Source organism: Ahaetulla prasina, chromosome 7 (genome assembly GCF_028640845.1).
Source record: "Ahaetulla prasina isolate Xishuangbanna chromosome 7, ASM2864084v1, whole genome shotgun sequence".
Lineage (NCBI taxonomy): Eukaryota > Metazoa > Chordata > Lepidosauria > Squamata > Colubridae > Ahaetulla > Ahaetulla prasina.
In genome coordinates this window covers 13,185,476-13,750,344 of record NC_080545.1, presented here as the reverse complement: position 1 = coordinate 13,750,344, position 564,869 = coordinate 13,185,476, and the positions used below count along the sequence as shown (strand labels likewise).

Sequence of the window (564,869 nt, the reverse complement as noted above, 5' to 3'; positions counted from 1 at the left end):
CTCTTAATAGCCCCCACCCTCCTCAATAGCCCACAGCAGATGTCAGCACTTAAGAGATAAAGAGATAGCTAGGTCTATTCATAAGCAAACGCCCTCACCCAAGATCCAACAAAGATAGGATTAGCCCGCTACCCATCTATCAACAGAACTCACCACATGGTACCTGGGGAAATTGCATCACCCAGCAAGGCTCAACCAAGCCTCGGACTCAAAAGACAACCTACAAAGTGACCCCTGCATGGCCCCATGAGAGTCTGACAACCAATCAGAATACAAGCTCAAATTCAAAGCCCAGCAGAGGGTATAAATCTCTCTCTCTCTCTCTCTCTCTCTCTCTCTCTCTCTCTCTCACACACACACACACACACACACACACACACACACACACACACCCATGTGCTTTGTTGCCCAGGACCTCAAAACCATGTGATCCTGTCCAGCTCTTTAGCTCTTGCAGCCAATCTCAGTTCATTCACATTGACAACCCTTTTGCTATAGACTTGTGAATGGGCTTTTCTCCTGCGGCAGCATAATTTCCCCATTTCTGGCACTGGTTTGTTGAGCTCTGCAGCTGGGCTGTGGCATGTAGTAAGCTTGGTTGGGTTTGCAGGCTCTGGTGGATCTCTTTTCCTCCCATCTCTCAGCTCTGCCTCTCAGCGGATAGGCAGCTCCAAGAGTTAAAAGTTTTGTCTTGTTGTCTGAAGATTGCTGCTGCGAGTTTCTTTCCCCCTGCATCCAACCTAGGAGAAATGTTCTGACCGTGAGAATAATTAATGGATGAACAGCTTGCCTCGCCAAAGTTGTGGATGCTCGATCACTGGAGGTATTCAGAAATAGACTGGACAACCATTTGATTAGGATGGAATAAAACTCCGGCCTTGAGCAGGGGGTTGGACTAGAAGATCTCTAAGATCCCATCCAGTTTTGCTCAGTTGAAACTTAGGAAAGAGTGCAGAGAAGAAGATTAAGGGCTTGGAGTCTAAAACCAGTGGTAGGATTCAGCCGGTTCGGACTCGTTCAGGCGAACCGGCAGTTAAATTGCTGGCTGGCCCATCCCCTCCCCTCCCTGTCCCTTCCAAAAGTCCTCACACATCACATTTTGGCTCCCACATAAGTGCACGGAAGCCTCCAAGGCTCAGAACGGGGTGTGGGGGTGTCGCACGGCCTCCCTGCGGCCTGCTTTTTCTCCCAGGAGGCTGCAGGGAGGCCTACTGGGCCCAAAATGGGGCACAGGAGGGCAGCACTCCCCCCGCAGCCCATTTTTGCTCCCAGGGGGGTGCAGGAGGCTGAGTGCTGCCTGTCACACCCCCTGGCCACGCCCACCATGGCCACGCCCACCCAGCCAGTCATTAGGGCAGAGAACCGGTTGTTAAATTATTTGAATCCCACCACTGACTAAAACATATGAAGAACTGTTGTAGGAATTGGGTATGGCTAGTCTACAGAAAAGAAGGACTAGGGATGACACTACAGCAATGTTCCAATATCTGAGGGTCTGCCACAAAGAAGAGGGAATCAAACTATTCTCCAAAGCACCGGAAGCAAGATAAGAAACAATGGATGGAAACTAATCACAGAGAGAAGCAACCTAGACCTAAGGAGAAATTTCCTAACAGTGGGAACAATTAACCGGTGAAACGGCTTGCGTTCAGAAGTTCTGGGTGCTCCATCAGTGAAGGCTTTTAAGAAGAGATTCAACATCCATTTGTCCAGAACGGTATGTGGTCTCCTGCTTGTGCAGGGGGTTGGTCTAGACCAGCGGTCACCAACTGGTGGTCCGTGAGAAAATTTCGGTGATCCGCAGAAAAATTATTTGCATTTTCTATATTGCACTAAATCAGGGGTCCTCAAACTACGGCTCCTGGGACGGATACTGTTGTGTCCCACTCCTCCGCTGACGGCCGGGTCAGGGAAATCCGAATCAGGCTTGCCTCTGCAGCTCTGCCCAAAGTCCTAGCAAAGTCCTCAGAGCAGGCAGGAGACCAGTAAGTGACTTCAGCAAGATAAGTCCGACTTTTGCCTGACTCAGAGACTGCCAGAAAGTAGATCCTTTATATAGGCCATGGGGTGTGGCTCCATGACTCAGCACTCATTAAGGCCTGCCCCTCCCTTCCTTCTGTTGCCTCCGCCTCTCCAATCTTCTGATGCGAGGGTCACTCCAATCAGCTGTTGGTAATAAACCCTCCTCAGGCTCACATGCTGTGGAGGAGGGGGAGGGGTCTAGCTGCTCCGTTTGCCTGGGCATGGAGTCAGGGCTGGGGCCGAGAGGTGCTCCTTCTTCTGCAGTTTGTCTGGGCATGGAGCCAGGACTGGGGCTGGGAGGCATACATTCCTCCGTGTTCGGGAGCAGATAAGAAGGCCCCAGCTGCTCTGAGGGCGGGCAAGACACAACAGATACGTGCAATGAACGTTTGTGTTGCTGCGGAGAGTCTCCCCCTTCGGGGTCTTTTTATGTGGGTCAGAGGGGGGCAGAAATCCTGACTTGGGATCTGCTTCAGCCTCCTGGTGCAGGACTTCGGGTGAAGGCTGGAGGGAAGTGCCGCTGGTGGCGAAGAGCTGGAGAGCCTTGTTCTGCATCATGGCCTGGAACTGGCTGACCATCTCAGCCCACTGAGCCTCCAGGAGCCGGTACCCAGCCTTGCACTCCTGTAGGTTTTCCCTCTGGTTGGAAAGCCTATGCTCCTAGTCCTCAGTGAGGTGCTTCTGCTGAGCCTCCTTCTCGGTCAGATCCAATTTGAACTGAGCCAGCTGTTTTGCCAACTCGTTCTCATGGTGGCTGCTTAGCTCCAACAACTGCTTCCTGTTGGGGTCCTAAGGAGCCTGGGTGGGCAGGCGAGGAGTAGCAAGTAGAGGCTGGCAAGGCGCCCCTCGACGTGAGTGACATTGAGTTGGCCATGCCCACCCAATCACATGACCACCTAGCCACGCCCACCGGTCATTAGGCATATCACATTAGTGGTCCATGAGATTTAAAATTATGAATTTAGTGGTCCCTGAGGTCCGAAAGGTTGCTGACCCCAGGTCTAGAAGACCTTCAAGTTCTCTTCCAACTCTATTATTCTGTAGGTTCTATAGGTCCTTTCCAGCCTAGGATTCTTCTGTCTTCCTCCTGGCTTAACTCCTTCCTTGCCACACCCACCCACTTGCTTCCTTTCAGTTCTTTTTGTTTTAATAGAACAAATTCTCCAATGAAAGGGAGGGCTCTTTTAGCCCTCTTCCCAGGTAGCATTAAACCTCTGGATCCCAGGAGGGGAAAGAATGCCAGCTCACTCCAGGTGATGAGTTCACTCTCCCAGCCTTGTATTTTTCAGGTGAGTTTTTGGATATTTTCCAAAGCTCCCAAGTCAAGCTTTCCAACTCCCATCGGTTCAAACTCGCTTGATCAGTGATTTCATTACTTACAGTTTTATGCCAGAATTACAAGATCTACCTGTATATCAGCAACAACAACAAAAAGTAGGAGGGGGGGGGGGATACATGAAATAAATTTGAAACCATTTCCCTAATATTACATGGCAAGATAAATTATCTTGTGGATCAAACCTTTTCACTTAAGCCTCTGCTGCTGTTTCCATTTTATACAGTGGTTCTTTTAAGAACAGGCAATACATTCTGACAGCACAAAATTTGATGATCCCATCAAACTTGATTTAATTTTCTTAATTCTCTCTTAATTGGAAGCTTGGCAGGCTTCCAATTTTTCATCTGAAATGACTGTGCAAAGATTTTAATCCTTTTCCATCAATTCATATTAAGAATATACCATTTGGCAATAAAGTTAGTCCTTTAATCTTACTTTATATATTTGTTAAATTTCTTTACCTCCTACCTTGCTGTGTGGCTTTTTATGGGTCTCATCTACTGTATATCTAGTTGACAATTTCCTTCAGGATCAAGTGAATCCCCAAGCGATGGAAGCTTATTGAAAAGAGATCCAACCTAAGATTAAGGCGATTTTGTGACAGTGAGAACAATTAATCAGTGAAACAATTTGCCTTCTGAAATTGTTGATGCTCCATCACTGGAAGTTTTCAAGAAGAAACTGGATAGCCATTTGTTTGGAAGGGTACAGGGTCTCCTGCTCGAACTGGGAGTTGGACTAGAACAGGGGTCTCCAACCTTGACAACTTTAAGACTTGTGGACTTCAACTCCCAGAATTCTGGGAGTTGAAGTCCACAAGTCTTAAAGTTGCCAAGGTTGGAGAGCCCTGGACTAGAAGACCTCAAATGTCCCTTCCAACTCTTATTCTGTATTCTATCTTCAGGCGGTTCCATAGTTTTAAGAGGTGTCACAACTAAAGTCTGCATCGTCTCAGATCTGAGAGAAGATCTCTGGTGTGACTTTGCTTCAAGAAGATAGTATTATCAAATCAGAGATACCATCTTGACAGTCTCATTTATCTACCAACAGCCTGCCCCACCTTTTCAAAAGCTTCGGGTTTAAGAAAGTCAATCATTTATCTCTTAATATTCCTTCCCTGTTTTATCTCGAGTTTTGAATTTGTTTTCATTTTTAGCATAACAAAACAAAAAAAAAACAACCCACTGATACTGGCCTGATTTTTAACGCTAAATACAGAGACAAATGCTGAACTAGGGGAAAAATTGGCAGAAACTCTTCCCAACTCTGAGATCGCAAATACATATATGCACATCCTACAAAGAGAGGCGCACGTTGTTTCCCCAAAAGGGTTTACTTCCATATTAACTTCTAGGTTCTAATGTCACTCCAAGATCCAAGAAAATAGAGATTTTTTTTTAAAGGACTCTCTGGAATTGGGGGGTGTCTTGATAGCTCAGTGGGGCTTGTCAGCTGGAAAGCTGACAGTCCAGGTTTGAGATCTGAGCATTGAGCGGCATGGTGAGTGCCTGTATTTGCCGGGCGCCTGCCCACCTAGCAGTTGAAAGCATGCAAATGCGAGTGGATAAATAGGTATCACTTCAGTGGGGAGGAAACAGTGCTCCACAATGTCATGCTAGACACATGACTGTGGAAATGTCTTTAGACCAGCGGTTCTCAACCTGTGGGTCGCGACCCCGTTGGGGGTCGAATGACGATTTGCCAGGGAAAATATGGGAAGTATACTTGCGAGTCGAAGAGTCGCGCTCCAATGGTTGACTCCACAAGCCAGCTGCAGGCTCTTCAAATCGCTAGCCGAATTCGGCTTCAGGCGCGATGAATTAAAAAAGAGAGAAATCTTTGCTCTGATGTCTCCCTCTCAAGCCAGCTGCAATCACTCCCAATCACTAGCCTAATCTGGCTTCAGGTGCGATAAACTTAATAGGGGAGGAGTCTCCGCTTTAATGCCTCCGTCCTCAAGGCAATCGCAAGCAGTTCAGATTGCTAGCGAATACGACTTCAGGGACGATAAATTAAAAAAACAGTTTGCCGCTTTTTTCCCCCTTCTGCAGCTGCAGAGGCATGCTGAGATCGCTGCCTAAAAAAAAATAATTTTACGGTTGGGGTCGCCACATCATGGGGAATTGTATTAAAGGGGTCACAGCACTATAAAGGTTGAGAACCACTGCTTTAGACAGTGCTGGCTCAGTGACCTCAAAATAGCGATGAGCTCCACCTTCTATAGTGGGCAATGACTAGGGGAGTAAAATACTCCTTCCCTTCCCTTCCCTTCCCTTCCCTTCCCTTCCCTTCCCTTCCCTTGCTTTGTTTTCCTTTCCTGGAATTGGATTTGCTTCAAGTAATCTCCAGATACCTTCCTGGCAAATATATGGAAGTGATTCTGTTTTTCTAACACCCTGCTCTAAACCTTGGATTTTGTGATTTCCTTTAGCTTTTGAAGGAAGTTAATTTCTTTTAGCTTGAAGAAGCTAAATGCATTGCAGTTTACGTAATCGTTGAATACTATCTGATGTTACAAATCACGTACTTTCTCAAACCCAGCAATTTGAAGATGCCTAGACTTCAGCTCCTAGAGTTCACCGGCTGGCATGGGGAACTGCTGGCTGATCTAAAGCAAAATATATTTTTCCTTCAGTATATAAATCAGAAAGGGCACCCAGATTTCTTATGCTAACCTTTTCAGCAATATTAAGTCATTTTCATGACAAGCAGTCTTTTTTTTTACTACAAGTTTTTATTGATTTTTAATTTCCCCCCTCCACACAAACATAATTCATAAACAAAGTAGTGACCTTATCTTATACCGTTCAAACTATTCAAATATATTTTTCTTAATTACAAGTTTTGCCAAAATATAACCCCCCCTTTTTTTATTCCTTTCCTAATATTTCTTTGCTTATTTTATTAAATTACATCTTTTTTCGCCCTTTGTTTTCTAATTTCTCCATTTTTATTCATTCATTTTCCCTTTCATTCCTTTTCTTTTTTTTTACTATTTCAATTTTTATTCTTTGTATATTTTTGGGGTTGTTTTTTAACATAACATAACATAACATCAGAGTTGGAAGGGACCTTGGAGGCCTTCTAGTCCAACCCCCTGCCCAGGCAGGAAACCCTACACCATCTCAGTCAGATGGTTATCCAACATTTTCTTAAAAATTTCCAGTGTTGGAGCATTCACAACTTCTACAGGCAAGTCGTTCCACTTATTAATTGTTCTAACTGTCAGGAAATTTCTCCTTAGTTCTAGGTTGCTTCTTTCTTTGATCAGTTTCCACCCATTGCTTCTTGTTCTACCCTCAGGTGCTTTGGAGAACAGCCCGACTCCCTCTTCTTTGTGGCAGCCCCTGAGATATTGGAACACAGCTATCATGTCTCCCCTAGTCCTTCTTTTTGTTAAACTAGACATACCCAGTTCCTGCAACCGTTCTTCATATGTTTTAGCCTCCAGTCCCCTAATCATCTTTGTTGCTCTTCTCTGCACTCTTTCTAGAGTCTCAACATCGTTTTTACATCGTGGCGACCAAAACTGGATGCAATATTCCAAGTGTGGCCTTACCAAGGCATTATAAAGTGGTACTAACACTTCACGTGATCTTGATTCTATCCCTCTGTTTATGCAGCCCAGAACTGTGTTGGCTTTTTTAGCAGCTGCTGCACACTGCTGGCTCATATCTAAATGGTTATCCACTAGGACTCCAAGATCCCTCTCACAGGTACTACTATTGAGCAAGGTACCACATATACGGTACTGGTGCATTTTGTTTTTTTGGCCTAAATGTAGAACCTTACTTTTTTCACTGTTGAATTTCATTTTGTTAGATAGCGCCCAATGTTCAAGTCTGTCAAGATCTTTCTGTAACTTGAGCCTATCTTCTGGAGTGTTGGCTATTCCTGCCAGCTTGGTGTCATCTGCAAATTTGATGAGTTCCCCATCTATCCCCTCATCCAAGTCATTGATGAAGATGTTGAAGAGTACTGGGCCTAAAACAGAGCCTTGGGGTACTCCACTGCATACTTCCCTCCATGTGGATGTAGTTCCATTGAGGACTACACGTTGGGTGCAGTTGGTCAGCCAGTTACGAATCCATCTGGTGGTGGTGCTGTCTAACCCACATTTTTCTACTTTATCTAGTAGTAGGTTATGGTTTTTCTCCATTTCCTTTTCACAGCAACCTTTTCTTACACACCTTTCATTGCCTCCTTTCTTCATTCCTATTTTCTTCTCCCCTCCTCTCCTATTCCTTCCCTACTTCCCTTTCCCTTCTCCTTCTCCACCCTACTTCCTCCCTATCTAATCTTCTCTCCTACACTTCTCTCCTTCACCTTACCTCCCCTCATGACAAGCAGTCTTCAATTATATGGGAGAACATACAGGTATTCCCAACATACAATCAAAGTTAGAACCAGAACTTTCATTGCTAAATCGTGCAATTATTAAATCCAATGCCCAATTTTACAACATTTTTTTTTTGGTGGGATGCCAATGCCAGCTGGGAAGGTCACAAATGCCAATTATGTGATCGCAGGATGATTCATCTTTCATAAATACATACCGATTGCCAAGTGTTCGAGATCCAATCGTGTGACATTGCAATGGGTGTAAATGCAAAGACTTGTAGTAAGTCACTTTTTTAGTGCTGTTTTAACTTCAAAGGGTTAATAAATGAAGGGTTGTTAAAGTCGAGGGCTACCTGTAATGATACTATCTACAGGTAGTCCTCGATTTACGGCCACCCTTGAGCCCTAAATTTATGTTGCTAGGTGAGACTTTTCTTAAGTGAGTTTTGCCCCGTTTTACGACCTTTCTTGCCACAGTTGTTAAGTGAATCACTGCAGTTGTTAACTTAGTGAGACCGTTGTTACGTGAAGCTGCCTTCCCCGTTGCTTTGCTTGTTAGAAGTTTGCAAAAGGTGATTGCAAGGGCATTGCAACCGTCGTAAATATGAGTCAGTTGCGAAGCATCTGAATTTTGATCAAATGACCACAGCGATGTTGCAACGGTCAGTGCGAAAAATGGTCACACTTTTTTTGGTGCTATTGAAACTTTAAACAGTCACTAAATTAATGAACTGTTGTAAATCTAGGACTACCTCTACAGAATAACCTCACCCCAGTCCTAAGAGGTCTGTAAGGGGCGTGCATAAGAGCACCAGCGTGCCTACCGTTCCTGTCCTAATGTTCCCTTTGATTGTATCCCATTCGTATGGTTATTTCATGGCTTATACTTATATATACTGTTGTGTTTGACAAATAAATAAATAAAATAAATATTTCAAAGTTGTGGTCATTCCAGCCTTCCAGATTAATCCTGCAGTGCAAGGAATACGGATTTAAAACGTTCTACTCAATTATGTTGTGCGCTTGAATCTGTGTGCATTTTAATGGAACAGTTGCGTTCGGCTTCAGTCCCAATCTGATTAGAGAACAGATCGCACAATTGCAGGTGCAGCATTTCAACACTCGCAAAATCAATTAATAATACTTAAGATGACCAGATAACGTATTACACGGTTATGCAAGGCGTGGATCCTTCGTGTGGGAGGGGAATCTTTGCAGGATGACAATAGATGCCAATTATGAAAATCTGCTCCACTCTGGGGAAAAAAAAAAGGCTTTTAAAAGAAGTCGGTCTTGAAAGACGCACAGAGAACCAGGATGGCTAAACTGTGTTTTGATCATTTTCCCAAGAAAATCTACAGGTAGTCCTTGAGTTACAACTATTCGTTCAATGACCATTTGAAGTTACTGTAAAAAGGGACTGATGATTGGTTTTCACACATATAACCGTGCAGAATCCCCACGGTCAGAATTTGGATGCTTGGAGATTCTCGTGTATTTATGACAATTGGACCGTTTCCAAAATCATGTGACCATCCTTTGTAATCTTCCTAGCCGCTTTCAACAAGCAAAGAGATTTGCTTAATGACTCTATGATTCATTTAACAACTGCAGTGATTTGCGTGACAACCGTGGTAACAAAAAAAAAAATTGGGTACAACACACTTAACAACCATCTTGCTTAGCAACAGAAATGTTGGGCTCAGTTTTGGTCACAAGTTGAGGACTAACTGTAGTGATGATCGTCAGCAATTCCTCTGTAGCTCAAAAGGAGCAACGCTGAGTTTGGCTGAAGTGAAGGTCAGGTGGACCTCGATTTACGATCACAAGATGGGTCGCAATTTCTGTTGCTAAGCAAGGCTGTAATTAAATGAGTCACATCCGATTTTAGGGCCTTTTTTCTCATGGTTGTGTAGAAAGTCAGCACCCACCCACCGTCCTAAAGAAGGAAATATTTTCGGAAATATTAAAAAAAAGGCAGGATAAAACATTTCCCCTAAAGGAGAAATGAAAGAAAAAAAAAATCTTAAGAAACCAGCCCCAGTTTCCCTGCCCCAAGCAGAAACTGAGGAGGCCAGCTTTTAGAAATGCAGATTTGGTAATCCGTTCAGAAAGACTGGGTCAGACAGAAACTCCAGAGAAGCAACAAGCCAAAGGTTGACAAGATTAGCTCAGACAAACCCCTAAGATTTGCATTTCCCCTTTTGCCTATAGAGCCAGCCATGACCCCTCCGTGACCCCCATAGGGATCCAGAAGATATAAAACCCAACCACTCTCAACTCCCTTTTGTCAGCTGTCCCAGAACTGCACACTGTGGTTCTGTTCATCAATAAACTTCCTTTCCAATCAGCCTCCATTTTGTTTCCAGCGCCGTTCTCCCAGCTTGGGACCTGGATCTGGGTATTTCTTCCAATAATTGTTAAGAGATTGTTGGAAGAAATATCCATCTGGGTTCAGTTCCAAGTGGGGACAAAGACACTGGAAACATGGAGACTGCTTGGAAAGATGGTTTAATGGTGGTCAGGATCACATGGCTTGAGATCCTGAACAGAAAAAAGGGCTGAGATCCTGTGTGCTCCCTGGCTTTATGCTTTTTCTGAGCTTTGAACTTTCTGGGGCACAGGAAGAGTATCCTGATTGGTTGTCAGACTCCCAGGGGGTGGGGGTCTTAGCTAATGTTGTAGGTTGTCTCTCAAGCTTGCTTGAGCCTTGCCATGTGGTAAGATTCTGTTGCTAGATGGGTAGGGGCTAATCCTATCTTTGTCATGTAGACAATGGACTGGCTCAGGCCTTAATGGCCCATTGACAAAGGTGGGGGGGAGTTGCTTTGTCTTTAAAACATGTTTCTCATTTCTCATCCAGGGAAATATATTCTGCCTTTTTAAATATTTTCTAAAATATTTCATTCTTCTAGGAGGGGGGTGGGTGCTAAATTCCTACAAGATTAAGTGGCTTCCCTCATTGATTTAACTTGTCAGGAGCCTGACATCGGAGAGCAACTGCCCCAGTCCCCAGAACTACTTAGGACTCTGTTTTAAATTTTCGACAATTGCCCGCCCTCTGGTCATGTGACTGCACTCTGGTTGCTTAGCAACTGGCCTGAATTTACAGCAGTATGCAGCCCAGTCATAAGACTGTGTTTTATGGGTTGCTCAAATAGATGTTTACTCCCAGTTTCCAGCAAAAAACACCCATTGGATACAATGGATTCACTTTCCCAAAGGGGCTTTTTCAAGAGGCAACTAGACTTGCTGGTTTTTCTTTAAGACGTTTCGCTTTTCATCCAAGAAGCTTCTTCAGCTCTGACTGAATGGTGGGAAATGGAAGGATTTATACTCCTTGCAAATAAATCCTTCTATTCCACCCACCCCCATCTACTCAGAGCTGAAGAAACTTTTTTTTAAATTTGCGTTTATATCCCGCCCTTCTTCGAAGACTCAGGGCGGCTTACACTATGTCAAGCAATAGTCTTCATCCATTTGTATATTATATACAAAGTCAACTTATTGCCCCCAACAATCTGGGTCCTCATTTTACCTACCTTATAAAGGATGGAAGGCTGAGTCAACCTTGGGTCTGGTGGGACTAGAACCTGCAGTAATTGCAGGCAGCTGCTTTTAATAACAGACTGTCTTACCAGTCTGAGCCACAGAGGCCCAGTTGGTTGAGAAGTGAAACGTCTTCAAAGAAAACGTTTGAAGTGGTCAAAGAAAGGAGCAACTTAGAACTAAGGAGAAATTTCCTGACAGTTAGAACAATTAATAAGTGGAACGACTTGCCTTCAGAAGTTGTGAATGCTCCAACACTGAAAATTTTTAAGAAAATGTTGGATAACCATCTGACTGAGATGGTGTAGGGTTTCCTGCCTGGGCAGGGGGTTGGACTAGACCTCCAAGGTCCCTTCCAACTCTGATGTTATGTTATAAAAACCAGAAAGTCCAGTTGCCTCTTGAAAAAGCACCTTTTAGGACAACCATGACCTGGATGACTGAGAATCTCCATAGAGAATGGATTCACTTACCTATTACCATGAAAAAAAACTTGTAGAATTTGGCACGGTCACATGATGACCCTGTCAGGCCTGGAAACCATACTAGACTTTAGGGTTCCAGACGCTGCCACATTTTTCCCCTGAAGGGAAGAAGGGGGGTTGAGGGGTATGGTAACATTCTTCAAGCGGTCAAGGTCGGATGGTGTTCGCATCTGCAGGAGGAGTGGCGGGAAGATATTCGAATGAACTGGGAGAACGTGGGACCATGTGACCAACAAAGGGGTTAGGGGGGTGGGACTCTTGGGGTTTGTATAACTGGGAAAAGGATCCGGAAGTTCAGTTTTGGAATTTCACTCATCGTGTGCCAGTTTCCTCATGCTAGTAAAGAACTCTGAAAGACAATGGCTTCTGAGTTTTTTTTATGCAGAAGAGGTTTTTCTGGAACCTTGAGAGACCCACTTAATGACTGGCACAACCTACATCCTTAATTCTGAGCTCAATTATAGTCATAAATCAAGGACTACCTGCCTCGTCCTATAATGGCTTTTTGGGATTTGAACTGAAGGGTCATTCAAGAAGAATAAAGGCGAAGATATCTGCCTCGTCAAATATTTTGGGAATTCTGTTCCCATCAACTGTTACAGTTCTCTCAATCTTGTGTTGTGCAGGAAAATCAATTTACTGATAGACTGTGTCCAAGCCAGAAGGCAATTTACATGTGCAGATATTGTATTCCTCCAATTGTCAGGTGTTGTAAGGGTCACCCACTTGAGAGGGTCTTCCCCAAAACTAATCTAAGACCATCTATTGCCATTTTATCCAGTCGGGCTTCATCCATATGAGTAGGGCAGTGGTGAAATCCAAATTTTTTTACTACCAGTTCTGTGGGCGTGGCTTGGTGGGTGTGGGCGTGGCTTGGTGAGCGTGGCTTGGTGGGTGTGGCAGGGGAAGGATACTGCAAAATCTCCATTCCCACTCCACTCTGGGGCCAGCCAGAGGTAGCATTTTCCCAGTTCTCTGAACTACTCAAAATTTCCGCTACCAGTTCTCCGAACTACTCAAATTTTCCACTACCAGTTCTCCAAACTACTCAAATTTTTTGCTACTGGTTCTTCAGAACCTGTCAGAACCTGCTGGATTTCACCCCTGGAATAGGGGCTTCTAACATTCCTTCAGACCAAAATACTAAACTGGAGATGCTTGGATTATTTGCCATCCAATCTACGGGTTTTTTGAAACTAAAATTGCTTCATGGTCTTAATCACTGATTCAGTACTCTGTGCAAATTTGATCCGAAGAACAATTGGGACATTGTTGGGAGATTCATAACTGTTGCTAAAAGCTGGCTGATAACCATCATGGTTTTCTGCACGTGGGTAACTTATCAGGAGCTCTGGCCCAGTTTGCATAATTGGAGACCAATTTGAAAGTGCTGACATCAGACTCCTATTCTACTCCTTATCTTATTTTCTTTTTGTATAAATAATTTTCAGTAAAAAAAAAATTTTAAAGAAGAAGAAGAAGATAAGAACTAATATAAAGGGGAAAAAAGAAACAAAACAAAGAGAAGGCTAAAAGTTCAAGAAAAGGAAAAGAAATGTATAAGAAATGTAAAAGAAAAAAAAAGATGCAAAGAAGCAGCTTCCAGTCTTCTTTTGAGAAATTATGGGCACAATTATAAAACAACCTCTATGAGTGCAACATAGCTCTTTTCTTTCTATAGATTATTCTGTCTAATGATCAAAACATAAATCATAACTTTATTTTTTTGTTTCACGCACAAAGTCCATAAAGGGTTTCCAGTCTAAACCTACCTAGATATTGTCTTTTCTCTAATCGAGGGAGGTAATTCTATCTCAGCAAATTTTGTAATCTTCATCAATCATTCCTCCATTGTGGGTTCTGCCAAATCTTTCCATCTTTGAGCATATGATAATCTTGATGCAATTATCGTGTTCAAAACAAACTTTTTTCCAACTCTTGGTTCATCCATCCCAAAGGGAAAACCTCTGTTCTCAATTGCATAGTAATCCACAGTTCCTCAACCTTTCCGTCTTTATGAACCACCATTAAACCATCTTTTCAAGCCCATCTCCATGTTTCCAGTGTCTTTCTCTCCACTTGAAACTGAACCCAGATGGACGTTTCTTCCAACACAACATAAATTTTGGGCTTCGTTGTGATCGTAAGTTGAGGACTACCTGTTTTTGCCGAGCTTTATAAAAACAAAAAAACAAAAAAGACGAAGGAAGAGGATGAAGCAACTGAGAAACTGAATCTGGAGTATTTATTTTTATTATTTAATTATTTATTTATCAATCATATATAAGATAACTAATAAAAGTATAAACATAATTTGGATACATGAAAAGAGTAAGTAAAAAAGGAATATTAGGACAGGGACGGTAGACACACAGGTGCATGCCCCTTACAGACCTCTTAGGTAAGGTCAACAGTAGACAGTTTAAGCTTAAAGTTTTGGGGGTTTGGGGAAGAAACTATAGAGTTAGGTAGTGCATTCCAGGCATTGACCACTCTTGTTACTGAAGTCATATTTTCTGCAGTCAAGTTTGGAGCGGTTTACCTTGAGTTTGTATCTATTGTGTGCTCGTATATTGTTGCGGTTGAAGCCGAAGTAATCAGTGACAGGTAGAATGTTGTGGTAGCTAATTTTATGTACTATGCTTAGGTCAGACTGAAGTCGGCATAGTTCTAAGTTGTCTAAGCCCAAAATTTGGAGACTGGTGGCATAAGGTGTTTTCTTGCGAGCAGAGGAATGAAGGACTCTTCTTGTGAAATATCTCTGGACTCTCTCGATTGTATTTATGTCCTATATGCAGTCCGTTTCTGAAGCCAGCAGGCTCACACCAGCTGCAAGACGGTGGGCCTGGTTTTAGGAAGCTCTTTGACCCTTCCCAGGCAAGTCAGTCTCTGTTTTAGTAGAGAGGGAAAAAAATTTTTTTCGGAAACAAAGACATTCTAGGCCCATCCCTAGAAATTCCCACCATCAAGAAAGCAGGGCACCTGAAACAATACATGTACAACTGGGATTAATTTCAGCTGAATATCCACTGACTTCCTGTTGAATCCTGGTTCTGGATTTCCTACTTTCTAATTATATTTTTTTCCCTCTGTCATCTTCATTGCCTCTTAACTGCAGTGTGTTTGCCATCTCCCCTTCATTCATCCCCATTTGTCTTTCCAAAGGCTGATCTTTCTCCCCTCCCTTAATTGACATAAAGCTGCCCCAAGGGCAGTTAACCCCTTCCCTGCACACCAGGGTTGCTGGCTGAGAAACGGGGGAGGCAGCTCAGACTGGGCTGCAGCCAGCCAAGAGCTGCTGGTTACCCCTGTTGTTATTGTTGTGGACTTACAACGCATCGCAATTCTCTCATCCTTTCTTATTTCTCTCTTCCAGCATTTCTCAACCTTAGCAACTGTTTTAAGATGTGTGAACCAGAATTCCCCCAGATGGGCACCTGATAATGCCACATAGTCTAATTCGTTTATTTTACGTATTTATCAAATTGAGAAACTGCCCATCTCCCTCACACTCTGGGTGGTGTACAAGTAAAATCTACTTTAATTTCAACCGTAATAACACAAGGGCTATTAATAGATTTAAACTCATTGTAATTCGATCTAATCTTAATTGTAGGAAATATGACTTCTGCAATAGAGTAGTAAATGTCTGGAATACTCTTACCTCAGGTAGTCAACCTGGTCCCTACCACCCACTAGTGGGCGTTCCAGCTTTCATGGTGTTTTGTCCAATACTGAAGCACTTTCCTTTTTTTTTTTATTTAATTGACTTTTTAAAAAAAATTCACAGCATTATTTAAAACCATTTTCATTAGGTTTTCATAAAATTCCCCGTGATAATTTAAATTTCTGAAAATATACTATTTGTATCGCCCGCGCATAAGTTTAGCTCACGTTACATAAATGAAACTAAATGGCGCTATAGTGTGACCGCAAACAAAAGAGCCTCATCCCAGAATAGCTCGCGCATCTCTCCCCCCCCCCCGAACTGGTGGGCGGTTAGAAAATTTTACTACTAACAGAGATACAAAAGTGGATGGTAGGTATAAAAAGGTTGACTACCCCTGCTCTACCTGATTCTGTTGTTAGTCTCTCTAATCCCCATACCTTTTACCGTAAGCTGTCTACCGTGGACCTTTCATGTTTTTTAAGAGGTCCCTAAGGGGGCGTGCATAAGCGCACCAGCGTACCTACCATCCCTATCCTACTGTCCCCAATTATATGTACTCATTTTATGTGTTTATGGCTAGGATTTGATTATTTATATCTTTTTATTTGTGCCAATTTTTTTTCATGTGTCCATGTCTATGTCTATAATGTTACCTTGTACTTGTTGACAAATAATAAATAAATAAACAAACAAACAACCCGTATAACTTGTCAACCAGGTATCTGAAGGACCATTCCACGGGCAGTCCCAACATATGATATCTAGGGAGATTCTCAGTCATTCAGGTCACCAAAGGTGGTTTTTTCAAGAGGCAACTGGACTTTCTTATTTTTTTCTTTGAAGACCTTTTGCTTCTCGTCCAAGACGCTTCAGAGCTGAAGAAGCTTCTTGGATGAGAAGCGAAACGCCTTCAAAGAAAAACCAAAAAGTCCAATTGCCTCTTGAAAAAAGCACCTTTGGGTCTCAACATATGATCTTAATTGAGATCAGAATTTCTGCTGCTAAACAATATGGTTGATAAGTGTGTCAGGCCAATTGTATGACCTTTTTCTTTTTTTTTGCTCTGGTTGTTAAGGGTATCACCACAATTGTTAAGTTATGCAGTTGTTACGCGAATCCAGCTTTCTCTTGATTTTGTTTGTCAGAAACCAACTGGGAAGATCATAAATGGCATTTACATGACCGATAATGCTTCAATTGTTGGAAATCCCGTGTTTTTCGGAGTATAAGAGGCACCAGAGTATAAGATGCACCTTAGTTTTTGGGGAGGAAAATAAGAAAAAGCTGATTGGCAGGTGGATCGGCCTCCCGGAATACCCCCAATTAGCTGTTCCCAGAGGTGAATTTTTAGCAACAGGTTCCTTGGTTGTGAGCTCTGTGCCTTGCTTTTTTAAAACTTTTTTTTTTCTGCCTCTGAAAGCCTCCGAAACAGCTTCAAAAAAAAAGCCTCTGAAGCTCCATTTGGGGGCGTCTTTTCTGAAGCTTCATTTCTGATGCTTTTTTCAGCCTCTGAAACTTCCATTTGAGAAGCTGGGGGGCTACATTTGGAGTATAAGACGCACCCAGATTTTCACCCTTTTTGGGGGGGAAAAGGTGCGTCTTATACTCCAAAAAATACGGTACATGCCAGTTGCCATGTGCTCAAATTTTGATCATGCATCCATGAAGCTGCTGCACTGGTTGTCAGTGGATTGTAAGTCTTTTTTTTTTTAAGTGTTGTTGTAACGTTGAACAGTTACTAAATAAATAGTTGCAAGTCCAGGACTACCTGTATTTATTTGCTTCTCCTTTTCTCTTCCCCTCCTCTTCTTCCTCCATTCTTTACAACAAAGTTTATCGTCCTTGGCAACATTTAAATGTGTGGCCATCATCTCCAAGTATTCCCCAGCCAGTGTTGGTTTTTATGTTGGCTTTAATTATGTTTATTATGGATATTTAATGGCCTGAATGGTTTATGCACTGCTATAAACAGGGTTTTACAACTCAGTTTCCGAAACAGCGTTAAAAATTCCCAGTTCACTAGTTTCTGACAACCATTCTTATCGTGAAAGGGGTTTTATATATTTTCAAGTTTTGAGTGACCCAGGATCGCTGCTAGCTTAATCAAAGGCTTTTTTTTTTAATGAAATTAAAATAAACGACCAAGATATGCTTGTAGCCTTTTAGAATGCATTTCTCTCTCACATTAAACATATATATTTTAAAACCTCCACAATCCATCTATTGTGGTTCTGCCACATATCCTCTTCCAGAATGCAGGAAGAGGAATAAGAATGGACTGAAAACCAGAAACCGAATGAATGTGAGAAAACACTTCCTAAGATTAAGAACATTTCAAGAGTGAAACCAGTGACTCAAAGAGATAATACTCTGTGGAGCACATCTGTCAACCCCAACAAGCAGTCAAAAAAACACCTTAATTTTATAACACATGGACAAATTATAGTTCCAACTGGGAAACTATGAACCCCCTACACCAAGCTAAATTCAAAAATGCTAAGGAATTCATGGAAGTTTGACATTCAGACAAATCAGCTATCAGCAGGCACATAGTAATAAACAACATCTACACACCATTTAAAAGAAGCAATAAAAAAACTAAGAAGGAATCCAAATGACCAGAACACATCCTTTCCAGCAATCAACATTCAGAATAGAATAGAATAGAATAGAATAGAATAGAATAGAATAGAATAGAATAGAATAGAATAGAATAGAATAGAATAGAATTTTTATTGGCAAAATGTGATTGGACACACAAGGAATTTGTCTTTGTGCATATGCTCTCAGTGTACATAAAAGAAAAGATACATTCCTCAAGAATCATAAGGTACAACACTTAATGGTAGTCATAGGGTACAATTAAGCAATCAGGAAACAATCCTTTTTTGCATTTTAATTTTTAATTTTAAGCAGAGATTAAAACCACAATTAATCTCAGAGACACAATCAAGCAGTAAACAACAGCCTGATCAAGGAACTACCAAGGAAAAAAAAACATCACCCCCACCAAAATAGTTGAGAGTCAGAAAACCCCACTGCCTTCTAGCACAGAAGACGTTGCCTAGTTGGGTAATCAAATGTCTGGAAGCAAACGACCAAGCTCAAAGAGCACCCAAGGATGCCACACTTCGACCCCGAGTTACAAATATTCTCTTCCATAGGTAATATTCACTGTATGGAGCTTAAACCGACATTTGATTTGGATACTTGGATACAGTCCTATGTCCAGAAATCCCATTTTAAAAGAAACAGTTATACATGTTAGTGACCACTAGGATGCGCCATACGATAGGTTTCATCCTCTAGGTGGGACTTGCTAGGCATGCTATAGGTAGACTCCATAATTACATCCTGCATAGGCTGTATGTTCAATTTTTTTTACTAGGAATATAACGATTTATAAGAAAAGGTATAAATCCCTCTTAGTGGATAGGTCTTGAAGCCTCTACAGGCAAGATTAACAGCTGTTAGTCTGAGAGTGTACAGGTAGTCTTTAATTTACGACCACAACCAGAATTTCTGGTGCCTAAGCAAGGTGGTTGTTAAGCAGGTTGCACCTGATTTTACCTTTTTTCGTCCAGTTGTTAAGTGAATCACATGGTTGTTAACTGAACCCAGCCCCCTTCCCCCCCCCCCCCAACTGCTTGTCAGAAGCTGTCTGGGAAGGTCACACAACCCCAGGACAAGCAGCAGGGGTGAAATGCTTCCAGTTCGAACCGAATCACCCGATCCGGTAGCGATGGCGGCAGGTGGTTCGGAGAACCGGTAGCAAAAATCTCTCCCCCACCCCATGCCCAGCTGAGCCACGTGATCATCAGAGGCTTTTTTTTTCTTTTAAAGGCAAAAAAATGCTTTTAAAAGAAAAGAAAAGCCTCTGACGATCAGGCAACTCAGCTGGGATCGTCAGAGGAGCCTTTTAAAAGCAGTTTTTTTACAACCTCTTCGGCTGAAGAGGTTGTAGAAAAAATGCTTTTAAAAGTTAAAAAAAAAAAGTTGGCCACGCCCACCCAGTCACATTACCCCTCCCCCTCACCAAGCCACGCCCACAGAACCGGTAGTAACAAATTTACATTTCATCACTGCACTGCAGTTGTCATGCAAGAGCTCCAATTCTGATCCCATGACTGTGGGGCATGCTGGGACCAGTTGCGAGTTGCTTTTTTGTGGGCTGTTGTACCTTTGAGGAGTTGCTAAACAAACAATTGGAAGCTGAGGACTTCCTTCATGAAGAAAACAAGGATGATATATCTCTATGGCATCTCCTCTGGCTAGGACAGGCAAACCTATCTGGACCCTATGAGTCACTCCACGCAACCAGGGATCCCTTTGCCAGTTTAACAGGGATGGGAACAGGATTCAGGGCAGAGTAGATCCTCTCTTGATGTGGTTGTTATTTGAAGAGATGGGCCTTGTCAAAAACTTTTTCCTCGTGAGCTTTTCTTTGTGCACGGGGAGATGAGAGGTCTCTTCTGACATGAGAAAAACAGCGTTGTCTACAGAGCCATTCTCTTCTCGTCCTACACTTCTGTAGGAAGTTAGCACCCACCTCTCTCCTAGGAAAATAAGATATTTTAGGAAATACTAAAAGGGCAGAATATTTCTCCTAAAAGGGAGGCAGGAGCTCATTCCCCCTACCACCTTTGTCAATGGGCCATTAAGGCCCGGGCCAGTCCATTCTACATAACAAAGATCTACCTCCTTCAGGCAGAGCCATAGTAGAAATTGCCCAAAGCCCTTTCATTACGTCATCATCACCCAGCAAGAGTCAACCAAGCCTGGGACTCAAAAGACAACCTACAAAGTTACCCCTGCATGGCCCCATGGGAGTCCGACAACCAATCAGAACACAAGCTCAAATTCAAAGCTCAACAAAGGGCACAACTAGACACAAGAACAGTTTTTTCCCCCCCGAACGCCATCACTCTGCTAAATAAATAATTCCCTCAACACTGTCGAACTATTTACTAAGTCTGCACTACTGTTAATCTTCTCATCGTTCCCATCACCCATCTCCTTCCATTTATGACTGTAACTTTGCTGCTTGTATCCTTATGACTTATACTGATTTTGTTTCCTGATTGCTTATTTGTAGCCTATGACTATCATTAAGTGTTGTATCATTAAGTGCTAAATTTGTACCCTATGACTATCATTAAGTATTGTAAATGTTGTACCTTGATGAAAGTATCTTTTCTTTTATGTACACTGAGAGCTTGTGCACCAAGACAAATTCCTTGTGTGTCCAATCACACTTGGCCAATAAACATTCTATTCTATTCTATTCTATTCTATTCTATTCTATTCTATTCTATTCTAAAACCCAGGCACTCTCAGCATCTCTGCCCTTCTTTTTTCTTCGCCCAAGATCTCCAAGCCATGTGATCTTGTTCATCAATAAACCTTCTTTTCAAGCAACTTCCATGAATCCAGTGTCTTTTCCCCCACTTGGGATTGAACCCAGATGGACATTTCTTCCAACACTTCCATCCTGGAGAAAAGGACACAGGGGATTTTAGTGTGATCATGTTCTAAGCATGAGGCCTCCAAGGATTGCTCTGACCAGGCTCAGCCAGATGGGCTCTGCGGGAAGGGGTGGTGGCGGCTATGACACTCATGGAAGAAAGTATGTTGAGGACAGGACCCTGAGGGACTTCGTCATTGGGTCAAAACTTCTTCATTCTAGCTGTACAACCAGGGGTGTCAAACTTAATTTCATTGAGGGACGCATCAGGGTTATGTTTAACCTTGGGGGGGAGGCGTGGTGGCGTGGCCAGGGTGGGGGTGGCCAGCTCAACGTCACTCATGTCGGGGGCACCTGTGGCGGCTCGAGCGCTCTGCCAGTGAAAACGGGCTCCCAGGCTCCATTTTCGGCTGCGACGGCCTTCTGCAACCCTCTGCCAGTGAAAACGGAGCTCAGGAGGGCCACACAGAGCCCTCTCAAGCTCCATTTTCGCTGGCAGAGGCACCGTGGCAGTAGTGGTATTCCGCCGGTTCTATCTGGTTTGGGCAAACCTCTAGCAGTGGCTGCAGGAGGCTCCACCCACCCACCCGGATATCATCACGTCCCGTTTTTGACATTCTGCGCATGCACGGAAGGCCCTGCGCATGCACGAAGGTGGGCGCTCACATTTGCGAACCCGTAGCGAAGGTAAGTGAATACTACCCCTGCACTGCAGGCCGGTCCTTCACTGTTTCCAGGGTGACCCTACGGGCCAGATCTAAGCACCCTTCGGGCTAGATCCGGCCCCCTGGCCTTGAATTTGATACCCCTGATGTACACCTTCTGTTATCACAAAAAGCTTCCCCTCCTGGTCATAAGCTGGACCTTTAAGAACCACACAGACCCTACCCATGTGCACAGATGTGCCCGGAAGTGATTTGTTCTGGAATGGTTTAGTATCCTCAAACCCTTACGTGTCTTCCCTCTAAGGACTAAGAGGGAATAAGTCAACCGGGTGCTGCCTTATTAAGGACGTAACGCCTCCCCCCCCCCCCCCCAGGAGTTAGCATTCTCCAAGAACCCTCTGTGGCCGACTTGAAAGTTGCTCAAAAGTTTCCAAGAGAGATTGCAACACGGCACTGGAATAAATTAGCAAATTGAACATTGTGGAAATTGGTCTCAACACATCCTGGGTGTGGGAGCTCACTAAAGAAAGCAATTGTCTCCACTGCAGTGTTTGTTTAAGACGTGATTGATGTCACCCTGCCTATTCACTAAGCGCTACCGCCTGGGAGTGATGCCACCTACACGGATTCACTCTTGCACGTTATCTTCTACAGTTGGAGCGGGTAGTGAATATAGTCCATTGCTTGATCTTTTCTGCTCAGAAGGTTATCTCCCCCTCTTCCTTCTTCTTTTTTTAAAATTTTGTCACAATAATATACACAAGTATCAACATAAAATAACTACATATCATATAAGCATATATATGAGCAAAAGTATGCAAAAACTATATTAATTTGATATAATGAAAGGAAACAACAGGACAGGAACAGTAGGCACTTTTGGGCTCTTATGCACGCCCCTTATAGCCCTCTTAGGAATTGGGTGAGGTCAATAGTGGACAGTTTTTGGTTAAAGCTTTTGGGATTTTGAGAAGAGACCACAGAGTCAGGTAGTGGTGTTCCAAGTGTTAATAACTCTGTTGCAGAAGTCATATTTTCTGCAATCAAGATTGAAGATTAAGTTTAAATCTATTGTTTGCTCTTGTATTATTGCGATTGAAGCTGAAGTAGTCTTCAACAGGAAGGACATTGCAATAGATGATTCTATGAGTTAAGCACAGGTCTCGTCGGAGTCGGCGGAGTTCTAAGTTTTCTAAACCCAGGATTTCAAGTCTGCTGGTATATGGTATTTTGTTGTTTTCAGAAGAGCGGAGAACTCTTCTTGTAAAATATTTCTGGACATTTTTATATTTCCTTCCCCCCTTCCCCTTTCCTTTCCCCTTCCTTTCCTCCTCCGCCTCCTCCCTCCTCCTCCTCCTCCCTTTCTCCTCCTTCCCCCTTTCTCCTTCTCCTTCTCCTTCTGGAATCTGTGAGCAATGGCCTAGCTCAGGGGTCTGCAAACTTGGCTCTTTTAAGACTTGTGGACTTCAACTCCCAGAGTTCCTCAGCCAGCTTTGCTCTCTCTCCTTTGACCTCTCTTTGCTTTGCTGGAACTCTAGGAGTTGAAGTCCACAAGTCTTAAAAGACCCAAATTTGCAGACCCCTGGCCTAGCTTTTCCATTACACTAGGATTCACACTCAAGTTCTGATCCCCGATCAAGGTTCAGAGAAGAATGTATGGCCTTAAAATTGGTTCTCCGATCCCTTCTGTAGCAACATTTCTGTGCTAAGATTCTAATGCTACTTTCTGCAGAATTTGGAAGCCCCCCTCATCCCCCACAAATCAGGGCCATCCGCAAAGGAGAAGGGGCCCAAAAAGACTCAAGCTGGCAACCACATCTGTGTAATCAAAACCCCATCTCCTTTTTTTTCCCATCGTCCTGCTTCAAGCATCACAGCTTGTTTGGCAATGCAGTTATTAATCTGCTCTGTGTGTGCACTGTAGCTTGTGCGGTTCTCAAAGTCCACAGGTTCCATTAGCTTCAAGTAGTGGCCAGCATGTTAGACAATCAATCTGGGGTTGACACTTTGGTATTTTCCCCTCAAAGCACCTCTAATCCCCCTAAATGCAAAGAAAGGGACAGCTGTGAGAAAATAATTAATTTTTACAAACCCAATCTACTTATCCAACAAGCAGAATCATGCACTGGCTTTGAATCTAAACGAAAGAGCCATTTTTCTGGACATCGTCCGCGTACCTTGATGAAGGTATCTTTTCTCTTCTTCTTTTATGTACACTGAGAGCATATGCACCAAGACAAATTCCTTGTGTGTCCAATCACACTTGGCCAATAAAAATTCTATTCTACTCTACTCTATTCTACTTCAGCTCTGAGGAAATGCTGCTTTTATTGGTCAGAATTAGAAGCACATCGATAAGGAAGAGCTCTACCAGTGCAGCACATTAAGGAAGAGCTCTACCAGTTGGTTTCATTCTCAAACCAAGCAAGGTATGAGCCATGATTAGTTCATAAGATAAACTGATTGATTATGTTGTGGTCCACCAGCAGCCTGCGGAGCTGGCAGCGGAGTTGGACAGTGAGGAGGCTGGGGAGGACAATGGGTCAGTCCTGGAGTCAGGGGAAGGTCCGGATGAGGGCTCTGTGTCAGAGGCAGAGATGGGGACAGGGCCATCTGGGAATGATGCACGGACTCTGGACCCTCCAGAGGCGGACAGCAGAGAGGCAGAGGAACAGGAGGAGCCTGTTCCTAGTGCATGCATGCGAAGAGCTGCCAGAAGGCAAGAACAGCTAAAGCAAAAAGGACAACTTGAGAGTAAGGCTAGGAGATGATTGGCCCCTTCCATAAGGCTTAAAAGAGCAGCAACGGCTCTTGGGTTCTTTGTAGGAAAGCAACGTGGCTACAATTGTTTCTTGTCGGTGTCTCCTGTTTCTTGCAAACAAAAGCCTTTGGCAGGGTGCAAACCTTTGTCTTCTTTAAGGTTTGTGATAAGGCCGAAGGACTTTTTCTGAAGGACTTTGTTTTGGAATTAATTTGGACTAAGCTGAGAACGATGTAATTCTCAGCTGTTCTAATAAAATACGTTTGTTTAGGACTGATTGTGTCTGGTAATAACTACTTGGGCCTAGGTCACAACAGATTAATCATGAGGTGATGATTACGATGGCGATAGTAATGGCCGCAAAAGAAAAATAATAATTCAGTGGAGTAATATGGATTGTGTAACCAGGAGCCTAAGTAGGTCACTTGACAATTCTCTCCAAGAATACTCATCTTCCTCTTCCTTCCCTCTGGCAGTTTTGTCATTTCTCACCTTCCAGTGTCATCTTGAGACGGTTGTACTTCTTCCCTGTCTTCCTGTGGTTTTTTCCCCTTGCTCCAATATATCAGTCCAGATTAGCAATCCATATTACTTTACCGTTCGTCACTTCCCTTCAGAGCGTCTACAACATCTCAAAAATCACTCGGCGTATTGCAGAAATATTATCCAGAATCTTCTCAGCAAAGCCCGCCTTGTTTGCTTCGGAATCTCTTTCGCTGAGCTGGCGCTTTCCTGCAACTTTTGCCGAGATTGCCTGGAGCAAGTGGGCCTTTTTCATAATTGCCAGGGCTAAAAAATGGGACGTCTGATAAGATCTTGTTTTGGTTTTATCCGGGCTTAATCATCCACGAGATTTCCCTCCCATTTCTGTTATTGGCACACAGGCCTCCATGGCACAGAGGATGAGGCACCCAAAACTTTTGGCGCAAGTTCAGATGGAAATGAAGAACAACTCAAGACCGGTAGTGCAATCTCAGCTAGAGAAGGAAAGTTAAGCCAGGATGGTTCAGAGAACTTCAAGGGGCTCAAAGTTGGTTTTCTCTTCAAGAGACCTGGGCAAGAACCTCATGTGAACCTTCTCTTCGCGAGGACATCCATCCAACATGCAATGAATGGCGAAGAGAGCATGAATGGTGAGAAATTTCTCTTGTCTTTCTGTTTCTCCTTGTTTCTTTCTCCAATCACGAGTAGGCAGGGTGCTCCATGGAACTAAGCAAGTGAACCAATTCAGGTTTAGAGAGCTCAGGAGCACCCAATTTGTAGTTGTGGAAACCTTTCCTTGCAACTTCTCTATTGATATTTTCTGGAAATAGGAACTGGGTCTTCGGGACCAGTTTATGCTGCTTTCATTTTTCTTACTGTGATGATCTTTGTTGTTTTGGTGGTAACTTTAAGGGTGAAGAGCAAGTCTGGTTGTTTGTTATGAATTCACTGGGGCCGAAGAGCAATTTCCTCAGTTGGAGATCCTTCTAATATGAGGGAGGAGTGGGGGCACCTGATGTTTTTAAACCGGTGCTGTAGGGAGGACAAGGAAATGATTGAAGTCTATAATATATACCAGGGATGGCTAGATGAGGAAGTTATTTGTTTGAGAAGGATTAATCTGCAATTAACTTATGTTAATCCTGCTCTGGAAGAGAATGGCATTGTCTTTAAAGGAAGGTTAAGCAAAGGATCCAATAATCCTTTTGCGGAAGGCGGAGAGCGGCAGCGATACTGTGTGAGCAGGGTGGCGTCACACAATGACGAAGCTGGCCTTTCTGCTTTTGTTGTGGAATTTCTGTCTGGCTGTGTTTACCGTATTTTTCGGAGTATAAGACGTTCCGGAATATAAGACACACATTAGTTTTTGGGGAGGAAAACAAGAAAAAAAAAATTCTGCCTTTGCCTACCAGCATCCATCGGTATTCGTCTGGCTAGCGTCCTTGCAGCAAAGAGCAAACAGCCTGGTCAGCTTCAGCACGTTATCGCAGCCTGATTTAGCACGAACAGCTGATTGGTAGTTGGATCGGCCTCCCGGAATACTGCCAATCAGCTGTTCCAGGCTGTGGGAATCGCCACAGACCATCCCCGCCTCCACATGTTGCGTTTTTGGCCTCCGCACATCATGTTTTTGGCCTTCACACACTCCGTTTTAGAACCGTTCCAGGCTGCGGGGATCGCCACAGCACATCGCTGCCGATCGCCGCCTCTGCACGTCGCATTTTCAGCCTCCGTGTGTCATGTTTTCTCTACACGCCCTGTGTGTCTCTACATGCCCCGTTTTTGGCCTCCATGCATCGTATTTTCGGCCGGTTCCAGGTGTCAGGAATCAGGGATCCAGGAGACAAGTTACGGGTTTAATTTCAGGATCCATTATGGTCATAAATCAAGGGCTACCTGCATTTGATCTACCAACCTTTGTTATCTGCTGTATAAGTTTCTTTCCAAGAACACTATTTTTGCAATAATCTAAACATGATAAATCCAAAGTTCTCCAAAACCTGATGAATGTCAATGTTAGGATTATAGTTTAATATCTTGAAATCTTATGTTCCTTGTTAAACTATTAACTGTACTATTCAGCGTAAACAGATTGTTTATGTTAGCACACTTTTGAACTGATTGAATTTGCAACATAAAAAGGTCTTTAACCAACTGCATTTTCTGGAGTGTCCAATAGAAATTTATCTTGATTGTAAGAAACAGACACTTTTAAAAAACTGAGTTAAATTATTTGCTTAAACTGGTATACTCCAATTCTTTTTTCTAAATTGTCTATATTTATCTTTGCAAGATTCTTCAAATGTCAGTTAAACAGAATAGTTGGTTTTAGCCTCTAAAAAAACTTTGGCTAATATAATAACTTCTAGAATTATAGACATTATTCAGGCCACTAAGAACATCACATATATTTGAAAATAGTATGTATTTTCAGCAGTTTTAGGCAAACTGCATTCTTTTCGTAAGGTGCCAAATATCTGAATGGTAGAATTAGCAATAAGCTGGTCTAAGGTATTAATCTTATTTTCAGTTCTTTTCTTTTTTTCCTAAGAAAACAAACCTTTTCCAATCATTTTTAAATAAGAACTGTTCCACAGAGACAGCAAGTGATTAGATTCACATCTCTTTCCTAAGTAAAGGTAAAGCTAAAGCTTCCCCTTGCACATATGTGCTAGTCGTTCCTGACTCTAGGGGGCGGTGCTCATCTCCGTTTCAAAGCTGAAGAGCCAGTACTGTCTGAAGACGTCTCTGTGGTCATGTGGCCAGCATGACTAAACACCAAAGGCGCACGGAATGCTGTTACCTTCCCACCAAAGGTGGTCCCTATTTTTCTACTTGCATTTTTTATGTGCTTTCAAACTGCTAGGTTGTCAGAAGCTGGGACAAGTAACGGGAGCTCACCCCATTACACGGCAGCACTAGGGATTCGAACCGCTGAACTGCCGACCTTTCGATCGACAAGCTCAGTGTCTTAGCCACTGAGCCACTGCGTCTCCTTCCTAGTAACAGTCAAATGCTGCCTTTAATATTGGAAGTAAAATCAAATTCAGACTGTAATTGGAACAAAATATCTTTTCAAAGATGTGAATAATAATGCTCCAATTTTATCCATAATAGTATATTTCTGTTTTTAAAAAGTACACGTGCGTCAAGCTACACAGTAATCACATCCAGTAATGCTATTAAGTTTTTAACATTTTCATATGGTCATAACTGACCAAGAAGGCTAGAAGTCTGACATTCCATTAAAAGCATAATATTTTTATTAGTCTAATGCATATAAATGGAATTAACATAGACATCCATCTAAAAGTATATAATCAAAATTCATGGATATTCTCAACCATCTGTTGGCAGAATTATTAATCTGTTATATAACTTAAAGCATTTATTTTTTTAAATTTGTTATTCACAAAAAAAGTCCCATTCTTTACAGTTTCCATAGAAATCTTATTATGGATAGGCAGCATAATAGTTTTGTTCCAATTAATTGAAATGGGCTGGACTGCTGAAGAAGCGCCAGAAAATTCAATATAGCACTTTCATAATTATTAATAGGGCCTGTAATATATAATTTATATTTTAGCAACTTGTATTCATCAATCATCTGTGTGAATTGAACATCTCTGGATTGTCTGACAGAACGAGTGAAAAATTCACAAACCAAACAAAATGTAAGAAGAGATGGACATTCTTGATAAGTTCCATGGCAAACCTAAAATTAGCGAGGAAAAAATTTGCACTTTTTTTTTTTTTGGTGCCTACATCTACACATACCCATCAGGTTTCATTTTGATAAATTTGTAAAAAAAAAAATCTTTCTCATCTCAGATGACTAACGTTTCGTGAAACAATGATAAGCATATTGTTTCACAATGGAAAGCTTGAGGAAATCCACTCCCATTAAATTCAGTTAACAATGTTATTTAGAACAGGGGTCTTCAACCTTGGCAGCTTTAAGACTTGTGGACTTCAACTCCCAGAATACCTCAGCCAGCAAAGCTGGCTGAGGAATTCTGGGAGTTGAAGTCCACAAGTCTTAAAGTTGTCAAGGTTGGAGACCCCTGATTTAGAACATCATACCTAAACCAGTGGTGGGATTCAAATAATTTAACAACCGGTTTTCTGCCCTAATGACAGGCTGGATGGGCGTGGCTATGGTGGACGTGGCCAGGGGGTGTGACAGGCAGCACTCGGCCTCCTGCACCCCCCTGGAAGCAAAAACAGGCCGCTGGGGGAGTGGAGGGTGGAACGTGCCGGCCACCCCGCTCCCCATTTTGGGCCTAGTAGGCTTCCCTGAAGCCTCCTGGGAGCGAAAATGAGCTGTGGGGGAGAGTACACCTCCCCCCTCCCCCCTGTGCTTCCTTTTGGGCCTAGGAGGCCTTCCTGCACTTACCTGGGAGCCAAAATCGGGTGCGGAGGGACTCCTAGAAGGGACGGGGAGGGGCCAGCCAGCAATTTAACTACCAGTTCACCTGAACTGGCTCGAACCGGCTGAATCCCACCACTGACCTAAACCCAAAATTAGATTGGCCCAACTCTGCCAGTTTTTAGAAAAGCCTTGAAGACCTGGATATGTTCCCAAGCACTGAAGTCAAATGGTTTGGAGTATCCCATAAGATTGCACTTTAATTTATTGCAAATTGGTTTCTTATGGTAAACGTAAGTTGGAGAAAACCCAGTAAATTGATTCAATTTTGACCAAGTAGCTTTTAAGGAAAACAGCTCACGTAAATCTTTTTTTTTCCCCATAACCACCACCAGAGTGTCCAACCTTATAGAGAAGATTTAAAATTCTGGATGTACTCCTGCATAAATGGCCTTGGATTTCAGTGAGTTTATCCTGACACATTGCTACCTGTTTTGATTATGTTTGGATTCTGTTTTCATAAGATTCAAGTATCATTAAACTCTTGATCTTGGATTGTTGTTGTTGTTAGTTGGGAAGTCGTGTCTGACCCATCGCGACCCCATGGACAACGTTCCTCCAGGCATTCCTGTCCTCTATCACCCTCTGGAGTCCATTTAAGCTCTAGGATACCTACTTGAAAAAATATATTTCAGAACGATTTGTTTATATATTGCAGTATAGCAAACATCTCAACATTTGCTGTTTAACTTTAACTAAGTTCCAGATGGACTCTCTGGAGTCAGTGAAGGCACTCATCAAGCATTCAGCTCAGTGGTAGGATTCAATCGGTTTAACAACAAATTCGGTGAGCGTGCGTGTGCACCAAACACGTGCTTTGCATGTGCACACAGTTGTCGTGTCCCACTCCCACTCCGACGAACGAGTCAAGGAAGTCCATAACAAACTTGGCAACGAAGCCTCTGCAGCTTGCCAAGTTCCTTCGAGGTTTATCAGGGCAGGCAGGAGTCCAAGTTGTGACTTCAGCGATAGAGTCCGATATCAGCAAACTAGATAAGACTTTGCTTGACTCAAGGTTGGAATGCCAAAAGCAGGTCCTTTATATAGGCTGTGGGGTGTGGCTCCATGACTCAGCATTTATCCAGGCCTGCCCCACCCCTCCTTCTGCTGGCGTCGCCTCTCAGATCTCCGGAAGCGAGGGTCCTCCCACTCTGAATTGTCTTCAGCTGGATCTGCTGTCAGCTTCTGGGAAAGGGAGGGGTCAGAGGGAGTAGGGCCGAGTGATTCCAGCACCTGGCTGGCTTCCTGCTCTGAAGGCTGAGCCAAAGGAACACACGCTGTATGAGTGAGGTTTATCGGGCTTGTCCTTTCACTCCTGGAATCCTCTCCGGGCATGGGGCCAGGGCCGGGGGCTGGAGGCATGATAGGCCGTTCATCTTCATTATCAGACTCAGAGTCTGATAAAAGGCCCGGTTGGAGACGGGAGGGGCCTGGCTGAGGAGAGGAGGGAGGACGAGTCACAACAACAGTGTTGAAAAAACAATGCAAAACCTTACCTTCTATTGCAGCGCAGAGAGTAAAACAGCTGTGTCGCGTGAATCAGATGAGCTGAAAAACACGGAAATATAGGACAGAATAGGGCAGGGATGGGTGGGTGGGGCCAACTGATCACCAGAACTACCAATTCGCCCGAACTGGTCTGAAACCGGCTGAATCCCACCACTGATTCAGCTCAGGATCAGTTGGTAGAGCAAAGATAATTTGGAATGGGACAACTGCTAGCTCACCACCATCAAGTCACCTCTGCCAACTCACTGCCACCAAGTCACCACAGGGCAATTCCACACAGCCAACTCGCCACGGGAACAATTCACTGCAGGCGGCCAGAGGGAGAGCAGAGTGGGCAGGTGAGCAAGCAGGTGGGCAAAGTGCAGAGCAGTGGTGATGGCCAGGGGTTTCTCATTTGCACAACCCTGCCACTGCCTTCGATATACTCTGGACCAAAGAGGTTGGGGATGGTGGGCAGTAGGGGGCAGGGTAGGCAGTGGGGAAGTGGCAGTGACCAGATGTGTCCCATTTTCACACAACCCCACTGTCACCATTGTTGCTATGTTGAGCTCTGGGCTGTAGAAGCCAGGGGTGGCGGTAGCAGCGAGTATGAAAAAGGGATGCCCCTGGCCACTGCTTCTGCTCTGCACTCAGTTTACCCACCCGGCTCTCCTTCCGACTGACCTCGGAGAATTGTCCCCATGGCAAGTTGGCCATGTGGAAGTCTCTTTGGTGAATTGGTGGTAAATTGGCCAAACCAACTTGGCTATGTTCACTTGCACACACACATAATAGTGGTTTAATAGGTTTATTAATAATCCCCATCAATTCCCTTCACCAAAAAACCAGAACCATCCCCAATTAAGTCCAGCCACAAGCAAATCAATGCTGGTCCACAGAGCAATGGCCAATGAATCCACCAGGTCTTTGAAAGTTTTCCAAACAAGACAAAGTCCACCAGGCAAAATTAAATCCACAAGAGGATTCAAGAGGAAAGAAAAATCCAGAATTTACAAGCACAATCCAAAGCAAGGCAGGAATCACAATGACCAGGAAACACACAGCTAGGAAATGAACACATTGTTCCCAGCATCGTCTCCATCTGTCTCCTGTGCTAAATAGCCAGCTTCTTGTGCAGCTCATCCAGAGGGATGAGACTACCTCTTTGCAAATAATTGGGCTGACCTTCTCTAAAAGGTAAAGGTTCCCCTTGCACATACGTGCTAGTCATTGCCGACTCTAGGGGGGGTGCTCATCTCCGTTTCAAAGCTGAAGAGCCAGCGCTGTCCAAAGATGTCTCCGTGGTCATGTGGCTGGCATGACTCAACGCCAAAGGCGCACGGAATGCTGTTATCTTCCCACCAAAGTGATCTCTATTTTTTCTACTTGCATTTTTACGTGCTTTCGAAACTGCTAGGTTGGCAGAAGCTGGGACAAGCTCAACGTCCTAGCCCCTGAGCTACCGCGTCCCCTTCTCTACTCCTGCCTTTTTTCTGCCCTACGTGTTCTTGGATCAGGTGCAGAAGGCAGTTCCTCTTCCTCATCGCTGACTGACTGTAGCTGTATGCTTTCCCCACCTGAAGCCTCAGGGCTGTCCTGCTGCAGCTGTGCTACAGCCAAATTCCTCTCAGCCAGCTGCTCAGAGCCATTGACCAACTCCCATCCTGATGTCCCTGGAACTGGTTCATCCTCCTCCAAGCTGACATCTGGAGAGGATTCTAGGGACACGCCAGGGGAGTCATTACAGGTGGTGGCAAGCTGGCAGTGCTGACCTGGCCGTGCCAAATTGTTCTAGACCCAAGATAATTGGCTCTTTAAGAATTGCAGATTTCCTTTTTCCTCTCTTTCTTTTAAAGCATAGCAATTAAAGTATGAAGCGGGTAAGAGATGATGGATGGATGATTCCTTTTTTGTTGTTGTTCTGAATTGCTTCTATCCTCCCCTCTCTCTATTCTTTTTTTTTCTTTAGGCAGGTGGCATTATTAGAAGTTAAGACAGGAAAGAAAGAAAAAGTTTCTTAATAAAGGGTGACATGATTAAAAGCTAGAATAAGTGATAGAAATAAGGGAAATACTCCTACCCTCAAAACGACACTATAGAGCACTGCACACCAGAACAACTAAACAGAAGAACAGCTTTTCCCCAAAGGCCATCACTCTGCTAAACAAACAATTCCCTCAACACTGTCAAACTATTTACTAAATCTGCACTACTATTAATCTTCTCATCGTTCCCATCACCAATCTCTTTCCACTTATGACTGTATGACTGTAACCTTGTTGCTGGTAATCCTTATGATTTATATTGATATATTGACCATCATTTGTGTTGTAAATGTTGTACCTTGTATCTTTTATTTTATGTACACTGAGAGCATATGCACCAAGACAAATTCCTTGTGTGTCCAATCACACTTGGCCAATAAAAAAAATTCTATTCTATTCTAAATATTAATTTTCCTTTTCTTATTTTAAAAAATGAAAGTAATGAGAAAATGTGGAATAACTGAATAATGACAGACTGCAATCTAACCTAATGTATATTGTTATTAGAAATACACAGGTTGATTGAATGTAATAATTATGTTTAACCTGATCAATTTCATTTATACTGGAATGTACAGTGGCCAGATACCACACTGTTCACGCATTGATTTGACATTTTTATAAAAATAAATAAACAAACTTTTTTTAAAAAAAGATTTGCAGATAAACAATTTTCTTTCTTAGACACAAGAGCTCTCCTAAAAAGATTCTAGCAATAACCAGGGCACCAGAGGTGGTATTCAGCAGGTTCTGACCAGTTCTGGAGAACCGGTAGTGGAAATCTTGAGTACCGTATATACTCGAATATAAGCCGATCCGAGTATAAGCCGAGGTCCCCAATTTTACCCCAAAAACTGGGGTAAACTGGGGACTCGAGTATAAGCCGAGGGTGGGAAATGAGGCACCTACCGGTTGGGGAAACCCTCCCTCCCTCAGCTGAGAAGGCTGGCGGCTCCCCCGCCCCGCCCTCTCACTGCACCGGCAGGGCTTCAGTCCGGTAAAATGTGAAAAAAAAAAAAAAAACTCGAGTATAAGCCGTATATACTCGAGTATAAGCCGAGGCTTAAAAATAAAACTCGAGTATAAGCCGTATAGACCCGAGTATAAGCCGAGGGGACGTTTTTCAGCACAAAAAATGTGCTGAAAAACTCGGCTTATACTCGAGTATATACGGTAGTTCAGAGAACCGGTAAATACCACCTCTGAATGGCCCAGCCCCCATCTATTCTCTGCCTCCTGAATCCCAGCTGATTGGAAGGAAATGGGGATTTTGCAGTATCCTTCCCTTGGAGTGGGGAGGGAATGGAGATTTTACAGTATCCTTCCCAGTAGTGGGATTCAAGTGATTTAACAACCGATTCTCTGCCCTAATGATTTTTTCCAACAACCAATTTGCCAAACTGCTCAGAAAGTTAACAACCGGTTCTCCCGAAGTGGTGCGAACTGGCTGAATCCCACCACTGATCCTTCCCCTGCCACACTTAAGCCATACGATACCATGCCACGCCCACCAAACATGTCCACAGAACCAGTAGTAAATTTTTTTGAATCCCATCACTGCCAGGCATCTCAGGTTTTTTTTTAACTGCACGTACCTGAGCACCAATATCAGTACTCCAGAAGGTTGTAGGATGGCAACAAAGAGTTGTAGAAATGCTAACTCTTCCTGTCACCGTTTGGACTTCTGCAGGGCAGAATTATTAGTCTTTGGCAATGCAAGGAGCAGCAACCGATTCTTTTATTAGCAAAAATTCCTCGGGTTTGACATGAAAACATAATAAAGTTCTGTTAATGTATCAAAGCAGGAACTAAGCAAGTGTCCTAATGAAGCTGTGGAAGATAGAGAGACAAGGCTGGGTAAAAAATGGGCTAGGCAGGTATAAAACGAGATAGCTTTATGATAAAGATCTTAAGTGTGGGTTTGGAAAGATACCAAAGTAAAGGAATAGATTGGCTGTGCAATAAATAAGGAATATGCCACATAAAACATCTGCATTGTTGTGAGCCACAATGTCTGTTCAACTTAACTAATGTAGTGTTAAAAGGTTTGAAGGGCAATTTTTTATGGATTAATTTTCTTGGGAAGAAAAAGCTGGAGACTTTAATAAGGCTTTCTCAACATTGGTTACTTCAAGATGGGTGGACTTTAACTCCCAGGATCCCCCGGTTTAGAATAAGCTGAACAAGAGGGCAGAGACGTGCCAAGATGTGCTAGCATTAGAACTCAGGACCTTTAATTTGTAATTATATATAAAAGGAATAATAAAAGAATTTTCCATAAATATTTATCATGAGCAAATTATTCAGGGCTTAATACAGGGTGTGACAGAAACAACATAAATAAAAGAGCCTGAGTTTGAAGTAAAAAAAATAATGGGGAAATCCTTTTTATGTTTTTAATATTTTTGTTTATCTTATTTAATTGTGCCTTTATTTGTTTATTTTACAAATAACTCAAGGCAGCAAACATATCCATCACCGCCTCCTTCCTCCTATTTTTCCCCATAACAACAATCCTGTGAGGTGGGTTGGGCTGAGAGGAAGTGATTAGCCCAAAGTCACTCAGTGGCTTTCTCTTACCTCAGTCAGCACTTGAACTCAGTGCCTCCTGGTTTCCAGCCGAGTGCCTTAACCACTAGACCGGGGGTGTCAAACTCAATTTCATTGAGAGCTGCATCAAGATTGTGTTTGACCTTGGGGGGGGTGTGTGGCATGGCCAGTTTGACATCACTTGTGTCGGGGGTGCTTGTGGCGGCCCGAGCGCTCTGCAAGCAAAAACGGGCTCCTGACCTCTGTTTTTGGCTGCAACGGCCTCCTGCAACCCTCTGCCAGAGAAAATGGAGCCCGGGAGGGCTGCCTGCAGTCCTCACAAGCTCCATTTTCGCTGGCAGAGGCAGGCGGGTTGATCCTTCACTGTTTCCAGGGCAGCTCTGCGGACCAGATCTAAGCACCCCGCTGGCCAAATCCAGCCCCTGGGCCTTGAGTCTGACACCTCTGCACTAGACCAAACTGGCTGTTGTATGAAAATCATATGTTGGGTGTTGTTTGATATTATTTATATCAGCTTGATCTTAGAATAAATTTTCCCCCAGTGATTCCAGGAAAAGACATGGCTGCTTCCAAGGTTTGAAGACAAAGGCATGTTTGTCCCCTCTTCATCTCCAAAGGGCTTTTTAGAGGTTAAAACTAAAATGCTCCATTAAGCATTTGTTATTTTATTGGATTTCCTGTATTTTTGATTTAAGGAGGAAATGGATTCCACATTTGCCATTAGAAACTAAAATATATCGAGACTATTTTAATAAGAACATTTCACAGTTTCAAATGCATTATAAAATCTTGCTAAACCTTGCTACTTAATAGCTAAAACTAGATAAAATTATCAACTTTTAAAAAACAAAAACAAAACTGGTCGTTGTTACGATCATACATATGGCCTTTACTACGACCAAATGTTATATATGACACAGAGCAGTTTTAATTGCAGTAATGTGCTTAAGAAGCGAAGTTTTCTTCTTTCATCTTATAGCAACATAAGAAGCCACACATAATGGATTTATTGATTGATCATATGCCATCAAGTTATTTTCGATTTGAGACTCGCTATATTATTCCTTATGGGGAAAATTTGTTCAGTGCCCAATAGTTTTTGGTACTGACCATGCGTCCTGGAACCAATTAACAATGCATACCAAAGTGCTAAGACGCTGACCTTGTTGATCAGAAGGTCAGCAGTTCAACGGTTCGAATCCCTAGCGTCGCGTAACAGAGTGAGCTCCCGTTACTTGTCCCAGCTTTTGCCAACCTAGCACTTCGAAAGCACTTAAAAATACAAGTAGAAAAATAGGGACCACCTTTGGTGGGAAGGTAACAGTGCTCCGTGTGCCTTCGGTGTTTAGTCATGCTGGCCACATGACCACAGAGATGTCTTTGGACAACACTAGCTCCTTGGGTTAGAAACGGAGATGAGCACTGCCCCTAGAGCCGTAAACGACTAGCACGCATGTGTGGGTGACCCTTTACCTTTACCTTACCAGAGGTGGTATTCAGCCAGTTTGTACCGGTTCGTGCGAACTGGTAGCGGAGATCGCAGGTGGGCCTGCCCACCCAAGCTCTATGATGTCCTATTTAGGCATGTTTTCAAGGCCAGGTGCATGTGCGGAAAGCGCAAATGCAAAGTGAGAGTGTGTGCAGTGAGCTGGTGGTAAGAATATTGGAAACCCACCGCTGAACCTTACCAAGGTACCACTGTATTTTAATATCTTTTCCAAGACCTGCATAACTACTCCATGAATGTCTTGGAAAATACTAGTCTGCAGTGTATTTCTTGGTTTCTTGTTCCTTTACCGTTGACGGTTGATGCTAAAAGGTAGAAGCTCTCCACAAGTGATATTTTCATTGGCAATTCTAAGAGTGGTTGTTCTACTTTCTGTCATTACTTTGGCCTTCTTTATGTTTTAGTCTCATTTTTTTTTCCACTCTCCAATGAATAAAGTATTGTAGCTGCAGCTGGTGCGTGTTTTCGACTTTTAACTGAATCATCATCCTTAATCTATCACGGGTAATTTCTAAACTGTAAAATAGTTATAAAAAAAAATAAAGCAAGAATATTTGCCTGTATTAATTGGGAAAAAAAACCACACACCACCCTTACGGTACTCCTATACAGTATTCTAAAGGTAAAAATGAAAAATTATAAAATGGAAAAACATACCCAACAGTTATACCTAAACAGTGCAAACCTATGCTGAGTTTCATGGAGAAGATTCCCAGAAGGGTCAACATTAAGAGTTCAGCTTTAAGCGATGGCAATCATGCTTTCCAAATCCATTCCCTTTCAACTGAATTGAAGAAGGAAGAAGTGGACAGCTTGTGTTAGGAAATGGAGAAGGTGTGGTTGAGGTGCTTCTCCAGGCTTTGTGGCTTTTGAGCAGTCAAAACTCTCCATCGCGCAGCCAGATGGAGCTGTGGCCGAGGCAGAGTCTATGCAGAGATCAGACAATTGAGATATCTCTGGTGCTTGCTGGACCACAGGCTGCAGCAGGTGGTGCTAAAGAGTTTCTCAGTGATTGGCTTTAGTCCCTTCCCTTGTTGTAAGAGGCCACATGGAACTTCTGGCAAGGCAGCTTTTGAGATTTAGATCAAGATGTCATCAGATGGTTGACATCCCATACTACCAGTCCAACTTCCTACTATCATCATGTTTTAAGCAATTGGGCCTGCTTAAATGCCCTAGTTTCTGGACCTAGTTTGAAGTCCTGCCCTTACCTTTAAAGTTCTATGTGTTTTTGGACTTGGGATATTTTCAATGTGGTCTTCTCTCAACCTTCCTCCTGGAAGTCCAACTAAGTATTCCTCACCTATTCATGAGATGTTGGGTGACCTTGTAAATCATGGCATTAATTCTGGAGCCTAGCCCTCCACCTAACACAAGTTCTGAGCACTCAGTTAAATCGCAGAGTTCTTGGTCCACAAATCTCAAGCAAGTGGTTCTGCATTAGCAGATGCTCTAAAAAAAAGTTTCCAAGTTTCTAAGGCATATAAGCCACATTTTTGGCTTTCTGGATATGATATCTCTTGCAGATTCAACAGTGATTTGCTGATGGGGGTCAACTCTGAAGAAAGTGCGTTGTGATAACCGTTTATTCCAAAAAGATAGATCTAGTTTTGGAATAAACTAGATTGGCTAGTTTATTTTTTGCGTAACACACAGGACTGACTGTTAGGGATTCGTCCACCAGAACAAATAAAAACATCCTGATAATTTAGCTTCAAGCAGTCCTTGATTTACAACCAGTCATTCAACAAAGTTCCGTTCAAAGTTATGATGACCCCAAATGAATGTGTTGGTTAGGACTGGCCTTCAGAGTTCCCTTCCTGACCTGCCTTTCTTGCACTCCTTGTTTTATGACCGTATCACTTGGCAATGGAAATTCCGGTCCCAATTGCCGTAAATTGAGGACTACCTGTAATTAGCATCTCCTATGACTTTGTAACTGTGACTTTTTATGTACACTGAGAGGATATGCACCAAGACAAATTCCTTGTGCGACCAATCACACTTGGCCAATAAAAAATTCTATTCTATTCTATTCTATTCTATTCTATTCTATTCTATAATTGTCTTCTCAGGTTAGTTTTTATAGATAGATAGATAGATAGATAGATAGATAGATAGATAGATAGATAGATAGATAGATAGATAGATAGAGGTGACTGTTACAGTTTATGTTGAATTTTAAGCACATAATGAGCCTTGGACAAAAATGAGAAACCCAGACTTCTGGAACCGGGCAGGTGAAGGGATTTTCTCCTGAAAACCGGTCCAAACCTCAAATCTAGCGGTCTGTCCTTCCATAAAACAGGTCGTTGCAGGAAAGCCGCTTTCTCAAGAAGACCCTGCGACCCACCCGGGCTTTGCTGGTCCCTCTACGCATCTTTTCCAGCAGAGAGAGAGAGAGAGAAAAAAAAATCCATTTCCTTTGCTCAGCTGGTGGAAAAGGAGGAAAATGAAGGGCTGGAAGGGTGATGGGAAAAAGGGGAGCGGAATGTTTGTTTTGGAAAGCCAGGAGCTCCAGTTTTGGATCCAAGCTGGGAAAGCAGATGAAAACATCTCCCTTTTTCCCCGTCGGGTCTTTTGTCTCCGCTGCAAGTGCATTAGCGCGCTCCTTCCCTTCCCTTCCCCTCCCCGGGCTCCGTTTGTGTAAGCAAAGAAAGCTCTCTCGTTTCCTCGCAAAGCCTCTTAAAGAGGCAGGACCGGAGGAGGAAAAAAAAAAAAGCTCCCTGTGGTCCCTACTTGATCAGATCCGAGCTGGGGGAAGAGAGAGAGAGAAAGCTCCTTGCTCGGATCGCTTTGCTTTCATTTCTGCAAATGCCTCGCCTTCCCCACCCATCCCCGTTAGTTTGCATTCGGGGCGCTTGAAACCCCCCCACCTCCTCCACCCCCCGCACCCTAGATGCGCTCCGATTCTGCACCCCGGGATTGAGCGGAGTGGGGCGATCCTACACCGTTGCGCGCTCAGGCGCAGGGCGATCCACCCTCCCATCCCCCGGAAATTCCTGGGTTCTTCCCTTGTCTGCCACTGCACGGAGAGGCCTGGCTGGTATAAGAGGGGAGGGGGGGGACACCGACACACATACATATAGGATTTGCAAACACAACGAGGCGCAGCTCGGCTTGCCAAGGCTGCGCTTGCTTTTTTGCAAAAGCCCCTTCCCGCTTGCTTCCTTCCTTCCGTCCGTCCGTCCCTCCCCCTGGTACCCCCCCCTCCTTCCCCGATCCCCCTCCTCCCCCCCCCCCCACGGTTTCTTTTCCGGCAACCGGAGCTCGCTGCTTTTCCCCATTTCCTGCCGGCCCGGCTCCTTTAAGAGGGCAGAGCCGATGCCGGGAACTCGCGTCACTTTTCCAGCCTAGGAAAGTCTCCAGGTCCATGAGCGGAGGAGCCGCCACCGCCTCGAGCTCGCTCTCCCATCGTTGCGCGCGGCGGGCCCGGGCCGAGTCGGGAAGGCTGGCGGAGGAGGAAAAAAACCCTCGGCCGCCCGCTCCGCAGACGGCACCGCCTCGCCTCCTTTCTCCGAGCCATGCGAGGGACCCCTCCGGGCTGGCTGGGGCGCGAGCGGCCGGCTCGCCGGTGATCATCGGAGGCGCCGCGCCGTGAAGCAGAGAGCGCCTTCGGCCGGCCGGCCGCGGTGCTGCTGCTGCGAGGGAGGGAAAAAAGGAAGCCAAAGCCAGCCAGCCAAGGCAAGGCAAAGCAGCGGGCGGAAAGGCGCAGCCCAGCAGCCCGGGAAGAGAGAGAGAGGGAGAGGGGTAAGAAGAAGAAGAAGAAGCCAGGCGCGCGGTGCCGTGCGGTGCGCGGCCAACTTCCTTCCTTTTTGGGTGCTCGCTCGCTCGCCCGCCCGCCCTCCGCGGAGACATGTCGGAAGGTCCCGATCTGGTCTGCATCAAGGTAAAAAAAAAAAGCAAAAAAAAAAAAAAGCAAGAGCCCGGCTGCCCGTCTGGCCTCGCTCGGCGGGGCTGGTGGGTGGGTTGGAGGGACGGGTGGGCGGAAATCCATGGGTGGGTGGGTAGGTGAGGGGGCTTTCAGCAGCTTCTCTTTCTTCCAATTCTGCTCCCCTCCGGTTCCTTCGCCTTGCAAACGAAGGGAGGTCGGCCCGGGGCGCGCGCGCGCGCACGGTGGGAAAGAGATTTGGGGAGGGGGGGAGGGGGGGTGTCTTGCATTGGGCGGGAACGCGCCTTTGGCCCGGACTGGCTTTGGCGGGCGCGGGATCGGAGGACCCCCTCCCCCCCCCCATTTTTTGTTTCCTCTCCCCCTCCCTCTCCAACCCCCCCCGCCCCCCAAGCTGGCTTTGCAGGGCCTGGAAGGGAGGGGGTGCTCCAGACATTGCGAAAAAGAGCAAAGCAAAGCAAAGCAAAAAAACCTCTCCACCTTTCCCCCCCCCCTCCCCACAACCCCCAGGCTGGAAGAAATGGAGAAGTTTCTGAACTCGCGTCGGATCCCTCCGCTGAGCCCCCTCCCCTCCTCCCACCCCCATCCGTGGGCCTGGCGAGGGCCCCTGGGCGACCCCCGCCTGAGGAGCTTGCCCCGGGGCGCGCGCGCTCAGGCGCTTTGCGCGCAAGCTAGTTTAGCTTTCCCTCGGAGGGGGGCGCGGCGGGGGTGGCCCCCCCCCCGTTCCCCATTTCGCCGGCAGGTCGGTCCCTCGAGGCCATCGATCCTTTTTTGACTCGATGGGGGCTTTGGTTTTGCAGAGCGAGGGATCGACCGACCCTCCCCACACGGTTCCCCCCCCTCCTCTCCCTCCCTTTGTAGGTCCGACTTTTCTGGGCACTTGGAAAGAAAGGCACGAAACAGGTTGTTGTTGGCGTGTTTTCGGCCGCCAGGAAGTGGGAGCCCCCTCGGACGCGAACTCGTGACGAACTTTGAAAGGAAATGGGTGAAGGTGCCTTTCCTTCAAACCAGGAAGGAAATTTTGTTGGGGGGTGTGGGGGGGTATTTTTGGGGGATCCCCTTCTCTCTTTCCCCCCCACCCACCACAATTGTTCTCCTGGACCTGCGTGGAAATGTGTGAAGGTGGGGGGTGTGGGGGCTACTTTTGGGGGACCCCCTTCCCCCTTCCCTCTTTCCCCACCCCTCACAATTGTTCTCCTGGACATGCGTGAAAATGTGTGAAGGTGGGGGGTGTGGGAGGGTACTTTTGGGGGACCCCCTTCCTTCTCCCCCCCCAATTGTTCTGGACCTGCATGGAAATGTGTGAATGTGCCTTTCCTTCAATCCAGGAAGGGAGTTTTGTTGGGGGGGGTACTTTTGGGGACCCCTTCCTCTTCCTCCCCCACACAATTGTTCTCCTGGACCTGCGTGGAGTTTCCCTCTTCTCCCCAGCTTTCATACCCAGCTGCCGCCTGTTCCGTAGCCCTTTTTGCTTGTTTTAAGGAAAAAGGAAATGCAACCGAATGTAAATCTTGTATTTTTGGTGGCCTTGTTGTTGCATGCTCTCCCAACGCGGATGTATGGGAGAAATGTGGTATGTTTGGCCACCGGTGTTTTTTTCTTGATATGTGATTAACAAATATTATCAACTGACCATATTAAGACAAATCCAAGATGCATAGAGGAAAAAAAGGATACGCAAAGTGCAAAAAATATATATTATTTTTTTCTAAAAGTAACCATATAGCACTGGATGTTTTAAAGAAGAGATTGGACAACTGTTTGTCTAAAATGGGGTAGGGTTTCCTGCTAAAGCAGGGGGTTGGACTAGAAGACCTCCAAGGTCCCTTCCAACTCTGCTATTCTATTCTAAATGTCTGTTGCTTTGGAGGTAATCCTAAAATCTATCCAAAATTGATAGGATTGAGGGACATTAATGTTATTCGGTCACTGCCCTAAACTGTACTTAAGGTGGTTGTTTCAGAATTACCTTTTGACTAAAATTTATCTAAATTGTGTATGAATTAAACTGGTTTAGGGCTGTGGGGGAAGACAAACCAAGAAAACACTAAAGAGGCATTTCTGGATCTTTTAAACTCACAACCTATCTGCAACTGAAAATCTTTTTTTACTTGTGTTTTACCCTTTAGTCTATTCTAATCATTAAGGCCCATCTACAAGCAGTGAACAATTTTATTTTTTCAAAAAGCCTATGATTTATGTTTTAATTTGCATTTTCCTCGAGGGATAGATTGTGTTCTTTCACGCCCAAAGAACTTGATTTCAACATGCCCATAATTTGTTTCGCTGAAATATAGTAATATGTAATGTGAGATTCCCATCCTTAAAAAGATGTTAAGGAGAGGTGATTACCAGCAAATTTTGGTATTTGTGGGCAAGAAAAACCCCAGCTCTGCTAATGGGATTGCCAAAATGTATTTATTTATTTTTCACCTTTATTATTATTATAAATAAAAAGCAAACATACCTAGTACCCCTTCCTCTTATTTTCCTCAGAACAACAACCCTGTGAGGTGGGCTGCGCTGCGCTGAGGGAGAGCGACTGGCCCAAAGTCACCCAGCTGTTTTTTCACTCCGAAGGCAGGACTAGAACTCACTGTTTCCTGCTTTTTAGCCTGATGCCTTCACTACTAAACCAAACTGGCTATTTTTCAATTCTGTAATTGAGTTTTAATTCAATATTTTTTCAATATTAAGTGTAGTTCGAAGGCGCTCCACTTTTAAGTTGTTTCCAACTGCCTTCTTTTCCTGTGTGGTTCTGGGCAATGCAGCACAGAGTTTACCAGAAATGCTTCTCTATATTATGAATGATCACATAAAGTACCTTCTTTATACAGTTATGATTGCACAGCATCTGTAGTGGCTGGAGATTTTTCTTCCCCCTTTCAATAAAAAATAATAATAATAATAATCTGTGGGCTGCCCATAGGTAGTCAATTTAAGAGTGAGAAGTGAATGGTCCAGTTCCGTTTCAGGGACTTTAAACCATTGTTTTGTTTAGTTTGGGGTGCTTTCTGCGTGCAGGCCCTGTTGAAGGAAAGGAAATCCTTACCAAAGCAGGATTTTTCTAGCCTGAGAGTTGGCGGCTCTTTTTCTGAATATCATAGTATCTCGTCAATTCCCACCTTCTCGCCCTAGTCACTTTCTGCCTGGACTACTGTAACGCTCTCTACGTGGGGCTCCCCTTGAAGAGCACCCGGAAGCTCCAACTGGTCCAGGATGCGGCTGCGCGGGTAATAGAGGGAGCAACTCGGGGCTCCCATGTAACACCTCTCCTGCGCAAGCTGCACTGGCTTCCGGTGGTCTTCCGTGTGCAATTCAAGGTGTTGGTTACCACCTTTAAAGCGCTCCATGGCATAGGACCTAGTTATTTACGGGACCGCCTGCTGCCACCAATTGCCTCCCATCGACCTGTGTGCTCCCATAGGGAGGGTCTCCTCAGGGTGCCGTCAGTCAAACAATGTCGACTGGTGGCCCCCAGGGGGAGGGCCTTCTCTGTGGGGGCGCCTGCCCTCTGGAATGAGCTGCCTCCAGGGTTACGGCAACTCCCTGACCTCTGGACCTTCTGACGCGAACTAAAGGCCTTTTTGTTTTATCGCGTAGGGCTGGCCTAACGTAATTTTAACAGGGGTTTTATTATGGTTTTATTATAGTTTTAAATTTTTGTTTCAGCTTAATTGAATTAGATTTTTAAAGTGTTTTTAATTTTTGTATAATCTGTTTTTATTTGGCTGTAAACCGCCCTGAGTCCTTTGGGAGAAGGGTGGTATATAAATAAAATAAATAAATAAATAAATAGTAGAGACTTCTAATGTTTTGGTCCCCAAACTGGAGCAGTGTTGTTTTTGTAGTTCTTAGCTGGAAGGGCCCCTTCCTCTGTAGTTAGAAGGATGTGTCCGCATTAGCTTGCAGAATAATAGGGTGTCTTCTGTACTTCAATTCCAGCAAAAGCACAGGCAGGTTTTTCACAGGATAAGATGCTTCTGAGTTGTACCAAAATCCTTCCCCTCCCCCTCCCATTTTGGAAATGACGTCATCACTCATTTTTAGTGGGAAGAGTTCCAAGGCAAAAATAAATCCATTTTAAAAATCCACACCACATATTCTTCTTTGCTCAGAAATTTTTTTAAAAAAGTGAATATATAAGTTGGATATTATATTGCTGGCAGCATTTAATCAAGCGATATTCCTTGCATGATTCTGTTTGGGTTTCGCTGTTCACGAAGTTTCCACAAAAAGGGATGTGTGTGGCCTTTGCTTTAGCAATCTCTTTATCTTGCAGTAAAGAAGCATAGTCCTTTTAATATTTTTTATTTCAAGATTTCTCCTGGGCCTTACACAGCTCGGTTTTTTTTTAGTATTTAAAACAATATCACCATATTTTCTCAAAAAGTCTAGGGAAGAAAGGAAACTCTTTGTGCGGGAAGCTTTTTTAAAAATAAGGTGAAACTTTAAATGGGATTTCAAGTATAATTTAGTACCTGGAAAATTGGGAGCCCAGTAATATTTGCGGTAGTTTCATCTGTTTAGTGACCATTCAAATTTGTAATGGCACTGAAAAAGCGATTTATGACCATTTCTCACACATAACGACCATTGCAGTATCCTTGTGGTCACATACCAAAATTCAGACACTTGGCAACTGACTCATACTTACGACGGTCCCATCGTCCCATGTCATCGCCTTTTGCAACCTTCTGACAAGCTAAATTCAATGGGGAAGCCGGATTTACTTAACCTTGTTAACTAATTTAACAATTTGCAGTGATTCACTGATTCACAGCTGCATCAAGAATGGCCGTAAAATGGGGTAAAACTCACTTAACAACTGTTTTGTTTAGCAAAGGAAATTTTGGGTTCGTCTGTGATCCTTACTTGGTCCTACAGTCTCCCTAACCCAGCCACTCCCGGCCAGAAACTCAGTTCTTTTATTAAACAGAAATCACACGGGGAAGAGAAGTGAATAAAACCAACTGTTCCTCAAAGGAGCTTTATTAAGCAAGCAAGCAGAGGAGGAAATGAACAAAGTTTATTTCCTGGTAAAATCCCGGCTTCTATTGGTCTGCAATATTAGGATGGTCTATTCTAAGTGAAATCCGTGTTCTAGGGGCAGGGAAGATGGGTCCTTCATCATAGCCCTGAAGGTGAGGCAGAGACGGGCCAGGGTGGCGAGTGGGATGCTTTTAAATTTCCTGACATTTCTGGTCCTAGCTCTGTTTGATTCACCCTGTTGAAAAACAAGTAGGAGTTGGCCTGCCTGGGCCAGACTCTTGGATTATCCTAAACCAGTGGATTTAATCTTGATCTGTCAGTTCCTGTAATTCAGTGGGATTATGCTGAAGGAATTTATTTCACAGTTTTGCTACCACATTCCCACTTCCCTGCCTCTAGGGAAGAGGGAGGAGAAAAGATGAAGTCCCAAATTTCCTGTTTTGTCTTTATCCAAGGGCTACCCGAGTGCAATCTAGCTCAACCTTGGCCACTTTAAGATACGGGGACTTCTGTTCCCAGAATTCCTCAGGCAATTATACTGGCTTGAGAATTCTGGGAATCGAAATCCCCATGTCTTAAAAGTTGCCAAAGTTGAGATACATTTCACTAGTGTTTCTCATCTGGATTATATCTTGATCTGACCTACTTAACTTTTTTGAGAAGGCCACTAGAGCAGGGATCTCCAACCTTGGCAATTTTAAGCCTGGCGGACTTCAACTCCCAGAATTCCTCAGGCAGCTATACTGGCTTGAGAATTCTGGGAATCGAAGTCCCCATGTCTTAAAAGTTGCCAAAGTTGAGATACATTTCACTAGTGTTTCTCATCTGGATTATATCTTGATCTGACCTACTTAATTTTTTTGAGAAGGCCACTAGAACAGGAATCTCCAACCTTGGCAACTTTAAGCCTGGCAGACTTCAACTCCCAGAATTCAACTCTGGGAGTTGAAGTCCGCCAGGCTTAAAGTTGCTAAGGTTGGAGACCCTGCACTAGAGTGTTGTCACTAACTTTTTAAAAAAGCATGGTTGCCTTTGAGTTGAATTCACCTTCCTTTGCAGCATTATTGAAGTGGTTTGCTCTTGTCAGCATAAAAACGTTTTTTTCCCTTTAACCTCCCAGTTTTAGCTTACACAGTTGGGTTTCTATCCAAGTACCTGGATAACTTTTCAGGATCGGCAGAAGTCAGCGAGGTTCTACTGGCCAGCTGGAGAAGATATGAACCCCTCCTGGTCCTGCTTCATACAAACGTTAGATGGAAAGGAGCAGCGTGTCCATCGGGTGCGGTCCAAAGTCAAGATGGTGGCCACAATGTGTGATCAAAGCTGCACCTGTTACCTGTAGCTTCTATCACATCATTGTGGACACCATCCTGATAGTTTTGACCATTTGACTTCTTGTAGAAGTCTTATTATCTTCTTTGGCTTTTCATGGCCATTGCAGTCTTATTCTAGACTGCGTACAGAAGCTGGGAGATTTTCCATCTAATAATTTAGAATGAGAGGTGAAGGTATCCAAACCAGCTAATCTGGAAAGTTGTAGGAAGTTCTATTTTTTTTGGTATCCGTTTTAGATGTTTAGGAACATTTGCATAATGGAAATAGATATTCTTCCACTACATTATTCCAGTAATATACTTTCCTGATTAAACTTAAACCTGGTTAAACCAGGAGGCTTCAGATTGTAGTTAAGGCAGCAGGCTGGAAACTAGGTGACCATGAATTCTAGTGCCGCCTTAGGCATGAAAGCTGGATGCGTGACTTTGTGCCAGTCCGTCTCTCTTGGCCCAACCCACCACACAGGATGGTGGTTATGGGGAAAATAGGAGGAGGAAGGAGTATTAAGTATGTTTGCCACCTTGAGTTATTTGTAAAAATAATAAAGGCAGGATACAAATAACATAAATAAAAATAAACATTGGATTTGGCATTCAGACTCCATTAACGTATTCCTAAATGCTTCCCAGAAAAATGGCTTCTCAATAGGTATTTATTTATGGACATTTGCTTCTAGATTATAAGTTTTATGATAATTACCCTGTGCTGTTTTTTATTTCTTCTAATCAGATTTGACTAATTCCAGTTATTGAGTTGTGATGATCAAAATGAATATGCCATCGTTCTTATTTACTAAATTGAGATCTGATTCTTAAGGGTGGCTGCCACATTATTGTAGGCCATGGTCTGATTAAACATGTTTGATTGAATAAACCACAATGAGCTATGCTCACAACAGCTTAGCCCAGGGGTCTGCAACCTTAAAACACTCAAAGAGCCATTTGGACCCGTTTCCCACAGAAAAGAAAACACCGGGAGCCACAAAAACCTTTCCTGTGCCTGACTATTTCTTGAGCGGCCACAAAACTAGCATATGTGGTTGAATTAAATGTTCTGTTTTCTTCTGAATTTTTTTCCCCCTTGGATTTATCCATGGTTGGCTTACCGGGGGTTGAAAAGCTCAATAAATTGTGTGCCGGTGGGTGTCACACATTGGCGGTTGTGATGCATATTTTGAGTGACGGAGCCACAGCAGAGGGGTGAAAGAGCCACATGTGGCTCCAGAGGTTGCTGACCTCTGGCTTATCCAAAACCAAACCATGTTGAGGCTTACTCAGTAACATTGTGTGAACTCATCCATACCCATCTATAGTCTTGGGAACTTACGAATTGCATTCATAGTTGCAGCAACCTTGATGCTTTCAATGCAACATGATGTCAACACAAAAGGAGACTATTTTCGTAATTTAGATAATTTGTGGAATGACAACATATAATGCATGCAGTAGCATCCCCTCCCCCACCCATGCATTTGTATTTTTTGCCTAATCAAATCAACCCTATTTTTCTTCTCAAAGCAATTATGAAACATTAGGTCTAAGGATAACGCTAAAAGATTAGAATAAACGATAGAGTGAAGTAGCAATTTTAATTAAATGTGTTTTAAAGTTAGAAAGCTTCATTTAAAATCCAGGATGTTCCCTTCAGATACAAGAAGCTAATAAAAAAGTCAGTTAGTCTAAAGGTCTAAGAATAAGCCATATTCTGCATTTTGTCATATAACAGATGAACTCTCTCTCTTTGGCAGAAGTGAATTGGTTTATTGGAGGTTTTTTTTTTTTTACTTAATAGCTTTCTGGGAAAGAATTTAATCTAGCGGCAGTAGAAATCCAATGTATTTCTAGTAAATGGAAATTTTAAATCCTGCATTAGAATAGCTTTTCTTTTGTAGCAGTTTCCCTAGTAGAGCATGTTTTGCTTCAATGTAATAAATGCCATTTATCCATTTTAAGTTCTTATAGGACATAGCTGGTTGAGGAATTCTGGGAGTTGAAGTCCACAAGTCTTAGTTGCCAAGTTTGGAAATCCTTGCTGTGTAGGAAAAGGGAGAACCCTATTATGCAATTCCTAGTTTCATGCCTTCTACCGTCTCCCCATTTAAAAATGTTTTACATGTTAAAACCCTAGAATGGATCTCCAACCTTGGTCCCTTTAAGACTTGTGGACTTCAACTCCCAGAGTCCCTCAGCCAGCAAAGCTAGCTGAGGAACTCTGGGAGTTGAAGTCCACAAGTCTTAAAGAGACCAAGGTTGGAGACCCCTGCCCTAGAAGGTAAGATCCAGATTGAGTTCACACATTTTATGTTTTGGTCTAGCTCAAGCTGGCTGGGGAATTCTGGGAGATGAAGTCCACGCATCTTAAGAAACACTGTTGTAGCTCAGCCTGAAGATTTCTGAACATTGGGCACTTAGCTAGGGTACAGACCCTTCCCCTAAAATGGCCATATAAACCAATTTTGGTGTTCAAAAAGTCCCGGGGATGGTTCCTGGAAGTATGGAAGCAATCTTTTTTCAAATCATAATTTCTGGATTTCTCCAGAACCTCTGAAATTGCTGGAATTCGCTGCTTCCTCCAGAAAACTTTCCCAGGAAGAAGTCAAGAGGTGAACAAGGCTGAGTCAGCTGAATTGTTTTCTACAGGGCTTTTGGCTGGTAGAAGGACACCGAAAGCATTCTTTGACATTCAGCATTTTGGTCAGTGGCCACCTCCCTTCCTTCGATCCTCACCAAGCATCAATAGTTAACCTTTTCCATCTTCAGAAGAGCCATAAGTTTGTTTTTGTTTCAATGCATTTGTCTTTATCTTGGTGTTGCTGTTATGGGGAAAACACAAGGAAGGAGGAGCACTAGATATGTTCACCGCCTTGAGTTGTTCATTAAAAAAATAATAAAGGTGAAATAATAAATAACATAAAATAAAATATGTTGGTTATTGTAAGCCATCCAATGTCCTAGTGTTTGAGGTGGCCTGTGATTGTAATAAAGAGTTGAGTTGGGCAGTTACTGTATATTATATCAATAATGTAGCATTGCTTACACATCTATATCAACAAACATTCTAATGTTGTTATGGGGCCATTACTCTTGTTTTGGTCCTTGGATAAAATGTGTGTTCGGACTATTTTAATCCTTGCCTTTGCTTATTTATTTAATTTTTCAGTAGCATCCTAGTTTCAAATTCCGTCTGTCCTGTGATGGCATAGAAGCAAACACCTAAGAGAATTGCATTGCTTCTCTTCCTTCTCCTATACCCAAGCGGTTGGATTCAGCCGGTTCGGATGAACCGGTAGTTAAATTGCTGGCCCTGCCCCTTCCAGGAGTCCCCACATGTCCCATTTTGGCTCCCAAGTAAGTGCAGGGAGGCCTACTAGGCCCAAAATGGGGCACGGGGTGTATGTGCTGCACCTCCCTCCCCCGCGGCCTGTTTTTGCTCCCAGGAGGCTGCAGGGAGACCTGCTAGGCTCAAAATGGGGTACAAGGGGCGGTGCGGCCCCCCCGCAGTGTGGTCCCGCGCGGCCCATTTTTTCTCCCACAGGGGTGCAGGAGGCCGAGTGCTGCTTGGCAGACCCCTGGCCATGCCCACCATGGCCACGCCCACCCACCCAGTCATTAGGGCTGAGAACCATTGCCTATACCCTGTTAAAAAGAACAGCTCCTCTTGATGAAAAGACATCCCTCTTAATTTTTTTATGGTAAAAGATCATTTATTAGAACATACTGAATTTCAGAGACCGTAGCTTTGAACCAAAGGCTCTTGGAAAGAAGCAGAATTGAAAGCTCTTTTAGCTCTAAGAGTAAGGAAGAACATATCAAAACAATCCTATTGGCACAACACAGCTGAGTCAGGCACCCTCTTCCCTGATAAGTTGACGTGGTCTCCCCCACACTGGGTTAATTAGTTGTGTATTAACTAGTTTTCCAGTCCTCCCTGTCTTTCTAGAAATCAGTAAAAGGTAAAGGTTCCCCTCGCACATACGTGCTAGTCGTTCCCGACTCTAGGGGGCAGTGCTCATCTCCGTTTCAAAGCCGAAAAGCCAGCGCTGTCCGAAGACGTCTCCATGGTCATGTGGGCGGCATGACTCAAGGAACGCTGTTACCTTCCCACCAAAAGTGGTCCCTATTTTTCTACTTGCATTTTTTACGTGCTTTCGAACTGCTAGGTTGGCCGAAGCTGGGACAAGTAACGGGAGCTCACCCTGTTACGCGGCACTAGGAATTCAAACCGCTGAACTGCCGACCTTTCGATCGACAAGCTCAGCGTCTTACCTACTAAGCCACCCTTATCAGTACAATGCTGTAATTTTCTGCTCTTTTTTAAAATAAATAGTATGGAAATAGTACATGTAGCCCCCCCCCCCCCATTTACAACATTTCATTTAGTAGCCGTTCAAAATTGCTGATGACTGATGGCCATTTTTCATACTTACAATTATTGCAGCCTTCCCGCAGTCACGTGTTCACATTTCAGATGCTCGGCTACTGACTCATATTTATGATGGTTGCAGCATTCCAGGGTCACGTGATTGCCTTTTGCTTCCCCCTGACCAGCAAACTCAATGGGAAAGCCAAATTGACTTAACAAACCATGTTACTCACTTAACAACTGCAGCGATTCACTTAACAATTGTGGCAAGGAAGGTCGTAAAAGGGGAAAAAAAGTTCACTTAACAAATGTTTTGCTTAGCAATGGAAATTTTGGGGCTCTGTTGTGGTCGTCACTCGAGGACTACCTATGGTAGCAAAATCATATTTTTGCCCTTGATCCAGGTCATAAAAAGGAAATAGAGTTCTTAACACTTCAGGGGCTTGTGGGATAGTTGCTTTGACTGCAATTAAAACTCCATCCCTTTTTAGCTCCCTAAAGCAGGGGTCTCCAACCACGGCCACTTTAAGACTTGTGGACTTCAACTCCCAGAATTCTGGCGGGGGAATTCTGGGAGTTGAAGTCCACAAGTCTTAAAGTGGCTGTGGTTGGAGACCCCTGCCCTAAAGTGGCCTCGGTTTTCACCGAAACTCTCTAGGACTTTTTCGCCTGTTTTAAAACTGGGAAAGGACAGTTAATTTACCAATAAACAATTTGCATGAGAGAATGGATTAAAAAAAACAAAACCTGAAGACTTTCAAATTCCTGGATGGGCTTATTTCATGCAAATAAATAAATAAATCTCAGGCTGGTTAGGAAACAAGAATCTTTTTTTTTTCCCGTTCTTGGTTTTGGTGATCCTGATTTCATTTGCAAGTATATCCTTCCTAATCCAGGGAAAGTTGGGAATTTCCCAGGAAACTTTCTACAGAGGAAGCCTTTAGTAGAGCCTGTAGTAGGGAGAAAGAAGGAAAAGAAGGGAGGGGGGGAACCTATATTATAGTAACAGTTCTCAAGATCTCTTAATTAAATGTCTTATAGGAGGTTCCAAATAGACAGAAGGGACATATATCACATAGGTTGTTATTACATTATGCCAGTAATTTACTGCCACTCAATTCTGTGGTTGCTTGTGAACAATACCCAAATTCATCCATATAGTGCTGCCCATGACCATTAGTTTTATTGTTATTTTATTGAATCTAGAAGACCTTAGCCTGGCATATTGGTGGTAAATACTGTACTTTTCGGAGTATAAGACACATTCCCCCCCCAAAAAAGAGGGTGGAAATGTTGGTGTGTCTTATAAATCGAAAACAGCCATTTTTGGCCTCTCGAAACCCCGCCCCAGGCGTCCCGTTTTCGCCAAAAAAGGATGTGCAGAGGGTTTGGGAGGCCTGCATAATGCTCCTGGGGGCTGGCGAGGGCAAAAACGCAACATGTAGGGGGTTTGGGAGGCCAAAAACCGGCACAATTTTTGCAAAACTTTGTTTTTGTCCTCCCCAGCCCCCAGGAGCACTCTGCAGGCCTCCCAAACCCTCTGCACACACCATTTTTGCGTAAAACTGGCCTGTTTTTCTCAAAAATGGGACGCACGGAGGGTTTGGGAGGCCTGCAGAGTGCTCCTGGCGGCCAGGGAGGGCAAAAACTTTTTTTTTCTTGTTTACCTCTTCAAAATCTTGGTGCGTCTTATACTCTGGTGCGTCTTATAGTCCGAAAAATACGGTAATCCTTTTTTTTTTTTTTTTTAACATTGCTTGTAAGCTTTCCAGAAGCTCCAACTGGCACCATTTAGTGGAAAACTGCTGGCCCAAAAAGGAGGAGAATTTGGAAAAGCTACAATGGAACTACAACAGGCTTATCAGTTCAGGCAGACATGATGATGGACTAAACAAGGAACAAATTCGTTGATAGTTGAGTATACCGTCCTTGCTGATCTGCCGAATATTATTCCCTGCTTCAAATGATTGCAGGTAGTCCTCGACTTATAACAGTTCATTTAATAACTGTTCAAAGTTACAACGGCAAGGAAAAAAGTGACTTATGACTGTTTTTCATACTTAATGACTGGCGGCATCCCCATGGTCGCATGATCAAAATTCGGACGCTTGACAGCTGACTCATATTTATGACGGTTGCAGCAGGGGTGAAATGCTCCCAGTTAGGACCGGATCGCGCAATCCGGTAGCGATGGGGGCAGGTAGTTCGGAGAACCGGTAGCAAAAATCCCTGCCCCCCCCCCACTGCCCATGCCTCGCTGTTCCTCTTCTCTGTCCCTGAAGCTCTTGGTGGTGATATAGCTGCAAACGGTCTTAAATGACTGCCACGGCACTTCAAAGGGCCGCACTACAGCTGATCAGCGCTGTAGGCAGCTAGTAGACCGGGGCCTCTATTTTTAAAGAAGGTAGACCGGTGCCTCTCAGTAAAAGGCAGTTGGTAGACCGGGGCCTCCCAAGTTTTATATACTTTATTATTTTTATTATTTATTATTATTGACCATGGCCATTCAGTCACCTGACCACCAAGCCACACCCACCAATTAAGACACGCCCACAGAACCGGTAGGGAAAATTTTTAGATTTCACCCCTGGGTTGCAGTGTCCCGTCCCGTGGTCATGTGATCACTTTTTGTAACTTTTTGACAAGCAAAGTCAATGGGGAAGCCAGATTAACAGCTATATTTACTAACTGCAATGATTCACTTAATGACTATGTCAAGAAAGGTCATAAAATGGGGCAAAACCCACTTAACAAATGTCTCACTTAGCAACAAAAGTTTTGGGCTCGATTGTGTCCGTACGTTGAGGACTACCTGTAATTACTTGATTAATTACCCATCTTAGCATTGTCGTCAGAGAGATTTTAATTACAGGGCCCTTTAAATGTCTACGCCAGGGGTGTCAAACTCGATTTCATTGAGGGGCACATCAAGATTGTGTTTGACTTTGGGGGGCCATCGTAGGCAATGCTGGGGTGGGAGTGGCCAGCTCGACGTCATCATGTCGGCGGCACCTGTGGTGGCCTCAGCGCTCTGCCGGAGAAAACGGGCTCCCGAGTTCCATTTTTGACTGCGACAGCCTCCTGCAACCCTCTGCCAGTGAAATCCCTGGCAGAGGCATCATAGCCCAGTCCTTCACTGTTTCCAGGGCGGCCCCATGGGCCAGATCTAAGCATCCCATGGGCCGGATCCGGCCCCACGGGCCTTGAGTTTGACATCCCTGGTCTACACTATATTCTCCATTTTACACTTGAGTCATTGTCTTGCATACTGGGAAGTAGTCAGTTCAAATGGTGTTCCCGCTGACATATCGGATATATAGATTGCATAGTGGGAAGATGTCAGTTCAAATCAGGGATGAAATGTAAAATTGGTTACTACCAGTTCTGTGGGCCTGGCTTGGTGGTGGTGGGTAATGTGACTGGGTGGGCATGGCCAACTTTTTTTTTTTGCCTTTAAAAGCCTTTTTTCTACAACCTCTTCGGCCGAAGAGCTTGTAAAAAAATGCTTTTAAAAGGTTCTGACGATCCCAGCTGAGCTGCGCGATCATCAGAGGCTTTTTTTTAACTTTTAAAAAGCATTTTTTTGGCTGAAGAAAAAATGCTTTTAAAAGTAAAAAACAAAAAAACAAAAAGCTTCTGATGATCGCGCGGCTCAGCTGGGGCGGGGGGAGGGCAGAGATTTTTGCTACCGGTTCTCCAAACCACCCACCGCCATTGCTACCGGATCGGGCAATCTGGTCCAAACCGGGAGCATTTCACCCCTGGTTCACATGATGTGCTTGTGTGAGTTAGGTGGAGGAGAGATGATGACTTTTCTGGGCAAAAAGTGAGTTTAGGTCGGATTGGATGTTCTTCCTGCTTTTTTCGAATTCAACAAGCAAGGGGCAACCGCACCCTGTAAAGTTTTTTATTCTTGGATCACATGCTGGTTTCTTGGCTTCTCAGTTGTACGGTCTTCCCGTTCACATGGAGGCTTGTGGTGTCACTCTTGCCCTGTGGAGGCTACAGTGCTGCAAATCGTGGCTTACATTTGAAGAGACATCCGTGGGAATATTTACTTCCGTTCTGCCTAGCATCCCAAGCATGGCTGGCTGGGGAATTCTGTGAATTGAAGTCCAGACGTCTTAAAAGTTGCCAAGGCTAGGAAACCCTGTTTTACGTAGTGCAAATATATTTCTGCTTACAATTGAGATCATGGCTGGTGGTATGCTAAACCACATTTGGCTTATTCTGTTCCCAGCTGTGGCCTACTTAAGTTTGAAAGCAAGAAGAGATCGTGGCAAGGAAGAAAGCCAAGTTTCTCCATCCACCATCCATCCCAAATGCAAATGTTAGTTTTTAGCATTCCCATTGCTGTAAATCCTGGTGTATAAAAACTGAAAGTCACTGCTGTCAGTTACGATCATGCTGTTGTGTTATGCCTGAAGACAAAAAAGTCTATTTCAAGAAGGGGGTGGTGGCCTGAATTCCGCAGTGTAAAAATGTTAAGTGAAATTATGCAAAGATCTTGCTGGGAAGGATGTAAAATACCTTTTGGAAAAAAAAAAGTGTTTGCATCATATATTTTCCATCTATAAATTAACATTTAGTATTGCTAACTAAAGCCCAGTATAAATATTAAATGCGTAAGTTCCCTAGCACTTTCTAAGTTTAAAAAGTAGACCCTTTTTTTCTTTCCAAAATTATCTTAACTATTGCCTTTACTTTTACGCATGTAAGTTGGGAGTGTTGATAATCATTGCCTTTTAATTGTCAAGTGTCCTCCAGCCTGCCATGTGACACTGTAATCCTCTCCAGTTTTACAACCACTGCAAAATCCAGATTTTCCTGGTTGGTGATACTTACCATGAAAGTGGTAATCGAACCCATCTGGATGGTATCAAATTGAGGAATATAATGTACATTCAGAGTGGCAGCCTGAATTGTGCTGTTGAGTATTTTCTTTTTTCCACTTCCTATTATGGTTGTCTGCTGGAACCAATGTTTACTTGTTCGAAAAAGAAACGGGACTGCTCTGAATTTGCGGCTCCTCTGGAAAAAAAAAAGGCTTGAGTTAGTCAGTCTATCCGAAGCTTGATTGATCTGATCTGCAGAGTTAAGATTGCAGGAAGTCCAAGTGGAAATTGTTTAAAGTTGTTTCCTTTGTCTAATTTTGGGCAGGAGGGCTGGGGCGAACATTTGATGTTCTCATTATTTTCAAGAATCCAAAGCAATTCATAATTCAAATCCATAGCCTTCTGAGATGTAAAGATGACATGTTGAGTAGGTTAGCCCAGAATTAATCATGGGTGGTTGTCCATAGAGGATTATTTATATATTGCATTAAGCTATACATCGAAAGGTCGGCAGCTCAGCGGTTCGAATCCCTAGTGCTGCCGTGTAACGGGGTGAGCTCCTGTTACTTGTCCCAGCTTCTGCCAACCTAGCAGTTTCGAAAGCACGTAAAAATGCAAGTAGAAAAAATAGGGACCACCTTTGGTGGGAAGGTAACAGCGTTCCATGCGCCTTTGGTGTTGAGTCATGCCGGCCACATGACCACGGAGACGTCTTCGGACAGCGCTGGCTCTTTGGCTTTGAAACGGAGATGAGCACCGCCCCCTAGAGTCGGCAACGACTAGCACATATGTGCGAGGAAAACCTTTACCTTTACCTTATACATCAAAGATTACAATTCATACACTGCTCATTCATTGAAATGATGTAGCAGAAGGCCACGCAGAGCTAGGAGGTGGAGTCAAGAAAGTAATTGGCCTAGAAGTGTTAAGTTCCTGCAAAGGGTCTAAATCCAACTCCTCTTGAATTCAGTTGACTCTTAGCCAATTTAGTGCTGGCCATTAGCTGACTAGATTCTTATGTATAGGCATGAACAATAAATTAGCTTCACTGGAACTTACCATGTTATCCTGATTCTTAATGTCTGACAAGGTAAAACCAGACAAACCACATTATGAGTCAAAATATTGTGTGAATCCAAATATTGATTGGAGGTTGATTGTCTTGGAGGTGAGGAGAAACCCCTTCATTTTTTTCCAACTTGATGTCCTTCGTATTGTTGTGACCCAGGCACAAGTAGGTAGTAGGAAACTCAGTCAGTGAAAAAACAAACAAATTTTATTCAAACAGCTGAGAATTATTTCAGTCCCAGCGTAGTTCAACTAAATTAAAGCAAATTCCTCCCAACACAAATTCCTCAGTCCTATCACCAACCTTGGTCCAATTAGGCAAACTGCCAAAGGCCTTTCTTGGCAAACGTTCAGAAGTTACAGATACAAAAATAAATGCAAGAAGACGAAGCTACCAACGTTGTTTTCCGGCAAAGCCCAAACACCGTTGCTGGTCTGTTTTAAGCCTTATGTGAGGGGCCAATCATCTCTTGGCCCTACTCCCGAATTGTCCTCTCTGCTTGAGCTGCTCGTGCCTTCTGGCACCTCTTCTCCTGGGTGCATTAGGAACAGGCTCCTCCTGTTCCTCTGGCTCACTATTATCAGTCTCTGGAGTCCACACCTCACTCCCCGATGGCCCTGGCCTCACCTCAGCCTCATCGCTGTCCCACTCCGTTGCTAGCTCCGCAGGCTGCTGGCAGACCACAACACATATATGTTGGAATGGAAAATCTCAGAGTTCTCTGCCAGCATAATAAAAGAAAATTCTGGGACTTGTAATCCTGACATATGGGGGAGGGGGGAACATTGCAAATTAGGAAAAGTTGCTTTAATTGCTCCCATTCCAGAATTGTTAGATGAAAAGAAGTAAGCAAAAAAAAACTATGATAACCCCAATAGACATTTTCACATAAGAATGGTTCCAAACATGATTTCCACGGAATAATTTTCTTGTTTAAATACGAATTAAAATGGAGGTGAAACCACTCATAACTTTCCATGAAAAATTGCACAGTTTTTTTCTTGGGATTCAGTTCCTCTTACACCATTTTCCTGCACTTGGGAAGACTTGCAACCTGAGCTATCTTGACTTTTTGAAAATAAAATAACTATGTGTAGCCCATGCTTGAACTGTTGATAAATCCCAAGTTGAATCAGGCTGTCCCGGTAACACTAAAATGTGGATTATAGCCAAGTGTTTCAATCACAGGATGTTTTTTTTTCTCCCTCACACACACTCAAATATTTTTATTTCCGCAAGGTTTTTTTAATCAGATCAAATATGTACAGGTCCCTGGATGCCACATTTTCCCAGACACATTTGTAGCTTATCAAGGCCACAATTTGCAGATTGTATCAAAAGATGCTGAGGTTAAACTCAAACTGGGCAATTTGCTGATTTTAAATTCAAAGTATGTAATTTTTTTTCTCAGGAAAACAGAAGCTTTGTCTTATTTTCTCCTCTTTTTGTGGTGCAGGTTACTTATAATGTTTACTGGTTGATTTTTTTTTTAAATGACTCACATCTTCCTTTTATTTCTTCTATAATTTAACAATTATAATCCAACACTTTTGAATGTGTAACCCGCAAATGCTTTTCATTGGGAAAGGGACAGGCTTCAATTTGGCTTTTTCTCTGTGCCTTGAAAGATGATCAACAATGGAAGATCGAAACTGCAACTTGCAATTAGAAGTAAATCTCAAGAAAGATCTATTATCCCAACTGCTCACAGGTCCTTGGAATATGCTTTGTCCAATAGATAGAAGATCAGTTTTGGTGAACCTCCAAAACATTATTTGGAGTATGTGCCTGCTTCCCTATCCTCTCTTCTACGAGTTTACGTTTTTTAAAAAGTGTGGCTAAAATTAGCTGGAGAATTTAAAAGAATACATGTTGTAATCAAAAAGAGATGGGTGTGTCTATGAAGTCACTCAAAGACAGGTCCAGCTCCAAGGAAATGTTTAGGTATTGGATGGATCATTTGCATGTAATTCTGGGTTGTCCATAGGCAGGTGACAAACTTGAATTTGGTGAAGAACATGGTTTACTTTGAAATCAAGTTTAGAAAAACTTAAGCTTGAACACTTCTTGTTCTTCTGCTCCAATATGGTTTTGAGATAGTCCAGAGCTTTTGCTTACATTGACCATAGCCAAGTTCCTGCATAATCCCTAAACCCATAACTGGTGAACAGGGCAGCTGTGTTCATTATGTCAAGCCAGAAATAAACCATCCATATTATGATATATGGCCAGGCTAGGAATTATGAGGCTAATTGGGATTTAATTAGCAATAGCAATAGCACTTAGACTTATATACCACTTCATAGTGCTTGTACAGCCCTCTCTAAGCGGTTTACAGAGTCAGCCTACGGCCCCCAACAATCTGGGTCCTCATTTTACCCACCTCAGAAGGATGGAAGGCTGAGTCAATCTTGAGCCGGTGAGATTTGAACTGCCGAACTGCAGCTAGCAGTCTGCTGAAGTAGCCTGCAGTACTGCACTCTAACCACTGGGCCACCTCGGCTCCATACTTGCAACAAGTCAGGCTAGTTCACCATGGTTTACTTGTTCCAATAATCAAAGTTCCTAACCACCGTTTGCGTAGGATTGTACAGAATGAGAAAGTAGAATTAATTAAAACAAATGTTTGATCGCTTCCTTTTAATGTGTCAAAAAGACAGGAAAACAGATAGCTGCAGTTGCCTAATCTCTGAACCAGCCAAGTTTGGGTCATTGTATTATTTTAGTTTCCCATATAGTGTCAAATTAAACAGTTGCATTGAAACCCAACAGGATTAATTTATTTTCCATTATATTTCAACTTCCAATGATAAGCATGATCATTTTTTTTCAACAATAAATATTTAATATGGATGTAGAGAGAACAAGATTTGGGGAAACATATCTTGGTAGACTCACAGCACATCTCAGAGGCCCCTTCAAGCATAGGAATTTCCTGGGATCAAGGTCAGAGCCCATGTTGTGACTTGAATGGTTTCCTGAATCTTTTGTCAGTTCTAGGGTGGACAATCATGGAAGAATGAGACCTTGTGAGTTTCTGGAAGACCACCAGAACTCGATGCTGCTGCTGCAGTCTATAAGTCCGTTTTTGCTGTTTTCTGAGTAGGTTGGGGTGGGAAGAACATTTCCCTTTCAATGACCTGAAATGGTGCCTTCAAATTTTGGCCATTTGCTGCTGTATTTCAGCAGCATGTTCTTGGAGTGCCCAGGTCAAGTATCTGAGGATTTGGGGCAAGGGTTGCCTGTTTGAATTAATGTAATTCCATTTCTTCAGAGGGCTGGTAGACAAGGTTAAACTGGAAATGATGTTTGGGCAAAACAGATTTTTCCTCTAATCTTTCACTCTTCCTGCTTTGTGCTTTTCAAATGGCAAATTGCTGAAGGAAGTAGGGAGATTTCAGCTAGCATATACAGTAGTTCAGTACAAATATCTTCAGGTGGCCATTAGCTGTGGTTCAACTGCTGTTTTAAGTCAACTGGAAATGCAAGATTGATCATGGTGTGTGTAGGGCTTGAGAACTGCTTTGGTCTAGTGGTGAAGGCACCAGATTAGAAGCCAGGAAGACGGTGAGATCTAGTCCCCCCCTTATGCATGAAAGTTGACTGGATGACCTTGGGCCAATAACCTCTCAGACCACAATGTCAGGCTTGGATGACAAAGCAGTTGGTCAATTCTTGTCACAAACAATGGATCAACATTTGGTTGATGCGAAAAAAAAAGTGGAATTGTGGGAAAAACGCTAGGAATGGTAAAACTTGGCAAGAGAGGTGTCCTATGAGCAGATTAGAGGCCTAACATCACCTCAACAATGCATAAACTGGCTACTGGCAAATCAAGGGCTGGAACCTAGAACCTGAATCACTGGTTGCGGATTGGTTTGGTTCTGAACATTTGGGGCTGATTGACCTCTCAGGATCTAAACCTCCTGACCTGGAACTGAATTGCTGGTATATCTAAGACATATTCCTTTCCCTGCATATGTTGCCATACTGGCACTTGCCAAATAAGAAACACGACTGGATATGTTATGTGGAATTTGTTACTGTTACCCACAATATTCTAGGCTTGAGGTCATTTATGGAACCGGCTGGATAATAGCACTTTAATAGCAGTTTGTATACCGCTTCACAGTGCTTTGTAGCCCTCTCTTAGCAGTTTACAGAGTCGGATTATAGCCCCCAATAATCTGAAGGGGTCCTGATTTTACTGACCTTGGAAGGGACGGAAGGCTGAGTCAACCTTGAGAATCGAACCCCTGGCAGTCAGTAAGATTAGCCTGCAATACTGCATTCTAACCACTGTGCCACCACGGCTTTTAGAAACAGAAGAACCCAGATAGGAAAACTACCATTTAGTGAGGAGGATGGATTTAACTGTGTTGACAGAGTAAAGGTGGAGTATCAGCTCTTGACTCTGACGAAGGGTAACTCACTTAGCCCTGAATTGTGCTAGGATCTTGGGTTTTGATCTGGCATCTCAGAGCTTCCCAAAGCTACGGATAGTCCACGACTTAAGATCACAATTGAACCCAACATTTCTGTTGCTAAGCAAGACAATTGTGAATTGAGTTTTCCCCAGTTTTACCACCTTTCTTGCCGCAGATGTTACATTAGTAGCACCGTTGTTAAGTGAATCTGGTTTCCCCATTGGCCTTGCTGGTCAGAATTTTGCTAAAGGTGATCACATGACCCTGGGGCATTGCAACCGTCATAAATATCTGCCAGTTGTCAAAGAAAAATCTCAAGATTTTATCTTGTTTGCAAGGACTAGGAAAAAGACTGCTCACTGTGTAAATCTAAATATATCTGTTTTAAAAAGTGGTCAAATCGCAATTGTTTGTTTAGAAGAAGGCCTCTTCTTACTTGAAAGAAAACTTATCTTTGGGCAAGATAACTAGTCACAGGCTGGTAACATCATATCAAGGAACACGTTTCATTATCTCATTTAAGGCACACAGCTTTGCTGTTTTGGAACTCAGCTGGTTTTTTTATGCTTCCATACAAGGTTCTTGCCACGTGGAGGTGTGTGTTTAAACGTAGGTGGTATATGAAATTGGAGTTTTACCTGTTTACGTCTGCTAGGTTGGTTTTTATGGTAGCTTCCCCCTGGGAGATAAAAGCATGCAAAATGTGAACACAATAAGGAGGTGACAGCTCGCTTGGGGAGATTATTCATTTCCTCTTTTCTCTTGTTCATCTTGAATGCCTAGATGGGTCATTCTTTAAATGACCCAGCCAATGGCTAATTGGAGATCTCAACAAACCTGAACTCGGTAATCTGATGGAAACTCTTCCTGGTGTTGCTTAGGATATCTAAAACAAGTTTGGAAACTTCGATTTCGATTTCAGTTCCTTTGGGCAGCCTCTTTCAAAGAGGGAATCAAGTTTAAAAAGAATTCTGACTGTAAATGTTAATGCAGGGGTGCATTGGTAATCTCCTAAAATTTGTTAATCCTAATAACAAATGTTGAACACTGTGAATTAAGGACTATTTCCTGAATAGGATTAGAATATTTTCTTTTTTTTCATATTTGGTAGCGGTGTTTCAAAACTCAACAGTTTCGGGAAGTGATTTATACTAGAGTAAAAGAAATTCTAAAAGTTGTATTTGTTTTCCAAAATGTGGTTTTTAAAGTTAAATATTACTAAGTCCTGTGATTCCCACAAAGTATACAATGCTAGCATTAACTCTTCCAAAGGATACCCCATGCTTTCTACTGGAAAGTTTATACAATTCTGTCTGTAGGAGAACAGCTTATTAAGTTTAAGAAAAGTACCTCTCAGTCCAAAATTTACTTAATTGGACCCAGAATTTAACTTGGTTTGGAAAGGATTTTTGGATTATAATTCCATATAAAAGCCAGTAACCACGTCCAAAATTTCAGTTTGTCTTAACATCAGAATGTAACACTCAAATTGTAAAATAATTGTTAAATAGAATAGATCTTGAATGGAATTTGATCTTATGGTAATATTTATATACTGTCAGGATTTTAATAACAACCTGTTGTTTTCAAAATGATGTAATAGATTCAATTGGTAAAAGGAATTAACGAAATGTTGACAATTTTAACCTTTAAAATACCTGGAATATGTTGCAGATATACATAGTCCTTGATTACAACAATCATTTAATAACCAATACAGCGGCACTGAAAAAAAGTGACTTATGACCATTTTTCACACACAACCATTACAGCATACCTGTGATTATGTGATCAAAATTCAGATGTTTGTCAAGCCACACTGACTGATGAATTCTGGGAGTTGAAGTCCACAAGTCTTTAAAGTTGCCAACTTTGGAGACCCCTGATCTACTGTATTGTAGTGTGAAGCCTTTCTAAATGAAGGCAGAATACTTGATCCTTTTCCCAACACCTAGTGATCACTTGAGATTTTCAGATTTGGAACCAGTGAAAGAAGATTTGGGAAATACCCACATTTTAATTTTTTTTGCAGCTTTCCTAGACTTCTTAACATTTTACAAGAGATTTCTTTTCTGAATTAGAACTAAAATGACAATTCCGGAGCCAATTTGGCCTGGTGGTTGACACACCCAGCTGGAGACCAGGAGATCCTGAGTTCAAGTCCTGCTTTAGCTATGAAATCCCACGAGGTAACTTTGGGCTAGTCACTCTCTCTCACCCCTCCCCCCACAGGTTGGTTTTTGCTGTGGGGAAAATAGGTGGAAGGAGTATTAGGCATATGTGCTACTTTGAGTGGTTTGCAAAAATAATAAAAAGCTGTATATAAAATAAAATAAAGTGTAATAAAATAAAATATTCTGGCTTTTAGAATGTGGAGAAAATGTCCATCAAACCCATGCTCCATATTCTGTTTAAGTCAGGAGTCTCCAATCTTGGCAACTTTAAGACTTGTGGACCTCAACTCCCAGAGCAAAGCTGGCTGAGGAATTCTGTGAGTTGAAGTCCACAAGTCTTAAAGTTGCCAAGGTTGGAGACCCCTGGTTTAGGTGACTAAATTGGGTTCACCCAGCGCTGAATCAGCGATCCCAGAACAGTGACTCATGTTAGAGAGGCAGTGGTCAACCTCCTTTTTTCAAAACAGTTTTTTAAAATTATTTTTATTACTTTTACAAAAGTCAATATTGTTGAATTCAGGGAGTCTCCCTTGCTGGAAAGGCCATTGTAAGTTTTGCAGTATCAACTCAATAACCATCTCCTAAAGGTGGGTGGGAAGAATAGCATTATTTGGAGAATTCCAGGGGAAGGGATAAAATGTGTACTTTTAAAAACTTCTGCAAGGTTTGAGTTAGCAAATGTGCAAACTTCAGCATTTACATTTCCTCTTTTTAGAAGATTTATTTCCAGGAAGCTACCCAGGCATTATCAGAACAAACAGGTGTTGGCATGTTGTGAAGAAAAGCTTTAAAGTAAGTTTTGCAGCTGAGTGAAGGCATCTTGTTGTGTCTGCGCCCCCCGACCCGGGCCCCCTGCCAGAAAGTGACTTGGAAAGTGAGGGGAAAGGGCCATCAGGACTTACCTTGGGAGCACCGGCTTCCCTGGCTCAGCTCCAGGAGCCAGAGGCAGGCCAGGTGGAGGAGATAACGAGGCCTCCATCCCCTGACTCTTCCCCCCCCCCCCATGCCTCCAGACCCAACTGATGGTAATCAGGCCTGGCTGGACCCTAGGTTTCGTAGGCAGGAGAGGCGGGAACAACAGAAGCAGGGGTGGGGCAGGCCTAGGAAGTGCTGAGTCATGGAGCCACACCCCACAGGATATAAAGGTAGCAAGAACTGCTGTGTCTCTTTGTAGCAGGCAAATCAACTGCTTAACTAAGAGCTGAAGTACTGTTTGTTGACTCATCGGCATCAAAGGAGATAACAAGACACTTGGCAGACGCTCGCTAGTTTGCTGCCAGAGCTGATAGTGCCAGCTAATTAAGTCATCGCTCGGACGGAGGCGAGGGGGGACAGAATACACCTATTTTACTGTCTTAACATGCCCCAAATACTCCAAACAGTTTATTTACTGGATGATACGAGTGTCCCCACTCTGAAATAAAACCCCAACAATTTTTTTTAATTGGTATCCTTTATTCTTCCCATTTATAACACTGTAATAATTTTAATATAAATAATTGCTTTTTAATACAAAAACATTATTTCTTCGGCCCAAGAGCGAACATGTAAAAGTGTAGAGCAGAGGTGTCCAAACTTGGCAACTTTAAGACTTGTGGACCTCAACTCCCAGAGCAAAGCTGGCTGAGGAATTCTGGGAGTTGAAGTCCACAAGTCTTAAAGTTGCCAAGGTTGGAGACCCCTGGTTTAGGTGACTAAATTGGGTTCACCCAGCGCTGAATCAGCGATCCCAGAACAGTGACTCATGTTAGAGAGGCAGTGGTCAACCTCCTTTTTTCAAAACAGTTTTTTAAAATTATTTTTATTACTTTTACAAAAGTCAATATTGTTGAATTCAGGGAGTCTCCCTTGCTGGAAAGGCCATTGTAAGTTTTGCAGTATCAACTCAATAACCATCTCCTAAAGGTGGGTGGGAAGAATAGCATTATTTGGAGAATTCCAGGGGAAGGGATAAAATGTGTACTTTTTAAAACTTCTGCAAGGTTTGAGTTAGCAAATGTGCAAACTTCAGCATTTACATTTCCTCTTTTTAGAAGATTTATTTCCAGGAAGCTACCCAGGCATTATCAGAACAAACAGGTGTTGGCATGTTGTGAAGAAAAGCTTTAAAGTAAGTTTTGCAGCTGAGTGAAGGCATCTTGTTGTGTCTGCGGCCCCCGACCCGGGCCCCCTGCCAGAAAGTGACTTGGAAAGTGAGGGGAAAGGGCCATCAGGACTTACCTTGGGAGCACCGGCTTCCCTGGCTCAGCTCCAGGAGCCAGAGGCAGGCCAGGTGGAGGAGATAACGAGGCCTCCGTCCCCTGACTCTTCCCCCCCCCATGCCTCCAGACCCAACTGATGGTAATCAGGCCTGGCTGGACCCTAGGTTTCGTAGGCAGGAGAGGCGGGAACAACAGAAGCAGGGGTTGGGCAGGCCTAGGAAGTGCTGAGTCATGGAGCCACACCCCACAGGATATAAAGGCAGCAAGAACTGCTGTGTCTCTTTGTAGCAGGCAAATCAACTGCTTAACTAAGAGCTGAAGTACTGTTTGTTGACTCATTGGCATCAAGGGAGATAACAGACACTTGGCAGACGCTTGCTAGTTTGCTGCCAGAGCTGATAGTGCCGGCTAATTAAGTCATCGCTCGGACGGAGGCGAGGGGGGAACAGAATACACCTATTTTACTGTCTTAACATGCCCCAAATACTCCAAACAGTTTCTTTACTGGATGATACGAGTGTCCCCACTCTGAAATAAAACCCCAACAATTTTTTTTTAATTGGTGTCCTTTATTCTTCCCATTTATAACACTGTAATAATTTTAATATAAATAATTGCTTTTTAATACAAAAACATTATTTCTTCGGCCCAAGAGCGAACATGTAAAAGTGTAGAGCAGGGGTGTCCAAACTTGGCAACTTTAAGACTTGTGGATTTCAGCTCCCAGAATTCCTCAGACAGCTGGCTGAGGAATTCTGGGAGTTGAAGTCCACGAGTCTTAAAGTTGCCAAGTTTGGACACCCTTGGTGTAGAGAGAAGTTTGTCTTAAGATGAGCAAAGATTTAATTTTAAAAATGAGAAATCTCCAGGATTAAATCTCATTCTTGGGAAAAGGCAGAAATTGTTGAGAGTAATGATTTGTTATTATTGTTGTTAGTTGCGAAGTCATGTCCACCCCATCGCGACCCCATGGACAACATTCCTCCAGTCCTTCCTGTCCTCTACCATCCTCTGGAATCCATTTAAGCTCACTTTTTAAGCCTACTTCTTAAAGTGACTCCATACTCCTACTTTTTAAGCTTACTGCTTCAGTGACTCCATCCAGCCACCTCATTCTCTGTATTTTTATTTATTTTTTTATTTTATTTTATTTATTTTGTCACAACAATATATGTAGGAATCATACAAAAGATTATATAGTATATAAACATATATGGGTAAATATAAGGAGGTATAAGCATATATATAGAAAGAAGAAAAGAAAAACAATAGGACAGGAACGGTAGGCACGTTTGTGCACTTATGCACGCCCCTTATGGTCCTCTTAGGAATGGGGTGAGGTCAATAGTAGAAAGTTTTTGGATAAAGCTTTTAGGATTATGGGAAGAGACCACAGAGTCAGGTAAAGTGTTCCAAGCACTGATGATTCTGTTACAGAAGTCATATTTTCTGCAATCTAGATTAAAGCGGTTGACATTAAGTTTAAATCTATTATTTGCTCTAGTATTATTGCAATTAAAGCTTGGTGAAGACAGCGGCCAGGATGGGTGATACTCCTCCGTTCAGATTGGTGGACTGAGTCTGACAAAGTTGTTAGGTCCCGCCTCTGTTGCCGGGGAATCCAGCTTTTGACTCAGTCCGTCAGTCTGGACTCAGTCCTTCCTCCTCATTAGGTGGCCAAAGTATTTGAGTTTCCTCTTCAGGATCTGGCCTTCTAAAGAGCAGTCAGGGTTGATCTCCTCTAGGACTGACCGGTTGGATCGCCTTGCAGTCCAAGGGACTCGCAGGAGTCTTCTCCAGCACTAGAGTTCAAAGGCTTTAATTCTTTGGCACTCAGCCTTTCTTATGGTCCAACTTTCACAGTCATACATCGCATCTGGGAAAACCACAGCCTTGACTATACGGTGATAATGATAATTGAGGCCAAACAAACAATCTTGGGAAGAAAAACATTTCTGCAATAAATCTCCTTTTTGTTTTTTTACTGCCTTCCTTGCTTTTTTTTTTCTTTTCTAAAAGTGTGAACATACGGAAGAATCTTAAAACTATAAGTTCTCTAATTTTTTATTATATTAATGTGTTTTTTTTTTGGTTCACTATTTTTTTTTTCGTTCTCTTGTGAAATGAACAAAACATGAAAGTTTTTGGCGTCCTGGAACCTATAGCCCACAGCTCCATCTGTAGTAAGAATTAAAAGCTCTTTTAAAGTAAATTCAGTTAGCAAATGTAATTACTTTTGGAAGTAAAGTACCCTTTCACATCGGAATACATATAACAGAGCTGATGATTTAGATCAGCAGTATCAAACTCAAGGCCCGCGGGCCTGGAAACAGCGAAGGACCGGCCCACAGTGCCTCTGTCAGCGAAAACAGCGGACCTGATGGGCATTACGGAGACCTGGCTAGGCACAGAGGGGGGGGGTTCCCCTCACCGAGATGTGCCCGCCGGGTTTCCGTGCATTTCATCAGCCGAGGGCCCAGGGTAGGGGTGGGGGAGTAGCGGTTGTTATTAACGAGAGTCTGGCTCCGAGGGAGGTCACTGTCCCGCAGATAAACGGTTGTGAAACCCTCTTCGTGAGGTGGGGCCGGGGGGTGCAGGTGGGCTTGCTGATCACGTACCTGGCTCCTTGCTACGTGACGGCAGCCCTGCCCGAGCTGCTGGAGATGATAGCCGGGACGGCGGTTGAGACCCCCAGGCTTATGGTCATGGGGGATTTCAACTTGCCGTCGGCGGGCGATTCGTCAATGGCAGCTCGGGAGTTCATGCCTTCCATGACGGCCTTGGACCTGACCCAGGTAGTTACGGTCCCCACCCACGTCGGGGGTAACACACTGGATTTGATTTTTGTCTCGGGACAGTGGCTAAATGATCTGGAGTTAGGGGGACTAATATCTCAACCCTTGTCATGGTCTGATCATTTGCTCCTTCAGCTAGACTTTCGGACCGCTACACCTCACCGCAGGGAGACGGAACCGGTTCAATGGTTCCGTCCCAGGCGCCTGATGACCCTGAGAGGTTTCTGACAGAGCTTGGGCCATTTCCGAGGGAGTTAGCCCACGGCTCGGCTGAGGAGCTGGCGGCCGCCTGGGATGAGGCGGCCGCTGGAGCCTTGGACTGCGTCGTGCCTTTGCGGCTTCTGACCCGGGGACGAACTCGACCAGCTCCCTGGTATAACGAGGAGCTGAGAGAGATGAAGCGCCGGAAAAGAAGCCTAGAGAGCGCCTGGAGGTCCAGCCGCTCCGAACCAGACCGAACACTAGTGAGGTCATATATTCAGACCTATCTAGTGGCGATCAGGGTGGCGAAACATAACTATTTCACTCATCGCATCGGCAGATAATCGCCCAGTCACCCTGTTTAGGGTGACCCGCTCCCTGCTTAGGCAGGAGGCTCGGGAGGACCCCTTACAGGGACGTGCTGAGGATTTTGTTCAATATCTGTCTGATAAAATCGCTCTGATTCGGGATGGCTTGGACACTGATTGGATAGATTCAGGTGGGATGGCGGAGGCGAGTCTTGAGAATGTTATCTGGGATGAGTTCGACCCTGTGACTCCTGAGGACATGGACAGGTTGTTGGGTAGGCTGAACTCCACCACATGTTTATTGGACCCGTGTCCCTCCTGGATGGTGCTGGCCACCCGGGAGGTTACACGAGGCTGGCTCCAGGAAGTTACCAACGCTTCTTTGTTGGAGGGTGCTTTCCCTGCCGCTTTGAAAGAGGCGGTGGTGAGGCCCCTCCTTAAGAAGCCTCCCTGGACCCGGCTATTTTAGCGAACTATCGTCCAGTCTCCAACCTTCGCTTTTTAGCGAAGGTTGTTGAGAGTGTGGTGGCATATCAGCTTCCTCAGCACCTGGAGGAATCTGTCTATCTGGACCCATTCCAGTCCGGTGTCAGGCCCGGTTACAGCACCGAGACGGCTTTGGTCGCGTTGGTGGATGACCTCTGGAGAGCCCGGGACAGGGGTTGTTCCTCTGTCCTGGTCCTTTTAGATCTCTCAGCGGCTTTTGATACCATCGACCATGGTATCCTGCTGCGACAGTTGGAGGGATTGGGGGTGGGAGGCACCGTTTATCGGTGGTTCTCCTCCTATCTCTCTGACTGTTCGCAGACGGTGTTGGCAGGGGGGCAGAGATCGGCCTCACTTGTGGGGTGCCTCAGGGGTCTGTTCTCTCGCCCCTCCTGTTCAACATCTACATGAAGCTGCTGGGTGAGGTTATCCGTGGGTTCGGGGTGGATTATCATCTGTACGCTGATGATACGCAGCTGTACATTTCCACCCCGAACCACCCCAACGAAGCTGTCAAGGTGATGGGCCGGTGCCTTGAGGCCGTGCGGGTCTGGATGGGGAGGAACAGGCTCCAACTCAACCCTTCCAAGACAGAGTGGCTGTGGGTACCGGCGTCCCGGTACAGTCAGCTTACACCATCGCTGACTGTGGGGGAGGAAGTACTGACCCCCAGGGAGGGCGTGCGCAACTTAGGCGTCCTCCTGGACGATCGGCTGTCTTTAGAGAACCATTTGACAGCCGTCGCCAGGGGAGCATTCTATCAGGTCCATCTGATTCGCCAGTTGCGCCCCTTCCTTGACCGTGACGCCTTGCGCACAGTCACTCACGCCCTCGTCACTTCCCGCCTGGACTATTGCAATGCTCTCTACATGGGGCTCCCTTGAAGAGCACCGGAGGCTCAGTTAGCCCAGAATGCGGCCGCGCGGGTGATAGAGGGAGCACCGCGTTGCTCCCATATAACACCTATCCTGCGCGGCCTGCACTGGCTACCGGTAGTCTTTCGGGTGCAATTCAAGGTTTTGGTGACCACCTTTAAAGCGCTCCATGGCTTAGGACCGGGATACCTTCGAGACCGCCTTCTGCCGATTGCCTCCCAACGACCTGTGCGCTCCCACAGAGTGGGCCTCCTCAGGTGCCGTCGACCAAACAGTGTAGGTTGGCGGCCCCAGAGGAGGGCCTTCTCTGTGGCGGCACCAGCCCTGTGGAACGAGCTCCCTCCAGGATTACGACAACTACCCGACCTCCGGACCTTCAGACGGGAACTGAAGACGCTATTGTTTCAGCGTGCAGGACTAGCCTAAGATAAAAGGTTTTAGCATATCTTAATGGGGTTTTTATAGGTTTTTTATTTTTTAGTGATCAGGCCATGATATTATCTAGTTTTAATTGGGTTTTAATGTTTATTTATTGTACTGTTTTAATATGCCTGTGAACCGCCCTGAGTCCTACGGGAGATGGTGCGGTATATAAGTTCGATTAATAAAAATAATAAAAAATAATAAAAACAGAGCTCCGTTTTTGGCTGCAACGACCTCCTGCAACCCTCTGTCTATGAAAACAGAGCTCCATTTTTTCTGGTAGAGAGATCGGGCCACTACAGGCACACCCGGGCATGAGTGACGTTGAACTGGTCATGCCCACCCCGGCCATGTCCACCCCGGTCCCCTGAGGTCAAACACAACCCTTATGGGGCCCTCAATGCAGGGTTGAAATCCAGCAGGTTCTGACAGGTTCTGGAGAACCAGTAGTGGAAATTTTGAACAGTTCGGAGAACCGGCAAATACCACCTCTGGCTGGCCCCAGCGTGGGGTGTGAATGGAGATTTTGCAGTATCCTTCCCCCAGGAGTGGGGAGGGAATGGGGATTTTGCAGTATCCTTTGCCTGGAGTGGGATGGGAACGGAGATTTTGCAGTATCCTTCCCCTGCCACACCCACCAAACCACACCACGCCCACAGAACCGGTAGTAAAAAAATTTGAATTTCACCACGAAATAGAGTTTGACACCCTAACTTAGGTAAAAGAAAACATTTCATCTTCTTAAAGTTGCAGATGGAATTCAGATCTACGATGAATGACATAAAAACAAACATGGGGTATATTTTATTGTCTAAAGAATTTCTGTTTTCTTCTGGAGAAAATATCCAGTGATTTGGAAATTTCCAAGCTACTGCTACTCTCATTTTGGGTCTGGAGTTTTACCAAAGTAACTTCAGAGGGCTCACATCACCTAGCAGCATTATTTTTTTAAAAAAAATAAATCTAGGTAAGACTTATAAAAGCTGCTTAGCCTGTATATGGAAAGAGGTGGACGAAATCCTGCTTCATTTTATTCATTTATTCTCTGGTTATGCGGGTGGTCCTCAACTTACGACCCAATTAATACCAAAATTTATGTTGTTAAGCAAGGCAGTTGTTTAGTAAATTGCAACTTTACCACCCTTTTTGCCATAGTTGTTAAGTGAATCATTGCACTTGTTTAGTGAATCATGCAGTTGTTAAATAAATCTGCTTCCTCATTGACTTTGCAATGATGATGATGGATGGATGGAAAGTAAGCAATAGATCAGGGGTGTCAAACTTGTGTCATCACGTGACATATCTGTTGTGTCCCACTCCTCCGCTGACGGCCGGGTCAGGGAAATCCGAATCAGGCGTGCCTCTGCAGCTCTGCCAAAGTCCTAGCAAAGTCCTCAGGGCAGGCAGGAGACCAGAAAGTGACTTCAGCAAGATATGTTTAGACTTTGCCTGACTCAGAGAATGCCAGAAAGCAGATCCTTTATATAGGCCATGGGGTGTGGCTCCATGACTCAGCACTTATCCAGGCCTGCCCCTCCCTTCCTTCTGTTGCCTCCGTCTATCAAGTCTTCTGACACGAGGGTCACTCCAGTCTGCAGCTGTTGGCAATTGACCTCCCTCAGGCTCACATGCTGTGGAGGAGGGGAAGGGGTCTAGGTGCTCCGTTTGCCTGGGCATGGAGCCAGAGCTGGGGGCTGGAGGTACTTCTCCCTCCTCAGCCTGTCTGGGCATGGAGCCAGGGCTGGGGCCGGGAAGCATACTAGGACATTCCTCCGTGTTCGGAAGCAGATAAGAAGGCCCCGGCTGCGGTGAGATCGGACGAGACATAACAATATCATGACTTTCCCCACTTTGCTAAAACGGGGATGGACGTGACCGGTGCGTGATGCATGTGGCCTGTGGGCCATGAGTTTGACACCCCTGCAATAGATAGAAACTAATCAAGGAGACAACCAACTTAGACCCAAGGAGAAATTTACAGACAGTGAAATCAATTAACCAGTGGAACCACTTGCCTCCAGAAGTTAGGAATGCTCTATCACTGGAGGTTTTTAACAAGAGACTGGACAGGTATTTGTCTGAAACGGTATAGGGTCTCCTGCTTGAGCAGGGGATTGGATTAGAAAGCCTCCAAGGTCCCTTCCAAATTTGTTACGTCACACTCTGCACAAGTCAAAAAGAGGGCTGTGAAAATATCTGCAGACCCCTCACATCCTGGGCATAAATTGTTTCAACTTCTAGTCTCAAAACGACGCTATAGACCACTGCACACCAGAACAACTAGACACAAGGACTTTTTTTTCCCTGAATGCCATCACTCTGCTAAACAACTAATTCCCATAACACTGTCAAATAATTTACTAAGACTGTATTACTATTATTCTTCTCTTTATTACTAGTACCTGTATCTATCTCTTCCCACTTATTACTATTACCATGTTGCTTGTATCTTTCAATTTATATTGTTTTTATTTGTTTCCTAGTACGATTTGATAGCTTATTAGTAACCTTGACTATTACTAAGTGTTGTATCTTTTTATTCTTGAAGAATGTATTTTATTCTCCTTATGTACACTGAGAGCATTTACACCAAAGAAAAATTCCTTGTGTGCCCAATCACACTTGGCCAATCAAGAATTCTATTCTATTCTATTCTATTCTATTCTATTCTATTCTATTCTATTCTATTCTGTATTTTGCATAAACTCAGAGCTACTGTATATGAACAGGGAGCAAGCCACACACATCAGCACTGATGATATTACTTAGTTCACGGGTGTCAAACTTGCGGGCCAGATGCGTCATGCGCTGGCCACGCCCACTCCCAGTTTAGCGAAGGGGGAGAAAGGCGCAATACGTCACAGGACGACATGACGATGCGAGTTTGACACCCCTGACCGAGTTGGGTAATGAAAACAACCAAGCTCAGAGTTTGTCGGAAGCTGGCTGGGAAGGTTACCAGTGGTGATCGCTTGACCCCCCCAGGGCTACCGCAGTCGCCATACGTATGAGCAAGTTGACAAGTGCCTGAATTTTGTTCACATGACTATGGAGATGATGCCAGTGTGATAACTGGTCCCAAGTCCCCATTTTCAGTGCCATTGTAACTGAACGATCACTTAACGAATGGTTGTAAGTCAAGGATTATCTATAGCTCGTTGTTCTCAGAGTTTGGACGTCCTGTAGTTTTATTGTAAGTGTAAATGAAAAATGTCATTTTCCAACTGCCAGTCCCATTGGAAGAAGATAATGGAACCCACATGGGAACGATTTAAACTTTTTCTAGTTTAGTTGATTTTGGCGTAATGCAGTGAGAGAACCCCACAAAAGGCATGTAAATAATAATTTAATTATATTACATTTGAACTAGATTTGAACGCCTTTTGGCTAAATATTGCAGGAAGCAGCTACAATTACACAAGAATGGAAGCTAACCTAATGAATGAATGAAGTAATTCTTTATGAGGGCAAAAGGCCAACCACTTAAAATAGCCCACAAACATTAAAAAGTCCACCCAATAAACAAAAATGCTAAAACAGTTATTAACTTAATGAGACTGTAGGAGGCAAGCAGCCTTAGTGTAGGAGAGCCAGAAATCGGAAGTAGTCTGGCTCCCTCTTTTCTTACTAATGTATTTTATTGAAAGGCAAAAACTTCCATGAGTTGCAGCTCACCAATACTTCCGCCTTTTAGTAAAACTTGTTTGTCGGAAAAGGTGCAACCAGATTCTTCTTGGTTTTTAACTTAATGAAGTAGGTAATAAGAGTGGGAAATAATTGTGTGAGAGAGAGAGAGTGAGAGAGCGAGAGCTGGATGATGAGTAACTCCTAATTCCTTGCTTTGTCCCATAAGCAGTGCTGCAAAATTTTGCTAGTGTGTAGGTCAAGTGTTCCTCAACTTGGCTGCTTGAAGATGTGTGGACTTCAACTCCCAGAATTCCCTAGTCAGCCATTTTGGCTGGGGAATTCTGGGAGTTGAAGTTTTCAGATCTTCAAGCACTTGAGAAACAGTGGTGTAGATTGTACTAAGCAGCCTGTCTGCAAATAGCAAAAATAATTAATTTTTTTTGGGGGGGAGGAGCATTTGCTAAAATACGCTTCTGGTGAAATCTCACGTTAACAAATCTCCAGTTCAGCGGTCTTGGGACGTAAATACTGTCTCTTGACGGTCGTATCTATCTGACCCATCAGAAGCAGGGGAAGTAGGGAATGTTGTGGGTCCCATCCCCGAGCGAGATACACCTGGTGGGACCCAGAAGAAGATCCTTCTTCATGGTGGCTCCCTCTCTCTGGAACATCATTCTGCCAGAGATTAGAATGGCCCCCACTCTAATACTCTTCCAGAAGGCGCTGAAGATCTGGTTCTGCCAGCGGGCCTAGGGAACCCAGAGCGGGATGGTGCCCATTAAATGGCTCATGTGATCGGCTGTTGCCGGGGGTGGGAGGTTGGGGGTGATTTTGTTACATTGTACTATATTAATTTATTTGATTCTTTTTGCTAGTTCTTATTGTTTTAAATGTGGTTTTATATTCTGTAAGCCGCCTTGAGTTGCCATGGGCCAATAGGCAGCAATATAAATTCAATCAATAAATAAATGAATAAATTCCTTTCAAGGCATGCCCCTGAAATAGTAGACAAGGCTGTTCCATCCTCTGGACAGGACAATTAACATTAATACTAATTTTATGCCATTTGCGACAATTTACAAGATTTTCATCATGAAGTTATTAGACAAATGATGCATGCCATGATATTTATATCCCCTTATATCATGGTGTGGATGATGGAAATGGCCACCTATGATGTAATTTGAGATTTAGCAGATTCCACACTCAATAATTTCCTTAAATCAATTTATAACAAATTCCTAATCCCTATAATAATAACCATATAATGCTAATGTATTTTCTTTGCTTTGATAGTTATTGTATCTAATTGTTGCAGAAATAATGTAATTCTGTGAATTAATTTTACCCTGCTTTTATTAATTTAATTTAATAATTTTACTAATTAAATACATTTCATTAAATTAATTGTATTTTATTAATTTAGTTTCTTTGCTGTGAATTGCCCAGTGTAATTGAGAGCCAGGTGGCATCAACTTTAAAAAATTATTATTTAGACGTGAATGTTTGAACAAAATATGAAGATAAAGTATGAAATCGTTTTGTATGTGTGTGTGAGAGAGAGTGTATGTGTGCTTGTTCATTGACCTAAAGAGTAAAAGTCTATCTGGACCATTTTCATTAATTTTTAGTTGTTAGGTATATTAAAAAGACTTTTCTCCTTTTTTCTACCATGTTTTGTTCATCTAGGCTCCAGCACAATCGCTTGCACTCAAAATAATAAGTTTCTCTGATGGAATTTGGCACTACCATTCTCTTTTCATACTGATGACATAACTGCTAATTTTCTGAGGAAAATGAGGAAAAAGCATTATGCAAACATCGTTCTGCCTCTGAAAGGGACATGTTTTATCTTCTCCCAGTAACAATTTGGACCCAGCAGCATCGATTGAACTAAAGATTTTGGCAAGCTTTCTTTTTTATTGGTTTCGTTGATGCCAGGCAATTAAGAAATAAATTGGCTTTAAATAGATTTTTCATTGTTGACGACTGAAACCTGGACTGTAGTTCCGATTTTTTTGTATCGCTGGGTTTAATGCTGGTTTTACGTTAGAATCTGTAATATTGCAAGTCGAACACATACATGAATTACCAGTTATCCTAAGGTATACATCTTTTAAAGCTTAGTTTAAAATGCACACTTTGGATTCAGAAATGGATGTTCCCTTCTCGCCAGAAATGTTCCAATGTTGCCTTATGCTTTGAGGTCACACATTTGGGAGTCCAGAATGCTTCTGATAAGAGTCAACAAGCAACCAGATATTTGGCATAACTTTAGATCTTTAGCCTGTTTTGAATTGGAGATGTTTTCTGACCTTTGGTATATGATGTCCTACCTGCTAAGTAGAAAATAGTGAAAAACGTCCATTTGGTGTTCAAAGCATGATGTTGATATGTGAACTGAAGGCTATTTCATTCATTCTGCTTTCTGGTCTATGAAAATGTTCCTAAAAGACAGGTGAATTTTATACTCAGCAAGTGAAAGACAGCTTTGCATTTCCAAATCAGAATGGTTAATGGGCAATCTAACAAAACACGTGCAGAAAATGGAAGGTACATTTTGCTTTGAACCCCAAGCCAAAGACTCCTACAAAAGGAGTTGCCAGATTTTAATTAGAGATGGTTCAGCGAAAGAAGGAAGGAAGGAAGGAAGGAAGGAAGGAAGGAAGGAAGAAAGGAAGAAAAAAAGGAAAGAAGGAAAAAAGAAGGAAGGAAAGAAAGAAGGAAGGAAAGAAAGAAAAAAAAGAAAGAAAGAAAGAAAGAAAGAAAGAAAGAAAGAAAGAAAGAAAGAAAGAAAGAAAGAAAGAAAGAAAGCAAGCCAGGAACATTTTGGTTGTTATAGGTTTGGACTGCCACTAAATCCTCAGAGATCTTGGAGTGATTTTTTAAGACGATGTCTGAGAAGAGACTGGCAGGAGGAGTCAAGCAGGAAATTAGTTTGGAATGTTTATGAAAGCACAAGTGGGCAAGATGGCTTCTAGGCCTGACACTGACCCTCCTTCCCCCAGTGCTGTTGAACCTTATCTAATCTGGTCCAGGTACATACCGCCAGTCCGAGAAGATTCCTGTGTTGTAGCCATGTGCAATAAAATAACTAATTGAACTCTTCATGTGTGGATCTGATTTATTGTGCCTGACAGGCAGATTGTGCAAAAGTGATCTGCACAATCTTCTCTCTGCATCAGTCTTTTGATAGCTACTCTTCTGCCCTGCTTGCTAAGGTATCTTTCCCATGCTTTCTTCCCTCCATTTTCCTTTCCTCATCCACCTTCATCAGTGATGTTCATGGTTGGGATCCTACCAGTTTAACAACCGGTTTGCTAAGTGTGCGCTGCTTGCGCGTGCGCAATTTGGAGAAAACTCACCTTCCACATTGCTGCCGGCAAGGAAAACAGCTGAGGTGTGGCAATCCACTCTGCCGCGCTGATCAGCTGGATTTCGGAAATGAAAATATAGGTGAGTTTAACTCACCTAAAGTGCGGGCCCACTTTAAAAAATTGGAGCGAACCAGTTTGCTCACAGCTGATAGAGCTAACGGTTCGCCCGAACCGGTAGAATCCCACCAATGGTGATGTTCCAATGATGCTCCAGCGCTACATATTCCATTGGTCTGTTATCGTCAACCTGTTTAGTACCTTCCCTTCTCCCTCTCATCCTTTACCCATATCATCATCCAAGAAACCCTCAACCTTTCCTCTCCTGTTGCGGAAATACCCATCTTTTGATCTGTAGCGGGAATCAAACCAACAGGACTCAAACATCTGAAACATCTGCTTGTGGTGCAAAACCACCCACGTCCCACTCAATTGCGCATGGAAAGGGATGCATAGGGAGTTCTCGTCTCACAACAGTTCATCTAGTTATCATTCAAAGTTACAACAGCATGGAAAAAAGTAACTTATGACCATTTTTCACAATTATGGCCGTTGCAGCCTCCTCATGGTCACCTGATCAAAATTCAGATGCTTGGCAACTGTCTCGTATTTATGACGGTTGCAGTGTCCCAGGGTCATGTGATCAGCTTTTGCCACCTTCTGACAAGCAAATTCAATAGGGAAGCCGGATTCACTTAACAACTGAGGCAAGAAAAGTCGCAGAATTGGGCAAAACTCACAACAAACCTCTCGCTTAGCAACATAAATTTGAGCTCAGTTGTGGTTGTAAGTCAAGGACTACCTGTATTTCCCAGTTCATGGCTAGATCAGAATGTTCAGATATTTCAGGTTGTGTAACCTGTTAAGTTTTTTAAAAAGGAAATTTTTGAAAGTCCTGAGGAGAAAAGAAAAATGAAGGTTAGTAACTAGCAAAAGAGAAGGCTAATTCTCTTTTACTATTGTTCTTAGAAGAATCTGGAATGAAATTAAGTGGACACGGAGCCTAAACAAACAAAAAAGAATATTTTCAACAACGCAATAAAAGGAAAACTCAAAATAGTGGGTTTTATTGTCTAATAATCTCCTGCAAGTTCAAGCTAATTCGTTTAACAAGGAGATCTTGTGAAATGAATTTTGTTGAACGAACAAAAACTACAAGAATCCTGCTATTAAATGCACTTACAATGTTCATAATCCTTGCCTGGATGATATAGCTATAAGTGATAGCAGTGTTGCCTAAACAATTAGACATTTTTAGTCATTAAAGCAACAGAGACTCTTTAAGTCTTGCCAAAAGCTTGCGTTGCTTTGGATAAAGCGGTGCTGTTCGAATGCTCGTACCTGCATTCAGTGCTTCAGATGTTCCTTTTCAGATGCAACATATTCCTTATTCACAGTAATTATCCAGGTGTTTTAAAGGAGTCCCACAAGCGTTATGCAATTTATGAAACATGGCTAATGGCCAAAAGAATTACGAATCCCTCAAACTTTACTTGGCAGGTGCCACAAGAATTAAGATGTACACTTAGCGTGGCAAGGGAGTATTTCGCTATGAGAAATTGAACTGTGGGTTGTCTGTTTTAAATTAATGGAACATTATCCTATATTTAATGCCACATGTCTTTTCAATTTTAGCGGTTCAGATAATGGCGTTGGGCCAGACAGCTGTGAAGGAGCTCTTAACTTAAAGGCAGGGAAAATATACGTGTCTAATAAACAAGATGGTTGTACTGCATTTTGTTGGTACGTGTCCCGTCAACCTTTTTTTGAAATGTATTGAGAACAGTGGTGTCTTAATATTCTTTGGTCACCTGATTTTGAGAGCCTCTCTTTTTTAAAAAAAAACCTTTTGAATGGCCTTTCCTAACGCTTCAATTCTTCATTTATCAAACAGGCAAGTTAGATTATTAATATCCATCATAGTGGGAGGAGAACCTTGTTAGTCTAACGTTTGCAAATATATAAATAAATAAATCGGGATTCTGGTAACACCTTTTCTGAGTAACACATTTTATTAAAAGAAGCTTTCATTAGCAGCTGCCGATATGCTTTTTCCTATGTGCAAACAAAGGCATAACTTGAATCTTCTGGCTTTGCAAGCTAGGAGGGAGGCAGCTTGTTAAAAAAAAAAAAGCATTAAAAATGCAAAGGACATTATGAAAATATGAGATAATTTCCAGAAATGGCAAACGACAACAAAGATGGTTTTTAAAGCATGGGCAGATATAGTGAGATACAGTGAAAATGTTGCCGGTGTAAAACCATATTTAATTAGATTTTCTTCCTTTTTGTTACTTCTTCCTCCTTTTCATTTCCTTTGCTTGCTCTGCTTCTCACTCTTTTCTACTCCGCATAATATTGCTTATCTCCAAATAAAATAGCATGTTGTATACATACATATTCAAGAAAATCTCTTGGAAAAAAAATATCCTAATCAAAGTTTTTGAGATGTCCTCTTTGCCTAATAAACTGTTGCCCAGGTAACCCCGGGGGTGGGGGGATTTCTTTAAAGAGACTGCAGAAGGAGGTTGGTAGCACCTTTTCAGAGAGCTCATTTGATGAAAAAGGCCACCAGGGTTTGTGATCTGTAACCAGCTTAATCAGATGCACGGAGGACGCTCAATGATAAGGTAGCAAAAATAACATGGTCACTAAGAGCAAAAAAACTGCAGAATGCATACCTGTGAAATCTCTCTAGGATTTGTTGTTGTTGTTAGTTGCGAAGTCGTGTCCGACCCATCGCGACCCCATGGACAACGTTCCTCCAGGCAGGCCTTCCTGTCCTCTACCATCCCCTGGAGTCCATTTAAGCTCATAACGACTGCTTCAGGGACTCCATCCAGCCACCTCGTTCTCTATCACCCCCTTCTTCTTTTGGCCTCCATCGTTCCCAGCATTCGGCTCTTCTCCAGGGAGTCCTTCCTTCTCATTAGGTAGCCAAAGTATTTGAGTTTCCTCTTCAGGATCTGGCCTTCTCAAGAGCAGTCAGGGTTGATCTCCTCTAGGACTGACCAGTTGGATTGCCTTGCAGTCCAAGGGACTCGCATGAGTCTCCTCCAGCACCAGAGTTCAAAGGCCTCAATTCTTTGGCGCTCAGCCTTCCTTATGGTCCAACTTTCACAGCCATACATTGCAACTGGGAAAACCATAGCCTTGATTATACACACTTTTGTTGGCAGGGTGATGTCTCTGCTTTTTAGTACGCTGTCTAGGTTTGCCATAGCTTTCCTCCCCAAGAGCAAGCGCCTTTTAATTTCTTGGCTGCCGTACCCATCTGCAGTGATCTTGGAACCCAGGAAAATAAAATCTGTCACTACCTCTGTTTCTCACCATCTATCTGCCAGGAATTGAGAGGGCTGGATGCCACGATCTTAGTTTTCTTAATGTTGAGTTTTCTCTCTAGAATAGGGGTGTCAAACTGGATTTCTTTTTACTTTTTCTTTTTTTGTCAATTCCACGTTCATTTTATTAATTAAAAGAGCGCAAACCGTTTTCACCTGAATTTTACAGTTTTTAAACATTATGTTTACAAATGGGTATTTCTAACTGGATTTCTTCAAGGGCTGGATCAGCATTGTAGTTCTCCATGGGCTGGCTGGCTGGGGGGAGGGGGGGGAGACAGGACGGACGGCTTCTGAAGCACCCTGCCGGCCAAAATGGGGCACCGGGGGGGGGGTGCATGTGGGGCGCCTGGCAGAGTGTTGCAGGAGGCTGTCCAGTTTGACCGTTTTAGCTGCCAGAGGAACCGCAAGCCACAGCTGTGATCATCGGAACCTTTTTTTAACCTTTTAAAAGCATTTTTTACAACCTATTCACCTCAAAAAAAGGGCTCTGATGATCGTGCACCACAGCTGTGATCATTGGAGCCTTTTTACTTTTCTTTTTGTCAATTCCACGTTCATTTTATTAATTAAAAGAGCGCAAACTGTTTTCACCTGAATTTTACAGTTTTTAAACATTATGTTTACAAATGGGTATTTCTAACTGGATTTCTTCAAGGGCTGGATCAGCATTGTAGTTCTCCATGGGCTGGCTGGCTGGGGGGAGGGGGGGAGACAGGACGGACGGCTTCTGAAGCACGCTGCCGGCCAAAATGGGGCACCGGGGTGGGGGGGTGCATGTGGGGCGCCTGGCAGAGTGTTGCAGGAGGCTGTCCAGTTTGCCCGTTTTAGCTGCCAGAGGAACCGCAAGCCACAGCTGTGATCATCGGAACCTTTTTTTAACCTTTTAAAAGCATTTTTTACAACCTATTCACCTCAAAAAAAGGGCTCTGATGATCGTGCACCACAGCTGTGATCATTGGAGCCTTTTTTTTACTTTTAAAAGCATTTTTTTACAACCTATTTGGGTCAATAGGTTGTAAAAATGCTTTTAAAATGCTTTTAAAAAGTTAAATAAGGCTCTGACAATTGCGCAACACAGCTGTGATCGTCGGAGCCTTTTTTTTTTACTTTTTAAAAGCATTTTTTACTACCGGTTCTGGAGAACCGGTAGTAAAAAAATGCTAAAAAAGTTTAAAAGAAGTTCTGACAATCGCGCGTCGCTCACCAGTTAAAAGGAAATAAAATATTTGGATTATAGGGAATTGGTTTTGAAACTGTTATACTTTGAGGCTAAAATAGGTTAGATTAAGAGAGTTTAAAAGATTTGGAAAAAAAAATTGTATATAATCCAAACTTTTATTGATGGTTTCTAATGTGCCAGGAAGCAGTGACTTCTCCAAATGTCACCTTCCTCATTTTAGCTTTCTAGTCCCATGAGTGACCCAATCTTCCTTTAGAGACTTCCTGTTATTGATCCCTGACAACTTAATATTTCTTGACAAATTGAGGTGGACTCATCATCATCATTGAGTCAAAGACGATTTTCCATCAAAATTGAGGTCTCTTGCTTCCTGGGATGCAACGAGGTGTTTTGTGTGTTTTAACTTATTTAAAAGTGTGATGTCATGGTAGAATAGAATAGAGTAGAGTAGAGTAGAATAGAATAGAATAGAATAGAATAGAATAGAATAGAATAGAATAGAATAGAATAGAATAGAATAGAATTCTTCATTGGCCAAATGTGCAGGAAAAAATATCAATATAAATCGTAAGGATACAAGCAACAAAGTTACAGTCATACAGTCATCAGTGGAAGGAGATGGGTGATGGGAACGATGAGAAGATTAATAGTAGTGCAGATTAGGAAATAGTGAATAGTTTGACAGTGTTGAGGAATTATTTGTTTAGCAGAGTGATGGCATTTGGGAAGAAACTGTCCTCGTGTCTAGTTGTTCTGGTGTGCTGTGCTCTATAGCATCATTTTGAGGGTAGGAGTTGAAACAGTTTATGTCCAGGATGTGAGGGGTCTGTAAATATTTTCACAGACCTCTTTTTGACTCGTGCAGTATACAGGTCCTTAATGGAAGGCAGGTTGGTAGCCATTGTTTTTTCTGCAGTTCTAATTATCCTCTGAAGTCTGTGTCTGTCTTGTTGAGTTGCAGAACCGAACCAGACAGTTATAGAGGTGCAGATGACAGACTCAATAATTCCTCTGTAGAACTGAATCAGCAGCTCCTTGGGCAGTTTGAGATTTCTGAATTGGCGCAGAAAGAACATTCTTTGTTGTGCTTTTTAAATGATGTTTAAACATCCATTTGCAAAGCACTGATAAATTGCTATTGGTGTGGTGCTTTATTTCCATTGGGTACTTAATGTGTGATAGTTACTGGTGTCTCTGTTGGACAGTGAATTTTTCCCCCTAATTGATGACAGTTATACAGATTAACAGAGTTGGAAGGGACCTTGTAGGCCATTTAGTCCAACCCCCTACCCAGGCAGGAGACCCTACACCATTTCTGACAGATGGCAGTCCAGTCTCTTCTTGAAAGCTTTCAGTAATGAAGTTCCTACAGCTTCTGAAGGCAGGTTGATTATTGATGGTAGTGTTGTGCACTCATCTTGGTTTTTCTATACATTGCAAGAGAAGATGACATTTTTATGGTACAGCAACAACAATTGTTGTTGTACAGTTCCATAATGTAGGCATCTCCTTTATGTTAAACAAGGGTGCTGATTAGAATATGACGGTACATTGTAAAAGATAGCTTGATGGTCATGATGATAAAGCTATAAAAATGAGAACATCAAGCCAAGAACTTGCAAAACTGAAAATACAGATCTGATTTTTTTTTTAAGTGATACTCTCATTTCCTGATCCTGCAAAATACATGGCTGGGTTCCCCCCAAAGGATATCTTGAAAGTGTGAGATTGTCAATGATTAAATCAAAACATTTAATAATTGACATACTTGTTCTTTGAGGAATGTTTAGGAAAGACTACAAGTCTAAAGCACTTGCGTATTGAAGAATCTCATTTGGAATGTAAAAATTTCACTTTCGATTTATGATTTGCAATACCTCCAGAAACCCCATCAGACTTCAAATACTTCTTTTGAATGGATGTGGGTTTCCATGTTCTCTATTCATTAATAAAAGAGAGCAGGACTCTGCTTGTTTCTGTAGGAATTTAGCACCCACCCCCCTCCTAGAAGAATGAAATATTCTAGGAAATATTTTAAAAAGCAGAATATTATACCTTCCTGGATGAGAAATGGAGAAACATATTTTAAAGACAAAGGAGCTCCCTGCAACTTCCTGACTCCCCCCCACCTTTGTCAATGGGCCATTAAAAGCCTCAGCTAAGCTCACTCATTCTCCCCACCTTTGTCAATGGGCAATTAAGGCTTCAACCAAGCTCACTCAATCCCCCCATGATTTGCAACACAATACAACTGAAACTCACCACATGGCAAGGCTCAAGCAAGCTTGAGAGACAGCCAGCAAGGCTAGCTAAGACCCCCACCCCCTGGGAGTCTGACAACCAATCAGGATACTCTTCCTGTGCCCCAGAAAGGTCAAAGCTCAGAAAAATCATAAAACCAGGGAGCACACAGGATCTCAGCCCTTTTCTGTTCAGGATCTCAAGCCATGTGATCCTGACCACCATTAAACCATCTTTCCAAGCAGCCTCCATGTTTCCAGTGTCTTTGTCCCCACTTGGAACTGAACCCAGATGGATATTTCTTCCAACAATTGGCACCCACAGATGGGACTCCAAGCTAACCTAACCAATGGACCTGGCCCAGGTAAGCCTCCCTTGCTAGCAACAGACCCATTGAGTCTGTGGGTAAGTTTTCCTGGACCTTGGCCATTTGGAACTAGGTTTTAAAGGGGTTTTGAGTGTTGAGCTCAAAGACTGCTTGGAAAGAAGGTGAGTACCTCTAAATTTTAATTTTAAGCATGGAAAAGTATGGGAAATATGTGTATGCCTGCATGTGTGTGAATGAGAGCCCTTCTCCCAATCATAGCTGGATCTTGCATCCTCTGTGCATTTCCTAACCGCAGAAAGACCAAAAGTCTGGAGAGCATGGGGGTTTTGCCAGAGCACAGGACCTTCTGTTAGGGAAGGAAGAAGTGTGTGTGTGGGATTCCACCTAAGGAAACAGTCTGATTCCACCTCTTTGAGCAACCTCTAGCCGCACCTCTGCCTACTGCTAGCTCCACCGAGCCGTGACCGGTAGGATAGAGAAAGCAAGGGGGGGAAGCCAAACGTGGAACTTTGTGTTTATTAGGAATGGAAGCCGAGCGAGAGGAAAGTAAGTGTGAATGAAGCAATTAAGAGAGTAAAAAAGGAGAAAAGGAGGAAAAAAAGGAAGCAGGAGATCTGCTTGGGGCCCTGGATGCCCGGAGGCTGCCAGTACTGCCTGGTATGCTAAAAAGGAAGCAGGAAGCAGTGTTGAAGAGGTGCTCGTACCTACTGGCAGGGCAGTAGGTCCTCTGGGATCACCTTTTTTGATCCAAACTGGAAGCTCCCTTAACAGGAAGGTGCCCATACTTCGACAGAAGGGAGTCGAAGTCCTTCCCAGAACTTTTTTTTCTGAAAATTGTAGGAGGATCCACCCGGCTAGGCCAAAGTGAAAATAAAACCTCACATCGGAGAGGGAAACATGGGAAGCAGTAGCTCGAGGGTGGAGGAAATCCCTGGAAAACCTGCTGGGGCCTGGAGTGCCCGGAGGCTGCCAGTTTTACCTGGTATGCGGAAAAGAAATTGAGGAAATTGTGTAATAAAGATGAGAATAGGAAACAAATTTGGCTAAATAAAGGTACTTAAAAGAAAAGGAAATATATAAATAGGAATGTTTGGGTTTTGTTTTGTTTGTTTGTTTGTTTGTCTCTTTCTCTGTCTTCTATGGAACCACGTGGTCTGTCTGTTAAGATTTGTGCCTTCCTAATTTAACTGAGATTTATGGCGGAATGATCAGTGTGTGTGTAAATCTCAGAGTTTTGTTTTCCTCTCTGTCCTCCTTGTTTTTATGTGTGTATGTCTGTCTTTGTGGGCCCTTGAGGTAATTGTAACTGTAAAATGTATCTGATCTCTAGAGACAAGAATTTTAAATTGTTAGGGAAAAACAAAAACAAAAGGTTGAAGCAATAAAATAGGGAAAAGAGAGAGAGAGAGAAAAGAAAGAAAGCCTTTGCCCTATTTTCGTGTGGCCACCGGGAATAGGGTACAGAACTTTTCATTTCTGCTTTTTTCTCCTCCTCTTTATCTTAAAGTAACAACTCAAGTTTATAAGGAAACATTTTAAGTTCACTTACAAGATAAGTTTATGAGGAAACGTTTTAAGTTCACTTACAAGAGAAAAAAAAATTCAGTCTTGCATTTACTGTGTATTTAAATGATTTTACCTGTTCATCCTCTTCCTGAAGTATGTGAAGTTTTTTCTTTCTCATCAGTTGTGTCTCCATTTTGTTGAAACTGCATTACCTTTTAGTAACTGCAATATTGATGTGTTGTTTCTTTTCAAACTCTGCCTGCAAGATATCTACCCCCCTCCTTTTTTAATCCTGTTACAATGCCTTTCCTGAGAAGATTACCCACAAAAGTGGGGAGGAGATCCTGTTCTAATGTCTTTCAGCCCTGAAAAGATGACTCTGCAACTGTGGAAGCAGAGCACATGGTTCCAGATGCTGCCCCCAGAGGAGACCTTCCATTTGTTGGAGCCAGGAATTGAGTTTGAATCCAGCCCCCACTGAAAGTCATCACAGCAACCAGATTGGAGCAGACCTTTCCAAACCTGACTGACCAACAAGCATGCCACCCAAAAGATATGAAAGAAAGGACCCTGAGATGTATAAGTAAAGACTAAAGACTCTTTTCAATTCCCAGAAGACAACTGGAAAGACTATGGGGAAGGTGGAAATTCATTGTAAGGTTTTCTGTCTTGTCTCATTTACATTGTAATCAGTCTAAAGTACTCATGTAAGGATTGTATTTGAGTGGCTACCACAGCAAGTTCTGAACACGTTAGATTTTTGTCTGGTGGGAGGAAATATGTCCAAAATGTTTGTATTGCCTGTATTGTAAAAGTAGCTGCATACACAGGCACACACAGAGAGACACACCATTCAGAATTAGTCTATTCCTTCACTTACCTCCACACAAGACTTTTAGGTTGATTTTGCTCTGTGGCACTAAAAGCCCAAGGAGTCAGATCTCCTGCTAATTCCATGGGGAGGGCATCCCCTCAGGCAATTCCTCTCTTGAAGAGATAGCAGAAAGTGATATCCAAAACCCAAGCCCTGACTATGACTCACAAATGATGCTGCCCAGTTGCCCAGTAAAGCAAGATATGTTGCACTGGTGGTCTCATGAGTAGAAGTCCCAGGGCTCATTGTGTGTAATTTTTTTAAAAGAAGAAAGGAAAAAGCCTGGATTGCACACTGATTAACCTCAATTTGGACTGGAAAAAATCTTGGATAGACTAAAGTAAGAGCTAGGGCAGGTTCAGTAACCAACCCTTGGAAATGGCAGCCTGTAATTTAAAGGAAAACCATGGCTGTGAAAATTTTGGGATGTGTGCTTGCTTGACCTGACTGGAAGCTCTCAGAAAGTGATATCTAACAGCTGAAATTAATTGGCATAGAAAATTGGATACTGTAAAATTCTTACCAGAACTTTTCCCCTGGCTGCTAGACCTTCATGGTTGAAAGCTTTTGGGGGCCACTGAAGGAATCTTTTTCTGTTGTCTCTATCAATGGCTTCCTTTGCATCAGGAAAATTAAAAGCACCCACTGATTTGATCAATTTTAATTTTTGCCAAGAGCATGTTTCAAAACTCACGTTTTGAAAAAAAAAAAAAGTAGGGATTGTAGGAATTTAGCACCCACCCCCCTCCTAGAAGAATGAAATATTCTAGGAAATATTTTAAAAAGCAGAATATTATACCTTCCTGGATGAGAAATGGAGAAACATATTTTAAAGACAAAGGAGCTCCCTGCAACTTCCTGACTCCCCCCCACCTTTGTCAATGGGCCATTAAAAGCCTCAGCTAAGCTCACTCATTCTCCCCACCTTTGTCAATGGGCAATTAAGGCTTCAACCAAGCTCACTCAATCCCCCCATGATTTGCAACACAATACAACTGAAACTCACCACATGGCAAGGCTCAAGCAAGCTTGAGAGACAGCCAGCAAGGCTAGCTAAGACCCCCACCCCCTAGGAGTCTGACAACCAATCAGGATACTCTTCCTGTGCCCCAGAAAGGTCAAAGCTCAGAAAAATCATAAAACCAGGGAGCACACAGGATCTCGGGCCCTTTTCTGTTCAGGATCTCAAGCCATGTGATCCTGACCACCATTAAACCATCTTTCCAAGCAGCCTCCATGTTTCCAGTGTCTTTGTCCCCACTTGGAACTGAACCCAGATGGATATTTCTTCCAACATTTCCATCCAAAAACTTCCTTTGAACAATGAAGTTGGCCACCATTGAGTTTAGCAGATAGGAGGCCGAATAGCTAGGAATCCAAGTTTATCTCCCAACAATTGATTCCTTGCCTGGTTGACACTGAAACACATTTTATTTTAGACAGTAATTTCCTATTGGCATTAAGAAACACTGAGACTTATTTGCTTTCGGTTGTTCTGGCGTCATAGATGAGAGTTTTAAGTATGGAGAGAAAAGCAATTCAACAGGTTCTGTTGGTGTTGCACAAGCCAATTGAACGCTGCAAAGATTCATAGGATGAGTGAATCTTGAGTAGATTCAAAGCTGGCAAAGATCTCTGAATCCTTGCAGCTTTAATTCTTAATCACACACACACGCACACACCCCTTGGGATGCTGTGCGAGCTTACTTTGTTTTACTTAGGACTGTTCGTGCGGTGGGTTAATGCAACGGCAAGATGTTGCAAGAGATTGCCTAGATCCAGTTATTCTGGTCCTTAGATTATAGAACAGTTGTCTTCATTTGTTATGTTTATATTCTGCTTTTCATTCAGGAACGCAAAGTGGTGTACATACTGTTCTCCTCTCCAGTAGGCTGAGTTGAAAGAGAATGCCTGGCTCCAAGTTATTCAGGGAGTAGGAACATAGAGGAATTGTATAGAAATTTGGATTCTGTAAGCAAAATCCCTTGAAAGCTAAAGTTTGAAACGATGCTGTTGATCAATGTCTCCAAATCTTTAAAGAAACTAACCTTTGGGCAATTACTGCAGCTCAGGTGGAAGAAACCTCCCCCCCGCCCCCCATTAAACACACCTTCACTTTTATTGTTTGGCTTCAATTGAAACAAAAGGCCCCTTTTTAGTCCTTCCTGCCTTTGGCAAATTTAAAATAATAGAATAAGGGTAATGCAGCAGTTTCAGAGAAGGTCAGCATGGCTAATACTCCACTTTCAGTTGATGCCATTTCTTCCTCTTCCTCTTCCTCTTCCTCTTGACCTGTCCATTGGGCTCTTGACCTGTCAATTAGGATGTCTGGATGCTTCTCCATGCCTTCTTCAGAAGGAGAGCATTAGCTAGTGCAGGCTCCTCCGCCTCAGTACTGTCAGCCTCTGGAGTCCGCACATCACTCCCGGATGGCCCTGGCCCTATCTCTGCCTCCGACGCAGAGTCCTCATCTGGGCCTTCCCCAGCCTCCAGGACTGGCCCATGTTCTTCCTCAGCCTCATCGCTATCCGACTTCGCTGCCAGCTCTGCAGGCTGCTGGCAGACCTCAACAGTCTTAGCCAGGACTTGTTGTCCTACCTACACAGTGTCGCAGCTGTTACCAAACATTTAGTGGGAATTTTATCTCACCTTTATTGCTGCTCTCCAGTGGAAGCTTCACTCCAGTGGCCTTGTAGAGTATTCAACTAATGATGGCAAAACAAATCCATATTTTATACCCTGTTAGTGATAACAAAGGAAGAAATCACCGATTTAAGACCAGTGACTTTTTTCCAGTTCTAGCACAGATGATCCTATTGAGATGGGGATTCCTTGGAAATTGCCAAGAAGCAAGAATTTTCTCTAGCCCTCAGAAAAGGTGGCAATTAAGAGGCAATCAAGCGATCTAAATTTCCAGCATAGCCTTTCCTGTTTCAAAACAGAATCACCAAGCGGAAGCAGGTGAATAGCGGTTTGCTAGAATCTGGGTCAAAAAAACTTTCCCAGTCCCACTACTGGAAATTCTTTTACTGGAATCTGTGTGGTTTGTGTGAGAATCTGCTATTTGGGGCATGTGCTTTTCCCCTAAATTATGGGCTGGCTTTTAAAAGAGAAGAGGTGACATTACAAATGTCTTCATTGAAACTCCTTCATGGAGGAGTCTCGTGGTGAGCTACGCAGAAGACGTTACGGGAAGTGATGCTAATCCTTCTCGCATAAGCAACACATCCTGATTTAAACCAGAATCTTACAATTCCAGTTTCCGAGCTTGTAGAAATTTTCCCCAATGCATGCATTTTATAAGATCAATTTATTTAAAATATCCAGCGTTGCAATTCTGCATAACGATTGCCAAAAAACCTTGAATGAATACCTAATTTGTATTTAGATTCGTACCATGAAATACCTTCTAGATTCTAAGAGTATTATGGGAGTTGTGGTTGTCTTTTCCTTCTTATACTTTCTATTCATGGGAATGTTTGTATACTTTGTGAGTGTTGAGTTACGTTTGTGTTACGTAGTTTTAAAAAGCAACTTGGTTGACCAGTAGATGTTGAAAGAGCCTTTTTTAGTTCCTCAGAGAAGAAGCAGTTGGATGACCTCATCAGGAGTAACATTTCAGGTACAGGTACTCCTCAACTTATGACCGCAATTGAGCCTCAAAATTCCATGACATTCCAAGACATTCCTCACTAACTTTCCTCGTCAGAAGGTCACAAAAAGAAGGTCACATGACCCCTCGGCCTGCGCGGAGGCTCTGGGAGGGTGAAAAATGGGCCTCCCGGAAGTCTGGAAACGGGCCTGTTTCCAGCCTCTGGAGGGCCTCTTTCTCCCTCCCGGAGGCTCGAAGAAAGCCCCTGCAGCCTGAAGAGGACAAAAACACCCACCCACTCCCCGCTGTGGTGCAGGAAGCCAAGTAGGCCAAGTAGGTCACACCCACCATGGCCACGCCCACCCAGCAACCGGCCAGAGAACCGGTTGCTAAAATTTTTGAATCCCACCACTGGCTGTTTCCCATATGCCTGTGTCTGATGAAACCACCTCTGGAGAGTCTTCTTCAGGTGCCAGTATCTCAGTGGTGCAAGAGAAACCTAGAGGCACTGTCTTGAATGGGTCAGAATGACTTTTGGGATACTCTTGTGACTCTGACTTCATGGTGTGTTTAACAGCAGGTCACCAACACAAGAGGAAAAAAACTTTACGGAGAATTTATTTCTTGCTGTATACATTTGTTTGTGTCCAGCTAGGGACCAACTGCTAGTCTTCTAAGAAACGTTCATACAGAAAGCTTATGGCCATAGCTTAGTGGCAGACTTTTTTCTGCTTGTCCAAATACGACATGTCCAGAACTGCTCCGTCCAGCTTCTTAGATACTTCAAGCTCTTCTCTGAGATCTTTTCATCAGAAACAAAAGGCTTTCTATTTTTACATAGATTGTGGTAGCGGCAGCTCAACAATTTAGTTCACTTTCATAATTCAAGAGATGCTCGGCCCCTTTTCATTCCTTCATGATGCCCTTCGGCTAAATGTCAAATATGTAGAGTTTTCCATTTTCTCCAAATTTAGGATATTACCATTATCAATTTCAATATAAGCTAAAAGTCTTAAACCACAATTTAAAACTGCTTGTAATATCTAGAGTTGCTCCCAAATTAGAAATTCAATAAACCGGCAATTTCCTCATTTCTTTCGTCTTTATTGTGTATTTTATTTTAGTATGTTTGGGCAGCGTTGCAGATTTTCATAAGTGTGTCTTATCAAAGTGTATCTTCAATATGTTCTCAAGTTTTCCAAGAGTGTTGGGGGGAAAAATGGGATTAAAATGTGGATTATTGAACTGCTGTAGATGTTCCCAGAAGTTAGCTTTGCAGGTTGTTGTGATTGAGGCATTTTCAACATGCAGATGGTGCCCAAAGTATGCCCAAATTAATAGAAATGATTTTATTTAATGGCGGCAATCTCACAAAATACTTAAAGTTTCAGGAAAATATACCAACACCTTCCTTTTTGGTTAATTTAATTTTTCTCCCATGTATTTTTCATTAGAGCTGCTAGTTTTCCCATTTGAAAGTTTAGATGATGTTGCAACTGGGTTACCCTGTTGTGTCAGCCATAATTTCTGTATAGTTTGATTCTAGTGCAGGGATCGGCAATCTTAAACACTCAAAGAGCCACTAATCGGAAGCCCCCCATTCAATTCTGGAGCCGACCGGAAGTCTGGTTCCCCCACCATAGAGTCTCCTCCTAGTGTGGCATCCTTTTTTCCTCTGCCGACCGGAAGTCCAGTTCCCCCACCATAGAGTCTCCCCCTAGCCCGGCGTCCTTTTCCCTCTATCTGTCCTATCTGAAATCACTATCAATTGTGGAGCCAACGGGCGACAGGGAGCCGCAGCAGAGGGTGAAAGAGCCACATGCGGCTCCAGAGCCACGGGTTGCTGACTCCTGTCCTAGTGTAATGTGTGAACCTGGCCAATTGTGGTTAATGAAACAAGCACCTAGTTTGCTCTACAAGACAGTTTCTCAGGAAAATAGATGACTTAAACAGTCCCTAAAACCAGGCCTTTTCCAGATTTGGGGGCCACATTTGGTTGTTGAGAGGTAGCAGGGGGTTGTCTCCGAAATATTTGGTGGAATCAGAAGAAACCCCAGTTTAATTCCATCTCATTTATATAGAATGGATTAAAAAAAATAAACGTGAATAATAGGATCCTCCGGCCATTTATTTAATGTTTTTCTTTTATTCCTTTAAGTCAGTGGTAATCAACCTGGTCCCTACTGCCCACTAGTGGGCGTTCCAGCTTTCATGGTGGGCGGTAGGGGTTCTGTCCGATACTGAATCACTTTCCTTTTTTTAAATTTAATTGACTTTTTTAAAAAAAAATTATAGCATTATTTAAAAACATTTTCATTAGGTTTTCATAAAATTCCCCGTGTCAATTTAATTTTCTGAAAATATACTATTTGTATCGCCCGCGCATAAGTTTAGTTCATGTTACGTACGTGAAACTAAATGGCGCAAAAGAGCCTCGTCCCAGAATAGCTCGCGCAACTCCCCCCACACCACCCACCTGTAATAGACAAGCAGAGCTGATAGCTGGCGTCTCCCCCAAACCCAATCCACGATGCACGAGAAGCATGCACAGACGATACACAGCGCATTACTGTGGAACCGGTGGGCGGTTAGAAAATTTTACTACTAACAGAGATACAAAAGTGGGCGGTAGGTATAAAAAGGTTGACTACTCCTGCTTTAAGTAGTACATTTTAAGAAGCATTTTTTGGGAATCTCCAAGGGCTGCAAGCGATGTACTTCTGCACTGAACAATAATTTATCCTGATGAGAATGATCTGCAAATAATGAGTTATGTTGTTTTAGTTAATAGTTAAGTTTTAATCTTGGGTTGGTTGTAAAATCTGGATCAATTTAAATTGTCATTTCAGAAAGGAATAGCTCTCTGTTCTGTTCCATAAACATATAGGTCAGCGTCTCCCCCCTCCCTTCCTTCCTGCCTGCCTTCCTTCCTGCCTTTCTATTTTCCTGTCTTTCTTCCTGTTTTCCTGCCCTTTTGTTTCCCAGCGTTCCTTCCTGCCTTCCTGTTTCCCTGCCTTCCTTCCTGCCTTCCTATTTTCCTGTCTTTCTTCCTGCCTTCCTGTTTTTCTGCCTTTCTGTTTGCTTCCTTCCTGCCTTCCAACTGATAATAATCATTCTACTTGTCTCTTTTACATGCATCTTTCTATCAGAACCTGACAGCAGGCTTGTAAATTGCCAACGGCGAGCAGAACTTACTTGTAGCTTGATTGGAATGCTATCTGAAAAACCGATGCTCGGCTTCCTACCACATCCCCCAAATCAGAAGTGGCTTCCGGTGTAGAACCCTTTAAGGAACCAAGAAAATTTAGAACTTAGGAGACATAGTCAAAAGAGAGAAAGGGAAGGTTTTGAAGGCTGATTCTACCTCGTCCTGCCCAAAAGACTCACTATTTCTTTCGGGAAAGTGCTACAAATATGATGCAGATTTCTACTTTTTTCCAGATAGGATTTGTTTCATTTCTCCTAGTTGCTACCTGGTTGCTACCTGGTAGGCAGTTGCTGCCTCTGGTGGCTCAGATTGCTAAGACAGTCTGTTATTAACACAGCTGCCTGCAATTGCTGCAGGTTCTAGTCCCACCAGGCCCAAGGTTGACTCAACCTTCCATCCTTTATAAGGTAGGTAAAATGAGGACCCAGATTGTTGGGGGCAATAAGTTGACTTTGTATATAAATATACAAATAGGATGAAGACTATTGCTAACATAGTGTAAGCCGCCCTGAGTCTTCGGAGAAGGGCGGGATATAAATGCAAATAAAAAAAAATTCACATTGTTTTCTCTTTCCCTCTTACAGCAGGAAAGAATTTCGTATACTCCGCCTGTGAGCCCAGTAGACGATTATCCTTCCTCGTCACCTCTCCATGTCCCACTGCATCGAACTATCAGGATGGAGGACGAGACCCTCAGACTTCCAGCCCATTTGCGTGAGTGTTTCAGGCGTGGCTTTTTGGAGAAGATGTGGGGAAGGGGACAGGAGTGGTTCCAGGTCCTATTTTTTAAAACGCAGGTCCTTGCTAATGCCATTGAAATATGTGGTGGAAATGCGTTGCGGATCTCCAGCAGGTACGCATGGTTGGGAAGATGTATCGGGATGTGCAAAATGGTTCGTCCTAGAAGACTTCATTTCCATGAGCTGTTCTGTGTGATCCAGAAGTGGCTGGACCCCAAATGGGGATGTCAACTCGCAAAGCATCCCTGGCTTGCTCTCGAGTTGTGATAAGCAAGAGGGGAGGGATGGGAAACCGACGAAACGGCACGGCAGCCAAAGACAGATGCACATTCCAGACTCATCTCTCTTAAGGCTGTATCCCAGGGTTACCCACAGCGGCCAGAGGGGAGTGGTCTCTACAACCTGCGAAATTGCTCTGTTGATTGGGGCGTAAATTACGTAAGGTCAGAACTGGCTTTACTTGGGAACATGCTAACAGGAAGCTCCTAATAAATAACTGGATTTCTTCTAAAGCTTGGCTCGAGGCTCATGATTTAATTAGGGCATCCATCGGAACCCTGACAGGGGACCTGTTTAGAACAGGCGTGTAATTAAGGATGGCAAAGTCTTTATGGGTATCCCAGTGTTTCACGATGGCCTTAATGTGCTTACTGAAAGATCACAACTTGTTTTCAGAACCGCAACCGCACAATATTGTCTTCCTCTACCACTACACTTTGTCTTCATATTCTAGTAGAAACTTTTAGAGATATTGTGTGGATGCTGCCCAAACAGTCTTTCTGGGCCATAATTAGATTTTCTGTGTGGTTTTTAAGGATGCCCCTCTGAATAATTTATTTGTATTCCTAAGACTGCAGTACAGGTCGTCCTCGAATTATGACAGTTCATTTAGTGACCATTCAAAGTTACAATGGCACTGTGTCTTAGGACTGTTTTTCACAGTTACGACTTTTGCAGCATCCCCATGATTTATGGGATCAAAATCCAGATGCTTGGCAATTGGTACATATTGATGACCGTTGCTGTGTCCCAGGGTCACCTGGTCACGCAAGCAAAGTCAATGGGGAAGCCAGATTCGTTTAACAACCGGGTGACTAACTTATCAACTGCAGTGATTCACTTAACAACTGAGGCAAGGAAGGTCGCAAAATGGGGCAAAACACACTCCAGAAATGTCTCACTTAACAACAGAAATGTTGGTCTGAATTGCGGCCGTAAGTCAAGGACTACCTGTACTGAATTCTCCTTTAATGTCTTGAGTACTTGTACTTTGGGTTATTATTGGACTGTCCTTCAGTCTTAGTGTCTATTCGTTTAATTCAGGGATATGAGATTATAGCACACTGCTTGGCATTTAGTGTCCTACAAAAACATTTTAAAGGTCGTTTATATTTCTGTTAATAGGTAATAAGAGATTATGATGAGTTTAAAGCCGGGGTGAAATCTAAATTTTTTTTGCTACCGGTTCTGTGGGCATGACTTGGTGGGAGGGGTCATGTGACTGGGTGGGCGTGGCTATGTGACCGACTGAAAGACACTAACAATGTCCTGCTGGAGCAGGGTTGGACTAGATGACCTCTAGGTCCCTTTCAGCCCTGGATTATCCTCTGAAGCTGTGTCTAGTGCCAGGTTTGTACTCACTCACTCACTCACTCACTCCCTTCCTTCCTTCCTTCCTTCCTTCCTTCCTTCCTTCCTTCCTTCCTTCCTTCCTTCCTTCCTTCCTTCCCTGCCTCCCTCCTTTCTTGCTCTCTCTCTCTCAAAAATGAACCCCCCCCCAACCCATTTTTTGGCTAGCAGGCTTCAGGGAAGCCTTCTAGGACCAAAAACGGACCCCCTCCCCGGTTTTTTAGCTAGTACCCAGCTGAGCCACGCGATCATCAGAGGCTTTTTTTTTTACTTTTAAAAGCATTTTTTCGGCCGAAGAAAAAATAAAAAAGTTAAAAAAAAAGCCTCTGATGATCACGCGGCAGGGATTTCTTTGAACCACCTGCCGCCATCGCTACCGGATTGGGCCATCCGGTATGAACTGGACCGGATGGTCCCTGGTTAAAACACTTGCTTTTCTTGGTTTAGAAATCGGTCTAAAGGAAGCCATTTCAAAGTAAGGAATTCCAAGTGTGTGAAATTAGAGTTTTGGGCAGGGCTAACTATTGATCCTTCATGAGAACATAGGGAAAGAAAATTAGGCCAAGGAACAGTGTGTACTGGTCAGCCTTCAACAGATTTTATCACCTTCTTTAATATAGTGCTTTTGATTGTTAGACTTCCTCTTGTTTCTCTTTTATATTATCTCAATTTTTTTTAAAAAAAAAATCAATGCTCAGTTGGTTTAATGAAATTTAGAAGTTTGTTCTCTCTGCCCCAGCCCTTCTCTCTAATCTGTTGAAAGGCCAAGTTTCAATTTCTTGAGGACACTGCCTAAGATAAAGGCTTCCTCTGCATTAAGGACTTCCTGGATGTATATTTCTTGGAAACGCCCAAAAAGCACAGTAGGTTTTGCCAACCCACCCACCCCCCCAAAAAAAAACCCAAAAAAAAAACCCCAAGAGCACCATACCAAATTGCAAATGAGTAGGTTTGCATTGCTGGTGTTTAAAGTGAAACGAAAGAGAATAAGAATCAACCAAAACCAGTTTTGTCCTTTGATCCCAAATCAGGAAATAGTTAACATTGTTGCTCATCCTTCTCTTGTAAGGGATGCGATGGCTCAGTGGCTAAGACGCTGAGCTTGTCAATCGAAAGGTCAGCAGTTCGAATCCCCAGTGCAGCGTAAAACGGGATCAGCTTTCGTTACTTGTCCCAGCTTCTGCCAACCTAGCAGTTCGAAAACACATAAAAAATGCAAGTAGAAAAATAGGGATGATCTTTGGTGGGGAGGTAACAGCGTTCCGTCGCCTTTGCCGTTTAGTCATGCCGGTCACATGACCACAGAGACGTCTTCGGACAGCGCTGGCTCTTCGGCTTTGAAACGGAGATGAGCACCGCCCCCCTAGAATCGGGAATGACTAGCACATATTATGTACGAAGGGAACCTTTACCTTTTCCTTCTCTTGTGCTTCTGTATAGGTAGCCCTCAACAAACGCTCATTTGTTGAACAACCATTTAAAGTTACAGTGATGCTGAAAAAAGCCATATATAAATATCACACACACAGAAGAGCCACACTCTGCTAGAGAGACGTTCCCTGGGCTCCAGCATGAGTTTGAAAGCTCGGAAGACAAAACTTCTTATCCAACCCAGATTGAATCCTGCAAATTTATCCTGAGTCATGTATATGGAAGTTGTATTAACACCTTCATGAGTTGTGGTTTAATATGGTTGATGATGTTACCTAATCATTTCTCTTCTCTTAAGAGATTGGAGTGTCTTTTTATTCGGGGGAGGGTAAAAAAAGTCAAGGTATAACTACATGATTGGAGCCCTGTCTTTTTAAAAACTCTCTGTCCCAAAGGTACTTTTTCAAGAGGCAACTGGACTTTCTGGATTTCTTTTGCTTCTCATCCTGGAAGCTTCTTCAGTTCTTCTTCAGTGTTGAACCATGACTGGGAATCCCCATAGACATTCTTAGAAGTCTGTTGCATTCCAGAAAATGGCCACTCTATTGACCAGGGGTCTCCAACCTTGGCAACTTTAAGACTTGTGGACTTCAACTTCCAGAGTTCCTCAGCCAACAAAGCTGGGAGTTGAAGTCCACAAGTCTTAACGTTGCCAAGGTTGGAGACCCCTGCTCTTGAGTATTTTAACACAGTCACAACTGAAGCTATCTATTAGGGATGTTCACAATGATAAGAGCCATCCTGACTTTGAAACCAGTCTTCCATTTTTATACCGAGGATTGCGCTTTCTTTTTAGAATGCTGTTTCCCAATCTTGGCAAGTCGACATATCTTAAAGTTGCCAAGGTTGAGAAATATTGGCAGAGATATTGGGCCTGGAGGTATTTTGGGCTAATGTCCTATGATCCTTGGCCGTCAGGAAGCAAAGTTCGGGAACAAAACGGCAGATTGTGGCGGAGTCTGGCTATAGAGGAAGAATAGTCTCCATACTCCTGACCCTTCAGATTATAACTCCCATCGCACCCAGTGTTTTTCCTCTGGCATCTTTTCAAGGACGAATGTGTGTTTGTGTGTGAAGCCTAACAGATCTTAATCTTTTGAGGCCCTCCTGCAGCAACTGGTGGGTTGCTACCAGTTCGCCCCAGATCGGGCGAACCGGTAGTGGCAGCGATGGGAGGCTCCGCCCACTTGTCCAGATGCTTCTGCACATGTGCAGAAGCGTTGCACGCATGCATGAGCGCCTGCCTGCCCACAAGTGAACTGGTAGCGACGGGATTTGCAACCCAGTATTGCTCTCCTGGTGTTGGTACAGCTTAGATAACATTGAAAACCTTTATGAAAGCAAAACATTGGTTTTCCTCATGAATTGGGGGTGAAATGAAGATCTAAAGCTTGATCTGAAGGAGGGGAATTGGGAAGTCGAGGCGAGATGACCAAGGGCTGGGGTGTCAAACTCAAGGCCTGCAGGCCGCATCCGGCCCACGGGGTGCTTAGATTTGGCCCGTGGGGCCGCCCTGGAAACAGCAAAGGAGCGGCCCATGGTGCCTCTGCCAGCATGGTCCCCCCAAGCTCCGTTTTCGCTGGCAGAGGCCAAAAATGGGCTCGGTGAGGGCGCACACAGCCTTCTCAGGCTCCATTTTTGATGGCAGAGGGCTAGCAAAACAAACTAAAAACAAAAACAAAAGGATAAATGTTTTCCCTTTTACATTTGAGCATGCAAGAAGGGACAGGAAAGGAGAAAGGGAAAGAGGGAAGACAAAGGAGAAGATGGGAAGAGAGCAAGCAAGGAAGGAAAAAGAAGGAAAGAGGGAAAGGAAGAAGAAAGAATGAAAAGGAAGGAAGGAAGGAAGGAAGGAAATTATAATGAGAGAGAGGGAGGGTTTGAGGGAAGTCCAGCCTTAGCACTTGGCCACCACAAGTGCCCCCAAATTCAGTGGGTAAGAGTTGAGTCTAGTGGGTTCAGATGCTCTTTTTTTCTTCCTTGTGTGGCTCAATTCTGATGTTGAGCCCTTCTCTGGGCCTAAGCAACGCAACATGCAGAGATGACAGGATCTGCACAACCATGAAGGTGTTTGTTTAAGTCATGTCAGAGGCCATTAAGAGGTTTCTGGTTTCCCCCCAAAAAAATAATAATTCAGGAACACAAGAAAGGGACAAGCAAGATGCCAGGGTAGGACGTTAAGTCACGATTTAGACTGCAGTTGTCTGGTGTTGTGTGGGACAGCTCTTGAGTCCATTAGAAAAATGCAGAAACTTTTCCTGGCCAAGGGTCACTCCTGAGGTTTGAAAAACCTCCTGGGAACTCCAAATCCAGGCCAGCTATGACTACAAATCTGCTTTTCCAGAAACACAATTCTATACTTAGTAAAAGGGCAACTCTTCCACAGGGTCCATCAAGTAATTCCAGGATCCCAAAGTTATATACAGGTAGTCTTCGTTAAGACCACAATTGAGCCCAAAATTTCTGTTGCTCGGCGTGACAGTTGTTAAGCGAGAATTATTATTTTTTTTGCCCCATTTTACATCCTTTCTTGCCACGGTTATTAAAGAGAATCACTACACTTGTAGAGTTAGTAACACTTCCGCATTTACTTCGCTTACCCGAAGGTTGCAAAAGGTGATCACGTGACCCTGGGACACTGCATCCGTCATAAATATGAGCCAGACTTTGCCAAGTCTCCAAATTTTGATCACGTGACCTCGGGGATGCTGCAGCGGTCATGTGTGAAAAATGATCATAAGTCACTTTTTTAGTGCTGTTGTAAATGGTCACTATAAATGAATGGTTGCACATTGACAACTTACCTGTACCACTATTGTATAGGTTTGGTCAGCGTCCTACCTGACTTTTTTCACCTCAGTTTTTTTTTTCCAATGGTAGGGAATCCTAAGCCTGAAAACAGAACAGAACAGAACAGAACAGAATAGAATAGAATAGAAACAGAAACGGGGCAAAGCTCACTTAACACAGTGTCTTAAGCAAGCCTTAGCAACAGAAATGTGACTAGCCAGGATCATTGGAATGTCCAGGAAGGACTTTTCTGAAATGCAGGTCTGAATGAAGAGCGTCACATCTGTTGTGACCCAGACACAGCACAACCTTGGCAACCTTGTACGTGTTCAGCCACAAGAAGAGCAGGTGATATTACATCATCAGACACACAACATGAATTATGCCATCGGCACAAAGAATTCGTGGCGTGCCCGATGCCATTGCGGCTTCTATGGAAGTTGTGAGGTAACGTACAAGTAGTCCTTGACTTACAAACCACAATTGAGCCCAAAATAATTTTACTAAGTGAGACGTTTGCTGAGGGAATTTTGCCCCGTTTTATGACCTTCCTTGTCACAGTTGTTAAGTGAATCACTTGAAGTGATTAAAGTTAGTAAGCGACTCTAGCTTCCCTCATTTTCTTCGCTGGTCAGATTGTCATAAATATGAACCAAATTGCCAAGCATCTGAATTTTGATCACGTGACCCTGGGGAATGCTACAACGGTCGTTAAGTGTGAAAAACGGTCATAAGTCCCTTTTTTCACCACTGTTGTAACTTCGAACGGTTACTAAATGAACTGTTGTTAAGTTAAGGTCTACCTTAACAACTATCAGATGTTGCAGACCAGCAAAAACCAACAACAACCAGTTGAAGTCCAGCCTTCTTCAATCTGCCGAGACGGAAATACAGGTAGTCTTCCGCTTACAATCGTTAATTTAATGACCATTCAAAATTACAATGGGACCGGGGGGGAAAAAAATGACTCAACAATTGGTTCTTGCGCTTACAAACTCTGCAGCATCCCCATGTTCCCACGATCAAGATTTGGATGCTTGGCAATCAGCATGCATTTACCATGGTTACAGCATCCTTGGGGTCACGTGATCACCTTTGGGGACTTTCTAAGATGGCTTCCGACAAGCAAAGTTAATGGCGGAAGCCAGATTCTGCTTAACGACCATGTGATTCGCTTAAGCTGAAGTCTGCCGGTCAAAGCATTCTGGGTGGGTTTTTTTCTTAATGGGAGATTCAAATTCCTGCTTTAGTTTGTTTTTAAACAAATTTGAAGGGGAAAGGAGGTTCTTAGAATTTTTCCTTCTCTCTTACAATGCTCTTCATTCTTAGAACTAAGGAGAAATTTCCTGACTGTTAGGACAACTAATCAGTGGAACAACTTGCCTCCAGAAGTTGTAAATGCTCCAACACTGGAAGTTTTTAAGAAGAGATTGGATAACCACCATTTGTCTGAAATGGTATAGGGGAGGGGTCGCCAACCTTTCGGACCTCAGGGACCACTAAAATCATAATTTTAAATTCCACGGAACTCTAATATGATCTTTCTAATGACCGGCTGGGTGGGCATGGCTAGGTAGTCAGGTGACTGGATGGGCATGGCCAACTCACTGTCACTCACGTCAAGGGGCGCCTCGCCAGCCTCTACTCGCCCCTCTCCTCCCACCCACTCATCGCCTGCCCACCCGGGCTCCTTAGGGCCCCAACAGGAAGCAGTTGTTGGAGCTAAGCAGCCACAAGGAGAAAGAGTTGGCAAAACAGCTGGCTCAGTTCAAATTGGATCTGACCAAGAAGGAGGCTCAGTAGAAGAACCTCACTGAGGACTAGGAGCATAGGCTTTCCAAGCTGAGGGAAGACCTGCGGGAGTGCAAGGCCAGGTACCAGTGCCTGGAGGCTCAGCAAGCTGAATGGTCAGCCAGTTCCAGGCCATGATGTAGTCCCACTGGAACAAGGCCCTCTGGTTCTTCGCCACCAGCGGCACTTCCCTCCAGCCTTCGCCCAAAGCCCCACACCAGGAGGCTGAAGCAGACCTCAAGTCAGAATTTATCCCCCCCTCCGACCCGCACAAAAAGACCCCGAAGGGGGAGACTCTCTGCAGCAACACAAACGTTCATTGCATGTATCCGGCCCAGGGGCCTTAGTCTGAGAACCCTTGATTTAGTGTAATATAAAAAATGCAAATATTTTTCCTGCGGACCACCCAAATTTTCTCACAGACCACCAGTGGTCCATGGACCACCAGTTGGCGACCGCTGGTATAGGGTTTCCTGCCTGAGCAGGTGGTTGGACTAGAAGACCTCCAGGGTCCCTTCCAACTGTTATACTCTTCGATTCCAAAATCCTTTCAAGATATTCCACCTGGCACAAAGAGGCAGCAAAATGCACTTTGCAAAGACACATTCTTCAGAATCGCTGGGCAGGATTCAGCACAGCACTTGACGGAAAGCACACGTGAGCAGAAGGGAGAGAGAGAAAAAATCTTGATTGTGGAAAATCTAGATGACCATGTTAACCTTGGCCAGAACAATCCATGAGGAGAAAATGTGCATCTGAGCCAAAGAAAACTTTGAGTTCTTCAACTCATCTTGTGGTTCTGTGGTTTTCTAGTCACTCCGTTTTTGCCATAACTAGTGAAAATAGTGTGTGTGTAGGGGGGGGGGAGAGGTTTTCAGTTCTAAAAAAGAGAAAGTTCATAGTTGACCTTAAGTGAGTTGATAAGCTGCCAAGATTATTGTGAAGAAAATATATTATATATTGACCGGAGGCAAAAAATCTAACTGGGCTATGCTTATTTATTATGATATACGTTTTCATGGGCAGGGGTATTACTCTGAAAGAGAAGGGTTTGTGTTTGTACACACACACACACACACACACAAAGACACAAACCTGTCTGTATAGACGGTTGTGCAGAAAGGGGAATAATAAAGGATGAAGTCAGAGGGAAATCTTCTAGATATTGTCCGCTGATGACATAATATATTTAATAATTGTTCTACATTTAGGCCAAAAAAACAAAATGCACAGGTACCGGATATATGGTACTTTGCTCAATAGTAGTAACTGTGAGAGGGATCTTGGAGTCCTAGTGGACAACCATTTAGATATGAGCCAGCAGTGTGCAGCAGCTGCCAAAAAAGCCAACACAGTTCTGGGCTGCATAAACAGAGGGATAGAATCAAGATCACGTGAATGTTAATACCACTTTATAATGCCTTGGTAAGGCCACACTTGGAATATTGCATTCAGTTTTGGTCGCCACGATGTAAAAAGGATGTTGAGACTCTAGAAAGAGTGCAGAGAAGAGCAACAAAGATGATTAGGGGACTGGAGGCTAAAACATATGAAGAACGGTTGCAGGAACTCGGTATGCCTAGTTTAATGAAAAGAAGGACTAGGGAGACATGATAGCAGTCTTCCAATATCCCAGGGGTTGCCACAAAGAGGGAGTCAAGCTATTCTCCAATGCACCTGAGGGTAGAACAAGAAGCAATGGGTGGAAACTAATCAAGGAGAGAAGCAACCTAGAACTAAGGAGAAATTTCCTGACAGTTAGAACAATTAATCAGTGGAACAACTTGCCTGCAGAAGTTGTAAATGCTCCAACACTGGAAATTTTTAAGAAAATGTTGGATAGCCATTTGTCTGAAATGGTATAGGGGAGGGGTCGCCAACCTTTTGGACCTCAGGGACCACTAAATTCATAATTTTAAATTCCACGGAACACTAATATGATCTTTCTAATGACCGGCTGGGTGGGCATGGCTAGGTGGTCAGGTGACTGGATGGGCATGGCCAACTCACTGTCACTCACGTCAAGGGGCGCCTCGCCAGCCTCTACTCGCCCCTCTCCTCCCACCCACTCATCGCCTGCCCACCCGGGCTTCTTAGGGCCCCAACAGGAAGCAGTTGTTGGAGCTAAGCAGCCACAAGGAGAAAGAGTTGGCAAAACAGCTGGCTCAGTTCAAATTGGATCTGACCAAGAAGGAGGCTCAGTAGAAGAACCTCACTGAGGACTAGGAGCATAGGCTTTCCAAGCTGAGGGAAGACCTGCGGGAGTGCAAGGCCAGGTACCAGCGCCTGGAGGCTCAGCAAGCTGAATGGTCAGCCAGTTCCAGGCCATGATGTAGTCCCACTGGAACAAGGCCCTCTGGTTCTTCGCCACCAGCGGCACTTCCCTCCAGCCTTCGCCCAAAGCCCTGCACCAGGAGGCTGAAGCAGACCCCAAGTCAGAATTTCTCCCCCCCTCCGACCCACACAAGAAGACCCCGAAGGGGGAGACTCTCTGCAGCAACACAAACGTTCATTGCATGTATCTGTCCCAGGAGCTGTAGTTTGAGAACCCCTGATTTAGCGCAATATAAAAAAAATGCAAATAAATTTTCTGCGGACCACCAAAATTTTCTCACAGACCACCAGTGATCCACGGACCACCAGTTGGCGACCACTGGTATAGGGTTTCCTGCCTGAGCAGGTGGTTGGACTAGAAGACCTCCAGGGTCCCTTCCAACTGTTATACTCTTCGATTCCAAAATCCTTTCAAGATATTCCACCTGGCACAAAGAGGCAGCAAAATGCACTTTGCAGAGACACATTCTTCAGAATCGCTGGGCAGGATTCAGCACAGCACTTGACGGAAAGCGCACGTGAGCAGAAGGGAGAGAGAGAAAAAATCTTGATTGTGGAAAATCTAGATGACCATGTTAACCTTGGCCAGAACAATCCACGAGGAGAAAATGTGCATCTGAGCCAAAGAAAACTTTGAGTTCTTCAACACATCTTGTGGTTCTGTGGTTTTCTAGTCACTCCGTTTTTGCCATAACTAGTGAAAATAGTGTGTGTGTAGGGGGGGGGGGGGAAGAGGTTTTCAGTTCTAAAAAAGAGAAAGTTCATAGTTGACCTTAAGTGAGTTGATAAACTGCCAAGATTATTGTGAAGAAAATATATTATATATTGACCGGAGGCAAAAAATCTAACTGGGCTATGCTTATTTATTATGATATACGTTTTCATGGGCAGGGGTATTACTCTGAAAGAGAAGGGTTTGTGTTTGTACACACACACACACACACACACACACACACACACACACACACACACAAACAAACCTGTCTGTATAGACGGTTGTGCAGAAAGGGGAATAATAAAGGATGAAGTCAGAGGGAAATCTTCTAGATATTGTCTGCTGATGACATAATATATTTAATAATTGTTCTACATTTAGGCCAAAAAAACAAAATGCACAGGTACCGGATATATGGTACTTTGCTCAATAGTAGTAACTGTGAGAGGGATCTTGGAGTCCTAGTGGACAACCATTTAGATATGAGCCAGCAGTGTGCAGCAGCTGCCAAAAAAGCCAACACAGTTCTGGGCTGCATAAACAGAGGAATAGACTCAAGATCACGTGAAATGTTAATACCACTTTATAATGCCTTGGTAAGGCCACACTTGGAATATTGCATTCAGTTTGGTCGCCACAATGTAAAAAGGATGTTGAGACTGTAGAAAGAGTGCAGAGAAGAGCAACAAAGATGATTAGGGGACTGGAGGCTAAAACATATGAAGAACGGTTGCAGGAACTCGGTATGCCTAGTTTAATGAAAAGAAGGTCTAGGGGAGACATGATAGCAGTGTTCCAATATCTCAGGGGTTGCCACAAAGAAGAGGGAGTCAAACTATTCTCCAAAGCACCTGAGGGTAGAACAAAAAGCAATGGGTGGAAACTAATCCAGGAGAGAAGCAACCTAGAACTAAGGAGAAATTTCCTGACAGTTAGAACAATTAATCAGTGGAACAACTTGTCTGCAGAAGTTGTAAATGCTCCAACACTGGAAATTTTTAAGAAAATGTTGGATAGCCATTTGTCTGAAATGGTGTAGGGTTTCCTGCCTGGGCAGGGGGTTGGACTAGAAGACCTCCAAGGTCCCTTCCAACTCTGATATTATTATTATTATTATTATTATTATTATTATTATTATTATTATTATTATTATTATTATTATTATTATTATTATTATTATTATTGTTAGGTATGACACGGCTGGCAAATTCTATTCTTCGGCTGGCAAATTAATTAATGCATTTAGGTAGAATACAGTGCTCTTATCTGATTAGTCTCCAGGAAATTGAATTCGCTAAGGGTTCCAGCAACATTTTGGTTGGTTCTGTCTGCAGGGAAATAGGACTTCTAATTATTCTGTTCAAAGACACTCACCCTGAGGTTCCTGTAAGTATTCTGAACCTGAAAGCATTCCCTTAGGGCTTTGTGAATATTGCCATTTCTGGGGTCAGACCAGTGGTGAAATCCTCCAAGGTTTGCCACTGGTTCGCTGCGCGTGCATGCAGGGTGTGCACCAAACATGTGCTGCCCGCACATATGCGCAGTGCACACCAAATGCACACTCTGCGCACATGCACAATGCAGGGGTAAAATGCTTCCGGTTCGGACCGAATCGGCCGATCCAGTAGTGATGGCGGTGTGTGGTTCGGAGAACTGGTAGCAAAAATCCCTGCCCTCCCCACCATGCCTGCCCGGTTGCCTGCTTGCCATTTCTTTTAAAAAATGCTTTTAAAAGGTAAAGAAAAGACTCTGACGATCAAGCAGCTTGGCTGTGATTGTCAGAGCCTTTTTTTAACCTTTTAAAAGCATTTTTTTACAACCTATTCGGCCAAATAGGTTGTTAAAAAAATGCTTTTAAAAGTAAACAAAAAGATCGCGTGCCACAGCTGATCCCCCCCCCGCTGTTCTATTTTCCCCATGCCTCTTTTTGGCGTGCACTGCGCGCACACGCACCTCACATACGGCGCTCACTGTGCATGCACACGTGCAGTACGCATGCGCAGCCAGCGAACCGGCAGCAAATTGGTTCCGATTTTACCATTGGCACAAAGCGCATCAAACACACAATGCGCATGCGTGCCACACGTGTGCTTCGCTTGGAAAAAGGAGGTTTAAGAAGGTAAGTAGAAGAGCAGGGGTGGGGAACAGTTGTGCTGCGTGATTTAGGTTTGCCAGAAAGCAAGATTTCCTGCTTTCTAGCGAATAAATTGCGTGGCACAGCTGTTTGTCGAAAATACCGGTTCAGATGAACTGGTAGCATTATTTTTTTTTTACTACCGGTTCTCTTGAACCTGTAGCTTTTTATTACTACCGGTTTGTCCGAATCGATGCAGACCGGCAGCATTTCAGACATGGGTTCACGGTCTTTCACAGAATAACTGACCAATTTGCCCCTTGCGTCAGCTGTCAAAGTAGTAGCAAGATTTGGAAGATTAGAAGACGGAAAGGCGCACTTTAGGATAGGATTGTGAGAACGCAGGTGTTTGGACCTCCCTTGTAAAAGATCCAGGGGAAAAGGGATCTGTGGAAGGCAGTGTGGATGGGGTATCTCCTGAGAAGAAGCTTAGCTTCATTGGATGCCCTTCCTTCATGTGGCCATGTGGGGACTAGGAGGTTAAAAAGAAGAAAATATAAATTGAGAGAGTTATGAAAGGAATGTGCAAAGTTGTAGTGTCTTGTTCCGATGACTGTAAATACCTTTCTGGATTCATAAGGATATCCTGCTCTTCTCTTTTTCTTCCTTCTCCTCCTTCTCTTCCTCTTCCTCCTTTCCTCCCCTCCCTCCTCCTCCTTTTCTCCCTCCCCCTCTCTTCTCTTTTCCTGGAAACCAACTACCCCTTTCACCATGTATTTATTTATTCAGGTTTTCTGGCTTTCACTTCCTTCCTTGTGACTCAGCAGATACATCTTTTCAAAAATCCCCCTCCCCATGCTATTACTTTTTGTTCCCTCTTTCTCCCCTCCCCCCTTTAGAACAACCGGCTTCTCTCCGCCTCTGCAATGGTGCTTCGGATTTTATTTCTCAATTACCCCAATAGAAGGGAAATCGTACTTCCATTGAAGACATCTTCAGGGCCTTCATTCTGCGCAAGCCACGTTCTAACATGGAGAGCAGACTTCAGTGACCTGAACACCTCTTAAGCAGGGGTGAAATCTAAAAATTTTCCCTACCAATTCTGTGGGCGTAGCTTAATTGGTGGGCGTGGCTTGGTGGTCAGGTGACTGAATGGGCATGGCCAATAATAATAAATAACAAAATTAATAAAAGTATACAAAACTTGGGAGCGCACCGGTCCACCTTATTTAAAAATAGAGGCACCGGTCTACTAATTGCCTTTTTTGGGAGGCACCAGTCTACCTTCTTAAAAAATAGAGGCACCGGTCTACTAGCTACCTACAGCGCTGATCAGCTGTAGTGCGGCCCTTTGAAGCGCCGCGGCAGTCATTTAAGGCCGTTTGCAGTTATATCACCACTGAGAGATTCAGGGACAGAGAAGAGGAACAGTGAGGCGTGGATGGTGGTGGTGGGGGGGCAGAGATTTTTGCTACCGGTTCTCCGAATTACCTGCCCCCATCGCTACCGGATCGCATGATCCGGTCCAAACCAGGAGCATTTCACCCCTACTCTTAAGTAGAAAAACAAATTTCTAGCCCTTATCTATCTTTCAAGGAAAATGAGCTAGAACCATGGGGTTGGAAGAGAGGTCTTCTAGTCCGGGGGTCTCCAACTTTGGCAAACCTTAAAACTGGAGAACTTCAACTCCCAGAATTCCCCAGGCAGCAAAGCTGGCTGGGGAATTCTGGGAGTTGAAGTCCTCCAGACTTAAAGTTGCCAAGGTTGGAGACCCCTGTACTAGTCCAACTTTCTGCCCAAAGCGGAAGACCTTATACCATTCCAAGACAAGTGGCTATCCAATCTTTTCTTGAAAACTTCCAACAATGGAGCACCCACAACTGTGGGAGGCCAACTTTTCCGTTGGTGACTTATTCTCACTGTCAGGAAATTCCTCCTTAGTTGCAGGTTGGATCTCTCTTTAATGATCTTCCACCCGTTACTTCTTGTCTTGCCCTCAGCAGCTTCCGAAGATGAACCAATGCCCTCTTCTCTGTGACAGCCCCTCAAGCACTGGAAGAAAGCTGTCATGGCACCCCCTTCTCTTTGCCTGGCTAGACATACCCAGTTCCTTTCATCGCTCCTCATATATTTTAGACTCCAGATTCCTTATCATCTTTGTTGCGCTTCTCCGGAGTCTTTTTTCAGATTGATTCCAAGCAATTATTAATTTATTTTGCTGAGAATCAGTTGTGGCGTTTTTTGTGTTTGGAAAAAGAACCCTACCTCCCACACCCAAACTGCTCCTAGATGATCCTAGATTCATAGGCTTGGAAAGGGACCTTGGGAGATCTTGTAGTCTAACCCCTCTGTACAACGCAGGGATCCTAGTACCTAGCCTTTCTTTGAACCCATACCTCCCCCCCCCGCTTAATAGCTCTCCTGGCCAGGAAATTCCTCCTTATTTCAAGCTTGGCTCTCCCTCTGTAAACCTTTCCTTAATTGGTAGGACGAGAAGAGAATGATAAATAGAATGTGTCTGCCTGCATAGATGTGTGTATAAAATAAGTTTTTTTTTTTAAAAAAAGGAAAATCATGAAACACTGCTGTGTAAAAAAAGGAGGAGGGTGGTAGAATTTGACGTACAGGTAGTCCTGGACTTACAACAGTTCGTTTAGTGACCGTTCGAATTTACTACGGTACTGAAACAAGTGACTTACGACCATTTTTCACCCTTATGACTGTTGCCACAGTCACGAAATCAAAATCCAGACCAGGGGTGAAATGCTACCAGTTCAGGTGAACTGGTAGTAAAAAAAAATGCTACCAGTTTGTCGAAACCAGTATTTCTGACGATCAGCTGTGCTGCGTGATTTAGGTTTGCTAGAAAGCAGGAAATCCTGCTTTCTAGCAAATCTAAATTGTGTGGCACAGCTGATTCCCCCCCCCCTCGCTGTTCTGCTTACCTTCTTAAGTCTCATTTTTCCACGCAAAGCATGTGTTTGGTGCGCAATGCGTGTACAGTGTGCATTTGGCATGTACCGCACATGAAGAACGGTTGCAGGAACTCGGTATGTCTAGTTTTGTGAAAAGAACTAGGGGAGACATGATAGCAGTGTTCCAATATCTCAGGGGCTGCCACAAAGAAGAGGGAGTCAAGCTATTCTCCAAAGCACCTGAGGGCAGGACAAGAAGCAATGGGTGGAAACTAATCAAGGAGAGAAGCAGCTTAGAACTAAGGAGCAATTTCCTGACACTGAGAACAATTAATCAGTGGAACAACTTGCCTGCAGAAGTTGTGAATGTTCCAACACTGGAAATTTTTAAGAAAATGTTGGATAGCCATTTATCTGAAATGGTGTAGGGTTTCCTGCCTGGGCAGGGGGTTGGACTAGAAGACCTCCAAGGTCCCTTCCTACTCTGTTATTATTATTATTATTACATGCACGGGCAGCAAACCGGTGGCAAACTACAGAGGATTTCAGCACTGATCACTTGGAAACTGATTCATATTAATGACAATTGCCGTCTCCCGAGGTCATGTGATCACCTTTTGCAACCTTCTGGACAAGCAGAATCAATGGAGAAGCCAAATTCACTTAACCCACCATGTTACTAATTTAACAACTGCAGTGATTCACTTAACGAATGTGGCAAGAAAAGTTGCAAAACGGGGCAAAACGTACTTGGCAAATGTTTCACTTAGCAACATGAATTCTGGCCTCCATTGTGGTTGTACGTCGAGGACTACCTGTGTTGGTTAAGGGAAACCACGTTTCCGCCAGAGCAAATGGGCATTAAGGAGATTGTGAAATTAAACAGAGGAATTTGTGAATAACAGCATGGATCTTGGAATCTCCAGGAATAGAGTCGGGTGTAAAACACTAAAATTAGTTAGCAAACTAGTGAATGTTCCATACTTTCTTAGCTCTTTAATCACGGAGTAAAGGGTAGTGAGAGTCCAATTGTTAGAGGCTTCTATATTTATTTTTAAGAAAGAGTCTGCTATATTTATACAAGTATCATGTTCTGTCAGATTGACTTCCTTTAAGGCTCAAACAGCCCTAGAGCTAACTTTATAATCAGGAGGAGGATTTGCAATCAGGACTTGCCAGCCCATTTAGGAAACAAACAACATCTGTACAGCATCGCGGATAATTTCCTTATTTTTGTATCCCATGCAAGCATGCGGAGACGCACAAACACACACAAAACTTGTGATCTGAGATGAGATGATTGCCAGTCACGGTTGCAAATCCAGGAGCGAATCGGAGTCTCTTCTTGCCAAGAGAAAATTCTGTTTTTCACTCAATCTTTCACTCTCTGTGAATCAGGATTAACATTTTGCAGGTTTGCCCCTCTTCCCCGTTTCCACTTGCATGGCCTTCTCTCTGTGGGAAAAAAATTTATTTAAAATGAAAACTGCAGCAGGCAGCACTCGGGAGACATTGGAGGTGGGGGATACGAAATCCGGTTCCAGCGAGGTGTTCATGGAAAAAGCTGCCCTTCATCCTAAAGACATCTGCCCAGATGTAAGGGGTGGGATGAGCCAATTCTGGATGTTCGTGATTTCCAAACAGATCTTTTCCCCCAGCCTCCTTGCTGCACTTCTTCCTAGGCAAAATTCATGCATTTTTATTCTAGGAGCAGAGGGTTCGGCTTCTAACCTGTGAATAACTCTGGGGCAAGGAAGAGGTGGGGGGGGGGAAGGATGTTTGCCTTGCCTGCAAACATCCTTCTCTGCCTGCAGCCCCCTCCATGCCCCAAATTCTGCCTGCAGAGGCGAAGGAGGAGGTTGCCAAAAAGAAAGAAAGGAAAAAAACCCCAAACCCGACTCTTCAAACAGCCTCCGCTCCGAGGCTACACATCAGAGGGAAATTTCCTTTTTGGGGAAGCTGCTGTGAAAGAATTTCCTGTGTGGGCAGACTCGGCTTCCTGAGCTGAAGGCTGCTTGGATGGGAAGAGAATTCATAATGGAATGACAAATTAAAGACATACAGCCCAGAGCTCTTCCAAACAGCTCTCGGAGGAGCTTTGAGCGGCCACCGTTCACTGGAGGATGAGAATAAACTCTTCCCTTGTGGGAGGGGGGGACACACAGAAGATCTCGCTTCTCAACTGGACTTTGGTCTCTGTTGTGACCCAGGCTCAAATAGGTAGTAAATACAATCAGTTCAAAAAGTAACAGACTTTATTAGAACAGCTGAGAATTAACTCATTCTCAGCCTCGTCCAAACTAAATCAAAGGAAATTCTTCATAACACAAGTCTTCAGTCTTATCACCAACCTTGGTCTAATTAGGCAAACTGCCAAAGGCTTTTCTTGGCAAAAGTTCAAAAGCAGAAGAAGCCGACAAGAAATAAATGTAGCAAGACAAGGAGCGAGGCTATCAACATTGTTTTCCGACAAAGAGCCCAAACGCCGTTGCTGGTCTTTTAAGCCTTATGGGAGGGACCAATCATCTCTTGGCCTTACTCCCGAGTCGTCCTCTTTGCTTTGCTCTCTTGCCTTCTGGCAGCTCTTCTCATGTGTGCATTAAGAACAGGCTCCTCCTGTTCCTCTGCCTCACTACTGTCAGTCTCTGGAGTCCGCACCTCACTCCCCGATGGCCCTGGCCCCACCTCTGCCTCCGATGCAGAACCCTCATCCAGGCCTTCCCCAGACTCCAGGACTGGCCCATGTTCTTCCTCAGCCTCATCGCTGTCTGACTCCGTTGCCAGCTCCGCGGACTGCTGGCGGACCACAACAGTCTCCCACTTTTTAGCCCTTGCCGGCTTGTTTTTTCCTCCTTAAATAATTTGACGCAAAGTTCTGAGTTGCTGGGTCTTTTCTGAGGCTCCCTCTTTCTGCAGTGATGGAAAAGCCCGTCTCTCTCGACTTTGCATTCTCTTCCACAAAACGGATCAGTTTCCCTTAAGACAGTATTGGTGAACCTTTTTGGCACCAAGTGCCGAAATGGGAGCGCGCACTTGCAGGGTAGCGCCGGAAACCAGAAGAGCAGCTCCCTGGCATGGGTGCGCGGGAGCACTGGAAACCGGAAGAGCAGTTCCCTGGCACACACGCACGTGCTGGGAAGCTGAGCTTCCAGTATCTGGTGTGCACATGCACACCGGTCATCTGGTGTTCCGGTTTCTGGCAAGCATGCGTGCCGGAAACAGGAAGCTCAGTTTCCCAGCGTGCGTATGCGCGCCAGAGAGCAGCTCTTCCGGTTTCTGGTGCTCCCGCGCACGGGAAGACCAGCTGGCCTTTGTGCACGCATGCATGCCAGAAATAGGACGTAACAGGACGACGGCTGGCATGCCGGGAGAGATGGCTCTACGTGCCACTTCTGGCATACGTGCCGTACGTTCGCCATCGCAACCTTAAGAAAAGCTCTTCCCTAAGAGGGATAGTCCCAAAAAACCCAAAAACCCAGAGCCTCTATTACAGATAGTCCTCAACGTATGACCGCTCACTTAGTTAGGGCATCAAAGTTAGGACATCCCTAAAAAGGGACTTACGCATTAGGGCGTGTCCAATTTTTCAGCTTTCAATTTCCAAACGGTAGGGGTGCTCAAATGTTGCGACAGGCCTTGGGGATTGTAAAGATATTTTGGTTACTTTAATATAATTCAGTTGTGCTTGGTAAGCAATTACATAAATACCATAACTGTTTAAAACATTTTCTTTGTTTTGTATACGCATTTTATTTGCATCCTACCTTTTGTAATTTTTACAGATAACTCAGGGCGGTGAACACATCCAACACACGGGTTCGAAGTTTCCTCATACAACACACACACACACACACCCTCTGCATGGTCATGTGACTAGATTTTGGGTGCTTAGCCCCCAGCCTGCATTTCCAGCACCCCGCTGGTCATGTAATTTTGCAGGAAACTAGCATTTATTTCCACTTTCTGACAAAAAAAACCCAAACCCAACAGATTTGCTTAAACTCCCAGAATTCCTCAGTCAGCCATGTTGAAGCCCACCTAGTTTAAACTTGCCCAGTTGGAAAAATACTGATGTACAATGTCTCGGGTGAACACTCAAAAAGTGTAATCCAGTGATTCCCAAACTGTGAGCCGCGGCTCCCCAGGGAGCCGCGCTATCGTCATGCGCGGAATATCTGCGCCCGCTGGGTCCGGCGCTGATGCGCCATTTCTGGGGTGTCTGGTGCGCATGCGCAGTTGCAGGTCGGATTTCCGGGGGAGCCGCGGGCGCGTCTGGTGCGCATGCGCAGTTGCAGGTCGGATTTCCGGGGGAGCCGCGGGCGAAAAAGATTGGGAACCTCTGGTGTAATCTATAAAAGTGTGATCTACAAGTCTTCCATGCCTAGAAATTGGTATTTGTTTCGGCTGCTGCTAAGCCAGCTGTAAACATCTATAGGCTTAAAAGTGGCTTTAGTGACTGGAGTCAGGTTTGCTATAGGCTGTCCTGCAGAAGCCACGTTTGAAATGGGATCTGAGGACGTTTCTTGCCTTGCTAAGAGCAGACAAACAATTAGAGGCGCAACGGGTATTTGGCTTCAGGGAAATTTCCTTTCTGAGGAAATTAGTCATGCAGAAATGTGAAAGAAGACTTGAATGTGGTAGAGGGAGTGTCCTGGTTGCACATTTCCTGGAAAAAACCAGCTGTTGACATATTATTGACTAATGCAGAGTTTGGCTCTCGGAAGGCAGCCCCTTTCTGTCATCTCCATCCAAAAATGGGTGGTGGACACATTGACTGCAGAGCAGGCTATGTGCTTCCCATGCGAAAAACCCCAAATACTGTTCTCCGCACCCATTCAAAATACCATAGAGCAGGGGTGTCAAACTCGGTTTCATTGCGGGCTGCATCAGGATTGTGTTTGATCTTAGGAGGCTGGAGTGGGTGTGGCCAGATCACTGTCACTCATGTCTGGGGCGCCCATGGTGGCCCGAGCGCTCTGCCAGAGAAAACGGGCTCCCGAGGTGCTGTTTTCGGCTGCGATGGCCTCCTGCAACCCTCCGCTAATGAAAATGGAGCTCAGGAGGGCTGCGTTTCACTGGCAGAGGCACAACGGGCCGGTCCTTTGCTATTTCCAGGACCCCATGGGCCTTGAGTTTGACACCCCTCCCATAGAGTCTTAACACAACCTCTTTGTGTTAACTGCGCCCAAGCTTACTCAGCAAATATGAGATATTGTGGCTGGGTGGACCCTCCAGATGACTGCCCTTTAACCATGTTGTAGCATCTTGAAAATTCATACCTGGGTTTAAGCTGCTAGAGTGCAGAGAAGAGCCCCAAAGTTGATTGGAGGCTACAACGGTGCTGGAACTGGGTATGTCTAGTTTAATAAAAAGAAGGACCAGGGGAGACATGATAGCAGGGTTCCAGTATCTAAAGGGTTGCCCACAAGGAAGAGGGAGGCAAGCCAAAGCACCTGAGGGCAAGACAAGAAGCAATGGGTGGAAACTAATCCAGGAGAGAAGCAACCTAGAACTAAGGAGAAATTTCCTGACAGTTTGCCTCCAGAAGTTTTGAATGCTCATCCTGATCATTTAGGAGTGTCATTATCCCAAAGGCTATGGCATTTTCACGATGTTTCCCCTGAGAATCTTTTGCAATAATCACGTACTTTCAGTCAGGAATTGGGATCAAGGTCAGCATGATTAACTTCCAAATAAATAAGGAGGAACATGACTAACTTCCAAATGAAAAAGGGAAAACATGATTAAAATGAGGACCCAGATTGTTGGGGGGCAATAAGTTGACTTTGTATATAGTATACAAATGGATGAAGACTATTGCCTGACATAGTGTAAGCCGCCCTGAGTCTTCGGAGAAGGGCGGGATATAAATGCAAATAATAATAATAACAACAACAACAACAACAACAACTTCCAGATAAATAAGGAGAAACACTGAGTGCAGGCTAGTTTGGTTAGTTTTGCAAAGTCAGTTTCGCAGATAACTTGCACGGTCGGGGAAAATCTTAAAAGAGACACGTCTCACCTTACCGTATCATTTCCTTATAAACACTTTCCATAGCAAATCATCCTTACTCAGTCACAAGCTCAGTTTCAAACAACACGCTGTACTGGAATTGGTGCTAACTACTGTTTAGAGCACAAGACCTCCTATGATAGATTTTCTGTGGGAACCAGCAACGTTCAGTCTTCAGCAGGGCCGGGAAGCATCCCTCTTGTCCTCAAAGCACCAGATGAAAAGTTCCATTAATAAACCACCTTTTTGCTCATCGTGCATTTCCTTGTTCTGGCTTGCGGTGGTTAGAGCAGTCCCTTTTTAAAACTTGGACCAGTGACATGTTCTTTTGAGAGACATACCTTGGGGTATTGATACAACTCACAGGGAGACAGCTTTCTGGATGAACTCCAAGGCTGGCTTCATATATCAAGCAAAGCTTTGGTTTTTTTCTAATCATAGCTTCTTGATTAAGCCACCTAGGTTAGAACCCCAGGTTGTGCATGCAGCATTTTTTTAACAAACCCCTGATGCAGGGGTGAAATGCTCCTGGTTCGGACTGGATGATCTGATCCGGTAGTGATGGCGGCAGGCAGTTCGGAGAACCGGTAGCAAAATTCCCTCCCCCTCCCCCCCATGCCCAGCTGAGCCGCATGATCATCAGAGGTTTTTTTATTTTTTTTTACTTTTAAAAGCATTTTTTCTTCGGCCAAAAAATTGCTTTTAAAAGTAAAAAAAAAAGCCTCTGATGACCATGCGGCTCAGCTGGGATTATCAGAGGAGCCTTTTTAAAAAAATTTCTTTGGCTGAAGAGGTTGTAGAAAAAATGCCTTTAAAAGGCTCTTCTGACGATCCAAGCTTTTTTTTTCTTTTAAAGGCAAAAAAAATGCTTTTAAAAGAAAACAAAAGGCTCTAACGATCAGGCAACTCAGCTGGGATCGTCAGAGCCTTTTAAAAGCATTTTTACAACCTCTTCAGCCGAAGAGGTTGTAGAAAAAATGCTTTTAAAAGCAAAAAAAAGTTGGCCACGCCCACCCAGTCACATTACCTCCCCCCCACTAAGCCACGCCCACAGAACGAGTAGTAACAAATTTTACATTTCACCACTGCCCTGATGGTTATGTTCAATTTCAGAAACCCAACCCAAACCCCAATAATTAAGGAAATTATTACTATATCGGAACGTGAAAGTTCAGGGAAGAAAGAGGTATGTAAATCAGAAAGTATTCAAGAGTTAATTGTTTAATCGGAAATGTTATTTGTCCCAAATCTGAGAATTAGAGGAAACTTTGGAATCTGAGCCCCCTGCTAATGTGCCTTTGAAATGTAAATCTGTCTTCCTATGAGTTTCTCGGAGCCTCCATGAAGGCTCCAGATGGCAACCTCGGTGATATCTGGACCCTTGCTGTTCAGGATCTAAATAAATTTTCTGTCTGGAAAGAATTTGCATTTTATAATTAGCACTTCCTCAGACGTTTATCCTAGTGAATCCAGATTATTAGGGAGATTAAGAAAATCATTTTCTTATCCAGCTTTTAAACTTCACAGGAAGTTTTAATCTGCAGCGGAAACAATGCAAATGGGGTGGGTGAAAAAGCAGATCTAGACAACAGGAGAAAAGAATTTCCTGTTGGTAGACCTAAAGCAGGGCTGTCCAACTTCGGCAAAGTGAAGACTTGTAGACTTCAACTCCCAGAATTCCCCAGCCAGCATGTGTGGCTGGAGAATTCTGGGAGTTGAAGTCCACAAATCATGTTGCTAAGGTTGGACTTCAAGAGACAGATGTTTTCAAGCTCCTAACTATGATTTGGAGATTAAACTATGGCTCCGAGCTTGTGTACTTTTTCCTGTATCTACACTAGGGATGTCAAACTCAAGGCCCGCAGATTGAACAACCATTTGTCTGAAGTGGTGTAGGGTTCCCTGCCTGAGCAGAGGGTTGGACTAGAAGACCTCCAAGGTCCCTTCCAACTCTGTTATTCTATTCTATTCTATTTCTCCAGGTGGCATTCAAAGATGACAGGCAGATACAGGTAATCCTTGATTTATGACCACAATTGGGACCAGAATTTCTGTTGCTAAGCAAGGCAGTTGTAAAGTGAATCGCACCCGATTTTATTACCTTGCTTGTCACCGTTGTTAAATGAATCATGCAGTTGTTAAGTGAATCTGGATTCCTCATTGACTTTGCTTGTTGGAAGCCAGCTGGGAAGATCACAAATGGCGGCCACATTGGCCCAGGGATGCAGCAACCACTGTAAACCCATGTTGGGTGCCAAGCAAGCGCCCAACTTTTGAGTCCATGACTGTGGGGAATGCTGCAATGGTCATAAGTGCGAGGACCATTGTAAGTCCCTTTTTTCAGTGTCATTGTAACTTCAAACAGGCGCTCAACACATGGCTGTAAGTCAAGGACCACCAGCATAAATTGACTGTGTTCATAAATACATGAACAAGGAAGGAGAAGATCCTTGGCTAGAGCATTTAATGCTGATTTTATTAGTTTCTCTGAGAACTTGGCATTTGAGATCTTATAGGAAAGCAGCGGAAAATGCATGTTTTCTGCCTCGACTACTACAAGGGGGAGAGAAATTGTGCAAAGGAGGAATTTTTCCACTGAGGTGGGTTGCGCAAGTCTGAGTAGATGAGCCGACGGAGGAAGGGTAAAATATTTTGATGCCGTTTGTTGAATCGCTTGCATATTTCTGCAGGGGTTGAGAAAACTCCAGCAGATATTTCTCTTCCTCCTTGGGGTTTTAAAGAGGGAAAGGATACGTTTCCTTTTTTCCCCCCTGGAATTGTGATGGTTTCATAATCCACACAATAATTATTCTGATGGATGCACAAGCTATGGCATGCTGGAAGAGTAGAGTTAACTGTAACAGAGTTGGAAGGTGTTGTGACCCAGGCCCAAGTAGGTAGTAGGAAACTCAGTCAGTGTAAAAACAGACTTTATTCGAACAGCTGAGAATTACTTCATTCTCAGCGTAGTTCAACTAAATTAAAGCAAATTCCTCCCAATAGAATTTCTCAGTCCTATCACCAACCTTGGTCCAATTACTGCCATCTTGTATCTCCCAGCGACCTGTGCGTTCTCACAGAGAGGGACTCCTTAGGGTGCCGTCAGCCAAGCAATGTCGACTGGTGGCCCCCAGGGGAAGGGCCTTCTCTGTGGGGGCTCCTACCCTGTGGAACGAGCTTCCCCCTGGACTCCAACAAATTCCTGACCTCCGGACCTTTCGCCGCGAATTTAAGACTTATTTATTCCGTCTTGCTGGACTGGCTTGAATTTTAATTTTAATTTTTTAGTCGATTTTAGGGGTTTTAATTTTTATTAATTTTTAGGGTTTACTTGTATTTTAATATTGGGCCAAATTTAATAAGTTTTTTAATGTTTGTTATTAGTATTGTATGTGTTGCTGTATTTTATTTTGGCTGTAAACCGCCCTGAGTCCTTCGGGAGAAGGGCGGTATACAAATTAAAATATTATTATTATTATTATTAATTAGGCAAACTGCCAAAGGCCTTTCTTGGCAAACGTTCAAAAGACACCGATACAAATGCAACAAGACAAAGCTATCAACGTTGTTTTCCAGCAAAGAGCACAAACGCCGTTGTTGGTCTTTTAAGCCTTATGGGAGGGGCCAATCATCTCTTGCCCCTACTCCCGAGTTGTCCTCTTTACTTGAGCTGCTCTTGCCTTCTGGCAGCTCTTCTTATGTGTGCATTAGGAACAGGCTCCTCCTGTTCCTCTGCCTCGCTACTGTCAGCCTCTGGAACCTCTGGAGTCCGCACCTCACTCCCTGATGGCCCTGGCCCCACTTCAGCCTCCGACACAGAGCCCTCATCTGGGCCTTCCCCAGCCTCCAGGACTGGTCTCTTCCTCAGCCTCATCGCTGTCCAACTCTGTTTCCAGCTCCGCAGGCTGCTGGCGGACCACAACAGAAGGGACCTTGGAGGTCATCGAGTCCAAACCCCTGCTCATGCAGGAGACCTGTACTAGAGATTCGAACCGTCGAACTGCCGACCTTTCTGATAGACAAGCTCAGTGTCTTAGCCACTGAGCCATCTAGTCAGGGTTGCCATCTCTTATGGACCCTGTGATCTCCAGGCCACAGTAGAGAAAGCAAAGGGTGTCTCTGTTTTGTCTTGCCTTCCCCCATGTCTGTGTGACCCAGTAGAGATCTGCTTGCTTCTTGTTGCATTGGGAGGTTAGAATTAGATATCCAGAGCAGAGGTCTCCAACCTGAGCAACTTTAAGACTTGTGGATTTGAACTCCCAGAGCTGGCTGAGGAATTCTGAGAGTTGAAGTCCACAAGCCTTTAAAGTTGCCACAGTTGGAGAGACCTGATCCAGAGTAACCGTTTGGAAAACAGTCACAGCCTTGATCTGATCCAACTGTGATGATCATTCATTGCATGTTTCAATTTGTTCCCTACCTTGATCCAAAAACTGCAAAACCTAGACAGAAACTGAGATGTAATATTGTAGGGATGGTTAGGTTAAAGGTAAAAGGTAAAGGTTCCCCTTGCACATATATGCTAGTCATTCCCAACTATAGGGGGCAGTGCTCATCTCCGTTTCAAAGCCAAAGAGCCAGCGCTGTCCAAAGACGTCACCATGGTCATGTGGCCTGCATGACTCAATGCCAAAGGCGCACGGAACGCCTTCCCACCAAAGGTGGTCCCTATTTTTCTACTTGCATTTTTTTCCCCTGCTTTTGAACTGCGAGGTTGGCAGAAGCTGGGACAAGTAACGGGAGCTCACCCTGTTACATGACACTAGGGATTCAAACCGCTGAACTGCCAACCTTTCGATCGACAAGCTCAGCGTCTTAGCCACTGAGCCACCGCATCCCCTTTTGGTTAACAATAGCCAAATAAGAAACCACAGGCCACTTTCTATGGATGTTCGCATCTTTCCTTGCTCAAAGTCATCTTTGAGAATAAGGCTTTTTGAAAGAATTTGTGAATGACCCTTGGATACATAAAATAGAGGCAGGTAGGCCTTGACTTACAACCTTTGGTTTATTGACCATTCGAAGTTAACAACAGCACCGAAAAAAGTGACTTACGATCGTTTTTCACCTTTATGAAAAAAATGAGTTTATGACGATTGCGGTATCTCAGGGTCATGTGATCCCGTTTTGCGGCCTTCTGGCAAGCAAATTCGATGGGGAAGCCAGATTCACTTAGCAGCCGTGTTACTTACTTAACAACTGCAGTGATTCACTTAACAACTGTGGCAAGAAAGGTTGCAAAAACGGGGCAAAACTCACTCACAAACAACTGTCTTGCTTAGCAAAGAAATGTGGGGCTTAATTGTGGTTGTAAGTCAATACAATACAAGCACAATACAGTCCAAAGACTTGTCTTTGCCCGCACAAAAGTTCAAAAAGCCTCATCGATCAATAGTGTGATAGAAGTTGGAACTCCAGCTAGTTCCTGCATAAATTGGATTTATTTTGCTTGGCTTTGTCCTGGGCAGTTCAACCCCTGCACCCAGTCCCCTACTGAAGAATTCTGGGAGTTTAAGTCCACAAGTCTTAAAGGAATTTGTCTCCCGTACATAAGCTCTTAGTGTACATACAAACAACAAAGTAATATCATCATTTAGTAGAATTAGCAGAATGTTAAGGGCCACTTGAAGTGGTATCTGTATCCGAAGAGGTTGAACTGGTTTTAGGCGAGTGCCTGCATGCAAGGAAGAATCTCACCAGGACCAATAAACGGAGTGAATCTTGATATGACAGAGGTTGTTTCTTATGACCAGTTCTGGGAAACATGTAATGTAGCTCACATGAATGTGTTTCCTGGGGAAGTACAGACCCATGATCTAAAACATTCTAATCCTTTCTTTCTTTCTTTCTTTCTTTCTTTCTTTCTTTCTTTCTTTCTTTCTTTCTTTCTCTCTCTCTCTCTCTCTCTCTCTCTCTCTCTCTCTCTTTCTCTTTCCTTCCATCCTCCCTCCCTCCCTCCCTCCTTCCTTCCTTCCTCCTCTTCCTTCTCTTCCTCCCCTCCCCTCTCCTCTGCCTCCTCATTCCCCTCACCTGCTCCCCTCCACTTCCTCCTCCTCCCCCCTTCCCCCGCCCCACTCCACATCCTTCTTCTCTTCCTCTGACAATCACATGACTGCAGGATGATGCAGCCATTGTAAATAACATGCTGGTGGCAAAGCATCCAAATTTTGATCATATGCTGTGGGGATGCTAACCATGGTCATAAGTGCAAGCCACTTTTTTCAATGCCTCTGGAACATTGAACTGCCACTAAACAAATGGTTGTAAGTCAAAGATTACCCGTGTGATATAAAGACAACACAAGCCGAAAACTTGGAAAAGGGAAGAATGGTACAAGTAATTCTTACTGCCTCCTTAGAAGTGAATAGTAAATGTGTTTATTAACAATTTGCATGCAGCTTGTTAGAATTTTCTGTTTCAGGGCTAATGCAACAGCCTAGAACCTCATAGTGCAATTGGACTTTCTAGAGATACTTACTAAGTTGTTGTTGGCAGCTATGTTTGTTTATTATTTTGTTCTATTTTTTTTTAATTATTGTGACGGATGGCTGTATTGCTTTTATTCTGCTGTTTCTAACCGCTTTGAACCTCCAGGGAGAAACGATTAGGGCAGCCTAGATACTTTCTTAGAATAAGTAAAAGAAATATTTCACCCTCTGTCATTGCTAGCTGCAAAGCGTAGCATAAATGATACTTATTTCTAGTCCAAGGAATGTGCCGTGAACTCATCCCATCCTGTAGATATCCTTAAAAAAACCGAAGTGGTAGATGTCTGTAGTCCAGCTTGGTTGCTGGAGAATTCTGGGAGTTGAAGTCCACACATCTTAAAGTTGCAGGGTTGGGAAACAAAATCAGACGTTTGCATCCCCAAAGTAAACACCTTCGTTTATTAAAATTGGGGCCTTCCTCTTCACCACTATTTCCATACATAGACAGATAGACAGACGCACACACATGCAAACACATTGATTGAACAGGACAGAATCCCCCCCCCCATTCCTTTGTAGTAAGGGATGCGGTGGCTCAGTGGCTAAGATGCTGAGCTTGTTGATCGAAACGTTGCCAGTTCGGCGGTTCGAATCCCTAGTGCCGCGTAACGGAGTAAGCTCTCGTTACTTGTCCCAGCTTCTGCCAAACTAGCAGTTCAAAAGCACGTTAAAAATTCAAGTAGAAAAATAAGGACTGTCTTTAGTGGGAAGGTAACAGCGTTCCGTGCGCCTTTGGCGTTGAGTCATGCCGGCCACATGATCACAGAGACGTCTTCGGACAGCGCTGGCTCTTTGGCTTTGAAACGGAGATGAGCACCGCCCCCTAGAGTCGGCAACGACTAGCGCATATGTGCGAGGGGAACCTTTACTTTTACCTTTAGTGCCTTTGACTCTATCAGGATATACTTTAGCAGAAATGACTGTCCCGAAAGTGAAGGATTTCCACGGGAAGCAATGTTAAACAAACGAATAAAAAGAAAGAAAGTCAAAATATTGACTAGAAGGGACTTTGTGCGGTCGTCATCTTGACTTCTTTGACCCCCTTCCTGTCAAGCAACCCTGTAAAGGTGTGTCTGTCGGTTGTTGAAATGGAAAATATTTCATTATGCTTGAAGATTGGAGAGAATTGACAAACAAGGAAATAACTGCTGACTAAAAAAAATCCTGAGGAATGGGAAAGGAGGTGGGTGGGATAGCGGGGAGGTCAAGACAAAAGTCCTATCGGAAAATTAAATAGCTGTAAAGATTTCAGAAGTAAAGGCAGAACCGGCTCCAGCTTCCCTCTGTGTAAATTAGGGCATGGCTTTCTAAGCCTGCTGATGTTCTGTATTCAAACTGAATGAGGAAGGTAATAATTAGGGCTTGGGAGAAAGAGCTTTTAGAACTAACAAGGAAGTATGATAAAGAAGCCGGAAAAAATAGCCAGGGGATATTTAGAGAGGCTGATTGAAGGTGGCCTAGCAAGAGATGATACATGGCTTGCAAACATTAAATCTCAGGGATTGAAAGGCAAGGTGGGCTAGAAGCCAGGAAGCTCTGAATTCAAGTCCCGCCTTAGACATGAAACGCCAGCTGGATGACTTTGAACCAGTCACTCACTCTCACTCTCAGCTCAATCCCACCTCACAGGATTGTTGTTGTGGGGAACATAGGAAGGGGAAGGGGTACTAGGCATGTCTGCCACCTTATTTATGAAGATAATAAAGGTGAGATATAAACAAGAGAGAGGAAAGAAAGAAAAAAAGGAAGGAAGGAAGGAGAAAGAAAGAGAAAGAAAGAAAGAAAGAAGTAAGTGGAAACGCAGCTGTTTTAAGCAGACCTCATAGCAGTGACTTCTCCTAGTTCAGGGGTCAGCAACCTTAAACACTCAAAGAGCCATTTGGATCCATTTCCCACAGAAAAGAAAACACTGGGGAGCCACAAAACCCTTCCTGTGCCTGACTATTTCTTGAGCGGCCGCAAAACTAGCATATGTAATTGAATTAAAAGTTCTATTTTCTTCTGAAACTTCTTTCTTTTCTTGGATTTATCCATGGTTGGCCAACCAGGGTTTGAAAATAAATCACGTGCCGGCAGGAGTCACACATTGGCAGTTGTGACGCACATTTTGAGTGACTGGGAGCCGCAGCAGAAGGGTGAAGGAGCCACATGCGGCTCCAGAGCTGCGGGTTGCTGACCCTTGTCCTAGTTGAACTCAACTCCAGGAGGCCTTGCAACAGATCTTGGACAATCAGTTGGCCCTTGTTTTCCTCTGTAATTTTTTTCTCGGCTGCTGTGGCTTGTCAGTAGCTCTTGCACTTTCGTAAAGAGAGCTTTTGACTATTTCGATAGGTAATTTTATGATAATACGTATCCTGTACTTTGAAACTTTGGGCTCGGCAAGTAATCCAGGATGTGGCTCTTTCAGAGGAGAACAGGCCTTTAGGTTCTCCCTTGAACTGTTTTGAACTTGGGAGATTGGTTGAATCCAAAAGAAAATTATAAAATGTGCTCTGATAAAGGAAGTCCTAACTCACATTCTGGCCTTCCAACGGATTTCTGTGAGCAGCACCTGGCAATGATTTAGCTTGGACATTATCGGTGGCAGGAGATCTGGAAAGACTATCCAGCATAGTCCATAATTGATGCATCGATCTAAGTTGGGTAAGAATTCAACCATGTTCCCCCTCCCCTCAAGAATCCAAAGTTAGTTCTGGGCTTCCCAATATTTTGGGGCTGCAAACCTGGTGCATAAAAGGAAAAAGCATAGAATAGAGAGCCAGTTTGGTGTAGAGATATTTGCTGGCCTCGAAACTAGGGGACTGTGAGTTCTAGTCCTGCCTTAGGCATAAAGGCAGGTGACCTTGGGCCAGTCCCTCTCTCAGCTTAACCCCACCTCGCAGGTTTATTGCTGTGTGCAGAATAAGAGGAAGGAATATTAGATACGTTCACTGCCTTGAGTTACTTATAAAGTAATGAAGCTAGGATAAAAATATAATAATAAATAGAAATAAATAAAAATACTCATTCAGCAATTCAACACCAGTTCTTGATTCAGCAGAATTATGGTGCCCCTCATGGGGTCAGGTTTCAGTTTATTAGCCTCCCTCATTTCTTTCAGTGTGTATGTGTTTTTATTTTTTAAGTGTACATCCATATTACATGTGAACAGTGTTAGATCTGAGCATCATTCGTAGTGATCCAATTTACCACAATATTAGTGTTCTTTTTCACATTCATCGAATTTAAATAATTCTCTTTATATTATTGAAACATTTTTATTTATTTATTATTTATTTATTTGTCAAGAACCTATTAGGTAATATATGTAAGTATAAGCATGAATTGAATCCATAAAATAGATACGAATAGAGGAAACATTAGGACAAGGACGGTAGGCACGCTGGTGCTCTTATGCATTTTATACATTTTAAAAAAGCCTAACATCTATAAGCCATCTTTCTTTTATTCTATAGAAAAACAAATTTCCCCTAGCTAATTCGTTTCTGCTTCTCCAACTTACAATCAAGCTACCTTAATATTTAGAAGGCAATTATTCTATCCGTCATCTCTTGCCCTCATTAACGCTTCGATTCTTACCCGGTTTTTTTTTTTTACCTCGTGTCCCACACTCCTCCTCTTTATCTCTAACATCATCTCTCTCTTTTTTTATCTAATCCAAACATTTCTCCCAATACAGTCTTTATATTGCCACTTCTCCCACCCTTTGGAATGAACTTCCCCCAGGGCTCCGCCAACTTCCTGACCTTCGAACCTTTCGCCGCGAGCTTAAGACATATCTATTTATTTGCGCAGGACTGGCGTAGGATTTTAGTTTTTAAATTCGGGTTTTATTGTTTTAATGATATTTTAATTTGGGCCAATTTAATAAGTTTTTTAAATATGATTTTTATCTTGTATTTATTCTTGTTCTATTTTACCTGGCTGTAAACCGCCCTGAGTCCTTCGGGAGAAGGGCGGTATAAAAATCCAATTAAATAATTAATTAATTAATTAATTAATTAATTAATTAATTCTCCCCCATGTCTCCCCATCTCCCTCAGCCATTTCTGAGTCTTCCTCCCCATTTTCCACATGTAAGCTCCTGGTTGCTCAAGCAGACCTAATCCAAGGCTAAAAATACCGAAGGGGAGTGACCCTTGTGTCAAAACCTATCTCTGTGGGGAGAACAGAGGCCAGCGAAAAAGCAAAAAAAAAAACCCTCGCTTCTTTCCCAGTTATGAGTGCTTTTTATTCTTGGGCTCCTTTCATGCTGAAGACCTGCCCTGTGCCAAAACAAATGCACGGGGGTGATAAAAGCAAACAGGAATGTCTGTTGGACCACAGGAAATTTCCTGTGCAGGAAGAGATCTTTGGAACTTCCTGTGGGAGGGAGGGCACGGTGGGCTTGTTGGCAGCAGGCGCTTGACCACAGCTGCAGTTTGGTGGGTGAAGGGAAGTTGGAGCACGCCAGGGATAGAAAAGAGGGCTGATGAGCGTTGTCAGAAGTCTATCCGGGGACAGTTCAGAAATAGAGTTTTATATATATATATGTAGGTCTTCGGTTATTCGGGTTTTCTCCCGCGTAAAATTGGAAGTGTCTTGGCGACGTTTCGACGAAGTCTCATTCGTCATCTTCAGGCTGGTGTTTTAAGCTTCGTGCTTCTAGGAGCAATATATATATATATTACATGGACAATCTTTCAATCCAAGTTGTGGATTTGTGGTAGATGTTGCTGATGGCCAGGAAGCCTGAAAAACTTGTGTTGGGATTCTCCCCCCCCCCCCGAAAGAAATTTCTTCCTGGCAGCCAAAGAAGGACAGTAAAATTTGATGCAAGGGACTCAGTGGCTAAGACACTGAGCTTGTCGAACGAAAGATCGGCAGTTTAGCGGTTCAAATCCCTAGTGCCATGTAATGGGGAGGAGCTCCCATGACTTGCCAACCTAGCAGTTCGACAGCAGGTAAAAAATGCAAGTAGAAAAATAGGGACCACCTTTAGTGGGAAGGTAACAGCGTTCCATGCGCCTTTGGCATTGAGTCATGCCAGCCACATGACCACAGAGACGTCTTCGGACAGTGCTGGCTCTTCGGCTTTGAAATGGAGATGAGCACCGCCCCCTAGAGTCAAGAATGACTAGCACAAATGTGCGAGGGGAACATTTACCTTTAGATATTTGGTGCATTAAAGTTATGGGCCATTCAGACTCACTCTGGCTCATGCAGCTGACCAAGTTGTTGAGAAAGGCACAGTCTGGATCCAGGGAGATGAAAGGAGATTGAAGGTTGAATTAAAACAAAAACAAAAAACTCTGCAGGACTTCATGTCTCGGTTAGTCCCTCACCAACGGAACAGAGCTCAAGGAAGTCATGACTAAATTGGTTTGTGTTTACGAGGGATACTTTAAACAGGACTTCAGACACCTATGGTCAACTTGCAAAGACTTGAAAAAATTCCCTAACTCTTAGGGAATATGTTTTCCCAGCCTTCTTCAAGCCAGTTTACCAATTTCCTGGGAAACTTTCCTTAGAAGGACAGTTTGCCCAGCTTGTTGGAATCAATATGATAGATAGAATCTCTTGCTGCTGTATGCACATTTTTCAGTTATTTCAATATTATGGATGCAAATAAATGGGGGACAGATTTTTGAAGCCCAGTAAAAGCAGCTCTATCTCTACATCCACCTTCGACACACTCAAGAACACTCATATCCCACAGATATCCCTTCCTTGTTCTGTCTTCAACATTCATAAACGTACATTCTTTTTTTTTTACCGCTTATCAAATGTGTGGGAGGAATTCAGTAATCCACTAATTGTACCTTAAAACCCATAAGCCATGTTGCTCCAGACAATCTTGATCCAAAAAGATCTTTTAAACCATCATTTCATTCCTGCCCTGCTCTTCTTGAACATGTTTCTTCTGTTAGTTTGGCTTTTTACTGTACGTGAGTAGATTCAAAGCAGTGAGTGTTTCTCAACCTTGGCAATTTAAATGTGAACTTCGATTCCCAGAATTCCTCAGCCAGCAGACGTAGAGAATTGTGGGAGTTGAAGTCCACATGTCTCCTAGCTGCCAAGGTTGAGAAACATATGTAGGGGATTGACTTCATCAAGAAATAATCCTGTTTCACTCTTTGCCCTGTGACTTAGTCCTCAAGCCATATCCAATTCTTGATATTCTGAAGCACTGAGAATAATAAAAGGGCGGCGATGATAAATCAGATGATGAAACAAAGATGATGAAATGCTGCTTAGACTCCCATCTTGGCTTCTGTCCATTCACAGTAAGAACTGTAAATGAAAACACAAGTGTCACCATTGCAGTTATTCAGTATTGTCCAACTGAGCTCTTCAGGAAACTGAAGGACATTCCAGAAGGTTCCAAGGCAGTGGTGAAATCTAAATTTTTTTACTACCGGTTCTGTGAGTGTGGCTTGGTGGGCGTGGCAGGGGAAGGATATTGCAAATCTCCATTCCCACCCCACTCCCAAGGGAAGGATACTGCAAAAATCTCCATTCCCACCCCACTCCAGGGGAAGGATACTGCAAAATCCCCATTTCCTCCCTGCTCCTGGAGGAAGGATATTGCAAAATCTCCATTCCCACCTCACTCTGGGGCCAGCCAGAGGTGGCATTTGCCGGTTCTCCAAACTACTCAAAATTTCCGCTACCGGTTCTCTGAGCTGCTCAAAATTTCCACTACCGGTGCTCCAGAACCTGTCAGAACCTGCCAAATAGCACCCCTGGTTCCAAGTTGTAATAATTTGAGCCTCAACCTCTCATAATATGGATTGTTCTTACTTTGCCTGAAATGCTTTAGTAACAGGGAAGTTTGTGACTAGGGCACTGGAATAATAATTATGGTTATTTTTCAACCTCCAAACCATGAGCATATAAGAAAAGTAACGAAGGGATTGAATAGTAGAGATATGAACCAGATCTAACCAGGGTTATGTTTTGGTGGTCAGCCAAGTTTGTTAGATGCTCAAGTCAAAGACATGGAGAAGCGTCTCTTAGTGTGCAGGCTGAAAGCATTTACAGATCTGCCCCATCCCAGTTGTAGCCTGGTTTTGGAGCGGAAGCAATCGTGGTATCTATGTTTCTCAACCTCAGCATCTTTGAGATGCATGGACCTCAGCTCCCAGAAATGGGACACGTTCGGTAAGTTAACCCATTTGAGGTTCTTTGGTTCAAAATTTGTTCCACTGTCTCACGGTTAACAACAAAACAAGGTCACAACAAAAAGGGTTTCAGCAGCATATAAATTGCTCTTGTTAATATTTAGCTTCATTATGTTTTCTTTTGATGTTAGATTTTTTTTTCCTTTGGAAGCTAACTTGGAAGCATTTTAACATAAAAAAGAAGAGCTAATAAATATCTTAAACCCATCAGCCAATGATCCATAAGGCTGACGTCTTTTTGAATAAAAAAAAAATCTTGAGATTCTGAAGAAGCTGCCTCGTCCATGTCCAACATTCTTTAATTTTTGCTGACTTTTAACTCTAGAATATTTTATTCTTACTTTAGCTGGGAATAGATTCATAATACCACCTTATCCCTCAATTCTTGCAGATGGGCTTAGTGGAATTTCTCTTCTCATTATAAAGAGGAAGACAGGTGAACTAATTCATTCTTACTTTGGGATTGACTTGCATAGAAGTCTCCTTGAAGTGTGTCACAGCAGTTAAGAAGAGGTTTTACACACACACACACACACACACACACACACACACACACACACACACACACTGGATATCCGTGCTTTGCTATGAAACTATGTGATGGGGCTTGATAAATTGACAGTTAAAGCTTGAAAATTAATGAGTAGTTACGATCGGCCTCTCCTCCCCCCTTCTGTCCCTCAGCCTTGCCCCACAGAATCCTCCCCATTCTATCCCCTTCTCTCACTCAGCCTTGCCCCACAGAAGCCTGTCCTATGCTATCCCCTTCTGTCCCTCAGGCTTGCCCCACAGAAGGCTGTCTTATGCTATCCCAGTGGTAGTCAACCTGGTCCCTACCGCCCACCAGTGGGCGTTCCAGCTTTCATGGTGGGCGGTAGGGGTTTTGTCCGATACTGAAGCACTTTCCTTTTTTTTAATTTAATTGACTTTTTTTAAAAAATTCATAGCATTATTTAAAAACATTTTCATTAGTTTTCATAAAATTCCCCGTGATAATTTAAATTTCTGAGAATATATACTATTTGTATTTCCCGCGCATAAGTTTAGTTCACATTACGTAATTGAAACTGAATGGCACTATAGTGCGACTGCACACAAAAGAGCCTCATCCCAGAATAGCTCGCGCATCTCCCCCCACACCACCCAGCTGTAACAGACAAGCAGAGCTGGTAGCTGGCGCCCCCCCACCCAATCCACAATGCGCGAGAGGCATGCGCAGACGACAATACACGGCGCATTACTGTGGAACTGGTGGGCAGTTAGAAAATTTTACTACTAACAGAGATACAAAGTGGGCGGTAGGTATGAAAAGGTTGACTACCCTGTGCTATCCCATTCTCTCCAGAATTATTTTCAAGTTGGGAGGGGGAGTAGAATGTCTAACTAATTAGCATTGGAACGTGTTATAATAATATAGGAAATACTAATGGCTCTGATGATCATTTCGAAAAATCCTTTCTTAGTGAGCACCTAGAAGCCAAGAGGAACATATGTGGCAAATTTCACCTTTGTAGCCTTTATGGTTCTGGAGATTTCATGATTATGGCGTGATTATGGTTTTTGCTTTTATATATATAGATAAAGGTAAAGGTTCCCCTCGCACATATATGCTAGTCGTTCCCGACTCTAGGGGGCGGTACTCATCTATATAGATAAAAATATCTATATATTGATACAGATATAGATATATTAGTCTATTTTGGAAATGATTCTTCTGAATGTTTGACGTAACCAATGGTGGTTCTGCTTTTTCTGTAGAATTAAAAATTAACGAAAAGCTGTCAGATCGCTTGAATTATATGGATGCAAATGTTAAGTTGGAATGAGATATTGTCCAGGGCCAGGAATTCACTTGCATGCTTCCTCTTCTATCAAGACAGATCACCTCCAACTTGACTTCCTTGTTCTGTTCCTGGAACTGAATAATAAATTCAGCCGCCTTACCAGAATGACCTAAATGCTATTTCAGCTTGCCACTGACTGTTTTCGTTATACCCCAAAGCTCTTTGTTTGCCTGATAAGTGCTTCCTCCACAGGAAATTTCCTGTGACGGAAAAGGCAGGGGAAGCTTCCTGTCAAAACGCCAGATGCTGGGAAGGCCAGATAATAGCGGTGGTTCAAATTTCAGGTTGCAGCAGCTGCAGAGGGGCTGGCAGACTTCCTTATAGCCCGTGTCAGCCATGAAACCTGAAAGGCCTGTTAGAAGGAGCGTGGAAAAGCCTGCATGGTGGTTATTCCTGAAGGTCGGACTTCTCTCTTTTGAACCATGTGGTAGCAAGCAAGAACATTTGCAGGGGAAGGTCCAAAAAGTCAAGATGGTGACAGTCTGCATGGGATAAATGCCTTACTCTTTAAGGCAGGGGGCTCCAACCCCTGGGCCACGGCCCACTATCAAGCTCTGGCCTATTCGGAACCGGGCCACGCGAGTGGCGGGCTGACACGCATGCGCACATGGACCTTAACTTGTGCAAGTTGAGCTGCATGCGCGTGCACTGGCCTGCCATCCCTCCCACTTCCCCCCTCCCCAGCTGGGCTCTCAAACCACAAAGGTTGGAAACTGCTACTCTAAGGCCTAGCCCTAACCCAGAGGTCGACAACCTTAAACACTCAAAAGAGCCACAAAGGTCCTAACTGGAAGCCCCCTGCTCAATTGTGGAGCTGGCCGGAAGTCCAGTTCCCCCACCATAGAGTCTCCTCCTAGCGCAGCATTCTTTTTTCTCTGCCGACCGGAAGTCTGATTCTCTCCCCCCCCACCACCACCATAGAGTCTCCTCCTAGAGCGGCATCCTTTTTCCTCTGCTGACCAGAAATCTGGTTCTCGCACCATAGAATCTCCTAGCATGGCGTCCTTTTTCCCATGCCGACTGGAAATCTGGTTCCCCCACCATAGAGTCTCCTCCTAGCATGGCGTCCTTTTTCCTCTACCTGTCCTAACCAAAAGCCCTATCAATTGTGGAGCCGACTGGCGACAGGGAGACGCAGCAGAGGGATGGAAGAGCCACATGCGGCTCCAGAGCCGCAGGTTGCTGACCCTTGCCCTAACCCCTAGAGAAGTCTTGGATTTGGGTAGATCTTTCCTTGAGAACTGCCACCCTTGTCCCACCAATGTTCTTCTTGCTTGTTGCTGCTGCTGCTGCTGTAGGAAAAGTGTACAGTGTCGGCATCCAAGAGGGTTGGGAGTGGGGGAAATGTGGGATGGCTGGCCTCATTGCACAAATTGTACAATTGGTGCCTTGCACAGTTAAGTTGTGATGCACATAACATTGTTGGGGCTGCTTCTGGATCCCTCAGGTGGCCTTGGTTGGTGATATTGGTGGTCCAGGTCGGTGAATTAGTTGAGATGCTGAGAGACCTTTGAAAGTAGTCTAAGGTAAAGGTCCCCGGGTCGTGGACTAGCTTCAGGCGGTGGCATGCCAGCAACCGGACCACGCAAGCAAGCGAAAGCCCCGTCTGTGAGATGCAGGCAGCACGCAAAACCATGCCCTCTCCACTCCAGGGAAAAATCTCTCTCAACGGAACTGGTCCCCTTTTGCTCCTCAAAAGTTTGGGGCTAGGGAGCTCCTTGTGGGCAGTTATGGGATAGTCATGGTTACATTTTTGTACTATTTCCGTAGGGATTGGACTCATTGATTTAATGAATTAGAACGCTTGGTCTCGCTCCACGAAAAGCAAGCACGGCAAAGCAATTTGCAAGGCTAGTGATTGTTTCTTAGGATTTGGAGAAAGAATAAAACGGTCACAAAGTCACTTTTTCCAGCACCTTTTTAACTTCGTACGGTCACTAAGCAAATGGCTCTAAGCTGAAGACTACCGGTATTTCTGCATTGCCGCTGTGCGTTGGAGAGGCCCCACCTAACAAGCTTTCTTCCTGACTTCTAACTTGGCCTTGATGTTGCTAACTGTTAAGTTTTTTTTTTCCCATTCTCCTCCTTGCAGCGAATGCCTTTATCATATTTCCTTCTTCCTTATTTTTGCTATCGTTTTCATTTCCCCATTCCACTCTGTTATTTCTTTCTTGTTTTCTTTTTCTTTTTCTTTTTTTTCCTGGCTAAGGGCGAGAGCGGGAAGTCCCGGGTCTAAATGTCGTCTTTTCAAAGCAAGGAAGCAAGCGGTTTCTCGGTCTTAGTGGGACTGGCCTACTTAATTGAGGGCAAGGTTAGCCACGCAGTTACACCAAAGTAGGTCAAGGCAAGCCCCTCCCTCCGCTGCCCCCCCAACCCGGTTTTCATCCAAACGCCTTTAGATTTAAATTTAGCCTATCTTGGCTCAGAATTGCGACGGCGATCCTCTTCTCCATCTCATTTACTGGAAAAGGGAAGTTGGGAAACAGGAATATTAATATTGCAGGCAGTTGAACATTATTTTAAGATTCAGGATTTGATTTTTTTTGGTGATTTTTTGTGTGTGTGATTTTTTTACTCCCACCTTTGGGTTTTGGATTCAGTACCAGGTGCAAAAGCAATTTATGGAACTCCTGATAGTGAAGATCATTATGATATCTATAGGCTGCAGAAATTCAGATAAGTATTAAGTACCCGCCTCCAAATGCTGCTGTCTTTCATTATGATGTAAGACTGTAACAAAGCTTCCATTTTACAACTTTTTCTGTGGCGGTCATTAAGAAAACATCTGTTATTCTATTCTGTTTTGTTATTCTATTTTGTTCAATTAGAGTCCTGTCTTGTTCTGTTCTGTTCTGTTTTTCTATTCTATTCTATTCTATTTTTTATTCTATTCTATTCCTATTTCTATTCCTACTCCCATTCCATTCCTCCCTCCCTCCTCCCTTCCCTCCCTCCCTCGTTCCCTCCCTTCCCTCCCTTCCCTCCCTCCCTCCCTCTCCTCTCCTCTCCTCTCCTCTCCTCTCCTCTTCCCTTCCCTTCCCTTCCATTCCATTCCATTCCATTCCATTCCACTCCATTCTCTATTCCATTCCACTCCACTCCACCCCACCCCATCCCACCTCTACCCTACCCTATTTGTTTGATTTTTATGACAGGGACCAGGAGAAAGGACTATTACTGAAAGAACTGAAGTCCAGTGCCTTCCCAGATACATGGAATTTTAAATATTTTTATCCTTGAGGAAGAAAAGCCAAAAAGGGCTTCCATCCCAGTGGCCAACTTCCTCACTGGTTTTAGAAGTAAATTCTCCAACTTGAACAATGGCGACTTAGTGTGGACTTTATGCCAGTCGGTTTTTCTTAGCAACCATTAAGGAAGTGTTTTGCAATTTGTCTTCCTCTAAAATGTCTTTTGACTTCTCCGTCTATTTTAGACTGAAACTGTGGTATTTCCTGGTCATTTCCAATCTAGATACTTGGCTCATCTGACCTTGCGTACCTTTTCGAGGATAACCAAGTTTGGATTTGCTTACATCAATCTCGGCATGCCAATATGTAATAACTGCTACCCTCTAGTCTAGAACCAATATTAGATGCTCCTTCCTAGGAGGCTGCAGGGAGACCTGCTAGGCCCAAAACAGGGCGTGGGGGAGGCGACGCCCCCCTCCCCACGACCCGTTTTTTGCTCCGGGGTGTGTGTGCAGGAGACCGAGTGCTGCCTGTCACACACCCCTGGCCGCTGCCACCATGGCCACGCCCACCCAGCCAGTCTGGACCTTTCGCCGCGAGCTGAAGACGTACTTATTCTTCCGTGCAGGACTGGCATAAAATGGAAATCCACTATTAATTTTAATGGGGTTTTTTTATGATTTTATTGTGTATTTTAATTAATTGGGCCAAATTGAATAGGTTTTTTAAAATTGGTTTTAATTGTACATTGTACTTTTTACTGTGTTTTACTTGGCTGTAAACTGCCCTGAGTCCTTCGGGAGAAGGGCGGTATAGAAATTAAATAATAATAATAATAATAATAATAATAATAATAATAATAATTATTATTATTATTATTATTATTATTATTATTATTATTATTATTATTATTATTATTATTATTAGGGCAGAGAACTGATTGTTCAATTATTTGAATCCCACCTCTGCCTGGGACTCTATGTATTATGCTCGTTTTGGAAATCCTGACTCGTTTAAGGGATCCTTATTTATTGCAAGGAACAGAGTGCATTGCTTCCCTTTATTTAACCGTTTAATGGAGGAGGCGCTAAAGCCCCCCAGACAGGCCCAATTCATTTTCATTGTTTCAGGAAGAAAATTGGAAAATTTCCAGCAGGTTCCCTGGGTTATTGTCAGCAACTGGGAGGTTGATAGAGCTGAATTCTCAGCCTAGTTCCAGAAAAGGGTCAAAATTCCTTCCAGGAAGCTCTGGCCAGAAGTTAGGAAGATTTATTTGCTCATCTCAAAGGGCTCCGAGACTTTTTTTTTTTTTTTTAATCAATAGGTTTTTCTCAGGTCTTTTAAATGAGGTCCTTTCCAAAAAAAAAAACAGAGAGAGAAAAAAATTGCTCGCTTCTTGTTGATTAGATTTAGTATGACATCATCTTGTGCATCTCTACAGGAAGAGCATAACTCAGGTTTCAGGGTGTCTAAATTTAGAGAAACGTCCAGCAGAAAAAGTCTCAGGAATATCTCTGGGAAGGCTCAAAAAAGTCAAGGTAGCATCCAGCACTTGGATTGGAGACCCAACGAAGCCCCTTTTTCATACATGCGTATAAAAAAAGGAGTGGGTCAGAGGGGCCATCTTGGCATTTTTGACAGACATACATCACCCGCCGATACCTATCTCATCATCAGCGATTTTAAAGTGCGTGCATTTTACAGAAAATTGAAAATACGACATGGAAATGGAACTGGTACAATGTCAGAAGTGACTAAAGGAAGGTTGAGATCCAGGATCAGTTTGCGGATCAGTGGGTTCAACTATAATACTGACTTTTAGTTTTTTTCTTCAAAATGTAAAATAAACTACTTATGATTTTGTATGTTGGAAAAACTGAAATCGGCATGACATTGGAGATCTCATGTGTTTCTTATTTTCACCTTACTAATCATACTTTATCCCCTATTTCTTTTTATATGCTTTTCCTCTTTCACGATTTATATTATATACATATATCATCATCATCATTTTAGCCATTGTCTACCCACTTCAGGTTGAAGGCCTCTTCGCATGTTTCTAACCAATACGGTCTTCGACTTAAGACCACAATTGAGTTTAACACTTCTGTTGCTAAGTGAAACGTGTTAAGTGAAATTTGCCCTGTTTTATGACCTTCCTTGCCACAGTTGTTAAATGAACTGCTGCAGTTGTTAAGTTAGTAACACCGTTGTTCAGTGAATCTGGCTTCTCCATTGACTTTGCTTGCTGGAAGGTCTCAAGACATGGATCGCATGAGCTCAAGGCCCTGAAATCGTCATAAATATATGAATCAGTTGCCAAGCATGTGAATTTTGATCACATGGCCATGTTGTGGTCCGCCAGCAGCCTGCAGAGCTGGCAACGGAGTCGGACAGCAAGGAGACTGAGGAAGAACATGGGCCAGTCCTAGAGGCTGGGGAAGGCCCGGATGAGGGCTCTGCGTCGGAGGCAGAGGTGGGGCCAGGGCCATCAGGGAGTGAGGTGCGAACTCCAGAGCCTCCAGAGGCTGACAGTAGTGAGGCAGAGGAACAGGAGGAGCCTGTTCCTAATGCACACATGAGAAGAGCTGCCAGAAGGCAAGAGCAGCTCAAGCAAAGAGGACGACTCGGGAGTAGGGCCAAGAGATGATTGGCCCCTCCCATAAGGCTTAAAAGACCAGCAGCGGCGTTTGGGCTCTTTGCCGGAAAACAACGTTGATAGCTTCGTCTTGTTGCATTTGTTTTGTATCGGTGTCTTTTGAACTTTTGCCAAGAAAGGCCTTTGGCAGTTTGCCTAATTGGACCAAGGTTGGTGATAGGACTGAGGAATTTGTGTTGGGAGGAATTTGCTTTAATTTAGTTGGTCTGTGCTGAGAATGAAGTAATTCTCAGCTGCTCTAATAAAGTTTGTTTGTTTTTACACTGACTGATTTTCCTACTACCTACTGGGGCCTGCGTCACAACAGGCCATGGGGATGCTGCAACAGTCATAAGTGTGAAAAATACTGTGTTTCCCAGAAAATAAGACCGGGTCTTATATTAATTTTAACTCCAAAAGATGCATTAGGGCTTATTTTCTGGATAGGTTTTTTTGGGGGTGGGGGGAATAAGGTCACTCATGCTCTCGTTACCTCTCGTCTGGACTACTGCAATGCTCTCTACATGGGGCTCCCCTTGAAGAGCACCCGGAGACTTCAGCTAGTCCAGAACGCGGCTGCGCAGGTTATTGAGGGAGCCGTTCGGAGCTCCCACGTAACACCTATCCTGCGCAGACTGCACTGGCTGCCTGTTGTTTTCCGGGTGCGCTTCAAGGTATTGGTTACCACCTTTAAAGCGCTCCATGGCTCAGGACCGGGCTATTTACGGGACCGTCTACTGCTGGCCTCTATCTCCCATCGTCCGGTGCGTTCCCACAGAGAGGGACTCCTCAGGGTGCCGTCAGCCAAACAGTGTCGACTGGCGGCCCCAGGGGGAGGGCCTTCTCTGTGGGGGCTCCGACCCTGTGGAACGAACTTCCCCTCGGGCTTCGACAACTACCTGACCTTAGGACCTTTCACCGCAAACTTAAAACCTATTTATTTCGTATGGCTGGACTAGCTTGATTTTTACCTTTAATTTTAATTGAATTTGATGGGTTTTTAAATTTTTGTAATTTTATGGGGGTGTATATTATTTTAAATTTTGGGCAAATTTAAATCAGTTTTTTTAAGGGTTGTTTTAACTATTGTGTATGTCTGTATTTTATCTGCCTGTTCACCGCCCTGAGTCCTTCGGGAGAAGGGCGGTATACAAATTAAAATATTATTATTATTATTATTATTATTATTATTATTATTATTATTATTATTATTATTATTATTATTATTATTATTATTATTATTATTAGACATTAAATGCATCCATCTGGCTGACAATCTTAACTGGGGCTTATTTTGGGAGTAGGGCTTATATTATGAGGATCCTGAAAAATCATGCTAGGATTTATTTTCCGGTTGGGTCTTATTTTCGGAGAAACAGGATAGTTATAAGTCACTTTTTTCAGGATCTTTGTAACTTTGAACGGTCACTAAATGAGCTGCTGTAAGTCAAGGACTACCTATATATTTTAAAAAAAACCTCAGTTGAGAAAAGGAATTCTGAGCATCAAAAAAAAAATACACCCTTATCTAAAACCTTGGAATGCAATGCATTTTTAAAAATAAGTTCCTAGACCTCATGGTGTTGAATAAAATATAAGCCTGGCATTGTAGATCCGAATGCTTGGAAACAACAAAGCACCAACAGCCACATCTCTATTTCTGTTAGCAGTCTATGGCTTTCAAAAGGTTGAGAGTTGATTCATCGGGTTGAAATACCAGGCTGCCAAAATAGCTCAGTTTCCTTTATTCCAATCTTCTGTTCTAAAATGCCCCCGTGGCTATCCTTTCTAGCTTGATTTCAAAAGCTGGCATGTTTTTGCCAAGATTGTGTGGCTCAACAAAAGTTTGTAGGTTATAATTAGCATCAAAATGATCCCCACCCCCTTTGGTTGTGATGTGCAGGATTTACCCCCCATACACATTTGATACGTGTGTGCGTGTGTGTTTACTTTCCTACCCCATCTCTCCTTTCTGCCACCCACTTGTTGAAATGTTCTGAAACATCTCAGCTCCTTCCTTCCCTTCCCTTCCCTTCCCTTTCCTCCCTTCTGCGCTGGTTTTGTGACATGTTCCAAAGAAGGAGGAGAAATTGGGGATGAAATACTGTTGCAACCCAACCTTTCCCCAACTGCATTGTGGCCCATGTGCTGTAGTTCTCGTCCTGTTGAAATAAAATGAAATGGGAACGACACAATGAAGCCTGCATTTAAGCAAGGACATCTACAGGGGCCATGCAAAAAAGTAAGATGTTGGTTCTGATGCTCATGAAAAAGGGGAAATATTTAATGGCACACTTGTGGCAGCCATATTGACTTTTTTGACCCTCCCTGTGGATGCCTTCCCTTTACATTTTTAATCTTTGCCTGATCTAGTAGTTAGAAGAAGACTACTGTACAGTTGTGACCCAGGCCCAAGTAGGTAGTAGGAAACTCAGTCCGTGAAACAAACAAACAAACAAACTTTATTTAAACAGCTGAGAATTACTTCATTCCCAGCGTCGTTCAACTAAATTGAAACAAGTGCCTCCCAACACAAATTCCTCAGTCCTATCGCAAACCTTGGTCCAATTAGGCAAACTGCCAAAGGCCTTTCTTGGCAAACGTTCAGAAGTCACAAAAATAAATGCAAGATGTAGACGAAGCAGAAGACGAAGCTACCAACGTTGTTTTCCGGCAAAGCCCAAATGCGGTTGCTGGTCTGTTTTAAGCCTTATGGGAGGAGCCAGTCATCTCTTGGCCATACTCCTGAGTTGTCCTCTTTGCTTGAGCTGCTCTTGCCTTCTGGCAGCTCTTCTCATGCGTGCATTAGGAACAGGCTCCTCCTGTTCCTCTGCCTCACTACTATCAGTCTCTGGAGGCTCTGGACCTCACACTCATCGCTGTCCAACTCTATTGCCAGCTCCGCAGGCTGCTGGCGGACCACAGCATGTCCATCCTCAATCGATTCGTATCTGAGCTCTGTCAATTCAATGAGAAATTATTTTGGTTTTTTTCATGAGGCGTAGCAATGGGATGGGAGGAAATAAAGGTTCGAGGGACATCAATACTAAAATCGGTGGTGGGGCCTGGACAGCTTGCTGCAAATTTTAAAATTTAAGAGGCTTCTGTTAAACTGCTCAGTTCAGGAAAAGATTCAAGGACAGGGATTATGATGATAAGTTGAAGTCTTTCCAGGACAAATAACTGTAGGACAGGGGTATCAAACTTGCTTTCATTGAGGGCCGCATCAGGGTTGTGTTTGACCTCGGAGAGGGGTTGGGGTGTGTGTGGCCAGGTTAACATCACTTGTGTTGGGGGCATCTGTGGTGGCCCAAGTGCGCAGCCCTCCCGAGCTCCATTTTTGCTGGCAGAGGCACCGCAGGCCGGTCAGTGGTAAAATCTGAACTGGTTTACTACTGGTTTGCTGGTTGCACATGCGTGCTGTGCGGGCATGGACAATGTGCACCACGCACAAATGCGAGGTGCGCGCATGCAGTACACGCCAAAAGGAGGCATGGGGTAAGTAGAACAGCGCGCGCGGTGGGGTGATCAGCTGTGGCGCGTGATCTGTTTTTTTACCTTTTAAAAATGCTTTTAAAAGGAAAAAAAGGCTCTGACGATCGCGCGGCTCAGCTCAGATCATCAGAGTCCTTTTTTTACTTTTTAAAAGCATTTAATAATAATAATAATAATATCAGAGTTGGAAGGGACCTTGGAGGTCTTCTAGTCCAACCCCCTGCCCAGGCAGGAAACCCTACACCATTTCAGACAAATGGCTATCCAACATTTTCTTAAAAATTTCCAGTGTTGGAGCATTTACAACTTCTGCAGGCAAGTTGTTCCACTGATTAATTGTTCTAACTGTCAGGAAATTTCTCCTTAGTTCTAAGTTGCTTCTTTCCTTGATTAGTTTCCACCCATTGCTTCTTGTTCTACCCTCAGGTGCTTTGGAGAATAGTTTGACTCCCTCTTCTTTGTGGCAACCCCTGAGATATTGGAACACTGCTATCATGTCTCCCCTAGTCCTTCTTTTCATTAAACTAGGCATACCAAGTTCCTGCAACCGTTCTTCATATGTTTTAGCCTCCAGTCCCCTAATCATCTTTGTTGCTCTTCTCTGCACTCTTTCTAGAGTCTCAACATCCTTTTTACATCGTGGCGACCAAAACTGAATGCAATATTCCAAGTGTGGCCTTACCAAGGCATTATAAAGTGGTATTAACACTTCACGTGATCTTGATTCTATCCCTCTGTTTATGCAGCCCAGAACTGTGTTGGCTTTTTTGGCAGCTGCTGCACACCGCTGGCTCATATCTAAATGGTTGTCCACTAGGACTCCAAGATCCCTCTCACAGTTACTACTATTGAGCAAGGTACCACATATACGGTACCTGTGCATTTTGTTTTTGTTTCTTTTTTAAAAGAAGAGGGCGATTGGGTGGGCATGGGCGGGGGGGCTAGGGATTTTTGCTACCGGTTCTCTGAATCACCCGCCGCCATCGCTACCGGATCAGCTGACCTGGTCCGAACTGGGAGCATTTCACCCCTGAGGTCAGTCCTTCGCTGTTTCCAGGGCAGCCCTGTGGGCCAGATCTGAGCGCCTTAAGTTTGCTACCCCTGCTGTAGGAGAACCAAATCTCTTCTGCAGCCTTCTTGCAAAGTGTTTTATTCAGTCCTTCTACCAGGTTTGCAACCAAACAGAAGAATTTGCCACTTTGGCACAAGTATCACAATAGTTGGCTGAAAAAGTACGAAAGCGTCTTGCAAACTCCATGCTGGCTGTCACTCAGGCTCACCAGTTGCTTGACACCAAGGTGCAGGGTATTCATTTGCAGCAAATTCACAAGAGAACATGAGAAAAAAACTGCAGGTGTAACATATGCAGCTATCTTAATTATCCCCCGTAGCGCAGACATCCATTTATCTTGCCTATTTGTTAGAAGATGCTTAAAAAAAAGAAACGAAAAAGGTAAAGGATAGTCTTGAGTTTATTCCAACTAAATGTAATGTTTCTGTATCCACGGTCTAAGTGGTTTGTCATTGCTGCCTTCTGCCTCTTCTGGGACCAGGTCTTTCAGAACCACATCCTTCAAGGGTGTCCTTTGATCCTTTGATCAAGTCCTCCAATTTACTTAAGATGCCAACATAGGATCCCAGTTGGTTAAAAAGCATCAAGCCATTATGCTAACAGAAATAATATCTAGATCAGTGGTGAAATTCAATTTTTTCTACTACTGGTTCTGTGGGCGTGGCTTGTGTGGCTTGGTGGGCATGGCAAGGGAAAGATACTGCAAAATCCCCATTTTGTCCCCACTCCTGGGGGAAAGATATTGCAAAATCTCCATTCCCACCCCACTCTGGAGCCTGCCAGAGTTGGTATTTGCCGATTCTCTGAACTACTCAAAACTTCCGCTACCGGTTCTACCGAACCTGTCAGAACCTGCTGAATTTCACCCCTGACCTAGATAGTTTACTTGTGCTCAGAAAGCCGGAAAAAATAGTTTTCTTCTCATGATGTGATTGTGGTCGTTCAGTCGCTATCTGATTCTTTGTGACCCCATGGACCTTAGCATGCCAGGCCCCTCCATCCTCCGTTGTCTTTCAGAGTTTGCCTAAAATTCATTTTCATTGCTTCAGTGACACTATTTAGCCATCTCCTCATTTGCTGTCCCCTTCTTTTTTCTGCCTTCCATCTTTCCCAACATCAGGGTCTTCTCCAGTGAGTCCTCTCTTCTCATTTGGTGGCCGAAGTATTTGAACTTCAGCATCAGTATCTGACTTTCCAAAGAACAGCCACGATTGATTTGAGTCAATGTTGATCCGTTTGTAGCCATGCACTAATTTGAAGGACCTCGGCGATTCTTCAGTAGGTTGATCTCTCCATCTTGAAACATACACTAATTTTAAACCAATTTGTAGCGGTCAAAGTTCAACCTTTTGATTTATTTTACCTCAAAGAGGAAAAAGGAAATGCAATTTTGTACCTGTCTCATAACAGAAAGGTTTTGCCGAGAAAGAGCAAAGTGCAATCTTCGGTATTTTTAGCAATCCGTCTTCCAGGGCGTGATGTCATTTCGGGGCGGGGAGGGGAGGGGGAAATGTTGTCCTTTGTCTTGGCGATTTTTTAAAAAATAAATTTTCAGTGATATTGGAGAGTTTCTCAATAGATCCAACTTAAATTTACGGATGTCCCTGTCGGCTGTATTTATGGACTCTTGTTCTTGAATTTGTGTACAGATGATTGAGTACATAGAAAATTAATTTGATCAAAACACATATCCATCATTCTAATTCAACCTACCTACAGATTCATTAAATAGTCTTCTTTTGCCCATTGCCCATATTGAATATAGAAATTCGTAGAAGTTCTCGAAATGCAGCAGTTTGTGTAAGTTCTATTTTTTGTGTATTTGAATTTATTCTTTCGACCTGATCCCCAAAATGTAATATAACTGGACACAAATGCAATTAGGTTTGCATCACTTTAAATGATAAGAATCAGGGAGCTGAAGACTCATCTGTTGGCTTGCAGGTGAAGACACTGAAATCACACCATACATGGCAAAGTTCAGTTTTGTAGCCTTGCAGATATGGGACTTTTAAAGAAAGAAACAGAAAGTGTAGGAAGACAGCGGCTCTGTTCTTATCACTGTACATTGTAATATTTTCTGTTGTTATGTACAGTAAGTTTATGTTTTGAATTTCTCCTTTACTGGAAAGGACTTCATGGTGGCATGTTGCTTTGTACAGCAGTGGTATTACCTGGAAGATGGCGGGTGGAGCTTCTCCTTTCTCCCAATGGCAGATTGTGTCTCTGTTGTGGTCCACCATGGGACAGTGAGGTTGGGGAGGAACATGGGCCAATCCTGGAGTCTGGGGAAGGCTCTGACGAGTGCTCTGCGTTGGACGCAGAGAGGGAGTATCAGCTGCCTTCAGAGTAAGACATCAGTGAGGCAGACGAACAGCTGGAGCCCGTTCCCAGTGTGCGCCTGCACAGAGTTGCCAGATGAAGGGAACAGGTAAGGAACAAGGGTTGACTTGGGAGTAAGGCCACAGGTGGACGATGAAGGCCCCTCCCATAGAGAATAAAAGAGGAGCGAAAGGGGAGTGGAGTTTGCAGGAGACAATTAGTTCATTCCTGCATTCTTGCCAAGTATTGCGGCAGTCTGAAAGATATCGGCCTGGCCATTCTCCAAGCCTGATAAAGGTCGGTAATTGTGAACTATCTTGAAAGACTGCGGGAGAGGAAAGACTTTGCTGCAGAGGAATTCACTGTAAATTAAATTATTGGGACGAGGACTCGGCTTCGTGCTGATGGTTAAGCCTAGGTCAGAAAGTCAGTCTCCTTTGGGGACCCCTGATCTACAATATCTGTGTTGCGGTCAGTATCAGAAGACTGGGATATTGCCAATCCATGAGTTCTAGCTTCTCTAACTTAAGTATGTATGTAAATATGCACATTTCCTGCATACTTGTGCTTTTGAAATGCTAATTTCATTACCCACACTCAGTGGTGAAATGTAAAATTTGTTACTACCAGTTCTGTGGGCGTGGCTTGGTGCAGGGCGGTTAATGTGATTGGGTGGGTGTGGCCAACTTTTTTTTTTAAACTTTTCAAAGCATTTTTTCTTTCAGCCAAAGAGGTTGAAAAAAAATGCTTTTAAAAGGCTTCTCTGATGATCCCAGCTGAGTTGCCTGATTATCAGAGGCTTTTCTTTTCTTTTAAAAGCATTTTTTTTTTGCCTTCAAAAGAAAAAAAGCCTCTGATAATCAGGCAACTCAGCTGGGATTGTCAGAGGAGCCTTTTAAAAGGATTTTTTCTACAACCTCTTCTTTAAAAATGCTTTTAATAGCTTCTGACGATCAGACAACTCAGCTGGGATCGCCAGAGCCTTTTAAAAGCATTTTTAAACAATCTCTTTGGCCGAAGAGGTTGTAGAAAAAATGCTTTTAAAAGGCTCTGACGATCCCAGCTGAGCCACGCGATCATCAGAGGCTTTTTTTTTAACTTTTAAAAGCATGTTAAAAGTTAAAATGCTTTTAAAAGTAAAAAAAAACAACTGATGATCGCGTGGCTCAGCTGGGCATGGTGGGGTCAGGGATATTTGCTACCAGTTCTCCGAACCACCCGCTACCATCACTACCAAATCGGGCGATCCGGTCCGAACCGGGAGCATGTCACCCCTGCCCACCCTTCTCCTTAATCATGCATCCTGCTGGCCTCCACCAAGGGATTGTTAAGTGTTTTGTTGTTGACATCCTTCTGTTGATTTCTTTACAGGTTTGCAACCCGTCTACTGGAGCAGAGACGATGTGGGTCAGTGGCTAAAGTGGGCGGAGAAGGAGTTCTCCCTTAGAACCATTGACAGCAATACCTTTGAGATGAATGGTAAAGCTCTCTTGCTACTAACCAAAGAGGACTTCCGATATAGATCTCCACATTCTGGTAAGCAATTTTAAGAACTAATTAAAGAAGGAGATCTCTTACTGCATTAGCGGGCAACAACGCAAAATCTGTCAGAGATTAGGTGTGGAGGGAGAATCAACATCTGCAATATTTTTAATTAAACTTTATTGCATTCATATTATTGTTACACATTTTTACTTGCTGCAGAAATGGGCTGATTTAGTTTAGATGGGAGGGAGAAAACCCTAACAGCAAACAAATTCCATTTAATATTAATCCCATTTCGATCATTATTTTAAATAACAAAAAAAACCTAGTGAAGGGAGAAATAAAACAATTCCAAACTTTTTTGGGGGTGGGGTGGGGTATAAGTGGGATGGGGGAAATGGAAATTTGATTCATTCTCATCATTCAAATTTTATTTCCATTTTCCAGAGCATTAGCTATCTCATTCGTTTTTATCATCTGCAGACCTGATAAGCATTTTCTTCATCCAACTCACTAATAAAAAAATATTATGGGAGAGAGAGGGTACAAAATGAATATTGTAGCATGCCACAGATTTGAAAAGGAGTCACCGGAGATTAGTTTTTGCGTATGATTTTTCAGCCGACCTTGTGTCCATTTTATTGTCCAGTTAACTAGATAGCAAATTGGAATGCCACAGAATATTTTGTCAGGGGTAGGACATATTATGATTAGAGCATTTGTACAACCTATTAGAAAATTAGCCAATTTTTTTAAAAAAATGAGATAAGGCTAATCTGGAGGATTAATTCTTCACTAATTTCTTTGGACTTCTGGTAATTGTCATATTGTTGAAAGGATAATTGCTGGTGTGGTGTGAAAAAATGCATGTCTTGGAAATATTCATAACTTACCTCATGCAAGATACTCAGAGAAGCAAATGACGTTATTGAAAAGAGCATATAGCAAACGTGAAGAATGTGTTAAAGAGTAATAGTAGACAAGTTGTAGCTTTAAAAATAACTGCAACACAGCATTACAATGCTGACCAAACTATAACTCCAGCCACACAAAATGGCTTGTTTTGGCTTGTTATCTGAAAGTCAGTCTGTCAGTCTAGCAGGGAAGGGCTGTTTTCTAAATGCTGGGATACTGAGCAAATACAGAGTAGATCGATAGGATCAAGTGAGAGAAGTGATCCGGATCCTAGTTTGCTACATTTCCAAAATTAAATCAGAATCTACCTGTTCTGACCTAAAAAGGTAAAGGTTCCCCTTGCACATACATGCTAGTCGTTGCCGACTCTAGGAGGCGGTGCTCATCTCCGTTTCAAAGCCGAAGAGCCAGCGCTGTCCGAAGACGTCTCCGTGGTCATGTGGCTGGCATGACTCAACGCCAAAGGTGCACGGAATGCTGTTACCTTCCCACCAAAGGTGGTCCCTATTTTTTCTACTTGCATTTTTATGTGCTTTCGAAACTGCTAGGTTGGCAGAAGCTGGGACAAGTAACGGGAGCTCACCCCGTTACACGGCAGCACTAGGGATTCGAACCGCCGAGCTGCCGACCTTTCGATTGACAAGCTCAACATCCTAGCCACTGAGCCACCACATCCCTGACCTAGGCTTCCCCAAAAAAGCACAAAGCAGAATCCTGGTCTCGACAAAACCCCTTTTATTAAACAATCAGTGAATTCCTCTCATTCACCTTCAGCAAGGTCTTTCAAGGGAGAATTTACAGTCACAGACACTTATCTGGTTTGGGGAGCTGCCAGGCCAATATCTTCAAAACTTGGCAAAGAGTCTCAGAGAGTCACAAACCAATTAGTCAAACTAATTGTCTCCATCAAACTCCACTCCCTTTCGTTCCTCTTTTATTCCCTCTGGGAGGGGCCATTCATCGTCCACCTGTGGCTTTACTCCCAAGTCGACCCTTGTTCTTTAGCTGTTTCCTTCGTCTGGCAACTCTGCGCATGCGCACCCTTGGAACAGGCTCCAGCTGTTCTTCTACCTCACTGATGTCTGCCTCTGAAGGCAGCTGTAACTGGCATCCGGCCCTGGCCCCTTCTCTGCCTCCGACGCAGAGCCCACATCAGAGCCTTCCCCAGACTCCAGTACTGGCCCATGTTCCTCCCCAAACACCTCACTGTCCGAATCTGGAAGTCCATAATACTACTTTCAAGTTTACCTCAGCTTCTTATTCTGAAATGACCTTCTCTTGTGTGGATAGCCTTTTAGTGGCCCATGAGGGCTTTCAAAAAATCAGTTGATTTTCCTCAAGGCCCCATTCCCTCCATCTTTCCTTAAAAGAACTGATTTGATGGATCTCGCCTTCCCTCAAATGTGAGGTAGTCCTTGACTTAACAACCTTTCATTTAGTGACCGTTCAAAGTTACAACAGCACTGGGAAAAGTGACTTATGACTGTTTTTCACACTTATGACCATCGCAGCATCCCCATGGTCACATGATCAAAATTCAGATGCTTGGCAACTGACTCATATTTATGACGGTCATAGTATGATGATGATCCCATTTTGCGACCTCTGACCGGCAAAGTCAATGGGAAAGCCGGATTCACTTAACAACCGTGTGACTAACTTAAAAACTGCAGTGATTCACTTAAGAACTTCGGCAAGAAAGGTCGTAAAATGGGACAAAATTCATTTAACAACTGTCTTACTTCGTGAAATAATTTTGGACTCCATTGCACTCATACGTAGAGGACTACCTGTACATAAATTTAAAGTTTGCTTGTGTGTAAATAAACCCGTACAGGTTGTCTTTGACTTACAACTGTTTGTTTAGTGACCATTTGAAGTTGCAACGGCACCACTCCAGCATCCCCATGCTCATGGGATCAAAATTTGGATACTTGGCCACTGATTCATATTTATGACCGCTGCGGTCTCCCGAAATCCCCTTTCGTGACTTTCTGACGACAGGGAAGTCAGATTCACTCAACAACCGTATTACTAACTTAACAACAGCAATGAGTCAGTTAACAGCTATGGCAAAAAAAGAGGTTGTACAATGGGGCAAAAGGCACTTAACAACTGTCTCGCTCAGCAACAGAAATTTTGGGCTCCATTGTGGTCATAAGTCGAGGACCACCTGCAAATACTTTTCTGCAGCTCAAGCGGAGTTTTGTGCCTTGAAAGGAAGAACTGTTGTGTTTTATTATCCTGGGAACTGGGCAGTTACCAGAACGAATGCAGATAAACACGTGAATAAATATAACCTGCCTTTCTATCTTTTAGGGACCTCAAAATTCATTTTCCTGAGTTGGCGTTTTTCTTCTTCTTCTTCTTCCAGGTGATGTGTTATATGAGCTTCTTCAGCACATCTTGAAGCAAAGAAATTCTCATATGTTGTTTTCTCCCTTCTTCCACCCTGGGAATTCTGTCCATGCTCCGCCAGATGTCATGCTGCATCAGAACCACGATGAAGGTAACGGCAAGGATCTCTTTGTTTTATGAGGCCCAAAATTACACAAAGAGGTCAGGTGATGCTGTGGAAAGAAAGACGACCATTGGGGGACGGGAGAGGGAAGCATACTGATAAAGGAGAATGTTTATTTTATTTTTTTGTTTACATTTATACCCCGCCCTTCTCCGAAGACTCAGGGCGGCTTACAGTGTATAAGGCAATAGTCTCATTCTATTTGTATATTTTTACAAAGTCAACTTATTGCCCCCCCAACAATCTGGGTCCTTACGTTTGAAATGAAGGGTCCTTGGTGCTCTCTGGACTTGGGTTGTTTTCTTGCAGATGTTTCATCACCCAGCTAGGTAACATCATCAATGTGAAGCATGGAACATCTGTGTGGCGTCCTATTTAGTTCACTCCTGTAACTGTGGTTTATGAATCCTGAGTATGTCTGTAAAGTTTAGAACCACATTTTTCAAACCTACCAACTTTTAAGATGTGCAGACTTCAAGTCCCAGAATTCCCCAGGCAGCATGCTGCCTGGGGAATTCTGGGACTTGAAGTCTGCACATCTTAAAGTTGTCAGGTTTGAAAAATATGGTGATTAATGATTTCCAGCTGCTTGTGGGAGTAGGAAGGGGATAGTGGAGGGCTGCCACAAAAAAGAGGGAGTCAAGCTATTCTCTAAAGCACCTGAGGGCAGGACAAGAAGCAATGGGTGGAAACTAATCAAGGAGAGAAGCAACTTAGAACTAAGGAGAAATTTCCTGACAGTTAGAGTAGAATTAATAAGTGGAACAACTTTCCTCCAGAAGTTGTGAATGCTCCAACACTGGAAGTTTTTAAGAAGAGATTGGACAACCATTTCTCTGAAATGGTGTAAGTTTTCCTGCCTAAGCAGGGGGTTGGACTAGAAGACCTCCAAGGTCCCTTCCAACTCTGTTATTCTATTCTATTCTAATCTGGTTGCATGCTCCTGACAGAATGGAGGCTTTGATTCAATTGGCAGCGAGTTAGATAGCTCTGAGCGCTTTTTTGCAGACAACATTGCTAATGTGGAGTTTAATCCCAATTAGCCCTGGGCGTTTATCCTTGCAGTGGACAGGTTAGCTAGAAAGGAGTGAGGACTTCAGGAACACAAATAACAAGAGTCGGAAGGTACCTTGGAGGTCATCTAGTCCAACCCCCTGCTTGCACAGGAGACCTGTACTAAGGATTCGATTCACCGAATTGCCGACCTTTCTGATCGACGAACGTAGTGTCTTAGCCACTGAGCCACCTAATCAGGCTAAATTGTAGCCGCGATCTTGACTTTTTTTTTAAAAAAAAAAATTATTTATTTGAATTTATATCCCGCCCTTCTCTGAAGACTCAGGGCGGCTTACACTGCGTTAAGCAATAGTCTTCATCCATTTGTATATTATATACAAAGTCAACTTTTTATTGCCCCCAACAATCTGGGTCCTCATTTTACCTACCTTATAAAGGACGGAAGGCTGAGTCAACCTTGGGCCTGGTGGGACTTGAACTTGCAGTAATTGCAAGCAGCTGTGTTAATAACAGACTGCATTAGTCTGTTGAGCCACCAGAGGCCCTAAGAGTCATGGACGTTTCTGTGGGCCAACTGCCTCTGAAAGATTAGCAGACTCTGATTAAGTCTGTGGCCCAGAAACACTGTTTTGTTGTTTACCAGAGCTGCTTTTTACACACACACACAACCCACACCCAATCATCTGAAGACATCATGCCCTATACTTGGCCAGACTTCATCAGCGCCCGCCTTCTCCAGTGCTCCAAAATCTCTTTGATCTTTTTTTTCCCCCTTTTCATTTCCGGCTCCTACAATTAAAAGCTCTACGTTTTGCATTTTTTTGTGGGCCGCGTCTGGTAGAAAATGAAAAACTGAGGAAGGGCGTTTTCATGGGGATTACGGATTTACTTGCAGCCGCAGATTCTTCTAATCCAGTCAGTGAGAAGGATTGTTAAGAAAGAAGGCTGGGTCAGTCTCTGGTAGCCCAAATTTGGGAGGTGGCTGGTAGTTATTTCACACACACCCCAACTCACACATTACTAAAAGGCAAAAACGTCTCGGGTCAGTTGCAGCTTCCTTCATCCTGCACTGTGTTTTAGCACTGTGTCTCTGATGAAGGCAGCTGCCTCTCGCAAAAGCGGATGCCCTTTAATATGAGTTGGAGCAAATGTGACCAAGCTTGTTCTAATATTGGACCGAGAGAAAAATGCTTTCTACCAAACGTTCGCAGGTGGATAGTCCCATTTCTCCAGAATGCTTTTGACTTGCATCTCTGGTGTTCAGTGGATGAACTAGAGCAGCTAAATATAGCCATGTTTCCCCTTTGGGGAATTTTTTTCCCTTTGGACTTGCTTTGATTTGGGGTTCTGTAACCCAAGCTTGCCAACCTAGCAGTTTCGAAAGCACATAAAAATGCAAGTAGAAAAAATAGGGACCACCTTTGGTGGGAAGGTTAACAGCGTTCCGTGCGCCTTTGGCGTTGAATCATGCCGGCCACATGACCACGGAGACGTCTTCGGACAGCGCTGGCTTTTCGGCTTTGAAACGGAGATGAGCACCGCCCCCTAGAGTCGGCAACGACTAGCACGTATGTGCGAGGGGAACCTTTATCTTTACCTTTAACCCAATCTTGCTCCGTACAGCTCACAATGGAGAGGCAGGCAAGGGGTCTGGGCGCATGCAAGAGTTTGACCTTAAGTCTTAAGGGTCAGCTGCACCAATTATGCAATACTTGCTTGCCCAACCAGCTTTTAAGTTGAACAGCCCCTCCTAAACAGCATGTTGGTTGACAGTCTGTGCTAGAAGACGAAGGTCCTTCAAAAACAGGGCCCTGGAATTTGAAATTTAAACATGGGACTCACTCAGCCGCGGAAGAGGCTGCCTTCCTGACAGTGAGAAGAATTAACCAGTGGAAGAGCTTGCCTTCAGAAGTTGTGGGTGCTTCGTCCATGGAGGTTTTTAAAGAAGAGACTGGACAGCCACCTGTCTGAAAAGGTATAGGGCAGTGATGGCTAACATTTTCCAGACCGAGTGCCCAAATGTGCGTGTGCACGCCCGAAACCCCCCAAATGCAATGCGCACACAGCCCCTCTGCTATGTGCCCTGCCCCTGCACACGTGCCCCTTGCATGCACCCCTGTGTCTCTTCAGAGACCCAAAGACCAGCTGGCTGGCGGGACGCGGACACACCAGAGGTGGGTTTCAACAGGTTCTGACCAGTTCTGGAGAATCGGTAGCGGAAATTTTGAGTAGTTTGGAGAACCGGTAGTAAAAATTCTGACTGGCCCCGCCCCCATCTATTCTCTGCCTCCCAAGTCCCAGCTGATCGGGAGGAAATGGGGATTTTGCAGTAACCTTCCCCTGGATTGAGGAGGGAATGGATATTTTACAGTATCCTTCCCCTGCCACGCCCACCAAGCCATGCCACGCCCATCAAACCACACCCACAGAACCGGTAGTAAAAAAATTTGAAACCCACCACTGGCACACACACGCGCGGCAGAACTGAGCTGGGGCAACAGCTCACGTGCCCAAAGAGAGGGCGCTGTGTAACACCTCTGGCATGCGTGCCAGAGGTTCGCCGCTTACGGTTATAGGGCCTCCTGCTTGAGTAGGGGGTTGGATTAAAAGGACCTCCCTTCCAGTTCTGTTCTGATTGAACCAACAGTTCAATCCTTGTGGCAGTTTCAGAAAGAGGTGGGACTTCTGGGACACAGAGGTGGGTTATCCTGCTCTTTTGGTTATCCTGGTTGTAGTGGATGGGCATGTAGAGTGAGTGAGAGAGAGAGAGAGAGAGAGAGAGAGAGAGAGAAAGAAAGAAATGGAGTCTGCAAACCACACAATTACAACCCTGTTGTTTTATATTTGAGTTATGCATGGCAGGATTTTTATTATTTTCCCCCTAAAAGTTAACCCCAAAATCAGCAATTGAGTCCTTCTATACCTGTGATGGCGAACCTGCAGCACACGTGCCCCCTGCATGCATCCCTGTGTCTCTTCAGAGACCCAAAGACCAGCTGGCTGGCGGGACGCGGACACACCAGAGGTGGGTTTCAACAGGTTCTGACCAGTTCTGGAGAATCGGTAGCGGAAATTTTGAGTAGTTTGGAGAACCGGTAGTAAAAATTCTCACTGGCCCCGCCCCCATCTATTCTCTGCCTCCCAAGTCCCAGCTGATCGGGAGGAAATGGGGATTTTGCAGTAACCTTCCCCTGGATTGAGGAGGGAATGGATATTTTACAGTATCCTTCCCCTGCCACGCCCACCAAGCCATGCCACGCCCATCAAGCCACACCCACAGAACCGGTAATAAAAAAATTTGAAACCCACCACTGGCACACACACGCGCGGCAGAACTGAGCTGGGGCAACAGCTCACGTGCCCAAGGAGAGGGCGCTGTGTAACACCTCTGGCATGCGTGCCAGAGGTTCGCCGTTTTACGGTTATAGGGTCTCCTGCTTGAGTAGGGGGTTGGATTAAAAGGACCTCCCTTCCAGTTCTGTTCTGATTGAACCAACAGTTCAATCCTTGTGGCAGTTTCAGAAAGAGGTGGGACTTCTGGGACACAGAGGTGGGTTATCCTGCTCTTTTGGTTATCCTGGTTGTAGTGGATGGGCATGTAGAGTGAGTGAGAGAGAGAGAGAGAGAGAGAGAGAGAGAGAGAGAAAGAAAGAAATGGAGTCTGCAAACCACACAATTACAACCCTGTTGTTTTATATTTGAGTTATGCATGGCAGGATTTTTATTATTTTCCCCCTAAAAGTTAACCCCAAAATCAGCAATTGAGTCCTTCTATACCTGTGATGGCGAACCTGCGGCACACGTGCCCAAAATGGCATGCGAAGCCATGTTACCCGGCACGCCCGGCCTTGCCTGTTTGTCTTCCAGGTTTCTGACACGCATGCGCACACGATGATCAGCTGTCCTTCAAGTGCACGACAGCGCCAAAAGCTAGTGTGTGCATGCGCGCCGGCCATCTAATTCTCTGCCGCGCATGCACGGCAGAACCCAGAAGCTCAGTTTTTCCAGAGCGCGATCCCTTCGTGCGCGCGGCAGTGCAGAAAACCGGTCTGAGCGTACGTGCCTGTTGTGTCTTGCCCGCCCTCAGAGCAGCCAGGGCCTTCTTACCTGCTCCCGAACACTGAGGAATGTATGCCTCCCGGCCCCAGCCCTGACTCCATGCCCAGGCAAACGGAGCAGCTAGACCCCTCCCCCTCCTCCACAGCATGTGAGCCTGAGGAGGGTTTATTCCCAACAGCTGCTGATTGGAGTGACCCTCGCATCAGAAGACTGGATAGGCGGAGGCAACAGAAGGAAGGGAGGGGCAGGCCTTCATGAGTGCTGAGTCATGGAGCCACACCCCATGGCCTATATAAAGGATCTGCTTTCTGGCAGTCTCTGAGTCAGGCAAAGTCGAACTTATCTTGCTGAAGTCACTTACTGGTCTCCTGCCTGCTCTGAGGACTTTGCTAGGACTTTGGGCAGAGCTGCAGAGGCAAGCCTGATTCGGATTTCCCTGACCCGGCCGTCAGCGGAGGAGTGGGACACGACAGTGCCATCCAGCTGATCGTAGTGCACGCATGCGTGCTAGAACCCGGAAGTTCAGCTTTTCCGGAGCTTGGCCGTGATGAGTGTACGTGCCCGGGTATAACGTTTCCACGCGAAGGTTCGCCGTCACTGTTCTATATTCTTCATAACACCACCCCCTAAGCTTCTAGGAGTGATGAATATTCTACTTCGGCGTTTTTCAAATTTGGCAAACTTTTTTAAGATGTGTGGACTTCAACTCCCAGAATTCCCCAGCCAGCATACTGAAAGTTTCCAAGGTTTAGATCTGATTCAGATGCTAATGCTGTTTTCAGCAGCCTTGATTTGCTCTGCTCCCCAGAAGCAGCCTCAACCCATGTCTCTCTCTCTCTCTCTCTCTCTCTCTCTCTCACACACACACACACACACACACACACACACACACACACACACACACAGAGGGCCTAAAATGTCGCCTTTCTCATTGGCTCACTCTCTCTCTCCCCCCCCCCCCCTTTTCCAAACATTCTTCAGTCACCGCAGACAGGGGCATGGCTTGGCATCTGAGCTTTCACTTCCTTGTGCCCGTTTGGGTAAGATTGACCTAAATAGCGAAACAAAGAGAGACCTTTTCTTGTTTATGACTTCGGCTGTGTGAATCATAAAATCCACACCAGGGCCGTTTCCTCTCCAGCTTCAGCCAGGAAACGGGTGGGTGCCGTCTATGGACATGAGGAGCGTCTGAGGGGGCTGGAGTCAGACGGAGGTCAGTGCCGAGGCACTGGAAGAATCCGAGCCGGATGTGACCCCTGGGGTCTTCAGCAAAGGACCTCTTGGGTTTTTGCAGCGGGTGGGGTGGGGGGATCCGAAATGTTACTTGGGGCTTTGTAAATCTTTCAAACAGTCCCAGTGGAGAAAATGGAAACGGCAGAAATGCTCCCAGCTGATAGGGAGCAGGGTTAGGGGTTGTCACACAAATGGGCTGGAACTAATTACGGTTCCACTAAATTAGAAGATTTACATGGGTGTATAAAAGCCCTGTTTTGGCTTTGCAAAAGAGTGCAATCTCCTACCAACACCACCATCCCCCCCCCCCATATGGGGAGTTTTCCCCATTTGTCCACATCTCACACCAGGGGGATGTTGTAGTCATACCTATACCCGTGAAAACCTACAAAAACATTAGATATATATAATTTATATATATATATATATATATATATATATATATATATATATATATGTTTTCTGAGGTTTTTTGTGTCTATAGGTCTTTGGTTCGGTTTTCTCACGTAAAATTGGAAGTGTCTTGGCGACGTTTCGACGAAGTCTCATTCGTCATCTTCAGGCTTCAGCTTCGTGCTTCTGGGAGCAATGTGTGATTGCAGCTGTTTCTTCCTTTTTAACTGCTAGTTTTTTATTTATATATATATATATATATGTTCCCAATTGATTCTTACTGAAGACATCGTTACAGAATAAAATCATCCAAAAGAAAAGGAAATAAAGGAAAGTGGTGAGAAGAAGTGAAAGGGAAAAGGAGAAAAGAAAGACAAAATATGAAGAAATTACTTCCAATCTTCTTTGCAGCAACAAATGCATTTCAATTTTATCCTCTCTCTAAGATTACATTATGACTTCTCTTCTTTCCATCTACCCTTGGTAATCAGCAAACCCATAAATCACAAGCATATTTTTTCTACTTGCATTTTTACGTGCTTTCGAAACTGCTAGGTTGGCAGAAGCTGGGACAAGTAACGGGCACTCACCCCGTTACACAGCAGCACTAGGGATTCGAACCGCTGAGCTGCCGACCTTTCGATCAACAAGCTCATATTTTTTTCTACTATCAGCAAAAAGAAAAAAAAAGTCCACAAAGGATTTCCAGTCACTAACAAGTGTAGTTATTGTCTTTTCTCTAATTAAACAAGTCAATGTTGCAAATTCATCTTCACCAACCATTCCTCCGTTGTGGGTATTTCAGAGTCTTTCAATTTTTGTGCATTTTATTCCCATTAATTCATTGGGAATGGTAGGGATCCCAAGCATTTAGGAAAGGGTTTTCTGGAAAGCAGTGGGTGAAAATGTGATTAGCTCTCATGCTAATATAGTTTACACCTTCTTCAACCTGTTTCCCTACCTGTATTTAGACAACAGTTCTCAAGTCTTGTTATAGAGTTATGAATGCGGTGTTAACTTGGTTCTTTGCAAATGTTTCATTACCCAACTTGATAATAGCATCATCCTGAATGAGTCTGGGGGTTTCCTGCCTGCTTATATGCCGTAGCTGGCCATGCCAGATTTGCTGAGGATGTAGTGACTTCCTTAGTGATTCCTTGAAGTGAGTGTTACTTTCTGCCTAGGTTTTTGTCTGGTATTAATCCCTGCTTATCTGAGCATGGGCTGCTTAGATGGATATGTTCTAGTCTTTTTGTTTCCTCTCTAGGTTTTTTTTGTTGTCTCTTTTGACTGGTATGTAAATATAGTTTCTCTCTAGGGGTTTGTTGATGGCTGATTTGTCTGAAAGACCAGCTTCTGGGAATAGCCGAACATTTTTGGACTTGGCTTGATGCAAGATGCTAATAGTTTCCCAGATGAAACTGTGGCTTAGGCTGTCCATATGTTACGAGATGAAGGAGTGCTCACCATATCTTCTGAGAGCTGGTTGGTGTTTGTGGATGCACAAACCCTATACCCTAATCATTTTTACACAATATGTTAGGCAACTATTTTTGCCTTATTTTGACAGTGTTTCCTGGTACTTGTATATGTGTGTGTGTGTGTGTGTGTGTGTGTGTGTGTGTGTGTTTTTATTATTATTATATAGGCTTCATTCAGACTTTCATGTGCAGGCTGGCAGCAAGCTTGATACTGTACCAGACTTTTCCAAATGTTTTCCCACGCCAGAGACCAAATGCAGGGTAGCTATTTCTTATGTTATAATTTCTTTTATTTAGTTATTTCATCTTGGACCTACAGGCTGCACGCTTGGTTGTTAGCAGTGGTGGAATTCAAATTTTGTACTACCGGTTCTGTGGGCGTGGCTTGGTGGGCGTGGTGTGGCTTGGTGGGCATGGCAGGGGAAGGATACTGCAAAATCCCCATTCCCCCCTACTCCTGGGGGAAGGATATTGCAAAATCTCTATTCCTACCCCACTCTGGGGCCAGCCAGAGGTGGTATTGGCCGGTTCTCCGAACTACTCAAAATTTCCGCTACCGGTTCTCCAGAACCTGTCAGAACCTGCTGAATAGCACCCCTGGTTGTAAGGATGGATATAGTTTTATTGGCCCATTTGATGGTATGGTACCTGATTTTTTTTTATTTCTTATCCTTTTTTTTCTTCTTTGTTTCACAGACAACTTTATCTCAAGAGCTTCAAGGCAGTCGACAGACTCGATGCATCACAATCCACCTACCATTGAACTCTTACACCGCTCCAGATCACCCCTCAGCGCCAATCACAGGCCTTCACCAGAATCTGAGCAGCGGTCCTTGAAGTCCCCCCTGGAGAACACTATTCGTCGCCTCTCGCCAGCTGACCGGCTCTTGGGGACGCGACACCAGGAGAACAACCATCAGGAGTCTTACCCCCTCTCGGTGTCTCCGGCTGAGAGCAACCATTGCCCAACGCCTTCGGAGGTGGCTCAGAAGCCTTCCAGTCCTCGCCAGGAAAATACTAGGGTCATCCAGTTGATGCCCAGTCCGATAATGCATCCTTTGATACTGAATCCCCGACACTCCGTTGACTTCAAAGCTTCGAGGTTGTCTGAAGATGGGCTGCACAGAGAGGTGAAGCCCATCAACTTGTCCCACCGGGAAGAGTTAGCGTTCATGAACCACATCATGGTGTCCGTCTCGCCCCCTGAAGAGCACGCAATGCCAATTGGGAGAATCGCAGGTCAGTGCAATATATCTTTTATTTATCTAGGGAATTTATGTAGCCGCCTGTTCGCACATGGCGGCTCAAGGCGGCTGACAGAATGTAAAACCTCATACGAAAACAATAAAAACCAATAAAAGAAGAGTCATAAAATAAATCAATGTGCTAAAATCACCCCCTGCCCCCACGACAGCACCTCACACAAGCCATTTAATGGGCTCCATCCCGCTCTGGGTTCCCTAGGCCCGCTGGTAGAACCAGGTCTTCAACGCCTTCCGGAAAAGTGTTAGACTGGGGGCCATTCTAATCTCTGGGGGCCGGGGAATGATGTTCCAGAGAGAGGGGGCCACCACAGAGAAGGCCCTTCTTCTCCCGCAAGGTGTAACCAAGTCCCACCAGGTGTAACCATGCCAATCATGGCTGACTGTTCAGAACAGGAGTTGGGAACTATGGCCCTTTTATGACTTGTGGACTTCAACTCCCAGAATTCCTGAGCCAGCCAGGAATTCTGGGAGTTGAAGTCCACAAGTCATAAAAGGGCCATACTTCCTAACCTTTGCTTTAGAACAAAACCCACAGCTTTCACTAGCAGGCATGCATTTGCACACTTTTGTGCAGAGGTGGTATTCAGCCGGTTTGGACCGGTTCAGGCGAACCGGTAGCGGAAATTGCGGATGGGCCCACCTGCCCCTCTGCTCTATGCTGTCCTATTTAGGCACATTTTTGGGGCTGGGCAAACCAGTGGGTAAATTATGTGAATCCCATCTCTGCTTCTGTGCCTTAGCTAGATACTTCTGTGTCCCAGATTTCTCCTAAAAATGCAGAATGAGCCACAAGCTGAGGTGAACCAGAATTGTGCAAGGGAATAGGGAAGGCAGGGACGCACTACACACTCCTCAACTAACAGACACAGTTGGGGCTCAAATTTCCATTGCTAGGCAAAGTGGTTGTTAAGTGAATCTTTCCCAATTTTGTAGCCATTTTTTCAGGGTTGTTTAGCACAGGGGTCTCCAACCTTGGTCCCTTTAAGACTTGTGGACTTAGCACAGAGGTCTCCAATACTTGGTCTTGAGCCGTTCAGAACTGGTCCGCGGAAGTGGTGGGCAAGCGCGCGCACTCATCTCCACTTGCTTGAGTAGTGGATGAGCACATGTGTGCATGCTCCATTTGGATTGTGGCAGGTGTGCGGGCCTATTGCTCACTCAAATAGAGCTGCCTGTGCCCTTGCCCGCCGCTCACGCGGACCCCTCCCTTCCCCTCCCTGCCCCTGTTCCTCCCACTGATCTGCAAAGCTGGAAAAGTTTGGGGAACTCTGGTTTAGCATATCACTGCAGTTTTTAAGTGAATCACATGCTGTTAAGCGAATCTGGCTTTGACTCCTCCCTACAACTTGCGGTCATCCCGAGATCTTTTCCAGTTCTGATCGCTCTCAGAATAAAAATATATTTTCGCTTCTTTTAAGAAGGAAACATGGTTTATTTATTTTGGCCAACTGTAGTTTTAGGAAACTTACGTTAATAAAACTGGGGACAGATTTTTCTGACAGAATAAATAGCCTTCGCCTTCACGCCTTGATTTTCCCCCCCACTCATAACGTTTCTCCAAAAAAAGCATTTATTTTGTGACTGATAAAAATGCTGCAGTTTAAGAAGAATAAATCTCCTATTGTGGCTAGGGAAAGAAGAAAGAGAAATAGACCAAGCTAGAAAAATTAAAGGTTGTCATTCTCCGTGAATACAAAAGTTTTAAGATGGAATTCAATGTCTCCCATCCAATTTCAAGTAGCTTCTAAATTGCACTGTTCTGCTAAAGTAGAGAAGGCCTTTAATTCATCGGCCGCATTTCAATTAGCACTTTGGTGGCTCCATTTTTTTTTCCTAAAACAAGCACAGTTTTCAAAAAGTTATGTATGCGAATTAGGAGTAACGTAGCCCACATGCATTTGTAATAAATGTGACGTGCCTGGAATGGAAGCGAACAAACAAGCCAGCAATCTCAGACAACTCATTCATACAGTTTCGTGATTGTCTTTATTACAATCATCCGGAATGTAAACAGTTCAGGGAGCAGAGAAGCTGGCGGAGTGGTGGCTCATAGTCCAGATGATGAAGAGAGCTCTTTCCCCTATAAAAAAGGTCGTTGGGTTTTTTTTATAAAAAGTTTTTTTTTATTTTTTAACAAACACACACAAACATACAATGCATTTTTTCTGAACAGAGTATTGGCCAGGTTCCAAATTTATACAATTTTAGTTATCTTCCAACACGTTTTATGTGTTTCACTTTTTGTCTTAATGTTTTTTCTCCCTAATTTTTATTTTCTTTTTTTCTATTTTATTGTATAACTAATCCTACCTTTCGCCCTGAACTCTAATCATTAGTCAGCTCCTTTTCCCCCTTTTTCCCCCCTTATTCTCATTACTTCCTTCAGATTAAACCAGGGGTCTCCAACCTTGGTCCCTTTAAGACTTGTGGACTTCAACTCCCAGAGTCCCTCAGCCAGCAAAGCTGGCTGAGGAACTCTGGGAGTTGAAGTCCACAAGTCTTAAAGGGACCAAGGTTGGAGACCCCTGAATTAAACCTTTTAGTTTCATAACATAACATAACATAACATAACATAACATAACATAACATAACATAACATAACATAACATAACATAACATAACATAACATAACATAACATAACATAACAACAGAGTTGGAAGGGACCTTGGAGGCCTTCTAGTCCAACCCCCTGCCTAGGCAGGAACCCTACACCATCTCAGTCAGATGGTTATCCAACATTTTCTTAAAAATTTCCAGTGTTGGAGCATTCACAACTTCTGCAGGCAAATCGTTCCACTTATTAATTGTTCTAACTGTCAGGAAATTTCTCCTTAGTTCTAAGTTGCTTCTTTCTTTGATCAGTTTCCACCCATTGCTTCTTGTTCTACCCTCAGGTGCTTTGGAGAACAGCCCGACTCCCTCTTCTTTGTGGCAACCCCTGAGATATTGGAACACTGCTATCATGTCTCCCCTAGTCCTTCTTTTTATTAAACTAGACATATCCAGTTCCTGCAACCGTTCTTCATATGTTTTAGCCTCCAGTCCTCTAATCATATTTGTTGCTCTTCTCTGCACTCTTTCTAGAGTCTCAACATCTTTTTTACATCGTGGAGACCAAAACTGGATGCAATATTCCAAGTGTGGCCTTACCAAGGCATTATAAAGTGGCACTAACACTTCACGTGATCTTGATTTTATCCCTCTGTTTATGCAGGCCAGAACTGTGTTGGCTTTTTTAGCAGCTGCTGCACACTTCTGGCTCATATCTAAATGGTTATCCACTAGGACTCAAATCAGTCATTTTTCTAATATTTGACCCCAACTCTAATCCTCCTGCTCAATATTTTCCCCTTACTCCTTTTTCACCTCAAAATATAAATTCAAATATTTTCCTTAAATTCCAATCACAAAAATTGATATCCATACAATTTTACATATACCACTTATCTAGCATTAAAGTCATTGATATATTTGCAATTAAAAGCATTTCATGTAATATTCATACATGAAATATATTTATATTTATATAAGAGTTATATTTATAACTCTTCCTAGTAAACTATAATCAAAAAGTTAGTTAATCTTCATAGCATAATATCATTTCAAATACTTTAAATGAGTTCAATAATTACCATTACAAATATTCTATACTTTCAGATATTTTAGCAAAGTTCCAAAATCCATTATTAGTGTTAGAGCCATTTAATGTATTGTCAACTATTTTCTTTTTTTCTCTCTTTCTCCTTTTTTTTCTTCTTTCTCTTAGAATCCTTTACTCTCTTTATTTGCCCTATATTATGATTTATATTGATATATTGACCATCAATTGTGTTGTAAATGTTGTACCTTGATGAACGTATCTTTTCTTTTATGTACACTGAGAGCATATGCACCAAGACAAATTCCTTGTGTGTCCAATCACACTTGGCCAATAAAATTCTATTCTATTCTATTTCTATCCACTTCTTCCTTCCCTTTTCCCTTGTTCTTATTTTCCCACTATCAATTCCACTGTAGTCCTTTGGGTTTGTATTTTTTTCCTTCCCCCCCCTTTTTTCTCCTTGTCTCTTTCTACCCTCTCTATTTTTCTCTATTCTCCTAATTTGCAGTATATTAAAAAGGAAGGTTGTTGTGTAGGACAAGAGGTTGGGGCAGTCAGTTAAAAGCTATTTAGTATTTTGTTATTTCAATCCAATATTTTTTTAAAAAAAGAAAACAAACCGTCTCCATTATGTATATCTTTCAAAAGTAATCTTTCAAATATGCTGATAATTCTACCTTCTCATCTAAGTCCATTAAGTTTAAAGTCCAATCTTCTGTAATAAACAATATCCCATCTTCCAATGTTGTAATATCAAAAATTATTCCTCAGTATACCTTATAATCCATCATATTTGTATATCCATCATACATAATAATAAACATCATGTTTTTAGCTTATATAAATTTAACATTTACCTCCTATTCTTCCCCATATTCCCCACACTATAAATTTCTAAACGTTTTACACCCCATTTATCATACAGTCAATAACTAATTATATTTCTTATCCCTACACAATATTACACTATCAAAGGGTTTCAATATATCTTATTCTTTCTACTTTTTATATTCAAAAATATCCCTTATAATTCGTATCCCATGAAAGGAAAGTCTTTTCATTTGAAAATATTACTTCTTTACTCCTTGCTCTTTACGTTTAATAGTAATAAACTAAATAGAATGTAATTGTATTAGTATTAATATTTTCCTTTTTCTTCTTTTTTTTTATGGAAAAGGGGAGTTGAGGCTCAAGAAGAGGGATGGGAGTTTTATGTTAATTAGCATATGTTAGTTTATGATTGTTAGATACTATACCCTGTACTTGCTCTGGGAAGTTGGGGGGATGGGGAAGGAGGGAGGAGGGAGGGAAAGGTTTAGGGTTGAGGGGAGGGGGGGGATGTATGGGGGGAAATAATTTTGTAAAACTTTTTCAATAAAAAAAAAAGATGTTGGGGCAGTTGTTGACTGGCAAATTCTGGGAGTTGAAATTCTGGGAGTTGAAATCCACATGTTTTAAAGTTGCTAACAGTCCATTAGGGAGCGGTGCATTTGAACCCAGGATTGTTTTGAAGTAGCTTTGCCTGTTTTCTTGCGAACTCCCTGCCACAAAGAAAAAAAGAAGAACAGGGATCAATCTGTCGGTCCCAAGAACTTGGGCAGGGTCTCTTTTGCATCAACCACAACTCAGCAGGCTGTCTGGCCTAGGGCTGTGCTCATCTGGGACCTAAAATGATCAGAACCGGAGTTCAGGTTGATCGTTCCTTAGCTTTATGGAAAAGTTGGGAGCCAGACTTTGCGAGAAACATCTGGGATCTCTCCAGAACTGGATAAAAATGTCACGAAGGCTCAGGGCATCTGTCACAGAATAGAATAGAATAACAGAATTAGAAGGGACCTTGGAGATCTTCTAATCCAACCCCCTGATCAGTCAGGAAACCCTACACCATTTCAGATAAATGGTTATCCAATCTCTTCTTAAAAACTTCCAGTGTTGGAGCATTCACAACTTCTGGAGGCAAATTGTTCCACTGATTAATTGTTCTCACTGTCAGGAAATTTCTCCTTAGTTCTAAGTTGCTTCTCTCCTTGATTAGTTTCCACCCATTGCTTCTTGTCCTGCCCTCAGGTGCTTTGGAGAATAGCTTGACTCCCTCTTCTTTGTGGTAGCCCCCAAGATATCGGAACCCTGCTATCCTGTCTCCCCTAGTTCTTCTCTTCATTAAACCAGACATGCCTACTGTGTGTCGCACTGGTTAGAATGCAGTACTACAGGCTACTTCTGCTGACTGCCAGTTGCCTGCAATTTGGCTGTTCGAATCTCACCAGGGTCAAGGTTGACTCAACTTTCCATTCTTCTGAGGTCAGTAAAATGAGGACCCAGATAGTTGGGGGCCATAGGCTGACTCTGTAAACCGTTTAGAGAGTGCTGTAAAGCACTGTGAGGCAGTATATAAGTCTAAATGCTATTGCTACCCAATTCCACCCACTATTCCTTATCTAAAACATATAAAGTTTTGTGTTTGCAACCACCATCTTGTCCTCACTGACAACCCGACATCTATGCCTTCGAGACCAGTTTGGTAATGACTTCCTGTTACCACTCCTAGAATCAATCAATCCCTCCCTCCCTCTCTCACTCTCTCTCTCATCAAAAGAAATACTAGGAAAATTTTTGAAGCAAAGCAATTGGCAGAATGCAAAATTCCAAACCCCAGATTTTTGTACCAGGAGTCACTGTAAAAAAATCTGTGTTCCCCTCAATTGATTTATTAGGTGAATTTGATAGAGCAAATTACCCTGTAAGCCATTTGGAGACTACTCAGTCAACGGTAAACAACCGCTAAACCCTGAGATATATAAATCAGTCCCAGGTCAGATTCCATGCAGGGTTGACTTCCTGATGAGAAGAGAGTTTGGAACAGGGGTGAAATCCAGCAGGTTCTGACAAGTTCTGGAGAACCAGTAGCAGAAATTTTGAGTAGTTTGAAGAACCGGCAAATACCACTTCTGGTTGGCCCCAGAGTGGGGTGGAAATGGAGATTTTGCAGTAGTCTTCCCTTGGAGTGGGGTGGGTATGGGGATCTTGCAGTATCTTTCCCCTCCCATGCCCACCAAGCCACACCAGGCCCACCAAGCCACTCCCATAGTAAAAAAATTGGGATTTCACCACTGGTTGGGAGTCTTTTGAAAAAGAGGCCAGATTGTGGCTTCTGGAGATATGCTTGTTCCTCCAGTTAGACCAGTTTCAGGTTAAATGTCATATTCTCTCTACGCAGTATGTAGGGTGTGAAAAGCAGTTGGGGACAATGCGTTGCGTGGCCTCCTAGCTCCAGCAGAAATGGAGACTGGATGGAGAATGGACAATTTTCCTGCCTGTAGAATGGATGCATGCTGGAAATGCGCAGAGTATAAGGCTTCTTCCAGGAACGCTCAGTGGTTAAGACATTGAGCTTGTTGATCGAAAGGTTGGAATTCAGCGGTTCAAATCCCTAGTGCTGCGTAGTGGAGTGAGCTCCCATTACTTGTCCCAGCTTCTGCCAACCTAGCAGTTCAAAAGCACATAAAAAATGCAAGTAGAAAAATAGGGACCCCCTTTGGTGGGAAGGGAACAGCGTTCTGTGTCCCTTTGGTGTTTAGTCATGCCGGTCACATGACCACGGAGACATCTTTGGACAGCGCTGGCTCTTTGGCTTTGAAACGGAGATGAGCACCTTCCCCTAGAGTCGGGAACGATTAGCACATATGTGCGAGGGGAACCTTTACTAAGGCTTCTTCCATAGCTGAATTGTTCCCCTTTATGCCTTTGTAGACACCATTCACAGATCTGTGACACTGGAGATCAGAGGTGACACACCTGCACAATCAAAACCATATTGCCTGTGTAACACATTAAAGAAAGGGGAACTGTCACTTGAGCATGGCTGCCATCTTGTCTTTTTTTGACATGTCCTTCCCCTTCAGAGGCACCCGTGGAAATATGGCCGCCATCTTTCCCAATTATTATTATTATTATTATTTTAAATTAATCTTGTTCCAGCAAACATGATGAGGTCCGTTCAAAACAGAGCAAGGGAAGATGGAAGAAGCTCTGTATCTAAATGAATTAGATCAGGGGTGTCAAATTCGCGGCCCGCAGGCCAGATGCGTCATGTGCTGCCTCCGCCTCTGCCCGATTTAGCGAGGGGGGGGGAAGTTCCGATACGTCATGTGACGCCGCCATGACGATGCGAGTTTGACACGCCTGAATTTAAGAGCAAGGTATCCCATTCCACAGGTAGCCATGTTGACTGGGGAATTCTGGGAGTTGAAGTCCACAGGTCTTAAAATTGCCACGGTTGGTAAAACCCTGAATCGGTGGGTTTCTTTATTTGAATTATTGAAGCAATTCTGTCGTATTTTTTAGTTTGCTACTCCTTGCAAGAAGCCTTTTTAATGTAATTTTTACCTCCCAGTTTGCCTAACAAATGAATTAAATTAGCCTTAGGAAAATAAACAAGTCAAGTCTTAACTTTCATCGCCTTTGATTAAAATTTAGACTTTGCAATTGAGAACTTCCTGCACCATTAATCAGAGGGCACCAGGAAACTTGTACCTGTTCCAATAAACCTGATAGGCAGGAATTTGCTGTATACATTGGAGGTACTCTCTGGTAAATTACATCTCGGGTTCCAGGATAGGCAAGTTTTGGTTTGATTGCCAAACATCAGGAATATCACATCTGCATTGGCTCTTCAGCCTTACACTGGATCCATAAGGCACTGCTGAAGATCAGAAGACTCAGATCCGACACTATGGATATGTGCGTGTGTGTGAGGCAGAGAGAGCAGCTGGGCAAAATGTGGGAATTGCCTTCCATTCATCACATTTTATGGATTTAACAGAAGGGACCTTGGAGGTCATCAGTCCAACCCCCTGCTCATGCAGGAGACCTGTACTAGGGATTCTAGCCGGCAAACTGCCAGCCTTTCTGAACGACAAGCTCAGTGTCTTGGCCACCTAGTCAGGCTTGATTTATTTGTATACAGGTAGTCCTCAACTTATGACCACAAAATTTCTGTTACTAAGTTACTAATTTCATACAACAACAGCCCTATGAGGTGTGTCAGGCTGAGAGAGAGGGACTGGCTGAAGGTGGCTTTCCTCCCTAAGATGGGACTTGAACTCAGTCTCCTGCTTTCACACCAGGTGCCTTGACTAAACTGGCTATCCATTTTGGATTTAGGCCCAATCCTAAATAAAGTTTCAGACATGCTCACCATGGCAGCACCATTGGATGGTTTCAAATATGTCAGAGGTGCAAAGGAGCCAGGTGAGCAAAATGGAGCGACCCATAGAAGCACCTGTTGTAGTTTGCATGGAAGCAATGTCTCTCGGCCACTTGTTGATAGATTTCTTGGCGGGTTTTTTGTATCAGGCTGCAAAAAAATAAGCAACCATTAGATGGAGATAGAGAAAGCCACTACTCTTTGCTGCCATCTGGTGGCCGCCCAATAATTTCTGCAGCCCAGATATGGCAGCTCTGTTTTCATAGCAAACCAATAAAGAATAGCCAGCAACTAAACTGAACGGCTGGGAAAAGGGATTTGGATACTGACATCTAGGATTTCTTATTTGGTCCTTTTATGATCTAGGGGCCTTCAAATACAAGTTTCTACCATCAGCATGGCGCTGTGCCCTTGAAAGACTGCAGAAACAACCAAATCTAAAAGCGCCTTTTGAATACATTTAGATTCCCCCCCCCCCAAAAGAAAATCAAACTGTTAACTGTTGTTTATTTCGGCTTCATTTAGCCGAAACGATTAGGGCATTCTTGAGCCTCCAGCATTTGTGGCATGCACAGTGAAGCAGTCACGCAATCACAAAACCCCGATCACTGGTGCAGGGTGGACTTGTATTATCCTGAATGACCTTTGCGTTCAGAATGACAAATTGTCTCTCTTATTTAGAGCTGATAAGTGCGAAAGCAGGTGGCAGAATTGTTGGCAAAGTTCTCTAATATTCAAAATAGCTCTTCTCCTTTTCCTGCTAATAAAGCTGTGTGTTCAGAAATTGAAATCGGGAAGTCAGCTAGTTCCTTATGAGAGATGGAACTCAGGGATGGCATAGTCACCCCAAACTTCATTTTGTTTAATTTCCTAAAGTCCTAAACCAGTGGTTCTCAACCTTTATAGTGCTGTGACCCCTTTAATACAATTCCCCACGATGTGACAACCCCAGCCATAAAATTATTTTCGTTTTGAATTTATCGCGCCTGAAGCTGATTGGCTAGCGATCTGAACTGCTTGCGATTGCCTTGAGGACGGAGGCATTAAAGCGGAGACTCCTCCCCTATTAAGTTTATGGCGCCTGAAGCCAGATTAGGCTAGCGATTGGGAGTGATTGCAGCTGGCTTGAGAGGGAGACATCAGAGCAAAGATTTCTCTCTTTTTTAATTCCTCGCTCCTGAAGCCGAATTCGGCTAGCGATTTAAAGAGCCTGAAGCTAGCTTGTGGAGTCAACCATTGGAGCGCGATTCTTCGACTCGCAAGTATACTTCCCATATTTCCGATGGTCTTAGGCGACCCCTGGCAAATCGGCATTCGACCCCCAACAGGGTCCCGACCCACAGGTTGAGAACTGCTGTCCTAAACCATTCGTTAACAAGGGGCTCTCTAATTGCTCAGAGGGGATATTCGAAGATGGAAAGTCTTTACAGGTAGTCCTTGACTTAACAACAGTTCATTTAGTGACCATGCAAAGTTACAACAGCACTGAAAAAAGTGACTTATGACTGTTTTTCACACTTACGACCGTTGCAGCATCCCCATGGTCACGTGATCAAAAGTCAAGATGCTTGGCAACCGATTCATATTTATGACGGTCGTGGTGTCCCGGGGTCAAGTGATCCCGTTTTGCGACCTTCTGACCAGCAAAGTCAATGGGAAAGTGCAGTGATTCACTTAACAACTTCGGCAAGCAAGGTCGTAAAATGGGGCAAAATTCATTTAACAACTGTCTCACTTAACGAAATAATTTTGGACTCCATTGCAGTCATACATGGAGGACTACCTGTACATAAATTTAAAGTGTGTTTGTGTGCAAGTAAAGCCATACGGGTCGTCCTTGACTTACAACTGTTTTTTTTAGTGACTATTTGAAGTCACAACAGCGCTTTAAAAAGTGACTTATGACCATTTTTCACACTTACGACCATTGCAACAGCTCTGTGGTCACGTGATCAGAATTCAGGCACTTGACAACTGACATATAGTATTTATGATAGTTGTGCTGTCCCGGAGTTATGCCATCATCATCTGTAACCTTTCCAGCCGGCTTCCAACAAGCGAAGTCAATGTGGGAAGACAGATTAGAGTAGAATAACAGAGTTGGAAGGGACCTTGGAGGTCTTCTAGTCCAACCCCTTGCTTAGGCAGGAAGCCCTATATACGATTTTAGACAAATGGTTGTTCAATGTCTTCTTAAAAACTTCCAATGTTTTGGAGGCAAGTTGTTCCACTGACTTACTGAATTGAATCGCATGATTCTGTTAATTTCACAACTGCCTCACTTAGCAACAGAAAATTTGAGCTCAGTTGTGGTCATAAGTCGAGGACTACCCTCTAATCTCCATGGAGAGCCACCGTCTGCTTTTCTGCTTGTTTTCTTCGTCTTGTTCAATGGCTGGCCAATAAAACACACGTTTTTATGTGTGTTCACAATTTTTCTTCTTACTCTTTTTTTTTTTTTCAATTTGAAAGTGGGGCGATTTCTTTTATCAGCTAAAAAGGAAATTAGAAGATTGCTTCAGGTCCTTTCTCAGGAGAAGACGATTGCTTGCCCTAATAGAACACCAGGAGAACAGAACTCAAATTATTTCTCATCATTTATTCTCTTTGTAATACAACCCTTTGTAAAAAAAAAATGGAAAGAAAAAACCTTGAGAGATTTGTGAGTTCTGTTTTCCGTTGATCCTAACCATAAGCAGAACAGGGCGGAACTGAACCGGAATTGGCAACAAGGAAAGGGAAGGAAATACAATTCTTGCCTCTCCATCTGCTTTTTGTTCTGGGATTATTATTTTTTTCACCACACATGGAAACTGCCATTTCTCTTAACAAGGAAGGAAACATATAAAAATAGCTTGGGAAAGAAGATTTAGGAAAAGAGCGGGAAAGAAAAAGAAAGTTATTCTTCCAAGAATCCCTGCATTTCTGCAGCTAAATAGTATTTTAGGGCGGCTTTTCTCAAATCTGGCGACTTTTTAAGATGTGTGGCCTTCAATTCTCAGAATTCCCCAGCCAGCCTACGAATCTGGTCTAGATAGCACTTAGACCAGGGGTAGTATTCGGTTACCTTTGCTACCATTTCGCAAATGTGAGCGTACACGCCACCTCTACGCATGCGCGGGGCGTCAAAAATGGGACATGAAGATGGGCAGGTGGGCGGAGCCTCCTGCAGACACCGCTACCGGTTTGCCTGAACCGGATAGAACCGGCTGAATACCACCACTGACTTAGACTGATATCCTGCTTCACAGCCCTCTCTAAGCGGTTTGTGGTCCACCAGTAGCCTGTGGAGCGGGCTACGGACTCGGACAGTGATGAGGCTGATGAAGAGCGTGGGCCAGTCCTGGAGGCTGGGGAAGGCCCAGATGAGGGCTCTGCGTCGGACGCTGAGGTGGGGCCAGGGCTATCGGGGAATGAGGGGTGGACTCCAGAGCTTCCAGAGCCTGACAGTAGTGAGGAAGAAGAACAGAAGGAGCCTGTTCCTAATGCACGCATGAAAAGAGCTGCCAGAAGGCAAGAGCAGCTCAAGCAAAGAGGACAACTTGGGAGTAGGGCCAAGAGATGATTGGCCCCTCCCATAAGGCTTAAAAGACCAACAACGGCGTTTGGGCTCTTTGCCGGAAAACAACGTTGATAGCTTCGTCTTGTTGCATTTATTTTTTATCGGTGTCTTCTGAACTTTTGCCAAGAAAGGCCTCTGGCAGTTTGCCTAATTGGACCAAGGTTGGTGATAGGACTGAGGAATTTATGTTGGGAGGAATTTGCTTTAATTTAGTTGGTCTGTGCTGAGAATGAAGTAATTCTCAGCTGTTCGAATAAAGTTTGTTTGTTTTTACACTGACTGAGTTTCCTGCTACTTACTTGGGCCTGGGCCACAACAGATTTATGGAGTCAGCTTCTTGCACCCCAACAATCTGAGTCCTCATACTGATCTTGGAAGGCTGGAAGGCTGAGTCAACCTTGAGCCTGGTGAGATTTGAACTGCCAAATTGCAAGCAGCCGGCGATAATTCCTTGGCCTTTTTGGAATATATATTAGAAGAAAAATTCAGTCTGTCAGTCAAGGGATGTAACTGTAATGCCTCCAGAACAATTGCTTTGCTTTTAATGCCTTTATGGAAAAGCTGTGTTAGATACAGGCAGGTGAAATATTGCCAAAGTCGTGTGAGGTTTATGGTGCTTGATTCCGCTAATCTATACAGGTAGTCCTCGCTTTAGAACAGTTCATTTAGTGACCGTTCAAAGTTACAACGGCACTGAAAAAAGTGGCTTACGAACATTTTTTTCACACTTATGACCATGGCAGCATCCCCGCGGTTAGGTAATTTGCGTTCGGATGCTTGACAACGGACTCACATTTATGACGGTCGCAGTGTGTCAAGGTCATGTGATCGATCTCCTTTTGCCCAGGAAAGTCAATGGGGAAGCCACATTCACTTACCAACTGGGTTACTGATTTAACGACTGCCATGAACAATTGTGGTAAGAAAAATCGTAAAATGGGGCAAAACTCACTTAATAAATTTTGTCACTTTGCGACACAAATTTTGGGCTCAATTGTGGTCGTAAGTCGAGGATTAACTGTGCTTCCATTCTGATGCCACGTCTTAGAGAGAAGAGTTTGTTGAATCCTGGAATATAATGGCAGTAGCCAAAGATCACTCTATCATTAGCAATGAGGTCATCAAGCAAAAAGTTGAGATTCAAAAGTTATATACCGTACATGGTTATGTATATAGACAGATATGTGAGATGTTCTGCCTGAGCAATTATTCTGGAGGCATTACACAGTTACATCTGTTGATAGTCGGGACTGAACTTGCAATATGGGTCCTCATTTTACCAACCTCGGACGGATGAAAGGATGAGTCAACCTTAAATCGGGATCGAACTGCTGGCAGTCGGCAGAGTTAGCCTGCAATACTGCATTCTAACCACCGTGCCACCGCAGCTTCTTTTTCTCTTGGCACACCTTGGCTATTAACACCTCCTGGCACCTGTCTTTATAATGGATCTGTTTTATTCTAAAATACCGCTTTGTAATTAGTGTCAATGGGTTTGAGATTCTTTGCGAGGAGCGATAGTATCTCAATACTTTATGCAGAGAAATAGAGTAACGTAGGATCATTTCTGGCATCTTTCCTGGAGGTGAGTCAGTGGTGGCTAATTAACCAATTTATTTCCGGCAGGAACCTTTTGATAATTTTTCTGTCGTTCTCTTTCCAGACTGCAGACTCCTTTGGGATTACGTCTATCAGTTGCTTTCCGACAGCCGGTACGAAAATTTTATCCGATGGGAGGACAGAGAATCCAAAATATTTCGGATAGTGGACCCCAATGGGCTGGCCCGGCTATGGGGAAACCATAAGGTACAAAGGACCCACGATGGGTGGTTATCTTGCAGAGATTGTGAATTAAATCAGGGGTCTCCAACCTTGGCAACTTTAAGACTTGTGGACTTCAACTTCCAGAGTTCCTCAGCCAGCTTTGCTCCCGACTCCCAACTCTGGGAGTTGAAGTCCACAAGTCTTAAAGTTGCCAAGGTTGGAGACCCCTGAATTAAACGATTGGGGAGGTGTTGGAAAAAGAATAAAAATGATTCTGCTAAAATAAAAAGGGGGGGGGGGGTTAGATGTAAACCAAAAGAGAAATTCTATAATCTTCTATAAACCATCATGGTATTTGTTTCTTTGTAAAAATGTATTGGCTGCCCAGCTTACCACAGGGTAATTCTGGCTTGCTTACAATCTTAAAAAGAGAAAAATTATGCATAAACTGAAAGACATAAATAAAATACTATGAAGATCCAAAGATGGGGAGGGCAGTAGCAGGATGGGGAGAGGTGGGATCTGCTGGCATAGGTAGGGCAGATAGCTGGCTAGCTAGCCAGATAGATAGATAGATAGATAGATAGATAGATAGATAGATAGATAGATAGATAGATAGATAGATAGATAGATAGATAGATAGATAGATAGATAGATAGATAGATAGATAGATAGATAGATAAATAGATGATAGATACGATCAGATAGATAGATAGGTTTGATAAATAGATGATAGATATGATCAGATAGATAGATATGATCAGAAAAGTAGATGATAGATATGATCAGATAAGTAGATGATGGATTGATGGATGGATGGATGGATGGATAGATAGATAGATAGATAGATAGATAGATAGATAGATAGATAGATAGATAAATAATAAAATAAAATAAAATAAAATAAGGATAAAAATACTGCTTTCTCCCCTATTTAATTTCTTCTGCATTACTGACTGAACATGTGGGAATTTCCCACACTTAGACAAGAAAAAATATTCAGCGTGGCTCTCTAGGGCTATGCAAAACCCACCGTCCCAGAATTCCCTGTGAAGCCCATTCATACCAGGAACTCTGGGAGCCATCTTTCATTCTGGAAAATATTGTTATATTATTATATTATATTATATTATATTATATTATATTATATTATATTATATTATATTATATTATATTATATTATATGAATATAATATAATATAATATAATATAATATAATATAATATAATATAATATAATATAATATAATATAATATAATATAATATAATATAAGCAGTGACGTCTGCTTATGTAGTCTCTTCCAACAGCAAAGTCCTTTCTCTGCTCCCCAGTCTTTATGCTGATGGGGAGGGCTAAAAAGACATGGGCAGATTGCACCTGCTCCTAATTTTGATAGTAGGCAATTGACTTAATAGCACAATTCCTCCTTCATTGTGTCAATTCACAGGAAAAGCTTCCCAGTCTGTCCCTCCCCCCCCCCCAAAATCACAGCTGTCTGAAAATTGGTGAAAACCAATGGAAGGATCATATGTGATCAAATCCTTCCTTCCTTCCTTCCTTCCTTCCTTCCTTCCTTCCTTCCTTCCTTCCTTCCTTCCTTCCTTCCTTCCTTCTCTCCCTGCCTCCCTCCCTACCTCCCTCCCTTTCTTTTTCTGTTTTTGCTGTGTGTTGTCATTGTACCCTATGACTATTATTAAGTGTTGTACCTTATGATTCTTGATGAACGTATCTTTTCTTTTATGTACACTGAGAGCATATGCACCAAGACAAATTCCTTGTGTGTCCAATCACACTTGGCCAATAAAAATTCTATTCTATTCATTGATTTTTTAAAAAAAAATTATATAAATTTTATGCTGTTTGCAGGTGAAAATTGGGTCATTTTATTATGTTGCTCTTTTTGCTGGAAGGATTAGGCAACTTGCAGACTTAGTAGTAGTGGTAGTAGTATGAAGGATGCTCGGAAGTGAGGCAATTTTGGAGACAGATTTTGGTCTCCCAACTCCCAGCGCATGTACAATGCGTGCTTAAAAGGGCGGGGGTTTCACTCATGCAGGTACCACTTCCATCTTGACATATTTTTTTTAGCCTTCCTCCTCTCACTAGTAGATGGCCGTGTCTAGACAGGCCTCCAGCCCTATCCGGCTGAGCCCTTTGAACTTCTGCGCAAGAGCAACTTGTTTGTTTGTTTGTTCATTTGTTTATGAAATTTAGAGGTTGCCTGACTCCATAGTGTCTCTGGGCAGCTTACACTAAAAATAGCAAACAATTTAAAACAAAACAAAACACTAGAAATGAAATCCCGTACATCCGGACCAACACACTCCCTCAGATAGAAAACACAACCAACAAAGCTCAACAAACACCCAACCACCCCAAGGCCTGGTTGAACAGACAAGTTCTTAAAATCTGGAAGTTGAGTCATGGCGGCTAGACTTCTTTTCTTTTCTTTTTTGTTTGAAACATTTTCCCGCTTTTCCAAGTAGTTTCTTCAGTCTTTAAAGTATTCCAGAACATAGTCGGATGGGGGGGGGGAGCTAGACCAGGGGTCTCCAATCTTGTCAACTTTAAGACTTGTGGACTTCAACTCCCAGAGTTCCTCAGTCAGCTTTGCAAAGAACTCTGGGAGTTGAAGTCCACAAGTCTTAAAGTTGACAAGGTTGGAGACCCCTGAGCTAGAGAGATCTGTGGGGAGATGCCGTTCCAGAGGGCGACAGAGAAAACGCCACGCTTCTGGGGTCTCCGTTGATGTCTTGTACGCCTGAAGGGTCTCAAAGCACCCCAACTTTGCCTGTGCGTACCGAATCGGCAGAAACTTGGTGTAATGGAATATGTGGATGGAGGAGAAATTGAAGAGATATGCTGACTTAGAAACAAGCAGGCAAGAGAAGCCCCCAGTCGCTTAATTGGTCAGAGGAAGAAACCTTAAAAAGGACTCAGTCCAGTGGTAATAATTGTCAAATAATTTTGAAGAAGAAGATAAAGTTCCTGCCGCAATTTTTCCTTTTGGGAATTATAACGGATTGTACAGTGACTGAGATTAAATTGATTTTGAACTTAATAACAGCAGCAAGGCTGTTGATTGGACAATATTGGAAGAAAAAAGAGTTACCTACAATAGAAGAATGGATATTGAAAGTTACTAACTTGGCTGAGATGGCTAAAATCTCAGCCCTTTTGAAAGACAATACGCAGGAAAGATATTTAATTGAATGGAAAAAATGGATTGTTTATTTACAAAACAGATATCAGATTAAAAAATATTAGATTGCCTTTGAATAATTAGGAAGTATTATTTTATATAATGGGGGAGTTAGGAAATGAAAAGACTTGGATGAGGTTAATTGGATTAGAAGGGAAAATTTTATTCTATGTTTGGTTTATGTATAACAATACCTTGTGATTGACCCAGGAAGCCGGGGGAAGGAGGGGAAGGAGGTTTTATGGGGAGGGGGTGGAAAAAAAGGGGGGCGAAATGTTTTTGTTTGTTAAAACTTTTTCAATAAAAAAATAATAATAATTGTCAAATAATTTAACAACTGATTCTCTGCCCTAATTAGCATGGCTATGGTGGGCATGGCCAGGGGGTGTGACAGGCAGCACTTGGTCTCCTGGACCCCCCTGGGAGCAAAAACGGGCTGCGGGGGGACGCGTTCCCCCCCCCCCGGGTGCCTTGTTTTGGGCCTAATAGGTCTCCCTGCAGCCTCTTGGGAGCAAAAATGGAGCGCGGGGAGGGGGGGGACGGATTCCTTGAAGGGGCAGGGAGGGGTGGAGCCAGTCAGCAATTTAACTACCAGTTCGCCTGAACCTACCCAAACCGGTTGGATCCCACCACTGACTACAGTCTGATAGGCCAAATGTGAAAAGTGTTGGTGGGAAGTTCGTACTTTTAGACTTGCAAGATTCTGTTAACGTAGCCTTGCAGTAAAGTAAAATTAGTTACCTGGTTGTGTTTCTTGCCTGACTAATTTGGAAAGGCTGACTCCTGGTTCTAAGCCATCAAGAGCTTTGTAGATGATAATCGGCATCCTGAAAATGCACCCAGAAGATTACTGGCGTCTAGTGAGTGCATAGATCAGTGGTGCTTCATGGGCATACAAAGGATTGTCCAGTTCTGTCCTGTGCCACCACATTCTGGACCAACTGTAGCTTCCAATTCGCCTTCAAAGGCAGCCCCATCTAGAGTGTATTACAATAGTCCAACTACTTACATATTTAAGATAAACGAAAGAGGTGGGATCCCTTAAGAATCAAGCCTACCCAATCTCATATGTTGATTTATTAATTTCCTTCCTTTTTTAAAAAATTTGCATTTATATCCCGCCCTTCTCCGAAGACTCAGGGCAGCTTACACTATGTCAAGCAATAGTCTTCATCCATTTGTATATTATATACAAAGTCAACTTATCCTTGTAGACTATACGATTTCATGGGCTCAGTGTTATCTAGCGTGACATAAGAGAAGGCAAGCAAAGACAAGGGACAGGGAATGTGAACCAGGGTTTAGCCAACCCTTCTTTCCTTCATCGTTTTGGTAACTTGTTTTAATTCTTGTTTTTCTTTGTCTTAAATCGAACAGAACCGAACAAATATGACCTACGAGAAAATGTCCCGTGCCCTGCGCCACTACTACAAGCTAAATATTATCAGAAAGGAGCCAGGACAAAGACTTTTGTTCAGGTAAATTTGTGTGTGTGTGTGTGTGTGTGTTTGCTTTTGTGCATTCCAAATTTTGTGAAAACATCTTGGTTCTGTTGGTCACAGAATTTTTGTTTTTACTTAGTTGTGTTATTCAAGGCAATCTCTTCGCCTGTGTATATGTGTGTGTGTGTGTGTGTATAACAAGTCACCACCCATGAAAAACGAAAACAACAACAAATGAAAACATAGACAAAGACAAAAATGTCCAAATTCATTTGATTGTACAAATCATCAAAAAAGGGAAATAAGTTTTTAGTATTCATCAAGCCTGTCCAATAATATTTTTCCAGAGGGAAAAATAATGTAACATTTTCTTATTGACAGAATATATAAACGCCTGTAGAGATTCTCAGTCATCCAGGTCATTTTTCAGGAGGCAATTGGACTTTTTTTTTTTTTACTTTGAAGACATTTTTCTTCTCATCCAAGAAGCTTCTTCAGCTCTGACTGGATGTCCCAAAGGTGCATCCACTATCCGGTCAGAGCTGAAGAAGCTTCTGGGATGGGAAGCGAAACGTCATCAGAAGAAAAACCAAGAAAGTCCAGTTGCCTCCTGAAAAAAGCACCTTTGGGACGACAGAATATATAATTTCCTTAAAAATTGCTTGCCTAAAATCCAATCCTTTACATCTGAAGCATTTTTCCATCTCTTCAGAATTATTCTTTTTGGTATTCCTAGAGCACAAAAAACTTCATTTGTTCAGAACAAGTTAAATTTGAAATAATATGCCTATAATTTAATACAGTATGCATGTCCTTAAAATCAAAGTTTTCCCATAATTCTAATATTAGTACTTGACTATAATATAGGAGTAAAAGAGCTCTCAGACTTCTTGCAATGTCAACACAAACAATCATTAGTCCATCCCTTACAAAACATTCTAGATGGCTCTAATAAACACTCAGTGAATTTTGTTACTGTTGTGAAAAAGAAAACCACTTATAAGAATGGCCAACGTTCGCAGATACTGAGTTAGTCATTTAGATATCAACATTCTATACTGTACTAGGGACATAGTGGCTCAATAGCTAAGATGCTGAGCTTGTCGATCGAAAGGTCGGCAGTTTAGCTGTTTGAATCCCTAGTGCTGCGTAATGGGGTGAGCTCCCATTACTTGTCCCAGCTTCTGCCAACCTAGCAGTTCGAAAGCACGTAAAAAATGCAAGTAGAAAAATAGGGACCACCTTTGGTGGGAAGGTAACAGCATTCCGTGCGCCTTTGGCGTTGAGTCATGCCGGCCACATGACCATGGAGACGTCTTCGGACAGCGCTGGCTCTTCGGCTTTGAAACAGAGATGAGCACCTTCCGCTAGAGTCGGGAACGACTAGCACGTATGTGTGAGGGAACCTTTACCTTTTATTCTATACTGTGCATTTCTGTCAGCAGGCGTAATTTTAAAAGAAGAAGAGATAAGTAGAAAATTAAACTTAGAAAGTAATCGAAATGGAATGATATAACCTTTAAGATGAAAAGGGTGGGGGGTTTTTTCTTTCTTGACTGGGCAGGGAATTCTGGGAGCCGAATCCACATACCTTAAAATTGCCAAAGTTAGAAAATACTGGCCCTAGAGTATAAAAAGTGCAAGCATGTTAAAGGAACCACGGTTGTTATTTTAACACGTTGCCAGTTATATGACAAGTCTTCCAAGTCTTCCTGGAAACATACCTGTGTAAGGCTTTGATACAGTGTGCTTTTTGTTGAAGGAATCATTTTAAAACTGTGGAAAGATGATTAGAGAGGCCAAAATAGTTTTCCATTGGTGTGAATATATTAAACATGTCAGTTTTCTATTCCACTCCTTAGGGCTGTGTAAAACCTACGCATGACATAAAGCATAAAACCTACACATAAAGCAGTTGGGTGTGAACCCAAACTTCCAGAATAGTTCTGCCAAGGTCACCAAGTTATGCCATCCTCTTCAGATGCTTTGCACCGGTTTGCTACTTAATACAGAAATTAACCACAGATTACACAAATTAATCAGCCTGCAACTCTTACTCATGGAGAGCCAAATAAATCTATTAAGGATTTAATCAACTGGTAATTTAAATTGAAATGAGTTCTTTATTTTGATGAGTTATGTGTCATTTATATACATACATGTAACTCAAAGGGAACATTAATTCTGGAAATACTGACTCTTATTTAGACCAGGGGTCTTCAACCTTGGCAACTTTAAGCCTAGTGGACTTCAACTCCCAGAATTGTATTCTAATGTCCTAGCAATGCCCATAACCAACTCAAAATTCTTCCCACCATTATAGGCCTGGTCGCCACTGATAGTATTTAAAAGTAAGTTCCCCATTTTGATTGGTTAAAATAATTAACAATTTGCAACGTAGCGGTCGCCAGAAAAATTGGCTGCAGCTCACAAATCCTGTTGTCCAAAGTTCTCAGAAGCTGTGCAGAAACACCGACGCCAGTAAAATAATAATAAGAAGAATTAAACACTGCTGCCCACCCCCTTACTACGTGCTCTTCCTTTCTACAGGTTCATGAAGACGCCAGATGAAATTATGAGCGGCCGGACTGACCGCTTAGAACATCTGGAATCTCAGGAATTGGACGAGCAGATCTACCAGGAAGACGAATGCTGAGGATTTGATCCACTTCCTTCACCGTGATCGATGGAGAAACCGTCTCTGGAGATCCGTTGGGCTGGGAAAACAGGGCTCCAGGACTTGGCATTTATCTCGGACTGGCAGGACATCCAAGCACCTTAGCGAAGAAACAGATTGGTCAGGGTGATCGAGAGAAAGAGAGCATAGCCCTCTCTTGCCTGATGGCTTTTAGGACCTGTCTCGCCTTGGGCTTGATTTTTTTTTATATATATTTTGTTTTTGATTGGTCAGTTTGGGATATATACATATATATATATATATATATATATATATATATATATATATATATATATATATATATATATATATATATATATATATATATATATATAAATATATGTGTGTGTGTATATATATATTATTATTATTTTCTAATTAATCCGTCCAAGTAATATTTGGGCTTTTTTTAAAAATTCCTTTTTTGTAGAGCAGAACGTCAGGGGGCTGCATATTCCGAATGCTTTCCTATGGAAATTAGCACAACTGTGGGTTCAGTGCAGATTCTCACGAGAAGCCTCTGTAGGAAAAAATAAAAATAAAAACCGAGGGGTCGGAGGGCGAAAGAGGCACCGGAGCGAAACTTACAGAGGCCAAAACTGCTTGCCGTCGGCCTCCCGTCGGCACAAAGATAGATCCGAGAACGTTGGACTGCACAATCCATGGTTTAGAGCATGAGAAATACCGTGTGCTGTCGTCCGTTGGCCAATGTCGGCTCCTCAAAGCACACGGACCGAATCCAGGCGCCTGAGCACTGTCGGAACGCGTCGGAGAAACTATCCCAGAAACCAGTCAAAAGGCAGGAGATGTCTGACCCAGCTTCAAGAAAGGGTTACGCAGAAACCACACCTGATGAGGTGGGTGGTGGATGGATATTTTTTGCCGGATGGTTACTAAAAGGTATTTCATCTGCAAGGCAGAAGAACGTGTGGGCCAAGTGAGATAGTTTTTCGGTGTCTCCCTCTTTTGGGTTGGGGCCTCCGGTCTGTGAGGAAAATAGTTGGTCCTCCAAAGAGAAGGAAAAGGGTGTAGGATTTCCAAAATGGTGGCTATTAATTTTCCCAGGTAGTGGCCTTCAAAGCTCAGAGAGGTGAAATTGAGCCTCTGGGGCTGACCTTCCTCTCCGTTCCTTATGCTTCTGCTCTATCCATGCACACACACCCTCCCCGAAGTTTTCTAGTCATCTTCCTCATTCCTTAAGTGGATGTGAATACTGAAGACTACTATTTTTATTACGTTTCAGTGTTCTGGGTTCTCGCGACGACAGATGAGCTTCGTAGCCTTAAGAGGAGATTTGTATGTGCCTTTGGTTGGTAGGAAGACTTTGTTCTGTAAAACTCCTTCGAGGTTGAAGTCATCCCTCTTTCTATACCACAAATGAAGTTATTCCTCATTAAATTCAGAGGGTTTTTTTGTCATGACAAAATGCTGGCTATATAAGAGTGGGGTTTTTTTTTTCCTAACAGCCATGGACAAGATCATGTAAACCATACATGAAAAGAAGTAAAATAATAATAATAATTGCCACAGTAATTTAAACGGCGTCAGAAAAAGTAACGAACTATATCCCTAGGTTCTTTTGGGCAAATGAAGTATATTTGCATCTGTTTTTCTTTACTTTGTGTAATATGGCCTGCTTCTCCCGCGTTGAGAAGCACAAGGACTTGTCTTGAATTTCATTTTCGCTTCCCATCACCGGAAATCTGTTTCTAGTTTTGGAAATTTCGTTGCAGCTTTTTGAAGCCTATTTTCTCAACCGTTAAGGGCTAGAAGCTTACTTTTTGAAAAGGGAGTGTGACGTTTGAGGTACTCAAGATGGTGAGTACGTACAATCCAAGATACAGGCTAGGTGACGTCTAGAAACTAGGACTAGAAACTTCCTTTCTAGAAAAAGAAACTATAGAAACTTCCAAGAAGGGGTGTTTTTAAAGCGGTCAGATTGTGGACAAATTGCGTGGTCAAAGCCTGTAGGTAAAAAAGAAGATGGGGCTTCAACTCACATTTATAGTGGTCATCTTGACCCACGGAGGCACCCTGGTGAGGAAAACCCGTTGCTTTTCATTTCTTTCCAAAGCGAAATGACATTCGCCCTTGATAGAAATGTATACCTTCCGTTAAAAATAGCAGCAAATGAAGATCGTAACGCACACACACCAGGAAAAAATGGGTGCTGTCTCTTTCCTACAGCTGCCGCTTCTCCTTTCCCACCAAAGCTTCAAAGCGACTTCAGCTTCCATCCATGTTACCAACTTAAGTACCCACCATATGTTAGCCAAAAGAATAGGAAGCAGTCAAGTCTAACCCAGTCCCAACGGAAGCCTCATTGCCGCCGAAAGAAAAGCTACAATTTTGAGAAGGCAAGAAATCCCGAGAACAGGGTCGTGTGCGGTATTTTGGGGCTTTAGATGATGACGATGGGGGGGGGGGAGATGCGTGTTTGTGTTGTCGTTTTTCCTTCATCCACACAGGTCATCATCCAAACTTATAGGCATCTGGCTAAAAGCAGTTTATGAAAATATGACATCTGGGGAGACGGAGGGGGGGGAAAAGACTCTGGCTTACGATAGATATTAAAAGTGTGAGAGAAATTGAAACTGGAACAGTGTGTTTTCCATATTCGGGAACTGAATCACAATGTTTGTTTCTTTGAAGCCAAAGTACACATTACAATTAATGCATGGCTGCCCTTCAAAAGGGCAACAGTGGGTCTATTTGGTAAGAAAAAGAAAAAAAAAATGCTTCCAGTTGTAACGTTTGGCATTTCTCTACTCTTAGCCAGTGGTAAAAGGAACAGAAAGTCTGCTAAATCAATGTAAAAAAGACTTTGGAAAAGAGCCCCTTGTAAGAATTCACTCGGAAATTCCCCATGTATACCGAGAATTGCTGGCAGCTAAGAATGAAACCTCTTTATTGTTGTCTGTTGAATTAGCTGCAGCCATATGCAAAGTCGAAAGGAAATTGTGCTTGTTGCGTTGTTTTCTTTTTTTAAAAAAACAAACAAACATAAATCTCTTTTTTTATTATTTTCTTAAGTAAATTATAATCTGTTGAAGATGGCGCTTCCTATTTTCTTCGAGGTGTGGGGTTTAAGGGAGTGAACTGAATGAATGTAAACAAAGCAAAACAAGAATGCCTTTACTCAGGGCCAGTGAGTTGCAAATAATTTTTAAATGCTTGTAATTACATCATCTCAATAAATTTTTTTAATATAAAAAAAAAAAAGCAGAGACGGCGTTTTGTCTTTCGATACGCCTCGGGTGGAAATTCAGCGTTTATTTGGTGTTCTTTTTCCCCCCCATTCTCCTCCTCCTGTCTTCTTTCTAACAGACCTCTGTAACCCAAGGCACCGTTTGCCTCCGCCAAACAAGGAAGATTTTTATGCAAGACGGGCTCCCTGGAGACAAAGATTGATGTGCAAATACAGAATAAAATATGATGTTTAAAAAAAGGAACGTTATACTTGGGCTGGGTTAAATGCATCCTCACAGGAAGGGGATGTGCTGCTTTTATACAGACTTCTGGAGAGGGGTATCCAGGAAGACTTCGAAAGTCAAAGTGGCAGATCCAGCCTCACCTTTTTTAAAAACCATGTCACATTGGTAAAAAAAGAGTAGGACTTCCAATTGCCACAACCCTGACTTTTGGGGACATGGGGGGGGATCCCTGAAGAAAGGGTTAGATTTTTTCCAGGCAATGGGGTCTATGGCCGAATTGACACGCCTGCATTGTTTTAATTTTTAACTGGTCAGTTGTCAGGGTTCCGACGGGTAGCCTAATTAAACCATGAGCCTCGAGCCAAGTTTCAAAAGAAATCCAGCTATTTATTAGGAGCAACATGTCGGCACTTGTACCCAAGTGAAGTCAGCCCTGCCCCACGTAATTTATGGCCCAACTATGACCCTTTCATAGTTACATAGGATTGCAAGTAGTTTTTTACTTAGGACCATAATGGTCATAAGGACTGGGGCGGGGTGTGTGTGTCATGATAGCAGTTTTCTATATTTGAGAGGCTGCTACACAAAGAAGAGGGAGTCAAGCTATTCTCCAAAGTACCAGAGGGCAGGACAAGAAACAACGAATGGAAACTAATTGAGAGAAGCAATAGCAACAGCACTTAGGCTTATATACCGCTTCACAGTGCTTTACAGCCCACTCTAAGCAGTTTACAAAGTCAGCATATTTCCCCCCAACAATCTGGGTCCTCATTTTTACCGACCTCGGAAGGATGGAAGGCTGAGTCAACCTTGAGCAGGTCAGGATTGAACTGCCAAACTGTTGGCAGCCGGTGATGAGCAGAAGTAGCCTGCAGTACTGCATTCTACCCACTGCGCCACCGCAGCTCTTAATTCCAAACCTGGAGTTAAGGAGAAACTTCCTAATGGGACAATTAACCAGTGGAACATCTTGCCACCAGAAATTGTGGGCACTCCCTCACTGGAGGTCTTTAAGAAGCGACAGTCACTTGTCTGAAATGGTATAGGATCTGCTTGAGCAGGGGCCTGGACTAGAAGATTTCCAAGTTACCTTTCAGCTCAATTTTAATTCTAGTGGAGCCTACCCATCAGGATTGTAAGTTTTAACGGTATAACAGAGTTGGAAGGGACCTTGGAGGTCATCTAGTCCAACCCCTTGCTCACGCAATAGACCTGTACTAGGGATTCGAACCGCCGACCTTTCTGATTGACAAGCTGTGTTGTGATGGTCCACAGGACTAACCCACTTTTAAAATCTTTTTTGGGATGTTAAGCAAATGCTGCAGCATTAATTGAACCAATGGTTCGCTATGGGTGAATGTGCTCGTTTTCGAGAGAGAAAAAACTTATTGTAAAATGCACGGGAGGCTGCAAACAACAATAAATGAAAGCCGGTTGCCAACATGTGATCATGTGACTCTGGGGAGGGGCAGCCATAGGAACTTCAGACCGGAATCATAAATGGAGGACTACCGACTTCGTAAGACATCAATCTTAGAATAGGCAAAGTTAGAACCCTCACAAACAACATTCTGCCATTTTCAATCTGTGATTAATTTTACTTTAGTCTCTTAAACGAACTGGATTTTATTCTCACGCCTAACAGAAGTTCGGGAAGGCTGGAAACAGGCCCATTTCCAGCCTCCAGAGCAGGAGTCTCCAACCTTGGTCCCTTTAAGACTTGTGGACTTCAACTCCCAGAGTCCTTCAGCCAGCAAAGCAAAGCTGGCTGAGGAACTCTGGGAGTTGAAGTCCACAAGTCTTAAAGGGACCAAGGTTGGAGACCTCTGCTCCAGAGCCTGGGGAGGACGTTTTCACCCTTCCAGAGGCTTGAGGAACGCCTCCGGAGCCTGGGGAGGGCAAAAACGCTCCCCCGGCAATGGTGCAGGAGGCTGACTAGGCCACCCCCACCATGGCCACGCCCACCCAGCAATCGGACAGAGAACCCCTTGCTAAAATTTTTGAAGCCCATCCCTGGGTAGTCCTTGACCTATGACTACAATTGAGCCCAAAATTTCCACTTCTAAGCAAGACAGTTGTTCAATGAGTTTTGCCCCATTTTTACGACCTGCTCTTAAATGCTGTTTTACAATAACTCGTGCAAAATACCTGCAGAAAAGAATCAACTCTTCAGATCTCTCTTCGAAGGGCTGTAAAAATGGTCCAGGAGAAGTTAGGCACAGAATACAGATAATTGCTAAATGACTGGAGCTACACCTGCCCTTCTCACGACAAAGAAGACTGAAGCAATTCTTCCTTCTTTCTTTCACGAAGTAAAATGAAGCACAATGAAACCCTTTTATTCCTGACCATACCATTGCTTGGAAACAATGCCGGGGGGTGGAGGGGGAATCTAGGTACAATCGGTGCCTACGAAGGTCGCTGTGTTTCGCAAGGCTGGAAAGAAGGTACTTTCCGTGAAAAACAGGAAGACGGGTGCTAAGGTGACTCTCTAAAAGGTTACAACAAGGCTAGGTGGTTAGCCTGAAGTCCTTGATCGGTAGCCAAATCTGCTCACAGCATAAAGTTTTCTAATTGTTCTGTTCCATCTTGGGAGGGTGGAAGAAGAAGTTGACAGACAGGTCCTAACAAAGAAAGAACTGTGCGAAATACTGACTTCCCTTATGGGTAGGATGCCCTTTAGTACTTCCTAAACCTGGGTAAATTATCCAAAAGTGGGAAAAAATTGGGTTGCTTTTCCCTTTACCCAAAGGGACACAAACCAGGGGTGGGCTTCAAAAATTTTAGCAAGGGGTTCTCTGCCCGGTTGCTGGATGGGTGTGGCCATGGCGGGTGTGGCCCAGCTGGCCTCCTGCACCACAGCAGGGGGGGCGTCTTTGCCCTTCCTGGCAGTGGTGGGTTGCCCCCGGTTCGGACCGGTTTGCAAGAACCGGTAGTAAAACTGGCGGGAGGTTCCCCCCACTGACCCAGACGTCATCAGGAAGCTTCTGCGTAGAAGTACGCATGTGCGGCCCCATTGCAAACTGGTAGTAAAGGTAAATAGAACCCACCCCTGCTCCCTGGGCTCCGGAGGCTTTCCTTTAGCCTCTGGAAAGGCAAAAATGGCCTCCCCAGGCTCCAGAGGTCCTCTGGAGGCCAGAAACAGGCCCGTTTCCTGCCTTCCCGAATTTCTGGTAGGCCCGTTTTTCACTCTCCCAAGCCTCCGCATGTGCCCTGCACTTACCTCCATCCAAAACGGGCTGCGTGGGGAGTCCTGGGAGGGGCAAGGTGGGGTGGGTGGGCCAGCCAGGGGTGGGATTTGGGGGTTCTCCGAACTGCACAGAATCTTAGCGAGAGGTTCTCCGGAACCCCTGCGAACCCCCAGCATCCCACTCCTGACACAAGTCCATTATCCAACCACAACATGGACATCTAAGTGAGGACTTTCTAATAAGTGGTTTTGGGCAATGAAGGAATGAAGGATGGAATGGGTTTGAGAAGCAATGTTTGAAATTTGAGCAGATTTTTCAATAAGTGCCCATTTACACCCACGCAATGATCTTCAACTCAACCTAGTCCAGACTCTAGTCCAGATCTTATTCAGGATAAAGTTCTCCTTTTTCCTGAATGTCTCCACTATGCAGCTGTATTTGTTGAAAACTTCTTCCTTTCAACTGTAACAGTGCACAGGTAGTGCAATCCAAGGGGGCTCTGCTCATGGCCACTCATGCCCTGGTTGCCTTCCAGCCGGACTACTGTAATGTGCTCTTACATGGGGCTGACCTTGAAGAGTATCCAGAAGTTTAATTGGTGCAAAATGCAGGAGTATCAGAGGTGGGTTTCAGCAGGTTCTGACCAGTTCTGAAGAACCAGTAGCAGAAATTTTGAGTAGTTCGGAGAACCGGTAGTAAAAATTCTCACTGGCCCCACCCCCATCTATTCTCTGCTTCCCAAGTCTCAGTTGATCTGGAGGAAACGGGGATTTTGCAGTAACCTTCCCCTGGATTGGGGAGGGAATGGAGATTTTACAGTATCCTTCCCCTGCCACGCCCGCCAAGCCACACCCGCCAAACCACACTCGCAGAACCGGTAGTAAAAATTCTCACTGGCCCCACCCCCATCTATTCTCTGCTTCCCAAGTCTCAGTTGATCTGGAGGAAACGGGGATTTTGCAGTAACCTTCCCCTGGATTGGGGAGGGAATGGAGATTTTACAGTATCCTTCCCCTGCCACGCCCGCCAAGCCACACCCGCCAAACCACACTCGCAGAACCGGTAGTAAAAATATTTCAAACCCACCACGGAGGAGCATGGGTAGTTGTGTTTGTTCCTAGAATGGGACATGCTACACTCTGCTCCGTGTGGTGAATTGCTTGCCAGTCCGAATCATGGTGCTGGTTTTGATGTTTAAAGTCCTTCACTTGGTTATTTGAGAGGGATCTTGGAGTCCTAGTGGACAATCATTTAGATATGAGCCAGCAGTGTGCAGCAGCTGCTAAAAAAGCCAACACAGTTCTGGGCTGCATAAACAGAGGGATAGAATCAAGATCACGTGAAGTGTTAGTGCCACTTTATAATGCCTTGGTAAGGCCACACTTGGAATATTGCATCCAGTTTTGGTCGCCGCGATGTAAAAAAGATGCTGAGACTCTAGAAAGAGTGCAGAGAAGAGCAACAAAGATGATTAGGGACTGGAGGCTAGAACATATGAAGAACAGTTGCAGGAACTGGGTATGTCTAGTTTAATAAAAAGAAGAACTAGGGGAGACATGATAGCGGTCTTCCAGTATCTCAGGGGTTGCCACAAAGAAGAGGGAGTCGGGCTGTTCTCCAAAGCACCTGAGGGTAGAACAAGAAGCAATGGGTGGAAACTGATCAAGGAAAGAAGCAACTTAGAACTAAGGAGAACTTTCCTGACAGTTAGAACAATTAATAAGTGGAACCACTTGCCTGCAGAAGTTGTGAATGCTCCAACACTGGAAATTTTTAAGAAAATGTTGGATAACCATCTGTCTGAGATGGTGTAGGGTTTCCTGCCTGGGCAGGGGGTTGGACTAGAAGGCCTCCAAGGTCCCCTCCAACTCTGTTGTTATTATTATTATTTGAGGGATCACCTTCATGCAATTACATTAGGGTTCACCCAACTTATTAGATCTGGCAGAAGAGGTATGCTGAGGTCTGGTGGGACCAAGGAGGCAGGGCTTTTGTGCTGGGGGCACCCACCCTGTAGAAGACCATCCCCCAAAGGTGAGATTAGTCCCTCCATTGATACCCTTCAGAAAGCCTCAAAAAACGGTTGTGTCAGCATGTTTGGGAATCTTGCGGAACTAGCGATCTAATGAGATGGCTGCCTTGCTTTTAACATCTATCTTCTCTCGTGTCTTGCCATTAATAATATTGTTTTTAATTGTACTGGCTTTAATATCTGTACAATATCAGTACAATCTTTAATTGTACTGGCTTTAATATGTTATGATTTAATATGTTATATGTTATGTTATGATTTCTATCATGTGCCACCTAGAATCTGTGGGGTGGGTAGCTCTATAAATATGATGAACATATAAATAGGTTTCCCCAAAACAAACCCAACTGGTTTTTTTTTTTAATACATTAACTGAAAAGGGACTTGTAATTGCTTCCGCAGAAAGCTTCATCTACACAACCGCCGTGTCGCCTCCTTCCTTTTCTTTCATTGCTTCATCCCTATGTTGATCTAACTCCCTGATAAAAGGGAACTGAATCTCATCAAAGCTTTTCTTTGGTAATAAAATTTATTGTCCTCAAAATGTGTGCTCAGATTCCTACGGCTGGTCTGCAGCTTATCAAAACCTGTAGCCTCTATACCTACAGGAAGTCTATATAGCATTGAATAATAGAGTTGGAAGGGAACTCGGAGGTCTTCTAGACCTTCTAGAGTTGATATTAAGCCTCTGGTGGCTCAACAGACTAATGCAGCCTATTATTAACAGCAGCTGCTTGCAATTATTGCAGGTTCAAGTCCCACCAGGCCCAAAGTTGACTCAGCCTTCCATCCTTTATAAGGTAGGTAAAATGAGGACCCAGATTGTTGGGGGCAATAAGTTGACTTTGTATATAATATACAAATGGATGAAGAGTATTGCTTGACATAGTGTAAGCCGCCCTGAGTCTTCGGAGAAGGGTGGGATATAAATGCAAATTAAAAAAAAAAAGCCGGTTCAGACCAGTTTGGGCGAACCGGTAGTGGCAACTGTAGGTGAGCCCACCCCAACTTAATGCCGTCCTATTCAGCCACGTTTTCAAGGCCAGGCACTTGTGCGGAAGGTGCACACACAAGCAAAGCACATGCCGGAAGGCTGGGCACATGCACGGAAGGCGTGCGTAAAGCGAGCGTGCATGCATGGGGCAAACCAGTGGTAAGAATATGTGAAACCAGGGGTGAAATGCTCCCAGTTCGGACCGGATCTCCCGATCTGGTAGCAATGGCGGTGGGTGGTTCGGAGAACCGCTAGCAAAAATCCCTCCCCCCCCCCCACCCCCGGCCATGCCCAGCTGAACCGGTGATCATCAGAGGTGGGTTTTTTTACTTTTAAAAGCATGTTTTCTTCTGCCGAAAAAAAAGCTGTTAAAACTTAAAAAAAAAAGCTTCTGATGATCGCAGGTCATCAGCTAGGATCGTCAGAACCCTTTAAAAGCATTTTTTTCTACAACCTCTTTGGCTGAAGAGGTTGTAAAAAAAAAGCTTTTAACAGGCTCCTCTGGCGATCCCAGCTGAGTTGCCTGATCGCCAGAACCTTTTAAAAGCATTTTTTAACAACCTTTTCGGCCGAAGAGATTGTAGAAAAAATCCTTTTAAAAGGTTCTGGCAATTAGGCAACTCAGCTGGGATTGCCAGAAGAAGAAAAAGCTTTTAAAGGGTTCTGACGATCCCAGCTGAGTTGCCTGATCATCACAGGCTTTTAAAAGCATGTTTTCTACAAGCTCTTCATCCGAAGAGGTTGTAGAAAAAATGCTTTTAAAAGTAAAAAAAAAAAAAAGTTGGCCATGCCCACCCAGTCACATTACCCCTCCCCACCAAGCCACGTCCACAGAACCGATAGTAACAAATTTTACATTTCACCCCTGTGTGAAACCCACCGCTGCCCAGCTCCACCCCAAAAACCTGTCCTCCCACTTTTAGTCCAGCACCTTCACCACAATCAGTAGAGGTACAGGTAGTCCTTGACTTACAACCATTCATTTAGTGGCCAACGCTGAAAAAAAGTGACTTATTGTTGAGCCTCTGGTGGCTCAACAGACTAATGCAGTATGTTATTAACAGCAGCTGCTTGCAATTACTGCAGGTTCAAGTCCCACCAGGCCCAAGGTTGACTCAGCCTTCCATCCTTTATAAGGTAGGTAAAATGAGGACCCAGATTGTTGAGGGCAATAAATTGACTTTGTATATAATATACAAATGGATGAAGACTATTGCTTGACATAGTGTAAGCCGCCCTGAGTCTTCGGAGAAGGGCGGGATATAAATGCAAAAAAACCCAAAACTTATGGGCTGTTTTTCACACGTATGACCGTTTGCAGCATTTCCATCAAAATTCAGAATCTTGGTAACTGGCATGTATTTATGACGGTTGCAGGGTTCCCCGAGGTCATGTGATCACCTTTTGGGACCTTCTGACAAGCAAAGACAATGGGGAAGCCAAATTCAATGAGCATTGAAGTCCATCCATCTTAAAGCTACCGAACGCTGCTTTAAACAGAGGAAAATATGCTTTCTGCTTGACGGAATCAAAGACTGACGCTCCAGCCAGCGGGAGCATCATTTTCTATCCAAAGTGTTTCTGAATATCCATCTAAACCAGGGGTCTCCAACCTTGGCAACTTTAAGCCTGGAGGACTTCAACTCCCAGAAGTCCCCAGCCAGCTTTGCTTTTTGTTTTTTGTTTTCATATCAAATGATCTAAGTGCCAAAGCCCACTGCAACTACATCGCAAAAAAGAATTGTAAACCTAATCTTGCGTAGCTTCTTCTCCAGAAACACTACACTACTAACCAGAGCATATAAAACATTTGCTAGACCAATTCTTGAATACAGCTCGACTGTCTGGAACCCATACCACATTTCAGATATCAGTACAATTCAACGTGTCCAGAAATATTTTACAAGAAGAGTTCTCCACTCCTCTGAATACAACAAAATAACTTATGCCATCAGACTTGAAATCCTGGGTTTAGAAAATTTAGAACTCCACCGCCTTCGACATGACCTGAGTTTAACTCATAGAATCATCTATTACAATGTCCTCCCTGTCGAAGACTACTTCAGCTTCAATTGCAACAATACACAAGCATGCAATAGATTTAAGCTTAATGTTAACCGCTCCAATCTTGATAGCAGAAAGTATGACTTCAGTAACAGAGTTGTTAATGCCTGGAATACACTGCCTGACTCTGTGGTCTCTTCCCAAAATCCCAAAATCTTCAACCAAAAACTGTCTACTATTGACCTCACCCCATTCCTAAGAGGTCTGTAAGGGGCGTCCATAAGAGCACAAGCGTGCCTACCATTCCTGTCCTATTGTTTCCTTTCGTTATATCCAATTAATATAGTTATTACATACTCATACTTATATATATATGCTTATATATTGTATAGTTATTTCATGCTTATGCTTATATATACTGTGTGACAAAATAAAAAAAAAAAGTTGGCCATGCCCACCCAGTCACATTACCCCTCCCCACCAAGCCACGTCCACAGAACCGATAGTAACAAATTTTACATTTCACCCCTGTGTGAAACCCACCGCTGCCCAGCTCCACCCCAAAAACCTGTCCTCCCACTTTTAGTCCAGCACCTTCACCACAATCAGTAGAGGTACAGGTAGTCCTTGACTTACAACCATTCATTTAGTGGCCAACGCTGAAAAAAAGTGACTTATTGTTGAGCCTCTGGTGGCTCAACAGACTAATGCAGTCTGTTATTAACAGCAGCTGCTTGCAATTACTGCAGGTTCAAGTCCCACCAGGCCCAAGGTTGACTCAGCCTTCCATCCTTTATAAGGTAGGTAAAATGAGGACCCAGATTGTTGAGGGCAATAAAAGTTGACTTTGTATATAATATACAAATGGATGAAGACTATTGCTTGACACAGTGTAAGCCGCCCTGAGTCTTCGGAGAAGGGCGGGATATAAATGCAAAAAAACCCAAAACTTATGGGCTGTTTTTCACACGTATGACCGTTTGCAGCATTTCCATCAAAATTCAGAATCTTGGTAACTGGCATGTATTTATGACGGTTGCAGGGTTCCCCGAGGTCATGTGATCACCTTTTGGGACCTTCTGACAAGCAAAGACAATGGGGAAGCCAAATTCAATGAGCATTGAAGTCCATCCATCTTAAAGCTACCGAACGCTGCTTTAAACAGAGGAAAATATGCTTTCTGCTTGACGGAATCAAAGACTGACGCTCCAGCCAGCGGGAGCATCATTTTCTATCCAAAGTGTTTCTGAATATCCATCTAAACCAGGGGTCTCCAACCTTGGCAACTTTAAGCCTGGAGGACTTCAACTCCCAGAAGTCCCCAGCCAGCTTTGCTTTTTGTTTTTTGTTTTCATATCAAATGATCTAAGTGCCAAAGCCCACTGCAACTACATCGCAAAAAAGAATTGTAAACCTAATCTTGCGTAGCTTCTTCTCCAGAAACACTACACTACTAACCAGAGCATATAAAACATTTGCTAGACCAATTCTTGAATACAGCTCGACTGTCTGGAACCCATACCACATTTCAGATATCAGTACAATTCAACGTGTCCAGAAATATTTTACAAGAAGAGTTCTCCACTCCTCTGAATACAACAAAATAACTTATGCCATCAGACTTGAAATCCTGGGTTTAGAAAATTTAGAACTCCACCGCCTTCGACATGACCTGAGTTTAACTCATAGAATCATCTATTACAATGTCCTCCCTGTCGAAGACTACTTCAGCTTCAATTGCAACAATACACAAGCATGCAATAGATTTAAGCTTAATGTTAACCGCTCCAATCTTGATAGCAGAAAGTATGACTTCAGTAACAGAGTTGTTAATGCCTGGAATACACTGCCTGACTCTGTGGTCTCTTCCCAAAATCCCAAAATCTTCAACCAAAAACTGTCTACTATTGACCTCACCCCATTCCTAAGAGGTCTGTAAGGGGCGTCCATAAGAGCACAAGCGTGCCTACCATTCCTGTCCTATTGTTTCCTTTCGTTATATCCAATTAATATAGTTATTACATACTCATACTTATATATATATGCTTATATATTGTATAGTTATTTCATGCTTATGCTTATATATACTGTGTGACAAAATAAAAAAATAAAAAGGTTGGAGACCCCTGATCTAAACAGAGGGATGGGAGGGAACTTCCTTACCCCTTTCTTTTCCTTCCGGTTGTTAGGGTAAATTCAAAGCCACTCACTTCCTTCACTTCCTATTTTTCTCTCTCGGGGCTGGGAAAACAGCTTGGAAAAAAAGATCAGAACGGAATGAGCCAAGCGGCAGGAAAAGGAGGGGTGGCAGCCCGACAGCATGTTTTCTCCTATTGCTCGTTGTCTTCTCGCTTTTCATTTTAGAAACTACTCCGCCTGTTAAAAACTAGAAAACAAATGACTTGGTGGAATTGGCGGAGCGGTTGTCTAGTTGTGAGGGCAACCCTGCTCTAATCACAAATTCCAGGTGGCTCATTGCAACAAAGCCAGTAATAAAAATAATTAATGTCATCAGTAAAATACAGTAGCAAGAACCAAACTAAAGGACCCAAAGGTGCTTTTCGATCATGTGACCATGGGGATGCTGCAAAGGTCATAACTGTGAAAAATGGTCGTAAGTGTTGTGACCCAGGCCCAAGTAGTTATTACCAGACACAATTAGTCCTAAACAAACATATTTTAAAAGGGATGCGGTGGCTCAGGGGCTAGGATGTTGAGCTTGTTGATTGAAAGGTTGGCAGCTCGGCGGTTCGAATCCCTAGTGCTGCCGTGTAATGGGGTGAGCTCCCGTTACTTGTCCCAGCTTCTGCCAACCTAGCAGTTTCAAAAGCACGTAAAAATGCAAGTAGAAAAAATAGGGACCACCTTTGGTGGGAAGGTAACAGCATTCCATGCGCCTTTGGTGTTGAGTCATGCCGGCTACATGACCACGGAGACATCTTCGGACAGCGCTGGCTCTTCGGCTTTGAAACAGAGATGAGCACCGCCCCCTAGAGTTGGCAACGACTAGCATGTATGTGCGAGGGGAACCTTTACCTTTATTAAACATATTTTATTAGAACAACTGAGAATTACTTCATTCTCAGCTTAGTCCAAATTAAGTCCAAAAACAAAGTCCTTCATAAGAAGTCCTTCGGCCTTATCACAAACCTTTGTCTTCTTTGGCACCCTGCCAAAGGCTTTTCTTGGCAAGAACCCCAGGAGACAAGAAACTATTGTAGCAACGTTGCTTTCCTTTATAGAGCCCAAGAGCCGTTGCTGCTTTTTTAAGTCTTATGGAAGGGGCCAATCATCTCCCGGCCTTACTCCTGAGTCGTCCTTTTTGCTTTAGCTGCTCTTGCCTCCTGGCAGCTCTTCGCATGCATGCACTAGGAACCGGCTCCTCCTGTTCCTCTGCCTCTCTTCTGTCCGCCTCTGAAGGCTCCGGAGTCCGTGCATCACTCCCAGATGGCCCTGACTCCATCTCTGCCTCCGATGCAGAGCCTTCGTCCGGGCCTTCCCCCGACTCCAGGAATGACCCATTGTCCTCCCTAGCCTTCTCACTGTCCGACTCCTCTGCCAGCTCCACAGTCTGATGGCGGACCACAATAATAAGGCACGTTTTTCAGTGACATTGTAATTTTGAATGGTCACTAAATAAACTGTTGTAAGTTGAGGACTACCTGTACTTAAGACCACACCACTTCTAAATCCAGTCCTGCCTGATATCTTGAGGAATACCTAGATGTTGGGCACGACACAACTTTCCTTTAGATGCTAAAGTCATCCTTCTATCCATCCACCTATTCATCTAGCCATCCAACTATGTTCCTCATTTTCTGTTTGCCATCATTAAAATATCAAAAACTGAGATATAAATGTTGAATCCACTGTGCATTTAATTGCATCCAATTTCTACTTCCTCAAAGTATAAACAGGCCTTCCTAAACATCAGGAAGACATAAAAACAAATACTCTTAATAGTGACCCGTTTCTTGGATAAAATTGCTAGCATGGAGAAGGAACTTCCACTCTTTTTGACAAACGTTTATTATGGACATTGTTTTGTTGCATTCTGATGACATTAAATCATGGAAGAGTTCATCTTGAAGGCAGTTGCTCAGCTCTTAATCAAACAAGTTGGCAAAGATATCCCCAAATGTAGAATGAATCCGCAAACTCTTAGTAAGTCCATAGCAGATGCTAGAAACGGAGATAGATAGATATCTATTCATTCTCTCTAAGGGCCCTTTTTAAAGATCATGTAACACCAGAGTTTTGGCCATGTAAATGTGATTGAGATTGGAAGAGGGCCACATTAATTCTCCTTATGTTCAAGGCTTTAGACAGACATTACTTTTTCAACAGATCCATCGGCTCAATTGGCTGAAACCCAAGATTTTCAACAGCTGACGTAAACAGAACTACCTTCATTTCCCCCCATGCGCAAAAGAACTAAGAGTAAAATGTACTATTGTGGCCCATCAAACCTTGCAAGTTCTCAATTTGGTCAACACTCAACAGCTTCCCAATTGGGATTCCTTCAGAGGTTTCTCTTATTTTCTGAATAGGAGAATTTAGGATTGGAACAAAATCCAATCCAATCCAATCCAATTTCATGTTGAGTATTTGGAAGGATAAAGTCGGTCCATCTCACACAAAACCTGGTTCTATTATTTTCTCTGAAGAGTCAGTGATCTTTCCTACCTGAGAGACTTCATCATGGTGTACAGTGACAAAGTTTGCTGTTCTGGACATGGCTGTAAACTATTTGATGCATTTCCATGTTCTTGGATTTTTGCACTTCTTTCAAAGAGCTGCAATCACTGACAGGCACCAGAATGTTGCTGGCAAATCCTAAATACAATAGTGGTCAAAATTGGTGGAAACCTTTTGAAAAAAGTGTATTTTTGAGGTTTGATGGCTGATAATACCACTTTTTTGGGGGAAGTTTCAAGATAATCCTATTCCACTGCTGGAATGGCCTGGGAATAGCCCAGACCTTCACCCAATTGAAAAATCTATGGAGCTGACTAAAGAAATTTGTTAGTCAGAAGCAACCCAGCAATAAAACCTAGTTAATACCCTGTTTTTCCCAAAATCAGACATCGGGCGTTTGAATGCATGGCAATAAGGCCAAGCGCTTGTTTCAGGGTTCAAAAATATATAAGACAGGGTCTTATTTTCTGGGAAACACGGTGGAAGCCATCATTCAATCTTAGTTTCGGATTATAACAGCTGCAGAACTAAAAGACTTGGTTCACTCCATGGGAAGACGTTGTAAAGCCGTAATTCATGCTAAGGTTACCCAACTAAGTATTAACTCATAATTTTTTATGGCGATAATTTTTGTATATCTCGTTTTTTTCTACGTGTTTCACTTTTCTTTTTTATACTGTAACTGCTATTCTAATAGCAAATCCTTCATAAAAGTTATTGCATTACATTCTTGATTAAATTATCTTTCCATTGCTGTATGATTTTATGGTACTACTCAAAAAAAAAGTGATGTTATTAGCTAGTTTTAAAAAATTCACTTTTCCCAAAAGGTTTCCACAATTTTGGCCACTACAGTAACATCTGAACCAACCTGGTACTTTGGTTAAATCCTCAAGTTCCCACCACAAACTTAACATACATGTCCCAAATAATAATGCTTGGAGGTGGGCGGGTTAAAACTTCTACATAAGACATAAGAAAGCTACTTTGAAAAGTTGGACTTTTCATAACAAGGTCCAGGGCATGACAAGAAGATGCACACCCCTAAAGATCACTGATGAATTCGTGGGCCACTGAGATTGATCTCTTCATCTTTGTCTTCAGTGAAATTGCTGGGGAATCCACTGAGAAGGGAGGCCTCTGCTTATGCTGATATAATAAGACACTGACATTTTTTTAGTCCACCTGAACTCCTGCAGAAATTTGAGGCCGAATAAAGAAATGAAGCCAGCAAGAAGGAACATACATGAGAGGTTACCTCAGCTCAGGGGTAGGCTTCTGGGGGTTCTCAGGGGTTCAGGAGAACCTCTAGCTAAGATTCTGTACAGTTCGGAGAACCCCCAAATCCCACCAGGCCTAGCAGAAATTCAGAGGGCCTCCAGAGGCTGGGGAGGCCGTTTTTGCCTTCCTGGAGGCTCAAGAAAAGCCTCTGGAGCCCGGGGAGAGCAAAAAAGGGACCCTCCCGCCGTGGTGCAGGAGGCTGACTAGGCCACGCCCACCATGGCCATGCCCACCCAGCAACCGGGCAGAGAACCCTTTGCTAAAATTTTTGAAGTCCACCCCGCCTCAGGTGCTTTCATGCTCATTCATCCCCACTCCAACTCTTCTCATTTTAGTTTTGGAAATTATATGCCCATAGAATCCTTGATACATTTTATAAAATAATCCAGCTTTCTTGTTTCCTCCCCTGCTTTCCAAAGATGCACAGTCTGGACTTCTTGCTGCGATTTAAAAAAAAGAGAAAAATCTGTCCTTTTTTTAATTATTTAAAATCAGAGTAAACTATAGTGATGCCAAGGAGAAAATAACCACCCACAATAATTCAATTGCTAATTCAAGGGATGTAGTCTCACAATATCCTGTCTCCCCGTGCGGATAGTCAAGTCTTCTGTCGAAGGACATCATCCACCTAAAAAAGGCAGACTCGGTCTTTGTAAAGAGCAGAAGAACAAGAAGGCCACTTGTGGCTCACTTGTTGTTGGGTCAGATAGCTGGCAAAACACTCCACTGTTCATCCAGCCAAATCTTGGTAGCACCTCTGTATGCAGAGCCTCCTTCAAGGCTAAATAATGAAGGAAGTCAGTCTGACCCTTGGAGTCTTTCTTCTAGCAAGTTTTAAAAGGAAGGCTTGAGAAATGGCTTCAGCTGCCAGGCCTCTGCCTAAGGCTAAATCCACCTGTCTTCAGGCTCTGAAGGGGGATCTGCTTGGAATCCACTCCAGGTTACTCATTCTCAGTGGTGAAATTCAATTTTTTTTACTACTGGCTCTGTGGGCGTGGCTTGGTGGGAGTGGTGTAGCTTGGTGGGCGTGGCTTGGTGGGAGTGGCAGGGGAAGGATAGTGCAAAATCCCCATTCCCTCCCCACTCCTGGGGGAAGGATACTGCAAAATCTCCATTCCCACCCTACTCTGGGACCAGCCAGAGGTGGTATTTGCCAGTTCTCCGAACTACTCAAAATTTCTGCTACCGGTTCTCCGAACTACTCAAAATTTCTGCTACCAGTTCTCCGAACTACTCAAAATTTCCACTACTGGTTCTCCAGAACCTGTCAGAACCTGCTGGATTTCACCCCTGCCCATTCTCATGCCAGGGGCAGAGTCCTGATAACTAAGCTGGTTTATCACTGAGTCTATGGGGTCTGTGGGACTGAAGTTGCAGCAGAACAATTTTTCTCTCTGCAGAATTTCTAGGCCGTTTATCCTGACTGGTAGAAACTCTTTTACCTTACTTGTCTCCTGGTTCCTTTTTCTTTCCTTAGACTTTCCTCTCCATTTTGAGGTGAGGGGCCATAAAGACAATCCAGTTTTGGAAGGATTGGGGGATGGAAACAGCACTGCTGTGGGATGATCTCCAAAGTTTTCTGCTGGCTATGAAGGAAAGTGATTGGATGGTCACAGGTCATCGTCATCCCTAATAATAAAATCATCATCAGTTTCAAGTTTCTGTTTCTAATATTTTTAATCTATTGGTTAAATTGAGTTTATCACGTCATAACACTTCTCCCTTCCATAACCACCGCCTGTGGTGTAAACTGGGTAAGATAGAGAGGGAAGGCCAAAATCACCCAGGGAGTTTCCATAATCGAGGCTGGGTTTGAACATAGAATAGAATAACAGAGTTGGAAGGGACCTTGGAGGCCTTCTAGTCCAACCCCCTGCCTAGGCAGGAACCCTACACCATCTCAGTCAGATGGTTATCCAACATTTTCTTAAAAATTTCCAGTGTTGGAGCGTTCACAACTTCTGCAGGCAAGTCGTTCCACTTATTAATTGTTCTAACTGTCAGGAAATTTCTCCTTAGTTCTAAGTTGCTTCTTTCTTTGATCAGTTTCCACCCATTGCTTCTTGTTCTACCCTCAGGTGCTTTGGAGAACAGCCCGACTCCCTCTTCTTTGTGGCAACCCCTGAGATATTGGAACACAGCTATCATGTCTCCCCTAGTCCTTCTTTTTATTAAACTAGACATACCCAGTTCCTGCAACCGTTCTTCATATGTTTTAGCCTCCAGTCCTCTAATCATCTTTGTTGCTCTTCTCTGCACTCTTTCTAGAGTCTCAACATCTTTTTTACATCGTGGAGACCAAAACTGGATGCAATATTCCAAGTGTGGCCTTACCAAGGCATTATAAAGTGGCACTAACACTTCACGTGATCTTGATTTTATCCCTCTGTTTATGCAGCCCAGAACTGTGTTGGCTTTTTTAGCAGCTGCTGCACACTGCTGGCTCATATCTAAATGGTTATCCACTAGGACTCCAAGATCCCTCTCTCAGGTACTACTATTGAGCAAGGTACCACATATACGGTACTTCAGATAAATAGTTCTCCAACATCTTCTTAAAAACTTCCAATGTTGGAGCATTCACAACTTCTGGAGGCAAGTTGTTCCACTGATTAATTGTTCTAACTGTCCAGAAATTTCTCCTTAGTTTTAAGTTGCTTCTCTCCTTGATTAGTTTCCACCCATTGCTTCTTGTCCTGCCCTCAGGTGCTTTGGAGAATAGCTTGACTCAGTGGTGAAATCCAAGTTTTTTTACTACTAGTTCTGTAGGCGTGGCTTGGTGGGCGTGGTGTGGCTTGGTGGGTGTGGCAGGGGAAGGATACTGTAAAATCCCCATTCTCTCTCCACTCCTGGGGGAAAGACACTGCAAAATCCCCATTCCCACCCCCAGCCAGAAGTGGTATTTGCCGGTTCTCTGAACTACTCAAAATTTCTGCTACCGGTTCTCTGAATTACTCAAAATTTCCGTTACCGGTTCTCCAGAACCTGTCAGAACCTGCTGGATTTCACCTCTGGCTTGACTCCGTTCTTCTCTGTGGCAGCCCCTGTGATATTGGAACACTGCGACCATGTCTCCCCTAGTCCTTCTTTGGCCTTCCTGAATCCTAGTTCAAGGTTTCTAACATTGTATTACAGGGTTTTTTATGAAACTCTTGACCATCTCATAGTCATATTAAGTATCTCCAAATTAAAAACATGAAGCGATAGGCCTTCAGTCATGGAAGGAAGGGGGCATGAAAAGTTCTAATGGGATACTGAGCATGTTGGTCCACCTTGCCTGTTGCTTCAATTGTCAGAGCAAAGGTTCTCCCATGTCATACTTCTCTGCCAACCTCTTGCCAAAGCCAACAGAAGTATCTCCAGGCTGGTTGCCAGCAACTGTTGGCAAGGTCAAAGGCAGTTCAGTAGTTCCTGCTTACCTTGGAGAGCATGACTGACTTTGATTTAACTGAAGTCCCAAATTAATTAATGTGGAAAGATAGTTGTGGAAGAATTAACCCGTACACGATCAACTCAGTGTGACTATTCCACAAATTTCCTAAAACATGGATTCTCCGAGTTTGCACTTCTATCACTCTTAGAGTGATATAAAAATGGGTGCAATCTATGCCCCTGCATAAAATAATTTCCAAAAATTAAAATACACAATACAAAAAAAACCCCACAATACACAAAAGCAAAAAATATCAAATAAACGAAGACAAACGCATCGAAATTACAATACTCGTAACAGCTTTTTCTACATCGGTATCTCTATCCTATTTAACCTCTATATATAGATTCTGCTTCTAAGTATCTCTATCTTAAACTTACATCTTTGTTTAAACTATCTTAACCTCTATTCAGAATTCAATCTCATAGCAAAAATCTCCCTCAGGTTTTATGTTTACCCTCCAGTCAGGAATACCATCTATTCCATAGTTCTCAGTATCTTCCCTCTCCTTCATTTCCATCGATAATCTGTCCATTTCTGCACATTCATATAGAATAGAATAGAATTTTTATTGGCCAAGTGTGATTGGACACACAAGGAATTTGTCTTGGTGCATATGCTCTCAGTGTACATAAAAGAAAAGATACGTTCATCAAGGTACAACATTTACAACACAATTGATGATCAATATATCAATATAAATCATAAGGATTGCCAGCAACAAGTTATAGTCATACAGTCATAAGTGGAAAGAGATTGGTGATGGGAACTATGAAACGATTAATAGTAGTGCAGATTCAGTAAATAGTCTGACAGTGTTGAGGGAATTATTTGTTTAGCAGAGTGATGGCCTTCGAGAAAAAACTGTTCCTGTGTCTAGTTGTTCTGGTGTGCAGTGCTCTATAGCATCGTTTTGAGGGTAGGAGTTGAAACAGTTTATGTCCAGGATGCGAGGGATCTGCAAATATTTTCACGGCCCTCTTCTTGATTCGTGCAGTATACAGGTCCTCAATGGAAGGCAGGTTGGTAGCAATTATTTTTTATTATAATTTATTTATAATTTATTATAATTTGGTCTGGTGGGATATCCGGATGTTTCCAATTCTGTGCTATCACAATTCTACTTGCCGTCAATATGTGTAATATGATATATTGTATATTTTTTCCCCATTTTTCCCTTCCAGAATGCCCAATAGAAATAGTTCCGGTTTTCTTTCTATCTTCTGCCGTCTTGAACCTCTTTGACTTCTCTTCTGGACCCTCCTCAAAGCAGAGGTCAAAACAGGCACCCAGTTAATAGGGCAGGATTCGCTTTTACCGCAAGGCCTGGGGAAACCATTCTGTTCTGCTTCCTGATTACTTTTTCACATGGGCCCGATGTTAAATGTACCTAACCAGGAAGCTGCAAATCATCCACGTTCATGACTGATAAGGTTATTAACAGGCACAAGTGTTCTCTTTCCACTATCATCTGGAGCGGCATTTGAAGGTGTCGTTAAGGAGGGGGGGAAAAAACCCAATTTGTTAGTTTGGAGAGAAATTAGACTAGGAACAAGTCAATCTATCAGTGACCGGCTGATAGGTCCATGGAAGCCATCCAAACAAACATCTGGTTCCTAGAAGCGAAGAAGATATGGTCTGGTAGATCACTTCTCCCCTTCCTTCTTTTAGTTGCCAACGTAATTTAAATGTTATCCTGCAGCTCGCGATCATCATTTATGAGGTTGAAGAGAATGATTGCTATTATGGGAAGTCACCAGACTAGAAGCAGAGTTGTACATGAATGGGAAATAGATGGATAACTTCCAGGGTCCTCTCCTATATCTCATCCATGGTTTCTTAAACAGGAAATCAGTTCAAATTTCCCCCCTCAATAGGCTTCTTTATATACAAAGAATTCTTCTCCATTAACCAGCACCTCACCCCTACAATCCCAGTTCAGTTGAGTTTTCGCAGGAGGTTTTTAATGTTCAAAAATCCCTAGCCTCATCCGCAGAAGGATACTGGAATTCCGGATATCACAGACATCTTCTTCTGAGGTCTGCTACCCTCATTATATTTTTCTAGCACTTTCTTTTTTTCCTCCACGATGGGATATCCATGAAGTAGCCGTTAGTTACCATATTTTTCAGAATATAAGATGCACCAGAGTATAAGATGCACCTTTGTTTTTTGCGGGGAAAACAAGAAAAAAACTGATTGGCAGGTGGATTGGTCTCCCGGAATACCCCCAATCAGCTGTTCCCAGAGGTGAACTTTAGCAACAGGTTCCTTGGTTGTGAGCTCTGTGCCTTGCTTTTTTTTCAGCCTCTGAAACCTCCCTTTTTTTCAGCCTCTGAAACCTCCATTTCAGAGGCTGGGCAGGGCTACATTTGGTGTATAAGACACACCCAAATTTTCACCCTCTTTTAGGGGAGAAAAGGGTGCATCTTATACTCTGAAAAATACAGTATATTTCATTTGGTAGAGGTAAAGGTAAAGTTCCCCTCACACAAACGTGCTAGTCATGCCCAACTCTAGGGGGCGGTGCTCATCTCCATTTCAAAGCCAAAGAGCCAGCGCTGTCCGAAGACGTCTCCGTGGTCATGTGGCCGGCATGACTAAATGCCAAAGGTGCACGGAATACTGTTACCTTCCCACCAAAGGTGGTCCCTATTTTTTCTACTTGCATTTTTTACGTGCTTTCAAACTGCTAGGTTGGCCGAAGCTGGGACAAGTAATGGGAGCTCACCTCGTTATGTGGCACTAGGGATTCGAACCGCTGAACTGCCGACCTTTCGATCGACAAGCTCAGTATCTTAGCCACTGAGCCAACGCGTTCCTTGGTAGTGGTAGCAGAACCCAAAAACTCATAATAATTGTGGCTTCCATGTAAGTATCTCAGAATCACACAGAATTGTCTAAAGATTCAGAGTCCATCTTCAGTTCCAGAGGTATACAACCAATAAGAATCTATTTATGTTACTTTAGTGAGTCCAAAAGACCTTTTATTTCATGCAAATGAGGACAGGCAATTCCTCAAAGAACTCATTGTTCTGCAAATGGTTCTTCCTACAATGCTCATGATCCATAATTGGAAGATACTCAACTTCTAGAGCAGGGGTCTCCAACCTTGGCAACTTTAAGCCTGGAGGACTTCAACTCCCAGAATTCTGGGAGTTGAAGTCCACCAGGCTTAAAGTTGCCAAGGTTGGAAAGCCCTGTTTTAAAGTAATGGAGACTTCACCAATCAGTCTAACTCAGCGGTTCTCAACCTGTGGGTCGGGACCCTGTTGGGGGTCGAATGACGATTTGCCAGGGGTCGCCTAAGACCATTGGAAATATGGGAAGTATACTTGCGAGTCGAAGAATCGCGCTCCAATGGTTGACTCCACAAGCCAGCTGCAGGCTCTTGAAATTGCTAGCCGAATTCAGCTTCAGGCGCGATGAATTAAAAAAGAGAGAAATCTTTGCTCTGATGTCTCCCTCTCAAGCCAGCTGCAATCACTCCCAATCGCTAGCTTAATCTGGCTTCAGGCGCCATAAACTTAATAGGGGAGGAGTTTCCGCTTTAATGCCTCCGTCCTCAAGACAATCGCAAGCAGTTCAGATCACTAGCCAATACGGCTTCAGGCGCGATAAATTCAAAACGAAAATAATTTTACGGTTGGGGTCGCCACATCGTGGGGAATTGTATTAAAGGGGTCGCAGCACTATAAAGGTTGAGAACCACTGCTCTAACTGATCATAGAAAATGGCTAATACGAAGTGAAAGTTTATTTATATTACATTCCTTCTCAGAATTGGAGGACTAAACGACATCTTGACCGTGAGCTGCATGAGTTAAAGGTCTCATCTGAGTGTGCGGAACCATTTTTTTTCTATTCATCTTGATCTAGCCCAGAATCCCTGAAACTATAAAACAAAGGCAAATGGAAGAGTAGTTGGAACTGGTAGACCAGTGAACTCTAAATAGCATCCCTGTAGCAAGTATAAATATCCTCCTCAAATATTTCTATCGTCTAAATTTGGGGTAGGGTGCAATTAGAATGCCAGTCCTCTGCCTCCTACTGACAAATGCCAAAGTATCAGGCTGTTGACACTGGACCTAAATGAGTCAAACTTCTCATAGCAACCATGTATGAAGATGTGAAAACACTACAAGGGCAACATGATGGAGTTGATCTACGTCTCCTGGAAGAAGTCAGATGTTCACAACTGGATCCCTTTGAGAGTAATTCCTGATCAAAGATCTCTTATAACACTCCTTGCCAACATACTTAAAAAATCAAGTCAACCATCTTGACTTGCTTTGACAATAAATGCAGACTCCGCCTGGAATCACTTGAAGGTACAATGACCCTCTTGATTATTGGTTGACTTTAAGCTAGTTGTTTTCTCTTATTTTTCTCCATACAATACAGTTGTTTTATGGGCACAGCTAGAAAATATAGAATGACTTAGAATAACTTTATTGTCTCTTTGAATGTACACTAATCGGCATACATTAAAATGAAATTTCGTTGCATACAGCTCTCAAAGGGTCTCCATCTCCAAAATAATATAATGAATGAATGAATGAATGTGACAAATTCTAAAGGTATGAATAGTCACAATACAACATAATGAATAGAATCAGCTGAGAAAGAGCGATCAAAAGAAAACAGTGATAGCCAAGCACATTTGTCAAAGAAATATGAATCTGTTTTGTTCACATGTGTACTAGAAAGAAAGTAAAACAAAACAGTGAATAAATCAAATGCAGGTGGTAGTGATGGTGGTAGAAAGCTGGCATTAAGCTGGCATTCTAAACATTCATGCAATTCTTCAGCCAACTGGTAGATAAACTAGTTGAAAAATGACATCCCTCAAATGCTTCTATTTGATTTATCTTCTGCTGATTGCAACTCAGCTGTTTCTGATTTTAAGAAGGCTTGGCATAATTGTCTTAGAGATGACATTCCAGTGCTAGATGAGCAATAAATGTAAACAAGAACTATGATTATCTCATGTAATGATATCTGATGTCAGAACATACACAGAACACCTTGGATGGAAGGTGGAGACGCCATAGAGATGCGACCTTGCGATAAGGATGTGATTGTCCCTTGAAACCCATTTTTGAGAAGTTAAATACAGGACAAAGCAATGAGAAATAGTTTGGACTGAAGTAGTCGGTCAAGGACAATAGATGGCCATGCCACACAATAAAGATTGTGCAATACGGGGCCTTAATCTTCCATCTGGTTATATTTCTGCATTAAACTGGCATTAAATTTAACATTCATTTAAGTAATGTGTAACCACCTCCATTGTTAACCTTATCATTGTTAACCTAATCTTGCGAAGCTTCTTCTCCGGTAACATTGTACTGCTAACTAGGGCATACAAAACCTTTGCCAGACCAATTCATGAATACAGCTTATCCTCCTGGAATCCACACTGTACAGTATATCGAACATTAACACTATTGAGCAGGTCCAAAGGTGTTTCACGAGAAGAGTCCTCCACTCCTCTACTCATAATAGAATCCCTTATGCCACCAGACTTGAAATTCTGGGCTTGGACAATCTTGAACTGCACCGTCTGCAGTCCAATCTAAGCATAGTACACAAAATTGTCTGCTACAACGTCTTACCTGTCAATGTTTCCTTCAGCTTCAACCACAATAATACACGGGCAAACAACTGATACAAACTCAAGGTAAACCGGTCCAAACTCGATTGCAGAAAATATGACTTCAGCAACAGAGTGGTCAACGCCTGGAACACCTCTACCCAACTACACTGTTACGGCCTCAAACCCTCACAATGTCGTGTCCCACTCCTCCGCTGACGGCTGGGTCAGGGAAATCCGAATCAGGCTTGCCTCTGCAGCTCTGCCCAAAGTCCTAGCAAAGTCCTCAGAGCAGGCAGGAGACCAGTAAGTGACTTCAGCAAGATAAGTTCGACTTTGCCTGACTCAGAGACTGCCAGAAAGCAGATCCTTTATATAGGCCATGGGGTGTGGCTCCATGACTCAGCACTCATTAAGGCCTGCCCCTCCCTTCCTTCTGTTGCCTCCGCCTATCCAATCTTCTGATGCGAGGGTCACTCCAATCAGCTGTTGTTGGAAGTAAATTTTCCTCAGGCTCACATGCTGTGGAAGAGGGGGAGGGGTCTAGCTGCTCCGTTTGCCTGGGCATGGAGCCAGGGCTGGGGCCGGGGGATGCTCCCTCCTCTGCAGCCTGCTTGGGCATGGAGCCAGGGCTGGGACCGGGAGGTGCCCCCTCCTCTGCAGCTTGTCTGGGCATGGAGCTAGAACTGGGGCCGGGAGGCATACATTCCTCCGTGTTCGGGAGCAGATAAGCAGACCCCGGCTGCGGTGAGAGCGGACAAGACACAACACACAACTTCAACCTCAAACTGTCCACTGTGGACCTCACCCCATTTCTAAGAGCTCCGTAAAGTGGGCGTCCATAAGCGCACCAGAGTGCCTACCGTCCCTGTCCTACTGTCCCCATTTATCTGTACTTACTTCCTTTGTTTATGTTTATACGTATACCTGCTATCTTGTACATGGTTGACAAAATAAATAAAATAATAATAAAATATTTTAAAAATTCATAAATTCCCATATTGTCCCGGTATCTCCCTAAAAGAGGAGCTAAAAGCAGAAATTTCCACACCCCTCCTTGCACTTGATCTGATGTGCCCCAAAGCACCTCAGAGTTGGCATTTGTCTTGGAACCAACATTCCCTGCAAATCTTGTAGTTGCTCCATTTTACCATGGCCTCATATTTCCTCCTGGTCCAGGAGTGTCCACAAAAGCTCAAAAAGTCAAGTTGGTGGCCATAATCATGCAATGGAAGCCCTTATAACACACATAAAAAGGAGAGGGGCTCTAATTGCGAGACTATGGCTGCAGAGATGGGCTTCAAAAATTTTAGCAAGAGGTTCTCTGCCTGGTTGCTGGGTGGGCGTGGCCTAATCAGCCTCCTGCACCATGGCGGGGGAGGGTTTGTCCTCCCCGGGCTCCAGAGGCTTTTCTCAATCCTCCGGGAGGGCAAAAACGGCCTCCTCAGGCTCCAGAGGCCCTCTGGAGGCCAGAAATGGGGCCATTTCTGGCCTTCCTGAACTTCAAGTAGGCCCGTTTTTCGCCCTCCCTGAGCCTCCATGCGTGCCGGAGAGCCATCCAGAAGTGGGATTTGGGGGTTCTCTGAACTGTACAGAATCTTAGGTTCTCCCGAACCCCTGCGAACCCCCAGCAGCCCACCCCTGTATGGCTGCCATCTTGATTTTTTTTTAATCTTCCTGCAGGCCGCCCTGACCTGTTTTCTAAAGTCATGTATTATATCCACACCTCTCGTGCAGGTTTCGTATCCAGTTCCTGGAACCTCTCTTCCTGGAAGGCTATCCCAGTTGCTCTCCCATCTACCACTGTGGTCAGAAATATTGGGAAAGATGCTTTGTTGCAACATTGCCAGCACGTTAGCATTTCACGGGAACTTCTAAATACAACTGTGAAACATATAGTGACCAGACGTCCCGCTTTTGAATAATTTGTTCCTCGTCCCACGGCAATTCCAAAAAGTCCCAATTTTTTTTTTGTTTCACTCCCATTCTAAAAATGGGAGGCGGCAACGCAAGAGGAGGAGGCGGAGAAGGGGGAGTGGCGGAGAAGGGGGCGCAAGAGGGAGGAGAGACGCCACTTGACTTCACCCGAGAGGAAGAGAAAAGCGGAGAGGAGAGCCAAGGAGAGCCGAGCCTGCCTGGAAGAGCGGAGAAGCAGCAGCCGCTCCTCCTCCTTCAGGCAGGTGGCAAGACTCAGCGCGCATGCGCAGTCCCCCCCCCCCGCTCAATGGTGTCCCGCTTTGCCATCGCTGAAATCTGGTCACTTTAGTGAAACAGCAGCAGAAGCATCTGGGAAAACTTTGGAGAATGTCCACCATTTTATTTAATTCCCCCTTCTCCCAATTTTTCCTCACATCATTCCCCATTCAAACAGCATCTCAAAAATACACATCTACAATATTGGCAAAATTGTGGAAGCCTTTTGGGAAAAGTATTTTCTAAAACTAGCTAATAACACCACTTTTCTTTTTTTTTTGGAGTAGTAGTACCATAAAATTATATATCAATGGAAAGATAATTTAATCAAGAATGTAATGCAATAACGTTTATGAAGGATTTGCAATTAGAATAGCAGTTACAGTATAAAGAAGAAAAGTGAAACGTAGAAAAAACAAGATATACAAAAATTATTACCATAGAAAAATTAGATATACAAAAATTATGAATTAATATTTAGTTGGGTAACCTTTAGCATGAATTATGGCCTTACAATGTCTTCCCATGGAGTGAACCAAGTCTTTTAGTTCTGCAGTTGTTATCATGTGAAACCAAGATTGAATGATGGTTTCTATTAACTGGGTTTTATTGCTGGGTCGCTTCTGACTAACAAGTTTCTTTAGTCGGCTCCATAGATTTTCAATTGGGTGAAGGTCTGGGCTATTCCCAGGCCATTCCAGCAGTGGAACATGATTATCTTGAAACTCCCCCCCCCCAAAAAAGTGGTGTTATTAGCCATCAAATCCTCAAAAATACACTTTTCCCAAAAGGTTTCCACAATTTTGGCCGCTACTGTACATGCACAAATCTCACGAGACAAAATCCCATACTAAAGTCCATGAGAGTTACAAGAATCTCTGCAGGAGAGCCAGCAATCCCAGATATGTGACAACAGCTTTGTGCAAATGATTTAATGATTTGATGATATCAGGCCACGTATGATACAATTGTGATTTCTTCTCCATAGTCGGTGGAGAGTTGGGCTTGCAATTTACTTCTGGCTCAGCCACAGTAGAAGAGGGAAGTATTCAAAAGTCGGTTTCGGCTGAAAATGTTAGAGCTATGTGAAATCAGCAGTTGAGAAATACGCTGCAGACAAGCATTGGTAGGCCTTGGAAAAGCTACTCAGAGGCTGTGATGTGTCTCTACCTATGAAGACGAGAATAGTGCCAGCAGGAAAGGAAGAATATTGACTTGTTTGAATGTTGGTGCTGGAGAAGACTTCTGAGAATAACATAAATAGCCAAAAACCCTGCAAAAAAGGCACCATCAAGCAAATCAATACAGCTGTTGTGCCTCGCCCGCTCTCCTCTCCTCAGCCGGGCCCCTCCCATCTCCTGCTATCTGAGCCAGAGACTGATAGTGAAAAAGAATGGCTTGGCATGCCTCCAGCCCCCAGCCCTGGCACCATGCCCGGACAGACTGAGCAAACAAACCTCCCTACAGCATGTGAGCATGAAGCCAGCCACGAGCTAGAATTGCCGGCAGCTGAGGACAAAAAGACACAGTGGACAGATCCCCGCTTCCGGAGAATGGAGAGGCGACGTCAGCAAAAGGAAGGGAGGGGCAGGCCTGGATAAGTGCTGAGTCATGGAGCCACACCCCATGGCCTATATAAAGGATCTGCTTTTTGGCATTCCTTGAGTCAGGCAAAGTCTCATCTGGTTGCTGAAGTCACACCTTGGATTCCTGCCTGCCCTGAGAACTCTGACAGGAATTTGGCAAAGCTGCAGAGGCTTCGTGGCCATGCTGGATACAGACTTCCCAGACCCGGCCGTCAGAGGAGGAGTGGGACACGACAACAGCCTTCTTCTTCCAGGCACAAATGACCAGCTCAAATTATTTGACTTTGGGCATATTATGGGAAGACTCAGCTCTCTAGGAAAAATTCTAATGTTGGAAGAAAAGAGAAGAGGATGACCAGTGGGTCATCAGGGGTGGGTTCTACTTACCTTTACTACCGGTTCACATCGTGCCCGCATGTGCTGATCACTTTTGATGAGGTTCGAGTCAGTGGGCGGAGCCTCCCGTGTGTTTTACTACCGGTTCTATAGAATCGGTCCGAACCAGGGGCAATCCACCACTGCAGTGGATGGACTCCATTACAGTGGACTACTGGATGGTTCACTTGGCTCTGGACCTTCAATCAATCTAGAACAGGGGTGTCAACTCACGGCCCGCAAGCCGGATGCATCATGTGCTGGCCCCGCCCACACCCAGTTTAGTGAAGGGGGGGGAAGTCCCGATATGTCACATGATGCCACCGTGACGCGAGTTTGACACCCATGTTCTAGAAGGTCCTATAAAGGGAATGCTGGCTTAAAGGCTCTGAAGCTCCCTGATCCAGGTCAACTGAGCAAACAGTGAAATTGGCAAGACTCCGTCCCTTTTCCTCATTTTTCCCTGCAGAGCACTAGAGCATCTCAGGGGTTGTAACATTGGCTCTAGACAGCAGAGGGCAATGTCTTTCCTATTTCTATTTCTATTCCTATTCCATATCTGTTGTGGCTCCAGCCCCCGAACCTGGCGCCATGCCTGAAAGTGACTCTGAGAGTGAGGGGGAAGGGCCGGTTCCTTTGGCCCGGCTCCAGGAGCCAGAACTAGGCCAGTTGGAGGACCTAATGAGGCCAACATCCCCTGATTCCTCCCTTCCTCAGGCTACGCCTACAGACGCAGCTGATAATCATACTAATCAAGCCTGGATCGACCCGTGCTTCAGAAGATTAGAGAGGCGGCGTCATCAAAGGGAAGGGTGGGGCAGGAGCCCCACCCCACAGGATATATAAAGAGTTTTGGGACTGCTCTCAGTTCCACGGGAAGCAAATTAGCTGAACCGTGTCGAAATGAGCTGAAGTCTTAATCTGTTTGAACTTTTTGGCAGGCAGCTGCGTTTTCTCAGCCAGGACTGTTGGAGCCATGTATCCACTGGCTGTAGGCCAGCTCATTACTCCAAAGTGAGGACAGAGACAGAACAATATCCACACACCTGGCTATGATGCTGATGAAGATATTGTCCATTCAGTCATGCCCAGCTCTTGGTGATTATATGAGCCAAGGTCTTCCTATCTTTGAACTGCTTCTTTGAGTTGTTCTATGCTCTGGCTGGTGTCAGCTTTGACGATGTCCAGCCACTGTGTCCTTTGGCCGCCTGGTTTCTTTTACCGCTAACTCTTCCCAACATAATGGCTTTCTCCAGTGAATTCCCCCACCCGGCATGGCCAAAATACCAAAATGACTGTAATCTCCCTTGAATTCAATGGGAATTACACAAATATAATGGTGTAATGAAATAAAAGTATTGCAGCAGTAGTGTCCACTTTAGTGGTGGGATTCAAAAATTTTTACTACTGTTCTGTGGATGTGGCTTGGTGGGCATGGCAGGGGAAGGATACTGTAAAATCTCCATTCCCTCCCCACTCCAGGGGAAAGTAATTGCAAAATCCCCACTTCCTCCCGATCAGCTGGGACTGGGGAGGCAGAGAATAGATAGGGGCGGGGCCAGTCAGAGGTGGTATTTATCGGTTCTACGAACTACTCAAAATTTCCACCACCGGTTCTCCAGAACTGGTCAGAACCTGCTGAATGCCGCCTCTGTTCCACTCAGAAAGTGACTCGCAAGTAATTTGTTGTGAGCTGAGAATCCATTTCAGCTCATTCAGAAACTCACTGAATGCCTTTCAGGAGGACATCTAACGTAGCTTTAATGGGGTGGAAGAGCTCTGAAATCTTATTCCCTTCCCTAAAAATGCATTCCAAAGTGTGCGTTCAATCCACACCATCCATATTTACAGTTCAACTCCATCCTCCCACCTTCCTCCAAATGCAAGTGAGGAAGACAATTACACCAAATCCATATATACCGTAGTTGTACTGGGCGTTTATTCTGTTTTAAGAGTACTGGTAGTTCTTCAAAATCCCACCTGAGTAAATCCTGAACTCTCTTTAAAATGAAATAAAGGCACGGGTGAGATTCAGACGGTTCATACCAGTTCAGGCAAACTGGTAGTTGAGACCTGCGGGTGGGCCTGTCCACCTACCCCGGCACTATGCTGTCCTATTTAGTGGCATTTTTAAAGCCATGCGCATGAGTGTAAGAGCACATGCGAGCAAAGTGCATGCACAGAATTCCACTTGCATGCGCTCACATTCTTGGTGCTGGGGCGAACCAGTTGTTAAATTATCTGAAGCCCACCTCTGAATAAAAGCAATGTTTCCCTCGAGTCAAGCTCAGCTCCTGTTACACTGTAGATAAAAGGAAAGGGAAAGGTTCCCCTCGCACATATGTGCTAGTCGTTCCCGACTCTAGGGAGCGGTGCTCATCTCCGTTTCAAAGCTGAAGAGCCAGCGCTGTCCAAAGACGTCTCCGTGGTCATGTGGCCGGCATGACTCAACGCCAAAGGCGCACGGAACGCTGTTCCCTTCCCACCAAAGGTGGTCCTTATTTTTCTACTTGCATTTTTTACCTGCTTTCGAACTGCTAGGTTGGCAGAAGCTGGGACAAGTCACGGGAGCTCACTGTAGATACATCCACACAATTTCATGACCATCCTATGAAAAGGGCTTGTCAGGGCAACCTTATGAGCTGTTTCTTCAACAGTCTATCCACGAGGTGGAATTCCATCCAAGCATTAACCAAGTCCAACTTTTAGATCTGCTAAGGTCAGTTTCAGTTACGTTCTGCCACCTGCTGGAAGAATAAAGTTCGGTTTAATACATTATTGTTGATGTGGACAATTCCAAGAGCTTCAAATGTGGATGGAAGAGAGGTGGGGGCTGCTTAATGTTCTGCCCCAAAGGGCACAGCCGCTCTGGTACGTTCCTCCCTCCTTTTTTTTCACCGACCCACAGGACAGAGGTGTGAAATGACATTCACAGCAGCTGTACTCAACCTCCCCCCCAAATCTTCCTGCTGCCACCCCCATCTGCCTCTTGCCAGTTATTTAAGGGCATCTCATCACCCTGGTGATTAATGTAAAAATCCATATCAAATCCAAATGGCAGAGTCTTTAAACTGCAGCTGTCCCATGCAGGACTGGTTTGCCAAGCTTCCTTCAAAACCGGATGTTGGTGGAGAAAACTTTGTTTCCACGAATAAGACCAGGTTAAAATTCAGCTTTTCTCCATAAACATTTACAGAAATCATTTAAGTATCGTAAACTACAGCACTGACTGTGAAATTGATTGAACTGAGACTCAAGAAGCTGCTAAGAAGCAAACTGGTAGGGTATGTTTTCTTAGAACAGGGGTCTCCAAACTTGGCAACTTTAAGACTTGTGGACTTCAACTCCCAGAATTCCTCAGACAACATGGGAAGCTAGGTTGAGAATGAGCATAGCTGAGGAATTCAAAAGATCAAAGTTCCAATTTCCCCCCCTTTTTCCATTAAACGCCCCCCCCCCAAAAAAAGTTTCTGGCTTCATCTTTATCTTCATCTTAAGAATTTTCTGTATTAAAATATGAATCTTACTCCAAAATTTCTTTGCTTTATCACATGACCACCATAAATGATTAAAAAATCCCTTCTTTGCTTTTTACATTTTCAACGTTCATTTGAAATATCTTTATACATTCTAGATAACCTATCCAGTGTTAAATACCAGCGATACATCATCTTCTACTAATTTTCTTTTAAATTATAGTTTGATGTGAATTTTAAACATATTTTCCAATTGTTCAAAGATTACATTATATCCTAAGTTCCTTGCCCACTGAATCATACCATGTTTTACATGTTGACTTTCCAAATTCAATATCAGTAACATTTTATAAATCTTGAGGAGTCAAGATGTGGAAGTAGATAGAAATAATGATCCAAGAGAGGAATATGGGAGGCAAGCTAAGAAACGAACAATTAAAGCTTTGAAGCGGGTAAGAGACGACGGCTAGAAAGGGAATATGTTTAAATCTAGCAAAGTGATTACTGATATCAACGTTAACTTTAACGTTATCATACCATAGATAACATATAATTTTTATATGGTAATATATAAAAATTAACAGTAGAAATAAAAAATTAAATTAGGGTTTAAATTTTTTAAAAATTATAGAAAAGTGACAAACATCAAAAGATGACAAATCCTAAAATGAATTATTAGAAGTGGGAGGGATCTCTCAAAGGACTAGTTAAGGGAAGGCTTCTCAATATGTTGTTGTGTGGAAGTCAGTGAGCTAAATTCTTTGTTCCTCTCCTTCTTCTCTTCTAAGTTTAACCAAAGACAGGTGCATATTTATTGGATATCTGCCGAAGGGGGATGGTGAAAAGAGTCAAAGAAGTAGCCAGGGATGTGTGAACAAAGCCTTGCTCCTTTTTACATGTGTAGAGCACGTGAGGCATGAAAGAAAGGGGTAGGAGTTCACTGTCGTGTCCCACTCCTCCGCTGACGGCCGGGTCAGGGAAATCCGAATCAGGCGTGCCTCTGCAGCTCTGCCAAAGTCCTAGCAAAGTCCTCAGGGCAGGCAGGAGATCAGAAAGTGACTTCAGCAAGATATGTTTAGACTTTGCCTGACTCAGAGACTGCCAGAAAGCAGATCCTTTATATAGGCCATGGGGTGTGGCTCCATGACTCAGCACTTATCCAGGCCTGCCCCTCCCTTCCTTCTGTTGCCTCCGCCTAGCAAGTCTTCTGACGTGAGGGTCACTCGAGTCGGCAGCTGTTGGCAATTGACCTCCCTCAGGCTCACATGCTGTGGAGGAGGGGGAGGGGTCTAGTTGCTCCGTTTGCCTGGGCATGGAGCCAGAGCTGGGGGCTGGAGATATTTCCTCCTCTTCAGCCTGTCTGGGCATGGAGCCAGGGCTGGGGCCGGGAGGCATATTAAGACATTCGGAAGCAGATAAGCAGGCCCCGGCTGTGGTGAGATTGGGCGAGACACAACATTCACTTTATGAATGTGGACACCATCTTTATGTTTTTTTTACTCCTGAGGACATAGTTGAGAAGGAAACAATCCAGCTTCTTTGAAAAGAGCCGCAAGTTCAGACAACATTTGAAAAGTTCCCTCATAGGATTCACTGTAACAGGCCTTCGTTCACACTTAGATTTGGAGGAAATAACTGTTTAGAAATGTTACTCTAGGGCAGGGGTGCCAAACTCAAGGCCCAGGGGCCAGATCTGGCCTGCAGGGTGCTTAGATCTGGCCCATGGGGCTGCCCTGAAAATAATGATGGACCAGCCCACAATGCCTCAGCCAGCGAAAATGGAGCTCAGGAGGGCCATGCACGACCCTCATGAGCTCTGTTTTCGCTGGCAGAGGGTTGCAGGAGGCCGTTGCAGCCGAAAACGGAACTCAGGAGCCCATTTTGGCTGGCAGAGTACTCAGGCCCCCACAGGCACCGCTGACACAAGTGATGTCATACTGGCCACGCCCCCTGGCCACACACCGGCATCCCAAGATCAAACTCAATCCTGATGCGGCCCTCAATGAAATCGAATTTGACACCCCTGCTCTAGAGCAGTGTTTCTGAGCAAGTTTAAGATGCGTGGACTTCAAATCCCAGAATTCCCTAGGAATTAAACTTGCCAAAATTGAGAAACACTGTTCTAGAGAAACTGCTGATCAGCAATGAAGGGGCCAATCTTTGCATGGCTGCCACTTTGACTTATCTGACCATCACTTGCTAACTCCCACACATTCATAACTAGAGCTATCGTATTTATTAATTATTAGATTTGTTATAGCCACTCCACTCCAAAACACTCTGGAATGCAAACATCCTTTATGGTCTCCAGGTGGCAGCCAGGAGCATATCCTGAACCTCTTTGCTGCCCTCAAGTGGTAGCCTAGAGTCTGCAATCCAGATATGGTAGATTATTAGATTACTAGATTGTTTCAACTACAACAACTACAATTGTTTCAACAACTGTTTCAACTACTACCCTCAAAACGACGCTATAGAGCACTGCACACCAGAACAACTAGACACAAGAACAGTTTTTCCCCGAAGGCCATCACTCTGCTAAACAAATAATTCCATCAACACTGTCAGACTATTTACTGAATCTGCACTACTATTAATCGTTTCATAGTTCCCATCACCAATCTCTTTCCACTTATGACTGTATGACTATAACTTGTTGCTGGCAATCCTTATGATTTATATTGATATATTGACCATCAATTGTGTTGTAAATGTTCTACCTTGATGAACGTATCTTTTCTTTTATGTACACTGAGAGCATATGCACCAAGACAAATTCCTTGTGTGTCCAATCACACTTGGCCAATAAAAATGCTATTCTATTCTATTCTATTCTATTCTATCCTCCTTCATCAACTCATGCGCTTTGAATCCAAGTCCACGTGAAGACAGAATCGGTCTAGGATTGGGACACGTCTGGAAGCTGCCTCATGTTTTTACACCTACAACTTCGTGGAGGAAAAGAGCTGCATCAACACCCCATAGAAGCAACTCCTATGAATCTCAGTGATGAGATTCCGTCAGAGGAGAAGGTAATTAAGAAAATATTAGAATGCGCAGAAATGGATAGATTAACGCTCACTGTTAAGGATAAAGAAGAAACTGAATATTTTTTGATATGGGCTGTATTTTATCAATTGCTAGCCCAGGGGTCTGCAAACTTGGCTCTTTGAAGACTTGTGGACTTCAACTTCCAGAGTTCCTCAACCAGCTTTGCTGGGAGTTGAAGTCCACAAGTCTTAAAAGAGCCAAGTTTGCAGACCCCTGGGCTAGGCAATAGAAACAGACATTAGAAAGGAGGAAACATAAAAAGAGGAAATTCTAATGTGGAGAGTTGTTAAAGAAGATGATGTTAAATATTATTGTTACTATATTATAATATTATCAATATTATTGCGATGAACACTATAACAAATATGTGGATTATGACTATTTAAAAATAATTGTACCCAGATCACGCACTGTTTGATGGAAATTGAATGTTATATAAATAAAATAAATAAAACATGAGAAAGAAGCAACTCCTACTTCCTGGCCTAATATGGCTACCTAGAGCTGGTCTGGATTGCCTGGTGGTTTTTCAACCCTGGCAACTTTTAAGATATGTGAACTTCAACTCCCACTCAAAAGGTACTATTTTCCCATCGATTCCTCTTCATACACGCCCCCCCAGCTGTTGTTTGAGGCAGGACCTGTGGGCTGGGTGACAAAGTTGGCAGCTCTGCTCGAAATCGGATTAAAAGATGGACTCATCTGCTTCCGCTACTGGAATGCTGTTAATTGACCTATGTTGAGGCATCGTACGTTGGTCCCTAAAGGAGTATGTTGCACGTATAAGGGTGCGGCTTATGCAACTAAAAGAACACCGCCATTTTGCTTTTCACTCACAGCTGCTGCTGTTCCATCAGGATTCCATGGGCGCTCAACATGGAGGCAATCGTGAAGTTTGCATTCCAAATGTCTATGGAGATTCTCAGTCCTCCAGGTCCTGGTTGTCCCAAAGATGCTTTTTCAATATACATATTATAATATATATATGTTTTCTGAGGTTTTCGCGGGTGTTTGTATGTAGGTCTTTGGTTATTCGGGTTTTCTCCCGCGTAAAATTGGAAGTGTCTTGGCGACGTTTCGACGAAGTCTCATTCGTCATCTTCAGGCTTCAGCTTCGTGCTTCTGCTGCTGTTCCATCAGGATTCCATGGGCGCTCAACGTGGAGGCAATCGTGAAGTTTGCCTTCCAAATGTCTATGGAGATTCTCAGTCATCCAGGTCCTGGTTGTCCCAAAGATGCTTTTTCAAGAGGCAATTGGACTTTCTGGTTGTTGTTTTTTGAAGACGTTTCACTTCTGATCCAAGAAGCTTCTGAAGAGCCGAAGAAGCTTCTTGGATGAGAAGCGAAACATGCTGCAGATATCCGCATGACCTAGCGGTCTTCCAATATCTGAGGGCTGCCGCAGAGAAAAGGGGGGGGGTGTCAACCTCTTCTCCAAAGCACCTCAAGAAGCAGTGAATTTCTCAAAGAGAGACGCAACCTAGAATTAATGTCCTGTCAGTGCGAACTATCAGCAAAACGGTTCTGGAAAAGTTGTGAGTGCTCCAATACTGGAGGTTTTTAAGAAAAGATTGGGCAGCTATTGGTCTGGAATGGTACAGGCTCTGCTGCTTGAGCAGAGGGGATTAGACAAGAAGATCTCCAAAGCTCCATCCAGCTCCGTTATTCTATTATTATTATTATTATAATTATATATAATTATATATATTATATATATAATTATTATTATTAAAAACATTTGCTAGACCAGTTCTTGAATACAGCTCGACTGTCTGGAACCCATACCACATTTCAGACATCAATACAATTAAACGTGTCTAGAAATATTTTACAAGAAGAGTTCTCCACTCCTCTGAATACAACAAAATACCTTATGCCACCAGACTTGAAATCTTGGGTTTAGAAAATTTAGAATTATGCCGCCTTCGACATGACCTGAGTTTAACTCATAGAATCATCTATTGCAATGTCCTTCCTGTTGAAGACTACTTCAGCTTCAATCACAATAATACGAGAGCAAACAATAGATTTAAACTTAATCTTCAATCTTGATTCCAGAAAATATGACTTCTGTAACAGATTTGTTAATGCTTGGAATACACTACCTGACTCTGTGGTCTCTTCTCAAAATCCCCAAAGCTTTAACCAAAAACTGTCTACTATTAACCTCACTCCATTCCTAAGGGGTCTGTAAGGGGCGTGAATAAGAGCACATGCGTGCCTACCGTTCCTGTCCTATTGTTTCCTTTTGTTATATCCAATTAATATAGTTGTTGCATGCTTATGCTTATATATATATGCTTATATGAATGACTACAGACCAGTTGCTCTAACATCTGTAGTCATGAAAACCTTTGAAAGGCTAGTGCTTTCCTACTTGAAAACCATCACGGATCCGCTGTTAGACCCCTTGCAATTTGCATATCGAGCAAACAGATCAACAGATGATGCTGTTAATATGGCTCTGCACTACATCCTACAGCATCTTGAGTCTCCAAAGACCTATGCAAGGGTCCTGGACATAAACTGTTTCAACTCCTACCCTCAAAACAACGCTATAGAGCACTGCACACCAGAACAACTAGACACAAGAACAGTTTTTTCCCGAAGGCCATCACTCTGCTAAACAAATAATTCCATCAACACTGTCAAACTATTTACTGAATCTGCACTACTATTAATCTTCTCATAGTTCCCATCACCAATCTCTTTCCACTTATGACCATATGACTATAACTTGTTGCTGGCAATCCTTATGATTTATATTGATATACTGATCATTAATTGTGTTGTAAATGTTGTACCTTGATGAACGTATCTTTTCTTTTTATGTACACTGAGAGCATATGCACCAAGACAAATTCCTTGTGTGTCCAATCACACTTGGCCAATAAAAAAAAAATTATATTCTATTCTATATATTATATAGTTACTTTCATGCTATGTTGTGACAAAATAAATAAATAAAATAAATGATATTTAAAAGTTTGGTAAAGCACAGCCTGAATAGGATATATTGAAAAAGGATTGCCATCTAGTGGCAGGAAGTGTTTCCAAAGTTTAAAGAAGTACACAGCTTTTTCAGATCTCAGTTGTGGGCTGAGAATCGGGTATAAATTATTTTTTTTAAAAAAATGACTTAATGGAGGAAGAAGGAGATAAGAGTCCTGGAAGTCTGCTCTTTCCACTGCAGCTTTTCAGCAGGTACCCAGAACATCAGGACCTGCCTTCCTCTTCATTAAAAACCAAGGTGAGACCAAGAGAGAATCACTGCTCAGTGAATTGTCAACATCAGTGTTTTGTGTGTGTACCGAAGCTCTTTGCCCAGCGAGACTAATTTTAGAAGCATATTAATTACAGACAAGGCTCCAACTTTTCATGAAGAAGCTCTCCGACTCCCTGATGGCTTTGGATCGACCTCAGTTAGATTTTTTTTTCTCCATCTCTCTGGGTGATAAGAACAGGAGTCCAGATGTTTTTGCACTAGAAGGTCCAGTGGTGTGCTGTAGCCGGTTCGGACCGGTTTGGACGAACTGGTAGTTGTGACCTGTGGGTGGGCCTAGCCACCCGGCCACCCGCCTGGGCGCAATCCCATCCTATATTGCTGTGTTGTTTGACGCCGGATGCATGTGTGGACGGTGCGTGCAAGCAAAATCCCGTGTTCTGTGACGCTGCACACGTGCATGGACGGTGCACATGCGCTCACATTTCCGGTACTGGGAGAACCTATTTGTGACACCCACTTCTTTACAGGTCTATGGAGATGGACCAAAAAAGGGCCAGTTGCCTCCTGAAAAAAGCACCTTTGGGAAAACCATGACCTGGATGACTGAGAATCTCCATAGACTTTTAGCTGTACACTTTGGGAGGAACATCCTTGGAATGGTGTGGGAGTAGGAATGGATTTCCAGAAAGATTGCAGACCGCAGGAACCCTTTGCACTACTCAGGTGACCCTGAGGACATAGATAAACCTCCAAGTGCCTCAACAACTCTCTAATCTAATAGGATGCAAATGACCAGCTGTCTGCAAGGCGTACGAATCCTTCCATTCTCCACCATCCAATCAGAACTAAAGAAGCTTCTTGGATGAGAAGCGAAACGTCTTCAAAGGAAAAAAAAGAAAGTAAGTCCAGTTGCCTCCTGAAAAAGCACCTTTGGGACATCACAGGTTTAAGTCTATTGGCAATTAGGGATTTCATCTTCCTTCTTACTGAATTCTCTCTATTTTGGCCCAGATCCTGCTTCCTGCTTAGTGCCTCCTGTCAATTCACGTGCAAAGTTAGGAACTTTTAAAAATGGGGAAATTCTCTATTTTTCATTCACTTAGTCTGCAGGGGATTCACAGTGTTAAAAAAAAAAGTCAACTTGGTAGCCACAACCACACAATCAAAACCCTGAGTTTTTCTTTGCAAATTGGATGCTCCCTGAAGATCCCACTTAGTTAAATAACAATCTTTTTCTTTTCAAAACTAAGCAGATTTGTTTTTAAACCACAGCTAGGCAGGAGAAGAATACCTCGAAAATACAATACTTTAAAATCCCATTGTTTTCAGCAGCATAATAAGTTAAGTCGGACACAGACTTAATTGTTAAAGATGACCCTTTTGCAAGTCTGTAAAATTGCAGCTCTATTCACACCAAATTGCTACAAATTTATACGTTCGTTCTTCAGGCAACCTTTCTTGGGTTTTGCCGCAAATTCTATTCCGGTGGGAAAAAAGGCTAAATTAAATGGCTAATTTAATCCCATCCATAATTACATGGGAAGACAGTCTTGTTCTGATCTCTGGTTGAAATAAATGTAATAAATAAATAAAATAAATGTGTGATGCAGTAGGTCACGAAGAGGCAGTGTTAACAATGGACTCTCTTCATGTCCTCTTGAAGGCCTCCTTGGATTCTAACAGCAGCTGCTACAGGGGTGGCCTTCAGATCCTTTAGCAACGGGTTTGCTGCCCCATTGCTGGGTGGGCATGGCCATGGTGGGCGTGGCCTAGTCAACCGCCTGCACTACAGCGGGGAAGAGTTTCACCCTCCCCAGGCTCCAGAGTGTCTCCTTGAGCCTCCAGGAGGCCGAAAACAGCTTCCCCTGGGCTCTGGAGGTCCTCCGGATGCTGAAAACAGGTAGGCCCATTTTTTTGTCCTCCCAGACCCTCCACGCGGCCCCTGCACTTACCTGGAATGATAAACGGGCCGTGTGGAGATTCCTGGGAGGGGAGGGGCAGGGTGGGAGGGGTGGGCAGGTGGGGTGGGCATTGCCAGCCAGTTAGAATTTCCCCTTAAATTTTCTTTCTCCGTTCTGCACAGGGAAAAAGAGAACAGAGGTTGTAAAAGTTGTAAAAAATGGGTGCCACTCACTTAACAACCGCCTCATTTAGCAACAGACGTTCTGGCCATGCTTGTCATCATAAGTCAAGGACTCCCTGTAGAATCCAGATCTGGTTAACACTTGGAAGGGAGGTTCCATGGAAAGGATCCAAAATGCCAAGAGAACAGTTGCATGGCTGCCATCTTGATTTTTTTTTGACACCACTCCATTCCCCTGTGGGATGTCAGAACCCAAAATGTAACTAAATGAACAAGGTTGCATTTTAGTATTGAAGGGACATAATAATAATAGAATAGGTGGAATTAGTGGGACATAATAATTGTAGAATTGGTTTGATTTGCTGTTTTGCTTCTGTATAGGGACGCGGTGGCTTAGGGGCTAGGATGTTGAACTTGTCGATCAAAAGGTCGGCAGCTCAGTGGTTCGAATCCCTAGTGCTACCGTGTAATGGGGTGAGCTCCCATTACTTGTCCCAGCTTCGGCCAACCTAGCAGTTTGGAAACACATAAAAATGCAAGTAGAAAAAATAGGGACCACCTTTGGAGGGAAGGTAACAGCGTTCCGTGCACCTTTGGTGTTGAGTTATTTATTTATTTATTTATTTATTTATTTATTTATTTATTTATTTATTTATTATTTAAATTTATATACCGCCCTATCTCCCGAAGGACTCAGGGCGGTTTACAGGCATTTAAAAATAGATAAATACAGTCTAAAAACAATTAAAAAACTTATTCTAAAAGCCTAAATTAAAAATATGAAAATAAAACCCAATTTAAAACCCGTAAATTAAAATCTAGCTCAGTCCTGCGCAATTAAATAAGTATGTTTTAAGCTCGCGGCGGAAGGTCCGAAGGTCCGGAAGCTGACGAAGTCCTGGGGGTAGTTCGTTCCAGAGGGTGGGAGCCCCCACAGAGAAGGCCCTTCCCCTGGGCGCCGCCAGACGGCATTGCCTCGCTGACGGCACCCTGAGGAGTCCCTCTCTATGAGAGCACACGGGTCGGTGAGAGGTATTCGGTAGCAGTAGGCGGTCCCGTAGATAACCCGGCCCTATGCCATGGAGCGCTTTAAAGGTGGTCACCAAAACCTTGAAGCGCACCCGGAAGGCCACAGGTAGCCAGTGCAGTCTGCGCAGGATGGGTGTTATACGGGAGCCACGAGGGGCTCCCTCTATCACCCGCGCAGCCGCATTCTGGACTAACTGTAGCCTCCGGATGCCCCTCAAGGGGAGCCCCATGTAGAGAGCATTGCAGTAATCCAGGCGAGACGTCACGAGTGCGAGACGTCACGAGTTATGCCGGCCACATGACCACAGAGACATCTTCGGACAGTGCTGGCTCTTCGGCTTTGAAATGGAGATGAGCACCGCCCCCTAGCATTGGCAACGACTAGCTTGTATCTGTGAGGGGAACCTTTACCTTTACCTTTTTGCTTCTGTAAGAATTGTTTTGCTAGGAATTGGAATTGCCTCTGCCATTTGATCTAATCAGTGATCTAACTTCTGTTATCTTGTTTTTTTTCCGTATCGGTGTCTGATGCATATCTCAAGAAGCGGGGTATGTCATGGATTGGCAGGGTTATATCAGGCAAATACCTGTGTTGCTAAGCACCCGGCTCTTCTGTTGCTAAGCACTCAACCCCCCTGTTCCTTGCTGCACTGCCAAAGGAAGGCATTGGCCAGAGGGCCAGAACTGGTACTAAACTGATGTCTCTAAAGGTATAAAAGGACGCCATATCTTCTCCATGGCGTGGCCTTTCACTGCATGCTCTTTGTCTGTATGTAGTGGCATGGTCTACCGAGCTCTTCTTTGTACAAATAAAAGCTGATATTTTTTCCAAGCTTCATCTTGGGTCTCTCTCTTTAGCATTCTGGTGACTCAAGTACATTTTGGGGACCTTACAGTATGAATCTTTTGATCTGCAGGAATAATCTGGACTAGTTTATGTTTACAAAGGAACAGCAAGAGGAAGCAGGTACCGTATATACTCGAGTATAAGCCGAGTTTTTCAGCACGTTTTTTGTGCTGAAAAGCGCCCCCTCAGCTTATACTCGAGTCTACGTCTCGATGTACTTCGGGAACGCCGCACAGGAGACGCCAAAGAGGCGGGATTTGCCCAAGGCTGAGCAGTTCGCCGCGCGGACCCGAGCCAAGCCGGTCCCAGTCCAGCCCCTTCCTCTTGCAGCGAGTCCTTTCTACCACAGGCAGCTAGCTCTCGTTAGTGCGCGCGCACGCGTACTTATTCCTATGTGGACACACACGCGCACACCCCCTCACGCACAATTACCCACGCCTCCTTTTCACAGAACCAAAAATAGCCTCGCGTGCTTATTGCGCCCCCAGCCACCCACTCCCTACTCCATTCTCTTTCTCTTCCGAGCCTGCCAAGAGCATCTTGCGAGCGGGCAGGAAAGGCCTTTTTGTGTGTGTGCGTGTGTGTGCGCGCCTGTGTGCCCTAGTCCCCTTCCTTCTCTTCGGCGGCGCTGGAAGAGAGAGAGAGAGAGAAAGGAGGGGCCGTTCCTCCCCTTCTTTCATTCTTTCATTCTCTCTCTCTCTCTCTCTTTCTTTCTTTCTTTCGCCTGGCCGAACTGCTTTTGACGGCGCTGCGCGGAGGCGCTTGGCCGTCTTTGGAGAGAGAGAGAGAAAGCCGGGTGAGGGGTGGCTACAAGCCGGTCCCGGGAAAGCGGGATGGTTCCCGTTCGCCCTGGCCTCCGTCCTCCGATCTCCTGCGCTGGGAGCGAGCGAGCGAGCGAACGGCTTCGGGCACCGCCGACTTTGGCCCTTTAGCAAGGAGGAAGGTGGGAGGGAAGCGGGATGGTTCCCGTTCGCCCTGGCCTCCGTCCTCCGATCTCCTGCGCTGGGAGCGAGCGGCGGCGAGCAACCGGGCACCGCCGACTTTGGCCCTTTAGCAAGGAGGAAGGTGGGAGGAAGCGGATGGTTCCCGTTCGCCTGGCCTCCGTCCTCCGATCTCCTGCGCTGGGAGCGGCGGCGGCGAGCGGCGAGCGAACGGCTCCGGGCCCCGCCGACTTTGGCCCTTTAGCAAGGAGGAAGGTGGGAGGGAAGCGGAGCTGCCGGCTGTGGCGATCCGCTCGGAGCCGCCGCCGCCTGAAAGAGGGAGGAGGTGACCTTCACGCGCGGAGAGGGTGGGGGATGGGGGGGTTGAGGGGCGTGCAAGAGGAGCGAGCGTGGAGGAAGAGGAGGAGGCGACGGCCCCGCCGGGACAGCGCGGCTTCTAAGACCAGCCCACGCTCCGAAGAGGGAAAGGGAGCGAGTGGGTGGGTGGCTGGGACGAGACCCCCACCACAAACACACACACACACGCCCCGTGAGACATCTTGGTTGCATGTGACACACACGCACCGCTCGCTGGAAAAAAAAAAGGATGGATGGATGGATGGATGGAAGGAAGGAAGGAAGGATGGATTGATGGATGGAGGCGACCGCTTTGAAGCGCAACCCTTCTCCCGCAACTAAGGGGGGGGGTCAATGTTTTCCCCAATCCTAGGGTGTGGGGAAACAGTCATTCTTTCTTCCCCCCTAGTCTCTCCCGAGATCGCACTGCAGCGCCCATCATCCCCAGCCGGCAATCTGAGCTCGTGCCATCGATGTGGTCCTTGAACTTCCCCCTCCTTGTTTCTAACCCAGCCTAGGATGGCCGGCGTGGAGTGTGTGGTGGTGGTAAAACGGCCAGGAGAAAGCTTTCGCTCTTTTCGAGAGGTCCTCTTGGAAGGCTGCCTTGGAAAGTGGGGAGGGGGCAGAGATTTCTCCCTCAAAGGTCCCCTTGGAAGGCTGGGTTGGAAAGGGAAAGTGGGGAGGGGGCAGAGATTTCTTCCTCGGGTCCTTCTAGAGTCCTTGAGAAACTGATATCATACAAGGTTAATAAATTATACTCCTCCTCCTCATTGATGAGTTTTTCATCCTGAAATTGATTGAAACATTGTACCATCATATGCTGCCATAGTATAGTGTTAACAACATCTGTAAAGATGATATATGAGCATGACACTAAGTTTTTTCTATATTTCCCCCTTTATTGAAAAACTTCCATCATGCTTCTTTCTGAAAACAAAGGTCATTATAATATACCTCATTATATATTTGATTTGATGATATTTCAGTTAATAAATACCATTTAAGGTGTTAAGCTTCTTTTCTTTTTCAGCAGCAAAGTGAATTACAACTTTAAAGAACTTTATTACTTTATATTCATTTATTTTAAGTATAGATTTTAGATTTTTAAACAAATATGTTTAGAGCTTTTATATCTTTCAAGTTATTCAAATTATCCCCTCAGCAGGTATATAATGGCATCCAATTCCAATATCATGTTGGGGCTTTTGAGCAAGGGAGGAGGAACGCGAGCACCGCCTTTCGCGCTGGCATTCCGGGATTTCCCTTTGTTTAGAGCTGGGAATCCTCCTTCCCCCTTTTGCACTTTTATTGTTTTTCGTTCAAATAAATATTCATGTTATTTTACTTGGCTCTATCTTTATTTTTTACATTGACCAGTAGCTGCCTCATTTCCCACCCTAGGCTTATACTCGAGTCAATAATTTTTCCCAGTTTTTTGTGGTAAAATTAGGTACCTCGGCTTATATTCGGGTTGGCTTATACTCGAGTATATACGGTATATTTCCTGCTTATATATAGAGCCTCTGCAGGAGTTTTAGGAGCAGAGGTAATGCAGTGTTTTAAATCCAAGCCTTCTCACCTGGTTTCCAATTCAGGCCTCACCTTGGTGTACAGTATTATAATTTGCTTTTCACACCTTATCCAAACTTTAAGGACTCCACAGTTGTAGTCTAGGCAAAGGGCCACATCTTGATAGGGCATCTCTGATAAAATCAGGGAGTTAGAAATTAACATTCCAGAAAGTGTTCCTATTCAGAACGTGATTGGTTAATGGTATTTATTCGTTGAATCTCAGGTGGATAAGAAAGGTCTCCACCCACTGCATTATACTTCTGGTTCCCAATGAAGCTGCCTTCCAGTTGATGTAAAATTGTAGGACAAAGCAAATGGGGACAAGCCACAGAATTGCCCTCGGATCAAGCTTATCATCGGCCACTCATTTCTGATGATGATGGAGAGGTCTTTCATTCTACCATTTGTTTTTGTCTTGGGTGGTTGTGGCAAATACCTCTGTTGCTAAGCACCCAGCCCCTCTGTTGCTAAGCACTCAGCCCCCTGTTACTTGCTGCATAGCCAATGCAGGTGTTGTGTCTGCGCCCCCCCAAGCCGGGCCTCCTGCCAGAAAGTGATTTGGACAGTGAGGGGGAAGGGCCGTCAGGACTTACCTCTGGAGCACCAGCTTCCCTGGCTCAGCTCCAGGAGCCAGAAGCAGGCCAGGTGGAGGAGGGAACAACAGAAGCAAGGGTGGAGCAAGCCCAGGAAGTGCTGAGTCATGGAGCCACACCCCACAGGATATAAAAGACAGCGAGATCTGCTGTGTCTCTTTGTAACAGGCAAATCCACTGATTAAGAGCTGAAGTTTGTTTCTGGGTGACTCACCAGCGTCGTGGAAGATAACGGAGGCTCTTGGCAGATGCTGGCTATCCTGCTGCCAGAGCTGATAGTCCTGGCTAATTAAGCCATCACTCGGACGGAGGCGAGGGAGGACACAACAGCAGGTGTCAGCGTTCCAGAAAACCCCTCCTGCAGAAAAGACTCCGAAGCAACCATCTTTCAAAGTTCTTTTACTAGCATAGGTAAACTGGCACAGCTGGGAGAAATCCGAATCTGGGGATCTGGGTTTCTCGCTCAGTAAGACATACTCCAAAATCCCCACCCTCATGACCCCTCTGCCGAACACATGCTCCAATCTCCAACCGTCCCATCTCAAGACATCACACCGGCCACTCCTTCTCCAGATGTAGGCTCGGCCTGACCTTGACCGGCAGGAAGAATATTATTGTGTCTAATAGTCCCTTCTACCAACCCGCCCCCCTCCTACTTTCCCACACATTGGAAAGTGGCAGTGCCGAAGCCTTCGGCCTAGTATGGCTTCCAAAGCTGACAGCAGGGCTACAAGGAAGGCATGTGCAGGGGGCCAGAACTGAGTACTAAACTAATGCCTCTGGACGTATAAAAGGACGCCATATCTTCCCCACGGTGTGGCCTTTCACTGCATGCTCTTTGTCTGTATGTAGTGGCATGGTCTACCGAGCTCTTCTTTGTACAAATAAAAGCTGATATTTTTCAAACGCCACTTCTTTAGTCTCTCTCTTTAGCATTCTGGTGACTCAAGTACATTTTGGGACCATACAATGTGATCGTGGGGTGTTGCAAATAGCATTAATGTGGGCCAACCGCCTAGCACTCCAAATGTGGTCCTCTCGTGTCCCACTCCTCCGCTGACGGCCGGGTCAGGGAAATCCGAATCAGGCGTGCCTCTGCAGCTCTGCCAAAGTCCTAGCAAAGTTCTCAAGGCAGGCAGGAGACCAGAAAGTGGTTTCAGCAAGATAAGGTAGACTTTGCCTGACTCAGAGAATGCCAGAAAGCAGATCCTTTATATAGGCCATGGGGTGTGGCTCCATGACTCAGCACTTATCCCGGCCTGCCCCTCCCTTCCTTCTGTTGACGCCGCTTATCAATTCTCCTGAAGCAAGGGTCACTCCAGTCTGCAGCTGTTGGTAATTGACCTTCCTCAGGCTCACATGCTGTGGGGGAGGGGGAAGGGTCTAGTTGCTCCGTTTGCCTGGGCATGGAGCCAGGGCTGGGGGCTGGAGGCGCTTCTTCTTCCTCAGCCTGTCTGGGCATGGAGCCAGGGCTGGGGCCGGGAGGCATGCTAGGACATTCCTCAGCGTTCGGAAGCAGATAAGAAGGCCCCGGCTGCGGGGAAAGCGGACGAGGCACAACAGGTCCCTTGAGTGGTCAGAACTTCAGAACCGGGCTGTAAGTAGCTTTTGGGAGCTCTGTTATAGCTTCAAACTTACTGGTCATAAGTCAAAGCCTATGTGTGTTCTTATTCCAGGCCCTGATGTTGCAAAAGTCACAACATTCTATTGCAAGAGAAAAGCACATAAAAGAGGTACATGGAAAAGAAAGGTTGCTTCAAAATCAGAGGTCGTATTCAGCCGGTTCACCTGAACTGGTAGCGAAAATCGTGGGTGGCCACCCACCTACCTGGCCTCTCGCCCTGGTTCTGTGCCGTCCTATTTAGGGACATTTTTGAGGCCGGACACATGCGCGGAAGGCAGGTGCACATGCAAACGGGGTGCAGGTGCGCACAAAGCAAGTGTGCACGCATGGGGTGAACCGGTAGCAACATAATACGCAACCCGCATTATGCATCAGCATTTCTGATTTCTCATGCTAAGAAAGACTGTTTTTCTGAACTTCATCCAGATCTGGGCATCGAATCAGATTGGACTCCCCTTAGTTAGGCCCAAACTTGATTGGCTATTTCCAGAATTCCCAGTTCAGACCTCTAAACTGGACCGAGTGCTTTCTGCAAAACCACGTTTAATATTTTTGTTATCTACTAGAAGTCAGGGTTGTGCCACTGAACCAACACATTTTAGAAACAGAAGTCAAAGATTGGCTTATTGCCTGTTGAATAGAATAGAATAGAATAGAATAGAATAGAATAGAATAGAATAGAATAGAATAGAATAGAATAGAATAGAATTCTTTACTGGCTAAGTATGATTGGACACACAAGGAATTTGTCTTTTGTGCATATGCTCTCAGTGTACATAAAAAGAAAAGATATGTTCATCAAGAATCATAAGGTACAACACTTAATGATAGTCATTTATTTTATTTATTTATTTATTTATTCGTACTTTTATACCGCCCTATCTCTCTAGGGACTCAGGGCGGTGTACAGCCATATAAAAAACACATAAATATACAAAGTAAAACATTCATCTAAAAAACTTATTATAAAGGCCAAATATTTAAAATAGACATATAAATAATAAAACCCAATTTAAAACCAAATCTAAAATTTAGACATTTAAAAATTTAAAACCCTAGTCCAGTCATAGGGTACAAATAAGCAATCAGGAAACAATATCAATATAAATCATAAGGATACAAGCAACAAAGATACAGTCATACAGTCATAAGTGGAAGGAGATGGGTGGTGGGAACGATGAGAAGATTAATAGTAGTACAGACTTAGTAAATAATTTGACAGTGTTGAGGGAATTATTTGTTTAGCAGAGTGATGGCCTTCAAGGAAAAACTGTTCTTGTGTCTAGTTGTTCTGGTGTGCAGTGCTCTATAGCGTCGTTTTGAGGGTAGGAGTTGAAACAGTTTATGTCCAGGATGTGAGGGGTCTGTAGATATTTTCACAGCCCTCTTTCTGACTCGTGCAGTATAAAAGTCCTCAATGGAAGGCAAGTTGGTAGTAATTGTTTTTTTCAATTAGTTATTAATTAGTCAACTAATTAGTCAATTAGTTATTGACTAAGGTCTGCATTTACAGGGGTTTTGGCTGTAATGGCAGGAACTCAATGGGGTGTTTTTCCTCCTGAAGTGGAACTGAAGTCTGAACAGAGTTTATAGGTTCTCTCGTTCCATCTCTCTCTCTCTCTCTCTCTCTCTCTCTCTCTCTCTCTCTCTCTCTCTGCAGATTAATTTCAGAAACTTGTGCACCCTTAAAGGACTTTCATAGTCAAGGCAGAGAACCAATTAAGAACAGATTACCCTACTCTGAAAATGAATACAGGGAGACTGGGCTGCAAATCCTAAAAGAGTAGATTTGAATCTCTCTTCTTTGGGAAAAAGCTTGCTTACCTCTGACCTCAGTAGTTTCCCATTGGAGCTGCCAGTTTGAAGAAAATGGTGTTGATCCTGAAAACAGCAGCTCTTTCCACTTTTAACGTATAGAACTTAAACTTAAAGGTAGGTAAAATGAGGACCCAGATTGTTGGGGGCAATAAGTTGACTTTGTATATAATATACTGTAGGAATTTAGCACCCACCCCCCTCCTAGAAGAATGAAATATTTTAGAAAATATTTAAAAAGACAGAATATTATATTTCCCTGGATGAGAAATGGAGAAACATGTTTTAAAGACAAAGCAGCTCCCTGCAACTTCCTGCCACCCCCCCCCCACACACACACCTTTGTCAATGGGCCATTAAAGCCTCAACCAAGCTCACTCATTTCCCCCCACCTTTGTCAATAGGTTAGAGGTAGAAACTCATTCTCCCCACCATTTGTCAATGGGACCATCATCTGCAACACAATAGGACCCATCTAGCAACAGAAACTCACCACATGACACCTGGGAAGATTACATCAACCAGCAAGGCTAGCTAAGACCCCCACCCCCTGGGAGTCTGACAACCATCAGGATACTCTTCCTGTGCCCCAGAAAGTTCAAAGCTCAGAAAAAGCATAAAGTCAGGGAGCGCACAGGATCTCAGCCCCTTTTCTGTTCAGGATCTTAAGCCATGTGATCCTGGCCATCATTAAACCATCTTTCCAAGCAGTCTCCATGTTTCCAGTGTCTTTGTCCCCACTTGAAACTGAACCCAGATGGATATTTCTTCCAACAATACAAATGGATGAAGACTATTGCTTGACATAGTGTAAGCCGCCCTGAGTCTTCGGAGAAGGACGGCATATAAATACAAATTTAAAAAAAACACCTCCCCCTTCAAGTGTAGCTTGTTTTATTCCGTCTCAGCTGTCTTTCAGTGCAACCTTTCCTACCCTCCCACAGAGAGAATTTTCACGAATCATGTTATTAAAAAAAAAGACTCAACTCTTCTTTTGATGGTTGACCTTGGAAGTGGACATAGCGAATTTAGTGATCAGCCACTAGAGATTTAACAGGTTCTAGATCAGGGATCTCCAATCTTGGCAACTTTAAGACTTATGGACTTCAACTCCCAGAGTTCCTCAGCCAGCTTTGCTGGCTGAAGAACTCTGGGAGTTGAAGTCCATAAATCTTAAAGTTGCCAAGGTTGGGGACCCCTGTTCTAGATCAAGGAGTGTGGAATATCTTCCAACAATGTCAGTTGAAAGCATAGATTTCAGATGTTCAACCAAGAAGCAGCTACGCTGAAAGGAGAAGAGAGCGTGGACAGTATTTCTCTAGAAAACACCGAGACTTTGGAGTTGTGAGAGGAACAAAAAACAAACAAACAAACAAACATGTTCTGCTTTGCTGGAATTTGTTTTGTTCAGTCCTTTATTTGATTTATGTCCTCCTGGTCTAGATGTCTATGCCTGAGGAATATCTCCCAAGCGAATTTCTTTGCCTCCAAAGCAATAGAGGCTGTGCTGATAGAGATAGAGGTAGAGCCCAAGGGGTTTCCAAGGTGTCACCATTTCAAGATGCTTAGATGATGTTCTTCACCCATAATCTTTTCCAGTTGATTTTGCATCTCGTGCAGGATGCCCTTTGATTTCAAACTAAGTCAGAATGACTTCACCTTGGGTGATGTTTAATTTCTGTTTGAGCTTGTTTGGGTAACTCCACCCTTTAACCTTTGACTGCCTAATGAGGAAGTGAAAGCTCTTCTCATTCTTTCATTTGAATTCCTCCCTTGAGTCACATTTGCTGTTGGACTCACAGCTCAAACGGGGAGATTTTATCAACTCCCTCAACCATTTAGTAATTTTGTAGGCAGACCTACAAACCTGTAGGAAGATCGGGAAGACACGTCTTCTTAAGGACCGTTGGAGGCACTAAAAATTCAAAGGTATTGCTTCAAATTATTCATAATGATGAGCTACATTGAAATGTTGGGTTTGTTTAAACCTGGATGGTAGATATCCTCTTGGGAGTTTTGTTACATCGATGTTACCAAGTGAAACAACTTCTAGCTCTGCTGAGGAAGAGGGGTAAAAAAATCTTGACGGTGTTTCAAAATGATCCTTATTTATTTTATTTTATTTTATTTATTTATTTTGTCACACAGTATATATAAACGTAAGCATGAAATAACTATACAATATATAAGCATATATATAAGTATGAGTATTTATTAACTATATTAATTGGATATAACGAAAGAAACAATAGGACAGGAACGGTAGGCACTCTTGTCCTCTTATGCACGCCCCTTACAGACCTCTTAGGAATGGGGTGAGGTCAATGGTAGATAGTTTTTGGTTGAAGCTTTGGGGATTTTGGGAAGAGACCACAGAGTCAGGTAATGAATTCCAAGCATTAACAACTCTGTTACTGAAGTAATATTTTCTGCAATCAAGATCCTGCAATCAATCCTGCAGTACATATTGCCACCACAGACATCCCTTTGCTGAATGTTCTAGTCCTGACTTTTTCTGGGGGGGAAAGAGGTGGCAAATGGGTTAAAATGGGGCTGAAAGGTTTAACAGATTAACAGAGTTGGAAGGGACCTTGTAGGTCATCTAGTCCGACCCCCGCCCCGCCCCCCCAAGCAGGAGGTTCTCGTTGTTGATGTTCCTGGCAGTGGAAAGGGATGAAGTATCTACCTGTTGCCATTTTCTCTGGGAAGCCCAAAGAAAGAGACGACATCACAACTTTTCAAAATGTTTCTGAAGAAACCTTTTGCCTTCAATGGAGGCTGCGTTTCTGAGTTGATTCTCCATCGATTTAATCATTTCGGTTGCATAGCCTTTCCTGTGGCATTTTTTACTCACTCTTTGGATCCTTTTTGTGCTTGTAATGTTTTTGGTGGGTTTTTATTTTTTTTTAATTGAACCTGGAATCTTTCCAGAGAATTTGGGTTAATGGGCTGATGGAAAATATCTCTAAGAAGGAGGTCAGCATTTTTGCAGGAAAACCCAACCTGTAGGCCAGGGGTGAAATCCAGCAGGTTCTGACAGGTTCTGGAGAACCGGTAGCAGAAATTTTGAGCAGTTTGGAGAACCGGCAGTGGAAATTTTGAGTAGTTTGGAGAACTGGCAAATACCATTTTGCAATCTCCTTCCCTTGGAGTGGGGAGGGAATGGGGATTTTGCAGTATCCTTCCCCTGGAGTGGGGTGGAAATGGGGATTTTGCAGTATCCTTCCCCTGGAGTGGGGTGGAAATGGAGATTTTGCAGTATCCTTCCCCTGGAGTCGGGAGGGAATGGGGATTTTGCAGTATCCTTCCCCTGCCACGACCACCAAGCCATGCCACGCCCGCCAAGCCACGCCCACAGAACTGGTAGTAAAAAAAATTGGATTTTACCACTGCTCTAGGCATCTGGGAGAGGACAATAAGTGTCCCTACTTTTTGCCTTCTTAATTTACCTGCCCCACCTCCCAATTTAATGGACTGTTCGAATTTCTTTGGGGATGTTTTTAATGATCCCCTTGTTTGCAGCTCTCCCCAGAAACAGTGTCCTCACTGTATCACTATACGAGTTAATGGACTATTTTTATTTTCATGAAAAATACACTTCTCTTAGCAGCTCTTTTTTTTTTTTTCCCTAGGAAGAATTTCTTGTCATATCACCCTTAGCACTCCCATTGTGGTAAAAGCCTTTATAATGAACCGGTCGGATTGCAGGCAAGGAAGAAAAGATATACTGTAGTTCAGAATTCTATCTGAATTGCTAATCTTTTTTTTTTTAAATTGATTTCAATTGTGTCTGATTCTCAAAAGCTGCCCTGGACAAATCCCCACAGTTTTCTTGGCAAGGTTTTTCAGAACTGGTATGTCATTGTTTCCTTCTTAGGGTTGAGAGAAAGTGGCTGGCCCAAGATCACTGGCTTTGTGCGTAAGGTGGGATCAGAACTCATAGGTTCCTGGTCCCTAACCTGGTGCCTTCACTAATGTACCAAACGGGGTCTCCATTTCGCTATCCATTTATTTATCCAGAACAACTAGACACAAGGACAGTTTTCCCCTCATGCCATCATTCTGCTAAACAACTAATTCCCACAACACTGTCAAACTATTTACAAGACTGTATTACTATTATTTTTCTCATCCTTCCTATTACCTATCTCCTTTTCTACCTAGGACTATAACCGTTCTTTATTATTATTATTATTATTATTTATTCAATTTTTATACCGCCCTTCTCCCGAAGGACTCAGGGCGGTGTACAGCCAAGGTAAAACAAACAATGTAATATACAATTTAAAATACGAATTAAAAAACTTATTACATAATTGGCCTAAAACTTTGGAACATAAAAACTAAAACCCATTAAAAATTAATAATAAAAATTTAAAAAATTTAAAACCAATAAAATTTAAGCCAGCCCCGCGCGAATAAATAAATGTGTTTTCAATTCGCGGCGGAAGGTCCGAAGGTCAGGTATTTGGCGTAAGCCCGGGGGAAGCTTGTTCCAGAGGGTAGGAGCCCCCACAGAGAAGGATCTTTCCCTGGAGGCCGCCAGCCGACATTGCTTGGCGGACGGCATCCTGAGAAGTCCCTCTCTGTGTGAGCGTACGGGTCGGTGGGAGGCATGAGGTAACAGCAGACGGTCCCATAAGTACCCAGGCCCTAAGCCATGGAGCGCTTTAAAGGTAGTAACCAAAACCTTAAAGTGCACCCGAAAGACCACAGGTAGCCAGTGCAGTCTGCGCAGGAGTGGTGTTACGTGGGAGCTACGTGAAGCTCCCTCTATCACCCGCGCAGCTGCATTCTGGACTAACTGAAGCCTCCGGGTGCACCTCAAGAGGAGCCCCATGTAGAGAGCATTACAATAATCCAATAATCTGCTTGTATCTTTATGATTTATATTGTTTTATTTAGTTTCCTAGTATGATTTCTGTTGATCTGCTTATTTAATATCCTATGACTACCTCTAAGTGTTGTATCTTGTGATTCATGATGAATGTATTTATGGTGTTTATGCACACTTATATCATTTATGTATACTGAGAGCTTATGCTCAGGGGTAAAATGCATTTACCTTCACTACCGAATCTGAAATGTGAGCGTGCACGCCTTTCCTGCACATGCGCACGGCCTTCTGCACATGCACAGAGGGTCAGAAATGGGACGTGATGACATCCCAGCGGGTGGGCGGAGCCTCCCACCCAGTGGTGGATTTCAAAAATGTTTACTACCACTTCTGTAGGTGTGGCTTGATGGGCGTGGCAGGGGAAGGATACTGTAAAATCTCCATTCCCTCCCCAATCCAGGGGAAGGTTACTGCAAAATACCCATTTCCTCCCGATCAGCTGGAACTTGGGAGGCAAAGAATAGATGGGGGCGGGGCCAGTCAGAATTTTTACTACCAGTTCTCCAAACTACTCAAATTTTCCACTGCCGGTTCTCCAGAACTGGTCAGAACCTGCTGAAACCCACCTCTGCTCCCGCCACCGGATCTACTGGCTTGGATAGATCCGGCTGGATTTCACCACTGCTTATGCACAAAGACAAATTCCTTGTCTGTCCAATCACACACTTGGCCAATAAAGAATTCTAATTCTAATTTAGGGGACGTGGTGGCGGCTCAGGGGCTAGGACGCTGAGCTTGTCGATCAAAAGGTCGGCAGTTCAGCGGTTCAAATACCTAATGCTGCCATGTAACAGAGTGAGCTCCCGTGACTTGTCCCAGCTTTTGCCAACCTAGCAGTTTCGAAAGCACGTAAAAAATGCAAGTAGAAAAAATAGGGACCACCTTTGGTGGGAAGGTAACAGCGTTCCGTGCGCCTTTGGCGTTGAGTCATGCCGGCCACATGACCACGGAGACGTCTTCGGACAGTGCTGGCTCTTCAGTTTTGAAACAGAGATGAGCACCGCCCCCTAGAGTCAGGAACGACTAGTACGTATGTGCGAGGGGAACCTTTACCTTTACCTTTCATTCTAATTTATGCTTGCATGGAAAGGATAAGTAACATAAAATACCTCCTTGATGGTTATTGAAATGATATAATTTATTTATTTATTTTTTATTTATTTATTTTTTGCATTTTTATACCGCCCTATCTCCCTAGGGACTCAGGGTGGTTTACAGCCAGATAAAAACATACATATAAATACAGAATAAAATCACAGTTAAAAAACTTATTAAATAAGGCCGAATATTTAAAATAGAAATACAAATAATAAAACCCCATTAAAAACCAAATTCAAAATTTAAAAAATTCTAGTCCAGTCCTGCGCAAATAAATAGATGTGTCTTAAGCTCGCGGCGGAAGGTTCGAAGGTCAGGAAGTTGGCGAAGTCCTGGGGGAAGTTCATTCCAGAGGGTGGGAGCCCCCACAGAGAAGGCCCTTCCCCTGGGTGTCGCCAGCCGGCACTGCCTGGCCGATGGCACCCTGAGGAGTCCCTCTCTGTGAGAGCGCACGGGTCGGTGAGAGGCAATCGGTGGCAGCCGATTGCTTATAACCTTATTTGTTGAAAAGAGCTTCTTAAAGCCAACGGGGCCCTGCCAGAAAAGTAGTGGGCCGAAGAAATGTTTCAATTTCTCAGAAACAAGAAGTGAAGCAAGGCAATCACATCACTTTTGTAAACTGGCACAAACTTGTTTTTGTACTTTGAATGGTTTCTAGAAGAGAGATCACATCCGAGTTTACGAAGGTTACAAAGGCTGATACGCCTAAAATAAATTGGCTGCTCCAGAAATAGTTTGCTAGCAATTTCATTTTAGCTTCTGTAAAATGAAGGAAGCAAGGAGATAGAGAATGGGCACCTTTGGACCTGTATGAAACCTGGAATTTCCTAGGGCAGGGATCTGCAAGCTTGGCTCTTTTAAGACTTGTGGACTTCAATTCCCAGAGTTCCTTTGCTGTCTGAGGAACTCTGGGAGTTGAATTCCACAAGTCTTAAAAGAGCCAAGTTTGCAGACCCCTGGCCTAGACTTTTCAGCTGCGCCACATGTTTGATCCATGCAATGAGCATCCTAAACAAAGCAGGTTTTTTTTTTAACTTGGTGACCAGGTCATCGTTTGTAATGTATGGTGATATTAGACCTAGTTACATCAGTGGATTAATTTATCAGATGGAGTTATTTTGATAACATTGTCAGGGTCTGGAGGATCATAGGATTGCCATGTGAGCCCAAATAAGATGGGCTGTTTGGAATAGCAGACCCTTATTCCCGTGTAAAGTCACACAAAAAAAGGTTAACTTGTTGGTTTTATTCAACGGCCATGAATTGGTTGGGCACAGAAAGTGTTGAAATCCGTAGCGTTTAGTCATCTCTGCGGGTGAGGAAATCCTGTGCTAAATTTTAGAGAAGTGGAACATTTGATTTCTGGTGGCTCTTATTGTTGCTGTTCTCAAAGAGAAGAAAAGGAGGGTTTCCCATCCTGAATCTAATGGAATCGGGTGACTAAGAAGAAAATATAAGGAGTCGTTGAATTTCTTCTTGAGATAAATGTGTGGCTCCCAACAGTGAGAGGCAGGGGTGGGATTCAGCCGGTTCGGACCAATTCTGGAGAACCGGCAGCTCCGACAATCAGCTGAGAGTGAACCAGTTCTCTCCGACGATCAGCTGGGCCCACCTGCCCACCCCTGCACTATACCAACTTATATTTCCTTTGTTTGAAGCCCAGCTGATAGGTGTGGAAGAGAGGATTGCCGTGCCTCAGCTGTTTTACTCACCGGGGCTGCAGTAGAAGGTAAGTTTTAAAGCTGTTTTCAAATGCACTGCGCAAGCACGGAGCATGTGATTGGTGAGTGTGCAAGTGTAGCAAACATCTGTGTGCTCAGCGCATGGTCAACAAACCGGTTTTTGCACCGGTTGAATCCCACCACTGGTGAGAGGTTGGATGCTTTGCCATCACCTATAAGAACCATTTTTTTTCTTAGAGGACCACACAGATGTGCTTTGGAAGCTCAACCCTGAATCAGAATTTGAAAAAAACACTGTGCTGGGCGAGAGGAGAGAATTTATCATCGTTTCTCAAAGAGCGTGGCTTCTGTTGCTGAGCAATACATTTTAAAAGATTATGGTAACTTCAGGAGTTGCAAACTAATGAAACCTTTAGGGGTGCCTGCAGGTTCAAAAATTGAATCTGGTTTGACACGGAGTGCAAGAGAGATAGCAACAACTTGTTTCATTTAAAAGCTTTCCTGAGTGTTTGGGGGCAGTGGTGGGATTCAAATTATTTTATTTTATTTATTTATTTATTTATTTTATTTTATTTTATTTTATTTATTTATTTATTTATTTATTTGTCACAACAGTATATATAAGCATAAGCATGAAATAACTATACGATATATAAGCATAAATATAATCATAAGTATGTAATAACTATATGAAATTGGATACAGCCAAAGGGAACATTAGGACAGGAACAGTAGGCACGCTCGTGCTCTTATGCACGTCCCTTACAGACCTCTTAGGAATGGGGTGAGGTCAATAGTCTTTGGTTAAAGCTTTGGGGATTTTGGGAAGAGACCACAGAACTGGTTCTCTGCCCTAATGATTGGCTGGGTGGGTGTGGCCATGGTGGGCGTGGTCAGTGGGTGTGACAGGCAGCACTCGGCCTCCTGCACACCCTCTGGGAGCAAAAACGGGCCACAGGGGCACAGCGCTGCACCCCGTCCCCCGTTTTATACCCCCTGCAGCCCCTGGGGAGCAAAAATGGGCCACGAGGGGGCACCGCACCACCCCACGCCCCGTTTTTATACCCATTAGGCTTCCCTGCAGCCCCTGGGGCGCAAAAATTGGCCACGGAAGCACCGCACGCCCCCCTTGCACCGTGGATAGCTCAGGCTGTAAGGAGCCTGTTATTAGAACACAGTAGCCTGCAATTACTGCAGGTTCAAGCCCGGCCCAAGGTTGACTCAGCCTTCCATCCTTTATAAGGTAGGTAAAATGAGGACCCAGATTGTTGGGGGGGCAATAAGTTGACTTTGTAAAATATACAAATAGAATGAGACTATTGCCTTATACACTGTAAGCCGCCCTGAGTCTTCGGAAAAGGGCGGGATATAAATGTAAATTAAAAAAAAATTTTTTGGGGGGGCCTATTAGGCCTCCCTCCGCTATTGGGAGCCAAAACGGAACACATAGGGACTTCTGGAAGGGGCGTGGAGCCAGCCAGCAACAATCTGTTCAGCCAAAGTAGTGCGAACCGGTTGAATCCCACCAGTGGATTGGGGTCTTATTTAATATGACCTAGCTTGTCTTTCCCAGATATTCTCAGCTGGAGAATTCCGACATTGGGGTAATACAAGCAACGTGCTCTGATTTTTTTTCTTTTTTTTTAAAAAAAAAGTTAACAAAGTTTATTGTAGAATTAAATAGAAATACAGACAAAAATTAGACGAAAAAAGAGGAAGGAAGAAGCAAAGAGAAATAAGAAAGGAAACAAAGTGAGTTCTGACTTTTTTCAGTGAGGTAGAATTAAAAAAAAAACTTGCTCCAGCCTTTTGGTTTATGTTTCTAAATATTTCAAGCCATTTCAATAACGACAAAATCAAGCTAATTATCAAAACCTTACATTACAATTTCATGGGGTTTTTTTTCAGTGCCAAGTACGAAATCCAGAAGTGATTTCCAAATAGAAACAAAACTAGGTACGTTCTTTAATTAAGAGAATTAATTTTGCCAACTCTGCCAACTCCTACCACCTTGTACCATCCAGTCTTCCGTTGTGGGAACTAATGTGTCCTTCCATCTTTTCTCACTGTTACAAATGCCATCTTTTTTAATTGTCACCACTATCACCTGTTTTCCTTCTGTTATTCACTTAGAACAGGGGTCCCCAAACTTGGCAGCTTTAAGACTTGTGGACTTCAACTCCCAGAATTCTCTAGCCAGCATAGCTAGCTGGAGAATTCTGGGAGTTGAAGTCCACAAGTCTTAAAGCTGCCAAGTTTGAAGACCTCTGACTTAGAACCATCAATACACAAATTTATGGCCAAAGGTGCTTCCTCTTAGGTACATTTTAAAACCTTTTTATTCTATTGTTTTATACCAGGGGTCTGCAACCTTAAATACTCAAAGAACCATTTGGCCCCTTTTCCCAGAGAAAAGAAAACACGAGGAGCCACAAAACATGGGTGGGCGTGGCCAACTCGATGTCACTCACTTCCACCAGTCACATGACCCCCCTAGCCACGCCTCCCCAGCCGGTCATTAGGGTAAAGAACCAGTTGTTAAAAAACACCGGGAACCACAAAATCCTTTTGACATATCTCTCTCTCTCCCCTCCCTCCCTCCCTCTCTCCCCCCGTCTCTCCCTCTCTCTCTGCATCTCTCTATGTCTCTCTTTCTCACCCTTTCTCTGTATCTTTCTGTCTCTGCCCTGGCCGCTTCTTCATCCCCTACCGTTGCCCTTATCTTCTCAGGCCAGGCGAGGAGTGACTGGGAGGGGAGGGTGAGGGGCAGGGCCAGCCAGTGGTGGGATCACTTGACAGGGAGCCACAGCTGAGTGTTGTGTCTCGTTCAATCTCACCTCAGCCGGGGTCTTTTTATCTGCTTCCGAACACGGAGGAATGTTCTAGTATGCCTCCCGGCCCCAGCCCTGGCTCCATGCCCAGACAGGCTGAAGAGGAAGAAATACCTCCAGCCCCCAGCTCTGGCTCCATGCCCAGGCAAATGGAGCAACTAGACCCCTCCCCCTCCTCCACAGCATGTGAGCCTGAGGGAGGTCAATTGCCAACAGCTGCAGACTGGAGTGACCCTTGCTTCAGAAGAATTGATAGGCGGCGGTGTCAGAAGGAAGGGAGGGTCAGGCCTGGATAAGTGCTGAGTCATGGAGCCACACCCCATGGCCTATATAAAGGATCTGCTTTCTGGCATTCTCTGAGTCAGGCAAAGTCTAAACATATCTTGCTGGTCACTTTCTGGTCTCCTGCCTGCCCTGAGGACTTTGCTAGGACTTTGGCAGAGCTGCAGAGGCACATCTGATTCGGATTTCCCTGACCCGGCCGTCAGCGGAGGAGTGGGACACGACACTGAGGGCAGCTCCAGAGCCGCAGGTTGCTGACCCCTGTTTTATACCCATTGTCCAGGCAAACTCTTGAAGCACCCACTAAAAGTTTAAAATAGATCTCTGTTACAATTCTGAAAACAGAATGGATCATAATGGAAGTAACCCTTTGATCAGTTGGAGGTCCTTCAGGCTGGGTTGTCCACGAGAAGAAAGTCAAAATGTCAAGATGGGAGCTTCAGTTGCTTAGCTTCTTCGATTCCCTTCTTTGCATGCCTCCGAGACCAGAGATCATCAGTTTCAGTTCTTAAAATTCCAAATGAGCAAATGCAGGGGGATTTGTTTTGGGGGAAGCACATGTGAATGGGCAGCTGAGAGAAAACCGATGTTTCTCAACTGTAGTCATTTGAAGATGCGTGGACTTCAACTTCCAGAATTCCCCTGCCAGCTGAGCCAGACAAATGCCTCTGTGGTTCAATTTCAACCATGGTACTAATAAAGGAGAATATTTGTAGCTCAGGGTTGACATGAGGACTCCTTGGAAGCTTCCTTGTTTTCCTGCAGACGTTTCATTACCCAAACTAGGTAACATCATCAGTGCTAATCTTGATGATGTTACCTAATTTGGGTAATGAAACATCTGGAAGAAAACAAGCAAGTTCAGAGAGCACCAAGGACCCCTCATGGGTCTTCTGAATTCCCAAAGAAAACAAATTGTTTTGCATCTCTTCCTGATTCTCTTGGCCAGCCTGTTAGAATCTTGCAGCCCATGACTTTGAGCAAAGCTAGCTAGCAATACAAAAGAAATGTAAAATATGTTCTCTTCCTGTATTCTTTGCAAACCTTTTAGCAGATTATTATATATATATATATATATATATATATATATATATATATATATATATATATATATATATATATATATATATATATATATATATATATATATATATATATATATATATTTATATATATATGTATGTATGTATGTATGTATGTATGTATGTATATAGGTTTTTGGTTGTTCGGGTTTTCTCCCGTGTAAAATTGGAAGTGTCTTGGTGACGTTTCGACGAAGTCTCATTCGTCATCTTCAGGCTTCAGCTTCGTGCTTCTGGGAGCAATGTGTGATCGCAGCTGTTTCTTCCTTTTAACTGCTAGTGGGGGTTTGAACTGATTGGGTGGGAGCTTGGCTGTGCTCTGATTGGATGGGGGTTTTTCTGTGCTCTGATTGGCTGGGGGTGTGTCCTGTGTTGGTGGGGGCTTGGTTGTGCTCAGTCTAGTCTGTGCTGCAGGGGGATTTGATATATATATATATATATATATATATATATATGGATAATAAGCCCAATTGGGCTTTTGAGCACATGCGCTAAAATAAATCCCCCCAAAAATAAGCCCCCCCCCAAAATATTTAAATGCATGCGTAGCCCATATCCGCCATATCCTCTGGTTAGGGTTAGGGAGACAGAGCTGGAAATCAGGTAAGATAGCAAGAAGTCTTGCTCCACTGTTTCTCACTTGTCCTTCTTTCTTGTGTTGGAAGAAATATCCATCTGGGCTCAGTTCCAAGTGGGGACAAAGACACTGGAAACATGGAGGCTGCTTGGAAAGATGGTTTAATGGTGGTCAGGATCACATGGCTTGAGTTCCTGAACAGAAAAGGGCTGAGATCCTGTGTGCTCCCTGGCTTTATGCTTTTTCTGAGCTTTGAACTTTCTGAGGCACAAGAAGAGTACCCTGATTGGCTGTCAGACTCCCAGGGGGTGGGGGTCTTAGCTAGCCTTGCTGGCTGATGTAATCTTCCCAGGTGCCATGTGGTGAGTTTCAGTTGCTAGATGGGTTCTATTATGTTGCAGATGATGATGGCCCATTGACAAAGGTGGGGAGAATGAGTTTCTACCTCTGACCCATTGACAAAGGTGGGGGGAAATGAGTGAGCTTGGCTGAGGCTTTAATGGCCCATTGACAAAGGTGGGGGGGAGTCAGGAAGCTGCTTTGTCTTTAAAACATGTTTCTCCATTTCTCATCCAGGGAAATATATTCTGCCTTTTAAATATTTTCTAAAATATTTCATTCTGCTAGGAGGGGGGTGGGTGCTAAATTCCTACACTTGCTTCCAAAAAAACCTTTGGTAATAAAGGACCAATTATTGTCTTCACCAAATCTTGACTTTTGAAGAAGTGGTAAACCATGATGCTGTGTATTTTTCCTTTTCTGATGTGAGTAAAAGTAGAAAATAACTTTATTGTCCCTTTGAATGTACATTAATTGGCATACGTTAAAATGAAATTTCATTGCATACAGCTCTGAAAGGGTTGCCACCTCCAATATACACTACATATAAATACATACATACATACATACATACATACATACATACATACATACAAAATTATGCATATACCCACATATGTTATATGACACAGAGAAACAACACAGTCTAGTTCAGATATATATAAATGTACATGGCGGGAAAAACGAACCTTGTGACTTTACTACACGGATGGCAAAGGGAACAAAGCTGTTATAAAATCTATTAGTCCTGCTAGAAAGTGTTAAAGTGGAAGGAAATGGGAACAATGTGTCAGAAAATTACCGATTCCTAATAAACCAGGAATCCTGGCTTATCGTTAGCAATTAAAGGGGTTAAAACAGATGGAAAGGCAGCTGCCTTGATTGCAGTAGATGGAAACTACCTCAGGCTACATTACTTTATATTGCGTTAATCAGTTAAAAACAATATTGGATATAAATATTAAAAATAAAGAATGCGACCCTACTCACTCCAGTATACACAGAGAAAGTGGAGTTAGAAGCCAAGGGGGCTTCCTAAATGTTATAGGACCCAAATTAGCATGCTGAGAAAATGTGAAAAGGAAAGTAAAAAAGAACAACTGGCCAGAAAGCCTCTGAAACTGGTGGGAAAGCTGAGTTATATTTGTGCTTCCAGATAAACACATTAACTTGGGCTGTAACAAAAATGAAGCTCGGGAAATGTATTTCTTGAATGAAATTCAAGAAAACAGAACAGTGCTTTTCCAACTTAGTAATGTTAAGAGATGTGTGGACTTCAACTCCCAGAATGCCCCAGCCAACTTTGCTAGCTGGGGAATTCTGGGAGTTAAAAGTCTACAGATTTTAAAGTTGCCAAGTTGGAGAAACACTAAAATAAAGCATGCAGCAAATGCCTAATCAGAAAGACTTTCGTACCTCTGGCTAACGATCAGAAGAAGACAAATAGCACTTTTTAAAAAACTAATACACTTTATTAGAAGCAGAAACTTTTGTGAGCGTTGATATAATGTGTTAGTCAGAAAAAAGGCTACTCGACTCCTGATTCTTGGCCACCATATTTGAGATGATTCTCCTTCTACAGGGAACGGGTCTGGGGAGTCCATGGGAAGAGGTTTAAAAAATGTCAAGATTGTGGTGGTTTTAATTGTGTGATTAAAGCCTTGCCTCTTTTTTTTTTTTTTTTTTAAATTCCTACCATTTGGAGATGTTATCTCAGCTGTTTTTGACTACCCTTGGACTTGGGTGTTGGATATAAAACAGCGTCTAGCGACCATCTTGACATCTCAAAATGTTCATTAGATTCCTCACAGTGGTGGAATTCAGCGGAAGGATACTGCCAAATCTCCATTCCCTCCCCACTCCTGGGGGAAGGATACTGCCAAATCTCCATTCCCTCCCCACTCCTGAGGGAAGGATACTGCCAAATCTCCATTCCCTCCCCACTCCTGGGGGAAGGATACTGCCAAATCTCCATTCCCTCCCCACTCCAGGGGAAGGATACTGCAAAATCTCCATTCCCTCCCCACTCCTGGGGAAGGATATAGCAAAATCCCCATTCCCTCCCCACTCCAGGGGAAGGATACTGCAAAATCCTCATTCCCTCCCCACTCCTGGGTGAAGGATACTGCAAAATCTCCATTCCCTCCCCACTCCTGGGGGAAGGATACTGCAAAATCTCCATTCCCTCCCCACTCCAGGGGAAGGATACTGCAAAATCTCCATTCCCTCCCCACTCCTGGGGAAGGATACAAAATCTCCATTCCTCCCACTCCAGGGGAAGGATACTGTAAAATCTCCATTCCCTCCCCACTCCTGGGGAAGGATACAGCAAAATCCCCATTCCCTCCCCACTCCAGGCGAAGGATACTGTAAAATCTCCATTCCCTCCCCACTCCAGGGGAAGGATACTGCCAAATCTCCATTCCCTCCCCACTCCTGGGGGAAGGATACTGCCAAATCTCCATTCCCTCCCCACTCCAGGGGAAGGATACTGCAAAATCTCCATTCCCTCCCCACTCCTGGGGAAGGATACAGCAAAATCCCCATTCCCTCCCCACTCCAGGGGAAGGATACTGCAAAATCCCCATTCCCTCCCCATTCCATGGGAAAGATACTGCAAAATCCCCATTCCCTCCCCACTCCATGGGAAGGATACTGCAAAATCCCCATTCCCTCCCCACTCCATGGGAAGGATACTGCAAAATCTCCATTCCCTCCCCACTCCAGGGGGAAGGATACTGCAAAATTCCCATTCCCTCCCCACTTCAGGGAAAGGATATTGAAAAATCTCCATTCCCACCCCACTCTGAGGCCAGCCAGAGGTGGTATTTGCCAGTTCTCCAAACTACTCAAAATTTCCGCTACCGGTTCTCCAGAACCTGTCAGAACTTGCTGAATTTCACTCCTGATTCCTCAACTGAGAATCAAAATGGCAGAAAAGAAGGGAACGTGTTAAAAACGTAGAAGTGACGTGGATCTTTCTTCTTTTTCTATAGGGTGGAAGGACCTGGTAGAACCTGCAGGATGAACAACGAACACCACAACGGCCTGGCCAACATGGAAGAAATCCCGTTGGAGGATACAGACAGAAGCAGCGTAGAATTCCGAGTCCTGATGGTCTACGCACAGCGTCGACTGTCTGTGAGCAAATATGGGCAAATATTAGAAAGAAAACCCGGAATCCAGGAAGAAAGGAGAGAGGTTGTGCAAGCTGACACTCTAGCCAAAGGAGGAGAAGTGACTGTCCCAGAAATCTCTCCAGAAGATCATAAACCACCAAAGCAGAAGGAGCAGAAGAAAACAAAGAAGAAGAAGAAAGCAAAGACAAAGACAAGAACCAACTGGAAATGCTTTTGTATTCCTTCTTGCCTAAGGCTGCAAGCAAGAGACGCCAGGAACCAAGGATCCCTAAAGCCGGACTCCATCAACGGCCATGCCATGAAGGTCCTCACCAGAGTTGAGGGTTTACCAGGTGAGCATGCCATGGGTTTACTATAACTTGGGTTGTATCAGGGGTGAAATGCTCCCGGTTCAGACCGGATCGCCTGATCCGGTAGCAATGGCAGCAGGTGGTTCGGAGAACCAGTAGCAAAACTCCCTGCCCCCTCCATGCCCAGCTGAGCCACGCGTTCATCAGAAGTTTTTTTTTAACTTTTAAAAGCATTTTTTCTTCAACCGAAAAAATGCTTTTAAAAGTTTTTTTTTAAAAAAATGCCTCTGATAATCGCGCAGCTCAGCTGGGATCATCAGAGCCTTTTAAAAGCATTTTTTTAATAACCTCCTCGGCCGAAGAGGTTGTAGAAAAAATGCTTTTAAAAGTTAAAAAAAAATTGGCCACGCCCAGCCAGTCACATTACCCCCTCAAGCCACGCCCACAGAACTGGTAGTAACAAATTTTACATTTCACCCCTGGGTTATATACAATAAGGGGGATTAATTGTGATAGCATAGCAGCCTTTCCTCAAGGTGATCTTCCCACAACTTATTTCTAACAACAGTCGACCACAAGGCACGGTGAAAGAAGTCAAGATATAGCAACTGGAATGTGTGCCTGAAGTTTTGTCTGTCCTTTTATGTACCGTGGTACCTTGGTGCTCAACGGCTTTGAAACTTTGGGGCCGGGATAGCTCAGGCAGTAGAGAAGCCTGTTATTAGAACACAGAGCCTGCAATTACTGCAGGTTCAAGTCCCACCAGGCCCAAGGTTGACTCAACCTTCCACCCTTTATAAGGTAGGTAAAATGAGGACCCAGATTGTTGGGGGGGCAATAAGTTGACTTTGTAAAAAAAAATATACAAATAGAATGAGACTATTGCCTTATACATTGTAAGCCGCCCTGAGTCTTCGGAGAAGGGCGGGGTATAAATGTAAACAAAAAAAAACCAAAACTCATCGAATTTGGTGCTCAAAGCATTTTGATATGAAAATTTTGTCCTGGTCCTCATGGTGCGTGGTACTCAACGCACAAGCTAGTATGTGCCAGTGTCGGCTGCCTTGCGACTCGCGACATTATTCCTTATGGGGAAAATCTGTTTGGCACTCATCGTTTTTGGTACTCAACATGGCCATCCAACTGGGCATGACTCATATAACTGCTTATGAAAGGTACCTTTGATCCCAGTTGTGGTCCTAAGCCAAAGATTACCTGTAATTTTCGTGGGCTGTTCTCCTTTCCCTCTGGTGATGGAGCCAAACTGGATCCCAAAATGGCTGCCGTTCATTTTTCTGCCGTAACGACTATATTCATCTTTGGTTGTATGTTCCTGAATAACGCATTAACTGAAAGGAGATGATTGAATGGAATTCTTCCACTCTTGTTTTGTTTTGCTTTCCTAGATGACTCGTACATTTCTTGCTTGGCAGACAGACTCGTTGAGATAGTGGATCGTTCCAGATTTCCCGATGGGAAGAAAAACATCCCACTAATGGAACGTGCATTGAGTCTAGAAGAAGATGGTGGCTCGACCAGTAAGCCAATCCCACCTGCTGCTGTTGATGGACTAGGTAAAGTGTTTTTTTTTTCTTCATGGGGACATTTCTTGCTACTGATTTTCTGTTCATGGACATTCACAGTCCCTTGGCCACATGGGCTTTGCGGAAAGTTTCCATTTTAACGTAAGTTCTAGATGAGACCCGAACTTGCTTTCTGTATGTATGCTTCATATCAGTTCCACTCATTTCAATGCAACTATCTTCCGCAATATTGTACTGAGGAGTCTTGAACGTATTCCCAGGACCTGCACAGGGCAAAAGATTTCCCAGGCTGTTGTTCAATTGGTAATTGAGGGATTTCTAGATCCTTGTTTCCAAACCATGGCTACTCAGCAGCGCTGTTACAGAGAGGTCATCTTGCTTAGCTAGTCAAAGCAGCTCAAATAAAGAACTTGGAAAGGAAGGGTTGGCAAGACTCTACGCCCATTGTCGTTGGGGGGGAGCTAAGGGGGGAGCTGAACACACATACACCCAACTCCTCTAGTTTGAAGGAGAAAATGTATTATATAAGAGGAAGAAAAGAAGGCAGTGGCTGAGGTTTTGTTAAAAATTTTGTTTATATATAGTACCACAGAGCAAACAAAAAGTACAGTCACAATGTGCTTTACTACTCATCTATTTAATCATAATAGGAAACAGGAACAAAAGAGCATAGAGTATATACCATAGATCCAAACTTGTAAACACTGCCAGCTACTGGTTGAATACTACTGTAGTTGTTGCATAAAAATATATCCCAACAATGAATTGCAATAGTTTTTCAGTTGTAAACCACTTGACGATATGTGGACTTCAACAATGCTGGCTTGGGAATTCTGGGAGCTGAAATCCACACCTCTTCAAATGGCCAGAGTTGACAAGAATTGGTATACAGTGACAAAATTAGAGCAGTGGTGGGTTTCCAATTTTTTTACTACCGGTTCTGTGGGTGTGACTTGGTGGGGGCATGGCATGGCAGGCTTGGCAGGGGAAAATTACTGCAAAATGCCTTACACAATGTAAGCCGCCCTGAGTCTTCGGAGAAGGGCGGGATATAAATGTAAATAAAAAAAATAATCCCCATTTCCTCTTGATCAGCTGGGACTCGGGAGGCAGAGAATAGATGGGGGTGGGGCCAGTCAGAATTTTTACTACCGGTTCTCCGAACTACTCAAAATTTCCGCTACCGGTTCTCCAGAACTGGTCAGAATCTGCTGAAACCCACCTCTGGATTAGAGGTCCCATAGCCTGGAACTGCTTAGTTCATCAGATGTTACAAGAGGCAGAACTGTCCCCCAAAACAGGAACCTTAACCGGTTCAATGCCTCATGCTTGCCAAGGAGAGCTGCTGTGAACATCACAGCCTCTTCCAGCCATTTTGGCTTTCTGCTGCAGTCAGTGGAGTTGGTCCCCTGAGCAGCCAACCCAAGCCCTCCCTCTTGTTGACCCTGCAGTCAGACTACCCCATAGAGCCCCTCTGAGCCAGCCTGGAGAAGCAAGTATGGCTCATGAAAGGATCCTGACAGATTCCTCTTTCTCTGGAGGAGAGATCTGATCTCATTTCAGATTTTTCATTTGGTAGCAGAAGGAGAGCAAACTGGACAACATCATCCTCTGTTTGTTTTGACTTCTCTTCAATTATTTTGATCTTTTCTTCAAATTTTAGCTTACATCTGCTGAACATTTCCAACATTTTCATCCATGCTTTCCATTTTCTCCTTCATCTCTCCCATCTCGCTCCTCGTTTCATTATGGTTCTCGTAGTGATTGAAACAATTCATGACTTTCTGAAGTGAATTTATCTCCTCCTGCTGAATCAAACTTCCTATAGACCTTTGGCTTGAAGGACTTGCCATTGTTCATGATGGTGCAGATGATGGTGCCGATGGGATTTCCCCCCTAATTTGGTTAAATTTGAGTTTGGCATTTTAAACCAGGGGTCTCCAACCTTGGTCCCTTTAAGATTTGTGGACTTCAACTCCCAGAGTTCGTCAGCCAGCTTTGCTGGCTGAGGGACTCTGGGAGTTGAAGTCCACAAGTCATAAAGGGACCAAGGTTGGAGACCCCTATTTTAAACTATATCAATAAGGATGTTGAAAGCGATAGGAAGCTCAAGGCATTCGAGTGCCTTGTTTACTGTTTATCCAGTAATCATTTTTTTCAGGGGGAAAATCTCTATGTGGTCAAAGAAGGAGTTTGAAAACAACTTGATGGCACCTAAGCAATCAATCATTTCTAGTAGCATCTTGCAAAGCCATTAGTCCAAGAGCTTTGTTATTTTATTTGCTGTGTTAAGAAAAGAAAACCAGCTGGTTATTTTTATCTTTTTACCAGACGACGAAGAAAAGGTTATTGATGCAATAGTTGCCTTGTTACGGAAGTCCGGAGATGAGCTGACGGAAAAGGTAACCTATGGTGCCATGGATGCCAAAGCTCTGTTTGCAAATGAACTGAAGAAACTTTCACATCACTCCCTTGTTTTTCTTCATTTACAATTACAATTACATTTACAATTTAGCGCATGGATTTCAGTGCTGTCTTCTCAAAAACTCTCTCCTAAAAGCCAGGTATAACCTCCTTCCAGCACAGGGAAGAAGGTCCTCCCTTGAATTCAGAGAAAGCATGGAGCAAGTTGAAGCTTCATTAGATTCCCCATCTTGGAATGGTGCGGTGGCCTAGAGGTGGAGCTCCCGCCTCACAAATCAGGAGGCTGTGAGTTCGATCCTAGGTAGAGGCAGATATTTCTCTCTCTGGGCACACTGAGAATAGATCTGGGCACACTGAGAATAGATCTGAACAAAACTCCGCATTGGCGACAGGAAGGGCATCCGGCCATTAAAACACTCTGCTAGCTCCATTCAGTTGCCCAGAATCCACCCACCCCGCCAGTGGTGGGATTCAATTTCTTTTACTACCGGTTCTGTGGGTGTGGCTTGGTGGGCATGGCATGGCTTGGTGGGCGTGGCATGGCGGGCATGGCAGGGGAAGAATACTGTAAAATCTCCATTCCCACCCCACTCCAGGGGAAGGATACTGTAAAATCTCCATTCCCACCCCACTCCAGGGGAAGGATACTGTAAAATCTCCATTCCCACCCCACTCCATGGGAAGGATACTGCAAAATCCTCATTTCCTCCCCATCAGCTGGGACGCAGGAGGCAGAGAATAGATGGGGGCAGGGCCAGTCAGGGGTGGTATTTACCGGTTCTACAAACTACTCAAAATTTCCACTAAAGGTTCTCCTGGCAGCATGGAAGCTTCCGGCTTAGTATGGCTTCCAAAGTATGGAGTTCCATCTCCAGAACTGGTCAGAACCTGCAGAAACCCACCTCTGCACCCAGTACAGGACTTTGGGGTTGTTAAAAGAAGATGATTAGATTCCCCACCTTGGTTTATCCAAGAGAAAAATGCCTCAAGAATGCAGAATTTGGTCATCTCTGAAATAAGTCATTATTTATTAGTTCCCCTGTCTATGTTGAGCACAACTTTCCCCTGACCCGCAAAAATCAACCGTGTGATTTTCAATTATCAGAGTACCTGGAAGTATTCTCACAGACATACATTAGAAAGGCGATTTCAAAAAGCCACAGAGTCTGTAATCCTAAATACCCTTACCTGGGAGTAAATTCATTAAACATTATTTTACTGGAATAAACTGTCAGAAAAGCCCACCATTATTATCAGGGGAGCATTAAACAAACCTGACTTATGGGTGAAGGTGAAATAAAATATGAAGGGAGTCCTAGGGAACCCCATTTTAAGCTCCCACAGAAATATAAAGTAGGATATATAAATTTGACACTATTGTAGAATCTCAGATGATAAGGTTCAAGTTGTCCTCAGGAATAAAGTCATCTAGATCAGGGGTCTCCAACTTTGGTCCCTTTAAGACTTGTGAACTTCAGCTCCCAGAGATCCTCAGCCAGCTTTGCTTTGCTAGCTGAGGGATTCTGGGAGTTGAAGTCCACAAGTCTTAAAGGGACCAAGGTTGGAGACCCCTGATCTAGACCAAGGGTTCAAAAACGTTATCAAGAAGCGCCATTTGAGTGCTTGGGCATTTTCTTTTTGTTGTTGGTCCTTAATTTCTCATACAACCTCATCAAAATACAGAATAGAATACAGAATAAAAGAGTTCGGAAGGGACATTGGAGGTCTTCTAGTCCAATCCCTGCTCGGGCAGGAGATCCTACACCATTCTGCAGAAATGGCTGCCAAACACTTCTAAAAAACTCCCGTTGATGGATCACTCACAACTTCTAAATGCAAGCCATTCCACCAGGGGTGGGCTTCAAAAATTTTAGCAAGGGGTTCTCTGCCCGGTTGCTGGATGGAGTGGCCCAGTTGGCTTCCTGCACCATGGGGGGTTGTTTTTGCCCTCCCTGGGCTCTGGAGGCTTTCATCAAGCCTCCAGGAGGCCGAATACGACCTCCCCAAGCTCCGGAGGCCCTCTGGAGGCCAGAAATGGGCCTGTTTCTGGCCTTACTGTAATTCCGGTAGGCCTGTTTTTCGCTCTCCCTGAGCCTCCGAGCGCACCCTGTACTTACCTGCATCCAAAATAGGCCATGTGGGGACTCCTGGGAGGAGCGGGGTGAGGTGGGCGGGGCCAGCCAAGAGTGGGATTTGGGGGTTCTCCAACTGCACAGAATCTTAGCTAGAGGTTCTCCCGAACCCCTGCGAACCCCCCACAGCCCATCCCTGTATCCCACTGATTTATTAGTTCTAGGTTGGATTTCTCCTTGGTAAGTTTCCATCCATGAATCCATTTCACGGATTTCTGGAGGAATTCTTGCAGATCTTCATATAAAACAATTTTTTTTAAAAAAAAAATCTGACCCAGTCAACTTGTTGAAGAACTTGGCTAAGCAAACAAACATACATACATAAAATAAAATAAAATAAAATAAAATAAAATAAAATAAAATAAAATGAAATGAAATGAAATGAAATGAAATGAAATGAAATGAAATGAAATGAAATAAAATAATAAAATGAAATAAAATGAAATAAAATGAAATATAAAATAAAGTAATAAAATAAAATAGCTTTTCTTTCCTCTTCCAGATGAAGAAGGATAAGACCTTCTGTCAGAGTATCTGGGATATGATGACCTCCTATGCCTTCTTCAGGAGAGTGACGGACCAGTTCCTTGAGGAGATGCCCATAGACTCCACAATGAATTCAGAGGATGAAGTTAAGAGCATGAAAGTTGCATTGATTATGGAAGCCACAACCAGACTCACTGCAGTGGACAATCATCCCATGAATCTTGTGCTGGGCTTTGGAACAAAATACCTGCAGGAAAACTTCAGCCCTTGGATTCAAAGCCGAGGGGGATGGGTAAGAGATTGTCTAAATCTGTTTTTCTCAGCTGTGGCAGCTTTAAGATGGATGGACTTTAACTCCCAGAACTCCCCAGCCAACATGCTGTCTGGGGAATTCTTGGAGTTGAAGCCCACCCATCTTAAACTTGCCAGGGTCCAAAAAAACCCAAAACAATGGTTTAATGAATTCAAGCCACATGTTCTTAGATGCTACCAGGGGTGAAATGCTACCGGTTTGGGCCAGTTTGGACGAACCTGTAGTAAAAAAAATGCTACTGGTTCAGGCAAACCGGTATTTCCAACAATCAGCTGGACAACGATTAGGTGTGACGTGCTATTTATATTAGCTAGAATCGTCGGGATTTCCTGCTTTCTAGCGAATCTAAATCATGTGGCACAGTGGATTCCCCTCCCCTCACTGTTCTACTTACCTTTGCAGACTCGGAAGGCTGCAAAATGTTCCTTTTTTAGCGCTGCTCGGTAGCAGACTCACAGAACTGGTAGCAGACTTCACCACTGGATGCTACTATCTGTTGTCCACTTTGGGAGAGATAATTATACTTGGGTTCTCTGCAGTCTGTAAAAACCTTTAAAGGAAACCAATGATTTCATCAACATTATTCCTGTAACTGCACATGTTTTCATAAGCTCTTTCGAGAAGAATGTAGTAATTGAACTGAAAAATTAAATCTTCTCAGAGAATTCCATAAACGGTAGCTCTGCAACACAAAGCAATGGAGGAGGAGACTTTAAGAGCGTTTCGTTATGATGAGTAGGACAACCGCTGGGAATCCTGAGGATTAAACTTTGGTTAATCCATTGATCTTAACACAATACTGCAGTATAGTTATGCTACAAGACTTAAGTGGGGAAGGTAAGCCCTTTGTGGCTTGGTATTTTCTCAGCAGAGTTTCCAGAGCTCTGGTGGAGTTGAAGGGAGGTCACACTCTTCTCAACATTGCGCGTATTGTGACATTCTGATCTGTCACTGCAGTTTTTTTCTCCCTTTCTCGAACAGAATCTCCACTTCATCAGAGCATCCTTAGAAAAGTTTTTTTTCCCCCAAGTTAGAGAGACTTTGGGAAGAACTTTAAATAAGGTCTGCAGCTTTCCTTGGGATCTGTGTGAAAACAGATTCTTTATGTCAGGTTTCTCTAAGAGAATTTTAGAAGACGTATCCAAAAGAGGGAACACGGTGGCCTTGTGCACTCTCTTTTCTTCTTGTGTCTGTCTGTCCCGGTCAAACTATGAGGAGCAAGTTGAGGAGAACATTTCTAAAGCAGCTCTTCATCACTGTAGCTTAGAAGAAGAGGTCTGTCGTGTCCCATTCCTCCGCTGACGGCCGGGTCAGGGAAATCTGAATCAGGCGTGCCTCTGCAGCTCTGCCAAAGTCCTAGCAAAGTCCTCAGGGCAGGCAGGAGACCAGAAAGTGACTTCAGCAATATAAGATAGACTTTGCCTGACTCAGAGAATGCCAGACAGCAGATCCTTTATATAGGCCATGGGGTGTGGCTCCATGACTCAGCACTTATCCCGGCCTGCCCCTCCCTTCCTTCTGTTGACGCCGCTTATCAATTCTCCTGAAGCGAGGGTCACTCCAGTCTGCAGCTGTTGGTAATTGACCTTCCTCAGGCTCACATGCTGTGGGGGAGGGGTCTAGTTGCTCCGTTTGCCTGGGCATGGAGCCAGGGCTGGGGGCTGGAGGCACTTCTTCTTCCTCAGCCTGTCTGGGCATGGAGCCAGGGCTGGGGCCGGGAGGCATGCTAGGACATTCCTCAGCGTTCAGAAGCAGATAAGACGGGCCCGGCTGCGGGGGAAGCGAACGAGACACAACAAGGTCTATGCTGCTCAGAATGACTATATTTCTGGTAGTCTTCAGTTCCTACTTGCCATCAGAGGCTTTTTTTCTTTTCTTTTAAAGGCCAAAAAAAATGCTTTTAAAAAAAAAGAACAGCCTCTGACGATCAGGCAACTTAGCTGGGGTCGTCAGAGGAGCTTTTTAAAAGCATTTTTTTACAACCTCTTGGGCCAAAGAGGTTGTAGAAAAAAATGCTTTTAAAAGTTAAAAAAAAAAAGTTGGACCACGCCCACCCAGTCACATTACCACCCCCCCACCAAGCCACGCCCACAGAACCGGTAGTTACAAATTTTACATTCTACCACTGCATTGATCCCCTTTCTCCTTTCTTTCCCCCCTTCCCGCAGCTGAAAGCCTTAGGATTACCAGACCAGGAAGAAGTTGAATAAGGGAAGGAGCTCCTCTTCAAGAGCGTTGGTCAATATGGAGAAAAGTGATTGGGATGTGAGAGGAAAAACTTAAGTCACTCCCAGGATTGCCTCCAATACAAGGAGATGATGGTTCATGGAATCTTTTGGAAGACCTGCAACTGCAGCACTAGATGTCACGGGACGAGGACAGGATCTGCAATATCTGTTTTAGTCAAAGAGACGAAAGAGCCATGATGCAGCCTTATTATCGGAGGGACCCGAAGTCTCCTGGCGGAATGAAGCTAACTTATTTTACAGATTTAGCTTCCGGGTCTAAATGAAGCACGAGACGCAACCCATCCTTGCTCCTTCAGTCTGGATGGGAGCTTTAGGGCAAGAAGGATGGCTGCCTTGAGCCAGGAATGTGAAGACTGACATTGGGCTGCCTCGATCTCTTTTTCCTGGTGTGTGTGTGTGTGTGTGTGTGTGTGTGTGTGTGTGTGTGTGTGTCTGAAGGGTAGGGTTCCAAAAAGACAAGATGGCTGCTACTTCTTGACTTTTTGTGAGCTCCCTTTGCCCCCTGGGGTCGTTGTCATTGTTGCTCATAAACTGCTGCTCGCTTTGTAGCTCTCCGTCTTGAGGATCCTTGCGTTTTTTTAATTCAACAGATCTCTCGCCCTCTTTCCTTGGGAAGGTTTGGTACAAGTGTAAATAGGACATGACACAATGGGTTTGGCCAAAGAAAAGGTGCACTAGGGATGATAGACTTGAATCTGGATCGGAAAGTAATTGAATCCTAAGACACAAAATTAGCTTAAGTCACGGCAATTGATTTCAATGTACATTAATTAAGAGAACAATAAAACAAGTGATTTCCCATCTTCTCTGCATTTTCTTGTTTAGTTGCTCTGTGGAGTGAGCTCTGTTATTTATTTATTTATTTATTTATTTATTTATTTATTTATTTGTTTGTTTGTTTGTTTGTTTGTTTGTTTGTTTGTTTGTTTGTTTGATTTTTATACCGCCCTTCTCCCGAAGGACTCAGGGCGGTTTACAGCCAAAGATAAAAAACGTAAACATAAACAAACATTAAAAACTTATTAAAAAACCGATTCTAAAATTTGGCCAAATCAGATTAAAACTAGCATAAAACCATCATAAAACCCCAATTTAAAATTTCGTTAGGCTAGCCCCGCCCAATGAAATAAAGAGAGTCTGGAGCTCGCGTTTGAACGTTCGGAGGTCGGGGAGTTGACGCAACCCCGGAGGCAACTCATTCCAAAGGGCAGGGGCCCCCACAGAGAAGGCCCTCCCCCTGGGGATCGCCAGTCGACATTGTTTAGCTGACGGCACCCTGAGGAGACCCTCCCTATGGGAGCGCACAGGGCGATGGGAGGCTGTTGGTGGCAGTAGGCGGTCCCATAAGTAACCCGGTCCTATGCCATAGAGCGCTTTAAAGGTGACAACCAACACCTTGAATTGCACCCAAAAGACCATCGGCAACCTTCCTTCCTTCCTTCCTTCCTTCCTTCCTTCCTTCCTTCCTTCCTTCCTTCCTTCCTTCCTTCCTTCCTTGACATCTTAAAATCTAGCGAACAAGTCTGGAATCACGGTGATTATCTCTTCAAAGTCTCTTCAGAGATGAAGACAGCTTTCTTGGGTTTTGAATTAAGATCGTTGTTTTAGGAATTAGGCTTTGGAAGAGTCACACGTTAATTATTGTCACTGTGGTTTTTCTCAGCGCCTAGCCCCCCCCCCCACCCTTGCCTAGTACCACCAACAAAAGCCAACAGAACAAGAAGTTCAGCCTTAGCAAGTAGTGATAAGCCGCTTATTCGTGAGTACAAACAAACCCCTTTTCAAATAGGGTAGGAACAATGTTTTATTCACGCGGATAAACGCAAATCAAATGTAATTCATCCCAACAGATCTCGCCAAGAAATCCGAATTTCTTGCTGTATCCTAAAAGTGAACGGTTGTCTGTGATAACCGGACACACTCAAACCCCTACTGTTTATTTCCCAGCCAAGGAGGGGCTGGCTAGCGTCTATGTCTGCTTTTCCCTGAGAGCCGGCTTATAGTTTTCCTAAACTCTCCTCTCCTCTCTGAGCATACGCGCATCTGGGATGGGCCTCATCTATTCCACCCACTCACTCAGCTCAGGCCCTGAAGACAGCTGCCTCTCCATCTGGGAGAGGACAGAAGGCCCCCGGCTCTGCCTCTGTCTCTGATGGTGTTTTCTTATCAGAGCCTTCCAAAGGCTATGAAGCCTTTGGCTACAAGCCAGCCTCTCCCTTCTCCTCATCTGACTCTGCAGCTAGTTCTGCTGGCAGCTGACGGGCCACAGCATTACCACTCCACTTTGAGATCTTTTGTTTTTCCACCAGGTTGTCCCAGGGACTGATGGTCATCTGAGAGGAAAACATTGACCCAGCTGACTTCATGATAAGGGAGGACTAGAACCTGCATCTCCCGCTCTTAGTCCAACACCTTCTCCACTAGACCACATGGACTAAGAGGGAGGGACCAGCCTCCAATCCAGGGGTGCTATTCTGACAGGTTCTGGAGAACCAGTAGCGGAAACTTTGAGTAGTTCGGCGAACCGGCAAATACCACCTCTGGCTGGCCCCAGAGTGGGGTGGGAATGGGGATTTTGCAATATCCTTCCCCTGGAGTGGGATGGGAATGGAGATTTTGCAGTATCCTTCCCCTGCCATGCCCACCAAGCCATGCCCACAGAACCGGTAGTAAAAAAAAATGAATTCCACCGCTGCCCCAATCCCCCACCCCAAGACTCTGTGGTTGAGGGAGAACTAGAACCCAGATCCCTTCAGTTCTAGTTTACCACCACTTCATCATGCTGGCTTTCACAGTTACCTTCATTATTGTGTCGTTTATAGGAGAAACCAATCATCATGTTTTTAAGATTAAAAAACAAAAACAAATGCAAGCATTCAAAACAACAAGTCTATTGACGTTGGCCCAACTTACACTGAGTTGGCTCTGAAGAAGGAGCCTTATAACTTATAATAGATGCAAGACACAAAACCACACCCTTGAGGAATCCCTTGTGGTAGCGCACAGCCATAACGGGCATTTTATCACAAACCACCAGAATAAAGTAAAATAAAAAGCCAGAAAATGCAATGGCATTGGAGAGACCGTATCCTTAGCCGCAGTTTAATTCGCCTGAGGACTGAGCTGTTTTCTCAGAATGGGTAGAAGCAGGGGTGAAATGGTCCCGGTTTGGACCGGATTGCCCGATCCAGTAGTGATGGTGGCGGGTGGTTCGGAGAACCGGTAGCAAAAATCCCTGCCCCCACTCCCCCGCCCACACCCAGCTGAGCTGTGTGATCATCAGAGGGTTTTTGTTTTGTTTTTTAATTTTAAAAGCATTTTTTCTTCAGCCGAAAAAATGCTTTTAAAAGTAAAAAAAAAAAAAGCCTCTGATGATCGTGAGGCTCAGCTGGGATTGTCAGCCTTTTAAAAACATTTTTTCTACAACCTCTTGGGCTGAAGAGATTGTTAAAAAAATGCTTTTAAAAGGTTCTGACAATCAGACAACTCAGCTGAGATCGTCAGAACCTTTTAAAAGCATTTTTTTACAACCTCTTCAGCTGAAGAGGTTGTAAAAAAAATGCTTTTAAAAGTAAAAAAAAAAAGTTGGCCACGTCCACCCAGTCACATTAACACGCCCCCTCAAGCCACGCTCACAGAACCGGTAGTAACAATTTTATATTTCACCCCTGGGTAGAAGTGATTTATTTTTTTTTTGAGATCATAAAATGGGGATTTTAGATCAGGTGGTAAATCTTGCAGTTAGGAAATTATGGAAATGCCCTGCAGAGGCTGATTCAGTGTGTGGTCACAAGGACAAAAAAAAGCAATTCCATGGTGTGGTATTAAGAAAGTAAGAGAAGCATAGCCGAAAGTATTACAATGCTTTTAGATATCGCTCACTCAGCTTTATCATCATTATTGTCATCATCATCACAACAACAACAACAGTAACAGAGTTGGAAGGGACCTTGGAGATCATCTAATCCAGTGGTTCTCAACCTTTATAGTGCTGTGACCCCTTTAATACAATTCCCCACGATGTGACAACCCCAACCGTAAAATTATTTTCGTTTTGAATTTATCGCGCCTGAAGCCGTATTGGCTAGCGATCTGAACTGCTTGCGATTGCCTGGAGGACAGAGGCATTAGAGCGGAGACTCCTCCCCTATTAAGTTTATCGTGCCTGAAGCCAGATTAGGCTAGCGATTGGGAGTGATTGCAGCTGGCTTGAGAGGGAGACATCAGAGTAAAGATTTCTCTCTTTTTTAATTCCTCGCGCCTGAAGCCGAATTCGGCTAGCGATTTGAAGAGCCTGCAGCTGGCTTGTGGAGTCAACCATTGGAGCGCGATTCTTCGACTCGCAAGTATACTTCCCATATTTCCGATGGTCTTAGGCGACCCCTGGCAAATCGGCATTCGACTCTCAATGGGGTCCCGACCCACAGGTTGAGAACCGCTGATCTAATCCAACCCTCTGCTCATGCAGGAGATCTGTACTAGGGATTCGAACTGCCGAACTGCCAACCTTTCTGATCAACAAGCTCAGTGTCTTAGCCAGTCAGGCTATCCTATATAGTTGGATTTACTGTACATTATGAAATTATGTAATGACGCGGTGGCTCAGGGGCTAGGATGTTGAGCTTGTCGATCGAAAGGTTGGCAGTTCAGCGGTTCGAATCCCTAGTGCTGCCATGTAATGGGGTGAGCTCCCATTACTTGTCCCAGCTTCTGCCAACCTAGCAGTTTCGAAAGCACATAAAAATGCAAGTAGAAAAAATAGGGACCACCTTTGGAGGGAGGGTAACAGCGTTCTGTGCGCCTTTGGTGTTGAGTCATGCCGGCCACATGACCACAGAGACGTCTTCGGACAGCGCTGGCTCTTCGGCTTTGAAACGGAGATGAGCACCGCCCCCTAGAGTCGGCAACGACTAGCACGTATGTGCGAGGGGAACCTTTACCTTTACTGTACAATTAACGCAGCGATTGAAAATGCTCAAGTGTGTGATGTAAAGTCAGAGACCCTGGATAGGCATCACAACTTGGAACCACACAATATAAATTATACTTTGGCATTTCTGATCATTTAATTTATAGGAATTATATAAAGAAATAAATGCTTGGAACAATGCAATTTTTGCCAATAACCACGTTTAAAAAAAAAAAAGCTTCAGGGAAAATATTGCTAAAGAGCAAGAGTCAGTCAAACACCAGGTATTTCATTAACACCTAATGACCTCCATCCCACTTAGTTCAAGGGTCTCCAACCTTGGTCACTTTAAAACTTCTGGACTTCAACTTCAGCCGAATAGGTTGTAAAAAAATGCTTTTAAAAGTAAAAAAAAATAGATCACGTGCCACAGCTGATCGCACACACACACACGCTGTTCTATTTACCCCATGCCTCCTTTTGATGTGCACTGCACACACACATCTTGCATTGGGGCATGGTGCGCTCTGCGCATGCAGCACATTTGGCACGCACTGCGCATGCGCAGCTGGCGAACCGGTAGTAAACTGGTTCAGATTTCACCACTGCTCTGTTTGTGCAACCCAGGTTTGTATTAGCGTTTTTTTTGGACGGCTGCTGCACATTGCTGGCTCATCGGCTTCTTGCCTGGATTAGTTTCCATCTTATTGTTTCTTGTCTTCCCTTTCCATGCTATGGAAAATAGGTTCACACATACACACACCATCTTTGTGTCTCTTTTCTCCTGAGGATGAAGAGAATGTGGACGCCCCTCTTCCTTTTCCACCCTGCCTTTAAAAAAAAAACAAAAAACATCATGGGCTGCCAAAGGCTTTTAGTGTATCTGACTCCGTCCTTTTTTTCCTGCACAGTTGGCATTCTCCGAGCACGTGCTGCTTCCTGTTTTAAGCCTTGGGACTCAATTGTCTCTTTTAATACATGCAGCTACTTCCTTAAAAGAACCCCCAAAGTCAGCTTATTCATTTCTGAATAAAGAGACAAATGCTGTTCAGCTGAGCTCGGCCCCTGGTGCTCCCTTCCGTGCAGTTTTCTTGGCGGGACGATGGAAATAGCTTTCTGTTTCGTTTTTTTTCCAGGCTAACCTCTCCAGATCCCCAGTTCCCTGGGTACGCAAGGCTTATTACATTCTCGCCATCGGTTGAAGTCGGCTTTGGTGCTGCCACCTACTGTAAAATTGTACTTGGCTAATTTTAGAATAGAATAGAATAGAATTTATTGGCCAAGTGTGATTGGACACACAAGGAATTTGTCTTGGTGCACATGCTCTCAGTGTACATAAAAGAAAAGATACGTTCATCAAGGTACAACATTTACAACACAATTGATGGTCAATATATCAATATAAATCATAAGGATTGCCAGCAACAAGTTATAGTCATACAGTCATAAGTGGAAAGAGATTGGCGATGGGAACTATGAAACGATTAATAGTAGTGCAGATTCAGTAAATAGTCTGACAGTGTTGATGGAATTAAATTAAATTAAAATTGTACTTGGCTAATTTTATTCTATTGTGCTGAAAAAAGTTGGAAGTAGGTCATCTAGTCCAGGGGTCTCCAACCTTGGCAACTTTAAGCCTGATGGACTTCAACTCCCAGAATGACAAAAACTCCCAGAAGCTTTGCTGGCTGGGGAATTCTGGGAGTTGAAGTCCACCAGGCTTAAAGTTGCCAAGGTTGGAGACCCCTGATCTAGTCCCACTCCCAAGCAGGAAACCCTGCACCATTTCTGACAGATGGCAGTCCAGTCTCTTCTTGAAAGCTTCCAGTGATGAAGCTCCCACAACTTCTGAAGGCAACTTCTGTTCCATTGGTTGATTGTTCCCACTGTCAGAAAAGTTCTCTTTATTTCCAGGTTGAATCTCTCCTTGGTCAGTTTCCATCCATTATTCCTTGTCTGGCCTTCAGGTGCTTTGGAAAATAGCTTGACCCCCACCCCCTTCTCTCTGTGGCAGCCCCTGAAATTTTGGAACACTGCTATCCTGTCTCCCCTGGTCCTTCTCTTCACTAGACTAGCCATGCCCAGTTCATGCCACCGTTCATCGTATGTTTTAGTCTCCAGTCCCCTCATCATCTTCGTTGCTCTTCTCTGCACTTTGTAGAGTCTCAACATCTTTTTGTATAGGGTGGTGACCAAAACTGGATGCAGGATTCTAGGTGTGGCCTTACTAAGGCTTTATAGTGTGGTATTAGTACCTGTGAGTTTCTGCTCCAAGGAACCAGCCAGCCTTTACGTCAGGATTTTTCAAGCTTGGCTGCTTTAAGATGGGTGGACTTCAACTCCCAGAATTCCCCAGCCAGCCTGTTTTCTTCTTTTTCTCCCTACCCCCCACTTGTCCCCTTCCTCATTTCCCTATTTTTATTTTCATTTGTATTTTATATTACAAAATGTAATAATAAATATTATGCACACATGATTAGTCATACGTGTCCAACTCCCAACTGCAATCCAGGGATCCTTCCCATTAATCATGTATAGCTGACATGCTAGAAAGATACATCTAGCATTTGTCACTGCGCAAACCTCATTTTTCTATGTCTCCTGCATTGAAGTTATTTAGCAAAATGTTTGCCAGCCTAAAAGGTAACTCAGACTACATCAGTAGAATAGAACATAACAGAATAGAAAAATAATGAAATAACTTCTCAACTTCCTTTCGCTTAGAAGCTTCCTTCTCTGATGAAGGATCTGCAGCTGGGATATCAAAGTCCTCATTCGTTCCTGAAGAAACTTGGATCATTGTTGTTTCTTCTTTTTTCTCTCTGTTTTCATCACCGGCTTGGAAAGGAAGTTCTTGCCCATCTTTTTCGGCCATCAGGTTTTTTTTTTCCTTCTAATTGTTCTTCAACCATTATTTCGTCACTCCTTTCAGCATTTCTCGCTCGTTTTTTTCTCAGATGGCAATTCTTCCTTAGGTTTTCCGAAGCTTGTCCTTTTCCAGCCTAATTCTGAAAAACTTTCTTAGAGGGGATGCAGTTTTAGCCACCTCTTCCAGAATTACATTTGCAGATTTTCTTTGACCAACTGTATTATTATTAAGAGTATTTTTATTATTATTATTATTATTATAATAGCTTGTGCCTCAACTCAAAAGTGTTTTCAGTTTCTTTTAATTAATTGCATTAAAATGTATGTTGGTTTTTTAATGTTGTTTCTGAAGTTTTATGGATTTTTTAAAAAAATAATTCATTCTTGCAATTTCTTCACTTTGTAATCCCTGGGATCTGTGCTTAAGCAGAAGGGTTTGGAGGAAATAGTTCTTGTTTTATATATTTTTTATATTATGAGGTGATCATATAAGATAGGGGCAGCAAGCTTGTAATTTTTGTACATACACTGCATAGTTTCTGCTGAGTTAGGTTGTCCTTGACTCATGACCGGTTGCTTAGCAACCATTCAAATTTAAATATAAGACAGGGTCTTATTTTGGGGGAAACGTGGTACCACGTAAAAATTGTAAAATCAAGTTTGGTCACATAGTGACCTGATTTACAGCTATCACCACTTAGTAGCATAATCGCCACTCAATTTCTGTCATAATGGAGGACTACATAAATGCATTACACAGTGACCTAATTCAACTGCCGTACCTGACTTTTTCCATTTATTAACTCGGATCTAAGCCATCAATGCACTGAATAGATTTTCGGACCAAATTTATTATTAAAAAAAACCCAATGTATTTATTACAACTCCATTTATAGTAATAATAAATGAAAAAAAAAAGGATGAGGAACTTTGTACAAGAGTTATGTACAGCTTGCAAGTAAAACATTCTTTATTTTACAGTACAAACATTTAGCGATTCGAGTGAACTGGGCTGACCAAATGTTGGTCGTCATTATATATCCTTGCATAGCACCATCATACAGACATTTATGAACGTTATTATTTGGGTTTATAAACAAAACAAAAAACAAGACAGTGACAAAGTTTAAAAGTTACAAAAACAAAGCAAGAACATTCAAAAGTTAAAAAGCAGCAGAGGATCCTTCACATAGAGCAGGGGTGGGCAACTACAGCCCCTTTACGACCTACGGACTTCAAGTCCCAGAATTCCTCACCCAGCATGGCTGACTCTGCTCTGGAATTCTGGGAGTTGAAGTCCACAAGTTGCCCAACCCTGACTTAAAGACAAGTCTTGCTTCAGCTCCTAGCAATCTCTTTGCTCAGAGTTTCTTCACCGTTTTCGTCAGGTTGGCTTTTTAAAAAAAAAAAAAAATGGCACAATTGAACAGGAAGACCAGACTTCGTTTTCATTTGGGGTTGGGGTCAGGGAGGAGTCTGGTATTACAAGCTTTCACTTTTAATTTTTTTTTCTTTGACATTCTCTGCTACTGTCAATCTTCCTTTCCTAGTTCATTTAACTTTGGTGTTAAAATAGGAATTTTTTTTTTAACAGCAGTTTCCATGGATAACCTTGGTTGAAAATATTTGCAATATAAAAGTGGCCCCTGGGATCAAATTAACTAGTATCTTTAACTAATATATCGATGTAAAATACAAACCCTCCTTTGTAGCCTCATTCAGCACAAAACTGGATGAATAAGAACATGCTTTACAATCCCCATGAGGTATTTCTTAATAGATTTGACTGGGAATTGAATTTCCTAACCTGCCTATATTTGGAACATGTGCGGAAACATTCCATTTTTCACTTACAAAAAAAAAAAAAATCAATTCCTTTATAAAGATTTAACTAGTGGTCAAACTGTTTTGATTACTCCTTTCCTGTTTTAAAAGTATTTCACACATTTAAACCCCTTAAATAAAAACTAGCCATGTTGTTAACATGCTTTCATGGATTTTTACAGGTCACTTTTATTTAAAGCAATTAAAAATAATAATCCTAAGTGTTTTTTTAAAAAAAATTATAAATATTGGGGTGTTTTTTGCATAAAATGTGTCCTGGGCAAAGAGGTTTATTTTAAGAAAGATCATTTTAAAACCAGCCACAAAGCTTCCTAAAACTAATTCAAGGGTCTCCAACCTTGGTCCCTTTAAGACTTGTGGACTTCAACTCCCAGAGTTCCTCAGCCAGCTTTGAAGTCCACAAGTCTTAAAGGGATCAAAGTTGGAGACCCCTGAACTAGTTGTCCCAACTTCGTCTTCACCAAAGCAAACTAATCACTTTTTAGAATGTAAGAGAATACGAGGAGGTGCAAAATGTTGAAATAAAGACAATATGGACTAGAGGTGGTATTCAGCCAGTTTGGAGCAGTAGCATCTGAACCGGTTGTGGAAATTGGCTGAACCGGTAGCAGAAATTGTGGGTGGGCCTGCCAACCCTCCCAGGCGCTATGCCATCCTATTTTGAAGCCGCGTGCAAGCACAGTGCGCGCCTGCTCACATTTGCGAACTGGTAGGGAAAGTAAGCAAATACCACCTCTGCTGTGGACCTGCAGCTATCACATATCTGACGCACAACTAAAATTAAGGCCTATTGAAGATTTTCAAGGAAAGATGGAATAAATGGAAGGAGAAAAACGCTCAGCCACACCAAAACACATTACCTGCAAAGGTAGCTGCAAAAGTATACTACTTTTATAGCCTTTGACATGATCAGACTAATCAAATTCATTACGGTTGTTTCAAACAGTTAGTGGGTCTCTTTTTCAGTGCATCTCAAGGCCTGCCTTTCTTAAAAGATGACTCTACCATTGTTCTGAGCTTGGCTGCCCACTGAAGATACGTCCTAGCGCCTGATGAGAACCTCAAGAACCTAACAATTCAGGTCTGAAGCTATTTATATCTCTAGTATTGTAATAGATCTGTTACTGGGCTCTGCAGCTTACATTTCCCTGCTGGGATGAAATTGTTATTGTGAGAAACAAGAAATTATGGCAAATGGGAGGAAACCTATTTATTTGCCTATTTACCAGCAAATCAAGCCTGTAAAGAAGATACTGTTTCATGACATTTGCATGGAGCCATCCGAACAGGAGGTAAACCTTGGGAATCCTTTGCCTCTAGTGGAGGCAACTTCCGGTTCACAAAGAGCAGACCTAGTTATAGTACTTTGCATTTGTGAATCCAGAAGGGATTTAAAAACTTGTGTTCCAAAATCCGATCACGGTTATCAATCAGCACAAAGCGAGGTCAACCTTATCTCCCAGGAACCGTTTAAAATAATCTCTGCATGTTCTTCAGCCCCAAAGTTTGCAATTCAGAGCATCCTTAATAAAAGTTTTAGAGGCAGAGGAAGACGAAGGGAAGAATGAAATTGTCTACGTGATCTCTGGGCAGGTTTAAGAAAGATTTTAGATAGGATGACCTCTGATTAGTAATGTAGATATAAAGCTGAGAGTGATGAAATTTTAAAACGTAAATAGAATTTATTAATGATGTTGAAGGGAATTCAGCACGGGGACTAGACTTCATTTAAATATTTTCCTGAATGGGTTAAATTTGATTTACTTCTATAATCAGATTGTGTGCAAATAAATAATTGAATTTAAAGAAGAAGGAAAATACATTGTATTAGACTATAATTTAGGTGAAACTTGATATGTTTAAAGATGTACCTGATCAATAATTTGTTCACAATGATTCTTTTTTATTATGCTTGTAAAATAAAATTGGCAAAAATAAAAATAAAAAAAATAAAAGTTTTAGCTGCTCCCTGTCTGCCTTACAAAAAAGAAAAAAGCTGAAAACTGGTAACATTGGAGAGTTTCTCACATTTTTTTCTGTAACGTATAATGAAGACAACAGAGCAACCTCTCTCTTTTTTTATATATCACCAAGATTTAAAAAAAAAATCAATGTCAAGAGCTGAGAAAATATTTTGACATAGAGGAAGGTTCAAAAACGGGCATTCACAGTGTTTCAGGCTTAAGAATTGAAAGTTCTGCCAGAGAGCAGGAAGCAGCGTGTTGATGTTGCACGCTGCAGAGTCTGGCTACGGCCGGATTGAAGGTGCCCCGGGTGAGAAGCAGCATTTCCAATCAAGGATGCAGCCAGGCTGGGAAAAAAAAAGTCTTTGCAAGTTTCTTGATAAAGGAAAAAAAAATTAGCATGGTTTAAACCAGAGTTCTCCAACCTTGGCGACTTTAAGCCTGGGGGACTTCAACTCCCAGAATCCCCCAGCCAGCAAAGCTGGCTGGGGAATTCTGGGAGTTGAAGTCCCCCAGGCTTAAAGTCGCCAAGGTTGGAGAACTCTGGTTTAAAATACAAGTGCCTGTGGTGATTCAGTGCACGTAGACTCACTGAACGAACTGCAAGGGTATATGTTCTTTTTTTTTTTTTACATTAAACTAAGAATCCATCGTTCACTTTCATAAATATGCCACCTATATGTGTGATTTAAAAAAAAAAATAGGGCCCCTCTTTGGGGCACTACTGAAGTCTACTGAAAAGCTGGGAGGTTTATTCAGAGGTAATCCGCCCTTGTCTCGGGTCTGAAAACATCACTGATCTGGTAGGAGAACTAATCCGATTGTACTGGCAGGAAGAAATGAAAATCATTTCTTGCATACACCCATAATTTCTCTCTCACACACACACAAACACATGCACGCACACCACTCACAAAGAGCCTGGTCACCAAGGACTCAGACTCCAGGACTCTATGCAAGTAAGGAAGAAGCAGAGACCCCCCCAATGGTATGTCTGCTCCCTCTCCTGTTAGGAGCAGAAGAAAATATTGGTAACAGAAGCAAAATCCCTCAATTTTTGGAAGGAGGAAGAGGACAACACGCTAACTCCCCTCTCCCCCACCCACCCCCCGCTTTGAAATGGATGACTTTCTCAATCTTGCAAAAGCTTGTATCTTCATGCTGGCATGCCCGTCCTTGGGTCCTAACAGGTGAGTTTGCTTTGGATGAAGCAAGAGCACCTTCTCTTTACTGGAGGGCTGCTTCACAAGAAGACACACATTTTCCTGGCCTTGCATGAGGGGTGAAATTCAGCAGGTTCTGGAGAACCGGTAGCGGAAAATTTGAGTAGTTCGGAGAAGCGATAAATACCACCTCTGACTGGCCCCAGAGTGGGGTGGGAATGGAGATTTTGCAGTATCCTTCCCCCAGGAGTGGGGAGGGAATTGGGATTTTGCAGTACCCTTCCCCTGGAGGGGGGTGGGAACAGAGATTTTGCAGTATCCTTCCCCTGCCACACCCACCAAGCCATACCACAGAACTGGTAGTAAAAAAATTTGGATTTCACCACTGGCTTGCATGGGGTCCCCGCAGGCTCAGGGAAACACATGGCTGAGTCAAGGGGAAGGAGGCAGCCACGGTGTTGCCAAGGCTCCTTAACTCAAATCTGTGTTTTCCTGGGACTCGGTGGCTGCTCCCTCAGTCCAGGAAAAGGTGCGGCTTCTTGAAGGAATTGCTGGCAGGTAGCGGAGGTGCCCCCCCCCCTCACTCCAGCTCTCAAGCATCTTTGTCCACTTTGGATTGAACTACAAGACATTTCTACAGCTTTGGACAAAACCACCTGCAATACTATGATGAGAACTTCAAAATAGGGACAAAGAGCTGGTGACGCAGTAGGACACCTGGGACAATTTCAGGGGGTGGGAATTCCAGGGCATGTTCAGAAGCGTGGGTGAGCGTGACTGTTTTGAGTGCGCTTTGAAAAGTCCACTTTTGTAGAAAACGAAGTTCTTGGTGTACCGATCTGTCTCAACAGTTTTCTTCAAGTTTAATTTAATTGCTTCCCTGTCAGAGTAAAAAAAAAGAACATTAAGTTGCTCAGCTCTTGGCAGATATTCTTAAATGCTGCTTTATGGTGCCCGTCCTTTCACTCCTTTCCTTGTTTTTTCCTTCCTCTTTTTTTTTTTTTAAAAAAAACACCCCACTTCCTCCTTCTTTGTCTTCTTTTTTTTGATATTTGGCTCATTGAACAGCAACATCTCCGGGTCCTTCAGTTTCCTTACATGCTCAGTCCCTTCACGGATTTTAAGGCATCTTCTTGTGTTCCATTTGGAAAAATAATAATTAAAAAAAACTTTGTATACAAACTTTTAAAAAAATTTTCTTATGTCACAAAGCAGCAATTTCTGTTTTTTTTTAGGAAAAATATATAAATAACCTCTTTACTCCCTCCCTCTCCCTCTCCCTCATTCTACAAAAGGCAACTTCCCCCCCAGGTCAAACATTTTCACTGTACACGGGAGACTCTGCCCCCATGTTCCTCAACAAGGGCAAGCAACACTATGTACAACAGCTGAGCTGGACGCAGTTGGGGGGAGGGGCGAGCTTCCCTCACGAGGAATCGGTGCAAGGAGAAGGGGGTGGCGGGTAGAGGTGGTGCGTGTAGCTCCGCTCTGTGTAAGGGGAAGGCGGGCAGCTCTCGTAGTTCTCCTCTGCGGACAAGTACTGGCTGCGTGGGGTTGGTGGCGGTGGCGTGGGCTCAGAATCGTAGTTGAGGTCGCTGGCGTAGCCTTTGCCGCCCACGATCATCACCCGACGGCTGGGTGCGTAGTCACTGTCGCAAACGTCGGTGCTGCACGGGGTTGTCGGAGGTGCAAAATGGCGGTAGCTGTACGGCCTGTAACTGGGCAGAAAACATTAAGAGACGTGTGAGCATCAACGCCAGAAAACAGATGAAGGTCTTCTCGAGCCGTGTGGTGTTGTCATCTGTTGCCACCAAGGAAGGACATGTCCCAAAGGTGCTTTTTTCAAGAGGCAGCTGGACTTTCTGGTTTTTCTTTGAAGGCGTTTCTCTTCTCATCCCAGAAGCTTCTTCAGCTCCCCCACCATCCAGTCAGAGCTGAAGAAGCTTCTTGGATGAAAAGAGAAACGTCTTCAAAGAAAAACCAGAAAGTCCAATTGCCTCTTGAAAAAAGCACCTTTTGGGACAACCATGACCTGGATGACTGAGAATCTCCATAGACATTCGAGGAGGACATGATTTTTGGATTAACTTCCTCTTACAGAGTGGGTGGCTCTTAAATGGGATGGCTCCATGTGTGTCCTCCATCAAGCAGGCATTCAAAAACATCCTTTCCTATTTCCACGGTTGCTGTAGCAGCAATCAAGCCAGAAGAATGTCATGCCTTCTACAGAAAGCCTGGCCCTGTGGTCCATCGTTTCTCCAGATGCAACACAAATCGCTGCCAGGAAATTACAACAAGGTTGTTTCTGTGGCTTCCAGGCAAAATGGAGTCACATGCCAGAGGGATACTAGATTCATGAAAGATTTTTCTCTGGTGAGATTTTACTTATCCACATATTGCATTTTCCTCCCTCCCTCCCTCTCTCCTTAGAATAGAATAGAACAGAACAGAACAGAACAGAATAGAATAACAGAGTTGGAACGGACCTCGGAGGTCTTCTAGTCCAACCCTCTGCTTAGGCAGGAAACACTACACCACTTCAGACAAATGGTTATTCAACATCTTCTTAAAAACTTCCAGTGTTGGAGCATTCACAACTTCTGGAGTCAAGTTGTTCCACTGATTAATTGTTCTAACTGTCAGGAAATTTTCCTTAATTCTAGATTGCTTCTCTCCTTGATTAATTTCCACCCTTTGCTTGTTGTCCTGCCCTCAGGTGCTTTGGAGAATAGCTTGACTCCCTCTTGTTTCTGGCAGCCCCTGAGATATTGGAACACTGCTATCATGTCTCCTCCAGTCCTTCTTTTCATTAAACTAGACATATCCAGTTCCTGCAACCGTTCTTCATGTTTTAGCCTCTAGTCCCCTAATCATATATCCTGAACCTATCGGGCAAGTAGCATGCCCCTATTGGGACATATGGACTTACCTGTACGACCTGTGTGTAGAAGGGCTGTTGGACGAATAACCAAATTCCATTGTGTAGCGGGAGTCCTCTGTTGCTGGTGATGGAGGAGGGTTCAAAATCTTTAAAGGGAGAATAGAGGGAGTGTCAGCTTTAAGAGAAGCACCGTATTTGCTCCAAGGAAATGTTTTTCTCCACACCAGGAAGGCCATCCGTACTAAACACCAAACTGAAGTTTATTACATATACTACAGCACTGCTATTTTCTTTTATTAAATGTTTATTACGTTTAATAAACATTTCTTCCCCCCTGGTTTAACTATAAGCCTTTTGGATTCTGAGATTAATTTGTATTCTGTGTCCCTGTTACTTTCAGCTGGAATTGGATCCTTTAAGGACTTATTTACTTAATAACTTTATAAATTACTTTTCTGCTTAAAATCCAAAGCAGTGCTTAGTGGAGTGTTTCTCAACCTTAGCAATCTTTAAGATGTTGTGGACTTCAACTCCCAGAATCCCCCTCCCCCACCAGCACATCAATGAAGTCCACACAGCTTAAAGTTGCTAAAATTGGAAACAGTGGCACAGAAAATAACAATTTAAAAGATCAACAGTTATATCTTTTTCTTCTCAAGTCTGATAAATCTTTCTTATAGTATGTTCTCCTCAAATGATGTTAAAAAAAATATCCAAAATGATGTTTACTTTTATTCTATTCATTGTTATTTATTTTCTACCCTTCCTTCTTGAAGCACCCATTCTTCATTAATAAAATTTCAACTGGCCAATGGAGGATTTTGTTCAGATAATTTCAACCAAAAATATACAAAATATACTCCACCAATATACAAAAATCCTCCACCAATCCAGCCAAAAATCCTCCACCAATATACAAATTAAACATTTTAGATTAGCCAGAATCCCATTCAATTACTCCTCTAGGTCTCCACAATCACGCTGGAGCTTCCGCAATGATCAATAGATGCCCCAACAATCCGCATCACAACTGCCCTTCCCTCCCACAAGGATACTTAAGGATTTCCCTCCCCCTCACCGGTATTTTAAGCAAATGCTCTGATTTGCACTTTTTGAAACAAGTTATATTTTGGGATTCACATCTGCAGTAACTTTCTTGGCACAACCACTCAAACTGAAATTCAGAAGTACCAAAAGGCCTTTTAATGGTTTTCCTGACCAAGAGGTCACGGCCTTCCTTCTGCAAGTCCTGACTAGGAAGCCAGGAAAACAGTTGTTAAGTTTCCACTAAGATCTTTGATTGGTGCCCTTTGCCCATTGTTAAATTGGTCCAGGTTTGGAATTCTGCAATTTAAAAGTTGTCCCATCTATTATATTGGTCTGGGAAGAGCAAGCGAGCGAGTGAGGAAATAGGGAGGAAAGGAGGGGAGGAGGGAGAGAGGAAATAGGGAGAATAGAACAGAATTTTTTATTGGCCAAGGAATTTGTCTTGGTGCATACGCTCTCAGCATACATAAAAGAAAAGATACGTTCGTCAAGAATCATAAGGTACAACACTTAATGATAGTCATAGGGTACAAATAAGCAATCAGGAAACAATATCAATATAAATCATAAGGATACAATCAACAAAGCTGCAGTCATACAGGCCTAAGTGGAAGGAGATGGGTGAGGGGAATGATGAGAAGATTAATAGTAGTGCAGACTTAGTAAATAGTTTGACTATTTGGGAACAGCATGCAAGCGAGTGAGGAAATATGGAGGGGGGGAGGAAATCGGAAGGGAGAGAGGAAAGAAATAGGGAGGGAGGGAGGAAATAAGGAAGGAGGGAGGGAGGGAAGGAAGGAGGGAAACAGATATTAAAACACAGGTAGAAAGTGTTTGTGAAAGTATATAAGTAATGAGAATGTGCCCTTCATCATAAAATGATGCCAATAAAGGGAAGTAGGACAGGGCAATATGGTTAATCCCAATTTTTCATGCAAATTTAAGCTCACATTTTCTCCCTTGTTATCCAAATGGTTCCATCCACTTGACTGAATTCCTTCAGTTTGTGTGGAGAATCAATCTTTCAGATTTAAGATTCCAAAAAAAAAGGTCTCTTACTGGAGGGAAGTAGGTTCCTTTGATGCTGGAGGAGCTGCTGGAGGAAGCCCCAGTGACGTGAGCTCTGTCATAAGGTGGGCCGCTGCTTCCTGCCATGATGCTAAGTGAACTGATCACAGATTTACCACGGGACATTCCTAAAGAAAACCCAAAGGAATTCAGTTAAAGACGAAGAAGGTTTATTTACGCATCATTTGTCCAACCTAATTTAACAGGAGTCCTGTTTACTTTATGATTATAACGACGCAAAGGTCATTCTGAAGATGCATTTTCCAGGACCGATGGAGCAGGGGTGAAATTCAGCAGGTTCTGGAGAACCGGTAGTGGAAATTTTGAGTAGTTCGGAGAACTGGCAAATACCACCTCTGGCCAGCCCCGCCCCCATCTATTCTCTGCCTCCCGAGTCCCAGCTGATTGGGAGGAAATGGGGATTTTGCAGTATCCTTTCCCTGGGGTGGGGTGGGAATGGGGATTTTGCAGTATCCTTCCCCTGGAGTGGGAATGGGGATTTTGCAATATCCTTCCCTTGGATTGGGGTGGGATTTTGCAGTATCCTTCCCCTGCCACGCCCACCAAGCCACACCATGCCCACAGAACCGGTAGTAAAAAAAAAAATTGAATTCCACCACTGCGATGGAGGCATTCTGGGGAACGAGAGAACTTGAGACCCCAAAAAGATATATCTAAAGAATCTGTTTATTTATTATTTATTTATTTATTTGATTTGATTTTTATACCGCCCTTCTCCCGAAGGACTCAGGGCGGTGTACAGGCAGAAGTAAAAAAGACAATACAATGTACAATTTAAAATATAAATTAAAAAACTTATTATAATTAGCCCGAAACTTTAAAATATATAAAAAACTAAAATCCCATTTAAAATAGATATTAAAAATTTAAGAAATTTAAAAGACCAATAAAATTCAAGCCAGCCCCGCGCGAATGAAAAGATGTGTCTTCAGTTCGCGGCGGAAGGTCCGAAGGTCAGGTATTTGGCGTAAACCCGGGGGAAGCTCGTTCCAGAGTGTGGGAGCCCCCACAGAGAAGGATCTTCCCCTGGGGGCCGCCAGCTGGCATTGCTTGGCGGACGGCACCCTGAGAAGTCCCTCTCTGTGAGAGCGTACGGGTCGGTGGGAGGAATGAGGTAACAGCAGGCGGTCCCGTAAGTACCCAGGCCCTCCCCTCTCATTTTATAGGAAGAGATTTGATTGATGTGACACTTTTGCCTTCCCAAATGCAAATCACAAATCTGTAGCCTTTTTATAAGATTTCCAGCCACGCTGGACATTTTCTTAACTAGCAAAATGCTTGCTGGATTCCTCAATGCGACAAAGGTCATAAGCGTGAAAAATGGACTTTTTCAGTGCTGTCGTAACTTTGAACGGTCACCAAAGGAACGGTTGTAAATCGAGGACTACTTGTATAAAACTGACCTGGAAGAGATCCAGAAAGGGAGCTTGGGTGAGGCACATAACCCAGAGGCACAGAAGACGGTCCATGGACAACGTAGTCATTGGTCATTGTTTCTCCATCTCCTTTCATGCGTGGGCACAGCACTCTCTGACAAACAAAATACATAGCACCAACGACAAAAACCGTAAGGATCACACCGATGATGGAACCGATTGTATTGGTGGCAGGTGGGGCTGGTTCTTCGGTTGTGTCTAAAAGGAAGGAGAAAAATCAAACTTAAAAAAAAGACGACAGCTCTGTAGAACTTCTCTATTCCTTAATGTTTTATGTCTATGTATGTTTACCCATTAGTATAGCAGCTGTTTAACTATTATCCTTCTCATATTTTCTACTATCTTCTCTAATAGGTATCATTAGTATTATTGCTATTACTCTGTTGTTTTGTATCTACAGTGAAAGCTTATGCACCAAAGAAAAAATATAGTATAGTATAGCACAGCATAGTATAGTATAATATTAACATAGTATTAGTTTAGTGTAGTTTTGTATTTGTATATTAGTACATTCTATTCTATTCTGTTCTATTCTATTCTATTCTATTTTTATTCTATATTCTACCCTATCCTATCCCTCTCCCTTATTCTATTTCTATTCTTTGCTCTGCTCTGCTCTACTCCTATTCTTTGTTCTATTCTGTTCTGTTCTATTCTATTCGTGGTGGTGCAGTGGTTAGAATGCAGTATTGCAGGCTAATTCACTGCTTACTGCCAGGAGTTTGATTCTGACCAGCTCAAGGTTGACTCACCCTCCATCCTTCCAAGGTGGGTAAAATGAGGACCCAGATTGTTGAGGGCAATATGCTGATTCTGTAAACCGCTTAGAGAGGGCTGTAAAGCACTGTGAAGCGGTATATAAGTCTAAGTGCTATTGCCACCCTATCCCATCCCATCCCTATTCCTACTATTTCTATTTCTATTCGTGTTCTAAACTCTGCCCAATTGTATCAATGGAAAGAGGGACATATCATGAAATAACTGACCTTTTTCACTATATTGATACTTGACACAAAAACTGAATTTTAGTAAAGCTGAGTATTTTCACACATGAGCAGCCTTCCCATTGATATACAAATTAAAGCAAAATTACACAAAACGAATCAAAGTGAGGTGACCTTAGTGCTCTCATTCTCCCTTGGTTCTTTTCTTACAGGTGTGTCATTACCCAAATTAAGTAACATCAACAGTACAAATCAAACTGAACACGCTGTGTTTATTGCAAATAGCAGAACACTATCAGAATGTGAAGAGCTAAGCCTGCCATTCAGCAAAGCAGATTTTATTATTTACTTATTTTTGCATGCTGCTGAATAATTCTGACTGCTTGCAGCTTACAACAAAACAAAAGACAATGAAGCGAAACAAAGAAGAAAAACATAAACAACAACAACACATGGGTATACTTACAGCAGCCCTGTTCGTCTGAATTGTCATTACAATCTAGGCTGTGGTCACATTTCTTGTTTTTCCCAATACACTGACCACTCGCACACCGGAACTGGTCAGTTAAACAAAGCACTGGAGGGCAGAAAGCAAATCCATCATTAATGGATGAGAAAAATATTTAAAATTCCATAAGTTAGATATTTAACATAAGGACATAAGATAAGTAAACGCATCGGTAAACGTTTATGACTGAACAAAAACAACTTCCTTATCTTGGATTGTCTTCATTATTGTATATACACCTTATTTTAAATTTTGCAGCTTGCTGTTTAAAGGTAAAATTTCCCCAGGGAAGTGTACAATGAAAGGTACACTTTCAAAACTATGATTTGGCAAAACTAAACATGTAAACTAGATTAATAAGGAATTTCAAAGGGGTGGATGGCTTATTCAGGGTGAAATTGGGCCTCATAGTAACTTACACTGCTTAGGCTAATGCCAGCATTACAAACAATGCCAGAATTGTGTTCCCAAGGAACAAGGAACTGGGCCTCTGTGGCTCAGACTGGTTAAGACAGTCTGTTATTAACACACCTGCCTGCAATTACTGCAGGTTCTACTCCCACCAGGCCCAAGGTTGACTCAGCCTTCCATCCTTTATAAGGTAGGTAAAATGAGGACCCAGATTGTTGGGGGCAATAAGTTGACTTTGTATATAATATACAAATAGGATGAAGACTATTGCTAACATAGTGTAAGTCGCCCTGAGTCCTCGGAGAAGGGCGGGATATAAATGCAAATAAAAAACAACAAGAAGAGAGTTGCTGACCACAAATGCACAACATCTCCCCCCAGTGGACAACACTGCCTACTACAACTAATCCTTGACCTAACAATCATAATTGAAAAAGGTAATCCTCAACATACAACAGTTCACATTCCAAGATACAACAGCACTGAAAAAAGTGACTTTTGACCATTTTCCACATTTATGACCCTTGTAGCATCCTCACGGTCATGTGATTTATATTTGGATGCCTGACAACAGACTCACATTTATGACGGTTGCAGTGTCCCGGAGTCATGCGGTCTCCTTTTGCGACCTTCTGACAAGCAAAGTCAACGGGGAACAGATTCACTAAAAAACCGTGTTACTCATTTAACACACCTGTGATCCACTTTATGACTGTGGCAAGAAAGGTCGTAAAATGGGGGCAAAACTGACTTAATGTCTGTCTTGCTTCAGCCATGGGAGTTTTGGGCTCAAGTGTGGTCGTAAATCGAGGACAACGTGTAACAATCCCTACTTTGCTCAGGGACATGGAATACCTTTGCATTTCTTTTCGTCCGAGTTATCCTGACAATTTGGTTCTCCGTTGCACTGCAGGGTGGCATCGATGCACTGCCCGCTCTCACACTGGAACTGGGAATCCGAGCACAAGGGGCAGTTCTTCTCATCACTGGCATCTTCACACTCCGTGAACCCATCACAACGCCAGGCCACAGGGATGCAGTCAATCTCTCCTGTGTAACACGTGAACTGTTGCGGGGAGCAAGTTGGAGGCTCTGTTGGGGAGAGGAGAGAAACCCTCTATTTTCAGATTCAACAAAAAGAGTAAGCGAAGTAGCTGTCTGAATACTGTGACAAAATATCTCTGCACAAGCTGGACTTAGGTATCTGGAAATTTGGGATTTGATTAAAATGTGCATTGATTGAACTCTCCCGGCCCATGACCAATGACTCTAGGAACCACAGTTGTACATCAATGTACAATAGCAATAGAGCTTAGACTTATATACCACTTCACAGCCCTCTCTAAGCAGTTTAAAAGAGTCAGCATATTGCCCCCCGCAACAATCTGGGTCCTCATTTTACAACCTCGGAAGGATGGAAGGCAGAGTCAAAGCAATATGCTGACTCTGTAAACCGCTTAGAGAAGGCTGTAAGGCACTGAGAAGTGGTATCTAAGTCTAAGTGCTATTGCTATTAACGTACGGCATTGTTACAGTAGCCAAGAGACCACAAAGTTATTGCAGAGTAGTAGTTGGGCTTGCCAAGGGAGCCAGCCCTCTTATAGGACAAGCTTGTGCACTTCCCAAAGTGTGCCACAGGAGGGCAAGACAAGTGGCCCTTCCTGCACGTCACCCAAGGCTTCCAACCCTTCGCAGAGCTGCCTCGCAAATGGGCACCACAACCAGGAAGGTTCCGAACCATCAGGAATTTGCCTGCCCGCACAGAGCACCAGCTGGTCTCCCCCACCAAAGTGGTACCTGTTGTGACCCAGGCCCAAGTAGGTAATAATAAATTTAGTTCGTGGAAAAACAAACAAACTTTATTCGAACAGCTGGGAATTACTTCATTCCCAGCGTCATTCAACTCAAAGTAAAACAAATGCCTCCCAACACAATTCCTCAGTTCTTTCCCAAACCTTAGGCAAACTGCCAAAGGCCCTTCCTGGCAAACGTCCAGAAGCCACAAAAACAAAGTGTAGACAAAGCAGAAGACGGAGCAGAAGATGAAGCTACAACATTGTTTTCCGGCAAAGCCCAAACGCTATTGCTGGTCTGTTTTAAGCCTTATGGGAGGAGCCAATTATCTCTTGGCCCTACTCCCGAGTTGTCCTCTCTGCATGAGCTGCTCTTGCCTTCTGGCAGCTCTTCTCATGCGTACATTAGGAACAGGCTCCTCCTGTTCCTCTGTCTCACTACTATCAGTGTCTGGAGGCTCTGGAGTCTGCACCTCACTTCCCGATGGCTCTGGCCTCACCTCAGCCTCATCGCTGTCCGACTCCGTTGCCAGCTCCGTAGGCTGCTGACGGACCACAACACCTATCTATCAGCTTGCACAGAAGATGTTTGCGAACTGTTAGGTGGACAGAAACTGAGGCGAGTGACAGGAGCGCATCCTGCCACGCAGTGCTTGGGCTTGAACCATCGGTGCAGAGACCATTGCCAGCCAAGGAGCCACCGCATCTCTTTCTACCTAAATCAAGAATACCTTAAGAAAAAAAAAGACTTACCTCCGCAGGAAAGTTCATCTTCAAGCAGGACTAGATGCATGGGACAGGAGCAGCGCGTAGTTCCATCGCTTTTTATAATGCAGATGTGAGAACAGCCACCGTTATCTTGGGAACAGGGGTGCTGTCCTGAAAGATGAAGAGCATTCACAGATGGTATATTATATCTCAAACACTTGTTTGCTTGTTGTTGGTTTTTGGTTTTTTTTATGAGGAAACGGTAGATTTCAAACTGCCTCCTAGGAAACCAAGAGTGGCTCAAAATCTCCAGGAAAATCAGCTACCTCTCCAGTATCAATAATTCTTTGAAAAAGTAAAAATGATTTAAAGCAAGAAGGACAAACGTAAAGGCAAACTTTAGCACCAAAACTTCTTTTCAATGTCTTGGAATGTAAATACAAAGCCATCTCTGCACGATGACATTTCTGGGAAAATTCTAAGGTCAGCATAGTATCCCAAGATCAGTGGTGAAATCCTAATTTTTTTTACTACCCATTCTGTGGCTTGGTGGGCATGGCTTGGTGGGTGTGACAGAGGAAGAATACTGCAAAATCTCCATTCCCACCCCACTCTGGGACCAGCCAGGGGTGGTATTTGCCGGTGGCTGTGGATGCCGGCATCCCGGTACAGTCAGCTAAATCCGCGGCTGACCATCGGTGGCGAATCATTGGCCCCGATGGAGGGGGTGCGCAACTTAGGCGTCCTCCTGGACGAACGGCTGTCTCTAGAAGATCATTTGACGGCCGTCTCCAGGAGAGCGTTCTACCAGGTTCGCCTGGTGCGCCAGTTGCGCCCCTTTCTGGACCGAGATGCCCTATGCACGGTCACTCACGCACTCGTGACGTCTCGCCTGGATTACTGCAATGCTCTCTACATGGGGCTCCCCTTGAAGGGCATCCGGAGGCTACAGTTAGTCCAGAATGCGGCTGCGCGGGTGATAGAGGGAGCCCCTCGAGGCTCCCGCATAACACCCATCCTGCGCAGACTGCACTGGCTACCTGTGGCCTTCCGGGTGCGCTTCAAGGTTTTGGTGACCACCTTTAAAGCGCTCCATGGCATAGGGCCGGGTTATCTACGGGACCGCCTACTGCTACCGAATACCTCTCACCGACCCGTGCGCTCTCATAGAGAGGGACTCCTCAGGGTGCCGTCAGCGAGGCAATGTCGTCTGGCGACGCCCAGGGGAAGGGCTTTCTCTGGGGGCTCCCACCCTCTGGAACGAACTGCCCCCAGGACTTCGTCAGCTTCCGGACCTTCCGCCGCGAGCTTAAAACATACTTATTTAATTGCGCAGGACTGAGCTAGATTTTAATTTACGGGTTTTAAATTGGGTTTTATTCTTATATTTTTAATTATTAGGCTTTTAGAATAAGTTTTTTAATTGTTTTTAGACTGTATTTATCTGTTTTTTAAATGCCTGTAAACCGCCCTGAGTCCTTTGGGAGATAGGGCGGTATATAAATATGAATAATAAATAAATAAATAAATAAAATACTCCGAACTGCTCAAAATTTCCGCTACCGGTTCTCTAGAACCAGTCAGAACCTGTTGGATTTCACCCCTGCTTAAGATGGTCATATTGTTAAACTGACTGATGCACTTTCCTTCCAAAGAAAGTTAAACAATAAGAAATAAGCTGCAAGTCTAAAATCCCTGGGGGGGGCGGGGAAATAAACTGCAAATCTAACATTTTCCTGGAGGGAAAAATTCTTTCTAGCAATGCCTATCATTCTGATGCAGCCAAAAACAGATGTTGCAAAGCTGATGCCAAAGTTTCATATGGGAAGGGACAAATCCCACCACCAAGAAATATGGTTTTAGAACGTTAAAAATCATAATGTTATCTACCGAGTTTAAAATTGCAATCTAAAAAACTGAAACCTGTGAAATCTCTATGCTGTGAAAAAACAAGAAACGTTGTAGTGTCCTAGTCAGGCCATTATGAGAATATGAGTAAAGGAGGGACTGCTCTCTCCAAGTATCTCACCTGCTAATCTGATGAATATATTATTTTGCATGGCATCTACTGTAAATGGGAATCTTCTAGCTAAGCAACAGGAGCTTTCAGACCAGTATTTCTCAAATTTGGCAAGTATGAGATGAATAAACTTCACTCTCAGAATTCTCCAGCTAATAAATTATAGGGAAGCTGTTTTACGAGAGGTAACATTTAAGTTCTACCTTTGGTGTGGTGAAACATGGCAGGGGTGTCAAGTTCAAGGCCCACAGCCTGCATACGGCCCGCTGGGTGCTTAGATCTGGCTCACAGGGCCAGCCTGGAAACAGCAAAGGACCAGCCCGTGGTCCCTCTGCCAGTGAAAATGGAGCTCTGGGGGCCAGGCATGACCAAAAACAGGGCCAGCAGAGGGCTACAGGAGGTCATCGCAGCCGAAAACGGGATGTGGGGGACTGCATACAGGCGCCCTGAGCCCCGTTTTAGCTGGCAGAGGGCTATCAAAACAAACTGAAAACAAAACAAAAGGAGAAATGTTTCCCCTTTTGCATTTGAGCATGCAAGAAGGGACAGGAAAGGAGAAAGGGAAAGAGGAAAGACAAGGGAAAAGATGGGAAGAGAGCAAGGAAGGAAAAGTAAGGAAAGAGGAGAAGAAAGAAGGAAGGAAAAAGAAGAAAAGAAGGAAGAAAGGAAGGAAGGTTGGTTATAATGTGAAAGATGGTTTCAGGGAAGTCCTGCCTTAGCACTTGGCCATCACAAGTCCTGCCTTAGCACTTGGCCTGACCTAAGTGACATCGAGCTGGCCACGCCCACCATGGCCACCCCCACCCACCCCCGGCCCTCCGAAATCAAACACAACCCTGATGAGGCCCTCAATGAAATCAAGTTTGACACCCCTGACTTACGGTATTCCTGCATGTTGAGTTCTTTAACAGCATGGATGTCGCTCAGCTGAGCAATTCGAGCCTGAACCTTCGTACGTCCCTCTTGGCGAGTCATGTCAATTTTCTCAATCATCTGCTGATGACGATCAATCCAGTAAAGCCATTTTTCAAACACGGTCAGGCCTATAGGCTGCAGTATGTTGGAATCTTCTAGTACTATCCGATTTGCACCTTGGTAATGGTTAAAAAAAAGGGGGAAACTGAACCAAAAACAGAATGTTTGTAACTTCACGTATGCTGTGACTGCGTCTTAATGTGAGATGCCTAAGCCATAATGCTGAATGAGCTCAATAAAATGCACAACAGCTGTAAACAAATTTCAAACGCTCCAAGTTTATGTTTGGAAGCAAAGGTTTGTCTCCTCCTCTAATAATGCAAAATCTCTGGAGCTGATTGCCAGAAGTTTCAGCATAAAGACAATATAATTTGCATAAGAGATAATAAATTGATGGGACATCCAGGCACAAGATGCAATGCATACCTTCTATGACTTTAAAAGGGGACTATCCAGACCTAGTCCAACAACAATATCAAGATCAGCAACCAATAAAAGTTCCTGATTTAAGTTGATTAGCATGCATTTCAACTGAAAGTGAAAGATAAGTATATTTAACATGTATCTAAAATTGATCTGAATGGAACCACACCTGTTTTGAGATACCATAACATCCCTGGGGGGGGGGGGGAAATTCTTTCTAGCAATGCCTCTCATTCTGATGGAGCCAAAAACAGATGTTACAAGGCTGATGCCAAATTTCAAATGGAAAGAGACGAACCCGACTTCCAGGAAATATGGTTTTAGAATATTACAAATCACAATGTCATCAACTGAGCTTAACATTACAATCTAAGAAACCGAAACAGGTGAAGTCTCTAAGCTGCGAAAAAGCAGAAACGCTAGAGTGTCCTAGCCCAAGGGTTTGCAAACTTGGCTCTTTTAAGACTTGTGGACTTCAACTCCCAGAGTTCCTGGGAGCAAAGCTGGCTGAGGAACTCTGGGAGTTAAAGTCCACAAGTCTTAAAAGAGCCAAGTTTGCAGACCCCTGTCCTAGCCAGTCCATTATGAGAGTATGTGGGAAGAAAAGTCTGCTTTCTCCAGGTATCTCACCTGCTAATCTGACATTCTTGCTACTATCCAGAGGTGGGTTTCACATAATTTTACCACCGGTTTGCCGCGTGCCGAAAATGTGAGCATGCACAATTCACTCACCTTCTGTGCATGCACGCAGCCTCCCATACATGCTTTGCTTGTGCGCACAGCTTCCATGCATGCACATGGCTTAGAAAATGTGGCTAACTAGGATGGCATAGTGCCGGGGCGGGGGTGGGTGGCCACTACCGGTTCGCCCGAACCAGCTGAACACCACCTCTGCTACTATCAACACCTGTTCTTCCGCAGAGTGAGTTCAAAAGACTCGACTTCCAAACTCCAGGGATTATTTTATTCTATAGTATCTTCTATTCTGAATAGAATGGGGGGCATCTGAAGAATCACTGGGGTCCCGTTTGTAATGGTTTGTAATTCTGACTCATCCCATTGAAAAGGAGATCCCAACTTCCTTGACAGGGATTGATGAACGTGGGAGGTTTTTATTTTTTAAAAGGAAAATCAATGGTTCCAGCTCTCCAACCAATATAGCTATAACATTCTCTAAATCTCATCCAACCAAGCCGCAAGAAATAATTTTCTAACCACAGAGTAAGTCTTCCAGAAACCCCAATTACGACTCCCTAATGAGTTCTATCGTACGGTGGTGGGGGGGTGGGGATGGAGAGAGCAAGAAGCTTAGTAAAAATGCTCTTGTGGTTTAACATAAATCACTATCTGTAAGGAAAGCAGAGGTGGCAATACAGGTAGTGCTTGACTTACAACGGTTCATTTAGTCGCTGTTCGAAGTTACAATGGCACTGAAAACAGTGATTTATGACCATTTTTCACCATTACAACCTTTGTAGAATCCCTGTGACCCTGTGATCAACATTCAGATGCTTGGCAACTGATCCAGACTTATGACCATTGCTGTTTCTCAAGGTCATATCATCACCTTTTGCAATCTTTGACAAGCAATAATAGGGAAGAGAACAATGCTGGGCTGTATGTATGATTAGATCTAGCACCGTACATTTGGGTTCTTAGATTAGCATAGTAAAAACCGTGCCTCAATCTGGAAAGTGTTGCACTGCAAGCTAAGCATAAAAGGAATGTTGTTAGAGCACAACTTTTGTAACAAGCAGTTTGCAACACGGTTTGATTTTCAAAAGGAAGGTACGAAGAAGAGTATTAATTAGGGATTAATTGAAAGGAAAAGACAACAAAACCTTTATCCTACCAGACAGATCGCTGCTCTCGATTCTCCGCAGGTCAGAGTCTGCCCAGAATAACTTCCCCAAGTTGCTATCGACAGCCAAGGCAACGGGTTTACTCAGCCCACTGGAAAAGAGGACCTCCCGTTCGGTTCCGTCTAATGCTGCCCTTTCAATTTTGGGGGGAGATCTTTCTTGGAGATTGGTGAAATACATGTATCTGTGAAATGAAAGAGGATCAAGTTATTTCACGCGTGGTCTCTCTATCCTGTCCCCCACTAAATCAGCCGACTGGATATTGTTGGAGTGCTTGTGGGTGCAGAGAAGAGAACACTAACTAAAAAACAACAACAACCACAAGAGGTGCTGGCAAACAGCTGATTTTGAAATAATTAAATGTGGTGCACATTGGGTGGGAGGCAGAGGTGGTATTTAGCCGGTTAGGACCGGTTTGCCTGAACCGGTAGTGGAAATTGCAGGTGGGCCTGCCGAACCGCCCCGGCTCCATGCCATCCTATTTAGGCACGTTTTTGAGACGGTGTGGATGCGTGGAAGGCGTGCATGTAATCAAACCGCATGTGCGGAAGGTTGGGCGCATGCGTGGACGGGGCATGTGCACACACATTTGAAAAACTGGTAGGGAAAGTAAGTGAATACCACCCCTGGTGGGAGGCTATAAGAAAATCTGAAGCTCAAGGTTGAATGAAGGTTCTGGAAAAAGACAATTTCACACCATTGCCAAAGAAGCTACTTGGGAGTTACATGGAATTCAACGTTTTATTTTATTTAAAATTAATTTTAAAAAACACAAGAAAGTTTGCTTCCAATTTTCCAAAGCTACGTGTTTTGATGGTATCAGTTACTTAGGGTTCAAAGTTTGAAATGCAAATAATCTTTGATGTCAATTGTTTTTTAAAAATAATTGTATTGTATTTAAAAAATAAGCAGAAAAGCTGCCTGTTAAAAAGCAGTTAATATCTTAATCTGTTAATTATGACTGCATACATAATTTTAAGCTCTCATTAACGAAGTGCAGTTCATTAACTAGAGCTTAAAAGTCCACCAACTGTTCTGGATTTTCTCCCCCTTCGCTTTCTAGCAGGAAGAATATTTTAATTTTTAAAATATTCCGTGGTTTACAAAAACGTGAGACTAAATAGTTCCTAAACATTTTATTTTATCCTTCTGCTTCTATAAAGATTAGGAAGCTGCTTAATTTATGGAGGATTCTCCTACTCATTTATTTTATCTGTATTACACACACTGTTTACAAAATTGTGCTACATAATCCTTTAGCTTCATAGATGAAGACATCTTTAAAATTCTTGGATGTTTTAAAAAACAATTTCACATTTCTGTACAGATTTATTATTACAATAATATGCACTCTTCATTATAAATATTGTGCCACCGATTTTAACTTGTTTATTCCAGGGTTCCTTGGACCAGCTTTTATTTTGTGTAATATAGTTTAAATCAGGGGTGAAATGTAAAATTTGTTACTACAAAAAAAACAAAATTTGTTTTTTGGGCGTGGCTGGGGGGGTGTAATGTGACTGGGAGGGCATGGCCAACTTTTTTTTTTTTTAACTTTTAAAAGCATTTTTTCCTGCAAGCCTCTGACGATCAGGCAACTCATCTGGGATCGCCAGAGGAGCCTTTTAAAAGCATTTTTTACAACCTCTCCGGCCGAAGAGGTTGAGAAAAAATGCTTTTAAAGGGTTCTGACGATCCCAGCTGAGTTGCCTGATCGCCAGAACCCTTTAAAAGCATTTTTTCTACAACCTCTTCGGCTGAAGAGGTTGAGAAAAAATGCTTCATTCATTTATTTTATTTAAAGCTTTCCAGGATGAGGTGAGATTAAAATCCAGGAGGGGGTTCCACGAGCTATCGGTGTAAAAGAATTTTAATTGTAGAGTGAAATTGCAACCCATGTAGAATTTACAAAGCCTTCATTAGTGCCAGCAGCAAAGTTAAGAAACCAAGTAAGAGGAACTGAAATATAAACATTTTATGATAAGTAAAACATGTGAACTACTGTTGTCATATCAAATAGAGAAGATTTTTAATTTTTTTCTTTCCTTTCTGCTTGCTTGCTATCCTGTGGTGCTCACTTGTTGTAGGATGTCAGGCACAAGTACTTAAAGAGGCTGAAACAGTCAAGCGTTGTGAGGCCCTGTTATTTATTTATTTATTTGTTTGCTTGCTTATTTGTAATATTATTTGCTTATAAGTTTCAGATGATCCCAGCTGAGCTGCGCAATCATCAGAGGCTTTTTTTTTTACTTTTAAAAGCATTTTTTCAGCTGAAGAAAAAATGCTTTTAAAAGTTAAAAAAAAACTCTGATGATCGCGCGGCTCAGCTGGGCATACTTGGGGTGGGGGCAGGGATTTTTGCTACTGGTTCTCCAAACCACCACCCGCCATCACTATTGGATCGGGCAATCCGGTCTGAACCGGGAGCATTTCACCGCTGGTTTAAATCAAGTGTTTTCCGACACTTAGCAACTTTAAGATGTGTGGACTTCAACTCCCAGCATTCTCCAGCCAGCATGTTGAAAGAATGGAACTGTTAAGCAACTTAGAAAGGTAATAAAAAATAACTCCCACTATTTTAAGTTTGAGAAATTTGAAAAGGGATATAAAAAATGTAATATTTTGTTCATCATTTCCTATTCTTTCTCTCATGGCCTCCTAAACGCTGGTGCCTCTTGAAGTTTCTAGAAATCAAAAGCGGAAGTAATAAAAAAATCATATCAATTCCTTGAGTTGTTCCTTGTTTTTCCTCATGTTTTACACACCCAAACTAAAATGTGCACAACCATTAAAGGCATACAACAATATGTCACTTGTTTAAATAATACACATTTTAGAATGTGAGTGTTAGCACTTCAGGATTTATATCGTGATATTGATTTTCTTTAAAGCATTCAAACATAAAATGGTTGATGTGACACAATAGAAAACAAGAGCAGGAAAAAAGTCAAAAGATAAAAGAATCTGGAGCTGAAATGCCTAAAAATTTCCCACCCTGAAACCCACTTACCCCTTCTCTGGATTCACAACAATAGCTCTAGGCCGATCCTGCTCATTTTTCAACACCACGCCCATCAACCGTCCATCCAGGCGTGTGACATTGATGACGTTTGTGGCTTCACAAGTCCAGTAAATATAACGGCTGTAAATATCAATACTCAGATCGTATGGCTGGATATCTAAATTTTGGTTGGGAACGGGACTCATCACAATGGTAGAACTCTGGAATGAAGAAGGTATAAGATGCTTCAAGGACTCCATCAGAAACAAATTGGAACTTGACACAGAGTTACTTAGTGTGGGACAAATTATATAACTCTGCCATTCTCTCAACCTGGTACCTCCCCCCAAAAAATATTTTAGACAGTTCCACCAGCTAGCATACACAGTGAGTGGTGAAGGACAATAAAGTTTGTTATTGTTCGTTGTTCTTCACTGAACAAGAAATAGTAAGAGTGATAGCAGAATAAATGGTGAAAAACGAATCCAACTTTCCCTGTTAAGCAAATATGGATAAACTCTACAACTGACAGTATAAAAATACTGTATGTGATACATACTTTTTTATATTAAAAAAGAAAAAATATTGCTAGAAATGTGAACACGACACTGGACTTGTTTGATGTTTTTATCACTGTTTTATAAGCAACCAAAGATTATGGAACGTAAGCCTGATGGCCATTTGTAATCTTATAAATAATACGTAAATAATTCTCAAGAAAAGTTGAGCAATTTCTTGGAAATTCTTTTGGCTGCAAAAGAATAAAAACACCAATTCAAGTGTTGAGAAACAGTAGAGGCGATAAGCCCATCTGTAGATTCTCTTTTAAATTTGTGTCATTTTGGCTACTCTCCACAAATGGAAGATTTGTAAATCTTGATACCCTGATAAAACACCAAATACTCAAAAGAACATTAAATTTAAAAGTAATGTTTAAATTTCAGACCAAAATATGAGACAATATACTGAGAAAAAAACTAAGCTATGTGAATTAACATTTCAGTTCCTAATTTGTATTTCCCAAACCAAGATGGGATTTTTAAAATCCCCTTCAGGCAGTTACTATGACAATACAGATATTCCTAGACTTACCACTTTCTGTTGCTAAGCAGAACAATTAAGTGAATTTTGCCACATTTTATAATCTTTCTTGCCACAGTTGTTAAGTGAATCACTGCAGTTGTTAAATTAGTAACACGGTTGTTAAGTGAATCTGGCTTCCCCATTGACTTTGCTTGTCAGCAAGTCACAACAGGGGATCACGTGACCCCAGGACATTGCAACCGTCACAAATCCATGCCAGCTGCCAATTGTCGGGAGTTTGATCATGTGACCATGGGAATGCTGCTATGCTTTTAAGGGTGAAACATAGTAACTCATTTTTTTCAGTGCTGTTGTAATTTCAAATAGTCACTAAATAAATTATTGTCAAGGATTACCTCTAATACTGTAGGTGCACTAATATATGCCTAATCAGCTACCAAGACAATTTACCCAATAATCAATTTATACTGCTTACAAGATCCAAGATTCCTTCAGTTATAGCCAGCGCCAAAATGGATATGAAAGGATTGCACTCATTTTATGTTTCTACCATAACATCAAAAACTTGGGTTCTTGTGGTGTTTTTTTCCATGATTATAACATATGTAAGGAGATGTATGGATAAATGTTTTGAACTTAAAAGAAGTCAGTGTTGCTTTGAATTATATTCCAAAATATTAAATCTGACCGTTTTGGGGAAATTTTGATTATATTGGGCACAGGAATAATCAATTTCAGTACTAATTAACATTCAATACATTTTTACTCTGGAGAGCAAAGACTAGATTTTAAAAACATACAGCTTGTTTGTTTTTGAAAATCTTTTTCTACTAATCCAAAAAATGGAAATATGAATAGTTTATTCCTGGTAAATATTATGAAATCTTTGATATAGATTTCTTAATGTTTAACAAATAAACTATTATTATGTAGGATTATGTGTGATTTAATGCAGTTATTAAATGAATAATGGATATATTTGGGTGATATATCAATTTACTACTTGTTCAAAGTTTTTTTCCTGATTTTTTTTGGGGTGGTGGTGTTATTTTCATTTTTTTTTTATTATTTGCATTTATATCCCGCCCTTCTCCGAAGACTCAGGGCGGCTTACACTATGTTAGCAATAGTCTTCATTCTATTTGTATATTTATATACAAAGTCAACTTATTGCCCCCAACAATCTGGGTCCTCATTTTACCTAACTTATAAAGGATGGAAGGCTGAGTCAACCTTGGGCCTGGTGGGGCTAGAACCTGCAGTAATTGCAGGCAGCTGCTGTTAATAACAGACTGCATTAGCAGTCTGAGCCACATTTTGTTTGTTTTGGTATTATAACTTAACAATTTGTTGCATGTATTTATAAATAAATGTATCTATAATACTGCTTTTGTTTTTGTGCATGCTCTTTCCTTTGTATTTGATTTTAAACATAGCAATAAATTAATTTTAAAAAAATGCCCTGTGCTGTTCCCGTAACAGGCAGTTTGTAAATTAACTCCAAAAGACATTTCCAGCCATGATCAGTATTTCTGCCTGTTGTAAATTGTGAAAAATTGTCTGAAATCCTCTACATTGATGATAGGTACAAAGGAAGTATAATAATTGCAGGAATTGGGTATGGCTAGCCTAGTGAAAAGAAGGACTGGGGGCGGGTGTGTGTGTGTGTGACATGATAGCTGTGTTCCAATATTTAAGGGGCTGCCACAGAAGAGGGAACAACTTGAAGCATTTGAGGGCAGGACAAGAAGCAATATGGAAGGAAACTAATCACAGATAGAATCAACCTAGAACTATGAAGAAATTTCCTGACAGAACAATTAACCAGTGGAATGACTTGCCTATAGAAGTTGTGGGTGCTCCATCATTGGAGACTTTTAAGAAGAGACCGGAGAGCCCTCTGTTTGAAATGGTATAAGGTCTCCTCCTTGATTAGGGAGTTGGACTAGAGGACCTCCAAGGTCCCTTCCAACTCTGTTACTCTATTAATTGTCTGGAAAAAGCATGGTTTATTCTTAACTCAGTTCAACTCTGGCTCTTTTGAGTATCAAAAAGAAATTGAATGTGTCCATTCAGAGCTCATGGCTTAAAAATTCAGAACCTGGACTGATCCTGTGTCTCCTTTTCAAGAAGCTAAAGAATTATAGATAGTTAGGACATATTTAAACAAAGATCTTTTGAAAACTTACTTGGTGAGGTATGCTGAGCTTTATTCACATACCTTTAAAAAATCCATACAGTAAAATTAAGCTCTACCTAAACTCAACACTGAATTTGCCTCCTCTATCCAAAATTAAGATGTTCCTATTTTCAGCTGATTTCCATCTATCAGTTTAATAACCAGCAAATTCTACTGCACAAGCAGATTTCCATCTGCGTTTATAAAGTGTTTCAAACATTAACTCTGGTAAGGCAAGAATTGTTTTTCCTCGTCTCTCTTTGAAAACTGAATAGCCCTTGTTTACATACCTGACTGCCATCCTCCTGTGACCTTCTAATAATGTTTTGGCGAGAGTCGATCCAGTAAAGCTGCTTCTCCAGGGGATCATAGTCAATTGCCCGAACATTTCTGAGGCTGTGTATTGGAAGGATGATCTCTGGACTCTTCAACCCATCGATCACCATACGATTGATTGCATTCTTCTGACTGAAGAGCAAGAAACTTGTAGGGGCTTACGGAGAAATGCAAACACAGAACGGAAAGTGTGAGTTAGGCTGAAGATGTTAAGATCACAACTCTGAAAACATTCCAAAGTGCCCCACAGAATGAATGGATAGCAGCAATTAAAGGAGAGGCCTTCCTTTGTGGAAAGAATTGAGCCTAAAGAGAGAGATTGGAGAAAGGAAGGTGCTATTCAAAGGGAAGGGATGTGGTGGCTCAGTGGCTAAGACGCTGAGTTTGTCAGATCGAAAGGTCGGCAGTTAGGGTTAGGGTAGGAAGAGGCCCTGGGAACCCCACCTGATGGATCCCTCACCCTCTATAGCCCCCTTCCCCCTGTCTTTTGTGGCAAAGAGATGCGAACCAGCCCTTGTCTCGGGCACTTTGGACAAAGGGGGGGGGTGTTGGTGGCCCTCCTGAGCCTCCTCTGAACTGCAGCCCCGCTCTTCTACTCCTGAGTCTTCCACTCGATTGGCTGGCTGCAAACTGTCCTGGGCACCCAAAAGCCCGACGCGAACCTTACTTCGACGAATGGGCTGCGGCGAAAGGCCTGGGACGGAGGGGCCGTGGCCCATGTGCCAAGGCGAAAGGATGGGGGAGAGCCAGCCAAGGAGAAAAGGTTGTTGATAATAATGCGGAAGCGAAACCCTGGAGGAGAAACAGGCATGGGCAAGGGTTCGAGCCGAAAAGTCATAGACCCGAGAAATTGTAACTCCATCTTTAAAAATAGAAAATACTTTTTAGACACACAGGTTAATATATCCAAATATGGTTTGCAAATCTACTTCATAACTGTTCTCAGTCAATATTGTTAAAAATAGCAATTAAGGGGTAAACAATGCACATTCAAGAAATGGTGGGGGGGAATCATAATCCTACAGGCATGCCTCTCAAAAACTTTCCATCTTCTGTAGCCCGTCCGGATTTGGGAAAAACATGCAAACTTTATGATTAGGAATAAAAAATAGCCTTGGCTCATTCAACAATCTTTATCTGAGTATGATCATAAAAATAGTTTATGACAAATGAACCTTTAGGAATGCAAAGTTAACATCGCTGTCCATGTTTCTGGCTTACCACTACATGTTCTGTTGTCAGGGTTCAAGGAATAATGAGCAGGACATCCACAGACAAAGCCACCAACGGGCACTGCCAGGCAGAGGTGGGAGCAGTGCCCATTGCTGGAAGCGCACTCATTCCAGCCAGCTTGCCGGGATGAATGGAAGACTAGAATGTCCATCACGTAATCCAGGTGGTTTTGGATGATGGTCCGATTCTGGCCGCTGGTCTTGTTGGCACGTTCGATGCTACGTCGGCTCCAGTCTGTCCAGTAGATGTAATCCTGGTATTGAGTTAGGCCAAAGGGATGTGGTAAATCATCGGCTATAACATCACGGTCAAGACCTGGATTTGGGGAAGGGAATGAAATTAAAGAAAGGTGGAAGATCACTAGATGTTTCACCTCTACAGGTAATCACTAACACCCTAAGAAATTATCTACAGGTAGTCCCCAACTTACAAGTTCATTTAGTGACCGTTCAAAGTTACAACGGCAATGAAAAAAGTAACGAATGATCATTTTTCGCAGTTATGACCTTGGTAGTATCTCCATGATCCTGTGAACAAAATTCAGATGCTTGGCAACTGGTTCACACTTATCACCATTGCTGTGTCCCAAGATCATGTGATCCTCCTTTGACAAGCAAAGTCAATGGGGAATCCAGATTCACTTAACAAGCGGGTGACTAACTTATCAACTGCAGTGATTCACTTAATATCTGTGGCAAGAAAGGTCGCAAAATGGGGCAAAACTTAGTTCACAAATGTCTCACTTAACAACAAAATTTGGGGCTCAATTGTGATCATAAGTTGAGGAGTACCTGTCTTTGACTTACGGCTGGTTGTTTAGTAACTGTTTGAAGTTACAATAAACCCCCTCCCCGGAATATTATTTACAACCTGGTTATGAAAATTCCAATGGTTGTCCCCCTTCCCCGCGGTCATGTGATCAAACATTGGACACTTGCAATTGGCCACAATTTATGACAATTTGCAGCGTTCCCTGATCACATGACACTATATGACTTTTTGCTGAAAATGACTCATAATTAACAGTAAGTTTGCTCAACTGACGCAATTTTAAAATTGGGTTGCTCATGTGGGTGACCTGCTTTATGAGCATCACAATGTAAAACTGAAGTGGGCAGGCTCTATTACATTCGTAAGTCAAGGACTACCTGTGTGTTGCCATGAATGCCCTGTTTCACACACATTACTTATCCCACAGGTACAAAGCAGAATCTGTATCGCTTGGAACTTTATGAAACGTGTCAATAAAATACAAAATGGCTTTAAACTATTGTACTTATCAAAGGGAACAAACAATGTGTATAGTGTTAAGAGCCATTGTGCCGCAGTGGTTAGAATGCAGTACTGCAGGCTAAGTCACTGATCACTTCAAGAGTTCGATCCTGACTGGCTTAAGGATCAGCCTTCCACCTTTCCGAGGTGGGTAAAACGAGGACCCAGATTGTTGGGAGCAATAGGCTGACTCTATAAACTGCTTAGAGAGGGCTGTAAAGCCCTGTGAAGCGGTATGTAAGTCTAAGCGCTACTGCTATGTGTATAATATTCAATTGCTGGAATATAGGTGTAGGAAAAATGTTATTTTTTTGAATCATAAATATAAAAGCCTGCTTCTCTTTTTCATAAAAGAAGTCTAAAATTTAGGCTGTCTGGCTCAAGTAGCAGCATCTTGTTAGTCTCGGAGGTGCCTGAAAAACACTGCTTCCCTTTCATCAGGAGGTCATTAGGAAACTCATTCAGGGGTGAAGGACACATCTTGGCAATAGTACTGAAATGGTTTGGCATTGCCTTCCTCTGAGATACTTTTCTAACTTCCAAGGCCTAAAGAGTCCCTCATGGGCTCCCATCCAAGCCCTACCCAGGCCTAATCTTGCTTAACTTTTGGCCATCATCTGCAAAATGTCTTATTTAGCTAGTGCCAAAAAGAGATTTAAGCTGACAACCGGTGTACCTGCAGGGAGAAGGAATTTCTTAAATGGGGGCCCGTAAGGCCTCACTCATTCTGAAGCGTTCAGACATTGGAGTATGGAAAGTGTCTCCTTGGGGATATCATGGCCCCAAACTGAATTTTATGAAATATTTAATTTTAAATATTTAATATTTAATTTCATGTAATTTTTGTCCCGAGTCAAAAAAAAGATTAGCTTAAGCTACATGTCCATTATCTTTCAGGAATCGTAATTGCAAAATGTGACTTTTTTTCTGATGGTATAGTCCCGTTTCCCATTTCTAGAAGACAGTTTGCAAGGGTCAATTTGAATCTGCTTTTATCTTTGGGTGTTAATGTGTACATTTTGCTCCATGTCCGAACAATACTAAAGCGTCAATGGATATCTAATCTGTAGAAGATAAGTTCTTGATAAATTGACTGTGCCATAAATCGATGTCTAAAACTTCTAAAGCTGGTACAATTTTTTTCACCGTTTCACCTTTCTACTGATTTTTAGGTGGCTAATAGTAAATAAAATGTGAACTACAAGAAGTCATTAAATTGTTAAAGAGCAATGGAAGGCCCTGAAAAGGCGTTGAGAAGACTGAGAGGGAGATACAGGAGGAAGCTCCTTATTGAGTGTCAGGTAGCGGTTGACTCTGTAGAGTGGGAAAGTCCACTCCAAAAAGTCCTGTCCTGCATATCTTAATTCTAACAGGAAAAATAGCCTCCCAGAATCCCTTGTGCCCCATCCTTTATGCAACTGGCAACCAAACAGAATTTCCAATACATGGATTATCCTCCTTGCAATAGAGACACCTGAAGGAAAAAATTCCCCATCATCCAACTGACTTACGGAGATCATATTATCTACGTGAGCCACGTTTGTTGAACAGCACACCCACAAACCTACATGATCCTGGCATAATGAAGACTGTTAGTTGATATCTATGGCCAAGCAAAACTCACCCAGCATATTTGAAGATTCGATCAAATTGGTATCCAAGTCAGTCCAATACAATCTTCTTTTGACGTAATCGATTGTCAGACCATTTGCTCGTCCCACGTTTGGCACTAAAGTACTACGTTCACTACCATCCATGGCTGCTCGGTCAATCTTGGGTTTCCCACCCCATTCGGTCCAGTACATAAACCTGGAGACATATCAAATATTCCATATTTACTTCATAAAGATGCACAAGCAAATCAGAAATAGAAAAAAAACTCCTAATGATAAAATTTAAACTTATTATTCTGAGCAAGATTTCTAAACAAGTTTTGAAGTTTTTTTAAAAAATAAATAATAAAATTTCATAAAAATAAAGGTCTCTTTTACTTCTTTTGAAGATAAAAATATTTTAAAATATATTTATTTAGAAGATAACATTGTGATAACACGGCAGGTGCCAACGATGTCCACGGATATGACATAAGAAATCCAAAATTTGAATTTGGACCAAGGAGACCTTCTCTTCAAATCATGTTTCATCTAAAATATCCTCTGTCCTGGAAAGAACTGATTTCACAAGGTCATTGGGGAAATACTGCTGCTGAAGCTGCATTTTCAGACAGAATGCAGTCGATCATTTCTTTCCTAAAACTGTAGCCACCAACTGTAAGTACCTCTACTAAGTACCTCTACTAAGTGTGCAATAGAGATTTGGAAGCTTGCAAAATGTTAATATACTGAAGTTTCTGCATATAGATACTGATGCACATAAAGTTAAACACTGTTGTTGTTATTTACAAAGTCATGTCCGACCCATCATGACCCATGGACAACGTTCCTCCAGTCGTTCCTCCTGTCCTCTACCATCCTCTGGAGTCCATTTAAGCTCAGGCCGACTGCTTCAGGGACTCCATCCAGCCACCTCATTCTCTGTCGTCCCCTTCTTCTTTTGCCCTCAATCGTTCCCAGCATTAGGCTCTTCTCCAGTGAGTCCTTCTTTCTCATTAGGTGGCCAAAGTATTTCAGTTTCATCTTCAGGATCTGGCCTTCTAAAGAGCAACCAGGGTTGATCTCCTCTAGGACTGACTAGTTTGTTCACTTTGCAGTCCAAGGGACTCGCAGGAGTCTTCTCCAGCACCAGAGTTCAAAAGCCTTAATTCTTTGGCGCTCAGCCTTCCTTATGGTCCAACTTTCACAACCATACATTGCAGCTGGGAAAACCATAGTCTTGACTATACACACTTCTGTTGGCAGGGTGATGTCTCTGCTTTTTAGTACGCTGTCTAGATTTGCCATAGCTTTCCTCCCCAGGAGCAAGCGTCTTTTAATTTCTTGGCTGCAGTCCCCATCTGCGGTGATCTTGGAGCCCAGGAAAATAAAATCTGTCACTACCTCCATTTCTTCCCCATCTATTTGCCAGGAATTGAGAGTGCTGGATGCCATGATCTTAGTTTTCTTAATGTTGAGTTTCAGGCCAACTTTTGCACTCTCCTTCTTCACTCACATCAAGAGGATCTTTAGTTCCTCTTCGCTTTCTGCCATTAGAGTGGTATCATCTCCATATCTGAGGTTGTTGATATTTCTCCCGGCAATCTTAATTCCAACTCTGACCTGCCTTTCTCACAATGTGCTCTACATATAAGTTAAATAGGCAGGATGACAGTATACCTTGCTGGACTCGTTTCTCAATTTTGAACCAATCAGTGGTTCCGTGTTCAGTTCTTACTGTTGCTTCTTGACCCGCATACATATTTCTCAAGAGACAAAGATGGTCTGTACTCCCATCTCTTTAAGAACTTGCCACAATTTGTTGTGATCCACACAATCAAAGACTTTAGTATAGTCAATGAAGCAGTAGTAGATGTTTTTCTGAAAATTTTTTTTTGTTTTTTTTGTTTTGTTTACATTTATACCCCGCCCTTCTCCGAAGACTCAGGGCGGCTTACAGTGTATAAGGCAATAGTCTCATTCTATTTGTATATTTTTTACAAAGTCAACTTATTGCCCCCCCAACAATCTGGGTCCTCATTTTACCTACCTTATAAAGGATGGAAGGCTGAGTCAACCTTGGGCCGGGCTTGAACCTGCAGTAATTGCAGGCTTCTGTGTTCTTAATAACAGGCTTTACCAGCCTGAGCTATCCGGCCCCTAGCTTTCTCCATGATCCAGCGTATGTTGGCAATTTGATCTCTAGTTCCTCTGCCTCTTCGAAATCCTGCCTGTACTTCTGGTAGTTCTCGATCCACATACTGCTGGAGTCTTACTAGCATGTGAAATGAGTGCAATGATGCGATAGCTTATATATATGCTGATCAATAAGTCAAAAGGTCCTATTGTAATTTAACAAGTCTGCCAAATACAATCCATTATTGTTTACTGGCTTGTGTAATATATGGCACAGTAATAATAATATGTAATACAACACACCCAATATTAATATGTTGCAACCTTTATCTCTTTCAACAAGTCTTAAGTGAAATTGGTAAGAATGATGTGATAGGTCTACTATCTTAATCAAAGAGTAGCTTTGATTAGTCTAGGAGTATAAATCCTCCTATATTAGGAGTATAGACCCCCACCATCCAGCCAGAGTTGAAGAAGCTTCTTGGAGGAGAAGCAAAACATCTTAGGACAAAAACCAGAATGTCCAATTGCCTCTTGAAAAAGCACCTTTGGGACAACCATGACCTGGATGACTAAGAATCTCCATAGACAAAGAGCAGCTGGTTCCCTCCGCATGTTGAATCGTCTTTCTTTTCAACCTTTCCTCCTTATAATTACAGATAGTCCTTAACTTACGATCATAATTGAGCCCAACATTTCTACTGTTAAGTGAAACATTTGTTAAGTTGGGTTTTGCCCACTTTATGAGCTTTCTTGCCACAACTGTTAAATGAATCACTACAGTTGATTAGTTAGTAACACGGTTGTTAAGTGAATCTGGCTTCCCCATTGACTTTGCTTGTCAGAAGGTCGCAAAAGGGGATCACATGACCTTGGGACACTGCAACCGTCATAAATATGAACCAGTTGCCAGATGTCTGAATTTTGATCACGTGACCACGGGGATGCTACCAATGTCGTAACTCTGAACAGTCACTATACAAACTGTTGTAAGTCGAGGACTACCTGTATGAGCAATAAAGAAACATCCTTTTTTTAAGGAAGGGGGCTGAATGAATTGAGATCCTGGAGAAAATTTATCTATCATCTCAAAAAACCATGATTTGGGGCTGTATATCTGCTAATCATAGTGTGGCTTTCCATTAGTATAACTTCCCAGCGTGAAATTCCTGGAAATCTGCATCACTATAAGTTAAGATTTTACTCTCATTATTACTAAATTCAACTTTTACACATCTTACAGATAAGATGAATAACTGCCCAGACTAGTATTGGGACAAAGGATTCTGGACAAGATAGGTAAATATCATACCACTACAGAATATTTATGCATTTTTATAGGACCAAGCAATGAATAAAAGAGTAACAACTCATTTTGTAAGGTATTTCCTTTCTTACTTGGACCAGTGCTATAATTTTAAGATGAAGCTCTCTAGCTCTGCCTTGATGTTTGCAAAGGGGAATATACAAACAATATTTTTGTTAAATAATTGCCACCCATTTTCTTTTCCATTATTTTGTCTAAAACAAAGATACTGATATTTTATACAATGTTTTTACATTCCAGACTAATATAATTCTAAATAGCAATTTGCATTGCTGTTATGCAATTAGTAGGGTTGAATCTTCACTATGGGAGGGAGGGAGGGTTTGTTTCTTTTTATAAATTCCAGACTGATATAATTCTAAATAGCAATTTACATTGTTATGAAATTAGTAGCACTGTATCTTTTTACTATGGGAGGGACTTAAATTTTGTTTACAGAAGGGAACTTTTGTACAAGATTATCACTATATCTGCTCATTTGTGTAAAACTTTGAATTGAATTTTAAACTAATTTGGCGCAATTGCACTGGCTGGCCAATTCAGGGGAGCTTTATGCAAATGTAAACAATAAAATAGCTAAGAAATATAGCAGGCGTAAACGGAATTAGGTAAAGGTTCCCCTCGCACATATATGCTAGTTGTTCCTGACTCTAGGGGGCGGTGCTCATCTCCATTTCAAAGCCGAAGAGCCAGCGCTGTCCAAAGACTCTCCGTGATCATGTGGCCAGCATGACTCAACACCAAAGGTGCATGGAACGCTGTTACCTTCTCACCAAAGGTGGTCCCTATTTTTCTACTTGCATTTTTTTCCTGCTTTCGAACTGCTAGATTGGCAGAAGCTGGGACACGTAATGGGAGCTCACCCCATTACGTGGTACTAGGGATTCAAACCGCTGAACTGCCGACCTTTCAATCAACAAGCTCAGCGTCTTTGCCACTGAGCCATCATGTCTCTTCTGTACCCTTCTTTATAATTGGGTAAATGGAATTACCTAATTATAAAATTTAGTGCATTGTTGTATCCACTGGCAGAGGCCTTTAGCGAAGAGGAATGTAATCTCCTTTTTTATTCTTATTTTGATTTATAGACGTATTTCTGCCAATTTCTTAAACTGGTTGGTACCCTTACAATATCTGAGAATCTGATTTCTCAGACTTCACAAAATAGATTAAAAATTCAGATTAATTGTTTAATATCAAGAATTAAACAAGCGGCTCACCCTTCAGCAGGATCCAGAGCCAGTGCCCGAGGGCTGTCAAGATCCTTCCAGACCAGAACTTGGCGATGTTGCCCGTCCAATTTTGACACTTCGATACGATTTGTTCCCGTATCTGCCCAGTAGAGATTCTTCCCTAACCAATCCACAGCCATGCCTTCTGGATAATCCAATCCAAACTCAACCACATGTTCCAGAGCACTTCCGTTCATGAACGCCCTACTGATGGTCTGCAAGGAAGAGAAAGGGGAAGGCATGAAAATTTAGGTGCCAATGCTACCTATCAGTATATCTGAGAAGAGAACCAAACAGACAAAGCTTTGTGTCAAATAGAGCTCAATCTCTAATAGGATAACCCAGATTTGGGATCCCCCTTTCCTGATTCTCTAGATCAGGGGTGTCATCAGGGTTGAGGGCCGCCTCAGGGTTTCATTGAGGGCCGCATCAGGGTTGTGGTTTCATTGAGGGCCGCATCAGGGTTGTGGTCGATCTTGCGAGGGCCGTGGTGGGTGGGGCCGTGTGGTCACAGCCAACTGGGTGGGCGTGGCCAGCTTACCATCACTTGCATTGGAGGGGTACCTGTGGTGGCCCGGGTGGATGGGTGGATCCATTGTCTCCAGCATGTGCCTAGGGGGTGGGGTAGGGAACCCCTCGCTGGCTCCAGGGTGGCCCCGCAGATCTAAGGCTGACCATGTTCTGGCCTGGATAGCCACCACGAAGTTTTAGATCAGCGCCTGGCCCAGGCACTGGAGGTCAGTATTTCACTGTTTCCAGGACAGCCCCACGGGCCAGATCCAACCACATTGTGAGTCGGATCTGGCCCGCGGGCCTTGAGTTTGACCCCCCTGCTCTAGATGAAAACTGAAGGCTCACTTTAGTCAACATTTAAAAATACTTTTCAACAAAGACAATGAGCAGGTATTCCCTTATGGCTGGCAATCTGCATAGCCCTTCTTGGCCCAAGTCCAGCCTTCTCTTAGCTGACTCCTTCCAGCTATCCCAGGACTACAGTTCCCAGAATTCTCCAGACAGCATGTTTTCTACAGTGGCTATGAATTCTGTCAATTTCATTGGATCACCATCTGGGAATCGCTATGTTAGGGAAGCTGAGGTCTGTTAGGGAGGGAGCTTTGCAATAATAGAACTGGGTTTTCAACCTTGGCAACTTTAAGCTGCGGGGACTTCAACTCCCAGAATTCCCCAGTCATGTCAATTAAAGTCAGCGAAGGTCAGCAAACCATACCTAGAAGATATGGCTGATTCTAAGATCCCCTACCGTGTTTCCCCGAAAATAAGACTCTGTCTTATATTTTTTTGAACTCCGAAATAAGCGGTTGGCCTTATTTTTGGGCAGCTCTTATTATTTTGGGGAACGTGGAGCAAGACGGGGCTCCTCTTGCTCTCTTACCTGATTTTCAGCGCTGTCTCTCTAACCCTAACTAGAAGAAATGGTGGAGACTTGCTGCGCATGCGGTTAAATATTTTCGGGGAGGGCTTATTTTTTGGGCGGGGGGGCTTGTTTTAGCGCATGCGCTCAAAAGCTCAATTGGGTTTATTATCCGGGGAGGTCTTATTTTCAGGGAAACAGGGTATATAGTGTAGCAGGGAACCCAGATGCATTTTCTCTCTCTTCTTTGGAATAATACCACTAGCAAACATTTAGTAACAAGTAAAGGAGGAGCTACAGATAGTCCTCGACTTACAACAGTTCATTTAGCGACCGTTCAAAGTTACAACGGCACTGGAAAAAGAGACGCATGACCTTTTTCCACTTACGAACTTTGTAGCATCCCCCCCCCCATCCTATGATCAAAAATTCAGATGCTTGGCAACTGGTTCACACTTATGACCACTGCTGTGTCCCGAGTTCATGTGATCCCCTTTTACGATCTTTGGACAAGCAAAGTCAATGGGGAAAGCTAGATTCAACCGGGTTACTCTCTTATCAATTGCAGTGATTCACTTAGCAACTGTGGCAAGAAAGGTCCTAAAATGGCGCAAAACCCACTTAACAATTGTTTCACTTAACAATAGAAATTTGGGGGTCAATTGTGGTTGTAAGTCGAGGACCGCCTGTACCTTGTTTAGAAGAGGAGAGAGGAGAGAAGATGTATTAGCATCTCTGGCATTTGGATTTTGCCTATCTGCTGCAAAAACAAAGACTTTGGCCTGGTTAGTCTGGCTTGATAAAATGTTGTTCAATCAATTTTAGTAACACACTAGAGATATGCTAACCATGGTCAAGATATTGTCAGAGAATTCCTGACTAGCAGAGACATGGTAACAAGGTCAGCCAATGAATAGGCATAGCAACTGTGTCAGCCAATGAGGGATGTTTTGGAATGTGGCTTAGGCTTCGCTTAACTGCTCTGTATAGAGGAGATTCTCTTTGTATTAAGCTCTGTGCTCAGCTTCTGAACTGAAGCTAGTCTGCTGAATCAAAACTAAACTGTTCTCTTGTCTGCCTGTGTTTTGCTTGTAACTACCACTACCTTGGGAGAATCTGCCACTGGTATTGTATCTTTATCTTCATGTGCTATATGTATATAAAGAAGGTAATGAATCCTGCTGAATCAGTTATCTGTGTGTGCTTTCCGGGCGTGATTTCTGCCACAAACTCTGACAGATATGATCACGTTACCTTCAATGAGATGTCTGTCCAATATATGCGATTGTCAGTCACATCAAAATCCAGGGCAGAGGCTTCCTTGACTCCTGTTAGTGGAATAGCAACATTATTGTTGTTTGTCTCAAGAGAGATTCGCCTGATATCTGCTCTACGGGAAAACAGCAGGAAGGCTTCTGGGACAATGCAGGTCTTCATGTCACTCAGGAGCTCCAGGCCGATGGGGCAGGCGCAGCGCAATCCTTGAGGCCTATACAAGCAGAGGTGGCTGCAGCCCCCATTGGAATCTGCACAAGGATTTGTACCTAAAGGAAGCAGAAACAAAGCCTTTAGCATTGCTAAATCTTTCTCATTGCTCCAGAGCTGTCAGGTCCAAAGAATGGAGTTACTTCTGAACTGTTTATTGCTGTTCACCCACAGACAGAATCTTGCCCGACTAAAGCAATTATCTGCAATTACTACAGATACACTCTGTGGAAGGAGCTATGCCTGGCCTCTCCCTGCCCACCGGAAATGCCAAACTCTACTGTCTCTTAACTTCCTGGAAAAGAGCCACTTGTTCCCGCAGCTTCAGATTACATTCCACCATAATACTCTATTTCCCCAAAAATAAGACATCCCCTGATAATAAGCCCAATCAGGGTTTTGAGTGCATGCGCTAAAATAAGCCTCCCCCTGAAAATAAGCCCATCCCAAAAATATTTAAATGCAGAGCTGGGAATCAGGTAGGATGGCAAGAGGAGCCCCATCTTGCTCCATGCACCCCAAAATAATAAGACCTCCCCGAAAATAAGGCCAAGCGCTTATTTCGGGGTTCAAAAAAATAGACAAGAGTCTTATTTTCGGGGAAACACGATAGCTGATACAGCCTGTTAGAAAATGTGACAATACTGACTTTCGACTTGCTCCAAAACAAATATAAGTAGTCCTCAACTTACAACAGTTCATTTAGTGACTGTTCAAACTTACAACGGCGTTAAAAAAAGAGTTTCTCAGGTACGACCTTTGCAGCATCCCCATGGTCATGTGATCAAAATTCAGATGCTTGGCAACTAGTTCATACCTGTGACCACTGCAGCGTTTCGGGGTCATGTGATCACCTTTTGCAATCAGTAGAGGGTCTTTCCCCGCCCCCCCCCGCCCCATTTTAGATGGTATTGAAAGGGTCTGTATTGAGAATTTTCAAATCCTCATAAATTCCTTATTCTTGTGGTTAGGATACTTAAAAGTATGTAAATGTTCACAAAATAATCGCTTTGGTTTACAGGAAAGGAGTTGGATATTGAAGACACTCACCCATGGTCTTGTGGACATTGGTAGCCTTGAGGCCCATGAGATCAGGCAACTGGTCAATTATGATCTCCCTTTCTGCCGTCCGCTTATGAACCCGCTCAATACTTCTTCTTTGCCAGTCTGTCCAATAAATATAGTCCCCCAGCAGAGTGAAACCAAAGATGTGGGGCAGCTTGTCTTCCACAAGGACTCTTCTGCTGGTTCCATCTGTTTTCATGACCTTCACAAGTACAAACACACACATACACAAGATGGGTTTGAAAGCTGAAACTTGCCTTCTTGCACAATGCAATTCTTGTCAGACAATGCAGTTCAATAAATCTCAAACCGTAACTCAAAAAAAAATTAACAATCACATTTCTGCATTAACTTTATCTGTCAAACAATCTTCTTTGATAACCTTTCCTGCTACAAATTCCATTACACTAAATGAAAATTATTAGATTTCACATCGGATATGTCATTAAATCTCAGTTCTGCATTCAGGAACTAGCTAACAGAAGAAACTTCAGACTCAGCAAGAAAAGTGCATTACTGACGACAAGAAATATTCATACCAGGGAATACCCAAGCCCTATTTATATATTCACAAGCCTTTTCTGCACCGAGCATTGGTGCTTACTTTTTTGCCCGCTACAGCTACATCTTCCTTGTTGCTTCAGAGATGAAGCAGAATTACCTAACAAAATAAGTTCAGGGTTATTTGTCTGTGTGAATCTGGGTTTCACATTTCCCATAACTGGGAATTGAGCCAAAACCTGTTATTAATCTAAAGCTTTTTTTCATATCATATCTGCCCGCTTAAAAATGAATTGAGACATCGTTCCAAAGGTGGGTTGAAGAACTAAAGATGTCTCTCTGGAAGTGGGAGCTGATGACTGACAAAAACGAATTAACAATTAACCGATGAGTAGATGGATTCCTTGGAACCTCTCTGGGAAGGGAAGGGAAGGGAAGGGAAGGGAAGGGAAGGGAAGGGAAGGGAAGGGAAGGGAAGGCAAGGCAAGGCAAGGCAAGGCAAGGCAAGGCAAGGCAAGGCAAGGCAAGGCAAGGCAAGGCAAGGCAAGGCAAGGCAAGGCAAGAAGATTGCCCATATGTGCTTCAGATGACTGCCAGCAATTTTCTACTTGTTTTAAGTGCTGGGAGACAAAGACAATCATCTTGCTCACAATCACAGAGGAACCTTTTAAAGGACACTAAGTTCACTAACCTCACTTTCTAATTACTTTTGGAAATTGCCTATTAACCTTCTTCAAGCAATTAAGAGACCTTCAGAAGAGGTCTTTTAACAATTGAAAGAATTTGAAACAAAAAAGAAAAAACTAAGTAAGATTTCGATTTAAATAAGCATATGAAGGGTTCAGATAAATTTTGGAACATTGACCTTTCTTTAGTTTAAGATAACTGCAAAAAATAAATAGCTTCTCATGGGAAATACATATATTTTGGCTATGCTAGCTATTGCAAGACATAACAAAGATAAATTACTTTTATTGATTTCAGTACCTGGACACTAAAGGGGACTAAAGTGAAGGAAAAGCAGGAGGAGAAAAAAGGCAAGCCCGTTTTTAATACTGATTAATACTGGGACTTATAACATGACACAAAATGAAATGACAACAGAAAAATTAGCCACTAGTTAAGCACAGGAGTTAGAATGTAGTATCGCAGGCTAACTCTGCCCACAGCCTAGAACTGTGATGGCGAACTTTTTCGGCACCGAGTGCCCAAACCGGAACTTGCATGCAGCAGAATGCCGGAAACCCCGAAGACCAGGGGGCCGGTGCACATGCTGGCTTCGGGTTTCTGGTGCTCCAGTGCACCCAAAGATCAGGGGGCCAGGGCATGCATGAAGACCAGCTGGCCAGCGCACATGTGTGTGCCGGAAACCATAAGAGCAGCTGGTGACAGCATGCGTGCCCACAGAGAGGGCTCTGTGTGCCACCTCTGGGACGCGTGCCATAGGTTGGCCATCACGGGCCTAGAGTTTGATTCTGACAGGACTCAAGGTTGACTCAGCCCTCTGTTCTTCTGAGGTCAGTAAAATGAGGACCCAAGTCCATCTTCCTGTTCCACAAGGTAACAGAGCCACTGCCCTTCAGGTGTGGAGAGCAGCTGCTGGAGAGGTGACCCCAAAGTCAGGCTTGAACTCACACAGTGGTAGAACAGTTTCTTTTTGTGTTTTTAACTGCTGCATCCTTTTGAACTTCTGGGATAGGTCAGGAAGAGAGACAGTGAGTGGGTCCAAACATTATAATGATACCCGGGAGATTTGATGGGATGCTGCTGCTGCAGAGAAAAGGAGCAAGGTCATGGCTGGGCTTCCTTCCTTTCAGAGAGCCATCTAACCAAGGAAGTCGAGGTGACAGAGATGGCGCACCTTCCAACCAGATGTTCCTGCTTCAGTTCAGTGGCTTGTTCAGTCATTTATTATCTATGATTTCCTCTCGGGAGGAAAGTGCAGACTTGGTATGTTTTACAGACACTGGCTGAGAAGGGAGCAGGAAATCCTTTTCTCTACTGTTGTCTGCTAAAACAGCATTCCCTAAACTTTCCGGGTTGGCGGCCTGGACTAGGGGAGTAGAGTGGGGGGAAGGCAGGAAAGAGGGGATGGTTTTATGCGAGGGGCAGGCAAGTTGAACCGTGTGACTGCACACAAGCACCAGCCTACCACTCACGAATAGGCCACGGCCCACAGGCAGGGGACCCTGTCCTAAAACACTCTGTGGAACACCAAGTTAAAAGCCACCATCTTTCACTTGCTTGAGTGTTGGAGTAAACAGAAAGACAAGGGACATTTTCTCTAATAAAATAAACACTGTCTCAAGTCACAATCATCTGATCACAAGATGCTGCAATCATCATAAATGCAAACAGATTGCCAAGCAGCTGAATCGCAAGCATGTGATTTCGGGAATGGTGGGATAATCATAACTTCAAGGATCAGCGAGAAGCTGCTGTCATAATTTCAAAACTGTTCTTAAATAAATGTTTGTAAGTTGAGGATTACATGTATATGTAGCTTCTATATCATTTATATCTAGTAACTACTGCATATAAGCCACACATATGTTATTTATTATATATAAGCTACAAACTGTATATAACAGGGAGCAAACCCCAACTTCCTCACACTAATGATGTAACCTAGTTGGGTAATGAAGCATCCGTAACACTGGTGAACTCCTCTGCGGATTGCCACCGGTTCGCTGCCTGCACATGCGCAGTGCATGCATATACTGCACGCCAAACATATGCTGCTCGTGTGTGCATGCGCAGTGCTCGCCAAATGTGCGCTTCACGCGGAAAAAGGAGCCTTAACAAGGTAAGTAGAACCGTGAGGGGGAACAGCTGTGCTGTGCAATTTAGATTCGCTAGAAAGCAGGATTTCTGCTTTCTATTGAATATAAATCTCATGGCACAGCTGATCGTCAGATATACCTTACTACCAATTCGTCGAACTGGTAGCTTTTATCACTACTGGTTTGCCCGAACCGGTGTGAACTGGTAGCACCACTGATCTGTAAGCAATCAGCCAGGCTCAGAGCCCCAAGGACTCCATAGTTCAACCCTGAGCTACAGATATTCTCTTCTACTGGATTCTCTCACTGTATGCAGAACTTACTACACTTTTTAAAAATTTACATATATTGGATTTATAGCCATATTCCTTATTTAAATATACAAGGGTGCCTGCAGGAAATAAAAGAGTTTTACTATCCTACTAGGCAGAGGGGAAGATGGCCCAGAGGAACGACACCACAAGCAGACGCGTTCTTTGGAAGCCAACCAGCTCTTCTATGTTGGCCAGCTTCCATCTTTAGTTACTGAAAAAGGATTTGTCTCTCACCTAGCAAGCATCAATCCCAAGGAAAGATGAGAAGGAAATACCAGTATTTTAAGATGGCTGACAAGAAAGTACAGTAATATGTTTGCAGGCTAATTCAGCTAAGTAATTCTGGAGAAAACCAGAAGAGATAATCAAGCTGTTCCACCCATTCAACATGACCAAGTACCAATCACAATAAGTCCTTCAGGTACAAAGACCACCCTCCTTTTTTTTAATAACAAAATAAATTCCCAAGTACGGAATATTGGTTTACAAACAGAAAGTGAGAACAGGCTACAAGTAACAGCTGCTTGTTCTTTTCCTGACTTTTGAGACTGTATTTCATATTCCTTAAATAGAGGTCCTGTCTAGGAAAATTCCTGGCTCCTCACAAGAGTATTTGAGAAGAAGAGAAAGCAAGGCAGGGAAGAACATTTCAATGCAATTCAGTTAATCTGTGCCAAAAACCCAACATTGTCAATAGCTTTATACGGTAAGGCTTCTTCTCAAAAGAAGAGAAATCAGAAGGTCTCTATGTAGGCAAGAAGCTCATCTAAATTTCAGCCACTCTCTTTAACCTTTGGAGCCGATTTTAACCACAGTGTGGATGGATTTCACAATGTAAGACAGCTCTTAACTACAAGGATAAAAACAACAACAGAAAACACATGTGGCTTCTCACATCACACGCTAGTGACCAAGCTCCAGCCGCACAGATGTCCTGCTTCAGAAGATAATATGCCAATTCAGATTTGCAGGGCAAGGGATGTACAAAAATGTTGAATTGCTCTTGAAAGTCATACATCTCTTTTAAAAAAATAACCTGCCAAAATCAATTTTCATGTAATAACTATCTTTCTTTCTTTTTTTTGGCTGCTTCTGAATGGCTTTACGGAAATTATTTTTTTTCCTCACAGCCTCTCATGCAAAGTTCGGCTCCATAAAGCATGAACAGAGACTGATAAAGAATCCCAATGCCCAAGAAACCTGACCAAGAAGGGGTGTGTGTGTGTCAAAGAAGTCACTATGGTAGCCAAGACCAAAACCCTGCACTTTTATGTGTGGTTGCCATTGCGATTTTTTTAACCTCTATAGATGCCCCTGCAGGGCAATCAATAAATAAACTTCCGTTTATTTATTGGTTTACCGTATTTTTTGGAGTATAAGACACACCTTAGTTTTTGGGGAGGAAAATAAGAAAAAAGCTGATTGGCAGGTGGATGGCCTCCCGGAATACCCCCAACCAGCTGTTCCCAGAGGTAAATTTTAGCAACAGGTTCCTTGATTGTGAGCTCTGTGCCTTGCTTTTTTTTTTTTTTTCTGCCTCTAAAAGCCTCCAAAAGAGAGCTTTAGAAAAAAAAACCTCTGAAGCTCTGTTTGGGAGCTTTTTTTCTGAAGCTCTATTTGAGGGCTTCTATTCTAAAGCTTCTTTCAGCCTCTGAAACCTCCGTTTGAAAAGCTGGGTGGGGCTACATTCGGGGTATAAGACGCACCCAGATTTTCACCCTCTTTTTTGGGGGGGAAAGGTGTGTCTTATACTCCAAAAAATATGGTACTTATTTTAGTTACCTACTGCCCAGATAACTTTGGGCAGCTTGCAACCAATAACCAACTTATTAAGAGAAAATACCACAAACCAGAAGAGCAAAGTACCAAAACAAAACAAAATGGAAACAAAATGTCCTTCTTCCTCCAATATTCAAAAAGTTTCGCAACATAGAAAAAAAACAACTAAAAAAGGGAAAAAACCTAGCAGGATGTTGTTGCTATCCAGTGCACTGCATGGAGTTTTAGATGTACTATCTATCTATTTAGATGTAGAAGGAGTGGGGAAGTGTTTCCGATATGCACTGCTTTGGATACAAAATGAGTTTTTTCTTCTTCTTTTGGAAGCATTTCAAGCTTGAAAAAAAGAGTTTCAAAATGCTTCCCGAATGATCAAAACAACCTCTCTCACCTTCAAAATGGCAGTGCTTCACATGAATTCAAACTCCCAAAATTTCCACGCTACACACAACTGTCTGCCCAGCGTACAGAAGCTCAAGGAAGGTTATTGGTGCGACTGTTCTCTATGTCTCTTGAAATGAGTTTGATTTCTTTGTAGCTCACCTGGAGAACCTACAAAGGGAATTAATTCCTCTCCCCAGATTGTTCGTTCCCTCAAATATAGTATAAACCTCCCTTAAAAGCCCCGTTGCTCGGAATACTTAACTCTTGGATTAAGGAGAGGTGTCCTTCTCGATTGTGGGAAATTTATTTACAAGTAGAAAAGAGATTTTGACTCTGGAATTGATATCTGAACTTCAAAGTGAACTAATTTTGCAGTGTTGCAGGAGTTGTGTGTCCTCTGGATACCTGTAATGTAAGTCAGAACTACATACAGGTATTTGGGATTGTATTCTATCAGTATTTTTGAACTCGGCGCACAAAAGAACCAGAGGGCCATTGCACTTATTCGTATGCAAAGGGAAAAGTGCCAGAGAGATCCAACAGAATAGAAAATTCTCGAAAAATGGAGGGACTAAAAACATGGAATCTCTGCAAGAGACCCGAGATTTCCGACACAAAAGTGGTTCCGCAAAAATTCATATTGCATGTATAGCTGTTCCAAAGAGAAGGAGAACATTTTGAACAATATTATGATTAACACTCTGCTCAGTTCTACTTCAGATAGTTATAGAAGGGGTGATAGAGGCTATTGAAGATTCGCAGAGCAATCTCCAAGTGATCCTTCTTTCAGAAACCTTCACATGAAGGGATGGCAGAAATTGTTTTAAATTCTGTGACATTCTGTGCATTTTTTTAAAAAAGCTTCAAGGAGAGCTCTCCAGAAATTTGGTCGTAAGTTGAGGACTATCTGTATTGTGAAGGTTAAGTTTGCCTTTTCTCCGAAACAGATGGAAATATTTTTGCATCTGCTTTCCCTGTTCCAAGAAGGTATTTTAAAGCTGGGGTCACCAACCTTTCGGACCTCAGGGACCACTAAATTCATAATTTTAAATCCCGTGGACCACTAATATGATGTGCCTAATGACCAGTGGGCGTGGCTAGGTGGTCACGTGACTGGGTGGCCGTGGCCAACTCGATGTCACTCACATCGAGGGGTGCCTTGCCAGCCACTACTCGCTACTCCTCACCTGCCCACCCGGGCTCCTTAGAACCCCAACAGGAAGCAGTTGTTGGAGCTAAGCAGCCACCATGAGAAAGAGTTGGCAAAACAGCTGGCTTAATTCAAATTGGATCTGACCGAGAAGGAGGCTCAGCAGAAGCACCTCACTGAGGACTAGGAGCATAGGCTTTCCAAGCAGAGGGAAGACCTGCGGGAGTGCAAGGCCAGGTACCGGCCCCTGGAGGCTTAGCAGGCTGAATAGTCAGCCAGTTCCAGGCCATGATACAGTCCCACTGGAACAAGGCCCTCTGGCTCTTCGCCACCAGCGGCACTTCCCTCCAGTCCTCGCCCGATGCCCTGCACCAGGAGGCCGAAGCAGACCCCAAGTCAGAATTTCTGCCCCCTCTGACCCACACAAAAAGACCTTGAAGGGAGAGACTCTGCAGCAACACAAACATCCATTGCACATATCCGGCCCAGGGGCTGTAGTTTGAGGACTCCTGATTTAGTGCAATATACAAAATGCAAATAATTTTTCTGCGGACCACCAAAATTTTCTCGCGGAACACCAGCGGTCCACGGACCACCGGTTGGTGACCGCTGTTTTAAAGACCTATACAATTTTATATTGAGCAACTGGCGTAGGCATTACTAGTGTTAGCAAATCATACCAGGCTGACTAGAAAGCCAAATGTACTTTGAGGGTATTAGCATCATATTCTGCCTGGAAACAGACTTTAAAATGTTTTTGAAAGGGCTGTGAAATTAGGGCCTCAGGCACACACGCCGTATCAAAATTCATTAGGATGGGTTGGAATGGTTTGACCAGCATAGAATTACAGTAAGCAGCAAGCTGGGAGAGATCTGTTTCGTCTGCATTCTTCCCTCATTGCACAAACCCTGGCACCTGGTCAATTTCTCCAGCCTCATTTCTCTCTTAGAAAAGTGGTGCAAAGGGAAGGAGGAACCGAGCAGCCAGTCCTAAAGCATGATAAAGCTGCGATAAGGCTGCCTTGGAGAGAAGAAACAAATCACAAACGTTAGGATAATGGGGTTATTTTTTTTTTCCTCCAAAATTCCTGTGCAGGAAAGGAATGAAGCACGCTTTCCAAAACGTACATCTGGAACCTTCTCCTGCTTTGGACTCTTAGCGTTGGGAGGAGGAGGAGAAGTAGGAGATGATTATACTGTGAAAATGGATCAGACAATGTTTAAATGTTTTGGAGGAAGGATAAGGCTGCTCCAAAGCTCAACGCAGTGGGTGTTAGGGTGTTTTTTTTTTTTTAACCTTCACTAAATAAAAAACACAAAGATCGAAATTAAAACTCCCACAGAGCCAGCTGCAAGGATGGAGACCGTTTTAGACAGATCCAATGAGTCCAATCAGCGCTGGATGTTTTGAATGGAATCCTCATTTTAAGACTGGCCGCCTTGGTGATTTCATGCCCGCCCCGCCCCCCTCCAATTTCATCTCCAGGCAGAAAATAAACATGTAATCCCAACCGAGCAAAGCAGATCATGCATTTTTAACCTCATGGCATGACGGGCGAAGAAAGGAAGCAGGGGAGGAATTGTCCCTGTTCATAAACAGTCAACCGATTCAACAGACGTTTTATAGGTGGAGAAAATTGATTGAGATAAAGAAGGAAGCCCCAAACCGCAGACTTCCCCCTTCTTCTCCGCCCCCCTCAGCTGCAGGCTGCAGGCTGCCAGATAAATAGGGAACAAAGGTTCCTGCTGAGACCCCTGCCAATATCCATTAGTCCCTGTGGAGGCTTTATTATCTGGGGAAAGCCACAGTGCAACATGAATCAGCAACCTTGGAAAAAAAACAAACCCACACAACCATGTGGAAGACACAAGGGGGGGAGGGAATCTAAGATACAACATTAGGTTTTGCAAGAGCCCTGATTCTTTTCCTTTATTCTACAAAATTGTCACCTGAGAAATGCTGCTTGAGAAAAACAACAAAATAAATAAATAAATAGGTGCATACACATTTTAAATTGGAAGTCTTAAGAGCGGATGTCATTTTACGCACCGCAAAAAGGTTGTGTCTTTGTTCCACAAGTAGTCCTTGACTTACAACAGGTCGCTGCGTGGGCATCCAAAGTTTACAACCGCACTGAAAAAAAGTGACCTGTGACCGGTTTTCACACTTTACAACTGTTGCAGCATCCCCATGGTCTACACTATGAGATTACATCCCAGGGTGATCTAATCACAATTTGAGATCTTTCTGGCCAGTTGCTGACAAGCAAAAGTCAATGAGGTGAGCTGGATGTGGTTAGTGACCACATGATTCACTTAACAATCATGGAAAAGAAGGTTTAAAATTGGACCCAACTCGTTGAACAATTGCTTTGCTTAACAAACTGAAATTCTGGTTCCCAATTCTGGTTGCAGTTTGAGGATTATCTCTATGAAGCTACTCTCCAAATTACTGAAAGAAAGAACCGGATCTTGAAGAAGTCCCCCGAGAAGTCTCCATCAACCTTGGCAACTTTAAGCAATGTGGAGCTCAAAATCCAGAATTCCTCTGCTCTAGTGGCTGACTTAGATAAAAGCTCCAGAAATTCTGAAAGATCTACTCCAGTTTTGAAGACTATAATTCTTCCTTTGCCCTATAGGAGCAATCTCCCAACCTTGGCAACATTAAGACTTGTGGACTTCAACTCCCAAAATTCCTCAGCCAGCCATGGGTTCGAGACCCTTACTCTAGAAGAATTAAAGGAGCTCTCCATTGATAGGACAAATGTGTTTTTCCCCCCTCTTTTCTCAGCCTTCTGAAGAAATGTGTTTGTGTGTATAATACAATTTATTTCAGAGAAGCTTGCCGAAATCTGCTGAAAAGGCCTGCAAGTCAATATGGGATTCGGTAGCTAGTTTTGGAAGATTAGAATAGCAAATATGTAGCTGTTAAGCTGAGAACTGAAAATCTAACCCCATGATGGCGAACCTGATGGCAGGCGAGCTGTCGCCCTCCCGCCGGCCAGCTGATCTTTGGGTCTGTGCTATGCAAGCGCAGATGGCGTGGGCGTGTGGGGTCCTCTGCGCACATGGGGGCGCATGGGCATGCACGGGGGGCACACGCAGAGGGCACATGCGCATGCACGGGGGGCACGCTCATGCACGGGGCAGGGCATGTGCGCAGGGGCCGCATGCACATTGCATTTTGGGGGTTTGGGTGCATGCGCGCATTCGCACACGCGCTTTGGGCACTTGGTCAGGAAAAGTTAGCCATCACTGATCTAACCTATTAAAAAACTGTGCAGCAGTGGCAGTAGCTGAAAACTAGGGACTTCCAACATTGGTGGCATCATACAGCAGTTTTCTCAGTATTGTTCATAAACCATTCGGACTCCTCATCTCTCACAGATGATTCAACAGGCAGCAACAGGAAAGTTAGATCATGACTGGAGAACATCAGCAAATCATATGAATATGTAAAGCCAACAATAAAATCTGTTTACCCGTAACTGATTCCTACCCATTCGTTTCTCATCAGGAACATAAACTGAGCCACTGACACAAATAGCACGTCTCAAGGAAGTACTTTGGATTTTGGACTAAGGAAGAGAAATGGAAATAACAAACCTCAATTTTGTCTGTTTTGGCATCTCCCCAGTATATCATGTTTTCAATGTAATCCAGTGCCAATCCATTGGGCCAACCAAGTGAGGTATTTACCAGTACAACTCGGTCAGAACCATCTAAAGCAGCCCTCTCAATCTTTGGAATCTCTCCCCAGTCGGTCCAGTACATGTAGCTAAAAGGAAAAAGGTAAGATGGAATAAAACAAGGGCTGCAAAAACCGTGTAGTAGTATTAACTACAGACTAAACTGTGCTAACTTTGGCACATGGCCTGTACTTTCCGCAGTTGAAATTATTTTGACTTAAAACATATCTGCAAAATTGTCTGATTGAACTCCCGTGACAATCTGCTGTATAATCCTCATAAATAAGTACTTCATGGACATGGAACATATGCAATTTTTTTTTCTTTCATTCAGATCCTAAATGATTCTCAGAAACTGCCTGGACAAGTCAAGCCTCTGCAGTTTTCTTGGCAAGGTTGTTCAGAAGTGGTTTGCCATTGCCTCCTTCCTAGGACTGAGAGAGACTGACTGGCCCAAGATCAGCCAGCTGGTCTCGTGCACAAGGTGGGACTAGAACATATGGTCTCCTGGTTCCTAGCCAGGTGCCTTCACTATTACACCAAGCTGGGTCTTGTCTGAACGTTTGATCGGCCTATTTGCTGGGAAAAGATTCCCAAGGACCATCATTCTTTCCCCCCTTTTCTTAAAAGTGTAAGGATGATTAGAAAGACGTCATAAAAGCTAATGTTCTAAAGAGGTGAATCCATAATAAGTTCAAATTGCAGATCTGTGACAGAGCTAAAATGTTTTACACCCTATTTCTCATGGGCTAAAAAAAAGAGAGAGACTAACGCAAATGGAAAGCAATTTAGAACTGCCTCGGTTCACTATTTTAAGAAAGGGGGAAAAGATCAGTGTTCAAAATAGGTTCACAATAGCTCACAACAGGCATCTCTGAAAATGTATAATGATGCACTGTGGGGATCCCTTGGGTGACAATGCAGAGGATCAAGCAGATGGGCTGCACTTTTTTTCGACTTTGTTTCAACCAATCTCTTGCAGCCTGGTCAGTAGCCTAGGAAATCCCTGTAGAAATTTCAGCCACTTTAAAGGGGGCCTTATATTCCAGGCTAATCTTCAGTAACATCTAAATTTCTCATTATAGTTTCACACTGTAAATCAAATCTCACCTTGAAGGAAGAGAACAGATGAAACGGATGTGTTGTTTGGAATTATGGCTCTTCTAAAACAAGCTAGAAAGCTATTGGTCCCAAATAATCCTAATTTAAGTACTCTAAAACTGAGAATCACCACCAGAAATTATTCATGGTCGGTAAATAAGGGAGATTCATATTTCTGATTCATATTTCTGAATCAGAGAAAGCACCTTGAAATGAACAGTAGATTTGACTTGGAGCATAGGGTATTTCTTAATTTTTTAAAAACCTTCATAATAAAAATATGTGCCTTACCCAATCATAGGATCCAAAACTATAGCTCTCGGCTCTTCCAGGTCTTCTGAGATCAAGATCTTCCTCATAGTCCCATTAAGCCTTGTGATTTCAATGCGGTCTGTCCCCGTATCCGTCCAGTAAAGATTTCGGGCCACCCAATCCACAGCAATGCCATCAGGGTGTGCAATTTGTGCCTGTACAACAAACTGGCTAGCCGAGCCATCGAGGAACGAACGCCTGATGGCTCTCACTTCATCATCTGTCCAATAAATGTACCCTTCCACGGGGTCATAGTCAATGGCAATGGCGTGACGAATGTCTTCCAACTGCAGCACAATGTCCGTGAAATCCGGAGTGTCCAAGGAGATCCGCCTCAAATCAGTCCTTCGGGCCAGCAGTAGCAACTCCATGGCTCCTGTACAGACGAAAACCCAACAAATTAAAATTAAAAGCATTTCTGCGGTCACTTACCTCTTTGTTGAAAACGTAACAGGAATGTCATGGTTATTTAGATCCAAGTGACAACCTGGGCAGCCAATGACTGACCCACCGTCAGTCAATGAGTCCAGCAGTAGGGAAATGTTAGCAAAGGAAGGAATGAAGCCATTTTACCTTTGCAAGGTGGGTTTGGTGAGAGAAAGAACTCAACTTTTCCTAGGATTGAAGGCAAATTGAATTGTTGGCCGAGTAGGTACAAAGGGAGCCAGGGAAGTGGTTGAAGCCTGGGAAATGGCCTCTTGTTAGTCAACAGGAGTGCTGATTCATCACCAGCTTATCAGGTACTTAGGAGACCAGGACTGGCAACCCAAGGAAACAACAGCCAATAGCCAGCCATCAGCACACCAATCAATCAAGAGGAAGCCACACCCAACCACATTAATACCACACACAGAATAGCCCCTAACACACGTTCCAGTGTAGAGAAATTCCCTGAGGATGGGCTCCAGCACGAGTCTAAAAGCTCAGAAAACTAAAACTCTGGTCCCAGTGACCGACCTAGATTGGTCCCTCACTATTTCCTCTTTCCGGCCATCTTCAAGACTCCGGATTCCCCTGGCCATTAACAGCTTATGAACAGCCTTCTGAACTCATGGCTTTGATCAGCTTAGAAATGGAAAGAGATGTCTGGCAGATGCTCCAGCTGAGCCATTTCTCGACTTTCAACTGGCCTTTAGAAGCAGATTGCCTGGTGTCCCAATGCTAAGGGCACTGAGGTGCCAGCAATCGGAAGCCAACATTCCTAGGAGGAAGGAAAGAGTGAGCAATTTCTCCCTCTCCCTCTCCCATCCCGCAGTCCTGCTTTTCTGTGGTCGAATATCAGCAACTTGCAACCGCAAGTCGCTTGGGGTTGGGGGGGGGGGGAGAAGCTTTCCCTCTGCTTCCTCCCAGATACATCATCAGGGTTTGTGCTCCACTCTGCAGACCCTGATCGTGGCAGGCAATAAATCTGTCTGAACAAGCAACGCGGGGAATTCACAGATGTGGCCTCCAGACCTTCCGATCGCATCAGCTTTCAATTGAAAACATTGACCATCCCTAACTTTTAGGCAATAGCCTATCACCCACATGGGGGGGAAAAAGAAAGAAACAAAGCCTCTGCAGTTCCCTTTTTAGGAATTAAAAGTTGATTTCATTTTCACTGCCATTAAACGCAGAGTACAAAATCTACACAGCTTGGGGTTCGGCTTGCAAAACAAGACTTTTTTCTTTCCCTTTTTTCCCCTGGTCGTCTATTGTTCCCTTTCATCTATTCCCAAGATCCTCTCATCCGTCCCCATCAGCACACAAGGGCTGAAGAGACAGAAACCTTTCATTTTAGAAGCTGCAGTGGGAGTGGGGGGAGGGAGAATAAATAGAAACAAACTCAAGGGTTAAGGCGGTGACTGATTATGTTGCCTCCTGTAATCCATGGTTTTCTGGGACTGTACAGCTTCTGTGCGAGACCAGGAAAATAAGCCCAGCTTTTTCAAAAGAGATGACAAGAAGTTCACACCCCCTTCAACGGACCTTTTCTGCTTCTTACTGCTGGGGTTTTCCGCCCCACGCTCAACTCAGAATCTGCCTTCTTGAAGCTCAGGGCCATATCATGAGTCTAGAAGAGCACTTGCCCCTCTTCTTGACAGCAGAAGGATTAAGACACTACTTACGACATCATGTGAAAAAAGACAATTTCATAACTACTTGGGAATAGCTTCTTCAATGGCCCCATCCATTCTGTTTCCTTATGTTGTGGCCCCCAGCAGCCAGCAGAGCTGGCAGCAGATTCGAACAATAAGGAGGTTGGGGAGAAACATGGGCCAGTCCTGGAGTCTGGGGAGGGCTCTGATGAGGGCTCTGTGTCAGAGGCAGAGAGGGGGCCAGGGCCGTATGACAGGTATCGGCTGCCTTCGGAGTCAGATATCAGTGAGGCAGACGAACAGCTGGAGCCTGTTCCCAGTGTGCACATTCAAAGTGTTGCCAGACAACAGGAACAGCTAAGGAACTAGGGTTGCCTTGGGAGTAAGGCCACAGGTGGACAATGAAGGGCTCCTCCCATAGAGAATAAAAGAGGAGTGAAAGGGGAGCATGTTTGCAGGAGACAATTAGTTCATTTCTGCATTCTTGCCAAGTACTGCTGCATCTGAAAGATATCGGCCTGGCCACTCTCCAAGCCTGATAAAGGTCAGTAATTGTGAACTACCTTGAAAGGCTGTGGGAGAAGAAAGACTTTGCTGCAGAGGAATTCACATAAATTAAGTAAAAAGGATTTATGTTAGTTACTGTATTATATGAATCCATCCAAGTTTAGTTTGAGCTCAGGATGGGGCAGAACTAAGAAATGTCCATCTTTTGAGGAATGAAAGTTAACTTCAGGCAGGTTTCTCTGATGCTAGATGAACTTAGATCTGATTGATAAAAGCCACACAAGGAGGAACAAAAAATATAGGATAAAATGAAGATACTTTGGGTAGCTCTCTATCATGGTGGTGCAAGTACTTCAGAAATTCAGAATTTCACTGCTAGAGAACGTGGGCCAATGTTGGATGGAGAAGACAACCCTATACATGTATTTGAGGACCTCTGCAAGTATAGGTAGTCCTCGACTTATAACCATTCATTTAGTGACCACTCAAAGTTACAACAGCACTGGAAAAAGTGGTTTATGACTGTTTTCACACTTATGACCGTTGCAGTGTCCCCATAGTCACGTGATCAAAATTCAGATGGCTTGGCAACGGCTTCATATGTCCTGAGGTCGTGTGATCAGCTTTTGCGACCCTTTGACAAGCAAAGTCAATGGGGAAACTAGATTCACATAACATCGGGGTTACTTATTTAACAATCATAGTGATTCACTTAACAACCAGTGGCAAGAAAAGGTTGTGAAACCGGGCAAAACTCACTTAGCAACTGCCTTGCTTAGCCATAGAAATTTATGGCTCAATTGTGGTCATAAGTCGAGGGCTACCTATACTTCTATTTACTCTAGCAATGGAGGAAATCATATATAGATTATGCCAAGGAAGTGAATAACATTCTGGCTGTTCTTTCAAAAGCCAAACCGACTGATTCTTCAGTCAAGATTGTATCATAACAGAAAAAAAAAGCCACAGCCACATATGAATGGTATGACCAGTATCAGGGAGTGTTTTACACACCACAAACATTTCTAAGACAACTCTGTAAGCCACTGTAAGATCATTTTACCAGCAAGCCCTTTTTTCCCTTCTCTCTCTACGTTGGCTGGCTCTTGCTCTCTAGGATTATTTAGGAACTAAGTGGTAGCAAAGAGAGTTTCTGATCCACATTCATGCTTAAAAATTGTTTCGAAAGCAGGCAGCCACTGAACTTAAGTGGCCTGACTGTGCTATCAGCCATAAAAATCACTTAACCGCAGATTTAATTTTATGCAATTTCCTAAAAAAAAAAAGTTTTCCCTAAAGATTTTTGGAATTGCTGGAAACAGGAAGCAAAGGGCAACTGGGCCTTCAAGGAGTGAATTAAAAACGAGAGACTTACAAAAAGGTTTCTCTCTGCTATAAATTGTGAGGACTCCCTGCCTCCCTGAAAAATTAGTCGTCATGGAAACTACACTAGTGAGGTCAGCCAGATTTCACCTTTGCTGCACAGATTTTCCATCAGGGCCAAGTAGTATAAATGTTATAAATTCCACACAGTATTACACACACACACACACACACACACACACACACACACACACACACACACAGCAGAAAAAAAGTTTGACTATCTGAGAGCCTGGGAGGTTTGAATTACTGTGTTAAAATGTTCGATCCCTTGCAGAAAATTAATATTTGTTCCAAGTAATTTATCACTAATAGATCTTTTCCTTAATTTTTATTCAGTTTGGGAAAGAAAAAAAATTGTTGGTACAATTACAGCAATGAAGGGGTTGATGGATAGCAGACGTATTTTTTTTCCCCCCTGAGAAAAAGTTAAAATTCAGCACGGCACAGCTGGGCTTACTTTCTTCCATTTCCTCTTTTTGTTTTAAACCACTTAAAAATGAGGTTTATTGGCTTGATTGGGAAGTGGCATAAAGGGGAAAAGTTGAATGAACCACAATGTTAGTTCTTAAAGTTGCAACTGAAAAAGTTAAAGTTGCAACTATGGGCAACTGAATAACAGGCGAGATGCCATGGAGAGAAAATGCCTTTTACAAATCCTGCTTCATGAAACTTAGATAAGATAGGATTGTTGTTGTTGTTGTTGTTTTTACTAATTTTGGCCAATTCATCACCTATGGCCATTCTTAGTCGGGGAAAATTACCATGGGCATTCATATATCTATTAGGATACCAATCTGGTTTACTGCTTAAGGCATCAGGTTAGAAACCAGAAGGATGCAAGTTCTAGTCCTACCTTAGCTATGAAAGCCAACTGGGTGACCTTGGGCTAGTCACTTTCTCTCCACCCTACCCCACCAGGTGGTTGTTGTGGGGGAAAACAGGAAGAGAAAGGAGTATTAGTGTGATCATCCCCCGGATGCTTCCCCAGATGTCGGGGGCGGGTGGGGGGAGAATAAACCAGTTCCTGGCATGTTAGGAGGGGAGTTGGTCAATGGCTCTAAGTAGCCATCTGAGAGTGATTTGGCTGAAGCGCAGCTGCAGGAGGACAGCCCTGAGGCATCAAATGGGGAAAGCATCAGTGGTGGAATTATAAATTAAACAAATATTAAATCTTCCAGTTGGATTACTTTGGTGGCAGGTGTATTGTGATGCCTATAAAAAAAGGGGATGGGGCTTTCATCACCTGGTCGCAACCATCTCCCTGACCTGCTTGATGCTTATGCCCAACTTACCATCTTTGCAAGTCTTCTTATTCTCAAGGAGTTTCACACCTGTGGGACAGGCACACCGATAAAAAGGCTTGATGGGAGACATCAAACACAGATGGGAACAGCCACCGTTGTTATTCCTGCACGGGTTTGTAGCTGTCAAATACAGAAAGAACAGAACAGTTTTCCCCGTTAGTAGCACACCTGCCTTATCAAGAGGGGGAAAGTATGAAAGATAAAACGAATATGGGGTGCTGAACACCCTCCAAAGCAGCTCAAGGCAGACCACGTTACATGCAGCATCTGAATTGCAGGGATGGGTATTTATGTACAGTGGATCTGTACATGCATGTGTAAAGGAAAACGGAAAGCCCTACTGGAACAGTGTAGAACAGTGTAGTCCATGGAAATATTTGCTCTCTCTGGCTTCCTATAAATATAGGCCGAACCACAGTCATCTCTACTCTTGGAGACCAACTAAGAGAGAAGATGTTTTCAGAATGAACAGAAAAGGTTCCTTTAGGAAGGATTCAATAGTCAGTAGTGCCACTTGGGAAGAGAGAGTCTCTTGTACACTTGTGAACAGGCCATAAGTAAACTTTTAAGTTTTCCCTGGAATTTTCAAATCTTCCAATAAGTAGGGAGAAACTTACACAGTCATATTTCTTTATATAGTTTGTCTAAATCCTTTTTTCAGATAATCCTCAACTTATGACCACAATTGGGACCAGAATTTATATCGCTAAGCAAGGTGGTTAAGGAAATCATGCCTAATTTTATCATCTTTTTTTTCTTTGCCACAGTTGTTAAGCAAATCATTGTGGCTCTTAGGTGATTAAGCAAATTAAGCAAATCTGGTTTCACCCACTAACTTATCAGAATCCACCCAGTCTTTCACTAGGAGATGGGCAGCAAATGAATTAAACAAACAATAAAGTGGCAAATGGTGACCATGTGACCCCAGAACACTATAACCATCATAAGTATATGCTGGTTGCCAAGTGCCTGAATTTTGATTGCGTGACTATGGGAATACTACAACAGTCATAGGATGTATTGCAAGTCACTTTATTCAGTTATGTTGTAACTCAGAATGGTCACTAAAAGAACAATTGTAAGTCGAGTACTGACTGTACACAATATTTAAGCCTTTCAATGCATCATTTTAAAAGTGACTATACCTAAGTTGTCCTCCTGCATTCTCTGACCACCAGGTTTTACAGATAGGGTAAAAAGTGTTCTCACTTGTTCAACAGAGAGTGGGAAGATATAAGCAGCACTTCTGAATTTTAATTTTCCTCTACACCTATCCTTATCCAATAATAGAGGAAAAGTCATCCACAGACCTATCTGTAGCTCTGACAAACTTTAGTTGAAATATGATAGCAACATGACTGATTTACAGCAGTAAATTTGGGCATTTTTTCTGTAATTTAAAGCTAAAACTGGCAAATTTAAAAATCAATATGCTAAAGACCAAGGCATCTGATCTTTCTGTCTGACAAACAAAATGAACTACTCTTAACGTGCATTAAATTTAGCTATATTTCCTTTGTTCTTTTTCTGTTTACTATTCAACTTCTTCAACCACAAAAATATTGCCTAATCTCCCCCCCCCTTGCAAAAAAATAAGCACAGCGGCTAGGTACCTACGCTGTATATATATAAACTGTACGTGTGACAGTCTGAAAAACCTACAAAATGAATGAGAATTTCCACATTGGGCATTCTGGGGACAGCAAGAGAGACTCACCACTGGGCTGTCGCTGTTGGCTGAAGACGTGGATATCCATGGGAGAAAAGATGTTGGAATGTATTTCACGCAGGTTCTGTCCAGTGTATTTGTTGCAGGCCAGGATGGAGCAAGTTGTCCAATCCGTCCAATATAGGGTGTCACCAAATAACGTCAGAGCAAATGGATGTGGCAGAGATCCTTTAATCACAGCTTGCCTGGAAATAAATAAAAAGTGTATTACACCATCAATTATCTCCCTGGATCTAGAAAAGGCCAGCATGTTACATCCTTCTCTAACCTTCCCTGTCTACCCTCTTGAAAATCAGGATGGAACTGTGAAATTTGCAGTCTGTATCTTTTCTCCCTTGAAACAGCTGAGAGGCATGATTGCCTTCCTTTTAATTACTTTTCAAGTAGAATATTAGACACTGAATGAACTTCAAGAGTTAATCCATGAGTCTGATGGAACGTTAAATGTGAAAAATTATTTTCAAAATATTAGCCCCTGAATGAACTCAAAGAGTTAATTGGTGAGTCTGATGGAACATTTCACCATTCAAGTCTTAAAATTATTTTCAGACTATTAGCCCCTTGAATGAAGTCAAAGAGTTGATTCATGAGCCTGATGGAACATTTCACCATTTAAGTCTTAAAATTTTTGTTTAATGTAATTTGTACAGCAGTGAAGGAGAAACAAATCGGTGTACAAATAGACACAGTAATTATTTAACGGGACCAGAGAGGGCATCTATTGGCTTGCAATGCCACAAGACTGCAGAACCTAATCAGGACGACAAGCTTTTTCCCACCACCATATAAATTAATTCCCACAAGCACGCTGTGTCTGCCACAGGAGGATTTCCCAGAATGGGTTCAAAAAACTGACTTCTAGACTGCTCAAAAGCAAGCTCCGTTCAGCAGACTCTTTGCATTAGATAAAGTTGTCCTCAACTTAACAACCAGAATTTCCACTGCTGAAGCAAGGTTGTTAAGTGAGTTGCACCCACTTTTATGATCTCCCCCCCCCCCGCTTGTTAAACGAATAAATGCAGTTGTTAAGTGAATCAGGTCATCATTAAGCAAGTCCAGTTTCCCCCATTCAGTTTGTTAGAAGGTTGCAAATTGTGATCGCATGACCAGGACGCTGCAACCATCATAAATAGATGCCAGTTGCCAAGCGCCCAAATTTTGATCCCATAACTATGGCGGTGCTGCAATGGTCATACGTGTGACAACCAGTCATAAGTAACTTTTTTCAGTGCCACTATAATTTCAAAAAATTGCTAAACAAATGATTGTAAGCTGAGGACTACTTGGATATAAAGAAAAGATGATGGCCATTAGAACAGACATACTCAATTATACTGGAAAGAAATCATGGTGTGTGGGACATTGTGTTTTAAAAGGGAAAATAATTATCAACGTTTAGAAATGAGATTCTGATGGCAATCATTTAATTAGATTTCAAGATATATTAAAGATTTCACCCAGTCAAACTCTTTCTCCCGTCCATGTTAGGAACAGCACAAAGTGTACGGATGCTTATTTGCAAATAAACCTTGCTGAGTTCTGAATTTAAGTTTGTGCAACAATGTGCCTGAAATGATGACATTTCAGACACATTTTAATGCTAAGAACCTGCTATATTCTTCTATTTATAGCCGCTGTGGATTGGAGTGGAGTGGAACGGAACAGAGTAACAGAAGGGATCTTGGAGGTCTTCTGCTCAGGCAGGAAACCTTTACCATTTCAGACAAATGGTTGTCCAATTTCTTCTTAAAAACTTCCAGTGATGAAGCACCCACAATTTCTGGCGGTCAAGTTGTTTCAGTGATTAATTGTTCTAACTGTCAGGAAACTTCTCCTTAGTTCTAAGTTGCTTCTCTCCTTGATTGGTTTCCACCCATTGCTTCTTGTCCTGCCCTCAGGCACTTTGGAGAATAGCTTGACTCCCTCTTCTTTGTGGCAGCCCCTTAGATATGGGAACCCTGCTATCATGTCTCCCCTAGTCCTTCTTTTCACTAAACTAGACATACCCAGTTCCTGCAACCATTTTTGAATATTTTAGCCTCCAGTTTGAATACTAACAGAAAAACATGGACTAATCTAGATGTAACTGAAATAACCAATTATCAATCTTAAATGCTCTGAGTTAGGAATACAGAATACTTTTAAAACTTCTTTATTTAAATTGTGTTTAGTATTACGTTCTATTGGACTTTTTAAAATGTATGTTATTTTAAAACATAAATCCCTACTATTGCTGTAGCTCCAAACAGAAGTTGCTTTAATTTTTCTCCTCTCCAACACTAATTTGTTCTAATCAGAACTATCCGAGTGCAAATATTCAGAAAGAGTTTACCAGTAAATGGTGAATGGCTCCTGAATTATTATTCTGTTCTCCAACATACAGTACAGAGAATGCAAAAACACTCATCGCATTAGGAAGCATGTTTCCCCAGAGATTATAAAGTGAATTTAATTTCCACCAGGAATATGTTAACTATTCATTAGGGCTGTTCCTGCAAGGTGAAACGGGAATTAATTGATTCTTCTTCTTTAGCAGGCAAAACATAAGCCCTGCATTTCAGTCCTTCTGGAATTCAGTATTGTCAAACAACTATTTGAAAAATGCACTTGTTCTCTCTGAGAAAAAAGAAAACCTTGGCAAAGCAAACCCAGTGTCCGAAGTTCATGACTTCTTTTTCAGTAAGTATTCTGATACTTCTCTTTTCTTCTGGGAAATTAAGATTATTGCAGATCATTTCTGTTGAATTATGGCACCATTTCAGCAAATAAATAAGTAGGCCCCATCTTAGCGCCTACATATTGTACGAATTATCTATGGGGACGAACTATCTCTGATTCAATCCTACGGTAGTAGCTGTGGATTTACAGCCATCCAGAACCCAGAATGTTCCATCTTTAGCCTTGGATGGAATAGCAATAGCAACAACACTTAAGATTTATATACCATCCCATAGTGCTGTAACAACACACTCTGGGCAGTTGACAAAAGTCAGCAAATTGCTCCCCAACAATCTTGATCCTCATTTTTACCAACCTTGGAAAGATGGAGGGCTAAGTCAACCTCAGGACTGAATTTCAGACTGTGGGCAGAGTTACCCATCAGGGCGCACTTCCCCATTCAAGAATGGTGCTCGATTTGGGTATATTGCTGGACTTACAGCTCCTGCTTAATGTGCAGGTTGCAGCTGTAGCCGGGAAAACCTTTGCAAAACTTTGCCTGATGTACCAGTTGTGTTCCTTCCTAGATCAGGAGCCATCAGGCCCTATGTCGCTTCAAGACTTGACTACTGAAATGTGGTCTGTTTGGAGCTTCATTTTGGTCCAAAATGAAGTGGTACGGGCAGTGATTGGTGTGCCCTGGTATGCCCATGTACCATCTCTGCTTCGCAAGTTGAACTGGTTATTAATATGCTTCTGGATGCAATTCAAGATACTATTAATCGCCTATGGACTTCTAGATTGCCTATGGCCTGGTGACTTGAGGGACCACCTATCTCAGTGATGGCTAACCTTTTCTGGACCAAGTGCCCAAAACACGCACCCGAACCCCCAAAATGCAATGCGTGCACGCCCTCCGTGCATGCGCCCCACCCTCGCACACTCCCTACCCCCCGCACATGCACGCATAGTCCCCCCATACGCGCCCACCCACCCACATGCGCGACAGAGACCCGACGACCAGCTGGCCAGTGGGAGACGCGCGTGCATGCGCAGCAGACCTGAACTGGGGCAATGGCTCGCATGCCCACAGAGAGGGTGCTGCGTGCCACCTGCGGCATGTGTGTCATAGGTTTGCCATCATGGACCTATCTCCTGTGGCTTCAGCCAAGCCAGTTTGATCCAACCGAGTTGGGTCACTCCGGATCTCGTCAATAAAGCAAGGTCTCCTACTGGGAGCCCAGAAACTCATCTTCTCTGTCATGTTGCCTGCCCTCTGGAATGAAGATTCCCCCATCTGGCTACCGCCCTCCTGACATTCTAGAAAGCCTTAAAGACCTGGCTGCTCTCCCAGGCCTTGGGGTTGAATAAATTAAATTAAATAAATCCATGTATTCATGCACGCAGCCTGAACTTTTAAGTCATTGTACAATTTTCCACAAAGCCAGGAAATGAAAAGAACCATTAAAAGAGAATACTATTTTGCTGAAACAATTAAATACAAGCAAGTATTTTCAGGGGAGACCTCACAAAATCAGTCACAACTGCCCAACCCAGTTGTATCCTGTACAGAAACTGAGTTATAAGCAAAATATGGTAGCCTGCATTCTGGAATTACAAAGCTAATAAAAGAGCTGGGATTTATTTGCAAATAATAGTTCAGGAACAAAGAAGTCTTTTCTTCCTTTGTTTCTTGGTCCTCTCAAGTCTCCTCTCCTTCCTCCTCAAGCTGTTCCTTAAAATTCTGCAATTTGTGCATCAGTGTTTATATCACACTGCCTCTAGTGTGTGGCCATATCTAAATGGCCTTAGTTAAATAGCACCCTACTTAGTCATCGCTCAGAACTTGGATCTAGGCCTGAAGAAACATTGCCACAAATATGCAGGAACTGTTACCTAAAGGAGTGGGAACATTTTTGTTAAAGTCCAAGAAACTCAAGATAATATTTCAGAAATGGCTCAGGAAATGCCTTCCAAATTACCTGGAGGAGATGCATCAGACTTGCAAAATTCTCTTATTATTGTTGTTGTTCTTGTTGTTAGTTGCGAAGTCGTGTCAGACCCATTGTGACCCCATGGACAACGTTCCTCCAGGCCTTCCTGTCCTCTACCATTCTCTGGAGTCTATTTAATCTCATGCTGACTGCTTCACTGAATCCATCCAGCCACCTCGTTCTCTGTCGTCCCCTTCTTCTTTTGCCCTCAGTCTTTCCCAGCATTAGGCTCTTCTCCAGTGAGTTCTTCCTTCTCATTAGGTGGCCAAAGTCTTTGAGTTTCATATCCAGGATCTGGCCTTCTAAAGAGCAGTCAGGGTTGATCTCCTCTAAGACTGACCGGTTTGATTGCCTTGCAGTCCAAGGGACTCACAGGAGTCTCCTCCAGCACCAGAGTTCAAAGGCCTCAATTCTTTGATGCTCAGCCTTCCTTATGGTCCAACTTTTACTACCATACACTGCAACTGGGAAAACCTTTCTTACTATAGCCAAATGAAATAGTTTTGGTCACCCTGTACTATTGACTTCCTGGTCTGGTTTACCTAGAAAGGATCCCTCTGAGGATTGTAGGATTATTAGCTAGACTGGAAACTCAGAAACAGCTTTCTGAAAGGAGACAACACTAATTCATTCAGGTTAACTGTTTAGGAAGAACTCAGCAACTAACTACCTGATGGTCTATGACCGTGATGGCGAGCCTATGGCACGTGTGCCAGACTTGCCCCCTCTGATGGCACTCGAGCCGTTGCCCCAATTCAGTTCTGCCGCGCATGTGCTTGCGCCTCCCACCAGCTAGCTGGTCTTCAGGTCCCTGTCGCACACGTGCAGGGTGGGGTGTGTGGGGGGGCTGTGCGCACAAGCGTGGGGGGTAGGGCGCATGGGGCCATGTGTGCATATGTGTGGGGGCTGCAGGGGACGCACATGTATGTGCGGGGGTGGGGCGCATGCACAGGGGTCACACAGGCATTGCATTTTGGGAGGTTGGGCACCTGCATGTGCATTTGCACACCCATGCACACAGTTTGGGCACTCGGTCCGGAAAAGGTTAGCCATCACTGGTCTATGACTTAGAAAATCAGCAATACCTTAATTCAGAGGTTCCCCCAACCCCCGGTCCATGGAACGGCACTGGTCCATGGAATGCCAGAAACTGGGCTGCGCAAACAAGCGAAGCCCCATCCATGGGATGCAGGCAGCATTGGAAACCACGCCCCCTCTGGTTACCAGAAAAACCTCTCTCCACAGAACTGTTCCCTGGTATCCGAAAGGCTGAGGGCCGCTGCTCTAATCAGTGTTGGTTTCAGGCGATGACGAAGAAGGATCTCATGTGTTTAGTTCTTGTACACTAGTGATCCTCATGCGTCTGATGGAGGGGTCGTTTTCTACTATCCAACAATGCAGGAGATGCCATTGTGAGAACCAAGACATTATATCTCATGTTACTTAATCAGAGGTGGTATTCGGCTGGTTCGGACGAACTGCTAGCGCAGACAATCGGTTGGCCCCACCCACCAACCCCCACTCTATCCTGTCCTTCCTGCTTTGTAGCTCATCTCAATCGTGCAGCACAGCTGATTCCCCCCCTCCCCGGCTATTCTACTTACTGTTGCTGGCTTGGAAGGTAAAGAGCTGAGCTTCCAAATGCTCCATTTTCAGCGCTGCCTGCAAGCACCTTAGGCACGCGCGCGAAGTGCATGTGTGCATGCAAAGCACGTACTCACTGAACCAGTTACTAAACCGGCAGCATCCCACCACTGTACTTAACATGCAAATAAAGTGTATGAGACAGTTCACCAATATGCCATCAAGATGCAGATGACATTTCTCTTTCTTTGGTTGATGTTTGGTCAACAATGAGATTAGGTTCAAAAATTGTCAGGCACAAGCAATCAGACCTACACATACAGAATTCAATCTTGCTGCTTTATTATATTCTACCTGTTATATAGGAAAGTCCCGAGATGGCCAGCTTCATCTTGGGAACAGATAGATAAAGCTCTATGGAGCTTAATGAGGGTCAGTTCTGGATCTCTTGTGGCTGTGAGCGGATTCAAGGCTAATTCCACACTTGAGGCCACCCCCCTGCCCAGCCAGGTGTTTCCCAACAAAAATTGAGACTTAGCACAGGTAAGATAAAACTGATCCTGATCAGAGATCAAGTATCATTTGGAAACAGAGTACCTTTTCGATCTCTTTTGGATGTGGTGGTAGTAGTACCTTGGAAGAATCAAGTTGGTTTGTTTGTATTTCACGTCTCTAATCAACTTACAAAAATGTATAAAATTAACATTACAATATAAAAATTAATTTAAGATCAACATTTTAAAATTGTAAGGTTCACAGGCTGGAGTAAGTTTTGGATTCAGCTTTGCACCTGGAGCTCAGGTGGTGGCTCAGGTTAAACTACTGAAACAATTCTATCTGTTCCTAATGAGGTCCAACTTGGCCACCAACTTGGCCACAGAGGCATGACTCAATTACATCCAAATTAACATGCTGTAAATGAGGCAACCACTCTGAAAAACAATCTTGGGAAAAAGCACAGCTGACTCAGAATGCAAGACTGAGGAAGATGGAATTGCACACAGGCAGAATCATATTACAAGGATGCCATTGGCTAACAGGTTCTTTGTGGACATTATTCCAAGTTTGGTGAAACTTCAGAGCTTAAACGGTTTGTGTCTGGGACAGTTAGGAACCACATCATCTTGTTTCAACATGATTTTGTCTTAAAACGATGAAGAGGTCCTTTCCTTTGTCCCTAACATAGGGGGCACCGTTGGTGAATACAAAATAATCAGAGTCAAGTGAAGGGAGAAATATCTATACATAAAATGACATTGAGAAAAATCAGGATGAACAACAAGGATGGTAGAACTTTTGCTACAGCCTATTTCTATCTGTTGAGTCAAAAGCCATCACCAGATTCACAAAAGTTGCATAAGGTTTAGCATGATTGATCCCTTCTTGGCAAGATAACTCAAGAGTTGCATTTTTAATTTTTCCTACAGCGACCTTATTTGGAGACTATACTGAAATGTATTTCTTCCATGCATCTTGATTTGCTCAGATATGCAACTTGGAAGAAATGTTCAGAAGATGTACTAGCCATTAGTTGATTGGATCCGGGTCACCACTACTTTGAGAGATAGTGTCTTAAAGAGATTCTCCCATTAATCAGGAAAGTTTAAACTACTGTTTTGCTCCACTAATGAGAAAAAGGACTATTTCTGGAGACAGTATTTCCTGTCTGGGTGTTTTACTGTCTGAAAGGCTTGTAAGAAAGCCCTTAATCTCATATATTAACCAGGCAAAAATCCAATATTTGAAAGAGATTTGGACTGGGATCTAAGAAATAATTCCAGAGTATCTTACTGAAGTGCATAAGCCACTCTTTAACAGGTATCTGTTTGCTGATCAAGGGCTTAGCTGAAAAAAAACCCAGATGAAATAAGATTCTAAAATCAGAATTCTTCCTTTTCCTACGACTTAACTGAATTTACTCCACTGTTTTTCAGCATTCTCTTATTAACTCCTTTGTATTGAATGTGCAACTATCCATTTATAGAATGAATCATCCTGGTTCTTCATAACCCTGGCAATTACAATCATTAATTATAACTAACCTGTACTTTTGATAAGGCTGTTAATTCAGCAAAGCACGGATTGCATTAGAATATTTTTTTTTCAGATCAATCTTGAGACATTCAGTGTTTCACTGTTTTGTAGCGAGATAATAAAATGTGACAATCCAACTAGATAAACCAGCCTTAGAATCGGCAATGATGATACTGAAATGGGGGACAGTATCTGCCCCTTAGGCTCAACCATCAACAGTGAAGGAACAAGCAGTCAAGAAATACGCTGGAGATCAGCCATGAAAGCTTTGGAAAAAATATTCAGTTGCTGAGATGTGTACAGGTAGACCTCGACTTACAACAGTTCATTTAGTGACCGTTCAAAGTTACAACGGCACTGAAAAAAGTGACTTACGACCATTTTTCATACTTACAACCTTTGGAGTATCTCCACTGTCATGTGATCAAAATTCAGATGCTTGGCATTTGGTTCGTACTTACAACCGTTGTTGCTGTGTCCCAAGGTCATGCAATCCCCTTTGATTACCTTCCGACAAGCAAAACCAACGGGGAAGCCAGATTCACTTAACAACCGTATCGCTAAATTATCAACGGCAATGATTCACTTAACAACTGGCTGGAATAGCTCAGGCTGTTAAGAAGCCTGTTATTAGAACACAGTAACCTGCAATTACTGCAGGTTCAAGCCCGGCCCAAGGTTGACTCAGCCTTCCATCCTTTATAAGGTAGGTAAAATGAGGACCCAGATTGTTGGGGGGGCAATAAGTTGACTTTGTAAAAAATATACAAATAGAATGAGACTATTGCCTTATACACTGTAAGCCGCCCTGAGTCTTCGGAGAAGGGCGGGATATAAATGTAAACAAAAAACAAACAAACCTGTGCCAAGCAAGGTCATGAAATGGGGGCACAACCCACTTAACCAATGTCTTACTTAGCAACAGAACTTTTGGGCTCAGTTGTGGTCGTAAGTTGACGACTACACCTTGTATCTACCTATAAAAATCAGAACAATGCAAGCCATGATATTCTCTCTCACAATCTACGGGAGTGAACATTGGACTTTAAAAAAGCAGAAGAGGAAGACTCTGAACTTTTGTGTTGGAAGAAAATCCCAAGAATATTGTGGACAGCCAAGGAAACAAATGGATGCTAGAACAAATCAGTCTGGCGTTCTCACTTGAGACATAAATGATAGGTTCAAATTACCCTATTGTGGATACTTTATGTTCTCTGGCAAAGGATTCAAAGCTGGGAAAAGTGGACGAACGAGAAGAAGAGGACAACCAGCACAAAGATGGGTGGGATTCAGTTACAGTTCAGTTCAGTGGATGGGGATGTGGTTGGAAAAGTTGGAGGATCACTTAGGAGAAAATTTACGTGGTAGCTAAGCATCGACAATGACTTTAAGGTACATAATCAACCATTACTTAATATATAGAAGCACTTAATATAAGAGCAAACAATGTGAACGTATTACCATGATAGATCGAAATGGATTAACATGCTTCTGAACTCACCACCACTGTATAGAAAAAAAAAACCCAAAAACAAATAGGTCCCTAGCAATCACATCAGCATTTTGGAACAGAACACACATGACAGTACTCCTGATGTGTGTACCTGGGTGTCTTTGTCACAACTTCACACAATTCCTCTAGAGTAAGAACAGAGGCAAACTTTGCTACCACAAACCTCAGACATTCAAAGTCAGAATCCCAATGAAAGCATGAAAATTGTAATAACAGACAAAATGCACCCACACTTTGTCACAGTCCAAATTGCAGCCCAGTGCCAGGATCTTTATATTATTATTAGCTGAAAAATGGCCAATACGACTTCTATAATAGTCGTCTTGCAGCATCCAAACCCAAATAATTCTTGGTCACAACAATCTGATCTGGTGGTAAATTATTGTATAAGATTATGGAGCTAGATAGACTGAAAATTAGACCAGAGGAACCAGAAGTCTGCAAGGGCAAGTCGAGGGATTGGAAACTATATTTTCCATCCAAATTGTATCTTTTCATTTTATATGCCAGTCAATAATTACTATGGAAGCAAACAGTAATAAGCAGCAGAAATCATGAGTGACATGTAAATACTTTCTTTTGTTCTTTCCATTTCAAATCAGTAATTTTTGAAACAAAAACACACTATTTTAATTCTCATTCGTCTTTGATCACATTTAAATTTCTACTCTTTGATCACCTTTTCCATTAAGCAACTTGGGTATAACTGCTGAATGACTGGGCATTCATTTGCCATCCTTTTCCAGTCTGTCTTATTGAGAAAATCATTGGCCAATAACGTCAAAACAGGGGAGGAGGGGTGGGGGTGTGGAGAAGAGTTGAGCTAAATAATAGGAGGCACAATCATCAGCCAAAAACAATTCACACAGTTGCAAACATTCACAAAAGTCTTCATGTAGATACTCCCAATAAATATTTATCTCTTACTATAACTACATTCAAAGATAATTCTTTACATTCAGTCTTTACATTAAGTACAGTCTTTTACATTAAGACTGTAATATGTTTTTAATACAGTCAGGTCCTAAAAAGGACTCAAAACTATACAAGTGAGATTTAGTTGTAAAGGAAAAGATCACTTTTCCTGGCACTGAATTTAAACACTCAAGCCATTAGAACACCATTATGAAAACACCTGGGCCCAGAGTGACTCAAAGAATTTTTTTTAAAAAAATTGTTATTCTGAAAAACCAGGCCAAATTCATCCAGTGGTTCTTTGGAGCTCGCTTAAAAAAACAAAAACAAACATAAATAACCACAGTGAATCCAGTAAGTATATTTGGGTGACTCCAAGTGACCAAAAAAAGGAAAAAAAAAAAGAATCAGTGACACAAACCAACTAAACAAAACCACAGATAAGCCAAAGACAGTGATTTCATAATTATGAAAAAAAACTTTCCCAGCTGCAATTTGTAACGGTGTACAGTTTTATTGTGTGTTGTACATGTGGTCAGATTCAATTAGAAGACCATATTGTGAGTAATCCTTACTCAGGGAAGGGACAATACAAGTAGTCCTCAAGTTACGGTCACAAATGAGCCTAAAATGTATGTTGTTAAGTGAGAAATTTGTTAAGTGAATTCGCCCCCCTTTTACCACTTTTCTTGCCACATTTGTTGAGTGACTCACTGCAGTTCTTAAATTAGTATTATGGTTGTTAAATGAATCTGGCTTCCCCATTGACTTTTGCCTGTCAAGTCACAAAAGGGGATCACATGACTTTAGGACACTGCAACCGTCATAAATATGAGTCAGCTGTCAAGCATCTAAATGTAACTCATGTGACCATGGGGAATGCTATAACGGTCATAAGTGTGAAAAATTGTCATAAGTCACTTTCTTCAATAACATTGTAACTTCGAACGGTCATTAAATGAACTGTTGTAAATCGAGGACTACCTGTATTGATTGGGACCATTTGCTAAGCCAAACACTTTTTTTTCCTTTCTGCTATAGTGTCAGACTACTAATGACTGAAAATTATACCATTCAAAGACATGCCATACTTGTAAATGTTTCTATATTTCAGTGCACTTTAAACTTCATAAATATTTTAAATAGTTTTGAATAGCTGCATAATTTCCCCACACTTAATATTCATTTTCATAATTTACCCCCAGTTGAAAGAATTCCACACAGCATGCAAAATAAACAAAAACAAACGAGCAAAATTAAAAGTAAGCATTAATCACAGTGCTTCATATTTTTTTTTTTAAATGCCAGATTTTCTTGTTAAAAGCCGTTCTCAAAGGCAGGAATATCCCAATACTAAAATTCAAGCCGATCAGTGGGCATAAAATGACATCTCCCTCTTCGCATTGATCTAGACACAGAAGCATTTTGCAAGATAAAACCATCTTTCCAAAAACATAAGAATACGCATCTTGCCAGTAATTCTAATAGTGAGAACTCTCGAGAGAATAATTCTCATTCTCATTTGATTTTACTTGAATCAAACAAATTAAGAAATTTCCTTTAGAAATTTTAGGAAATTTACTGTCCTTTACCTTTCTTCTGTAGATAAAAACAAAGTATCATTCTAAATCAAGATATCTGAAATTTAACAAAGTAAAACAAAAGCAGAGAAATCATGGGCAAAGATTGGCTTGTATTACAGGCAGTCCTCGCTTAACAACCTGTTGCTTAGCAACTATTCAAATTTACGATGGAGCCCCCCAAAAGTATATAGAACAGTGGTGGGTTGCCCCCGGTTCGGTCCAGTTCTTGCGAACTGGTAGTAAACTCGGGGGTAGGCTCCGCCCACTCACCCGGATGTCATCATAGAGGATCTGCGCATGCGCAGAAGTGAACGCACTGGTAGTAAAAGTAAGTAGAACCTGCTCCTGATTTAGAACCCGATTCTGGAGTTCCAATGGCCACAACCAAAGACCATATTTTGGATACTTGGCAACCAGCTTGCATTTATGGTTTTTTGAAGTGTTCCTGTATCCAGGTGAACATGATTTTCAGATGTTTTTTTAAAGTTTCTGGTGTTTACACTCCAAGGATCTAGCCAAAAAAAAATGCCCATTGGGTATAATGGATTCACTTAATAAACACCACAAAAAAGTTCATTAAATTGGTCACAGACACATGGTGACCTGGTTAACGACAACCATGATTTAAGACAGGAGTGGGCCACTGCAGCCTCTTTACTACTTGTGGACTTCAACTCCCAGAAGCTGGCTCAGGAATTCTGGGAGTTGAAATCCACAGGCAGTAAAGAAGTTATGGCTGCCCATCCTGGTTTAAGACTGTAATTCAAGGCTCAACTATAATATTGTGAGTCGAGGGCTGCCTTTTTTCATTTGTCTAAGATAAAAACACAGGTTTCCTTTAAAATTACCATCTTAATTCATACCTATGAGTCCCATCCAGATTTGATCTGTGAATGAAGTTCAGTTTGGCATCTGCCCAGTACAGCTTCTGTTCTTCATAATCCAAGGTTAATCCATTTGGCCAATAAATATCTGCATTGATAATAACTGAACGGCTTGAACCATCCATCCCAGCCCGTTCTATCTTTGGCATTTCTCCCCAGTCCGTCCAGTACATGAACCTGAGATTAAATATATATATATATGTATGAGAAACAATTACATCCACATTTCCCCCCCCAAATACACTGTAAGCATCTTCCAAACAGAAGCAAAGTATCAATTAACTACATTGCTTGATACCTCTGTTCTTGATCTGAGTTGGATAATGGGGTTAGTTAGTTAGTTAGTTAGTTAGTTAGTGAGGTAGGCATACCCTGGTTCAGGTAGTCCTCGATTTACAACCATTCATTTGGTGACCGTTCAAAGTTACAACAGCACTGGAAAAAGTGACTTATGACCCATCCTCGCATTTATGACCATCTCCAGAGTCGCATGATCAAAATTCGGATACTTGGCAAATGGCATGTATTTATGACAGTTGTCAGAAGGTGGCAAAAGGTAGTCCACATGACCCTGGGACACTGCAGCCGTCATAAATACGGGTTAGTTGCCAAGCGTCTGAATTTTGATCACGTGACCATGGGGATGTTGCAACAATCATTAGGGTGAAAAATGGCCGTAAGTCACTTTTTTAGTGCCATAGTAACTTTGATTGGTCACTAAATGGATAGTTGTAAGTCGGGGATGACCTGTAATATGTAATAGTGCATAGTTTTTAGGGCGTCTTCTATCATGTCTCCTCCTCGCTCCAAACTAAAAGGCTTCAAGTATAGCAGGCCTTCTTTGTCATGGGAGGAAATGTGAGTTGGTGCCAAGAGTGAGATCTGAGATGGTTCGGCTCCTTGGCTGCTAACTCTTTTTAGCAAAGAGTTTACAGGATTATGTTTCTACAATATAGCTGCAAAGAGTTATTTTTACTGCCTCTGTAAATATATCCAAGGTAAATTTATTTCAACGCTTTTGTGTAATTTTAACCTTTGCTCAATTTTTATTTGTTCATTTTGATCATGCTTGGGGGATGTTTTATAAAAAAACACTTTTGTTTTCTTTCTCTATGACCGTGATGGTGAACCTACGGAATACGTGCCGGAAGTGGCACACAGAGCCATTTCTCTGAGCATGTCAGCCATCACCCCGTTGCTCTTCTGGACTCCGGCGTACCAGCTGGTCTTTGCACGTGCAGGAGCGCCAGAAACCAGAACAGCAGCTCCCAGGTGTGCTGGGAAGCTGAGCTTCTGGTTTCCAGCGCACCAGCTGATCTTCACGTGCAAATGCGCACCAGAAACCAGAAAACCAGGTGACCAGCGCACATCTGGTTTCCAGCACACCCGTATGTACACGCCAGGGAGCTGCTCTTCCAGTTTCTGGCGCTTCCCCACATGTGCGTGATCCCACTTTTTTATGTGAGGCAACCAGAATTTTTTTTAGTATGCCTTTTTTTTTCCATGAAAAAAATCACCTCTCATTTTATGCACATTTCAATTGGAATGGAGAACAGATACTCTTAACAATTTCCTGTCAATGGATATCCAGCGAGGTGGCAATTTAGTGTGCCAGTTAGGCATTTCTTCAGGAAATAATTGAGTTTGCACATATTGTTAAATTTTTGAGAATGATCATTTGGATTCTAATTCAGAAGCAAAGGTGACTTACAACACAGCAATGAACTGCCCGCATCAACCCCTGCAAAACTGAAATGAAATTCAGTGAGTGTCTTTCTCATTGTTCTTTGTGTTTACTCTCAGAGTAACATATGCCTAGGGAATCTGCTCTCAAGCAAGAGGTTTAGGTAATAATTCTGACATATGTAGTTAGCAGATTATATTATCATGATTCAACATTCAAACTCACACAATTTATTTTTTTTAAAAACTCCACAAAATACATTTGAATTTAATTAGCTTGACATTTCACCTGCCAAGACTTTTCAGTGTTGAAGTGACGACAAGGTGAAGATGCAAGGAGAAGAAATTGGGGAAAGCTGAGAATATGTTACTAATGAGCTGTTAGCAACACTTAAATGACCATTTTCAAGGAAGACTTTAAATCCTATAGCTCACACTAGGTTTTATGATTAAAACCATGAGGAGAACAGCCAACCTTGCCGTAAAACAAAACAATGTATTTGCAATGAAAAATGTTCATCTCTCTCAAAAAAAAGGAGGCACCTCTTCACCGTATATATCTGTTATGTCTTTTAAAAAGATGAAGAGGACTGTTACAGAACACTTGTGTTTTGATCATTCTGGCAAAGAAATTCACACTCTGCACAAGGACATTTGATATCTGGGATAGATTAAAGAGAACAGGTAGTTGATACACGTTGGTCGACTTTCAAGATCATTCCACATACGAGGAAACTTATAACATACCTGCTGACCACTTCATGGCCATTTTAAGAGCTCCCTTCCCCAAGAGGGAGAAGCCCAAAAGTTCTGCCTGTTTTAGAGGGGCTACCATAGGTGTATTAAGCCTTTCAGAGGCCAATTTCCCCGAACCAAAGGTTTTAAGGAGCATCTTAGGGGCCTTACTTCTTTGAAAGGCTTATGGTAGTACCTTCTCCACTGATAACAAGGCAGTGGATAGCAACATTGCCGCTGGTGGCCAAAACAAGTCTTGTGAAAACGTAAGCATTTACTGTACTTATTCTTACTTAGCATTCCTAAAAGAGAGGGATAGGCACGGTCTGAAACGAAAATGGAAATTCCAAAGTTGCTCAAAACATTCCATCTTCCTCCAAACAAGAGGGTTTTGCACACCCTACTCCTGTTGTTTTTCCTACTGTTAATATTTATACTGACTTCGATCCTTCCAGGATTGCTGACAGAACATACTCCAAAAAAGTCAAGATGGCAATTGCATGGGGCCATGCACATGAACAATTCTGTTTGTTCATGTGCATGGCCCCCTCATCCGTTTTGCTTACCATGCTGCAGTTATTGTGGTTCATGAATCTATACATAAAAATGCTAATGCAATTGAGCTTAAATCGTTTAACTTTTTATTCTTGGATGCTGGAAAATTAAGAACTTTTCTTAAAGCAGGGGTCTCCAACCTTGGCAACTTTAAGACTTGTGGACTCCAACTCCCAGAATTCCTCAGCCAGCCCAAGGTTGGAGACCCGTCTTAAAGAATACTTCATAAAAAATAAAGTTCCCCCCTCAAGTCAGGCTTCCTTCAACTTCCCAGCCTAGCTTACAACCCTCATTGTATACAACCAGGGTTTCCTGGGAAGACAGCCTGTATTACTGCTTAATTAAAGTTTTGAAACAATGACACAGCAGAGCATCAGTTTGGACATGCCCTCTTTGCTCAGGAGTCTCTATTGAGCTGGGAAAAATTGCTCTGATCACATAAAGAATTGGACCTACCCTCTTGCAGGATCTAATGCAATTGCTCTGGGTTGATCCAGTTCTTGCCAGAATAAAACCTTTCGCAAAGATCCATCCAAATTGGAAACTTCGATCCGGTTCGTTTCAGAATCCGTCCAGTACAGTTTTTCACCCAGCCAATCACAAGCTAGCCCATCAGGTGACAAGAGCCCAGAAATGACAATGTTTTGCACACTTCCGGATTGGTTGAATTCTGTGCATTTAATGGCTTCTTCGCTGACGTCACTCCAGTATATCAAACCATGGATGAAGACGAAGTCCAGCGCAGCAGCATCTTCCAAGCCACCCACCACAATCGTAGCATTCTCGGTCACGTCCGCAGCATCCACCAGCCGAAGATCACGCCGATTTGCATAAAGCAACAGTGGAGATGCTTTGGAGAAAGAGAAACACGTTATGTAGTCAAGAATGGTGTGAAGATTCCAGTCATTTAAAATACCTCCATCATCAGTAAGTTTAACTTCTAATATTAATCTTTCCAAGTGAACATTCATCTAAAAACACCGTAATTTAAACGTTTCACTCTTGCACTACAAAAAGTCTGAAAATAACTTCCCAAATATGATTTAGTTGACTTGACACCAAGTGTCAAGGTGTAATTCATTTAACAGTGTTCCAGCACCACTTGTGACACAGTATGTCTCGCTCAAGAAGTACACAGAGTTATTTAAATCTTAATTTTATCTCATCCTTAAAACAGGATGAGACAAATTTAGAAGGAAACATCTCTCAAAAAAGAGTAACTCCATGGAGACTGAATGTATGTGGACTTTCTGCTCATTATTATTCGGATGAGAAAACTTCAGAATAGTTTAAATCTGTAAATCTGAATTCGCACAACATATTAATATATGGGCTATTCTCAGCAAGTGGTTTATTTACTTACAGCCTACAGCAGGGGGGAAATCCACTTACTTTCACTACCAGTTCGCAAATGTGAGCACGCACACCTCCTTCATGCATGCACAGAGCTTTCTGCGCATGCACAGAGGGTCAAAAATGGGACGTGATGACATCTGGGCGGGTGGAGGTTCCCGCCGCTGGCGCAAGCGGTTTGCCCCAGCTGGATAGAACCAGCTGAATTTCACCACTGGCCTAGAGTAATATGTAAGTCTAGAAATTTTAGGGTATGCGCCTTGGTGAATGCCATAATGTCATATGCGAACCGGGACTTGTTCAAAATTCCAAGGATAAAAAAAAAGGTGATGTGTGAATCTAATTTTAACCATCAGCCAATTATGGTTTTACACTTTGGTTCATTCAGCAATTCCTTCTACGCATCACACTAGGCCAAAAGCAAGCAGATTCTGTTGTGGGTTAGCATACAATAATCTAAAATACCACATCAATTCTCCTCAGCTTGCCAACTCTTCTTTAATTACATTAAATACATTATCCACGACTCTATCTCACATATGCTTCCTATGTTTCTTATCTGTGGGCCAAACAACAATCTTTTTCTGCATGGTTTTTGCATTACTTAACCACCTGGATATGAGTCACCTGGATATGAGTGTTTCCTTGAGCCATTGGGAGTAATATTCATAGTATATTAAGCTTACATGCCATTCAAATCATCAACTCCAAGCAATTTACTGTCATGCAAAAAGAAGATTAAAATAACCAACAATAATGCACTATTCCTATGCTGAGGAATCATAATCTCATATACATATATAACTCATATACATATATGTTCTTAAACAAGAGGACTACCTCTAAGATCATCACCAAGGCCTGTAAAAACATGCTTTGGGGAATGCTGCTTTAACAATCAAAAAAGCCCATCTCTCAGAATCTGGTAGATTATACAGTAATGGCCAAAATTGTGGAAACCTTTTGGGAAAAGTGTATTTTCTAAAACTAGCTAATAACAGCACTTTTTTTGGAGAAATACCATAAAATTATATATCAATGGAAAGATAATTTAATCAAGAATGTAATGCAATACCTTCTATGAAGGATTTGCTATTAGAATAGCAGTTACAGTATAAAGAAGAAAAATGAAACACGTAGAAAAAATGAGATATACCATAGAAAAAAACGATAAATACAAAAATTATCACCATATCAGTTAATACTTAGTTGGGAAACCTTTAGCATGAATTACGGCCTTACAACATCTTCCCATAGAGTGAACCAAGTCTTTTAGTTCAGCAGCTGTTATCATGTGAAACCAAGATTGAATGATGGCTTCTATTAACTGAGTTTTATTGCTGGGTTGCTTCTGACTAGAAGTTTCTTTAGTCAGCTCCATAGATTTTCAATTGGCTGAAGGTCTGGGCTATTCCCAGGCCATTCCAGCAGTGGAATATAATCATCTTGAAACTCCAAAAAAAAATAATGGTTTTATTAGCCATCAAACCTCAAAAATACACTTTTCCCAAAAGGTTTCCACAATTTTGGCCACTACTGTATATTTTAAGAGAGAAAATCCTAAACAATCTTGCTCTTCCTAGTCTAAGTCGGTACCTGGAGAGCCATTGGGAGCAGGCTGTCTCACAGATATCCAGGTCTACCTATGTAAAATGAACAAGCAGAAGACTAGAGAGAACATTCATGAATACCAACTAGAAGTCAGAAGACCCAAAGAAAACTCCTTAATTTCACAATATATGGATAGACTCAGCCATTATTTCAACTGGATAACTGTCAGCATCCTAGACTAGAGCAAAGCTAAATGCATAAAAGAATAGTTAAGGAATTCCTGGAAGCTCCACATTCAGACAAATCACCCATCAATAGAGATAGAGATAAACTATACAAGTACAAGTCAAAAGAGTCCATTAAAAAACCTTGGGAAGGAACAAAAAGACCCAAAGCATGCCTTCCAGCTACCAATACCCAGATAAGCAGGGATCAACACCAAACAATCAGGCAGATAATAACACTCTAATCAAGGAAACACCAGGAGATAACTATGCCTCCATCAAGGTATGGGAGGACAAATGACTAGTTTGCCCTATTTCAAGTTCTGTTTATATATCACTCTCCAAAGAAAAACTGGAAAAGTCAGATTTATTTATGTATTATTCTAGCTGCAGGTTGCTCTTATTTTTCCCTTCTGTATGTAATTTATTCAGTCAAGCCTGCAAATTGAAGTCTATTCCAAAAGTGATCAAAATAAAAAACAGGCTCTTGTCACAAACGGATTATATATAAATTTCATATATGAAGAGATCAACAAAAATGGAACGCAATACCACCATGAAAATAAGAGGTGTCTGAGGAAATTCAATTTTATGCATTTACTCTTAATTTCATAAGCAGATACAACCCTTGTCTTATGGAAGAGACAGCATTTGGAGGAATGGAAAAGAAAAGTGTAACTTGTTTTAATAAACACATAAAAAAATCAAGGTTCTGATCTTGTTAGATGTGAGCTATAAAGGAAGAAATACTTGAGCATCTCAGGGTGTTTTTTTAAAAAGTTCTTCATAAAATGTAGGACAATTGAATTAAACTACACTAAACCATTATTTTTTTAACCATGATTGGATGTACAAACAAAATTTGCTAGATTTACATAACCCAACAAATCATAACTTATTTTTAAAACAACAATAGCTGGAGTAATTTATGACCACAGCTACGTCCAGTTGCAGTGTCCCACAATCATGTGACTATAATTTGTGACTTTTTTGCTGGTTTATAGTATTTTTGACAGTTTCCAACAAAAAATGTCTATTTGGAAGAATGGGTTCACCGAACAATCAGAGTTTGCTTAACAACCATATGATTTATTTAACAACCACCATGAAAAATGCTGGCTGGGGAATTCTAGGAGTTGAAGTCCATACAACTTCAAGCACCCAAGGTTGGGAAACATAGCTCTACTTCATTTACGTATTAGCCAGCAAGTACAAAATTTGCCTGCTCCCATATCAATAACCCCATTAAGTGCTAGTAGTTATGCAAAGCAAATTTTCTTGAGAACTCAGAAAGGCTAACAGCATTTTTCCCAAACAAAGCCCATGTCATCAGATGCCTCAACAATAGAGTTCTTAGTCTCAGCCAACTGTTTCTGCTACAACACCCAAACAAATTAAGTCTTCCAAAATTTACAAGAAATACTACAGAACGAAGCTTTGAATAAGACACCTGAAATCTGATGCGCTTACTTTCAAGTAAACACATTAGGTTTACTTTGCTGGAACTGGGTCTGTCTAGTTTAATGAAAAGAAGGATTGGGGGTGACATGATAGCAGTCTTCCAATATCTAAAGAGTTATCACAAAGAAGAGGAATCAAGCTATTCTCCAAAGCACCTGAAGGCAGGATAAGAAGCAATGGATGGAAACTAATCAAGGAGAGAAGCAATCTAGAACAAAGGAGACATTTCCTGACAGTGAGAGCAATCAACGAGTGGAACAACTTGCCTCTAGAAATTGTGAATGTTCCAACATTGGAAATTTTTTAAGAAGAGATTGCTCAACCATTTGTCTGAAATGGTACAGGATTTCCTGCTTGAGCAGGAGTTGGACTAGAAGACCTTTAAGGCCCTTCCAACTGTTATTCTGTTAAGTAAATCCCTCCAGATATGGAACTGAGTGAACATAATGCTTGAATCAGGAACCCTCTCCTAGCCAGGCTGAACATACCCCATACAGATGGCACACTAGTAGCTGGTTCACATTTAGTCAGTGGCAAACTGAAATCAGGTGATGGAGAAATTTAGGAGGGAAGGTTTGAGGCCCCCTCCTTCTGGGGAACAGTGGTGGCGCCCAGCTTCCGCCTTCACTATGAGAATTTTGATGACATCACTTCCTTCGGCTTCCTGGTTGACTAACTGTACTCTGGACTCGTTGCTCCTGTGAGTGCCCCTGGTGGATCCGGAGGAAATTACAAGGATACTGTGCTTGCCTGAGGATTTTGAATACTTTTTTTCAAATGGCAAAGGTCAGAGACCAACTGCTGGAGAGATGGAGAGAATTTTGGAAAAGTTATCCAATATGGACAAGAAATTGGATGAAATAAGAGCAGAAATTGTGACTATCCAAAAGGATTTAAAGGATACTCAACAAGTCTCAGCAGAAAACAAGCAGAAAGTGGAAGGTTTGGAGGGTGAGATGCGGGCAGTGCAGAAAAGAGAGGAGACGACAGGCAATGCTGTGCTTGACCACAGATGGATAAAATGTCTTATTTCCTTAGGTTTCAAAATTTGGAAGAAGTGGACCAAGAAGACTTGAGAGATGTTGTGACTAAATTGTTGGGAGAATTTCTTGGGAGAGGTGTTGATTTCATGAATTGGGATGTGGATCGAGTTTATAGAGTTAATTCGCAATATGCACGCACGCATGCAGTTCCCAGAGAGGTTCATGTCAAATTTGTGAGAAGAGAGACGAGAGATGAAATTCTTAGAAAACATAGGAGTGGGGCACTGATTTACAGGGGCAGGAGATAGCCATTCTGAGGCAGATTCCCAGACAGGTACGTGAAAAAGAAAGAAATATTATTTTTGTCAAGCAAATTGTACCAGAAGGAGTGGGCTTCAGATGGCTGATGCCAGAGGATTGATGATTTTCCGGGAGGGCATTACGAAAAAATCAGTACAATTGTGGAGGCTACGGCCTATGTGGAGGAACACAAAGCCTTCCTGGAATCAGATGATCCAGGAATTGAAGAAGGGGAGGTTATAGATCATGGGGCTGAGCGGCTGCCGCTGTTGCGCCCTGGAGTTGGGTCAGGCTGAACCCAGAGTTCTGAGATCCAAAACTAGGAAGTGATAAAGATATTTGGGATTGTGTTGGTTTTCCTTATTCTCTTTTGTACGATATTCTGATTATTCTTGACTCTTCTTTATTACGTATTTAAAATTTGCAAACTTAGCTACTTCGTGTCACCTGCTTGCCTTATGGCTGTTGTATGTGTTAAAAAATTTGAGTAAAATTCTTATTTTAGATAAGAAAAATGAAAATTTACCATACTTGATATGTATTTGTATAAACCTTTTTTGACTAATAAAAACTTTTTGAATAAAAAAAAAAAAAAGGTTCTGATCTTGTTAGATGTGAGCTATAAAGGAAGAAATACTTGAGCATCTCAGGGTGTTTTTTTAAAAAGTTCTTCATAAAATGTAGGACAATTGAATTAAACTACACTAAACCATTATTTTTTTAACCATGATTGGATGTACAAACAAAATTTGCTAGATTTACATAACCCAACAAATCATAACTTATTTTTAAAACAACAATAGCTGGAGTAATTTATGACGTCCAGTTGCAGTGTCCCACAATCATGTGACTATAATTTGTGACTTTTTTGCTGGTTTATAGTATTTTTGACAGTTTCCAACAAAAAATGTCTATTTGGAAGAATGGGTTCACCGAACAATCAGAGTTTGCTTAACAACCATATGATTTATTTAACAACCACCATGAAAAATGCTGGCTGGGGAATTCTAGGAGTTGAAGTCCATACAACTTCAAGCACCCAAGGTTGGGAAACATAGCTCTACTTCATTTACGTATTAGCCAGCAAGTACAAAATTTGCCTGCTCCCATATCAATAACCCCATTAAGTGCTAGTAGTTATGCAAAGCAAATTTTCTTGAGAACTCAGAAAGGCTAACAGCATTTTTCCCAAACAAAGCCCATGTCATCAGATGCCTCAACAATAGAGTTCTTAGTCTCAGCCAACTGTTTCTGCTACAACACCCAAACAAATTAAGTCTTCCAAAATTTACAAGAAATACTACAGAACGAAGCTTTGAATAAGACACCCTGAAATCTGATGCGCTTACTTTCAAGTAAACACATTAGGTTTACTTTGCTGGAACTGGGTCTGTCTAGTTTAATGAAAAGAAGGATTGGGGGTGACATGATAGCAGTCTTCCAATATCTAAAGAGTTATCACAAAGAAGAGGAATCAAGCTATTCTCCAAAGCACCTGAAGGCAGGATAAGAAGCAATGGATGGAAACTAATCAAGGAGAGAAGCAATCTAGAACAAAGGAGACATTTCCTGACAGTGAGAGCAATCAACGAGTGGAACAACTTGCCTCTAGAAATTGTGAATGTTCCAACATTGGAAATTTTTTAAGAAGAGATTGCTCAACCATTTGTCTGAAATGGTACAGGATTTCCTGCTTGAGCAGGGAGTTGGACTAGAAGACCTTTAAGGCCCCTTCCAACTGTTATTCTGTTAAGTAAATCCCTCCAGATATGGAACTGAGTGAACATAATGCTTGAATCAGGAACCCTCTCCTAGCCAGGCTGAACATACCCCATACAGATGGCACACTAGTAGCTGGTTCACATTTAGTCAGTGGCAAACTGAAATCAGGTCTCTCCAGTCTAACAAAAATATTGTACTGTAGCCCCTCTGCTATACCGTTGTTTGAGAATTAATATACCAACCACCAACCAGGCAATAAAAATAACTCCTGTGCAGTATTTCAAACTGAAAGGGAAAAGGTCCTTCAGAGCATGTGTGAATGCATGCAGAGCACGCAACCTTTTCCCATGCTGTTTCAAGAAGCATCACAGCAGTCTTTTCCCTTTAACTCCAGCCCAGTGAAGAAGCCCCATATCTGTGCAACTTATCATACACACACAGCTGGCAACAAATTGCATGGAGAAGGATGACACTTCATGTGTATTCTATTGGGGGGAGGGGGTAAAGGCTCTCCATCCTTGAGAAGCAAATATATATTGTATTTCTTTGACTTTTATGCCAATGCTCTGAACCACATCAGAGGAGCCGCCCCTTAGAGAAGAATGTTTTTTCATTGATCTACGGGGCCAAGCTTTGTCATTATTCTTTCAAAGGCATACAAAATGGAACATTTCACAATCACAACTCAACTTCTCTTCTTCCTTAGCTCAGCCAGTTCCAACCTAAGACAACGGAACACAACTCTGCAGGCACAGAGCTAAACAACAAACGCATGACTCCTCACCCCCTCCCCAGATTTGATATCCTCATGACCTTATCTTCATCTCAAGTCCGACCAACAGCTGAGGCAGCTTAAAGTCACCATTGGGTGTCCCAAACAATGTTTTCTCTGTCGACAAAGTTGTTTTTATTTTGCTATAGACATGACCTAACATGCTTCATCAGTGATAACACAGTCAGGGATGAGGTCTGCACAGTTTCTCTTGCCCACTTTAAGCTCTGGGCACACAGCTTAAATTGGGCATTGTCTGTGTAAAGTCTGACTGATGCTTTCCATGATGTTTATAGGACCTCCATGGGTTCTTTGTGAACACAAATTAAACACTCCTTTGAAAGAGGCTAAACCTATATGTAAAGAGAGTGTGTTAATTTTGTGTTGCGTGGAAAGCTGATTTAAACCATCCAAATTATGGTTCTGCCAGCTGTCCATGGGTGGTCCTGTCACCATCATACACATACAGGGTTTCCACGGCTTCTATTAAAAAGAATGCAAGAGACGGTGGGAAAGTAACACCAAGAAAGTTAGACCTAATGGCAACAAATGGGAGAAGGTTTAGCATAGGTTTAACACTCTTTTAGAAAAGCACTAGAGCCCTGCTGAGAAATAGCTTGGCTGCGAGGTCACAGGTAAGCAGCACTTCCGAGCCAAGAGTTGTTAGGTGGGATGCTTGATGCGGGAAACATGTAATAAGAGGAAAGATGATGGCTAAGAAAACCACTTTCTTGACCTTGTTCTGCATTAAAACAGGAAGGTTAGCACCCTTTTTTTGGTTTTGTCACTAAGACATAATAGGTTTTAGCACTTTCCTACCAGTTCATGGATATTTTAATGTCGCCATTTGGTTGTACCCTAAAACAGGGGTCCCCAACTTCTGATCCGTGGACTGGCACCGGGCCACAGCATGCCAGAAGCTGGGATGCGCAAACAAGCAAAGCCCCATCTGCAGAATGCAGGCAGCACATGAAACCAAGCCCCCTCCAGTCTGTGGAAAAACCTCTCTTCCTGGAGCTCAACAGGTTGGGGGCCACTGGCCTAAATGATCTCGGAAAAAATAAGGACAGTAATTCCTTCTGCACCTCAAACAAGTTTCTTCTATGCAACCTTCCTAGAATAATTTTTGCTATGTTTTGGTCCCATTCATTTCAGGGGGTAGTGTTATGTCTAAATACAGCAGATCCAAGGAAATGCTTCATGTGTCTTGGATGTGCTGCAGTGGTGGGTTTCTACCGGTTTGCCCAGGTTCCCGCGAACTGGTAGCAGCACCAATGAGAGGCTCCGCCCACCCACCCGGAGGTCATCACAGTCAGTCTGCGCATGTGCAGAAGCGCTGTGCGCGCTGTCAGTTGCGAGCCGGTAGCGAAGGTAAGTGAAAATCACCACTGATGTGTTGGCATTTTTGAAAACACAGGCAGGGGTCCAAATGAAATGTTACGCTACCACCTGAACTTTTTAATTCCTTCATTTAATACATATAGGCCTCAATCAATCAATCAGAATAGAGCTGGAAGGGACACTGGAGGTCTTGTAGGCCAACCCACTGCTCAAGCAGGAAACTATATCATTTCAGACAAGTGGGGGCTGTCCAGTCTCTTCTTAAAAACTTCCAGTGAGGGAGCAGCCACAACTTCTGTAGGCAAGCTGTTCCACTGGTTAATTGTTCTCACTGTTGGGAAGTTTCTCCTTAATTCTAGGTTTCTTCTCTCCTTGATCAATTTCCATCGTTTCTTGTCTTGCTTTCTGGTGTTTTGGAAAATAAGTGGCAGCCCCTCAAATACTGGTATATTTCTATCATGTCCCCCCCAGTCCTTCTTTTCTCTAGACTAGCCAAACCCAATTCCTGCAGTTGTTCTTCATATATTTTAGTCTCCAGGCCCTTAATCATCTTAGTTGCTCTTCTCTGCACTTTTTCCAAAGTCTCAACATCTTTTTTGTAATGTGGTGACCAAAACTGGATGCAGTATTTCAGGTATGGTCTTACTAAGGTTTTATAGAAAGGTACTAATACTTGACGTGATTTTGATTCTATGCTTCTGCAACCAAAGATTGTATTAGCTTTTTTGGCTGCTGCCGCACACTGTTGGCTCTAATTTAAATAATCGTCCACTAGGGCGATCATCCACTTCTCCCATTTGTTGCCTCGACTGCTTTTAATTTTTAATTGGGTCCACAGACAAGATGCCAGCTTGCTTTTGGACAGCTGTGTTCTTTCCAATAAGTCCTGAACAAGAAACCAATTCTTGTTCTTTTCCAAGAAGGAACACTTCTTTTACGCCATATTCATTAATTCCAATTAACTCTCAAATAAAAGTTATTGATGATTGTTCCAAATTCCATTTCTGGCATCAACACAGGGAGGGAAAATAAAATGCAGCATGGACTACACACTACCTTCTTTTCCTCATAAATGGCAAAAGGTTTACGAAGCTTAACAGAAATATGGAAATACATAGCGGGACTTTCGTTTAAAAAAATCAAAAACACTTTGTCATAGAACATGTTGAATCTTTCACATCTGCTGTGGGTGCTCCTTAATCTGATTATTTATAGAAAACGCAACACAAGTAGATTTTATGCAGGAAAAAAAGTTCACGCAAACATTTTTTCTCTCTCCGAATAACTCTTCAAGTGGAAAATTTGATACTCCACCATGAATTTAAGCATGCACATGATTTCTATAGGAAAACAGCTTATCTGGCAAATATTCCTGGAATAGGAACATATTTTCCCCATTATTACTGATTTTCTGGGACTCCCTCCAACCTAGTTCAACCTCTAAAAGTTCATCTAAAAAACAAAACAAAACAGAAAACATCCCTGGAAGGAGAATTTTTCAAGAATGATACAGGTCCTTACAGAAAAAGCAGCTGTGTTATTTTCCTCCCATTATAGCATAAGGAAGTTAGAATTACTTTTAAGCATCTACAGCTTGCCACTGAGAACTAATGCAAAAAACTGTGTGATACTGATAACAGTACTCGATTAACATTAAACTGGATAACAGACTTCGATTAAGCAATATGCAAACTACTTCCTTAGTTTGGATCAGTGGGGAAACGACCAACCAACTAAAGCTAAACTAAAACTAAACATGTTTTTTTTTCTTGGGCGTCACAGCCCAGTTTTTCCTCCTGAGGCTGCAACTCAGTGATTTAAAACATCGTACAGATAGTCCTCGACTTATGACCACAATCGAGGCCAACATTTCCGTTGCTAAGTGAAACATTTGTTCAGCGAATTTGCCCCATTTTTTTACGATTACTACCTTTCCTGCCTGCGGTTGTTTGGCAGTTTTTAAATCAGTCAAAACCGTTGTTCAGTGAATCCTGCTTCCCCACTGAATTTACATGTCAGGAAGGGTCACCAAAGGGGACACATACATACACACACCATGGGGGGAGGGGGGAGAGAGACATTGCAACAACCGTCACAAATACGAGTCAGTTGCCAAGCGTTTGGATTTGGGATCACCACCACTGGAGGGAGGGCAGCAACAGTCCCTGTCCCCCTCAAGTCGTAAAGTCGCTTTCCCCCCCCTGCACCGTCCGACACTTTTGAACAGTCACTAAACGAACCGCTGTAAGTCGAGGACTACCTGTATATATACAATACAAAAAGAGAAAAAGACTTCACTTGTTGTGCATGGCAAAAGCAGGAGGAGGCACCGTTTACCACGTTGCTGTTTTTTTTCCAGGGCCGCCTTCGATTTCCAAGCCACTTTTTTTTTTTTTTGATTAAATCTGGGAGAAAGTCCAGAGCAACCAATATATATAACGAATATATTCCACGGAGGAATCCTGAGCGGCGTTTTTGGTTTTTTTTGCTTCCCAGGTTCCCCACGCGCGAGGCTGTCCCACGGAGAAGCCTTCTCGGCTTCCAAGAAACCCCAGCCGGGGGCGGCGGCGGCCGGGCGACCCACCTATCCAGGGTTTTCGCCTCCAAGCCCCATCATCTCTCCTGGCTCCGCAGAGCGACCGGACAGCCGCCAACTTTGTGAGGCGGTGGGGGGGGGGAAACCCCAACACCCCCGCGTGGGTGAGGAGAAGGGGAAGAAAGCCCACGAAAAGTGAACCCGCCTCGCCGAGCGCGAAAAAACAAACGCCGGGAAGCGTCTTTTGTGTCTCCTCGCTCGGGAGGTCCCAGCCCGGCCCGGCCCGGCCTCGCCTTACCTCTCGCCAAAGCGCACAAGCCGCAGACCAGGAGGCTCCGCAGGACGGCGCCCATCTTCTTCTCCCCCCCCCCCACCTCGGTCGGTCGGCCGGCTCTCACCGGCGGCGGCGGCGCGGCGGAGACTCGGGAGCCGAGGAAGGAGCCGGCGGCGGCCGGGGGCGGCGGCGGCGGCTGCTGCTGCTGCTGCTCCTCCTGGGTTGCCCGCTCATGCTTCCGAAGGGGGCCCGCGCGGAGGGAAGGCCGGGCGAGGGCGGGAGAGACGGGCGCTGCTATCAGCTGCTACTCGGCCCAGGGCAAGGGACGCGAGCCCGGCCCTCCATCGTCGCCTCCTCAGGCAGCCAAAGGCGGGGAATATAGGGCGCCGGCTCTCTCGCCTTTCTCTCGCCTTCCTGCTCAGGGAGCCGCTTCCCCCTCAGCCGGCTGGGAACCCGGGGCGGCGCAGGGGCGCATTCCGTCTCCGCCCTGGCTCCGCTCCCGGGCTCGCTCAGGCAAGCGCCCTCCTCCTCTTCCTCTTCCCCGCTCCCTCCTCCTCCTCCTGCCGCCGCCTTCTTCTCCTCCTCCTTCTCCTCCTCCTTCTCTTTCCCTCAGCCGCATCCACAGGCGCGCGGGAGACGCGGCTCTCCTTCCTTCCCTCCCTCTCAGAACAGCCGAGAGAGGCTCCGACGGCGCGGGAGAGCTCAGCCCCTTCACGCCTCCTCCGCCGCCTCCGCCGCCCTCCTCCCCCTCCCGAGGACGCGCCAGGAGCCGCCCCTGCCGCATTCCGGAGGGACTCCTTTGCCCCCCCCACCACCACCACCACTCCTTCCACTTTTTCCACACACGGAAAGCGGTGATGTGGCCTCGGCCGCCGCGCTCGCTCTCTCTCTCTCTCTCTATTTCTCTCTCTCTCTCTCTCTGGACCGGCCTGGTCGGAACTACTTTCGGGCCGAGCGTGAGGGCGCGCAGGCACAAAGGCGGCCGTTGCTCGCGCCAGGTGAAGCGTCCCTTCTCTCTCTCTCTCTCTCTCTCTCTCTCTCTCTCTCTCTCTGAGGGAAAAGAAGGTTCCGGCGTGGGGTCGCTGAGGAGAAGCCCGTGTGCCGGGGCCTCCGAGGGCTCGCCTACCGGGCGAAGGAAAGGAGGGAGAAGCGAGGCGGGATTCAGCGGCCGAAGGGAGCTGCCTTGCCTTGCCCGCCCGCCAGACGCCTCCTTTCTTCCCGAGGAATGTGGACCGGGCTGCCGCAGAGCGCTTTTGTTCCCTTTGTCTTTTCGGTCAAGACAAGTGCTTTTCCAAAGGGGACGCCGTGCCTGCGGGAAACTCGGGTCCGCTCGTTCTACCCGCGGCTTGCGAGTTCCCACGCGCGTCGGACACCCTCCCGCTCCCCCCCCCCGTACACGGGTTTCGCGCGCAGGGACGCTCTAGGGCTAAGCGAGGGTTGGGAAGGATGCGTGTCGGGCGGGTGTTTCCCCACCACCACCACCACCACGATGCTCTGGATTAACTATCCTTCCTTAAACTGCCCCCTCGAATGAACCTAGGATGAGATCCGGGGTGGTGGGTCGTGTGAACCTAGAAAAAAAACGGGAGTCCAGGGACATTAAGAGGGAACCTCAGCCAGGAAAGGAAGAGCTGAGCCCAATTGGTTCGAGTTATAACCAATCTGGGTTTCCGGCTGTTGCAGCTCAGCAGTTGGGACTGAATTTTTCACACCTTGTGGTAAAAATAACCATGATGATGCCTCCTACGGGTAGTCCTCGACTTACAACAATTCATTTAGTGACCGGTCAAAGTTACAGCGACACTGAAAAAAAAGTGACTTATATGACCATTTTTCACACTTGCGACTATTGCAGCAGCCCCAATGGTCACCTGATCAAAATTGGGGTGCTTGACAACTGGTTCATATTTTATCACTGTTGCTGTGTCCCGGGGTCATGCCATCACCCTTTGCACCACCTCATAAGCAGATTCACTGAACAACCGGGTTGCTAATTTAACAGCTGCAATTATTCCACTTAACAGTGGCAAGAAAAGTCATAAAATGTGGCAAAACTCACTTAACAAATCTCGCTTAGCAACTTGGAGCCCAATTTTGGTTGTAAGTCAAGGGACTGCCTGTACTTGCCTAGGGAGGGAATCTTCATCACCCCGGAACTGAATGGAGGATTAAATCTAATAGGAGCGGGAGTTGCTGAATTTAGCTAGATTTACAAGGAAAAGTATTTAGGATTTCATCTTCAATCCCTAAACTTTTAATACTTCATAACTAATAAAGAATCTGAAACAAAATACACTCGGAGGGTTAGAGACAGGAAGGTATAGAATCTTAGCGAAGGAAAGAATATTTCTACGTTGGTCCTTCGGCTTGACAAAAATCTCCCAAGAAACATTTTATCCCATAAGAGAATTTTAAAGAAAGGAAGTTACCCTACAGTATAGAGTTTTTGTGTAATAAAGATGGGGCTACAATACCTTTCAATAAACCTACAATTATTTTGCACTTTTTAGGTTGATAAATATATTATCACAGAACACACAACTTGGTTGTATTTATCAAACTTAAAAGCATACTTTTTTTTGATAACAAGTCACTTTCTGTTGCGTCTGTTCACTCAAACTCTAAAACGATCCTGCATTTATAAAAAAAAATTGCAGGAAAATTGAACCTTTATGAATGCCGATCATATTTTTAAGGTTTTTTTCCCCTCCTTTTGTTCAATTGTATCCAATTTTCAGAGACTGGCTTGGCAAGATTTTCAGGAGTGGTTTGGCATTGCTTCCTGCTTAGAGCTGAGAGAAAGTTATTGGTCCAAAATTATCCAGCTGGCTTGTTGCTTAAGATTGGACTAGAACTCGAGGTCTCCCAGTTTTTAGCCTGATGCCTTCATCACTGCGCAAAACTGGCTTTTAACTATAAGAACAGTACAGGTGTTGTTTGTGGTTACGACCTTGTCTTGCATTATCACCATAATGGAGACTAACCTTCACTATCATAACATGTTGGTTGTAACATAGTTGATCATATGACTGACCCATTATTATGACCTTTATTGCAGTTGTTAAGTGAATCACCAGGGTCATAAGGCGAACCTATGGTTTGCTATGAGTGCAGTTTGGCTGAAAACCAGAAATGCCAGTTTTCATGAAAACCACTGCGAAAGGTGGTCAAGTCACCATGGAACATTGCAAACAGCTGTAAATGTGACTCAGTTGCCCCAGTGTCAAAAGTGTGATCACATGACCATGGAGGGGGTGACTTTTGGAACTTTGAAGGTGACTTGACTTACTATATACAGTTGTGTAAGGACATCAAGAGAGCCAGTTTGGTCTAGTGGTTAAGGTGCTGGCCTAGGAGCCAGGAGACCCTGACTACATAAGCCATGAATGCAGGTTGGCCCCTGGATTTTAGGGTAGTGCACTCAGGGTATATTTGCACAATCATAAACAAGCCAATCACATTTTAACCAAGAATGCTGTGCAGATTCAGGTGATAAGGTATATGGTTCAGGCAGGGGACCTGATAAAAGGACCAATTAAATATGTTTCGTTCACCCAATGTTATGTGGTGCAGAACAGGCTATAAAACATATTTATTGGGATGACTCAATTACTTAACACAAGCTGGCTGGGTTTTGAACATGACAAGCTCATGGTTAGCCAAATCATAGCTTATTCAGTAAATTCGGTATGCTGGTTAATGACTGCAATAAAGATTGGTTTGATCCACTTAGCTCCGGGTTGTTGTTTTTTTAAGCTGGGTTCTTCCATGCTGCTAGACTAAAATGTGGCTAGTTCGTGATGTGATTTTAGAGCCATGTTGTTTTTTAATTTCATTTTGTCACAACAGTATACACAAACATTGTCATAAGTAAAAAAAACATATTATGAAGAAAATATATTTATATAAAAGTAAAGAATATGCATCAGCTATATTAATTTGGTATAATAAAGGGAACAATAGGACAGGAACGGTAGGCACTTTTGTGCTCTTATGCACGCCCCTTATAGTCCTCTTAGGAATGGGGTGAGGTCAATAGTAGGCAGTTTTTGGTTGAAGATTTTGGGATTTTGAGTAGAGACTATGGAATCAGGTAATGAGTTCCAAGCATTAACAACTCTGTTGCAGAAGTCATATTTTCTGCAATCAAGTGCAATGATTGCAATCACACTGCAATCAAGTGCAGTGTTCACAATTTAACATTAGTTTACAACGGATAAAGGTGAGAGTTTGATAAGCAAGTACAGGCTGATAAAGGGTTAAAGATCCCCCCCTTTTCCTCCTCCTTCAAATTGTTCCCATCTGAAAGATTTCCATTATGTGTGATATCATATAAGGGTGGCAGAACTGACCCTCCAAGATAGATTAGCTTGGAAAAAAACGAGAGAAATTTTGGCTAGAAGCTTATGCTGAGTTATCCGTAAGGCAGACCAGTGTTCTTCAACAGCTCAATTATTTATTTAAAATGTCAAGACATCTGGAAAACTTAAAAGTTTCTTTTTCTTACCTTTTGGGAGTACTCGAGTCTTACTTGACAAAACATGCTTTTGTTGTTGTAAGGGGATCAGGTTTTAACCACCAAACCCTGAAACATTATTTTCTTTCAGTTTGCAAAATACTCCACAGATGGACCCCATTAGCTTGCCCTCCGAGTCTCTCAAACCATAGCAGTTATAAATGTCTTTCTGCTCAAAAATCTCTAGTGGAATCCGGGGTTTTGCAGGGCAGGTTCCAAAATACTACATTGTGCCTTTGAAAAAACGGAAGAATCAAATGGAGTTTGTCATGTATTAAAAGTCTATTTCTCCTGGAATGAAAGTAAAAATAAATAACATTTCAGAATACAGGTCCGCTTAAAACCCCAACTGAGCCCAAAATTTATGTTGCTAAGCAAGGCCTTTGTTAAGTGATATTTGCTCTATTTTCGACCTTTTTTGACACAGTTGCTGTAACATGGTTAAGTGAATCTGGCTTCCCCATTGACTTTCCTTGTCAGAAGGTTGCAAAATGGGATCACATGATCCCCAGGGACACTGTAATTGTCATAAATATGAAGAGGTGGCCAAGCATTTGAATTTTGATCACGTGAATCAGGATGCTGCAAAGGTCGTAACTATGAAAAATGGTCATACGTCACTTTTTTCAGTGCTGTTGTAACTTTGAACAGTCACTAAATGAACTGTTGTGTAAGTCGAGGACTATTCATTTAGCCATTCATTTAGCGACTGTTCAGAGTTATGGTTGGAGACGTTGGATCCTCTTAATGACCATGTGATTCATTTAAGAACCACAATGATTTGCTTAACAACTGTGGCGAAAAAAGTTGTAAAATGGGCATGACTCGCTTAACCACTGCCTTACTTAGTGATGGAAATTCTGGTCCCCGTCACGGTCAGAAGTTCGAGGACTACCTGTAATTGTATGTATGGAAGAGCAATATTTGGTATCTAGGATTGAAGGAAAATGTACTATTTTTAAAAGGTCAGAAGAGTTCAAAAGGCATCTTAAATATCTTGGAAACAGTTCTCTTTTTTTTACGTTCTAGTCCAATCTCTGCAAAGCAAAAAAAAAAAAAGTTCTATGTCCGGGGTATCAAATTTTGACAACTTTAAGATTGGGGAATTCTGGGAGTTGAAGTCCACAAGCTTCCTTCTACAAGGTTCTGTCATTCAAGGAAAATGCTGGCTGAACCTTGGCAGCTCTGTCTTGCTGTCAATGTCTGTCTCATTTTCCCAGTTTCCTGACAAATTTTATAACTTCATTTATAGGGAACTTGAAATCTGAAGTACAGCAGGTTGGAAGACTGAAACTGCTCATTTTCTTTGAGGAGGGGAAAAAATAATGGAGACATGTTTCACAATTAAAAGGAATCCTGATTGTCAACTCTTAACTTTCAGAAATGAGACCCAGTTTGGTAGTTTGGCTAAGGCACCAACCTTAGAAATTGAGTTCTAGTTCTGCTTTAGGCACAAAAGCTTGCTGGGTGACCTTGGGCCAGCCACTTTCTCTCAGCCCTAAGGAGGAGGCAATGGCAAACCACTTCTGAAAAACCTTGCCGAGAAAAGCATTTAGGCAGTGTCTGAGAAATGGACGTGATGGAACAGAAGGAAAGAACAAAAAACTTTCATAAAGGCTTTTATTTAAACCAATAACAGAGATTATTTTAAGTTACAGTTTTGGACTTGGTTTTAGAAAGAGTGCAGAGAAGGACAACAAAGATGATTAGAGGACGAAAGGCTAAAAAATATGAAGAACGGTTGCAGGAATTGGGGTTGTCTAGTCTTGTGAAAAGACAGACGTGATAGCAGTGCTCCAATATTGGGGGCGCTGCCACAAAGAAGAGATGGCTAACTTATTTTCCATATCACCAGAAGGCAAGGCAAGAAACAATGGATGGAAACTAATCAAAGTGAACCAACCTAGAACTAAGGAGAAATTTCCTAACTTCCTAGTGAGAACAATTAACCAGTGGAATGGCTTGCCTTCAGAAGTTGTGGGTGCTCTCAACACTGGAAGTTTTTAAGATGATGTTGGATAACCATTTGTCTGAAATGGCATAGGGTCCCCTGCCTAAGCAGGGGGTTAGACTAGAAGACCTCCAGGGTCTCTTCCAACTCTGTTGTTCTGTTAGCTTTTATGTTCTTTCCTTCATTAACAGTCTTCGATCAAGTATGGCTAACATGGGACACTTCCGTTTTTCCAGACTTCTTAACGTTTTATGAGGAGGAGACCCACAGGCTATCCTTGTATCAAACATCTGGCCATTCTTGGGTGAAAATGTCTAGGGGTTTATGAATGGGTTAAGTTCTCCAGACCCCGTCATGGGAAACCATCAGCTTCTTAAAAACGATTGTGATGTAATAAGAATGACATCCTGTTCTACCCATTCTGCATACAGTGCAATTTCCAAGCTGATCCCTCCAGAGAGCATTGCAATACCTACTATCCTTCTTACCAGGGAATGCACTGTATAACAATCCAGAATTGCAACAGGCACGCCTTGGAATTTACAGAATTGTTGGAGCACATCTAGACTGAACACCTTCCTTTCCCACACAGCCTACAGCCTGAGGTATCTGCAAGGAGGGATGCTCAAAATGCAAGTGATGGTCACAACCATTGTCAGCCTACCAAGTCCGGGTAGGAAGATGGACTAATTCTACAGTATTGCAAGGATCTATTAACAGAAACTTGACTTTTTTGACTGCCCTCCCTGCAAAGAGCCATACTCCAAAATCCCAAACATGAGATATGTCACATTGTAGGGGAGATGGGATGGATGAGTAGATAGGTAGAGTAGGTAGAGATGGATGGATAGATGGCTAGAGATAGGTAAGTAGACATGGGTCGGTTGGTAGAGGTGGATAGACGTAGGTAAGTAGGTAGGTAGAGGTAGATAGGTGGAGATACAGCTGGATGGATGGGTTTAGGTAGGTAGGTAGAGATGGAGAGGTAAGTATGTGGGAAGAGGTAGGGAGATGAGATGGGTTGGTGGGGTGGGTAGGTAGGTAAGTATAGATAGGTGGGGGGAGAGAGAGATGGTTTTTCTGTTTGAAGAGGTCCACTAAGGTATTTAGTTATCTTTTCAAAGTGCTGTAGCCCTTACGCATTTTTTCCTGGTAGGATCAGGCCCTTCTGTAGGTCCAACCGCCAAGACAAGAAATAATGAAACCTGGATAGATTATCTGGTAAGCTAGTTTCCAGAGCTCTTTGTTTGTTTTGCTCCTTAGAACAGTTGTTTAAAAAAAAAGTTGGAATGCCTTTAAAATCTCAAAGAAGTTTGCAGAGCACAAACATGGAAGAGCCTTGGGCCAGGGGCTGATTAGCAAGACCTCCAAAATCCCTTCCAGCTCTATGGTTCTCTGAAATTCCTAATTTAATCTCGATTTATTGGGAGATTTTTTTTTCCTTTCAAACAATGGATCGCTATTCTCTTTTTCCAATGCAAACCGCTCAAATAAAGCAGTTGTAATTTTAGTGCTTGGAAGAAACGAGGAACATTTAATTAGCAATATGTAACATCCTGTAATGAAAAAATCTGTCAGCAGTCACTCAAACTGTCCCATTTTTATGTACCTTTCAAAACAAGCATTCCCTGTTGCCAGGCAATCAACATGACTGTGGAGCAGTGTGGTTTTGTTTTTTTTTATCTGTTTTTAATGGATTTTCTTTGTAAGCCACTGAGAGTCCATGGGAGTTGGCCCATGGCAGCTAAAACAAATTTAAATAAATAAGTTATAATCCACTGCAGGAGATGCCTGAAGCATATTCTTTGGAAAGGTATAGGTGTACTGCCGGTATGTGCATTCACACACGCACATACAAACACACCTTGTGCTGGGAGGGAAGAATGGCCAAAAAACAAACAAACAAACGAGGAATTGTGAGAATGACCCATCATGAACTTCCACAAGATGTAGCAGATATGATCCTGGCTTTATTGGATTAGTGAACATCCACAGTGCAATAAACCTCTTCTTAATTGCCTCTGTAATAAATGCTACACTAGTGGCCAAAATTGTGGAAACCTTTTGGAAAAAGTGTATTTTTAAGGTTTGATGGCTAATAACACCACTTTTTGGGGGGAGTTTCAAGATAATCCTATTCCACTGCTAGAATGGCCTGGGAATAGCCCAGACCTTAACCCAATTGAAAATCTATGGAGCCAAATAAAGAAACTTGTTAGTCAGAAGAGACCCAGCAATAAAACCCAGTTAATAGAAGCAATTATTCAGTCTTGGTTTCACATTATAATAGCTGCAGAACTGAAAGACTGAGTGATAACATCACTCCATGGGAAGCCATTGTAAGGCCGTATTCATGCTAAAGGTTATCCAACTAAGTATTAATTGACTTGGTGATAATTTTTTAATATCTAATTTTTTTCTACATGGTTCACTTTTCTTCTTTATACTGTAACTGCTGTTATAATAGCAAATCCTTCATTAAAGTTATTGCATTACATTCTTGATTAAATTACCTTTCCATTGATATATAATTTTATGGTACTACTCCAAAACAAAGTGGTGGTATTAGCTAGTTTTAGAAAATACACTTTTCCCAAAAGGTTTCCACAATTTTGGCCATTACTGTAACTTGGCTGTTCCATGAAGAAATTGTTTTTTTGTAATTCCTTTTCTCAAATCTCGGGCACCTTTGATATCAGCTGCAGAAATGTTCCCGGGTGCTTTTAAGAAGTTCCATTCAAATGATCAACAGTTCTTATCTCCATCACTTCCGTAGCCAGGCTTAGCATTTAGAATTGGGAAGTCTCTCCTTGTATTCAGTCTGCCTCCTCCTCCTCCTCCTCCTCCTCCTCCTCCTCCTCTTTCTCATCTTAATCTCATCTGGGTGGGGGACGGTGTGTGTGTGTGTGAATGAAACCTAAGGAAATCTGGACTTTCTCTGCACTTTTTAATTCCCAAGGGCTGTAAGGTTCCTTTCGGCTGAATTAGAAGAAAGGGGAGAAGGCCAAACTGATTTATCTGGCAAAAAACCTGAGGCTAGTTGAGGTACCTTTGTTGAACCTATATTCTACTAAAACGGCTTGGAACAGCTTGCCGGCAGAAGTTGTAGCTGTGCTTCATCACTGGAGGTTTTTAAGAAGAGGCTGGACAGCCATTTGTCTGAAATAGTATACAGTCTCCTGCTTGAGCAGGAGGTTGAGCTAGAAGCAGTGATGAAATCCAATTTTTTTTTTACTACTAGTTCTGTGGGCCTGGCTTGGTGGGCGTAGCAGGGGAAGAATACCGCAAAATCACCATTCCTCCAAGGTCCCCTCCAGCTCTATTTTAATTGATATATTGATTGAAAACTCTTATTGTCCTCATAATGTCATAGGTGAGGAGGTTACGAACAACTAAACGTTGCAAATTTGCAAAAAGATGCAACACTTTGAAGGGTTTTAGTGGAAAGGCAGGATATCTACGATTTAAATTACTGGAAAAATGCAATTACTCATTCTTGGAGGTCCTTGTGATGCAAATCAGCACATACAACAAAAACAGATAACATGATACATGATGGGATTACAAGTTATTGTTGTCTGGCCCTCTCAATTCCTGGCAAATAGATGGGGAAGAAATGGAGGTAGTGACAGGTTTTATTTTCCTGGGCTCCAAGATCACTGCAAATGGGGACTGCAGCCATGAAGTGAAAAGACACTTGCTCCTGGGGAGGAAAGCTATGGCAAATATAGACAGCATACTAAAAAGCAGAGACATCACCCTGCCAACAAAAGTGTGTATAATCAAGGCTCTGGTTTTCCCAGTTGCAATGTATGGCTCTGAAAGTTGGACCATAAGGAAGGCTGAGTGCCAAAGAATTGAGGCCTTTGAACTCTGGTGCTGGAGAGGACTTCTGCGAGTCCCTTGGACTGCAAGGCGATCAAACCGGTCAGTCCTAGAGGAGATCAACCCTGACTGCTCTTTAGAAGGCCAGATCCTGAAGATGAAAACTCAAAATATTTTGGCCATCTAATGAGAAGGAAGGACTCACTGGAGAAGAGCCTAATGCTGGGAACGATGGAGGGCAAAAGAAGAACGGGACGACAAAGTACAAGGTAGATGGATGGAGTCACTGAAGCAGTCAGTGTGAGCTTAAATGGACTCCAGAAGATGGCAGAGGACAGGAAGGCCTGGAGGAACGTCCATGGGGTTGCAATGAGTCGGACACGACTTCGCAACTAACAACAACAAAGTATAACAAAGAAAAAGCCCTTCTATTATTTATTGATTGATTAGACTTTTGATCCCACTTTTATTACTCTACAGTTAGCTCAAAGTGACAAACATACCTAATACACCTTCCTCCTATTTTCCTCAGAACAACAACGCTGTAAAATGGATTGGGCTGGGAGAGTGTGACTGACCAAAGCCACCCAGCTGGCTTTCCTGACAGGACTAGAACTCACAACCTCCTGGTGTCTAGGTCAGCCCCCTAACCACTATACCAAATTGGCTCTCCAATTAAATGGTTATCAGTGATCATGAGGACTTTTTCTTCCCCCAAAATTAAACCACATTCTATTTTTTTTTTCCAATCCAAAAACTCTCTTAGAGGATTATGAGTTTATACAGCCTTTTAGCTAGGGGTGAAATGCTACTGGTTCAGACCGGTTTGCCTGAACCGGTAGGGGCACGTGGTTCAGCGAACCGGTAGTGGCAGCAGCACGAGGCTCCGTCCACCCGCCCATTTGTCATTACTTCCTGGTTTTAACCTTTTTTTGAGTCTCTGCGCATGCGCAGAGGGTCCAAGTGTGCACGTGATGCGCGCCCGTATGCAAAGTGCGCACGAGGAGCATGTACTTCCAAACTGGAAGGGAAGGGAAGTAGATTTCACTCCTGCTTTTAGCACTGCGTGAGTCCATCACTGGATGATCTCTGTGTAGGCAAAATTGTCATTTTGATCCTTGGATAATTTGGAAAAAAAGAGTGTGTCTTTTCCTCAAGAATGATTGAAAGATCCAATCAAACTCGGCGCATAAACCAATTATCTGATAATTCTTCAAATCTAAGCTCATGGGATCAGATAAAGAGCCAAGGAATTAATTCAGGAATCCAGCATATAATATGCTTTTGGCTGGGTGCTCTGGACTCACAGGAGTTGTAAGATTAATCTTATGACACAGTGGGAGTAGATCCAGAGGACAGACTGGCTTAGGACTGAAAAATAAAAAAATTACAACTGTTACAAGAACAAAATGAAAACTATTCCTTGGGGTGGATCCATACTAAATCAGTCGCACTTAAATCCCTTTCAGATCAGCCGACTTATTTATTTAATTATTTATTTTATTTATTTGTCAAACACAACAGTATATATAAGTATGAAATAACCATACAAATTGGATACAATCAAAGGGAACATTAGGACAGGAATGGTAGGCATACTGGTGCTCTTATGCACGCCCCTTACGGACCTCTTAGGAATGGGGTGAGGTCAATGGTAGATAGTTTTTGGTTAAAGCTTTGGGGATTTTGGGAAGAGACCACAGAGTCAGGTAGTGCATTCCAGGCATTAACAACTCTGTTACTGAAGTCATATTTTCTACAATCAAGATTGGAGCGGTTCACATTAAGCTTAAATCTATTGTGTGCTCGTGTATTGTTGCGATTGAAGCTGAAGTAGTCTTTGACAAGAAGGACATTGCAATAGATGATTTTATGAGTTATACTCAGGTCATGCCGAAGGCGGTGGAGACGTAGTGTGAATTGTGACTAGATGTCCCATGGCATTCAATTTAGCTGCTGATCACGAGTCACCCTGGAGTAAAATGGTCTAAATAAATCTACTTAGTGAAAAAATAGGAGGCACAGAGGCTCATAATCTCCATGGCCTTCGTTTTCTATCTCCTGACTAGAAGCAAGCTTGAATTCTTAGTACTGAAAGTACTGTACTTTTCCACACCGGGCCACCCCAATGAAGCTATCGAAGTGCTGTCCCGGTGTTTGGAAGCCGTACGGGTCTGGATGGGGAGAAACAGGCTCAGGCTCAATCCCTCCAAGACGGAGTGGCTGTGGATGCCGGCATCCCGGTACAGTCAGCTGAGTCCGCGGCTGACTGTCGGGAGCGAGTCATTGGCCCCGATGGAGAGGGTGCGCAACTTGGGCGTTCTCCTGGATGAACGGCTGTCTTTTGAAGACCACTTGACGGCCGTCTCCAGGAGAGCTTTCCACCAGGTTCGCCTGGTGCGCCAGTTGCGCCCCTTTCTAGACCGGGATGCCTTCTGCACAGTCACTCACGCCCTTGTGACGTCTCGTCTGGACTACTGCAATGCTCTCTACATGGGGCTCCCCTTGAGGGGCATCCGGGGGCTACAGTTAGTCAGAATGCAGCTGCGGGTGATAGAGGAGCCCCTCGTGCCCCCCGAGTGACACCTATCCTGCGCAGGCTGCACTGGCTACCTGTGGCCTTCCGGGTGCACTTCAAGGTGTTGGTGAACGTCTTTAAAGCGCTCCATGGCATAGGGCCGGGTTACTTACGGGACCGCCTGCTGCTACCGAATACCTCTCACCGACCCGTGCGCTCTCACAGAGAGGGACTCCTCAGGGTGCCGTCGGCGCGACAGTGTTGTCTGGCGACGCCCAGGAGAAGGGCCTTCTCTGTGGGGGCTCCCACCCTCTGGAACGAACTCCCCCCAGGACTTCGTCAACTTCCGGACCTCCGAACCTTTCGCCGCGAGCTTAAAACTCACTTATTCATCTGCGCTGGACTGGGTTAGTTTTTTAAGTCTATGGGTTTTAATGGGTTTTTATTTTAAATTTTTAATTGTGGCCAATTTAATAAGTTTTTTAATTGTATTTTAATTGTATTTATTGTGTATTGTGTATTTTTTACCTGGCTGTGAACCGCCCTGAGTCCTTCGGGAGAAGGGCGGTATACAAATTTAAATAATAAATAAATTAATAAATAAATAAATAAAAGCAAATGTAACTTAACAAAGACTTGAGTGGGATGACCTCATCCAGATAAAGTCCTCTGGATACATACATATACATACATACATACATACATACATATATACATAACAGTATTGGGTTTCAATTTAGTTTGCTACCTGTTCGCTCGTGCGCGATGCTTCTGCGCATGCTCAGAAGCTTCTACGCATGCTCAGAAGCATCCAGGAGGATGGGCGGAGCCTCCTGCCATGGCCGCTACCAGTTCGCTCAATCCGGCGAACCGGTAGCAACCCACCACTGATATATAGCTAGAAGAAGAGAGATGAGACTTCAACTCTCAGCAAACTGGCTGGAGAATTCTGGGAATGGAAGTCCATATCTTTTAAAAGTTGCCATGTTAAGAGAGACGGTTCTAGAAAATACCACTGTTTCGTGTCACATTATAAAGTTTTCCCCGACTCCAGTATGTTCTTCTGAAATATAAATGGCGGTCTACTATTTTCCTTGAGTGCATGGTCCTCAGCCCAGTTTCTTTCCACTTTTAAAAAAATCTCTCAGGTTACTGCCTTAATTGCCTCTGTTTTTAACGGTTTTGAGCACTTCTGCTGCAAACTCCATTGCGAAGGCAGAGTGCCTCAGTGAGAGTCCAAGTTTAGTTGTTGGATAAAGAGTTAGTTAAAAACTAACTGGATATTCCAGGCTGTGGCACAGCTACAAAGATACAGATGGCCATCTCTGTTTTTTCTTTGTTTTACTGCTGCTGTGACTCCCTGGGAGAGAACCATTGTTGTTGTTAGTTGCGAAGTCGTGTCCGACCCATCACGACCCCATGGACAATGTTCCTCCAGGCCTTCCTGTCCTCTACCATCCTCTGGAGCAGGGGTCTCCAACCTTGGTCCCTTTAAGACTTGTGGAAAGCTGGCTGAGGGACTCTGGGAGTTGAAGTCCACAAGTCTTAAAGGGACCAAGGTTGGAGATCCCTGCTCTGGAGTCCATTTAAGCTCATGCCTATTGCTTCAGGGACTCCATCCAGCCACCTTGTTCTCTGTCGTCCCCTTCTTCTTCTTTTGCCCTCAATCTTTCCCAGCATTCGGCTCTTCTCCAGTGAGTCCTTCCTTCTCATGAGGTGGCCAAAGTATCTGAGTTTCATCAAAGTACTTGAGAGAACCATGGGAAGGGATACAAGCAACCATCATAACGCCCTCAGTTTGAAGTTTAGGAAAGCAGCATCTTTTATACCTGTGCTGCCCTCTAGCGTTCATTTTATCTCATTTATTTATTTAGCAAACAAATTTATATGGCTGTCCAACTCAGAGACCCCGATTCCTGGTGGCTTATACCTTAAAACAGTGAATGGCTAACCTTTTTGCTGTCCTGTGCCAAAAGTGGGGAGAGCACGGGGGGGTTGTGCATGCATGTGCCCACACCCATAATCCAGTGAGCCTTGTCCCCCCATGCATACGCGCATGACCCCCCCTGGGGTTCCCCCGCTTTTGGCATGTGATGGCCCGGTGGGCCTGGTAGGCCCATTTTTCACCCTCCCCAGGCTCCAGAGGCTTTCTTGGAGCCTGGGGAGGGCAAAAACAGCCTTTCCCAACCCCCCTCCCCGGTGGCTGGCACCCACATGTGCACTGGAGCTGAGCTAGGGCAACACTCGTATGCCCAGAGATATGGCTCTGTGTGCTACCTGTGGCACGTGTGCCATAGGTTCGTCATCACGGCTTTACAACATTAAAAATTCAGTGTAAAACCCCTCCATCCCTCCTTCCTTTTTAGCCTGAAGAATTTTCCAGCTCTTCGAATGGAATCAAATACTAACAACAATTTGCTTTTCGCTATGTTGGATGGTGTTTTCCTTTAAATATTCCTACTGGTGATTCCCCCCTCCCACCCCCAAACAGCATTATCTTCTTCTTTTTTCTTTTCTTTTCTTGGTTACTGGCACTTCTCAAAGGTGTTACACTAAGCAGCATATTCGTGGCACTGTAGAAAATTCAACTGGTCACAACTTTAACCGGTCGCAAAAAAATTCTGCATAAACACAGCGGCTTTTAAATGAACGGGCCCTGGTTTTTCCTGCCAAACATTCCTTAGTCACCAGTAATGTTCCCATTAAAAAGAAAAAAAACAAAAACCCAACAACTTCTTTGTTCCAGAGCAAGGGTATCCAGCTTTAGTCAATTGAAGACCTGTGGATTCCAATTCCCAGACTCCCATTGCTGGTTGAGGAATTCTTATAGTAACCAGACGTCCCGCTTTTGGCGGGACAGTCCCGCTTTTTAATAATTTGTCTTGCGTCCCGATTTTTTTCCCCACTCCCATTCTGAAAATGGGAGGCGGCAACGCAAGAGGAGGAGGAGGAGAAGGGGGAGTGGTGGAGAAGAGGGCGAGAGATCGCCCGCTGCCTGGAAGAACCGAGAGGAGAGCCGAGGAGAGCAGAGCCTGCCTGGAAGAACCGAGAGGAGAGCCGAGGAGAGCAGAGCCTGCCTGGAAGAACCGAGAGGAGAGCCGAGGAGAGCAGAGCCTGCCTGGAAGAGCCGAGAAGCAGCAGCCGCTCCTCCTCCTTCAGCCAGCTGGCGAGACTCAGCGCAAATGCACAAAGTCCACAAATCTTCACGTTGCCAAGGTTGGATGCATACCCCTGTTCCAGTGTCCTTAATAGCAATTGGCACTTCAGACATGGGTGGGCTTCAAAAATTTTAGCAAGGGGTTCTCTGCCCTGTTGCTGGGTAGGCGTGGCCATGGTGGGCGTGGCCTAGTTGGCCTCCTGCACCACGGCAAGGAGGGGGGCGTTTTTAGCCTCCTCGGGCTCCGGAGGCTTTCGTCGAGCCTCTGGGAGGGTGAAAATGGACTCCCCAGGCTCCAGAGGCCTTCTGGAGGCCAGAAACAGGCCCATTTCCGGCTTCCCGAACCTCCGGTAGGCCCATTTTTCACCCTCCCTGATCCTCTGCCCGCACCCTGCACTTACCTGCATCCAAAATGGGCCGTGTGGGGACTCCTGGGAGGGGAGGAGTGGGGTGGGTGGGGCCAGCCAGGAATGGAATTTGGGGGTTCTCCAAACTGCACAGAATCTTAGCTAGAGGTTCCCCCGAACCACTGCGAACCCCCCAGCAGCCCAGCCCTGCCTTCAGCCATTAGTAGGTAATCCTTACACTATATATTGTGACAATCTATTTGTATAAAATTAAGCTTTTTATCAAACGACCCCTGGGTGATTTTTGTTTTAATTGCTAAGGAGTGGGAGTGAGGGAAGGGCAAGGACATTGCCAATGCGAAGCCGCCATGAGCCCTCGCTTCATGCGCTCCTCAATTATAAATAGCAATTAGAGAGTCATACATTAGCCTGATTTAGTCACAGGCCTTTTGCACATGGGGGAAAAAAACTTCAGTCTGGCCACTTCTGCAAGTGATGAATCGCCAAATGCCTGTAAAGCAATTTCCTGATTCTGCAGAGCTATTCTGTTGCCATCTAAACATCCACTCTCCAGAATTGGACCACTGAAGGGAGTCTAAAGAAATTTGGACGAGGCCTGGAATCAATGCTTTTTTCTTTTCTTTCTTTTTTAACGTACAGTACAGGGGCAAGGCCACTACCTGGAATTATTTCACCTCACTTTCTTCCATCTAGTGGAAGAATTAATACACAAATTAAAGTATTATTACTGCAGAAGAAAGCCAGGTTGGTGAAGTGGTTAAAAGCAATAAAAGGTAAAAGAGTTTCCCCTGCCCAGCCATGTCCGACTCTAGAGCTCGGTGCTCATTTCTGTTTCTTGGCCAAAGGAGCCAGCATTGTCCATATAATTTCCATGGTCATGTGACCAGCATGGCTCTATGCCTGTTGTGTCTGCGCCCCCCCCCCCCCCCCGAGCCGGGCCCTCTGCCAGAAAGTGACTTGGAAAGTGAGGGGGAAGGGCCATCAGGATTTACCTCTGGAGCACCGGCTTCCCTGGCTCAGCTCCAGGAGCCAGAGGCAGGTCAGGTGGAGGAGATAACGAGGCCTCCGTCCCCTGACTTTCCCCCCAGGCCACGCCTCCAGACCTGGCTGATGGCAATCAGGCCTCGCTGGACCCTGGGTTTCGTAGGCAGGAGAGGCGGAAACAACAGAAGCAGGGGTGGGGCAGGCCTAGGAAGTGCTGAGTCACGGGGTCACACCCCACAGGGTATAAAAGCAGCAAGAGCTGCTACACCACTTCGTGGCGAGCAAATCAACTGCTTAGAGGGAGAGAACTAGAGCTGAAGTACTATTTGTTCCTGGTTTCCTGGTTGACTCATCGGTATCAAGAGAGATAACAGAGAGACTTGGCAGATGCTCGCTATTTTGCTGCCAGAGCTGATAGTTGCCGTGGACTGATTTGCCGGCTAATTAAGTCATCGGTTGTGTCTCCCGGACTGAGGCGAGGGGGACAGAACAATGCCATTACCTTCCCACTGAAGTGGTACCTATTTATCTACTTGCATTTGCATGCTTCTGAACCAGTGGTGGGCTGCTGCCAGTTCGGGTGAACCGGTAGTTGTGACCTGTGGGTGGGGTGAGCCCAGCCCCGGCCCAGCGCTATGCCATCCTATTTAGCTACGTTTTTTAAGCTGCGTGCATGCGTGCAAGTGTGCGCGCGCAAAGTGCACATGCAGAAGGCCGCATGCATGTGTGGAAGGTGCATGCACAAGCAAAGCGGCCATACACACTCACATTTTGGATGCTGGGCAAACAGGTTAATTCGTGTGCCGCCCCACCTGTTTTGAACTGCTATGTGGGCAGGAGTTGGGGCAAGTAATGGGAGCTCACCCCATCATGTGGCGCTTGGGTCTCAAACCTGGGCTGTCAGCTTTCCAGCTGACAAGCTCGGTGTCTTTAATCATGCTCCCTTTAGGTTAAAAGCAGGCTGGAAATCCAAGGAACCATGAGTTCTAGTCCCACCTTAGTCACAAAAGAATCAGAAGATGCTTTGTAGCCTTCTAAAAGAATGGTGTAGTGGCTCTCTCGCCTCACAATCAGGAGGCTGTGAGTGCGATCCTAAGTAGAGGCAGTTATTTCTCTCTCTGACCACAGTGAAAATGTATCTGCTGAAGAAGAAAAAACCTCCACATTGGCGACAGGAAGGGCATCCGGCCAGTAAGCACTCAGTTCCATTCAGTTGCCCAGACTCCACCCTGCAAGGGATTATGGGGTCATTAAAAGAAGATACTTTGTATCGGGGTGAAATGCTCCCGGTTCGGACTGGATCGCCCGATCTGGTAGCGATGGCGGCGGATGGTTCGGAGAACCAGTAGCAAAAATCTCTGCCCCCCCAGCCATGCCCAGCTGAGCCACACAATCATCAAAGGCTTTTTTTTTTTAACTTTTAAAAGCAATTTTTCTTTGGCCGAAAAAATGCTTTTAAAAGTAAAAAAAAGCCTTTAACGATCGCATGGCTCAGCTGGGATCATCAGAACCCTTTAAAAGCATTAAAAATGCTTTTAAAAGGTTCTGATGATCAGGCAACTCAGCTGGGATCGTCAGAACCTTTTAAAAGCATTTTTTCTACAACCTCTTTGGCTGAAGAAAAAATGCTTTTAAAAGTTAAAAAAAAAAGTTGGCCACGCCCACCCAGTGACATTACCCCACCACCCCTAAGCCACGCCCACAGAACCGGTAGTAATAAATTTTACATTTCACCATTGCTTTGTATCTAAAACCTTCTGGAAAGCAACGCTCCAAAGGATGAAAAGATCTGTTTCAAACTGATCACGAAATACAGCACAACATTTTTTAAAAATGAAATGACTGTCCAAATGCTGCTTGGATTTATTTTAAACCCTTTAAATCAGTTCAGACTTTATTATTGCTTAAATAATCGGCAGTAGAATCATTTCCAAGAGGAAAAAACAAAAGAAGAAGTTAAAACTATTACACCTGAGCTGCAAGAATTTGTGCAAACACTAGGGGGCAGCAAGGAGATAGAACTCTTCTCGTCACCATCTAGTGGCTATTCCCGATTTTTGTAGCTGCATACAGGCAGTCCTTGACTTACAACCAAAACTGGGACTGGAGTTAAATGGGGTCACACCCATTTGTATCTTTTTTCACCATGGCGATGAACTGAATCCAGCTTCCCTCGGGGACTTTGCTTGGAAAAAACTTTCCTTTGGCTGGGAAAGTCGGAAAAAGTGATCACATGACCCAGAGCACTGCAACCATCATAAAGATATAAGAACACTGTTGCCATATGTTCTTTGCTCTATAAATCAGGGGTCTCCAACCTTGACAACTTTAAGCCTGGTGGACTTCAACTTCCAGAATCTGGGAGTTGAAGTCCACCAGGTTTAAAGTTGCCAAGGTTGGAGACCCCTGCTATAAATGATTTTTCCACGCAGTGTGGCACTCTGCACTCCAGGAACGAAATACCCTGCAGGCAAATCAAACCCATGTTTTGCCTTTTAAAACTAAAATAACCCTCTTCTTCCTTGGCAGATTTTTTTCCCAATGCCAGGGCTGTAACAGATGAAAGAAACTTGATCGACTCTAGAATGGAGTTGTAGCCAAAGTACTCTGATGGACACCAATTTTCCCCATTAGCGCTCAAATTAAGGATGTATTCATCAAATAAATAGGATTGTGGCCCTACACCAGAGGTCTGCAACCTTAAAGCACTCAGAGCGCGATTTGGAACCGTTTCCCACAGGAAAACAACAACTACACTGGGAGCCACAAAACCTGAGTGGGCGCAGCCAACTCCACATCACTCATTCCCACCCAGTCACATGACCCCCCCCCAGCCCCACCGGTCATTAGGCCGGAGAACCGGTTGTTAAAAAACACCGGGAACCACAAAACTCTTTTCTCTCTCTCTCCCCCCTCTCTCTGTATCACTGTCTCTCCCCCCCACTCTTTGTATCTCTCTCTCCCCTTCTCCCTCTTTATCTTTCTCTTTCTTTCTCTCTCTCTCTGCACCTATGTCTCTCTCCCACTGCTCTCTGTATCTCTCGGATTTCCAAGGCCAGGCGAGGAGTGACTGGGAGGGGAGGATGATGGGTGGGGCCAGCCAGTGATGGGACAGAAAGCCGCAGCAGAGGGCCCAAAGAGCCGCATGCGGCTCGGGAGCTGCGGGTTGCTGACACCAGCTCTACACTTTCTGCAGACTTTCTCAAATGGGAAGGAGCAGTGGGCTATCCCTCCGTGAGACGTAGATGTATCATCAAGAAGGAAGGGGCTCATAAGAGAAAGCAACATATTATGAAATCAATGGAAGCTTGTGACTTCGGTGTGCAGAACTGCTTTAGAACTGCAAATTCAATCCATCTCCCTCCCGCCCCGCCCGAAGGCCACAAGACAGCCAAATTCTTCCACATTGACCACCGTTCACATGTGGGCGTACATATCATTGATCAAGTAGTCCAGTCGGGTGTAATGCTGTGGCTGACGTGAGTAGAACATTTTCCCCCCTAACAGCACCACTGCCAAGAAAAAAAACACCACCCCGAAAATCAAGGCGGCAAAGAGGGCGCTTTGGTCACTCAACAGGGAGAAATTGTCCCTGGCTGGGCTGCCATCAGGGCTGAAGCCTTCCAAACTAAGTCGTCCATCATCACTAAGGTGGGAGCCCCGAAGAGAAGCAGAGGGAGTAGGCAGGGTGGATGACGGTGGACTGAAACGGTGAGAATCAGTTTCAGAAGGATGCGTTGGTTTGGGAAGAGGGCCCTTGCTTGGCTGGAAAGTGGCCGCCGGTGTCTTTCTGGCATAAGGCGCAGGAGTAGCGACGTGGCTAGGAGGACTATGAATGGCTGCAATCCTGCTGGTCGAAGTGTCAAGGCTGGCGAGAGACAGTTTAACAGGAGTAGGTCTTCGGATGGTGCTAGCAGTACTGTTGCTTTCAGGCACCATCGAAGAACCCAAAGCCTTGACTCCATCTGTCCTTCCAGCTTTGGGATGCTGGGAAGATCCATCTACTTTCTCTAAGGGATGATCTGAAGGGCCAAAGGTTTCCTCTTTGCTAGAGGTCTTGGGCAAAGAATCTGGTCCACCCAGTGGCCTTGCAAGACCAAACCCATCTGCATGTGGGGATGCTGTTCCGCCCACTGTAGAATGAGCGACTTTCTTTAAGGAAGGAGCTGATTTGGGTTTCTCTTTGCCTAAAAAAAAAGAAAAGAAAAGGAAGACAGGTGATTCTCTATACCTCAGCAAAAAAACCTTAAGACACATCAAGAAGTCATCATGAATGGGCCTTAAATAGGAGTGGGCTCCTGGGGGTTTGGCAGGGTTCAGGCGATCTGTTGTGGCCCGCCAGCAGCCTGCGGAGCTGGCAACAGACAGCGATGAGGCTGGGGAAGGCCCAGATGAGGGCTCTGAGTTGGAGGCTGAGGTGGGGCCAGAGCCATCGGGGAGTGAGGTGCGGACTCCAGAGCCTCCAGAGGCCGACAATAGTGAGGCAGAGGAACAGAGGAGCCTGTTCCTAATGCACGCATGAGAAGAGCTGCCAGAAGGCAAGAGCAGCTAAAGCAAAGAGGACGACTCGGGAGTAGGGCCAAGAGATGATTGGCCCCTCCCATAAGGCTTAAAACAGACCAGCACCGGTGTTTCAGCTTTGCCGGAAAACAACGTTGGTAGCTTCGTCTTCTGCTTTGTCTACGTCTTACCTTGTCTCCGTCGTGGCTTGTGAACATTTGCCAAGAAAGGCCTTTGGCAGTTTGCCTAATTGGAGCAAGGTTTGTGGTAGGACTGAGGAATTTGCTTTAATTTAGTTGAACTACGCTGAGAATGAAGTAATTCTCAGCTGTTCGAATAAAGTTTGTTTTTTTCACTGATTTTGAGTTTCCTGTTACCTACTTGGGCCTGGGTCACAACACGATCCTCTAGCCAAGGATCGCCGGGGTTCAGCGAACCCCCAAATGCCACCCCTGGCTGGCCACGCCCATCCCTCCCAAGAGTCTCCACGCAGCCCGTTCATCATTCCAGGTAAGTAACACGGGCCTCGCGGAGGGCAGTTCAGTCCTGGGGAGTGGAACCCTCCACCCAAATTCAATTTTAGCACTAATAGGCGCTTAACAATCATCCATCAATTTAAGAAGGAATTGTGATAAAGATGAGATTCTTTACAATTATATTGATGGTTTATATTCTATTAAAAGAATCTATCCAGAGACTCTTCAAAAACAGATCCTTCATTGTGCCTTTAAGTACCGTATTTTTCGGACTAGAAGACGCACTGGAATATAAGACGCACCAAGATTTTGAAGAGGAAAACAAAAACAAAAAATTTTCCCCTCCCCCTCCCCAAGGAGCACTCTGCAGGCCTCCCAAACCCTCTGCGCGTCCCGTTTTTGCAAATATGAATCACACATTGCTCCCAGAAGCACGAAACTGAAGCCTGAAGATGACGAATGAGACTTGGTCGAAACGTCGCCAAGACACTTCCAATTTTACGTGGGAGAAAACCTGAATAACCAAAGACCTACATACAAACACCTGCGAAAACCTCAGAATATATATATGTATGTATGTATGTATGTATGTATGTATGTATGTATGTATGTATGTATATTATAATATATATAAAGAAACTCAATCCTTTTCTCTCTCATGCTCCAGAAAATTAGTTTTTCCCAATATGTTTTCGTAGGTTTTCACGGGTATAGGTATGTAGGTCTTGGCATATTCGGTCTTTTCCCATGTAAGGTTGAGAGTATCTTGGCCACATTTTGACGAGATCTCACTCATCATCTTCAGGCTGGTGCTTTCGTCGCCAAGATACTCTCAACCTTACATGGGAAAAGACCCGAATATGCAAAGACCTACATATATACATACATACATACATACATATCACCACAGGCTTGATTTTGGGAAAAACTATTTTTCTGGCGCCTGAGAAAGAAAAGGATTGAGTTTCTTTATAACAACATTTGCAACTTTTCATTTTTTGAAGAGACGCCTGCAAAGTTTTACTTACGAAATCTTTTAAAGCTGGTTACGCTGAAAACTGCTTGGAGAGTCTAAAGTCAGTTAACAGTTTCCAGCAAACGACTAATTGAAACTGGCCGATGAGTGGATTTGCATTTACCTTCTGTTATTCTGTACGTGACCATTCCTAATGCTGGTTTTACAGGACAGGTTTCTTGGGCAGGGAAATAAAACTGATAGCAATTTGGAGAACTGCTTTTCACGTTGGTGTTAAAGATCGCATAGTTGCACGTCTTATCACCTAAAAGAGAGAGAAACAGAGACAAACGTATTTTAATGTAGTTCTGCGCTACCTGACCTATGATCATCTAGCAATTCCGTGCGAGTGAAGAGAAGGGAGTTCTCCAAAGTAACAACATCCATAAATACCGTATTTTTCAGAAAATATAAGACGCTCTGGACTATAAGACGCACCTAGTTTTTGTGAAGGAAAACAAACAAACAAACAAACAAATCTGCCTCTGCCTCCCAGCCTCCATCCGTTTGCCGCCGCTGCCTGTTCTCTACTGCAGGGGCCCGTTTCTTGCTGCCGCCACTGCCCATTCTAGAACAGCTGATCGGTGCCGCACCAACCCTCCTCCATCCCGCTGCAGTATTCACTGTAAAAGACGCACAGACATTTCCACCCACTTTTTTTTTGGGGGGGGGGAACTGCTTCTTATAATCCGAAAAATATGGTAAATATGGAGGACCCCACCGCCATCTCAAAAGCCCCAGATACATTCAACCTGTGCAGGATTGTCAGAATTGTCCTTGTGTCCATCACTAGGTGGATTCGATTTAAATCATGATTTAAATCAGGGGTCTCCAACCTTGGCAATTTTTAAGCCTGGAGGACTTCAACTCCCAGAATCGCGTTCTTGATTAAATTAACTTTCCATCGATATATAATTTTATGGTACTACTAAAAAAAAAACAAAAAAGCGGTGTTATTAGCTAGTTTTAGAAAATACACTTTCCCCGAAAGGTTTCCACAATTTTGGCCACGACTGTAAACCCTATGATACACAACGGTCCATAAAACTTCCAGGAGATTCTCTTCCGAGCCTAGCATGTTCCTCGTCCCCAAATCTGTGGCTCTTACCTGCTATTTTTTCCGAGCAGCACGTCTCCACACAGGCTTCCCAGGATGGTGCGTAGATCGGATCCGTCCCCTTGATGCCTTTGAAAAAGGCTGCTGGGATATCGATCATGAAGTCTTCCATCTTCTCTGAGGAACACCTCTGCGTCTGGGACGGTTTTACCGCGACCAAAGCCAGCACTGCCGATACCCAGGCCAAGCACCGTGTGGGCTGGACAGCCATTCCTTCCTCTCAGGGTGATGAGCTCTGGGAAGGTCTTTTGTTCACACCTATAGAATTTTTCAAGCCCAGGGTACAGCTTTCCAAGATGGCCGCATTTCTTGAACTCCTTAAGCTAAGAAAAAAAAGGAGATTATAACAGGGTTAAAAGAACTGTAGAAGGAATTTATTTTTTTTAATTTTTTTTAATTTATTTATTTATTTTGTCAAGCATATATAACAGATATAAGCATAAATGTAATTATGAATACATGAAATGGATACAAATAAACGGGGACATTAAGACAGGGATGGAAGGCACGTTGGTGCGCTTATGCACGCCCCTGTCAGATCTCTTAGGAATGGGGTGAGGTCAACAGTAGACAGTCTAAGGTTAAAGTTTTGAGGGTTTGGAGTCAGGTAGTGCATTCCAGGCCTTGACTACTGTTGCTGAAGTCGTATTTTTTTCCAATCCAGTTTGGAGCAGTTTACCTTACATTTGTATCTATTGTGTGCTCTTGTATTGTTGCGGTTGAAGCTGAAGTAGTCACTGACAGGTAGGATGTTGTAGCAGATAATTCTGTGTACTACACTTAGGTCAGAGCGAAGGCGAAGCGTAGTTCTATGTTGTCTAAGCCCAAAATTTCAAGCCTGGTGGCACAAGGGATTCTGTTGCGAGCAGAGGAGTAGAGGATTCTTCTCGTGAAATATCTCTGGACTCGCTCAATTGTATTAATGTCCGATATACAGTGCGGGTTCCAGACAGATGAGCTGTATTCGAGAATTGGTCTAGCAAATTTCCCGTAGTGAAAGTCACATTTCAAATTATGAGTCAAAAAGACCAGTTACCTATCTGTCACAAAACGGTTCAGTATGGTATGTGTTGTGTCTTTGGCTCCCGAGCCTGGCCTCTTGGCAGAGAGTGACTCAGAGAGTGAGGGGGAAGAGCCGATAGGGCTTCCCTCTGCAGGACCTTCCTCTCTGGCTCTGCTCCAGGTTCCAGAGGCAGGCCAGGTGGAGGAGATGACGAGGCCTCTTTCTCCCGCACCTTCCCCTTCCCAGGCAACGCCTCAAGACCCAGCTGCTGACAATCAGTCCTGGTTAGATCCCAGGCAACGCAGAAAGGAGAGGCGAAAACAACAAAAGAAGGGGTGGGGCAGGCCTAGAGAGTGCTGAGTCACGGAGCCACACCCCACAGGGTATAAAAGCAGGAGGAGCTGCTCTATAGCTTCTTGTGACAGACAAAAACTGACTCTTGGAAATTTTGGCTGCAATATTTCGAGACTAAGAATTTGGCTTCTGGATTTCTGTTTATTTCTGAACTCTGGGTTGCTCCAGCAACGAACTGCAGTTACGCTGGCTTCTGAGGAGATAAGAGAACTTGGCAGGCAATCGCTGGTTCGTTGCCAGAACTGATATCTGTCGTAGGAATAAATTTCTGGCAGTTATAGTCAGCTCGCGTGTCTTCTTGGTTGTGGTTGCGGGGGTGGGGACAAAACAATATGACTAATTGGGATGTAAAGGAACTTTACGTTGATAAGAAAGCAGCTTAAGGAGTAGCTGGGGAAGGAAAGCAACGTGAATTCAGGAATGTTGTAACGACATACCAAAGCGGTGAGACAAGTTATGCTTTTTCTCAAAGCCCTGGGATATATCCAGAGGCTTGGGGTGATCCCAAATCTGAAGAAAAAGCACCCCGGGAAAACAATGGGAAAGCCCAAGGTTATCTCCCAACATTAAGGAAAAAAATGTTCTCAAAATTTTGAAGAGAAAAAGATCCCTGTGGCTTATAGAAGGAGATATCCTGACAGCAAGAAAAAAAAGGTAGCGGATGCGCCTTGAGTGAAAAGGACATTTAATGAATGAACACAGATTTCTAGCATAAAGCAAGAAGTACATACAGATTTGTCAATTACCATATTTTTCGGAGTATAAGACGCACCTTAGTTTTTGGGGAGGAAAATAAGAAAAAAGCTGATTGGCAGGTGGATTGGCCTCCCGGAATATCCCCCCCCCAATCAGCTGTTCCCAGAGGTGAATTTTAGCAACAGATTCCTTGGTTGTGACTTGCTTTTTTTTTGTGTGTGTGTGTGTGCAAATGTCCGTGTTTGCACAAACATTTTTGTTTTATACTTTTTAATTAAAGTTTTATTAAATATACAATTTAAAATGACATTACCTGTTTACAAGAAACACATATTAGATCTTGCTAAATGTTGGAGATGCGATTGTGAAGATGCTACTTATTACCATATATGGTGGACTTGTAAAAAGTTAAAGCATTTTGGATTAAAGTATGGTGGATCATGCAGAATATTTTGAAAAGAAGATTAAGTTTACTCCAGTTCTTTCTACTAGGAATAATTATGGACTACACAGCTATAGAGACTAAATTGATTTTGAACTTAATAACAGTCGCAAGACTTTTGATTGCTCAGTATTGGAAGAAAGAAGAATTACCTACAATCGAAGAATGGACACTCAAAGTATCAAATCTGGCAGAGATGACAAAATCTCCGCTTACTTGAAAGACTATACACTAGAAAAATATATTCTAGAATGGAAAATGTGGATTGATTATATTTAAAATAAGTATCAGATAAAAAAATATTGAATATAGATGGGATATTCCAACTGGTATAATAGTATATTATGCAGGAAAGTATATCGTTTCAATACGGTTGGAAAAGCAAGAGAATTTTATGTTGAGGTATTAAAGTTGGAAGTCTTCCCCATTGGAAGCTAGAGGAAGGAGGCTGAAGTGAAGGAAAGAGAAGTGAAGCAGGTACAAGAACAGATTGTGATGGAAGAAGATTTATTACAAGTGTTGGAAATACCTACGACGGGTTTAGATTCAAAAGAACAAAGGTTGACAAGAGCTGCTGCTAAACGCAAGGAACAAGAGATGAAGGCACAACAACAACTGGCAACTACTACAACGGAAACAGTGGGAGGAGCAAGGCCTAAAGTAAAATGTGATCTGCGGCTGGTGTTCCAAAAGTTTCCTATCTTGGAATGTTAATGGCCTGAACTCACCGTAGAAGAGAAGGAAAGTATTTCATTATTTGAAACAATTTAAAATCTATAAATTTAAAATCTATAAATTTAAAATCTAAATTTAAAATCTAAATTTAAAATCTAAATTTAAAATGACATTACCTGTTTACAAGAAACACATATTAGATCTTGCTAAATGTTGGAGATGCGATTGTGAAGATGCTACTTATTACCATATATGGTGGACTTGTAAAAAGTTAAAGCATTTTGGATTAAAGTATGGTGGATCATGCAGAATATTTTGAAAAGAAGATTAAGTTTACTCCAGTTCTTTCTACTAGGAATAATTATGGACTACACAGCTATAGAGACTAAATTGATTTTGAACTTAATAACAGTCGCAAGACTTTTGATTGCTCAGTATTGGAAGAAAGAAGAATTACCTACAATCGAAGAATGGACACTCAAAGTATCAAATCTGGCAGAGATGACAAAATCTCCGCTTACTTGAAAGACTATACACTAGAAAAATATATTCTAGAATGGAAAATGTGGATTGATTATATTTAAAATAAGTATCAGATAAAAAAATATTGAATATAGATGGGATATTCCAACTGGTATAATAGTATATTATGCAGGAAAGTATATCGTTTCAATACGGTTGGAAAAGCAAGAGAATTTTATGTTGAGGTATTAAAGTTGGAAGTCTTCCCCATTGGAAGCTAGAGGAAGGAGGCTGAAGTGAAGGAAAGAGAAGTGAAGCAGGTACAAGAACAGATTGTGATGGAAGAAGATTTATTACAAGTGTTGGAAATACCTACGACGGGTTTAGATTCAAAAGAACAAAGGTTGACAAGAGCTGCTGCTAAACGCAAGGAACAAGAGATGAAGGCACAACAACAACTGGCAACTACTACAACGGAAACAGTGGGAGGAGCAAGGCCTAAAGTAAAATGTGATCTGCGGCTGGTGTTCCAAAAGTTTCCTATCTTGGAATGTTAATGGCCTGAACTCACCGTAGAAGAGAAGGAAAGTATTTCATTATTTGAAACAATTTAAAAATGACATTACCTGTTTACAAGAAACACATATTAGATCTTGCTAAATGTTGGAGATGCGATTGTGAAGATGCTACTTATTACCATATATGGTGGACTTGTAAAAAAGTTAAAGCATTTTGGATTAAAGTATGGTGGATCATGCAGAATATTTTGAAAAGAAGATTAAGTTTACTCCAGTTCTTTCTACTAGGAATAATTATGGACTACACAGCTATAGAGACTAAATTGATTTTGAACTTAATAACAGTCGCAAGACTTTTGATTGCTCAGTATTGGAAGAAAGAAGAATTACCTACAATCGAAGAATGGACACTCAAAGTATCAAATCTGGCAGAGATGACAAAATCTCCGCTTACTTGAAAGACTATACACTAGAAAATATATTCTAGAATGGAAAATGTGGATTGATTATATTTAAAATAAGTATCAGATAAAAAAATATTGAATAGCATATGAGTAAATTTAGGAAATATTTTGTATTAGATATATTTTTGAAGGAGAGGGGAATTGAGAGTGTGACTAAGTGTGGTGTGACTAGAGATTATAATTTAGGAATTATTTTGGATTATGATTGTTAGTTTTGATACCCTGCATTTTGTTCTGGGAAGTTGGGATGGGGGTGGGGGTAAGGGGAGGGAATTGGGGGGTTGGTAGAGATGGAGTGATGGTTAATGTACAGGGATTATTGAAGAAATATAATTAATGTAGGATCGGGTCTGCATAGTTACCATTTTAGAACGGTGAGGAGGAGAAAAGAGAGTAGGAGGTAGGAAAGAGGAGAAGAGGAAGGAAGAGGGATAGTAGAGGAGAAGGAAGGTGTAGGGTGGAGGAGGAGGTTGAAGAAATTAAGCAACATAATTTAAAATTAGAAAATAAAATGGATGAATTTCAAAGTAAAATGGAAAAACAGAGGATGAAATAGTTTTGATACAATATAGAAATATGGAATTTGCTCTTAGAATTCGAGGTTTGAAAAGAAAATAAGGAAGAGAATTTAAGGAAATTTTTCTGAAGTATTTGCTGAGATATTAGCAGCTCGTCCAGCAGATGTGGCTTATCAAATTGATAAAATATATCGTGTGAATTCTTGGATAGCAAGGCAAAAAAGTTGCCAAGGGATGTTGTTATTTATTTTACAAACAGAACAGTGAGAAATCAGATTTTGCAAGCTTCATATAAGGGGAGAAGATTCAGATTGCTGGTCAAGATATTTTGATATTAAAGGAAATTCCACCAAAATGTTAAGGGCTAGGAAGGAATTTGCCTTCCTGGTGAATGAACTTAAAAACATCAGATTGAATATAGATGGGATATTCCAACTGGTATAATAGTATATTATGCAGGAAAGTATATCGTTTCAATACGGTTGGAAAAGCAAGAGAATTTTATGTTGAGGTATTAAAGTTGGAAGTCTTCCCCATTGGAAGCTAGAGGAAGGAGGCTGAAGTGAAGGAAAGAGAAGTGAAGCAGGTACAAGAACAGATTGTGATGGAAGAAGATTTATTACAAGTGTTGGAAATACCTACGACGGGTTTAGATTCAAAAGAACAAAGGTTGACAAGAGCTGCTGCTAAACGCAAGGAACAAGAGATGAAGGCACAACAACAACTGGCAACTACTACAACGGAAACAGTGGGAGGAGCAAGGCCTAAAGTAAAATGTGATCTGCGGCTGGTGTTCCAAAAGTTTCCTATCTTGGAATGTTAATGGCCTGAACTCACCGTAGAAGAGAAGGAAAGTATTTCATTATTTGAAACAATTTTAAAATGACATTACCTGTTTACAAGAAACACATATTAGATCTTGCTAAATGTTGGAGATGCAATTGTGAAGATGCTACTTATTACCATATATGGTGGACTTGTAAAAAAGTTAAAGCATTTTGGATTAAAGTATGGTGGATCATGCAGAATATTTTGAAAAAGAAGATTAAGTTTACTCCACAGTTCTTTCTACTAGGAATAATTATGGACTACACAGCTATAGAGACTAAATTGATTTTGAACTTAATAACAGTCGCAAGACTTTTGATTGCTCAGTATTGGAAGAAAGAAGAATTACCTACAATCGAAGAATGGACACTCAAAGTATCAAATCTGGCAGAGATGACAAAAATCTCCGCTTACTTGAAAGACTATACACTAGAAAATATATTCTAGAATGGAAAATGTGGATTGATTATATTTAAAATAAGTATCAGATAAAAAAATATTGAATAGCATATGAGTAAATTTAGGAAATATTTTGTATTAGATATATTTTTGAAGGAGAGGGGAATTGAGAGTGTGGCTAAGTGTGGTGTGACTAGAGATTATAATTTAGGAATTATTTTGGATTATGATTGTTAGTTTTGATACCCTGCATTTTGTTCTGGGAAGTTGGGATGGGGGTGGGGGTAAGGGGAGGGAATTGGGGGGTTGGTAGAGATGGAGTGATGGTTAATGTACAGGGATTATTGAAGAAATATAATTAATGTAGGATCGGGTCTGCATAGTTACCATTTTAGAACGGTGAGGAGGGAGAAAAGAGAGAGTAGGAGGTAGGAAAGAGGAGAAGAGGAAGGAAGAGGGATAGTAGAGGGAGAAGGAAGGTGTAGGGTGGAGGGAGGAGCGGATGTAGATAAGAGAAGGAGAGGAAGGTTTGGAAAGTAAAAGAAGGTAGAAGAGGGAAGAGTGTTAAAAAGGGGGGTGGTGACTGGGCAAGCCCGACTAATTGTATATAACTGTACATTGGATGAATTATTTGATATGATTGTAAAAATAAAACTTTTTATGAAAAAAAAAAAAAGACCAGTTACCTACCTGTCACAAAACGGTTCAGTATGGTATGTGTTATGTCTTCGGCTCCCGAGCCTGGCCTCTTGGCAGAGAGTGAGGGGGAAGAGCCGATAGGGCTTTCCTCTGCAGGACCTTCCTCTCTGGCTCTGCTCCAGGTTCCAGAGGCAGGCCAGGTGGAGGAGATGACGAGGCCTCTTTCTCCCGCACCTTCCCCTTCCCAGGCAACGCCTCAAGACCCAGCTGCTGACAATCGGTCCTGGTTAAATCCCAGCAACGCAGAAAGGAGAGGCGGGAACAACAAAAGAAGGGGTGGGGCAGGCCTAGAGAGTGCTGAGTCACGGAGCCACACCCCACAGGGTATAAAAGCAGGAGGAGCTGCTCTATAGGTTCTTGTGACAGACAAAAACTGACTCTTGGAAACTTTGGCTGCAATATTTCAAGACTAAGAATTTGGCTTCTGGATTTCTGTTTATTTCTGAACTCTTGGTTGCTCCAGCAACGAACTGCAGTTACGCTGGCTTCTGAGGAGATAAGAGAACTTGGCAGGCAATCGCTGGTTCGTTGCCAGAACTGATATCTGTCGTAGGAATAAATTGCTGGCAGTTATAGTCAGTTCGTGGGTCTTCTTGGTTGTGGTTGTGGGGGGAGGACAAAACAATATGACTAATTGGGATGTAAAGGAACTTTACGTTGATAAGAAAGCAGCTTAAGGGGTGGGTGGGGAAGGAAAGCAACGTGAATTCAGGAATGTTGTAACGACATACCAAAGCGGTGAGACAAGTTATGCTTTTTCTCAAAGCCCTGGGATATATCAAGAGGCTTGGGGTGATCCCAAATCTGAAGAAAGAAAAAGCACCCCGGGAAAACAATGGGAAGCCCAAGGTTATCTCCCAACATTAAGGAAAAAATGTTCTCAAAATTTTGAAGAGAAAAAGATCCCTGTGGCTTATAAAAGGAGATATCCTGACAGCAAGAAAAAAAGGTAGCGGATGCGCCTTGAGTGAAAAGGACATTTAATGAATGAACACAGATTTCTAGCATAAAGCAAGAAGTACATACAGATTTGTCAATTACCATATTTTTCGGAGTATAAGACCCACCGGAGTATAAGACGCACCTTAGTTTTTGGGGAGGAAAATAAGAAAAAAGTTGATTGGCAGGTGGATTGGCCTCCTGGAATATCCCCCCCCCCCAATCAGCTGTTCCCAGAGGTGAATTTTAGCAACAGATTTCTTAGTTGTGAGCTCTGTGACTTGCTTTTTTTTGTATTTTTTTTTCTGCCTATGAAAGAACTTCAGAAAAAAAACTCTGAAGCTCTGTTTGGGAGCTTCTTTTCTGAAGCTTCTTTCAGCCTCTGAAACCTCTGTTTGAGAACCTGCGTGGGCTACATTTGGAGTATAAGATGCACCCAGATCTTCACCCTCTCTTTTTGGGGAAAAAGGTGCGTCTTATACTCCAAAAAATACAGTATGTACATCAACAAAAGGAGGAATAGAGAAACTAAAGGAGTGCCGTATGTCACTCAAGGGTCACTTTCATGTGAGTGGCTACACAAATATGACAAATACCTAAAATAAAGACATCTTTTAAGTAGATTAGAGGACCTCCATGAAAACGTCCAGCTCTGAGCGATTTTATCGTATAGATAACGTTAAACTCCTCAGCACGTCCCTGCAGCGGGTCATCCGCTCCCCTGATGTAAAGGAGGCGAGTCACCCGAAACAGGGCGGCTGGGCGGTTATCTGCCGATGCAATGAGGGAGGCGTAGCTACGCCTCGCTTCCCTCAATGCCACTAGGTAAGTCTAGTATAGGACTTCACTAGTGTCGATCAGCCTCGAGCAGCTAGACCTCCAGGAACTCTCTAGGCGTCTTCTCTGGCGCTTCATCCCTCGCAGCTCCTCGGAGAACCAAGGGCCGGTTGGGACCTGCGCGGGTCAGAGGCCGCAAAGGCACGACTCGGTCTAAGGCCCCGCGCGGCCTGTTCCCAGGCCGCAACAAGTTCCTCAGCCGAGCCGTGAGCCAGACCCTCAGGGAATGGCCCAAGCTCCGTCCGGAACCCCTCCGGGTCCCTCAGGCGCCTGGGGCGGAACCCACGCCCCGGCTCCGGCTCCCTGCGGTGGGAGTAGCGGTCAGAAAGTCCAGGCGAAGAAGAGTGATCTGACCAGGACAAAGGTTCAATGACTATTTCCTTCAAGTCCAGATCTCTCAACCACTGACCAGAGACAAAAATCAAGTCCAGAGTGCCACCCCCAATGTGAGTAGGGCCATCAACTACTTGGGTCAGGTCCAAGGCCGTCATGGAAGCCATGAACTCCCGAGCTGCTGTCGGTGTCAAGCGGAAGATGGCAAGTTAAAGTCCCCATGACTAAAAGTCTGGGGTCTCAACTACCACCCGGCCAGCACCTCCAGGAGCTCGGGCAGGCGACTGTCACGTAGCAAGGAGCCAGGTACGCGATCAGTAATCCCACCTGACACCTATGACCCCATCTCACAAAGAGGGATTCGCACCCAGCAATCTGAGGTACAGTGGTCTCCCTCGGCTCTAGGCTCTCTCTAATCACAACCGCCACCCCTCCACCCCTGCCCTGGGCCCTCGGCTGATGGAATGCACGGAAACCTGGCGGGCATTATCTACATCCTCTCCTCCCTCCACCCTCCACTCCTTCTCCCTCTTCTACCCCTCTTCCTTCCTCTTCTCCTCTTTCCTACCTCCTACTCTCTCTTTTCTCCCTCCCCACCGTTCTAAAATGGTAACTGGGCAGACCCGACCCTACATTAATTATATTTATACATCTTCAATAATCCCTGTACATTAACCATCACTCCATCCTCTACCCTCAACCCCCCAATTCCCCTCCCCCTTACCCCCCACCCTTCCCAGAACAAAATGCAGGGTATCAAAACTAACAATCATAATCTAAAATAATTCCTAAATTATAATCTCTAGTCACTCCACACTTAATCACACTCTCAATTCCCCTCTCCTTCAGAAATATATCTTATTATACACACATTAACAGCAGCAAGGTTGACTTGCGCTCAGAATTGGAAATGCAGAGAAAACCCACAGGAAGCAGAAACAATCAATAAAATATTGACCTGTGCAGAAATGGAGCTCAAAGATAAAGATGAATCGGAATTCTATGAAACTTGGAATACGTTTTATAAACGGCTAGAGAAAAGGAGGAATGTAGGGATAGAGAATTAGAAACAAAGTGAAAAATGGGGGGTGGGAGGAAATAAATAAAATATTATAAGAAATAGTAAAAAGGACTAAATGAAGCTTTCCCATTGACCACTTGGCTAATTGCCTGCCATGCATCATTTTCTAATTGAGTCTTTTGTGTGCGTGTGCAAATGTTCGTGTTTGCACAAACATTTTTGTTTTTATACTTTTTTTAATTAAAGTTTTATTAAATATACAATTTAAAAACGTTAGACATGGTGCGACTCATCTGGTGCATACTTCTCCAACACTTTTTCTTTTGTGTAGATTACATCATGCTTATTCCGTACATACTTTTTTGTACATTCAAACACACTCCAGTTTCATACATATTCCCTTCATGTCTATTCGAATTCTAATCCCAAATGAAATACCCATTGTTTAAAACCGCAAAAGAAAGGGGTAGCAAAAGCACCAGCAACAATACATCAACCAATTTGGATAAATCCGTATGCTCAGAGATTGGAAAATATCTAACAACCTAAAATGTGTAAACGTTGAATCACTTGCACAAGTTTATCGCACAAATATTTGCTTTACAACGTTACAGGGAAAAAATGTCAAATGAGCAAGCAGGCAAAAGGCTGAAGGACAAGAGTTCAGGTAACTATCACAAAATGGATAACGGAGAGAAGAACATTTGAAGCGGCTTATCTTTGCTTTGTTGAATACAGCAAAATCACCATAGGCTATGGACCATCGTGTCAGTGTCAAGCAACCGGCTTAGTAAATTCACAACGGGGAGTGTAAAGGGCTCATAATTTCCTTCTCTGGGGCTCCAACTTAATAAAAGAGAACCAGGATGCTGGAGAAGTAAACAGGAGACTAAAGAGGAAGGAACGATAACTTAAAGAAAATATAAAGGATAAGAACAAAGACCAGAATATTTAGAGCAGTGTTCTTTTTAGAGGTAATATACTATTGTGAAAGTTTGACAATGAGGAAGAGAAAAAAGACCGATGCATTAAGTCATCTGGAGACTACCATGAAGTACAACCAAGACCCATCGATCAGTTGTGGACCAAATAAAGACTGGCTGCTTAGCTGACATAACAATCAATCAACAAAAGATCAATAAACAAAAACTCCTACATATTTTGGGCATGGGAAGCAAGTGGGTGAGGGACTAGAAAAAAAACAAAACCAGGAGGGATTAAACTTGCGGTGAATGGGTGCGATCCAAGAGATTACAGAATTGTCCTTGGAAGAGTTACATGTTTTTGCTACAGGCAAGTCACAGCGAAAAGCTTTTTGTCTGTAACGGTCACTAAGAGTCAGCTCAATGATGCGTAACTAAGCTGAGGGAAATCACTCTAGTGCGTATGCATGAAGACATTTCCTCCTCACCAAAAGACTCACTGGCCTCCGACTTTGTAATTTATAGAGCCTGCCACGTAAAAAGGACTTTTGAAAAGGAAAGACAGGAGAAATAATAGCAAGCTGTGCAAAAAAACTCTGAAGCATTTGAAATCCGTCATATATGAATAGAATAGAATACAATAGAATTTTTATTGGCCAAGTGTGATTGGACACACAAGGAATTTGTCTTGGTGCATATGCTCTCAGTGTACATAAAAGAAAAGATACGTTCATCAAGGTACAACATTTACAACACAATTGATGGTCAATATATCAATATAAATCATAAGGATTGCCAGCAACAAGTTATAGTCATACAGTCATAAATGGAAAGAGATTGGTGATGGGAACTATGAAACGATTAATAGTAGTGCAGATTCAGTAAATAGTCTGACAGTGTTGATGGAATTATTTGTTTAGCAGAGTGATGGCCTTCGGGAAAAAACTGTCCTTGTGTCTAGTTGTTCTGGTGTGCAGTGCTCTATAGCGTCGTTTTGAGGGTAGGAGTTGAAACAGTTTATGTCCAGGATGCGAGGGGTCTGTAAATATTTTCACGGCCCTTTTCTTGATTCGTGCAGTATATTCATTAGACGCAGAAGTGTTTATGCAATGATTTCCTCTCCAACTATTTCCCCCTACAGCAGTGATGGCTCACCTTTTTGCCATTGCATGCCAAAAGCGTGGGTTGCGGTGCGTGCATGTGTCCCTATACACATAATTCTATGTGCCCTGCCCCCTGTGCATGCACATTCAGCCCCCCTGCGCTCCCTCCGCATTTGGCATGCAATGGCACGATGGCCCATTTTTGCTCTCCCCAGGTTCAGAGCCTTTCTAGGAGCCTGGGGAGGGCAAAAATGGCCTTCCCCACCTCCCGGAGGCCGGAAATGGCTTGTTTCCCAAGTTCTGGTGGGACCTAGAAAGGCTCTGGAGCCTGGGGAGAGCAAAAAAATGAGCCTCTCCCCCTGGAGGCCCTCCAGAGGCTGGAAACAGCATGTTTCCTAACTTCCAGCGGGTCCAAAAGGCCCATAAATCAACTGGCGCGCACCAGAGCTGAGCTCACGTGCCCACCAATATGGCTCCGTGTGCCACCTGTGGCATGCGTGCCATAGGTTCGCCATCACGGCCCTATAGCTTACTCTATGGAAAAACTGGGCTGAGAAAGAAGGACAAGCCCGAAGCGATCAACAGGCTTTCCATTGCTGAGGCTGGACTTAAACCATGATCCACCAGAATCACGTCCCACTGATGCCAGTTTGACCCTAAAAGCTTGCAGAGTTAGAGGCAAGGCCTCCCACCATCCGAGGGGAGGCTGAGAAGCAGGTCAAAAAAGCCAATAGACATTCAGGCCCTGCAATGGGCAGTAGCAACAACTTTAAGAAACAAATGGTCCCTATTTTTCTACTTGCTTTTTTACGTGCTTTCGAACTGCTAGGTTGGCAGAAGCTGGGACAAGAAACGGGAGCTCATCCCATTACGCGGGACTAGGGATTCGAACCACTGAACTGCCGACCTTTCGATCGACAAGCTCAGCATCTTACCCACTAAACCACCATGTCCCTAGAATACGGTATTGCAGGCTAATTCTGCCGACTGCCGGCAGTTTGATTCTCACCAGGCTCAAGGTTAACTCAGCCTTCCATCCTTCCAAAGTCGGTAAAAATGAGGACCCAGATTGTCGAAGGGCCAATAGGCTGACTCCGTAAAGAGAGGGCTGTAAAAGCCCTGTGAAGCGGTATGCAAGTTTACTAAGTGCTATCGCTATTATGGGCTACAGGCTTCATAGTGAAGAGCCCCAACCTGGGCCACCGAGTGGAAATTCCCAACCCGCTGCAAATGGGAGACTCTGGTTGGACAGGTTTGCCCAGTATGACTCACTGAAGCGGCCAAAGGAGAATAGAATAGACATTTTTTTTTATTGGCCAAGTGTGATTGGGCACACAAGGAATTTGTCTTGGTGCAGACGCTCCCAGTGTACATAAAAGAAAAGGGGGGTGGGAGTGGCAGCAAAGGGCACCCCTTTGTTGCTGGGGAGAGCCCCCCCCGTGGTCCAATGACCCTCTGCTGCCCCCCCAGCTCCCCTCTGACCCCCCCCCATTGCCCCCTCCCCTCCTCCAATGTTTCACCCCCCCACAACCCGCCTTCTCCTCCCCTTTCCTATCCTTGTGTCCCGGGCTCACCCCCAGCGATGTATTTATGATCGCGGCTCCTTCCTGCGTCCGGGGCGGGAACGGGCTGAGGCACACATCCTCCAGCCGGAGGGAAGATTTCTGGCTCAGCCCCGTGTGCAGAACCCGGGGGTCCCTGGAACACGAGCCGCGGGCTCGTCCAGAACCGGCAGCTGGATGCGATATCAGGGAGGCTGCTTTTTGCAGAAATAGGAGGCCGGTTTTCCCCCACGGAGCCCAACCGCTACGGAGAGCCGACGCAGCTTCCCGTCGCGTCGCCGCCGCTTTCCCCAGCCACGTAACGGGAGCGGACGCAGCCTGCTTCCTGAACAAGCAGCCGCTTCCGGAGAGGAAGCGGAAGCACCGGGCACGAGGAGGGGGCGTGGTTAGAACTCTCAGGGGAGAGAACTCTTTCCGGCCGCTCTCTCTCTCTCTCTCTCACACACACACACCCACCCCGCGCGGGCAGACGCTTCTGTGTCGCGGGGAGATGACGTAAGAGCCCGCCGTTGCCTGGCGATGGGGTCCGAGCAGAGCGCCGAGGCTGAGGGCCGCCCTCACGACCCCGCGACAGGTGGGCGCTCCCGCGAGGGACGGAAAAGGCCTTTGAGGCCTGGATATCGAGTGAGGAGTTGTGGGGTGGGGGGGGCCCCGCGGCATCCGCGTAGCTTTGCCTCCCCCTCTTTTTGTAGTCCGAAGGTCTCCTCTGCCCGCGACGGGGCGTTCCCGGCTGCTCACCAGCGGCTCCCGGACCCCTTGTGCTGAAGAGCTGCGGGTAGAGAGAGGCCGAAGGCGAAGCTAGCAGCAGCGTGGTTCAGTCTCGGCAAATTTTTGAGGTATGTCCCAAAGGTGCTTCTTTCCCCCCCCCCCCTTCAAGAGGGAACTGGAATTTCTTGTTTTTTCCTTTAAAGACGTTTCGCTTCTCATCCAAGGAAGCTTCTTCGGCTCTGACAGGATGGTGGGGAATGGAAGGGTTTATATTCCTTGCAGACAGCTGCTCATTTGCATCCGTTCAGAGAGTTTTTGAGGCTGCTCTGAAGTTTATCTGTGTCCTCAGGGTCTCACCTGAGTGGTGCAAATGGGTGTGGAGCCTTCTTGGAACTGCTGAAAGGACTATCATCTATCTCCATACTACAACACAGTCCTTTCAACAGTTCCAAGAAGGCTCCACACCCATTTGCACCACTCAGGTGAGACCCTGAGGACACAATTAAACCGCTAAGTGGCTTCAAAGACTCTCTAAAAGGATGCAAATGACCAGCTGTCTGCAAGGAACACAAATCTTTCCATTCCCTGCCATCCTGTCAGAGCTGAAGAAGCTTCTTGGATGAGAAGCGAAACTTCTTCAAAGAAAAACCAGAAAGTACAGTTGCGTCTTGGGGTTAAAAAAAGCACCTTTGGGACAACCATGAACTGAAAGAATCTCCATATAGACTTTCAGAGGTATGGACTTCAACTCCCAGAATTGCCTAGCCAGCTATAATAGGAAATTGTGGAATTGAAGTCCATACATATTGAAGCTGCTGAGATTGAGAAACGCTACAGTCAAATTTCGAACCATTGGATCATGAAATGAGAAATGTATATTTCCCGTGAATTATTTTATTCACAGGCCTCGTTTTGGCCCAGGGTTGTTTCTGCTTTGCTTTTATATCTATATAGTAATGCTAGATTAAAAGATTTAATGATTTAAATTAAACCACTTTAATGGTTAAGACATTAGGCTCGAAAGCAGGAAACCTACTTCACGTTTGGAAGCCATTGAGAAGCCATTCATGTTTTCTCAGCCCCAGGAAGGGCAAACCACTTCTGAAAAACTTTGCCATGAAAACTGCAGGGATTAATCCAGGTACTTGCCAAGAATCAACATTGACTAGGATATCAAAAACAAATGCTAGATGAGAAGTAATGGCTTTGGCTTTGTGTCCCTTTTCTCAGCATCCCCTTCACCAGCCAAGCAACGAGCTAAAATGGATGATATTGTGGTGGTGGCCCAAGGGACTCAGGCATCACGGAATGTCAGCAGTGATCCAGATGTCATAAAACTGCAAGAAATCCCCACTTTCCAACCTCTGTTGAAAGGTAAGATATCCAAACTTCATGCAACTTTGATAACATGCAACTTTGATAATAGTTTCTCTTTCCCCACGTTGTTGATTCCTTGTATTTCATAACATTCCTGTCTTTCCTCTTGTTTAGTCTCCTTTGTTTTGGGCTATTAAATTTCAAAGCAGTAAAAGGAAATGAGCAAAACCAGTAGTGGCCTCTCCTCTTCCTCATACAGTCCTTTAAGTATTTTGTAATTGAAGTTATAATACTATTGGCTTTAAGACTTTTGTTTAGCAAAACAAAAATTATTATTTTTGAAAAATTGCCATCAAATTTATGTTTGTGTAGTTTTGAATGTGGAGCAGTCTTCTATGTAGCCATCTGCCACTTTTTCCCAAGTAATGTGATGCTATACATTAGCTCTTGCCTAAGGCTATTGAAGTTCACTCTCCTTCCCAGGTGGGACTTGGTGTGTTAGTAGCGAAGACACTTAGACCGTTAAAAGTCTACAGCTCGGCAGTTTGAGATGTGAATGCTGCGTGATAGTTACTGTCATTTGGCTTAGCTTCTCCTGCCAACCTAGCAATTTGAAAGCATGCAAATGCAAGTAGGTACCATATATAAGCATGCAAGAAGGTAACAGTGTTCTGTTTTTTGCCCTATGCTTTGTGCTGCAGCATGATTTCATACCGGCCACATGACCATGGTAACGTCTCAGGACTCTTTGGCTTAAGAAACGGAGATGAGCAACACCCCCCCCCCCAAGTTGGTGACAACTAGCGGGGTAAAACTCACAGGGATACTTTTACCTTTATGTCCTTCTCAGCATCATTAATAACTTTAAAAGTTATCTTGTGACAGATGGCGTGAAGAGGCTAGTTACAGTACTGAAAGTTGTAATTCTAGTTTTGCAGCCCTTTTTGTAGAGTGGCTACCATGTTACAGTTCAAGGTAAAGTTTCTAAAAACACAGGAAAACTACCTTTTGATCAAGCTGCCGAGAGTTGTTGTATCATTGAGATGTGCAGCATAGATACAGTTAAAAATATAGGTACTTCTGGGGGAAGACTGCATAAAACAGTTTTTCCAGATGCCTTGTTAATGTGTATTGTCCTAAGCTCATTGCCAGCTTTATTTTTCCTGCTATTACAAATGAAGTTAAAATTTGAAAATTTAAATTTTGCCCTTTATACTTTATCGTTTGAACAAAAACAGTTGCATGATAAGCTGATGTAGAAAAGTTTGAATAAATATTTTTTTGCGACTTAAATTTTTGGCAGTGATTGGTTGAATTGCCTAAAGGTGGAAAATGGGGGCAGGGAACAATTCTCAGTAGCTGTTTTTTGGTTGAGCTGTTTTTAAAGCACATGATGCTTTACAGGTCGCACCCAGTGCTACCCTTTGAAACAAATGCTACTTTCCCTGGGAATACGTTACAGCTACAGAATACCAGGAATGGTTGCAAGCCTCTTAAAGGATTGAAATCTGATGCTATGTGAGGGATCCCTCATTTATATCCAAAAGACCATTGTTATAATGGTGAGGTAGAGCTGGGAGTTGAAGTTCACACGGTATGAATGAGAGCTTCTCTGGCCAGACATCTGGCACTGAATAGGAGGCTCCTAATCTCTAGACTGAAAAGTAATAGCTAAATTTTGGTCAACTTTAAAAAGCAGGAGGAAATGATCTATAATTAAAATAGCAGTAGCAGTAGCAGTTAGACTTACCATATTTTTCGGAGTATAAGAAAGAGGCGGTGAAAGAGGCGGTGATGAGACCCCTCCTCAAGAAGCCTTCCCTGGACCCAGCTATTTTGGGTAATTATCGTCCAGTCTCCAACCTTCGCTTTTTGGCGAAGGTTGTAGAGAGTGTGGTGGCATGGCAGCTTCCCCGGTACCTGGATGAAGCTGTCTATCTAGACCCGTTCCAGTCCGGCTTCCAGTCCGGATATAGCATGGAGACAGCTTTGGTCGCGTTGGTGGATGACCTCTGGAGGGCCAGGGATAGGGGTTGTTCCTCTGCCCTGGTCCTGTTAGATCTCTCAGCGACTTTTGATACCATCGACCATGGTATCCTGCTGCACCGGTTGAAGAGTTTGGGAGTGGGAGGCACCATTTATCGGTGGTTCTCCTCCTATCTCTCTGACCGGTCACAGACGGTGTTGACAGGGGGGCAGAGATCGACCGTGAGGCGCCTCACTTGTGGGGTACCTCAGGGGTCGATTCTCTCGCCCCTCCTGTTCAACATCTATATGAAGCCGTTGGGCGAGGTCCTCAGTGGCTTTGGCTTTGGGTGAGTTACCAGCTGTACGCTGATGACACTCAGCTGTACTTCTCCACCCCGGGCCACCCCAACGAAGCTGTCGAAGTGCTGTCCCGGTGCCTGGAAGCCGTACGGGTCTGGATGGGGAAAAACAGACTCAGGCTCAATCCATCCAAGACGGAGTGGCTGTGGATGCCGGCACCCTGGTACAGTCAGCTGCAACCGCGGCTGGCTGTTGGGGGCGAGTCACTGGCCCCAACAGAAAGGGTGCACAACTTGGGCGTTCTCCTGGATGGACGGCTGTCGTTTGAAGACCGCCTGGTGGCCGTCTCCAGGAGAGCTTTTTACCAGGTTCGCCTGGTTCGCCAGTTGCGCCCCTTTCTTGACCGGGATGCCTTATGCACGGTCACTCACGGTCTGGTCACTTCTCGTCTGGATTATTGCAATGCTCTCTACATGGGGCTACCCCTGAAGTGCACTCGGAGGCTTCAGTTAGTCCAGAATGCAGCTGCGCGGGTGATTGAGGGAGCCACACGTTGCTCCCAGGTAACACCGCTCCTGCGCAGTTTGCACTGGCTACCTGTGGTCTTTCGGGTGCGCTTCAAGGTGTTGGTTATCACCTTTAAAGCGCTCCATGGCTTAGGACCCGGGTACTTACGGGACCGCCTGCTGTTACCTTATGCCTCCCACCGACCCGTACGCTCACACAGAGAGGGTCTTCTCAGGGTGCCGTCCGCCAAACAATGCCGGCTGACGGCCCCCAGGGGAAGGGCCTTCTCTGTTGGAGCACCTACCCTCTGGAACGAACTTCCCCCTGGTTTGCGTCAATTACCTGACCTTCGGACCTTTCGCCGTGAATTGAAAATGTACTTGTTCATCCAAGCGGGACTGGCTTAATTCTTAATTCTTAATTTTAAATTTTGAATTTTTTGAATTTTAATAATTTTAAATTGGGTATTCTGTTTTATTGGGTCAAATTTGACGGTTTTAAATTTTTCGGCCATTATAGAATATGTTCTTTTAATTTGTTTTAAAATTGTATATTGTATTGTTTTAAAATTGGCTGTACACCGCCCTGAGTCCTTCGGGAGAAGGGCGGTATAAAAATCTAAATAATAAATAAATAAATAAATAAGACGCTGCGGAGTATAAGACGCACCTTATTTTGGGGGGAGGAAAATAAGAAAAAAAAATTCTGCTTGAGAGGCTCTCTGTTTGGGAGGCTGCATTTGCAGCCGCCAAAAGCTCTGTTTGAGAGGACACGCGGAGGCTGAAGGGTGGGGGACGGTTGGTGGGCGGAGCTACATTCGATGTATAAGACACGCCCAAATTTTCACTCTCTTACGGGGGGGGGAGTGCATCTTATACTCAGAAAAATATGGTATATACCCCTTTACTGCCCTCTCTAGGTGGTTTACAGAGTCAGCATATTGCCCCCAACAATCTGGGTCCTCATTTTACCGACCTTGGAAGGATGGAAGGCTGAATCAACTAAACCTGGTGAGATTTGAACTGCCAAGCTGCAGGCAGTCGGCAGAAGTAGCCTGCACTACTGCACTCTAACCACTGCGCCCCCACGGCTCAGATGAGAGAGAGCAAGATTTTCATTTGTGTTCTGTGTTCAGCAGTAGGTGCACATTCTGCGAGTGTGTGACTGCTGTCTTGTCTGCAATGAAGTGTCTGCCCTAGCTGAGCCGTGTCAGTGAACTTCTGCTACAAGCATATACAACTTCGACTATAAGTGAATTTGACATTTCATTGTGTCCCTGCTGATAAGGAAAGGGCTAGAGATGCCCAAGTAATTAAATACGAAACTTAAACATTGACTCGAAACAACAAGCCAGGCATTTAATACAGAGTCAGTATTCATATATCTTTCAAATTTAAATGGCTTTATCAACATCCTGACATCAGTATCAAGGAATACATTTCTGGAAGTCAGGTGAAATCCTTTTACTATTCAAGGTTGATTCATGCTTGGTGAATTCTGTTCCTCATTCAATGCTGTTGCCAGGTTAAACGTCCGGGTACCTTTGTTTGATTGTAAAAAGTGGGATGCTGTATTGGAGGCAAATAACGGGTGTTGCTCTAAGAGCCAACTCTTTGCTGAACATAGTTAAGGGCAGTTGCAAATGGGTGAGGCATCTCAAGATCATCTATCCACCCACCCACATGAGCCTTTAACCCCGTGGTACTGCAGGCAAAACTGAAGTAGCCTTAACTGCACAAATGTCTGTTTTTGTTGTAAGCCCATCCTGAGTCTTTTGCCTATAGCAAATGATGAAGGGAAAATTAGGTTTTCATCCCCTAGGCACAAGTTTTGGCCTTCCAGAGCTGCTGTTGGTTTCAGTGTTTCTCAAATGTTTCCATTACTGCTGGCAGAAGCCTATCTCAAGAAGCTGGTTTGAAGCAGAAAATGGCTTAATGTTACCCTTACGGTTCCATCCGCCCTGATTATTATTTGGGTCACAGAAAACTTCATTTTGATATATGGTCCCAAAGCAACATTTTAGTATTGTGAGTGCAAGAAGTAATTGGAGGCTCCAAATACTTATAAATAGCTGTTTTGCCAACTTTGGTAAGATATTTGGACAAATGTTGTAAAATATTTTGTACATAAAAATTCTAAATCCAACAGGTGGCACTGTTTCCCACCTCTCTGATGCATAGCAGTTCTGTTGGAGAACTTTTTTTTTTTTTAAAAAAACCCCAAACCTACTATTTAAAGTGATCAGAAGCATTTCCCTAAAGGCTTGGAAAAGCTCCTCAGAGCCCACAGATGAATGGGAAGCAGCAAGATTTGTAACATGGAGGGTACATTCCCTTTTGTCGAAGTGAAAAATTTGGCCTCATGCTCCTTTTAATGAGTGGAAATGAGGAAGACATAGTGGACTGGATATTTTTTTTTTTAATTGAAAAAGTTTTTACAAAAATTTTCACCCCCCTTTTTCCACCCCCACTCCATCCCCTCCCCTCCTTCCAAACCCCCGACTTCCCAGAACAAACACAAGGTATAGTTCAAAAAACAATCATTCGCTAACTTTTCCCTAACACAAATTATAATCCTCCCCTTCTTCTCAAATCCTAACTTCCCCCATACAGATCAAAGATAAATACATCCTAACCATTCAAAAGCAATCTGATATCTCTTAATCTGATATCTATTTTGCGTATATTCAATCTTTTTTTCCATTCAGTTAGATATTTTTCTTGTGTAGTATCTTTCAAAAAGGCTGAGATTTTAGCCATCTCAGCCAAATTAGCAACTTTCAATATCCTTCTATAGTCTTCTATTGTAGGTAACTCTTTTTTCTTCCAGTATTATCCTATCAATAGTCTTGTTGCTGTTATTAAGTTTAAAATCAGCTTAGTCTCAATTACTGTACAGTCCATAATAATTCCCAATAAGAAGAATTGCGGTAGGAACTTTATCTTCTTTTTCAAAACATTTTGTATAATCCATCAGATCCTTATCCAAAAAGCCTTAATCTTCTTACAAGTCCACCAAATATGAAAATATGTAGCATCATCACAATTACATCTCCAACATTTCGCTTGCATATCTGGATACATACATGATAATTTCTTAGGGTCTAAGTGCCACCTATAAAACATTTTATACAAATTTCCCCTTAAGTTCTGTGCTTGCGTAAATTTAATATTTCTAACCCAATTTTTTTCCCAAGTCTCCAAAAATATTGGTTCCTGAATATTTTGTGCCCATTTTATCATACAGTCCTTTACTAAAGACTGGATTATTACATTCAGCCATTTCTGAAGCTCGAAAAGATGTCAGAATGGTATATGCTGTTTAACATTAGGCATGTTGGCACACACACGTACACAAAATCCAAACTTCACATTATGTATTAATGGGTTGAGAACAATCAAGGCCTGATTAGGAAAAGAATCTTATCATCCTAGTGATGAGTTGATGAAATTATCAATCTAGCTAACAGTTTGGGGGAAAAAACACCATCCCTGTAATCATCATTTATATCTTTGGTTGCTTTTTTTTTTTAAACTTCTTTGCATTTTTCTCAGTAAAAGAGATTAATGGACCCATTTTTACAGTACCTCCATTTTACCACCTGTTCCAAAAATTGAAATTATATTTGCTATTTTATAGACTTTAGGAATAAACATTGATGTTAAATTACAGTCTGGACCCAAGCTTTATTTTTTTTATTAATCGTGTATGTTTAGTGTTTTGTCTCCATCCATCTCATTCTTGTCCTTTAAACGCCAGCTCCAGCACGATGATCTGTTTTACATCCCCAGCAATATAGGGAATGAAGTTCTGCTCTTTTTTTCAGGCTAGACAAGGCAATGCAAATTACTCAAGTCGTGCAAGGTTGGGAGATAGTTTGATAGGAGGAAAGTGGAATTTTGGCAGGGGGACCCCACTGGAGAGAGTGCAAGTATAAATTCAGAGCAGAGCAGTCCCAAGAATCTTGAGCACTGTTTAAGGCAGTGTTTTTCAACCATGGCAACATGAAAATATGTGGACTCCAGCGGAATTCTGGGAGTTGAAGTCTTCACCTCTTAAAGGTGCCAAGATTGAGAAACACTGGTTTAAGGGAACAGGGTCCCAGAATAGCAAGAGGTCTTAGGGGAAGCTACATGCCCAGATTCAAGGGCAGTTCCACACTGGGAGTTCATAAGAACTCTTCTGTTTTGAGACCTGAAGTCAGGATGAATTGCAATAGTGTTTCCCAACCTGGGCAATGTTAAGGTATGTGGACTTCACTTCCCATAATTCCACGACTAGCTTGAACATTGCTACATTTTCTGGGAATTGAATCCCACGCCTTTCGAAGTTTTTCAGGTTGAGAAACATTGAGCTAGAAAAAAGGAATCAGATTGCTCGTGGACAGTCAATCAAGATATAAGAACAACTCCTTGTTACTAATTGATTAATGCTAGTTATTGATGTAAAGTCTATGGTTTTAGGAAGAAAATGCTGATAATAGGCATCACAGGGGATGTTCTGTCGGTACTTGGGTGATTGGGTTTTTTGAGATTGGATGGCTAAATTGCCAGCCTGAAGATCAAGTATATAAATAAATAAATAAATAAGTAGTGGTTTCCATGGGACCACTAACCACCATCCCTGAAAACCACTTGTTATGGAATATTATGCTTTTATGTTCCAATAAATTGAGGTTGTGTTTGCCTCAATTCAATTATTGCCTCTACTGCTTTTCCCAAAACTATATTCCTGTTTACAGGAATTGGAAAGAGGTACAGTTTAACTTGGACATAGTCAATTTTGAGAGAAGGTGGCCTTCAACAAATTAGTGTGCTAAGGCTCTTGTTGGTCATTGATTTGCTGTGACTGTTTCTCTCCCTTGGTTGTCATTGTCCCAGTTTAAAAAACTCTGGATAACCATTTAAATTTGCAAAAAAAATTGGGGAGGGGGGGGAGGGCTCGTATTTTTTTTTTTTGGCTTTGCTTCTTTGGCCTTGCAACTATCATTGGGGAAAAAGAGATCTCAGGATTCAGGTTGCATAGGATTTTTTTGGCTTTCTGTTTTTGCTTCAGATTATTGTTTAATCATATTATTACTCAGATTATGGGTGGTGTTATCGAAAAAGGGAATATCTTTTAAAACCTTTTACAACAGTCCGGATTATTATTTTTTGTCTATAGCCATCAAAGATCACAAGAAAACAAGCAACCAGTGCAAACAGCAAAAGGCCGCCAATAACCTTGGGGCTCTGAAACTTTGCAAGTGTTTGTTCGAGTGAAATTCTCCTGTGTATCACCAAATAAGAATGAGCTGAGGTCACTCTTGGCAAGAGCGGGCCTGTTTTTTTCCACACAAACAGCACAATATGAGAAGTGGTGTCAAGGAGGAGTAAGGAGGAAGTAAAAGGAAACTGAGGTTGAGTGAAGAGCAGTTTATAAATATATTTTACTTGTGTTTGAATGTGTGTATGTATTATTGTGCTTGTGTGTATGGCTGTATATATACGTAGCCATTTTTTTCCTTTACAAACTCAGAGGAACGTAGTATAAAGATGCTTTTGATAGTCTTAAACATTTGCAGCAATGCTTGTCCCAGAGTTCTCCGTTTAAGGTTTCATAATTCTTTTTGGAAAGACTGTATATCCTTGAACGAGCCATAGTTTAAGCCTCCAGATTCCTGGCTGCTTTGCATTTGGTTTTGCAACCAACGATGATCCATTGAAAGGTTAGAGGCTGGCAGATAGATGGAATCCAATCTACAGTAGCTCTGGTCTGCCACGGTAGTTCTGGATAGCCACAATTGTCTTTCTTCAGATTATCCATCACATTTGTTTTCCTCTGCTCCAAATTGGACAAACACAATCCATGGAAACAGGGTTTCTAGTATCCCCACCATAAAAGTTATTTGCTTTGTCGGGAGTTTTGTTTGTTGTGATTATTTGATTGATAAAAAGGCAAGTGTGTTTTTATTGTAGCACAGCTATGGGGCACCAATGCTCTGCTGGCATAGATCGAGCAGTTTGTGTACCACGATGTTTTCACACAGCCGTTCCCATTTGTGGCTTGGCTTTACATATATGTTTTTAGCTAGCTGTTCCTTGTGTGAAACTGAAGATGTTAAAAAATATAGGTTGAAGTTCCAGAAATACATAGCTAATTTTTTGCACGTTAAAGCTATTTGGAATTTCCATACAGCAACAGTACCCATTAACCTCAAATAAATTGCATGTTTTTTTAAAAAAAGTTTCCATTACCAATTTTTAATGGTGTACTGCAAAAAAGACTGATCAGTAATATCCTAAGCTTTAGACAACTCTAAGATTGTGTAAATTACAATGACTTTGCTTCTTTAAAAAAGCACCTGCATTGAACAGGTAGCCCCACTGACGATTTGGGGTCGAATTGAAATCCTTAATGAGTTTTCATTTGACATCAAATCCAGTTATATTGTTGTGCTGTATAGAAAGTAGTCTTACACTGAATGGGTGCAGTGTTTCTCAACCTGGAGAACTTTCAGATGTGTGGATTTCAACTTCCCAGGTTCTGCTATCAATTTAACAAACCACTGTTCGTAGAGCTGTCTGAATTGATATGTTCTGCTTTAGGTTTCTCCACTAAAACTTGAATAAAGGGACATTTTAGAATAGACTAAACAACCAGTTGACTCATCATTTCAGACATACAATAGTCCTCGACTTACAACCACAATTGAGCTCAAAATTTCTGTCACTAAATGAGACATTTGTTAAGCAAATTTTGTCCCGTGTTATGTCTTGCCTCAGTTATTAAGTGAATCACTGCAGTTGATAAGTTAGGAAACCCGGTTGTAAACTGAATCTGGCTTCCCCCTTGACTTTGCGTATTAGAAGGGCACAAAAAGTCATCACATGACCCTGGGACACAGCAACTGTCATAAATACATGCCAGTTGCCAAGCATCTGAACTTTGGTCATGTGACCATGGGGATGCTGCAATGGTCATAAGTGTGAAAAACAGTAATAACTTTTTTCAGTGCCATTGTAACTCTGAATGGTCACTAAATGAACTGCTGTAAGTTGAGGACTATCTATATTTCCCTACCTAAAGAGAGAAACAGAATGGCCAAGGAGAGGCAAAAAACACCCCCCAAACCAGGGGCCTCTGGTGGCTCAGCAGACTAAGTCTGTCTGTTATTAACACAGCTGCTTGCAATTACTGCAAGTTCAAGTCCCACCAGGCCCAAGGTTGACTCAGCCTTCCATCCTTTATAAGGTAGGTAAAATGAGGATCCAGATTGTTGGGGGCAATAAAAGTTGACTTTGTATATAATATACAAATGGATGAAGACTATTGCTTAACACAGTGTAAGCTGCCCTGAGTCTTCGGAGAAGGGCGGGATATAAATTCAAATTAAAAAAAAACAAACCATGGGAGTAGGAGCAACTTCTGACTTTTCCGTTGAGTTTCCTTGTTCTTTTCCTACCCCTCCCCTCCCAAGGAGGCAGTTAAGTCACTGCTTCTGGGTTGGGGAGAGCAAGGGATTGTGAGATTGGCTGGGAAATTGTCACGGAATGTTGAAAATGAAGATCATGTGATCGCAGCCGCAGTGCAACAGTAGCCAGTAAGCACTGAAGCAGCCACAGCTTCCCCAAATGTCATTCCTTCGGGAATCATGGGTCCCTGGTCTTGGGACACATTCTGTAAGGTAGCCCATTTGAGGTATCGTGGTTGAGAAATCTGTTGCCCTATGATGCACTGTTCCTTCTAGTAAAAGGTCATGACATTAAGAGTAAGCAGTGTAGAGATTATCAGGTGCCACAGCTCTTGCACTACGTTTAAACTCTGGTTTAGCTGTAGCTTAATCTAAATCAGACTTGGGGAAGCCATGGTCCTCCAGATGTTATTAATATGTAATACCCAGTAGGGTGTGAAAAATGTTTCCTTTGAACTATTTCAAGCATAAAGCTTCTTTAAACTACAAAAGTCCCAATTTGAAATGCTAAACTGATTATTTGAGTGTGAAACAGATTCTTCTGATTATTTTAGAAATGATTTGAAGCAGCCATGCAAGCTTAATGCATCCTGGTTAAAGTTCGAAAGAGTCAAAATACTCAAAACTGCCTATTTTATGCAAGAAGCGGGGTGTTTCGTTATATTTCCTGCTTGAAGTGGTTCAAAATCAAATAATTTACTCTTGCTTAGCACCAAGCGTCTCTCAATGTTCTTTTGCTATTTCAGCTCTTGGGAATTGAAGTTCAGAAAAATCTGCGAAGCTGTAAGACTTGATTTCTCATTATTCCCAGATATATCTCAAAATGATTCATATCAGCCAATAAATATGAATCCAAAATAAAGATACATTGTGCATGCATGTATTATTGTTTCTGATGTTCTTTCAAGCCCCCAAAGGGATATGTCCAAACAAAATATTAGGGATTAGGATGGAAATAGTATATGAAGACAGATTTCCTCTCAGCACCGACCAGAAAGAGATAAAAAGTTCTAAATAATAACCAAGAATGAACAGCTTCTTGGGCTGCTTAAAGGAAGGATTTAAATGAGAAACTAGCCCAATGAATAATACTCTGGAAAGAACTGAAGAAGCTTCTTGGATGAGAAGCAAAATGTCTTTAAGGAAAAACAAAGGAAATCCAGTTGCTTTTTGAAAAAGCACCTTTGAGACAACCTTGAACTGGATGACTGAAAATCTCCATAGACAATACTCTGGAAAAGTTTATCTGCATTCATTGTACAGGTGAACTTTAAAGATCAATATTCAATTGAAGCCAGACCTTTTTTTTTATGATGAATGGATAAACTGCTAGAGAAAAAAAGCCATGGAAGGTTATTTGAATTTAAATAAAAAGTTACATTTATTGTATACATAGAGATGGAAAGATTTGGCACTACATACTATGGAAGAATTGTTGGTGAAGTTGAAGTTGATTGATGTGCTAAGATGGATAATTTAAATTTTTTGATTAGAGAAAAGACATTATCTCGTTACTTCATTACTGACTAGAAGCTGCTTATGGACATTTTGCATAAAAATGAAAAAAATAAATTTGTGACATACGGTTTTCATTATTAGACAGGATAGATTATAGAAAGAAGACCAATATGAGTAACTTTAGAGAGGTCAAACATATTTGTACTTACCGTATATACTCGAGTATAAGCCGATCCGAATATAAGCCGAGGCACCTAATTTTACCACAAAAACTGGGAAAAACTATTGACTCGAGTATAAGCCGAGGGTGGGAAATGAGGCAGCTACTGGTCAATGTAAAAAATAAAGATAGAGCCAAGTAAAATAACATGAATATTTATTTGAACGAAAAACAATAAAAGTGCAAAAGGGGGAAGGAGGATTCCCAGCTTTAGAAAATTTAGAACTACGCCGCCTTTGGTATGACCTGAGCATAGCTCATAAAATTATCTGCTACAATGTACTTCCTATCAATGACTACTTCAGCTTCAACCACAACAATACACGAGAACACAATAGATTCAAACTTAAAAGTGAACCTCTCCAATCTAGATTGCAGAAAATGTGACTTCAGTAACAGAGTTGTTAATGCCTGGAATGTGCTACCTGACTCTGTGGTCTCTTCCCAAAATCCCCAAAGCCTTAACCAAAGACTATCTAGTATTGACCTCACCCCATTCCTAAGAGGTCTGTAAGGCGTGCATAAGAGCACCAGCGTGCCTACCGTCCCTGTCCTAATGTTCCCTTTAGTTGTATTCCTTTTATGTATTCAATTCATGCTTATATTTATATAATTATTTAATATGTATTTGACAAAATAAAATGAATGAATGAATGAATGAATAGAATAGAATAGAATAGAATTTTTATTGGCTAAGTGTGATTGGACACACAAGGAATGAATGAATGAATGAATGAGTGAGTGAGTTACTTCAACAACATTGTCTCACAGAAATTGACAATACAACTGCAAGCATGAAAATGAGTCCTCCTTTAGCTTCCAAGGGACCAGGGTGCCTCTGAAGGTCAGTGCTCTAAGCACTAAGAACCCAGCACAAATCTAAGCCTGTATGCACACCAATAGTGAAAATACCCTGCACAGTGTCTCTTGGCAGAGAAGGTTAATTTTCATAGACGTTGGGGTGGCTCTTTTTTTTTTTTTTTTTGGCAGGGCAATAAGGGTCTCTAATATCATTAAACCCAAGTGTGAGGAAAAAGACAGCAGCTAAAATGTTAAGGCCAGTTGTGTGACCTTCTCCAATACAGTTGGCCTGGCTGTTTGCCAAAACTTAAAACACCCTCCCATCCCCCCTCCCTGCTAAAGCTTCTTTCTTAAAACAATTGTGGTCTTTGCCTTTCATTGTGCCAATCGACTTTAGAAGTCTGTGTGTGTGTGTGTGTGTGTGAGAGAGAGAGAGAGAGAGAGAGAGAGAGGGAGGGAGGGAGGGAGTGCAAAAGGGGGAAGGAGGATTCCCAGCTCTAAACAAAGGGAAATCCCGGAATGCCAGCGCGAAAGGCGGTGCTCGCGTTCCTCCTCCCTTGCTCAAAAGCCCCAACATGATATTGGAATTGGATGCCATTATATACCTGCTGAGGGGATAATTTGAATAACTTGAAAGATATAAAAGCTCTAAACATATTTGTTTAAAAATCTAAAATCTATACTTAAAATAAATGAATATAAAGTAATAAAGTTCTTTAAAGTTGTAATTCACTTTGCTGCTGAAAAAGAAAAGAAGCTTAACACCTTAAATGGTATTTATTAACTGAAATATCATCAAATCAAATATATAATGAGGTATATTATAATGACCTTTGTTTTCAGAAAGAAGCATGATGGAAGTTTTTCAATAAAGGGGGAAATATAGAAAAAACTTAGTGTCATGCTCATATATCATCTTTACAGATGTTGTTAACACTATACTATGGCAGCATATGATGGTACAATGTTTCAATCAATTTCAGGATGAAAAACTCATCAATGAGGAGGAGGAGTATAATTTATTAACCTTGTATGATATCAGTTTCTCAAGGACTCTAGAAGGACCCGAGGAAGAAATCTCTGCCCCCTCCCCACTTTCCCTTTCCAACCCAGCCTTCCAAGGGGACCTTTGAGGGAGAAATCTCTGCCCCCTCCCCACTTTCCCTTTCCAAGGCAGCCTTCCAAGAGGACCTCTCGAAAAGAGCGAAAGCTTTCTCCTGGCCGTTTTACCACCACCACACCCTCCACGCCGGCTATCCTAGGCTGGGTTAGAAACAAGGAGGGGGAAGTTCAAGGACCACATCGATGGCACGAGCTCAGATTGCCGGCTGGGGATGATGGGCGCTGCAGTGCGATCTCGGGAGAGACTAGGGGGGAAGAAAGAAGACTGTTTCCCCACACCCTAGGATTGGGGAAAACATTGACCCCCCCCTTAGTTGCGGGAGAAGGGTTGCGCTTCAAAGCGGTCGCCTCCATCCATCAATCCATCCTTCCTTCCTTACTTCCATCCATCCATCCATCCTTTTTTTTTTCCCAGCGAGCGGTGCGTGTGTGTGACATGCAAGCAAGACGTCTCACGGGGCGTGTGTGTGTGTGTTTGTGGTGGGGGTCTCGTCCCAGCCACCCACCCACTCGCTCCCTTTCCCTCTTCGGAGCGTGGGCTGTTCCCGTTCGCCCTGGCCTCCGTCCTCCGATCTCCTGCGCTGGGAGCGGCGGCGAGCCAGCGAACGGCCGGGCACCGCGGACTTTGGCAAGGAGGAAGGTGGGAGGAAGCGGAGCTGCCGGCTGTGGGGGTTGAGGCGTGCAAGAGGAGTGGCGTGGAAAGGCCTTTTTGTGTGTGTGTGCGTGTGTGTGCGCCTGTGTGCCTAGGGAGGCGGGCTGCGGCTGTGTGGGGGTTGAGGCGTGCAAGAGGAGCGCGCCTCCTCCTCTTCCTCCACGCTCGCTCCTCTTGCACGCCCCTCAACCCCACCATCCCCCACCCTCTCCGCGCGTGAAGGTCACCTCCTCCCTCTTCCAGGCGGCGGCGGCGGCGGCGGCTCGGCGGGCGCCACAGCCGGCAGCTTCGCTTCCCTCCCACCGGTCCTAGTCCAGCCGAACGGTGAAAGCGACATGCCGAGCGCCGCTCCGCTTTCACCGTTCGGCTGGACTGGGACCGGTGGGAGGGAAGCGGAGCTGCCGGCTGTGGCGCTCCGCTCGGGGCCGCCGCCGCCGCCGCCTGGAAGAGGGAGGAGGTGACCTTCACGCGCGGAGAGGGTGGGGGATGGTGGGGTTGAGGGGCGTGCAAGAGGAGCGAGCGTGGAGGAAGAGGAGGAGGCGCGCTCCTCTTGCACGCCCCTCAACCCCCCCCCCCAGCCGGCCGCTCGCTTCCTCCCACCGGTCCTAGTCCAGCGAGCGGTGAAAGCGACATGCGGCGCGCTCCGCTTTCACCGTTCGGCTGGACTGGGACCGTGGGAGGAAGCGGAGCTGCCGGCTGTGGCGCTCCGCCCGGAGCCGGACCCGCCGCCGCCGCCTGGAAGAGGGAGGAGGTGACCTTCACGCGCGGAGAGGGTGGGGGATGGTGGGGTTGAGGCGTGCAAGAGGAGCGGCGTGGAGGAAGAGGAGGCGCGCTCCTCTTGCACGCCTCAACCCCCACAGCCGGCAGCTCCGCTTCCTCCCACCGGTCCTAGTCCAGCGAGCGGTGGCGACATGCCGGCGCCGCTCCGCTTTCACCGTTCGGCTGGACTGGGACCGTGGGAGGAAGCGGAGCTGCGGCTGTGGCGCTCCGCTCGAGCCGCCGCCGCCGCCGCCGCCGCCTGGAAGAGGGAGGAGGTGACCTTCACGCGGAGAGGGTGGGGATGGTGGGGTTGAGGCGTGCAAGAGGAGCGGCGTGGAGGAAGAGGAGGAGGCGCGCTCCTCTTGCGCCCTCAACCCCCCCACAGCCGGCAGCTCCGCTTCCCTCCCACCTTCCTCCTTGCCAAAGTCCGCGGTGCCCGAAGCCGTTCGCTGGCTCGCTCGCTCGCTCCCAGCGCAGGAGATCGGAGGACGGGGGCCAGGGCGAACGGGAACACTGCACCACCAGGGCTTCCCCGCGCCAATGCACAGCCCGCCAAGTTTGCGCCGTCCGCCCACCAGACACGGGAATGGGGGCCGGCCTGGGGGCGACAAATCCCGCGAGACCTCGGCGGGCCCGCTCCCCGTCCCTCCCATGGGAGTCCGTTCGGTACCCCCTCCTGTGCGGGGTTCCCGAAGACGTAGACTCGAGTATAAGCCGAGGGGACGTTTTTCAGCACAAAAAACGTGCTGAAAAACTCGGCTTATACTCGAGTATATACGGTAAGTCTACTATGAAGAGTATCACAGTATAAATGTCTATGGAGATTTTCACATTTAGATAACGATGCGTGTCTCTTGTTTTGGCCAGCTTACTAAACTCACATTTCATCATTTTTGACCACATGATTATCTTGAAATTTGATTTATAAATATTTATAACCCATTCCAATTCAAACAGACCGTTCGTTAACTCGTGTATCTGTTATTCTATAATTCTGAGTGCCTATTTCTCAGTCATACCAAATACGTCCAAATATGAATGATTTCATTCCTTTGTTATTTTAGAAAGGTCTGCATTTTCTTTTATTGTATATCATCAATGCAAATGCTTATTTTCATATGCTTCTGACTCATTCTGAATAGTGCCCATTCATCTCCTTTAAATGTAATCAAAAATCCCTTTGCTGTTAAAATACTGTTGGAAGGAAATGCCCTTCTGGGTTCAGTTCCAAGTGGGGAGAAAGACACTGGAAATATGGTAGCTGCTTGGAAAGATGGTTTTAATGGTGGACAGGACCACATAGTTTGAGGTCCTAAAAAAAAGGGGGATCACATGACTTGATGATGTTGGGTGAAGAAGACGAAAAGGGCCGAAATGCTGAGAGTGCTTGAGTTTTATACCCTCTGTTGGGCCCCACCTTAGTGTTTCCTGTTCCTGTGTAAGAAATGTATCCCATTGGCTGTCAGATTCCCAGGGCGTGGGGGTCTCTTAGCTAACTTCGTAGGCTTTGTCTGTGTCCCAGACTTGTTTGAATGCTGGCTGATGTAAATTTCCCAGGTGCCATGTGGTGAATTTCTGTTGGTAGCTGGGTCCTATTATGTCTTTTGTGCTGCAGATGAGGTGGCTCAGGCCTTAATGGCCCACTGACAAAGGGCCATTAATAAAATAAAAAATAAAATAAATAAAATAAAAATATTTATAAATAAAAAAGTATTTATTTATAAATAAAAAAATAAAATAAAAACAAAGGAAAAATTCCGAATCATCCTTCCTGGTTTATATCCTTTCATTTATCTTAAGCGAGGGTTGCCCATTCACAAAGTGAGATGATATCCTTGTATTTCCTTGTCAGGCTGGTCTTTCTGGTGTAGGAATTTAGCACCCACCCCCCTCCTAGAAGAATGAAATATTCTAGGAAATATTTTAAAAAGCAGAATATTATACCTTCCTGGATGAGAAAAGGAGAAACATGCTTTTGGAAAGCGGCCCCCACCTTTGTTAATAGCCCCAGAAAGACAAAAGACATCTTATCTACAACACAGAAGACCTTCAGCTCCAGGGTGATGGGATTAAGACATGGCCCTCAGGACATGATAGGATTAGCCTCTACCCATCTCACCACATGGCACCTGGGAAGATTACATCAGCCAGCAAGGCTCAGGCAAGCTTGAGGGACAACCTACTATGTTAGCTAAGACCCCCACCCCATGGGAGTCTGACAACCAATCAGGATACTCTTCCTGTGCCCCAGAAAGTTCAGAGCTCAGAAAAAGCATAAAACCAGGGAGTGCACAGGATCTCAGCCCCTTTTCTGTTCAGGAACTCAAGCCATGTGATCCTGACCACCATTAAACCATCTTTCCAAGCAGCCTCCATGTTTCCAGTGTCTTTGTCCCCACTTGGAACTGAACCCAGATGGATATTTCTTCCAACACTGGTTTGCTGTGTCACCAGGATCCAATCAAAGCGATTGTGTGTGGGACTAATCATACAAAGAGTTTGACCACCTTGAACAAACAACAATTTTGGCTGCCATTTTCCAGCCTGACTTGAAAATGTGCTTAAAAAAAAAAAAGACAGGGCTTTTAAACATTATTTTCACCTGAATTATTTTCACATTCCTCTTACGAGATTTGGAGGATATGATGCAGCTTAGTTTTTTACTTTATGTACAATAAATACGTAGAACATTGGAGCCCAGCTTAGCAGGCCATTGTAGGAAGTTAGCACCCACCCCGCTCCTAGAAGATTGAAATATTTTAGAAAATATTAAAAAGGCAGAATATATTTCCCTGGATGAGAAATGGAGAAACATGTTTTAAGGACAAAGCAGCTCTCTGCTGCTTCCAGCCTCCCCCCACCTTTGTCAATGGGTCATAGACAGAAACTCATTCTCCCCACCTTTGTCAATGGGACCATCATCTGCAACACAATAGGACCCATCTAGCAACAGAAACTCACTACATGGCACCTGGGAAGATTACATCAGCCAGCAAGGCTAGCTGAGACCCCCACCCCCTGGGACTCTGACCAATCAGGATACTCTTCCTGTGCCCCAGGAAGATCGAAGCTCAGAGAAAGCATAAAGCCAGGGCACACTCAGCAGCTCGCCCTTTTCTGTTCAGGAACTCAAGCCATGTGATCCTGACCACCATTAAACCATCTTTCCAAGCAGTCTCCATGTTTCCAGTGTCTTTTTCCCCACTTGGAACTGAACCCAGATGGATATTTCTTCTAACACCATAATACGCTTGGAACACTTGGATGTAAGAATTGTAAAGAGAACAGGCCTCGTCCAGTGTTTCTCACCTGTGGCAACTTTAAGATAGGTGGACTTTAACTCCCAAATGCTGGCTGGGGAAATCTGGGAGTTGAAGTTCACCCAAGTTGAGGCTCCAAAATAAAGTTGAGAAACATTGGCCTAGGATATTGTATGAAGTGATGGATGTGTATTTTAACATACCTTTTACAGCAGGAGTCTCCAGCCTTGGCAACTTTAAGGCTTGTGGCCTTCAATTCTGGCTGAGGAATTCTGGGAGTTGAAGTCCACAAGTCTTAAAGTTGCCAAGGTTGGAGGCTCCTTCTTTACAGTACTCTTATTCATTGAAGACCTGGCCATTTGACTTAATTGTCACATAGGGAGCAAGTCTTCAATTTGTGCCAATCTGTTTTTTTGTCCAGGTTGTTTACAGCTAGACTGGTTCACCCAGATATCTGGAACATCCTCACAGTATCATCATTGTACTTGCCCATTTTAATTTGGAAGGCATTCGGCTCCCCTTCCCCCGCTAGTTTGGAGGTAGACGAAGTAATTGTTTCAGGGACGTTTCAGGGACATTTCAGATTCAAGTTTGAAGCTGCTGATAAGGGAGCCTATAATTGGAGACATAAACAGCCAAGCGAAGGAAGTAGCCTGAGATAATTGGGTGTTCCTGCTCTGTCCCACTTAAACACATCAATAATATTATGACTTTTATGCTTGGTTAACATAGATGAGAAGAATTTGAAAAGCCGCTCAACTCCAGTCATGTCTTGACAGGAAATAATGAACAGATATGGCAGCTAAGAATGCCGAGATTTCCTGCTCATCCAAATAAACGGTATTTTAATCAGAACTGAAGTCTGAATCCATTCTGGTGTCCTTGATCTTGGCAATCACTCCTAAGTTCCTAACATATCCACCTCTGTGAGCAGAATTAAATGGTTATTTTGCCTGAATGAGCAATGGTTATCAAGTTAAATTGCCCTTGTGCATGCTTGAAGGGATTTAATTAATTTATTTAATTTTTATAGCTGCCCATCTCAAGCAAATGATGCTGGGTTAGCGTTAGGTATTGTAGTCCACTCTAGGACAGGAGTGGATTTTCAGAATACAGATAGTCCTTGACTTACGACCACAGTTGAGCCCCAAATTTTGTTAAGTGAGACATTTGTTAAGTGAGCTTTGCCCCATTTTACGACCTTTCTTGCCAAAGTTGCTAAGTGAATCACTGCGGTTGATAAGTTAGTAACACGGTTGTTAAGTGAATTAGTCTTTCTTACTGATTTTGCTTCCCAAAAGGTTGCAAAAGGTAATCACATGACCTGTCCAATCACCGTGAGGCCTGAGCGTTCCTCTCTCTCTTTATCTTTTGGAGTAAGAGCCCAAAAGTGTAGAATCAAGTTTTTAATGGAATCTGTATTATGTATGCGCTTGATAATGATATAACATGGAAGAAGACAGAGATAGCTTTCCATCCATCCTCTCAGCTGCTCCTGCTCTTGTTGCTTGTTTTGTGCTGCCTGGGATGCTACTTATTCAACATTTTTTTGCAATGATTTTTGTTCATTTTAAGTGACTTATTTTTTCCCCATGGCTGCTTTGAAGTTTTGCTTTTTGGTAGAAAAACAGCTATATATTTTCACATAATCAGACAAGTCTGACAACAGTTGTGTCAGAGTGGAAAACATGATAGCGTGGTCTTTGGCAATCTGGCGTCTTGCTTTTGTCTGTAAGTGTTAGGACCAGGTGATTGCATTTGCAGGGGGATAGGGGATAAAACCAGTGGTGGGATTCAACCGGTTCGCACCACTTTGGCCGAACCGGTTGTTAAATTGCTAGCTGGCCCCTCCCCTCCCCTTCCAGAAGTCCCCATGTGCTCCATTTTGGCTCCCAGGTAAGTGCAGGGAGGCCTACTAGGCCCAAAGCAGGGCGCGGGTGGTAGTGCTGCAGTTCCCCCCCCCCCACGTGGCCCATTTTTTTTCTCCCAGGGGGCTGCAGGGAGGCCTACTAGGCCCAAAATGGGATGCAGGGGGTGTGGGGCAGCCTCCCCGTGGCCCGTTTTTGCTCCCGGGGGGGGGAGTGCAGGAGGCCGAGTGCTGCCTGTCACACTCCCTGGCCACGCCCACCATGGCCACGCCCACCCAGCTGGACATTAGGGCAAAGAACCGGTTGTTAAATTATTTGAATCCCACATCGTCATCATGATGTCTTGGCACATGACAGAGTTATTAAAGAATTATATGCGGTTGAAATATTTAAAATTCCTGGAGAGAAAAGGCATGGTCAGAGTAGCAAAGGCCAGGCTGGGTCAGGGAGGGGGGGAATTCACTTAACAGAACTGAGCTATAGAAATACAGGTAGCCCTCAACTTATGACCACAACCGAGCTCAAAATTTCTGTTGCTAAGCAAGACAGTTGTTAAGGGAGTTTTGCCCCGTTTTACGACTTTTCTTGTCACAGTTGTTAAACGAACCACTGCAAGTGCTAAGTTAGAAACACGGTTGTTAAGTAAATCTGGCTTCCTCGTTAACTTTGTCAGAAAGTTACAAAAAGGTGATCGCATCTCACACACACACACACACACACACACACACACACGGGACACTGCAACCATCCTAATATGAGTCCGATGCCAAGCATCCGAATTTTAATCACGTGGTCATGGGGATGCTGCAGTGGTCATAAGCGTGAAAAAAACAGTCATAACTCACTTTCTCAGTGCCGTTGTAACTTTGAACGGCGGTAGTAAGTCAAGAACTACTTGCAGAATGCCCATTCATGCGCGGTGACTGTGATTACGGGCATGGCTAACTCTTGAAATGTGGTTTGATAGTTTTAAATAAAAGATGGTGACAGCAAACTAGCCAAGTGTCTCAGCAGTTGTGACTGTCTAAGGCAGGGCTGGGCAACTATGGCCCCTTTATGACCTATGGACTTCAACTCCCAGAATTCCTGAGCCAGCATGCTGGCTCAGGAATTCTGGGAGTTGAAGTCCATAGGTCATAAAGGGGCCATAGTTGCCCAGCCCTGGTCTAAGGTCAAGCATCTCAAAATAGTCATGGCTATACAGGTAGTCTTTTTGACTTACTATAATTCACTTAATGACCACTCAAAGTTACAGCAGCACTGAAAAAGTGACTTATGACCGTTTTTCACACTTAGGACCATTGCGGCATCTCCACGGTCACATGATTTACATTCGGATGCTTGGCAACCGACTCACATTTATGATTGCGGTGCCCCGGAGTCATGTGATCCCCTTTTGCAACCTTCTGACAGGCAAATTCAAACGGGGAAGCTTCACTTAGCAACCGTGTTGCTAATTTAACAACTGCATTGATTCACTTAACACGAGTGGTGCGGTGGCCCGGAGGTGGAGCTCTCGCCTCGCAATCAGGAGGCTGTGAGTTTGATCCTAGGTAGAGGCAGATATTTCTCTATCTGGGTACACGGAGAATAGATCTGCTGGGAAAAACTCCGCATTGGTGACAGGAAGGACATCTGGCCAGTAAACACTCGGCTCCATTCAGTTGCCCAGACTCCACCCCGCAAGGGATTATGGGGTCGTTAAAAGATGAATGATTCACTTAGCAACAGTGGCAAGAAAAGTCGTAAAATGGGGCAAAACTCACTTAACAAGTTTCTCACTTAGCAACATAAATTTTGGGCTGAGTTGTCCTCGTACCTGTACAATAGTCATGTTATTTATTGTTTGTTGTCTCTATAGGAAAAGATTTATGAATGGTCCCAGGCTTCATGGAACCAATGTACTTCAGCTGTGTGTTTTCAAAAGGCTTTTTACAGATCAGTTTGGTTTGGAAGATGGTCTCCTGGGGCTTCTGTCGGCTATATAGCTTTTCAGAACATTGAAATAGGATCTTTTCAGAGTGTTGGTGAATTTCCTTGATAATCAGCCAGGAAGATGATCTCAGAAAATATTATTTCACTGTAATGCTGCTTCCACTCCATCAGTAAATATCAGAAATGTAAATAAATAAATAGGCACAGAACTGCAAGGGGGAAATAAAAGCAGTCTGTTAATGCGAATAAAATCTGATGGGGTTTGAATTGATTTTTTTTCCTTCAGGGGCTTTTATATCTTCAATATGCTGCATAAATAAACATTTGCTATATCATTTTTATTTAAGCTTCTGGTAGAAATATGCTGGAAACTCTTTGGAGCATCTGTCTTCCTTACCCCCCACCCCCACCCCCTGACTCCAAATCTGCATTGCTAAAATGTGCCAAAATAGCTGCTTGGGGTGGGGGGGGGGAGAGCACTTTTCCCCTCCCCATAATTAAGGGCATAAGTAGAGATGGGAGGCTTCTGGAGAAGATAATCATTCCAGTTCTCCATTTAAACACCTCCAGAAACTTTGAAAAATATCCTGGGATTGTGATACCAAAATTCACCCATTTTAGTACTAAAAGTTATCATGAGCTGTCCTTCCCATTTTGGTGATAGTGATGATTGGTTTAGAGTGGGTCTGGAAACCTGAAACCTCTTGCTATCATTCTCACCCTTATTACTCCCTTATTTTAAAAAAAAATAATTAACATCCAAAATCCTGACCTTCCATACATGTTATCATAGCTTCCTATAGCTCTCTGGGCCTGGGGCTGAGGCAGAAGGAATAGAATAGAATAGAATAGAATTTTATTGGCCAAGTGTGATTGGACACACAAGGAATTTGTCTTGGTGCATATGCTCTCAGTGTACATAAAAGAAAAGATACGTTCATCAAGGTACGACATTTACAACACAATTGATGGTCAATATATCAATATAAATCATAAGGATTGCCAGCAACAGGTTATAGTCATACAGTCATAAGTGGAAAGAGATTGGTGATGGGAACTATGAAACGATTAATAGTATTGCAGATTCAGTAAATAGTCTGACAGTGTTGAGGGAATTATTTGTTTAGCAGAGTGATGGCCTTCGGGAAAAAAAAGGAGCTATCTTTCTCCATTTTTTCCCAGTGTGTTTTCCCCTATGCAAGAGGTTGCGTCCCACTGAAGGACCCATGGAGCTCCCTGATTAAGCATCGTTATTGTATCATACTGGACAAGCAGTCTGGTGGCCTAGTGGGGAAGGCGCTCTCCTCCCACTTAGAAGGTTGAGAGTTCAATTCTAGGTAGAGGCAGATGTTTCTTTCTTAGGGCGCAAAAGAAAAAAATATTGGCTGCAAACTCCACATAGGCGTCAGGCAGGGCATCCGGCCATTAAACGCTCAGCTCCTTCCAGTTGCTCCCATTCAACGCCAAATTAAAGGATTACAGAGTCGTAAAAACCAAAGTGTAGAAAACTGTACAGGCAGTCCTTGATGTCAGCGTTCCAGAAAACCCTTACAATCATTTGTTTTTAGTGACTGTTCAAAGTTACAACATGAAAAAAGTGACTTTTTGACCATTTTTCACATAGGACCGTTGCAGCATCCCCGCGGAAGTGTGGGATGTGTGTCACATCAAAATTTAGATCTTTGCCAACTGACTCATATTTATGACGGTTGCAGTGTGCCAGGGTCATGTGATCCCCTTTTGCGACCTTCTGACAAAGTCAATGGGGAAGCCAGGTTCGGTTTACAACCTTGTTACTAACTTAACAACTGCAGTGATTCACTTAACAACAGTGGCGAGAAAGGTCATAAAATGGGGCAAAACTCACTTAACAGCTATCTCATTTAGCAACAGAAATTTGGAGCTCAGTTGTGGGCATCAGTCGAGGACTACCTGTACAGTGTGTCTTTCTTTAATTATGAGTGGAAATGAAGAATGCATTAAAATTATCACTGCCTTGCCACTATCCATAAAAGAAGCTTTTTTTTTTTTAGCTAATTTTCAGCTCTTATCTGGATTACACTAGCAATCTTTTAAGTCAACATATCTCAACCTTGGCAGTTTGGAAGATGTGGGACTTCAACTCCTAGAATTCTGAGAATTGAAATCCACAAATCTTAAAGTTGCCAAGGTTGAGAAACACTGTTTTCGATGACCTTACCATGTAGGCAGATAATATTTGGACATTTTATTTATTTATTTATTTTTTCCTTTCTCATCCTTTGGTTCTTGGCGATGTCCTTAATTAGCCTCTGTTTCCTTCCCATCCTTTCTAGGTCTTCTTAGTGGGCAGATGTCTCCAACCAACATTAAACTAGAAAAACTTGATTCTCAGCAAGTACTACAGCTGTGTCTCCGGTACCAGGACCACCTCCACCAGTGCGCAGAAGCTGTGGCCTTTGACCAGAATGCTTTAGTCAAGCGGATTAAAGAGGTGCGACCATGTTGGATCTGGAGAGGTTTTTTTTTCCTGTAGATACAGCTATGAAATACGGAAGGATTCACGCACAAACCACTGCATTTACTGAACTGGCTTGCATGCTTGGTGTGTTGTTCCAAACACAAAATGAAAACATTCAGGGCAGGCGCACTGGTAGGGGTGGGGTGGGGGTGGGGGAATGGAAGAGGGAGAAATCCAAGGACATCAGCAGCAGTAACTCAGGAGAAGCAGTAACTCAGGAGAACAAGGAAAAGATAGATACTGTAAATTTTGAGGAGTTTCTGCTTCCCTGAAAAATTACTTTAATGAAAAGTTTAATGAAAAGAAGGACTAGGGGTGACAGGATAGCAGTGTTCTGATACCTCAAATGTTGCCACAAAGAAGAGAAAGTCAAGCTATTCTCCAAAGCACCTGAGGGCAGGACAAGAAGCAATGGGTGGAAAGTACCGGTAATCCAGGAGAGAAGCAACTTAGAACTAAGGAGAAATTTCCTGACAGTTAGAACAATTAATCAGTGGAACAACTTGCCTCCTGAAGTTGTGGATGCTCCAACACTGGAAGTTTTTAAGAAGATGTTGGATAACCATTTGTCTGAAGTGGTGTAGGGTTTCCTGCCTAAGCAGGGGGTTGGACTAGAAGACCTCCAAGGTCCATTTCAACTCTTCTCTTCTCTTCTCTTCTCTTCTCTTCTCTTCTCTTCTCTTCTCTTCTCCTCTCCTCTCCTCTCCTCTCCTCTCCTCTCCTCTCCTCTACCCTACCCTACCCTACCCTACCCTACCCTATCCTACCCTACCCTACCCTAAAGCTGGGAGTTGAAGTCCACAAGTCTTAAAGCTGCCAAGTTTGGAGACCCCTGATTTAAATGCTAATTTCTTTATCTGGTTACTTAAGCTTTTTGTAGTTTTCCACACCAGAACAACTTTAAGTCATTTCTTGTGTCACTGTTTAAACAGTAGGTGTATCTGTGAGACGACCATAGGTATTTCATGGCACAACTCTAACTGAGAAGAGGCAAATGCTTGCTTTTAGAAAATCCTAAAAAAAAAAAATCAACAGAAAGTGAAGTAGCTAATTGTACAACAGTACCTTAGACGCTGGTGACTCAGAACACTTGCATCATAGTGTCACGATATGCGTGATGTTATTGTGGCTTGTAAGAATGTCCATGATCCTCTACAGAACTTCCAGGAGGAACTGGGCAATACGACTATAAGGTCACATAGCTTGAGAAAATGCCTTCTTTCTCTATTTTTTCCTTGGTGATGAAATCCCAGAATGGCTGCCCCAATCTACTGCTCACAAAATAATATGCACTGTGTATGTTTGGTGGAGGTGAGAAGGGAAGGGGAAAGAATCTGGAAGAGTTTTCCTTCCTTCCTTCCCTCCCTCCCTCTTCTTTCTCTTCCCATAATTCTCCTTCTCATTTCCTGCCTTCCTTCCTTCCTTCCCTCCCTCCCTCTTCTTTCTCTTCCCATAATTCTCCTTCTCATTTCCTTCCTTCCTTCCCTCCCTCCCTCTTCTTTCTCTTCCCATAATTCTCCTTCTCATTTCCTGCCTTCCTTCCTTCCTTCCCTCCCTCCCTCTTCTTTCTCTTCCCATAATTCTCCTTCTCATTTCCTGCCTTCCTTCCTTCCTTCCCTCCCTCCCTCTTCTTTCTCTTCCCATAATTCTCCTTCTCCCTTCCTTCCTCCCTCTTCTTTCTTTTCCCATAATTCTCCTTCTCATTTCCTGCCTTCCTTCCTTCCTTCCTTCCTCCCTCTTCTTTCTCTTCCCATAATTCTCCTTCTCATTTCCTGCCTTCCTTCCTTCCCTTCCTCCCTCTTCTTTCTCTTCCCATAATTCTCCTTCTCATTTCCTGCCTTCCTTCCTTCCTTCCCTTCCTCCCTCTTCTTTCTCTTCCCATAATTCTCCTTCTCCCTTCCTTCCTCCCTCTTCTTTCCCTTCTCATGATTCCCTCCCTCCCTCCCTTCCTTCCTTCCAAATACGTACTTTTGCTAAAATTCTTCCATTTGGTGCCTGTGAGCCAAGTTGTTCTGAACCGTCTCTCTTCAGGGGGGGAAAAATAAATCCTCCATCAGCTCAGTGGATAAACGTGATTAATGTAAATAAACAAAAAGCCGAAGTCTGCAAAAATAAACACTAAACGCAGTTTATACAAACTTTTCTAAATTTGAAACAAAGTAATTCACGTCAAGTTCACTTGTATCAACTGAGCTTGATTTCTAAAATTGTTAAGAAGGTACATTGCATGGAAAAGAAAAAAACCCAGAGGAAGAAAAGAAGGAAGACAGTTCTTGATAAATTGCGTACTTGGGAGCAAAACAAGGATTAGTCATCGTGATGTGCTGGAATAAACCCAGCATTCGCTTTAATGATAAATGATCACTATATATAAAAGCTTTCCAGCTGTGTCTGCATCTAGGATTTCTGAGGATGACTAATGTGCTGTTATTATCGGAAGCAGAGGAGTTGGGAAATTATAGGCTTATAATAGTAGGGTATAGAAAATATATAATGTCTCTCTATACGCTATCCAATTTTCTCTTGGAAAATTGCTTCCTATTTTTTTTTTCTCCTGGAGAACCCAGCTCTTCCAGAGTTCATGAAAAGCAATATGCCGGGCTAGAATAAGCAAGGAGGTTTATCTTTTTGGAAGGAGGGATGAACTTTCAGAGACCAGATTTGATGTAGCTCCAAATGTAGGAAACCCAAACTTATTTAATGGACACTAGAGAGATCCTGCATAAAAATCCAGTGAGAACATTGATGGCAAAGATGCAGAAAAAAAGGATCTAGAATAATAATAATAAAAAAGGTAGGGTTTGAGCAAAAAACATTGGGATGACTTGATTCCAGAGGAAGTGGAGTGCATCTCTTTTTCAAAATGAATTTTGGCGGAAGAATTCAGAGTTGAGATGGCATTAAAATAATGGCCAATGCAGTCTCAGCCCAGCCAGAATATAGTCCAGATCAGGGGTCTCCAACCTTGGTCCCTTTAAGATTTGTGGACTTCAACTCCCAGAGTTCCTCAGCCAGCTTTGCTGGCTGAGGGACTCTGGGAGTTGAAGTCCACAAGTCTTAAAGGGACCTAGGTTGGAGACCCCTGGTCCAGCTCATCCCTTAAAAAGTGATGGTGCAATGGTTAGAATGCAGTATTGTAAGCTAACTTTGCCAACTGCCAGCAGTTCGATCCTGACAGGCTGAAGGTTGACTCAGCCTTCTAGCTTTCCAAGCTTAGTAAAATGAGGACCTGGATCGTTGGGAGCAATATGTTGAATCTGTAAACCGCTTAGGGAGGGTTGTAAAGCACTGTGAAGTGGTATATAAATCTTAAGTGCTATTGCTAAAATGGGAAAGTTGCAGAAAGTTATTCATCACTGACTAGCGCTGATGAACTTATGTAGTTTAGGTAATGAAGAGTCTACAAGAAAACAACCAAGCACCAAGAATCCCTCCTTTCAACCTTGAAGTATAAAAAAATCTCCTTTGTCAGGGTCTAAGGATGGCCTTTTGAGAAGGGGCTGGACCCACACCTCTTTCAAGACAGGCGCTACCACCCAATTCTGCAGAGAGGCATTATTTGTGTGAAGAAAACACAACATCTTTTTGTTTATTAAGTGGACAACATTTTGGTCAAGTCCATAGTATTTGACTACAGTAATTTTGCTTCACTTCCCAGCAAATGATAAGAAATTGATCGCATTTCCTGTATGCATTAGTTTATGAAGTAGTTCACGAACCCCTGAGCTTTACCTATGAAATACATGTTCACTCTTTTTTGTTGGACATCTCCTGGTATGGATATTTGCACTGCAGTAATCCAGGAGACACACCTGGCAGGGAAGGTGCATTGCCAGGTGAGTTCATTTGATTCTTGAGGTTGAAAAAGTGCTTATTATGAATTACGCAGAATTTTGCTTGTGAAAGAAGTCGCAAACCCTTCCATGGGTAAGGAAATAGGTACGGTACAATGCAAGATAGTGCTCACTGTATTGTGTCGGGCTTTATTTATAGAGTTGCTAAATAGTATAGGACATTGGGTGGAAGAAATATGATCTAATGTGCTTTGCACACGAGACAGATGGTTTTGTTTGCAATCATAAGCCCTCTGCTCATTGGAGGCTGGTTGATGGTTTGTGAGCAGCAAGGTATGACTTCATAAGGTTTGGGGGTGAGATTGTTTGCTGACTGCCACAATTTTAAATAGCAGAAGCAGAATTTGGGTCTGCTGTGAGTTTGTTATAAATGTCAAACAGCTGAACTTCTGGATTGGATTTATATTTTTGAAAGGGCTTTAAGATAAACGTTGAGAGACAATGAATCATTAGCTTTCTCTGTTTCCAGCTCTTCTGGGAGAACCAGTTTGGAAAGGCTAATGCGGATTAGATCAGATTATATATATGTTGAGGAGATCGTGAAATTAATTATCGTTAGTACTCAGTTTTTAAAATAGTCCAGGTACATTAAGATTGTCCTCAAATGTGCTTTTTTGAGAGGCAACTGGACTTTCTTGTTTTTCTTTGAAGGTGTTTCGCTTCTCATCCAAGACGCGTTTATGACTTTCTGTCTGAGGCTAAGGGGTTTAGAAGAAAATTTTCTGGTAAAATTAGAATTGATTGCAAATTGGAAGTGTGCAAAGGTGGTATTCAGCCGGTTCGGACCGGTTCAGGCGAACCGGCAGCGGAAATTGCGGGTGGGCCCACTCGGCTCACCCACCTGCCCCAGCTCTGTGCTGTCCTAATTGAGGTATGTTTTTGAGGCTGGGCACATGTGCGGAAGGTGTGCGCCTGAGCAAAGTGCATGCACGGAAGACTGAGTGTATCCACAGAGGTGCACGCTCACATTTTCACTGCTGGGCGAACCGGTAGGTAAATTATGTGAATCCCACCTCTGGAAGTGTGGGCTGAGGAAGATTAAATAGGATAGTTGTTCAAAAAACAGTACTTTTTTATAGCAATAGCTAGAAAATTCTGCTAGTGAAAGGAAGCTTTGATTAATTGGTGGATCATGTGGTGTCAAGTCATTTTATACTCCCTAGGGAATCATGTAGATATAGAAAAGAAAGTTAAACAACCTTTTATTGAGGAAATTGATGGCCTCGGTTCTTTGTTACACATGTAGTGACATAATCTGTTGCCTTTTTTCCTCCCCCTACTTAAAAATAAAGCCCGTAATTTTGGTTAGTAATTTTCAAACTGCAAGCAACAAAGGTTAGAAAGATCAGAGGATCTTGGCTCATCAGTTCAGCGGAAAGATTGCTTATTGGATCTAGTCGTATTTTTATGCTCAAACAAGCCTCTGCAGGACAGGTGGGCTCTTTGCCTTTATATTCAAGTATTTTTGTTGTCAAGAGTTGCCTATTTTTTGGCAAGGCTGGGTTTCCATCTCCCTGGGGTCGAGCCCTGCTTTCCGGATAGCTTCACATGGAACTGTTGTATTTTGGCAGGCCACAAACAATGACTTATATTGGGATGTCATGCTCTTCAAACGGTATTTTTCAAACTTGACACTTCGATGGGTTGACTCCAACTCCCCAAATACCCCTAAAGAAATTTGCTCCAGAGCAGGGGGTCTTCAACCTTGGCAACTTTAAGACTTGTGGAATTCTGGGAGTTGAAAGGCCACAAGTCTTTAAGTTGCCAAGGTTGGAGACCCCCTGCTCTAGAGGTCTCTAAAAAAGGATACTTTATGCAGGGCTGGGCTGCTGGGGGTTCGCAGGGATTCGGGAGAATCTCTAGCTAAGATTCTATGCAGTTTGGACAACTCCCAAATCCCACTCCTGGCTGGCCCCGCCCACCCCACCCTGCCCCTCCCAGGAGTCCCCACGCGGCCCGTTTTGGATGCAGGTAAATGCAGGGTGTGTGCGGAGGCTTCGGGGGTGGTGGTGAAAAACGAGCCTACTGGAAGTTCGGGAAGGCCGGAAACTGACCTCCAGAGCCTGGGGAGCCCATTTTCACCCTACTGGAGGCTGAGAAAAGCCTCTGGAGCCTGGGGAGGGCAAAAATGCCCCTCCCCCACCATGGTGCAGGAGGCTGACTAGGCCACGCCCACCCAGCAACCGGGCAGAGAACCCCTTGCTAAACTTTTTGAAGCCCACCCCTGCCTTTATGGCTCCAATCATAATGGAGTCTCTGGATTACTGGAAGTTGCAGAATATAGGCCTGTATGTATAATAAGGTTACTTGTAAGTTTTTAAACTGTCTTTGGAAGCAGGGCTGTTTCTTTGGATTTTAGGACAAAGTTGTTCTGCCTTCCAGCTGCTTCTTAGAGATCCAACTCAACACAATTATGTATTTAAATACATATCACTTAAATACATACAATATGTAGTTAAAAATATGTTTCTAGGATTAAGTAAAAGTAAGAAATTGTTTCTGGTAAAGGAAAGATTTGCATTTTCCACTTTTAAAAGTTCAGGATCTAATGTTTTTGCCTTTTGTGTTTCATCTTTTTTTTTTTTTTTTACAAAAGCATTAAATTATATTTTAAGGCACAAAAGTGAGCAAAACATTTTTGCCGCCGCCTCCATTCCTAAACAACTGAAAAGATCTCTGTTCCAAAAAACTTACAATGAGTGAAAGGAAGGGGAAAGGTAACAAATTGAGAGCAAATCTGTATGCGCTGGTAATCCTTATCCTTATCCGAGTGGCTTTTAAAAAAGTTATTATTCTTGGATACCACAGAAACATTCAGCAAGGGAATGTGTTTGTTTGTTTAAACCAGGGGTCTCCAACCTTGGCAACTTTAAACCTGGAGGACTTCAACTCCCAGACTTCAACTTCAATTCTGGGAGTTGAAATCCTCCAGGCTTAAAGTTGCCAAGGTTGAAGACCCCTGGTTTATATGACAAGTGGAGTGCCCATTTTATGCACTGTAGCCCAGGTTGCTTCAGTCATAAAACAATAAAACGGATAAAACCAAATTAAAAACTCCCTACTTCTCCAAACAACTCACCTCTCACCTTGTAAAAGGCCTGCTGGTCCTCAGGTGAGAGAGTTTTACAAAGGACCGCTGCTGAGAGAGCACACACTGCCTAAGACCCACAGGATGGCAACATTTAAGGGAAGGGACCTGGAGCGTGCCCAGCCTATTTAACCTGATGCAAGAGGCAAATCTTGGGGAGAGGGCACCCCATAGATAAAGTGCCTCCTGCCATTTAGGGTGTTAAAGGTGATGCTACCTTGGAAAAGATTCCAAGAAAAGATTCTTTTCTTGGAAAAGATTGCAAGAAAAGATTCTTTTCTTGGAAAAGAAAACAAGACACATTATTCTACATATAACAACTTTGGCAAGATTAGCCTTAGTGCACTGTTGGAGAAACACAAAGATGCCCTCCGAAGATTTAATAATTAAAAAAATCTTTGATTGTGCTGAAATGGACAAACTGACACTGGAATTGAAAGGATTGATGGATTTGGAATATTATGTATCATGGGAGAAATGGTACAAATGGGTTGAAAATAGAAAAATAAAACAGACTCAGACAAAGTAGAATTAAATTTAAGTAAATTGTATAGAGTATTAAGTATTTTGTAGTGATATGTTAATGGTCACAGTCATGCACAAGAAATCTTTTTTTTTTTACTTACGTTTTTGCTTCTTGGTTGAAAATCAATGAAATTTATTTTAAAAAAGGTGATGCTACCTTGAATTGCACCTGGAGTGTAAGTAGAAGCCAGTGGAATTCATGCAGCGGTGATGTTAACATGGGCAAACTCTGGTAGCTTTCAGGACTGGTAGTAGTTTCTGGATAATCTTTGTGGTCATCCCCATGAAGAGAATTGCAGGGATAGGATCTGTGATTCCTAATAAGGCCTCTCACAATCCTCCCAGAGTCGTTTTGTCAGGGTTAAGAGTTAGGGTTGCCATACAAGTTGCAGGAAGAAAGAAACTTTTTTTTTCATACCGGGAATATTAATAATCCATGTCTGGTCATGGTGGCGGCGCAGTGGTTAGAGGGCAGTATTGCAGGCTAATTCTCCCCAATGCCAGAAGTTCGATCCTGACCGGCTCAAGGTTGGCTCAGCCTTCCATCCTTCCGGGGTCAGCAAAACGAGGACCCCGATTTTGGAGGTGGGCAATAGGCTGTAAACCGCTTAAGAGAGGGCTGTCGAGCACTGTGAAGCGGTATATAAGTTGAAGTGCTAAGCGCTGTTTCTGTTGTTGTTTATTTTTACAGATGGATCTTTCGGTAGAAACGCTGTACACTTTAATGCAAGAGCGCCAGAAGCGGTACGCCAAGTATGCTGAGCAGATCCAGAAAGTCAACGAGATGTCCGCCATCCTCCGCCGTGTCCAGATGGGCATTGACCTAACTGTCCCACTGATGGAGAGGCTAAACAGCCTGCTGCCCGAAAACGAGCGGCTGGAACCTTTTTGTATGAAACCGGACAGGGAGCTCAAGTTATAGCTTCCATCCGACCATCTATTCTCAGTCTTGACTGCAGGACCTTGCTTGAAGCTTCAGGCTCAGGGTGAGTAGAAGACCCGCCAGGGACAGATGGAGAGTGCAGCTGCTTAGAAGGACATGCATTTGGCTACTTTCACAGTTTTTGCCGGCTTGCTTATCACTGCTGTCACCAAGCAGAGTGTTTTTAATCAAGCTTGAGATCTCTTGTCTTCCCTTCCATCTACAGTGGTTTTTAACTCTTTATTTCTAGGACACCGTGTGACCTCCAGGGACAAATTGGTGTACAAGGAAGATGTTTTAAAGCCATTGTTGAGGGCGTATGATCCGTTCATACAGAATCTGGGGCAGACCTCTTTAGTTTGACTGTGCCCTGCCTTGTAAATGTTAGCACCCCCAGCATTCCCTGGCCTTTCAAGCAAAGATTGCAGGTAGTGGACAAATGGACTTTCTGGAGTCTTTGTTCGTCTCAGCTGCTATCCCATCTTATTGAGTAATTCCTAATAAAGATCTATAAAAAAACAACCCCACACTGGTTTCTCGTAAGACCCTTTGAAAACCCGTTTTCCTTTTCTTAATTGGGTCGAAAGGTCTATTACCCATTAGCAGGACTTTTAGGAAAGGAAGGCCAAATTTGTCTTACCAGAAAGATTTTAGGTTTCTTGTAACGATGTGTAGCTTTTTGCCGTTTATAGTGAAACCTCCAAAACCCGAAAGAGGCTTGTTCACCTCACTTGCATAACACAAATGCAGCTTGTGTGGGATGAATTTCCTTTTTGAGGTCTAGACCAGGGGTCTCCAACCTCGGCAACTTTAAGCCTGGCGGACTTCAACTCCCAGAATTCCCAAGCTGGCTTGGCAATTCTGGGAGTTGAAGTCCGCCAGGCTTAAAGTTGCCAAGGTTGGAGACCCCTGGTCTAGTGGACTCACCTTCCTGTGCAATTTGGTTGTGTGCTTAAATTACTTCTTCGTTTATGGGGCCGTTAAATGCTGACTGCTTGATTTATGGCACTGTCACGGCTGTGCAGTTCAGGCTTCCCCTGCCAAAGGGACAGGTCAGGTTGCCTTGCCTTTTGCTCCCGTTTCCTCAGAAACTTTCTGAATCCAGGTGGTCTCCTTGAGTTGCCAGGATTGCTAATAAAAATCTGTTTTATATGAAATGGGAGCGATTTTAAGGAAGTTGGAAAAGTGCTAGGCCAGGGAATTCTTACTTTATTTACATTAGCCTTATGGCAATTGAGGGGTCTCCCCCACCATCCAAGATAATTCATGGGCAGAGCCTGCCCCAGGTACTCCCATTTCTTTTTCTTCCTCTGCACTTTTATCTGTGTTGGTGATATTTTTTTCCAGCATTAAAGCTAAAACTGCATGTGCACTGGAAACGTGTGTCAGAATAGCCTATATTTAAAATTGACATGTTTTAATCAGGGGTGGGCTTCAAAATTTTTAGCAAGGGGTTTTCTGCCCGGTTGATGGGTGGGTGTGACCATGGTGGGCATGCCCTAGTAGGCCTCCTGCACCACCGGGGTGGGGGTGGGTGGGCATTTTTGCCCTCCCTGGGCTCCAGAGGCTTTACTCGAGCCTCCGGGAGGGCGAAAACGGCCCAAACTTACGGTAGGCCTATTTTTCACCCTCCAAAACAGGCCATGTAGCGACTCCTAGGAGGGGAAGGGTGGGCGGGGCCAGCCAGGAGTGGGATTTGGGGTTTCTCCGAACTGCACAGAATCTTAGCTAGAGGTTCTCCCGAACCCCCAGCAGCCCACCCCTGGTTTTAATCATACCTTAGTGGCTCTGTCACAAAAGAAGGCGTGGATTTCCCCCATTTTTATATTTATTGTAATCTGCCCTTCTCAAATATTCATCCCAATCAATGTACTACTGGTCTGGCTTGAAAAATACCGTGCTTGAATTCATCTCTATCATCAATTGGAGGAATGCTATCTTCCATTTCTATGTTTTGTTTTCTCTGTCACAAAGACGATCAGATTTCCGTACCGGCCAACGAGAGCCCCCTTACCTCCCAGTCTCGAGAGACAAACCCATAGAGTCAATTTTGCATTTTGTTTGAGGAGAGAAAATTTAATTGGGGGAGCAGTCTCTGGACACGAGATAAACTCATTGGCAGATTCTATGAAGATTCTCAGTCATGAGGGCATGGTTTTTCCAAAGGTGCTTTTTCAAGAGGCAACTTCCAAAAAACTCTGGGTTTTTTTTCAAAGACGTTTCACTTCTCATCCAAGAAGCTTCTTCAGCTCTACTGTCGCTTCTTGGATGAGAAGCGAAACGTCTTCAAAGAAAAATCACAAAGTCCAGTTGCCTCTTGAGAAAACACCTTTGGGATAACATTGGCACAGGGGTGTTGTGTCTTGCCCGCTCTCACAGCAGCCGGGGCCTTCTTATCTGCTCCCGAACACGGAGGAATGTATGCCTCCCGGCCCCAGTCCTGGCTCCATGCCCAGACAAGCTGAAGAGGAGGGGGCACCTCCCGGTCCCAGCCCTGGCTCCATGCCCAAGCAGGCTGCAGAGGAGGGAGCATCCCCCGGCCCCAGCCCTGGCTCCATGCCCAGGCAAACGGAGCAGCTAGACCCCTCCCCCTCCTCCACAGCATGTGAGCCTGAGGAAAGTTTATTTCCAACAGCTGCTGATTGGAGTGACCCTCGCATCAGAAGATTGGATAGGCGGAGGCAACAGAAGGAAGGGAGGGGCAGGCCTTAATGAGTGCTGAGTCATGGAGCCACACCCCATGGCCTATATAAAGGATCTGCTTTCTGGCAGTCTCTGAGTCAGGCAAAGTCGAACTTATCTTGCTGAAGTCAATTTCTGGTCTCCTGCCTGCTCTGAGGACTTTGCTAGGACTTTGGGCAGAGCTGCAGAGGCAAGCCTGATTCGGATTTCCCTGACCCGGCCATCAGCGGAGGAGTGGGACACGACAAGGGGTCTCCAACCTTGGCAACTTTAAGCCGGGAGGACTTCCCACACCCAGAATTCCCCAGCCAGCAAAGCTAGCTGGGGAATTCTGGGAGTTGAAGTCCTCCCGGCTTAAAGTTGCCAAGGTTGGAGACCCCTGCATTGGCAGATTCCAAGCCACTGGGCATGTTTCCTTTGCATCTTTTAATACAATTATTACTTCAATAAGATACAGACACCCAGATTCTTATGCTCAAAAGACAAAAGTCTATCCCCCTTCTGCACGGGCAAATGAAACATATCATCACTGACTTAATGATTTAATAAGCCCCTTTCCCTACCCAGACATCCTCCCACCCAACAACACCAGGACAGTGCTCCCAAGCCCAGATCAGATTTGGCTTGATGCGATGCTGCCTAGAATTCCCAGAGATCCTGGAGTTTAGCCATGATTGGGAACCAGATTGGGGAAGGCCAAACCTGACCGCCCATAGATGTTCGTGGAAGAAACACAATTTTCTTCCATAGGTAGAAACATTTAAGCTTCCTTGGCAATAACATGGAGAAGAAAAGGCATGGAAAGGCGCAGAATGCCCTCTCAAGGGATTGAATCCAGTGTAAACATGGCTGTTTTCTTCCAAGGTGATTAAAAGAATCAACGGTGATCTCCTGCCCCAACCCGGTTCCATATGCAGACTGGAAACTGATTGGAGGATATCGCTATGGGGAGGGGTCTCGCCTTCTTGCTTGTCATCCGTCTTTGAGCTGACTCCCAAGCTTTTCCTTCTACAAGTTTCGGGGCTGACCGTTTTGGACGTTTGATAGTGTGCCACATTTTTGTTCTTTTTCTCTTTATGTATATATAAAAAAGAAGTTTGCTATTCGAGTGTGGTGCAATTTTTTTTCATTTGAAATCGTTTTGATAACTTGTCGTATTGTTATCGGGAACTCCTGCGAGAGCCCTGTTTGAAACGGCAGCAGATGCATATTTAATAAACATTACACGATGTTGCTTACAGAAGAGGCATTTTAATGGAAAAGAATTAGCTGTAATTCTGAAAGTCCCTAACTTCTGGTTGCTCTTCTCTGTGAAATGTTCAGTTTTGATTGATTGATTTCCAGAACCTAACCCATCTTTTATTAAAAATGAATACATATAAATGCAATAAAACTGCATTCATATTTTATTGTACAACAACTCTAGTCAAGAATTAACAGCCAAGAGCATACCTCAAGTTGATTTGTTGGGCATTAACACACCAAAGATATATTTAGAAAAACATACTTGTTAGAAGTTCATGTTTCTAACAAAAATGTGTATCACCTAAACTGGTTATATATCCTTTGGCAGGAGTTTAATAAACAGCTAGTTTTCTTCTAGCAGAATATTGTTACACCCGTTTTCTTATTTTGTAAATTCAACCTCAGTTGCTCAGTACAAACTCACTCCATAGTTCTTGTCAATAAAATTCCCCATAGCCATTTTAAAGAATGAAAACAAATTTTTAAATGTTACATTTCCTATTCCAAGCCAAATTTTCACAGGGCTGCAACATATCTGATTTATGCTAAGACGCTGGCTCTTAACTGGGCTTGCTACAGATAAATTTGGGACTGCCAAGAGTTTTGGAAAGGCTAATTCAAGCCCCCTGGAACAATCCTGATGCACAAAGTACTCTTAGGTGCTCAATGGGTCACCAACCTTGAAAAACAGAAACTCTTGGATGTCGTTGAAGCTTTCATTGCCGAGTTCCTTTGGCACACAAGGCAATCCTGAGCCAGAGAGAAAGAGAGATAGAAAGCAGCAATTTGCAAACTCCTAGGCAGGAAGAGAAATCCCATATGGACTTGTGTGCTACTTCCATTTAATGTAGTATGTGTCCTCTAGCATTGAATCAGTCTGGAATGTTCTCCATCATGATCAATTAACAGCTATATCTTGATAGAAGCATATCTCGGATCCCTAAAAACATATCTTGCATTATTCCAAATTGGGCATAAAAAAACCAAACTGCTATAAGGGGTTCCTTAGGAATATTTAAGTGTACCAAAAGGGGGTTAATTTGAGTTCTTAACTACAGAATAGGGAAGGTAGGATGGTATTTAAGTAGTTTTCTTGAAAACTCTGCAGAAGATGCTCTGGGTACGATATGTATTTTTCTTTGTTGAAAATACAATGTTTTCATCGTTTGTTTTGGGGTTGTTGTTGTTTTTGCCTTGTATTGAATTTTCTTCTCTGAATGGTGTATGAACATTACTTGACATATTTAGTAATAAACATGCAAAATATAGATAACCCAACACAGTATCTGCCTTCTTTCTTCTGGCTGATCTCTGTTTTCATGCTGCAAGAGAACGGCTTTGCCGAAGATGGTCCAGGGCGTGGAAGTCATCTAGCCTCGTTTCCCATTCCCCCCACCCCCAACTTTTCACTCCTAAACTAGTGTTTCCTCAGTGAACTAGAGCCGAGCTCCTGTGGCCTCTCTAGAGATGCTGAGGGGTATTTCCACTGTGATGATCTATATATGATAAATTAAGTAAGCACGGAAGATTCACTGGCGAAATCATGCCATCGGTTGATATTACAGCTCTCTTAAATGGAAATATTACAGGGAAACTAGCCTGCACTGAGAGAAGATAATCTAACCAACAAATAGATGTAATAGAGAAATCACGGAGCGGTAAACTAAAGAGAGAAAAGTTTGCAATTGGCCTGTGTCGCTGTTGAAAGAGTAGCTTTTCTTACATAACTAACAATTTCCTGATTAGGGGAGTAAGCTTGGATTCATTTTTTCCCCCTGGTAATTGATCACACTAGTTTTCAGTTGTCTCTTTGCATCAGCCAACCAAACCAGCGAAGGGTTTGGCTCCATAGTTGATATGACTTTTCCTCATGTAGAAGACCCTATTCTGTGCGGTTAATTTTAGAAACTAATTCAACGCCGGTGTCATTAAGATGCAGGCTGCCTGCTCCAGGAGTCCATAAATTACACGAGCTGAATGAAGATTCAGGGGGGAATTTCAGTATGGAATTGAGAAGAGAATATGCCTACACCCCAGAATAGGTGGTCCTCGAATTTATGACAATTGAGCCCAACATTTCCACGGCTAAGCAAGACAGCTGTTAAGTGAGCCTTGCCCCATTTTTACGACCTTTCTTGCCACAGCTGTTAAGTGAATCACTGCAGTTGTTAAAAGTTGGTAACACTTAAGATGAATTTTGATCACACGACCAAAAAGAGCCACAGGTTACTCTTCTCAGTGCTAGTATAACTTCAAATGATCACTAAATGAACGTTGATGAAAGGCATTTCCCCCTTTAGATTTTGCTTATATGAAGAGAAATACGGCAGCGGTGCTGCTATTCCTTATTTTCAGCACACAACAGCTTGCGTATCATTTGGAATTGTGAGAAAATATATATATTTTACAGTTTACATCGGTAGAAAAAAAATGGATGCTTAAAAATGGGGGTGGAGAAAAAAAAATGAGGGCCCCTGCCGTTGCAGTTTTTTGACAGTATCCTCTTCACCCCTGTGTCTCTTGTATTATTATTTTATTTTATCACTGTATTTAAATTCTGCCCTTTCATATTCTGTGTTCTTCGGTAAATGAGTCACAGGCCCTCTCCCTGCATGGATTTTCGGAGGAAGAATCCTCTCTTAAGAACAAATGCCACAAGAGGAACTCTGCATTAGGGTATTTCATCTGGTGTGTGTGTGTGTGTGTGTGTGTGTGTGTGTGTGTGTGTGTAGAACAGCAGAGAACCACTGACAGTATTCCTACTACATTTTGAGTGGTACGTTTTAAAGTTAGATACAACTTTCTCCTGTTGCTTGGGCTTTACATCCCACCTGGACTGATTGGAAGTTGTTGTGTCTCGTCCGATCTCACCACAGCCGGGGCCTTCTTATCTGCTTCCGAACACGGAGGAATGTCCTAGTATGCCTCCCGGCCCCAGCCCTGGCTCCATGCCCAGACAGGCTGAAGAGGAGGAAATACCTCCAGCCCCCAGCTCTGGCTCCATGCCCAGGCAAACGGAGCAACTAGACCCCTCCCCCACAGCATGTGAGCCTGAGGGAGGTCAATTACCAACAGCTGCCGACTGGAGTGACCCTCGCGTCAGAAGACTTGATAGGCGGAGGCAACAGAAGGAAGGGAGGGGCAGGCCTGGATAAGTGCTGAGTCATGGAGCCACACCCCGTGGCCTATATAAAGGACCTGCTTTCTGGCATTCTCTGAGTCAGGCAAAGTCTAAACATATCTTGCTGAAGTCACTTTCTGGTCTCCTGCCTGCCCTGAGGACTTTGCTAGGACTTTGGCAGAGCTGCAGAGGCACGCCTGATTCGGATTTCCCTGACCCGGCCGTCAGCAGAGGAGTGGGACACGACAGAAGTATGGTATGGAATCTCTCTGATGCATCCTAACACACACACACACACACACACACACCAACAACAACAACCCAAGAGCAACAAAAATGTCCTTTCCTTTTTGCATTCCTGCTTGACTGGGGTGCGTGTTTGGTGCCTAGAAATGGAATCATGTTTTGTGAGCTTGGATCATGGAAATTGTCGGGCGCTTCCTGGGTAAATGTCCTTGGTAGATGGGTGCGGAAGATGTAAGTATCCTAGACACAGTTCAGGCATCTGTATAACGGCACATGCAGGGTCTCAATTACGGGCATATTTGTGTACCTTGATTAGACATAAGACATAAAACATGAAAATGTGCACGGGGAACGGCTGGCAGTCTACAGAGTAATAATAATCCTCATCAAGAGTTAGCAACACATCCAGAACCTGAAAAAGTCCGCTTGCTTGTCTCATTTTGAGATGCTGACTAGGCAATTTAAAGAAGACCGTCTCCTAAGGTGGCATTCATACAAAGGTTGTGCAAATAGTGCGTGTCTTAAAGTCTCTCTCTCGGCTCCCATTGAGATGTGTTTCTTGGGAAACCCGACTTCTTTTTTGGAGGGGTGGGTGGGGTTTGAAACATTTCGCGGTTTATCCAAGTCGCTTCCGAACTGCGAAACATTTCAAAGGAAAAAAAAAAGAAAAACAAACCCAGTGGCCACAATTCAGTTTCCAGACAACTCCACCTGAATGATTTAGACTCTTTGTAAGACGTGGTTTCTTGGGAAATATACAGCAGCAGAGAGCACAAACTCTGTTTTCAGTCACCTTTCCATCAAAATTTTAGTAGAAACAAACATCAAGTCTGCTTAACAAAGGCTGATTCATTAAAGACAATAAGGATGTGCAACTCTGTGTGTCACTGCTTCATTTGTTAAGGGAAATTTAGGAAAGTAGCTCCGTTTTTTTGCCTTAAGGTGACGAGAACATGCAAGGCAAAAAAAGAGCTGATTGTCCATCGCAAAAATTAAAATTTACCATTTAATCTCTCTGGAATACACTCATGGGGCCTCTGTGGGTACATGCACACACAAAAAGCCACACACATGCACGCACACTCAATCAGTTTTGTTAATTTTGTCCATACCGGAGCTGAACAGTATTCTGAAATTTCAGATTTACAGGGAATCGCTTTATAGAAAATTGGGAAAGAAGGAATGGGGGAAGGAAAAAAAAAATCATCGAAGAGAGTCAAGATACTTCAATAATCTCCATGCTGCCTGAAAAGCTCGATTGGCTTCCCATTTTGCCAAGTTCTTCTCGGGACCTGTTCTCTGACATGATACTTTCCCCAAATTCCATCTGGCAACTCCTGCGCTTGAACTGCTTCTCAAAAGAGCTCTCCTCGTGCCAGCTCCGCCGGGAGTCGCCGCGCTCCCCGTGTTTTTCTCTCCTCCGCACCCCGTAGGTTTGCTCGCACCCCGTGGGCAGCTGGCTGCAGCTGTAGGCCGAATAAGTGGCGCTCCTCCCGTATATGGCTGAAGCAGAATAAATATGAGCGGGATCGGCAGTGAAATACCAGCTGCCGGTCAGGGAAGCCGCAGAGGTTTGAGGAGATAAGATGTCCGAATGCCAACCTTTGAGACCCAGCCCAGCTGCAGACTTAGCCAGATGTTGCTGACTGGCCGAAAGGCCGAAGAGGAAGTTGGTTCTGTAATTATCTTCCATGCTTCCGCTTCGATGCAACGGGTACAGGGATGACCTCTGAGCAGGACAAGTGGTCCTTCCCGAATGCTGCCGCTTGCTCTGGCTGTCCGGCTGCCAGCCCTGGTGGTGGGCCTTCTCCGGCAGCTTGGTGTGCTCCTTATCGGGACTGCCCTCGGGCGTCTGTTCTGAAACCTCCTGGACAGGTGAGAACTGGCATAATTTGCTGCCCGCTTCCAAAGTGGCCGAATGCTTGTAGAACTCCAGGGTGTCTTCCAAGGAAGGATACCCTGGTCCCGAAGCGGTAAGACAAGCATTGCTGGCGGCACAAGAGACGGACTTGATATCCAAGGAAAACGACCGCTTCAACCTATTGCTGTCTTCGACTTTATCGGAAGAGACGTTTACGACAGTTCGGCTCTGCACCGAGGAGCCGCCCTCTGCAGATGGCGGGAGAGGGGGAGCTGGTGGGTTTCCCGGCTCCAGGGGTTTCTGCTCCACATTGTCTGAGGTAGAGGAGGCACAGAGCTGAGGAGAGGCCCACAGGGGCCCACCGCCTGCTCCGTGGTTGCTGCCGTTTTCCAAATGCAAAAGCTTGAGTTTGCTAACGAGTCCGCTCGGGCCTCCCTGGTTCTTGATCTTCTTTTCAAAGTCCAGAAGTTGACCGAGAAAGTTGAAGTTAGGAGAAATGGTTGGCCTCTTCTCTTTCACAAACCTAAAATGGAATTTCAAAATGAAAAGGTGGAATTCAGCCAAATGACCTTGAACTCAAAGCTTGGATTGTGCATACAGAATATTCGCTGAGGTTGGCTAGGCTGTAAAGCATTACTTTCCAAGGTAAATTAAGGTCACCCATTGTGCAAAGTACACACCGCGCTTGGATTAAAGCAAAGCCACCTTTGACCGGCCACATATGTTCTGCTCCCTTAAATAATGATCTGGCAATTCCATGCATGGCTCTTTGCTCTGTTGTCATGGCAATCCTTCCTTGAAATCACTCTTTTATGAGTCACTTAACATATACCCCAGGCTATCATCTATCTACCTACCTATCTGTATCTATCCATCTTTCTCTATTGTCTATCTCTCTATCATCTCTATGAATCTATATATCTTATCTGTCTATCATCTATGTTTGTCTGTCTATCTGTCATCTAATTATATCTGTCTGTCTATTATGTCTATATCTAATTATAACTATCCTCTACCTATTGTCTATCTGCCTCTGTCTCTAATTATATGTCGATCATCTATTATCTATTGTCTGTCTGTCTATCTCTCTATCTAATTATATCTATTATCTATCGTCTGCCTGTTTGCCTGCCTGCCTGCATCTGTCTGTCTGTCTGTCTGTCTGTCTGTCTATCTATCTACCTACCTACCTACCTACCTACCTACCTACCTATCTGTCTATCTTATCTACCTACCTACCTACCTACCTACCTACCTACCTACCTATCTACCTATTGTCTGTCTGTCTGTGTCTCTCTAATTATATGTCGATCATCTATTATCTATTGTCTGTCTGTCTGTCTGTCTGTTTGTCTATCTATTCTCTCTCTCTCTCTCTCTCTCTCTCTCTCTCTCTCTCTCTCTCTCTCTCTCTCTCATCTATCTATTCCTACTTACCTACCTACAGTACCTACCTAAATCCATTCACCCTTTTCTACTGGAGTGCATTGGAAAATACCACATATCATTATGGCATGACAGATCATTGATTTTACAAACTTTTTGTGCATTCCAATGATCCAAGAACGATGAGGAATTACTGCAGAAAAGGGAAGCCCGGCCCCTTGATTCTAAAAATCCAAATGTATTGCACTATATATAATCTGGGGAGAACTACTGTACTCTTTATTAAAACCAGAAACAAATACACAGCTGGTTAAATTTTGTCTCCCATCAGCAGCATGGTTTGGTTTGGTTTTTAAAGAAAGGCAGCTCTCTACCCAACAGGAAGGTGATCTTGAATTTCAGATTTGAGATTGTTCTCTCAATTTGCTTCCATTACCATCTTCTTGCAGAATCCAAAACTACCCTAATGTTTGAAAAATGGATTGTTGGAGAGGAAAAAAGACTATGTAGTCTTTCTGTAATCAGTAGAAGATGTTAAAGGACTGAATTGTTCCAGAGAATAATTTAAGCTGTGAAGAGAGAATTTTTTTTCTTGGATTTTCCCCATAAGTTGTTATTTTTAATGCTATTAATAATAATAACAATAACACTTAGACTTATATACCGCTTCATAGTGCTTTTACAGCCCTCTCTAAGCGGTTTGCAGAGTCAGCCTCTTGCCCCCAACAATCTGGGTCCTCATTTTACCCACCTCGGAAGGATGGAAAGCTGAGTCAGCCTTGAGTCTGGTGAGATTTGAACTGCCGAACTGCAGCTAGCAGTCAGCAGAAGTAGCCTGCAGTACTGCACTCTAACCACTGCACCACCTCGGCTATTAAAATTGATATTACATTTATAAATGGTGCCGTGGATGTTTTCAACAGTCTTCGTTCATGTAAGCCAAACAAATTCAAGTGGATTGCAGTGGGATACGGGTACTCGTCAGTGTACGATCCTAACTGGGGCCTCTGTGGCTCAGACTGGTAAGACAGTCTGTTATTAACACAGCTGCCTGCAATTATTGCAGGTTCTAGTCCCACTAGGCCCAAGGTTGACCCAGCCTTCCATCCTTTATAAGGTAGGTAAAATGAGGACCCAGATTGTTGGGGGCAATAAGTTGACTTTGTATATAAATATACAAATAGGATGAAGACTATTGCTTAACACAGTGTAAACCGCCCTGAGTCTTCGGAGAAGGGCGGGATATAAATGCAAATTAAAAAAAAACAAAAAACAACTCTGAGCCCAGAATTTCCGGTTGTAAGTTGCGCTGGTTGTTAAGCAAGTGATCATGTGACTCATCTGATTTCATGACACCAGTTACGCGAATACTATGGTTGTTAAGGGTACCCGTTTTCCGCAATGGGCGCTGGCATGAGTAAACCTCATTTCCAACTAAAAAAAAAGGGGTGGGGGGGCATGGGATGTTGCAAACAGCCATAAATGCAGGTCAGATGCCCAATATGTGATCATGTGATCACTGGGGTGGGGCAACCATTGGAACTTTGAATTATAAGAATCTTTTTGTGGGTCTGTCATAACTGGTCACTAAACCACTGGTTATCAGTCAAGGGCTACCTGTTCACGCACAATAAATAGTGACATAGTAAGATAGATAAAAGGGGACGCAGTGGCTCAGGGGCTAGGACGTTGAGCTTGTCGACCGAAAGGTCGGCAGTTCAGCGGTTCGAATCCCTAGTACCGCGTAACAGGGTGAGCTCCCGTTACTTGTCCCAGCTTCTGCCAACCTAGCAGTTCGAAAGCAGGTAAAAAAATGCAAGTAGAAAAATAGGGACCACCTTTGGTGGGAAGGTAACAGCGTTCCGTGCGCCTTTGGCGTTGAGTCATGCCGGCCACATGACCACGGAGACATCTTTGGGCAGTGCTGTGGCTCTTTGGCTTTGAAACAGAGATGAGCACCGCCCCCTAGAGTCGGTAATGACTAGCACATATGTGCGAGGGGAACTTCTACCTTTAAGGTAGATAAATCAGAGACGCAATCCACCAGAGGTTCTTAGGAAAGCCAGAGATTCAAGATAAAGCCACTCTTAATGAATGAGAAACGGGGACCTTTCTGTCTTTTCTGCCATATCCAGTCCAGGTGGTTTCCGACTGACCTGCCCTGACTTCATGGAAGCCATTTTTCCAACCGTGATGCTGGAAAAAGTTAAGTCCCAACCTCTCCCCGGCTTGAGTTTCTTCACGCGATGAAAAGAACTCTTTCCCCTTCCTTACCTGTAGGCCTCATCTAAGGACATATCCATCCTTTTCATGATATAGGCAATGGCAATTGTGGCTGAGCGGGATATTCCGGCTAAACAGTGGACTAAGACACAACCGTTTGAAGCTTTGGCTTTCTCTGTGGCAAGCAAAGAGAAACAAAAAAAAAAACCAATCTCAGGGTGCTCTAAAAAAGAAGGAAAATTCCCCTGCACGTAAGATAATCACTAATCCTTGTCCGTGGGAGAAGTCAATAGACAGACTATTTTATCGATTCAAAGGCTGCACTTAAAACAACTGTATTTTAATGTCAACCGTTAGGGTCAGTTGCAGAGGTGGGTTTCAGCAGGTTCTGACCAGTTCTGGAGAACCGGTAGCAGAAATTTTGAGTAGTTCGGAGAACCAGTAGTAAAAATTCTGACTGGCCCTACCCACATCTATTGTCTGCCTCCCGAGTCCCAACTGATCGGAAGGAAATGGAGATTTTACAGTATCCTTCCCCTGCCACGCCCACCAAGCCACGCCCACCAAGCCATGCCACGCCCACCAAGCCACACCCACAGAACCAATAGTAAAAAAAATTGAAACCCACCACTGGTCAGTTGCATCTTGGATCAAATCGCAGGGCTCCCCCACACCCCCGTGTTTAAAATGTCTATATTATTATGAATTATTGTCCACTGGGGCTGAGCTGCATATGCACACTTGGGCTCCAGATTCAATTTGCAAGATCAAATGTAAGTGCAGAAGCGTCCCCCCACCCCCCAGCTTTCAAGTAAGGAGCAAAACTGGGGAGGTGAAAACGAAGGGGGCAATTAACACAGGCAGTGATTAAAGATTACATACAATACTGTACAAAAAGCTAATTCCGGCTCTCGGGAGTAATAAAAGGTTGGCTAGCCCTTCTTACTCACTCATGTTTCCTCTTGCAGCTAATAGCATTGTAAAACAGAATACAAAATTGCAAGAGTTGGAAGGGACCTTGGTGGTCTTCTAGTCCAGCCCGCTAGTCAAGCAGGAAAGAAATGGCTGTCCAATTCTTAAAACCCACAACTTCTGAAGGCAAGCCATTCCGCTGATTAATTGTTCTCACTGTCAGGAAATTTGTCCTTAGTTTTAGGTGGGATGTCTCTTTCATGATCTTCCATTCGTTGCTTCTTGTCCTGCCTTCAAGTGCTTTGGAGAATAGGCTGACCCCCTCCTCTCTGTGGAGCCCCTCAAATATTGGTGTATATATGTGTGTGTGTGCGTGTGTGTTTTCTGAGGTTTTTGCGGGTGTTTGTATGTAGGTCTTTGGTTATTCGGGTTTTCTCCCGCGTAAAATTGGAAGTGTCTTGGCGACGTTTCGACGAAATCTCATTCGTCATCTTCAGGCTTCAGCTTCGTGCTTCTGGGAGCAATGTATGATTGCAACTGTTTCAGTTGCAATCACACATTGCTCCCAGAAGCACGAAGCTGAAGCCTGAAGATGACGAATGAGACTTCGTCGAAACGTCGCCCAGACACTTCCAATTTTACGCGGGAGAAAACCCGAATAACCAAAGACATATATACATACATATATATATATGAATGCTATGTATATATGTATATACATGAATGCTATGTCACCCCTAGTCCTTCTCTTTGTTAGACTAGACATACCCGGTTCCTGCAACCATTTGCAAATGACTTGTTCATGTATATAGGGCTGCATACTTTCACCGTAGAGGTTATATAAGGCAACATACTTATCATTTTAGACACAAATGTCATCAAGAACATAGCAGCCTGGACGTATTCTTTGTGCTTCATCCCAAATTTAACCATCTCAAGCCTCAAAGTCTCAGCAAATCTCCCTCCAGAGGGATGATGGGAACACAGTCAGTCTAGACCAGGAGTCAGCAACCCGCGACTCTGGAGCCGCATGTGGCTCTTTCATCCCTCTGCTGCGGCTCCCTGTTGCTGGTCGGCTCCACAATTGATACGGCTTTCGGTTAGGACAGGCAGAGGAAAAAGGACACCATGCTAGGAGGAAACTCTATGGTGGAGGAACCAGACTTCGGGTCAGCAGAGGAAAAAGGACGCCACGCTAGGAGGAGATTATGATGGGAGAATCGAACTTCCGGTCGGCTCCAGAATTGAATGGGGGCTTCCGGTTAGGACCTTTGTGGCTCTTTGAGTGTTTAAGGTTGCCGACCCCTGGTCTAAACTGAATCTCCTGTTTATCCAGGAGTATTTGCAGGGTGTGGTACAAAAAAAATCAAGATACTTGACACCCCTATGCTCATTCTTCTATAACACTTTAACAAATTGGCTATAAAAACATACTGAGAAAAATAGCTGAAATTGGAGAAGAAGGAACTTATCATGTTCAAAAAGTAATCTATGGCACTCCTAAAAACCAAGCATGTTTTTCCCCATGATCGTGTGTCAACTCAGCATTTATGGAAAGCAGACACACGGGAAAGACCGTACTAATTGGCAACCAGGGTGACACTCCACACTCCTGTGTACTCCAATCCTTAATAATTGTGACATGCTTGCTTCTCTGCTACCCTAGGGGCATCTGCAGGAGGGAATCAGAATGTTGTGGCCCGCCAGCAGCCAAAAGAGCTGGCAGCATATTCGGACAGTGAAGAGGTTGGGGAGGAACATGGGCCAGTCCTGGAATCTGGGGAAGGCTCGGACGAGGGCTCTAAGTTGGAGGCAGAGAGGGGGCCAAGGTCTCTGGTAGTTCTTTGCTGTCTCCGAAGTCTGACATCAGTGAGGCAGAAGAACAGTGGGAGCCTGTTCCCGGTGTGTGCATGCGCAGAGCTGCCAGAAGACAAGAACAATTACGAAAACAGGGTTGACTTGGGAGTAAGGCTTGGAGATGATTGGCCCATCCCATAAGACATAAAAGGAGCAAATGGGATGTGAGCTTTTGCAGGAAGCAATTAGTTCATCTGGTCGGTTTCAGCTTTGGAAAGTTCTGTTTGACTCTGTGTTAAGTTTGGCCTTGCCCTGCGTTTGGCAATTAGTTCTCTGGCAGCATTCCAAGGGAGATAAGGTGGGTGTCTATAAACATTCCCCTGAAAGACTGCTTGAGAAGCCTTTCGAACTGAAATGACAATAATTTACAGCCATATGAATAAAAGAGGTTTGCTGGGACTAAGATTGTGCTTTATGCTTTCTAAGAAAGCCTAGGTCAGAACACAGAAAGTCAAGATGGCAGCTATAACTGCCCAATTCACACCCTTAAAAAATGAGTTGTGGCTTTGGTTATGTAGTTGCATTCCTTGACTTTTGACCCTCCCTGAATGTTTCTGCTGCTGCTCAGGCGGGAGCCCTTTCTCAATACCTAGAAACCTACCCAAAAATAGTAGATGGAGTCATAAAGAAACTCCTGGTTAACTCAAACCTTTACCTATGAAGTCCACGGATTTGTCCAGCCAAGGAAAGATTTTCTCACAGAAGCTGTCGTTCACTGGCACCCTTAAGAAGTGGGACTCTGGGATGAAGTCAGGTTTGGGACATGTATTGCTGGCATTTAACACATAGCCAATCTCATTCTGTTGCATTAGCTCCTGTGAAAAGAAGTCATTTATAAATAGCAATAGCACTTAGACGTACTGTATATACCGCTTCACAGTGCTTTTACAGCTCTCTCTAAGAGATTTACAGAGTCAGCCTATAGCCTCCAACAATCTGGTCCTCATTTTACCCACCTCGGAAGGATGGAAGGCTGAGTCAACCTTGAGCTGGTGGGACTTGAACTGCCAAATTGTTGGCAATCAGCAGTCAGCAGAAGTAGCCTGCAGTACTGCACTCTAACCACTGCGCCACCACAGCTCTTTGATTTCCACGTGGCTCACATCCCTACTCTCCTGAGATGGGAAATTCCTCATCCAAGCCATGGAGCGCTTGGATAAACTTCTTAAAGCCTTCCAAAAAGGCCACCTGAGTTGGTGGTCAAGTGACCATGGGAAGAGTAGGGGGAGATAATTCCTAGGGGTAGGCATCACTAATAGGATTAGTGTGTTCACCCTACTCGAGTGAGTGGGGCAACACATCCTAGGTGGCCCAGTGCTGCATCACTTCTTTGAGCTTTCATTATCTATAACAGGGGTGTTAAACTCAAGGCCCGCAGGCTGGATCCGGCCCACCGGGGTGCTTAAATCTGGCCCACGGGGCCGGCGTGGAAATAGCAAAGGAGTGGCCCGCGGTGCCTCTAAGCAGCCAAACCCCGCGTGTGGTCCCTCATGCCTTGTTTTGCATGGCATAGTGTTGCAGGAGGCCATCCAGGCTGAAAACGGAGCACATGCTCCCCTCATGCCCCAGTTTGGCGGGACCGTCCCGTCCTGTCTCCTCCCCCTCCCCCACCGGACCGTGGAGGAGAACTACAATGCTGATCCGGCCCTCGAAGAAATCCAGTTTGACACCCCTGATCTATAATCAAGGATAATCAAGGATGGCCTCAATTTATGCAGTGTTTAGAGGCTTAGGAAGCCTTGTCCTGCCCTGTGATCTCCCACCCCCCACAACCCCATTTCCTGCCTACCTTGTTGAGGACGTCTCTTTGGCACCCCAGGTACAGGTGGGGCAGAATCCGGGTGGGGCCCGTATTGGAAACCGGTAAGCAAGGCTGGGAAATGCAGGAAGGCACCAGGATAGATTTTCCTTCACAAAGGCCAGGGAAACAATTGGAAAATTCAGCAAATCCACCTGAAAGAAAGTTAAGTGTGCAGGTTTCCTATTTTTGTTTCAAATAATAACAGCAACATCCACCTCAAATCACTTCCCTAATTTGCTAATGAAATCGCCACGATGTAAAAAAGATGTGGAGACTCTAGAAAGAGTGCAGAGAAGAGCAACGAAGATGATTAGGGGACTGGAGGTGAAACATATGAAGAACGGTTGCAGGAACTGGGTATGTCTAGTTTAATGAAAAGAAGGACTAGGAGAGACATGATAGCAGTGTTCCAATATCTCAGGGGTTGCCACAAAGAAGAGGGAGTCAAACTATTCTCCAAAGCACCTGAGGGCAAGACAAGAAGCAATGGGTGGAAACTAATCAAGGAGAGAAGCAACTTAGAACTAAGGAGGAATTTCCTGACAGTGAGAACAATTAATCAGTGGAACAACTTGCCTCCAGAAGTTGTGAATCCTCCAACACTGGAAGTTTTTAAGAAGAGAGTGAATATCCCTTTGTCTGAAATGGTGTAGGGTTTCTTGCCTAATTGGGATTGGACTAGAAGACCTCCAAGGTCCCTTCCAACTCTGTTATTCTATTCTATTCTAAATTCAATGTGGCTTCAGTGTTCTCCAACACTTTTTTTTTTTGCTTTTATCTTCAGTGCAGCTGAAAAACTGAAATATATAGGATACGTTCTCCAGAGAATCACTTCTACATCAAGAAAGAGCAAAATCTTCCCCAAACACAAATGGAAGCCTTTGCTACTTCAACAAAAACTTCTTGAAAAGTCCCTCTAACTACAAAATCCATTGCTTCACACAATTCAAGGAGACTTTGGCTCTCTCCTCCTTTTGACAGTTTGTCTCTGAACGATCAGCTTCCCAAATTCTTTAGAACTGTGCAGCATGTTTTGGATATGCAATAGCAATAGCACTTAGACCAGGAGTCAGCAACCTGTGGCTCTGGAGCCGCATGTGGCTCTTTCATCCCTCTGCTGCGACTCCCTGTCACCAGTCAGCCCCACAATTGATAGGGCTTTTAGTTAAGACAGATAGAGGAAAAAGGACGCTGTGCCAGGAGGAGACTTTATGGTGGGGGAACCAGACTTCTGGTCGGGAGAGGAAAAAGGACGCCACACTAGGAGGAGACTCTATGGTGGGGGAACCAGACTTCTGGGTGGCAGAAGAAAAAGGACGCACTAGGACACACTAGGAGGAGACTCTATGGTGGGGGAACCAGACTTCTGGTTGGCAGAGGAAAAAGGACGCCGCACTAGGAGGAGACTCTATGGTGGGGGAACCAGATTTCAGGTTAGCTCCAGAATTGAATGGAGTGCTTCCAGTTAGGACCTTTTTGGCTCTTTGAGTGTTTAAGGTTGTCGACCCCTGACTTAGACATATATACGACTTTACAGTGCTTTACAGCCCTCTCTAAGTTGTTTGCAGAGTCAGCTTGTTGCCCCCAGCAATTTGGGTCCTCATTTTACCCATCTCGGAAGGACGGAAGGCTGAATCAACCTTGAGCCTGGTGAGATTTGTACTGCCAAATTGCAGGCAGCCAGCAGTCAGCAGAAGTAGCCTGCAGTACTGCACTCTAACCACTGCGCCACCACGGCTCAATGATATGCACATTGCAAGTTCCATTCATCAACAGAAGTAGTATTCGGTACTGTCAATTCTATTATGATGTCACCCAGGCATATGACACACGTTATGTACATTTTTGGTGCCCACAATGTTATTATGGCTTATTCCTTGCATCAATGGTATGCATGACTATGTAGAGTTATTGCTGTGTGCCCCAATTTTCTTACATTTAGAAGTCTATTGGTAACCAGCTCAGACTTATAGGCAAATATTTACAAAACTAGTATGAGACTGACAGACTTGAACTGCTGTTCAACTGTATGATGTAGAAAATAAAGAAAGGAAGAACGATTGAAACAGTGGTTCTTTCTAATATAACAGAATGGTCACTCCTCCTCCTCCTCTTCCTCCTTCCCTCCCTCTCCCCCTCTCAAATCATATTTCTAAATTCACATTCAGTCCCTTGTTGGCTGAAATATTATACCAGCATGAATGTAAGAAGGTCATTATTTAGTAGAAATTGTAGATGTTCTTCAATAGCATCCTCCATACACATGCAGAGAACAAACAGAAAGAATAAATAAGAGGAATCTATGCATGCCCAGGGATTCATCATTGATGCCCAACCCAATAGCAAAAGATGGTTTACCATGGTTTGTTTGCTTGAGGCCTCTGCTCTTATATCTGACGTATTTGCGCTTGAAGCCATGATCAAAGAACAGGACTATATTGAAAATCGCTCCTGCCTCTGGCTTCCCTAACACCCTTTCAGTCCATTCAAGTTTACTGGGGGAAATCTGTCTATCATAGAAGTCTGCTCTTAGAGGATTAGATTAGATTAGACTCTGTTCCTTATGCCATCCGTCTTGTAAATTTGCAGGCTTCTTCCCCACCTCCCCCCCCCCGGCCATGTATATGTATACATTTGAACTAGACTATGATGTTTCTCTGTGTCATATATGCATGTGTGTATGGGGATATGCATAATGGTTATCTTTTGACAGCGGAATGCAATAAAATTTTATTTTAATGTATGCTGAGTAGCGTACATTTAAAGCGACAGTAAAGTTCCATTCCATTCCATATTCTATTCTGTTCTGTTCCATTCCATTTCGTTCCGTTCCGTTCCGTTCCGTTCCATTCCCTATTCTATTCTATTCTATTCTATTCTATTCTATTCTATTCTATTCTATTCCATTCCATTCCATTCCATTCCATTTTCTATTCTATTCCATTCCATATTCTATTCTATTCTATTCTATTCTATTCTATTCTATTCTACTCTACTCTACTCTACTCTACTCTACTCTACTCTACTCTACTCTACTCTACTCTACTCTACTCCACTCCACTCCACTCCACTCCACTCCACTCCACTCCACTCCACTCCACTCCACTCCACTCCACTCCACTCCACTCCACTCCATTCCATTCCATTCCATGTTCTGTTCTGTTCCGTTCCATTCCATATTCCATTCCATTCTATTCTATTCTATTCCCTTCTTTTTGGGTGAGGACACCTTAAATAGTTTTAAGGATGCAACTTAAAAGAAATGATGCTAACATCTGATCAAATAACCTGATTTTTGTCCCCACTGTTGTGGGTACCTCCTCTGCAATACAGTAACACGACCAAATTTGCCATGTTATTTCAGGCACATTAGATTATTTATGAACCCACCATCCGGGTTAACACAAGAACTCAGCTCAAATCACAATACCACTGGATTTGTAAATCACTAAAAATACATAATTACGTTACAAAAACACGGAGGGCTAAACCAAATGTACGAACGCGCATGTCTGTGAATGAATAATTGAGAGAAAGAGAGAGGGGGAGAGAGAGAGAAAGAGAGAGAGAGAGACAGTTGATATTGGGCAGAAAGTTCAAATGATTGTCCAATTGTATTCACTTCTCTGTCCATGATTAAATGTTTCTAAGAACAGTAAGGAAGAGATTCACAGTTCATTGAAGCAACATGGACTATGCTCAGACTCTTACACCACAATGGAAGCGCCAAGCTGGAACTCATAACTATACCCACCCCCTGACCACTCATGTTCTAGTCAGGGGTGTCAAACTCAATTTAATTGAGGGCCGCATCAGGGTTGTGTTTGACCTGGAGGGGCCAGGGCGGGTGTGGCCAGAGTGGATAACAAATAAATGTAGCTAGCTCGCCAGAAGCACCAAAACAAAACTCAATCTTACATATTTGGAACATATGAAGTCAAGAGACCTACCCAATGCTTGGAAAAATTGAAAACAATCTGGGAATGTACTATCGCTGTTGAAACAAACATGACCTTACAAGAACTTCAGTAACAAACATTCCTGATAAAATGATGTACGTCAGGTGAAGAATGGTGGAACAACTAAAATAACATTTCCCCCCCTTTCAGTTTACTGATATGGTAAGCATGGATAAGGTAAAGGTAAAGGTTCCCCTTGCACATATGTGCTAGTCATTGCCGACTCTAAGGGGTGGTGCTCATCTCCATTTCAAAGCCGAAGAGCCAGCGCTGTCTGAAGACGTCTCCATTGTCGTGTGACCAGCATGACTCAACACCAAAGGTGCACGGAACGCTGTTACCTTCTCACCAAAGGTGGTCCCTATTTTTCTACTTGCATTGTTTACGTGCTTTCGAACTGCTATGTTGGCAGAAGCTGGGACAAGTAACGGGAGCTCACCCCATTACACGGCAGCACTAGGGATTCGAACCGCTGAGCTGCCGACCTTTCGATCAACGTCCTAGCCCCTGAGCCACCGCATCCCATGGTGTGCTACAATCCAGTTTCTTGTGGTTTGCCTAACTGGAGCCCTACGCAGACTCAGTGTGTGCTCATCAGGGCTCCCACCCAAGCAATAAGGAAAAGTCTGGAAGATGACAGAGTCATGGAAAGTCACTAAAGAAACACCACCCGAAATGTGCCTGACGTAATGACCAACGTTTAAAAATATTTTGGCTGAGTTTGCTTGCGATGGAAAATCATGGTGCTCTAGTTGGCTAGGAGCTATTCCTATCCTCCTCACTAAATCTACAGAAGGAGCTCCGATGATCACAGAAACTACTCAGATATCCGATGGACATTGGTGGCTTCTGCAACTACCCCTAATTACTGGACTCATCTTTGGGATAAGAAGCATAGGAATGTATTAAACAAATAAACCCTGTTTACAATTACAGGCTTAGGAATTCTCTCACTTCTTTCTACTTTTTCAGACATCTACTTCGTTTATTGCCTCTTGCCTACCAATTAACCTAGTAATTAAAGTGGATAGCATAGATTTTTAATTTTTAAAAAAATTATTACCATATATAGAGAGCGTTTGTTGGTTTCTTACCTTTTTCATATTTTACACATATACAGAAATCATTAGCAGGCATAGAATAGTAACCAATATCACACGGTCCCATTAGTTCCGGTAGTGGTAAGTTTTTTTATATAGAAATTGATATTTACTAAACGACACAATGAAACCATGCAGTTATGATCGCAAAGTTTCAAAATTTGAATTTAACTTATAGGAGAGTTGAATTTTGCCGAAGAAAATGTCAACGTTTAAATCGCAGCGGGTGTTCTGGACAATTGCACTTTATTGTAGATATTTGATTTTTCCATCAAGGAGATTATGTTAACGAATGTCACAGCACAGCTGAAAAAGTCCGTTTTCTAGGACTATTTCTTAGCATTTTTTTTAGGAGACACCTAAACTTGGGAGGTTTAAGAACATCCTCCCTTCTCTTTATCAGTTTGTAAAAACAGAGATTTTGGTTTTGTTTTGTTTTTAATCCGTGGGTCTTTATTCTGTCACTAACCGACTTCCAGCTGTTTTATTTAGTTGGTGGTTTCTGAATATTTCTCGTGTTAATACAGCGTGCAGCATTTCCAGGGCTGGCTTGTCTAGTTTATTACTTGTGGCTGCAATTCTCGGAGGGGTGTTTCATGAAACCAATTCGAGGCGCCAAAAGCCATTTGTGGTGAAGAAAACGCCAATGGCTTTTGTTTGGTTTTTCAGAAACCAAACACCTCCTGTAACTCTGCACACACAATCTAAGCTTGCGGGCTTTCCAAGTATTTAATGATCTGGCTGTTGAGAACGGGAAGAAAAACTGGGGAGAGGGTTTCGAAACTGTTACTCCAATTAACGCCCAAGATTTTTCTCTGACTAGGGCAAGTTTAAGTTCAAGATCCCTTGGTTTTCCTTCAAGGAATTCTGAAGAGTGCAGAACGGGCAAGAATTATCCCTTAGGAATAGCATGGGAGAAAAAAGAAGTTCATATTTGCATCAGTTTTCACCTTTTTTTCCTCCTTTTCTGCCCCCTAAACCACTCACTCCAAACCATTACTTAAGGAAAAGACTTGGGGTTTTTTTAGCCCAACCATAAATAAACAACCGGAATCTCTCTGGTTGACCTTTCTCCAGATCTTGATTGTGTAACTATCTCCCATTTGGGGATAAAGCAGAGGTCTTCAAACTATGTTGGCTGGAGAATTCTGGGAGTTGAAGTCCACGAGTCTTAAAGCTGCCAAGTTTGAAGACCTCTGGGATAAAGGAACAACTCCGCCGAAAATCTTGGCGTTCGTTGAGATGTTCTTGGTCCATTCCTCCAACTTGTGGAGTGCAGCCAAGCTGAGATTTTTCATCAACGTTTCTCAATTTTGGCAACTTTAGTTCTGGGAGTTGAGGTCCACACAGCTTAAAGTTGTCAAGATTGAGAAAGGGAGATCTACATGACGGTCGTGGCTCACCATACCCTTAAGAAATTTAAAATCTTGGTTAGTTGTGTATTCAGCTAAAATGAGAATTTCTGGATTTATTCTGTATCCAGTGATAGTAGACGTGACTATGGAACCGAAGCTCTATCCCAGGAGTGTCAAACTCGATTTCATTGAGGGTGGCATCAGGTTTATGTTTGACCTTGAGGCATCAGGGCGGGCGTGGCCAGCTCGATGTCATGTGTTGGGGATGCCTGTGGTGGCCCAAGTGCGCTGCCAGCGAAAACGGGCTCCCGAGCTCTGTTTCCGGCTGATACAGCTTCCTGTAACCCTCTGCCAGTGAAAACCGAGCTCAGGAGGGCTGAACACGGCCCTCCCAAGCTCAGTTTTCACTGGCAGAGGGTTGCAGGAGGCTGTCACAACTGGAAACAGAGCTCGGGAACCTGTTTTCACTGGCATAGGGTTGTAGGAGGCTGTCACAACCGGAAACAGAGCTCAGGAGCCCGTTTTCACTGGCAGAGGGTTGCAGGAGGCTGTCACAGCCGGAAACAGAGCTCGGGAGCCCGTTTTCACTGGCAGAGGGTTGCAGGAGGCTGTCACAGCCGAAAACAGAGCTCGGGAGCCCGTTTTCACTGGCAGAGGGTTGCAGGAGGCTGTCACAGCCGGAAACAGAGCTCGGGAGCCCGTTTTCACTGGCAGAGGGTTGCAGGAGGCTGTCACAGCTGGAAACAGCTGAAAATGGAGCTCAGAAGGGCTGCCTGCGGCCCTCCTGAGCTCCATTTTCACTGGCAGAGGCACCGTGGGCCAGTCCTTCGCTGTTTCCAGGGCAGCCCTAAGGGCCAGATCTAAGCACCCTGCAAGCCGGATCTGCCTCCCCCGGGCCTTGAGTTTGACACCCCTGCTCTATCCCCTTTCTAATATGCATTGCGTGCATGGTGCACATAATAAAGGAACATGGTTTCTTTCACGCAGTTGTGGCCTCCCTCTTGGCTTTTTTGACCTCCCTGCCATGGATGCTCCTGATGTGGCTAAAATTTAAGTTTTTTTTTTAATTAAAAAGTTTTACCACAATTTTAACAAATATTTACCCTCCTCTGCCCTCCCCACCCCCTCCTTCACCCAACCCCCCTCCGGACTTCCCAGAGCAAATACAGGGTATAGCATTTAACAATCATAAGCTAAATTTATGCTAATTATTCATAAAATCCCATCCCTCCCCTGGAACCATAACTCCCTTATTTCATATAAAAGAGGAAAAAAAGAAAAGAAAAGAATACTGTATACAAATAAAATTGTTACTTTCTGTTCATTCATAAGCTATTTGATACTTTTTAGTCTGATATTTGTTTTGAATATATTCAATCCATCTTTTCCATTCCACTATATATCTTTCTTGTGAATAGTCTTTCAAATATGCTGAAATTTTTGCCATCTCCGCTAAGTTCGTTACTTTTAATGCCCACTCTTCAATAGTAGGCAGATGTTCCTTCTTCCGATATTGCGCCACCAACAGTCTGGCTGCTGATATTAAGTTTGAAATTAATTTAGTCTCTATTGATGTACAATCCGTAGTATACCCAATAAAAACACACACTGTAAGCCGCCCTGAGTCTTCGGAGAAGGGCGGGATATAAATGTAAATAAATAAATAAATAAAAAAACAATTGCGAAGTAAACTTTATCTTCTTTTTCAGGATATTCTGCATCATCCACCAATTTTTTATTCAAATTGCTTTGATTTTTTTACAAGTCCACCATATATGATAATAAGTATCATCATCAAAATTTAAGTTATTATGTCCACCAAGAATGTCGACATTTGCAACTTTCCCAGCTGGCTTCCGACAAGTGAAGTCAATGGGGAGAAACCAGATTCGCTTAACGATCTTAGGATTCGTTTAACAACTGCAGTGATTTGTTTAATATCCGTGGCAGAAAAGGTGATAAAATTGGCATGACTCGCTAAGCGGCTGCCTTGCTTAGCGATGTAAATTCTGGTCTGAATTATGTCATAAATCTAGGACTATCTGTACTCAACTAGAGTCAATTATCCCCAATGTGCGTATATGTGTGTGTGTGTGTGTGTGTGTGTGTTTCTGTGTCTGTGTGTGTATGTGTGTGTCTGTGTGTGTAGGTCTTTGGTTATTCGGGTTTTCTCCTACGTAAAATTGGAAGTGTCTTGGCAACGTTTCGACGAAGTCTCATTCATCAGACTGGTGTTTACAGCTTCGTGCTTCTAGGAGGAATGTGTGATCGCAGCTGTTTCTTCCTTTTAACTGCCAGTGGGGGTTTGAACTGATTGATTGGGAGCTTGGCTGTGTTCTGATTGGGTGGAGGTGTGTTCTGATTGGTTGGGGGTTAAGCTATGCTCTGATTGGATGGTGGGGTTGGCTGTGCTCTGATTGGATGGGGGTGTGTTCTGCTGGGGGGGGGCTTGGTTGTGCTCAGGTTAGTCTGAGTTGCAGGGGGATTTGAGTTGATGAGCTGCATTGCTGTTGTTTGGCTTCGCGTTCGTGGTTGTGCTACATCTTCATGGTGGGTTTCAGTCTGCTGCATGTATGGATTGGAGGGGTTTGAAATGGCTAATGATGCAGCTGCGGTCTAGCTTCTGGTCCGTGGTCATGTTTCATCATTGGCGTGGGTTTGAGTCTGCTTTCCACGTGGATGTGTGGTGGTGACATGCTGTGTGGCACTCGTGAGTGTGGGTCTTGCGTCATTCTTCATGTTAGGGAATCATTTGTCGATAAGGGCAGGTTTCCAAATGGCTGGTAGGCGGGAGATATCATCTCGTTTATTCATGCTGTGTGGGTGTTTTTCTATCTCGATGGCTTCTCTGATTATTCTTTTGTTAAAGTGTTCAGTTTTGGCGATAGTTTTGGTATTTTTAAAGTCAATTTTATGTCCTGTGGCTTTAAGGTGTTGGACCAGGGAAGAAGTTGGTTCCTCGACATGCACAGATGTTTTGAATTTTTAGAAGCAGTTCCAGTCATCTCCCACCCCAACCAAAACAAAGCAATGTCTCCCCAGATCGAAAACACTGTGATGCGTCTTGGATCATTCCGTTTCAACGTCTTTATTTTTGCAAAATTCTTCCAAATTACTCCACGGTCAGATCACAGATGCCATTCACATAGTTTCCAGATCTTGCTGTCCAGAAGGAGAAGCCAGCAGACGTTTGGTGTGGATCGAAGTGTTTTAAATGGATAACAAAACTAAAAAAAAAAGCCCACAAAAGCTGAAATATTTAGGCAGGAGAAGCTCAGGTAACGTGGCTTACAAAGGCTACAAAAAGGAGATTAGCAAGAATCTGAATCCGAATCCAAGCCCAAATCCTAATCCTAATCCCAATCCCAATCCCAATCCCAATCCCAATCCAATCCAACGATTTAGAAGTGAAGGTAGACCAGGCCTTCTTTGAGAGAGCCCTGAGCTTTTTCCGATGAGTATTTCTGCTTCCATAGGGTGTTTTTTTTAAAAATAGTTTTGTTAAAGAGGTGGTATTCAGCCGGTTCAGATCGGTTCATCCGAACTGGTAGTGGAAATCGCAGGTGGGCCCTCCACGCTCTATGCCATCCTAATTTAGGCACGTTTTGAGGCTGGGCACATGCATGGAAGGTGCACGTATGAGCAAAGTGCATGCGCAGAAGGCTGGGCACATGTGCGGAAGACAGGCATGCACACAAAGCAAGTGCGCATACGCTCACGAAGCAAACATGCGCACACAGGGTGAACCGGTAGTAACATAATGTGAAACCCACCACTGTTTTGTTACCGTCCCCCAAGCCTGACTTAGATTGAATAACTAAATATTTCCCACCTCTTGCCCAGATGGTGGTCTCAATCTATAACCAACCTTTGGCTACTAACCTACTATAATGGATTGTCTTAAACCTTAAACTGAGATATCAAGACAGAACAGGGGTTTAGAAACTGTTAGAGAAGCAAGCAAAATAGGACCAGATAGAGATAAATTCCTTTGAACTCGGAAAGAATGGAAACTAACTGAGAGCAAGCCAAGAAGAATTCATATGAAAACGATACTGAGAATCATGTGTGAAACCGTTACATTTTCCTAAGCCGAGGCGAGCCTCCTGATGTCAGTCTTAATGCCCACCAGAAAAACAACAGCTCTTTTTAACCAAAACAGTGATCTTGAAAATAGCAGTGAATAGTATCTACAAAGGGAAATGACATTATAAACAGTAATTAAATGTCAGTTCCCAAGAATGCCCAAGGAGCTGCTGATACCGTTCTACAGAGGAATTATTGAATCTGTCATTTGCACCTCTATAACTGTCTGGTTCGGTTCTGCAACCCAGCAAGACAGACACAGACTTCGGAGAATAATTAGAACTGCAGAAAAAACAATGGCTACCAACCTGCCTTCCATTGAGGACCTGTATACTGCATGAGTCAAAAAGAGGGATGTGAAAATATTTACAGACCCCTCACATCCTGGATATAAACTGTTTCAACTCCTACCCTCAAAACGACGCTATAGAACACTGCACACCAGAACAACTAGACACAAGAACAGGTTTTTCCCGAACGCCATCACTCTGCTAAACAAATAATTCCTTCAACACTGTCAAACTATTCACTAAGGCTACATTACTATTAATCCTCTCATCAGTCCCATCACCCATCTCCTCCCATTTATGACTGTATGACTGTAAGCTTGTTGCTGGTATCCTTAAGATTTATATTGACTGTTTTCCTATGATTATCATTAAGTGTTGTATTTTATGACTCTTGAATGTATGTTTTCCTTTATGTACACCGAGAGCATATGCACAGAGACAAATTCCTTGTGTGTCCAATCACACTTGGCCAATAAAGAATTCTATTCTATTCTATTCTATTCTATTCTATTCTATTCTATTCTATTCTATTCTATTCTATTCTATTCTACTCTACTCTACTCTATTCTTCTATTCTATTCTATTCTATTCTATTCTATTCTATTCTATTCTATTCTATTCTATTCTATTCTATTCTATTCTATTTTCTATTTGATAGGTTGGAAGAAATCATATGGATGTCCAGATGCAATGGACATATAAGAGAATGCTGATATTTTCAATCAATGTTTACTCAGCATATAATTTTTCATACGAAGAGCTCTTTTTTTTGGATTGTAGCCTTTAAAGATGCATAAAACAACTTATCTCAAATAGCAAGAGCACCAATTGCGTAGCCTCTCAAGTCAAGGCAAGACAAACAGATGGAGACCTAAAACATAATATTCTCAATCAGGCTGAGCTGAGCTTCCTTTCCCAACGGAGAGAAAGGAAATCCATGCCCATAAAGGTTCAGAAGAGAAAAAGACTGAATGTATTAAAACCATCACAGATAATATAGAAGGAGATTACCTCAATCCTCAAAAACTTAATGTCTCCTCAATCATACAGTAGTGGCCAAAATTGGGGAAATCTTTTGGGAAAAGTGTATTTTCTAAAACTAGCTAATAACACCACTTTTTTTTGGGAGTAGTACCATAAAATTATATATCAATGGAAAGATAATTTAATCAAGAATGTAATGCAATAACCTTTATGAAGGATTTGCTATTAGAATAGCAGTTACAGTATAAAGAAGAAAAGGAAAACACATAGAAAAAACAAGATCTACAAAAATGATCACCATGTCAGTGAATATTTAGTTGGGTAACCTTTAGCATGAATTATGGCCTTACAATGTCTTCCCATGGAGTGAACCAAGTCTCTTAGTTCTGCAGCTGATATAATGTGAAACCAAGATTGAATGATTGCTTCTATTAACTGGGTTTTATTGCTGGGTCGATCCTGACTAACAAGTTTCTTTAGTCGGCTCCACAGACTTTCAATTGGGTTAAGGTCTGGAATATTCCCAGGCCATTCCAACAGTATAGGATTATCTTGAAACTCCAAAAAAAAAAAAAAAAGTGGTGTTATTAGCCATCAAACCTCAAAAATACATTTTTCCCAAAAGGTTTCCACAATTTTGGCCACTACTGTGCAGAAGAAAGTCTTATCACAGAAGGAAAGGAAGTTCTACCAGACAGGAACCTCAAATCTTCTGCCAAGGTCCAGTTTGAGTATGGCTTGGGTCTGCAGGCAAAAACATCTTTTTGAGAAAAGTTGATCGCTAATCTTAATTGCTGAAACACTCAAGACAAACCACAAATGATCACAAATGCATCTAAATGAAAAGAAATGACTTTGAGCGGACAGGTAATTTAGCCAAGGTCCGCTGGGCTGAGGGAATTCTGGGAGTTGAAGTCCAGAAGTCTTAAACTGGCCAACTTTGGAGTCCCCTGAGCTACAAGATATGGGGGGGGGAACCCCATAAATCTCTCTTGAAGGACAAAACAGGCTGTTATCCAGAACTTATGGAAGTCATTAGTTTTTCTTGTGGACTGTAGGGATACTGACAGGCTTTGGTAAGTCAATTTAGTTCATCTTAGCCCAGCTATACTTCATTTACCCTGTTAGATCCCTCCCTCAGGAACCGATGAAAGCTTATTTTGAATCATTCCCACATTACATCTGATGTTACTCCTGACTTTCTGAAATAAAATCACAATTCAACCTTGGGATGATCCTAGCGGAATTTTTTTAAAAACAAAACAAAACATTAATGCTGATTTGAGAGGACAGGGGCTGAACGCGATGTGCTTTTCAAAATTTTTGATAAAACTGCCCACTTCTCCAGGGGACTGAGACACGACTGTTCTTCTTATTCTATATTTTAAAAAAAGCCACTGGGCTGACCCTGCTAACTCTAGGCCTATTAGTCTCCAGAAAATAATTGGCAAGTTATATGCTAGTCAGTTCTGGTGGGAAATTTGGGATGATCTGTCTCAGGAAAAATATGTCAGGAAAGGAACTTCGAATCAATCTCCCCGACTAAACGCCAGGGATTTCTATGATAGCATCTGGTCAAAATATATGTCGTACGGCCCAAAACATCAGTTCATTCTGCTTTTGTTGAAAATCAGGCCTTATTTTAGTTTGATCTCATGGAAAAAAACAAAACAAAAAACCTAACAGTCCACCAGTTAGCATGAAATTCCAAGGTTTCAATTTCTACATAGTCTTATTAGTTAGGGAATTGAAAGAGATGCTTTTAATTAGCCAAGAAACAATTGCCAATTTCCAATCACTCTTAAGGGACCTGGATCGCGATTCCGCCATGACTCATCTTTCAATCTTTTAATGGCCAAATTCTTGGAATTTAACTGGAGCCATGCTAGATTTTTTTTAAACCAGGGTTTCATGGCTTAGGACCGGGCTATCTACGGGACCGTCTACTGCCGGCTTCTATCTCCCATCGTCCGGTACGTTCCCACAGAGAGGGACTCCTCAGGGTGCCGTCAGCCAAACAGTGTCGACTGGCGGCCCCAGGAGGGCCTTCTCTGTGGCTCCACCCTGTGGAACGAACTTCCCCTCGGACTTCGACAATTACCTGACCTTAGGACCTTTCACCGCGAACTTAAAACTTATTTATTTCGTATGGCTGGACTAGCCTGATTTTTATTTTTATTGGATGGGTTTTTAAAATTTTGTTATTTTACGGGGGAGTACATTTTTTAACATTTTGGGCATTTAAATTAGTTTTTTAAGGGATGTTTTTAATTATTGTGTGTATTTATATTTTATCTGCCTGTTCACCGCCCTGAGTCCTTCGGGAGAAGGGCGGTATACAAATTAAAATATTATTATTATTATTATTATTATTATTATTATTATTATTATTATTATTATTATTATTATTATTATTATTATTATTATTCTTCACTTGGTTTAAACAAATGGCAGATTTTATACAGACTACCCAACTGATTCTACCGCTTCAACTCAAGGCGAAGCCATCACATTTCCCCGTTACTTCAGATGTTTCATTCCAGCAGAGAGATATAATCTGATTCCTTCTGGACTAACTGTTCCATCCTGACCCTTCAAAAGGTTTTACTTAAGTTGTGATTGTTGAAGTAATACCAAAAAAAAAAAAAAAAAAAGTAAAAATAGGTCCAGATTTTTCTACCAAAAGTCACCAGAGGGTTTGGTGAAATATAACAACTCTCTAAATTTCTTCAGGGTGTTATGTATCACAGAGAAGTTCTGAATCATCAGACACACTTTGGTGCTGAGGGTTCGCAGGGGTTCAGGAGAACCTCTAGCTAAGATTCTGTGCAGTTCAGAGAACCCCAAAATCCCACTCCTGGCTGGCCCCGCCCACCCCACCCCTCCCCTCCCAGGAGTCCCCACGTGGCCCATATTGGATGAGGGTAAGTGCAGGGCATGCGCGGAGGCTTGGGAAGGGCTAAAAACGAGCCTACGGGAAGTTTGGGCCTATTTCTGGCCTCCAGAGGGCCTCTGGAGCATGGGGAGACCGTTTTTGCCCTCCCGGAGGCTCGAGAAAAGCCTCCGGAGCCCGGGGAGGGCAAAAACGCCCCCTCTGTTGTGGTGGAGGGGGCTGACTAGGCCACGCCTACCATGGCCACGCCTACCCAGCAACCGGGCAGAGAACCCCTTGCTAAAATTTTTGAAGTCCACTCCTGGTTTAGATGTCAAACTAGATTAGAGGTGATGCCCAAGTACAAACTAAACATAAATTATGGGCAAATAAAATTTAGTATATCATGGAAAAAGCTCGGTATCGGTTCATCTGCATCAGATTTTATACAGCATAGCTATCACATAGCTTCTAACCAAAAGGAATCTGATAGCACCTTTTCTGATCAAGACATTTGATTAACAGGCATAAACTCACATTAAAAAAAGGCATAAATTGGGTTAGTCAGAAAATGTGATTCTGGATCCTTCTACTTTTTTGCCATTTATAGGCTAACTCGATTCTGCAAGGCTCCCAACTTCGTAATTCAATCTTTCTAACATCATCAACCACTTCACTATCAAATTTGACGAAATTCAGTGTTATATAGAATAGACTGGCCCAGGCATTAGCGGCCCATTGACAAAGGTGGGGAGGTGGGGGCTGAGTTTCTATAATAATAATAATAACAACAGAGTTGGAAGGGACCTTGGAGGTCTTCTAGTCCAACCCCCTGCCCAGGCAGGAAACTCTACACCACTTCAGACAAATGGTTATCCAACATCTTCTTAAAAATTTCCAGTGATGGAGCATTCACAACTTCTGGAGGCAAGTTGTTCCACTGATTATTTGTTCTCTCTGTCAGGAAATCTCTCCTTAGTTCTAGGTTGCTTCTCTCCTTGATTAGTTTCCACCCATTGCTTCTTCTCCTACCCTCAGGTGCTTTGGAGAATAGGTTGGCTCAGTGATGGGATTCAAATAATTTTAAAACCGGTTCTCTGCCCTAATGACAAGATGGATAGGCGTGGCTGGGTGGGCATGTGACTGGGTGGGTGTGGCCAACTCAACATCACTCACATCGAGGGGCACTTCTCCTCGCCCAGTTTCTCGTGAAGACCCCCTTCTCAGATAGAAAAAGAAACCATGAGGCAGGAAAAAATTCAGACACACCAGAATTTCCTTCCTGCCTTCCTTACAGGATTAGCCCTGTAAAGTGGAAAAAAACAAAAGGAGATTTCTTCCAACAACCGGTTTTCTGAACTGCTTAGAAAGTTAACAAACGGTTCTAGCGAATAGATGCGAACTGGTTGAATCCCACCCCTCTTCTTTGTGGCAGCCCCTGTGATATTGGAAGACTGCTATCATGTCTCCCCTAGTCCTTCTTTTCACCAAACTAGACATACCCAGTTCCTGCAACCGTTCTTGTTTTAGCCTCCAGTCCCCTAATGATCTTTGTTGCTCTTCTCTGCACTCTTTCTAGAGTTTCCACATCTTTTTTAACATCGTGGCTTCCCTTTTAGGGGAAATGTTCTGCCCTTTTAATATTTCCTAAAATATCTCATTTTCCTACGAGAAGGATGGGTGCTAACTTCCTACAACATTTAATAAACCAGGCTGTTTTCTTGCCCTCCCTATTCCTTTGTCCTCTGGGCCCCTAAAATACTTTGCCCTGTGCTTTCGATAGCTCAGCCCGAAGAACTCCATTGCACCTTCTCTACTCTTTGCCTTTTGTACGGCTCACTGACCCCTGAACTCAAACATTTAAAGAGTTTGTCATCGACTTGCTGAGATAAGGCTATTCAGCCCTCCAGAGATAAGAGACAGCCAAAGAAAGACTGTACACACGGGTCAGGTCACGTGATTTTGTTAATCTGTGCCTTAAAAACTCTTCAAGGGAAGAATAGAGAGCGGCCATGACAGAATGGGAACTCCTGCATTCGAGGCATTCCAAGGAGGAAATGAAATGTTACTGTGGTTTAACTTCTTGCAGTCTTGTAATCTTTTACAGTGTTTGGGTGATAGCTGACCCTTTTACATACCAACCTTGGACTGAAAAGATAACAGTTGTTGACACTGCACTTTGGTTTTGTTTTGTTTTTCCATTAATTTAAAAACAGAGGCACTAGAACTGACATTTTTTTAAAAAAAACAACCGTTTTAGCAGTTAGCACAATCTTGAAGGGAGACAAGGACAGTGTTCGTTGTCCCAATCCTTTTTAAAAGGGAAAAAAGAAATGCTCTTCTCAAATGTTGCTGAAAGGTTATATCTTTCCCATCTCCCCGGCCATGGCATTTTTTTTTTCTAGGTCTGTTTTTCACAACTTTATGCAAGAGACCACAACTTTACCTGGTTCCTAAAGAGTGATGCAGGTCTAAGAGGCTGTGGCATATTCAGAGAATGACTTAAAAAAACAACAGCGATCTGGCTATTAATAAAAGTCCTTCGTGATTCTTTAGGATCTAAAAATGGATCGAGGAGAACAGAGCAGATGCATTTCAGCTTTCAGTAGCAAGCTCAGTTTCTGGATCTTATATTGTCCTGTGGTTGACCCAGATTTTTTAAGAGAGACTGTTTAGACCAGGGGTATCAAACTTGATTTCATTGAGCGCCATATCAGGGTTGTGTTTGACCTCGGGGGCCCGAGTGGGTGTGGCTGGGGTGGTCAGGGTGGGCGTGGCTAACTCAATGTCTTGCAGCCTATGCTCTGTTTTCGGCTGCGACGGCCTCCTGCAGCCCTCTGCCAATGAAAATAAAGAGCTCCATTTTTGCTGGCAGAGGCACCACAGGCTGGTCCTTTACTGTTTCCTGGGCAGCCCCGTGGGCCGCATCTAAGCATCCTGTGAGCCACATCCTGCCCGCTGACCTTGAGTTTGACACCTCTAGTTTGACATCTTCATTCTTCCTATTTACTCTCAGAAACCTCAAGATAACCATCGCTCTGCTCTAACTCCAATTACCGGTAGATAATTGTTTCCCTCTTTTGTCTTAGCAGGCACCCAATACCTGCTAGGTGCTTAATCTGTATTAATATTTAACCTCCCCAGTGGTGAAATTCAAATTTTTTTACTACCAGTTCTGTGGGCATGGCTCAGTGGGTGTGGCAGGGGAAGGATACTGCAAAATCCCCATTCCCTCCCCACTCCTAGGGGAAGGATACTGCAAAATCCCCATTCCATCCCCACTCTGGGGCCAGCCAGAGGTGGTATTTGCCGGTTCTCTGAACTACTCAAAATTTCCGCTACCAGTTCTCCAGAACCTGTCAGAACCTGCTGGATTTCACTCCTGAATCTTCCCTTCCTGATGCTTAACTCAAGGAAAGAGACAGAAGGAGAGGTTGAAAGGCTATAAAACTACCCCTTGGTAAGTCACATCCTTGGACTACCCCACTTCACTGCAATCCAGGCTCAAACCTGGACTTTGTAAAGTTGACTTTGTAAATAAATCTGTGTTCATTGTAAGCATTGTGGTATCTTTTTTAATGTTCACCTCTTTGATATCCAACCTACAACTGCAATAGCTGGCAACTCTTACATGTGCAAAAATCTGCTTAAAAATGCAGCTGAACAGCATGTCTGCTGTGAAAGTTGGGCCTTCACTGCCATATACGATAAACAGAATAAGAATATGGGCCTCTGGTGGCTCAGCAGACTCAGTCTGTCTGTTATTAACACAGCTGCTTGCAATTACTGCAAGTTCAAGTCCCACCAGGCCCAAGGTTGACTCAGCCTTCCATCCTTTATAAAGTAGGTAAAATGAGGACCCAGATTGTTGGGGACAATAAAAGTTGACTTTGTATATAATATACAAATGGATGAAGACTATTTTGCTTAACACAGTGTAAGCCGCCCTGAGTCTTCGGAGAAGGGCGGGATATAAATTCAAATAAAAAAAAAGAAGAAGAAGAAAGAACCCACTAACTCATCCAAGGAGTCCCTTTTTTTCAGGAACACCTCTCTAGAAACTTTCAAGAGACTAGACTGCCATCTGTCAGAAATGGTGTAGGGTCTTCTGCATGGGCAGGGGGGTTGGACTAGATGACCCACAAGGTCCCTTCCAACTCTGTTAAGAATGATTCCAGCCTGCCTATCTGAATAGGGACTGATCTCTTGTTTCATCAGTTTTATTCATTGTATTAACTCACGGCTTGGTACGCAATAACAATAATATTCAACGTTGAACGTGAATCATGCTTGGAATGTATCGCTCCACCTTCCCTCCACTGAGCACTAACAAGATTATACATGCATCGAAATTGAATCTTGCACACCCAACGAATCAGCCGTGCTGAGAAAGGCGGTTTAAAACAGCCTTTCTCAACTTTTACGTAACTTTTGAAAGCATGTGGACTTCAACTCCCAGAATTCACCTGTCGTGTCCCACTCCTCCGCTGACGGCCAGGTCAGGGAAATCCAAATCAGGTGTGCCTCCGCAGCTCTGCCAAAGTCCTAGCAAAGTCCTCAGGGCAGGCAGGAGACCAGAAAGTGACTTCAGCAAGATATGTTTAGATTTTGCCTGACTCAGAGAATGCCAGAAAGCAGATCCTTTATATAGGCCATGGGGTGTGGCTCTATGACTCAGCACTTGTCCAGGCCTGCCCCTCCCTTCCTTCTGTTGCCTCCGCCTATCAAGTCTTCTGACGGGAGGGTCACTCCAGTCGGCAGCTGTTGGTAATAGACCTCCCTCAGGCTCACATGCTGTGGAGGAGGGGGAGGGGTCTAGTTGCTCCGTTTGCCTGGGCATGGAGCCAGAGCTGGGGGCTGGAGGTATTTCTTCCTCTTCAGCCTGTCTGGGCATGGAGGCAGGGCTGGGGCCGGGAGGCATACTAGAACATTCCTCCGTGTTCGGAAGCAGATAAGAAGACCCCGGCTGAGGTGAGATTGGACGAGACACCACATCACCCGCCAGCATGGCTAATTGGAAGAGTGTGTGAAATCCACACATCTCACTGAGGTTGAGAAATACTGTTTAGAGCAGGGGTCTCTAACCTTGGTCCCTTTAAGACTTGTGGACTTCAACTCCCAGAGTCCCTCAGCCAGCAAAGCTGGCTGAGGAACTCTGGGAGTTGAAGTCCACAAGTCTTAAAGGGACCAAGGTTGGAGATCCCTGGTATAGAGACTATTCTTTGTCATCCACTTTAATCTACTGCATATACTCTACCATATATGCGCTTAGAAGTTCTTCTGAAGATTTTTACATCACAGGTGGTCCTCGATTTACAACAGTTCATTTAGTGACCATTCAAAGTTACAACAGCACTGAAAAAAGTGATTTATGCCCGTTTTTCACACTTAAGGAGGATGGCAGCATCCGCAGGGTCACGCAATCAAAATTCAGATGCTGGACCATTGACGCACATTTATGACAGTTGCAGTAGTCCCGCGGTCACTTCTGGCAAGCAAAGTCAACGGGGAAGCCGGATCCACTCAACAACCATGTCACCCACAGAACGAATGCAATGATTCACTCAACCACTCTGGCAAGAGAAGTCGTAAAATGGTGCAAACTCACTTAACAAACATTTCGCCCGGCAGTGTCAATTTCAAGCCCCACTGGGGTTGTAACTTGAGGGCTACCTGTATATTAAGGTATCATTTTACCGTATGCATGATTTGTGCTGAAGCTAAAGCTATTTGAAGTGTGAAAAGGTAAGAGGCAAATCAAAAGACTACATAAAGGGCAAATTATATCAAAACGCAAATTTGGTGGAAGAAATTATTTAAACTGAATAAAAAAATCAGGCAAACATGCCAACTGTATGGGACCCAAGCAGATTTCCAAAGGTAGGAAGAAAGCATGTCAAAAAAGCCATTTTCCTGGATTCCAATCACCCCATCCAAAAACATTTATATAATATAACAACAGAGTTGGAAGGGACCTTGGAGGCCTTCTAGTCCAACCCCCTGCCCAGGCAGGAAACCCTACACCAACTCAGTCAGATTTATATTTTCCTCTTAGGAATGGGGTGAGGTCAATAGTAGATAGTTTTTGGTTAAAGCTTTGGGGATTTTGGGAAGAGACCACAGAGTCTGGTAGTGCATTCCAGGCATTAACAACTCTGTTACTTAAGTCATATTTTCTACAATCAAATTTAAAGTTGCCAAGGTTGGAGACTCTTGCGTAGATTATCTTAGATATATTAAAATATTATGGTCCCATTGGGTAAAAGAGGAATAAGGAATAATGAAAGGGCCTCTGTGGCTCAGACTGGTAAGACAGTCTGTTATTAACGGCAGCTGCCTGCAATTACTGCAGGTTCAAGCCCCACCAGGCCCAAGGTTGACTCAGCCTTCCATCCTTTATAAGGTAGGTAAAATGAAGACCCAGATTGTTGGGGGCAATAAAAGTTGACTTTGTATATAATATACAAATGGATGAAGACTATTGCTTGACATAGTGTAAGCCGCCCTGAGTCTTCGGAGAAGGGCGGGATATAAATGCAAATAAATAAAATAAATAAATAAATAAATAAATAAATAAAGAGGAGCAAAGAGGAGTGGAGTTTGCAGGAGACAATTAGTTCAATCGATGAGGGTAAAGATTTGTGCCTGACTTCTTGCCAAGTAATTGCTGTTGTTACAGCATGGCATTTGGAAGATATCGGCCTGGCTACTCTCCAAGCCTGATAGAGGTCTGTAGTTGTGAAATCTCATGAAAGACTGTTTGCCGGGACTTTGCTGGAAAGGAATTTCCTTTAACCTAAATAAAAGAGGTTTTATCGGGACAAGGAGTCTGCTTCATGATCTTGGGAGGCCTAGGTCAGAACAGGTACAATAACAGAATATGGAAAGCCTGTCCCTAGTTTTTATCTTTATGGTTTGGTTCTGCAACCCAACAAGACAGACACAGACTTCAGAGGATAATTAGAACTGTTAGAAATAAAAAACAGTGGCTACCAACCTGCCTTCCATTGAGGACCTGTATACTGCACGAATCAAAAAGAGGGCTCTGAAAATATTTACAGACCCCTCACATCCCAGACATAAACTGTTTCAACTCCTACCCTCAAAACAATGCTACAGAGCACTGCACACCAGAACAACTAGACACAAGAACAGTTTTTTTCCTCAACACCACCACTCTGCTAAACAAATAATTCCCTCAACACTGTCAAACTAGTTACCAAATCTGCACCACTATTAATCTTCTCATTGTTCCCATCACCCATCTCCTTCCACTTATGACTGTAACTTTGTTGCTTGTATCCTTACAATTTATATTGATATTGATTGTTTCCTGATTGCTTATTTGTACCCTATGACTATCATTAAGTGTTGTACCTTATGATTCTTGACGAACGTATCTTTTCTTTTATGTACACTGAGAGCATATGCACCAAGACAAATTCCTTGTGTGTCCAATCACACTTGGCCAATAAAGAATTCAATTCAATTCAATTCAATTCAATTCAATTCAATTCAATCCTATCCTATCCTATCCTATCCTGTCCTGTCCTGTCCTGTCCTGTCCCATTCCATATCTTCTCTTCTCTTCTCTTCTCTTCTCTTCTCTTCTCTTCTCTTCTCTTCTCTTCTCTTCTCTTCTCTTCCCTTCCCTTCCCTTCCCTTCCCTTCCCTTCCCTTCCCTTCCATTCCATTCCATTCCATTCTATTCTATTCTATTCTATTCTATTCTATTCTATTCTATCTGCTGCATCTAATGCCAAGCAAGGTCAAGTCAGATCCCATTCCATATTCTTTCTGAACTGCCATAACAGCCCACTTTGCTAACATTAGCATTTTCTTCAAATTGAAAAGAGTAAGCGAGGCCACACCTTGGCAAAACAAGATCGGTGCCAAAAGTTATGCACGCTTATTCTTTGGAATGACCTGTGCAATCCCTTGTGTACCTGCTCAGGTGTTCAGCCGCGAATCGTACCTGCAAGCAAGTGAACATTCCTGAAGCTTTTCTCCAATTTTCTCAGCAGGAGACTCAGGAAGGAATCGGAAGGGACAGTAGCCAGATCTGCTGAGTTTTGATCGTACACCACAACTTCCTGTTTGCCATCGATTTCGACCTAAGACAAGTCATGGAGAAGATACAAGAAACAGTTTTCAATTTAGTCCAAATTTTACTTTCCTGCTATGGTTTTTCTGGATGACACGATTACTGTACACATCTCTTGTCTCAAACAGAGATGATTTCAAAAGGTCTACAAAATAATTGCTACCAACTTGCCTTCCATTGAGGACCTGTATACTGCACGAATCAAGAAGAGGGCCGTGAAAATATTTGCAGATCCCTCGCATCCTGGACATAAACTGTTTCAACTCCTACCCTCAAAACGACGCTATAGAGCACTGCACACCAGAACAACTAGACACAAGAACAGTTTTTTCCCCGAAGGCCATCACTCTGCTAAACAAATAATTCCCTCAACACTGTCAGACTATTTACTGAATCTGCACTACTATTAATCGTTTCATAGTTCCCATCACCAATCTCTTTCCACTTATGACTGTATGACTATAACTTGTTGCTGGCAATCCTTATGATTTATATTGATATATTGATCATCAATTGTGTTGTAAATGTTGTACCTTGATGAACATATCTTTTCTTTTATGTACACTGAGAGCGTGTGCACCAAGACAAATTCCTTGTGTGTCCAATCACACTTGGCCAATAAAATTCTATTCTATTCTATTCTAATAGCAATAGCTCTTAGATTTATATAGCACTTCACAGGGCTTATCCTCACTTAGCAACGGTAATTGGGATTAGAATTTCCATCATTAAGTGAAGCATAATGAAGTGCAACATCACATAACTGCGTAATGGAAATTACGGCATTTCTAGTTGCCGTTGTTAAGCACAATGTTACTTTATCATCTCCTGCCAGCTTTATCAATGATTTTGCTTGTAAGAAACCAACCAAGAAGGTTGCAAATGGTGATCACATGACCTCGGGACACTGAGACATTGCAGCAATAGCAATAACATTTAGACTTATATACCGGTTCACAGCCCTCTCTAAGCGGTTTACAGAGTCAGCCTGTTGCCCCCAACAATCTGGGTCCTCATTTAATTGACCTCAGAAGAGTGGAAGGCTGAATCATCCTTGAGCTGGTGAGAATCGAACTTCTGGCAGTGGGAAGAGTCAGCTTGTAACACTGCATTCTAACCACTGCACCACCATGGCTCTTAATCCCTCCTTGTTTCCCCATTTCTGGCGTCTTTCTCAGTACAGGAAAAAAATGTGTTAAGGAGGGAATATTAAAACAAAGGCCCAGCCATTTTGGCTGGGGCTGTAGCACCAGGAACGATGTAGCAAAAATATATGGTCCCAAACTTTCATTATCTTGCAGAGATTTAACTGGAAAACTGGCCGGTTTTTATTATCCTTTTGCTTTTGAGAATTGGATTACATAATAACTGAAACGTATAATCATTGCTGGCATCAGCACAAAATGGTTTCAGGTTTCCAGGCATTTAAAAGGAGGGGGGGGGAGAGAGAAAAACAATATTTCTTATCAACCATGTTTTATTGCTACTTAAAGTTGGCAATTTCGTGCTGTACTGATTGTTACTACGAAACCAGTCTCTCTTCAGGGTAGGATCATAAAACAATGTGATTTTCCTGCCTGGTGGTAAAAAGTGGCCAAGTCCCATTAGAGCCACTGTTTTTGTGAGAGTGCCCAATGACATGTTCCCACAAGTGCAAAAGGGATACGGATCCTAGATTTACTGCAATGGGCAAATTTAGTCATTGAATTCCTTGGGGAGCAGTAAAAGTGTGGGAGAAGGACAGGCAGAGACTGGGAGAGGGGATGGAGTCAAGAGAGTAATCAGCTTGGAGTTTGTTACGTTGCTACAAACAGTCTTAAGTCCAGCCCCTCTTGAATTCCGTTGACTCTTATCTAGCACCAATTTACTGCTGACTGTTAGTTGACTAGATTCTTGCATACAGGATTGAACAATAAATCAGTTTGACTGGAACATAACACGGAGTCCTGATTCTTAACACCTGACAAATGCTTTCTGTATACAGGTAGTCCTTTCTCCATGGAGACTCATTCAGGGACCATTCACACTAAGATGGTGCCAAACAAGTGGCTCTTATGACCAGTCCTTGTATTACATGTGAGCCGTGGTGGTGCAGTGGTTAGAGTGCAGTACTGCAGGCTACCTCTGCTGACTGCCGGCTGACTGCAATTTGGCAGTTCGAATCTCACCAGGCTCAAGGTTGACTCAGCCTTCCATCCTTCTGAGGTCAGTAAAATAAGAACCTAGATTGTTGGGGGCAATACACTGACTCTGTAAACCGCTTAGAGAGGGCTGTAAAGCACTGTGAAGCGGTATATAAGTCTAAATGTTATTGTCCTTCCTTCCTCCCTCCCTCCCTCCCTCCCTCCCTCCCTCCCTTTCTCATTCTCCTTTCTGGTGGCGAAGTGGTGAGAATGCAGTATTGCAGGCTGACTCTGCCTACTGCCAGACGTTCGATTCTCACCAGCTCAAGGATGACTCAGCCTTCCATCCTTCTGAGGTCAGTAAAATGAGAACCTAGATTGTTGGGGGCAATACACTGACTCTGTAAACTGCTTAGAGAAGGCTGTAAAGCACTGTGAAGGGGTATATAAGCCTAAATGTTATTGTCCTTCCTTCCTTCCTCCCTCCCTCCCTCCCTCCCTCCCTCCCTCCCTTTCTCATTCTCCTTTCTGGTGGCGAAGTGGTGAGAATGCAGTATTGCAGGCTGACTCTGCCTACTGCCAGACGTTCGATTCTCACCAGCTCAAGGCTGACTCAGCCTTCCATTCTTCTGAGGTTAATTAAATGAGGACCCAGATTGTTGGGGGCAATAGGCTGACTCTGTAAACTGCTTAGAGAGGGCTGTGAAGCGGTATATAAGTCTAAATGTTATTGTTATTGCTACAATGGTCTCAGTGTCCCGAGGTCATGTGATCACCATTTGCAACCTTCTTGGTTGGCTTCTTGCAAACAAAATCAATGAGAAAACTGGCAGGAGATGACAAGGTAACATTGTGCTTAACAACAATAGCAACCAGAAATGCTGTAATTTCCTTCACGCAGTTATGTGATGTTGCACTTCATTATGCACCATTTAATGATGGAAATTCTAATCCCAATTACCGTTGCTAAGTGAGGACAAGCTATAATTCCAAGAATTATACGTTGCTACTTTGAGCTTTCGGACCACGCAACAGCATCGAAAAAGAAAGCAAGATTATTCAGGCGAATAACATCTTTCAGAATGTATATTTGGAGACCATAATTTGATCAGTCTGGAACACTAAAAATGAAGCAGAACCTTATTTACTGTTTGGCAAATACCGAGCGATGCAGAGATGCAGGATGATTGGGGTTGACATTGGTTTTAATTTATGCCTTTTATTGTTTTCTACTGTTTTGAATTTTGCCTCCTACCAAACGTTAGCTATTTCGAACGCACAATCCTGACAGAAGAATGGGGGATGCGAGTGTCATGAATTAATTAAGTGAAATATAGGCCCCAATTTTCACACTGTGCTAACTCTGCCAATTGTTAGGCTTTGGCTCATCTTGATGTGTAAACCAAACGATCTCGCTGTGGTTGCACTAGCTGACGGCAAAGAGATGTATGATCTCATTACAACTTATGACTCATTCAGACAATCGTGGCCAGAAAAACAAAATCCGGGTTAAAATAAAGCACATTCGTCTTTGAAGGCCTAATTTGCTAAGCCTGCCAGAGAGCCTGGAATGGGGATTTTATGCGCTCCGAGACCAATTTCTCTGACTCTGTTGAAGAATGTGGCGTCCACAAGGATCCTCGGGGGAGCGAGGGGTCAAGTGAGGTCAAATGCGTCACTGTGGCTTCTCCACCGGACGCTCGTGTTTGTATCAGCATGACCACAAGTTACGATCTGCTTAACCCCAGTTGAACTTTTTTTTTAAAAAAAAAAAAACCCGACAAAAGGAAGGTGGCTAAACCTTGTGGCTATTTCAGTTCATAAAACATCAAACTCTTCCTCCCAAGAGTGTTTATTTTACCTTTCCGTTGTAGCCACATGTTTCAGGACTGAGAACAAATTGTGGTTAGTAATGATAAAGCCACTACCAAGAAAACTCTTGATTCTGCTTAAGGGTGGGTGCTAGGGGTGCTATTCAGCAGGTTCTGACAGGTTCTGGAGAACCGGTAGTGGAAATTTTGAGTAGTTCGGAGAGCTGGCAAATACCACCTCTGGCTGGCCCTAGAGTGGGCAGGGAATAGAGATTTTGCAATATCCTTCCCCTGGAGTGGGGTGGGAATGGAGATTTTGCAGTATCCTTCTCCTGCCACACCCACCAAGCCACACCACACCACGCCCACCAAGCCATGCCCACAGAACCGGTAGTAAAAAAAATGGAATTCCATCACTGGTGGGTGCTAATTTTCTACAGCGGGAAAGGGAATCATTTATGCCAGATCTCACTTTTTAATACCTGCACCGCATCCTCTTACAGCATTACCCCCCTCCCCCCCAAAAAAACCCACAATGTTGAGACTTTGGAAAAAGTGAAGAGAAGAGCAACTAGGATGACTAAAGGCCTGGAGACAAAAACATATGAAGAACGGTGGCAGGAACTGGGTATGGCTAGTCTAGAGAACAGAAGGACTGGGGGAGACATGATAGCAGTATTTCAGTATTTGAGGGGCTGCCACCAAGAAGAAGAGGGTCAACCTATTTTCCAAAGCACCAGAAGGCAAGACAAGAAACAATGGATGGAGACTAAATCAAGAAGAGAAACAACTTGGAATTAAGGAGAAACTTCCTAACAGTGAGGACAATTAACCAGTGGAACTGCTTGCCTCCAGAGGTTGTGGGTGCTTCATCAATGGAGGTTTTAAAGAAGAGACTGGACAGCCATTTGTCTGAAATTGTCTAGGGTATTTTGCTTGAGCAGGGGGTTGGACTAGAAGACCTCCAAGGTCTCTTCCAGCTCTATGCTGATTGATCGATCTCTTGCCATTCCCAAATCTGTCCTTCATCTATAAATGTATTCTCCTCCTCCCATACACAACCCCCCACCCCACCCTCTGCTCCTCAGAGCCTTACCTTCTGTTTTGCCGAATGTTGAATAAGTTCGGTGATCAGCACCTTATCCTGCTGCAACCTGCGCTTCATGAGTTTGGAGCAATGGATGTTGATGGCCTCCAGGATATGGGACATGTTGTACTCCACGAAGGGACGGCTGTCAATCAGGAGCAATTTCTCCATGCTGCTTTCCAGCCAAGTCACCAGTCTCTCTCCGGTTATGAGCTGAGCACCATTCATTTCATCCGCCATGACAACCGGAGACGCCGAGCTGGAGCAATGCTTTGCTTTTCAATCGGCGGCCCCCACGAAGGAGATGAGGTAATGGCTATGAACTTAAAGGCCCAGACTCTCCATTGTCCTCCAGATGAATGAGGTCATCTCGGTGGAGACTGGCAAGAGGAAAGGGAGCCCCATTTTCTCTTCAGAGGGTCCTCTAGAGAGAGAAATGCCTCGTCCAGCCGTGCCTGTACAAAGACGCCCCTCACAACCCATTCATCTTGGGCTATGGAGTCGCCATTTCACACTCTTAACAAAAGGCTCTTCTCAGATGCTCCTGCCATTACCTCATTCCCTATCTTTGTTCCCCCATCGTTGGTCCTCTTCTTCCAGCGGCCTAGGAGCCTGGACAGAAACGAGGCAGACAGAAAGGAAACAAAAATAAACAGGGAGGGTGATGAGAGACCCCCTAAATCCCAGCACTGCCTCCCCTTCATCCCCTCACTCTGATTGTAAGAGCAGGGGGCTCGTTCTCCGGCACCACCCAAAGATAGGTGTGTGTGTGTGTGTGTGCGTGTGTGTGTGTGTGTGTTGGCATCCCTGCCAAGCTTGATTAACACCCGTCATGTGTTCCTCAGGAACACAAGGAAAAAGAGCAGCACCTGGGATCCTTGCTCTACAGTGGAATCTGGTAGCCCCTTTCCGGACTAATCAGGTTTTTACTGAAAGGTCAGAAGCAGGGGTGGGCTGCTGGGGGTTCGGGAGAACCTCTAGCTAAGATTCTGTGCAGTTCGGAGAACCCCCAAATCCCACTCCTGGCTGGCCCCACCTACTCCGCCCCTCCCAGGAGTCCCCTCGCGGCCCGTTTTGGATGCAGATAAGTGCAGGGCGCGCACGGAGGCTCTGGGAGGGTGAAAAACGGGCCTACTGGAAGTTTGGGAAGGCCAGAAACGGGCCTCTTTCCAGCCTCCAGAAGGCCTCCGGAGCCTGGGGAAGCCATTTTCGCCCTCCCGGAGGCTCAAGGAAAGCCTCCGCAGCCCGGGGAGGGCAAAAATGCCCACCCCACCATGGTGCAGGAGGCTGACTAGGCCATGCCCACCATGGCCACATCCACCCAGCAACCGGGCAGAGAACCCCTTGCTAAAATTTTTGAAGCCCATCCCTGGTCAGAAGCTTTTGGGAGATCCGGGCACCAGTCTAGCCCTTCCACAGATCTGAAGAAGGGAGCTGCAGTTCACAAAACCTTCAGACTTTTCATACAGTTGATGGGAAAAGGGCTGCTGGATTCTTTCTCCATCTTGGCCACTGTTGATTTAACGCAGCTCTGCTCTTACCTTGCCATTAGAGCAAAACCTGATCTCCACCCCTAACATCCAGAGAAATAGCCTCCAGAGATAAGAAATAGCCATTCTAGATGTGACATTGACATTTCTCTAGGAATAGAATCAAGAAAGGTTCCATATACAACAACAGGCATTTCACCATTCGTGAAAACTTCGAGCAGTACTGCAACTTCATTAATCTTATTATATCTACAGACCCCTCACATCCTGGACATAAACTGTTTCAACTTCTACCCTCAAAAATGACACTACAGGGCACTGCACACCAGAACAACTAGACACAAGGAGTGTTTTTTCCTGAATGCCATCACTCTGCTAAACAACTAATTCCCACAACACTGTCAAACTATTTACTAAGACTATATTATTATTATTATTCTCTTCCTTCCTATTACCTATCTCTTCCCACTTATGACTATAACCATGTTGCTTGTATTTTTATGATTTATATTGTTCTGTTTGTTATTTAATATGATTTGATTGCTTATTAGTAACCTATGACTATCACTAAGTGTTGGATCTTATGATTCTTGATGAATGTATTTTTTCTTCTTTTTTCCTTTTATGTACACTGAAAACATATGCACCAAAGACAAATTCCTTGAGTGTCAAATCACACTTGGCCAATAAAGAATTCTCTTCTCTTCTCTTCTCTTCTCTTCTCTTCTCTTCTCTTCTCTTCTCTTCTCTTCTCTTCTCTTCTCTTCTCTTCTCTTCTCTTCTCCTCTCCTCTCCTCTCCTCTCCTCTCCTCTCCTCTCCTCTCCTCTCCTCTCCTCTCCTCTCCTCTCCTCTTCTCTAAAATTATCAGAATGGACTGAGGCTTCCCTCACATTTCACGTACAACTAATCCTTGGAGTACGACCTTAATTGAGCCCAAAATTTATGTTGCTAAGCTAGACAGTTGTTAAGTGAGTTTTCCCCCATTGTACGACCTTTCTTGCCATAGTTGTTAAGTGAATCACTGCAGTTCTTAAGTTAGTAACACAGTGTTGCTAGATGTCTATGGAGATTCTCAGTCATCCAGGTCATGGTTGTTTTTTTTTGAAACAACTGCTTTTTCAAGAGGCAACTCGACCTTCTGTTTTTTCTTTGAAGAAGTTTCACTTCTCAGCCAAGAAGCTTCTTCAATTCTGGTTACTTCTTCAGCTCTAGTAACACGATTGTTAACCGAATCTGTCTTCTCCATTGACTTTGCTAATCAGAAGGTTGCAAAAGGGGATCCCATGACCCTTGGATACCGCAACATCAAAAATACCTGTCAGTTGCCAAGTATCCAAATTTTGATCAGGTGTCCACAAGGATGTTGCAACTGTCATGAGTGACCAACCGCATCTATAAAAGGAAAACTTAACTTACTTAAATGCAGCTTTTCTTCTGATGTCACTTCCAAATAAAGCAGGTCTATTCAAACCTGGCAACTTTAAGACTTGTGGACTTTAGTTCCCAGAATTCCTCAGCTAGCGATGCCAGCAATGCCGGCTGGGGAATTCTGGGAGCTGAAGTCCACAAGTCTTAAAGTTGCCAGGTTTGGCTATCCCTGAAATAAAATATTGATTTAAAAGATTTCCTTCCATACACAGTGAAGCATTTGCAACAGGCAGTTAAAAAGTCACTATGGCGTCCAGAACCACATATTTTAAAGCCCACCCTTTTTTAATGCTTTTTTTTTTTACACTCCATCCCAGAAGTGGGTTTTAGCAGGTTCTGACCAGTTCTGGAAAACCGGTAGTGGAAATTTTGAATAGTTCAGAGAACCGGTGAATACCACCTCTGACTGGCCCTTCCCCCATCTATTCTCTGCTTCCCGAGTCCCAGCTGATCGGGAAGAAATGGGTATTTTGCAGTAACCTTCCCCTGGAGTGGGGAGGGAATGGAGATTTTACAGTAGCCTTCCCCTGCCACGGCCACCAAGCCACGGCCACAGAACCGGTCGTAAAAAAATTTGAAGCCCACCAATGCTCCATCCCAAATGCTCCCCTCATGTAAATGAATCGGGACGAACACAAATCTTTTTCCAATGCATTTTAAATAAGAGATTAGAAAGAAATACTTGGGTCGTAAAGCCACAGCATTTTTTTTCAAACAGTAGCAATTTAAGAACTAAACTGAACCGTCTAAAAAAGACCATGTGAATTTTTCCTAATAGTTGAGGCTTGATCATCATGGCTGTTTATTTCCTCCCCAGGCACAGCTGGAGGAAGACTAGCTGTCTTCTGTCATTCCTGACTTCTTTCCAACAATGATGTCGGCGAGAACTGGCTAGAAGCCCCACAAGATCCTTGGCCAATGTCCAAGATTTCCTCATTTGGCTGATCGTCGCAAAAAGAGTGACTTCAGAGCAGAATGATTGAAAAGCACTGATTTAATCACCAAAGAGAGCCAGGCTGGGAAGCTAGCTGCCCACCAACCAAAATCCATGCCAGGCTTCGTACAAAATGACCATCTTTGGACCCCTATTAGCCCCTTTTAAGCATAATGTTGCCATCCTATTTTTTTCCTCATCTCTGTCTTTAAGCAAAAGAAAAAACTCAAAATGCCCCATTAGTAATTGCGCCATTGATCTGAATCCATCCCAAAACTGGAAATCTAATTAATGGACCCTAAAGGTAAAGGTTCCCCCGCACATGCGTGCTAGTTGTGGTCATGTGGCCGGCATGACTCAACGCCAAAGGCGCACGGAACGCTGTTACCTTCCCACCAAAGGTGGTCCCTATTTTTCTACTTGCATTTTTCACCTGCTTTTGAACTGCTAGATTGGCAGAAGCTGGGACAAGTAACGGGAGCTCACCCCATTACGTGGCACTAGGGATTCAAACCGCTGAACTGCCGACCTTCTGAGCGACAAGCTCAGCGTCTTAGCCATTGACCACCGCATCCCTCTAATGCACCCTACAAGGCCTCAAAAATATTGTCCTGAAGATGTTCCATAAGTATAGAATTAGTTCCAAATAAATAACCTTTGACTTTATGTTCTGTCTGCTTTGAAACGGCCTGTAAAACTTTCCAATATTATTTTGAAAGATGGCAAACGGTCATTGTTATTTTTTGCTATTTTGTAACCATTGTAAAATGGGGAACAATTTAATTTCCAAAATTGCTAAGAAGAAAGGGAATCCACATTCTTAGGAGGGAAGGGCTTAAACGATTGCAACAGCCAAACAGAATGAATCAGAATCCCATATTGCATATTGATTACGTGGACAAAACATAGAACAAAGCATCTTAGGCAGTGGTGGATTTCAAATTTTTTTACTACTGGTTCTGTGGGTGTGGCTTGGTGGGTATGGCTTGGTGGGTGTGGCAGGGGAAGGCTACTGTAAAATCTCTATTCCCACCCCACTCCAGGGGAAGGTTACTCCAAAATCCCCATTTCCTGCCGATCATCAGAGGTTGTTTTTTTTTTTACTTTTAAAAGCATTTTTTCTTCGGCTGAAGAAAAAATGCTTTTAAAAGTAAAAAAAAAGAGCCTATAACAATTGCGTGGATCAGCTGGGATCATCAGAGGATCATCATAGGCTTTTAAAAGCATTTTTCTACAACCTCTTCGGCCGAAGAAGTTGTAGAAAAAATGCTTTTAAAAGTAAAAAAAACAACAACTCTGATGATCGCGCAGCTCAGCTGGGCATGGCGGGGGGAGGGATTTTTGCTACTGGTTCTCCGAACCACCCACCGCCATTGCCACCAGATTGGGCGATCCGGTTCGAACCGGGAGCATTTCCCCCCTGGGGCCGCATCAGGGTTGTGTTTGACCTTGGGCGTAGGAATGGCCAGGGGGCATGGCCAGCTCAATGTCACTTGTGTCAGGGGCTCCTGTGATGGCCCGAGTGCTCTGCCAGCAAAAGTGGGCTCCCGAGCTCCGTTTTTGTCTGTGACAGCCTCCTGTGACCCGCTGCCAGTGAAAATGGAGCTCAGGAGGGCCGCGTGCTGGCAGAAGGTTGCAGGAGGCCGTCGCGGATGAAAATGGACCTTCGTTTTTGCTGGCAGAGGAACCACAGGTCAGATCTAAGCAGTCCACGGGCCTTGAGTTTGACATCCCCGCCCTACTGCATTCCTTTTGAGATTTAGAAAAAATAAAAATCATAAACAGGTCTTAGTTTTTCAGAACTTCCTGGAACCATACACAGAAATGACCCACGGTAGAAGACTTTATGATCTAAAGGATGGATTCACCTGCTGGAAGAAACTATTTATATGCATGCTTGGAATCCTTCGTTTCTTTCTCTACCTGTTACTCACTTGAGGGCTCCTCCTCCTTTTATCACACCTATCCTGCGCAGACTGCACTGGCTGCCTGTTGTCTTCCGGGTGCGCTTCAAGGTATTGGTTACCACCTTTAAAGCGCTCCATGGCTTAGGACCGGGATATTTACAGGACCGTCTACTGCCGTCTGGTATCTCCCACCGACCTGTGCGTTCTCACAGAGAGGGACTCCTTAGGGTTCCGTCAGCCAAACAATGTCGGCTGGCGGCCCCCAGGGGAAGGGCCTTCTCTGTGGGAGCTCCTACCCTGTGGAATGAACTTCCCCCTGGACTTCGACAACTACCTGACCTTCGGACCTTTCGCCGCGAACTTAAGACTTATCTATTCCGTCTTGCTGGACTGGCTTGAATTTTAATTTTTTAGTTGATTTTATGGTTTTAATTTTATTAATTTTTATCGGGATAGATGGTATTTTAAAAATCGGGCCAAATTTAATAAGTTTTTTAATGTATGTTTTTAGTATTGTATTTGTCTTTACTGTTTTTATCTTGGCTGTAAACCGCCCTGAGTCCTTCGGGAGAAGGGAAGTATACAAATTAAATTATTATTATTATTATTATTATTATCTGACCCGTTGCCCTAGGCAGCATCTCTTCTCTTCCTCCTTCAAGGTCATTTCCACATACCGTGATGATACCCAGTTTCAGCCTAATTTGGACTGTTGTGGCCTTATCTGGAGCAGGATGACCTATGGACGGTGACTCACAACCCCTGTAGGGAATATTGCGATAGCGCTGATTTTGATGATCACCCAGAAGCTGCACTTGGAGCCAAAGGTAATACAGTCCACTGATAAGAGTGGACTGCTAGCCACATAGCACTGGTGTTGCAAACACCGTATTGGTTATTCCAGGGTTCCAATTAAAATGGAAAGAGGTTATTTTTAATCTTTGTAGCTCTACACACCTTGACACCATGGTATCTTCAGAAGCACCTATTTCTGCTGGGGGTTTGCAGGGGTTCAGAAGAACCTCTAGCTAAGATCCTGTGCAGTTCGGAGAACCCCCAAATCCCACTCCTGGCTGGCCCCATCCACCCCGCCCCTCCCCTCCCAGGAGTCCCCAGGCAGCCCATTTTGGATGCAAGTAAGTGCAGGGCACACACGGAGGCTTGGGGAGAGCAAAAAATAGGCCTACCGGAAGTTTGGGAAGGCCGGAAACAGGCCCGTTTCTGGCCTCCAGAGGGCCTCCGGAGCCTGTTTTCACCGTCCCGGAGGCTCAAGGAAAGCCTCAAGAGCCCAGGGAGGGCAAAAATGCCCCCTGCCGTGGTGCAGGAGGCCGACTAGGATACACAATGGCCACGCCCACCCAGCAACCAGGCAGAGAACCCCTTGCTAATTTTTTTGAAGCCCACCCCTGACTTTCTTTAGGTGGAAACTCTCCCATACACTTATCCAGTGGTGAAATGTAAAATTTGTTACTACTGGTTCTGTGGGCGTGGCTTGTTGGGGCTGGGTGTAATGTGATTGTAATGTGGGCGGGGCCAACTTTTTTTTTTTTACTTTTAAAAGCATTTTTCTACAACCTCTTCGGCCGAAGAAGTTGTAGAAAAAATGCTTTTAAAAGTAAAAAAAACAACAACTCTGATGATCGCGCGGCTCAGCTGGGCATGGCGGGGGGAGGGATTTTTGCTACTGGTTCTCCGAACCACCCACCGCCATTGCCACCAGATTGGGCGATCCGGTTTGAACCGGGAGCATTTCCCCCCTGGGGCCGCATCAGGGTTGTGTTTGACCTTGGGCGTAGGAATGGCCAGGGGGCATGGCCAGCTCAATGTCACTTGTGTCAGGGGCTCCTGTGGCGGCCCGAGTGCTCTGCCAGCAAAAGTGGGCTCCCGAGCTCCGTTTTTGTCTGTGACAGCCTCCTGTGACCCGCTGCCAGTGAAAATGGAGCTCAGGAGGGTCGCGTGCTGGCAGAAGGTTGCAGGAGGCCGTCGCGGATGAAAATAGACCTTCGTTTTTGCTGGCAGAGGAACCACAGGTCAGATCTAAGCAGCCCGCAGGCCTTGAGTTTGACATCCCTGCCCTACTGCATTCCTTTCGAGATTGAGAAAAAATAAAAATCATAAACAGTTTTTCAGAACTTCCTGGAACCATACACAGAAATGACCCACGGTAGAAGACTTTATGATCTAAAGGAGGGATTCACCTGCTGGAAGAAACTATTTATATGCATGCTTGGAATCCTTCGTTTCTTTCTCTACCTGTTACTCACTTGAGGGCTCCTCCTCCTTTTATCACACCTCTCCTGCGCAGACTGCACTGGCTGCCTGTTGTCTTCCGGGTGCGCTTCAAGGTATTGGTTACCACCTTTAAAGCGCTCCATGGCTTAGGACCGGGATATTTACGGGACCGTCTACTGCCGTCTGGTATCTCCCACCGACCTGTGCGTTCTCACAGAGAGGGACTCCTTAGGGTTCCGTCAGCCACACAATGTCGGCTGGCGGCCCCCAGGGGGGAGGGCCTTCTCTGTGGGAGCTCCTACCCTGTGGAACGAACTTCCCCCTGGACTTCGACAACTACCTGACCTTCAGACCTTTCGCCGCGAACTTAAGACTTATCTATTTTGTCTTGCTGGACTGGCTTGAATTTTATTTTTTTAGTTGATTTTATGGTTTTAATTTTATTAATTTTTATCGGGATAGATGGTATTTTAAAAATCGGGCCAAATTTAATAAGTTTTTTAATGTATGTTTTTAGTATTGTATTTGTCTTTACTGTTTTTATCTTGGCTGTAAACTGCCCTGAGTCCTTCGGGAGAAGGGAAGTATACAAATTAAATTATTATTATTATTATTATTATTATTATTATTATTATTATTATTATTATCTGACCTGTTCCCCTAGGCAGCATCTCTTCTCTTCCTCCTTCAAGGTCATTTCCACATACCGTGATGATACCCAGTTTCAGCCTAATTTGGACTGTTGTGGCCTTATCTGGAGCAGGATGACCTATGGACAGTGACTCACAACCCCTGTAGGGAATATTGTGATGGCGCTGATTTTGATGATCACCCAGAAGCTGCACTTGGAGCCAAAGGTAATACAGTCCATTGATAAGAGACACTCTAGCCACATAGCACTGGTGTTGCAAACATCGTATTGGTTATTCCAGGGTTCCAATTAAAATGGAAAGAGGTTATTTTTAATCTTTGTAGCTCTACACACCTTGACACCATGGTATCTTCAGAAGCACCTATTTCTGCTGGGGGTTTGCAGGGGTTCAGGAGAACCTCTAGCTAAGATCCTGTGCAGTTCGGAGAACCCCCAAATCCCACTCCTGGCTGGCCCCATCCACCCCGCCCCTCCCCTCCCAGGAGTCCCCAGGCAGCCCATTTTGGATGCAAGTAAATGCAGGGCACACACGGAGGCTTGGGGAGAGCGAAAAATAGGCCTACCGGAAGTTTGGGAAGGCCGGAAACAGGCCCGTTTCTGGCCTCCAGAGGGCCTCCGGAGCCTGTTTTCACCGTCCCGGAGGCTCAAGGAAAGCCTCAAGAGCCCAGGGAGGGCAAAAATGCCCCCTGCCGTGGTGCAGGAGGCCGACTAGGATACACAATGGCCACGCCCACCCAGCAACCAGGCAGAGAACCCCTTGCTAATTTTTTTGAAGCCCACCCCTGACTTTCTTTAGGTGGAAACTCTCCCATACACTTATCCAGTGGTGAAATGTAAAATTTGTTACTACTGGTTCTGTGGGCGTGGCTTGTTGGGGCTGGGTGTAATGTGATTGTAATGTGGGCGGGGCCAACTTTTTTTTTTAACTTTTAAAAGCATTTTTTCTACAACCTCTTCGGCCGAAAAATGCTTTTAAAAATGCTTTTAAAAGGTTCTGGCAATCCCGAGTTGCCTGATCGTCAGAACCTATTAAAAGCATTTTTTACAACCTCTTCTGCCAAAGAGGTTGTAGAAAAAATGCTTTTAAAAGGCTCTAACGATCCCAGCTGAGCCGCGGGATCATCAGAGGCCTTTTTTTTTTTTTACTTTTAAAAGCTTTTTTTCGGCCGAAGATAGTGCGGCTCAGTTCTGCATGGGGGGGGGAGGGATTTTTGCTACCGGTTCTCGGAACCACCCTCCGCCATCGCTACCAGATCGGGCGACCGGGTCCGAACCGGGAGCATTTCATCCCTGCACTTATCCCATAGGGTAACAAAGCATAGGCTACCTCACTATCAAGAAATTGAAACCTTAACAGGTTTCAGTCTTAACAGCAGCGAGGGTAATTTTCACACAATATTGGAAAAATGAAGAAACACTCCGAGACGAAGAGATAATTAAGAAGATATTAGATTGGGCAGAAAATTTATTAAACCAATGAATTGAAACCTATTGGGGATCCTGAGGATCTGACAGTATAGGGAGTCCTCAACTTCCAACCATTCATATAGTGACCGTTCAAAGTTACAACAGCACTAAAAAATGACTCTTGGTGTATGGATGAGGAGTAAAGGCAGACGGGAAGATTTGAAAAGAGAGGCATTATACGAATCCAGGAAAGGCTGGATTCAAAAGAATTCCTGGTGTGAAATTAAAAATATACAAATAACAATTAATGAAGAAAAACATCCATTAAAAAAAGACTCTTATTAAAAAAGACACCTTGTTGGGTGAATAACTTTCCTTCCAAGAGTGAACAAAGAACGCTGTCAGAAAACGTTGATCCTTAACTGTCAAAAGGATTTGCCCAACTTATCTCCAAATACCTTTCTGCTGAATGCAACCATTATCTTGCTAGAATCCAAACCTTCAGCTACACAAAACCCCCAAGGCTGAGAAGCTGCTGAGAAGAGGCCCAACAACTTCTTACATTCCAAGTCAACAAGGTCACTAGAGATGGGTCAAGGGATACTGATCTCTACCCACCCACCATCCTCTGATCAACTGGGGATGTTTTCACACCATGTTTTCAAATAAAAGAAGACAGGGTAAATTCAGGATAATCATCGAGTGAACCCATAGTCATTAATCAACCTTAACCACAACTTTGCCACAGGCAGAATATCTCTCACCCTCCTTGGCCCATTTCGGTCAGTACTGTTGTTGTGATCCAGGCCCAAGTAGGTAGTAGGAAACTCAGTCAGTGTAAAAACAAACTTTATTCGACAGATGAGAATTACTTTATCCCCAGCTTGGTTCAACTAAATTAAAGCAAATTCCTCACAATACAATTCCTCTGTCCTATCACCAACCTTGGTCCAATTAGGCAAACTGCCAAAGGCCTTTCTTGGCAAAAGTTCAGAAGACACCGATACGGAACGAATGCAACAAGACGAAGCTATCAACGTTGTTTTCCGGCCAAACGCTGTTGCTGGTCTTTTAAGCCTTATGGGAGAGGCCAATCATCTCTTGGCCCTCCTCCCGAGTCGTCCTCTTTGCTTGAGCTGCTCTTGCCTTCTGGCAGCTCTTCTCATGAATGCATTAGGAACAGGTTCCTCCTGTTCCTCTGCCTCACTATTGTCAGTCTCCGGAGGCTCTGGAGTCCGCACCTCACTCCCCGATGGCCCTGGCCCCACCTCAGACTCCGACGCAGAGCTCTCATCCAGGCCTCCCCAGCCTTCAGGACTGGCCCACGCTCTTCCTCAGCCTCATCACTGTCTGACTCCATTGCCAGCTCCGCAGGCTGCTGGCGGAGTACAAGTACATCCTAAGTACAGGTAGTCCTCAACTTACAACTGGTCACTTAGCAATTATTCAAACTCTCGAGGGCCCCCTTAAAAGGTACTTACAACCTAGTTCCGAGAATCCGACAGTCACCCCCTGAATTTTAACAGCTCTTTGCAATGTCTGGAAGCCATGGGATCACAATTTCCATTTTTGCCCAAACTCCATGTTTGTTTCTGGTTTGTTTTTTTTTAGCAAAAATGCCCCCGTAGGGAACAATGGGTTCGCTTAACGACCATGGATTCACTACAAATAAAGGTAGTGTAGAAAGTTAGCACCCACCCCTCTCCTAGAAGAATGAAATATTTTGAGAAATATTTAAAAAGGTAGGATAAATTTCCCCTAAAAGAGAAATAAAAATCTTAAGGGAAGTAGAAACTCAGAACCACAGCTCCCTGCCCCCAGCAGATATTTTGTGCCCATTAAGAAAGTAATTAATTAATTAATTATTAATTAATTACCGTATATACTCGAATATAAGCCGATCCGAGTATAAGCCGAGGTCCCCAATTTTACCCCAAAAACTGGGGTAAACTGGGACTCAGTATCGGTGGAAATGAGGCACCTACCGGTTGAAACCTCCTCCCTCAGCTGAGAAGGCTGGCTCCCCACCGCCCTCTCACTGCACCGCAGGGCTTCCCACCGTCCGGTAAAATGTGAAAAAAAGAAAAAAAAAACAAAACTCGAGTATAAGCCGTATATACTCGAGTATAAGCCGAGGGGCTTAAAAAAAACAAACTCGAGTATAAGCCGTATAGACCCGAGTATAAGCCGAGGGGATGTTTTTCAGCACAAAAAACGTGCTGAAAAACTCGGCTTATACTCGAGTATATACGGTAATTAAAAATTTAAGAAATTAAGAAGAAACCCTAACCCTAACCCTAACCCTAACCCTAACCCTAACCCTAACCTGATGGACTATGTGCATACTTCTTAAAAAAGATTTCCACTAATATAGCAGAACCCCTAAGCATAATTTTTGAAAAAGCTTTCACGACCAGTTCCCTTCCCAAACTTTGGTCACTTACCACGGTCATCCCTGTCTTCAAAAAAGGAGACCCCAGCCTAGCTGAAAATTACAGACCTATCTCTCTTTGCTGTGTCACCTGCAAAGTAATGGAATCTATCATCAACCAGTCCATTATCCTTCACCTAGAAACAAACAACCTACTCTCTAATAAACAATTTGGTTTCAGAAAAAATTTATCATATAATTTACAACTTCTTCACTGCAAAAACATATGGACTACAAATCTTGATCAGGGCAAAGCAATTGATGCAATCTACATAGACTTCTGTGAAGCTTTCGACTCAGTAGTACATGATAAACTTCTCCTAAAAGTAAAATCCTACGGCATCTCAAGGACCCCTCCACAATTGGATAACAGCTTTTCTATCAAACAGATAACAAGTGGTCAAAATTGGCAATGTTCTATCAAATCCTGTTCCTGTCAAAAGTGGCGTTCCCCACGGCAGCGTTCTTGGACCAACACTCTTCATATTATACATTAATGATCTCTGTGACCATATTACAAGTAATTGTGTTCTCTTTGCTGACGACGTCAAACTATTTAACACCACCAACAATACACCGGGTCTCCAGAACCTGTCAGAACCTGCTGGATTTCACCCCTGACCCAGGACCACCTACGTGGCTCTGCTTCATCATTAAACCATCTTTCCAATCAGCCTCCATGTTTCCAGTTTCTTTCTCCCGGCTTGGAACTGAACCCACGGGATTATTTCTTCCAGTAGTAGTAGTAGTAGTAGTAGTAGTAGTGGTGGTGGTGGTAGTAGTAGTAGTATCAAATTGGTCCCATGATGACTTGCTTTATGATCATCGTGACTTACAACCGTAATGGGTTGCCTTACTTTTTCCCTCTAGACCCAATTATTTATTTATTTATTTATTTATTTATTTATTCACATTTTTATACCGCCCTTCTCCGGAGACTCAGGGCGGTGTACAGCAAATAAAACAACAATAATCCAAAAATATTAAAATACAATAACAAGCTTAAAAATCTAATTTAAATGCTGTATAATTAAAAATATTAGATAAGAAAAAATTACAAAAGATAAAAACCCTGTTAAAAGCCCACTAAAAACCCTCAGTATTAAAATCAATCAGGCCAGCCCTGCTTGGTGAAAAAAGAAAGTCTTGAGCTCACGCTTAAAGGTCCGAAGATCAGGGAGAAGACGGAGTCCCACCGGCAACTCGTTCCACAAGGCCGGGGCCCCCACAGAGAACGCTCTTCCCCTGGGGGCCGCCAGCTGACATTGGTTGGCCGACGGCACCCTAAGGAGGCCTTCTTATGTGAGAGATAGCTCTGTGCTGCCTTTCTGGTGATGAAAAAGCAAATGGTGTAACAAGTAATGAAGAGTGCACCCCCTGGTCTTCTAGTGTTCGGTGGGTGGGGGCTTAGCTAGAGGGATTCAGCCTTTCTTTGCTTCCCTATGAGAAATAACTCGATCTCACATGAGATAAATTAAATCAAATGTCATGCAAAAAGAATAAAACATAACTGCTGAACATTCTTTTAGATACTCAAACATGCCAACATTCAGTGGTAAAGCAGATGGATGGCAAAGCTTTTCAGCAGATTAAAAGAAATGGCAGGGGAAAAAAAAAAAAACCTCAGATCCAGAAATGACTCCCTCTTTGCTTCCATGTGGTCTATAAGAAGGAACTGGTTAGATGTTTCAAGTAATTTAATATTACAGAATACAGGAAAATTCTAGAGCAAGTTTGGCGTCTTCGCCAGGAGCCCTACTGAAGGATTGAAGGCTGAAGTTTAAAGACTCAGTCCTGTCAGTTACATAAAGTGGCGCAGAGACAATTAGATTTGACTCATATAAAGCAAATAAAAATAAATTAAACATCAATGGAATATCTGGAAATGGTTTACTTATTTCTCCAGAAACGGGACTCTTCGAACGTCATCTGTTCCCATGCTTCTGTTGTGGTCCGTCAGCAGCCTACGGAGCTGGCAACGAGTCAGACAGCGATGAGGCTGAGGTGAGACCAGGGCCATTGGGGAGTGATGTGCGGACTCCAGAGCCTCCAGAGACTGATAGTAGTGAGGCAGAGGAACAGGAGGAGCCTGTTCCTGATGCACACATGAGAAGAGCTGCCAGAAGGCAAGAGCAGCTCAAGCAGAGAGGACAACTCAGGAGTAAGGCCAAGAGATGATTGGCCCCTCCCATAAGGTTTAAAACAGACCAGCACCAGCATTTGAGCTTTGCTGGAAAACAAAGTTGGTAGTTTCATCTTCTGCTTCGTCTTCTGCTTCGTCTACATCAGGGGTAGTCAACCTTTTTATACCTACCGCCCACTTTTGTATCTCTGCTAGTAGTAAAATTTTCTAACCACCCACTGGTTCCACAGTAATGCACAGTGTATCGTCATCTGCGCATGCCTCTCGCACATCGTGGATTGGGTTTGTGGGGGGGCGCCGGCTACCAGCTCTGCTTGCTGTTACAGCTGGGTGCTGTGGGGGGAGATGCATAAGCTATTCTGGGACGAGGGTCTTTTGTTTGCGGTCGCACTATAGCGCCATTTAGTTTCACTTACGTAACGTGAACTAAACTTATGCGCGGGCAATAGAAATAGTATATTTTCAGAAATTTAAATTGTCACGGGGAATTTTATGAAAACCTAATGAAAATGTTTTTAAATAATGCTATTAAATTTTTTTAAAAAGTCAATTAAATTAAAAAAAAGGAAAGTGCTTCAGTATTGGACAAAACCCTTACCGCCCACCATGAAAGCTGGAACGCCCACTAGTGGGTGGTAGGGACCAGGTTGACTACCACTGGCCTACACCTTGCCTTTATTTTTTTTTTTTTTTTTTTTTTTTTATCCAAAAAGTTTTTATTGGTCAAAAAAGGTTTATACAAATACATATCAGGTATGGTAAATTTTCATTTTTCTTATACAAGATAAGAATTTTACTCAAAATTTTAAACACATACAACAGCCATATGGCAAGCAGGTGATCTGAGTAGCTAAGTTTATCAATCTTACATACGCAATAAAGAAGGGTCAAGAATAATCAGAATATCATACAAAGGAGAATAAGGAAAACCAACACAATACCAAATATCATTGTCACTTCCTAGTTTTGGATCTCAGAACTCTGGGTTCAGCCTGACCCAACTCCAGGGCGCAACAGCGGCAGCCGCCTCCTCCCATGGTCTATAACCTCCCTTCTTCAACTCCTGGGTCATCTAATTCCAGGAGGGCTTTGTGTTCCTCCACGTAGGCGCAGCCTCCATAATTGTACTAATTTTTTCGTAATGCCCGCCCGGAGAATCATCAATCCCTCTGGCATCAGCCATCTGAAGCCTACTCCCTTCTGGTACAATTTGCTTGACAAAAAGTAATATTTCTTTCTCATTTCACGTACCTGTCTGGGAATCTGCCTCAGAATGGCTATCTCCCTGCCCCTATAAGTCAGTGCCCCACTCCTATGTTTTCTAAGAATTTCATCTCGTCTCTCTTCTCACAAATTTGACATGAACCTCTCTAGGAACTGCATGCGTGCGTGCATATTTTGAATTAACTCTATAAGCTCGATCCACATCCCAATTCATAAAGTCAACACCTCTCCCAAGAAATTCTCCCAACAGTTTAGTCACAACATCTCTCAAGTCTTCTTGGTCCACTTCTTCCAGATTTTGAAACCTAAGGAAATAAGACATTTTATCCATCTGTAGTCCAAGCACAGCATTGCCTGTCGTCTCCTCTCTTTTCTGCACTGCCGCATCTCTCCTCAGACCTTCCACTTTCTGCTTGTTTTCTGCTGAGACTTGTTGAGTGTCCTTTAAATCCTTTTGGATAGTCACAATTTCTGCTCTTATTTCATCCAGTTTCTTGTCCATATTAGATAACTTTTCCAAAATTCTCTCCATTTCTCCAGCAGTTGGTCTCTGACCTTTTGCCATTTAAAAATTTTTTTTAAAATCCTCAGGCAAGCACAGTATCCTTGTAATTTCCTCCGGATCCACCAGGGGCACTCACAGGAGCAACGAGTCCAGAGTACAGTTAGTCAACCAGGAAGCCGAAGGAAGTGATGTCATCAAGATTCTCATAGTGAAGGCGGAAGCTGGGCGCCACCATTGTTCCCCAGAGGAGGGGCCTCAAACCCTCCCTCCTAAATTTCTCCATCACCTCTTCTCTCCAGAGCTCCACAAAACCGGTAATCTTGTTATTTTAAGTTCTCCTCTCTCCAAAGTGATTCGTGCTCCTTCCAGTCGCAGGGAGAAAACCCCCGCACTCCGGAGCACTCCACTCACATTGCCGATATCTCCTTCCTTCTCCCTTCCTCAATTCTTCTCCGTTCCTGTTCGCCACCAGGCTGCTGCAATTATAAATCCAAAGCCCGGTGTCACGGGCACAGCGGCCCAGGCGGCGACCAAAATAATGGCGCGGCCTGAGGCCTCGAACCCCTCCGAGCCTAGGGCCGCCAGCATCGGTCCCCAGTCCTGTATGTCGGCTGGGAGACCCCTGGCGAGCCGTCCGTGCGGCAGGTGTCCTTTTCGGAACACCTGGCCCCTAAGGGCCTCGGAGGCGGCCGGATTCGGACACTGGAGGCAGGAGAGGCACCTCCAGATGTCCGTTGCCGCCGGATACCGGAAGTCGTCTCCCACCTTGCCTTTATTTTTGTGGCTTGTGAACGTTTGCCAGGAAAGGCCTTTGGCAGTTTGCCTAATTGGACCAAGGTTTGTAAGAGAAGTGAGGAATTTGTGTTGGGAGGCATTGTTTTAATTTGAATTGAACGACGCTGGGAATTAAGTAATTCTCAACTGTTCGAATAAAGTTTGTTTTTTTCATGGACTGAGTTTCTCAATATCTGCTTGGGCCTGGGTCACAACAGTTTCAGTTCTTCTGGACTTTCCAGATTCTTGGGAATTTCTCAACTTTAATAAGCAGAGGCTGGTGCAGGGGTGAAATCCAGCAGGTTCTGACAGGTTCAGGAGAACCAGGAATGAAAATTTTGAGTAATTCAGGGAACCGGTAGTGGAAATTTTCAGTAATTCAAAGAACTGGCAAATACCACTTCTGGCTGGCCCCACAGTGGGGTGGCAATAGAGATTTTGCAATATCCTTCCCCCGGGAATGGGGATTTTGCAATGTCCTTCCCCTGGAGTGTGGTGGGAATGGAGATTTTGCAGTATCCTTCTCCTGCCACACCCATCAAGCCACACCACGCCCACCAAGCCACGTCCACAGAAGCAGTAGTAAAAAAATTTGAATTTCATCACTGGGCTGGTGGGAATATTAAAACCCCCATGATCTCCCCAGCTTTCTCTCACTGGTTTCTCTATTCTGCCCCTTGGCCATGATGACCCAACGAATAGGGAGGGGCAGCGAAAAGTATTTTGGACGTGACCTGGAGCATCCATCTCTCCCCCTGAAGGAATGTGGACTGACTTCTAGTCTTAGGAGCTACGCTAACAATAGCCGCTATCAGAATAATAGTCGAAGGAAAACAAGGGTTTAAAAATTGGGCACAATCCAGGAAAAGCTAATCCAAGCAAACTTTACTTTCCGAACTGAAATTTTCTCCCACTACAAGTAAAGAACTCTGGCTGAACTACATCCATGCTATGCTCCTAAGTTGTTTTTTTTAAAAAATAAAAATAAAAAATAGTAGAGCAGAAGAAGAGATTTGTTTAGCTTCTAGTTGAGAACTCATTGTTCTTTCAATGTTGTGTGACACAAGGCTCATGTCGGAACATGTCTCGCTTAAAAAGGGTTTCTTTCTTGAGAAAAGAGATTGCCTTGTTGTTTCCTTGTATACTTAACACAACAGCGTCAAGGAAATGACACCCGTTTCATGTCAAAATTAATTCCAGGAGTTGCTCGATTGGAGTCTAGATTTAAAATCTAGAACTTCGTGTAGGCCAAAGAATGTACAACAATATGTGTGTCTGTGTGGTAACTTTAGTTACCTTTGGGTCCTCCAATAATTAAGATCTGGTGATGGCCCAGTTTGATTCAATTGGAACAAGGATCTCCAACCTTGGTCCCTTTAAGCCTTGTGGACTTCAACTCCCAGAGTCCCTCAGCCAGCAAAGCTGGCTGAGGAACTATGGGAGTTGAAGTCCACAAGGCTTAAAGGGACCAAGGTTGGAGACCCCTGAATTGGAAAGTAGAATTTTTTACTGCTACTCTACTTTTACAACAATAGAAATTTTATTTCTACCACAGCCAAAAGAGAGATAATCCTGGTGTGAGTTTCTCCCCCTACACACACACACACACACACTCCAAAATTAATTCTTTACTAAACCAAGCTTACTTTTGCTTGATTTAATGTAGTGTTTGTCAACCTTGGCACTTCTCAGATGTATAAACTTCAACACACAGAATTCCGAAAGTTGAAGTCCACACATCTTAGAAGTAGCCAAGGTTGAGAAACACTGATCTAATGTTTACCTGAGCACTGATCTAATGCTTACCTGAAATTTACTAATTGAAATATCATGTTTGTTTCCCTTGGAGAATCTCCATTGCATTCAACTGAATTTCAATTACGATTCTTCTTCAGCTACACGGTTGGACATGATGATCCCAATGAACCTTCCCAGCTCTTATTTTCTTGTTTGAAAGTGTAATTAAAAATTGCTAACTTCTGAAGTCACAACTTGGGGAGGGGCAAGGTTGAAACAGATTGAAGATCTATGGATCTGACTTGACTTGTCCTGACCTGTTGCCTTAAGGACATTTGGCTTATCTCCCTACAGGCGAGCTATGACTCAAAAAAAGAAAAGAAAAGAAAAGAATTGGGAAATTTCACAACAGCCTTTTAAAAAAATTCTTTCACTTTCTGTTTATGGATCTGGGAGAAATAAGGAGGAATTTCTGAGAGTGAAAACGATTTATCAGTGGAACAGGAACTGTGGGTGTTCCATCACTGGAGGTTTTCAAGAAAAGCTTAGTTAGACCAGGGGTCTCCAACCTTAGTCCCTTTAAGACTTGTGGACTTCAACTCCCATTGTTCCTCAGCCAGCTTTGCTGGCTGAGGGACTCTGGGAGTTGAATTCCACAAGTCTTAAAGGGACCAAGGTTGGAGACCCCTGGCTTAGATGACAATTTGTCTGGGACAGTATGAGGACTCCAGCCTTGTGCAAGGGGCTAGAATTAGAATAACAGAGTTGGAAGGGACTTTGGAGGTCTTCTAGTCCAACCCCCTGCCTAGGCAGGAAACCCTACACCGCTTCAGACAAATGCCTATCCAATCTCTTCTTAAAAATGTCCAGTGTTGTAGCATTCACAACTTCTGGAGGCAAATTTTTCTACTGGTTAATTGTTCTGTCAGGAAATTTCTCCTTAGTTCTAGGTTGCTTCTCTCCTTGATTACTTTTTATCCTGCCTTTAGTTGCTTTGGAGAAGGGGTCTCCAACCCAAAGCTGGCTGAGGGACTCTGGGAGTTGAAGTCCACAAGTCTTAAAGGGACCAAGGTTGGAGACCCCTGCTTTGGAGAATAGCTTGACTCCCTCTTCTTTGTGGCAGCCCCTGAGATATTGGAACACTGCTATCCTGTCACCCTGGTCCTGAGTTGGACTGGAAGACCCCCAAGGCTCTTTCCAACCCCTCCGATTCTATTCTATTCTATTTCTGACATGGTTAAAAATAAAACACCAATTCCTTTAAAAAGGAGATGCAGAAAGGAATTATGCAAGAATCTTAGAGCAAAAAAAAAGATTAAGAAAATTGCAGACTTCTAAACAGATGCCAGAGGATTTGAAAAAGGAAGCTGTCAACTCGTGAATGAGCATAATTAGAATAGGGAGTTCTAATGCTAGGATTTTCCCCTTTTGCATACAATAAGAAACAGCAGGAAGAGGGTGTGGAAACACTATTGCAAACTGTCTTGGGAATTTTCATTACCCATTTACATAGTAATAAATGAAGGTGATGACAAAAGAAACACATGGGATATCTTAGCCCCACGGAATTAATCACTGCATTACTTCACCACTTATTTCCAAATCGTGTCACAATCGTGCAATTAAATGTGCCATTAGGTCTGATTTCAATCTTTACACGCAATTCCCAGAATTATTAGAGAAATCAAGTAAGATTACATCAGAGAAGATTGGTTCATCCAATGAACAGAGATCAAAGATTTGAGACGTATCACAAAATTCCTAATAAAGGAAAGCACAAACCTCTAATCCATTAATGGAGGCTAAATATACTTCGGAAAATTGTTTTAATGACTTCCAGCTATCACGATTTACATAAGAGAACGGGCTGTTCGAAGCAGAGGAGTCCCAGGGAAATTCCTTCCACAGAATAATAATTTTCAGGATATCTGCCACATCAGTGGTGGGTTTCAAATTTTTTACTGCCGGTTCTGTGGGTGTGGCTTAGTGGGCATGGCATGGCTTAGTGGGTGTGGCAGGGGAAGGATACTGTAAAATCTCAATTCCCTCCCCAATCCAGGGGAAAGATACTGCAAAATCCCCATTTCCTCCCGATCAGCTGGGACTCGGAAGGCAGAGAATATAGGGGGCGGGGCCAGTCAGAATTTTTACTACCAGTTCTCCGAACTACTCAAAATTTCCGCTACCGGTTCTCCAGAACTGGTCAGGACCTGCTGAAACCCACCTCTGTGCCACATACAGTAAAATATTGGTCCTTTTCCATGTAATGTTAATCATAATTGGCTAATTTTTCCAACGGTGATTCCCCACCGTTCAATCAGAACTGAAGAAGCTTCCTAGGATGAGAAGTGAAACATCTTCAAGGGGGAAAAAAATCAAAGAGAGTCCAATTGCCTTTTGAAAAGCACCTTTGGGGTGAGTACCGATTTTGTTGAATTGTTTGTAACCTACATTTAGTTAGCAACACAGACACTGAACTGGAAGTGGAAGATATTATGTTTCAGATAAAAGCTGGGAAGGTAGCCCTTGTTCTCCATTTGACACAAACAAATGGAATCACCCATCTTAATTTTGGCCCTCCATCAGGGGTAAAATCCAGCAGGTTTTAACAGGTTCTGGAGAACCGGTAACGGAAATTTTGAGCAGTTCAGAGAACCGGTAGCAGAAATGTTGAGTAGTTCAGAGAACCGGCAAATACCATCTCAGAGTAGAATGGGAATGGAGATTTTGCAATATCCTTCCCCTGCCAGGCCCACCAAGTCATGCCTACAGAACCGGTAGGGAAAAATTTTGGATTTCACCCCTGCCCTCCATGCATTATAGTTGCTTAATGGCTGATTTCAACAGCTATTTCCCAACTTAAGATCTAAACCCAATGCTCTTCTACCATGAAAGGTTTAGCACATCCCAGGCACAAACCACAGATATAGATAGAATCTTGTAAGGTTTCTGCTTAAATTCCTTAATATATATATTTTAAGGCAAAGGTAAAGGTTCCCCGTGCATATATGTGCTAGTCGTTCCTGACTCTAGGGGGCGGTGCTCATCTCTGTTTCAAAGCCAAAGAGCCAGCGCTGTCCAAGGACATCTCTGTGGTCATGTGGCCGGCATGACTCAACACCAAAGGCACACGGAACGCTATTACCTTCCCACCAAAGGTTGTCCCTATTTTTCTACTTGCATTTTTTACGTGCTTTCGAACTGCTAGGTTGGCTGAAGCTGGGACAAGGAACGGGAGCTCACCCCGTTACACGGCACTAGGGATTCAAACCACTGAACTGCCGACCTTTCGATCGACAAACTCAGCATCTTAGCTACTGAGCCACTGCGTCCCTTATATATATCTTTTAGTCTTCAACATATCATCTGCAAATGAGCTGCAAATAACATAAATGCACCAGAAGTTCAGTCGTGTGATTGTAGCGGTCAGAAATCCAGAACCAGATTGTAAGTCCCCTGTTTCTTGTGTCGGTCTCGTAACTTTGAAAAATTGCTAAACAACCGGTTGTAACTCAAGAACTACTTGTACGTGGAGAGGATATGGCGAGACAACTTCTAAATTGCTATCAAAAAGTCACCTTGGTCTTCATAGAAATGCATTAACGCAGCCACCTTCTGGTTCTTACCAGCAACGGTTGCTTGTAAACAAACCAGAGTTATTTCAGTGAGTCTGCCATCTGCACCTCTATAACGGTCTGGTTTGGTTCTGCAACCCAACAAGAAAGACACAGACTTCAGAGGATCATTAGAACTGCAGAAAAAACAATGGCTGCCAACCTGCCTTCCATTGAGGACCGAGTCAAAAAGAGGGCTGTGAAAATATTTACAGACCCTTCGCATCCTGGACATAAACTGTTTCAACTCCTACCCTCAAAATGACGCTATAGAGCACTGCACACCAGAACAACTAGACACAAGGACAGTTTTTTCCCGAACACCATCACTCTGCTAAACAAATAATTCCTCAACACTGTCAAACTATTCACTATTGACTAAATCTGCACTACTATTAATCTTCTCATCGTTCCTATCACCCATCTCCTTTCCACCTATGACTAACCTAATTGTTTGTATCCTTACGATTTATACTTATTGTTTCCTCATTGCTTATTTGTAGCCTATGACTATCATTAAGTGTTGTATCACTAAGTGTTAAATTTGTACCCTATGACCATCATTAAGTGTTGTAAGTGTTGTACCTTGATGAAGGTATCTTTTCTTTTAGGTACACTGAGAGCATATGCACCAGGACAAATTCCTTGTGTGTCCAATCACACTTGGCCAATAAAAAATTCTATTCTATTCTATTTTATAGACAGTGTAGAAAATAAATAGTCTTTGTCACTTAAGCATGTCTTGACTTGGCTAACCATGTTATTCTGTTTGTATCTATTTCATGGGTACCCAGAACTATCTAATGATATTTCCCAGATCCCTCACTGAAGAAGAAATGTGTTATTGTTAGTTGCGAAGTCGTGTCCGACCCATCGCGACCCCATAGACAATGTTCCTCCAGGCCTTCCTGTCCTCTACCATCCTCTGGAGTCTATTTAAGCTCATACTGACTGCTTCAGTGACTCCATCCAGCCACCTCGTTCTCTGCCGTCCCCTTCTTCTTTTGCCCTCAATCGTTCCCAGCATTAGGCTCTTCTCCAGTGAATCCTTCCTTCTCTTTAGATGGCCAAAATATTTGAGTTTCCTCTTCAGGATCTGGCCTTCTAAAGAGCAGTCAGGGTTGATCTCCTCTAGGACTGACTGGTTGGATCGCCTTGCAGTCCAAGGGACTCACAAGAGTTTTCTCCAGCACTAGAGTTCAAAGGCCTCAATTCTTTTGAGGAATGTACTTTTGAAGAAATGTACAGTTTGCTATATCCTAACTTTTTGGAGTAAACAAAGCCCCCTGCCTTTGTGAAATCCTAAAATGGCACGGTACAGAGCTACTAATATCTGTATTTTGAAATCTGCCAGTTGCATTAACAGCTCATGAACAATATGCAATGGCGTCATATCCCAGTGCATACTGTTCACCAACTGTTAACGTAACTCTGATGCAAGCATTAAGTCCAAAAGTCTTTTAAATAGAATTCAATTACTCATAATAATACAGATGAAAGAGTCACTCGGCACTTCCTCATACCCAGATCTGACATGGACACATTCTACTGGGGGGATGGGAAATCCTACCACACCAATGCAAATAGGATTAGATTTTAAGTATAGCTGAAGGAGGAGGAGACACTATGTCAAGGAAGAAGCTTGTGCTCACATAATCCATTTCTGAGGCAACTGTGACGAAGCCCACATTACAAAGCCATTACTCTTGAGGAAGACATATCTTGTGACTGGTTGCAAAGGCAGAGTCATAAAGCATACATAGTATATTGCCTTGGATGACTAAGAGCTGAATATGTAAACTGACTTTGTGGGGAGGATCCACACCCTGCCCACACAATAGGGATGTAGCTGCGTCTTGACCAAAGAAGACACTTAATGCTGACCTGCACAAATTGGTTAGCTGGCGTCCACCTGATGTCCAAAGAGGTCAAAGAAGTGTCATTGCAACCAGGATAGGCAGAATCGAAAAGGGTTAGTAGACAATCTCTACTTTGACCTCAAAAACATAGATGAGAATGGACTAAACATCAGAATTGACTCATCGGTACTTCAAAGTAGGGCTCTCCAACCTTGGCAACTTTAAGACTTGTGGACTCCAACTCCCAGAATTCCTCACCCAGCAGAGTTGAAGTTGAAATTCACAACTTGAATTTGATGGGTTTTTAAAGTTTTGTAATTTTATGGGGGTGTATGTTATTTTAACATTTGGGCAAATTTAAATTAGTTTTTTAAGGGATGTTTTAACTATTGTGTGTATCTGTATTTTATCTGCCTGTTCACCGCCCCGAGTCCTTCGGGAGAAGGGCGGTATACAAATTAAAATATTCATTCATTCACAAGTCTTAAAGTTGCCAAGGTTGGAGACCCCTACTCCAAAGGGCAGGAGTTCTTCTATAATTCAGTTTTCGTGATAGAAATAACAAGCAAAAGCACCTACTAGTTTTGTCATATCATTTTCCAAGTTCATTAAATAGCGTTGTTATTTATATTATGAATTTTTGAAGAAAAGTTGTTTGTCCAAGGTAGTTTCCTGTAATATTATTCTGTTTCTTCCAAAATTCTTTTGTTCAAACGTTTGATAGGGGGGAATGGAAAACAACACTAAGTAGGAATTGTGCTTCAAAACTGATGGCCATTTGTAACTGATGTTTTAAAACTGATGTTTTGGATAGTACTCATGATATATAATTTATGTTCTAAATGCACAGAAATGCACCTGGTGGCCTGGGCGCAAAAGCTAAGCCGAGTAGGATCTGGTTTGTACTTGGATGGAGGCCATCAGGAAATCACAGAATCTAGGTTAGATAGAGAAATAAATAAAAAAATAAATAAATCCCAAACCACTTTGGTATTCCTTGCCAAGAAAACTCCATGGGCACATCTATGATGTCACCAGGAGTTGAGCTCAGCGTGAAACAAACTTTCCTCTTTATAAATCTTCGCTATTGACCGAGGTGGAAAAAAGGACTAAGAATTTAGTTACAGAGATGTTCAGATGACAAGAAGAATTAAATCACTACCGCAAACTCTTTGAGGGAGAAAATTGTTTCCTTGAAAATCATTCCATTTTCATCTTAAGCTGGGGGTGGGTGGGGAAAGTAAATTGATAAAGCCTGACAGCTCAGACACTTCTGGGTTGTGTGCAACTCACAGATGTGTGACAAATAGGAAATCCTACAATTAGGTCAATCTGTGCATGAAGAAGAACCACTTAATAACAGGAAGAAAACTTTGCTTCTGACTGTATTTTAACTTAGCCCTTAAAAGTTTGCTGGTTGAATTTGTCTGGGACTATTGTTTATATAAGGCTCAGGGGCTAGGACGTTCAGCTTGTTGATCGAAAGGTCGGCAGTTCAGCGGTTCGAATCCCTAGTGCTGCCGTGTAACGGGGCGAGCTCCCGTTACTTGTCCCAGCTTCTGCCAACATAGCAGTTCGAAAGCAGGTAAAAAATGCAAGTAGAAAAAATAGGGACCACTTTTGGTGGGAAGGTAACAGCGTTCTGTGCGCCTTTGGTGTTGAGTCATGCCGGCCACATGACCACGGAGATGTCTTTGGACAGCGCTGGCTCTTCGGCTTTGAAATGGAGATGAGCAACGCCCCCTCGAGTCGGGAACGACTAGCACATATGTGCGAGGGGAACCTTTACCTTTACCTTTATAGTTTATATGAGACAGTCTACCCACACATCAATAGCGCAACATTTTAGATTATATTGTAGTAATTTACTCAGAAAGGCCTCAGCTTGCCAAGTATAACATTAACAAAAAACTTGTCCTCGACTTACAACAGTTCATTTAGTGACTGTTCGAAGTAACGACGGCACTGAAAAAAGTGACTTATGACAATTTTTCACACTTATGACCATTGCAGCATCCCCCGTGGTCACATGATTTACATTCGGATGCTTAACAACTGACTCATATTTATGACGGTTGCAGTGTCCCGGGCGTCATGTGATCATCTTTTGCGACCGTCCGACAAGCAAAGTCAACCGGGGAACCAAATTCACTTAACAACGGTGTTACTCATTTTTAAGAACGGCAGTGATTCACTTAACAAACGGGGTGGAAAAAAGTCGTAAGACTCAATTAACCAATTTCTTACTTATCAACATAAATTGTGATCGTAAGTTGAGGACTACCTGCATAAAGACAATCTGTTCTTCTGGATAACAATTTCTCTGAGTGGTGGAAAGGGGTTGGATTAGAAGACCTCCAAGGTCCCTTCCAACTCTGTTATTCTATTCTATTCTTTCACCCTGCAGTGGGTCCTTTCAAATATGCCCTCCTAGTTGGCTTTTTAGCTTTTTAGGTAGTGACAGATTTTATTTTCCTGGGCTCCAAGATCACCGCAGATGGGGACTGCAGTAAAGAAATTAAAAGATGCTTGCTCCTGGGGAGGAAAGCTATGGCAAATCTAGACAGCGTACTAAAAAGCAGAGACATCACCCTGAAAACAAAAGTGCGCCTAGTCAAAGCTATGGTTTTCCCAGTTGCAATGTATGGCTGTGAAAGTTGGACCATAAGGAAGGCTGAGCGCCAAAGAATTGAGGCCTTTGAACTCTGGTGCTGGAGAAGACTCCTCCGAGTCCCTTGGACTGCAAGAGGATCAAACCGGTCAGTCCTAGAGGAGATCAACCCTGACTGCTCTTTAGAAGGCCAGATCCTGAAGAGGAAACTCAAATACTTTGGCCACATAAGGAGAAGGAAGGATTCACTGGAGAAGAGTCTAATGCTGGGAAACATTGAGGGCAAAAGAAGAACGGGACGTCAGAGAATGAGGTGGCTGGATGGAGTCACTGAAGCAGTCAGTATGCGCTTAAATAGACTCCAGAGGATGGTAGAGGACAGAAAGGCCTGGAGTTGTCCATGGAGTTGTGATGGGCCAGACATGACTTCGCAACTAACAACAACAACAAAGTTGGCTTTTTTGACAAATTCACAGGACAAGAATCTTGACCGAAGCAGTTCGGTTACCTTCTTTTAATGATTGTGATCAACCTCCATGCCTCCCCATTAGGAGGAAACAATGAGGGCTAGTACGTTTTAGGAGCATGTCATGCTTACCTCACTTTCTTAATTAACTGCAATTTTCATTCCTCTCCTGCTTTCTCTGCTCCTTCGCGTTCTTCCATGAAAGAGCCTTTCGCAGAGACTCAAAGTGGACGGCTGCCAGTTCAGCCAGAGCCAAATCCGAGTAGGTCACTCTTGGCTCGGCAACAAACCACAAATGGAGCACAAGGAAAACACAGGCTGCCCTCTCTCTCTCTCTCACAAGGCCATTAGCTCCGTTCCTGTCTTCTGCCTCAGATGAGAACCTGTTACAGCCATTGGGGGGGGGGGCGCAGAAAAGAAAAATGAAATGCTTTCCCAAAAAAAGCAATTGTAAAGGGAAGCGCGCACAGTTTGCTAGAGGACGATCGCTGAAAGAACACCGAATCAGCCCAGTTTACCAAAAAAAACGAGGAGGTTTTTAGAACAAGGTCGCTGGCTTCATGCCAAATTCCTCTCTTTTTGGCTATGACGCAGGCACACACAGAGGTGGATTAACCTAGTAAACGCACTCCTGAAGTCACACAGGAAAGGAATATGTGTGACAAATCTTGTACAGTACATAAAGCCAGGAGTGGGCTGCTGGGGGTTCGCAGGGGTTCGGGAGAACCTCTAGCTAAGATTCTGTACAGTTTGGAGAACCCCCAAATCCCACTCCTGGCTGGCTCCACCTACCCCGCACCTCCCCTCCCAGGTGTCCCCATGCGACATGTTTTGGATGCAGGTAAGTGCAGGGCGCACATGGCTGCTCAAGGAAGGCGAAAAACAGGCCTACCGGAAGTTTGGGAAGGCCAGAAATAGGCCTGTTTTCGGCCTTCAGAGCCTGGGGAGGCTGTTTTCACCCTCCTGGAGGCTTGAGAAAAGCCTCTGGGGCCTGGGGAGGGCAAAAATGCTCCCCTTCATGGTGCAGGAGGCCAACTAGGCCACACCCACCATGGCCACGCCCACCCAGCAACCGGGCAGAGAACGCCTTGCTAAAGTTTTTGAAGCCTACCCCTGCATAAAGGTGAACCCATGGCATTCAGCTGTCAATCAAGCAATGGAGGACTAGAGAAGTCCTGGTGTCACGGCACAAATAACACCCTGTATTCATGATGGCTTCTACCAAACACTTATGCAGGTAAGCATGTTATTAGTGCTTCCCCTGTAATGTTCACACAGAAATCAGTTTTATTTTTTTTTCCAATTTCTATAACCGCCCATCTCAATCAACGACTCGCAACACTGTAATCAGTGTATTACAATTAAAACACACACACAAAAAATTTCAAAACAATGAACAAAAACACAATGAAACAATGAAAAAACAGTTACAGATAATCCTCAAATTACAACGGGAGCCTGCCCATCACTGTCGTAACTGGGGACGATCATATGCCAATCTGATTTTACAACCTTTTGTGGCCATTAAGTGAATCACCATGGTTGGTAAGTCAACCAATGGCCATTAAACAAGCTAATGGCTCGCTATGGGTATGATTTTGCCAAAAACTGGAAGTAACTCTCAGTCATGTGACTCTTGGATGCTGTGAATGACTGTAAAGGCAGCCCAACTGTTGTGTGGTCATGTGACCATGGGAGAGGTGGGGAAAACTGTCGGAACATCCAATCGGAGTCATACGTATGCCCCAGGAAGGCCCATTGGAACTTTGAATAGTCACTAAACAAGTAGTCATAAGTCGAGGAACAACTGCACTCAATTTATTTGCAATTAAAACGACTATGGAGCAGTGGTGGGTTTCAAATTTTTTTACTACCAGGTCTGTGGGTGTGGCTTGGTGGGCGTGGCAGGGGAAGGATACAGTAAAATCTCCATTCCCTCCCCACTCCAGGGGAAGGATACTGCAAAATCCCCATTTCCTCCCAATCAGCTGGGACTTGGGAGGCAAAGAATAGATGGGGGCAAGGCCAGTCAGAGGTGGTATTTACCGGTTCTCCAAACTACTCAAAATTTCCGCTACCAGTTCTCCAGAACTGGTCAGAACCTGCTGAATACCACCTCTGCTATGGAGTCAGGACCGTATAGTTTTTAACAGGAACCAGAGAAAGAAGCTCTGTTATCCCTTACATGCATCCCGCGTGTGCAAGATCTAAAATGGACAGCTAACATCAAAAACATCATCAAAAAAGGACAACAAAGAATGTTCTTTCTGCGCCAACTCAGTAAGCTCAAACTGCCCAAGGAGCTGCTGATTCAGTTCTACAGAGGAATTATTGAGTCTGTCATTTGCACCTCTATAACTGTCTGGTTCGGTTCTGCAACCCAACAAGAAAAACACAGACTTCAGAGGATAATTAGAACTGCAGAAAAAATAATTGCTACCAACCTGCCTTCCATTGAGGACCTGTATACTGCACGAATCAAGAAGAGGGCCGTGAAAATATTTACAGATCCCTCACATCCAGGACATAAATTGTTTCAACTCCTACCCTCAAAACGACGCTATAGAGCACTGCACCCCAGAACAACTAAACACAAGAACAGTTTTTTCCCGAAGGCCATCACTCTGCTAAACAAATAATTCCCTCAACACTGTCAAACTATTTACTGAATCTGCACTACTATTAATCTTCTCATCGTTCCCATCACCAATCTCTTTCCACTTATGACTGTATGACTGTAACTTTGTTGCTGGCAATCCGTATGATTTATATTGATATATTGACCATCATTTGTGTTGTAAATGTTGTACCTTGATGAACGTATCTTTTCTTTTATGTACACTGAGAGCATATGCACCAAAACAAATTCCTTGTGTGTCCAATCACACTTGGCCAATAAAAAATTCTATTCTATTCTATTCTATATGTGAGAAAAAAGGTGATCAGAGCCTCATTCCTCTGTGAGCAAGGATTATGGAAACTGATCAAGGAGAGATTCAACCCAGAAATAAGGAGAAATTTTCTAACAGTGAGAACAATCAACCAATGGAACAAAAATTGCCTTCAGAGGTTGTGGGAGCTTCATTAGTGGAAGCTTTCAAGAAGAGATTGGACTGCCATCTGTCAGAAATGGTGTAGTAGGGTCTCCTGCTTGAGTGGGGGGTTGGACTAGATGACCTACAAGGTCCCTTCCAACAATCTGTTAATCTGCTACCTTTAGTAAAATGTGGAAAAACATGAGTGTGCAGACTGTTCCCAAGCACTCCATCCTTTGCCTCATTTGAAGAGAACTTTTGGAGAAAGTTTTGCCAAATTTCCCACACAAAGTTTAAGCTGCTTTAATGCCCCATCTGAGAATCTGAGGCAGCCCCAGATTTGTTATTTATTTATTTTAGATTTTTTTTCTACTCCCACTTTTATTATTTTTATAGATAAACTCAAGGTGGCAAACATACCTAATACACCTTCCCCCTCCTATTTTCCCTAAAACAACAACCCTGTGAGTTGGGTTGGGCAGAGAGAGAAAGAGAGAGAGGGAGGGAGGGAGGGAGGGACTGGCCCAAAGTCATCCAGCTGGCTTTCATGCTTAACTAGGGATGCAAATTTTTGCAGCCATCTCTTTTCAATTCTCTTCTTAGGCTATGGTTTTCTTCCCTTTCATCTGGATTATTTCTCGTATCATTTGGAAGAGGGCCCTTCTACCAGCTTCGAAAACCCTGCTGATGCTTGTGAATGAAATACTTCGAACGCTTGAAATATTTTGTAGGAAGTGCCAAGCAATAGGAGCCGGAAAGAACAGATTAAGTGGCAATATCAACAAATAAATCAAGGACTGGAGCAAAAAAATAGGACTGACAAGCCAGCCGATACCAGAAGAAAGATCGAAGAAAATAAAACAGATAAATCAACATTTGGATAGACATCTTTGATAAGGAGACTGAGACATGGGCAGGAATTTGGGAGAATTGCTAGCATAAGTTTATACTGGGAGAAATGCTTAGACTAAACAAAAAAGATAGAGATAAAGATAGTGATAAGGATGAGGAGGGTGGGATCAAAATTGAAACACTAAAGAGGAGAAGAGATGATGGATAGAAAGAATTGCCTTTTAAACATTAAGGGAGCTTGTTGTAAGCTGACAGAGTCAGAAATACAATTAGATAGGGGAAATATTAGAACGTATATTTTAATAGAATAAACAAAAATAATAGATAGGAAGATTAGAGGTTTATAGAAGTTAGGCATTTTTCCCCCTGCTGTTTAAATAATATTATGAGGATCATCTAAGTTTGATAAATGTGATGAAGATTACTAATATTATTGTAATTTGGATTAATACGAGCGATGCTCAGGGTCAACACTGTCCACATACAATATGGATGTATATTTTAAAAAAATATAAATTAAAAAAAAAGTTGATTCTCCTGTAGCTGTTTTTCCTGGCAAAGGGAGCATCCGAGTGCCAGACTCTGGGTCTGTTTGTGAATGTGGGAATCAATGATTTACAGTGATAAGAAGATGGACAAGAAAAGTTTATGGAGAAAAAAATCGCCTTGTACAATGTGTAGGTTATCCTTATCTGAGCATAAGCTCAAAAGGGCCTCTGGTGGCACAACAGACTAATGCAGTCTGTTATTAACACAGCTGCTTGCAATTACTGCAAGTTCAAGTCCCACCAGGCCCAAGGTTGACTCAGCCTTCCATCCTTTATAAGGTAGGTAAAATGAGGACCCAGATTGTTGGGGTCAATAAAAGTTGACTTTGTATATATAAATGGATGATACTATTGCTTAACACAATGTAAGCCGCCCTGAGTCTTCGGAGAAGGGCGGGATATAAATTCAAATAAAAAATAAATAAAAAAAATAGTCCTGACTCCAGATATTATAGATAGTCCTCAACTTACGACCAATTGGGACCAGAATTTCCATTGCTAAGAATGGCAAATGAGGCACCTGATTTTACGACCTTTTGTGTTGTAATTAACCGAGAAAAAGTAAGCAAACCACTACAATTTTTAAGTGAACCATGAGGTTGTTTAGCAAATCCAGCTTCCCTCGTTAACTTTGCTTGTTCAGTTTAGTCACCATTAAGTCACAAGGTAAGGATAGAAATGTTGGAAAGGAGATTATACATTAAGACAGCAAAGCCTCCCTTCAGTTGAACTCAATGGTCTTGTGACCACCTGAACACCACCAAGTATATATATTTTTCTTGGGACCGAGACAGAGGTGACTTGACATCAATTTTCGTCATCATGACATTTTTCCAACTGCAGGCTAGCCAGAGGTCTCCAACCTTGGCAACTTTAAGCTGGCTGAGGAACTCTGGCACTTGAAGTCCACAAGTCTTAAAGTTGCCAAGGTTTACTAATTACTAGTTTACTCGTCTCATTAGTAAACTCCCAAGAGTAACCAAGTTTACCCCAGCTTACTATTTGGGGGAAATCAGCCAAGTTTAAGTAGTTGTTGATACCTGCAGTAGCTTAAGCATAGCTGGAAACAACTATTTATAAAAAGCAAGTAAAAAAAGGAGACTATTTCAGTTTAGATCAAAACATCTGGAACAAGTACCACATGCTATTTTTTTTTAATGTCATGCTTACAAAGTTCCATTTGTTACCAATTTTTTTCCTAAATGTACAGTATTGTATAACATCTTGATAAATAATCTACATTTAGTAGAAATCAGAAGAAGTAGGGCTTTCTCTATAACAAATTCCATGAGACTAATCTTCCCTCTCTCTCTTATCTAAAAATCAACTTTCTTTAGTGGAATGTGAGAAAGTAATTGAACTAATTTTGATTTCAAGGGTGGACGCATCTGATATTCATGTATTTTGGGTAGGAAATTGATAAATGTTGATTAATTGCAGTAAGCAGGAAGTAAGTAAACCAGGGACTTTTTCATGTGTGTGAGTCTTCCAAAACTTAAATAACCCAGAGAATATTCATAAAATTCCAGCTGGCCTAAAACTATTGCAATGTTTGCAACTAAGAAGATAAAACACACAGTAGTAATTAGTAAGTGACTTGGATAGATAAAAATTGAATGGAAGTTAAACAAGAAAATGATAAAATTCTCCACTTTGTCTTCCTCAAGTTGCAAATTTTGTCTTCCCCAAGTTACGTAAGGAGTGGGGGAGAAACTGCCTTGACAGTAAATGGAAGATACTGAAAACTTTCCAAGATTTTAGCTGAATGCTGAACATGAATTTATGAAGCGATGCTGCTGCAAAACAAGATTATGTAATGTTTGGATAACACTTATAAAGATTTTTTTCCAAGTGCAGGAAGTAATTATTCTACTTTATTCTATACTACTCCCTTTTTTTTTTTTACCTGAAATGTCACATTTAATTCCAAGTCTTGCAAATTAAATACACTAGCAATTTGAAATGCCTCTAAATGAGGCAAGGATACTATAAGTAAGACTTCTTTTAAATCAGGTTTTCAGAAGAAATAAGTAGGGAAAAGGATGGGTGGGTAGGAGATAGTTCATAGAAACATAAAGGTAGCTTTAAGAAAGGTTTTTTTAATTAGATGGCTGACCTCTGATTTAAAAGCATTACAGAATAAGTTGAGATTTGTGATATTTAAGAATTTAAGAGATAATTAATAGAATAGTACTAATGATGTCTTGGGGAAATTGAGAAAATTATGTTAAATATGAAATTGAAACTGAAATGGTATCTAAGAGGAAACCATGTTGATCTTTTTTTGTTTCTCTTGGGTATTGGGCTATAAAATAACAATTGTCTTGATGAAATTAAAATTACTATTATATTTGGAACGAAGGAGGGTAGGGTAAAAAGGGGGTTAAAATATGGAGACTAAACTTGATTTAAATATTGATTTCAGAATGGAGGGATGGAACAGATTTTTTTGATAGAGATATGCAAATATTAATAATTTTAAGAGGGAGAAGGAAATATATTGGATATAATACAATGGGGGTGAAATTTGAATTATGTTTAATGATGTACCTGACTGATATCATTCAAAAATCATTCAAAAATGATTTTTTATTTTTATTTTTAAAAAAAGAAACTGTTGAAAGGCGTCATCTCATCCAGCCTCCCAAAGTGAAGAAAAATCCATTTTATAGAAGCATAGTGGAAGTCTCCAGAACACATGAAAGATTAACAGATTGAGTTGGAAGAGACCCTGTAGATCAATCATCTAGTCCAACCCCCCTCCTCCCTCAAGCAGGAGACCCTACTACACCATTTCTGACAAATGGCAGTCCAATCTCTTCTTGAAAACCTCCAGCGATGAGGCTCCCACAACTTCCGAAGGCAACTTCTGTTCCATTGGCTGATCGTTGAAAGCAAATAAAGCATTTAAAAGTTTTTAGAGGATAAGGGAATTCAGATGAATGGCTTCCATTCGAGAACAATTCGGTTCTAAAGGGGTACCTGGAACTCACCTGAACTGAATACTCAATAAAACTTTGTCTCTGCTGATGCTCAAAGCTTTGAGTTCCTGCACCATGTGGGAAGTGAGAAGAAAGAAACCCAGTCAGCCTGAGTTACGACTTCAGTAACTTAAGCAAATGAAGCCTTTTGCATCTAAGAGCACACCCCTTCTCTGCGTTTCTTAATCCCCTAACTTCACGTCCTTTCTCGCATGCCATCACTCTGCTAAACAACTAATTCCCACAATAGAATAGAGTAGAATAGAATTTTTTTATTGGCCAGGTATTGGACAAAGAAGGAACTTGTCTTTTGCATACACTCTCAGTGTACATACAAGAAAAGATACGTTCATCAAGAATCATAAGGCACAACCCTTAATGATAGTCATAGGGTACAAATAAGCAATCAGGAAACAATGAATATCAATATAAATCATAAGGATACAAGCAACAAAGTTACAGTCATACAGTCATAAGTGGAAGGAGGTGGATGATGAGAATGAAAAGATTAATAGTAGTGCAGATTTAGTAAATAGTTTGACAGTGCTGAGGGAATTATTTGTTTAGCAGAGTGATGGCGTTCGGGGAAAAACTGTTCTTGTGTCTAGTTGTTCTGGTGTGCAGTGCTCTATAGAGTCGTTTTGAGGGTAGGACCTGAAACAGTTTATGTCATACTGTCATATGTTTATGACACATATACTCTCAAACTATTTACTAAGACTATTATTATTCTCATCCTTCGTATTATGGTATCTATCTCCTTCTACTTATGACTATAACCTTGTTGCTTGTATCCTTACTATTTATATTGATATTGATTGTTTCCTGATTGCTGATTTGTACCCTATGACTATCATTAAGTGTTGTACCTTATGATTCTTGATGACCGTATCTTTTCTTTTATGTACACTGACAGCATATGCACCAAGACAAATTCCTTGTGTGTCCAATCACACTTGGCCAATAAAAAATTGTATTCTATAGCTTTTATGTACACTGAAAGCTTATGCACTGAAGACAAATTCCTTGTGCGTCCAATCACACTTGGCCAATAAAGAATTCTATTCTATAGCTTTTATGTACACTGAAAGCTTATGCACTGAAGACAAATTCCTTGTGCGTCCAATCACATTTGGCCAATAAAGAATTCTATTCTATAGCTTTTATGTACACTGAAAGCTTATGCACTGAAGACAAATTCCTTGTGCATCCAATCACACAGCCAATAAAGAATTCTATTCTATTCTTTCTAGGTCCGGTGATCACCACCACAGGTGAGGTCCTACTTAGCAGTCACCTGCAGCACCGCCTCACCATTTAAGATACCATTAAGGAGCAGGGAGAACCAACCATCAAAGGAAGGTGAAAGGAATACACAAGTACCCACAGTTCCCAGGATTATATATCTATGTAAGCTTTCCCCCCTTTTCTCAGCCATTACATCCACACGTGAATCAACATGGATTCATTTGAGTTAACATCTGAATTGAATTGAAACATTCCATTGAATTGAAGCATTCACTATAAACCCATGGTCATTTAAAAAAAAAATGATATGTATTTGCGAAGATTCGGTTTAGGGCAGGGGTTTGGCAACTTAAAGACTTGTGGACACCAATTCCCAGAGTTCCTGGAGTTGAAGTCCACAAGTCTTAAAGTTGCCAAGGTTGGAGACCCCTGTTTTGGGGTACTTTAAGTACCATAGTCAACTAGGTAACTGGGCCAGCCACTCTCCCTCCAAGCCTTGGGAGGGAGGCAGTGGCAAACAACTTTTGAAATCTTGCCATGAAACTATACAGACTAGTAACCAGGAGTCAACACACACACACACACACACACACACACACACACGTAATTAAAGCCCTTTAGAAACCAAGAATTTTAAAACAAAAACTGATCTTAACAGCATAATTTCAAACTACTCTACAGCCATCCAGCTAAATTCCTTACCTGCCACAAATATATAAAAAAAATTGTTTCACTTTCTGTTCAGTTTGATTTATTGGTTCACAAGACTTTCTATCCACTGGTGTTTTTAAAAAGTAACAGAATCCTTTAACACAACATTTGGACAAGAGATAGTTCCGTCCGCCTCCAACCCGCCCAAAACCCCATATACTTAGGCTGAGAAGTGAGGCTTTTATTACTTGCAACTTTCTTTGCAAAGGTATCTTATTACGGTTGCAAAACAACCTATTTGTCGGTCGATCGGTTTATGCAACGGAATTGCTACATACCTCCCTCCACGAAGCACCGGGAGGCAACAGAAGCCCGCGCAGGGTTTGCAGCCATCAAGGAACGCATTAACGCCGCCACCACAACCCAGAAACTGAGCGCTGAAACGCCGACAAAACCGCGGCTCTTCCAAAGCCTCTCGCGGCTTTTAGCCTCAGCCTTAGCCTAGCCTAGCCCAAACTTTCAGCCTTCCTAACCATCCCCTTAACGAAAGGACAAAGCCATGCGGCGCCTCAATTTAAAATTATGTTAAAGGACAGACCCGTTTCCCAGCAAATGAACGGCAGCCAGCAGAACCATATATACCCCCGTGTGTGTGTGTAAGATGCTCGTTTTCTGACCCGAGGATAAGGAACAGGGATCCTTCCCAAAAGCCAGAGGGGATGCCCAGGTTGGGGGGGGGCAGAAGGGAGCTCCCCCCCCGAGCCCCCTAAATTTAAATTATGTAAAGGACCGGCCCGTTTCCCAGAAAATGAAAGGCAGCCAGCAGAACCATATACCCGGTTGTGTATGTATGTATGTGTGTGTGTGAAAGATGCTCGTTTTCTGATCCGAGGATCCCGAACAGAGAGGATCCTTCCCAAAAGCTGGAGGGGCTGCCCAGGTAGGGAAGGCAGAGGGGACTCCCACCCTCCCTCCCCCCCACGAACCCCTCAAATCTAAATTATGTAAAGGACCGGCCCGTTTCCCAGCAAATGAAAGGCAGCCAGCAGAATCATATACCCGGTTGTGTATATGACTCTGTGTGTGTGTGTATGTGAGTGTGTGTGAGAGTGTGTTTGTGTCTGTATGTGTGTGTGTATGTGAGTGTGTGTGTGTGTGTGAGAGAGAGAGAGAAAGTGTGTGTTTGTGTATATGAGAGTGTGTGTGTATGTGAGGGTGTGGTGTATGTGAGGGTGTGTGTTTGTGTATGTGTGGGAAAGATGCTCATTTTCTGACCAGAGGATAGGGGGTCCTTCCCAAAAGCCAGAGGGGCTGCCCAGGTAGGGGGAAGGCAGAAGGGAGCCCCCTCCCGCCTCCCCCGCTTCAAGCCCCAGCAAGAAGCGCTCCCCTAGCTCCGTCCAGGGCGAGTCCCCGAAGTCAGCGAGCAAGCGAGGGCTCACCTGGCGGGCATCCTCCCCTCGCCTCCCGGGGCCCACGGTTGACACCAGGTGAGGGGTGGGGGTTACCTGTCCGCCCCGCCCACCACTTCACCCACCTGAGGAAACAAACCCCCCCCTCAACTCCCCGTCTTCCAAAGCAGAAAGCAGGCCAGGCGAAGGAGGCGAAGCGAGGCGCCCGCTTGACAGTCCGGGGCTCCGCCGGGGGCTTGGCGGAAAGGAGCGCTGGAACTGGTCGGGCAAAAGCCGGCGCGCCGACCCACCCTCGCCCCTCTCGGGCCCCATCAAACCTACCGTTCCCCTGGCGGGCGCGGGAGGCGAGGCCGAGCGAGGGGCTCCGGGCAGGAGGAGGAGGAGGAGGAGGACGGGGCAGGGGAGACGGGAGGGGGAGGAATGGGGGCTGCCGGCGAGCCGCTGCCCAGCTGGGAGGCGTCGAGTCCGGCTGCAGCCTCGGCTGGAAGGCGGGCAGGAAGGAGGCAGCGCGCGGAGCCGGGAGGGGAGGGGAGGAGAGGAGAGGGGAGGGTGAGGAGAGGAGGGGGGGGGGCAGCCGCAGGCGGCGGTGAGGTCATCGGGGTAAAAATAAAGCGGTGGCGTCACTCGGAACCAATCCCAGGGATCGAGCGCGCGCGCGCGGAGCGGAGGGGCCCCTCCTCCTCCTCCTGCGGGTCCCCCCTCCTCTCCGCCCCCAGCCGAGGTCACGCCCTCCGCGCCAGGACCCCGCTTTCTCTCCCCCCCCCATCAACGAGGGGGCGCCTATGGCCAAGAGGTGTGGGGGGCATGGAAAGAGAAGTGTCTCTATACACTAACACACACATACACACACACACACGCTTTGCGCCCCCCACCCCCGTTCCTTTCCCAGCCTGTCTTTTGCTCGGGGGGGGGTTTGCTCCGGGACCCCCTTCAAGGGATCCTCCTGCTGTGAGGTGGGAGCAGCGGTGAAATCCAAATTCTTCTACTACCAGTTCTGTGGGCTGGTGTGGCATCGTGGGCGTGGCAGGGGAAGGATACTGCAAAAGCTCCATTCCCATCCCACTGCAGGGGAAAGATACTGCAAAATCCCCATTCCCTCCCCACTCCTGGGGGAAGGATACTGCAAAATCCCCATTCCCTCCCCACTCCTGGGGGAAGGATACTGCAAAATCTCCATTCCCTCCCCACTCCTGGGGGAAGGATATTGCAAAATCCCCATTCCCTCCCCACTCCTGGGGGAAGGATACTGCAAAATCTCCATTCCCACCCTACTACAGGGGAGGGATACTGCAAAATCCCCATTCCCACCCCACTCTGGGGCCAGCCAGAGGTAGCATTTGCTGGCTCTCCGAACTGCTCAAAATTTCCGCTACCGGTTCTCCAGAACCTGTCAGAACCTGCTGGATTTCACTCCTGATATTACTTAATTGATATCTACTCCTCTCCGTTTCTATTCCTGTGCCTCCACTTTTACTGGCTAAAAGAGAATAGTTCCAGCCCAAAATATTTGCAGAGGAAATTATTATAAAACCTTTCCTTTGAGCTGTCGTTCAACAGCAGAGCCGAACTGCAATGATCTTCTTGTGCGATGCATTTTACTCTGTGCATTTGGATGGATTTCTAAATATCGTCACCTGATTGAGATGGCAGAGATGGGATGGAGATGCTACCTCAAAAAAAGTCTTCCTAATTAGGCTGTTGGTTTGAGCTCCGAGCTTGGCATTTTGGTTGCAAATGTTTCATCACTATCCGAGGAGACATCGTCAGTGCACTTCGAAGTGGGCTCGTCGATGAGAGTGCTGGCCTTCAAAAACCTTTTTATGTGGTGCAGTTTTTGTGGCTTAAGCTGTGGAACAGAGAGCGTGGCAGAAGCAGAGGGATTCACAAGGCATTCCAGGCCACCTGCAAAGTCTGAGACATCCCCTAGAGAAGTTTTTTTTTCAACCTTGGCAACTTGAAGATGTGTAGATTTCAGCTGAAAGAATGTGTTGGCACAACAGATAAACAACCATTATCTGCCACACTGTTCCATCCGAAAGGTCAAAAGCCGGTGATGTAGTCCACCAGTTTCACTGGTTAATGTTTATATCCCAGATATTATAGCAACAAAATCTTTGGTTAATGAGTAGCTTTGCTTCAGGAAGAAAGATGGGCCAGAAAAATATTTATCTCTTCTCTGGATGTGTTACACAGAAGCGGAAACTCAATTTCGTTGGTCTTTAACAGCTTGCGTGGGACATCTGAACTTGGATTTAGGATTTAGCATCTCTGCTTTCAAGAGATGGAAAATCCCGGGAAAGCGAAAGGTATTGCTGCTCAAATCCTCTGAATGCTCATGTTTGGTTTTAACTTGCTTGCAAATTTACCAAGGCCATCATCAGTGGTTGAGTCTTGGCTTTTTTTAAACATAGGCTATAGCTAACAGTGTTAATATATGGGTAGTTTTTTTCCCAAATATTCTGGACTACTGCCCATGCAAGAAACTTGCAATATTTACTTCGGTAAAGGTTCTCACACACATGTGTGCTAGTCGTTGCCGACTCTAGGGGGCGGTGCTCATCTCCGTTTCTAAGCCGAAGAGCCAGCGCTGTCCGAAGACATCTCCGTGGTCATGTGGCCGGCATGACCAAACCGCCAAAGGCGCACGGAACGCCGTTACCTTCCCACCAAAGGTGGTCCCTATTTTTCTATTTGCATTTTTTTATGTGCTTTCGAACTGCTAGGTTGGCGGAAGCTGGGACAAGTAACGGGAGCTCACCCTGTTACGTGGCACTCGGGATTCGAACCGCTGAACTGCCGACCTTCTGATTGACAAACTCAGCGTCTTAGCCACTGAGCCTTATAATATTTTCTTACTGGTATTTAAAAACTTGATCTTAACCACGTTGGAGTTTGTTATGGGTGATCAGAATCCATTGCTCCACATGGTAGGCAGCCAGGTTTTGCTGAAGGTGCTAAGCCAGACAACAGAATTCAGGCCAGAAGACATCAGTTATTCAGGACTCAATCATTCTTTCCAAATTCTGTAGGAACAGGGAAGAGTCCGTGATAGTGGACTTCCAATACTTGAGGGAAGAGAAAGGGTGGGGGGTCAATCTATTCTCCAAAACACCTGACCATGAGAGCAATTCATCAGTGGAATGGCTTGCTCCAGAAATTGTACGTGGTCTATCACTGGAGGTCTTTAAAAAGAGATTGGACAGTTCAGAATGGTAGAGGGTTTCCTGCTTGGGCAGAGAGTTGGCGCAGAAGATCTCCCCAAGATCCGTTCCAACTCTTTTATTCTATGTTATTCTTGTAAACTGTCCCCTACAGCAGAAGTCTCCAACCTTGGTCCCTTTAAGACTTGTGGACTTCAACTCCCAGAGTTCCTCAGCCTCAAGTATTAAAGGGACCAAGGTTGGAGACCCTGGCCCTACAGTACCTGTGCTAACATATCCGACCACTCCCCCTTTTTTTAAAAAGAAAGGACAAAAAACAATAACAACAAAAAGTGTAGAATGATTGGCGGGTTGGTCTCCATCAAGGACGTTCTCCAAAAAGTAAGCCAGGTTGGAACAGGTTCATAATGCTTTGGGAGACCACAAGGAGATCCCAAGGCCAAAGGCTAAATCCCTTTTAAACTAATGCTCAGAAAGTTTCATAGATGTGGCCGGAGTCAAGCCCACGTCAAGGTTGATTAATCTTTCACTGTATGCACAAAACTGTGTGTATACGTCGCCTGTAAGAAATTTAACGAGTAATAAGACTGTGCTGGATTGTTTGTGGGTCTCAAGAAAAACTAAAAACAGGGCATAAGTAGCGAAGCACTTGTGCCTTTTTTTTTTTTTTTTAAATCTCATCTTCTGACTTTCCGACACACACACACACACACAGAGCTCTCAAGTCCTGAGTCTGAAAGGACCATTCATAAATCACAATGTGTTTTCTGGTTGTTGTAGGTATGCATATCCAGGCATACTTCTCTGCGTAGGCCAAAGCTGAGGGAATTTTCTCTACGACACAAGAGAGCCGAGACAATTCAACAGCTTTGAGTTACAGCCTGCCTGCCTGCTTGCAGAACGAACAATGCCCTAGCAGAAATCCAGCACATAAAGGACTGCCATCTTCTCTGTGTCTGATTTAAGCTCAAATCATTTAATGAATTTCTCATGACCCGCCCACTTTTTCTTCTTCTCCGCACCTCTGTGATTGCCATAATTGTTGGGCAATCATTCCGTGTAGTTTGCGGCCTATTGCCGCTAGGTAAAGTTTAAGGTAAAGGTTCCCCTCACACATATGTGCTAGTCGTTCCCGACTCTAGGGGGGCGGTGCTCATCTTCGTTTCAAAGCCGAAGAGCCAGTGCTGTCCAAAGACGTCTCCATGGTTGTGTGGCCGGCATGATTCAACGTCAAAGGCGCACGGAACGCTGTTACCTTCCCACCAAAGGTGGTCCCTATTTTTCTACTTGCGTTTTTTACATGCTTTCGAACTGCTAGGTTGGCAGAAGCTGGGCCAAGTAACGGGAGTCCCCCCCCCGTTATGCGGCACTAGGGATTTGAACCGCTGAACTGTCGACCTTTCGATCGATAAGCTCAGCGTCTTAGCCATTAAGCCACCACATCCCTATCGCCGCTACAGCACCACAGCACCACCAACATGGCTGCCTGGGGAATTCTGGGAGTTGAAGTCCACTAGCCTTACAATGGCCAAGTTTGGAGACCAGGGGAATGGCATGGGGTAGGTTCTATTTACCTTTACTACCTTTTTGCAATGGGAACACACGCACACATGCACACTTCGCTCACTTCTGCACATGCGCAGATCGCCAAATATGTTATCAAGGTTCTCAAGAACCGGACAAAACCGGGAGCCACTGGAATGGCAGAAAGATGTATCTAGGTGTTTGCATGGCAAGGGGAAAAGCCAAAGGTTAAATATAAAGTCCTCCAAGATGCAACGGAATGAGGAAGATTGGGATTTTGGCCATACCTGGCATCAATGCAGAACCTTCAGAAAAAGCCCTGGTTAACACTCTTAAATTAATATGACTCTGGAGGTCAGTGGAGATTCTCAGTCATCCAGGTCATGGTTGTCCCAAAGGTGCTTTTTTCAGGAGGCAATTGGACTTTCTTGTTTTTTTCTTCGAAGACGTTTCACTTCTCATCCAAGAAGCTTTTTCAGCTCTGACTGGATGGTAGGGAATGGAAGGATTTATACTCCTTGCAGACAGCTGGACATTTGCATTCTTTGAGAGCAGTGGCGAAATGTAAAATTTGTTACTATGGGTTCTGTGGGCACGAGTTTGACAACTTTGTTTTAGAGAGTCATTGAGGCCACTTGGAGGTTTATTTGTGTCCCCAGGGTCACCTGAGTAGTGCAAATGATTCCTGTAAATAATAATAATAATAATAATAATAATAATAATATTTTAATTTGTATACCGCCCTTCTCCCGAAGGACTCAGGCCAAAATACAGCCAAAATAAAATACAGGAACAACACATACAATACTAAAAACAAACATTAAAAAACTTATTCAATTTGGCCCCATTTTAAAATACAATCAACCCTAAAATTAATAAAAATTTCAAACCCATAAAATACGCTAAAAAATTTAAAAATTCAAGCCAGTCCAGCAAGACGGAATAAATAAGTCTTAAGTTCGCGGCGAAAGGTCCGAAGGTCTGGTAGTTGTCGAAGTCCAGGTGGAAGCTCGTTCCACAGGGTAGGAGCCCCCACAGAGAAGGCCCTTCCCGGGGGGGCCGCCAGTCGACATTGCTTGGCTGACGGCACCCTAAGGATTCCCTCTCTGTGAGAACGCACAGCTCGCTGGAAGGTACAAGATGGCAGTAGAGGGTCCCGTAAGTGCCTCCAAGTGCCTCTGGGACTGCCTAAAACAGGGCTCTCCAACCTTGGTCCCTTTAAGACTTGTGGACTTCAACTCCCAGAGTTCCTCAGCTGGCTGAGGGACTCTGGGAGTTGAAGTCCACAAGTCTTAAAGGGACCAAGGTTGGAGACCCCTGCTCTAAACAGCAGCTTTTGCTGGCTGAGGGACTCTGGGAGTTGAAGTCCACAAGTCTTAAAGGGACCAAGGTTGGAGACCCCTGCTCTAAAAGGATGCAAATGACCAGCTGTCTGCAAGGAGTATAAATTTTGCCTCTGGGAAAAGCACCTTTTGGTCGACTCTGGGAGGGTTTGGCGCTAGAATTGGCTCCAAAACGTCCAAATGGCACTTCTATGATCCAAGCCCGGTTCCTTCTAAATCTCTCCAGCAACACACATAATAACAGATAACAGAGTTGGAAGGGACCTTATAGGTCATCTAGTCCAACCCCTCCCCCTTGCTCAAGCAGGAGACCCTACACCACTTCCCCCACCCCATCCCTGCTCAAGCAGGAGACCCTACACCAGGGGTCTGCAACCTTAAACGCTCAAAAAGCCATTTGAACCCCTTTCCCACAGAAAACACCAGGAGCCACGAAACCCTTCCCGTGCCTGACTATTTCTTGAGTGGTCACAAAACTAGCCTATGTAGTTGAATTAAACGTTCTGTTTTCTTCTGAAACTTTTCTTTTCTTGGATTTATCCATGGTTGGCCTACCGGGGGTTGAAAAGCTCAATAAATTGCGTGCCAGTGGGTGTTGCACATTGGCAGTTGTGACACATATTTTGAGTGACAGGGAGCCACAGCAGAGGGGTGAAAGAGCCACATGCGGCTCCAGAGCCGCAGGTTGCCGACCCCTGCTCTACACCAATAAGAGGAGAGACTTTGCTTGCAGAATTGCAGGCCCAATCTGGACCTTTTTTTTAGGACACTCCTCAAAGATATGACTCGGACTCTATGCTGCAATAGGTTGACACTCTCTGAGCTGCAACCATCCCAACCTCCACTAGAGGGCGCACGAGGAACATCTTTTGGCTGCCCTCTAGTGGCCGTTTGATGGTTGCAGCTCTATAGTGATTTGGAGAGAAACTAATTTCCACCCACTTCCTACCTAGAGGAAATATATACATCTAATAAACAACTGTTGTGGGGGGTCTTCCCTCTTTTAAGCAGTGAGGTGGAATCCGCTGCTTCTAGACCAGATTGCTCTATCAACTCTTGGAACCGCGAGCGAAGGCTTGTCTTGCGTCATTCTACCCTAATCTAGATCTATGGTCTTATATTCGTGAGTCTACGGTCCGTCGTTCCGCTTCCCGGACTCCTTGCGTCGGGAAAGGTCTTCGGGGCCTCCAAATTCTACGTCATTCACACGGCTGCCGGCTGATGCTTTCTGGGAGCTGTAGTCCATTTGCGGAAGTGCCCTCCTCTTTCCGGCTGAGGAAGGGGAAGAGGGCGGAACTACACTTCCCGAGATGCTCCGGGGACACCCCCGCCGTGTCCTGGAGACGGGAAGCAGCCGGCGGCCTGCCATGGAGGGCTCTCCTCGGAGCCCGGATCCAGATTAGCGGGCGGCGGCGACGACGACGACGACGACGGTGGCGGAGACCCTCCCAGCGGCCTGATGGACGAAAGCAAAGTGAGTAGGTTGGGAGGGGCTCCCGTGGAGGGGCGGGGCTTTCAGAGGTTGTTGCCCGCCTTCTTCCGGGGTTGCTTTGGACCTGGGATTTCTTCGTGGTCTCCCATCCAAATCGTCCCAAAGTTCTCCCGGGCCTCAGTTTTGACCGGCCTTGGCCCTTCATGAAGAGATTTATGATATAACTTTTTCCGAAATCAATAAAGTCAATAGAAGGGCCAGCTCGCTGCCTCCTCTTGGTCAGCCCTGGGGTTTCTTGGTGGTGCCTTGTCCAAGGACGCCTCGTTGAACTGCTGTAGAATAGAACAGAATAGAATAGAATTTTTATTGGCCAAGTGTGATTGGACACACAAGGAATTTGTCTTGGTGCATAGGCTCTCAGTGTACATAAAAGAAAAGATACCTTCATCAAGGTACAACATTTACAACACAATTGATGGTCAATATATTAATATAAATCATTAGGATTGCCAGTAACAAGTTATAGTCATACAGTCATAAGTCGAAGGAGATTGGTGATGGGAATGATGAGAAGATTAATAGTAGTGCAGATTCAGTAAATAGTCTGACAGTGTTGAGGGAATTATTTGTTTAGCAGAGTGATGGCCTTCGGGAAAAAACTGTTCTTGTGTCTAGTTGTTCTGGTGTGCAGTGCTCTATAGCGTCGTTTTGAGGGTAGGAGTTGAAACAGTTTATGTCCAGGATGCGAGGGATCTGCAAATATTTTCACGGCCCTCTTTTTGACTCTACAGGTCCTCAATGGAAGGCAGGTTGGTAGCAGTTGTTTTTTCTGCAGTTCTAATTATCCTCTGAAGTCTGTGTCTGTCTTGGCGAGAAATTTCAGTTAGTAAAGAAAATCTAAATGTTTATGTAAAACAATGAAACAAAAATTTCAGGGTAGTTTCTCCCTGAAAAAGTGGGATCATGTATTCGTAACAGGTAGATTTTTTTTTTTAAAAAAAAGGTTGGTGCTCATTATGTTTGTGCTAATTAATTAAGCAGAATTGTAGCTTTTAGAACCGCAAAATTGTTACATGGCAGTTTAAAAACTGTTGCATTTGCAAAGTGAATGGTGCAAAATCATTTTGTGGCTTTGATGACGGTCGTTGTTTTGAGTGTCCGGATATGTTTTCGTGTATTAATAAACTGCAACGTTTTATAATGTGGACTGATTGTAAAGTAAACAACTGTTTTAATATTTCTCGTTTGGGACCATTGCTTACCTGAAGCCTTTGCATCAAACTTTTAAATCTGTTTTTTCTGGTACTGATTTTCGGAGACAATTATGATTTAAAAGAAAAATAAACTACAGTGAGAATAAAATAAAATACAGTGAGAAATCCCCAAAGCTTCAGCCAAAAACTCTACTATTGACCTCACCCCATTCCTAAGAGGTCTGTAAGGGGCGTGCATAAGAGCACAAGCGTGCCTACCGTTCCTGTCCTATTGTTTCCTTTTGTTATATCCAATTAATATAGTTATTACATACTTATATGTATGCTTTTATATTGTATAGTTATTTCATGCTTATGCTTATAAATACTGTGTGACAAAATAAATAAATAAATAAATAAAATAAATAAGAATACTTCCAAGGTTCTTCCAAATATGATATTTAGTACTCTGATTCAGGATTTAGATGAATCAACTTACTCCCAATTGTTTGTTATTTATTGAAAGGGTTCCTCCTTCCAAAGTAGATCTTCCTTACAAAGTGACTTATAAACAAACATAAATATAAACACCATACTGTAAACATGGGTGAAACACAAGCAAACAAAAGCTCTAGGACTGTTCCTGTAAGGGAATGGAAGAGTCCACTTGAATTAAAACTGCTGCTTCAGGGGTGAAATCCAGCACAGGTTCTGACAGGTTCTGGAGAACCGGCAGCGGAAATTTTGAGTAGTTTGGAGAACTGGCAAATGCTACCTCTGGCTCGCCACAGAGTGGGGTGGGAATGGGGATTTTGCAGTATCCTTCCCCCAGGAGTGGGGAGGGAATGGGGATTTTGCAGTATCCTTCCCTTGGAGTGGGATGGGAATGGAGATTTTGCAATATCCTTCCCCCAGGAGTGGGGAGGGAATGGGGATTTTGCAATATCCTTCCCCCAGGAGTGGGGAGGGAATGGGGATTTTGCAGTATCCTTCTCCTGGAGTGGGGTGGGAAGGGAGATTTTGCAATATCCTTCTCCCAGGAGTGGGATGGGAATGGGGATTTTGCAATATCCTTCAACCAAGAATGGGGAGGGAATGGGGATTTTGCAGTATCCTTCTCCTGGAGTGGGATGGGAATGGGGATTTTGCAGCATCCTTCTCCTGGAGTGGGATGGGAATGGGGATTTTGCAGTATCCTTCTCCTGGAGTGGGGAGGGAATGGGGACTTTGCAGTATCCTTCCCCCTGCCACACCCACCAAGCCCCACCCACAGAACCGGTAGTAAAAAAAATTTTTTGAATCCCACCACTGGCGCTGCTTGCCATGACTTGTGAGGATCAATCATTTTATTCAGGATGCTCAATATGCCACCTGTGATGCTCTTGTACTCTGGATGTCAAATAATAGAAGCAGAAAATTCTAAAAAATAAAATAAAAAATTAGGGTCTTGGTGTTTGTCAAACTCAGCAGCTTCCTCAGTCAGCTGGGGAATTCTGAGAATTCAAGTTGGCCTAGCTCAGGGGTCTGCAAACTTGGCTCTTTTAAGACTTGTGGACTTCAACTCCCAGAGTTCCTCAGCCAGCAAAGCTTAAAAGAGCCAAGTTTGCAGACCCCTGGACTCAGCAAAGCTGGCTGAGGAACTCTGGGACTTGAAGTCCACAAGTCTTAAAAGAGCCAAGTTTGCAGACCCCCTGGCCTAGTTTAAAAAGCTGCTGAGACGGAGAAATACCGGCCTATTTATTTATTTATTTATTATTTAAATTTGTATACCGCCCTTCTCCCGAAGGACTCAGGGCGGTTCACAGCCAGGTAAAAAATACACAATACACTATAAATACGATTAAAATACAATTAAAAAACTTATTAAATTGGCCACAATTAAAAATTTAAAAATAAAAACCCATTAAAAATCCATAGACTTAAAAAACTAACCCAATCCAGCGCAGATGAATAAGTGAGTTTTAAGCTCGCGGCGAAAGATTCGGAGGTCCGGAAGTTGACGGAGTCCTGGGGGGAGTTCGTTCCAGAGGGCGGGAGCCCCCACAGAGAAGGCCTTTCCCCTGGGCGTCGCCAGACGACACTGTCGCGCCGACGGCACCCTGAGGAGTCCCTCTCTGTGAGAGCGCACGGGTCGGTGAGAGGTATTCGGTAGCAGCAGGCGGTCCCGTAAATAACCCGGCCCTATGCCATGGAGCGCTTTAAAGACGTTCACCAACACCTTGAAGCGCACCCGGAAGGCCACAGGTAGCCAGTGCAGCCTGCGCAGGATAGGTATCACTCGGGAGCCACGAGGGGCTCCCTCTATCACCCGCGCAGCTGCATTCTGGACTAACTGTAGCCTCCGGATGCCCCTCAAGGGGAGCCCCATGTAGAGAGCATTGCAGTAGTCAGGCGAGGCGTCACAAGGGCGTGAGTGACTGTGCACAAGGCATCCCGGTCTAGAAAGGGGCGCAACTGGCGCACCAGGCAAACCTGGTGGAAAGCTCTCCTGGAGACGGCCGTCAAGTGGTCTTCAAAAGACAGCCGTTCATCCAGGAGAACGCCCAAGTTGCGCACCCTCTCCATCGGGGCCAATGACTCGCTCCCGACAGTCAGCCGCGGACTCAGCTGACTGTACCGGGATGCCGGCATCCACAGCCACTCCGTCTTGGAGGATTGAGCTTGAGCCTGTTTCTCCCCATCCAGACCCGTCGGCTTCCAAACACCGGGACAGCACTTCGATAGCTTCATTGGGGTGGCCGGGTGTGGAAAAGTACTGCTGAGTGTCATCAGTGTACAGCTGGTACCTCACACCGAAGCCACTGATGATCTCACCCAGTGGCTTCATATAGATGTTGAACAGAAGGCGAGAGAATCGGCCCTGCGGCACCCCACAAGTGAGGCGCGCGGGTGACCTCTGCCCCGTCAACACTGTCTGCGACGGTCGGAGAGATAGGAGGAGAACCACCGATAAACGGTGCCTCCACTCCCAATCCCTCCAACCGGCGCAGCAGGATACCATGGTCGATGGTATCGAAAGCCGCTGAGAGGTCTAATAGGACCAGGGCAGAGGAACAACCCCTATCCTGGCCTCCAGAGATCATCCACCAACGCGACCAAAGCCGTCTCAGTGCTGTAACCGGGCCGAAGCCGGACTGGAACGGGTCCAGATAGACAGTTTCCTCCAGGTGCAGGGGAAACTGATATGCCACCATACTCTCTACAACCTTCGCATGAGCGGGTTGGAGACCGGTCGATAATTACCTAAAACAGCCGGGTCCAGGGAAGGCTTCTTGAGGAGGGGCCTCACCACCGCCTCTTTCAAGGCGGCCGGAAAGACTCCCTCCAACAAGGAAGCGCTTGTAATCCCCTGGAGCCAGCCTCGTGTCACCTCCTGAGGGGCCAGCACCAGCCAGGAGGGGCACGGGTCCAGTAAACACGTGGTGGCATTCAATCTACCCAGCAACCTGTCCATGTCCTCGGGAGTCACAGGGTCAAACTCATCCCAGACAACATCACCAAGACCGCCCTCAGATGCCCCATCCGAATTTTGGTCCAGACCGTCCCTAAGCTGAACGATTTTATCGTATAGATAACCGTTAAACTCCTCAGCACGTCCCTGCAACAGGTCATCCCGCTCCCCCTGGTGAAGGAGGGAGCGGGTCACCCGAAACAGGGCAGCTGGGCGGTTATCTGCCGACGCAATGAGGGAGGAGGCGTAGCAACGCCTCGCTTCCCTCAGTGCCACTAGGTAGGTCCTAGTATAGGATCTAACTAGTGTCCGATCAGCCTCTGAACGGCTGGACCTCCAGGAACTCTCTAGGCGTCTTCTCCGGCGTTTCATCCCCCTCAGCTCCTCGGAGAACCAAGGAGCCGGTTGGGATCTGCGCCGGGTCAGAGGCCGCAAAGGCACGACACGGTCTAAAGCCCCAGCCGCAGCCCGTTCCCAGGCTGCGGCTAGTTCCTCTGCCGTGCCGTGAGCCAGACCCTCAGGAAGTGGCCCAAGCTCCGTCCGAAACCTCTCTGGGTCCATCAGGCGCCTGGGACGGTACCAACGTAATGGTTCCGTCTCCCTGCGGTGTTGGGTAGCGGTCAGAAAGTCCAGGCAAAGGAGAGAGTGATCTGACCATGACAAAGGTTCTGTGACTATATCTCTCAAGTCCAGATCCTTCAACCACTGACCAGAGATGAAAATCAGGTCCAGTGTGCCTCCCCCGATGTGAGTGGGGCCATCCACTACTTGAGTCAGGTCCAAGGCCGTCATGGAGGCCAAGAACTCCCGAGCTACTGTCGATGACGAGCCGGCAGATGGCAAGTTAAAGTCCCCCATGACTAAAAGTCTGGGGGTCTCCACTACCACCCCGGCAAGCACCTCCAGGAGCTCGGGCAGGGCAGCTGTCACGCAGCAAGGAGCCAGGTACGCGACCAGCAAGCCCATCTGACATCTATGACCCCACCTCACAAAGAGGGATTCACACCCGGCAATCTGAGGTACAGTGGTCTCCCTCGGCTCTAGACTCTCTTTAGTAACAACCGCCACCCCTCCACCTCTACCCTGGGCCCTCGGCTGATGGAATGCACGGAAACCCGGTGGGCACATCTCAACCAGGGGCACACCCCCTTCAGTGCCCAACCAGGTCTCCGTAACGCCTTTAATATCCGCGGCACCCCCCTGAATCAGATCATGTATTAGGGGGGCCTTATTGGCCACGGACCGTGCGTTGCATAACATCAGACGAAGGCCCAGGCTCTGAGGGTCTTGACCATCCGGGGAACGGGAAAAGTCAGGGGGATCGGGGCACGCGATCGCCTGCATACATCGAACGCGTGACCCCCTACGTCGATACGATCCCCCCCTTCCGCCATATCTGCCCCTCCCACTTACCGTGCAAATAGACTCACCCTCACACAAAGGAACACACTCCCCCCCCCATAACCTCCGAACCCATTTGATAGTCGCCACGAGCATGCGCTGGAACTGGTTTCCCTCCCGACGGGCTACCCCCATCACCCGCCCTAACCCTCCCACCCCTTAAAAATACCCTGTCAAAAAACCCCCAAAGGCTCTTTCTTCTCGCATGCCACCTCTGTGGGTCCCAAGACCCGTCATTGAGGCCGGCTCTTGGTAGCGACGTGGGCCATTCCTGCGAGGCGGGGGCACCTCGCAGGCGCAAGAGTTCATGTACAGTGTAGCGCATAGAAAAGTGCGAATTGGCGAGGGATGCTAAGGCCTAGATTAAACTGGAATGAAAGGTTTGTGGTTTCAGGCAAGGCTGGCTTATCGTTAGGCTCCTCAAATCTGTCTCCCTCACAGTTGGGGAGTTTCTAATGCTCGGGTTTTGTTTTGTTTTTTCCCCCTCATAGTCGTTCCAGAGAAACCTGTCTGCGTACATCCTTCACGACAGATTTTTTTTACCTTTTTTTTTTTTTAACCTCAGGTAGCTGGTGGCAAAGTGAAGAAACCAGGTAAACGGGGCCGTAAACCAGCTAAAATAGATTTGAAAGCCAAGCTCGAGCGGAGCCGGCAGAGCGCGAGGGAATGCAGGGCGAGGAAGAAACTGAGGTACCAATATCTGGAAGAGCTGGTTTCAAGCCGGGAAAGAGCCATCTGTGCTCTTAGAGAAGAACTGGAAATGGTAATTGCCTTTTCCCTCTTCTTTTCTCTTTTCCCTTTCCCCAAAAGTTTCTTTCTTTTTTTCTTTTTTTTAAGTTCCTGAGTTTTCTGACTGAGGTAAAATTGGTCGCCCCTGGAGATTGATTCCTAGCTGATGTCGGGGTAGTTGAAATTTCCCATTCTTCCCGCGGTGTCTTCCTGCAGAGCTTGGCTCCCTCGTGATCCACAAGCCACCCCCCCCATTGGATTGAGCCACGGTGGCTCAGTGGTTAGAGTGCAGTACCGCAGGCTGCTTCTGCTGACTGCCGGCTGCCTGCGATTCGGCAGTTCGAATCTCACCAGGCTCAAGGTTGACTCAGCCTTCCATCCTTTCAAGTTGGGTAAAATGGGGACCCAGATTGTTGGGGGCAATAGGCTGCCTCTGTAAACGGCTTAGAGAGGACTTTAAAGCACCGTGAAGTGGTATATAAGTCTAAGTGCTATTTTCCTTTCCTTTCCTTTCCTTTCCTTTCCTTTCCTTTCCTTTCCTTTCCTTTCCTTTCCTTCCCTTCCCTTCCCTTCCCTTCCCTTCCCTTCCTTCTTTCCTCCCTTCTTTCCTTTCCTTCCCTTCCCTTCCTTCCTTCTTTCCTCCCTTCTTTCCTTTCCTTTCCTTTCCTTTCCTTTCCTTCCCTTCCCTTCCCTTCCCTTCCCTTCCCTTCCTTCCTTCCTTCCTTTCCTTTCCTTTCCTTTCCTTTCCTTCCCTTCCCTTCCCTTCCCTTCCCTTCCTTTCCTTTCCTTTCCTTTCCTTTCCTTTCCTTTCCTTTCCTTTCCTTTCCTTTCCTTTCCTTTCCTTTCCTTTCCTTCCCTTCCCTTCCCTTCCCTTTCTTTCCTTTCCCTCCCTTCCCTTCCCTAACCTTCCTTTCCTTTCCTTTCCTTTCCTTTCCTTTCCTTTCCTTTCCTTTCCTTTCCTTTCCTTTCCTTTCCTTTCCTTTCCTTTCCTTCCCTTCCCTTCCTTCCTTCCTTCCTTCCTTCCTTCCTTCCTTCCTTCCTTCCTTCCTTCCTTCCTTCCTTCCTTTCCCCAAAAGTTTCTTTCTTTTTTTCTTTTTTTTAAGTTCCTGAGTTTTCTGACTGAGGTAAAATTGGTCGCCCCTGGAGATTGATTCCTAGCTGATGTCGGGGTAGTTGAAATTTCCCATTCTTCCCGCGGTGTCTTCCTGCAGAGCTTGGCTCCCTGGTGATCCACAAGCCACCACCACCCCCATTGGATTGAGCCACGGTGGCTCAGTGGTTAGAGTGCAGTACCGCAGGCTGCTTCTGCTGACTGCCGGCTGCCTGCGATTCGGCAGTTCGAATCTCACCAGGCTCAAGGTTGACTCAGCCTTCCATCCTTTCAAGTTGGGTAAAATGGGGACCCAGATTGTTGGGGGCAATAGGCTGCCTCTGTAAACGGCTTAGAGAGGACTTTAAAGCACCGTGAAGTGGTATATAAGTCTAAGTGCTATTTTCCTTTCCTTTCCTTTCCTTTCCTTTCCTTTCCTTTCCTTTCCTTTCCTTTCCTTTCCTTTCCTTCCCTTCCCTTCCCTTCCCTTCCCTCCCTTCCCTTCCCTTCCCTTCCCTCCCTTCCCTTCCCTTCCCTTCCCTAACCTTCCTTTCCTTTCCTTTCCTTTCCTTTCCTTTCCTTTCCTTTCCTTTCCTTTCCTTTCCTTTCCTTTCCTTTTCCTGTCTTCCCTCCCTTCACTTCCTTTCCTTTCCTTTCCTTTCCCTCCCTTCCCTTCCCTTCCCTTCCCTAACCTTCCTTTCCTTTCCTTTCCTTTCCTTTCCTTCCTTTCCTTTCCGTTCCTTTCCTTTCCTTTCCCTCCCTTCCCTTCCCTTCCCTTCCCTTCTTCCTCCCTCCTTCCCTTTCCTTCCTTCCTCCTTCCTTTCCTTTCCTTTCCTTTCCTTTCCTTTCCTTTCCTTCCTTCCTTCCCTTCCCTTCCCTTCCCTTCCCTTCCCCTCCCATAATCCTTCCTTCTTCCTCCCACTTTCCTTCCTTCGTCCCTTCCTTCCTTCCCTTCCTTCCTTCCTTCCTTCCTTCCTTCCTTCCTTCCTTCCTTCCCTTCCCTTCCCTTCCCTTCCCTTTCTTTTCCTTCCTTCCTTCCTTCCTTCCTTCCTTCCTTCCTTCCTTCCTTCCTTCCTTCCTTCCTTCCTTCCTTCCTTCCTTCTTTCCTTCCTTCCTTCCTTCCTCTTTTGTTCATTCCTTCCTCCCTCCCTCCTTCCCTCCCTTCTTCTCCTTCCTAGTGGCAAAGTGGTTAGAATGCAGTATTGCAGGCTGACTCTTGCCAGTTGTCACACCAGCAAACTTTCAATGCATGTAATGATAGGTAACAATCCACATAGTTGTAGAGGTCTGATGGACCCCCTAGCATTGTGGGCTCAAGGTTCATGCAGATGGAGTCCCATGTGGGGCGTAAGGATTAGCCCTGCTTGCCTCATTGTTCTGTGGGCCTGGAGCTCAGCAGCTCCAGGCAAATAGTGGCAAATAGTTCCAACCACTGGTGGGACATCTTGAAAGTGGGAAACTGCCAAGAACCATTTTTGTCACCTACAAAATGTTCAAGGAAGAACACGTGATAACTAGGGCAGAAGTTTTAGTTTGTTGTCATCGCCCATATTTACTGTCTGAATGGCTTTGAGAGCTGTTTCTTAAAAAGCTGTGTGGAATTGCTTGAAAATGAAAGACAAACGAAAGCCACGACTCTGCCAATCACGGCAGCTTTGACCTTTTAGGCCCTAAAAGGCCCGAAAGTAGAAATAGAAGAACAAATAGGAAGAAACAAAAATTGTGGAAAGGAAATTGGGTATACGTGTATATCAAAGTATATATGTAAATAAAATAATTAGAATAATATAGTGATATATATATTTACGCGGGAGAAAACCCGAATAACCAAAGACCTACATACAAACACCCGCGAAAACCTCAGAAAACAAATATATATATATATATATATATATCTTTATATATATATCTTTATATATATATATCTATATCTATATATCTATCTATCTATCTATCTATCTATCTATCTATCTATCTATCTAGGTCTTTGGTTGTTCGGGTTTTCTCCCGTGTAAAATTGGAAATGTCTTGGCAACGTTTCGACGAAGTCTCATTCGTCATCTTCAGGCTTCAGCTTCGTGCTTCTGGGAGCAATGTGTGATCGCAGCTGTTTCTTCCTTTTAACTGCTAGTGAAGTTATATGAAGTTATATTATATGAAGATGTAGCACCACCACAAAGCCAAACAACAGCTATGCAGCTCACCAGCTCAAATCCCCCTGCAGCACAGACTAGACTGAGCACAACCAAGCCCCCACCAACACAGGACACACCCCCATCCAATCAGAGCACAAAAAAACCTCCATCCAATCAGAACACAGCCAAGCTCCCACCCAATCAGTTCAAACCCCCACTAGCAGTTAAAAGGAAGAAACAGCTGCGATCACACATTGCTCCCAGAAGCACGAAGCTGAAGCCTGAAGATGACGAATGAGACTTCACAAACGTCGCCAAGACACTTCCAATTTTACACGGGAGAAAACCCGAACAACCAAAGACCTATATACAAACACCCGTGAAAACCTCAGAAAACAAATATAAATAAATATATATATATATATATATATATATATATATATATATATATATATATATATATATATATATATATATATATATGATATATTAGAAATATATGTATAAAAGATACATTAGGATAAGAGAGAGAAAATGTGTAAGTATTGATCACCGACGCAAAACTGTTGAAAAGACGAAAGTGTTAATATTTCTTTTTTAAAAAAATCTGTTTAATAAAAATTATTTTTTAAAAAATAAATGAAGGCCCTGGAGGATGGCAGCTGTTGTTCGGGGTCATAAAAAGCAGAATGTAATGTTATGCAGGCGCTAGGCAGATTTGCCTAAATTTTTGCACACTTCGCGTCTGTTTCCTTGCCCCTCTCATTTGCTTGAAAGAAGAGCACATAACTTTGCAGGATGCAAGTAGTCCTCCATTTACAACAGTTCACTCAGTAACAGTTCAAAGTTCATTTAGTGACCATTCAAAGGCACTGAAAAAAAAAAAGACTTACGACCATTTTTCACACTTAACAACCTTTGTACCGTCCCCATGCTCACGTAATCCAAATTCAGATGCTTGGCAACGGGTTCATACTTACGACCGTTGCGGTGTCCTAAGTTCATGGGATCCCCTTTTGCAGGATCCCAGATTCAATGGGGAAGCCAGATTCACTTAACAACCGTGTTACTAACTTATCAACTGCAGTGATGTCTAATGCAGATTCTCAGTCATCCAGGTCAGGGATCTCCAACCTTGGCAACTTTAAGACTTGTGGACTTCAGCTCCCTGAGTTCCTCAGCCAGCTCTGCTTTGGCTTTGCTGGCTGAGGAACTCTGGGAGTTGAAGTCCACAAGTCTTTAAAGTTGCCAAGGCTGGAGACCCCTGATCCAGGTCATGGTTGTCTCAAAGGTGCTTTTTTTTTCCCCAAGAGGCAGCTGGACTTTTTTGTTTTTTTCTTCAAAGAGGTTTCGCTTCTCATCCAAGAAGCTTCTTCAGTTCTGAGTGGATGGTAGGCAATGGAAGGATTTAGGTTCCTTGCAGGCAGCTGGTAATTTGCATCCTTTTAGAGAGTCGTTAAGGCCCCCTGGCAGTGTATGGAATATCTATCTTGTCAAGGTCACCTGAGTTTGCACCACTCGGGTGCAAATGACCAGCTGTCTTCAAGGAGTATAAATCCTTCCGTTCCCCACTATCCAGTCAGAGCTGAAGAAGCTTCTTGAATGAGAAGTGAAACGTCTTCAAAGAAAAACAAGAAAGTCCAATTGTCTCTTGAAAAAAGCACCTTTGGGACAACTGTCTCACTTCATTTTGAGCTCAATTGTGGTTGTAAGTCAAGGACTACCTACTGTATTTTTCAGTGTATAAGACGCACCCTTTTCCCCCCTAAAAGGGGGTGAAAATTTGGGTGCGTCTTATACACCAAATGTAGACCCGCCCACCCACTTGGCCCCCACCCTTTGGCCCCCACCCTTTGGCCTCTCCTCCCAACAATTTACCTCCTTGCAGCAAGAAGAAGCAGCTCATTTCAGCTTCAGCACAGCCTGATTAGCACAAGTTGATTGTCCCCGACTCTCAGCTGTTTCAGGCTGCAGGGATTGCCATGGCCTATTGCTGGGCAGGCCTCTGCTGCTTACTGCAAGGCGGTAAATTGCTGGGAGCAGATTTTTTTTCTTGTGCTAATCAAGCTATGCTGAAAACGAAAATGAAAGTAAAGCAGGCTGTTTGCTGTTTGCTGAAATGAGGCAAAATTGCTGGGAGGCAGAGGCAGATTTCTTTTTCTTGTTTTCCTCACCAAAAAAGGTAGGTGCGTCTTATACTCTGAAAAATACAGTATACTGAATCTTTGGTGGAGTCTTGCTCTTACGGCTCATGAAATTGTGCAAAATGCCGAAACCTGGATTTATTTAGGCACATTTAGAATTTATTTCAAAGCTTATAACACAGGATCAATAAATGTCGGGAACCTCTAAGTTCTAAAACCTTGGAATACGGTTTAACGTCTCTTTTTTTGTGTTGCGTCTTTGTCTTTCAGTACAAGCAGTGGTGCATGGCAATGGACCAAGGAAAAATCCCCTCCGAAATTAAAGCCCTCCTGAGCGGAGAAGAGCAAAGCAAGCCTCAGCAGAATGCAGGCAAGATGGCCAGAGCCGTAAAGAGCGATGCCAACAGCCACAGTTCCTGTAAGCTCCAGTTTACGCAATTCTTCACTTCATTACGGCCGTGGGCAGAGGCAGGCAGGCTGACAAAAAAAAAAAAAAGAAAAGAGAAAAAAAAAGGTCATAATCCATTGGTCATCCCAGGAGATGGTTGTCCGGTGGCTGCCATCCACCTGTGGTTCTGACCTAGGCTCCCTTAAAACGCAAGAAGCAGGAATTGGTCCTGGCAAAACCTCTTTTACTTACATGACTGTGAATTACTTTCATTCACAGTCAGCAAGGCTTGTCCAAGCAGTTTTTCAAAGGAGTATTTCTCAACACACCTTATCTCGCTTAGCAAGCTGCCACGTAACTGGTTTCCAAACGCAGAGTAAGGCAAAACTTGGCACAGAGTCTCTTAGAGTCACGAACAGAACTTTCCATTCTTGAAACGACCGAACGAATGAATTGTTTCCTGCAAAAGCCCCCTCCCCGTTCACTCCTCTTTTGTTTCCTATAGGAGGGGCCAATCATCTCCAAAGCGTGGCTTTACTCCCAAGTCGACCCTGCTTTCTGAGTTGTTCTTGTCTTCTGGCAGCTCTGTGCATGCACACACTGGGAACGGGCTCCAGCTGCTCCTCTGCCTCACTGCTGTCTATCTCCCTCTCTGCCTCCAACGCAGAGCCCTCGTCCGAGCTTTCCCCAGCCCCCAGGACTGGCCCATGTTCCTCCCCAACCGCCTCACTGATTCTGCTGCCAGCTCTCCTGGCTACTGGTGGGCCACAACATCTATCAAAGAAGAAAGGCTGCTTAGATCAGAGGTCTGGCTGAGGTTGAAGCTCTTCCCAGACCTCCTTGGCAATCTTTAATACCAGTAATTCTTGCTACCAGGAGGACCCTCACCCCACAAAAAAAGATACTTATGGCCCAGTTCTGGAAGTCAGCACTCTACCCCCTCCCCAGAAAAATGACCATATTTCGAGTGCTTGGCTACTGGCTCACTTTTCAGCTGGTTGCAGATTTCCACAATCATGGTTGTTGGCCATCATCTACGACAGTTTTTGCCGGTTTCTAGCCTTTTCGATCGATTTCCAGGAAACAAAAAAAACAACAACCCACCCATATGAATTGGCGCACTACAACCATCATGTTTGCTTCACGGTGGCTGCGAAAAAGGCGGAATGCCTTGGCTTACGACTCTTGTGGCTTACAAATGAAAATACTGGGAGTGGAGCTTCACTCCAGGCTCCTCGGAAACGACACCCCTGTTTGCTGCTTCCATCTAGTGTAGCATTCAGCTGGATCTGGGTCTGAACAAAAGCCAACATGCCATCACGTTTGTGCTGTGCTCCTTCTCTTGCCTTTAACTTCCACCCCATGTGAGAATTCTCGGGCAAGGATTGCATCCAGTACAGGGGTAAAATGCTACCGGTTCGCACCGGTTTGGACGCACCGGTAGTAATAAAAGCTACCGGTTTGGGTGAACCGGTAGTAAAAAAAAAGCTATCAGTATTTCCGACAATCAGCTGTGCTGCGCGATTTAAATTCGCTAGAAAGCAGGAAATCCTGCTTTCTAGCGAATCTAAATTGTGCGGCACAGCTCTTCCCTCCCCTCGCTGTTCTAGTTACCTTCAAACGGCTCCTTTTTCCGCGCGAAGCATGCGTTTGGTATGCAGTGTGAATACATGTGCGCGCAGCATGTGTTTGGCATGCGGTGTGCATGCGTGTGTTTGGTGAGCAGCACGCATGCGTGGAGAGTGAAACCGGTGGCAACCCACGGAGGATTTTACCCCTGGTCCAGTACATATTTTAGTTGGCTGTAAAAAACAAAACAAAAAACAAACCCCCTTGCAGAATTGGGGTCTGACCACATAAAACTCTAATGTAAAACACGTTTCTTTTCTCTTACAGGGTGAAGGTCAATCCAAGCAGACTGAAGCCCATATTTCAAAACAACAACAACCAAGATGATTTTTTTTTAAAAAAAAAGCAGTAATCTACGGATTTCGTGTGAAGTTGCCCATCCTTGGCCATATCAACCGTTCAGCAACATCAACCGTTCAGCTGTCCTGCAGTTGGGAGTTTGAGCTGACTTTCAAAATGAGCCGGACACCAAGAGGGCCGAAGTAAAATCTTTTTGACCCATTTGATCTAATTCAACAATATCCCTGTTGTCTGCAGGAATATCTGCTTGAAGCAGAGAAGGAAAGGCCCAAGATTACGTCAGCCCCAAGTCTATTCCAAGATGTATTAGAAACTTCATTTTGTGGGTAGAGGTGGCTGGGAAAAAGCGGGGAGACCTTTTCTAGGGATTGGGCCACCAAACTCTCCTTTGTTGTGTTAAGGCCTGTAATTATGCTTTTGATTTCGTTTTCATTATTTACTGTATTTAGTGTTTATTTAAGGAAAATACTATAGAGACAGAGAAGTAGTGTTTATTATTCATGGGATAGCCTGTTTTGCATTGAACGTATATATAGCAGAGTGTTTTTCAAGCGGGGCCGTTTTAAGATGCTCGGACTTCAGTTCCCAGAATTCCCTAACCAGCATGGCCCTTGATGAGAATTCTGCTACTTGAAGTCCGCAGACCTTAAGCGGTCAAGTTTTGAAAAATAGCGGTATAGCGCATGCTGATAGTATCTTGCTGTACATGGCCAATATGTCACCGCCTTCTTTTCCTTCTGATGTTTCTGAACTAGTGGAGTTAAGCCTTGTACTTGTGGAATTGTGAAAATCTTTGACTCCCGTGTCACCTCCGTCGTAAGATTATGTACATAAGCGAGGGTGCCCTGCCTGCAGATACTGGTTTGGATTGTTAGGATGTGTGAGGTTGCAACCGTGGGATTTTTTTGGCTGAGCAACCCCCTCTTTAGTTGCCGCTGCATGCGCAGATCATTGTGTTCATGGTGTGTCGCATCGCGGGTGCCTGGTGTGATGCTGCTGTCGTTGTCTTAGCACGCAACCAACCCTTTGTGGATTGAGTTGACCGTTTGAATGAAGTTCAGTGCTAAATTCAAGACTTCATTAACTACCCTGTTTCCCCAAAAATAAGGCCCAACTGGAAAATAAGCCCTAGCATGATTTTTTCCAGGATGCTCGTAATATAAGCTCTACCCCCAAAATAAGCCCCAGTTAAGTTTGTCAGCCAGATGGGTGCATTTAGTACCGTATTTCCCCCCAAAATAAGACCTAACCAGAAAATAAGCCCTAAAGAGTCTTTTGGAGCAAGAATTAATATAAGACCCAGTCTTATTTTGGGGGGGGAAACACGGTAGGCGAATGAGTCATTTGAGCAGCAGCGGAATAACTCTTCAGCAGCGAAATGTCGTGGGTTAGTTTATATTTTCTAAACTTGCATGATTGCGTCTGCGCTTAGACTGCTTATTCATAGGAGTTGATGAGTCAAAATCATTCTAATCTTTTTTGTTTTCCCCCCCCCCTTTCTTCCGCTCAATGCAGTCGTGGAGGAAGATAAGGAAGATACCCCACCTAGCTGGCTAGAGAAAGAAAGAGGGGAAGAGAAGCAGCTTGGCTATTCCCTTCCCCTTCCCTTCTCTCTCTTGGTTACAGACCACATTGTCTGCTATTGACACAAAAGGGTAAGAAGGGCCTGCGAATTTGTGGAGAAAGGCTAGCAAATGAATGTAGCATCCAGGTTGTTTTGTATTTTCCGTTCCATGGGATCGGTGCGCCTGTAGTATTGAGTGTTGGGAAGGGACTAATATTGGCAACTTACAACCGAACACCCTAATGTGTATTTTTGCTGCAGGGGACAAAATAGTTGAATTATTGTGAGACCCAAAGTCTACCCTTTTGTATTAAAACGGATGTAACAAAGCCTCTGCCGTCCTTTATTACCGGGTTACCGACAGAGAGGGCAGGGTTGAAACATCATGTCAGAAACACCCAAACCCAGCAGCGCAGAAAACAACAACAATGAACGAACATACTTTGTTTATATGTATTAAAACAAAACTGTTTTAATGAAAGCTTCTTTTTCTGTATGGAAGATTGTGATTTTTTTTCAGTCGTTTTATGGCACGTGAGTAAAATGTGCAACCTTCTTCACACTGTGACGCCAAGCTGCTATCCAGCTGCTAAAAGGAATAAACAATAAATTGCAGTATTTGTAAAACCTCAAAAGAAGCTGTGAATTCTTCCTTTGCAAATCTGTTTTGGAATCCGAGGCTCTGATACGCTGGCCTTAATTTTTCAAAGCCAAGGCTTAATCCCCGAACTCTGTGTTTCTTAGCTTTCAAGACTTTAAGATATGGGGACTTCAACTTCCGGAAAACCCCAGTCAGCATTTTGCTGGATGGAGCTTCCTGGGACTTGAAGTCCAGACACCTTAAAATTGCTGAGGGTTGAAAAACTGTGCTCTAGAACAGGGGTCTCCAACCTTGGCAACTTTAAGCCTGGAGGACTTAAAAGGAATTCTGGGAGTTGAAGTCCTCCAGGCTTAAAGTTGCCAAGGTTGGAGACCCCTGCTCTAGTGTTTCCAGAAGTTTTGAGAGAGGTTTTTGTCTTTTGCTGCTCTTCGGGGCCTGAGGGGTAGGCATGTGGGACTGACAGTTACACAAGAGGAGAAGTCTATGGAGGATCTCAAGTCATCCAGGTCACGGTTGTCTCAAAGGTGCTTTTTCAAGTGGCAACTGGAACTTTCTTGGTTTTTTCCTTGGAAGACGTTTCGCTTCTCATCCAAGAAGTTTCTTCAGCTCATTCTTGGATGAGAAGCAAAACGTCTTCAAAAAAAACCCCCAGAAAAGTCCAGTTGCCTCTTGACACAAGAGGAGAAGATTGAGGACTGACTGGTTTTGAACCTGAGCCGGCTTGCAGCACCAAGAATGTATGGCAGCCTAGAACTTTACAAATATTTGTGTTACACTGAAGGTCTCCCGATCCATATCCTGCAGTCTCTTATGGTAATGGGAGTTTTGATGGCGACCTGGAGCTTTTCCTTCAATTGGAAACTGACTCCTGGAGACTTCAGAAGGCGACTGTGTAAAGGACAAAAAAAAAAAAAAAGGACAAAAAAATATGTTTCTTGATTGCCTCGACTCCCCTTTAAAAATCCTGGGAATGTGGCAAAAATACTGAATTTTCTGGCCAAGCATGTTTCAGCGAGTTACATTACATGTGCAATTATACAGCTGTTTACTGATTTCAAATGGTATTCAGCGGTGGTTCAGATTCGGGTTGCCAAGTAGAATAAGGAGGCCTGAAAATAAATCCAAAGTAAATTTGAGCGGGTTTGTTTTTTTTTAGTTCTCTAATCTGACCCTGAACTTAATCTTCCGATTGGAGCGCACCCTGAATTGGTAGCAATTGCTGAAGGTTCTTGAAATTGTCTTCTGTGAAGATCTATAGACTGGATGTTTGCGATATCACCCATATTGCAATTTGGCTGCACAAAATGACGCAGAGTAATTTGCTGCCCCTTTCATAATTCATTTCTTCAACGACATACGTGTGTGGTGTTAGTGCCACAGACCGGCTTCTTGGCTCCAAAGTTTTAGTCAACCAGCCGCAAGAGTTCTCCAAAAATGCTCACAGAAATGTCTACGTGCACAAGATAACAGTGGTGAAAAATTTGCACACACAGGACTGAAGTTCCTGGAACATGGTTCCCATTTTTGCTTCTACTTCCTCCATAATTTACACGATGATAATGAGCACCTTGATTGTATTTGACTAATAAATGAAAATGTACCAAAATGCATTGATTAATTGCTGCTGTTCGTTGATTAATTAATATGGGCCAGATTGGGTTCTGACTCAGGATGAGATTGAGACTTTCCACCTATCAGCACACCTGTATATTTAAAAGTTTGCAAGTCTGAGGAACCGCTATGGTGGTCTTTTTTTTCTATTGTTAATCCATCTATTGTCAATAAATATAGTTACAGGGAAAAGCAGAAACCATCAACTGGCATTTTCTGCCACTGTTGTTTAACTCTACATGTCATGGCCCTGTGGATCCCAGTTTAGAGGAGGGATGATGAGTTGGAACCGGGACAGTCCAATGGGAATAGCACATCTTCCCTGGAATGTTTGGAGAGGCCAGGAGCTGAGGATGATCTGTTCCAGATCCCTCAGGCATTGGGGGAGGTGATCAACTGGATGGGGAGCTGCAAGACCTCACAAATACCGGGGGAGGATCGGCTGCAGACAAGCAGTGGTGTTGAGAGGCGACAAATCCCCTCTGATGAGGAAGATCCGAGGGCATGGAGAGTGGAGCGGAGGCAAGCTCAAAGGAGGTCTGTGAGGATGCTCGGAAGAAGGCCATCCTGGCCCTCCTCACAAGCAACACCTCGCTTGGATTGATTTAAGCAGAGGCCAGGGGGAAGCGTTGCTTTGTGGGGAAGAGTTGTTTTGCTTTGGCAAAAAATTCTGCTCTGAATCGTATTTCTGCTTGTGAACTTCAACCCAGGGGTGAAATGCTCTCAGTTCGGACGGCAACAGCCGATCCGGTAGCGATGGCAGCAGGTGGTTCAGAGAACCGGTAGCAAAAATCCCTGCCCCCCCCCTCGCCCATGCCCACCCAATCGCCCGGTTGCTTGCTTGCCGCTTCTTTTAAAAAATGCTTTTAAAAGGTAAAAAAAGGCTCTGACGATCACAGCTGAGCCGCGCGATCATCCGAGCCTTTTTTTTCACTTTGAAAAGCATTTTTTACCACCTATTCGTCCAAATAAGTTGTAAAAAATGCTTTTAAAAGTAAAAAAGATCGCCTGCCACAGCTGATCACCCTTCCACGTGCTGTTCTACCTACCCCATGCTTCCTTTTGGGATGGCGCCTCGCATTTGGTGTGTGGGGTGCACTGGGCATGTGCGCACACAGCACGCATGCGCAGCCAGCGAACCGGTAATAAACCGGTTCAGATTTCACCACTGCTTCAACCCTCGCTTGTGGACTCTTGCCCTTGCCCTGTAGACCCTGAAACCTGTCTATGACTTACCCCTTGTGGACTTGCCTCTTGTTTTTGGACTTCCTCTCTGCCTTTGCGATGTGGCTGTGGTGATTATTGGCTTTTGTTTGTGGGACTGTGGCCTTCAGGGCTGGAGCTTCCCTGACCATTGTAGGCAGTGGTGGGATTCAAATCATTGAACAACCGGTTCTCTGCCCTAATGGCTGGGTGGGTGGGTGTGGCTATAGTAGGTGTGGCCAGGCGGTGTGACAGGCAGCACTCGGCCTCTTGCACCCCCCTGGAAGCAAAAACGCCCCCCACATTTTGGGCCTACTAGGCCTCCCTGCACTTACCTGGGAGCCAAAACAGGGAGCATGGGGACTCCTGGAAGGGGCGGGGAGGGGAGGAGCCAGCCAGCAGTTTAACAAGTGGTTTGCCCGAACCAGCTGAAACTGGCTGAATCCCACCACTGATTGTAGGGTCGTTTGTTGTGGACTTAACAGAGCAATAAAGGGTTTTATCGAAGCCTGCCTTTCCCTAGGTCAGGGGTCTCCAACCTTGGCAACTTTAAGCCTGGGGGGCTTCAGCTCCCAGAATACCCCAGCCAGGAGTTGAAGTCCACCAGGCTTAAAGTTGCCAACGTTGGGGACCCCTGCCCTAGGTGAACTGGGTCATAATAGTACATGATAAAATGATTCTCTTCTCCATTTAATGTCTACAAATTCAGGGGATGAGAACAAAACCTACCAGACAATTAATGGTATGCCTCTCACAATACTTTATCAGGGGAGGATTTCTGAAAACAGGGACTGTTGGAACACACAAACCCAGTTTTCAGGTGTGAAAAAAAAGAAGTATTCCATTGCAAAATTCTTATTGGATCCATTCCTTCCTTTCTACTTAATGGCCTGATCTGCGCTAATTGGTCAGAAATCAGTTCAAATGCCGAGAGCAAGAATGCATTGGCGGTGCCGACTGTAACGGTTATTCTAAAGAAGTCTGCAGCTTTAAAAACAATGCGCTGTAGGATAAAATCAATGGACTCAGTAAAACAAAACATTTATTTTCCCTGCTCAATTGTATGGAAATCTTTCATGTAGATGGCATCTGTTCAAAGGAAAAGCCTTTGAAAGGACCGCCGGCATTAATTATACAAATGTGTTTGGTGGGTTTGAATTAATAGGCCAGGCAAGTTTTTTCTCTTTTGCTTCTCGGTTGAAAGAATCGTATATGGTGTCTTTGGAAACAGTTTTTGGCGCAACGGGGAATTCTGAGATCCCCACGTAATTTTTCTTGGCCATCTTGGAGCTGGCTGTGATAGTATAGGCATTACTACGGTAACATTTCATGGAGGACATACAGAAAGTCTCTCTTATCCCCCTTCTGAAGTTGGCATTATATGCTGAATACAACGTAGGTTTCAAGGCTGAGGAACTAAACGATATCCAAGTCACCATCAAAAAGACCAAGGAGCTTTTCCTACGATAGGTCTCAAGCGGGTGCCACAGTTGAACCACGTAAAATGGGAGCCACGAGACCAGAAAGAGAGCATTTAGCATCAGGAACATTTTGATGGTTTTCACCTTTGTCCTAGGGACCACGTTCATCGTCCTCCGGACTGTTCTGCCCTCGCTCCCAATTTTCCAAATGTGCTTGATGACTTTTTGGTAAAAGAAAATGATGAGAACCGACGGAGCCAGGAAAGCTACTAATACATGGATGATGCTATAAACGGCGCCATCCCAAGAATAAGGAGGGAAAAATCGGCAGTGGTGGTCTCTGTCCAAACCCCCAAAAATGAAAACTGGAGACATCAAGGCCGCATTGAAGATCCAAGACGCCGCAATCATTTTTTTGGCTTTTTCCCTCGTCACCTTGAAACTTAGCGGGTAGACGATAGTGTAGAACCTGTCCATGCAGATGGAAAGCAAGACATAAATTTGAACCCCAGGGGTGAGGTACTGAAAATACCTGATTGTCTTGCACATCATGCTCCCCAGTGTCCATCCGTCGGACGCTAACTGGAACAGAACGAGCGGTGTGCACCCAACACTCATCAGCAAGTCTGCACAGGCCATGGAGACCACGAAATAATTGGTGGTTGATTGAGTCCTCCTACTCCGGTAGATGATGAGGCAAACCAGGGAGTTTCCGAAGACGGAGAATAACCATAACATCCCCCAAAGCAAGCTGGCAATGATAATTTCTCCAGTCATCAACTCGTACTGTGAAGCTGTACTGTTTTTCTCTAACCCAGGCTCCTTGGACAAAGTGGTGGCCTCATGGCTTCCCAAAGGGTTCGAGGTTTCTGCCCGCGAGTGGTTTTGTTGCAGGAGACCTGAGGTTGGGGTGAGAAGAGGCGCGGTGTGGTGATCCATGTCTTGGGAGAGCAGCATAGTCAGTCTTTCCCTTAGAGGACTGTACGGGGGAGAAAGATCCATTAGTTGCTTGAGGCGTAAAGGGATAGTAACAATCATCACGTTGTCTTCGTGACAGAATAAGAGTCGGAAGGGACCCTTGGAGGACTTCTTGTGCAAACCGCTGCACAAGAAGGAGACCTATATACCATCCCAGACAAATAGCTTTCTGACCCATTCTTCAGTGGTGGGATTCAGCCGGTACGAGCCGATTCGGGCGAACCGGTAGTTAAATTGCTGGCTGGCTCCGCACCTTCCCACCCCACCCTTTCCAGGAGTCCCCATGTGCCCCGTTTTGGCTGCCAGGTAAATGCAGGGCGGCCTCCTAGGGTCAAAACAGGGCGTGGGGGATTCGTGGCATGCTCCCCACCACGGCCCATTTTTGCTCCCAAGAGGCTGCAGGGTGTCCTACTAGGTCCAAAACAGGGTGTGTGTGTGTGTGTGTGTGCCATGTTCCCCCGCAGCATGTTTTTGCTCCCAGAGGGGGGAGTGCAGGAGGCGGAGTGCTGCCTGTCATGCCCCCTGGCCACGCCCACCATGGCCACGCCCACCCATCCAGTCATTAGGGCAGAAAGCCGGTTGTTAAATTATTTGAATCCCACCCCTGCCCTTCTTAACAACCTCCAGTGACGGAGCATCCACAGCTTCTGAAAGCAAACCGTTCCATTTAGTTCATTGGTCCTCAGTGTCAGGACATTTATCTTTACAGTGAAAGCAATATACCAGTGGAACGGCTTGCCTTCAGATGTTACACGCTACATGTTACATGCTGTATTAACTGATGGCACTGTGGGGGGGGAGGGGAAGGGGCGCGATCTAGGGCAAGGCTCTGCAACCTTGGCAACTTTACGACTTGTGGACTTCAACTCCCAGAATTCCTCAGTCATCATGACCTGGGGGAGGGGGCAGCATGTGATGCAATCAGCACCAGGCTGGGGGAGAGAAAAAGATCAATGGTGGTGCGCGACTGTTGTGTCTCCGCCCCCCCGAGCCGGGCCCCCTGCCAGAAAGTGACTTGGAAAGTGAGGGGGAAGGGCGATCAGGACTTACTTCGGGAGCAACGGCTTCCCTGGCTCAGCTCCAGGAGCCAGAGGCAGGCCAGGTGGAGAAGATAACGAGGCCTCTGTCCCCTGACTCTTCCCCCCCCAGGCCACGCCTCCAGACCCAGCTGATGGCAATCAGGCCTGGCTGGACCCTAGGTTTCATAGGCAGGAGAGGCGAGAACAACAGAAGCAGGGGTGGGGCAGGCCTAGGAAGTGCTAAGTCATGGAGCCACACCCCACAGGATATAAAAGCAGCAAGAGCTGCTGTGCCTCTTCGTAACAGGCAAATTAACTGCTTGACTAGAGCTGAAGTACTGTTTGTTGACTCATCGGCATCAAGGGAGATAACAGAGGCACTTGGCAGACGCTCGCTCGTTTGCTGCCAGAGTTGATAGTGCCGGCTAATTAAGCCATCGCTCGAACTGGGGCGAGGGGGACAGAACAGCGACTGCTCGGCTAACTTCCAACAAAGTCAATCGGGAAAGTCAGATTCACTTAACCATCACGAGATTCACTTAGCAACTTCAGTGATTCACTTAACAACCATGGCAAAAAAAAAAAAAGATTGTGAAATCAGGCATGGCACACACTTAACAATAGCCTTGCTTAGCCTTCTGCTTCTGTTGGGAATTTCTGCTTCCAGTTGTAAGTCAACGACTAGCTGTAATGTAATTTCAAGTTCGCCATCAAACTTCGTGTTAGCCTAATAAGTAAGGAAGTGGCGACCCTTAGCAAACTCTTAGGGAGAACGAGGTTGAAAATCAATGTGATCCTATGCTCCACTCTTTATGGAATTTATAAAGAACAACATTTAGAAAGAATAACAAAAGCATTTTGTGCCGAGAGTCTGCATGGGAAGATCAGGGGAGAAACCAATGGAAGCATAAAACCCTGCTAGCAATGACTGCATACAAACAGTGCAGGAGTAGTAACTCACTTAGCACTTAACGTTTCCAACATTTTCTGATAGGAGTATTTCAGGACAGATGAATGTATTGCCATGATTACTTATGTTTTAAAAATGAAGCGTTAATCCAAAGGATTTGGTCCAACTAACCGTTTCCAAGAAAATAGCATAATATAAACTGTAGCCTCTTCATATTTATAAACTACAGGCATATAGATGTCACATTCCAGGTTTTTTTTTTATTTCTTGCACTTCTATGTTATCCAGTGGAGTATTTGCTTAGAGGTCCAAGTGCCAATTTTTTTTTTTTTGCTGGATTTCACAATAGGTATTATCTCAATAACTTGAAACATTCTACAGAGGAATTATTGAGTCCGTCATTTGCACCTCTATAACTGTCTGGTTCGGTTCTGCAACCCAACAAGAAAAACACAGACTTCAGAGGATAATTAGAACTGCAGAAAAAATAATTGCTACCAACCTGCCTTCCATTGAGGACCTGTATACTGCACGAATCAAGAAGAGGGCCGTGAAAATATTTGCAGATCCCTCGCATCCTGGACATAAACTGTTTCAACTCCTACCCTCAAAACGACGCTATAGAGCACTGCACACCAGAACAACTAGACACAAGAACAGTTTTTTCCCGAAGGCCATCACTCTGCTAAACAAATAATTCCCCCAACACTGTCAGACTATTTGCTGAATCTGCACTACTGTTGATCGTTTCATAGTTCCCATCACCAATCTGTTGTAAATGTTGTACCTTGATGAACGTATCTTTTCTTTTATGTACACTGAGAGCGTATGCACCAAGACAAATTCCTTGTGTGTCCAATCACACTTGGCCAATAAAATTCTGTTCTATTCTATTCTATTCTATTCTATTCTATTCTATTCTATTCTATTCTATTATAACGTATGAGTGATTTAATCTGTTGGCAGATGAAATCCTATATAAGGCCCCTACAATTTGGCTTCCTCCAGAGACACAGGAGTAAAGACAGCTTTATCTACTCTCTGTTGTTTACTGCTAGCACTCATTGAGTTGCCAAGGTTAAAGAGCTCCCACTTGAGTTGACATGAAGAATTATTATTATTGTTATTAGCGTTCATAGGATGCCAAACTCTGAGGATGCTTAGCAATTTACAAGCTAAAACACACAAGAAATACCGTAATATCAGGAAAAGTGCACATTTGGAAGATTCATTAATTTGTTAAGCTACAAAACTGACTTACAACCAAACTGAGGTGCAATCAAGGCGCCAAATCCTCCAGAATTGCTCCGTTTTGAGTGGCTTTTAAACCGACTAACGGAGCAGGGGATGGAAGGGACCTTGGAAGTTTTCTAGTCCAGCCCTCTGCTCTAGCAGGAAACCTTTTTCAAGCAGGAAGTCCATTTCAGGCAAATGGCTGTCCAGTCTCTTCTTAAAAATCTTCAGTGTTGGAGCACCCACACAACTTTTGGAGGCAAGTTATTCCACTGATCAATTGTTCTAACTGGAAATCTCTCTTTAGTTAGTTCTAGGTTGCTTCTCTCCTTGATTAGGACAGCTAATACAAGGAGCTGCTGATCCAGTTCTACAGAGGAATTATTGAGTCTGTCATCTGCACCTCTATAACTGTCTGGTTCGGTTCTGCAACCCAACAAGACAGACACAGACTTCAGAGGATCATTAGAACTGCAGAAAAAACAATGATTACCAACCTGCCTTCCATTGAGGACCTGCATACTGCACGAATCAAAAAGAGGGCTGTGAAAATATCTACAGACCCCTCGCATCCTGGACATAAACTCCTACCCTCAAAACGACGCTACTGCACACCTGAAAAACTAGACACAAGGACAGTTTCTTCCCAAATGCCATCACTCTGCTAAACAAATAATTCCCTCAACACTTTCAAACTATTTACTAAATTTGCACTACTATTAATCTTCTCATCATTGCCATCACCCATCTCCTTCCACCTATGACTGTAGGACTGTAACTTTGTTGCTTGTATCCTTACGATTTATATTGATATTGTTTCCTGATTGCTTATTCATACTCTATGACTATCGTCAAGTGTTGTATCATTAAGTGTTAAATTTGTACCCTATGACTATCATTAAGTGTTGTAAGTGTTGTACCTTGATGAACATATCTTTTCTTTTTATGTACACTGAGAGCATATGCACCAAGACAAATCCCTTGTATTCCAATCACATGGCCAATAAAAAATTCTATTCTATTCTATTCTATTCTATTCTATTCTATTCTATTCTATTCTATTCTATTCTATTCTATTCTATTGATTACTTCCCATCCATTGCTTCTTGTCCTGCCCTCAGGTGCTTTGGAGAATAGCTTGACTCCCTCTTCTTTGTGGCAGCCCCTGAGATATTGGAAGACTGCTAAACAAATAATTCCCTCAACACTGTCAAACTATTTACTGAATCTGCACTACTATTAATCTTCTCATAGTTCCCATCACCAATCTCTTTCCATTTATGACTGTATGACTATAACTTGTTGCTGGCAATCCTTATGATTTATATTGATATATTGATCATCAATTGTGTTGTACATGTTGTACCTTGATGAACGTATCTTTTCTTTTATGTACACTGAGAGCATATGCACCAAGACAAATTCCTTGTGTGTCCAATCACACTTGGCCAATAAAAAATTCTATTCTATTCTATTCTATTCTATTCTATTCTATTCTATTCTATTCTATTCTATTCTATTCTATTCTATTCTATTCTATCATGTCTCCCCTAGTTCTTCTCTTCATTAAACTAGACATGCCCAATTCCTGCAACCATTCTTCATATGTTTTAGCCTCCAGAAAAAAAAGTCAAGATGGAGCCTACCAAATGTTTGTGGGAAAGCTGTTCCAAAGGACCAACCCAGATACCAAAAGACACTGAGCCCCATCTTCACTTTTCTCAATGGGGACATCAACAGAGTTTCACCTGGGTAGATTGAATTGGTTGGACTCAATCCAACAGGAAAATACATGCACTATTTTAAATTAGCAATTGTAATCCAAACTGAATACAGTTTACATACTGATTTCTCAAAATTCTGTGATATAGTTAGCCACATTTTATTTCCTTTTAGCGATGGACATAAATCGTCTTTCTTTAGAAAAAATATCCTTCTTATCGGCCTTATATTTGATTGAATTGAATGTCTCTTTGATTATTAGATTTGTCTTCAATACATTGATTTAGGCATAGTAATCCTGATTCCTAGCACTTGGCTTTATTTTTCGTTAATAGGATATAAAATCATTAAAAGAAAACACAAATAAGCTTCTTTAAAGCATTATTTTGGCATGAAGAATTGGTTTCTTTTGTTAATTTCTGAAAGGGCGTCACAGCTGCCTTTTGTGAGGGGACATTAGAACCGAGTCCCAGCATGTGTCATATAATAAGAAGCTAAAAATGCATGATTCAGTTCTAACACAAATGAACAAGACAGCAGAATGGAACAAGACATTTTGTCCAAAGTAAGTACTTTTTCATGCTTGCTATATTTCAATGCATTTAACATTCAGAACCAAAGCAGAGATATCTTTCTGAATAAGATATCTGAATATCTGAATAAGAAGAAGAGGGTTGTTGTTTTTTTAAAAAAAAACCACTCTGTGTTTGACCATTTCTTCCTAAGGAGCCTTCAAAAAGATACCAAATTACTGATAGAAGAGAATATCTGTAACTCAGGGTTAACTCTGAGTCCTTGATGCTCTCTGAGCTTGGTTATTTGTTTGCAGAGGTTTCATTACCTAACTAGGTAACATCATCAGAGACCATCAAGGCCCCCATAGATACCAAGTGAATGTTTTTTCTTCTGCAAATTATCCTCTGCTCTGGATGTGAAGGGTTAATTTTGCTTCTGTGAACTAGAGTCAGGGCAGCTGTTTCCCCCTTCTAGATCAGAGCAAAGTCCCATTCCTGCACGCAAGACCAGTCAAAAGCCAGCAAGAAAGCCATGAGTGGGATATTGGCAAACTATACCTTCTCCCTCATGTATTAACCACTGATGGTCTTTTTCTTCATTAATTTGTTTCTGAGCACCTTTTAAAAATCAACTAACTCAATGAACGTCTTAAAGCTGCATACCCCATAAATTAAATATGTATAGTATTGAGTAGATACTGGATATTTTCCAGGCATTGAGTCCCCATAAAGGAATTTGCTTTGCTCTAATTGTATTTTTCTCCCAAACATAGTAAAGGTAAAGGTTCCTCTCACACATATGTGCTAGTCGTTGCCGACTCTACGGGGCGGTGCTCATCTCTGTTTCAAAGCCGAAGAGCCAACGCTGTCCGAAGACATCTCCGTGGTCATGTGGCCAGCATGACTAAACGCCAAAGGCGCATGGAACGCTGTTACCTTCCCACCAAAGGTGGTCCCTATTTTTCTCCTTGCATTTTTACATGCTTTTGAACTGCTAGTTTCCCCAAACATACTGTGAATTAAATGTTATCAATGATGTACTAAATGCCAACCCTAAAACAAAGTTTCAGCACATGTAGGTGCATCCTTGAAGTTGAATCAAGTCACTCAAATAATATATTAAATCAGGTTTGATATGGTCATTTTGGATAGTAAGATGGGCAGTGTATTCAACCAACCCACCAACCCACCAACCAACCAACCAACCAACCAACCAACCAACCAACCAACCAACCAATAAATAAATTTGGTTCTAGGAAATTTAAAATGAATTAAATTGGATTGAAATATGCCTATGTCTAAAGTACTCAGGTATACAAACATTCTGAAGAAATGTTTGAAGAAATCGGTTTTGTCAAGAGGAAAGAGGAAAATTGCATGAGTTTCTCAGGGCAGGGATGTCAGTCATGTCAATAGACATTACAAGAGTTGCCCTGCTTCAAAGCTGAGTAAGGCAGGGCAAAAAGATGGAAAAGGCTAAGAAGGCTAAGAAGGAAGCACTGGAATTAAACTAAAGTGGGTTTGAAAAAGGAATTGTACCCTCAAATGGACAGAAGGCAATCAACTACTACATAGCGGCTTCTTTTTAGCACCCCAATAAAGCTTTTTATCTGACCATGCAATGTCATGTGTTGAAGAGCTGAGAGCTTAGCTGACTGTCCAGAAAGATCTGCTGAGGTTTTGCCGGACAGAGAGACCTTTGACCTGGCTGAATTTTAGCTCTGCCATAGCCAGTCTTTTTTTAGGAGACCCGGCTTATCGTTGCCACAATGGAGAATCCATCTACAGAGTTGAGGTTTCACAAGAGAATGTGGCTAGATTCTAGGCCAGTTTGCAACTGCTTCTGTCCTTTTAATTCTACTTTTAAGGGATCTGTCCCAGTGAAACCGACAAAAGAACAGTACATCTGAGTCCATTTTTGTGTGTGTGTATATTTTTAATTCATCAATAGTAGAAAATCTAATCTAGATCTGATTTCTATCACCGATTGTCTTTTGAGACTTGTGGCATTATTCTTTCCACTTTCTCCTGATCACATGCTGCGTTAAAATATGTTCCTCATTTATTTTTCTTTCTGCTTTTACATTTAGGAACAATTGTCTGTTGAATGTTCAGTGTGAACCATTAATCCTACAGATCTCCATGCTATCATGTTCAATGGCATGCAGTCACAGTACTGCACAACAGCACCAATTCAAACTATTGGTCCATTAACATCAATATTGTGGTTTTTGGCTAGCGCCCACCGTTTTATACCAATCTCCTTACCAGGCTTGCCACAAGAAATACCCAATGTGCCAGTTTTGATCCTGTGCTTGCAAACTATGTGTCCCCAAACCTATAGAACTTCACTTTCTATGCAATGCTGAAAGAACCTGCGCCACTGGCTCTTCTAATGGCAGGAATCACTGGTATTGAAAAGGATGTGAGATAGCTGAACTGATTTCATTTTTTTATTCATTTTTAAAAAAAATTAACGGATCCTATAACCACACTAGCAAGGTCCAAAGAAAAAGAACATTAAAATTAAAATTTGAATGTTTTCCCTCTGATCCAATCCCCTACTTCAATTGCCTATACTGCACGAATCAAGAAGAGGGCCATGAAAATATTTACAGATCCCTCCCATCCTGGACATAAACTGTTTCAACTCCTACCCTCAAAATGACTCTACAGAGCACTGCACTCCAGAACAACTAGACACAAGAACAGTTTTTTCCCGAAGGCCATCACTCTGCTAAACAAATAATTCCCTCAACACTGTCAAACTATTTACTAAATCTGCACTACTATTAATCTTCTCATCGTTCCCATCACCAATCTCTTTCCACTTATGACTGTATGACTGTAGCTTTGTTGCTGGTAATCCATATGATTTATATTGATATATTGACCATCATTGTGTTGTAAATGTTGTACCTTGATGAAGGTATCTTTTCTTTTATGTACACTGAGAGCATATGCACCAAAGACAAATTTCTTGTGTGTCCAATCACACTTGGCCAATAAAAAATTCTATTCTATTCTATTCTATTCTATTCTATTCTATTCTATTCTACTTCCCAGAAGGAAGAATGCAGAACAAATCCCACCTGTTTCCAAGCACAATCCCAAATTCAGCAAAGTTGCCCATGGAGGATTTTGGTTGCAAGGGCCAGCCACTTCATTTTGGAGACCAGTTTCAATATTCACCGTGGCTGTACATCTGGATGTTGGTCCGCGTGCGGAGGGTTAAATGAAAGTCAAACATGTTGCACTTCCTCATTTCCCTGGAAAAAGAAATAGAGATGTTGCTTGGAACCCAGTGCTGACACCCCTTGCAAACTCCTAAAGTGGATTGCGTGGAAAGTGAGTCACGTGGGTGGCCCCTCCCCAAGAGCTACATTACCCCCCCCCCGGTCTCTTTTCTTTAAAAAGAAAGAAAGAAAGAAAAGTATTTGCTATTCAAGAACAATCCCGTTGCACTAACCAACAGCCCTCAAATTTATATGCATGCGTTCGTAACTCTTAGGAGGGAACTTGTCTGTAATAGGTGAGTGGGGGGTGGAATTAACACATCCCCCCCCCCCGGCCTTGTTGAAAGTCATTTATACCGGAGGTAAATGAGGCACTTGCAGCACCATGGACAGCGGCAGAATCTCCGAAGGACGGCCATTCCTGAGTGGCTCAAACTGTTGCTTCTCTTGGGAGATTTTTATCAGCCCCCTCACCCCTTTCCCAGAAGACATGAGATTCACAGAATCACAGACTCACAGGGCTGGAAGGGACCTCAGAGGTCTTCTAGTCCACCCCCCTGTCCAAGCGCAGGATACCTTATTTGCATCCCAAGCCAATGGCTGTCCAATCTTTCCTTGGGAAGTCTCCAATGATGGAGCACCCACATCTCCTGGAGGCAAGCTGTTCTATTGATTAATTGTTTTTATTGCCTGGGGAATTTCTCCTTGGTTCCAGATTGGATCTTTCTTTCTCTTTTTTTTTTTAACGAGCTTCCGCCCACTGCTTCTGGTCCTGCCCTCGTGCGCCAAGAATGGCAGTCCCCCCCCCCAACTGTTCACCTGAACACCCCATCTCCCACTTACCTTTGCCATCCCCCTCCCCAAGGGGAAACGCTCCCCCCGGCCATGGTTCTGCATCTCACCTCCCACGCTGCCCGGCTCCATCTCTCTTCACCTCAAATGCTTCCGATCCCAAGGAAGGACAAATTCAGATGGCATCCAGCTGCCGTCTCATGCTGACGTCCTGGTTGCCATGGCGCCGCCGAGCGATTGTCGAAGAGAATGGTTTTCTGTTGCAACAGTCACCCTGGGCCCCCTGATAACCATTAAGAGTGGCAGAGGAAAGAAGGGAGAAAACCAGGAATGGGAAAGGGAGATGGCGTTTCCCTAGATTCAGTAAAACAGCCGGCTTTCCAGGTTAAACTCTTATTTTCCTGCCTCCTAGAATTTCAGTCTATGCTCAATTCTGCCTCTTCCTGCGTGTTTCTAAAGGGCTGGGTTCATCTTCACTAAACTCATCTTTATTTTATTTATTTATTTTATTTATTTATTTTGTCGAGTACGTATTAGATAATATATATATATAAGTATAAGCATGAATTGAATCCATAAAATGAATACAACTAAAGGGAACATTAGGACAGGGACGGTAGGCACGCTGGTGCTCTTATGCACGCCCCTTACAGACCTCTTAGGAATGGGGTGAGGTCAACAGTAGCCAGTCTAAGGTTAAAGTTTTGGGGATTTTGGGATGAGACCACAGAGTCTGGTAGTGCATTCCAGGCATTAACAACTCTGTTACTGAAGTCATATTTTCTGCAATCGAGTTTGGAGCGGTTCAGGTTAAGTTTGTATCTATTGTGTGCTCATGTATTGTTGTTAAAGGATCAAGGCCTTTTTAGAACCCTTCTGTGGCCAAATATCTATGAAATTCTCAGTTATCCAGGTCAGTGATGAAGTCTGAACCAGTTCGCTACCGCTTCACTGGCCATGCATTCACGCTGCGCATCAAGCTCGTGCTATGCATGCTCATGCACAGTTCGCACCAAAAGGAGGCTTGGAAAGGTAAGTAGAACAGCGAGAGGGGGAGAATCAGCTATGGTGCACGATCTTGGAAACCTTTTTGAAAACCTTTTTAAAACATTTTTTATTACCGGTTCGGTCAAAATAGGTAGTAAAAAATGCTTTAAAAAAGTTTAAAAAAAGGTTCCGACAATCACATCCGTACCGCGCAATCATCAGAACCTTTTTTTTTTTTACTTTTTAAAGCATTTTTTACTACCGGTTCAGGTGAACCGACCCAAACCGGTAGCATTTCACCCCTGATCCAGGTCATAGTTGTATCAAAAGTGTTTTTATTTTTTGAAAAGGCAACTGGACTGATATTTTGAGGAAGACAACGTTTTGCTTCCTCAAAAAAAAAACCCCCAAAAAACCCCCCCATCCACTTGCTTTTTCAAAAATAAATATAACTTTTGATATTTATTTATTTATTTATTGAATTTGTTTTGCCATCTATTTGCCCATGGCGACTCAAGGCGGCTTACAGAATATAAAACCACATTTAAAACAATAAAAACTAACAAAAAGAATCAAATAAAATAATATAGTACAACGTAACAAAATCACACACACACCGCCTCCCACCCGGGCGACAGCTGATCACATGAGCCATTTAATAGGGACCATCCCGCTCTGGATTCCCTAGGCCCGCTGGCAGAACCAGGTCTTCAGCATCTTCTGGAAGAGTATTAGAGTGGGGGCCATTCTAATCTCCGAGGGAATGATGTTCCAGAGAGAGGGAGCCACCACAGAGAAGGCCCTTCTTCTGGGTCCCACCAGGTGTATCTTCCTCGGGGATGGGACCCACAACATTCCCTGTCTCCCTGCTCTAATGGGTTGGGTAGATGTGACCGGCAAGAGACGGTATGATGATATGACTCTTCTAGGGCTTTCCACAGTTACCAAGCACATATATCTGGCTGACATTGCAGGTATATTCTCTTTGCCTGGTCTTGAGAAACCTTCCTTTTGCCTCAGTCATGTATGACAGGTAAAAGTTGGACATACCCAGCAACCTCTGGTGGGCCTCTGGTGGCTCAGCAGACTAAGTCTGTCTGTTATTAACACAGCTGCTTGCAATTACTGCAAGTTCAAGTCCCACCAGGCCAAGGTTGACTCAGCCTTCCATCCTTTATTAGGTAGGTAAAATGAGGACCCAGATTGTTGGGGGCAATTAAAGTTGACTTTGTATACAATATACAAATGGATGAAGAGTATTGCTTAACACAATGTAAGCCGCCCTAAGTCTTTGGAGAAGGGCGGGATATAAATTCAAATTTTAAAAAAACCAAAAAAACAACAACCCCAGGTCGATAGATAAGACTTGTGGGAGGCACCAGGGAATGGTTTCCACTTCTATTTGACTAGCACGAAGGTTCTGGAATAGGAGGGCACCTTTCTGCCCAGTTCCTCAAACCCAATCAAGTGTTTTTGCAGAGGTAACTCCACATCAAGATGCTATTATCTGGGATAATGCATTAAATGCATTAGGGGACTGGAGGTTAAAACATATGAAGAATGATTGCAGGAACTGGGTATGTCTAGTTTAATGAAAAGAAGGACTAGTGGAGACATGATAGCAGTCTTCCAATATCTCAGGGGCTGCCACAAAGAAGAGGGAGTCAAGCTATTCTCCAAAGCACCTGAGGGCAGGACAAGAAGCAATGGGTGGAAACTAACCAAGGAGAGAAGCAAGTTAGAACTAAGGAAAAATTTCCTGACAGTTAGAACGATTAATCAGTGGAACAACTTGCCTGCAGAAGTTGTGAATGCTCCAACACTGGAAGTTTTTAAGAAGATGTTGGATAACCATTTGTCTGAAGTGGTGTAGGGTTTCCTGCCTAGGCAGGGGGTTGGACTAGAAGACCTCCAAGGTCTCTTCCAGCTCTGTTTTTTCTATTCTATTCTATTCTATTCTATTCTATTCTATTCTATTCTATTCTATTCTATTCTATTCTATTCTATTCTATCTATAACAGTGGTGATTGTTAGAGTCCTTCACTTTGAATTAACAAACAACATTATCCACTAAGGTTGTTGGAAGGGAAAAATAATTAAATAATGCATACTCCACTCTATTTCCTTTGTCAGAAGGGGTTATTATGCCCCAAACCTGATTATAAATAAAAGTTACCAGATCAAATTATGGGAGTGTAGGGCAAGCATGCGCACGGGTGAGCATCGCCACTTGTGCAAGCAGTGGGAAAGCGGGTGCACACATGCTCCATTTGCATGAGCGGGGAGCACAGTTGCCCACCGGACACACAAATGAAACTGCACATGCATGTGCACATGCCTGCCACTCATGCAGAACCCTCTCCCCTGCAAAAATTGAAGGGTTGGGGAATTCTGGAGACTTCCAAGGTACCTTCCAATTCTATTGTTGAACTCTATAATGGGAAGTTGACCATGGTTGTTCCCAGACTTCACATCTATGGAGATTCTCCACCATCCATGTCATGGTTGTCCCAAAGATGCTTTTCCAAAGGGCAACTGAACTTCCTTGATTTTTTTTTTTTTACTTTGAAAACTCATTGAACTGAAGAAGCTTCTTCGATGAGCAGAAAAATGTTTTCAAAGAAAAGTATAAGAAAGTCTAGTCTTCCCGGATATATCAAGAGAAGAAAGGGCATGGAGATTTTTTTTAAAACCAATTACAAAAGTTTTGAGAGATAATGGAATTAAATACAATTGGAGGCCACCACAACAATTGAAATTTTTTTATAAAGGAAGGATGCGTACAATCACCCCAGATATAGATGCATTATTATATTTACGGGAGCTTGGACTGATTGAGATGGAGGATTTAATGGAGATAAAAGATCAAATGCTTCAGATGGGTGGAACATACGTGGAAACATCAATCTCAGAAGAAGAAAAAGGGGCTATTGGAGGGCAAGACTCTAAAGGGTTAAAGAGGAAAGAAATATCACCTGTGTTGGTTGAACAGAAGAAGAGTCGTGAGGATACAGTAGGAGAAGAAGCAGATAAGAGTCTTGGAAAATATGAAGCTGAATGCGGGTCATCGCTATCTTTTTTTTTGAGTGATGAATTCAAATAGACAGCCCGAAAGAAGTGCCCCGGGCATTGGCACGTCCCCTCTCCCCCATTCTCTTTATAGAGGCGAATCCGATGAGGATGTGGGGGAAGAAGATTGTTTGTATTTTATTGTTTGTTTGTTTGTTTGTTTGTTTTTCCTGTTTGCTTATTGTTGTTTATATGGTAGTTTAATGTCGGGTGGTGGGGGGCACAGAAAGGAAGATGCGGGGATAGGATTAAAAAATTTATATTTTAAATGGGAGTTATAAAAATAATGTCATGGAATGTGAAGGGTACAGGGAATCAGATTAAAAGAAGAAGATTGGAGCTTAAGATTAAAAGGAATTTACCAGAAATTTTATTTTTACAAGAAACCCATCAGAAATCTGAAGATTCAAATAGAATGTATATAAAAGGTATGCAAATATATGAAAAAGCATTTGGAACTTCAAAAGCTAGAGGAGTTGCAACACTGATATCAGATAGGGTGTACTTTGAAAAACATAAGGTAATTTTGGATGAAGATGGAAGATATGTAATAATTGTTGGAAATCTTAATGAGGAAAAAGTGACACTTGTTAATTTATATTTACCGAATGAAAAACAAAGAGAATTTCTTGAAAAAATAACAAAAATTTTGGAGAATGAAAGTGTAGGGAAAGTAATTGTGGCTGGGGATTTTAATTTAATCAGAGATAAAATAGACAGTACTAATCCCACCCGCTGTGGAGGAGCAAATAAAATGGGGATTTTAAATATGTGGATGCTTTGAAACGGCGTGGTTGATGTGTGGAGAGAGGTTAAAGGAATTGAGAGAGTATACACTTTTTTCTCTAAGATATATAATACATATTCTAGAATTGATTATATTTTTCTTTCTAAAGATTTGTTGAACAATGTGGATAAGGTAGATGTGGGAATTTTTAAAGATTCTGATCATGCAGAAGTTATGGTGGACTTAGATTTTAATTTTGAGAAAAAAAGAAGCTATTGGAGGACGAGAAATTGTATAAAAATGAAAAGGATAAAAAATGGATACTTAAAAAATTGGAGGAAAGTTGGAGATTAAATGATAATGGGGAGGTTAAATTTGAAATTGTTTGGGATGTGATGAAAGCGGTGTTTAGAGGGGAGAGTTCAAATTATCAAGTAGGATACCTGTACCTCGAGAACGTGGATTTTGGCAATCATGAGGATATATCCGAAGACCCAAATCTTCCTTTTATGTATAGCACAAGGGTGTAATAATGTATTTTCTTTTTGTTTGTTTGTTGCAAAAAAAGTAATAAAAAAGTTAAAAAAAAAAAAAAAAGTCTAGTTTTGAAAAAAGCACCTCCCAGACTCCATACGCAAAAGAACAATTGGTGAGGCATCTGGTGGATATCCATTCTGATATATTTGGGCTCTGGAGACACAGTGTTGCCAACAAATGCTGTTGTGGTCTACCCACAGCCTGCGGAGCTGGCAACGGAGTTGGACAGCGATGAGGCTGAGGAAGAGCATGGGCCAGTCCTGGAGGCTGGGGAGGGCCCAGATGAGGGCTCTGCATCGGAAGCTGAGGTAGGGCCAGGGCCATCGGGGAGTGATGTGCGGACCCCGGAGCCTCCAGAGGCTGACAGTAGTGAGGCAGAGGAACAGGAAGAGCCTGTTCCTAATGCACACATGAGAAGAGCTGCCAGAAGGCAAGAGCAGCTCAAGCAAAGAGGACGACTCGGGAGGAGGGCCAAGAGATGATTGGCCCCTCCCATAAGGCTTAAAAGACCAGCAACGGCATTTGGGCTCCTTGCCGGAAAACAACATTGATTGCTTCGTCTTCTTGCATTTATTTTGTATCGGTGTCTTCTGAACTTTTGCCAAGAAAGGCCTTTGGCAGTTTGCCTGTTTGGAAGAAGGTTGGTGATAGGACTGAGGAATTGAGTTGGGAGGAATTTGCTTTAATTTAGTTGGACTAGGCTGAGAATGAAATAATTCTCAGCTTTTCGAATAAAGTTTGTTTGTTTTTACATTGACTGAGTTTCCTACTACCTACTGGAGCCTGGGTCACAACAAATGCCGAGGATGGAGTGGAGACCATGCATGAGAAATTTCTCTAATGGTTTGATGTGCCTTTATTACAGAGTCCAGCATTCACATCATCTATGAGAGAAGGGATCACTACAGCTCTGTAGACTTTCAACTTTGTGGAAATACAGATATTGTCTTGATTGAGCACTCTAGTATGCAGCCATCCTGGTGCCTGGCTGACTTTGCTGATTTTGAAGTCAATTTCTTTGTCCAAAGACGCGCTTCAGATGACATTTTCCAAATATTTGAAGTTTTTTACATTTGTCAGTTGAGTATTGTCAACAGTGGTTTTTGATTGTACAGACTTAGTATTTTCACGGGCTGGTAAACTGCGGTATAAAATACTTTTCCGACCCTAAATTATCACATTGATAGCATTTGCATTCCAGGTTAATTCTCAGTTTGAGTCAATCTAATTTCAGTGGGTTAACCTATGACCACAATGTTTCTTGACGCTATTATTGCCAGGGAATTGCACAGCCAGTGTTCAAATGGAGTCAGAAATGCTGACACGAAGTTGTAGTTTTATATAAATAAATATATTTTACATTTAAATTTACAGCAGACGAGATAGTCAGGAACATCATGAGGTAAATCACAAAACAGCATTCAGAGCACCCAGAAGAAGAAAAAGGCGGGAAAAAGGGAAAGTCCCCTTTTCCCCTATAGCAACCAATCATAGCATAGATTGCCTCATGCAGAAGCACATCATTACATCATAAGGTAAATCACAGAATATAGCGAATATACAAAAAAAAAGGCGGGAAAAAGGGAAACTCCCACTTTCACCTATAGCAACCAATCATAGTGTAGATTGGCTCATGCGCCCATCACTACATCATGAGATAAATCATCAGGTAAATAACAGAATATAGAACACATACAAAAAGAAAAGGCGGGATAAAGGGAAACTCCCCCTTCTCACCCAGCAACCAATAATAACGTAGATTACCTCATGCAAGATCACACACTTACCAACCAATCAACTACAAGTGTGTGTTCTGGCCCAATATACCTTTTACTGTTCCAGCTATTAAATATCTTAGCAATTCTTGCCAAGAAACATTTTTAATAAATATTTCATCCAATGTTTGTGGGTGAACATCCTTCGAACGAAAATGATATCGGATGTGAATTCACCACCTCTTTCCATAAATTTTTTGTTTGGATTGCAGGTCTTTTGTCACCCAGCTGAACCCACAAGATCACTTACAAGATCCCCAAGCTCCATTTTTTCTCTCTCCTGCCAGTACAAAAGAAAAAGGCAGGATCATCGTCGGAAGAAATATCCAGAAGTTGTGAACTGAGCCCTGGTTTTCTCACACCACCACATTTTTAAAAATTATTTTTTATTATGCATTTTCCTTTATTATACATCACGTTTCCATTTCTGCAATGTCAGTGAACTGTCTGTATCAAGTCTCTTTTAATAATACATAGTATTATGCACCCTGATTATAACCATTGTTCTCATATTTATATAATGTAGTCTCTTTTAAATACACATAATTCTGTACATCCTAGTTATAACCGTTATTCTCATAGTTATACCATAACACTCTATACACTTTAATCTATAGTCAAGTACAGTTCAATGGTAATAGTACTTATAGTATATATACTTAGATATATAGGTCTTGGCGTATTCGGGTCTTTTCCCGTGTAAGGTTGAGAGTATCTTGGCAACATTTTGATGTGGTCTCACTTGTCATCTTCAGGCTGGTGCTTACAGCTTTGTGCTTGTGTGAGCAAATCATAGTCGGAGCTACTGTCTCTCTATAAATACTGCTGGGGAGGTGTGGAGTGTTGGCTTTGTTGCTGTAAGCGGGTTGGTTGGCTATGTGATTGCATCTTGATTGGTAGATGGAGTGGGTGTTTGCAGATTAGTCGGCTCTTTCATAGCATCCTGTGTGGGTGTGGTCCTAGTTGTGTGCCCATTAGTCTTCTGTGTTGTAAGGAGCCGGGTAATGGGCTGTGTGGAAACGTCCTGAGTTCTGAGAATGAGACCTCCTGAGTCTTGTGCTGTAACATCCTGGGTGGTTGGTTGTGTTGTAACGTCCTGACCTTTGGTGTTGTGGCCTGTTGGGTTCTGTGGTGTAATGTCCTCAGCAGATGGCTGTGATGCAGCATCCCGGGTTTTGGTTTGGTTCCAAGTTTGAGGTCTTGTCATGTGTTCATGGTGTGTGTCAGTTTGCTTTGTATGGGGATCGGAGGGGGGCGCAGCATTCGGTGGTGACAGCGGATATATCTGTATCTATATATGGTGCCAGCAGGTACGTGTGTGTGTGTGTGTGTGTGTGTGTGTATGTATTTATTTCTATTTTGTTAATCTTCTTTCGTTATTAAGTTACTAATCTCTGCACCTGTTATCTAACTATTTGTACAATAAGTCCCATGTTAAGTAATACTCTGTTTCCTCTTTATCCTTAATTTCCATAGTTGTCCATTTTGGCGCATTCTAATATTTCCTTTATTACCTTTTCATCTATAGCAGTGGTGGATTTCAATTTTTTTTACTACCGGTTCTGTGGGTGTGGCTTAATGGGTGTGGCATGGCTTGAAGGGCGTGGCTTGAAGGGCGTGGCAGGGGAAGGATACTGTAAAATCTCCATGCCCTCCCCACTCCAGGGGAAGGTTACTGCAAAATCCCCATTTCCTCCCAATCAGCTGGGACTTGGGAGGCAGAGAATAGATGGGGGTGGGGCCAGTCAGAATTTTTACTACCGGTTCTCCGAACTACTCAAAATTTCCGCTGCCGGTTCTCCAGAACTGGTCAGAACCTGCTGAAACCCACCTCTGATCTATAGGTATATTTTCATTTTTCCAATCTTATTTATTTATTTATTTATTTATTAATCATATTTATATACCGCCCTATCTCCCGAAGGACTCAGGGCGGTTTACAGGCACTTAAAAATACATAACACAAATACAATATAAAAACAATTAAAAAACTTATTCTAAAGCCCGTTATTAAAATATAAAAACAGAACCCAATTAAAACCCATAAATTTAAAATCTAGCTCAGTCCTGCACAATTAAATAGGTATGTTTTAAGCCCGCGGCGGAAGGTCCGGAGGTCCGAAAGCTGACGAAGTCCGGGGGGTAGTTCGTTCCAGAGGGTGGGAGCCCCCACAGAGAAGGCCCTTCCCCTGGGCGTCGCCAGACGACATTGCCTCGCTGACGGCACCCTGAGGAGACCCTCTCTATGAGAGCGCACGGGTCGGTGAGAGGTATTCGGTAGCAGTAGGCGGTCCCGTAAATAACCCGGCCCAATGCCATGGAGCGCTTTAAAGGTGGTCACCAGAACCTTGAAGCGCACCCGGAAGGCCACAGGTAGCCAGTGCAGTCTGCGCAGGATGGGTGTCATGCGGGAGCCACGAGGGGCTCCGTCTATCACCCGCGCAGCCGCATTCTGGACTAACTGTAGCCTCCGGATGCCCTTCAAGGGGAGCCCCATGTAGAGAGCATTGCAGTAATCCAGGCGAGACGTCACGAGTGCGTGGGTGACCGTGCATAGGGCATCCCGGTCCAGAAAGGGGCGCAACTGGCGTACCAGGCGAACCTGGTAAAACGCTCTCCTGGAGACGGCCGTCAAATGATCTTCTAGAGACAGCCGTTCATCCAGGAGGACGCCTAAGTTGCGAACCCTCTCCATCGGGGCCACTGACTCGCCACCGATGGTCAGCCGCGGATTTAGCTGACTGTACCGGGATGCCGGCATCCACAGCCACTCTGTCTTGGCGGGATTGAGCTTGAGCCTGTTTCTCCCCATCCAGACCCGACGGCCTCCAGACACCGGGACAGCACTTCGATGGCTTCGTTGGGGTGGTCCGGTGTGAAAATACAGCTGGGTGTCATCCGCATACAGCTGGTACTTCACACCGAAACCACTGATGATCTCACCCAGCGGCTTCATGTAGATAAAGAACAGTAGGCGAGGATCGACCCCGCGGCACCCCACAAGTGAGGCGCCCGGGCCGACCTCTGCCCCTGTCAACACCGACTGCGACCGGTCGGAGAGATAGGAGGAGAACCACCGATAAACGGTGCCTCCCACTCCCAATCCTCCAACCGCGCAGCAGGATACCATGGTCGATGGTATCGAAGCCGCTGAGAGGTCTAATAGGACCAGGGCAGAGGAACAACCCCTATCCCTGGCCCTCCAGAGATCATCCACCAACGCGACCAAAGCCGTCTCCGTGCTGTAACCGGGCCGGAAACCGGACTGGAACGGGTCTAGATAGACAGTTTCATCCAGGTGTAAGGGAAACTGATATGCCACCATACTCTCTACAACCTTCCCCGGCAAGCGAAGCTTGGAGACCGGACGATTATTACCTAAAACAGCCGGGTCCAGGAAGGCTTAAGGAGGGGCCTCACCACCGCCTCTTTCAAGGCGGCCGGGAAGACGCCCTCCACCAAAGAAGCGATCGTAATCGCCTGGAGCCAGCCTCATGTCACCTCCCGAGTGGCCAGCACCAGCCAGGAGGGGCACGGGTCCAGTAAACACGTGGTGGCATTCAGCCTACCCAACAACCTGTCCATGTCCTCGGGAGCCACAGGGTCAAACTCATCCCAGACAATATTGCCAAGACCACCCTCGAACATCTCACCCGCGTCACCGCAATCTTGGTCCAGACCATCCCGAAGCTGAACGATTTTATCGTATAGATAACCGTTAAACTCCTCAGCATCGCCCCTGCAACGGGTCATCCCGCCCCTGGTGTAGGAGGGAGCGAGTCACCAAACAGGGCGGCTGGGCGGTTATCTGCCGATGCAATGAGGGAGGAGGCGAGCTACGCCGCTTCCTCAATGCCACTAGGTAAGTCCTAGTATAGGACTTCACTAGTGTCCGATCAGCTTCCGAACGGCTAGACCTCCAGGAACTCTCTAGGCGTCTTCTCCGGCGCTTCATCCCCCTCAGCTCCTCGGAGAACCAAGGAGCCGGTTGGGACCTGCGCCGGGTCAGAGGCCGCAAAGGCACGACACGGTCTAAGGCCCCCGCCGCGGCCCGTTCCCAGGCCGCAACAAGTTCCTCAACCGAGCCGTGAGCCAGACCCTCAGGAAATGGCCCAAGCTCCGTCCGGAACCCATCCGGGTCCATCAGGCGCCTGGGACGGAACCAACGTATCGGCTCCGTCTCCCTGCGGTGGTGAATGGCGGTTAGAAAGTCCAGGCGAAGAAGATATATCTTATATATATATCATATATCTTGCGTATATGTGATTCTCGCTGCTGTTATTACATCTCACACGCCACATTTATGATGGCAGTGAAAACTACCCAGTCGCCATCCCAAAACTTGAGAAGGGATCTGAGTCCATCACATTTGCACATTAAAATGCTCCACTACAGTCGTTCGTGTTAATTATAAAAAATGGTGAAAGATCACAAACAGCATAAAAAATCCTGTTTCATTGCAATATTAAAAAGGAGAAGCTGAGAAATGTCTAGTAATCTGACTGTAGATATTCCCTTCCCCCCCTTTTTTTCCGTTCCCCACCATTTGTGCATTGAATTTATTATATGTTCACAGGAGTTCTTGCAATTGGACTTGTAAACAGTCCCAGTGTCACCCTCTATGAGCAGCTTTAAGGAGCTTAAGCGCACACATCCAAACAGAGATTCGTCACCAAAGCTAGAAGAAGAAGAAAATGAATCATAAAACAAAACTACAAATGTGGCAAAAAAACAACAAAATTTTGGAAAAGTATTGTATTGCACAATTATATGTAGATCCACCAGGTGAAGCTGTAGGACTGTTCATTAAATCCAACAGAAGACAGGAACTCGTTGTTTGCTGGTCGTTTTTTTTTAAAAAAAATCTGTTTATGGAATATTTTGTTGCTCGATTTTGTTATTTCACTGTAAAACAACCTGAGTTACAAACACCCAAAACTTTAACCTAAGACTGTCTATTGTTGACCTCACCCCATTCCTAAGAGGTCTGTAAGGGACGTGCATAAGAGGACCAGGATGCCTACCGTCCCTGTCCTAATGTTCCCTTTAATTGTATGTACTCGACAAAATAAATAAAATAAAATAAAATAAGTAAATAAAAGGATATGTAGTTCTTATATGTAGTTTAAGATATATGAAAGACATTGTAGTAAATTAATTGTGAGCCAGCAAAAATGATAAAAGGACACTCAAAAATCAACGAGGAAAATATTGCCTAAAGAGACTCTTATGAACATAGAAAACCAGATACATTTTTTCAGGTATTGATTCCTGATATGCAAAACTTTGCACCTTTAATGTAAATTTCCCTACGTGAGAAAAGCTTAAATTCATTAAACAGCACGTTTAATGGTAGTCCTTGACTGACAGCTGTTAATTCAGCAACCATTCAAAGTTACAAGGCACTAAAAAAAGTGAAAAAGTTTTTCACACGAGCATTGCAGCCTCCCCCATGGTCACATGATCAAAAATTGCCTGCTTAGCAACTGGCATATATTTATGACAGTTGTGCTATCCCAGGATCATGTGATCACCATTTGTGTGACTTTCCCAGCCGGCTTCCCACAAGCAAAGTCAGCAAATCCACATTTGCTTAATGACCATAAGTTTCACTTAACAATGGTGGCAAAAAAGATTGTAGAAAGGGGCAAAACTCCTTGAACTCATTGCCTTGCTTAGCAATGGAAATTTTGGGCTCAATTGTGGTCGTAAGTTGAGAATTATCAGTAATAATGAAGGAAAGATGAAGTTATTTTGTTTGTCATTATACAATAGTGGCCAAAATTGTGGGAACGTTTTGGGAAAAGTGTATTTTCTAAAACTAGCTGAGTAGCTAGTTTTAGCTAGGAGTAGTACCATAAAATTATATATCAATGGAAAGATAATTTAATCACAAACTTAATGCAATAACTTTTATGAAGGATTTGCTATTAGAATAGCATTTACAGTATGAAGAAGAAAAGTGAAACACGTAGAAAAAATGAGACATACAAAAATTATCACCATGTCAGTGAATATTTAGTTGGGTAACCTATAGCATAAATTATGGCCTTACAACGTCTTCCCATGGAGTGAACCAAGTCTTTTAGTTCTGCAGCTGTTCTAATGTGAAACCAAGATTGAATTATGGCTTCTATGAACTGGGTTTTATTGCTGGGTCGCTTCTGACTAACAGGTTTCTTTAGTCGGCTCCATAGATTTTCAATTGGGTGACGGTCTGGGCTATTCCCAGGCCATTCCAGCAGTGGAATAGGATTATCTTGAAACTCCAAAAAAAAAAATGTGTTATTAGCCATCAAACCTCAAAAATACCAAAAGGTTTCCACAATTTTGGCCACTACTGTATAAGGATCAAGCAGGACATTGTGTGAGAGAGAGCACCCTCAAAAGACAAGATAATGGTCATGACCAAAGAAAGACATCTCACTTATTTAATGCCTCGCCCGCCGTCCTCTCCTCAGCCGGGCCCCTCCCAACTCCTGCTATCTGAGTCAGAGTCTGATAATGAAGAGGAACGGCCTGGCATACCTCCAGCCCCCAGCCCTGGCACCATGCCCGGACAGAATGTCAGGAATGAGCAAACACACTTCCCTTCTACAGCGTGCGAGCGCGAAGCCAGCCACGTGCTAGAATTGCCGGCAGCAGATCAGGAGGACTGAAAGTCACAGTGGACGGATCCCCGCTTCTGGAGAATGGAGAGGCGACGTCAGCAAAAGGAAGGGAGGGGCAGGCCTGGATAAGTGCTGAGTCATGGAGCCACACCCCATGGCCTATATAAAAGACCAGCTTGAGTCAAGCAATTTGAATCAAACAACCTTAAAGAATGTTGTGATATCATGGTAAAGTGCAACTTTCTGCGGTGCATTTGTGCAAATGGGCATGCATGAAATCTGGAATACATGAGACTGCACTGATGTTTAAAGCAGTAGAGATTTAATTGTGCTGTCTTTTTTAAAATTCCAAACCAGCACCACAACACCACTGGCAGTCCTCACAGCCAGAAAGATTTGCTCCAAAAGATTTCAGCTTAGGCAGTGTGTGTAAAGTAAAAGAGTGTGAAGAAGACAAAAGACGGCTCCACAAGCAACCTATAGCCCTTAGTGAACAGGCAAATACACCTCTGGCTGGCCCCAGAGTGGGGAGGGAATGGGGATTTTGCAATATCCTTCCCTTGGAAATGGGGGTGGGAATGGAGATTTTGCAGTATCTTTCCCCTGCCATGCCCACCAAGCCACGCCCACAGAACCAGTAGTAAAAAAAAATTGGATTTCAACCACTGGACAGGAAGGCAAGTAATTGATCAGGGCGATTGGGAAGGAAAGGCAGACTGGGCAGGGGAATGAAAGTTCAGCAGCCCAGAGAATTAGTGAAGTAGAACTGGACAAGTAGGTAATGTTTGAGATGAGAGAAAAGAAAATGCCTAATAAATGAATAGATTGGCATCTAATGAATGGGCAAACAGACTGCAGAAATCTCAAAGTTTCTGGTGAAAGATGGAAAAAGTAGGCAGCCAGATAGCCATGAAAGAATATGATGGAGGTGGACGGGCAGGTGAAGGGGAGGTGGCTGGTGAAGAGGAGGGGCTACAGATATTTTTGACTCCTTAAATTTGATACGGCTTCACTTATGCCGATAGCCAGAGAAGAACCAAATGACCATTATGAAGCATCAATTGAAAGTTGCATCGACATCCACTTTCTTGACCCTCAAGTGGGCAAGTCAATATTTGAGTTTTTCCATGTATGTATGTATTCTATGTATATCTTCCTGTTGTGCCTCGCCCGCCCTCCTCTCCTCAGCTGAGCCCCTCCCATCTCCTGCTATCTGAGTCAGAGTCTGATAATGAAGAGGAACGGCCTGGCATGCCTCCAGCCCCCAGCCCTGGCACCATGCCAGGACAGAATGTCAGGAATGAGCAAACAAACCTCCCTTCTACAGCGTGTGAGCATCTCACCACAGCCGGGGCCTTCTTATCTGCTTCCGAACACGGAGGAATGTCCTAGTATGCCTCCCGGCCCCAGCCCTGGCTCCATGCCCAGACAGGCTGAAGAGGAGGAAGTATCTCCAGCCCCCAGCTCTGGCTCCATGCCCAGGCAAACGGAGCAACTAGACCCCTCCCCCTCCTCCACAGCATGTGAGTCTGAGGGAGGTCAATTGCCAACAGCTGCAGACTGGAGTGACCCTCGCGTCAGAAGACTTGATAGACGGAGGCAACAGAAGGAAGGGAGGGGCAGGCCTGGATAAGTGCTGAGTCATGGAGCCACACCCCATGGCCTATATAAAGGACCTGCTTTCTGGCATTCTCTGAGTCAGGCAAAGTCTAAACATATCTTGCTGAAGTCACTTTCTGGTCTCCTGCCTGCCCTGAGGACTTTGCTAGGACTTTGGCAGAGCTGCAGAGGCACGCCTGGTTCGGATTTCCCTGACCCGGCCGTCAGCGGAGGAGTGGGACACGACAAAAACAACTAGATACAAGAACAGTTTTTTCCTGAACACCATCACTCTGCTAAACAAAGAATTCTCTCAACACTGTCAAACTATTCACTAAGACTGCGTTGCTATTATTGTTAATCTTCTCATTGTTCCTATCACCCACCTCCTCTCACTTATGACTGTATGACTGTAACTTGTTGCTGTATCCTTACGATTTATATTGATTGTTTCCTAGCATGATTTGATTGCTTATTTGTACCCTATGACTATCATTAAGTGTTGTACCTTATGATTCTTGACGAATGTATCTTGTCTTTTTATGTACACTGAGATCATATGTACCAAAGACAAATTCCTTGGGTGTCCAATCACACTTGGCCAATAGAGAATTGTATTGTAAAAGATCCTCAACCTGGAAGAACTGTTATGTCAATTCTGGGCAAATGCCTTCAAACTCAAGGTTGCAAAGAG

At 43.6% G+C, this 564,869-nt stretch overlaps 8 protein-coding genes across 21 annotated transcripts; 4 read left to right on the top strand and 4 right to left on the bottom strand.

Annotated features, from left to right (window-relative positions):
• The first annotated feature begins 25,254 nt into the window (after nucleotides 1-25,254).
• Nucleotides 25,255-184,124, top strand: ETV6 (ETS variant transcription factor 6). 2 transcript variants are annotated; one of them, XM_058190663.1, is made up of 8 exons: nucleotides 25,255-25,429; nucleotides 95,029-95,158; nucleotides 146,461-146,625; nucleotides 149,864-149,998; nucleotides 158,890-159,432; nucleotides 173,492-173,634; nucleotides 178,173-178,273; nucleotides 180,788-184,124. In XM_058190663.1, the coding sequence occupies exons 1-8, from the start codon at nucleotides 25,427-25,429 to the stop codon at nucleotides 180,891-180,893; spliced, it is 1,326 nt and encodes a 441-aa protein (XP_058046646.1). In that variant the 5' UTR covers nucleotides 25,255-25,426; the 3' UTR covers nucleotides 180,894-184,124. The 2 variants fall into 2 exon arrangements, with proteins under 2 accessions (XP_058046646.1, XP_058046645.1); XM_058190662.1 differs by lacking the exon at nucleotides 25,255-25,429 and adding an exon at nucleotides 40,062-40,687.
• Nucleotides 184,125-234,100: 49,976 nt separating this feature from the next.
• BCL2L14 (BCL2 like 14) lies at nucleotides 234,101-258,484 on the top strand. 5 transcript variants are annotated; one of them, XM_058190674.1, is made up of 8 exons: nucleotides 234,101-234,252; nucleotides 239,977-240,047; nucleotides 241,909-241,956; nucleotides 248,108-248,583; nucleotides 249,948-250,115; nucleotides 252,417-252,487; nucleotides 255,144-255,419; nucleotides 257,609-258,484. In XM_058190674.1, the coding sequence occupies exons 4-8, from the start codon at nucleotides 248,136-248,138 to the stop codon at nucleotides 257,648-257,650; spliced, it is 1,005 nt and encodes a 334-aa protein (XP_058046657.1). In that variant the 5' UTR covers nucleotides 234,101-234,252; nucleotides 239,977-240,047; nucleotides 241,909-241,956; nucleotides 248,108-248,135; the 3' UTR covers nucleotides 257,651-258,484. The 5 variants fall into 5 exon arrangements, with proteins under 5 accessions (XP_058046657.1, XP_058046660.1, XP_058046659.1 ...); XM_058190677.1 differs by lacking the exon at nucleotides 239,977-240,047; XM_058190676.1 differs by lacking the exon at nucleotides 241,909-241,956 and having other exon boundaries at nucleotides 239,982-240,047.
• An 11,310-nt stretch (nucleotides 258,485-269,794) lies between these two features.
• LRP6 (LDL receptor related protein 6) lies at nucleotides 269,795-354,050 on the bottom strand. 3 transcript variants are annotated; one of them, XM_058190652.1, is made up of 23 exons: nucleotides 353,506-354,050; nucleotides 341,421-341,814; nucleotides 337,971-338,168; nucleotides 324,815-325,011; nucleotides 323,086-323,217; nucleotides 317,802-318,198; nucleotides 316,327-316,498; nucleotides 305,795-306,011; nucleotides 304,514-304,803; nucleotides 301,876-302,102; nucleotides 297,225-297,409; nucleotides 294,317-294,643; nucleotides 293,050-293,252; nucleotides 289,546-289,757; nucleotides 286,526-286,719; nucleotides 284,157-284,366; nucleotides 281,301-281,426; nucleotides 279,610-279,846; nucleotides 278,302-278,412; nucleotides 276,859-277,089; nucleotides 275,426-275,562; nucleotides 273,368-273,465; nucleotides 269,795-272,150 (listed from the first exon to the last, which is right to left on the bottom strand). In XM_058190652.1, exons 1-23 carry the CDS (start codon nucleotides 353,558-353,560, stop codon nucleotides 271,865-271,867), a joined length of 4,836 nt encoding a protein of 1,611 aa, XP_058046635.1. In that variant the 5' UTR covers nucleotides 353,561-354,050; the 3' UTR covers nucleotides 269,795-271,864. The 3 variants fall into 3 exon arrangements, with proteins under 3 accessions (XP_058046635.1, XP_058046636.1, XP_058046634.1); XM_058190651.1 differs by having other exon boundaries at nucleotides 269,796-272,156; nucleotides 353,506-354,049; XM_058190653.1 differs by lacking the exons at nucleotides 341,421-341,814; nucleotides 353,506-354,050 and adding an exon at nucleotides 337,425-337,618 and having other exon boundaries at nucleotides 269,795-272,156; nucleotides 337,971-338,106.
• An 18,677-nt stretch (nucleotides 354,051-372,727) lies between these two features.
• Nucleotides 372,728-392,020, bottom strand: MANSC1 (MANSC domain containing 1). The gene is made up of 4 exons (XM_058190671.1): nucleotides 391,697-392,020; nucleotides 377,900-378,231; nucleotides 376,916-377,056; nucleotides 372,728-374,987 (listed from the first exon to the last, which is right to left on the bottom strand). The coding sequence occupies exons 2-4, from the start codon at nucleotides 378,117-378,119 to the stop codon at nucleotides 374,218-374,220; spliced, it is 1,131 nt and encodes a 376-aa protein (XP_058046654.1). The 5' UTR covers nucleotides 378,120-378,231; nucleotides 391,697-392,020; the 3' UTR covers nucleotides 372,728-374,217.
• Nucleotides 392,021-392,103: 83 nt separating this feature from the next.
• On the top strand, nucleotides 392,104-432,059 carry BORCS5 (BLOC-1 related complex subunit 5). 3 transcript variants are annotated; one of them, XR_009156054.1, is made up of 6 exons: nucleotides 392,137-392,258; nucleotides 393,401-393,533; nucleotides 393,623-393,766; nucleotides 418,328-418,485; nucleotides 426,671-426,965; nucleotides 430,448-432,059. XR_009156054.1 is itself a non-coding variant. In XM_058190678.1 (4 exons), exons 1-4 carry the CDS (start codon nucleotides 392,204-392,206, stop codon nucleotides 426,899-426,901), a joined length of 588 nt encoding a protein of 195 aa, XP_058046661.1. In that variant the 5' UTR covers nucleotides 392,104-392,203; the 3' UTR covers nucleotides 426,902-427,723. The 3 variants fall into 3 exon arrangements, 1 of the variants encoding a protein (XP_058046661.1); XR_009156053.1 differs by lacking the exon at nucleotides 393,401-393,533 and having other exon boundaries at nucleotides 392,106-392,258; XM_058190678.1 differs by lacking the exons at nucleotides 393,401-393,533; nucleotides 430,448-432,059 and having other exon boundaries at nucleotides 392,104-392,258; nucleotides 426,671-427,723.
• Nucleotides 432,060-435,187: 3,128 nt separating this feature from the next.
• Nucleotides 435,188-510,646, bottom strand: DUSP16 (dual specificity phosphatase 16). Of its 5 annotated transcripts, none has more exons than XM_058190657.1 (7): nucleotides 510,467-510,646; nucleotides 472,016-472,618; nucleotides 466,857-466,995; nucleotides 444,224-444,387; nucleotides 443,090-443,249; nucleotides 439,717-439,840; nucleotides 435,188-436,579 (listed from the first exon to the last, which is right to left on the bottom strand). In XM_058190657.1, exons 2-7 carry the CDS (start codon nucleotides 472,244-472,246, stop codon nucleotides 435,412-435,414), a joined length of 1,986 nt encoding a protein of 661 aa, XP_058046640.1. In that variant the 5' UTR covers nucleotides 472,247-472,618; nucleotides 510,467-510,646; the 3' UTR covers nucleotides 435,188-435,411. The 5 variants fall into 5 exon arrangements, with proteins under 5 accessions (XP_058046640.1, XP_058046644.1, XP_058046642.1 ...); XM_058190661.1 differs by lacking the exon at nucleotides 510,467-510,646 and adding an exon at nucleotides 509,075-509,094; XM_058190659.1 differs by lacking the exon at nucleotides 510,467-510,646 and adding an exon at nucleotides 499,554-499,732.
• A 6,842-nt stretch (nucleotides 510,647-517,488) lies between these two features.
• Nucleotides 517,489-534,267, top strand: CREBL2 (cAMP responsive element binding protein like 2). The gene is made up of 4 exons (XM_058190680.1): nucleotides 517,489-517,647; nucleotides 524,216-524,413; nucleotides 530,019-530,166; nucleotides 532,033-534,267. Exons 1-4 carry the CDS (start codon nucleotides 517,633-517,635, stop codon nucleotides 532,035-532,037), a joined length of 366 nt encoding a protein of 121 aa, XP_058046663.1. The 5' UTR covers nucleotides 517,489-517,632; the 3' UTR covers nucleotides 532,038-534,267.
• A 3,907-nt stretch (nucleotides 534,268-538,174) lies between these two features.
• Nucleotides 538,175-539,422, bottom strand: GPR19 (G protein-coupled receptor 19). The gene has a single exon (XM_058190668.1). It carries the CDS (start codon nucleotides 539,420-539,422, stop codon nucleotides 538,175-538,177), a length of 1,248 nt encoding a protein of 415 aa, XP_058046651.1.
• Between the last annotated feature and the right edge of the window lie 25,447 nt (nucleotides 539,423-564,869).

What these genes read in the sequence shown, in the direction of transcription:
- ETV6 (XM_058190662.1), top strand. Translation starts at nt 40,655, where the DNA reads ATGTCGGAAGGTCCCGATCTGGTCTGCATCAAG. An exon ending in CCGATCTGGTCTGCATCAAG is followed by an intron (nt 40,688 to 95,028) that starts GTAAAAAAAAAA and finishes TCCCTCTTACAG; the next exon opens with CAGGAAAGAATTTCGTATAC. An exon ending in ATATAGATCTCCACATTCTG is followed by an intron (nt 146,626 to 149,863) that starts GTAAGCAATTTT and finishes TTCTTCTTCCAG; the next exon opens with GTGATGTGTTATATGAGCTT.
- DUSP16 (XM_058190657.1), bottom strand. Translation starts at nt 472,246, where the DNA reads ATGGCGGATGAAATGAATGGTGCTCAGCTCATAACCGGAGAGAGACTG. An exon ending in GAATGTTCACTTGCTTGCAG is followed by an intron (nt 444,388 to 466,856) that starts GTACGATTCGCG and finishes ACTTTCTTTCAG; the next exon opens with GTGGATTTGCTGAATTTTCC. An exon ending in CAAATCCGTGGACTTCATAG is followed by an intron (nt 439,841 to 443,089) that starts GTAAAGGTTTGA and finishes TGCTTGCCACAG; the next exon opens with AGAAAGCCAAAGCTTCAAAC.
- MANSC1 (XM_058190671.1), bottom strand. Translation starts at nt 378,119, where the DNA reads ATGGCTGTCCAGCCCACACGGTGCTTGGCCTGGGTATCGGCAGTGCTG. An exon ending in CTGCTCGGAAAAAATAGCAG is followed by an intron (nt 377,057 to 377,899) that starts GTAAGAGCCACA and finishes TCTCTCTTTTAG; the next exon opens with GTGATAAGACGTGCAACTAT. An exon ending in CACGTACAGAATAACAGAAG is followed by an intron (nt 374,988 to 376,915) that starts GTAAATGCAAAT and finishes CTTTTTTTTTAG; the next exon opens with GCAAAGAGAAACCCAAATCA.
- BORCS5 (XM_058190678.1), top strand. Translation starts at nt 392,204, where the DNA reads ATGGGGTCCGAGCAGAGCGCCGAGGCTGAGGGCCGCCCTCACGACCCC. An exon ending in CCCTCACGACCCCGCGACAG is followed by an intron (nt 392,259 to 393,622) that starts GTGGGCGCTCCC and finishes CCCTTTTCTCAG; the next exon opens with CATCCCCTTCACCAGCCAAG. An exon ending in TAGTCAAGCGGATTAAAGAG is followed by an intron (nt 418,486 to 426,670) that starts GTGCGACCATGT and finishes TTATTTTTACAG; the next exon opens with ATGGATCTTTCGGTAGAAAC.
- GPR19 (XM_058190668.1), bottom strand. Translation starts at nt 539,422, where the DNA reads ATGCTGCTCTCCCAAGACATGGATCACCACACCGCGCCTCTTCTCACC.
- LRP6 (XM_058190651.1), bottom strand. Translation starts at nt 353,560, where the DNA reads ATGGGCGCCGTCCTGCGGAGCCTCCTGGTCTGCGGCTTGTGCGCTTTG. An exon ending in TAAGAAGACTTGCAAAGATG is followed by an intron (nt 318,199 to 323,085) that starts GTAAGTTGGGCA and finishes TCGTCTGTACAG; the next exon opens with GAGCCATGGAGTTGCTACTG. An exon ending in GGACAGACATCTCATTGAAG is followed by an intron (nt 302,103 to 304,513) that starts GTAACGTGATCA and finishes TCTTCCTTGCAG; the next exon opens with ACCATCAGTAGGGCGTTCAT.
- BCL2L14 (XM_058190673.1), top strand. Translation starts at nt 248,136, where the DNA reads ATGAACAACGAACACCACAACGGCCTGGCCAACATGGAAGAAATCCCG. An exon ending in TGCTGCTGTTGATGGACTAG is followed by an intron (nt 250,116 to 252,416) that starts GTAAAGTGTTTT and finishes TCTTTTTACCAG; the next exon opens with ACGACGAAGAAAAGGTTATT. An exon ending in GAGATGAGCTGACGGAAAAG is followed by an intron (nt 252,488 to 255,143) that starts GTAACCTATGGT and finishes TTCCTCTTCCAG; the next exon opens with ATGAAGAAGGATAAGACCTT.
- CREBL2 (XM_058190680.1), top strand. An exon ending in TTAGAGAAGAACTGGAAATG is followed by an intron (nt 524,414 to 530,018) that starts GTAATTGCCTTT and finishes TTTGTCTTTCAG; the next exon opens with TACAAGCAGTGGTGCATGGC.